We start from the raw sequence: 548,249 nt of genomic DNA on the forward strand, positions 1-548,249 counted from the left end.
TATCATTGATATCCTCCTAAAATATACAGTTATAAAAATCAGGAACTTTTTTGATTACTCTATAAATATTATATATAGGAGGTTGTTTCACTGGGTGTGGTGGATTTGATCAACCTTCCTATGTAATTGAAATAGATATTTATATACCAGTCATGGTGCCTGAATCATCTACAACTACTTTAAAGAAAAATTCCCTCTTTCATTCCTGCCACTTTACTAGATATTGCACAGCCAGCCATGATATTGTTTCTAAAGAAAAGCATAAATAAGTTGATACCACTTCTTTGCTCAAATGCTCAAATGGGTTTCCATCTAAGAAAATTAAGAATTAAAGTCCTTTCTGCAGCCTAAAATTCTGGTTACTACTAAAACTGTTAAATGCGAAATGAAATCTTATAGAGAGTTTGCATGGAATAATCCCCTGCTTATCCAAATGTATTCTTCAGAACCTCTTGGAATCTTGGTAACTCTTTTTATAATTTAAGCCTTATCATTTTCATGATCTCAGGTCTATCCATCAGTGGATTAATTTCTGCCCATTGAAATTTGTAAATAGGTGTCTTAATCAGCTCAGGCTACTATAACAAAATACCATAGATTCAAACAACTGGCATCTATTTACCATAGTTCTGGAGGCTGGGAAGTCCAAGATCAGGATGTCAGAAGATTTGGTTATTGGTAAATCCCTCTTCCTGGCTCTCAAATGGCTGTCTTCTCGCTGTATCCACACATGGCAGAGAGAGGAATCTCTGGTGTCTCTTCTTATAAGGGCACTACTCTCTTCACGAGGGCTCTACCCTCTTGACCTCACCTAACCCTAACTATATCCCAAAGTCTCCAGTTCCTAATACCAACACACTGGGGCCTAGGGCTTCAATATAAGAATCTGATGGGATGCAGTCCATAACATTCTACGCCTGACAACTGAAATTTTTGTCCTTCTCACATGAAGAATAGATCCATTCCATCCCAACAATCCCCAAAGACTTGACTCATTCCAGTATCAACTCTGAAGTCTAAAGCTCAAAGTTTCATTGAAATATCATCCAAATCAAATATGGGTGAGACTGGAGGTGTGATTCATCTTGAGGGAAAATTCCTCTCCAGCTGTGAACCTGTGAAACCAGATCAAAATTAAGTGCACAGGTGCACAATGATGGTACAGGCATAAGATAGATAGACATTCCAATTCCAAAAGGGAGAAATAAAAATGAAAGAAGGTATGATGGGTTCCAAGCATGTCCAAAACCTAGCAAAACAAATAACATTAGCTCTTAAGGCTGGAGATTAATCCTCTTTGGACCAATGCTCTGCCCTTCAAGCCCACTAGGGTAGCTGTGTCACCCCTAACACTTGACTAGGTTGCCTCACCCCTTTGGCTCTGTTGGGTTGTCTAATGCACATGGATCTCTGCAAGGGCTTAGGCTTCTGAAACCAAGGAGGAGGATGCCCTGTCCTCTGGGCCTGTGTTGAGAATGACAGTCCTGATAATCTCTGAATAGACTTCAGGGTCATTCTTGAAAGATAACCCACGTTCACAGCTTTCCTTCATTCCCCACCATTTTCTCTGTTTCCTTTGGTGCCAGCTGGCAGAGATAATATAATCCATCTCTACTCTTGGCCTCTGCTGTGATGGCTGATTGAGTCCATGAGTCTTAGCTATTATTTCTTTATCAAGTTGCTGTTTAAACACACCCTCAGTCTTCTCTTTGGAACAAGCTTTTTCAATTTCTTCCAATATGGATAAGCTGAGAATTTTTTAAATCTTCAAGTCTCGTTCCTTTTTGCCTAGCAATTCCTTCTTCAACTCACCTCTATCCTCTCACATTTTGTTATAAGTAGTAAGAAGGTCCCAAACCATACCTTCAAAAATTTGCTTAAAAATCTCCTCTGCTAAACGTTCAGTTTTGCCATTCACAAGTTCTACCTTCCACAGAATGGTAGAGCATGAACACAATTCAGCCAAGTTCTTTGCCACTTTATAACAAGGATCATCTTTCCTCCAGTTTCCAACAATATGTTCCTCATTTCCACCTGAAACCTCACCAAATTGGACTTTAACATCCATATTTTCTACCAACATTCTGCTCCTGACTATTTATATACTCTCTAAGAAGAAGACTATCTCTCTGACTCTCTTCTTTTCTTTCTGAGCCCTCACCACTTTTAACATCGATATTTCCACCAACAATCCTTTTACAACAATCTTGGCTTTCTCTACCATCATGAATTTCAGAACTCTTTATCTCATATTCATCACCCAGTTTCAAAGCCACTTCCACATTTTTAGGTATTTGTTACAGCAGTTCACCACAGTACCAAAATCTGTATAAAAGTGCTTGGGCTGCTATAGCAAAATACCATAGACTGGGTGGCTTGAATAATAGAAATTAATTTCTGACACTTCTAGAGTCTAAGTCCAAGATCAAGGTGCCAGTTAATTTGGTTTCTGGTGATAGATTTCTTCCTGACTTACAGAAGGCTGCCTTTTAGCAGTTTCCTTACATGGTAGGGAAAGAGAGTTCTAGTGTCTGTTCCCATTATAAGATTAGGGCTCCATCCTTATAACTGCATTTAACCTTCATCACCTCCTCACACACCCTATCTCCAAATGTGGTTACACTGGGTGTTAGGGCTTCAACATAGGAATTAATGAGGGACACAAATATTCAGTCTATAGCACCCCCCATTTGGCCTGATACAAATGCTGTAGTGGTAAGAACTGTTGCAAGCCTTCCTTGGTACTTGGACTTCTTTTCATAGTTCCCAGACCATCTCTTTTCTGGAGTTGAATTGGAGAGCAAAAATACACACACGTGCATGCACACACATACACATGTGCACACACTTTTCACTTTAGAAGTTCATTTTCTTTTATTTCATAAATTGCTCTTTGCCTGAAAGTGGTGGGAAAAAATATGTTGCTCAGGGTAGCACTGGATTCAAATACACAACGTGGGAAAAAACAGACAGCAAGAATTGTTTGGTTATGTTCAGTCTATTCACCCCTATGTCACAGACAGGAAACAAAATGGAGACATTTTACCCAGGAGGAACAAAATTAAGTGGAAACCACTCCAAGAATAACTGGGTTGCCGCTGTCCACTCATAGCCATGAAAGAAATATAAAATCTTATTTGAACTTATATTCAGAGAAATTTAGTGTCTCAAAGTATTTAATTACAAAATAAATATATTTATGAATTCCAAGTAATTTAATGTAAGGTTTAACACTACTAGGATGAGAGCTGCATGCAGAATTTGGTAAACTGTTTAACGTGTAAGAACAAATAGGAAGACTATCAAAGGAAAGTCAGAGAAAGGAGAGCAGTACACAATACAAAACTTCAAAAAAATAAAAAAAGAGAGAGAGATTCAATCAAATGCCACTTGCACTCTCTTTACTCAGAAGGCCCTCCTTTGTGGGTTCAACTAGCTCATTCCTACTTCCCTTCAAATTTCCAGGTAAACTTCTTCAGGAAACCTTCTCTAACCATTGCAATATGATATGAATTTCTCACATCTTTGCTTGCCCACTATCCATGGTAGTTGCTTAGCATAGTGACTTTGATAAAATTACCACTGTGTTACTAAATGTGGGTTTAATTTAATCTGATATTTTTTGGAGTTCTTAGGGATAAAATAACCTCATATCTACATAACATATAGTTATCTCTCCTTTTCCATTTTTTATTACTACTGATTTTTTCTTATTTATATCATTGACCACACCAAAATTTCCAAATTATACTAAATAATAATGTAAAGCAGAAATCATTTTTCCTGAATATGTGGAGAAATTTTTAAATTTTTTATTTAAAATATTTTATTAAATAAGAATCATGCTCTAATACAGTTTAACTCAAATTTAAAACTTGAGATGAGTCATTTAAATTATTAGTTTGGGCATACGTTCAACTGATACATAGTAATTAATATATTTTGACCTAGTAATTAATATATTTCATTACTTCACCTTTATTTGTATTCTTGGATCTAATCCTTTTTGGTAATGTTGAATCATATTTAATTGCAGTTGTTAGCATTTCTGTTTAAAATTTTTGTTATGTACATGTGTGAAATTGGTATAGGGTTTTCTATTTTTAAATATTACCAGGCTTGGGATTAAGATAATATTAATTTGATATGATGAATTTGCTAGATCACATTGTTTTTGTGATCTAGAACAGATAATGTAATTTGATAATTATATTTCTCTTCAAACTTTGGAAGATTTCACCAGTGAATGTGTAAACACATTTGTGGCTTTCGATGTAGTATTTTCATATTTTTGAAAATTTTTCCATGAGTTATTGTCTCTGCTACTTTTTATAATTCTGTTATATGAATTTCATATTGAATTTTTTAATAGAAAAAAGCAATCTCAATTAATGTATATGAATGTAGCATTTACTACAATATTTTACAGCCTTTTAAAAAAAATTTGCATGGCTTCTTGTCTCCTTTTTTTCCCAGAATCTGTTCTCAGATTTACCAATGCCATATTTTATGATTTTTTGTAAATCAGACAAGGTTTGTAATAATTGATTTGGATGAACAATTCTCACAAATTTCTTCAAGCTGAGCATTTTTTTCCTTCAAAATAAATCATTCTGCACTTTTAGGTGTCAAGTAATATTGAGAGACTGCATAGCATGGTAGCTAACCATACAAATTCTAGTGCCAAACTTTCTAGGCATGAGTCTCAGCTCTGCCACTTACCAACTGTGTAGTGTTGAGTAAATTATTATACTCTGTGTGCTTTAGTTATCTCATCAGCAAAATCAGGATAATTTACCTCATAGGGTGTTGTTGAGGATCAAATGCATTGATTCATGTACAACATTTAGAGAACTGTCTGGCACAGAGTGAGGACTCAATAAATAATTGCATTGATTTTTTGTTCTACTTGATAGCATAACCATGATATAAGAAAATATAATATGTAAGGGGCTATTAATCTGACTCCCTTCTGCTGCCTGTTTTAGTTGCAAGTAGGAAAAATGTGCAGGGATCAAGCCTGAAAGAATGATCTCTTCTAGCTGTTTGTTTTAATATCTAGGTTTGCGACCCATAATCATCTCTTTGAGCAATAGATAGGCTCAGTGACTGGTCAGCAGTTCTCTGCATATGCATACCGAATTTCTAACAATAAAATGAGAATACCTGAAGCCAAAGAGTATATGTGTAAATATCCACTCAGGTAAACAAAAGTAACATAACACCTCATAAACCATCAACTTGGGCTACAAGGGGACCAATATAAACAATGATGTGCTGAAAATAAAGCATAGCTTTAAGCAAATATAATAGAACCAGATGCCTTCAGAATCAGCCATAAGGTATGAAGTTTATTGGATGTAACTGGATGCTTATTCCTCCAGTAACCCTGCAGTAAGACCTTCTGAAACTAAGGACACCTAATCTAGATGCTAAGTAGGATTCCACAGTTTTTATGATCTGCAAAAGTAGTTACTTAGTGCCATAAGTGCTTTCAGGTTTTGATGATGATATGTCTGCAGACTACATCAAGCCAGGGATGTCTTTTCAGATACAGGGACAGATGGTAACAAGAACTTGATGCTTCCAGGATGAGATTCTGAGGTTTACACAGGACGGCAGCCATAAATAATTCCAGCTTTCACCTTTTAATCTCTTAGACTTCCCATATTTCACTTGCAAGTATTTTCCATTTCATTTACTTTCCACGTATCATTTGTACTTCAAAGATGTTTACAGCTTCATTTAACCTGTGATTTATTTTGTTTTTAAAACAATGTAAACTGTCTGAAGTACACCCTATGAGCTAATATATACTTAAAAATTGGTTGAAAATTCGCTTCAGAGCAATGACTTTCCCTGAGAAGTAGGAAAATGAATATGAAAATGTGTAACCATGAGAGATATTTTAAAAAGCATATTCATAAAAATACATTAAAAATTAATTAATAATGCATTCATATTGACATTTTATCAACAATTTAATTTTAAAAATAATTGATAAAAAGAGGACCTTTGAGAAGTCTCTTTGACAACGTTTCATGGAAAGAGAATCTGCTGACTAAAGTTTCTGTGCAATTAATCTGCCAGTCCTCAGTGGAACATGAAATTTTTGATATACAGAAAGAGTCTCTCAACTAATTACAGTATACTGTTAGCCTTATGAATAAACTGTTACTATTGATTTTTGCTGCTCTGTGCTATTTTTCCAGTGTTTTTAAAAGTTATAACTACTGCTGTGTCTGATCCTCTGAAAAACACAAACTCACCCTAAAAAATATTTTTAAGTGGCTGTAATTTTCCCCTAAATGGTTTCATTTTAGATAGAAGTCCTAGGACCCATTCAGCCTTCTCTCCAGCACTCCCTCCACGCTTCTGATTCCTGTGTAAGTGGGAGAGCCAGTCAATAACTTGGCTCCTCCATGACAGAGAGATACCTTCAATACCCATGTTAGTGTATGTAAGGGTTGTGTCTAGAGTTTCCTGAATTACTTCAAAAATAGTACAATGCAAGAAGTCAGAAAATATCAATATAATGAATACTGCATACTGAGCTGATGAAGAGAAACCAAAATTTCAATGTATGTGTCTGAAAGCATATTCTTCCTTAGTAGTAGATTTTATTACTATCCAAAGAGAAAGGCACCCCATCAATGAACTAGAGAGAGAGGGGTGCTAGCTACATGCAAATTATACGTTAGAGCCTCTACACAGCATTACCTTCTAAAGAGGACCAGAACATAGTACATATCATTAAGGAGGCTTTAGTCAATAAAAGCAGCAAATAAACTAATGAAAATGATTATAATTTAAATTCTGTATAGACCAAATACTGTCTATACTGTCTATAACCCTTTTTGAAAGTTTCCACATCATGCAGATCTAGGTAATTCTTTTATATGCAAAAGTATTTCTTTCTTTGATCCAATTATCAAATTTACTTCAAAACTGCTTTTTTTTAACTTCTAACTTTCCCAAATTCTGAAAAAAAAATCAGTAATAATAGTTACATCTCTCATAAACCAAGGTCTTGCTATACCCTACTTATTGGTACTCTGTGTACATTTTCCACTTATTTTTTAGGAAAAAAATACTTCCAAAACATGAATTTGAAACAGAGAGAGTACTAAGATTCTTGGTCTAGGAACCAAGTAAATAGCAGAACCGGGGTGTGACTCATCTCTATACTATTTCAGAGCCTCAGTTCCAAGCAGGATGACAGGCTGCCGCAAGTGAAACATTTTAACTAAAAAGGATTATTTCTCAGCATAAATTTTCTTATGTCTAAATTTTCTGTTCTCTTAAATGGAAAGAGACTGGTAAGTTTCTAAGATGTCTTTGAATTCTGAGAACTATGGTTGATGTAACTTCGGTAGGAAGATGTAATTTCTTTGTCTTCTCTTCAATAATTAAAATTCTCACAGCACATTTCCTTGCACTCAATGTCTATATTCCCTATTCTACATTTGCATTGTTTTAACAGTCTGAATTTTTAAATATCCCAGTGGTTGATAATAAAGAAAAGGTAAGGGTACACATAAAAGAAAGTCAATCCAAGCTAATCAAGTTGATAAATACAACACATGTAATGGTTTTTAGCCTTCATTACTAGTTGTTGTTGTCCACTGCATTTACTATGTATTTTGAAAGTTCATATTAAGGCATAACTCAGTATTAATAAAAAAAAATTACTTGAGCCATCTTTTTAAAGCAATTTTAGAAAATACTTGAAAATATTCCTTGGTGCACATTTCCAAATTTTCTAAAGTTCCAGAGAAAAAACTATTTATTCCTTACACCTACAAGAGGGATTCCTTCAGCACACTATATGGGATAGAAAAAGATTAAAGTAATCAGGGGACTTCCCTGGTGGTGCAGTGGTTAAGAATCTGCCTGCCAATGCAGGGGACAGGGGTTTGATCCCTGGTCCGGGAGGATCCCACTTGCTGCAGAGTGACTAAGCTCGCAACTACTGAGTCCAAGTGCGCTGCAACTACTGAGTCCACGTGCCACAACAACTAAAGCCCTCATGCCTAGAGCGCGTGCTCCGCAACAAAAGAAGCCACTGCAATAAGAAACCCATGCACCACAACGAAGAGTAGCCCCTGCTCACTGCAACTAGAGAAAGCGGGTGTGCAGCAACAAACACCCAACACAGCCAATAAATAAATAAATAAATTTATTAAAAAAATAATAAAATTTTAAAATGTAATCAGGAAAATTAGGCTATTTTCAATTGTAATTTAACAATTGTGGCATTATACTGCTGAAGAAGCAACATGGAAGAATCATACATGATGTAATTGATGAACAGTATATATCTCCAAAAGACAATGACATTAGAGTAGCTTTACAAGCCCAGTGATAAAGGGCTTAGGAGAGTCACAGAGATTTTAAAGCATCATCTTCTCAGAAGCCTCTTATATTATGTAAAAGTGAGCATCCTGCTTGTCAGAAGAAAATAATACAAATCCAACAGCTGGAATGGTTCTACATGAATTGACTCTCTTATTCACATATCCATTACCTATTCGAGTTGCTAATCCTAGAAGGAGAAACTCAATCTCCACCCCATCAACTAATTTCTCCTCTATTCTTCTTATATTGGTAGATGTTAGCCATTTAGTCTGGACACTGAATTTGGAAATTACAGACTCATCTTGGATATCTGGCTTTCTATCTCCCATTAGATGTAATCAAGCTGTTCTCAAACTTTCCCCCCGTCACACTTCAGAGGCACCTGTTAAATAGGATGCTGTCATCTCCGTGAGTAGCTCCATTTTTTGAAGGCTGCAAAATTTTTTTAAAAATTGGCTGCACGTTATGTGAATTGTACAATTTTTGCTTGCTTCTTAACCAGTTTTAATTCAAGAAATTCACCAAACACACACACACACACACACACACACACACACACGACTTGAGAACTGCTGATCTAATTTGTTACCAAGTGTTGTCATTACTACCCTCTTATCATCCATCCCATTTGCCCCACCTCTAAACCCTCACTATTGCTTTACCCTGGGCATTCTTCATCTCTCTCCAGAACACATCAGTTGTTACTAGGACAGCTCCTCTGCCTGCAGTCTGCCCTCCGTCCAATCCTTCCTTCTCTCCACTAATCCTTGTAAATCAAATGCATCAAGTCACTCCCTTGTTTAAAAATTTTATTGTCTCTCTGGTGATTTTTTTTTTTTTTTACTAAACCCACTATGACTCCATAGCACTGATTTGTGTCTAAAAAATGAACTGTAAAATAAAATATTTTTCACCAGAAAATTTTTTATTATACTGTTTCACTTGTCCTGTGAAAAATTATGCATTTTTTATCAATCAATATCTGAACTGCCAAAGAAATCTATTCATGTATTTTATGTGTGATTTGGGTTATAATTTATAAATATTTTTGTGAAATAAGATCCTCAGAAAAATTATAGGATGCTCTAAAGAGAGGCAAACATCAAAAATAAGTCATAAGTATGATATGTTTATTAAGAGCTTCAGCTATAGAATGTGGAAAAACAAGGGTCAGAATCAAGGGTCAACACACTGACAGGTGAAATGCTTAAGGCTATTATGTTCTGACTTTATATATTCTTAAATTGTCACAATCATTTCCGTTGATTTGGTAATGCTCTAATGGACTGAAACCTCTTTGAAGACAAGAACCATGTCCTATTCCTCTTTGCAAGATAACACTGCATATTGAAAAGAGCATAATATTTGCAACCAGGTAAATTTGATTTTGAATACAAAGCTAGCTGTTCATTAGATGTAAGAGTCTTTGCAAATTACTTCATTATCTGAGCCAGGTTTCTCCTTCTGAGATTGGAGATATTAATAGCTGAAGGATTTATATAAAGTTTAATAAAATAAAGTTTGTCAAGTTCCTAGCACGGGGTTGTCCATAATGATAATTAATAACCAGTATTATTTTTTTCAGTAAGTATTTGGTAAATAATTATCCGGTTAGATTTTTCTCAGTAACATTTTATTGTTAATTAAAATATTAACCATTTAGCACATTCTCAAAGGATCTAGTAGAGGAAGAAAACATTCCATGTGATTTTGAAAAGGCATGAAAACGATAAAAAAAGATAAAAGTGAAAAAGAGTCAGGATAATTAAGCTTAATAACCTGTGTATGAAAAAAGAAAAGTTCTAGTCAAAGCCTGTCAAATCTTACTAACTAAACAGATTTTCTCCCACATCCTTTGGATCTTAAGAGTAAATCTTATCTGAGTCTTTCCTCTTCAATTCAACCCAAGAGTACAGATTTAAACGTGATTGCTGTCTTAGCTTGTGATATCTGTTTTATCTTAACATCTTGCCTCTGAGAATTCTTGATACTATTTGCACAGTAAGTTCTTTAATCAAATTTTAGAGGAGTTGTTTCAAAAGCTCACTTTCAAAAGCAATCATCATATTTAAAAAATAATATTTCATACTTAAAACAGCAACACATGCGCAACAGGTTTTAAAATCAAAATTATATAATTCCACCACAGCATAAAGGAAGACATGAATCCAAAAATTTAAAGTGACGTGAATTTTGGGAAAATTTGAAAGATAGTATTGATAAAATAATGTTGCTAGGACAGAGTTATTCAAACTTGGAAGGCAAGTTTTGAGGGAAAGAAGTGTCTAAAAATACTTTACTGAAACACATCATCATTCAAACATAAAGCCAATAAATAGATATTTTAAAACTGGAAACATACAGGAAGTGAAAGCAAATGAATAGTTTAAAATGAAACAAAATGGAGGCAAAAAGAAAAAAGGAAAGAAAAGTATAACAAAATAACTATTTAATGGTGGATTCTAACCAAAAAACATAGGTGTGTAAAGAAGCTCCTCTAACAGGACTATAACAGATTTTCAAGCCCAAAACTGAGCAAGGTGTACAACTCTCTAAAATAAAACTCATCAAGAAGATCAGGATCTTTGAACAAACTATTTAGAAATAAAATGCCAACAATAAAGAATGAGAATTAAAAATTCAGACATGGAGAAGTAATGGGTAAAAAATTGGTGATGCTGTGTATTTCTGAGAAAGTCTTAATCAAATCAGTGGGTTTAGATTAACAAAGATTAACCTGTTACAGATTAACAGAGATTGTCCATTAGAAACATTTTCCTTCAGAAATCTCCTTAGTAACCCACAGAGGCCATGAAGAGGCATACCTTGCTTTATTGTGCTTCACATTATCGCACTTTGCAGATACTGTGGTTTTTGCAAATTGAGGGTTTGTGGAAACTCTGCAGCAAGCAAGTCTATCAGCACCATTTTTCCAACATTTGCTCACTTCATGTCTCTATGTCACATTTTGGTAATTCTCACACTATTTCAACTTATTATTATTGTATTTGTGATGGTGATCTGTGATCAGTGATTTTTGATGTTACTATTGTATCTATTTGGGGGTGCTAAAAACCACATCCATGTGGTCAGCTTAATTCTGAAATGACAGCAAAGGATTTAGAATATTACATAAACTTAATTCATAAAATAACAGCAGGGCTCGAAAGAAATTCTCTTGTGGGTAAAAGGCTATCAAACAGCATTGCATGAAAAGTCATTCATAAAAGGAAGAGATAATTGATGAAGCAAATTTCATTGTTGTCTTATTTTAAGAAATTATCACAGCTACTCTAAACTTGAGCAAGCACCACCCTGATAAGTGAGTGGCCATCAACATTGAAGCAAGACCATCCACCAGCAAAAAGATTATGACTTGCTGAAGGCTCAGATGATGGTTAGCACTTTCTAGCAATAATATATTTTTTAATTAAGATATGCACATTGTTTTTTCAGATTTACGGCTATTTAATAGACTACACTATTGTGTAAACATAACTTTTTTATGCATTGGAAACCAAAAAAAATGTATGTGACTCACTTTATTACAATATTCTCTTTACTGCAGTTGTTTGGAACCAAACATGCAATGTCTCTAAGGTATGCCTGTAGTTTGAACATAGGACCTTAAAAGGCACAACATTTAAATCTTTACAAATTTTCTTTAGAAACTAAAAAACTGGACATATTGATATTCTAAATAGCAACAAGATTAATCCATATTCACAAAGCAAATGAAATATGTGACCTAAAATTTTAAATTATGATTGAAGAAATGTTTAAAAGAGATGAAACCTTTGAAAGGAAAGCTAATAAAATTTTTTAAAATATCCAAATAAAAAATAAAACAAATATAGAGGTATGACACACATTATGAAAGGTAAACAAAATAAAAGAAATAACAATACAGATATTAATGTAAATTAACTTAAAAATCTTTAAATTGTTATAATTAATGTTAAGAGAATACAGAATGAAAACTGACAAATCTCAGTGATGAATTATAAAGATGAAAATTATTTCAGAAATAAAAACTGAACTTAGATCATATGATACCACTTACATGTGGAACCTAAAAAAATGATACAAATGAACTTATTTACAAAACAGACATAGAAAACACTTATGGTTACCAAAGGGCATAGCAGGTGGGGGGGTGGGGAGAGATAAATTAGGAGTTTAGGATTAACATATACATGCTACTATATATAAAATATATAAACAACAAGGACCTATTATACAGCACAGGGAACTATTTCAATATCTTGTAATAACCTATAATGGAAAAGATTTCAAAAAAGAATATATGTATGTGTGTGTGTGTATATATATATAAAACTGAATCACTTTGCTGTACGCCTGCAACTAACACAACATTGTAAATTTACTATGTTTCAGTTAAAATGGTTAAAAAAGACTGAACTTAGAAAAAACTATGAAACATTTAATTAAAAAAATCTGAGGTAAAAAGTACACTGGAAGTGTTTAATATCAGATTAGACACTGGATAACAAGATCAGCAAACTTGACTTTGTGAAGTCAGTTTAAGTGAAGTCGTATCTTTTGAAACATTCCAAAATGAAGCACAGAGAGAAAAAAGTGAAAATAAAGTGAGTCATGACTCAATGACTTCTGGAAAAGTACCAAAAAACCCCAGAAAAACGAAACACACAGGTGGATAGAAAAAATACTGGAGAAAGAAAAATATTTGTCCAAACTTAATAACTATAAATCCACAGACAAACAAGTTCAATGAAACCAAAGTAAAAACACTATAAAACAATTACATTTAGGTGCATTATTATAAAATTGTTAAAAAGCTTTGAGAAAGAGAAAATTTAAAAACAGCCACAGTAAAAGGAAAGTTTTTGTGCCAAGAAACTAAGAATTATAGTGAATTTCTCATCTGAAATTATGCAATTCAGAACACAATGGAACAACATTTTAAATATACTGCAAAGAAATAAATGTCAACCTAGAAATTTTGGCTCATAAAAATATTACAAAAATGAAGAACACAAAGACAATTTAGACAAAAAAAAAGTTGAGAGAATTGAGATCAGAACTTTACCAAAGGAAATATTAAAGAAAGTTCTTCAGGAATAAGGGATATTATACCAGATGGAAATTTTAATCTATACAAGTGAGTGAAGAGTGAGATAATTGGTAAATAGATGGGCTAACATAAAATACTTTTTATTTTTAACCTACTTTAAAATTAGCTGATATTTTAAAGCAAAAATAATAAAAATTTATTGTGCATTTCCTAGTATGATGAAATGCAGTTATATCACCACAATAGGCAAAGGACAGGAGGGGTGAAATGAAAGTGTACTTTTGTAAAATTTTTGTAAAAATTTATTTGTGTGTGTGAAGTATCATTTGGAAGGGAATTGTGATAAATAAATAGGTGTATTATTCACCTTAGGGCAATCACTAAAAATTAAAATGAAGAGTTATACCTATAGTTTATAAAGATAAAACGCTATGAAGATGAAATGGAAACATAAAAATACTCAATCCAAAAGATGGCAGGGAAAGAGGATAAAAAGAACTAAGTGTAGATGGGACACGTAGAAAACAAATAGAAAGACAGTAGATTTCATATTAGCAATATGATAATTACATAAAATGTAAGTGATCTAAACAAGAGATTGGCACACTTTTTTCTGTAGAGGGTCTGGTAGTCAATATTTTAGGCTTTGTGGATCACCTATAGCCTCTGTCACTTATTCTTCTTTGTTTACTTATTTGTTTATGTGTTTTTAAAAATTCTTTACAAATACAAAATATATTCTTATCTCAAGGGTCATAGGAAGACAAGGCATGGCTCAAATTTGTCCTGTAGGCCTTAGCATTTCAACCCCTAGTTTAAAATCAATGAGCTACACTTTCACCTTAAGTAATTAGAAAAATAAAAAGCAAATTTAATGCAAATTAAAAGGAGGGAAAGAATAAATATAAAGATATCAATAAATTAAAAACAGTAATTTCATGAAGAAAACCAAACCAAAAGCTCTTTCTTTGAAAGTATCAATAATATTGATAAAGTTCCTACTTACTAGCTTATCTATGTCAATAAATCTACCTATCAGTTGTTTTCCTTCTTCATAGTTTAAATAGAAATCTTATTTATTCACAAGATTATTATTTGAATAAAATAGCATTTATTAAAATGTCATAAGAGTACCTGGAGCTTAGTAGATGCTCAATAAATTCTAGTCTCTGTCTTTTAATAATGCTCCTACTAACAAGTAATCATGATGGTTACTTTCCTCTACTAATTATGACATTGAATTTTTAATGCACTCTCTATATTACAGCTAGAGAAAATGCGGACAAAATAGACAAAACTTAAGGCAGTTTCTCAGTCTGACCAATTAGAAGAAGCAAGTTAAGCTATAGTTTGTAAGTGGTCACCATTCCTGTCTACTGTTTATCTCATTTACCTTTCAGCTGTCTTCCCTAAAACAGACTCTTTAAAAATCCTACTAAAAAATTCATGGATAATAGAATTAATGAACTGCCTGTAAGCAGAAATATTTTCAAATAAAATAACATAGCAAAGCACCTAACACATTCAAATAACTAGAATTCTCAGACAATAATAAAAATAAATGAGCTTTTTTCACTTCATGGCCCTCTACATAGGCAAGCTTGGAAAGGAAAAGAAAGTGTCAGGAATTTGAAATATTGTGCTTGTTAATCTCTCTCAAATGATATAAGGGATTTACTAAAAATGACAGTGAACTGCTTAACTAAATTCAAACTTTAGCTCTCCAAAGCCATGGGACAACTGTTTGCCCATTGACTTCATGAAAAAAGGTAAGAGCAGAAAAATAGCTTAACTGTTTGAAACTAAAATATTGTTCAGGAGGTATTAAAAATAACGTAACAGTGACTGGTCTTGTTCTGAATGTAGTTTCATTTTTAAAAATTTCTCCAATGTGTGAACTAAATTTTGACACTTCAGAGACAATCATGGACACAAAAGATTAGTTTTGAACCATATTTAGTCGAGAGAGATTCAAAATAGAGCTCAAAGGATTGTTTTACCCACCCTGCACAAAATCTCATTTAAAATTACAGTTTATAACTATGGTTAATGACATAAAAAGATGAATATAAACTACTGATCTTTGAATAACCTTATTATAAAGACATGCTGATGTTTTTTGCGATATTTAATCAGCAGAAGCATAGGAACTATTTATCTATGCTATGTATTATCTAGGTAAGCAAGGGAATATTCATTTTTATACCTGTAGCCCTTAGCATTTCCTATTGCTATAATAAAGAATCAACTGCTATAAAGTCTCAGATTTTTCATCAAAAAATATGCATTGATATCCTTGAAATTTCTTGAATCTACATGTTTTAATGGATATTTAAGATTCATAAATTTATCCCACCATGCAGTACTTCTTATTCCTCTAGATTATGGCGTGCTCTTTTCCCCTTCTCATTCCATTTATTAAAGTACTTTAAATGTTAACTATTAAAACTGCTAATCTAGATAATTTACCTCTGAAACGAGCTGTTGCAGTCTTACGAATTTTAGCCTCAATCTGCATTGATTCATTCTTGCATTTCTACAATGAAAGTTTATTTAGGGTCATTTATATGCCAGGCCTTGTTTTAAGTAGGGTACAGCAATTTATACAATAGACAAAATTGCAAAACATTGCATATTTGTATATGATTCCATTTATATGAAATGTCCAGAAAAAGTAAGTCTATACAGACAGGAAGTAGTTGCCTGGGACTGGAAGTGGGAACCAGGGTTGACTGCAGTGAACACAAGAAATTTTATTTGCGAGAAAGATGTATTCCACATCTGAATTGTGGAGATGTATGTACGACTTTGTAAATTTAGTAAAAATAATTGAATTTTACACATAAATTGGTGTATTTTATGGTATGTGAATTACATTTCAATAAAATGTTTAGGAAAATAAATGAATAAAAAACAAACCTAAATTTTTGCCTTCATAGAGTTTACATTCTAGTGGGAGGTTGGGTATGAATAAATACCAAATATATAAGATTTTTTGTTTGATGTGGACCATTTTTAGAGTCTTTATTGAATTTATTACAATATTGCTTCTGTTTTATGGTTTTGTTTTGTTTTGTTTTTTGGCCGTGAGGCCTGTGGGATCTTAACTCCCACACTAGGGATCGAACCCTGCATCCCCTACATTGGAAGGTAAAATCTTAACCACTGGACCGCCAAGGAGGTCCCTCAAATATATAATAATATCAATTAAATTCTTTGATGAAAAATAGAGCAGGGTCAGAGTGTTGATGGTGTGTGTGTGACGGGTAGAGGTAGCTGTTTTAGATGGGCTCATCAGAGAAGGCTTTGAGTTTAAGAGCCAGCAATGCTGATATCTAGAGGTTCCAGACTAGAGAAAAAGTGAGAAGGGAAGAGCCAAAATCAGTTAGTTGAGTTTGAGGCAACTAGTGTGGCTAGAAAGGGGTAAATAATGAGAAAAGAGCAAGAGGCAAAATCAGAGTAACAGCCAGGGCTACTTTCTGTAGGGTAACCATTTATAGATTTTAGAAAGGACAGTCGTTTTGAAATGTAGTCAGGTCATTGGACACCTTTTTACTTTGCTCTCTTTGCATAAATTCTATAACATATGATCATAAACAGTTTGACATTTTGAAAATATATTTTTTCAGAGGAGTAATAGTATTTTAAAAATCCTAACTTCCTTTTATGTCTGACCTCAAATTTGGAAAGCCTTTATTTTAATTTTCTTTATCTTGATCACTGATAATGTTGACTGAAACCAGCTTGCTTTTACATTAACCACATTGAATTAATCTGTTCCTTGCAAGTAGCTTTTATGCTATAAACAGATTTGTAGTGAGGTACAGTGATGTGTGACTCATTTTACCATATTCTCATAAGAGATTACATTGCACAGTGATGCATGACTCGTTTTACCATATTCTCACAATATAGTGTGCATAGTTCATTTGAATATTTCTTTTATGAGGTACCCAGAATGGAATAAGTTATTATTCTCACTACAGTTTTACTGATAATTTAATTCAAAGGATATTAGCACGTGTTAGTCCCAAAAGGATGATTTGTTTTAAATGCAGAACTAAAAAATTGTGTTCATTGTGGTTGCAATCCTTGTGTTTCTTTTCAATCAACATGCATATTTAAATTAGATCTTTTAGGGTTTCTACTTCCAACTAAACATTTAAGAGTTTATTTTGCTGTAACATTCTGTTCTTATTTTAAGACCTTTGATTAAGAATCATAATCTGAGAATTCAATCATGTTAATTTATTAAATTTTATATGTCTTTGATGTAACTAGTCCTCATTATGGATTATAATGTCTCATAATTCATTTATTAATCTTATTGAGATTGTATTCACTTTGTCTTCCAGATAACTAATAGAAATATGCAATAAGGCTTTATACTAATCTATATAAGATTTTACCTCTTACACAATATAAAAAGCAGTGCTTTTTCCTTCAGCTTTGCATAACATAATATCTATTCAAATAATCACCAAAGATCATTAGAAATATTCCACTCTGCATTGGGAATATCTCAGTGGTAAGCCTTCAGAGGAAATCTAAGAGAAGTAGGCCATGTGCATAATCATTGTACTCAGGTGTTGAACATTAACTCTGCTTAAGAACTGATTCAGAACTGTCCATCAGACAGGAGAAAGAGATTTCATATAAGGTTTTCAAAAGGAGATCCTCCACAGGGGAAGGAGATAGATTTGAGATGAACAACCAAGTAAGAGAGGAAGAATATTTCCATACCCCTGCCATGGGGAAGCAAAAGGTAATGGTGTTACAGCATCTATGAGCCAGATTGCACTTGTTGCGGATGTGATTGTGGTGGCCAGTCATTAGGCACATGGAATGGAAATCATGGGCCTGTTCCCACCCATGTGAGTCTCTTAAGTCAGGGTTTCCCCACCAGGACTGCACATTAGAATTGAAACAGAGCAGGACCCTATGGTCCTTGCCCCCATGTCCTCAGCCTGCCTTTAAAGTTTTGGAAAAACTTTAGCCAAAGAATAAGTGAGAAAATGCACAAGCAAAGAAAAGCAGTCAAACGTGACAAAAAAATTCATATAACATACAAAGTATATGTTAATCAAAACACATAAAACAAAATGTTTATGTTATCAGTAAGGTTTCTGGTCAACAATAGGCTTTTAGTAGTTTAAATTTTAGAATAGTCGTAAGTTATACACGGATTTTGGACTGTGAGAGCATTGGTGCCCCTAACTTCTGTGTTGCTCAAGGGTCAACTATATATCAAAATAGTTGTTATGGTAAGAAATTAAAAAACAAAAAAAAATGAAAGTAAAAATGTATTAGAAAAATAGAATTACAGTTTAAAATGTAAATGAGCTTCCAGCTTAAGAGATGAATTAAGCATACTCCACTCAGCCAGAATCCAATTAAAATTATATACAGTCATAAAAAATGAGCAAAAGTTAAATGAGTTGATAGATATAAAACCTTCAGTATAGTCTCTGATACTTATTAAGTGCTCAGAAAGGTTATATATTATTAATGGTATTATCATAAAAGAGAATCATTCATGGTGACACTAAGAAACAGAAGGGGGCAATATTACCGGATTGGGACATTGATGACTTTCTGGGAGACAGACAATGATTGCTATCATATGGATAATTGCAGCCCGAAATACACAAAGAAGAAGTTGTCAGCAGCTGTAAGTGCCACTTTTCTGCTAAAATAGTGATGTGGCTCCCAGCTTGGAGCAGACAGGTATAGAGGGAAGAAAAGGAACAGGGGTAGAAATCAAGGTGATATAAAAAAGCACTGTCCGCAAAGCAGTTGTTCAAGTTATACTGCACTCTCTTCTCTCAACCCTGAATGTAGCGCAGCAGAAAATCCAAGAAAAACCTTGACAAACTAAAGAATGAAGGAGATATTCCTAATGCGATACAAGGAAGCCACAAAACATATGTAACATGTAGTGAAACTTTGAAAGTGCTCTCTGTGAAGTCAGGAAAAAGACAAGGATGTACACTACCAACACTTCTCTTCTATATTACACTGGAGACTCTAGCCTGACTAGTAAGGCATGTAAATAGGAATATAATGTATGAAGGTTGGAAATGAGGACACAAAACTCTCATTTGTCACAGATGATATGAATGTATACATACGAAATCAAATGGTATATACAGATAAATTATTAGAATTGATAAGTTTATTATTGTTGTTACAAAGCTGGTTATTAATAATTGATTAATAATGAATTGTATGTCTACCTACCAGCATCAAAAAATTAGACAATATAACTTAAAAGAATTTTTTTTCAAATAGCTCAAAAATATAAAATAGCTTAGACTGAATATAACACAAATATGCAAGACAAGTATGAAGAGAACCTTAAAATACATTAACCATAAAGATCCAAATAAGTATATCTATTCACCATGTTTATGGATTGGATGACTCAATACTCTAAAATTGCCAATTCTCCCTCAAATTGTGTATAAATTTAGTAAAATCCCAATGAGATGTCTGTGTGTGCACGTGTGCAACCTAACAAGCCAACTCTAATCCGTATTCTAAAATGTGAATTTCAGGAACAACAAAGAAACTCTTGAAGAATAATAAAAAGTTTGGAGATTTTGACCTAATAGATTGCAGGATTGTTTATAGAAATAAAGAATGCAGTGTAATATTGGGTCTGCAATAGAAAAACAGACCAAAGAAACAGAATAAAGAATCCAGAAACAGAACCACACATGAATGAATATATAATTTATTGTAGAATTGTCATTACAGAGTAAAGATTGCTGGCAAAGGTACAAAGTTATTAATAAATGAAGCTGGAATATTTTGGCATCCATACTTGGAAAAAAATAAAATTTGTCCCCTACCTCCTACCATTCACAAAAATTAACACAAGGAAGTTTGAATACCTAAACATATAATCAAAACCATAAAGCTTTTAGAAGATAACTTGTGGAATTACTTCGTGACATCAGTGTGAGTAAGGAGGCATTTGCCATAAAGTAAAAGACCCAGAAATTCAACTCAAATGAATTTAAGAATTTATGTAAGTTAAAATATATCTTTAACAGAGTAGACAGGCAAACTACAGACTGGGAGGAGAGATTTTCCAAACATCTAGCCAACAAAGGACAAATATGCAAAATATAATTTAAATAAACAGCTCATAAATCAATAAAAAAAAGAAAACAGTAGAAAAATAAGTATAAGTTTTAATTAAGCACTTTCACAAGATGGAAAGTCCAAAGGGCCAATAATATGAAAAGGGGTTCAACTATGTTAGTAATCAAAAAATGCAAATTGAAACCACAGTAAGATATTATCATACACCCATCAGAATGATAAAAATATTTTAACAGTGTGACAATCTTGGGTTTTAACAATTATGGAATAACCAAAAGGCTCAGAAATTTCTGGTTGGAATGAAGTTGGTAAATCATATGAAAGGTATTTGGCGATTTATAGGAAAGTTGAAGGTATACAAACATCAAATTCAGAAGTTCTAGCAGCAGGTATGTACCATAGAGATAATCTTTCACATGCGCACTTGACACATGTATAGGAATGTTCTTAAGAACACTTTTTTTTTTTGGTAATCATAAAATCCTGGAAACTCAAATATCCATCAGCCATGGAACAGATAAATAAATTGAGGCATATTATCATAACAAAAATTGTGGAGTATGAGAAGCAGTAGGTGGAGGCGGCAAACATCTTAGTGACTGAGAACTGCAAATCACAGAGAATTCACAAGGATAGGGACTGAATTGTGTCCCTTCCCAGATTCTTATGTCAAGCCCTTATGTGTCGGTATTTGGAGATATGGCTTTTAAGCAGGTAATGAAGGTTAAATGATGTAATAAGAGTGAATCCTAATCTGATAGGACTGGTGCCCTTAAAAGAAGAGGAAGAGACACCAGAAGTAGATGTGCACGGAGAAGAGACCAAGTGAAAATACAACAAGAAGGCAGCCATGCAGAAATCAGGAAGAGGTCTCACCAGAAGCCAACGCTGCTGGCACCTTAATCTTAGACTTCCAGCCTCCAGAACTATGAGAAAATAAATTTCAGTTGTTTAAGCCACCCATTCTCTGATATCCTGTTATGGCAGCCCTGGAAGAATATATTGCACATGCCATAATTTTTTTTTAAATCTATGCATGTGAGACAAAATTAACCATATAAGCAAAAGCAAATTAAAAATAGCAATGTCAAAATATATTTGTAATTCCAAAAAATGTGTATGAATTGAGATTTCTCGTTAAAGTTAGAGGATACAAATTGGATTCAATGAAAATCCAGCTCTAGGTAGTTTATAAAAGGTACATCTAACACATAATATGAACGTTTTAAAGAGATGGGAAAATATGTGGCATGGAAATACTAGCCAGAAGAAATACAGTGTGGCACATTAAGATTAGACAGTTTAAGATGTAAATAATTAATAGGGTAAGTAAGAAAACAATGTTTAAAGATATGTCTTCAATTTGAAGTGGTCCCACCACACTCTGAACAATGATGGAATGGGAGTTACATCCAGACAAATCATAATGATATTTAGGGTTTGTACAAACACTATGGAAACTTGGTGATTTGGATCAATGTTCAGCTAAACTATCAGTTAAAGGGGTTTGAATAAAGACTTTTAATAAAGCACATTTTCATATACTCTTTATTAAAATATGTTCTGGTAAACTGAGGATAAACAGAAAAGAAGAAACACGGGATCTAAGTAGTAACAGACCCATCAAAAGAGAGCAAAGATGAGCTAGTCTAGAAAGTACTGTGCTTGTATAGCTAGTCTAAAATGCAAATAATCCAGATATATACATAAGGGGAAAAAAGAGAGAGAAAGCAAGACTTTACTATTTTTACCAACTTACAATTCAGGAAAACAAACAAACAAAATTTAAGAAAAGGAAATACAGATATACTATTTGAATATACAAGAAACTATATTTACATGGTCATTATTATACAAACCTCATCTATTGATTTTTAACTTTCAGAATTAATATATAGTCAAAGTATGAATACATACATATGAATCATTAACCATGATACTAAAAATATAGATACACACAAAGCAAAAATAAGTTGAGAGCAGTGAATAAAAAGGGAAGTGGAGGGATACAACAGCTCACCATATATGAGGGTGAGTCAAAAATTATCCGCACTCTGGCTGTAGAAGTTATTTTAAATAACTTTTAGAAAAGACAAATACATCTTTTTTCAACATAATCTCCTTGCTTTTCAATACACTTTGTCCATCTGTCAACAAGTTTTTGTATTCCCTCATCAAAAAATGTTTTAGGGTGAGCTGAGAGCATCAAATGCACTGCTGTCTTCACTTCATTAGAAGTGAATCTTCATCCTCATAGGGCTGCTTTCAGGGGACCAAACAGGTGAATGTCCAATGGAGCAAGGTCAGGACTATAGGGAAGATGCATTAACACCTCAAAACAAAGTTTTTGCAAAGTGTCGACAGTGTGGGCAGAAGTATGTGGACGTGCACACCATCAGACCACAAAAATGAATCACTGCACACTGCTTTTCTTTTGTGCAAATCACAAGTGGGGCATCCATTTTTGCTTGCACCACAGTTACAAGTGAACTGATGTAACACGTTCACACCTGCACAGCAGTGACTGGGGAGACAGCAGCCTTGAGGGGAAAGTGCTGATAAAACAGTGTGGCCAACAGAAGTTTTAATATAACCAAAGTGTGGATGAGTTTTAACTTACCCTTGTATTTTCAAAATATGAGAAGTCAAGAGATGCTGTCTCAGGAATTTCCCTGTGGTCCAGCACCCGCTTAGTGCTTTCACTGTGGTGGGCCCAGATTCAATCCCTGGTCTGGTCAGGGAACTAAGATCCCACAAGCTGAGCAGCGCAGCCAATAAAGAAAAAAAAATGCTGTCTCAAGATGATGGCGGAATACAGTTTGAGTGTGTTATTCCAAGTGAGAGAAGTATTCAATAAAGAAATTAAAATAATGTGTGTATCGTCAGAAGGGGAGATGGAGGGTATAGAAGTGTGCTTAATCTTAACCTACCAGAATAAAAAATCAGGAATCTCTAAAGTTAATAAATCAAGAAAGAGCAATATCAGCATATTATTTAGAGGAATGCCAGTGAAAAAAATAAGAATTAAAAGGATTAAAAGTGTTCACTTAATGTATGGGATTGGTATAAGGGAAGAAACTGAAATTTTTCATTATAAACCTTCTGAAACCCTCTGATAAAATTGAAAACAAAATTATTTGTAAAAAAATCCCTCTCTACCAAATATCTGTTTACAATGTAAGATGGACATTTAAGATTCTTCTTGAAACTTATTTTTTATATTATTTGAAATACGAAAAGAATTTTTTCTTCTCAACTCAATTACAGGATGATAATTTCTCAGAAAGAGAGATAAAATGAAGTTTCTGGGAAGCACCAACGGAAGCACTAAACTTCCAGTCTTGGGTCTATAAAATGGAAGAGAAGGCAGCTACAATCAGGAGTTACACTTGGAGAATGGAAGAGTGAAGCAGCCTATACAAGCCAGGGAAGAGTAAAACAAATCAACTACTCTGGGAACAAAAATAAAAAGGTAATTTTTAAGGTCTGGATAGTGTATCTGAAACATGAGACCAGGAACATGGACATTCATAACACAAGTTGTACTCTACAATTGTATGAGTAACTCTGTGAACATCATGGAAGAGTCAACAGAGGTAAAAAAAATCTCAGGACATCATCCCGAGAATGGGATCCAGGGAGAATCTCCAATGCACTGGTTGGAAAAAGCTAACTTTAACAGAAAGACATATGTGGGAATCTCTTGGATGACTACTGCATTGGAATTGTAAAAGGTTCCAGCCATCACACATGTGCCATCTAGGATTTTTTTAAATTAATTAATTAATTTACTTGTTTACTTATTGGTTTTGTTGGGTCTCTGTTGCTGCACATAGGCTTTCTCTAGTTGTGGTGAGCGGGGGCTGCTCTGCATTGTGGTGAGCAGGCTCCTCATTGTGGTGGCTTCTCTTGTTGTGGAGCGTGGACTCCAGGCATGTGGGTTTCAGTAGTTGTGGCACATGGGCTCAATAGTTATGGCTCATGGGCTCTAGAGCACAGCCTCAATAGTTGTGGTGCATGGGCTTAGTTGCTCTGCAGCATGTGTTATCCTCCTAGAGCAGGGATCGAACCTGTGTCCCCTGCATTGGCAGGCGGATTCTTAGCCACTACACCACACAGGAAGTCCCCATCTAGGATTTTTTAAAACAATTTTTGTATTATTGATAAACACATGATACTTTCAGTTTCAAATTCCTAATAATATATGGTTGTAAATTGAATTTGGTATACTCTGATACAATTCTACTATGCTATATTCTTCAGAGCAATGCTTTATACAGGTAGTGCTATCAGCTTTGACCGAAATTGTATCTGAATTCAATGAGTATGGTGACTTTATGTCAAATAGTTAGTGTTTTGTCTTTGAGAAGGGAATGGGATCATTTTTATAGTAGGTACTGGGAGACAATAAATTATGGGACTGTGTAGCAAAGCTGTGACCTTTTCAGTATTCAGTAGTTTGAATAGCTGGTCTTTCTATCCTACTTGATTAAAGCTCCACTAATCATCAAGAAAGTTAATGCAAGATAAAACATTTTTTTAAAATAGCACATTAATTCTTTCATATGGCAGAAGTTGGAATGGTAACTGTTAGATATTTGTAAGAAATTTCAATGTCTCTGCTGTAGCTGCAGATCTTTAGACAGCAGCCACTGACTTTGGATGATGAAATTGTGACCTGGCAAAACCGCAATCCAGCACTTTTTATAGTTATGGTATATTACAAATGTGTTTGCCATACATAGAGAGTAGACACGACCTTGGAAATAACATGGATGTCTCCCTCTCCTGAGCATCACACACAAACTGTCTCCTGAGAATCCTACTTGTAATTATATCCAATGACATCAGTTTTATAATACCTTTCAGTAACCTACTGCAAATCATAAGCCTCAATGAGTGTTCTTATTTACACTCAATAAAATACGTATAGCAGATATAAATCTGTGTTTTACTGATAGATTTTGCTGGCTATTCCATAAATATTATTTGAAGAGTAGCTAATGAAGAACAAAAATCTAATGTTGTAAATATTGTAGGTTTTCATATAAAGTCATTTTTTTAAGATGGTAGAAATTATTTCACTGACCAGTTTTTCCCAAAATATTCAGAGTTAAAGGAAGTTCATTTATATTTCAACACATTGGGAAAGAGTACATTGTAAATAGATATTCTCTCCTTATTTTAGAGTATACTGTTTTATTTTAATTATCAATATGTAAGATTTGGGATTTTGTTGAAGGATATACTCATTATATTTATTCCCTACAGCAAACTTTTAAATGACTGACACAGAGCAGACATTCAACAAATGTATGGACAATATGTGACTGAAAGATGAATGAGAACATAAAGATAATTACATATGTTAAAACATATTCACTGTTTCCATGATATTACTAAATTAGCATGAAATTGCTTTTAGCTGTGTTATAGACGTATAGACGTGGGAAGTAGAAGGACCAATATCTATTGTTAAGAGATTATACAGCTTTATACATATAAACAATTATTCATAGGAGAGTTTATTCATTAGTTGGCTAATAAGGGTAATGTTAATTACCTGTGGTTTCAGTGAATGACCAGAGTTTGAAATGAATTGAAAGTAAACCAGATGTCTCAGCTGAAAGTGTTGTTTTCCCATATTTTAACGTAGACATAGTTTCTTAATCCTTTCTTAAAGATTGAAAGTTATGACATTTCTTTTTTTTTTTTTTGGTGATATTTTTATCATTTTAAAGTATTCCAAAGAAATAGTTTTATCATTGTTTCTTAAAGCAATCTGTAATTAAAAATATTTTCCATTCTGTTTACAATTTCTCAAATCAAAGCTAATACCATATTATCGGGCACTAACAGTTCTTATTGTTGTTTTCCCTGATCTCTATCAATTCTTAAATCAAAACTCTAAAGGCTAATCCAAGTAAAATAAGTCTCACTATGTTTGAAAACTAAGCCTGTATGTCTGATATTTTTTCTTCATGTCTATTACAAGATAAATTTTTCATGAGTACTTTGCATAAAATTGGTGCAAATAAGTGTGTATTTAATGAAAAAATGTTTTTGTATCCAGAATATAGTATAATTCATTATCCACTGTTTCATTCAAAAAAATTTATGAAGTATATAGCATATGTCAAAGTTGCAGTAGATGCTAGAGGCACTCTGCTAAAGAGAGCAGAAAACTGACCTGTTAGTTTACATTCCATTTGGTAAAAGCAGAATGTAAACAAATACAAAATTAATAAGTAAGACAATCTCAGCTGATGAAAAATTTATGAGGGCAATGAATGTGGACAATATTAAAGAAAATAATAGGGGCTTACACTCTATTTTTGTCTTTTTATTTAGCAAATTAAAAATAACTTTACTATTCTTATTCTATAGATAAAGAAAATAATGATAAGTGTATAAATCAGTAAGAGATCATCAAAATTGCTTGCAATTGAATTTGTTGAACCTGGCATATCCTCAATGGTTGGTCTTGTTAGATGTAATTTAGTGGTGCTCTTTTGAGTATTGCTTTATGTTAATAAATAATAATCCGATTTACACTATAAATATTAAAAAAAAACAAGCTAGTGACTTCTCTGTACACAAGTAGGTTAATAATTTTATGTGGATCCAGCCTGCAATGTTAGTTCAATCATCAAGGGTCTCTTCAATTTTATATTTTCTTCTATTAAAATACCAACAGAGGTGATGTACTTATTTAAAATAGTTGAAATGTGGATTAAAATTCCAGCCCAACTTGGCCTCTAGATATTCATAATTATGCTGTCTGAAAAATATAGCTACAGTATTGAATTCTAATAAAATTGCACAAATTTGGTAGTTAGCAGGATTCATCCATTTAAAGAGAAGGACATAGTTATATTTTAAGAGAAATTCAAAATCCCCCGACAGATTTTTTGTTTGTTTGTTCCAGATAGGGGTCGTATGTAAAGTAAGGTGCTAGAGAATATGCTATCCCTTTTTCCTTGGACACCTTAGCACTCTGATCAATTAAAATAGGGCTGAGGCAAAATCAATCAGAAATATTGCGAAAGTATTTGTGCAGAATTCACATTAGAAAAAAATGCTTTCTATCCCACGGATGCCAAATCACAGTCATTATGGAGATCAGTCCCCAAGAGATCAACTCTATACCAGAGATGGGGCTCTGATTAATTGTAAATAGGGAGATAGCTTAATCCACATATTGGGATCACCCTCTTATTTCTTATTGAATTCAAGATTATCTTGACAGTTTTTCCTCAGGTGCACATTTATGAAAGCTGACAAAATTTAGAAGAGAATTTCCACAGCTAATGGCACTAGAAAGGAGGGAGAGAAGAAGAAAGAGAGAGAAAGAAGGAAGGGGCGGGGGAGAGAGGACGCGAGAGAGACAGAGAGAGAGAGAGAGAGGAATCTAGATCATTTTAGAAAGTTTGTGAATCCATTCCTACCTTACTTCTTTATGTCTCTGATTAGATTTTCTCTGACAACGTAGGAATTTTCCTAGTTGGGAACTCAGTCTAAGTGGATGTTGTTGTCTTAAGTTGTGAAGACTGTCATTTAAAAGTTGAAAGAAATTTCTGTTTACTGAGAAACTTGAATTTATCTTTGTGCCATTTCCCCTTGGACAGTGAAAGATAAATCACTCTGTAGAACTTTGTGAGTTAGGCAAGACCTTAATGCAGGGAAGCAACTGAAAGGAAGAATTTATGGCTGAAACATTTAAGTGTTATATTTAGTAATGTAAATTTACTGTTTGTTGTAGCAGATTTATATTCCTGCATAGGCTTCACTTAGATTAATGTTTTCCTCTAAAGAAGAATTTAAACTATCTTATGGATCATTCTTACAGATTTGGGCATGCTATTGTTCAAACAGTTTCTCCTGGGGGATCTGAAATATGGACCCTTAAAACAATAGGATTTCCAGACCTGACATGCTCTTCACCTTCTCTCATTGAGGAGTCGATATAAACAACCAGGAACCAAGGATGCCAAGCACAACCTGCTCCGGATGACAACTAAGTAGGCTCCGAGGACACTGGTGCTATTATTTGTGACTGAATTTCTTACATAGTGGGAAAATGTACTATGTTGAATTATTGTTTTGATAACTTTTGCAAAACCATACCCATGCTGCTATGCACAGCTGTGCAATTTGTGCACCTTGAAAGAGAAGCCTGTCTGGGAACAGATAGATTGAAAATGCAGCCTAGCATAGTACTGGTTCCCAACAGAAGGAGCATCCTTGTTTTGCTTGTTTGTTTGTTTGTTTTTGTTTGTTTGTTTTCTTTGCACAGAGTAGAATCTATGCATGCAGCTGCAAACCAAGTGGGTCTGATCCTCTCAGGGGCACCACTTTCTCTTTGGCTGAATAAGATGCTTTTTCCAATTCAAACATGAACCTTGGGTATACTTGCAGAAGCCCTGACTGCAGTGGGAGTTGAGAGTTCTTTAAAATGATTAGATTTATCCATTGCAAATTATTTGGGAAATTATCCAGGAAGTAAAGACTCAGGAGGTCAGGCTTCAACTAAAGTGAGAGTACTTCATTTCTAAGTATTGGAGTCATTTTTTTTTTCCTCTGGACCTTGAAACATGGCAACATGTAAACCCCTCCCAATGCCACATAGTTATGGCACTGGAGCAGGGAGATGACACGTTAAGGATCTCTAAATACAGAAATTCTGCAGTTCCAAGGTGTATTTCCTTCCCCTTCAGAATTCTAGACCTTAATGAAATTCTTGTCAGCTGTGATGACTAGAATTGTTTGCCCCGTGGAGAATTAAGGAGACTATGAATCCCTCGCTGGGGGTAAGGTTGAAAGAACAAAGCAATATTTCCTTCCTCTATAAATAGTGAGGACAGCTTTAATTATGGAAAGGGCAATATTTGCAGAGAGATCAGGCATAGAAGTCTGGTATGGAAAGAAAGTAAAACAAGATTGATTCTTTCACATGGAATAAGTTTTTGTTTTTTTTCCTTAAATGCTGTGAATATATTTGGGCAGGTGATGGCTCTAGAAGTTGTATTTTAAGATTAATATGGAAAACTGTTCGTAATAACTATGGATAAAAAACTTTTCCTAAAATTGACTAATGCTTACCAGCTGAAATAGTTTTTTATATTTTTCCTCTTCTATTAAGGTATTCAATTACTCCTTTTAACTTATGGTGCATATTCAAACAATATGAAATTTTTTATCTCTTTCAAAACATATCTTGGAAAGGATCATCAAGAAAGTATATCAAAATATCAAAAGAGGAGTCAGAAGTTTTATTGATAGTTACAAAGAAATAGCTGAATTTAGAGCTGATAAAAAATCAAGCAGAAGGCATTTGGAAAATTCTTTTTATATAAACTTTATATATGTGAAATCTCATGTGTATGTAAAAAACAAATTGTGAAGAGTTGCTTGTGGTAGCTATGATTTTGTCTGCCCTTTATATAATTTTTTCTTCTCCTAGTTTTATTAATACACCTTATTCTCTTGGACACAGAAATGAGTTTATAACTGTGTGCTATACACAACTAACCTATATCCCACAGTGATTAGCTCAGAGAAGTGTATACACTCAAGCAAGGACCCTCAGAGGCCTTGTATGATGTTATTTATATATGGTTCTGGGGAAGAATGCTGACTGTCTTTCACTGGGATTAATTACTAACCTGGAATCTTATAGAATAGGGTGAGCATGGGTCTTATCTCTAGCCACATTAAAGAAAGCTTATCTCTAGTTAGAGAAACTAAGACAAACACACTGAGAGAAGCAGAGAGGAGATGGATAGAGAGAGAAAAAGCACACAGGACCTTGTATGAGGTCTAGGCTCACAAAGGGACTGAAGTCAGCACGCTCTTCCTGTTGTGTGGTAAGCAAATTCCTTTTGCTTGAGTCGGATTTCTAACATTAAGAATTCTCATTAAACAAGTGAAAGCTGGGAAGATAGTGCTAGGTTGGCAAATTGGTAAATTTAAGTCCTGGACTTAGTTTTCCTATAGATCGTTCTGTCTTTAAATGAGGCATTTATTCATTTTGAACCTATTTGATAATCTACTAAGTAAAGAAATATTATAAAATAATCTCATAATTTCAATTTTTGTTCTAATGATCTCCATTTTAATGGCATATTTTATCTGGCCTTCATTTTTACATTAAATGTAGAACTCTAACTCCAAGATAAAATATTAGAGAAACCATTTGCTGCTTTCCAGGCAGAAAAATCAATGAAGTAGTGTTGCCTTGTATGAATGTTGAAAAATTGCTTGTGCTTGTCAATAATGCAATATAGTTATACAACTCATTCATTTAATAGCAATTTATTGAAATATAAATGACATATAACATTTTATAAGTTTAAGATGTAAACCATGTTGAATTGATGCACTTGCATATGACAATATGATTACCAACACAGTGTAAGCTAATATCTCCATTGCATCACATCATTACCATTTTTTCGTGTGGTGAGAACATTTAAGATCCAGTCTCTTAGAAACTTTCAAGAACATTACTCAGCGTTGGTAACTATAATCATGATGCTCTAGAACCTCTGACCATGTTTATCTTCTGGTTGCATGTTTGAATCCTTTGACCAACACCTCTACAATTTACTCACCTCACAACCCCTGGTAACCACCATTCTACCCTCTGCTTCTATGAGCTTGGCTTTTTCAGATCCCACATACAAGTGATATATAGTATTTGTCTTTGTCTGACTTATTTCACTTAGCATAATGCCCTCAAGATCCATCCATGTTGTCTCAAACACCAGGATGTCCTTCTTTCTCATGCACGAATTTGATATATACATAACATATGACATATATGTGTATACATATAGATTGATATAGATATAGATATCTTCTTTATCCAGTCATCTATTGGTGACCATTAGATTGTTTCTGAATCTTAGCTAACATGAATAATGCTGCAATAAACATGAGGGTGCAAATATCTTTTCAATATATAGTTTTCATTTCCTTTGGCCATATACCCAGTACTGGAATTGCTGGATCATATGGTCGTTCTATTTTAAAATTTTTGAGGAGTCCCCACTATTCTCCATAATGGCTGAATAAGTTTACATTCCCACCAAAAGTGCACAAGGGTTCCCTTTTCTCCACATCCTCACCAATGCTTGTTATTTCTTGGCTTTTTGATCATAGCCATTCTATCACATGTGAGGTGATAATCCCACTGTGGTTTTGACTTGCATTTCCCTGATGACTACTGATGTTGAGCATCCTTTCATGTACCTGTTGTCCATTTGGATATCTTCTTTGGAAAATTATCTATTCAGTTCCTCTGCCCATTTTTAATTGGATTATTTGTTTTTGTTATTGTTGTTGTTATTGAGTTGTATGAGTTCTTCATATATTTTGGATATTAACCCCTTATCTGATATACAGCTTGCAAATACTGCTCCATTCCATAGACTGCCATTTTATTTTGTTTATTGTTTCTTTTACTGTGCAGAAACTTTTTAGTTTGATGTAACCCCACTTGCTGATTTTTACTTTGTTGCTTGTGCTTTTGCTGTCATATCCAAAAACTTGTTGCCAAGACCAATGTGAAAGAACATTTGTCCTATCTTTTCTTCCAGGAGTTTTATAGTTTCCGGTCCTGTGTATAAGTCTTTAATCCATTTTGAATTATTTTTCTGTGAGTAGTGTAAGACAATTTCACTTTCCTGCATGTGGTTATCCAATTTTCTCAATGCCATTTATTAAAGACACTATCCTTTCTCCCTTGAGTACTCTTGGTTCTCTTGTCGAATATTAGTTGCCCATATATGTGGGGGCTTATTTCTGGGTTTTCTCATTTGTTCCATCAACCTATGTGTCTATCCTAATGCCAGTACCATATTGTTGTTGCTGTTTTTTTTCTAATAAATTTATTTATTTATTTATTTATTGGCTGCTTTGGGTCTTCACTTCTGCACACGGACTTTCTCTAGTTGCAGAGAGCGGGGTCTGCTCTTCATTGTGGTATGCAGACTCCTCATTGCAGTGGCTTCTCTTGTTGTGGAGCACGGGCTCTAGGCACGTGGGCTTCAGTAGTTGCGACACATGGGCTCAGTAGTTGTGGCACACGGACTTAGTTGCTCCTTGGCACGTGGGATCTTCCTGGAGCAGGGATTTAACCCACGTCCCCTGCATTGGTAGGCAGATTCTTAACCACTGTATCACCTCGGAAGTCCCATCATATTGTTTTAATTACTATAGATTTGTAGTATAGTTTGAAATAAGAAAGTGGTGCTTCTAGCTTTGTCCTTTTTCTCAGGATTGCTTTGGCTATTTGGAGTCTTTTGTGGTTCCACACCAATTTTAGGATTTTTTTTTTCTATTCCTGTGAAAAATATCATTGGAATTTTGACAGTGACTGCTTTGAGTCTATAGATGGCTTTGTGTAGTATTGATATTTTAACAATGCTAATTATTCTGATCCATGAACATGCAATTTCTTTCCATTTTTTTCTGTTTTTCAATTTCTTTCATCAAAGTTTTGAGGTTTTCATTATACAGAACTTTCACCTTCTTGGTTAAATTTATTACTAAATATTTTATTGTTATTAATGCTAATGAGTGGGATTGTTTGCTTTATTTCTTTTCCATAGGAAATTAGTATATTAGAAATGTGACTAATTTCTGTCTGTTGAATTTATATCCTGCAATTTTACTGAATTGGATGCTTAGTTCTAGTATTTCTTGATTCGGTCACATGCCACCATAATGTTGACATCACTCTCCTAAATAACTATTTTTAAGAGAATTATTATGAATCAGATCTATTCTAGTTATAGAAATGCAGCAATGAACAATAGAGACAGTTGTCCCATGACATTACTTTCTCATGGGATTTTTATAATCAATGCATAAACAAATAAATAAATTAGACAACTTCAAGTTAACAGAAAAAAAGAATGTTAACAAGGTAATGAATTTTGACCCAAATGGGATATGGAATGAAGGTGCCCATTTAGCTAGATTGTTCAGGAAAACTACTTCAACAAAGGGACTTTTGATATGAGACTTGAATAATATAAGAAAGAAATCATGTGATGGTCTTAGAAAGAATAGAACAAGAAAGATTCCAGGAGTTTGAATAAAAAGTATGCTAGATTTGGACCTACTACGTACTAATCATTAAGGAAATGAATTATTTATGCAGATTCTTGGTTCCCTACTCTTGAATATTCTGATTGAATACATCCAAAGAAGTGAGAATCATTTATACTTTATTGCCACACTCCTATTTTTTTTTCCTTTTTTGTGTATCTGCAGAGATAATACAGAGGGGGCATTCAAAATGGACTTCTTTTTATACAACTGAGATAGATCAATTGGGCAATTAGAAGGAAAAATTCTGGAAAGATGAACAAGCTGTACCACATTCAGATACCTACCTCTATCAAATAGAAACAATCGGAATCAATCATAGATGGAGCTGGCTTTTTAATTCATTCCAAAATAAATACTGCAGTTCTACAACTTTTCACATGTACCTGAGGACATAAAATATTTAGAAAATTCTATCTCAGCAAATTTGGAAAACACAGTCAATCTTAACTATCTTCCTTTACTTACAAAGATTTAGAGTGCTTCTGAGAGACAGGAAAAAAGCTATAACTATTATTCTAGATCAAGCCAGGACCATTAAAATGCCTGTCACCTTTATGATAAAAAGAAAGATGAGCACAAACTGCTTATGTAGCCAAGAAACTATGGATAAGCACATTGACAGTATAGTTAGGTGCTTGATATTTCAAAAGCCAAAAAATTTCCTGGAAAAAATATAAGTACTTGTTTCCATTACACTTATCTTAAGTCCCTTCTGTCAGAATGTGAATGCTAACTGATAAAACAAACACAGCAACATAAATTTCATCAATATCTTCTTAAGAAAGATGTTATATTAATTGATTCATTTATTAAAATTGATATGAATAGTATTTTCTTTCCCCCAATAATATTCCTTCTCTTAATTTGCACCTATGTCCTATCGCCATATACAAATATAACTAAAAGCTACAACATGAATGGGGTACCTGATGGATCTAATATATTTAAATAAACCAGCCAATAACTGTTCAAAGCCAGATGAGGCAAAGGCTGCCTGGTGGAAGAAAAAAGGCATCATATGTGAAACTGAAAGCTAACTTTTACCTCTGACACTTTCAATAAGTAATTGTCAAGAAGTCCCAAGTGCAATATATATTTTGCGTCTGGTGAGTTTTATTATGTCAAACCACAGAGGCTGCTTTGCTAGGAGGGGTCAATGGTTACTGATGGCAAGAATGTAAAAAGCATGAATTTTGCTATGAAAAGTATGCTTTGGGAGTAAATTCAAAAGCCAAAATCTATGAACCATTTGTCCAGGGCTCTCTGTCCTAAGACCTCAAATCTCAGGCCCACTCCATGGAAATGTCACACTTTAATAAGGCCACTCTACCAATAAGCTTCAACCTAGAAAGGCAATTACTATGGTAGGAAATATAAAAATCTGAAATATAATAATCAGATTTAGTAGCTGGATAGGATCAGCTTCAAGTACTTGTGACTTTCCCAGAAACCCATACTCAGAAACCTGGGAGTTGATGCTCTATAGTAGCTATCTTGAAATGTTTAATAATTTTATCTCTGAATCTGTGTTTGGCAAGTGAAGTCTGATGGGGCAATGGAGTATTTGCCTTGGTGTCCATGTCCTGCCTCCATGGCCATCCTGCCTCCCTGCTTCTCCTCAGTGGGTTTTTTGCCACCTGCCCCCACACAGCAACTGCAGACACCCTCAGCCCATGGAGGAGGAGAAGGGGAGTGTGTCTAGGCATGTGACCTCCACACACTGTTACAGGGTAGGTGGGACTTTAAGGGGGTCCCCTGAAATTGCCCCATGAATATCCCCATGCCCTAAGGAGCTTGATATCAAATAGCAAATAAAAACCACCACAACAACTGAAGAGACAAATTGTGGAAGAAAGGAAAAATCTTTTCTTTCTGATTTTTGAATAAGGAGCCTCATATTTTTATTTTCCTTTGGGCCCCTCAAATTATTACACAGCTGGCCCGGATCCCGGATCTACCATTCTACTAGCTCTATAATCCTTGGCAAATCATTTTATCACTCTGTGTTTGTTTCTCCATCTGTAAACCGTGGGTTATGTTTTCTGTTACACAATGGTGCCAACTGAAAGTACCATCATCTTGATGGGAACACAGAGTAGGAGGAGGAAAAAATGACTTGTCTTTGAGTTGATTCATTCACGGTTACGTCTGGTTCTAAGTCACTTTAAACATTCAAATCTATAGATCATACAAATCTGTAGATCATCCACTGGAACTACCAATTCTAGATGCCTCACTGCCAATTCAGAGGAGAAGATATACTTTTCAAAGACCCGGTTAGAAACTGAAAACACATTTCATGGAACTAATTTTATAAATGTTAGTCATGTTCTATACTATTCTTTAGCCTCACTGTTAAACTATATAGCAGATAAATTAGAATATGCTGTCTGACTTAGAAAACTGACTTTTAACATTATAATGCCATTATAATATTTTCATAGGAAAATATATTTTGCATTTCAAAACACCCAAACATATCAAAGTGAACTTTAATAATCTAGCCTGTTTGTATGCTCGAGGCAGACTGACAGTGAGCCATTTTGAAGAGATTTCAGTAGTGGCTGTTAGGGATGAACAAATTAAATCGTACCTACTCCACCCCTCTAGCTCTTTTCTGCCCCATATTTCTAATTAAAAATTCACCACCTAGAAGGAGAGTGAGAGCTAAGCTACCTTGAAGTCATGTACTATTTCTTCTCTCTTTCCCTTTCAGCCATTTGTCCCTGTGTGTTTTTCTTCACCACCTCCATATCTTTACCAGTTGAAACTTAAATGCACCGATGCCAATGTCAATTTCAAAGTTAATAATGAAAAAGACACTAAAAATTCATATGAAAATATTCTAGGACTGTTGGCAGTTTCCTATCTGGCTGTGTTACTGAGAAATACAGTACTTTAAATACTTAATACTCAGGAAATATTTAGCCCAGGTTACAGAAAGATTATCTGCTTCTGTAGGGTCAAAAGTAAGTACATATTGGAATCATGTTTCTAAGGCCTAATTTCACCGTGAAGCCAGAGTTATTAGAAGCACTTCTTCCCTGCAAGGAGAATTTAAAATTTATAATCATACCAGATAACAGATTTGGTGCCACAGCAGCAACAAATACATAATTTAGTATTTGGGCTTATTCTGATTGCCCTACACACATCAATTATCTTCACTCCCAGACTGTATTAAGTTGACAAGCAGTATTTAAATTTAGGTCTGTAGTCACTTTTCCACTTTCTCATCATATGGGATATTACAGATATGTCAAGTATATTGGGGAAATTAGAAACACATCTGACTGGGTAAGAATATTCTAAATTAAATGTTTAAAAATTTACTGAAGATGATATAATGTTAACAGCAAAATGGAAATTTTGCAGTTTTTCTTTCACGTACGAATATCATTTCAGGCTAAAATAATCAGATTATATACAGCAAAAATTGTTTTTAAATATTGAAGAAAATTAACTGGGAGTATGTGGTTGAAAGAAGGAAACTTGAACACTATTTACGTATGAAGAGAGGCTCTAAAGGTCTTTGAGGCTTTTACTTTGAGAATATGAAGCAAGATGTATATATTTCATTGGGCTAAAAATAGACCCCATTTCTCAACTAGGGCTTCATAGTTAAAGCTATGAGGCACTGATTTGATCTGCTCAGCCCTTTTATGAAATTTTCTCTAGTCACATATTTCCATATTCAAAATTCACTGTAAATCTGACATTGAGAATGCCATAGATCACTGTCTCCTAATCATTAAAGCTCTAATTTGTTTTTACTCCATAAACCCCTTCTCCAAATATTGTAACATTAATCATAACACAACTTTGTCATAGACATGTTGCATTTCCCCTGATTCTACTTCCCTCTTTGTCCCCAGATGTTCTTAAGCTTTTTTACCTAGATTTTTCTCTATTTTTAAAATTTTCTCCCATTAAAAAAAAACATTTCTTTCTTTAATTTAGTCATACTTACGTAAATGTCTTAAAATTAGTTCCTAGAAATACATGTCCTTAGTATATAAATGTGCATTTGAAATGATATAAAACCATATTTTAGATATATAAAGTCAAATGCACAGAACAGACAAACACTCATATTCCATTCCAACTCTTGTAAAATTAATGAAATTCCATATGGTGATAAAGCTTCAATCTTTTCCTACTGCTACATTTTGACTAGATAGAAAGTAATGTATAATGATTTATATAATACAAAGTTAATGTTCTGAGACTAAGATGACCTTCTAAAATTTTGTTATAAACTTACTTATTCTTAAAGTATTCAAAATATATTATACACCTTAAATAACATATATTAAGTGAATTTGCAGGTAGGTTTACTCTCATTTTCGTTTAAAAAATGTAATCACTAGCACTAGCCTGTTTTCATTGTTAAATACAGCCTATTAAATAGCCATCAATTCCCTTTGCAGTGGACAGCACACACTGAAAGCTAAACGTGGATTCTGTCTTCTGTAATTTTATGAAACAAATATATACATATATCTCATCATTAATGTGTATTAGAAGGATAAATCATGCAAGTCACAGCATGCAGAGACAAGAAAATGTTATGACAAAATCCTAAGTTAAAAAAGAAGTTAATAAACACCCTCTCGTAACCGTCACAAAAAAGCAATTTTGGTGATTATTGCCAATGTTATTTTGCTGTTTTGTAGTTTTATGAGTTTCACCTCAGGTGATGCTGATAGGGTGTAGCTCAGGAAAGAATTGTTCATAGGAATTCTAAGTGTGCTTGAGGAAGAAAGAATGGGATTTATTTGATACTTGTATAGCTCCTGTCATGGGAGGAAAATACGGAAGCTAGCATGTAGCAGTTATTGACAACAATAAATGATATTGTACAGCACTTTCTCTTCCAAGACATTGCTCTAATTGATATACGTCCTATCTCTGTAGCCATACCCTTACCACTATCTACGTATCTAGTCATTTAAACCTCACAACTATTCTAAAAAGGTACTTTCTTTCTTTCTTTTTTTTTTTTTTAGGCGCACGGGCTTAGCTGCTCCCCAGCATGTGGCATCTTCCTGGAGCAGGGATCAAACTCATGTCCTTTGAATTGGCAGGCAGATTCTTAACCACTGCGTCACCTACGAAGCCCCAAAATGTTGTCATTTAATAGTTGATGACAACAAGACCCAGAAAGGGTAAGTAACATGCCTACATTTCTCTCCTGGTAAATGGGAAAAGACAGGATTTTATTCATGATTTTAGGTCAGAATCTGGATTAATAACAATTGTTATGTAGAGGGTTATTCAGCTTCTCAAACACATTAGACACACACACACACACACGCACACACACAAGCACAATTTATTTGTATGCATGTGTATTTACTTGAAAGTATATGATTATGATTTGTTCATGATTTCCTACCTTCCTTGTGGGATTTCTTTTGGACCTGCAGATTGATGGTCACTTATATGAAATAGATGCCCACTTAGTTGCGCTATCACTCAAATTAGTTAAGCAGAAAGTCTCTACTTGTTCCTCCTTAGCTATGGCCATTTGTTAGCTTTATGAAAAGTCACATAATTAGATGTTTGAAATTTCTGCTGCATAACGATTAAGCATATTAGTCAGAAGAATGTTGATTGCAAGTATCAGAAACTGAACTCAACCTGGCATAGGGAATAAAGAGAAGTTATTGCATTACAGAGATTATGGAAGGAAAGGACAAATAAACTTTAAGAATGGCAGAGAAGCAGCTGGGCTGTGGGACTGGCTAGAGCCAGGGACTGGAACCTTGACAAGGCAACCTCTCTCTCACAAGCACTCTCTCTCTCCATCTCTCTCTCTCTCTTTTTCTCTCCCTCCTTCCCTTTCTCTCTCTTTAAAGGATGTCAGTTTTGTTTCTCCACATACTGGGAAACACAAGTCCAAACAGTATGAGAACCTCATATCCCATGGTTTCTGCCATCAGAAGCCTGACTCCTTTTTCTTGCTCCCGGCTTCACAACTCTCGAATCGAGCCACAATTGGTTTTGATAACTATACACCTCAGCCACAGTGAAATGTGGCCAGAGAGTGGATTGAGTGTTTGATGGTTTCCACTGGAGCAGCTGGAGAAAAATAAAGGAGCAGCCTCCAAATGAAGAGGAAGGAGGGAAGACAAGAGAAGGAAAGTAATACTGGTCAGACAGAAACTAAATATTTAAATGCAATAGAAATAATTCAGTGGCTACAAAACAATAAATGGAAGGAAGCTGAACTTTTTTTTGCTTGTTTGCTTCAAAAGATCAAGACAGTGGATACTTATGTTAATCAGGATAATAAATTACTATTATTATGAATTGTTAACAGTTTAGAGATACACTTTGTTAATTCCAGCCCACAGATTGGGTGGTCTAATTGTTAATAAATTTATTCTACATTAATAGTCTATACTAGCATTATGTAAGTAGTTATACTTAAAGATTCGTGTTGCATGAAAAAAAATCAGTGGTGGAAACAAGAGTGATAGGATTATAATTTCACTACTTGCCACAGAAATTTCCTCTCTGAACAGTAGGTAAAATCTGCCTTCTTGTGCACCCTCTTCTACACATACATATGTTCGTAAGTATATTATATATATGTGACAAGTAGCTGATGGATTTCCTGGGAAAGGCCCTATCATATTCTGTTCAAGTTTTCATTTTCTTTCCATTTAATTGGTTAAGGATACCATAATATGTTTACATTGAAATTTTAATTAAAATAAATTTGTAAATGAAAGTTCTAAGCACCTACCCTCATTCCACTAATAGCACATGTAATCTTACATGCATATTCTGGAAATATGTTCCTATATTTCTTGCTTAAATCTAAAGTATACTTCTAATTAAGAATTTTAGGATGTGAGATATATTATTTTACTTATTTACTGGTTTGTTTATTTGTTTGTTTAAAGTCTTCAAATACCTCTCAAATATCTTTTTTAGAGCGACCTCATAGACTTTCAGCTCTGGGAGGATGGTAAACTAGCACAGGATGCAAGTTCTATTATATAAGCTGACCCTGGAGATACAACAGAAGAAAACATGTCCCAGAGTAAGGGACCAAAAGAAAGTAGAGCATCCTAAAACAGGTATCTGTTTTGCCTAAAGATCAAGATGTTGATAATTTTAAGAAGCATACAAGATAATTTGAACATGACTATGTGTCTTAGTAAGTGACAGATAATCTCATACACACACACAATTCATTTTGACAGTATTATCTTTAAAACAGAAGAGGAAATTTTAATCTAGTTAGTGGAAGGAAAGATAGGATTAAAATGATTTTTAATATAGTAAATAGAAATGAAATAAGATGAAGTATCCCAATATAATGTATTTGCAATATATATAAGTGAATTAAACACACTAAAACACAGAGACGCTCAGATTAAAAGAAAACTTTTGTGCTATAAAAAGCATATAAAATGGTAAAGAAAGGATGAAAATAATAAGCAGAAAAAGATAATCCAGCAATTATGAATCACAAGAAAGGTAAAACTTTCACATCACACCAAATAAAATTTAAGGTAAAAGTGTTATAAAGTATAAAAAATACTATATACTAGTAAAAGAATATAAAGCTTCACAGAACGTAGTGATCATACTATATGCACGTAACAATAGAATTTCAAAAGTAAGCAAATCAGCAACTTATAGAACCATTGGGAGAAACAGACAAATCAACATTTGTATTTAGATTTTTTAATGCATTCCTCTCAGAAGCTGAAAGATCATGCAGACAAAATATTAAGTAAAATTATACCAGACTTAGACATCACAATTAATAAACTCAGTTGTATACATGCATATATTTTAAGTGTGTGAATATACGTGTACAAACTTTACATACACTTGATTAGCAAAGAACTCCAGGTACATGTGTAACATAAGCAAAAATCATTGATGATCTAGTCCAAAAAGATACCTTTATAAATGCTGAAATTTTAACAGAACATAGACTTTGTATCCCCACCCTGTGTAATAAAACTTAAAATCAAAAATATTAACTAAAAATGTAAGTACATACTTTGAAAACTAATCAATAAACTTTTTATTGAATAGGAAATCAAAAGAAAATTAAAAAACATTTGGAAATGTATTAAAGTGAAAATACTCAAATTAAATGTATGGGATACATCTGAAGTAATCCTTAAAAGTACATTTGCAGCTTTAAATTCATTTATCAGAAGAAAAAGAAATAACTGAAAAGAAATGAATATTCAATTCAAGATGACAGCAAGAGAGCAACAAAGAAAACCAGAAGAGTAGAGAAGAAAGGAAATATTAGATGAGAGCAAAGATTAATTAGGTACATGTATATTATATATTTTTATTTTGTTTATTGTTTTTCTTTTTTTTTTGGCTGTACCACACAGCTTGTGGAATCTTGGTTCCCCAACCAGGGATTGAACCCACGCCTTTGGCAGTGAAAGCGCCGAAGCCTAACCACTGGAACGCAAGGGAATCCTCAATTACATATGTTTTTAAAAGAGGATAAAAAGGAAAACCTTTGGAAAAATCAATAATGCAGAAAATCTTCTGGGAAAAAATAAAAATAAGTAGAGGGAAGAAGAAAATAAAACAAATGAAAATAAATAATATAGATTTTAAGATCAAAATAATTATGAAATAACAAGTTAATATTATATATCAATGAATTTATTAACATAGACCATTGAAGTGAATTACTGGGGTCACTGTAAAATGCCAAACTTGAAAAAGTGGGAATCCAGAACTGACCAATGTTCTTAATAAATTCAAATGATAGAAAAGCAGAAAGCAGCATAAAGAAAATATATATTTTATAAGGTTGGATACATATTTCAGAAAATACATTTTATAATATGTTTATATATAATATGCATATTAAAGAGAGTGTTATTGGACAGAGAAAATTAAAGAAGACCAGGGAAAAAGGAAAAATAATGCAATACCATAATAAGATACAGCATAATACAAAGAGAAATACAATAAAGGTTAGATAAACTGATGATAACATTATCCTAATTACTGGGGAGAAAACTAAAATGAGAAAAAGTATCATGTCCTGGAGAGAATGTTTTTAAAGAGCTTTATGTAACCAAGGGAAGATGTTAACACCCACAACTATTTACCAACCTTCTGAAAAATGTTTCAGGGATGACAAATATAGATTCATTAACACCATACACTGACAGCAATTCTGTATGCGGTATCAAGTATCATATCTGAATACCTAAGTAAATGCCAAAAGGAAATATAACATTGGTTAGTGTAGCATGGTGAATTTTAAATCTGCCTCACTCTAAAATGTTTTCCTTTGATCAGTTTTGGTTATGAAACCATTATACAATAACATAAGTAATTTATAGGTTCTCTCTATTTTGAGGAAATAGACCAAAGAAAAACTTCTGCATTTATTTGGCTGCCTGCAGTATGAACAGTGACTACTGCTGACTCAGAAGGGTGAGATGCCCCAACTTTTCTGCATGTGGATTTTTAAGGTTAGATCAAATGTGATTTCTTACTTCTTCCATCTCTGCTCTTGTTATATAAGCACACATGGCTAGGAATCTGGCCCTATGACTAATGTCTGTGTTTATGCATTTTTATCTATAAACATGAGGGAAATATTCCTAATACAACTACTTACTATTGTAAACCAGGAAAAGTAAACATTCTTCTATTATTTTCTACTTCTTTTTAAGCTCTTAGAGTCATTTTAATAATTGACTTTTCATTGGACTTAATTAAAGATGTTCTATATTTATTTTGAAAGCAAGACACTACATCAGTGAAAACCACTGGTGAATGTTGTTTTCATCTTAGCAAACTGTCCACACTCACATACTTGCTACAGCAATTACCCATCTTAAATAATGCAATATAAGCAATTACCCATCCTAAATGATGAGGTGTTGTAATGACTTTATAAATGAAGGCACTTTAGTTCATCAGTACCTTCAAATTGATTGTTGTAAGATCAATTATTATTTCTAAATCACTCATACTTAGTTCTAAGCCTCTTGTACATCAACTTAAAATGTATATAATAATACAACTTCTACTGTATAAAATTGAATCAACACATTCTATTCAAGTTTCCTCAGTAATGCCTTTTTTAATGTTTTTGCTAAGGGTTATTTTGTAAACTAAATCATTTGTTTATTTATTTATAATTCACACTCAGAAGACAGCAACTGCTTGAAATTTTTCCAATATTTGTATAACTTGCACATAAATCAAAAATACTACTAAGAATAATCCTGCCCTACAATTTACAGAATTTTCTTTCTATAAAAGCCAGATATAGTCAGAAGGCTATATTCCTAAACTATAACCCTCTATAAGTCTCTAACACCATTTCTAAGACACACACACATATACACAACCCACCCAACCATAATCCACCCATTTCTGCCACCATGTCACCTTTTCTCCAGGCTTTTCCTGCAATATTCTTCTCCTTTCATTGTTTTTTATGATTTAGCAAATTTACTAGTGAGCAAAGAAATGAACAGATGACTGCAAGAAAAAAATAGAATATTATATCCTGAGTTTCTTACCTGGACTCATACAAAATATACCCTCCTACTCTCTAGGCTAAATTATTTTCCACCTTTTATGTATCTGTGATGTGTAATGTCTCCTCCCTCTACCAAAGATGCCTTAAGCCCCCAAAGCTTTAAATACTTTAAAGATATTACCTTATATGGCAAAAGGAACTTCGCAAATATGATTACGTTAGAAAATTCAGCTATGGAGATGATCCTGGATTGTTGAATGGATCCAATGTAATCACAAGGGTCCTTCTAAGTGGAAGAAGAAGGTCAGAGTCAGAAAAACAAATTGAAGATACTACTTTGCAGCTTCAAAGATGATGAGGCCACAATCTAAGGAATGCAGGTGGCCTCTAGAAGCTGAAAAGCACAAGGAAAGAGATTCTCTCCTGAAGCCTGCAGAAGCAATGCAACTTAATTTTAGGACCTCTGAGCTCTAGAATGTTGAGATCATGAATTTGTGTTAAGCCCCTATGCTATTGTTCCAACAGCAATAGAAAACTAATATGTCTATGAGCTCTTTTTATATCCTTCAAAATCATGTCTGGATCTCCTTCTTCCCTGTAAAATTTTCATGAGCATCATGCTTCCTTTATGGGGAAATGAGAGCTTGCTATGTATGTTTTCCTGTCAGTCATCTGTTTATACCCACCTATTTATAATCTGTGTTGAATTTTACCCTATATGTGTATAGAGGGTAAGTAAATATATCTGCATTTTAATATGTTATCTAGAACTATTTTGGAGGAAGCAAGCGTATTATAATTCAAATATATGCATTATTTGACGAGAAAGTAGGACAACACATAGTTCAACCTCAACAAAGTCACATAAAAAGAAACACAAATATTACTCCAAGTATCTTGAAGAACACTGAAAATCACTCCTGTTGATTGATTAAAAGGGCAATCCTGGGACACTAAATAGGAAATTTTACATCTAAAACACCACAGAAATTATTTGTAAACACTGATCTGCACCCTCACTCAATTGTCCCCACTCATGACAACTGGTAAAATTTCACTCAACTTTTTCTGATCTCTCAAGTTTGTTCACTTCCTGTTTTCTCTTGTCCTGCTGCTCACCCCTCTCATGCAAGTTCTAGTGTTTTCCCAGCCCCAAGAGACTTCATTGCCAATGCTCGGCAGCACCACCTCACTCCAGGAGAGATGCAGGACCAGATGTCTCCATGTTCTCTCTCCTCCCTTTAATGATTTAAAAATATATTATAAACCATTAATGGATAATAATATTTTCAAGCCCATTATATCAATGCGAAGATAAAACCTAGCTAACTAAAGATAGGAGATGCTACACATGCATTTACCTTCATTTGTTCCAAAAGTTCCACTAAAGTAACAATAAATGGACTTTTAAAGTCATAAACCCCTTAAGACAAAGAGGTCAAAAACATATAGCAACAATATTTTAGAATCTAAAAACAAAGGAAGCTGGTTGATATAACTAAGAAAAAGTTGAATTCTAAGTCAGTTTAGGGGAAATAAAAGAAAAAAAAAGTAACTTGATTCAGAACTCAAAACCAGCAAGAGGCTCAGGATTCTAGAAGCCAGCTACTTTTGAAAGTAGGGTTGAAGGCAGATCTAAAAGTAGGTTCATTGATATTTGCTTAATAGTTAAATCCATATGCATCCGAGGTCTAAATAAGAGATGGGGGAAAGGGAGCAAAAGCAGCAGGACCCTCAGATCTCATTTTGTTTCTATAAAGCAGGTGAAAAAATCTCTGTACTAGAGACAGCAAAGTGGAGGACTGAGGACTGGAGTCTCATAGGCTTTAATGAAAACTTGACGGTAGACCAAAGGCTGAGTTATCCCCACACCCAATTACCTCCATTCCCAGCTGTCCTCAATACTCAGCTCAGAAACTCACTAAGATTTTAGCCAAACTCACTGGCTCTCACCAGAACCTTACCATCCTAGTACACTGATCTCTGACTTCCAGACTCCAGAGTCATGAGAAGTAAGTTTCTGTTGTTGCTTAGGTCACCTAGTGTAAGGTAATTTAGCAGCATTCAGACTAAGACAGGTGGAGTAACTCCTTACTCCGTAAGTGTGGGCTGTGCATGGTGACATCCTTCAATGAGTACAGTATGAAAAAAGGAGAGGAGTGTAACTTTACAGTGGCAAAACCTCAGACTCAAACTCAGCACCTGACCAATACACAAATAAAAGGTAAGGTATCAGTGTCTCTATTTTAGAAACCTGAGACAATCCTTTCAACACTTTTTCTACGCTGCATTTTCTCCCAGAAAGTGTATTGATGTAATTTTGGATAATATTTTAATTAAGAAGGCTTTTCTTTAAGCTGAAAAGAAAGGGTGATAATTAGTGACAAGAATACATAGAAAAGAATAAATGTCACTGGAAAGTTGAATGTATAGCAAAGGTAGTGGATTAATCACTTATAAAACTAATATAAGGTTAAAAGACAAAAGTAGTAAAAGTAAATATGATTACACTAACTATTGTTAAGGAATACACAAGATAAAATGATGTAAGATGTGGCATCAAAAACATAAAAAGTTGGGCAGGGGGAGTAATAATATTGAGCTTTGCAATCAAATCCAACTTGTTATCAACTTAAAGTGAATGTTATAGATATAAATCATTATGAGTAATTGTCATGGTAACCCAAATCAAAAACCTGTGGTAAGTATACAAAAGCGAAAGAGAAAGAAAATGTAAGCATTTCACTAAAAAGTCATCAAACCAAAAGGAAGAGAGCAAGAGAAGAACAGAAAGAAACTACAAAACATTCAATTAACAAAATGACATTAAGCTCCCACTTGTCAATAATCACTTTAAATGTAAAGAAACTAAGTTCTCCAATCAAAAGCCATAGTGTGATTGAGATGAAGTGAGAGAGTAGCACAGACATATATATACTACCAACTGTAAAATAGATAGTCAGTGGGAAGTTGTTGTATAACAAAGGGAGTCCAACTCAAGGATGGAAGATGCCTTAGAGGACTGGGGCGGGGAGGGTGGGGGGGACTCGAGGGTGGGGGGAGTCAAGGAAGGGAGGGAATACGGGGATATGTGTATAAAAACAGATGATTGAACTTGGTGTACCCCCAAAAAAATAAAAAATAAAAAAAGCCATAGTGTGAGAACAGACTGATAGTTGTCAGAGGCAAAGGTGGCAGGTGGGAGAAATGGGTGAACTGTGGGGCTTTTAGCATTTAAATAAATTGAATATTTAAAAATATAGCAAATATTTTATAATAACTATAAATGGAATATAACCTTTAAAAATTGTGAATCACTATATTGTACATGTGTAACTTATATAATATTGTATATCAATTATGCCTCAATAAAAATGTAAAAGCAAATAAAAAAGTTTTGTAAGTAGTTGACAAAGTCAGAAATGCACATTAATCAAAATATGTAAGATTTATATTCATTACATTAGCTTGAATTTTAAATATCTTTCAGTAAAAACATGACAAACTTAGGACATCTTAGAAAATTTACATATTCATCCAGTCTTCATCTAACATATATCCCAATGGCAACAGAATATAATTTGTAAACCTAATCCTAAAAATATATGGATTCCCAGCTTCCTCTTTGCCCTCCACCCCCTGTCCTCAAGTCTGTTCTCTATATCTGCATCTTTATTCTTGCCCTGTCACTGGGTTCATCAGTACCAATTTTTTAGATTCCACATATATGAGTTGGCATACAGTATTTGTCTTTCTCTTTCTGGCTTACTTTGCTCTGTATGACAGGCTCTAGGTCCATCCACCTTACTACAAATAACTCAATTTCATTCCTTTTTATGGTTGAGTAATATCCCATTGTATGTATGTGCCACATCTTCTTTATCCATTCATCTGTTGATGGGCATTTAGGGTGCTTCCATGTCCTGGCTATTGTAAATAGTGCCACAATGAACATTGTGGTACATGTTTCTTTTTGGATTATGGTTTTCTCTGGGTATATGCTCAGTAGTGGGGTTGCTGGGTAATTCTAGTTTTAGTTTTTTAAGGAACATGTACCAATTTACATTCCCACCAAGAGTGCAGGAGGGTTCCCTTTTCTTCGCACCCTCTCCAGCATTTATTGTTTCTAGATTTTTTGATGATGGCCATTCTGACCAGAGTGAGGTGATACCTCATTGTGGTTTTGACTTGAATTTCTCTAATGATTAGTGATGTTGAGCATCTTTTCATGTGTTTGTTAGCCATCTGCATGTCTTCTTTGGAGAAATGTCTCTTTAGGTCTTCCACCCCTTTTTGGATGGGGCTATTGGCTTTTTTGATATTGAACTGTATATGCTGCTTGTATATTTTGGAGATTAATCCTTTGTCAGTTGCTTCATTGGCAAACATTTTCTCCCATTCTGAGGGTTTTGTCCTCTTGTTTTGTTTATGGTTTCTTTTGCTGTGTGAAAGCTTTTAAGTTTCATTGTCCCGTTTGTTTGTTTTTGTTTTTATTTCCATTATTCTAGGAGGTGGGTCAAAAAGGATCTTGCTTTGATTTACATCACAAAGTGTACTGACTATGTTTTCCTCTAAGAGTTTTATAGTGTCTGGCCTTACATTTAGCTCTTTAATCCATTTTGAGTTTATTTTTGTGTATGGTGTTAGGAAGTGTTCTAATTTCATTCTTTTACAAGTAGCTGTACAACTTTCCCAGCTCCACTTATTGAAGAGGCTATCTTTTCTCCATTGTATGTTCTTGCCTCCTTTGTCAAAGATAAGGTGCCCATATGTGCGTGCACTTATCTCTGGGCTCTCTATTCTGTTCCATTGATCTATATTTCCATTTTTGTGCCAGTACCATACTGTCTTAATTACTGTAGCCTTGTAGTATAGTTTGAAGTCAGGAAGCCTGATTCCTCCAGCTCCATCTTTCCTTCTCAAGATTGCTTTGGCTATTCAGGGTCTTTTGCATTTCCATACAAATCGTAAGATTTCTTGTTCTAGTTCTGCGAAAAATGCCATTGGTAATTTGATAGGGATTGCATTCAATCTGTAAATTGCTTTGGGTAGTATAGTCATTTTTACAATGTTGATTCTCCCAATCCAAGAACATGGTATGTTCCTCCATCTGTTTGCATCGTCTTTGATTTCTTTCATCAGTGTCTTATAGTTTTCTGCATACAGGTTTTTTTCCTCCTTAGGCAGGTTTATTCCTAGGCATTTTATTTGGAGGGTGAAGGGAAAGCTGAGACAAAGTAAGAGAGTAACACTGACATATATACACTATCAAATGTAAAATAGATAGCTAGTGGGAAGCTGCTGCATAACACAGAGAGATCAACTTGTTGATGGGTAATGACTTAGAGGGGTGGGATAGGGAGGGTGGGAAGGATTTGTGGGAGGGAGGGGATATGGGGATATATGTATAAATACAGCTGATTCACTTTGTTATACAGCAAAAACTGGCACAATAGTGTAAAACAATTAAATTCCAAAAAAGAGCTTAAAAAATACATGGATTCAACTGATATTCAACATTCAATAAATGTTGATTGAGCACTGACTCACTATTCTTGGTATTAGAAATACAGCAAGGAACAAATATTACCAAATCCCTGACCTCAGATAGTTTACATTCCATTGGCATCATTTAATGTTTTAGGCCAGTAGATTTCTCAATGAAATATAAAAATAGTGAAAAGAAGAAGAAAAAGAGAAAAGCAGGTGAAGAAAGCACACCAAAGCATACAATATCTGTTCATGTCAACACAACAATTCACTTTATTTTGCTTTGACATCTGAGAAGCATTCCAGTTGGAGATAAATGTGGAATTCAATAGCCTATAGATTATACAATACATTGCAAGTCTGATATGGATCACAATGAGATTTAAAAGTTTAAGCACTACTAATTTTTCAACCCCTCCTTCCTCCCACTTCTTCCTACTCCTCCTCCTGCTTCTTCATCTTTATAAATTTTTTGTGTGTGTCTATCAGATGGGACAGAGTTAAATTGTAAATATACACTTCTTTGTTTCTCTGTAGCTTTCTTTACGGCAGTTTAGTAAATAAGGCAAAGGCTAAGGAAGCTTAGTTCTTCCCACAGTTCAGTTGTGTCCTCTGCTTTCACTCACCTACTAAAACTGAAGCAGACATACGTTATATTTCTCCAGAGAATGTCCAATTTGAGGGTAAAGTAGGCCAGCACACAGAGGCAGGTTCAGGCTTGACGATGTTGGAGAATGAAGACTTAGATTTGACTCATTACTTTCACTTTGTGAAAAAGCAATTCAAAGTGTCTACAGTTAAGAATAAAAAGAGTGCACAGAGCCCCTCGATGCCTCATAATGTTGTCAGGGAGGCACACCAATAATTGGACGGACTCAGTATGGCAAAGAAGGGGGGAATTGGCCAGGTTAGAGAAAAACAGGAATTTTATGCCACTTTGAACTAGGGTGCTGGAGCATGTCAGCATTCAAAGTTTCCTTAGAAGAAAATTCTTATCCGACCACACTTACCCATTTCTTTAATTCTATTTGTAATTTGTCTATTTGTAATTTTAACGCAACAGCCCTGGCCATGGCCTATTTGTGTGAAAGAAAACAATTTATATTTTACTGAAGTTCTCCTCTCTCTAGAGGAGACCACGGAGGAGTATTACCATACACACATATAATCTCACTTGATGTCTCTTTTCTCAAGCTCCTGCTGTCATTTATTTCAAAACTTCCCCTCTCAAATCACTGGTAATTTTTCTCATTTATTATACAGAACAGTTTCAACTGTGCCCACAAACATCATACCATTCACCAAGGTGTCCTTTGGAGTACACTATCATGAGAAAGGCTTCTTGGATTATAACAGACAATGTTGCCTATCATTCATTTATTTAGGTAAAACACTGAGAACCAATTGTGTGGTTTAATGGAAAAGTCTCCTCTGGCCTTTAAGATTGTACCTGTAATGCTGTAAGAACCTTCAAACAATCCAATTAGCATATTGAAGCATTTACTGGAAAGCTATTTAAAGATTGTGGAAATGCAGCACCTACAATGTGTGAAAAAGTTGTCATAATTAGAATTTTGCTTTTACATGTACTTAAAATAATCATTACTCCTTTAATAATATTATGAACATTTTATGAACATAACTTATCTCCACTGCCCTTCACTTAGTCTGTATCTGTTGATATATGACATGCTTCACATTGCTAGAAATAACTTATTACAGTGAGCAATTCCTAATTATTTCCTCTGATTAAAGTTCAGATATGTCAAGGAACCTGATCCCACAAGTTGCTGTTTGATGGGAGAAACTGCTTTATAATTTATCTGAGCCATTTCAAAAATATATGAAAAGAGCTTACGTTAATGTCTGTGAAATGCTTTAATATTTTTATTACTCATTTCTTCTGATTTATTAGGAGATAAATTACCAAAATCATCATATCTTAGAAAAAATAAAGTACTAGTATGATGAATAGGAGTATCATATGCTCTATTTAGTATAAGCGTGAACATAGTTAAGCATCTGTCAGAAAAGTTTATAATCAGATGCAAATCTGCATATTGGGCTTTTCACTCATACTTCCAGTTAGGCTTTCCTGCAGAGAAAATTATTATTTCTCTGAGGCAAAATTATTATTTCTCTGAGGCATTTAGTTTTCCAACCATATTCTCCTATGAGCAAGGGTTTGATGGAGAGGTTAATTTTAATCACACTGAGAATTTTTAAAATTAATTTAAAAGATTGATAACTCATTAAACTCAGACCAGAGCAAAAAGACAACCAGAAAGGGAAAAAATGGTTAATATACTGTCTCCTAAAACATTACAAAAAGACAGTTTGGGGTTTGAAATTAGTTGAACTGAACTTAAACTTTTGATTCTTCCTCTCTTTAGTAGTATAACCTTGGGGAAGTGGTTTCATTCATCAGAGATTGTTCATTTAGAGCCTGTTTGGAGAGAACATCACTGATTATCAAGTGGTAGTGTCAAGAACAAATTAAATAATGTTTGCGACTATTCTTTGTAAATTTTAAAACATTATAGAAATTATAGAAGTTATTTTTCAACTATAATAAAAGCATATTAATTTTCTATGTACTTAACAGCTCATTGGCAAAAAGATGCTCAATAGATTTATAAACTGTCAAGGAGTAACCAAATATCCAAAGTCCTTTTGAGCACAAATCTATATCACTATAAAAATGATTAATTCAATAGAAAGTATTAAGAAGTAAATCTCAAATAATAGCTTGTGTCATAAACATAATAGAATTGTAATAGATGTTTAGTGATGCTTAACATTCCATCAATTAATGAGCATGTGAAATTAATGTAATTTAAAATTGTATTAGGTGCAAAAATATTGCAATAAACACGTAAAGCAAATATTACCAGACATAAAGGAAGAAATTGACAGTAACAAAATAATAGTAGGGCACTATATCACCCCATTTACATCAATGGACAGATCATACAGACAGAAAATCAATATGAAAACACTGGCCTTAAATAATACATTAAAACAAATGGATTGTAGATAGATGGATAGATAGATATAGACATAGATGATATAGATATAGATTTTTGTGGATAGATAGATATTATATATATAATCCATCCAAAAGCAGCATTCTTTTCAAGTGCACATGGAACATTCTCCAGGATAGATCATATGCTAGGCTACAAAGCAGTCTTAGTAAGTTTAAGTAGAATGAAATTGTATCTAGCATATTTTGCAACCACAACACTATGAGACTAGAAATCAACAAAAGAAAAAACTGCAAAAAATCACAAACACTTGGAAGCTAAGCAACCAATGGATCACTGAAACAGTCAAAGAAGAAATCAAAAAACTCCTGGAGATGAAAGAAAACAAATACACAATGATCAAAAATATTTGATATGCAGCAAAAGCAGTTCTAAGAGGGAAGTTTATACTGATACAGGTTTACACAAGGAAATAAGAAAAATCTCAAATAAACAAGTTAGCTTTACACCAAAAGGAACTGGAAAAAAGAAGAAACATAACCCAAAGTTAATAGAAGGAAAGAAATCATAAAGCTCACAGGAGAAATAAATAAAATATAGACTAAAAAAATAGAGAAGATAAATGAAACTAAGCGCTAATTCTTTGAAAAGATAAAAAATTGATAAAGCTTTAGCCAGACTCATCAAGAAAAAAGGGAGAAAGTCCAAATCAATAAAATCAAAAATGAAAAAGAAGTTACAACTCATACCACAGAAATACAAACAATTGTAAGAGATTACTATGAATAGTTATATGCCAATAAATGGACAAACTAGAAGAAATGGGCAAATTCCTAGAAAGGTACAACCCCCCAAGACTGAACAAGGAAGAAATAGGAAATTGAACAGACCAATTACCAATAATGAAGTTCAATCAATAATATTAAAAAAAATTCCCAACAAACAAAAGTTCAGGGCCACATGGCTTCATAGGTGAATTCTACCAAACCTTTAGAGAAGAGTTAACACCTATTCTTCCTAAACTATTCCAGAAAACTGCACAGAAAGAAGTGCTTCTCAAAAAAAGAAAGTTACAGGCCAGTATCACTGATGAACATAGATGCAAAATCCTCAACAAAATATTAGCAAACCAAGTTCAACACTACATTAAAATGATTTACACCACAAACAAGTGGGATTTATCCCAGGGATGCGAGGATGGTTCAAAATCCACAAATTAATGTGATAGATCATATTAACAAATTGAAGAATAAAAATTATATAATAATCTCAATAGATGCAGACAAAGCTTTTGATAAAATTCAACATCCATTTATGATAAAAACTCTCAACAGAGTTGGTATAGAGGGAACATACCTCAGTATAATAAACGTCATATATGACCCATAGCTAACATTACAGTCAACAGTGAAAAGAAGAAATCTTTTCTTCTAAGATAACAGAAAGGACAAGGGTGCCCACTCTTACCACTTTTATTCAACATAATATTAGAAGTCTTAACCACAACAATCAGACAAGAAAAACAAGTTTAAAAGATCCAAATTGGAAAGAACAAAGTAAAAGTGACTGTTTGCAGATGACATGATACTATACATAAAAAATCCTAAAGATACTACCAAAATACTACCAGAATTTATCAATGAATTCAGTAAGATTGCAGGATACAAAATTAATAAACATAAATCTGTTGCATTTCTATACACTAATAATGAACTATCAGAAAGAAAGGCAACCCTTGTGCATTGCTGTTAGGAATAAAATTTCATTCAGCCACAATGGAAAACAGTATGGAAATTGCTCAAAAATATAAAAATAGGACTACCATATGGTCCAGCAATTCTACTTCTGGGTATTTATCCAAAGAAAACAAAAATATTAATTAGAAAAGATATATGCACCCCTATGTTCATTGCAGCATTATTTATACTAGCCAAGGTTTGAAGGCAACATAAGTGCCCATCAAGTAATGAATGAATGGAGAAGATGTGGTATATACACAATGAAATGTTAGTCTTAGAAAAGAATGAAATCTTCCGTGACAACATGGAATGGACCTGGAGCATATAATGCTAAGTGAAATAAGTCAGGTAGAAAAAGACAAATACTGCACGATTCCACTTATATGTGTCATCTTAATAAACAAAACAAATGAACAAACATAACAAAACAGAAACAGAGTTATAGATACAGAGGACAAACCCCTTGTTGCCAGCAATGTGGGGCATAGTGGGGAGTAAAAAAATAGGTGAGGAATATTTAGAGGAACAAAATTCCAGCTGCAAAATAAATGAGTCATGAACAGAGTGAAGAATATATAGTTAATAAGTAATATCTCTATGGGGACATATAACTAGACTTAATGTGGTGATCAGTTTGAAATGTATAAAAATATTGACTCACTATGTTGTGTACCTGGAACTAACATAACATTATAGGTCATTTATACTTCAAAAACAAACTCATAGAAAAAGAGATCAGATTCGTCATTACCAGAGGGAAGGCAGAGGGAATTGGATGAAGGCAGTCAAATGGTACAAATTTCCAGTTATAAGCACTAGGGACATAATATACAACATGTACATCATTAATGTACAACATTAATAAATATAATTAACGTGGCTGTATGTTATATTTGAAAGTTGTTAAGAGAATAAATCCTAAGAGTTCTTGTCACAAGACAAAAAAATTTATTTTCTATTTCTTTAATTTTGTATCTGTATGAAATAATGAAAGTTCACTACATTTATTGTGATAATCATTTCATGATATATTTAAATTAAATCACGCTGTACACCTTAAACTTACACAGTGCTGTATGTCAATTATATCTCAATAAAACTGGAAGAAAAAAACTTATTGAGCACAGTCAAATGCACCACGCTTGGCTCTGAGGACTACAAACTTGAACAAAACACATCATCTTCATTTTGGCATTTGTGCAGGTACCAAGTTCTAAACATTAAAAGGCAATGGACACAAAGAAAGTAAAAACAAAGTATGAGTCTTAAAACACTGATAATAACAATAGATTTCCCCTTAGTTTACTTCACTCTATAATTGTAACGAAGACAAACATAAGCTTATGTTCAGCATGAGAGGAAAGGGAAAATAAAATAATAAAGGACAATCATTTTGAAACAAAATTATTACAACTAAAGCTATGTTTTTGTTTAGGAAACTGTTATCCTTATTAAAAGTATTCTATTTTTCACTTCCTGGTATTGATATATTATTCAAACAAAATCTGTATTCTCAAAGTAAAAATAGTTTCTTCCTTGGAGTTATAATCATTCTTTAATGTTAAATATTTGACAACCAAAAGGAGAGTGAAGTTCAGATGATATGTCTTAGGAGCTTAGGAGTGACAGTCCTCAGAGTAAGCAACTAATGATTAATGGTCCTTTTCTTAAAAGGGGATTAAATTGCATGCTAAGGTCTGTATACTCATGAGGAGGCTGGCTTAGAGAAAAGGGGGAAAAGAAATTTTACTTATTTATTTAGTAAATAATGTTTGAGCATCTACTATTTGCCAGGCTGTGATTGAGGCACAAAGACAGTGGCAAACAAGAGAAAGAATTTTTACTTATGGAACATACATTCTATTGAAGGAGAATGACAAGTAATCACATTCACAAACAAAAAAGTAAATATAAAATATAAAATTCATCTAAGAGTTATGAAGACAGAGAAAGCAGAATAAGAGACAGAGTATGTGTGTTTCCTATGCTCTTCAGATGGGATAATCAGGCATAGTTTCTTAGAAAAGATGACACTAGAGAAGAAAAGCAAGTGGAGAGGCTGCAAAGCAAGCTTAGTGCTCAAGAAACAGCCAAACACTCATCGAGGCTGGGAGTGAGTGAACCAAGAGAATTTAGAGACCAGGTCACTCAAATAGTCATAGTTCAGATGACAGAAGATCTTTTAGGCCATGAAAATGCTTTCAAATATTCTAAATGCTGTAGAAATCATTGGAGGGATTTGAGTTTAACGTGCTCTGAAGAATTTTAAAACTATGTGGAGAGTGGACTTGAGGGTGAGGGTGGTTGGGAGGGCGGGTATGGGGAGAGGGAAGGAATGGAATGAATGAGACCAGTTAGGAAATGTTGCCATGCTCTCAGGAGACATGATAGCTCCCAATATCACATCAAGGGTTAGATGTGGGTTGTTAATGTTGGAATAAAATGTGGCTGTGGTCTGTATTTTAGCTAAAGATAAAATAAATATAGTCACATCAGGGATTAGGTATGAAAGACTGACAGAGATATTGACAGTTCAGAGATTCAACTAAAGCCACCCACCTATCTTAGAAAGCTGTGTAATCCTATGTGATTTATGATTTTCTGAGAGCCTGACCAGTGACCATCAAGGCCTCAGTGGTTCCATTCAAAACACAGAGATGGTTTTTCTGCGGTCTGTGATGGAAACTTTAGTTTTGAATCTTTGAAGTATCTCTATTTTTCAAAAGCTAATCAGGGTGAGCTAATCCTGATAGCATTTGTCTTTCTTGTAAACGATTCTATATAAAAATTACATTTTGCCTTCTCTCAGCAGACCATTGCAATCATTGTCAGAGGAAATCAAGACAGACAAAATGGGGCTGCCATGTACAAGGCTGTGTGAAAGAATTCCCACAATAGCTGTTTGCTAAAGGCAATGTTTTATAGTTTTAATTATAACACTGCTGGAGAATCATGGAATGTATATACAAATTCATTTACCTCATTTGTTTTTCACCCTTAGGTGCAATATTGTAAACAACTGCATTTGAAATCTGAAACAGAGATTTATTTCCCACCAGTGTTTGTTTATTCCTAGTAAAATGGACTTCCTTCAAGCAACATGTCGTTTTGTATAATACTCTGGCAAGCCAGAGTTTTAATTTCGTTAAATGGCACATTTTTTATGGCCCCAAATGATTTTGCCACCATTTATTGTGAAGAACTTAGTAATAATTGTAAAACATGAACTCCTGATTACTGAGAAGATATTTTGGTTAAGTAATTCACTAATTACCACCACTATAAAAATTAACATAAATGAACAGAAAACAAGTATTCAAGAATGCTATCACTTTCTTTTTAATCATGGAGTGAAATCTAGTCATATCTGAGAAGTAGATCTTCTGTTATTTTTAGTGGAGCTAAAGAAAGTAAATAAAGCATTTCATGATGGATATAATGAAGTCTAACTCGAAAACTAGACTGATAACTATATTTTTCCTTCTCCGATTTTCCTATGTCTGGAAATTTTAAGCAATCCTATCATTACATATTAAATCCCTTATAGCCCATATTCCAAGTGAAGCTGTAATAGCAGCAGGGATATGAATGTATTGGTGAAAGATAGCTTTGGGGGATCCAGGTTCAAGGTCACAGAGAGGATGATAATTCCCCAAACTAACTACTTGAGTGGGACTGGAAAAGTTTCTTTTGCTCTACATTCTTTCTTTGTCTTGCATCTGTAAGGAAGTTATGTTCAGCTAAAGCCAAACTATTCTGAGAGAAGAGATCTAACTGGCTACCTCTCCAGGATGTGTCCATCTTCAAGTTGAACTGCCTACACTTTGTTGAAATCCATAATTCCATAATTCATTTTTAGGAGACAGATGAAATTGTTGGGTGAGATTACTTTTAAGTGTTTTATCAGTTAGTCTTCTAGACAGCAAATAGAAAACATTAAAGCACCCTGCCTTTATTTAGAAAGGGATTTCTTATAGGGAAATAATTGCCTGTAAAATCATTGGAAGCATTGGAGGAGTGCATGTTAGTCTAGGAAATCAGGAATAGTTTCCAAACCATGAGAACTTGCCAGCCATAGGAGCTTCTACCATTAAAACTAAAGCTCCACCACTGAAACCTGAGATGAAGAAGATACAGCTGCCATGGTTGTATGCCAGTATCAGGAAGCCAGCACTACCTCAAATGTCTCCCAACACACAAACCTGGTGCTTGGATCCTGGAAAATAATAATAACTTCTATAACCAGGAAGCTGGAGAAGAGAAACTGGAATACTGCTGCAGAAAAATTTCATATCTCCATGACCTTGCCTACCAGCAGAAAATACTCAAAAAAGAGCAGGAATATGTCTTCATTTTCGCTTGGGGTTTCCAGCTCTCATATAGATGGATTTTCTTGGTGGGAATCAACTAGCCTCCAAAAGCTTAGCAACAAAGGAGTACTGAAAATGAAATTTTAACTTTTTCAACATCTGCATTCCAAGGACACTCTAGAAGACTGATGGAATAAAGGAGGAGATAAGCAAATTGCAACACTTACCACAAATGCGATTTTTGAATATTATTAATTTCAAATAAAGTATAAGAAAAGGCTTTTAATTTTAGATTGTGTGGCACTCATATGCTGAGAATGTTTGCCAAACCTTTCCAGATCCCCATACTTCTCTAAAGTTTATCAGAAATATATGCTACAGCAGAGTTACAGTTAAGTAACGTGACATCATAGTGTGTTTCAGTTCCTAAATCTTTGATCACTGTTATGCATGCTACGCTGGTGACTTATTTTCACATATTACATGACAAACATAAACAGAAGCCATTCAGGCATGTGTATTTAAACTTCAATAGTGGTGACAGCCTAAGCGATGAAAATTGATTTTTTTAATTGGTTAATAAGTTTCTTTTGGATACTTCCAGTGACAGCAGTGAATCTGACTTTCCCAGATAATAAGAAATCGCCATAGTCCATCAATATTCCTTCATCTCATGTGATCTATTAAACTCATTTTTAACATTTTCTTTTTTGATCTATCAATATGAAATACATTTCCTTTGAAATAATATAATGAACTGACATTTGAAGTGGCTTTTTTTATTCACTTAATTTCCTTATATAACAATATCAAGGCCTTGAGTTTTGTTATTATTGTACCTAATAGTTTTGCATGTAGGTAAATAAAAATTTTGTTTTCATTAAAATTATTAATTAGTTACCTGAGTTTAATTCTGGATATGGCCCTGACAAAGATACCAAGATGCTTAATTATGGGCAAAGATCTCTTGGGGATAAACAAAAAAAGGGAAATATACTATTATTCTAAGTATTTCATAAATTGCCATTAGTGAGATGCAAGGAAGAGCTATAGATTTACCATTCATCTTTTTTTCTACTAGAAAAATATGTATTTGAATAACAGAACCTAATGCAAATTTTCCTACCTTCTAACTATGACTATTATGTCAAATTTTGACAGAGTCTAGAAGGAATTTCTTCTTTCTACAGAGTCAATGAGACTGGCCTTAGATAAATATGTTCAATGCACATTTGTGAGGTTTTTTGCTTGGTTTTGTTTTGTCTTATTTTTATTTTACCTCCTCACCTATGGCCTCCTTTCTGTGATTGTGAAAACCCACCCCAACCCCAAATTTATGAGATATTGGGGGAAGGCAAAGTCCTCATCCATTACTGAGGACAGATGCCTGCAACTTCAGCATCTCATTTGCCTTTCTGCACTTTAGGTCATGGAAAAGTGATCTAGGCTAGCATAATCTAATATGACCCCTTAAGACTCTGAATTTGCATCTCATGATGCCAAGAAACTGGGAGAGAGACTTCATTATGGTTGTGGTGGAAGCATCTACAGTGGCCAGGAGCCAGGAAGCAGGGGCAACAGGGGCTATGGTGTTATGCAGGCTCCAGAGCAGCTGAGGAGGGACATGTCTTCTGTCTGGTTCCCAAAGCCTGTGGCAGCTTGAGGCCCTGATTCGGACTGTTGTTGACTGACTGGACTGCCACTCATTTTCTACCCATTTTTGGAGCTTCATCCCCAAGCCTGTGAGTGTTCTATATCTTCAATAAATTGTTGCTTTTTTTAAAATTCAGAAAGACGCAGTTTTGCATTTTTTTCTTTCAACTAAAAATCCTGACTTGTACAGAAATAGATAAAATCAGAATACTACCCATAACCCTGGCAAATAAATAAAATTGTAATTTGTAACTGTATTAGTTTCCTAGGGCTGCTATAACAAATTATCACAGAGCTGGTGACTTAAAACAACAAAACTTTATCCTCTCACAGTTCTAGAGGCCAGAAGGCTGACATTAAGGTGTGGCAGGGTCACACTCCCTTGTCCAAAGGCTCTAGGGGAGAATCTTTACTTGCCTCTTCTAGTTTCTCCTGGCTCCTGGTATTTCTTGGTTTGTGGCAACATAACTTCAATCCCTGCCTCTCTCCTCACGTGGCCTTTGTGTCTCTGTGTGTCCTTTTCTCTTTCATATAAGGACACTCTCATTGGATTCAGGCACATTCTAATTTAGTATGATCTAATCTTTATCATTCCTTAATTACATCTGCAAAGGCCCTATTTCCAGATAAGGTCATATTCTGAGGTTCCAGGTGGATGTGAATTTCTGGGGGACATTATTCAACTACAGTGATTGCATTTAATTTGCTGAAGGGTCACAGTGAAAATCCACTAGTGGGATATAGTAACCGGAAACCCCATGGTGTATAACGATAAAACAGTTAAATTATCTCCCTAAAATGATGGCCAGGCTTTAGGGTTTGCATTACTACCTCTAAACATTAAAGTCTATTAGGAGGGCTTCCTAGGTGGCGCAGTGGTTAAGAATCCGCCTGCCAATGTAGAGGTCACGGGTTCAATCCCAGCTCCAGGAAGATCCCACATGCCGCAGAGCAACTAAGCCCGTGTGCCAAAAAAAAAAAAAAAAAAAAGAGAGAGTTAAAGTCTATTAGGAGCTCAAGGACTGTGGGACGACGTAGCTGTCTTTACAGCACTGAATAGTTAAGAGAAGAGAATGACAAGGTAAAATCTCCAAAATATCTATAATTTTGGCTCAAGGCACAGATGGAAGCCTTGAGAGTATAATTATGTTAAAAGAATTGCCATGCTTTCAATATCAAAGATGACTATATCTCAAAATTAAAAAGCACACTTAGTTTTATCTTATAGATTAACAAAGTCTGACATCAAGTGAATTCACAGTTGTTTCAGGATTATTATTTGAAGACTATGACACAGCTAGGGAAAGATGAAACCAGAGATGGGATAAATTTGTATGGGGCAATTCTGAGGATTCAACACGCCAGGTACCCACAAACCCAATCAGCCATAACGTCCTTTCTCTTGTTTCCTCTGAGGTATTCTTATGTGCAGCCTACCCTGTCATCATAGAAGAGGAAGACGGTTCTCTCTGGGCTCCATCCTTGCCCTCCCTATCATCACCAGATCCATAATCCCAGTCCTATCACAGCTGAATCCTTGAATGATAAGGAGGCAGTGGAAAAGCCAGTCCACTGAAACTGAGGGGCAGGACAAAAAATTTTCCAATTTTATATTAGCAAAAATTCAGGTAATCAGGAAGGGAATTAATTTAAAGACTAAAAAGAGGGGACAATAAAATGTCAGATGAGGTATAATTTTAATGAGTGCACTTACTGCAGAAATCAAAATCAACATTTTACATTGAACATTTAAATATGGTTTAACAGCTTTCTCAATTGAGTAACCGAAATCTTTATTAAAGAATTACCCTGGCTAAATTGAATTGAGATGCCAAAGAAACAACTTGGTATGATTTAAAGGAGGAACCCAAATGCTCTGTGAAATAGGAAGGTTAGAGTGCATTTGTCAGTTATTGCCCGCTCAGCTATCTTCTATTTCCTGGGAAGCAAGGCATGCCTTAATTATATTGAGAAATGCATTGTTGCCAGATCACTAGTAGTTTTAAAAGTCTTTGAGAGAATGTGTGATTTTTGTTGGGCTAGGATGCTGAGTAGAGATGCTTCAATGCTGTGGTTGAAATGGTCTCCCTGATTCCTAGGGGCAGAAAGTTACCAGGTGGGTGAATCAAAAGAGTAGTATAAATACCACAAGCAGATTTTCAGTGATAAAAATTTCAGGCAGCTGAACATCGTTATTATCTAAATCACTTAATCCCCAGTGAACTTTGTGGCAAGCTTTGACCCCATTAATATAGAATGCGCACTAGGACTATACTTACTTTACACAAATGGAAAAAAAATCTCCAAATGAGATGGGCAGAAGTCTAGAGCTAGTCATTTCAGTGGAGAGTCATAACTTCTCATTGAATTTTCAGAACTAAATCCCTTAACACACCTGGTATCCTTCAATTAAGAGGATGTTAGGTATTCATGAGGAAATATAATGAAAATTGTAAACAAATACTAATATATACCTCCTGGCTTTCTCCAAAAGATCCTGCCAAATTTAACATTGATCACTGACTGAACTGATGCTACTTCTTGGGCAAATACACAAAGGTGTTGTTGAGGATCAAATAAAAAAATGCAATTGTGGCCTATACCCATCTCACCATAATCCAAGTAGGATACCTGTGTTTGGTTCTCCCAGTTCCAGGGTGTATGGTTTCTGGAAATAATGTAAGCAGTTGGCAGGATCCCGAGTTAGAGTTATTATAGAAGGAGGAGCCCATAGGAAGAACACTCTTTGACATAAACCACAGAAAGATCTTTTCTGACCCACCTCCTAGAGTAATGGAAATAAAAACAAAAATAAACAAATGGGACCTAATGAAACTTAAGTGATTTTGCACAGCAAAGGAACCTATAAACAAGACAAAAAAACAATCGTCAGCAGGGGAGGATATATTTGCAAACGAATCAACAAAGGATTAATCTCCAAAATATATAAACAGTTCATCCAGCTCAATATCAAAAAAACAAACAACCCAATCAAAAAATGAGCAGAAGACCTAACCAGCCATTTCTCCAAGAAGCATACAGATGGCCAAGAGGCACATGAAAAGCTGCTCAACATCACTAATTATTAGGGAAATGCAAATCAAAACGACAATGAGGTATCACTTCACACCAGTTAGAATGGGCATCATCAGAAGATCTAAAAACATTAAATGTTGGAGAGGGTGTGGAAAGAAAGGAACCTTCTTGAACTGTTTGTGGGAACGTAAATGGATAAGCCACTATGGACACAGTATGGAGGTTCCTTAAAAAACTAAAAATAGAATTACCATACGACCCAGCAATCCACTACTGGGCATATACCCAGAGAAAACTATAATTCAAAAAGACACATGCACTCCAGTGTTCCTTGCAGCACTATTTACAATAGCCAGGTCACGGAAGCAACCTAAATGTCCATCAACAGATGAATGGTTAAAGAAGATGTAGTACATATATACGATGAGATATTACTCAGTCATAAAAACAAACGACATTGGGACACTTGTAGAGACATGGATGGACCTAGAGACTGTCATACAGAGTGAAGTAAGTCAGAAAGAGAAAAACAAATATAGTATATTAACGCATATATGCAGAATCTAGAAAAATGGTACAGATCAACCGGTTTGCAAGGCAAAAGATAGAGACACAGACATAGAGAACCGACATATGGGCACCAAGGGGGAGAAAACAGAGGGGTTGCTTGGGGAGGGATGAATTCGGAGACTGGGATTGCAATATATACATTACTAATAAGAAAAAAAATCAAATTGTACACTTTAAATATATGCAGTTTATTTTGTCAATTATATCTAAATAAAAGTCCGTAAAAAAAAAGGAAGAGCCAAGCTACTTTAGTTCATACTGTCTAAGAAAATAGTAAATAAAAAGCAATGCTGCATCACTAGAAAAGTCAAAGACCCTAAAGATGCTAGGGTAATGATTTATATCACAGACCATTTAACTCTCAGATTTGAACACTTTCAAAAACAGATGGATCTTTGAGAATGACTGAATTATTGTAAGCTTAATTAGGAGGGGTATCAGATTGCAGCTGCTGTTCCAGATGTGGGTCTGTAGCAAATCAATAGAGTAAAAAAGGGTAGCAAAAAGTTGATATTTACCCACTGCATTGAAGTCCTTCTAGTATATCCTGCTGTCTCTTTTACAAGATGGACAGAGATGCTGAAGTAAAAATATACACTATTTGTATATTTCTGGTCAATTGCTAACAGATTATTTGGGTTTTCTGGAACTCGGTGGGAGCACGATTGAAGTTCTAGGGGCAAGAAGCTTGGACAGAGTTGTAAAAAGAATGAATCTTTTTCATTCCTAAGCTAGGAATGAATCCAAACGATGGGAGTAACGTCCCACGTGAACACTTACTAAGGATCCCACTGTAGAGAAAGCGGTCAGTATTCAGGTGTTCAAAAAGTCCCAGTCAAAAAGTTAGTGTGGCTATCCTCTGTATGGAGAGAGTATCTAGACCCTGAGTGACAGATTTGAATTCATTTAAAATCTTCCTTACATTCCCTGCCTTGATCTTGAAAATTATATTTTCTAAGATTCCCTGACAATTGGCTTCCTGTTAGAGCTTATCAACATGAGGCACTGGTGGGATATTGGATGCCAAGAGGAAAGGAAAAACTGGAGTATTTCTCTCTTTCTCCACTTCCAGTGCAATCAACAGTAACAGATCCTTCTCCACAGTAGTTTCAGCTCCTGCCAGGCAGCCCCACTTCCTACGGTCCAATAGCCACTTTTTCCCTATATCACCCCTTTCCTAAGGATGGTGGTAACTAACCCCTGGTTTCCTCAGTGATAACCCTTTCTGGCTTTCAGACTCTTCCAAATCCTTCATATGGGCTCTCTATTTTGCTATATGTTTCCTAATTGACACACCCAGCTTCCAGCAATCATAGTGGAGCTAGGTACTGACTTCAGTCTCAACTGTTTCTGTTTCAATGGCTTCTCTTTATTCGCTGGACCATTCCTGTGTTTGAAATATTAGCTTCCCATCTTCACTTTTTAAAGATATTTTCTGAACCTTGTTTTCCAACTCAGTACAGCAGCTCTCTTGTTGAAACTGTGTTGGCTCAAAGTCTGTCTGTAAACCTTGTATATTCAAAACCTGATTTGTCAGCACACCAAGAATGCATCTGCTTCTTAAGTGTACGCTTAAATCAAAAGCTCATAAGAATGACATGCAAACAAAGAAAGTTAATTAATTAGATTACAGTGATGCTAACTCCTGAAGTTACCATGCTTGCATCCACTTTTCTGCCTTAAGAAATATCCTCATGGGAACTCAAACCAAAAAGCCTTTATTTTCTACTTGAATGTGTTCCCTTTTCACATAGAGCGTGCTCAGAAAAATCATTATAGTGTCTTAACTTTAACCAGATTCTTTTTTAACATTGATAGCCATAGAATAACTGCATAAGGTGGCATTTGACTCTGTTCAAATCCTATTTTATACCATTATAAGGGCAACCACAATCAATAACGTTGACTCTTGCTTTATAATCTGAGACATGGCAACACTGCCTATTTTTTCTAAAAAAAAACTATGTATCTTGGGAGGAGGTGGAATTAATCTTGTTACTCTTGAAATAAAATTATTTAGAACTTCCTCTGCTATATGATTTTGAAGATTGATTTACATCTTCTTCATCCCAAAACTCCACTAAATTAGAAATAAGGATAAAACCCACAGACAAGGACAAAAAAGTGAGAAAAGTAAAGCAGATGGGTAAATGATAACTAATGTGCCAGCCCTGATGAAGCTGAAATTCAATTATGCAATTTGCTAACCAAAAACAAGCTGATCTCCTTAAGAAATCCAGTAGGATTAAGGAATTGGAAGAACCTCATAACTCTGAAAGTAGGAGTAGTGGTAAGGATAAAAATAAAAGGAGTGGTTGAAAGTCTATATAAGTAGTTATTAGATTTCAAGATTCCCTTTCTCGAGATATTAATCTAGAAGAACTGAACTTTGGAGAAAACCAGGCACAGGTAAGAGCAGAAGGTACCATGTTGAAAATCAACCATCTAACTCTCTTCTCTTAGCTTCAACAATGTTGGCAGCCAGATGTATATTTTCCAGCTAGCAGACAAGATGACTTCATTTTCAAGAAAAATGGTCCCAAGAGAACAAACCGTGAGTTATGTGGATCTCCAATAGGTTGAGATAATTTTACTATGAATCCTATCTGGTAACAAGTCTCCTTTCCCCAAAAACACATACAAAGATTCTGAAAATTTAGTGTATCAGTCCTAAATAGATACATTTAACCAAGGATCAATAGATATTTCAAAAAATCTTTTGAAGTGAAAGAGACTAAAACAAACAGTAAAAGGAAAGTTAGAGGGACCAGGGAGAACAGAGAGGATGGGAAGACTCCAAAAGGCTTTCTTTAATATCCTAAGGTACGAAAAGGTATATAGTGCAACACTGAAACAAGCACAGACAACTACTAACAGAGGAACATACAAAGAAAAAAAGAGATTTAAGAAATTAAAAGTATAACAGTAAAATGAAAAATCCTTTGCAAGGCTAAAAAGATGAATTTGAATACATCTTCTAGAAAATAGATTAAAAGACGAAGTAGGAAAGAAAAGGTTGGAAGATTAGCACAAAGTCTATACGAAAATCACGCCAATTTCAAAATAGAAGACACAAAGAGAAAGAAGCTATCAAATAAATAATACATCAGACATTACAGAAACAAAGGAACCAGCTTCCAGCTATATAGATAGTTTTTGTTGCCCAGCACAATAGATGGAGAAAGAACCACATCAAAGCAATTATTAGAATTTAAGAATATCATGTTCAAAAGGAGATATCAAAAAAAAAATAAAAAGACACCAATGTTCAGAAATCAGATTAGCTTTTGATTTCCCAATGGCAGCACTAGAAGTTGGAAAAGAATAAGGCATCAAATTTTGGGGAAAACCTAATTCCATCATAAAACTCCAGGCATCATCAAACTCTGAAGTTTGATAGTGAAAAATATATTGTCAGACAATCAGTGTATCAAAAATCATTTCTTAAGTCACTTCTCAGATAGTAACTAGAAGATGTGCTCTAGCCAAATGAGGAATTAAACTAAGAAAAATGGAAATGTGGGACCTCCAACATAAGAGGGATGATACCAAGAAAATAAGTGAAGTAATCAATAGGTTGATGCTATATGCAGCTGCCAGTTCCAGGCCACTGTTGCCCAGTGGACCTAGATAACAGCAGCCAGACTGGAACTGATGAAGAGAATATTCCAGGAGTGAGATTAAAGAAAAAGATAAAATTAATAGTGTACTTGATTTGTTTTTTTGATGCACTTAGAGGAGACGTATGTGGGAAGACAATTGTGATAGATACATTAAAATGGCCGAATAGTTAAAAAAGAGAAAGAGTGAGAAATAAATTAATTAATGAAATAACCTCCAAGAAAAAGACTACAGAAGAAAGGAAATGACATCACTATCCTGCACAGAATGAACGCTGAGGAAGAGTTTGTTGTGGCTTTTGCTGTTGTTGTTGTTATAGTACATTACTCAGCTGTTAATATTTTCATATCATAATACCACCTGAAGAGTGATATACAAACAAAATCATAATATAACTGCACTGGAGGATAAGTGAGGCAAATGCCTGTGGTAAGGTTAGGTATACAGAGCTAAATCAACATCATCAATAGGAAGTTAACATATAATATACAAAGATATAAATAAGAAATAGCAATGTAAACTAATATGGATGTAAATGCCAAAAGAATCAGCAAGAAAGTCAGATGAAGAAGGATGCAGAAGGAGGATTTGCTGAAAGCTGGCTGAAAGGAAGATGGGAAAAAGACTACTGCCTTTTGTAAATGCTCTGTATAGATGTCTGGCTTTGTGTACATATAACTTAATTAAAAATAGAAATTTTTATGATTTTAACATGATTAAAAATGTAATCCAAGACAATGTAACAATCAAACCCTGTCCAAGCCTGAGACAAAAAAAATATGTTACCCCAGACTGGAACAGTCCTTGGATCCCATCCCTTCTAAGCCATGGAGAGGGTTTGCATACACATCAGCAACATTTGCCTCTGAGACCTTTCTTTTTCTGTCTCCATGAACAAGTACCACTTCTCTCCCAAATAATATAATCTCTATTTAGATATGTTAATACATTAATCCTGCTACAGAAAATATTCCAGGTGAGGAAGTCACTCTGTCTCTAACAGGTAATTTTTTGCAAGTGTGTGCTCTAATTCCTATGTGATGATTATCATACTTTAACTTTCTCATTTTATTTACTTAACTTCAACTTCCTGAAATATGTTTACCTCTACCCTTTCAAAACAGAATAGTTGCCTACCCTGATTCAAAAGCTATATCCTTACTTATCATTATAACTAACTTCTTAACACGCTGTTTTAAACACATTAATTCACGTTTAGAGGTCTATACTCTTTGGAGGCATGTGTCACAATACACCTGCTCTATTCAGAGTAGAAGTTAATTAGTTGACAATTTTAAAGTATATTTTTATGGGCATCTGCTTAACAGTTAATACATTAAATTGGCAGCAAACAGTATGAAATAAGTTTGGGATTTATTTTCTACAAATATTTCACTTATACCATTAACAGTATAAAACATTATTAGCTAGGAGCTCTATTGAAATGTAAATCTTTAAGAACTAAATGGATTTTTAAAATAATGTTGATAAAACTGACCTTAGAGCTCAATTAATTTTTAATCTATTCCAAGGGCAATGAACACAATCATATGAAGATATAGTAAGATAGATTTTTCTATTTCTTGCTAGCTCAGTCAGTTCTGAAGCTACCAACAGGAAAAAGCTTACACAAATCAATGACTTCACCCTTTGTGGAATTGGACACTACATATCTCTTTTCAGCACTAATGCTCACACGGTAGAATTCCTTAACAAATGCTGACCAGATCTATTAGCAGCATGTTAATCTATGAACAGGCTTCATGATCAACACTAACATAACATCCCTCCCCTCCCTGCATATTGAGATATATGTGCTTTTACCAAGATTTTAGGAGAGTTTTAAGAAGCACAAAGCTTACGTTCATTAGATAGTACATATTTTTCATAACATAAAAGGACTCGACATGGAAATAGGGCATGTTTCAGATCCTTTTCATCAATAAATTAAAATATCGATTTAATGTTTTTATTAATTGAAAGAATTCACAACGTATATAGTTTTTGTTTGGACTCTTGCTTTGGATTTAGAGATTACCTTACATCTTCCAGAGTGAATTGGGAAGGTCACAATTTGATTCTTTAGGTCAAACAATTCTAAATTACTTATTTAGTAATTAGCAGTAAAATATGGTTGTTTTTGTTGTTGTTTTAAGTATTAACATAGGGATCCTGGATTATTTACCAATGAGAGTGATTGTGAGACAGGCTGGGACCTAGAACCCTTTGCTGCAGTGCCACAATGCTTGCACCTGGACAAACGTCTCCTCAAGCTACAAAATACAAAGACACTATACGGGACTAAACATAACTGCACGCATGAGCAGTTGGGACAAATTCTGGACAAAAGATATAAAACAGACCAAAAAAGCCCGACTGCCACTTCTGAAGAGCCAGGAGCAAAAACAGGGGGTTGGGAGCAAAAGCAGGGTCCTGCACATGCCCCCTGTACACACCACCACAAAGGGGCGGGCGAACCTCCTAAGCCACTCCTCCAGCCAGACCCCCTGGACACACCCCTCCCCTCATCTCCATAGAAGGAACCAGCTCGCTCCCCCTGGACCAGCAAGCAAGGGAACCTGTTAACTGTTCTCCCTCCCCCACCGCTGCAGCAGGGGCCCCAATAAAGTCTGGCCTGAATTTCTTGTCTGGCCTCTGATCAATTTCTATTTACTAAAGAGGCCAAGAAGCCTGGTCAGTAAAAAAAATGGAAGAAATGAAAAGCTAAAAGTAAGTACCAAGATTATTCAAAAAGGGAGAAACACTAGATATCATCTAATGAATTCCTGCCAAAATGAGAAGTCGTCTTGAAAGACATTTTCAGGTCTCTGACTGAATAATTTCAGGAGAAAGACAACCACAAATTTCTATATATTTGATCTGACCAAATCCAAGATTTTCCTAAGCTAACACTGTAGTATTGACTCTATGATATTGTTTCCACTTTCTGCTTCTAAAGGAAAACACTTACAGTCTTTTTTTATATATAAATTTATTTTTTTTAATTTATTGGCTGCATTGGGTCTTCGTTGGTGCGTGCAGGCTCTCTGTAGTTGCAGAGAGCGGGGGCTACTCCTCATTGAGGTGTGTGGGCTTCTTATTGTGGTGGCTTCTCTTATTGTGGAGCACTGGCTTTAGGCGCTCAGGCTTCAGTAGTTGTGGCACATGGGCTCAGTAGTTGCAGCTCATGGGCTCTAGAGTGCAGGCTCTGTAGTTGTGGCACATGGGCTTAGTTGCTCCGTAGCATGTGGAATCTTCCCGGACCAGGGCTCCAACCCATGTCCCCTGCATTGGCAAGTGGATTCTTAACCACTGCGCCACCAGGGAAGCCCCACTTACAGTTTTTGAAAACTGTTATTATGATCCTTGTTGGTCTAGTCTTCCATAATATAAATATTCCCAATTTCTCATCTGTTTTCTTTTGAGACATGGCCTCTTAATCCTTTGCCAAACAGAGGTCTGATTCTAAATGGACCCAGGGTCAATAGTGAGTCTTTTAATATGCAGTTTCAAGAAAAAAAGAGAATATTCTGAAAGTGGGTCTCTACTTATCCAAACCAATGATTTTCAAGATTTAGGGCCTCTCTCTGCCATGAAAGTTTTGGAATTTATTTATTTGTTTGTTTGTTTATATTGAGTTATAATTAACATACAATATTATATTTCAGGTGTACAACACAGTAATTCTGTATTTTAATACATTATGAAACAAGCACTGCAATAAGACCAGCTACCATCAATTACCATAAAAAGCTGTTAAAAGCTTGACTATATTCAATATGCTATAGATTATATCCCCTTGATTTATTGATTTTCGAGTTGGAAATTTGTACCTCTTAATCCCCTTCACCTATTTCATCCATCCCCTGACTCCTCTGCCCTCTGGCTACACCAGTTTGTTCTCTGTATCTGACTCCATTTCTATTTTGTTTTGTTTATTGGTTTGCTTTGTTTTTAAGATTGCACATATAAGTGAAATCATATGGTATTTGTTTTTCTGTCTGACATTTCATTTAGCATTGGAACACTTAATTAAAATACATTTCCCCAGAAATTGGTAGATTTGGATTGAATATGAATATTTAAGAAAAATTGCAAAGAATTCTGAGCTGAATTGTCTATAAACCATGCTTGGAGAAGCCCTAATCTAGACATTTTTAGCAGAAAAATAATATCATAACATTCCTTAATTACTACTGGTACCCATAAGCTTAAAGTAAACTCAACCTGAGTTTCTGTTAAGCCAGGTGTCCCAGTCCTGTACTTCTACAATTAATATTTTCATTGCATATTTGGAATTTCTTTTTTTTTTTTCTGTTAAGATTCTTGTTAATTTGGGTCTACACGTGAAATCTGTTGGGTAAAACATTTGAACCTTGATTCTATCACCTGAAACATTTGCTTCCCTTGCCAACACTATGTCACTTACAAATGTGATAAACGTCCCTTCATCCAAGTCATTGATGAAAATTTATAAGGCTAAATAGAGAATCTTATGACTTGCCACAAGATACCTCTCTCCAAGGTGACAATCATTTATTAAAAACACATTTGAGGGTAGCTATGCATTTGTTGAAGTGCTCTCACTTAATATATTTTTCTGTTTTATCTACAAGTGTGTCATACCCAAGAGAATTTATAAAGTGCTGTACTGGAATTCTGATAAACTGTGTCAATACTTCTCTACTCTCAAACATCGAGCAGAGACAGGTCTGGTGGGGAAAGCAGTGGACATTTATTGAGCATTTAAGCCTTCAAAATGCATCATCTCATTTATGACCACCATCTGAGATAATGTTTTTAATCTCCCACAAATAAGGACACAGAGGCCTAGGGAAGGTATGTAAGTTACACGATGTCACAAAAGGAAAGAAGTCCAGGGGCTTTTTTGTATCTCATCACTTATTAGCCCCATGGCATTAAGCAAGTCTCTTAATATCTCTGCAGTACACATATTTCAAAATGTATACTCAGTTCTGAATAATTGGTTATGCCCTAAATTCTCTCTGCTAATTCACAGTATATGCAACAGAGAACCAGAATAAAAATGCTTAAAATATAATAGAAATTTATCTATCTGTCACTTAAAAGTTCAAGGCAGTCAAAGCTAGTATGGTTGCTCTGTTTCAAGCAATTCTCAAGATCCCAGGTTCTTTCTGTCTTATTTCTTTATCATGCATAGCCTCCAATCTTAAGATCAACTCATTATTCGTGATGGCTGCTCCAAGTTCCAGCTATTACACCCACATTTCAGGCAGCAGAAAAGAGGAAGGGCAAAGAAAAATGGGTAATGCAAATACGTCTTAGGAAAGGATTCTGGCAGCTGCTATGTGAAATTCAGTGATACGTTTACATCTTGTTGTCCAAAAGTTAGTCAAATAGTCATATCCTGCTGCAAAGAAAGCTAGAAAGTGCATTTTAAAAATTTCTGTGTACCAGTGTGCCCAATAAAAGTTAAGTATTCTATTACTGTGGGATAAGGAAAGTGGATTTTGGGAGACAGCTATGTCTCTGTGATGTTTATGCTATAAATACAAATGAAATGAATTCAATTTCATATACTTGTTTTTAGTGAACCTAACTGATTCCTCAAATGTGAATTTTTTGTATTGCTTTTAATTTGTTCCAGAAATGTCCTAAGATTTAACACATTCATTTATTAATTTATTCATTCAGTCAACAGACATTACTAAAGAGGCCCAGATACCATACCAGACATTGGTGTTTCAAGAATCAATACAAGACACAGTCCCTATCCTTGAGGAATAAAAATTGTATTTTTTTGTGAAAAAATAGTGTGAGGGAGATAGACTTTTGAACAAGTGTAATGACTTTCATAACAGAGTTATATACAGAGGGACCCAGGAGAAGAGTAAGATTAAATGAACCAAACCTTGAAGATTTGAGAAAGACTTCAAAAAGGTAATACTTAAACTGAAATTTGAAGGACAAATGAATTTTTTATCAGAAAAATAAAGAGTAGGAAGAGTACTCTCATCAAAATAATAATATGTGCTAAGGCATAATGAAGCAAAAAAAAAAGAACTATGCTGTTTATATATAAGTACAACAAACAACTGACAGAAGTGGGATAGAAGGAAATGATGCTGGAGATGTAAATTGAGTGCAATTTGATAAAAGCCATGCATCCCATTTCAAATCTATTCTATAAGAATGAAGGACATTAAAGACTTTAAATAGAGACAAATAGAAAGTGACGTGATACCATCTGTGGAATTTCTTATTGGGTGGGTATTAGCAGCATGAATGGAACATTGGAACCAGTGACAGACTACCTGCCCAGTGGCTACTGCACCAATCAATAATTCTAACGAGAGACAATGAGACCCTAAGTGTGGCAAAGGGAGAAGATGATGCTCAAAGGTCACTGATCCTCCTATTAGCTCCTCATTTATCACTGGCATCAAAGTTCTCTTTACTATTTACTTTGTTCCTTCCAGTTTTGAAATCATCCTTTTTTATGAGAGGACAGAGACTAAATAGAAGTTATGTATTCTTCCAATATTTCCATCATTTGTTGCTCCATTTGCTCTAAAAAAAATTAGCATTGCCCCCTCAGTCCTTTTTAGTGTATTTATTTATTTTGCTTATAACAATAGCTTCAACAACTGGAAATTATCAAAGCTAACTATATGCAAGGCATTATGTCAAAAGCTACATATAAATTATAGAGCTTTACCTATAAATACCTGTCTATGAGGCAGGTACTATTACTAAGAGAGATTAAATAACTTTTCCAAGAGCACCCAGTTGGTAAGTAGTAGAGCTTAGGTATAAAACCAACTCTATCGATCAACAACTGATAACAAATCAATCTATCAACATGCAAAGAGTTTGCTTATTTACTAATGGATAACAAACAGACATCAGCCCATTCTATTTGTGAGCTTTTAGGATAAGCCTTTCATTCACTTGTGACTCCTTTAATGTGTGTATTTATGTGTATTCATGTGTATTTGTGTGTGTGTGTGTGCATGTGTGGTTGTTTCTATTGGCCCATATGTCCCTTCTTCCACTTCTCTTGTACGTCAAGAGCATTCACCAAGAGGAAATTCCTTGTATCTTCTTAGAGAACAAAAGCTTACATTCACTCACACTGTTTGTTTCTTCTTAAATAAGATATTAACATAACATACAAAGAAGACAATTTGTCTTGTACACAGACATCCAGCCAACCTGAATCAGAACATTTTTAATAAAGACCACTTTCTAAATTTTGTTAAGATTTATGGAATTTACTACCTTTTTTAGTTGAAATATATGTGAAATATAACACAGTGTAAATTTAAGGCATGTAATATGTAATATGCTGATTTGATGTATTAATTAAATTAATTAATATGTTTGACATTGTAGTGATAATTAGCATCTCTATCACCTCCCATAATTATAATTTCTTTGTAGTGGTTAGAATAATTAAGATCTGGTCTCTTAACAAGCTTAATGATTATAGCACAATATTGTTGTCTATATTCATTATACTGTACATTAGATCTTTGGACTTACTACACATTGCAAGTATCTACACTTTAACAACTGTCCCATCAACCACCACCCCATTCCCTGGTAGCCACCATTTTATTCACTGTTTTATATGAGTTTGGCTTTATTAGATTCCACATATAAGTTATACCATACAGTATTTGTCTTTGTCTGACTTATCTCACTTAGCATAATGGCTTTGAGATCCATCCATGTTGTTGTAAATGGCAGGATGTCCTTTGTTCTCATCACTGAATAACATCCCATTTTGTGACATGTATATGTACGTCACATCTTTATTTCTTCTTTTGACAAGAACTTAGGTCGTTTCCATATCTTGGGTATCATGATTAATGCTGCAAAAACAAAACAAAACAAAACAAACAAACAAAAAAAAACATTGAGTGTGCTTGTATCTCTTCAATATACTGTTTTTATTTCCTTTGAGTATATACCCAGAAGTGGAATTACTGGATCTACACCATTTTTTTTGCTCTGCTATTTTAATCTTCCCTGCACCAGCTTCCAACTTCACCCCCAAATACAAAGCTTAGTATTAACTAGTGGTTTTATAGTTATTCTTAATTTCATTCAGCTTTCTTGAGAGTAGCTTGTTAGTAGTAAATAAAATGGGGTTTTCTAGGACAGATTACTATAGAACATAATTTTTAAATTCTGCCAAAATTATAATTATACCACTGATATTAACTTATAGCACATGAAAAAGACTTTCGAAAATCAATCATTTAGCTAATACCAAGTACAATTATTTTTAGAAAACATTAGTTCTCCAGTTTTTATGACTGAATTAGACACTTACTTGATCGTCTGACATTCATTTCTCTCCCTTAGGAGCACTATGGCAACAGTAGATAGAAACAAAAACATTTGGAGTCAGGAAGACCCAGTTTCAAGTGGAAAACCCTACTACTTACGTACTAGTTGTATTTCCCTGTGCAAGTCACTGATCTTTAGTTTCCTAATCTGTAAAACGCAGATAATAACACCTATATATGAGAGTGAGTATTAAATGAGTTCTCATATATGAAATGTCTAGCATAATGCCTAAAACAAAGGCAGTTAAGACTGTTAGCCTCATTACAGATTCAAGTGGAACAAAATTTGGATCTGCCAGAAAACTCGTGGAGATAATCTAATTCAACTTAATTATTTAACAGATAATGTCATTGAATCCCAAGGAGGTGAGGTGATTTGCTCCAAGTTACATAGTGAATTGAGACAGAGCAGAGATCAGATCTTTTATCACCTTATTTCAGTTAAGCCTTTACCCACTACTTCATATCATCTCATCCAGAGGAAAAACTATCTTCAAATTCCATACAAAAGCATTTGTATATTTTTCATCAAGCAGAAAAGGAAAGAATTAAAACAAAATAGTATGTGAAAGACCATTACTATAGAATTCAAATGTACTGCCATATTGATAAAAAGAAAATCAGGATTTTGAAATCTACTTAACTGTCCTAGATTGTAAGAGCATAGTTTTCAGAAATTGAAATGAGAATAAGAGAAAGAAGTTAATAGAAAAGAAATTGAGTTCAAGGAAATCTACTTAACTCTGTCTGATTCATGATAATAGAAAAATATAGACTTTAAAACAGTAAAATGAGGACATTAGAAATAGCATTTTAAAGTTATAGAAACCAAAGTAGATTTAAGTAGAAAAAATAGTAAAAGCTACTTTGTATAACACAGTTCTAATCTAATAATAAAAATAATAATAGCAACCATTTATAACACAAAGATTGTATGTTAAACACTGTGTTAATAATTTACGTATAATCCTAAAGGTAAGTATTTTTTGTAATCTTTCTGTAGGTTCAAATATAGGAAAATGTGACAAAGTCTTTTAAAAGTGGCAAACTCGATGCACACATCTGACTCTGAAACCGATCATTCTTCTATCACAGAGTTCTTGCTGCCATGGAGAAATATTATTATATTGCTTTGGCTTTTCAATCCTGATAATATTTTTGTTCCCAGAGGAGCTTCTCCTACCTTCCATTCATTCAGAGACACCCACTGTCCCCAGGAAGGAGTAATACAACATAGCTACAAAACAATGACGTCACATTTTTACATTTATATTCAAGAGCCTCAATTTATGTTGAGACACAAAAATGAAAGATGTACTGGACTTTACTAGACTTGCCTCCTAATGTAGACTACACTAGATGCTACTGGATTTTTCTAGACTGGTCTACCCAATCCCACACCAGATTAAATAAGATTCTTTGAGGAAAGGAAGAAAGGAGTTGTGAAGTCAGTCACAAGAAACGTGAAAGTAGCTGAGGGCCATACATTCTGACCCCAAATCAAGGTTTCATCTGGAATTCCTTTAAGACATGGATGCATCTGAGGACTTTTACCTAGCTTCCTCTGTTTAGGCAAGAAAATATCAAGTGTTATAGAAATGTCCTACAGTATATGTTGCTGGAACTCTGGGGAGGTAGCTCGTCTCATGCTAAGCCTAACTCCAACCTCTGTCCTCTGAATAAGAGGCGAGAAGGCTCTGTGAGGCGTAAGGAGGGGAAGAAGGACTGATGAAAGCTAGGAGCCCCCTGAAGGCTCCGGCTGAGTGGCACAGAGCAGGAGAAACTTCCTCCTGCCTTCTGGGGATTCCAGATTTGACTTACTTTAAACCTAAAATGATTTACAAATCCCAAACTGAGACGTTTGCTAGATTACTTTTTCTGCCAGCATGTAGAATGTGATCTTGAGATAGAAATTACATTCAATTTTGTAGAAATAAAGCAAGTTTTCTTTCTTGGGATACCTTTGTTTGCAACTTTGAAAATACATTTCAACAAATGATAAAATTAAAGGACTAATATTACAAATAAGATAACAAATAGAGGTCTTAAACACAGGGCTGTTTTAACTGGCCATTCTTCTCTGTTTTTGAAGAACTGAGTTATTGGCACATGACAACCCATTTGTATTGAAGAGAGCATAATAATTAAATCATAAGGAAATTAGTACTATAAGGAAGCCAAGGCTATTTGTCCTACATGTGAAATAATGAACTTGTCTTGTTTGCAGTCTTTGCCATTATAATGTTATTACACAACTATTTAATTGAAGTTCTTATCCCACTGCTAAAACAACTGATCAATATCCATTTCCATCCTCTGATGGTTGAAGTCGAAATGATATTATTGTAAATGAGCCACAGACAGGTAATGATCCTTTTGCATTGATATATTTAAAGAAATTTCCTGAAGCTTCTAATTTCCTTAAAGGATGGGACAAATTATCAACAAAGTTCTCCATGTAGGTGAGAAAATGTACTTTAACATCCTCTGTCCTCTGTAGTAACACATTAACATTTGAGACAGAACACTGAGAGAACAAATTCTCCTACCAAATTATTCCTACTACTCCCTGTGGAATGAACCCCATTGAGGAAGTTCCATTTCATTTCTAAGTTGAGCAAACACACATTCTAATGAGCCAGATGATACACGAGCCCTGTAAGACTGATTTACTGATGGTTTCTGTGCTTTGGGCTCACTCTGAGATAAGTATATTTCTTGTTATCAATAACACGTGATTTACATGGAAAGCTTAAACTCCACTCTTTAAAAGAGGTTATAATAGGAAGACAGAAACACAGCATTGGAGAAAAAAACAAGTTACATTATAGCACTTTTATTTCAAAGGGGAAAATTTTATTGCATTCCTTTGTTTAAAACTTTATATATTTTGATTAAAGTAGATGATGTAAAGTATATTATGTATAAAATTATATATTATACGTGAAATTACACATGTTTTTTGGAAAAAAATGCCTGGTATATGAATAATTTATTAATGCCTTTATTTGTGTTAAGTTCCAACTACATGGCAGACGCTTTAATACAGCAGTGAAAAGATGGCTGTCATAGTCATTGATGCCGGTCACCTCCTTTCCCTCTCTTGTCACTCGATGGCTCCCTGTTTTGGGCTGAATTGTGGGCCCTCAAAATTTAGATGTTGAAGTCCAATACCTCAGAATGTGATTGTATTGATATTTGATGATAGGGTGCTTAAAGAGGTAATTAAGGTAAAATGGGATCATTTGAGTAGGCCCTAATTCAGTATGACCAGTGTCCTTAAAAGAGGATGCGATTAGGAGACAGACACATACCGAGGAAAGACCACTGGAAGACACAGGGAGAAGATGGCCATCTACAAGCCAAAGAGGGAGGCCTCCTAAGAAGCCAACGCTGCTGACACCTTGATTTCAGACTTGCAGCCTGAAGAACTGTGAGAAAATAAGTTTATGTTGTGTAAGCCACCCAGTCAGTGGCAATTTGTGATGGCAGCCTTAGCAAATTAATTCAGGGCCAGTGAACTGTGAGCATTAAATTGCTGATCTGTCTGATGTGTTTTTCCTTTGCCATAGTGGCAGTGTTCCAGTGCACCAGCAATACTGGCAGTATCCCAGGTAACACTGCTCATCGGCCACGGTCCTAGAGGGAGTTTGATGCGGAATATCATCCTAGTGACTTGCGACAGTTTGTTCAAGCTATTGTGACTGCTACATGGCTCTGTTAAAGGTAGCAGATTTTTTTAGCATTTTTAATCAAAAAATGGTAGCAGTAGTAGTAGTATTTTTAATAATAAAAATATTATGTTAATGTCAGGGTACTATGTAATGATTTAAAATTTGCATATGTTATGAAATGATCACAATAAGTCTAGTAACCTTGTGTCCCCACAAAAAGTTATATAATATTATTGATCGTATACCTTATGCTGCATATTATATCTCTATGACATATTATATAACTGGAGGTTTATACCCCTTAATCCCCTAGACCTATTTACCTATTTTGTCCCCTCTTTTCTGGCAACCACTCATTTATTCTCTCTACCTAGGAGTCTGTTCTTACTTTTTTGTTTTGTTTTGTTTTGTTTTGTTTTTTGATTCCACATAAAAGTGAAATCATGCAGTCTTTGTCTTTCTCTGTCTGACTTATTTTACTTAGCATAATACCCTCCAGATGCATCCATGTTGTTGCAAATGGCAAGATTTTATTTTTCACAGCTGGGTAATATTCCATTTCATTTTCTTTATCCATTTGTCTATTGATGGATACTTAGGTTGCTTCTGAATCTTGGTTATTGTAATAAACATTTTGGTACATAAATCTTTTTAAATTATTGGTTTTGTTTTCTTCAGGTAAATACCCAGAAAAGAAATCACTGGATCATAGAGAAGCTCTATTTTCAATTTTTTGAAGAACTTCCATATTGTTAACCATAGTGGTTGCACCAATTTACAGTCACACCAACAGTACACAAATGTTTCCTTTTCACCAAACCTTGCCTACACTTGTTATTTCTTGTCTTTTGGTGCTAAACATTCTGACAGGTGTGAGGAGGTATCTCATTGTGGTTTTGATGTGCATTTCCCTACTGATTAGTGATGTTGAGCATCTTTTCATATATCTGTTGGCCAACTTTATATCCTCTTTGGAAAAACAGTCCAGTCAGCTCCTCTGCTTATTTTTTAATCAGCTTGTTTTCTTCTTTGATGTTGTTATATGAATAATATGAGTTCTTTGCATATTTTGTATATTAACCCTATATTGGATATATCATTTGTAAATATCTTCTCCTATTCAGTAAGGGTGACTTTTTGTTAATAGTTTCCTTAGCTATGCAAAAATATTTTAGTTTGCTATAGTCCCATTAGTTTATTTTCCCTTTTGTTTCCCTTGCCTGAGGAGACAGATTCAAAAAAATATTACTAAGATTGATGTCAAAAGAGTATACTGTCTATGTTTTCTTCTAGGAGTTTTATGGTTTCAGGTCTTACATGTAAGTTTTTCATATCTATTTTGAGTTTATTTTTGTATATGTTATGAGAAAATCGTCCAGTTTGATTCTTTTGCCTGTAGTTGTCCAGTTTTCCCAAACCATTTATTGAAGAGACTGTCTTTTCCCCACTGTATATTATTGCCTCCTTTGTCATAGATTAATTGTCCTGGCCCCTGGGTAGTTGGCAGGGAGGCCCAAGTGGTCCTGAGGCTCGTGCCGACCCCACTGGCAGGTAAGCCCCTGCACTAACAAGCAAGAGGGAGGATTCCAAAATGGCACCAGTGTTCTTGTGGTAGAAGGAGCTCCCAAGAATGGCTGCCGTGAGGGTCTGTGCGCCCAGGTGGAGTCCAAGTTGCCTCCTGCCTCTTGGAAAGATTCTACAAGATCGGCAAAAGGGTCTGACCAAGCCTCCTTTCAAATGACTGCTTCTTTGTTAGAACTCAGAATGTGTGAGAATTTCCACATACCCTATAAGGGCAAGAGTCTCTGTTTCGTACAGCCCTCCATCTCTCCTGTGTGCAAGCCCTTCAAAGCCAAACATTATAGGGGCTCCTCTTCCTCGTGCAGGACCTCTGGGCTGGGGACCTGATGCGGGGCTGAGAACTTCCTCCTTGGGAAGAGCTTCTGCAATTGTGGTTATCCTTTCATTTGTGGGTGTACGCACCACCCCCCCCCCCCCCCCACCACGGGATGGATTTTGATTATACTGCATCTCCACCCCTCCTGCCCATCTCCTTGTGGTTCCTACTTTACATCTCTGGTTGTGGAAAATATTTTCTGCTAGTCTTCAGATCATTCTCATAGTTGCCCTGTAAATAGTTGTAATTTTGTTGTGATCCTGGGAGAAAGTGAGCTCAGGGTCCTCCTACTCTGCCATCTTGGCCTAAAGTTAACAAATATTCTTTAAAAGACTCAATTATATTTACCATAAGGTTATGGAAGAAAAGTGCAACCTTATATTTATACAGTAAAACAACTTTTGTATGAATCCCAACCATTGCAGACATAGAAATGGTAAATATTTTTCTAGGCTACTGGGAAATTATCGGAAAGGTGTCTGACATAGCCAGGCAACATCATTAGAATATGATAAAACAGGGATCAGCATCCACATTTTCAACTACTTTTAAAAAAAAATACTTTTTACTATATTCTTATGCCGCTTTAAGAAGTTGAGTTTACAATAGAAGAATCATTCAAAGTAAATAACAAAAAATGTGGTACTTCATCACTACTTTTGTGTCCCTCTCCTCAAAACTATAAAATGAAACTTATTTTTAAATTTTTGTATTGTATAGTATAAGCAGTTAAAATAGAAGCTTTGAAATTTCAGTTTCTAAAGAGAAATTAAATATGCTTGCCATTGTTTAATTTCTATAAACATCATTTACCTAAAAGTAAGAAGAAATATCTTTATTTCTATTTTGTCTGTGATCTGCCCTTAGACTGACATGACTCCTAGTGGCATCTGACTACTTCACAAACTAAGTTTTAATTAACTCAATTTGATAAAGATTTACTAAGTCCCTAGATGTTTAATTTCTGTGCTGGACCAAAAGATCAAAAAAAAAAAAGATGGAAACTGGTCCTGCGAGGAGCAAACTAATTAAGTTAAACTATAAAACTCTTTGCACTTCTAGACATAAAGCAGTTATGTAATGACTAAGAATATGACTAATTATTTCCATAATATGAGATTAATCAAAGGATAAAGATTTCAAAGGGCATGCATAACAATGGATAGAATTATATGTAAGATTTCAAAGGGCATGCATAACAATGGATAGAATTATATGTTCATACTTAGAGTAACCAGCTTGGTTAAACATATAGTTTAAAACAGATTGAGCTACAATGAAGATTTTTAATAATGAATTTCACCCTGTCTTGGAAGTACCTAAATTAAAGATGAAAACTCACTATTGCTTTATATAGGCCATACCCTGGGGGACAAACCTGATTGTTCTTTACAGTTTAATGTCTTTGATTCTGTACAGTCTAACTCCATATGTTTCTGACAGTGGGGTTTCTACAATGTCCTTTGCAAAAGGCTATCTTGGCACAATTGATCTTACTGTCAGGAAATCTTTGAAGATATTCTGAATAATTTCCTCATTCTCTTAATCACATATCTGTGATAATTCCCAATTTAGAGTCACACAGTAAATTAAATAATGGTAATAACGAAAGATCACTGTGTTCTTTTTTTAATAGTCAGTGGACTAAAACATTATTAACAGGTGAACATACCATAAGCACCATTGCCTCTATCTGTCATCAGAGAGTAAAGAGAGAAATTCACTCCTATAAATTACTTTCATTCCATTTAATTAAGATTTGCTTGTCTTAATGGAACAAGAAACTCACTTATCAGTGTTCTGGATTGTCCTCAATTCAGAAATAATTACACAGTTTAAACTGTGGCAAATAAATTATTTAGATCAGGGTTAGAAAATCACAGTCCATGAATGATATCTACCCCCACATACTTGTTTTGTATGGCCTGCCAGTGTTTCTTTTCTTACAGTTAATTGACATCACTGAAAATTGGGAGAATTTGCATAAAATCTGACTTTCTGACTTCTTTTGAAAAAAAAAACAGAAACAAAAAAAGAAAAGAATAAAAGGAAAAAGCAGAAGAGGGTAAGGGGAGAGTGGAGGGAAGAGAAGGGGAAAGAAAGCAAAGGAGCAGGGAGGAGAAGGGAAGAGAGAAAGGGAGAGGAGAGGACAGCAGAGAAGAGAAGACAGCAGAGGAGAAAAATAGTACCAGCTCTGGGACAACATTGCCTCTTGGTAACCGTAGGTTCCTTCTGAGTAGTGGGTATTCTCTTAAGAAGGCATCTCTACTCCTTAACTTTGCTATAATCCTCTCTTTTCTCTATTCTTTAACATTTTACTTTTTTAAGACCTACCCTAGCCCCAGAGGTCATTGACTTTGTGGCCCTTAATTTAGACTTCAAGCTCTTTAAGGCCAAACCTAGTGCCTAATCCAGTGTTAAATCCACAATACGAGTTATTTGGGCTGATAAGAATTGTGTACAGAGTTGAAGTCTTATCATACCACATTGATTTCCATATCAATTTCCATTAGATACAGTACTTAGTGTCTTTTTATTCATTCTTCTTTCATTTCCCATTGTCAGTATCTAATAGCACCCGTGCCCCTAGCCTCACCTCCACCTAACAATGATTGCAGTTGTCTTCTTTCAAGGAAGCCATTTCTTCTGAAGTTGCCTCCTAAGACCAGTAGTTCTCAGTCTCCCAAACCAGAATATGATCCATCCTGAATGAGAAATAGAAATGAAATAGTGTCATCATAAAGTAACTTCAGCTGAAAACCTGCTGTTCTCCATCACTACTTAGGGCAGATGAGTTTTACCCCTTGATGTTGCTCAAATATTTATTCAAGAATTGGGAACCAACTCTTATCTATCACTCTGCTAAGTAAGACTTCTTAGTCTCATGCAAATTAATCAGTTCTAAGCAATTTGGGGCTTTAAAATATAAATAGACTCTTCTGTCACTACTCACTTTATTTTAAACTTACAGCCTTCAACTCTGTTTATAGCCTATGTTGTAATCCTCATTAAACTTAAAATAAAAATAAAATGTCCTAGCATCTCATATCTAAATAGTTTTATAAATCCAAATATTGTGTGATTTTACTCAATTATATAATGTTTAGTGAATTTGGATTTTTAGAGGTTTTTTGGTTTGTTTGCTTGTTTTTAGCATTGTGGGTGCTAAATGATCATACTTCTATTGGTCTCCAGAATTTAGAAGGCTTTTATTTCCCATCACAATATATTTATTTCACTATCTTCTTGAGGTTTTCATTTTTTCCTACTACTGTAATTCTTACCTACTTCAATTCATAACTCAATCATGAGACATTCAATTTTTTTAAAGTGCATTGATCCTCTCACTGCTAAGCTTTTACCTTAATTGGATAAATGTCAAGATTTATGTGCATTTTCTTTAAAGCATCTTCTTATTTTTCATATATCTTCTTATTTTAACATGTTACTTTTTGCCACTATCTCTGCTTAAAATGTTTCTTAAAGATAAGTATAAAAGAGAATTAGGGCTTCTCTGGTGGCACAGTGGTTAAGAATCTGCCTGCCAATGCAGGGGACATGGGTTCGATCCCTGCTCCAGGAAGATCCCACGTGCCGTGGAGCAACTAAGCCTGTGTGCCACAACTACTGAGCCTGTGCTCTAGAGGCCATGAGGCACAACTACTGAGCCCACAGGTCGCAACTACTGAAGCCCACGTACCTAAAGCCCGTGCTCCACAACAAGAGAAGCCACCTCAATGCGAAACCCGCGCACCACAACAAAGAGTAACCCCTGCTCGCCACAACTAGAGAAAGCCTGTGCACAGCAGTGAATACCCAATGCAGACAAAAATTAAGTAAATAAATAAATAATAAAATAAATCTTTAAAAAAAGAGAGAATTAAAGTTATGAGATTTTAGACATTTTAGAGCCAATATTATGTTCATGTTTCTCATTTATTTCTTGTCTAGTATTTCTCTTTTCTTAATATCATTGTAAAAGCCCTACTTATTCTGTACAATTCCCATGGCTACAATTGCTGCTTTTAGTTTTACTTTTTAAAAATTATGTTTTTCCTTGAAAGTTTTAACTCACAAAATATCATGTAGTCTCTAGTTTCCTTTCTAAGCACTGGCTTGGTTGGTTTGGAAGCCCATTTTAGCTTATATAGCTTAGTGCATATATATATGTATGTGTGTGTATATATATATATATATATGTATTTTTTTTTCTTTTACCTTGCCTTTTCAGAACATACATAGTGCTGTTTGTCTAATTTAGATTCAGTTTAAGAGTATTGGAGGTTGTCATTAATTTCTATTTAGCAAGCTAGAGTTATTTTTGGTTGAGGGAGTAAGTGCACTATAAAATTATAGTTGATCAAATGTTTTATAATAAAAGTTGTAAGAAATGCTTAATGAATATAAACTCAACCACTACCACCCGCATTAGATCAACACTGGTAACATTTCTACCACACATCATTTTCCATTCTGGCAAACAGTGAAAGGACTTAGAATGACTCTGGGTCACCCTAATATATAGAGTAAGATAACATAGAAGGAGAGAGTAGGGGTTATATATTTTCTACTAAGCTATATGATTTATTTTTAAAAATAATAATTACATCAAAATTTGTTCTCTAAGCTGAGAAACTAATCAGCTTACTATATAATCTTAACAAATCATTTCTTTATTGCAAACTTTATTTACAATAGACACTGTTGATAATTTTGAAACTAAAATTTGGAAGAAGTCTAACAAGTCTTACAAACAGAATTGTATTTACAGAGAGATTAGGAAAAGATCATTAAAATCAGGGTTGCTTCTTAAATTCCAGAATGGAAGGGCGCCCACCACAGAGAAATCTCACTAAGTAGAGTGAATATACGTCTCTGGCAGCACTGACAGGCCCAGCTGGCTTGGCTCCTCCTTTCATGCTGATGTGAGCAGGTACCTCTCTTATGCTACTTTAATTCTTTAAAGGGTAATGGGGAACAAACATCACACTGTTTCCTTTTTCCTAAAAATGCTAATTTCAGACTCTTTCTATTTTCAAGCTTGGCTAGATACTCCCATACTTGCTTCAACATAATGTATACAATACCACATATGAGATAATACTGTATTTGCCAGCTTACAATTAACCTTGTTCACTTGAAAGTTAAGAAATATGAACACAGGCATACCTTAGGGATATTTTGAGTTTGGTTCCAGACTACTGCAAATAAGGCAAATATCACAATAAAATGAGTCACACAAAATTTTTTTTTATTTCCTAGTGCATTTAAAAGTTATGTTTACATGATACTATAGTTTATCAAGTGTGCAATCACATTATGTTTAAAAAACAATGTACATACCTTAATTAAAAATATGTTATTGCTAAAAAATGCTAACCATCATCACAGTCTTCAAAGATGACTGATTGCAAATCTCCATAACAAATATTATAATTTTGAAAAAGTTTGAAATATGGTGAGAATTACTAAAATGTGACACAGACACATGAAGTGAGCAAATACTGCTGGAAAAGTGGCACCAACAGATTTGCTTGATGCAGGGTAGCTAAAAACCTTCAGTTTGTAAAAAACACAGCATCTGCAAAGTATAATAAAGCAAAACAGAATAAAACAAGGTATGGCCATACTCTGTTCCCAAACTCTCTAGCCAGTTACTTTACATAAGTTTATTCTTTAAACTCTCCAGTATTGTAGAAGAGGGCCAATGATAAAACACATATTTAAAATTTTCAGATGCCTTATCATATTTTGAGGGTTTTTTTGGAAGCAAGTTTACAGGATAATATATAAATAGCCTTGTGCTTACTACCTGAAATAAACATTATCAATTTCTTATATTTGTCTTGTATCTTTAAATAAATGAAATAAAATATCACCTATAAAATTGAAGCCCATTTATACTTTATTGCTTGGTCTCTCCTCCACCCCACAGACAAGCAGACCATAAATTGATGTGTATTCTTTAGTCCATATTTTAATAAAAAGAAGAAAGAGGGGAAGAAGCAAGAACAGAAGGAAGATTTTTAAAGTATTGACTTTTTATTTTTGTTGAACGTTCACTATGAAGCAGGGACACTTCTAAGTGTTTCTACGTGCTTTTCACATTAACTGACATAATCATCAAAACAAATGATTTTATAGATGAGAAAATTAAGGCATAGAGAGTGCAACTAAACTGCACAAAGTCACACAGAATATAAACCTAGCCCTTGTACCATACACACAGGCATAGGTACCTTTTAATTATGTTTACTATCATTAAATTATGCTTAGTATCATTTTGGTATAATTTTCTATGTTTTAATACTTGTTTTTAATTCCATGTTTTATTTTTGAGGTGTATTCTTTTTTTGGTTTTGTTTTCTCAAAACAAGCAAATTGTTGTAAATATTTATAAGAAATTCTTCTTATATATATCTAATAACAGAATTTCTGGATCTAGTGAATATGTATTTCTATTTTCAGTAAAAATTATAGTTTTCCACTGTGGTTACATTTACATGTCCAGAAATTTCAGAATTTTCATTTATTCCAGATCCTTTCCAATGCTTTATACTATCAGACATTTCCTTTCCATTCAGATATGTGTGAAATGATAATTTAAAAATTTATTTTCCTTGTTATGAGAGAGGTGGAATATTTTGGGTTTGTTTCTGAAAATTTCCTAGTTCTCTATTTTTCTCAATTATATTTAGAGTTATTGGTCTCTTCATTAATATGTAAAAATTGTAATAAATTCTGGATGCAAACCCTTTGTCTATTACAAATATATTCTCCCAGTTTGTCACATTTTTTAAATCACCTTTTTATGTTTTACATATACTTACTCTCTTGCTAGTTTTAATACTAATCTGTTACTCTTGCTTTTATAATTTGTGCCATTTTAAAACCCTTCCCCTCCCACAGGTGATAGAGCTACTTTTCTAAATTTTAATAATTTCAGTGTTCTCTGAACTTTGTGTGTATAGTATGAGATAATTATATCTAATTTTATCAGTTTTCATATTTAAAAAAATGGTTTCATTACCATTTAATGAATGCCTTATCCTTTTCTTCCTGACTTATAATGCCAACTCAGTCAGTAGCTCACAGGGAAGAAATGGGAAAGCCATTTTGTGACTAATCTAAGTTGGTTGTTACAACTCTATATAACATGTTACAAGAGAGAGTTATTTTAAAAGTAGAAATGAAAGAAAATAAAGTCTAAAAATCTGGAAACTTGTAAGTGTGGAAAAGCAGATGTGGAAGATTATATTGGGCTGACCAAAAAGTTTGATCGGAGTTTTCCAAATCAATCTGCATAATCCCTTCACAGCAACACCTAGATTAATGTTTGATTGAATAATTGGGCAAATTGACACATGACACTGACCATCATATCATATAAGTCTCTCATTTCAGATGACCTCAAGATAAACACCCATTAAATGTGTTGTAGGAGGGCAAATATGGGTCAGGTAGCAAAGAAATAAGGCAGACAGAGAGTTACGTCTAGCAAAGAATTTTTCACATGGCTACTGACACACCAGATAGATCAAGGACCTACTAAGTTTTTGTTGAGGGAAAAATCATAGGCTTGGTCCAGTAACTCTTTGTCTATAACATGTGGTTGTAAAATAACTCTTAGCACACTCATTTGCCAGACAGGAATCTTCCCACAAACAAGGAGAAAGGATTATACTTTCTCTTTCTTTCTTTCTCTTTCTTTCTTTTTCTCTCTTTCTTTTTCTCTTTCTTCTTCCTTTTCTTTCTTTCTTTCTTTCTTTCTTTTTCTCTTTCCTTTCTTCCTTCCTTCTCTTTCTTTTTCTTTCTCTCTCCCTCTCTCCCCTCCACTTCCCTCTCTCTCTCTCACACACACACACATCTCTATCTCTGTTTCTATCTCTTTAAGTTTTCCTTATCATTTAAAATGGCAACAACATCTACTTCAATCATTAAATAAGAATTCTGGAAAGAATTATTGATGTTTGTCTCTCAATCTACTAATCCAAATGGTTTCCACATCTAGTGAACTGCTACCAGGTAAATCTTTCTTTAAAAAGTCCTTCTATCCATTTTTGCTGGCTTAAAAATAATAGCAGTATCATATCTGTAGCAGTAGCGGTGCTTACTATTTATTTGTTTAAAGTTGTGTCTAATCACTTTATGTAGATTATCACATTTAATTCACATATTAATCTTGTAAAATAGGTTCCAAATTATCTTCATTTTATAGAATGTTATTCATCTAGTACATGGTACAGTCACGATTATAACTCCAAGCATCCAACACCAGAACCTTTGTTCTCAAACACTTCAGGCTGTATGTTTTCTCACTCCAGTTTCTTTTTTTTTTTCTTTTTTTGGCTGCCCTGTGCAGCATGCAAGATCTTAGTTCCCCGACCAGGGATCGAACCTGCGCCCCCGGCAGTGGCAGCACAGAGGAGTCCCAGCCATTGGACTCCAAAGGAAGTCCCTCTCACCTCAATTTCTGTAATAGCTCTTTAACTGCCATGTTTTTCCTGCATTGACATTCTCTAAACTTTTGTACATACTGAAGTCAAGTCGAAATCATATTATTCTACTTTCTAAAATCCCACAGTGCTTTCACATTTCTTAATATATAGAGTTTATCATCTTTTCTAGGTCAATGAGGTCCATCATGCTCTGGGTCTTCTTAATTCAAACTCATATCTTGCCACATTTTCCTTCATATTCTCTGCTCCCATGACAATGAACTACTTGAGTTACCCTCTTTGACAGGAATGTTTTTCTTAATCTTGTAGCATGAGTATAGTTAGAACACACCAAACTACTAGAGCAAAGAGATCCAAAAAGATAGTGTAGTGACTTAAGCACAATAAAAGCTTTTCTTTTTCATGCAATAATCCAGGATAGGTGTTTCAGTACAGGGAGATGGAGGGATGGAGTTCTTCTCCGCACAGTTATTCCAAGTCCAAAGCTGATAATGGCTCTGCCATTGACACATAGCTTCCAAAGGTGCTGTCAGCATCACCATTCCAGTCCCTGGGAGATAGAAAGTTGTGGAAGAGTGTACCTCCAGTTTCATGGACAACCCCTGGAAGTAGCATGCATGACTTCTGCTCATGTGAGCTTAATCACATGATGTCATGTCTCTCTGAAGGGCTGAAGTTTATAGTCTTTGACTAGGCAACTGTACCTGAGATGCAACTACTTTGCCATGGAAGGAAAAAAATGTAGATAATGGTGAACAGATTTGTCACATATGGTTAACTCTTATTTGTCCTTAAGAGCTCAGATCATATGACATTTGCCCTGAAACATCTTTCCTGACTTCATTAATTGTGGTGCAGCATTCCTCTCATAGCCTACTGCCTACTGATACATCATCCTTCCAATTATTTAGTGAGATTCTTAAAGGGAAAAGACCCATTATTGATCTCAATATTCTCAACACATAGCATGTTGCTAACTACATATTACTGTAGTTCTCCATAATTTCAATTGGATTGGATTAAAGTGAAATAATATGGAATGTAATGAGATTGAGAAAAAGACTGAAAACTGTGGGAGGCCCGTGTTACAGAAGCCAAGTGAAGGAACAGCTGTGTCAAATACTTCAGAGAAACTAATTATGTCTGAAAAAAGGTTTGTTAGTTTCAGCTAATGAACAGAGGTAAACATGTAGAGGTAGTGAAGAAAAGGTAAGATAAAAGGTGAAACTAGGTGAACAAAAAAATCTAAGGAGGATTTTGTTTTGTTTTGAAGATAGGCAGTCATGACTTTCCCAAAAGGTATCATAGGATATGGAAAATAAACAGTTTGCTCTATAATTTTTCCCAAGTGTCTAGATTTGGATTCAATTATTTTATACTAAGCACAAATAGTATATGACCTCAGGCATTCAAGGTTAATGATGTCCAATTTTTGTTTTTTTTCAATTGTTGAAGAAGTATACTTTCTAAAATAGCTGAACAGGTATATAATTAAACAGGCATATTTTATGGAATCGGGGTATTTTGAGATTTGAGTTTTCAAATGTGTTCAGATTCTTAAAAGGTGATTTCTCCAAAAGTTGTATTTCTTTTTGCATTCTTAAATTAATTGTGAATATATTTCAAAAAGAAAATTTAACATTTCTCTCTTTGTTAGAAATTCAATGTATATATCTCTAGCATCAGTGCACTATAAATCATATGAGTAATATTTACCTCTACTCCAACAAAGTTTTTTTCTCATGTGGCCAAAATAAACAAATTACACTTTTTAAGCCCTTTTGTATCTCAAAAATGAATATCCTCTGCAATAATCTGCATGTACTTTCTTCTTTCCTTCTCATTCAGGCCTCCCTAGCTCCCAGGAGTGTACAAGTAAACCCTGCTGAGTAAGATAAAGTCATCAGAAAATTATAATATCTTGAAGAAGTAGAATACCCAGCTCTGGAGCATTTCCCTTCTTATTGCCCTCTAGGTATCACTGTATTCAAGGACAGAAACTTCCAGAAGGACTGAAGAGACTCTGTGAATAGCAAATATTCTGGCGTAAAGAAGACCTTGGAATAGTCCAAAACTGCAGATTTCTTTTCTTTTTTTGTCTTTCTCCAGTGTTCTTTGAACGTGGTTATGCACTCTCTCAGCCTGGGTTAAGATCCTATGCTGTGTGTTTCCATAGAACCTTGCATTAATCATGAAATTTCACATGATACACTTTACTGGAATTCTCCATGGGACCCATTTGGCCCAATTTATATCAGGTGTCTATGTCATGACACTGAATACTTATGGCTCCCTGGGTGGAATTAGAATTCTTAGAAAAGGGTTATCATGGACGAGGGAGGTGTTTACGATAGGGACAAAATTTTACTTAGGCTTGAAGAACTCATATTAGGATTGTGATCTTAGTCTGCAACTAAAAGGGTATATTCCTTGCCTTCACAGATTTTACTTTCTTTAAGATATGACATCTCAGAGATATATGAATTGAGGATGGTAAAAGAATGCTTGAGAAGTGAATTGGGAATATCCTAGAACAAAAGACTCCCAAGGTAAAAAACTGTGTTTTCTGTCTACTTAAAAAATAACTCTCTCCCTTTTTTTTTATGCAGCAAATTTTACTGAAATGAATAGACATCACTTCAATAAAGCCCAAAGCCCAGTTTCTAATTAGCTGTCTAGGTTTCAGAGAGATAAGTAAAAGAATTTCATGAATAGTAATTAGTAAGAGGTAAAATTAAGCTATGAGTTTTTAATTACGAAAAAAGATTTTTTCCCATTATTTGTTTACAAAGATGTTGTAGATTTGTAATTATACTTCAAAGTTTTATTACAATCTTTCTTCAAAATAAATGGCCTCCAACACACCAAGTCAAATAGGTCTCATTTTTAACAGCTTTATTGAGATATAAATCATATACTATAAAATTCACCCTTACAGGGTCACAATTTAATGGGTTTTAGTATATTCACAAAGCTATGCAAGCCTCACCACTATGTATTTTTAGAAATTTTCATCACCACCCAAAAGAAACTTTGTAACCATTAGCAGTGGTTTCCCTCTTATCCTCACATACCCGAACCCAGTTCTAGGCACCTACTATTGTACTTTGTGTCTCTAAAAATTTGTCTATTCTAGAAATTTCATATACGTGGAATCATACCATATGTGGTCTTTTGTGACTGGTTTCTTTCACTTAGTGTAATGTTTTCAAGGTTCATTCAAGTTGTAACATATAATAATACTTTATGTTTGTTGCTAGGGAATTTCCCGTTGCATGGATATACCACATTCTGTTTACACACTCATTAGCCTGATGGATATTTGGCTGTCTTCACTTTTTGGCTATTATGAGTAATATTGATATGAACAGTTGTGCACAAGCTTTTGTGTGGACATAACTTTTTAATTCCCTTGGACATATACCTAAAAGTAGAATCACAGGGCTATATAACTCTATTAGTTCGTTAGTCTGCCTAAATTTTGTGGCAGTTTGTTATAGGTGAAAGATTTCTGATGCTAAAGTGTCAATACCTGGGTCCAAAAGCTAGGTTCTCTCACTTATTAGCTAGATGATTTTGGAAATTCAGTATCCTTATTTGTAAAAATTAAAAAAAAAAAAAAAGCAAAAAACAAAAACCTTCCTCTATCTACCTCGCAGGTTTATTTTAAAAATCTAATGAGATGACCTCTCTGTTAAAACAGAGATATTTATGTTTAGCAACTTGCGTGACGCTGGAATAAAAGTCTGAATAAGGTGTGGTCCTGCCCTCACACTACTTAGCCAATAGAGGAAAGAGCCAAATAGGAAAGTTCTGTAAAAAAATGATAGTCCTCAGCAAGACAATATAGAAACGTAATTCCATGGGAGCCTTGAACTGCTTTAAATTTTCTCTTCAACTCCCTTACTCAACACTTTCTTGAGATCAGCTTTCTGAAGTCCTTTTTAACTCTGAGAATGGACAAGTCTATTTTTGAAAGATATTTTCTTTTAAATCCTGTCTAGAGTGAGTAGTATCGGTTCCAAAGACATGGCCTATCCCTTGAATCTAAGAGAAAATTGAAGATGGAAATATATATGTATACATTACTCTTGGTTGCTATTCTCCTTATACATGGAAAGAAGTTTCACTTGAATCATTTGAATTTTGGAAGTCATGAAAAAGCTATAGCTTATGCCTATTCCAAAAGCAACTGAAAGTTTTTATTAAGCCTAAATCACTAATTTATATGATGCTCTATTTCTTATCACTATCTACATGACCTTAGGCAAGTTATTTAGATTTTCTAAATCTCAGTTATTCCAAATGTGAATTGGAGATAATAAACAAACCTACCTCATAAAGCAGCTGAGAGGGTGCCATTTGAATACGGAACACAGGAGCATATTACAAAGAATCAATACATTTTAGCCATTATTATTATTATCACAGAGGTTGTAAGGGTAACTTCATAAATGACCTTCCCAGGCGTTTATGCTCGTGCTCTGAAATTCCAAACCAGTTCCACAAATAGCCAGCATCCTCTGGCTTTCTTCCAATGGACCAGCAAAAGTGTTGCGGTAGCATTACCTTGGCCAGGCAAAGGACCCGAAGGGGAAAGACACCTTCATTGTGAAAAGATGAAGCTGTTCTTTGAGTTTCCAAGGAAAGCATATTGAACTAAATAGAAGGAAACACTCTTCAGTGAAGTTTGGTAGGAGATATGAGATGGGGAATAAGTTATAGCTGAAGGAAGATGTAAAGAGATCTACAGAGCTGAGATAGAAAACTCAGGGATTTTTAAATTTATTTATTATTATTTTAACAAGAAGAGTAATCAATTTCTCAGTAATTCTCCTGGCTTAATTATTTATTTTATGTTGGCTTCTTCCTGAGATTGTCTTCATTAATTGCAAACTATTTTCCAACAGGTATCACAGAATACAGCTACAGATTTTCTCATTTAAACTAATGTGGCAAGAATGTAGCTTTCTAGAAACATCAAATAATGGTTCTGAATTTCAGTTTGATTGGATCAACATGGGCCAATAGCTGTGACCAAGGCAAATACTACATAGTTCTTGATTTAGGCTTGGGTTGTTGTTCACCCTTCAATCCATGGTGTGCCAACAAGGATTGTGAGTATGTTGATTTGCCCACATCAATCAGCACGCACCCATGGAGCTAGACGTGGGGTTGGCACCCACCCATATTATATTACTGCCATACAGAAAAAAAGAAATTCTTTATGAGATGTGAATTTCCCAGGAATAAATCTACAGTTGGCTAAAACGTGGTAATGAGGAGGAAATGACTGCTAGGGAGACACTGACTAATGATATCCCAGACTCAAACAAAAAGTCACTTTCAGTTCAATTGGTAAATACCATCTCTTTTATTGAAAAATGGGCAAACACAGAGAGATAATAGCTGCCATGTATTGATTTTGCCATGCACTCTCTACCTGCAATGTTCAAAACATCTTCTGTAAGCCTTGAAATACATTTGGTATGAAAGTAGAGTTTTAATTTCTTCATTTGACAGATCACAGAATGATGACTCAGGGAATTTGAGAGACTTGCTCCATGGGCACAAATCTAGTAAGTTACAGAACTAGAATCCAAGGCCAGTTGTGTTTGATTCCAAAGCTTCTGCTCTCTTTCCACCACTCTGAACTACCTCCTCCTGATCTTGCAAACCCAGCAGTAACAAAGATTTCCAGAGCAGAAAAATACATATTTAAGACTCTTTGCTGGTGACAGGAATGAAAATCAAATTGTCATTTAAGATGTGATAAACAGCCATAAAATAAGTAGAAGTGTAAAGTAACATAAACTCTTTGGAAGGGAGCATCATAATATGCATCTAAACTTAAATTACATATACTTTTAAAAAATTTATTTATTTATTGGCTGCATTGGGTCTTCATTGCTGCACACAGGCTTTCTCTAGCTACGGTGAGCAGGGGCTACTCTTCATTGTGGTGCGCGGGTTCCTCATTGTGGTGACTTCTTTTGTTGCAGAGCACAGGCTCTAGGCACACGGGCTTCAGCAGTTGCAGCACATGCGCTCAATAGCTGTGGTGCACGGGCTTAGTCTCTCCATGGCATGTGGGATCTTCCCAGGGGCAGGGCTCAAACCTGTGTCCCCTGCATTAGCAGGCAGATTCTTAATCACTGTGCCACCTAGGAAGTCCTACATATACTTTTTGATCTATCATTTTCGCTGTTAGGGGATACAATTTTAAGTTTGAAAAGATCTGGGTACAAGGATATTAATTGCAGTAGTTGGTGGGATAAGATAGGAAATAATCAAAATCATAAATGTTAAAGGGTGGGGAGAGAGATGCAGTATTAAAGAGAATAGTGAGGAAGGACCTCATCAGGAAGGAAAGATTTGAAATTTATAGAAGTAAAGATGAGCATTCCAGAATGTGGAACAATTTATTGTAGAATACTAGGATGGGGATATGCTTAGCAAGTTTAGAAAACGGCAGGGAGGCCAACACGACTAGAACAGTATGAGGCAGGGTGAAAGTAGGAGATGAAGGAAGAGGTAAGCAAGAAGTAAGCTCAACAGAAGACCATGTAAAACATTATAGGCCTTGTACATTGGCCTCTTTGAATATTTGCTGCATACTTAAATTGTGTGTATATGTATACACTCCAGTGTGAGAATAACCGATCTAAGGATGGGGGAGCTGAAATAGGGGAGAGTGAGCTCAGAAGACAATGAGTTAATTTTTATTTATGTCCTTCATTGATGAAGGACAAATGATGGCATAATTTGAGAGAGACAGAGAGCGAGAATGCTAATTCTCCTTCCTGGCTGTAGGAATAGAAGGCTATATTGATTAGAGGGCAGTTGGGGGAAAACAGGTATCTACTAGCTCAGTTCATGTCATGTGAAAAGATTGAGTTGATGTCTGAGAAAAATTCTTAAGAAACATAACTACTTGTCATGAAAAATGAGGTACAGAAACCACTTTGAGAAGGAGCATAGGAAATATGATTCTCCAAATAATTTGGAGACTCAATAAAAAATAATTTTTTTTCTTTTTGAGATTTTCTTTTTTAAACATGGATTAATTACTATCCTAAATTATCCCAATGAAAATTAAGTATTTTACTTAATTAAGCTCTCTTCTCCATAAAATCAATGCACTTATTTAGCATCACTTTAAATTACAGAAATTCCACTGAAATGCATAAGAATAAATTGCTAACAGTGTATACGAATTCTATTTTCTATTTTTATTGCAATCTATTCAGTAACTTGGGAAAATTTGGTTCTTAATTGCTTTAGGTATTTGTGTCTGTCTTGATTACATTACCAAATAATTTATTATGGAGAAAATTAAGTGGCTATTGATTACAACTCTATGAATTTCCTACTTAAATTTAAGATTTTAAAGTCTGTCTTAGCTATGTTTTGGATTTGATGTCCTATTCTTTTTGCCTTTTATTATATGATACCACTCCATTTGCAGCCAAGCTTGTCCTGGAGAGTGGCCCAGGGATAAGATGGGAAGACAGAACTGAGTAGGATTAGGACAACATATGACCAAAGAGGATGAGGGCGGCAGACAGAAGGAAATTCAGGAGACCTTACAAGGGGAATGGAAAGGGAAGCTATTAAGGCTGCCAGATACTTTAGCCACATCAGAGTCAGGTAAACAAGTAATGTGAGACAAGAATACATAGTTCACAAGTCAGAAAAAGAAAGACAAATGCCATATGATATCACTTATATGTGGAATCTAAAATATGACACAAATGAACTTATCTATCAAACAGAAACAAACTTATAGGCATAGAGAACAAACTTGTGGTTGCCAGGGGGTGGGGGAGGGATGGACTGGGAGTTTGGGATTGGCAGGTGCAAACTATTATATATAGAATGGATAAACAACAGTCCTACTATATAATAACACAAGGAACAATATTCAATATCCTGCAATAATAATGGAAAAGAATATGAGAAAGAATGTATGTATATATACAACTGAATCACTTTGCTGTACAGTGGAAATTAACGCAGCATTGTAAATCAATTATATTTCAATAAAATAAATTTTTAAAAAGAATACATAGTTTAGCTTCTACCTGTAAAAAAATATTTTTGTGTGTATAGATACAACTACCTTACCACTTGAAAAATAAATTAAAAAGTGCTTCCTCCCCAGACATATTAATTTGATATGATTTCTAATTAATCACTGAAGTGAATAATCAAGAAAATCTGTAGCAATTTGGAGGACTATTGTCTTTAATTTAACTTCCTAAAAAGGAATTAATATATGTATGACAGTAGTTATTTCCTCAATAGAATTATTTTCTCAACATATATGGTCAAGAATGAGACACAGTTCCTAAGATCAGGAGAAGCAACACTAAAAATATGATAACCTTGTAGGTAGATGATATAATTGTTTTATTATAATTATTGCTGATTGTCTGTGGTGACATTCTATTCCTGCATCTATTTTCTCCTCTTAGCTCACTGTCCATTTCTCCTCAGTCTCCTTTGCTCACTGCAACTCTTCAACTTAACTTGAAAATTTTTTTGTGTCCCAGAACTTAATGTTGGAACTCCTCTCTTTTCTAACCTCATGGACTTTCTAGGTAAATTATCAGTTTCAGGGCCTTAAATACTGTATATATGCTGATTTCTCCTTTAATCAATTCTCTTATTTGAACTTCAGGTTCATATTTATATTTATTTGTATTATATTTATTTACATCAGACCTATCAAAACTAAGCTTCTGAATTTCTCTCTGAGCCTTCTTGATCCCCAATATTCCTCTTCCTCAGTAATGACAACTTCATCATTACATTTTCTTATGTGAAAAACATGAGTCACTCTTGACTCCTCTCATTTTCACACACCATAAAACAATGCTGGGTTCTTCAAAAGATATTCAGAATTGATATTTATCACCACCTTTTATGCTAGTACCCTGGTCCTTGCCTCATTCATCCCTCACCAGGTCTTCTGCTCTCACTCTTGATCTTTCAAGTCTATTTTTTTTAAGAACTTTTATTGAGATACAGTTAACATAAAATAAAAGCCTGATTCCACCAACTCCATCTTTCCTTCTCAAGATTACTTTGGCTATTTGGGGTCTTTTGCGTTTCCATACAAATCATAAAATTTCTTGTTCTAGTTCTGTGAAAAATGCCATTGGTAGTGTGATAGGGATTGCATTGAATCTGTAAATTGCTTTCGGTAGTATAGTCATTTTCACAATGTTGATTCTTCCAATCCAAGAACATGGTATATCTCTCCATCTGTTTGTGTCGTCTTTGATTTCTTTCATTAGTGTCTTATAGTTTTCTAAATACAGGTCTTTTACCTCCTTAGGAAGGTTTATTCCTAGGTATTTTATTCTTTTTCTTGCAATGGTGAATGGGATTGTTCAAGTCTATTTTCAACCATCCAGTGAAAGTGATTGATCTCTTTAACGCATAAATGCAATCATGTCTCTCTTCTGCTTTTAACTCTCCTGTGGGATCTCATCTTACACAGAGTTAAATCCATAATTTTTGCAATGAACTACAAGGCTCTTAAAAGACCCTTCACCTTCTTATGTCTCTTCCCTCAGGCACTACCACCATTATACATAACAATTCTTCCCCATACCCACACTGGATACTTTACTAAACCATGTACTCCTCATACATACTCTTGTGGTTCATTCTTCTTAGAACGCTCTTCCCCCAGATTTCTACTTGGCTAGTGTCCTCACCTTCTTCAAGTTACCTTCTCAATGCAGCTTTACATCCCCTGGATTTAAAAGTACAATTCTTCCTCCAACATTTCCTTTTCCACTTCCCTGCTTTGCTTCTCTCTGCAGCACTCGTTATCATCTGAAATACCATGCAGCTGGCAAAGGTCATTAGACTCTGTACAATCAACAGTGTTTGTTTTCAGTTCAATTTTCTAACTTTAGATTTCATATATGCTACATACAGAAGATGAATTTTAATTTCAGTGAGATTAAATATGCATTCCACATTTCCCTTTTCCAAGATTTATAAACATTAGAATGTTAAGATTGTCATAAAAGTACCATCTACTACATGGCTTAAAAAACAGAAATTTATTTTCTCATCATTCTATAGACTAGAAGTCCAAGACCAAGATGTAAGCAGGGCTGGTTTCTTCTAAAAGAAGGATCTGTTCCAGGCTTCTCTCCTTGGCTTTTAGGTGGCCATCTTCCCCCTATGTTTTTATATCATCTCTCTCTATGTCTATAAGCAAACATCCTCTTCTTATAAAGATAACAATCATATTAGATTAGAAACCATGCCACTTACCTCACTTTAACTTAATCACCTCTGTTAAGATCTTATCTCAAATATGGTTACATTCTGAGTTACTGGGAATTAGACCTTCAGCATACAAATTTGGGCATGGTTGAGGGTGAGGAGATACAATTCAGCCCATAACCATTTATTAGTTATATTCAATATCATGAATCTGAAATTTAACTGCCTGAATTGTACTACAGATAATGTGAATGAGTTTCTGCTGGTGGGAGGTTAAGGAGAAAACATGAAAGAGTGGATTAATAAACAAAATACATTAGATCTGGACATTCACTCACCATTCAGGTCCTGGGAGCCTTTTCATATCCACTGCTGGACTGAGCCACTAGTAGAATATTGTTGAAACCAAATCTTTCGCACACCTCTCCAAAGGATGTGTAACTTGTGACTGAAACCTAGACCTTAGACCTAGAATCATAGAGTTGATTGTTATGCATTGAAAGTTAGAGCCATTCAAGTTGTACCTAGTTGTATTTAAGCTCTTAGCCTTGCTATTTTGCAAAATAAATTAGCTTCAAGAATGCTGAATTGAAAATGTTGTCTTGATTACTCATCTCTTGGGCCTTAGACTTTTTGATTTTTCCCAGACCACTGAAGTCTGAATAAATGCCTGAAATTATGCACACCCACACAAAAAATTTGCTGTTGTATTTGTTTATCAACTGATTTTTTTTTTAAGGCCACTTAGGAGACTTCAACCTGGTGCACACAGAAAACAGGTTATTGTTGGGTTTTGTTGGGTTTTGAATCCTCAAATCTCAGCTACAATATTCATCTTAGAAATGAGTTTAGTTCAAGTGATCAATTTCTATAAAAATACAAGATGAAAAAATAGTTTTAAACAATCTGTGTTTGCCAACACTTGGTTCAGTGGGCTTATCTGTAAATTAGACAACTACACTACAAATAAAGTATGATCATTTCTAAGCCTGCCTGCTGAGGAATCAGTATTAGGATAGAATTCAGGTTATGACAGGTTTCTAATGTCAAGTTCATGGTGAATGATCCTGGATCTAATCTTCCCCCACTCTTTTGCTTCTAAAGTTTCTCTAATCCTTTGGATACCAGTTTGGAGAATTCAGGTACAGAATTTCGGAGATAATTCATTCCAACTCCTGAAAAATTTGCTAGGAATGACTGATCCCCTCAAAAATCTTAGAACTCACAGAAATCTCCTTCTAGAAGTTTATAAAAAATGGGCAGGGGCTTCCTAGGTGGCTCAGTGGTTGAGAATCCGCCTGCCAATGCAGGCAACATGGGTTCGATCCCTGCTCCAGGAAGATCCCACATGCTGCGGAGCAACTAAGCCCATGTGCCACAACTATTGAGCCTGCGCTTTAGAACTCGTGAGCCACAACTATTGAGCCCATGTGCTGCAACTGCTGAATCCCACGCGCCTAGAGCCCATGCTCCACAACAAGAGAAGCCACGGCAATGAAGAGCCTGCGCAACACGATGAAGATTAGCCCCCACTCACCGCAACTAAAAAGAAAGCCCGTGCACACACAAAAAAAAGACCCAACACAGCCAATAAAGTAAATAAATAAATAAATAAATAAATAAATTTATTTAAAAAAAATGGGCAGATGATCATTGAAAACCCCCTCAGGGGTCAACACTCGGCATTCCAAAGAAGTTTAGCAGTATTGTCCACTGACCAAGAGCAGGGTGGATATAGAAACAATTAACAATAGATACAATGTGAACACTGGCCAGTCAGGCCTGGGCACCTAGTAACCAGTCACAAATGGCTCTAGTCATAAAAAAAATAAAAAATAACAACAACAAAAAAGAAACCCTTCTGGTGTATATTAACTATAGGGTTTGTTTACAGTTCTAGCAGAAATGGCTTCAAATATTCATCCTGCGTGTGACTTTTAGAAAGTCTTTAAATTCTTTGAACTGCTGTTTTGCTTTGTGTTCCTTCTGTGCCCTATATCCTGGGAATAATACTACCTATTTACTGGAATTGTTGTAGGATTAAAATATAAATAGATAATTAAACAAGATAGTATCTCTCAAGCTCTCCACACTTAAGCATGAATAAGTACATATATATGTTTGCAAATATGTATGTTAGAAGTTTCCCAAAGGCTTTCTCATTTGATTTGGAGTTTATTATTTCAAAAAGAATATTTGGGGTAACTGAGAATAAAAGAGAACAGACAATTCTAAATGATGTGAAGATATTGTTCTCTTCTTTGAATTATTTTCCCAGATGGTGCTTAATTGCTTAAGAAGAGCCAGGCAGTATGAAATATCACAAGAAATAAAAATAAAAATCAGAGTTTCATTATTATGACTTCATGTTTGGTTGACTTAGGGAATACATATTTTGAAAGCTTTATTTGATAGTGAAGATAAAAACAATATTAATACTATTAATAGCAACCACCTATGCAGTTATTACAATGTTCCAGACATTGTTTCAAGTGATTTCCATATATTAACTGAATTAGTCCCGAACATGGGGTAGTCATTATCATTGCTCCCATTTTATAGACAGGAAATCAAGGAACAAATATCAAGGCATTGAGACCAAGATCATGCCCCTAGTAAATGATAGAGATGGGTCTTGAACTCAAGTAGTTGTCTGATTACAGAATCTACGCCCTTGACAATGTCACCACTTTTCCCTTATGTGTTCCCATGTGCCAGAAACTTTGGCAAGTTCTTTCAATTATCATATAATATTAATGCTTAGATGGGATTCCTATCCCAATTATGTGGGATAAGACTCAAAGATATTTAATGATTTAAAAGTCAAGCTCCTAAGAAGTGACAGATACATCATTTTTCACTTAAGACTCCAAATCCCGTGTTCTATGCAGCAGGTGTCGATACTATATTGAACATTTTATATAATTTTTAGCTGTCATTGTTTAATTAATTTTAAGCTGGTAAAGGTATTCCATTTTCTTTACTCAAGTTAGTTTGTCTGGCTGAGGCTGTAAATGTAATCTGAAAGTAGGTCTGCTAGGTACAACATCTGAAGCAAACAACAGAATAAACTGTGATTGTAGCTGTAGGTTCTGATTTACAGTCACTGAAATATAATTGCACTATTTGAGAGACTGCCAGTTTTCATTTGTGAGGCATCTGAATATTCCTATAAAATATCTCAAACAATGGCTAATAAAAGACACTGATAATTGAGAACTCCAAATGGAAGGTGTAAATTATCAAGAATGGTAGGGAAAAAATGCAAGTCCACAGTTTTCTACTTTCAAGGTAAAATGTGTTCCCCCATAAAGAGAAATGAACATGAGGGTGTCACTATAAAGGGCTGTGATTGATTCCCTGGCTGACTAGTAGCAATCAGTCTCTTCCTTCTGAATCACACCTCATATGTCACAACTCAAAGAGCCTTAATGCCAGCTAACTTCTGCACCCAGGAAGAACAAGTAATGAATTCATGGATTGCCTTTCTTTCTCTGCTTCATTTAAGAAAGCTAATTGTTTAGGGAATAGACGCTCCCTGGCTCATTGGTTTAATAATACAGGAAACTCTTGAAATTTCACAAATCTTGCATTTCACAGTAGGAAGCCAAACTCAGCCTAAATGAACAATTCTTTCTTAATCCATACTTGTGATAAAAGCAGAGAGCCTTACTCATTATTAAAATGTAAACAGATAATGAATGAATTTACTAACTACTCTTTCCTGCTGGGGCATTGAGCCTTTGGGTAGCTTTAGCTCTAAAATATGAATAAAGTACATCCTCATTAATCTGAAGCAAAAGACCACAAATTAAAACATTTTGCTCACCAAAATTGGTCTTTTAACTGAACAGACCTCCACTGCAAGAATGTCTCCAGATCACTCATGAGAAATGTCACTGGTATTTTATTATTTTACTATGTTTTGCATCAATCAGCATGGATTCCAGGTAACCCTACAATAATATCATATTCATGCATTTGCTTTCTGTAATGAAAATTCAGAAGAGAAGAGAAAGTTTTGAAGTTGCAGCTACTGTACCCAAATTGCTTATAATCCTAAATATATCCAGGGAAATACATTTCATTTGTAAATGTCATCAGTTATGTGTTTTCAGAAATAAAATAGGTTGAGAACCACTGATTTGGTTGGTTAATATTTTAAGCCTATGTTAAAGTATCAATCCTAATAGTCAAAATTATACCTAAGCAGCAGAAACTAACAGATACCCAATCCTTGTCCTCTAAGGTTTATGTTATAAGGTAAGGCTGTTATCACAGACTAATAAGTAATGTACTCATGTATGACAAAGTAAAAGAATGATAGTAATAATAATAATAGCATTGCTAATAATAGCTATAATTCCTGGAGTTTTTGCTATGTAACATATATTATATATATATATATACACAACAGATGCTACATTTGGTACCTTATATTCCTCCCAACAGTGCATGAAGATGATGTTATTTCCCCATTTGTAAAGGAGAAATATGAGGCTCAGAGAGGTTAAATAATGTACCCCTGTAGCAAGATTTAAACCTAAGGATTACTCAAAATCATATATGTATGTTTTTCCCATATGCCATTAAAATATGTCAACACCAATGGCTCAGATTTGTGTCTGGTATTTAGCCAAGGTCAAAGATGAGTGAGACTAGGTAGAGAATAGGAAAGGACTAAGGAGCATATTGTTAAAATTCTAAGATGTATCCCAATGACCCTTGCCCTTGGGTCATTGTGTAATCCCCTCCCCTTGAGTGTGGGAGGGATACATGAGTATGACAGGATATCTTAATTCACATGAAAACTGGAGGGACTCTTTAGATGTAATTAAGGGCTCTGATCAGTTGATTTTGAGTTAACCAAAAGGAGATTCTCCTGAGTTTTGAAGGTGAGCACTTCAGTAGACGTGTGCTCTCCTGCTGACTTGAAAAAGTAACCTTCCAGGTTGTTAGAGGGAGTGTGGAAGGTGCCACATGGCAAGGACCTAAAGGCCACTACTAACAGCTAAAAGTGGTCCCTGACCTAGAGCCACCATTAAATAACAAAACATGATGTGTTTCTAACCATTCTGGATGGAGGAATTCAGAAATCAACATTACATGATGCTCTGAAATATATATTTAGTAACTAGGAGGCAATTTATAAATGGGAATTTGGAATTAGTGAGTGACTATATAATGCTTAAATTTCCAAATAACATTAACAAAAGAAAGGAAAAAGTAAGTTGAATTCTTTAATAAGGAAACAGTGACTAATATACAGAAAATAACACCTCATTTTGACCAAACATTTACATCTTAAAAGGTTATTTCATGTCTAGGCTGAATGCAAAATATCACCTTTCGCTTGACTCATGTGTATTTCTGAAGCTTTACAATCTTTCTTTTTCTGATTTCTGAAAGCTTAATCAAGGTGTCCTGAGCAGCATCAACACGTTAGATTTAACAGAGATTGTAACATCCACATTGGCTTTAAATTGTAGAGGGAAATAAGATATCACACCCAAGCTGACATCATGGAAAATATATGGCAAACTGAGTAAATAAAGACAGTTTATGATGATGTTACATCCGTAAAGTGAAATACGGTATAGCTACTACAAATTTTGTCTTCAAAATATTTAATGATTTCAGAAAATATTAGTAGTGGGTTAAATAGAAAAGTAGGATCTTAGTCTAAGGGCTATTTTGTTAAAAGAAATTTCAGACAGAAGACATGAAAAAATAGACCAATATGCTAGCAGTTATTAGCTCTAGACAGTGGGATTATGTGTAATCTTATTTTTAATAGAATTTTTGCATTTATGTACCTTCATGTATTTATATTGTTCAGTAGTATGCAAATTCTAAATGAATTTTATTACTTTTTGAATCAGAAAAAAAAATGGAGTTGGGGGAAATTGAGCTTCATAGCAAAACATTAGAATTTGAAGTGACCCAAATGGTCTATAAAAAGTGAACAAAATGCAACCATTAAACCCCTTCCAGCTTCCAGACGCCCTGATTCTAAGTTCACATAGGGACATATACAAAGAGAAGAACACATTTTGGCATTTAGCCAATGTCTGTAGTTCACAATGTATCATAAATGAAATATTACTCGTTTCCTTAACTATAAAAGAGGATAGCCAAATCAGATGATGCATGTCATGATTTCTTCAAGCTATAATATTCTATAGTTCCATATTTTGTGATTCACTGGCATAGAATTCTTACAGATTTTCAGATGTGTGTGGTGTTTAGAAATTGCATTTTGTTTGAAAAATTATAAACTGAAAACATGCAGCCTTAGAATTTATTATATCATGAAGGAGTTGGTTGCAAGCAAAGATACAGTGCAGCACGGCATTAACAAAGCCATGGGCACTGGGGCCAGATTGTCTATGGTTGAATTATGTCACTGACATATATTAGCTGTGTGACTTGAGGCAAGTTACTTAACTTTTCTGTGCTTCAATGTGCTCATCTAGGGTTAAGTGCTGAACTTACAGGGTTGAAGATTAAATTAATTAACAGATGTAACATACTTAGTGTCTGGCATATGTTAAGTATGTATTCATTATTATTATTTTTCTCACCTGCTAAAGTAGGAATAAAAAAAGTGAGTCAACTGAAAAACAACCCAAGGGAATTGGAGCAATTTATTCTGCATTAGAAAGGGGCTAGGAGGGATATCTAAAATTTCTCAGTCAAAGCAACCTTATTAACTTGCATGATTGCTTCTCTTCTAAAACCTGGTATTTTACCTTTAAAGGAAGAATTATGTGGGCATATTGCTAAAGATAGTAAAATAACTGAGATTCTAGCTCAGAAGAAGGATTCTGCGTATAACCTGGCTTGCCAATTTAATTTTTACCTTTCCTCCAAGGCCACTCTCTAATGTCGTTTTCTCTGTTAAGTTTTTCTGTTCCTCAAAAATAGAATGCTCCCCATCTTATCTTTTAAAGTCCTTGCTTGTGTCAGCACACACATGACACTTTTTACAGAATCTTATTTCATATAAAAGTGTAAATATGACATTCTTCAGCAAAATGTACTAATAATTTATTCAACAAACATTTATATAGTGCTTACTGTGTTCCAAGCTCTGCTCTAAGCACTTTGCAAATATTATCTCATTTATTCCTTGAGGGAGATTGCAAAATATAGCCACAAGTCCTCCCATCTGTGTTTGCACACCTGTTTGTAATGTGACTTTGCCATACCTCCCAAGGGTATTTCTCCATCCCCTCATATCTGTGTTGCCCTTTTGATTTGTTTTGACGATAGAATGCATCAGAAGTGACATTTTGTAAGTTGAGAGTTTATACTGAAAGAAGCCATACAGCTTTTGCTCTGGCTTTCTTGCTGCCCTGAGATTGCCAGGTAAAGGGACACTAGGCTCTTTGAGGGTAAGTGACCGCAGGGACAGACATGCCAGCCAATGACTGGTACCACTTACTAGACAATAAAGTTCTTAGATCAAGTATCCCCAGTGAAATCACCAGATGACTGTAGCTGCATGAGTGACACAAGCAAGAGCAGCAGAAGAATCATCCAGCTGATGCTGGCCGCTAAGTTTGAGGAGATTGTTTTGCAAAGACTAACCCATACACTTCCCATAATATTCATATGAACTCATATAATTCCATTTCCATTTTACAAGTGAGGAAGCTGAGATACCTAAATAAATTGTTCAAATTTTCAGAGCTAGCACATGGCAAACCCAAGATTCAAACTTAGAATGTGGTCCTAACCATCACACTAAGCGGACTTCCTTAAATTAGTATTCTAGTATATAGTGTTTTCAATTACACAAACATTTATGAAGCATCCTCGTCCTCAATTAAGGACCACAGTTTCTACGGACAATCTCATTTGCATTATTTTGTCTGAATCTCTCAACTATCCTTTGGGGTAGGCAGGCCAAGTGTCAACGCTTTGATGTCATAGATTTGAAACAGAGACTCCTAGAGGTAAGCATAATGACCAAAGTTACACAAGGAAGAGGGAAGAATCTAAAATATGTTCTCTTTTTCACACACATTGCCTAATGCAGCAGGTACCAAGTTGCACATATTAGAGCGTCTTGAATGGGGTAAGTTTTCAATGAACATTTATTGTGATTAAAGGTAGTGGAGGTACATCATTTAGACCTTGTTTAATTTATTTTCCCTTCTTTTGCAAATGAGGTCATTCATATTTCTTACTTATATTTCTTCATTGCAGATTCCATATGCCACATAATATGACAAAGAACAGCCCTCATAACCATCAAGAATGATGACAATAAAGTAGTGATACCCAGAGAGAAATGAATCTCTCTTCTTGCTGTCTCCTACATGTTTCAATTCAGTACCTTGGGACTCCAAGTGACAATCACCTTGAATTGTGACAGCTCGTCAGAGAAACAGATAGGCTGGTAAAAAGCATATAGATAGAATGATAGGGCACAGATTCAGGGAAAACAGTTTTTTGGCATAAATATATGGCAGGAAAAGGAGGTTATAGAGTGGCAACCACTCTGTAAAATCATGGATTTGACCTATAAAGAGCAAAGTTATAAGTTCTTCATTATGTTCTTATAAAAAAATGTAGATATATATATTATACCTGTTATATCTTATGCCTATTTTACGCCTATCTTTTATGTCTATCTTTTAAGCCTATTATAAGATATATAAGTAGCACATATGATAGCTATTTTATTTAATTTAAGAATGGAAACTTTGGATTACATGTAAACTTCAAGTGCTGATAACAGCCCAACTACTTTTGATTTATAATTAAATGAATAAATATCACAAATCCTTTGCACACTAAACATCAGGACTCCTGACCTATTCAGATGCTAATGTCTCATTGAAGTCCTCTGTCCATTGCCTTAGGAAAATAGGGCTTATGGGAGAGTCATTAATGCCAGCCCCAGGAGGCTGAACTTTAAGAACTAATGCAAAACACCCACCAGGAAGGCAAGATCTATTTAAGCAAAGAGAATGTACTGAATGGATAATATAAATATAAATGTGCTGTTCTTCCTCCCTCTTCCCTTTCCTCCCACTGCTGTGTCTTTTGGGAAACTGTAGACAAGAGGAGGTTTGTCAATTTAGTAAAGTGAATTCACTGTCAAACTTGAGAAAAAGTAGGAAGCAAATTAATAGTACAACAATAATCATTTAAAATTTTTCTAGTGCCAGAAGCCTTCACACTCCAGACAGAATCTGTGCTACTCTGGGTTGAACTTAATTTTAGATGTTGCACATTTAAACGGTGTTCATTTTCACTGGAGTCTCTTTTATGGTAAGAAATCCAGAAACTTAAGGGTAAAAGCAGGAAGGGGAGAATAGGAGAGAAATCTATTATTACAGAAGTTTGAAGCAACACTTTTAAGAAAACAGAAGATGTGGTTTGCAATTTTTTAAATTATTTCTTTCTTGTCTTCCTTTTCGTCTCATTCAGAGGGATCCCAATGATAAAAATACTTAAATTTTAAGATCTGGACTTAGAATTGGAATATATTCAACACGGATACAGTGAGTAAAAGTAGTCCACATATCACGATATAGTCAACTCTAGGTATGAAATAATCTGGATCTATAATAATGCTAATAATTTTACCAAAGACAGTTCATCTTCTAACTTCCTGCTTTAACAATAGTTTTACTTCTCAAAAAATGCAAGGATTTATTTCAAATTTCAGAGATTTCACATAGTTATGCCTTCTCCCTGATGGTGTTTAACTAATTGAAGAAATAGCACAAAATTGAACATGAAGATTGAAGAATCACGTAAGCTTTGTTACTTCAAAATATGAGATACTGTTTAAATCTAGACGTTGTTAAAGACATTGCTAAAGTCTAGATCCAACGTGGAACTGCTTCTACCTTCCCATTCCTGTATTTCTAAAAATGCCCCTAATCTAGATTCTGGAAAAAGTTTAGATTAGGAGGGTTCTGTGTGCAAGAAGGCTAAGTTTGCAGAGCAAATTCTGTACCTATATGTAGCCAGTGAAATGCAAGGTTGAGTCTGTTTCACATTCCAAATGCAAGATATGCAACAGAACAAGAGGAAGGAGACAGACCAGCACTGCTTTCTTCAAGTAACTATTCACTTTACCATGTTCCATGTAACCAGTCTGGTGAGACTCCCTTTCCCGCCATGAGGAATGAGTGTGGGGAGTTCAGAAAGGGTCTGCAAATTCTTTAACACTGCTTCCTCTGGGGAGTGGGAAGGACAACCTTTAGCACATTATGAGGATGAGGCAGGAAAAGCCCCCTTCCTCCTAATGAAGAGAAGTAGGAGTTGCTCCTTTCAACCCCAAATGAACCAACAAGGCAAATACCTAAAGTAGATTCATAAAAGACAAGAACTTTACACCCTAGCTCATTATTGCTTTAATAGCATAGTTTTGGACAAAGAATAGTATGGGGCTAAATATTCTTTAGCCAAAGGAGGGAAGAAGGGAAAGGAAGGGAGAAAGGGAAAATGGAGGATAAATCATGAAAAAAACTATTATTATAATTTCATGATGGGAAAACAAGGTAGTTAGAGAGTAGTCAGAGATGTATCCCATCCATTTAAGAATTAAGAAAGACAAATTATTAATTTTTTTTTAAAAATCGGTAAAATATTTTCAAAACAAAAATTGCACTGGGCAAAGTACTTAAGTACTCAGACATTTAAAATAAGCAAGGAAGATTTTATTTGAGGCTATTGCAATAGGGAAGAGAGCACAGAACTCATTCTGAACTGTTCTTATATAAAGGGGTGGACAGTTTTAAGAGCTGGAGTGGGAGAGATTGTAGACTATCTGTGTTTAAATGCTATTACCCAAAGGAAAAATAAACTTAGGAGATAATTTTACAATGTGGAGCAAGGCTCTGCCTTGAATTATCTCCTATTTTCCCACAAAAACTGGAAAATATGGGTGTAACTTCCTTGATGATTACATTTTGAAGAGATAATTTCTTGGTCCTTGAGAAAGACATTCCCGGGCTGTAACCTGACAAGAGGCTTTTTAGAAGATTTATACCTCAAAGAGGTAAAGAAAGAATGTACAATTACAGGTGTTCTAAAGTAAATGTTTTAGGAGAAGGGAGGTCAGAAGCCCACTAAGGAAAAAAAAATCTGCCTAATGTTTACTCAAGCTGAGGGGAATATTAAAGCCTGTCTTGGTCAATATCATAAATAAGAATTCTAATAAAAAAGGATAGAGGACATTTAAAAAATTTGATAAAACAAATGCTAATGATTCAAATAAAGCATAAAAAAAGGAGTTGCCTGGCACATAATGTGGCTGTTCAGCGAGCTTTTCTGAAGAGCACCGCTTTACAGGAAACATACAAGTGGAGAAATTATGAAATGTGTAGCTAAGACTGAACATTAAAATGATAATATCATAATGTCTAAGATATGAAAACCAACAATGTGCCAATGAGTCACAGAGCCTCAAATTGGCACTAATATTGTTGGCTATCTACAATTTTAGAATAATGGAAAGATATTTTTTTTTAAATGAGATAATGAAATAAACCTAGAAGATAAGCTACTTGAGTCAAGTATTTTACTGTTAGTAGAAAGAAGGCAGGGCCATCCAACCTCGGAATTCTTAACCAAGGAGATTGATTTTAAAATGGGATGTGCTAAAGCAAACATTGTTAAAAAGAAATTGTCTCAATAAGAAAAATTATAGCAAGAGTACTCAGGCATTTAAAATAAATGTAAGTTTCCAGGCCCAGAAGAGAGTTTAAAGTATCCATATCCCCAGAAGAGAGGAATACTTGTGGATGGGATTACAAAAACTATTCTAGTAATGTTTCAGCCGAAAGATTTTTTTATTTAAAGGATACAAAAGGCAAAACTTTCTTTAAAATTTCATAAGCCAAACACATATCTACTATATGGTCATCTGCAGCCCTGACATTTATTTTAGTCAACATGTTGAAATGACTGCTGATTACACATGTATAAACAGAACCAATTTCTTAGATTTTTTTTTAATTTAAGATTTACAGTAGTTCTAAATATAAGATGATTTTGAAAGAACAAAGATGAGTTAGAACTATTATCTGAGTTCTCAAAGAAAATACACTTGTGGAAAATCTTTTCATTTAAGTATGAAATTTGCATGAAATACATAATATATATTACATAACCTATAACTTAGACTAGACAATCTTTTTTTGTATTTCAAAAATATTAAAATGTTTTAATAAAATATTATTAAATGTCTATTTTTACTTAAAAACTCTCTGGTTCTATATGTAACTATAAAATGAAAGAAACCACACCCAAATATTCTCTGGCATCTTCATGTTACTACTACATTTTGTATAATAAGCAAATCTGAGATAGGATTCCTATCGAAGTTTTATCTAATAATTTAGGATTTCTCTAATAAGTAGTATCTAAGAATATTATATAGGTAAAGATTGAATTCAGAATCCCATCGTTTCTTTCATCTTTTTTTTTCCCCCATCCTGGTCATTTCTCACTTTCATTATTCAAATATGTCCTCAAGAAAGACTCTGATACTAGTAATTTACATTTGATTATAAATTTAATTTCTTGCCTTCTCCAAAGGTAATTGCATTTAAACAGTTAATTCACCCACACTGTATCTTTTAGGTTTTTCTCTCATTCTCTAAAGCATGAAACAAATTAGATATCAAAACATGGATCCTTAAGGCATTAATTTATTTACTATAATGGTTATCAATCCAGTAGGCAATTCAATAGGTCTGCACATCTCAAGACATTTCATACAATTCACTGATCCTGTCCAAGACCATCCAGAATGATTTTATTCTTTGTTAACGGGAAAAAAAAATCAATGTAGATTTTCCTGTGTTTTCTGTTATATTAATTTATATATATTTTCACCATAATATAATTAACCTGTGATTGGAGTCACTACAAGTGCAGTAATGAACAGTTTGGGCTCAGTCAGCCCTGCTCTTTTATTTGCTCAATTTATCACTTTGTTCTTGGTGCATCTCACTGTCTTACCACCAAAATGCAAGCAGTCTGTTGTCTTCTCCTTCGTAACCTCCCCTGAGTTTCTATAAGGTTGTGGCGATCTGTGCATGCTCCCCTGAGTTCACCGACTTAATGCTTTCCTATTTCTACTGGCTAAACCTCATTACTGTCTTCATCCAAGTCAACAGATGTCTACGCCAATAGACTTTCTGGAATGAATTTGTTCGTCAGATGTTAAAGTATTGCAGACAAGAGGAAACAGTAAGGCACGTATGTCCTTGAAATATGTCCTCTCAAATGTCTTTGAAAAAGCTTTGCTTTGGTATATTGAGTTGTATATTAGTATATGGATATAATGGAGGAAATCTACAGTGTTTTCATACATGCATTCCCTTCACTCTCTCTCTGCAATTGCTTTAGGTACGGCCTCACCATTCCTCACTGGATTACTGCCTCAGCCCCTTAACTGGCCTCTGCATCTCCAATATGTGCCTCCTAAATTCTAGCCACCATGCTGTTGCCTATCAAAAATTCAGAACTGATCATGACATTTTCCTGCTTAGACTACTTTAAAGGCTCTCTGTGATACACAAGTACTTCACGGCCTTTACTTGGTCTTCTCAGGCCTCATTGTCCCAGTCTTTCTGCATTTACCCTATGGAATTTTTTTTATCAGATCTACCTTTATTGACGTGCTAATCAGAAGCACGGGGCAGGGGACTGGCAGGTCCCCCCAGGACCGCTGTGTGTGCAGGGGATGCCCCACCAGGAGCTGCCAGTGCAGAAAGGCCAACCATGACTATGAGAAGTCAACCAACCACTTTTACTTTCCAGGATACACTCACCATTCTCTTTCAATGCCTCCTTGCCTTTGCCATTGCAGTTCTTCTGCTTAGAATACTCGTCACCTTTCTTCTTCTCCAGGCTGAACCCTTGCAGGACTTTGTTGGTTATCTCCCTAAGAAAGCCTCCACATGCCTCTTGCCTTTCTGCTGGGCTGTGCTCCTGTATTAGCCTATGAATGACTCCATAAGAGCATCTACCATACAGGATAACAAGTTTTGGTCTGTTTTTATATCTCTTTTACTCAGCTATGAGTCCCTTGATGTTACACAGAGAGTCCCTTGAAGTAATGTGTACATAGTTTTTCTCAATGTTAAGTGATATTAACAACATTTTCTGGCAGGGGATGATTCTTCTTTATGTGAAATGTTCTTAACATTATAAAATATTTTGCCTTCATGGCATCAATCAAATGTTTGTAAGACCCCAAGTCAAATTTCCGAATGCCCATTAAGTGGGCGATACTATTTTTGGTTAAGAACTATTATTTCATAGCCCCAGCATGAAGTATAAAGAAGGCACTCACATATATGTTGAGTAAATAAAAGAATGAGGAAATGAATGAATTAATGAATAGATGATTGAATACCTTTGACTTAAAATGAACTAGAATTTTCTTGTTGGTTTCCAACAAATCCTAAACGCTTTAGTTGTTTTCCCTCAAATATCTCCAATTACTCTGAACCAGTTCTTCCTTTAGGCAATTTCTAAGTGATAACTTCTTAAATGAAGTTGATGTTATTAACACAGATAATATCTCAATTATTTTAATTTCACAGTCAGATAATTTTTTTAGCTATTTTGATTTTTTTTTGCTCATGAAGCTTAGCCTAATATACTCACAACTTTTATAAATAGAAAATATTTTCCTTTCTTATAATAAATACTGCATAATGCAGCTACTATTAAATTATGGCCATTCCATGAAGTACAATATACACCAACATTTGTTTCTAGATGTGTGATTATGGTTGAAAAATTATTATGAATTCCAGAAGATTCATCCCTAAGATTGGTGAGTCTATGTTTATTTGGAAGAACAGAGATAATACATTATAAATTAGGCTTTTATCAATATTAAAGTTTCAGATCATGTCTTTTAGGTTGCACAAAAATATGTAGCTTTTACACATGTAGAAATAGTAGTTGTCTAGTCCGTAGAAAATTATTTTTCTACCAGTCTCTCACCATAAAAATAAGAAGTTTATGCATTATCTGTTATGAGAAAAAAAGAATTTCTATCGCTGAAAGTTGTATGTGTAGTCCAAGACTTCAAAATTAGAAAACTTATATAAAATTATACATTATGTGAAAAAGACATACACACACACACACACACACACACACACCAGCATTGCAAATGTAAACTTTACCTCTCCTTAATTGCTTTAGGACACACACTAAAAATACCTGGAAAATTCCAATAAAGAAACATCCCTAATAGTCTAGTGAAACCATTACATAAACAATCAATGCCATTCCCACTCTCCACCTCTGAACTCTATGGGCTTCTACAACAATTTGTTTTCCTCTATAAACATTACCTTAACCATACTCATTCAAGTTTCTTACCTGCTAACTCTGCCTTGCCCCAGAATCCCACACCAAATCTGGAAATTCAAAAATAGAAGTGGGTTACAAAAAAGAGCATAGAATTTAAAGTTAGAAGACTAGTATCTGTCATTTGCTAATGGACAGATCTTTGAGCAGGCTACTTAGCTTCTCTCAGTCTGTTCCTTCACGTATACAACAAAAATAAAAGTAACTTTACCTTTAAAATCTAGAAAATGTTAGTAATGTCCAAATAACTAAACTATGCCTAATATATTAGGTTGTCACTCCTGTTTGCAGATTTGCTCTTTGTCTTCCAATATTTTAACACTGAGCTGGACAACAGGCCATAATCAAGATACATTCAGGTTGACAGTGATCTCCCTTATTAGACCTGAACCACCTACCTTCATGATTCTTCACCATGGGAAGAAAGACATTTCTAACTTCTTGATATCACCATTTTAGTGGGGGTGGAGGGAGTTTCTGCTACATATTCTTCTGAATCTAATCGTACTTGATAGAGGATTTTTAAATTGTTGGTAGCTAGACTCCATCTTTTTAAAAAATTAGTTCATTGTATTTACCTCCAAACTCGGTCATTGTTATGCATTCCTGACCTCAATTAATAAAGCATCATTGTTTACCAAGTTGCCCAGTGTGGGAACCCAGAGGTCATCCCAGATTTTTCCATCTTCTCTTCCTTCACTTCTTTGTCCCACTAGAAACTTAAATCAAATATGCTCAAAATTAAACTCATTCTGCCCCCCAAAACTGTCTTTCCTCTCTTCCTTGCTTTGGTCACCATCTTCCCAGTTACCTTAGTCAGTAACTGACAATGATTCCAAGACCCTTAATCTATTTTAATGACATATATAATCAGTTACCAAATACTAGTACTTCTTTTTTCTTAGCCTCTCTAATATCTATTCCCTCTTCTCTTAACTCACCGATCCAAGCTTTCCCAATACCTCTCAACAGGACTCTCCCAGTGGCCTCGACCAATCCAACCCTCCTTGTGTCGTATTATCAAAATGATCTTCCTAAATGTGAATTTAATTATAGTTTCAATTTCTCCTTATTGTCTACAGTATAGACATTTTGTTTGCATCCAGATCATGTCCTCTTCTTTCTTCCTCAAATCTTCCAGCTTTGACTCTTCATGTCATCAAGCCATACCACATACTACTCTTTGTAACATCCCCAGATTTTATGTTACTTTCATTTATTGAATATTTAAGTTTTTGGCTCACAGCTGTTTTCCCAGCATAACTGTTGTCTTTGTTCTTGACAATTTCAACATTCATGTGGATGACACTTCTAATACCCAGACCCGTTTCTTTGAGAGAGTTCTTGAGTGATCGTCTTAGAGTTTCTTATGTATATTTACAACTAATCCAAATTTATCTTTAAATAACACTATACTGCTTCAAAGATAGTGCAAGTACCTTATAATAAAGAAAGTGTTCCTAATTCCTCCCTCCCTTTAGCTCCAGGAGTTCTACCAGATTTTCACAGTGAAGATTGGAGAAAATTACCCTCACGCTTCTGGAAGAGGGAGAAGAAACGTGGCCAGAACATACCAATTTTCAGCAGTCCTGCCCTCAAGAGAAACTATTTTAATGTCATTCATTTTATTTATATGTAAGCTGTAATCATTAAAAAATATATTGTTGTTACTATTATTTTGAATAAACTGTTATATCAATTAAGAATAATAAAAATGTTTTATTTAACTTCACTTATTCTTTCCCTAATGCCCTTTCATTCTTTATATAGATCTGAATTTCTGACCTATATCATCTTCATTCTCTCTAAAGAACTTCTTTGAACATTTCTTGCAAAACAGATCTACTGGCAAAAAAGTCTTTTGATTTTTGTTCGTCTGAAAAAGTTTTTATTTCTCCACTTTTAAAGGATAATTTCATAGCATGTAGAATTCTAGACTGGTGGTTTTTTTCCTCTCAACTCTTTAAATATTTCACTCTACTCTCTTCTTATTTGCATGGTTTCTGAGCAATTGACTTTGCTTAACTTTATGAGTAAAGTAATCCTTAACTTTGCTCCTTTATGAGTAAAATGTTCCCCCCGTCTGCAGTTTCTTTCAACATTTTTTCTTTATCATTGATGTCTTGAAGTTTGATTATGATATGAATACTGTGGTTTTCTCTTTTCCTTTTTTTCCTTTCCTTTCTTTCTTTCTTTTCCTTTTTCTTTCTTTCTTCTTCTTTTCTTTTTTTCATTTATCCTGCTGATGTTCTTTGAGCTTCAAGGATCAGTAGTTTGGTGTCTGACAATTTTAAAAAAATTGTCAGTTGTTATTGTTTCAAATATTTCTTCTGCTTCTTTCCCTCTTTATCGTCCTTCTAGTTTCCCATTACACATATGCTACACTTTTTGTAGTTGTTCACAATTCTTGGATATTCTATTCCATTTTTTCAGTCTTTTTTTTTTCCTCTTTGCTTTTTACTTTTCAAAGCTTCTATTCACATATCCTCATGTTCAGAGGTTCTTTCCTCAGAGGTGTTCCGTCTACTAATGAGCCCATGAAAAATAGTCTTGATGTTTATTTTAGTCTCACAGTTTATCTTATCTCTGGCATTTCTTTTTGATTCTTTCTTAGAATTTCTGCTTACATCATTCATATGTGCTTTCATGTTGTCTACTTTTTCCATTAGAGCCCTTAGCATATTAATCATAGTTATTTTGACTTGCTAGTCTGATCATTCCAACATTCCTGCCACATCTAACTCTGGTTTTGAAGCTTGCTCTGTCTCTTCAAACTCTGGATTTCTTTTTCTTTTTAGTATGCCTTATAATTTTTGTTGAAAGCGTACATGAGGTACTGGGTAGGAGGAACTGTAATAAATATACTTTTAGTAGTGTGGTAGGAAAGCACTGGGGCAGGGGAAGCATCCTAAAATCCCATGATTAAGTCTTAGGCTTTTAGTGAGCCTGTGCCCAAGGATTGTGAGGTTCACAAGTGCTTCTCAGATTCCCACCCCCTTTAGATTGGACAAAATGGCTAGAAGGGGCTGATAAAACCCCAGTAGGTTAACCTCTGGTAACTTAGTTTCTCTTGAGGGTAGGCCTGCTGGAAAACAGAACGCTCTGAACACTTTTCTTCTCCCTTTGGCAGAAGCATGACTGTATTTTTCTCTCATCATCACTGTGACAATCCAATAGAGTCCCTGGAGCTAAAACTCATTAAAGTATAGGCATACCTCCCTAAGACTGGGCCCCACTGGAGTTTTTTAACTCTTAGGTTTATCCACACTGAGCTTCAAACAATTCAATTGCAGTTCAGATTTTCCTACCCCAGTACTGGATCCTGTGGAGATTTCTGCTGATGGGTGTCTGGTCTAAGATGTAATTCTCGGTATCTGCCTGTCTGTCTCTCCAGTTTTGAGGGCAGCTGTTTGCTCTGTGACCTCAATTTTCTGAGAGATTAAAGAAGAGTTGTTAGTTTTCAGTTTGTTCAGCTTTTTACTTGTTGTTAGGATGGAATGACAGCTTCCAAGCTTCTTACATGCCAGGCCAAGTAACTCTCACCAGTTCTTTGACCTCTCCTATGACTTGTCCTCCATCTCACCTCAGCCAGTTGCCACCATGGGTTATCTTAGACTTTGTCAATATCAAAGACAGAAAGCTTTCTAAAAATCTCCATTTAAAGTATCTTTTTTCTTTCTAGTGTTTTCTCTCTGCTACATCAACTCCAAAAATATCTTAACTTCACCAGGATCTAAAATTAATTGACTATACTATTTTTCTGTGTCCCTCATCACTGACACACACCCAATTTCTGGTTTGCTGTTTAATACATGGTCTCTCCCTATAATCACACTTTTGCATATCCACACAATATCCATGTCCTTCTCTCATTTTTGCAAGTTATCTGAAAGAAATTCCAACTCTAATTAAATATAATTCTTTGTGTCCTCTATTTCTATACCTAAGCAGTCGAATGTTATTGAAGAAAGTATTCATCTGTGATGACTGGTCTCATTTCTGCTTATGACCACAAATTTCAAGTGGATCCTTAGTGTTCCCCTGCATTATTCTATTTTTTCCTCACTTATACTCCCACTCTCCTAGATAAGTATTTCATATTTTCTTCCTGTTCTTCAAACTTCCAACTACTTCTACTTCATCCTTAGTAACTTTGCCTCCTGTTTCACTGAAAAAAATAAGAGCAATCAGAAGATAACTTTCACAAATTTCTATTATAACATTTCCCCATATCATTGCATCCATCACTGTATATTCTGTATTCCTTCCTGTTACTACTGATACCTGACCATAGCAAAGACCAACTCTTCCACTTGTGCACTAGTAATCTTGAACTTCCTCAATGATGTCATTTTAGTCATCTTTTCCTCTTCAATATAAAAAACAAAACCTCTCTTGACTCCACATCACTCTACAGCTACTATCTCATTTTTACATTACAGCAAAACTCAGTTGAAAGGTTCTGTATCCACAATATCCTTGTTTCCTTCAATTCTCATTCTTTCTTGGACTCAATAGAATCAGGATTTCTTCCCAAGACAACTGTAAAACTATCCACGTTCAAGGTCATTGATGGCTTTCATGTAACTAAGACCCATAACCAACACCCCATCTTCTCCTTGACCCATCAGCAGCATTTCACGTAAATATTCATTTATTCCATTCTCCTTGTAAAAATTTATTTATTTAATTTCTTGAGAACTTCTGATTTTTCTCCTGTCTTGTTAGCTTCTTCTGAATACCTTTTTCTGTTTTTTCTTCTCTACCTGTTCTCTAAATGTTGATATGCCCTATTTAGTGCTTAAATCTCTTTCCTATCTATACAATTCCAGTCTCAGAACCTCAAATACTGACTACACTGGACAATTTCCAAATTTATATTTCCTGCCAGAATTCTACCTAGAATTGGACATACAAGTGCCTACTCGGTATTTCCATTGTCACGTCTATTAGGTATCTCAAGTTAATCGCAATCAAAAGAGAATTCCTTCTCTTGCCATTCAATGAATTGTCTTCACCTTCTCCCAATCTTTGTAAAGTTTCACTCTATGCTTCCAGTTGCTCAGGTCAAAAATACTGGTATAAATGTTCAAATAGCCTCCATTTTTCTCCAGGACTATTTCAATAGAATTTCAACTAGCCTACCCACTTCTACCCTTGTCCTGAACAGTATGTTCAGCACTGAATCCAACATGATCCTTTTAAAATTTAACACAGTTTATGTCACTCTTCTGCTAAAAATCTTTAATGGCTCCCCATCTCATTCAGAAAAGCCAAGGTCTCCACACCCACCTACGTAATGTGATGCTGTTACTGCTCTGACCTCATTTGCTACCAGTGTTTCACTCCCAAACTTTGCTCCAGTCATATTGGCCTCCTCACTTTCTTAATATGTTGGCATATTCTTGCTTCAGGGTCTGCATTTGCTTTTCCCTTTGACTAGAATGCTATCGTCCTATTTATCCAAATGGCTTTTTCCATAACTTAAAAAAATTATTTTCATAGTCTTTATTTTTAGAGCAGTTTTAGGTTTACATAAAAACAGAGTGGAATGTACATAGAGTTCTCACATACATCTTCAAACCTACCCCACCCCCTAGATTTCCCTACTATTAGTGTCTTGCATTAGTGTGTTACACTTGTCACAATTTGATGAATAATATTGATCGAAATATTATTAATTAAAATCCACACTTGACATGTTTCATCTTGACATGTTTACATTAGGGTTTATTCTTTATTGATTGATTCTATGGGTATTCAAAAATGTACGATGACCTGATTCCACCATCAGAGTGTCCTACAGAATAGTTTCACTGCCCTAAAAATTTCCTCTACTCTATGTATTCATTCCTCCCTCTCCCTGAACTCCTGGCAACCACTTATCTTCTTATTGTCTCCATGATTTTACCTTTTCCAGATGTCAAAGACTTGGAATCATATAGTATGTATGTATATTTCTCCAGGGAGAAAGATATTATTTTTATTATACTGGGCACTGAAAAATCCTTATTCTGCTCCAAGTCTATTTGATAACATCCTTGAAAAGATAGTTAGTTTGCAACAAAATATGTCAATGACTTTGTTTGCAAGATGTGCAGAAACACAAGAGACCTATGAAATATTGTCTTCCAAAGACAATGATCCAGCTCAATTTTATCTTCCACGGTGTTTTCCTACACATCCCCGAGGGAGTACACAGGACTCTAAGCTAGCTGGAGATTCCCAAGTATATCATGCTACTCTGTGTCTCTCAATGCCTTTACTTATTTTCCTGGGAAGATCTTTTGACATCCCATTCCACCTGATCTACTTGGTATGAAGTTTTTCTTTTTTCAGGACTGAAGTACACTGTTACTTTCTCAATAAAGCCTCCCTTGAGTAGCTTTGGGAGTAGTGACCACCCACACTGGTGCCTACATTGTGCCCTATACAGACAGAGCACCCAGGGGTTAAGTGTTCATTTGCATAAATATTTCTTACTGCCCGGTGGTTCTCTCCTACTGGCTCTTGATATACTGGTGAGGCACAATCTAGGGGTGGAGGTTTACAGGTTAATTATTACTAATCATAAAGTATTTGAAGTATTTGAATTTGCCTTGGCTTTGTTGTTTAAATATATCTTAACATTTGTAAGATCATTTGTATTTAAAAATGTCACTTCATCTCACTACGTCTTTAAATGAAAAAGATAATAGAGTAACCCTCATAAAGACAGAAAATGCCTAGATTTTGTAGGCCCAATATTTCCCCCATTTTTCCCTATATCAAGACAACTTAAGAATAATTCAGTTTTTTAACTTTATTTCCTAAATTATCTAAAAAAATGTTTAGTTCTGCGTTTGACATTTGATATGCATGTAGCCCCAAATTTGCTACTAAACAAAGACTCTTATGTAATACCAAATTGGCACCAGAGGTATTATTCCACTCAAAATAATTCTTCTTCAATTTTGGCTTTATAAAAGTAATACAATGTCTATATAAAGTTATGCTCTTTTCTATACTTTGTTAAAGAAGGAAAAAATAAAGCAACAAAACATCCATTTTTATAACTTCAGGTCAGAGCATGTCTTAACTCATGTGCCTTGAGAGTGAAGCAATTGCATTATGTTTCATTGTTCAGTGTGCTGTGGACACTGCAATTTCTCTTGTGGTGAGTTAGTGCAAGATTGCAGTCTTAATTCTCAGTTGCCCTCCCTTAATTCATTTGTTATAATATTGCTAGGATTTTTATGTTTTTAATATTTAATGATAGAAAATCTTCCCTTTTTTGTTCAATCACTTCAAATAGCTGTCTGACTTTTCTAAGTAAAGTATATAATAATTGTGCATACTGTTTGTACCATCAAATACATCCTTGAAGATATCAAGTAAATAAGCCATCTTGTGAAAAACAAAAGAAATAATGCTACAGAACTCTGAAAGCTTAAAAGGAGATCCAGCACTATTAAATAAAGTGCTTAGTTCAGAATCCATTCACATAATACCTTAGGGTATACCCTCTATAAAAGCAAAAATAAATAAGTAATGTAAAATAAAACTATGATTGTATAGCTTTCTTTAAAAATGATTGTGCCCATTTACAACAAGAATGAAAGTGTTATATACATCTCAACTTCAGTAGCCAAGTATTTAGGGGGGATAAGGCAGAAGATATATTTCCTTTAGTTTTGAGGTTCATATCACTATTTATTTTGTAATTTTAAAGCTAGCGTCATCACTGCTATATAGTAGAGGTCCAATAACCATGAGTTAAGAGGCAGTATAACAAAGCAGAGAAGCATGCAGACTTAGGTTTAAATTCCAGTAATGGAACCTACCAGTTGCATGGCCTTGGACAAACTATGTAACTTCTGAGCTTCAGTATTTATATCTATCAAATGGGGACACTAACACATCCTTATTATCTTCATCATGTTTGTCATCACAATGAGTATCTTTTGAGCTTTGCCCATCTTACTCTGTGCCAAAGACTGTACTAAGTATTTTCTGTATATCACCTCATGTGAGCTGAAGAGGAATACGGTAAAGTGTGTCTATAGATGAGAACTGAGACTAAGGATTGTTACATCATGAGCTCAAAGGTCACAGACCTAGAAAGAAGCAAAACCTAGGTTGGAATCAGGTGTATCTAAATTCAAAACCTGTCCACCCATCCAAGCTAGAGATTAAATAAAAAGAATGTATATTAAAATTTTGGCACCGATCAAAGATCATAGAGTAAATGCTATGCTAGATATTCCCAGGGCAAGTCCCTAAACTCAGAATTTTAGGGAGGTAGCAGAAAAAAGGAGGGAGCAGGAGGAAGCATCCACAACTGGTTCTTCCTTCATTTTCTTTAGTGATTCACATCGTGAGTCATTCCCAGATAGTTTTAGAACGGAGAGCCCCCAAAACCACTAATAATAAGCATGTGTTGAAGAGAGAAAAGCAAACAAACTTTACCTGAGATAAATATTGGATAAGTGAGTCAGTGCCTTGGAGGAGCTGAGCAACAGTAAATAACCAATCAGCTAACCAAACAAAAACAGGGCAATAAAATTTTCCTTAACCCTAAGGTAATTTTACTGGTCTTTGGAATGGAATGGAATTGTCTGGAAGGGTGAATTCATTCTGAATTGGCTGCAAATAATGCATGGCTTCCCACTTGCTAATCTTCTAAATATTTTTCTTCATTCAACTTGTCGTTGCTCCTTTTGGCATTTCTAAAACCTAGCCCATTTTTCTCCATTTATGGACTCAAACAAGAGCAGCAAAGTTTTGAGTCATATCTACACCCAAGTTAATGTGTTCCCGCCAGTGTTCTATTCCCACCACGTTTGTTTTTCTTAATTCACTCTGTGGCATACACAGCCCTTTTACAAATATTTCCCCACCCACAGTTCCAATGAATGAAAATGTATCCTGATGGTGAAAAAATTGATTGTGAGTTAAACATAGTGTTTGGTCAATACCTTTAAGAAAGGTATTAAACAAGAATTTCAGATGTGTAGTTTCCACATGGAGTTAGGCATTACAAGGTATATGATTTTGTTAGGGCTGCCATAATAAGTACCACAGACTGGGTGCTTCAACAGCAAAATGTATTTTTCTTACTGTTCTGGAGGCTAGAAGTTCAAGATCAAGGTGTACGCAGAGTTGGTTTCTTCTGAGCTGTCTCTTCTTGGCTTGGAGATGGTCAGGACTCTTGCTATATCCTCACATGGCCTTCCCTCTGTCACTGTGTCCTCATTACCTTTTCCTATAAGGACAACAGTCATGTTGGATTAGGGCTTACAAATATTCTCTCCTTTACCCAACTCTGCTTAAGCTCACCTGAACTATCTTTTCAACTAGGCTGTGACTTTTGGGCTTCTGTGTTCCTCCCCGAATTGAACAATTTTAGTGAGATTTCTGCATCCTGCATTTAGCCAGAATCCCCCAACCTTGATATCTGATCACCCTGGATATCTGGTGGGGTTTCTCACCCTCTATCATCCCCCAGGTGGTGTGTGATCATCCTGGCCTGCCTTCAACAAGAATCCTACTAGGTCAATTTACCCAGAATCCACCCCTTAACCCTGATGTTTCCTATTAATAATTTTTCATCTGCTAACACCTGTACCCCAACCCTAATGACATTATGTTAACTTAATTTCCTCCAAAGACCTTATCAGTTACATTCTGAGAAACTGGGGTTAGGACTTCAACACATGAATTTGAGGGGCAACACAATCTAGCCTATAACACAAAGCATTGGTGTGCACAAGGCATTTCAGAACTGGTGCCAAAGGCTTAAACTTAGAGTTTCCCTGCCTTCACTTCTTCTTGACTCCCTTTGATCTAGGGTTTAGGCCAGGTATCAATAGGTTCCCCAGGGAGATAGCCAGCTAGCAGGCAAGTTGATAGGTTTGCATTTCTGAGCTGCATTCCTTAGTCTGAGAGGATCTCACTTTTCAACTGTTCGTGAAAGAAATGTATGATTTATTCAAACCAGTAATTTGCCTTATTTTATTAATTTCCTTTGCATTGATGAGATTTTAGAAGTCTGCTGAACCAATGATACATTTAGACAGCAGAATGAGCGTGGGGCTCAGTTAGTGAGCCATACTGAACCAACAGGCATAAACTCACTCCCTGCAAATATCTGAGGGACTAAGATAGAAGAGGAAAACAAACGAGGTTTCTGTTTTCATGGTTCTTCCTTCTGCCCGAGAGCCATTTGCTCCAGCCCAGTGGGAACAGGCAGCCCTGCGGTGGCTTTGGCAGCTGGTTCTTGTGGCAGGCAGAGGAAAAGGATTTGGGCAATCACCTCATCTCATATCAACCCACACGCCATCATTTACAGAGGACCCAGGTGTCTGAGAGGCAGAATTCACATTTACATCCCTTTGTTCACCAATCCTGATGGCAGGCACAATGCCATTCCACAGGCCACATCTCCTGCATCAGCACCAGGAGGCGTTCTTCTGGTTTTACAAGTACTTTTTTCCTAGAGAGTGTAGGCTTTTGTGTTTGTGTGTGTACGTGTTTACCTTCACTACAATTTCCGGTGCTAAGACAGAATAGCTGGGATTCTTTGCAATGGCTTTCAAAAAAATCTGTCCTGAGGCCAGGAGGATGAGTGCATTGTGTGAATTCAATAATAAATAAACAGATTTGGCAAAGAGGAAACTGATGCATTGTTCTTTGGAAGTGCTCCTAAGGGCTCAGCTATGGGCACATTTTACAAATCAGTGATCTTGGAAGTGCTTCTGTTAAAATAAATTAAAATCTCTGGTGAGTGTCAGCAAAGCTTTTCTCCCTTGTTTCTTGTCAAAAGCAACATCCAGAAAGAGAGCTGGGCTCCTTCTGGACTTGCTCTAGAGCTGTTTTGACAGGTTTTGCTTTTATTCTTTGTATAGTTATTGTTTTCACCTTAATTATTTTTTTCACCACTGAGGCTTAGTATTTCTTCTTGCAGCACAGAAAACAAATTGGCAGAAAGAATGGCCCATTAATCACATTGATCCTAAGTCATTAGCAAGTGTTAATTACATAACAACAAAAACCTTAAATGCACTCTATAACTAATCATAAAATCTCTGAAACACTTTCTCTGGCCATTTGAAACTTCCTTTGTTTTTGTCATTATAAAGATGTCTTATATTGTACCTGTGAAATAATTTAAGCTCTAGATCTCAGCCTTCACTGAAATAGATGGTTTCTATTTCTCCTGTGGGCTATGTTCTTTCATGAATCTTTTTTCATTTGACTATTAATATTATAGGGGTTACAGACAGCTATTCCCTGGTAAAACAAATTTTAATTTTAATAGCAAAGGTTTCACTCTATTGGGAAAACTTGATTTTTTTTAAGTATTTTTTTTAATTAATTAATTAATTTTATTGGCTGTGTTGGGTCTTTTTTTGCTGTGTGCAGGCTTTCTTTTGTTGCGGTGAGTGGGGGCTACTCTTCATTGTGGTGCCCGGGCTCCTCATTGCCGTGGCTTCTCTTGTTGTGGAGCACAGGCTCTAGGCACGTGGGCTTCAGCAGTTGCAGCACATGGGCTCATTAGTTGTGGCTCACGGGCTCTAGAGCACAGGCTCAATATTTGTGGTGCACGGGCTTAGTTGCTCCGCGGCATGAGGGATCTTCCTGGAGCAGGAATCGAACCCGTGTCCCCTGCAATGGCAGGCGGATTCTTAACCACTGCACCACCAAGGAAGCCCTATTGGGAAAACTTGATTAATCATTTAATTGTTTCAAATCAGGCAGTTCTCTCTTTTCAAAACCTCAAATTGTGGAATTGAAATTAATATTCTGCCTTCTTCTGTGTTAACTCCTTGAGAAAACTTCAATTAAGTAACCAGTGTCAAATACAAAGATACAACTAAACACTACTAGTGGAAGCAACCTTGAATCTGCAAATACACATACATGCACACACACTATACATGCACATAAATGAAATACTGGGAGAATCAGGAAAGATGAAAACAATTTTTTTCTTCATAAAAAGCATAATTTGCATAATTTGTGCTTTGTTTATTTTTTCCATATGAAATGTCTTCAAGTATACTGGATCTTTAAGTTTTTATATAAATTCAAATAAAAAGGATTGGATATTATATCATTCTTTCTATTTGTATCTAGTTAAAACACATTTGATTTGATACATCCAATAGTTCATCTGTTTTTTGCTTCTTTTCTCTTTCTCATTCTTCCCCTCTACTTTTTCTACTATTATTTATTTTCTTCTTCAGCCATGCCACGCAGCCTGTGGGATTTTAGTTCCCCCACCAGGGATGGAACCCATTCCCCCTGCAGTAGAAGTGTGGAGTCTGGACCACCAGGGAAGTCCCTTATTTTTCCTAGTATTTATTTTTTCTATTTATTTTTCTTTCACTTTTTGTTCTTTTCTTTTTTTCCTACTCTTCTCATTCTCCTTCTTAAACTATTCTCTTTTTCATTTACCTTTTTTGTTTTCATTTTTCCCTTTTGCACTTCCTCCATTGTACTGTCTTTTCTTGACAATTCCTTTTTTTTCTAGTGCTTTCTACATTTTGCTGACTTCCCCTCTCACCCTTCTGTTTCTATCATCCTATAATATAAAATAACACCTTGGTTTTCTTTGCTATAGCCTCACTGTAACGCTTTATTATTGTCCCTTCTCTCTCTCTCTCTCTGCCCTTAAATAATCATTTTTGTACCAGATTTTACAATTAATTGCCTAGGAATATAGAATTCTAATAGGCAGGAATAGCATCATTCATTAGTAAAGTCTGTGTAACATTCAGAATGTCATAAGTGGAGAATACACTGTGAACAGCTTAGCAAGAGATCTCCCTGCCACCACCACCACCAATCAGAGCAAAAGATGAATTTAGCAGAAATATTTTTCTAGGCTTCATTTTATAATTTATGTTCAATTAATTAAATTGAATATTAATTCAATGAGCTAAATTGAATTTCCTCTTGGGACAGGGTCTTTAAATTATTTTATTTTTATAAAAGAAAGGAAGGAAAGAAAAGAAGGAAGGAAGGTAGGAAGGAAGGAAGGAAGAGAAATTAGCATCTATGAAGTAATGAAGAATTAAACCCTTTGCTAAGATTGAGATATCTTTATTTAGAAACTTCTGAATTAGGGAAATAAGTGCTCTTCTTAGGAATATGCATAGGTATTAAACATTACTGCTAGGTAGATTTTGGCCAACAGGAACTAGATGAGGTTAAAATAATGGAATCTGCAGGAAGACTAAGGCTGTGTTTCCTGAATCTCTCCGAACAGCATGTTGGTCTTCTTGGATTTTTTTTAGATGTCTATAATCAAGATAGGTTGAAAATAGTAAAAGCTGCCCAAGCTATATGCATTAAATACTATTAAAACACACCTCTGGGAAATAGAGTGATGGTGATGTGTCTTAATTGATAAAGTTATGGGGAGTCTGGTGCTTGTGACGTTGAGAATTTTGAACATGAGTGGAAGATGGTGGTCCTATCTATAGTCGGAATAAGTGGAATTTTCCTTTAGTACCAAAATTTCGATAAAGGCTGAAACCTGATGATAAAAGGCTCCAAGTATTCCCATATTCTAAGCACGGCAGGACTTTCTGGGATGCACGAATAGGACAAACACCTCCTCTCCATCTCCGCCTAACCAGTTAACCTAAAAACAGGACTACAAAGGAGAAGTTTAGCCCATGGAGAAATACAGCATCATGAAGACAATCGATTCTCTTCCCCCTCTCTCTCCTCCCTAAGGCAAAAGTATGTGATGAAGACTTGAAGAGAATCACCCATTAACATCTGGGATCCTGGCAAGAAAGAGAAATCAAAAACCTCTTTTTCTGGCTGTATATTGACCTGTGATAGCCACACTCCCCTTGTGCCTCTATTTAGAAAGACAAGGAGACAATTGTAGGGAGAGTGGTATAAAAGGTCTAGGGGAGAAGTTTGTGGGTGTACTTGAATACAAAGACTACAATTTTTTATCAAGCTATTTCTCAAAATAGGAAGTTTGCTGGATTCTGTTGCCTGCAGTAGCCGGGCAAACACCAGTCTGGTGTCATCAGCCTGGAAGGAAGATGGGAGCCATCTCACACCAGGGCATTCACAAGAAGTCATACAATGCAGAGCAAAGCACTTGTGGTTCCTGCAGATTCACAGAAAGGGCTCAGAGGTCTACAGAGGAAAGGAAGCCATGGCACTGTCCATCTGAGAGAACAAGCCTGAAAGTATTAGGGCGAGAGTGTGTGTGGAGGAATAGAACTGGAGAATTGAGGAAACTCAAGTAAATCTACCGTTTAAGAGGTGGGTAGAAGAAGAGGAGGCCAAGAGAATTGGTCTGTGTGATAAATAGAGAGTACATACTAAATCCATGTTTGCAAATCACTTAATTATTACAATTTATTCTGGTCAGGTGTTCCATCATACTGTGGCTTTGGATTACACAGTTCTCGGATGTTAACATTCCACCACTGGTAACACCTCATACCGGTCAGAATGGCCATCATCAACAAATCTAGAAATAATAAATGCTGGAGAGGGTGAAGAGAAAAGGGAACTCTCCTGCACTGTTGGTGGGAATGTAAATTGGTACAGCCACTATGGCAAACAGTATGGAGGTTCCTTAAAAAACTCTGTGGCACATATATGCAATGGAATATTACTCAGCCATAAGAAGGAATGAAATTGAGATATTTGTAGTGGGGTGGATGGACCTAGAGTCTGTCATACAGAGCGAAGTAAGCCAGAAAGAGAAAAACAAATACTGTATGCTAACTCATATACATGGAATCTAAAAAATGGTACTGATGAACACAGTGACTAGGGCAAGAATAAAGATGCAGGTGTAGAGAACAGACTTGAGGACATGGGGTGGGGGGTGAAGGGGAAGCTGGGATGAAGTGAGAGAGTAGCACTGACATATATACATTACCAAATGTAAAATAGATAGCTAGTGGGAAGCTGCTGCATAAAACAGGGAGATCAACTGGAGGATGGGTGAGGACTTAGTGGGGTGGGATAGGATGGGTGGGAGGGAGTCGAGGGAGGGAAGGGATATGGGGATATATGTATAAATACAGCTGATTCACTTTGTTGTATGGCAAAAACTGGCACAACAGTGTAAAGCAATTATATTCCAATAAAGAGCTTAAAAAAAAATTCTACCATTGCCAAGTGCAATGTTAACAAATATTAAAGTGGAAGAATTTTCAACTTTCCTAAAGATAAGACAGACAATCAAAGAAACTAAAAAATCATTCCCTGAAATACCCAAGCAGATCATTTAAACAACATAAGAAAATTACATAATGATATCAAGAATTAAGTAAATATCAGAACTTTCAAGAAAGTAGTATATAAACTATAAAAATTTCTAGTTATTAGAACAAAATTAAACTTCTGCTTGATTAAAAAATGGCTTCTTATTTCTACCTGATGTGAGATATAAAATTAAATATTTAGCATATTTTCATGGAAGATAAAAATTCCTTTAAGAAAGAAAAAAAAAAAAGAGAGGTCAGGTTGAAATAGAAAATCTAAATGAGTCCTAAGAGAAAGGGTCAGTAGAAATAATTGAAGATTTTGAGTTCTAGGTAATTGAAGATTTTCTTTTCAAAGATGAATTACATGCTTTTGTCTTCTTAAATTCACATGTGTTGGCCAGAAGCATTTGGAAATTCCTTGACGTTTTATTACATAATCCTGATTTTCTAGCAAGATTTTGAGTGTAAGAGATATTACTAGAAGTATTTTTTTTTCCTTCCATTTTTTCTCTATTTTCTAAATGTAATTTCAGGTATTAATTACTAATGTATAAGCATTTTAGATGGAAATGATAATTTAACTTTGCTTGATGAATTTTGGTAGCTTAGAATGCATAAATGATCCCAAGGAGAGAAGAGAGAAACAATTTAGAGAAAATCTATTGTTAAGGACATGATTTAACATTGTGTTTACAAAGCCACTCATTGTTTGACTGGGTTTTTCACACTTTAACTGTGACTGTAATTGTTAAATTGCATGGATGCAGCCAGGTGTTATATGCCGCCAACCAACACCAGTATCAGCATCTGTGCCAACTGCTGGGGGCTCAGGACAGTGCTTTGTTATCATCCCTGGACCCAACTTTGATTCTTCTCATAAAATTTATCCTCTCTACATTCACATTCTGTAAAAGTAACTCAGAAACTAAGATCTATCAGCTGTAGCAGAAAAAGGAAGCATTTTAGGAATTTTCGTTAGGCAATTTTTAAGAATACAAGGTAATAGATGTACAATGCTGATTTTAATAGGTAGTGTTCAAAGAAATGTTTTTCTTATTTCATACATGCAAAATAAAGTCTAATAATCCTGGTGTCAACAAGGGTAAATGAAATCAAGCATGCAATGATAAATAGGATTTCATTTAAAATTACTCAGACACACAAAAGTTGACAGGGCATGTGATATGGGAGGAAAGAGTTATTGACTCTGAGATGTAAACCACAGAAGAAGATAGATTAAAATAAAATTAAATGGAGAGTATTAGTGATATATAATGTGATTGTCTACATTTAATATTTTTCTGCATCAACACTGGAGATAGAATTATTATCTAAAATGTGTAATGCTTTAAAACAACAGTGAATGTTTACATTGCTGAGTAAATAAATAAATACTCATATAATTTAAGAATTGCAACACAACTGAAAATGAACATATAATTTTTTTTAATTTAGGTCATGTAAATATATACATTACAAATACAATATATAAGTGTTTTAGACGTGCAAAGATTACAACCTTGGAAATTATACTTTATTAATTATTTATTTTTCTATAACCGTTGACAAATTAGGGCAGAATAGTTGGGATAGAAATAATGATATTCCAAGACATCATTTTCTAAGTTGGTCAGGTAAACAAGCCTCCAACTTCATAGAAATCATGTACACAGAATTATGCTTTGGACTCTGTGATATATAAGAAAATACAAAGTAAGCACCTCTCCACCCCACCATATCTTTGAAGATGGACAAAATGAAAGTATAATGTCACTGACTGATTATGTAAATGCATTTTTTTCATTTGAATATTACGCAAGAGATCAGAAAGCCTTACTCCCTGCAAAGTATTGAAGAAATAACTGCTGAGATAGAAAGAATACTACTTATGGCCTGGGGAAAAAAGAGTGGGGAAATGAAAATATGTGTGGTGAGTCACTATGTTAAAGGCAAATTTTAATTAATATAGTAATGGGCATGCAAATTAAAAGTCTATGGAATATATTTACCATCATATTAGAAACAAAATTTTATATATTAGCAGTATCACATATTGATAATCAGTGGGAAAATATACAGCTAAGCCACAACCATAGGCTCCAAGAAAATTAATTTAGCAAGAGATATTAAAATTGTAATTACATACACTCATTGACCAGAAATCCCACATCTAAGAAACTATCCCAAGAAATAAAATTTGAGAATATTTTTACCTACACACAGGGATATTCGTATCAGTATTTTTTGCAACAAATCTGGAGGTAGGCTAGATGTTCATTAATAACCTATGATATATCACAAATTATGGAATATGACACAGTCATTAAGAACACATCTTTATTTACTGATGTAGAGAGATATTCATTAAACTGTTAGAAAAAAGTCCCAAACTAATGTATAAACGTGATTTCAGTTTAGTAAAATAAAATACATAAGCATGCAAATGTATGCATCCAGAGGTAGTTATATAAACATACAACGTGTGGAAAGATGTGCACATAGTAGGAACTCAATAAATGTGTATTGAAATTATTCAAATCAATGTAGCCTTAGTTTTCTTCCAAACTCAAACTGATTTCTGATATTGTGAATTGTCTGTTAGTGGTAGTGATGTATAGTGGCTGCTTTTGCTTTTATTTTGCATTTTCATTTCTTCTTAAAGATATTCATTTTCTGAGTTCCTTCTTGTTCACTCTTCACTTCAATTTACTAATTATTAACTGTTTTATTATATCAAGTATAAATATATACACGTATGTATACACACATGCATCGTAGGTGCTAAATGGACACAGAGTTAATAAGAAAGCCCATTACTGGGCTTTTAGAAACATTACATACCAGGAGAGGAATAAGTACACAAATGACTATTAATATAAAGCATTACTAATCTGTAATTATAGAGTTATAAACCAAGTTCTCTGGGTATTCACATTAGGGACAGATTAGGTCTCGATATGTCAACCAGGAGGTGGAATTTGAGACAAGTTTCAAAGAACACTTAACTCTTTATGGGTGCAGAAGGAAATTGCAGGTGTAAAATAGTGTAAGCAATGACACAATTAGAAAACCATAGGTTATTTGTGAAATAACGATCAATCTTGTTTGGCAATAGTGTGAGGTTGATAAAAATAAGTAAATAAGTGAGGGAGCTAAGAAAAGACAAGGGATCATATTGGGATATAAAGCTGTTCTGTTTTGCCAGAGGAGAACTTGAATCCATTAAAGGTCTTATAGTAGAAGAATATGTATCGTCTTTATGCTGAGGCCAACCAAAGCGATCACTCTATACTGATCAATTGTCAATCTCAGAACCACTAAAATGTCAGGTCTGTGATTCTCCTAGACAAATGGCAATATCATATGGATGTAGAGAAAAATTAACATATAAAACCAATAACCTAGAGATTAATACTATGTCTGTGGCTGTTTGGATTTTAATTTCTCCACAGTATGCAGAACTGGGAGGAGAACATTTCATTGGTTTCCTGAGAAAAGAGTAACTGGTTTTATCTTATGTGTGATAATGAATGTCCTTAGAAATACTCTGCAGCAAAATATCTAATGATTAACCCTCTAGGGATGAAACTGATCATGCTGTAGAAATATAAGGAAATCATATAAATTTCTGAAATGGAGTAGCAAACAATTTCTTTGGGTGAAAATTTTGTAAGAAAATAAAGGCATTTAAATAAATATGCAATAAATATACTTAGCACATAATAATCATCTTAGGATTTTTTTCCAAGATCGGGGAAGACTTTCTCATCTTGATGAGGCCTCACATTAATTAGCTTTTAACGAGGCACTGAGTGGAAGGTTCACATATCAAAGCAACAAACATCAGTTTAAGGAACTTCTCAGCAAAGCCGCTTTATTATCTATTTGCAATAACATTAAGTAATGATCAAATATTATCTACTGGGGCTTCCCTGGTGGTGCAGTGGTTAAGAATCCACCTACCAATACAGGGGACACAGGTTCCATCACTGGTCCAGGAAGATCCCAAATGCTGCGGAGCAGCTAAGCCTGTGTGCCACAACTACTAAGCCTGTGCTCTAAAGTCCATGAGGCACAACTACTGAGACTGCATGCCATAATTACTGAAGCCCGTGTGCCTAGAACCCGTGCTCCGTAACAAAAGATGAAACCACAGTGAGAAGCCTGCTCACCGCAACCAAGAGTAGGCCCCTGTTGCTGCAACCAGTGAAAGCCCACACTCAGCAACGAAGACCCAAAGCAGCCAATAAATTAATTAATTAATTTAAAAAAGCATAAAAAACCAAAACAAACACATAAGAAACAAACAAACAAAAATATTGCCCACTGTTTTTTTCAGAACTCTGCCAGGGAATTCTATTTTAAACAATTACAAAAGCCCAAGCCAACCATCCACATGCAAGGTCAAAGGACATGCCCTAGCCACTGTTCTTTCCTTTTCAGTGACTTTCTTATTTCCAGAATAACATTGATAATCTCTAGTTACATTTTTTTCCTTTATCATGTGGTGTATGAAGATGTGGGATTCCTCTCCTTGCTAACAGAGATATTATAGAGCGCAAGCAAACAAAACTGTCTTTTGACAGTGAAATCTGGACACACTGGAAGAAATATTATACCTTATTTTGTTCTTTTACCCCTATTATAAATGATATAAATTATTGACTGGAAATGGAATGGCCTAGGCTATACATTCAATGGACTCATAGGAACAGTTTGCCAAGTCCATGTATTCACGTTTGAAGGAAACATTGTGTTGTGGCAAATGTCCAAGAAGTTCTCATAGTGTGCCCAGGATACATTGTTCGAGGACCCCTTGGCACAATGATTCAAGTTATAAATATAAGCTGAAATAAAACCAGGACAATGCAGGACATGATTTTACTCAACTTTAGGATCATCAGTTAACTGGAGAAGTTATGAAAACTTCACTGGTGGATTGGAGATATTATACAGCGAAGACTAAGATGGCAGTGCCTCCCTCACTGGGATTTTTTTTTTTTAACTTGAGTCCAGACCTAGACTGCTGTCATTGAGTCCAAATGATAGGCACTCAATTTATGGAAAGATGATGCAGAGTTGAAGTCAGACTGGCACCAGGAAACACTGTAGAATAGATCAGGTATCCTTTAAGAGCACTTCAGCTCCTATTTCTTCATTTCCGCCCTTAACCACCTTAACGCATGTCCAATATTCTACAACTGCCCCCTTCCTTCAGAAGGAAAATTGACCCAGGCCACTCACAACTTATTGTAAAACAGTTTAATTTCCTTTATCTACTCTAGAATTATTTACATATTTAAAGAGAGAAGAAGAACTAATCAAATTAAAAGAAATGAGACTGATTCCTAGTAGGAAAATTCTAGACACTGGTAACAGAACAGGTAGTTATTGACATATTATGGTAGTGTGGTCCTTATATCATGCCATACAAAAAACCAAAGTACCTTTCCTCTTCACAGCTGAAGGCCTCAAGGTTCATTGTGTGCTATGACGAAGAGGACAAAATAGTAACTATATAAGACTTTTATGATAACCTGTTTGGCTAATAAGGAAAACATATAGTAAATTAATCGTACTTTTCAATATTGGCAGGAGGTACATAAATGTTCACCTGAGTATCCTAGCCTGTCTACATAGAGCTATATAAGTAGCCAAAATCGTAACAGTGTTAAAGCTGAAGCAAGATCCTCACTCATGAGAAAGTGTGTCAATCACGTTCTAACATTCTTGCTAACTCGGAAAAGTAGATTCTTATGATTTCTTTAAAAACCCATCCCCCCAAATTAGCAATAATGTTTAAAATGAAAGATGCAGTTAAATTAGTTCAGTTCATCAATACCTCAAATTCATTGAGGGTGAAGGATAACGCAACATTTCCATAAGACATGTCCCCGAATTCTTATTCATCTACGTGCTATCCTTTAGATAGCAAGATTCAGATTCCTTTAGTTCTGATAGTCTGAAGAAAAGTTCTGTAGAAATTGAATAGCTATGGTTTTCTGGGAACAAAACTGGAAATTACATTTAAGGACAAATCAAAATCAGTATAAAGAAGAACAGATTTAATTGGGTGTCCAGGAGAGGAGGGAGTAAGATTCTACCACACGGCTTTCATTAGTTGCTTTTTGTGCTACAGAATGTTCGTCAAACATGGTTAGGCTTGGCAATGATACCTCATGGATATAGAGCTAGGGATAAAGACAGAAGTGTTGCCAGATGGACGAAAGGTGACCATGAATAATGTAGCAAAGTCAAGCAGGGAAGGAAAAGTGAACATGTGGAAAAACTCCTCTACAACTACCTCCAGTGACATTAACTGATACATTTTTAGGATCAAAGGCACGTCTGACTTTAGCCTGTGACTTAAAGAACTGCTGGCTGAAGCAAATGCACACGACTCCAGTAAGAACGATATAAAGTTTTTGGTGATAAAATAAAGAGTAGCTTCGATGCGTACCCTGACACCCCATACCTAACGCTACTGCTTTTGAAATCTAGCCACTGGATAGAGTTAATTTCTCTAAATCCAGAGAAACACTCCAGTGGTCTTATCTTCTCAAATCATCAGAAGATATTTGCAGGCGGCAATTTAGAGTTACTCTTGCAGCAAAAAGCAATTTCAATGAGAACATTCAAAGCCAATCCATAATAATTTAGGTTATTTCCTGATTGGGAACTCAGAAAACATGGATTCATGCCAGGAAATTAAAGAGTCATTTAATTTAGAGGCAATTGTTATTTTTTCCATTATCAAAGATATATGAACATTGCCAGTAAACAAAAATTTGAGAAGTACGCTTACTAACTAGGAACACTTGGAGCACTGAATGTGCATTTTTATGGCCCTGGAGATACATGATATAAATGACATACGTTATAGATACAGCAGCTGAAAAGTGCTGGGTCAGCTTTCTGGTGGTCTTCACAGCAGGGGGAGGAAATGTTGTAATGTTTACATAATATGCAGTAGAAAAAGATATTGGCATTATAGTTGCAAAGCTAGCCTCTAAACTGTTTTCTGCAAGCTAATGGGATTCCTGCAGATGTTTGATGTGACAAATAGATGAAACAATCAACAGGCTGTGACTTAGAATGTGTAATCAAGTATTAAACTTCTCGTTTCCAAAGATGTCTTTAAGAATTGTTTATTCCCCATCTCTACGCAACTATCTTGCTCCAGGTGCATAAGTATTGCTGCTAATCTACTTGCATTTAAATTTTGTTAATAATAGCAATATTTCTATTTGTAGTTTATAACGTACTTTGTGTATGCATTATCTGCTAGATATTGTGGGTTTCCGCTATATAGCCAAGGAAGAGCTAATTTGAAACGGTTAAGTTACTTGCCAGTTGGTGGTGAATAACTGTAGTGGAATTCCATTTGCATCTGTTGCTTTTTTCACTTAAAGTTTTAATTAGCACTAAAAGTTGTTATAATGAATATAAAAGCCTTACAAAAGGGCGAAGCCCACTAAACACATTTGTATCACATGTGCTGGGGTGTCTTAAGAAAAGAATATATTTATTACAGTCCTGGGTCTTTCCAATTACTTCACTTCTATCCATACCCAGAATTCACCACCCTGTTTAAATAGATAATCTCTGGCCTGGGTTATTGTGATAGAATTCCAACTGGTCATACGTAAACTCTTACCTTCCTTCCTCTGCAACCACAGTGATAGCCTAAAAGCTTTTTGTTCATGGACTCTCAAGTTTCCAAACTTTTATTGGCTTCTCATTGCCCCTAGGAAAAATCTAGAGTCTTTGATATGGCTTAAAAGGCTCAGGTCTCCACTGACATCTGCACCTTCCTCTCTCTACATTCTGCTTTCTATTTCTTTTCTTTCCCATTCTTGCAAGCCTCTCTTGAATTCGAAAATATCATTCCCTCTACAGAAGTCTTGTGTCATCCCCTTCACTTCCTGCCTAGAAAGTTCCAACTAATCCTTTAAATGTAGGCCAAACGTATTCTGGTAGACCTCTCTTTTACTCTCAGATCACTTGAGATCTTCATATGTTCCTATGGCATCTGTGCTTCTATTTGTTAGTTTTCTTTACACTCAGAATTATTTATTGATGAAAAATTTTGTGAGTCCACCATGTCTTTGTTACTCATGACCGTAGCATCAATATTTAATTTGGTTGTCAAATAAAAAAATGAACAAAAGACAAATTAAACAAAAAAATTAACAATGGTTGAATAAATGAATGGATGTAGAAATAAAATAGGGGGTACAGACATGAACAAAAAACTAATGGTTCTTTAGCTAGGTTTCCATTTAGCTTTTAAAAAAAAATTACCTAATTAAAAAAAACCCAAAACTTCAAAAACCAATATGACAAGCCAACCTATGGGATACTTTTTACATTTAATAGTGGTTAACAGAATCACTATTTAAGATAAGAGGTACTACATTTTGCAAATAGAGAACAAACAGACATAGTGATGGGTGCAGTGAAAAGGCACACTGTACCAGTATAGGAAATTTTGATTGTTTGAATGAAAATTTCACTGTAGTCCCTAACTGTGCTATAAACGCATCTGTTTCAGTATTTAGACACTGACAACAGCACAAGTGAAATGGAAATTTCACCCTAATTTGAAGACAGATCCTGTCTGCTCACCATCTGTACGTGATTTCCACTATCAAACAGAAGAATCCAGGAAGGAAAAAAAAACTAATTAAAAAAAATAGTTTAAGGTTTTTCAGTTAAACATTTAGAGTATTAAATGATTTAACTTTTTTTGTTCTTTTCAATTCTAGAAACAATGATCTACATATTTCCTTGAGATAATAAATATTTTTTATATAGGACTGCAGTGATTGTTAAAAACAGGATTGCTGAATAAAAAACAATGTATTTATGGCACTCTTCATTTTCTTCATGTCCCCAGATGGCAAGAAATAGCATTTTCAGTGACCATTTATTTACTATTAGGAAGATTCTGGCTTGAGATGGGATCGATTTAATTAGTGTGTTTTGTGTATGGGTAGATTCAGAATTTTATGCTGAAATATTTCTACCACTGTTTATGAGCAGTTCTACGTGATTATGAAATGGTTGCTTTATCCCTCCATTTGTACTGTCTCCATTTCAAATAGGAAAAAGCCTGAGGCTGCTTAAGTAATGAGGGCATGTGAGACTCTATCAAATATGCTAATGAGTTAATTGGATTGAGGGTTTATTACTGCAATATCAAAAACATTCAGTTTGGATTTCAAATTGAAAAGGACTGTTTAAAAATAAAAAGGTTCTAAAAGGACATCATACATTGTTACAAACCAGTCCAAACTGGGCATACACTCCCTGTTCAAGGTGAGTGAGGTCCTCATTCACAAACCAACACTTTGAATCTGCACCTCCATGGGCAACCAGTGATTTTGTTTCCCTAATAGAACTTTCCAAGCTGCATGATTCCTCCCCTGACAAGTGTTTTGAGAAAGGTGACTATTCTAAACAGCAAGCTTTTTGCTACAGCCTGATCTAATCAAGATGAAGACATGAGATCTTTTGAAGTGATTGGATTTATTACCAAGTGTCACAGCTTCTGGCTCGCCTTTATCACCAGGCACGTGATTTCTAGGTACGAAGAGAAGTGATTATAATACTGTTTAGAATGCAGGGGACCCTAGAACAATGGATGTAGTTATGAAAAATTGATTTTCCTGTTGATCACTATCATTTATTGTCCAGGAAAGCAAATCTAGATACAACAGTCAGGGTTTTTATTATCATTAGATCAGAGCTGCCAGTATTTTCAGCTATGAGAAATACAACTTTTAACATAGCGCACATTCTTTGATTTATGTTATTGCACCACAGTCTTATTCTGCATGGTGAGTAATTCATCACAGAATTATAACACAGTCTCAGAGTGATAAAATCAAGCAGCAAGAATAACGAGGAAAACGATGGTCCCTACGGTTTCTATTCCATAGGAGTCGAATTACGTCGAATTCGAACTGGGGCTTCTGAGAAGACAGTGGAGGTAATGTCTTGACCCTGTAAGATTCTATGTAATACTGTAAACAAAAGTGGGGTCCAGCTTCTTGCCTCTCAAAAGCCAATAAAGAGGCAAGGTTGATGGAAAGGAAAGTTTGCTTTATTTTGGATGCCAACAACTCGGTGGGTGGGGCAGTTGTCTGTCCAAAGGCTGACTTCCCACCCCCCCATCCCCTACAATCAGGGGTCAAGAGCTTTTATAGACAGACAGAGGGGGCTACATGCCGAAACAATACAGTCAGCTCTGACAGTTATCTTGAAATTGGTCATCGGTGATCTTGATTGTTTTAGGTACAGTTAATTCTTCAGTTCCAGGGTCTGTTTGTTCCCATTTCTTTGAGGCCAATTCTTGGAGTTGTGGCAGCTTATGTCATGGCTACAGTCTGGTCATCATGTAGTTAACTTCTTCCTTCCTGGTGGGGATTTCAGTATCTATAAGACAGCTCACAGGATATGGCTCAGAATATTATCTACAGCCCTTGAGAAGGAACTAAAGGTCTTTGACTTTGCTTAATGACTAAACTATTATTATTTGGTCTCCTTTGGCTGTTTTCCTTTGTTTCTGCATTTTCACACTTCTCTGATTTAACTTATTCTTTAGGTAAAGTTTTTCCACAGACAAAAGGCAGGAAGAAGACATGGCGGGGGAAGGACCAGAGGGTCCTGCTCTGTTTCATACCACTGGATGAGCACAGGTTTTCTGTGCCTAGAAAATATTTGATTTCCTATTTGTGAAAAAACTTTCCCAGAAGAAGACAGACATTAAAATTATATTAAATTTCAAAACACTGATAGGGGAGGAATGAATTAAAAAACTTCCAAAAGTTCTCTCCTCCATAAAAGCAATGAGACTGGCAACAGTGGTCAAAATCAACTTTTCAAAACATCTGGAAATTAACCAAACACTTGCAACAATTTGGGTAATCTTTATTCAAGATTTTATGGAATCACAGTATTAAAAACAAGAGTTTTATGGCATTTCAATATTCCCTAGTACAAGGTCCCTCTCTCCTACTTCAACAGCCCGTAATCAAAGTGAAAACCAGCAGCCTAGAATCTTCTGGAAGGAGTGAAATGGAGCTGAAATTTCTCCAAAGTGCAATTCCCTGAGTTTCCTGGAAAATCCCAATGGCAGGACTTGTATTTGACCTGACTCAAACCTCTCACAGGGTGAACAGTCGTTTCCTGAGGGTGTTGTTGAAAATAATCAGTGGCCGTTATGTATCATCACAGCTACCTGAAGCAGTAAGAACTGGGGCAAATAACAAACTGACCAAAACAATTAAAAGGAAATGCTGGGGAATGAGATGCCCATAGGCGACTTTGAAAGCACCAATATTTTTCTGGAAATCTACAAGGCCACATGCATGTGTAGTGTTGTGTGAAATCCTAGGACAGGCATGTACAAGGCTGCGTACATGCCTAGGAGAGACCTAAGAATGTCCTAAGCTCTCTCACTGCTGGCTGACTTTCAAGCCCTGTGAAAGCAGTAAATGAAGGCCAAAATGGTGTAATGCTCTGTCTCTGTGTTGAAGGCAGATCCTAACATGTACAAGAAACCTGTTAGGAAAGACTAGGAGACTTACTGGTGCAAGCATTCAAACAAAAACAAACAAACAAACAACTTCAAGTTGTTTATCTGATAAGGATTTAGTATTCAGAACATATTAAAGACTCTTACAATCTAACAATTAAAAGACAAACAATCCAATTTAAAAATGCGCCAAGAACTTGAATAAGCATTTTTCTAAGGAAGATACACGAATGGCGTAAAAGCTCAAAAAAAGGGGGTGCTCCGCATCACTAGTCATTAGGGAAATGCAAAGCGCAACCACGACAAAATACCACTTCATACCTGCTAGGATGGCTATTTTCAAAAAGACAGACACTAACAGGTGTTATCAAGGATGTGGAGATGAGAGCCCTTATAGACTGCTAGCAGGAATGTAGAATGTTGTAACTATTTTGAACATGCGTTTGGGAGCTCCTCAAAAAGTTAAACATAGAGTTACCTTATGATCCAGTAATTCTGCTCCTAAGTAAATACCCAAGAGAATTGAAAATATATATTTACTCAAAAAATGGTATGCAAATGTTTATAGCAGCGTTATTTATTATAGCCAAAGATTAAGAACAACCCAATGTCCATCAACTGATGAATGGATAAACAAAATGTCCTATATCCATATTCAGCCTTGAAAAGAAAAATGAAATACGGATTCATGCTGCAACATCATTAAACTTTGAAAATGAAAGTGAATGAAAAATGAAACATGCTAAATGAAAAGAGCTCCATACAGAAGGTGACACATTGTATGATTCCAGACACATGAAATGTCCAGAATGGGCAAATTCATAGAAACTTAAAGTATGTTAGTAAAAAGTAGATTAACCAAAGGGCTGGTGGGGAGAAAGGGCATTGGGAAATGACTACTAATGGATATGGGCTTTCCTTATGGGATGATGAAAGTGTTCTTGAATAAGATAATGGTGATGGTTTTGCCACTTTGTGAATGCACAGATGATCGCTCAATTGTATACTATAAAAGGGTGAATTCTGTGGTTTGAATTATATCAATAAAAAACTGATCATATTTATTCACTAAAGAAAAGAGAGAAGAAATTCACTTTGATGTCAGTATTTGTATACATTCAAAATAACCAGATAATGAAATATTGTAATATTAAATACAAGTTTAAGGGAAATATTAGTTTTGGAACAATAGTGACCCCCCAAAAATTCTTTAGCAGAATCTCAAAATATATTTTCATTCAAGTAATTCAGTTTTACTACATTAATGTAGATGGATATGAATCAGATAATTAGGGCAAAAATTTACATGGGTAAGCATCTAAAATATCAACACTGATTTGTGTCCATGTTTAATAAATTTCCTTGGTATATAGATGAGATATATGAAGTTTAGCTATATTTTTTTGTTTTCTGAATAGATTTTTTAATTGAACCATAAGTGATTGAGGCCTCTGTAAAATAGCACATTTCCTCCAAAGTTTGTAGAACAAATTAACTTTACTACAAACAAGGGGCAGCTATAATGATGTATAATGATGAAAAATAGATATGCTTTGGTTTTCTGAATCTGAAAGGTGATGAATAATTAATGGTGGGGCATAACTCAGGAGTCTTAAGGTTGAAGCCTTAGTGAAAAATTAGCATCCTGTAGAACTGGCTGGGAATTTGAGAGTATTCATTTCTCCTGAAGTTTCACTTTACAAATTCATGCTACCTGTTTAATCTCTCTTTCATTCATTCACTGATTCATTAATATATTTATTCACTTATTTTATTTAGATATTTGATATTCAATTAATCATAAGCATTTATTAAGTAGCTAATGGTGCAAAATATTGCTTAAATGTAATGATTCCAAGACTAGTAGAGATTATAAATCTTCTTTCATGTAATTACAAAATGAACTTAAGGTCATATGTGGAAATACTTTGAGGTATAAAAATTACACATCTCTACTAAAGGAATTCATAAGGAAATATCATCATGGCAAGAAGGTCTTTTTATAAGTAGTTGAAAAAGTTTTTGAGCAATGTCAAGCATTGTTTACAGTACCTTACATATAGTAAGTCCTCACTACAATCCTTAAAGTAGCCACGATTATTATTACCATGTTTTAGATGGCTACTATGTGGTGGAGATAGGATTTGAAACCAGGCAACATTTGCTATGATGTGTTTATCTGGACTTTGATGGGATTATCGATTTGGTGTGAAAAACCTTAGGGAGAAGGGGAATTCCAAGTTTGGAGAATAAAAAGAACAGAAAAGAAAAAACAGGAAGAGAATATGTCTGATTGGAACTGAAGCTGGTGGGAATTTGTGATTGGAAAGGTGAAAGGAACAAAGGGTGGCTAGTTAAGAGAGAACTGGGAATGACAGAACGAGAATTTTGGAAATCATCTGGAGAAAGAGAGAGTCTGAGAGTTTTGAGTGAAGGAGTGGAATTATGAAAGCAGTATTTTATGAAGAGTAATCTTGCCTGGTATGGGCTATTTGCTTGAGATACCTCTGAGGGAGTGATTAATCAATCAAGTTTAAGGTCAGAATCATGGAAGTCAAATCCATAGCCGAGAAAGTTGGAATAAGTAGATTCAAGTGATTTTGGCTCTTCTGGATTCTCTTTAAAATCTAAACTATTAAAATCAATTAAAAGAATAGCTTTCTGTGATCACACTCCATATATGACCACTCTTTCTGAGATCATGCTTTGTTTCATGAGATTTCCAGCCTAGTAACCACTCCATTATCCACCCCCCAGTCTATTGCTTTATCTTTCATTCACTTAATTTTTAAAAATCCAATTGCGTTTGTAAGGTCCATCTTTTCACTAGTGTCTTCACCAATAATTTGATCTCCCTTGCTTCTCTGTATTTCATTATAAAACTCTAATGCATAAAAAAACAAACACATAGATAATTATTTTTGTACAAATTCTTTGTGCTCTCACCCCAATCTCCCACCCAAGAAATCTAACACTGTTTGAGTCACACAATGGGATAAACTGATGTCACTAAAAATTTTTGTTCACTAACCTCAAAAGTGCTTTCAAACTTTGCCCCAAACTCCTGTTATTCATTCAGTCAACAGTTTCCCACTTCTCAAAATGTTTTTTAAAAAATTAAATTTATTTCTGTTTTATCTTAAAGTATGCACAAAATTGAAGAGAAACCATGAATAACTATTTGCTTCAACAATTATCAGTGTGGCCAAACTTGCTTCGTCTAGTTCAACACACAGCTCCTCCCCTATGTGTTATTTTAAAGGTAAACTTGGACATCTTATTGTTTTATCCATCAATAATTCAGAGAGTACCTCTAAAAGATATGAACACTATTTTTAACATATTCACAACATTACTGTTAAAACAATGATAATTTCTTATCATTAAAAATCTGTCTTAAAACTCTTTGATGATGATTTTTACAGTTGGTTTGGTTGGAGTCAAGATGAAAACAATATCCCCACATAACATGTATAGGATATATCTTTTGATTACAGGTCCTTCACCCTTCATCTTTGTTTTCCCTTGCCATTTCGTTATTGAAGAAATCAGGTAATTTGTTATGCAAAATCTCCATCTTTTAAGAAATTACTAACTGCACCATTTTATTGTCTTTTTTTTGCAGTCATAAGCCATTTTATTGAGGGTCTTCCGGGGTTTTGAAGGGCTGGGAGGCAATGAGATCTGACATCCTTTGCCTGGCTAGGATTCTCCAGCTTCAGTCTCTAAAAGCTATTGTCTTTTTTGTTTATTTTTTTTTAAATTTGATTGGATTATAGCTGACTTACAACGTTGTATTAGTTTCAGGTATACAGCAAACTGATTCAGTTATACATATACATATATTCATTCCTTTTCAGATTACTTTCTCATATAGGTTATCGCAGGATACTGAGTAGAGTTCTCTGTGCTATACAGTAGGTCTTTGTTGGCTATCTATATATAGTAGTGTGTGTATGTTAATCCGCAGCTCCTGATTTATCCCACCCCCTCTCACATTTCCCCTTTGGTAACAGTAAGTTTGTTTTCCATATCTGTAAGTCTGTTTCCATTTTGTAAATAAGATTATTTGAATCATTTTTTTAAATTAGATTCTGCATACGAGTGATATTATATGATGTTTGTCTTTGTCTGGCTTACTTCACTTAGTATAATAATCTCTAGGTCCATCCACATTGCTGCAAATAGCATTGTATCATTCTTTCTTAAGGCTGGGTAACATTGCATTGTATATATGTATCACATCTTCTTTTAAAAGGTTTTTTTTATCCCCCATTTTCCCAGTAAACTGGCAGTTAGATCTAGAGACCTGGCAGATTCAGCTCTAATGTTTTTGGTAAGAATACATCACAGCTGGTGCTGTGGTATCTCTCTGAGCATGATGTTAAGATTCGGATCAGATTCCATTAGCCTAGTTCACCCATTATAAAGTTTTTCATTATTGTTTCATAAATAATTTTAGCAGCCTTGGGTGACTACTGTTTAGATTCATTATTTCATTAAGGTCAGCAAAATGGTGATATTATATTTTTATTATTTATTCTGCAATGAAAACAAAGCTAAGAGGAAAGAAGAAAAAAATGTTCTAGGAATGGGGTACATGCTGTGTTTCTTGTATTCACAATCTCTTTTCATTCTATATCACCGAATATGTGAGGACTGAGTTGACAAATCTTTGTCTTTATTTTGGGAAAGGCAGAGGGAGGAACATTCACACAAGTTAATGAATTTCGTCCGTTTCATAATAAATATTACAATTGTGGGCACAAAGAAAGAAGTGGCAGATTCTTCTTGGGTGTTAGAAGTAGTTAGAAATAGATAGAAAAATAGTGTGTGTGTGTGCATTTATACATGTGGGACATGATAAAACTGGAGAAAAAGAGGAGGCAGAAAATGGTGAACTTTATTAATCATGTAAAGTAAGTTTTTTTTTCCTAATAGGCAGAGAGGTGGAAAGTTTTAAGCAAGAAAATATGAAAAATGTGTGTTGTAGGAAAATCACCTTTCTAGCAGCATGAAGAATGGACTGACAGGGAAAAGACTGAAGGCAGACCAGTGTAGTCCTTATTCTTGTAGCTGAAGTGAAAATGATGAAGGTGTGAACCTTCAGTTGCGGTAGAGATAGTCTTTCTTTATACCCTTAGCTCCGCACTTATTAAAATATACTGTAATTTCTGGTCTGTCTTCTGCATTGAACTGCGATGAATATCAAACAAAGGTGATGGCAGCAATTTGCCCCAGGTGCAGGCAATAAAAGTAGATAATTTTAAAATGCCAATAAAATGACTATAAATTAATCTGCTTTTTATTATTACCATGTACCGGCAATTCTAAACAGCTTTAGTATTAAAATACTCCTCCCAGACAAAAGTATTTTGTTGGCCTAATTTCTGATTCACTGGTTCCTTTTCATTAGTTTTAACTAATCAGTTTCCATTTGGTCTCTTAACAACATTTTAAAGAAAATTTAATTTGTTTCTACCTTAGTGTCTGTGGCTGTATTTGGAGATGGGCGAGCCAAAGAGAAAAAGAGAGTGGGTGGGTATAAGAAGCATTTATTCATGAGAATAGAATCCTGAATAAGAAGAGTCTTATTAAAATTTTCTTCATTATATATTCTTCAACATAAGAATGATATATTCATTTTAAAGAGTTGTATTTGGAAGTATATACAATAACATTTTTATAAATATTTTTCTGGGATATCTTCATCTACTACAATCTTCTTACATATTTAAACTTATAGACTTTTTTTCTTTCTTTATACAGTTCCCTTTTCAACATCCTTGTACGTACAAACCTAAATTCCCTTTCAAGCAGCGGTTCAAATTCCACTTCTACCATAAAGCTGTTTCTTTCCTCTAAACTTATGTAGCAATATTTATGACTTTATGTATAAATGTAGTGTAGCCCACCCACTGTCTACACTTTTTCAGTCACTGTGTACACATTGCATAGCTGAAATTAAATGCATTTGATTATTATGTGTTCACTGCTGTATATTTAACATATCTGATAAAATGTTTTGCCCATTAGTATGCACTTGAGAAATAGGCATAGGTTACTTCGAATTCATTTATATAGAAATTTCACATGACTTTTAAGATTCTTTCAACCTTGCAGTTGTGTGATTCTTATAACCTCTGTATGTTATGCTTCAAAGTGAATACTTTGGGGACTATAGAATAGAGATGGAGAAAAAATGAAAACATTTATGTTTAAGGGTTTTATAAGAAACTCTTTCAACTTATATCCTTTTTCAATGAACATAACAATTCTTTGGTAATAATTGTGTAACTAACCTATACTAAAAACCACTAATAAACAGGGTCACAGGTTATGTTTACTTTATGCCAAAAAAAGGTAAACACTGTAGAGGAGAAGAAATAGTTTTAAGGCCTGGTGATGGCATCTCTAGCAGGAGATGCTTAAATCACATTCATCCAAATTGGAACAAACAATGAAATATTCTAAAAATAGTCTTTTGAGTAATCTCTCATGAGGGATTAGCAACGTAAGACCAATTCTCGGAAGCATGAGCTGATAAATGGTTGTTGTTTTTTTAAGCCACCAAGTTTTGGAAGTGGTCTATTGCCAAACAAAGGAAAATTGATATGGAGCCACTTTATTGAGGGCCTATAATGTGATACGAAAGTTTTTGGATTTTATTCCTCAGTAAGTGGGAGACTTTGATATGCTATCAATGAACAGGAGAATTTGAAATTAAAAACACAGTACCATTAACATTAGCACCCTCTAAAATGAAATGCTCATGTATAAATTTAGCAAAATACATATAAGCTCTGTATGAGGAAAACTACAAAACTCTGACGAACTAAATCAAATAAGAACAAAATAAATGGAGAGAGATTTCACGTCCATGGATATCTACATTGTCAAGACGTCAGTTCTTCTCAAATTCATTTGTAGATTCAATGCATTCCGAAAAAAAATCCCAGCAAGTTTTTTTGTGGATATCAACAAACTATTTCTAAAGTTTATATATAGAGGGAAAAGACTCAAAATAACCAACACAATATTGAAGGAGAAGAACAAAGTTAGAGGACTGTTGCGATCCAACATCTAGACTTACTATAAAGCTACAGTAATCAGGAAAATGTGGTATTGTTAAACAAAAAAAGACAAATAGATCAAACAAACAAAATCGAGATCCCCCAAATAGACCCATATAAGTATAGTCAACTGATCTCTGACAAAGAAGAAAAGAGCAAACGGTTCTGAAACAACTGGACATCCACATGCAAAAAAATGAATCTGAACACAGACCTTACACCCATCACAAAAATTAATCCAAAATTGATCACAGGCCTGAATGCAGAATGCAAAACTATAAATCTCCTATAAGATAAAATAGGAGAAATCTTGGGTATGACAATGACTTTCTTGATATAACACCAAAAGCACAATCCATGAAAGAAATAGTTGATAAGATGGACATGATTAAAATTAAAAACTTCTACCTGTGAAAGACAATGTCAAGAGAATGAGAAAACAAGCCACAGACTAGCAGAATATATTTGCAAAAAAAAATTGTTATGCAAAATACATAAAGAATGCTTGAAATTCAACAATAAGAAAACACCTGCATTAAAAAATGGGCAAAAGACATTAACAGACATCTCACCAAAGAAGACATATAGGTGAGAGAAAAGCATATGAGAAGATGCTCCATTTTATATGCCATCAGGGAAGTGCAAATTAAAACAATGAGATGCTATACAAACCAACTAGAATGGCCCAAATCTGGAACATTAACAATACGAAATGTTGATGAAGATGTGAAGGAACAAGAACTCTCATCCATTGCTGGTGGGAATGAAAAATGATACAGCCACTCTAGAAGATAGTCTGGCAGTTCCTTATAAAACTAAATATCCACTTGCCATATGATCTAGCAATCACACTCCTTGGTATTTACCCAAAGGAGTTGAAAACTACACCTAGACAAAAATCTATATAGGGATGTTTATAGCAGCTTTATTCATAGCTGCTAGAACTTGGAAGGAACCAAGCTGTCCTTTAGTAGGTGAATGGATAAATAAGTGGTGATAAATCCAGACAGTGGCTATTAAGCCATGACAAGACATGCAGGGAACTTAAATGCATACTAAGTGAAAGAAGCCAATCTGGAAATGCTATGTACTGTGATTCCGACTATACAACATTCTGAAAAAGACAACACTATGTAGACAGCAAAAAGAACAGTAGTTGCCAGTGGTTGGGGAGGGGTGAGGAATGAATAAGCAGAGCACAGATGATTAGGGGAGCAGTGAAAACACTCTGTATGATACTATAACAATGGACGTGTGTCATTATGCATTTGTTCAAGCCCACAGAATGTAAAATACCAAACGTGAACAATAATGTAAACTATGGGCTTTGGGTGCTAATGATGTGTCAATGTAGGTTCACCGTTATAGCAAGGCACACTCTGGTGGGAGAGGTTGATGATGGAGGAGGCTCTGCATATTGGAGAATAAGGGTTACATGGGAAATTTCAGCATCTTCCTCTCAATTTTGCTGTGAACTTAAAACTGCTTTTAAGGAAAGGTCTTTTAGAAAAGTAGAGAGCCGTAAAATGACTATGCAATACAATTGTGTCTACCTACCTGCAACCTGACAGAGTATAGAAGTTTTTATATAAATCTTTTCTGTCTTGCTAAGTTGCACCTTTCCTGGTCCTTTGGCTGGAGAGAGCAGGGTTTTGTTGGGGCTTGTTTTTTCTGCACCTGTTAGTATTTCTGGGTTACCAGCTTCAGCGATGCATAGACAAAAAGAAAACCCAAGAAACTCCATCACCATGCTGTTTTTTGGGTCCCAATGCTTCTAGCCAGCTTTCCTTCTTTCATTAGCCTTTCAGAGCTTCTTAAGTGTGCTTATATATAATGTCTAGGGTTTTTAGTTATACTTAGTGGGAGAAATAAGGAAAAGTATATTTACTCCATTTTTCCAAAATTGAAAATCTTACAATTTCACTTATATTTACTTTTCTCATCTTAGTACTCGGTACGTTTCCACTTAAACTAAGAATAAAACATCAGTTCACAAGTTAAGTAAATACTGTATATGAAACAAGGGGTATACCATATGAGCTTCAAAATACATTTATTCTCCAAAAAATACTCGACTTCCATGCCTTTCTTTTGACTTTTGGTGATCCTCCAGATTTTATCTCCTGATTCTTTGGAAAATAAGTATTATACAGCAGTTTTAGTCCAAGTCATCTTTAAATTTTGGAGTCTCCTTTTCTTAAGGGAACAGTTCTCTTTCTAGCTTTCTCCCTTGATCCTCTTGTAAACCCAACTGGGACCAGCCAGGATCTATCCTCTGGTGAAAGAATAATGGTTTGGGATAATTGAACCATAAGCTTCTTCCCAAGGGCAGAGCTGGTAATTTGAACTTCTTGAGTATGTTGTCAACCTTTGAGCCAAACGCTTGGTGTATGGTAAGTGCTCAATAGACTATTATCGAAATAGGTTATAATTTACTAAGAAGGACTGTAAGGATAGACAGTCTTACTGGCATCATTTCTCTTGTGGTAGAGCTATGAAGATCTAAAATAGTCCTCAGTTACCAAATTCATACCATTGCAATTCTATTTGAAGTTTTGTGTTGGGAAAAAATAGAGCAGTGTGTGAAGTGTTCTTCAGATCTATTTGCTGTCTTTCACTGCTGGGCTTTGTATCCCAGAGGGATCACGTCTATTAAATTACATTTCCTAGGCTCCTTTGCCAACCGCTTCTACTAATATTGGGACAATGGAAAGTGTTGGTGGGAAACTGGAATGTGGGAAGCTAGGATAATTTACTCCCTGTCTTGTAGTTTTGGGAGCATCTTTGGAAGGGACTGTGACTCCTTAGAAGCTATAGTTCGTTTTGTAAAAAACAAAACTTCTTTTTTTAACTGGAGTATAATTGCTTTACAATGTTATGTTAGTTTCTGCCTTACAACGAAGTGAATCAGCTATATGTATACATATATCCTCTCCCTCTTGGACCTCCCTCCCCCCATCCTTCATCCAGGTCATCACAGAGCACCGAGCTGAGCTCCCTATGCTTTCCAGCAGATTCTTACTAGCTATCTATTTTACCCATGGTAGTGTATATATGTCAATCTTAATCTCCCAATTCATCCCACCGTCCCCTTCCCCCCAGTGTGTCCACATGTCTGTTTTCTACGTCTGCGTCTCTATTCCTGCCTTGCAAATAGGTTCATCTGTACCATTTTTTTTAGATTCCACATGTATGATATTTGTTTTTCTCTTTCTGACTTACTTCACTCTATATGACAGACTTTAGGTCCATCCACATCTCTACAAATGACCCAATTTCATTCCTTTTTATGGCTGAATAATATTGCATTGTATGTATGTACCACATCTTCTTTATCCATTCATCTGTCCACGGACATTTAGGTTGCTTCCATGTCCTGGCTATTGTAAACAGTGCTGCAATGAACATTGGGATACGTGTCTTTTTGAATTATGGTTTTCTCAGGGTATGTGCCCAAGAGTGGGAATACTAGGTAACATGGTAGTTCTATTTTTAGTTTTTTACAGCTTATTCCTCTCTATTCCAAATTTCCCATCTGATAGCACTGGTCCTGAATTTTGGTAAGACTACTACCTTTCTTTTCCCCCCATCTCAGGAGTGGTGGTGATGCTTTACTTCAATTACCTCATCTAAATCTTCTCTATATTGTTATTATTATCCCTGTTATCCCGAAGGTCACGTAAGTGGTAAGTGGTAGAGATGGGATTTGAACTGTAGCAACCTAACCACCAAGCTCTGTTCATTCAACCAACATATTGCAGCTACACTAGCCACGGTGGTGGGACTGCCAACCTTCCCAAAGTGAGATACAGAATTTGAGAGTAGCTCTTTTCCTAAAGCCTGATAGGTTATTCAAGGTAAATCATACATTTGAGTCTTCTTTAACAGTCCACTGTAGATGGTATTTTATATAATAATAGAGTGAGAAATCTAAAAATACATTCAACAATGAACATAGATTTTAAATCTTGAGTTAATAATGCTTCTCTCCCGATATTATCCTGAAAGAAATGATACCACAAGTGCTGCACAACTCCTATTTCAACTAACCACAGAGGAGACTGAGCTCTATAATTCTTGAAGATGTTTTTACCCTCTTGGTGTCTATTCCTTAGTAAAGTTTCGTGATATTATGTATTTCTTTCTTTGGAGATAGCGAGGCAAAGATTGTGTGGCTTATGATAAGAAAGTTTATTTTCACACATGCACCCAGGAAGAAATCTCCTGTCATTCAGGCTGAACTTTTAGCTTGCCATTGACATTTTTGTCCCATAATTTGTAAGCGGCAACTTCCCAATTGTATTTGGAGAGACTTTGAATCTGGTTGTCAGCTAAAATAAAATTTTAGTGCATTCTCAGATGAAATATTTTTCTCTTTTGGGTTAAGGGTTTATTAATCAACACCAAGGCTATCTGGATCTCACTCTACCTCCATTTTGAATTATGGTAAGTCTCTAACTTGTCAACATTAAGACTGAACATACTCTCTGATTTGCCATTTTAAAGGAAAATTTAAGACTGTAACAATTGGATATTTTAAAAGAAGAGTCAGTAGAGATCGAGGAATTCTAATATATTTTCCTTTTTTAATAAATACATAAAGCTCTTTACCATTTTCCTCAATTATTTTGATTAACATTATAGTCAGATCTTTCAGAGCATCATTATATCAATTTTCACAGCCTGATGTAAGGACTCGTTTCACAGAAATAATCATGACTAGCATTAATAGATGAATGTCAGTGCCATAACACAAGATTATAAGGCATATTTACACCATCGTAACATACAGAACACCATACACATACACAAAAAAATCACAGATCCAGAACAAATAAAATTCAATCTCCTAGACAGCTTACATTTATAGGCTTTGCCCGAACCTTTTTTTTTTTGCTCTTTTTTTCGTAATTTTTTTTCTTTCCAAGCAACAAACAAATCTTCCCTATGTCTTGTGAATTATTTGTAACATTGTGCTCATGCAAAAATAATACTTGTTTTATTGCATTAACATTTAAACAGTTTTGGATTTGGGTCCCAAAACCATGATCTAACATTTTACTCGATGTTGCTTCATCCATATTGTCACTTTATTTGGAGTGATATGATGATTTATTTTTGGTGAGTTACAAAATGACAAACATATCCCGTTGACCACAGTTCAAAAATCAAAGATTCTAAGCTTCTTGGTCATGCACATTTTACTTTCATTCTTGCAAAATGGTTTGAATCAGGAATACCATCTGATTCAACATTTAGTAGTTTTCTTTAAAATCATTTTTCTAAAAACAACAACAACAACAGAAAGAATGAAAGCAAATACTGTCCCACATCCACTGTTCACAAAAAGGAAGAGCAGCAAGAATCACACTGACCAGTTAGTACACAGTCAGGTGGTGACACCGTAAACATCGAACGTCATTGAAATACTGCAGGAATGTGATAATTACTATAAGCCATACTTCTGCAACAGTTCCGACTGCCACTGGCGTTTGCGCTCTGGAAAATAATCTGGAATGTGGATTTTTTTAAAATCCTGAATGCACTTTTTCATTTCTTCTTCCACACTTAGCTTCTCACAGACTTTCTTTTTGGAAAGATTGGTTTCCCGGGACTTGCTGATGAGTGTCTGAAAGAGTTCACTGTTTCTTCGTTTGTCTGGTGCCGGCATCCATTGCACAGGTGCTTTTTTGGAAGGACGATCCAATGTTAAGGTGTTGGGTTGGAGAGCAGTCGCCTGCTGGGCACTGGGTGGGTTGTCCTGGGGAGTGCTTGCCTCTGAGTGGCTGTCACAACTGGAAGTGGAGAGCTCATTACAGGAAGTCCCACTCTCACTTCCTTTATCTGTGACTTTGTCGTGTTTCCTATCTTCATGCTCTTGTTTTGGTGACACTATTTTCTGAGGTGGTCCTGAAAAGGAAAAAAGGGGTAGAAAGATTGCGTAAGAAGTGGGAAGGTCAAATTCAACAAGCTTTATATTCTTTATATTAAAACAAGAACATTTAAGGAAAAAGCTGTTTGTTGCATTAGTTTATATTTGAGGGATTAAATACAACAGCCGGTGTTGTTAATATACATTGAAACATGCAATGTGCTGATTGTTCATAACAATAAAATTTGGGAAGTTTGCTTGATGAGCATGTATGCCATAAAAGATCTTCAATGACTTTATACTAAAAATGATTTTTGTTGTTTCAGTCACTAGTTCCTCAAATCTGAAAAAGATAACATATGTAAATATTTTGCTAGTCCTATAACTATTTCATTAGAAAGTTAGTTCATTTCTGTTCTAGCCAATGGCATTAGTTGTCCTTTGCAGATATAGTTCACCATTACAAAAGCAGAAAGTATTATTGCTCTATTTTACAAAGTAGCAGTATTCTCCAGGCCCAGAAGTAGGATAGCATCATTTGTGCTTCCAAGAGGGAGGCTGGTTTGAATCTTATCTTCCATCTCTTAATCTTGTTTCCTGTCTATTTCCTTGGAGAGAATTATGAAAGTGCTGTAAGCTATATATGTGCCTAATATTGTGCTGAAAAATATAGTTGAAATATCGTATTCTCTTAAAATACAAGGCTTACCATTTGAGGCAAATTACCTAGGAGGACAATTTCTAGAAAGTGATAGTTTGCCAAGATAATTATTTCAAATACACAAACAGTTTATTTCCAAGAGGGAGTATATATTATCCATTTTGACTTCGCTGTGGGATTAGGACCTCCATCTAACTTTTATTAAATATAACCACATACCCAGAACTATAATAATAAAACCTTGATTTAACTGGAGCCCAACCATTCAGAAATATGTTACCCAAATCTTATTTTTTTCTTGTAGTCAACTTTTATGAACAACTTATATAAATCAGAATTGAAAGGAAAAAAATCAGTATTTTAAGCAATTGCCTCGGGGATTCTGCTGTGCAGCCAGAATTGAGTACAACTGATCTAATTCAGAGGGTTTCAACCTTAGCCACATATGGAATTACTTGGAAAGTTTAGCTTATTGATGCCTTGGTCTTAACCCCAGACATCCTGTTTTAATGAGATACTACTTGGCCATCAGGGCATTTAATAGATTCGGGTGACTTCAACATGCAGTCAAGATTATGAGCCTTTCCTCAGTCTAACATATATGAATTGAGTTAATAACCAATATGAAGTTTATATCACTCAGAAGGGTGAGGAAACAAACCAACAAAAATACTTTTCATAAGAGTGCCTACTGTATACTACCCATTGTTGGATGCTACCACCAATTTTCCTATTTAAAATCAGAAGAAAAACCATTGATACCACACATTTAGTTGAGTGGGATTAAAGATTTTTAAAAGCTTTAGAACCTTTTGGAGTGATGAAAATATTCTATATCTTGACTTTAGAATTAGACACAGGACTGTATACATTTGTGAAAACAGAATTGCAGCGCTAAAATGGATGGGTTTTTCTGTATGTAAACTATACCTGAATTAACTGAACCAAAAACAAACAAAAAAATCCAAAAATCTTTAAATAATGTGTACCTATCTCAGAGAATGTCTTAACCAATATTTCATACTTCCTTTGTCTGCAATACAGTATAAACAGAACAAATGTAGATGCTTATGAAAGCTTAGTAAGAAAGTGCACGAATACTTTTCAGAAGCATTTGCAACCATGGATTAAAGAAAACAGAAACAGTCATTTCCTTTAAACCTCTGCCATTTTCATTTATGGTAAGAGAGAAAGGGGGTGAATCTGCGGGATAGGGTAGAGAAGATACACTTGCTAATAGTCCTTGCTGACTTACCCACATGCATTCTGTACCCTCCTTAGTGGCTGATGGGCACAAACTATGTCCTTAGGTTCCCCTGCCTTGTGTTTTTAAGTTGGATTCACCCATGATAAAGACTGGCAAGGTCAAGCACTCACCTGACCTTACCCCCAGGATTTCTGTGACCTGGTTGCATCTTGGAACCGAAAGGCAGCCCTCTCCACCTCTGTCTCACCTTCCCCACCCCCACCCCCTTTGTCACCCCTCTTTCTGGATTCCATTAACTATGCTCACATCTTCAGGACTACAGGTATTAACCACTTCCACTGTAACTGTCAGGAGGGCATTGCCTACACTATTAAAAACTGACAATATATAACTGTTCTCAAATTACTCAATTGGGTATGCCTTCTCTTTCCTCCTGGACCTTGACTGATAGACCCACCCTGGTCATTAGCCATCCATTGACTAGCGGAATGTTACCTGTAGGATCAGTTTTTTTTAGTAGAGCCAGGTTTTAGTGGCAATAATACTGAAAAGGGAGTGAATTTGAACTACTGAACTGGAATCAAATTTCAGCTCTATGGCAAATAGTCTTGTGGCCTTGAACAAAATACTTAGCTTCTCTAAGCTTCAATTTCCTTATCTGCAAAATGGTGGCAGAAGTACTTCTCTCATAAAGTTATTTTGAGGTTAAATAAAATACCATACAAAAGGGTCTAGGACAGTAATTCTCAACAATGAGAGTATATCATTGCAATTTTTAAAACATGTACAGATGTTCAGTCCCATCTCTGGAGATTTTAAGTTTGCTGAAGGGTTTGTATGTATATATGTACATAGAGGTCAGAGTGTGAAGGATGTATAGCACCTGCTTATCTAATTATCTTAATAGCGGAATGTGATCCCAAGCTGGCATGAAGCCCACCAACCTAGTAAAATGTAGGATATAAATAAACGGTTTTCACCCTTTCTGTCAATCTTCTGCATTTCTTTAACCAGAAATCTCCATAGAGGGATCTAAGATTTTCATTCCCAACAATGACTAAAGGATTAAATTGCAAATACCTGGGAAAACCACTTTATGTTTAAGGATAAATGAGCGATGAGAAATTGTTTCCTGTTAATAGGCAGGGGAATAGAGCATTAGATAAAGATACCCAGGCAGAAAAGTAATAACATCAGAGAGGAAGACAGTACAGAAAGAGGATACTAGGTACCACCAAAGCAAATGGTTCATTCTGTTTTTATTCACTTGGGAAAAAATGTGTAATGAGATAGGCTAGCTCTTTATATACAGAGCTATATAAAGTCCATGTGTTAACTAAATAAATTTCATACAGTTATTATGCCTAATGGCATTATACTTTACTCATGGAAATAAGACTGTTTCCCACCCCCTCCCCAAAATACACATAGACAAATGCAGACTCCACAATACAGTAGAATGCAACATATGTATGATGGAAATTGATCATTATTTATTTATTTATTGGCTGCATTGGGTCTTTGTTGCTGCACATGCCTTTCTCTAGTTGCGGTAAGCGGGGGCTACTCTACATTGTGGTGTGTGGGCTCCTTATTGTGGTGGCTTCTCTTGTTGCAGAGCACAGGCTCCAGGCACTTGGGCTTTAGTAGTTGCAGCACATGGGCTCAGTAGCTGTGGCTTGTGGGCTCTAGAGCACAGGCTCAATAGTTGTGGCACACAGGCTTAGTTGCTCTGCGGCATGTGGGATCTTCCTGGAGCAGGGATTGAACCCTTGTCCCCTGCATTGGCAGGCGGATTCTTAACCACTGCGCCAGCTAGGAAGTCCTGGACTGCTCTTGTTGGTAGTATAAGATGGAAACTCAAGGAAGACTTTTTTGAGGAAGGCATTGATCAGTTCAGCCAATGGAATTTTATTGAGCAGCACTACCTTCCACGCACTATGATGGGATCTAGAGGAAGCACACAGTGGGTGCTCTGGTGAAGTTCTCAGGCTATTCATTTTATGGTATTTTATAACAGTATGTATTTAGAATGCATGATGCCCTTTAGAATATCTTCCACTGCAGACTTTAAACTTTATGAAAAAAATGGAGGTGGGAACCTGAATTTTCTATGGTCTTAAAAGCATCTTTTTTTTTTTCAAAAAAGAACTTAGAATAGGTACAAATATTAACAAGAATTAATAAATATACACTTTTATTTCTCATCTCTCCTACTTCTTAAGCTATCTTTGGCAAGGTGGACTTCCAATCAAGAGATCAAATAGGTTCAGATGTTTACTTAAGAGAAAATGTATAACTCTATTTTGTCCACACTTTTTTGTTTGTTTTTGAAGTGTAATTAATCTACAGAACTATGTTGGTTCTTGTTACACAACATAGTGATTCAATATTTCTATACATTCCAAAATGGTCACCACAATAAGTCTATTTACGTTGCCGTACAATGATATGACATAGTTACTGACTATATTCCCCACACTGTACATTTCATCCCTGTGACTCATTTATTTTGCAGCTGGAAGTTTGTACCTCTTAATCTCCCTCACCTGCTTCTCTTCTTCTCCCAACCGTGCCCCTCTGGAAAACACCTATTTGTTCTCTGTATCTATAATTCTGTTTCTGTTTTGTTATGTTTTTTCATTTGTTTTGTTTTTTTAGATTCCACATGCAAAAGAAATCATACAGTGTTTGTCTTTCTCTTTCTGACATTTCACTTAGCATAATACCCTCCAAGTCCATCCATGTTGTCGCAAATGGCATGATTTCATTCTTTTTATAGCTTAGTAATAATAATAATAATATTTATGTATATATATGTATACACACACCCCCCCCCCCCCCCATCTTCTTTAGCCATTCGTCTATTGATTGGCACTTAGGTTCCTTCCATATCTTGGCTATTGCAAATAATGCTGCAATGAATATAGGGGTGCATATATTCTAATTAGTATTTTCATTTTCTTTGGATAAATATCTAGGAAAGAAACTGCTACATCATATGGTAGTTCTATTTTTAATTTTTTGAAGCACACACTTTTGAATGTATAGAATACTATGATAGTTCTTTGTATAAATCATTAAGGCAATAGTCTCCTTTTGATTTATGTCAGAATTTTTGATGATACATAACATATATATTATAATTGCTATTTGATTAAGCATACTTTAAATAATTACTGATAACTTAGTGGATTTAAACTGGGACTAAGATATAATAATAAAATGATTTATGTGTTTTTTATGACATGAAATTTAAGAAAAATAAATGAATTAAGAGGAAATAATGATTTACTCTAGTTGCTTAGTTTTCTGTGGATGCCTGCTAATTGTATGCTTCCAGAGATAATTTAAAACTGTACATCATTTCATTCAATGAGCCAAAGCCACTTGAAATGCCTTAAGCACAACATGAATAATAATTTAAATAGCACTGAGTCCTATATTTATGGGAACAGCATGACTGTCAGAATCAAATATATACCTAAGTGTTCCTCCTAAAAGCATTTTGCACTCTGAGTTACAGCACCAATCAGACTTAGGATAAGAAAAGAAAATGAAGTGTGATTTGGTGGCTTAATCAGCTGGGCTTTCTTCCATCATGTAAAGAGAGTAATGACTAATTATTAGAACAGGCAACAAATCAGTGAACAAGCAAATCTCGCACCTATTTAAGATTTAACTTTAAAAAGGAGTTAGTTATTTAAAAGTCCAGTACTTACGTGCAGCTGGAAACTTTCCAAAAAGTATTTGGAAAATTAAGTCTTCCACTTTTCATTTGGCTATGTGCCATTAAATAGACTAGGATTTTCATCCAGGGGTTGGTTGTCTTTCAAGGGGAGTTATAGCCTTACCTAGGAGACCTGCAAGCCAGCTACCTAGGTCACGCCGCTCCACAATTAATTTTTAAAAGGACAGTCAGTGCACACAAGCACACACACATAACTTACATTATACTCCTTTATTTAGCTCACACTTTTCTTCACTGTGGGAAAAGCCTTGGAAGATCTGAGTCTGAGCTTGTCTCAGCCTCTCTAGGCAAGTACTTTGTGCTGGTCATATATCTCTCTAATATATGGTCTTGCTGGTAAAAATTTTTGGCTTGGCCCCTAGATTCATTTATGTTATAAAGTCTTTTAATTCTAAATTATATAATAAATAGGAAAGATTTTTCCTATAATACAATTCTAATAAAATATTAAGTATAAAACGTTAAAGAACAGATGCATTGGGAATGCACAGAAGGACGCAGTAATTCTCACAGAGAACCAGCTGAACACCAGCAGACGGCCTCGGACACCGGATGGGACTGCGGGGAGCCCGACATAGCCGGTAGGGAGGCATCTACGAGGGCTCAAAGAGGGTGAAGCGGCGGAGCTGTGGCAGACGGGAGGGAGTGAGAAACATTCGGAGGGTCCGCAGCGCAGCTCAGCGTTCCTGGACCAAGACATCGATCCGCGGCTGAACGGAGGGTCCAGGAGTGGGAGTGTGGGAGCAGGAGAGCTGGTTCAGTGTGGGAAACGTTGCCGGTAGGGTGACGGACCGAGAGGACAGGAGGGAGGAGGCCCGCGGAGAGGAGTGCCCGTTCCTGAGAGCTGCCCGGCCATGATGGCGGCTGGAGGCTGCAGGCTCACTGGCGGCTGTGAGGAGCCACGCGCATAGCCTCTCTCTCTCTTTCCGCGCCTCTGCAACAGGCAGTGGAGAGACGCCCTGCGGGCCACCTAAGGCGCTCAGGGATAACAAGTACCCTCAGGCACTCGGGTGGGGCTAGATTAAAACCCCTTGCAACGCAAGCAGCAGGGAGGCTGCCGAGAGGAAAAAAAAAAAAAAAAAGAAAAGAAAAAAACCCCCGAGAGAGGCCCAACTCTAAGACTTTCTGTTTACGCCTGAGCCACCGGCGCCCTCTGCAACAGGCACCTCCAAGCCTGACTGAGACATCAGTGTGCCACTGCTCACTCCCTCCCAGGAGAAGGAGCCACTGTTGTACCCTCTCCCTCCCCACACACCGACGCTTACAGACGAACAATAAAGGAACCTCTGCTGGTCACAGAATAACGCAAAAAAACCCAAGGACAAGCAACCCCAAAAGTTTGGACAACCATGAGGAAACAAAGAAACACCATGCAGGCAAAGGAGCAAGAAAAAAACCCACAAGACCAAATAAATGAGGAGGAGATAGGAAAAATGCCTGAAAAGGAATTTAGAGTAATGATAGTAAAAATGATACAAAATCTCGATAACAAAATAGAGAAAGTACAAGAAACAGTTCATAAGAACTCAGAAAAACAAACAGCAATGGATAACAAAATAACTGAAATTAAAAATACTCTAGATGCTATAACCAGCAGAATGACTGAGGCAGAAGAACGAATAAGTGAGTTGGAAGATAGAATGGGGGAAATAACTGCCACAGAGCAGGAAAAAGAAAAAATAATAAAAAGATTAGAAGACAGTCTCAGAGACCTCACTGATAACATTAAGCGTACCAACATTCGAATTATAGGCATCCCAGAAGAAGAAGAAAACAAGAAAGGGTCTGAGAAAATATTTGAAGAGGTTCTAGTGGGAAACTTCCCCAACATGGGAAAGGAAATAATTCACCAAGTCCAAGAAGCACAGAGAGTCCCATACAGAATAAACCCAAGGAGAAATACACCGAGACACATATTAATCAAACGAACGACAACTAAACACAAAGAAAAAATATTAAAAGCAGCAAGAGAAAAGCAACAAACAACATATAAGGGAAAACCCATCAGGATAACAGCTGACCTTTCCACAGAAACTCTGCAGGCCAGAAGGGAATGGCAGGATATCCTGAAAGTCCTGAAAGAGAGAAACCTACAGCCAAGAATACTCTACCCAGCAAGAATCTCATTCAGATTTGAGGGAGAAATCAAAAGCTTTCCAGACAAGCAAAAGTTAAGAGAATTCAGCACCACCAAACCAGCCTTACAACAAGTGCTAAAGGAACTTCTCTAAGTAGGAAACACAAGAAAAGGAAAACACCTACAAATACAAACTCAAAACAATTAAGAAAATGGTAATTGGAACACACATGTCAATAATCACCTTAAATGTAAATGGATTAAATGCTCCAACCAAAAGACACAGACTGGCTGAATGGATACAAAAACAAGACCCTTCTATATGCTGCCTACAAGAAACCCACTTCAGACCAAGGGATACATATAGACTGAACGTAAAGGGATGGAAAAAGATATTCCATGCAAATGGAAGTCAAAAGAAAGCTGGAGTAGCAATACTCATATCAGACACATTAGACTTGAAAGTAAAGACTATTACAAGAGACAAGGAAGGACACTATATAATGATCAAGGGATCCATTCAAGAAGAACATATCACAATGGTAAATATCTATGCCCCCAATATAGGAGCACCTCAATACATAAGGCAAATGCTAACAGCTATAAAAGGGGACATCGACAGGAACACAATAATAGTGGGAGACTTGAACACCCCACTTACATCAATGGACAGATCATCCAAACAGAAAATAAATAAAGACACACAAGCTTTAAATGACACATTAGACCATCTCGACTTAATTGATATTTATAGGACATTCCATCCAAAAACGACAGAATACACGTTCTTCTCAAGTGCACACGGAACATTTTCCAGGATAGATCACATCTTGGGTCACAAATCAAACCTCAGCAAATTCAAGAAAATTGAAATCATATCAAGCATCTTCTCAGACCACAATGCCATGAGACTAGATATCAATTACAGGAAAAAAACTGCAAAAAAGACAAACACATGGAGGCTAAACAATTCACTCCTAAACAACCAAGGAATCACTAAAGAAATCAAAGAGGAAATCAAAAAATATCTAGAAACAAATGACAACGAAAACACAACAGCCCAAAACCTATGGGATGCAGCAAAAGCAGTTCTAAGGGGGAAGTTTATAGCAATACAGTCCTACCTTAAGAAACAAGAAAATGATCAAATAAACAACCTAACCTTACACCTAAAACAACTAGAGAAAGAAGAACAAAGAAACCCTAAAGTGAGCATAAGAAAAGAAATCATAAAGATCAGAGCAGAAATAAATGAAAAAGAAAGGAAAGAAACCATAAGAAAAATAAATGAAACTAAAAGCTGGTTCTTTGAGAAGATTAACAAAATTGATAAACCATTAGCCAGACTCATCAAGAAAAAAAGGGAGAAGATGCAAATCAACAGAATTAGAAATGAAAAAGAAGTCACAACGGACACCTCGGAAATACAAAAGATCATGAGAGACTACTACGAGCAACTATATGCCAATCAATTGGATAACCTGGAAGAAATGGATACATTTTTAGAAAAATACAATCTTCCAAGACTGAACCAGGAAGAAATAGAAACCATGAACAGACCAATCACAAGTACAGAAATTGAGGCAGTGATTAAAAATCTCCCAGCACACAAAAGCCCAGGACCAGATGGGTTCACAGGCGAATTCTATCAAACATTTCGAGAAGAGTTAACACCTATCCTTCTCAAACTCTTCCAAAATATTGCAGAAGGCGGAGCACTCCCAAACTCATTCTACGAGGCTACCATCACCCTGATAACAAAACCAGGCAAAGATGTCACAAAAAAAGAAAACTATAGACCAATATCACTGATGAATATAGATGCAAAAATCCTCCACAAAATACTAGCTAACAGACTGCAACAGCACATTAAAAAAATCATACACCATGATCAAGTGGGGTTTATCCCTGGGATGCAAGGATTCTTCAATATACGCAAATCAATCAATGTGATACATCATATCAACAAATTGAAGGATAAAAACCATATGATCATTTCAATAGATGCAGAAAAAGCTTTTGACAAAGTTCAACATCCATTTATGATAAAAGCTCTCCAGAAAATGGGCATAGAAGGAAATTACCTCAACATAATAAAAGCCATATATGCAAAACCAAAAGCCAACATTGTTCTCAATGGAGAAAAACTGGAAGAATTCCCCCTAAAAACAGGAGCAAGACAAGGGTGTCCACTCTCACCACTATTATTCAACATAGTTTTGGAAGTTTTAGCCACAGCAATCAGAGAAGAAAAAGAAATCAAAGGAATCCAAATTGGAAAAGAAGAAGTAAAATTGTCACTCTTTGCAGATGACATGATATTATATATAGAAAACCCTAAAGACTCTACCAGAAAACTGCTAGCACTAATTGATGAGTTTAGTAAAGTAGCAGGATACAAAATTAATGCACAGAAATCTCTTGCATTCCTATACACTAACAACAGAAGAGCAGAAAGAGAAATTAAGGAAACTCTCCCATTCACCATTGCAACCAAAAGAATCAAATACCTAGGAATAAACCTGCCTAAGGAGGCAAAAGATCTGTATGCAGAAAACTTTAAGACATTGATGAAAGAAATCAAAGACGACACAAACAGATGGAGGGACATACCATGTTCCTGGATTGGAAGAATCAACATCGTGAAAATGACTGTACTACCCAAAGCAATTTACAGATTCAATGCAATCCCGATCAAATTACCAAGGGCATTTTTCACAGAACTAGAGCAAGAAATCTTACGATTTGTATGGAAACGCAAAAGACCCCAAATAGCCAAAGCAATCTTGAGAAGGAAAAATGGAGTTGGTGGAATCAGGCTTCCTGACTTCAAACTATACTACAAGGCCATAGTGATCAAGACAGTATGGTACTGGCACAAAAATAGAAAGGAAGATCAATGGAATAGAATAGAGAACTCACAAGTAAGCCCAAACACATATGGGCACCTTATCTTTGACAAAGGAGGCAAGAATATACAATGGAAAAACGACAGCCTCTTCCATAAGTGGTGCTGGGAGAACTGGGCAGCAACATGCAAAAGAATGAAATTAGAACACTTCCTAACACCATACACAAAAGTAAACTCCAAATGGATTAAAGACCTACATGTAAGGCCAGACACTATCAAACTCCTAGAGGAAAACATAGGCAGAACACTATATGACATCCATCAAAGCGCCATCCTTTTTGACCCACCTCCTAGAATCATGGAAATAAAATCAAGAATAAATGAATGGGACCTCATGAAACTTAAAAGCTTTTGCACAGCAAAAGAAACCATAAACAAGACTAAAAGGCAACCCTCAGAGTGGGAAAAAATAATTGCCTATGAAACAACGGACAAAGGATTAACCTCCAAAATATACAAGCAGCTCATGAAGCTTAATACCAAAAAAGCAAATAACCCAATCCACAAATGGGCAGAAGACCTAAATAGACATTTCTCCAAAGAAGACATACAGATGGCCAACAAACACATGAAAAGATGCTCAACATCACTAATCATCAGAGAAATGCAAGTCAAAGCCACAATGAGGTATCACCTCACACCAGTCAGAATGGCCATCATCACAAAGTCTGGAAACAACAAATGTTGGAGAGGGTGTGGAGAAAAAGGAACTCTCCTGCAATGTTGGTGGGACTGTAAATTGGTACAGCCACTATGGAAAACAATTTGGAGGTTCCTTAAAAAACTACAAATAGAACTACCATATGATCCAGTAATCCCACTACTGGGCATATACCCAAAGAAAACCATAATCCCAAAAGAAACTTGTACCATAATGTTTATTGCAGCACTATTTACAATAGCCAGGACATGGAAGCAACCGAAATGCCCATCAACAAATGAATGGATACAGAAGATGTGGCATATATATACAATGGAATATTACTCAGCTATAAAAAGGGATGAGATGGAGCTATATGTAATGAGGTGGATAGGACTACAGTCTGTCATACAGAGTGAAGTAAGTCAGAAAGAGAAGGACAAATATTGTATGCTAACTCACATATACGGAATCTAAAAATGGTACTGTTGGACTCAGTGACCAGAACAAGGATGCAGATACAGAGAATGGACTGGAGAACTCGAGGTATGGGAGGGGGCGGGGGGTGAAGGGGAAACTGAGACGAAGCGAGAGAGTAACACAGACATATATATACTACCTACTGTAAAATAGTCAGTGGGAGGTTGCTGTATAACAAAGGGAGTCCAACTCGAGGATGGAAGATGCCTTTGAGGACTGGGGCGGGGAGGGTGGGGGGGGCTTGGGGGGGGCGTCAAGGAAGGGAGGGAAGATGGGGATATGTGTATAAAAACGGATGATTGAACCTGGTGTACCCCCCCAAAAAATAAATAAATAAATAAATTAAAAAAAAAAAAAAAAAAACGTTAAAGAGTTATCATTAATAGAAATCACCTCTTAGAATGGAGAAACAAATTCAGTTTCCACTTAAGTACTTCACAGAATTACAGGGTTCAAGGATAATTTTCTTTAAGTTCATTGATAGGAAGTATAGTTCTAGAAGACATTAAAATCAACTTACATTTGTTTCATTAAGTCTATTCTTGTCACTGAAATGCCAACAATGAGAGTGATGCTTAAGGCAACACAGTGCAGGCTGGCTGGGCTCACATCCTAATTCAAGGACTCACTGGGTGTGTTTTCTTGGCCAGGTTATTTACTTTCTTTGGGCCTCTGTTCCTCCATGTTTAAACTTCATCGAGTTGCGGCAAGGATTAAATGAGCTAGCACATGTACAGTCCTTAGGATGTGCCTGGCATGTGTCAATGCTTCCAATGTTAATTATTATTAGTATACCGAATAAATCTCCAGTGCTATTTGGCTATACTCTGACATATTCATTTATATGAATATTGACAGTACTGACTGAAGAATCCAAATAATTCCATCTAATTTTGGTTCCACACATAGTACCTATGAGTATGCGAACTGCAGGCAAGTCACTTACTTCTCTAAGCCTCAGTTTTTTATCTATTAAAAATGAAATAAGAATAGTAATTCCTAGTCATATGGCCATTATAAGAAAGGAGATAATAGATGTCAAAGCAATTTCGCTGTAAAGTTCTTTATAATAGATCTGAGAGGCTATTAAGTATTAAATTCTCATGTCCAAAAGGGAACTTATTTGAGAAAATAAAACACAAAAGCTCTCTTCTGAGTTATTAAAATGTATGAATTAAAAGTAATAGTAAAAACATTACATAAAACAAAATAAAATATATTGAAGGTATCAAGTGGGCCAAAATTGTAAAATTGGGCTTTCAATTAATTCCATTGGGTTTTATTACATTGATATAAGAAGGACGAAATTATAGCTTTTCTAAGTCATTTGGGTGAATAGTATGGTACAGAAATTAAACATTAATATTTTCATCTTTAAAAAATGTACGTGACTACTAGGTAGTTCCGGGCGTAGGCACATTCAATAAGGGTACATCCATGTTTTTTTTCTCAAAATACACAGGGATTTCCAAATGAGCTCTATGTGGGTAACTGCACATTTGAAAAAAACCTTTTATTTTAATCTCTTTACCTGCCTAGTGATGACAAAAAAAGACTGAATATGTAAAATGTGTCTGCAACAGGCACAATTCCCGGAAGGGATATTACCCTTTAATAGTACTAAACTCAATGGTGTGTGAATGGTTATATGGTACTTGAACAGAACGAACCAATCTATCTTAAATATTAGCACCACATGCCTCTAAGTATTAAGCAGTTGAGTCAAAAGGCAAAAAATTCCATTTCAATGTGATAAACATTTGTTGAGCACCCAGTATGGACTAGGTATCACAGTGTAGGTTTCGAGAGGAAGGACACACACATACACAAGAGTCCCTGGTATCAAGTAGTTCAGGCTTAGTGTGGCAAGCACAGTGATGCAGCTGTATGTGAAGTTTGAATGGGACAGGAAGCAGAGAACTGCAGTCAATTGTGACCAAAATGAGCCAAGGAAAAGGCACAGTTTTTAATTCATCAGTTAAAATCTGCATATAAACTATAGTCAACCCTTCGTATACATGGTTCCTCTGTATCTGTGATTCTCTCCTTATCTGAAGTATCTCAAACTCAATTGAAACTTAAAGATCGTACAGAAGAGGCATTCATCTTAGAGTAAAAAGGCTATTTGGATGAATAAAAACTAATTTTTATATGATAAAAATTAAACTCATTTCTTTATGTTTTTTATAATCTCCACTATCATTACCTGACCACACCTATGAATGAAAGTGAATACAAGAGGAAAGAAAAGTAAAGAAGGGTAATTTGAAAAGAGAAACATACTGTGGTATTTTTTTTCCACGTTGACATGATTGGCCACTAACCCGCTCTTCTGATTCTTTTTGTACCTGTTAACTTTTTACTTTACTTATTTATTTACAGTGTGTCTCCCAGTCCCTAAATTGTAAATGCCTTGAAGGCAGAAACAGTGCCTTTCTAGCTGATCACGAAGCCTTTATCAGAGTAACTGCTGAACCAAATTAATAAAATGAAAATGATCTTCACTCCTATGAATTTCTATGGTAACTGCTACCGACTATATCATTTGTTTGGCACTTAGCATTCACCACCTCTTGTGTTACTAAATACTCACCTAAATGACCATAGAGTAGTAATGATGTTCCCATAATCCATACACAAATGTCTATTCCAAAGTCACACATCTGGTGTCTTACCTTCCTCAAAAGGGTTATACAGTTGACCCCTGAACAACATGGAAGTTAGGGGCACCCTCTGTGCAGCCAACAATCTGAGTATGAGTTATAGTCCGCCCTCCATAACTGTGGGTCCTCCGTATCCACTCTGTATCCTCGGGTTCAACCAACCATGGATTATGTAGTACTGTAGTATTTACTATTGAAAAAATTTGTGTATAAGTGGATCCGTACAGTTCAAACCCATGTTGTTCAAAGGTCAACCGTAATTTCCACAAAAGCAGAGACTGTCTTAAGTTTCCTTGTATCACTCAGTTCAGGAGGCTGATTTGTTTTATCACTGAATCAAAGATACTAATAGAGTGCATAATCCACAGAAGTGTAACACTAGGAAAAAATATAAGAGAAAATACACATTTAAAGGAATGTATATTGGAGGAGGGTTTAAAAGTAATCTTATCGCCTTCCTGCCATTCTATAAATCTGTGTCTTCCTGTTAGTTATTTCTGTAGATTACATCCAAGTCACCTTTGGCTACCCAATGGATTCATCTTTTATTTCCAATTATTTTCCAGGTCTTGTTAAATCTACTCTTACACTGATGCTTGAATCTACCCCTTTTCACCACTTATAACTGCTTTCTCATTATTTCTTACTGCCTCTTAACCAGTTTTCTGACTCTATTTTAGTTCCATTTCAAACTATTCTCTACACCATTGCTAAATAAATATTCCTAAAGTCTAATTCCATGTACAAAAACCTTCTAAATAGTTCCTCTGCACACAGAATGAAAACTCAGTGCCACGTTTTGGCACTGAGAACTGTCCTCAGTGTGACCCAAATGATTAATGCAGCCCATCTTGTAACGCTCCCCATATATCGGCCAAAATACACTTGTTGTTCCTGGTAAATGCTTTGCTTTATCCATGCCTATTTCCCTCCTTCTGGATTGTACTCTTTCCTTGCTCCAAAGGAAAGGAACACTTTCAAAGCCTGTTCCAAATGGTGCTTTCAGCATCAAACCTTCCATCCTTCACATATGGATGTGATTTCTTGTTATTTGTTGCCCTCTTAATGACCCACTGCAGTTTGTTTGAACCTACCAATCTGAATCAATCTATCTTGTCTCAAATAATAGTTATTTCCATACTAATTTTAACTTCGATTCCTGGGTTTGCCCCACAAGACACACACACACAAACACACATATAGCCTATGTTAGTCACTGTGGAACAGAGATTCTTTTTTATCTTTGTACTTTCTGGAACACCACTCCCATGACAAGGCTCATAATTATTCAGTAACTGTTGAACAGAATTAAGTGAAATTAGTATAATCTACAAAAGAATGTCTAAGCACACAGGGAATTTTTTTATCCCCAAAGAAGTTTTGTTTTGTTTTGTTTTAACTAAAAAAAGATAAACCCAAATATAACTAAGCTCATAGGGTATAGCAAAAACAAACAAAAAATAAAGGCTAAGATACAAACTCTCAGCAGTGATCTATAAGAAGGACCTCATAGTCTCTCTAGTAAGTGGAAGTATTCTTTTGAGAAGGTCCTTATGTTATCCCCTTCAGGTTATTAAAGAGAGAGAAAAAGTATTGGGGAAGCACATATAATAAGGAAAGCCAATTTTCTTTGTTGTGCAGAGAATTCTACATCACTTATGGATTGTATCTGATGCCTGCACCTAAACATGTTTAGGAGAAAAGGTATTAAGTGTTCACTTGCCCATTCAGAGTCCCTATCATATACAAAATGGTTACTGACACTTTGCAAGAAGTCTACATTTAAAACTGATCTTCACATTTCACTCATGGGAGCTATGAGTCTGTGGCACATGTGCCCATATTATATTTAAAAAACAAAAACAAGAACTCCAGAGAGATGCCCAGGCTCCTTTTGGATCCTGTAATTAAGACCTGCTCATTCGCAGGTTCCCACATCTGAATCTACCACACCTTATTATTGATGGATGTCTGACTTTTTTCCCCACATGCCAAGGTAGCCACCTTCTAATGACCTCCTTTATCACAGGCACATACTGTATAAGAAGGATAATTTATCCGGTTTTCAAATTTGTGAACACAAGCCTACTCATGCTTGCTCCACACCTGTAAAATGTAGATCTTAACACCTACACGGTGCTCAGCAAGGACACAGAGGTTGTATCCACAACATATCTGATGGCTGTGGGAGGAAAAAAAGGAGTTCTGTAAATATAGGTTGTGGTTCACTTATGGTGTGCTGTGTATAACAAATTGAACAAACAAAAAAACACGCTGGTTGTAAATTATCCTTGCCTATTATAAAATACTAAAAGAAAAAAAAATGCCCGATGACAATAGAGGAAGAAGAGTTTGTGAGGAGGAAGCAGAGTTTGTGAGGAGGAAGCAGAGTTTGTGAGGAGGAAGCAGAGTTTGTGAGGAGGAAGCAGAGTTTGTGAGGAGGAAAAAACCAAACCAACCAAACAAACAAAACCAGGCTAATACCCTTGGGTTCCAGGAGCAGCAGGGATTGCAGGCAGAAAGTTAAGGGGAGTTTTATTTGTTAGATCTCTTTAGTGTTTGAGTGCCTTCCTACCAATTAACGTTTTCAAGTACTTCCAACAGTGGCCAGCAAGATGCTACTTCTTATAGCTGCCATCCTATTTAATGTGAGTGCCACCTCTTTTCCCTTTGAGATGTATAAAATTGTACCTGTTATAGAAGCAGCTCAGTGCACAATCACTACAGTGAATGGAAAAGGGAAACATAAATGCTCACAGCAGGGTTTAATTTCATGTTGTATGACAATGAAAAATTGCTCAGCCTTTGAAAATAGAAAAACTGTACTTGAAGTAAAGTTTTGACACCTACTAACTTTGTGCCAAAATGTATCGTTGAGATTCATTTTCCTACTTTGCTTAAGAAGGATTAAAACTACGGTACCTTCCTCCTAGAACTGCTTTAAGGAAAGATATATATGAAGAAGAGCCTTATGGTAGGCTGAAAAGTGACCCCAGAAAAGATATCCTGTCCTAATCCTTGAAGCTGTAAATGTCACCTCATATGACAAAGTCTTAGAGTTGTGCTGAAGGATTTGGGGTTGGTGAAATTATTCTGGATTTTCCTCCTGTTCCTACCCCTCTGTTGATGCCCTTCTCATGTGAACAGTTACCTAAACTTACTGAGTGAACTTTGATAGCATCTCAATCATTTCCCTCATTTCAATTTTCACCCTCACAGTTATAATCCTCATTAATCTATTGTAATGACCTTCTAACCTCTTACTGAATCTAATGAAATCTTTTCATCTCTAATATCTACCTCTTGCTATCCACACTGAGAACCTAGCTACATATCACTGAAACATGGCTCTTCTTATAGTATCTGTTCTCTGAAAATGACAATGGCTTTCAGAAACAAATCCAGATCTCTTAGGGACATAAACAAGACTTCCCATGACATCGCCCCAGTTTAAACTCCAAAATTCATTTTCTATTACCCACCTTCTATTCAAGCCAAATTAGAGATAATTACTATTATCCTAAATACATGCGTATTTTTGTCTTCAATTCTTCACCTATGCAAATGATAGGTTGATTTCTGTTTTATATCATACTTATGCATATGGAGTAAATTCTTTTTTTTTTAAGCTCTTTATTGGAATATAATTGCTTTATACTCTCGTACCAGCTTTTGAGGTACACCAAAGTGAATCAGCTGTATTTATACATATATCCCCATGCCCCCTCCCTCCCATGACTCCCTCCTACCCTCCCTGTCCTGGCCCTCTAAGGCATCACCCATCATCGAGTTGATCTCTCTTTGTTATACAGCAACTTCCCACTAGCTGTCTATTTTACAGTTGTAAATTCTTTATTGGCTGTGTATGTATGTGTGTTTAAAAATATATGTGGTGCCCCTAATCATCTTATGCAATAGACTCCAAGCCCAAGGAGTATATTTATAACCTAGACTGGGACAACCATAATATCTTACCAACTCAGCCCCATAACCTAAGGCAAAGATGAGCGTTAGAAGGCAAGTAACCTGGGTAGTTTAATAACAGTAAATCCCTGAGATACTTTAAACTGTTGATGAGAGGAAAGAAAGAGAGGACCTTTACATGTCTGGCGAAATGCTCTCGGATGTGACTGCAAATGACTAAGTACTCAGCCCCAACTAGAGTAGAAGAGAATGAGAGATGAAAGGAAGCCCTAACAGTGTTGGGGTGTCTGACTCAGTGATCCCTCAGGCCAGTTCCACCTCTTAGACAAGTATTTTAGACAGAATAAAATATTAATCTCACCAGAAAAATCCTCTTTATAAACCTGTTTAGATATTTTATTAGAGACAAATAGCCTTGAAATATCTGAGCTCTCTCTTCTTGAAGCAAGTTGAGTGACATGTTGGTTGTATTTGTCATTGGAGAATTCTGATGTTTAATGCTTAATGCATAAACTTAAATATTTTAAGTTATTGATCAGAAAAGTTGGGGAAATTTAGAATGAGTTAGGCAGAAATTAATATATAATCAGTGCATATTTATGAACAAATCATTTCAACAGTAATATATACAATTGAAATCATTTCAAGGATTTACTTTTATTCTACTAACAGGACCATGGGCCTCCAACCCTGTCTTAAAACCTGTGACCAGGGTGGAGAAGGTACTATATTGTTCCAAACCTAGCTCCTCATCCATTCCTTAGTCCTGAGGGAAGAAGTCTGTTTCAAGAAGGAGACTGGGGTGCAAAGTAAACACAAAGATACACACATGCACAAAGCTGATATTACTTTATTATGTAAATATGCTTTAATTAAAAAATCATGATGTTTTGGAGTAAAATAACTCTTTCACACCATCCCATAACAACACATCACTGTGTGTCATCTTTTCCTCTGTGTCACTAGTAAATGAGATGAGTTGAAACAAACATAATAATACAAGCAGGACAGTTTTATATTTAATTCATATTTTACCCAGTGAGCCAAAGGTTGTACTGATACTGAGCATTAATTGAACGCTTACTATGGGCCAGGCACTATGCTAAGTGCAATATGCTAGCATCGTATCTAAAACTCACAATAACTTTATAAACGAAGCACCCATTATGCCTATTTTATACATGAGGAAAGTGAGGCATAGAGAGGTTATGTTACCTGATGGGTCACATTTGGAAGTGGCAGAAACAGGAGTCAGAGGCAGATATGTCTGACTTCAGAGCTTATGCTGAGTTAGGCTCTGAGATGCACTGCCTTAAAAACCCTGAAAACACTGTTAAAGCCACGAAATCCTAAACTAGATCTACAACTACTCATGAATTTCAAGCCCTGGTAAGATTAAACTCAGATGCACATCTGTGAAAATTTTGGGATAAAGCTTTTAACTCTACTTGACTATTATATCTGTAGATCATTAGTAATATATAATTGTTATAACATGTGTAACTATTTAAAAAAAAAGTAAATTAAAAAGTCTAAATGTATGAAAATGGACACTGTGCTACCTAACTCAGTTCCTTGAAATTATAACTGGGACCAAAACACTTTAACCGTGTAATCTCTATCAAATTTAAGATATTCACATTTCAAAACAAATGCTTATGTCACAATATCTTCTGAAGGATATATTTTTGTAAATTTAGACCTATAAAAAAGGCTCTTTTACATTAACCGATAGGCACAGATCAAGAAACAAGTATGGTTTAAATGCAAATTATATATTTAAATGTGAATTCCACTTTAAAATTTACAGCGTGAAAATAATTAGGAAATAGGTAAGAGGATGTAGAATTATAGCAGAGAAAAAACAGAGGGGATGAGGGAATTATCTTGGGACTCATGACTTGCCAAATACTTAATATATTCCAAAATATCAGAATTAGATTTGTATAATAAGGCACCTTTAAGAATGGACCTTTCAATGATGTGTGCTTCTTGATCAGGAAAGGTTCTGACAAAGACCAGATACATCTGCTAAGAGCTTTCGGAGCCTAATTAAATAATGAGTAGATTCTGTCAGGGTTGAGATGCCTTGAACTTTTCATGTCACTTCATAGTGCACTTTAGTCTAAACCTAATATTTCAATAGCAGCAGTAACATCAATCTTCCTTTCTGACATTAAAGCCTTACAGATTAAAAGATTGTGAGGTGGTGCTAATGAAACTATTATAAGATAAAAAGATGTACTGGTAGCACCTTCTATGTAGATCAATCAATGTGGTTATGTAAAGAAAGAATTTGCACTGGGAATACATTAGGAAAACCAAGTTTAATTACAAGATATATTAATGGTTATTCATTAAAAGCTTGAAGATAGCACTTTTTAAATACAGGCAGCATTACTTAAAAAAGTATGTCCCCAGTATGATGCATATTGAATAACCCTTTGTGAAGGGCTGAGAACACAGGATTCACAGAAATGAATAGTCTGCTTTGACATTATGTACTTCAGTGAAAGTGATCTGGGGTGATTACTCTTTGTTCACTTTATAAAAGTTACTTAAACTATGTACAATTTGAATGAAAAATTCAAATATATGCATTCCTTTTAGGGCAAAAACTTCCATAACAAGGAGCTAAACTAGAGCTACAATTACTCAATAATAAGAAGTATATATAAAGATCACTAATTAGAAATTATGATTTACATTATAATTGATTTTAGTACAACTGTGACTGTATATTAGCATTAGAGAAGTACAAAAAAAGTTTAATCAATGATTAAAGACTCACAACTGCTTTGCTTGAATGGTTGGCTGCTCCATTTGCCTTTAATAAGCTGTGAACTACTTTGCAAGCAACCCTGCAAAGGCCAAAGGTTTGAGTCAACACTGAGAAGATTCTGATTTTGTAGATCAATGAGCGAATGAGAATGATTAATCTTTGTCTTTATTAGTTTTATTCTATCAATTTCTCTCATTTTTGTTTATAATAGCAAAAACATTTACAAAAAATTAGAAAAAAAAACTTCATAATTGTAATCTTCAGTATTATGTATCCAAACTGCTTTACCCTTTAACCACTTTATTAATAACAAAAATATTGTTTTATAATTCAATTTTGGTAATGAAAGTTTTATTAAAAATGTTAACTTTCAGTGCAGCACATTCTAGAGAACTCAAAGTAATTATAAGGAAAAATGAATTAAATCCACATCATTTTTCTTAGTACTATGTATTTATAGAAAATTACCAGGTATTATGGCATCATGACTACAGAACACATCTTGCTCTAGGTTAATATAGTCTAGAAGGGACTGAAAAAGAAATGGAGGAGGTTTAATCAAGATGGTAGCCTTTTTTTTCTCAATCTCTCACAAAATGTTTTAAAATGTTATCTTGAGGGTTGGGAGGAGAGGAAGAGAGAAAGAGAACAAACAAGCTAAATCCTTGGCAGTGCTAGAAAACATGAAAACTGTCAGGAACAGAGCAGACAGTGGGAAAATTTTGGTGACAAAAGCAAATAGGATCAGTCTAAAGATGAGTGGAGAAAACATTAGCTTGACACACTCACAGGAAAAAGTAAAAAACAATGATTCAGTAGAACTCAAAGCGCAGAGTAAACTAATCTTGGGTCAATTATCAGAAGACCTGGGTCTTTTTGTATGACTGGCCTAGTCCATTTCACTAAGCAGAAAGCAGCAGAGGTGCTGAACTTTGGACAAACGATCAACAGCTCTCTAGAGAATCAACTACCTTTCTGAAGATAATTGCTTGAGTGGATGAAGGAGTGGGACTTAAAAGTAATTCCAGATCTCTGTTATCCATCAGTGAGGGGGTGGGTTGGGGGTGAATGGGGCTCCAAAGAAGAAAGGTGATCCTCCCAGCTAAAAGACAAACAAACAAAAGTCTCTCCTTGATTTGACTTCAGGTGAAAGCCAAGTACTGTGTAGCTGGGATGGACTCTATCTATGTATCAATGTATTCTAATATAAGATCATCCAGTCAAGACATACTACCCCCTCTTCCTAGTAAGGCAAAGTCCAGGCACTAAAATATACTGTTGGGCAGAAAAATCTCAAAATTGGGTTAAACCTATGCCATCTACCTATACTTAGCAATCTAATCATTCATACATTAATATAAAAAGAAAACCAAAATTTAATAGATATTTTACATAAATAAGAGCATTAAAGTGAGGGACTTAGATAAACAACAAAAATATTTTTGCCTGGAACAAACAGAGATAGTTCAGGGAATAGAAGAGAATTTAAAAATTCTATTTAGAATCCTCAGAGAGAAAGGAGAGGATATTGAATCTAAAGAGCTGACAACTGATAAAAATATGTCTTGGGAACTAAATATTTTATTTAAAAAGTAAAATAAGTGATAAAATGAACACATAGAAGAATATGAACAAAAGTCAAATTAATAATCTAAAGTAAAATGTTATAGACATTTCTTAGAATTTCCAACAAAATAATATGTAGATGAAGTATGAGATAAGAATCAATCCAGCATCTCCATATCTGACTAATAGGAATTCCTAAAAAGAAGTATTAGAGTGAAAGCATTGGCAAAATAACAAAAGAAATTATAGAATAAAAATGTTCATAGCTTATAACAGGCATGTCTTTCAGAAGTAAAGTATTGCTGAGTTTCAAGCAAAGTAAATTAAAAAACAAACAAACAAAAGCCTAATGCATCGCAGTGAATTTTCAGAATTCTAAGGATAAAGAGAGAATCCTAAAAACTTTCAGAGGAAAATAAAACATCCTACAGACAAACGATTAAGGAAAAAAATCTGAGTTTGAAAACTTCACTGACTACTCTGATCTCTAGAAGACTGTGAGGCAAAACCTTGGAAGGTTTTAGGAAAAAATAGTTTGACCTTAGAGACCTATTCCCAGTTATCTAAGTATTCAAACATAGAGGTTATTTGTGGAGATATTCAACATAAGTCCTCACTGAAAGAATTTGTCAAGATTATACTCTAGCAAAAATGAAAATCAGCTCATTCAATTGTTGATTTAATAAATGTAATAAATATTTATTGAGAGCTATACATGGAAGACATCTTGATAGACAACAGAAGAAATATGGAGAATGTACAATGACATTTAATTTATCTAGTGATAAAAATAGATATTCATTTTAAAAAAATTAGTAAAGTAGCAGGATACAAAATTAATGCACAGAAATCTCTTGCATTCCTATATAGTAACAATGAATGATCAGAAAGAAAAACTAAGGAAACACTCCCATTTACCACTGCAACAAAAAGAATAAAATACCTAGGAATAAACCTGCCTAAGGAGGCAAAAGACCTATATGCAGAAAACTATAAGATATTGATGAAAGAAATCAAAGATGATACAAACAGATGGAGCGATATACCATGTTCTTGGATTGGAAGAATCAACACTGTGAAAATGACCATACTACCCAAAGCAATCTACAGATTCAGTGCAATGCCTATCAAACTACCAATGGCATTTTTCACAGAACTAGAACAAGAAATTTTACGATTTGTATGGAAATGCAAAAGATCCTGAATAGCCAAAGCAATCTTGAGAAGGAAAGACAGAGCTGGAGGAATCAGGCTCCCTGACTTCAAACAATACTACAAGGCTACAGTGATCAAGACAGTATGGTACTGGCACAAAAACAGAAATATAGATAAATGGAACCAAATAGAGAGCCCAGAGGTAAACCTGCACACATATGGGCACCTTATCTTTGACAGAGGAGGCAAGAAGATACAATGGAGAAAAGACAGCCTCTTCAATAAGTGGTGCTGGGAAAATTGGACAGCTACATGTAAAAGAATGAAATTAGAACACTTCCTAACACCATACACAAAAATAAACTCAAACTGGATTAAAGACCTAAATGTAAGGCCAGACACTATAAAACTCTTAGAGAAAAACACAGGCAGAACACTCTATGACATAAATCAAAGCAAGATTCTTTTTGACTCACCTCCTAGAATAATGGAAATAAAAACAAAAATAAACAAATGGGACATAATGAAAATTTAAAAGCTTTCACACAGCAAAAGAAACCAAAAACAAGATAAGAAGACAACCCTCAGAATGGGAGAAAAGAGTTGCCAATGAAGAAATGGACAAAGGATTAATCTCCAAAATATACAAGCAGCTCATGCAGCTTAATACTAAAAAAGCAAATAACCCAATCCACAAATGGGCAGAAGACCTAAATAGACATTTCTCCAAAGAAGACATGCTGATGGCTAACAAACACATGAAAAGATGCTCAACATCACTAATCACTAGAGAAATGCAAATCAAAGCCACCTCACACCAGTCAGAATGGCCATCATCAAAAAATCTAGAAACAATAAATGTTGGAGAGGGTGCAAAGAAAACGGAACCCTCTTGCACTGTTGGTGGGAATGTAAATTGGTACAGCCACTATGGAAAACAGTATGGAGGTTCCTTAAAAAACTAAAACTAGAATTACCATATGACCCAGAAATCCCACTACTGGGCATATACCCAGAGAAAACCATAATCCAAAAAGAAACATGTACCACACTGTTCACTGCGGCACTATTTACAACAGCCAGGACATGGAAGCAACCTAAATGCCCATCAACAGATGAATGGATAAACAAGATGTGGCACATATATACCATGGAATATTACTCAGCCATAAAAAGGAATGAAACTGAGTTATTTTTAGTGAGGTGGACAGACCTAGAGTCTGTCATACAGAGTGAAGTAAGCCAGAAGAGAAAAACAAATACTACATGCTAACTCATATATATGGAGTCTAAAAAAATGGTACTGATGAACCCAGTGACAGGGCAAGAATAAAGATGCAGATGTAGAGAACAGACTTGAGGACATGGGGTAGGGGACAAAGGGAAACTGAGACAAAGTGAGAGAGTAGCATTGACATATAGTACACTACCAAATGTAAAATGGATAGCTGGTGGGAAGCTGCTGCATAACACAGGGAGATCAATCGATGACTGGTGATGACTTAGAGAGGAGGGGTAGGGAGGGTGGGAAGGAGTCACAGGGGACACAGGTTTGATCCCTGGTCCAGGAAGATCCCATATGCCATGGAGCAACTAAGCCCATGTGCCACAACTACTGAGCCTGTGCTCTAGAGCCTGAGAGCCACAACTACTGAGCCCAAGTGCTGCAACTACTGAAGCCTGCGCACCTAGAGCCCATGCTCCGCAACAAGAGAAGCCACCACAAGGAGAAACCTGGGCACCAAAAGGAAGAGTAGCCCCTGCTTGCCCCAAGAAGAGAAAGCCTGTGTGCAACAACGAAGACCAAATGCAGCCAAAAAATAAATAAATAGTTAAAAGAAAAAGAAAACAATTTACTCTAAACTTTTGTGAGTGAAGTCCAATAGAACAAGGAAGCATATGTGTAAGCAGAGACAAGCATGAGTGTCCCAGTTCCTTGCCACTCTATTTGCATATAGCATTTGGAAGCCTCATAATTATGAGTTCATTGAGACTCAAAGTAAGTATAAACATCTTACATTAACACCACGTAAGGAAGAAGGAAGGGGAGGATGTGGTTCTGACAGCCCTTAGAGGCCATGCTCTCTGTTCCAACCAGAACTTAATTGAATGCAGAAGGAAAGCCATGGCACTCTAAGCAACAAGAATGGCAAAGGGACTCTATTATACCCTTTCTTACTCACCGTTATGCTAAAAATAATAGCAGAGAAAGAAAGGGAAAGATAGGAAAACCCATAGCTCTTTTTTCTTCAGTTCTTTAGTCATTAGTAAGGCAAAGGTATTGTGTTGGCAGAATGTGTACATAGCAAGAAGTGGAATAAAAACGTTGTTAGTTTAGTGCAATATTTTTTGCTCTTCTAATAAGAAATATATGCACATACATGTATGGGCAACGAAATACCAGTCGCGTACTTTTGGTGATTCTGCATACCAGTTTAATGCTCTAATATTTGCATTTAAAACTGGCATTGCACAATATAAATAGTAAAATTCATGCTACTAATTTAAAACTTAACATTTTCTTTTCTTAGAACAACATTTAATAGCAAATAAAGTACAAGTTGTGAGGGCAACCACAGATAAAAGGAAAAAGCTTTATATTTCAGTACTTCAGTGGCTCTTTCTTTCTGCTTTTCAAACTGGAAATCTAATTTTTTCAGTTGGCATTGGGTCATGCAAGTTACATCAACAAAAGACTTTAACCAATTTATTTTAAAATGTAGAGTAATGAGGTTACCACATACCAAAATCTGTAGAATTTATACAAAGTGATACTCAGAGTAAAAAATAATGTATCCTTAAATATATTTAATACAAAAATTAAAAAGAATAAAAATAAATGAACTGAGCATTCAACTCAAGGGACTACAATATAGCAAAATAACTCAAAATGAATAACAGCTTAATACAGAAGACAGAAATAACAAAAAAGGAAAACAAAAATCTTTAGAAAATAAAGAAAATGAAAAGATGGCTGGTAAAAAAATAGACAATCTTGTGGTATATCTAATGAAGAGAAAACAGAAGATATCATTAATTATGAGAAAGTAAGAATAATTAAAGAGGGAATTAAAGTATAAAGTGATAAAATATACTATTAGTAAACTTATATCAATAAATTTAAAATTAATGTTCTAAAATATATGTAAATTACCAATTTTGACTCAGTAAAAATAGAAAATATGAACAGATGTATGTAAATACATTTTTTATAAAGGAATTAAGTTGAAGATCTAATCCTAAAGTGGAAGAAACAAACTAAATAACTAATTAAATCTTTAAATGCAATGCAAATGGTAAAGTATGATCTGAATGGTATATCATATTACACAATCTCTTTCATGTATTTGATCGATATGATTCTTCTTAATGAGTTTGACTCTGACTATCCCTATTTTGAAGTGGTAACCCACCTCCACTTCTGTCCACCTGATTCCCATTCTAATTAAAAACTCCTCACACATCCTTCTCCTCTGTCCTATAATACTGGAATACAAAATTGTTTTCTCACTAAATGTGTGTGTCAACATGTAAAGTTAATGTTTTTAAACACACATGTATTTCCTTAATTCTGTGGAGAGGGTAAAAATCTGCCAGCACATGCCACTTATGTCAACTGCTACATCAGCACTGAACATAATATATAAAAAACTCCTTTGCACTGGAAACACAGAAACCACTGTTCTCTACAGGAAGCGTAAGATAATGCTGAAAGATGAAACTGCTCTTGCTGAGGAGTTTCATTAGGTGCTCCAAGCATGAGGAATGGCTTGCTGCTGAGTTGCTAGCAGTATAAACACAGGCAGAGTAAGCAGGGATGAGAATCAGAGGTGCATAGACCAGGCTGAGATGGTCACACTTGACTTATCTGGTGACATCAAAAGTTCCGGTGGCATTCAAGAGAACAGTATTGAAAGAAGCCCTAGGAAATGGTGATAGGCTAAGAAATCCTGTTATAAAAGGTGAACACAGCCTTAAAGAAGAGGTTCCACTCGGCTTTCTTAGAAAATTTCTCAATTACCCCAGCAATTATCCCTGTACTATTCCCTTATTTTCTCTGTGGAAACAGTTTCTAATCATTGCCATAATTGTAATACAGTAATTGCATTCAGTGTTTAATCAAAGGCACTGTCACTAATTATTTTTTACAACAGTTTTACTGAGTCAATACCGATCGGTATCATTTTTCATATTTGTGCCGTGTTTCCTGGCAGCAGTTAACAGGGGAAGTAATTACCAGCGAGCAGAGCCACAGGGATCTTCAGAGAACTGCACCACCACCAGAGTGCATCTTAATGAATAACCTTTGAATCTGTACCTTCACCTCTTATCACTACTTCCATAAAATGATGCATTCCTTAAGAAGGATCATCATATCAGGTCACAAGATTGAATTACAAACTATATCAAAAACTGCAAAATAACCCTAAATAAGAAGTTTGGTATGTTCCAAAAGTACAATATACACAAATTTGTCATCAGAAAAGAAAAAGATCTTGTCTAGGAGTGGAATAATTGGGCTGCAGTTATTATAGCCTTGTATCTCTCAACTCTCACTGATATACTGCATTCCCCTTTCACTAATTTACCCTCATAAAACTCAACTGGAATCTCCTTCACTTATAAATACTGCAATTACTGAAGAAAGCAAAGCCAGCATCATCATAAATAGGAATTAGAAATAAAACTAGGGAGGGTATGTTTATTTCTATAGTGCTTGTCAGCTCTGACTTGCTAACTGATGCAAGATAGAAAAATTCAATTCAGTTGAAGGTCCATCTCTAATCCACAATCTAAATCTCTAGGCAATATGGGAAGGATTTTATTTGTTTGTCTGTTTATTAAGAAGTATTAAGTTTCCTTGTATGTGGATTTTATTTGGGGTTTGTTATTTTAGAAACGGTATGCACTTTCTGTTTAACTATCCTAACAGAAAAATTAAAAGAATAAAAATGTGTTTGTTCTGGAATCTTGGATTTTTACCCCCTCACAAGCAATAATATTTAATGATCTGTTAAAATGGGGTTTTTCTAAAGGGTTTTTATTATGCATACACAGCAGGGCTTGCTTTAAAATGGCTTGCTTCTATTGCAAAGAGAAACAGAGAAAAGAAATGTGATGGGCCAGAAAACTTAATAAAAGAATATGAGGTTTGGAATTCCTGTCTAAAGGCAAGATATCCACTAGGGAATATAGGTTCAAATATGATTTTCATCTTTTTGAGTTCACTCTTTAAGCTAGTAAACATTTTTTTAGTTGTCCTTTCTCCTTTCACCTTATATAAAATAAAAACATATGATTATGTGTGAAAAGCAAAAAAAATTAATGTATGAGCAGAGGCACATTAAAGAACCTGGACAGATTCAGCAGTGAAAATGTCAAATTGGATGGTGATATAAGACTTATACTACAGAAACCATAGGACATTACGCAATTCTAGGTAAATAAATAACTCCAAGAGTTGAAAGCAGCAATGTGTTCTAGAGCAAAGGAATTGTACAAAAAAAAGAAAAGAAAAGAAAGAAAAGAAAAGAAAAAAGCAGTAAAAACAGAAATACCAGAAAGCAAATTGACTCTCTTGGGATCTATTGCAACTCCCAACATATATTCTTTTCTCAGCATTGTGTCAATATTGCAGCAATCAGATAGCTGTTATCTCTCATCTTTTCTTCACAATTCTTTCCATGAAACTATTTGCTTCCCTCTACAAAATGTTAAAGCATCCTAAGTGAATCTGAATCCTTTAACAGTTTTGGGACTAGGGAGTTGCTGTTCAGTGGGTATAAAGTTTCAGTTATAGAAGATAACTAAGTTCTGGAGGTCTTCAGTACACACAGTGATTATAGTGAACCACCTATACTGTACACTTAAACACTTGTAAGAGGGTGGATCTCATATTATCTGTTCATACCACAATGTTTTAAAAAGGAGTTTTAGGGCCTCCTACACTGTTGGTGGGAATGTAAATTAGTGCAGCCACTATGGAGAATAGCATTGAGGTTCCTTAAAAATCTAAAAATAGAACCACTATATGATCTGGTAGTTCCACTCCTGAGCATGTATCTGGACAAAACTCTAATTAGAAAAGAACCTAGTAGCAGGGCAAGAATAAAGATGTAGACATACAGAAAGGACTTGAGGACACAACGGGGGAAGAGAAAGCTGAGATGAAGTGAGAGAGTAGCATTGACATACATACATTACCAAATGTAAGATGGATGGCTAGTGGGAAGCTGCTGCATAGCATAGAGAGATTAACTCGATGTTTGTTGAAGACCTGTGGGGGGATAGGGAGGATGGGAGGGAGGCTCAAGAGGGAGGGGATATAGGGATATATTTATACATGTAGCTGATTCACTTTGTTGTACAAGCAGAAACTAACACAATATCGTAAAGCAATTAATACTCCAATAAAGATCTGGGAAAAAAAAGATACATGCACCCTAATGTTCACTGCAGCACTATTTACAACAGCCAAGACATGGAAACAACCTAAATGTCCATCAACAAATGAATGGAGAAAGAAGATGTGGTACATATATACAATGGAATATTACCCATAGAAAAGAATGAGGTAATGCCATTTGCAGCTACATGGATGGACCTAGAGATTATTGTACTAAGCAAAGTAAGTCTGAAAGAGAAAGACAGAAACCATATGATATCACTTATGTGGAATCTAAAATATGACACAGATGAACTTATCTATGAAACAGAAACAGACTCACAGTCATAGAGAAGAGACTTGTGGTTGCCAAGGTGGGGGGAGGCGGGAGGTGGGGGAGAGATGGATTGGGAGTTTGGGATTAGCAGATGCCAACTATTAGGATGGATAAATGACAAGGTCCTATTGTATAACACAGGGAATTATATTCAATATCCTGTGGTAAGCCATAATGGAAAAGAAACAAAAAGGAGTTTTAGGACGTCATTTGACCACTGTAATGAGCCTTCCCAATTCTCTAATTCTCTGGGTGTACTTGTGGCAATGAAAAAACTGCCAAAGCATTTTTCTTTTTCTTATATATTTACCCTCTATTAGTCATAGTAATTTTGTTTTGGAAGCAAAAAATGATATGGAAAATGTTTTATAAAATAATCAAGGAAAAAGTCTCATCAAATGAGAATATATATGTGATTAGGAGATTTTAAAGCAGTTTGCTATAAAAACAAGTGGTTCTTTCACTGTTATTTCATTATTATTATCGGCCTCAAAAAACATCTATCTACTATTTGTTTTGATAATCACATAGGAAAAATTTTTTACTAAAAACCACCACACGATTTCAATGAAATCTGATAAACAAATGCTGGAAGGATAAACAATTAGGGTATAAAATAAATATGTTGTAGGAATATGGAGATGGGGCACCACCCATCTCTGATAGGAAGACAGGAAGGAGGGGGACAACTTTTCCACTTTTAGGATGTACCTGGAGGCTGGGATCTGCGGCTGGACACTAAGCTGTTCAGTTTCTAGGAGTTTCCATTTCGAGTTAAAAAGAGAAGTGGGGAAGCTCGCTCCCTAGAGGTGCTCAGAGAGTCAGTGTCACCATCAATGGAACTAACAGCAGGACTAGGCAAGTGGCAAGTTGGGACTGTAGCAGAGACACAGCTCACCAGTCATCTAGTGGCAGAAAGGCACTTATTATGATTTTGCCTAACGTTTGTAAATAATACTATATTTGACCAAGAGTTTTCCCCTTTCACTAACTTTATCCTTAACATACCTTTTAAATACCATTATTATATGGAAAATAATATTAGGATCATTGTAATTTTGGAGGGGATTACTAAGATCTTACTTTTTAATTTTTATTTTGTTCTCATTTTTCCTTTTCATATATATTTTTTTTCATTTTTTTATTGACTGAAATTTTTAATTTATACTTTTGCTCTGGTTTCATATTTTTCCATAACTAATTTGAGATCTATAAACTTCATTTTTATTCTTTTAGTAAGTACAAAAACTTACCATGGAATTTAATATTTTTAGACCTCAAGCCTAGGTTAATCAACAGGTTAATCAATATTTTGACCATCCTCTTGAAAAAAAAAAAAAAACACAAGAAACTAGATACTTGAAATTTGACCACCACCCTCTTTAGTTATATGCTATTCATTGGCCAGTACTGACTTCTATTTTATTTTAAATTTTTTGTAATACCACAATTTAGACACTATCATTATTATTATATTTGGAAAATATATAATTTTTTTGTATAGGTAAACTAGTTTCTATGTTTTTTAGTTTTTCTGCTAAAGTGATTGTCTTCTTGAAATATTTCTTTGTAGAATGTTTTTGAGGATCTGTTGATGGTAAACTTTCTGCTTTGGCTTATATATTTTTAAAAGTTTGTTCTTATTCCAAAAAGACAATATTGCTGAGGACATACTTATAAGTGGACTGTAACTTTTTCTTAGGAATTTAGAGATATTTGTCGAATGTTTCCTGACTTCCAATATAGCTCTAGAGAAGTTTGTTATCACTTAGGTGATCTTTCTTTTGTTTCTAGGTCCTTTTAGCAGAGACTGGGAAACTACATCTCAATGGCCTATCTCCTGTTCTTATACAGCTCTCAAGCTAAGAATGGTTCTTATTTTTTTAAAGATGAAAAAAGAATAACAGGAAGCTGTAATCCTACATGGCACACAACACCTAAAACATTTACTCTCTGGCCCTTTTCAGAAAAAGTTTGCTGAACTTTGTTCCTGTTTGCCTATTGTAAGAATATTTTCATTTTCTCTTTCATTAAATTCATTCATTGTCCTTCCTTCATTCCTTCCTTCCCTCCCTTTCTCCCCCCTTCCCTCCCTCCAACCCTCCCTCCCTTTCTTCCTTCTTTCTCCCTTCCTTCCACCCTCCCTTCTTCCTGTTTCCTCTTCCTTTTCCTTCCTTTCATGAGCTCTCTCTCTCTCCTTTCTTCCCCTTTTTTCTTTTCTCTTGTTTGTTTTGCAGTTTCTCTACAATATGATAGGTGCCGATTTATTTTTGTTCTACTTTATACAGCTTGTAAACTTTGTGCTGGTGAACTCAGATTTGCTTTACTTAAAAATAAATTCTAACATTGTCTTTCAAGTATTATCTCTCTCACACTTTTTCTACTGATGAAAGTTCTCACTCTACATTCCATGTCTATTAAACTCTTTCATAATTTTCATCTCCTTTTTTCTTAAGAAGCAAATCATGAGTCATTTTTCCAGCTCCACTATTTTCACTTTCAGAAGTTCTCTTTTCATCTGTGTCTAAACTGCTATATATATAACTCATATTTTGAGTCTGTCTTGTCAATGATTATGTTTTTAATTTTTAAAAGTTGTGCTTTGATTTCTAAAAATTACACTTTGTTCTAATTTTATTTCTAAGCATTATATTTTGTTCTTTGCCAACAAGTTTTGGGCAATTTTTTGTCCTTCCTGATTTTTAAAATTTTGTGTTTTACTTATACAAATATATTTTATTTTCTGAATCTGATAATTAGCAAATCTTTATTATTTGTGCATTAAGTATATTTTTATGTTAATTCTCACTCATGGTGTTTCACATACTTAAATGTTAGCTATTATTTTTTTTTATTGTGGGCACATATTTGGTTTAGGTTAATATATGAGAATCCTTAGGACCTAGATTACTTTCTTGTAAAGGGGATTTAGATCTCCTTCCACTTGGGTCAAGACTGCCACTGAATTGAAACATCACTTTGATTGCCCTAGACTAATGCAGAATATCAGGTTGGCTTCTCCACCTTGTGACAACCCAGGCTTACCTTTCCTATCTGATCTCAGCTATCTCATCTCCTTTATTGATGTTTATTTCCACACAGGCCTTAGCTTCACCTGACTTGGAGGCACTATTCAAATTCTCTTCTTCATCTCCTCCGGCTCCTTTTCTTCCTTCTTTTTCTGACCCTGGGGATTTTCCTGGAAGCTCAAGCGTCTTTAAATGTAATTTATGGTAGTTTGTCAATGACTTACTTGTAGATAGGTTATTCTTTAGACCATATAGCCATTTCTGCTGCTATAAAAAAGGAGTCCTCTAACTTAAAGATAAGAAAACTAAAAGTTGGAAAGAGCAGGCAATTTTTCTCAAGCAACACAGGTAAAAAGTGGCAAATGTAGCATTATAACTTATAATTTCTAGTTCTAATGCCAATAATTCTTCCATTTGTTACAATATTACAACTAACTCTCATAGGTGAAGTGCATCATCACTGGCTCCTTTGAATTCAAAGTGATGTACAATACGAACTACCCAATACATCACTTACTTTATACTCATTTATATGGTTTGTTTATTTATTTATCTTTATAAATTTGTTTATCTTTTGGCTGCGTGAGGTCTTCATTGCTGCTCACAGGCTTTCTCTTGTTTCATTTATTTTTAATATATATCAATTTTGTCTCCATACCTAGACTGGACAATCCCTGACATCAGGCAACATATCTCTCCTCATACCTTTTTCCTTTGAATATCTAAGGGAATATCTAAATTCTAAGCACCAACACTGTCCACTGATTGTTTATGAATCAACATAAACTATGTAACATTTTAGCTCCTACATTTTTTACACTGTCTCTCCTTTTCTCTTTCTGTTTTAGTGAATATTTCAAGTATACAAAAATGCAATCTTCTTCATATCAAAGGTCTTGTCAATTTTGCTTAAAAGGGGAATCATGCATCTTAATGACCTGTACGTATAGTAACATAAGCAATGCTATATAGCTTAGTATTTTACCAGTCTAAAACTAAATATATAGCAAACTATTTATCAAATAAAATAATAAAACATCATAACTCAGAAAGAAAATTAAACTCTATTTTAATAATTTTTAATTAAAAATATAGATAAGTGGTAATTCCATTTTAAATAAAATTGTATGTGAAGTAATAGAATTCTTTGCTTTCTTAAATTTTAATAACATTCTTTTATACAGTTTATAATTTTTATATGGAAACAATTAATTTTAATTGAATATTAAAGATAATTTAATTTTATGTTCCTATATTCTGATTATGATATTTAATTAGGAGATCAATAAATTAAATATTTAATTTAGAATTCCTTAGAGAAGTAGCAGAAGATGATGCATGGAACTGATCATAAATTTCAGATAAGATCTGTTTTAGGATCTGGTTATCTTCTCAATTTGTAATGCTTCATTAACTTTATACAGAGATTTAATGACTCTAGAATTACATAATACAAAAGGGGGTTTTGGAAACTAGTGGACCAACATTAAGCTGTCTAGTTCTCCTGAAAGGAAAGAACCCACAAATGGGAAAAAAGCGGGGTGCCTGCCTAAACTGATATGTCTTTCTGAGAATACAAAACCAGAAACAGGGGCCCTGTGCAGTGTCATGTCTTATTAGCAGCTTAAAAAGTACTCAAAGGCTGATAATATGGGAGAAAGCAGAAAGAGGCAACTGCTAATGTTCACTGCAGTCAAAAGCACATTCAATTTTTATCTAGAGAGACTCTGAATGAAAGAAAATGCATAGAACAGGAAATTATTATTTTTGAAAACTGTCTCTGCTATTAAATTTTTATGAATGGCTATCCTAAACTAGAGTTTTTGACAAAATAGAGAATTCATTATGTTACAAATGTTATCAGTCTTGCAACTTCACAATTAGTTTTCTTATTCTTCTTGGCTAAAGTGCCTTTTAAATTCATAGATATCAGGTCCAGTTACCCAAAGCATCATTTCCGCAAGAATCTCTAAGACTTCTGGTTTTAAATGAAGCAATCCCTTGGAATAACAGGCCACAAGGATTACAATTCTTGACCCCAAATTAATGGGGACTGACTGGGGGAACATAAAGATAGTTGAATTGACCTGCAGGAAAATTTCATTAGCTAAAACAGGAATACCTGTGGGAGTAACAATGAAACATTTGCAGTGATTGGAAGTATATAAGAGCCATTCAAACTAGTTTCAAAAGGTAAGAAATATGGAGTGCCACAATATCTGTATTTGGTAACTGTTACTAAATCAAGGGCCTTCTCGATATTCCTTACTCAATCCCATCTTCCACTCTTCCTGGATCAGCATAGCTTCATGAAACAAGAGTTAGAGATACACAACATAAAGTGAGATTCTGAGCTAAATAATGATTACAGAATCCCTCATAAAACCAGAGCCCCATGGCCACTGATTTTCATAACATTAGAAATGTGTTTTCCTAAGTGTACTTAGACAAGCAATTTCATTCTCTTCTGTTCACAAGGTTGTGGTTCAGTGTTTCGCATTGTAGGACACGGACCCATGTTTCCTTGGCTCATCCTCTATCAATCACCCTTTCATAAGCCTAACACAAATTCTTTTCAGCTATTACAAAAAGTAGTATAAAGGAACCAAATTTTAAAATCTCCTTGATGAATAATGCTATAATATGATGAATTTCAATTTTATTTCTGATTTTATGCCCAGTCCACAAATTTGGTAATTAATTTTACAGACAAAGTTTTTTAAATGTTGCAAGTTAAATTTTGATCATTTTAAGCAATGAGAAATGACAGTATGAAGCAAAGAACCAACTAATAAATATTAATTTTCAATTGCTTTATGTTGTGGGTTGAATTATGTACCCAAAACGATATGTTCAAGTCCTAATACCCTGTAACTTGAATGTGACCTTATTTAGAAATAGGGTCTTTGCCTTTGTAATCAAGTTAAGATGTGGTTATATTAGATTAGGATGAGTCCTAATCCAATGATCTGTGTCCTTATATGATGGGGGAAATTTGGGTACAGAGGGAAGAATGACATATGAGGAGGAAGCACAAACTGGAGTTATAACAGCTACAAGTCAAGGAATGCCAAAGATTGAAAGCCACCACCAGAAGCTAAAAAGAGGTAGTGAGGATTATTCTACCCAGAGTCTCAGAGGGAGCGTGGCTTATTGATTTCGGACTTCCAGAGTCCAGACTTGTGAAAGAATAAATTTCTGTTGTTTTGAGTTACCCAGCTGTGGTGATTTGTTATGGCAGCACTGGGAAACACATCACTTTATTATTAAATATTTGTCATGGCAGTCACTATGTAATTTTTGGTTACATCTATATATAAATAAAATTTATAATCATTTGTTCCAAAGAGTGACTTATATTTGTGAGAATAGTTGGGATAGTTTAAACATTTTACCAAAGGCAAATTATCTGTAAGATTCACACAACAACAGTGTATAATTTATGAGTATAAAAGTGTTAAGTCCTTTATTTTCTGTAAGTGAAGACTATTATTTGAGTGCTTATGTAGCCAAAATTCACCAGGACAAAGTGATATGAGAGGCACAAAAAATGGTAAGACCTGGTTTCTGCACTCATGTTGAAGGAAGGTACAAATTTTTTACATATATGGATTAAAGCAGAACGTCTGCTGCACAAAATGTAACCATGAATCATTCCACTGGTTTTAATGCCCATTTGTTGATGTTGGCCCTTCAACCTTACCTTTGGATTGAAGATGAGTTAAGAATTTTATTACTTTAGGTTGAAAGGTTTATTTTCTTTTGACCATGTTATCATTCCGCACCTAGCTCATGAGGGTCCTGGCTTCCTACTTGTTGTATTTTGGGAGGCATTTGGATTTCAGACCTAAAAATCAATTGCCAGTTGTGCACCCACACACACACAGAGACACTCATATACCTATACCTGAATAAACAGAACAAATCCATCATCTTGGTATGAGCTAGCAATGTATGTCATCATCACTGCTTAATGCTTGAGACTTAGAAGGGGACAAATGGGGAAACAGCATCAGCAAAAATCCATCATTATCCTTGGAATGCTACTAATACACCAAAATAACTCTGTAAAGCAGTTATGTTTACTGTCTCACAGCTCCAAATTCACCCTTCGGTACCTTCTCTGTTTAAATGGACTTGCCTCCTTACATATTTCAAGCATTTCTTCTTTACAATGAGCATGACATTGAGCATGGTGTCAAAGCACAGTGGTGGAAAACTGCAGGAGGAATGAGGTGGCTCATGTTCCACTGTGCTGTGTTTTGTTTTTTCTCTGCTCCTGTTGCATGGTCCATCGTGTGTGTGTGCACGTGTGTGTGTGTGCACGTGTGTGTGTGTGCGCGCGTGCAGGGATATCCTGTGGTGCTCTGCCTTAGCCAGGTGCCAGAGGGCAGTCCCTTGGGGATCTTATAGACCTGCCATGGCCCAGTGGTGACACTGCTATTGCCCTCTCAACATGAACAATGTCTGATTCAGGACTCATGCCCAGATCAGTGTCCCAACTTTCTCTGCATGCCCACCCACCAGCTTCTGCTTACCTATGTCACACAGGGCTGTTTCCTGGGCAACTTCTCCATCCTGTGGGCTGCAACTTCACCTTCTTCAATGAGGTCTGATTCCAGATTTTGGAAATATATTAGTTTCCTAGGGCTGCTCTAACAAAGCACCACAAACTGAGCGACTTAAAACAACAGAAATGTATCATCTCACAATTCTGGAGGCTGGAAGTTTGAAATCAAGGTGTTGGCAGGTCAATGTTCCCTCTGAAATCTGTAGGGAAATCCTTCCTTGACTCTTCCTAACTTCTGATGTTTGCCAGTAATCTTTGGTGTGCCTTGAATTTCAGCTGCTTCACTCCAATCTCTGCCTTCCTTGTTACATGGCATCCTTCTTATATGTCTCTGTCTTCATATGGTGGTCTTCTTATAAGGACATTTGTCATGCTAGATTAGGGGTCCAGTCCAGTCCAGTATGACTTCATCTCAACTAATTACATCTGCAACAACTCTATTCCAAATAAGGTTACCCATTCTGAGGTACTGGGAATTAGAACTTCACCATATTGGTGGACACAATTTGCCCCATAACAGGGAGGAAAGCCTTCTTCCAAGTTTGTCCCTCTTCAGATACTCTCCCTCAGCCTTAGGGTACCTTTTAGATTTCTTCTTATGTCTTCATATTTACTCTTCTGCCACAGTTTAATCAATCTTTGCAGTAAATCTCTGTTTAAATTGACGTGTGGTTTCTATCTCTTGATTGGACTCAGACTAATAAAGACTGTGGATAACACACTAAAATTGAAATAATTTTTGGAAGACTTCAGTTTTGGGCTGGATGTTCTGATTGGAGATGGACTGGATGTTCTGATTGGAGAATGAGATTTATGTCTCATCGATGAGGCATTTTCCAAACTACCTAGCGAAATAACTTGCCATTTTAAAAAGTAAGCCTCAATATAAGCCCATTTTTTAAAAATAGAATGGAATTCTTTTTAAAGGGGCAAAGAGATAACATGCTAGAAACACTTGACTACAACTAGGAGACTAAGAAATAAGCAGGACACAAGATATAAAGCATTTTTTGTAAGGAATTGTTAAGTCTATATTGGGATATTATTTCAGGTTGGCAAAAAGGAATTGTGAATTGGAACACAGAAGAATGAATAGACATAGAGTGGAGTTTTGTTGTTATTTGTGTATAAGCCAGAAAGGTTCATCCTAAGTGATAAAAGAAAATCCTGTGCAAAAGTGCCTCACAGGCCTTGATCATGTGTATGTCAGAAAAGATAGGTCTTGGGTTTATATTCTAAATTCCTAACCTTGGATCTGTAAAATCTATAATAGGCTTTCCTGTTTGAACTGGAATGTGAGTTATAATATCTTATCCTTCATAGATGGAGCCTAAAGACCTAGAAACAGGTAAACAATTCATAAGGAAGCAATATATAATCAGAAATGAACAAAGATTATCTAACTTCATTTATAATCCAAGAAATCACCCAGAATTTCACTTTAACTCATCTAACAATGACAGAGAAGAAGAGGCAAATAAAACAGGAGAAGAACCGAGTTGATAAGGTGGGAAAATTTAGATCCCACTAGCAAATGGATCTCTGCCAGATGAAGTCGTAGAAGGTGAAGAAATATGGGTTCTGCAATCCTAGTTAAGGGGAGCTCTAGGCAATGCCTGGTGACATATTTGTTTGGCATAATTACGGTCAGAGGTGCTACCAGCATCTAGTGGATACAGACCAAGGATGGAACTAAACATCTGCAACTGACAGGACATCCTCTCCCCTTCCCCCCTCCCACAACACACAAAAGGGATTATCTGCCCCAAATTGTCAATAGTGGCAGATTGAGAAATCTTGATTTAGGTTGACAAGTTACATTATCTAGAATTCCTTTCTCTCTTTCTAAATTGGAGAAGAGCGGCAGTTGAGGCAAACCTCTGTAACATGCGACACAGCAGGACAAACTCTGGATAAGCATGTTCAGCTAGGCAGATTACACTCTATTTCCAACCCACTTATCTTCCAGGACATGCTGCTTTCCCAGTAAAGGACCAAGCTGATTTATGCAATGGCCTTAGAATTCCTGAAGCTAATGAAGGTGAGGTTCCTAACCAATGGTGGACTACCAGTCTTGAGTGCTCAAGTAGAGGCTGCTACTATTTTGATTGTAGCAGGAAAAGAGAAATGCTTTGTTGAGAGGTTCTGCTTTATCTTGGAAAAAAAAAGTCTCACTATCAAGTCCAGAGTATCTGACTTTGTGCTTAATATTGTGATTTTGACCAAAGCAGAAGTGACAGGTTGTAAATGAATGTGAGTAGGAATTAATACCCAACTTCTTTGCTTCCAACCTGGTCACAAGCATGTGATTAACACTATAGACATTTAATGCAGATCTTGTGATGCAGCTGTCCTTATTCTACTTATTCATCTCAAGTAAAGTGAAAATTGCAGAAGGGGGAGTACAATCTGTTCATATTTATTGCCAAAAGTAAAATGTATCAAATAGAAAGAAGACCACTAATTGAGTTCCTAAACTGTATTAGCTAATTTCTTAAAAATTCAAATGTTATGTTATTTTTTCTCATTATTATAAATCAAAATTTATAAATAAATAAGTAGGTAGATGATAAATAAATAGATCAATAGATACATAGATAAACAGATATGCTATATGACCTTAGCAGGGTTGTCACTTATCCTTGGCAAGCATTTTATTTATATCTTCATTGAATTACTCACAATGTTTCTACAAATATTTTAAATTTGCCTTTAGCTCAGATCCCTATTTAATTTCTTACCATTATCCCTACACTCAAAAGATGCCACATTAATTCAACAAATATTTATCGATTATCTCAGTATTTGAGACAATGGGATACATCCTGGAGATACACTGTTCAACAAGACAAACAAATTACTGCCTTCACAGAGCTTGCTTTGTAGTGGGGCACAGAGATAGTCAGCAATAAAATAAATAAGCATAGCTGTGATAGATACTATCACATAATAAATAATAAATGTAACAGATAGGATCTATTTAAGATGAGGAATCGGCAGAAACCTCTTTAAAACCTCTTTAAGAATTGATATTTTTTCCAAAATCTAAGTTAGGATTCACTCAGATAAGTAGAATTGCTATGGGAGAATAGAGTAAGGAATTTATTACAGGGGTTAGTCTTCGTGCAAGTGTGGGAGCCGATGGGAGTCTGGAGACCACTGCCTTTATTTGCAGGGCTGAGCCTGATGTTGCTGCAGAATCATGAAGACCAGAAGTCATGAAGGAAAGGAAAGCTGACAGTGGATGAGAGCGAGGACAAACTGAAACCTGCAGTGAAAAACTGGAAACCACAAGGACTGACTATAGAAACTGTGCCTGTCTTTCCAGAGCTCTCACCTTGATCTTATGGTGACCTGCAGGAAGAGCTAGCCCCTTCTCCACAGCTGCACACGTGTGCCTCTGACCCGGAGAAGCCAAAGCTGGAGATCTGATCAGAGCTGGAGGAGCTGTGGGTTGGGATGCAGCCACACCCCGAAATAGGAGCCACCATAACAGGGAGATGCCATAGTTCCTGGTGCTGCGTTATCATTCGGAGAGTTTAAAAATGTGACTGATGCTTCACTTCCACTTTTCAAAACTCATGCAAAATATATCTTGTGTTCAAGGCTGACCCAAGGAATTCTGGGAATTCTAGGTTAGCACACCAAGCATAAAGCCACCATATCTGCCTAATACGCAAAGAGAAGGGGAAAGAACCGGGCAGAAAGAGGAAAAGCAAAAATACCTGGAAACAAAAAAAAAAGCTTGAAAATTTTTAGGAAATGACATCAACAATGACTTGCTGATATTGGATGAGGTGAAGACTGGCCTTGACACTAGCTTGGAGATGTGGATAAGAGACTAATCTTAGATGTCCTTGTAGGTCATGATGTGGAGTATGGGTTTATTTCAAATTCAATGGGAAATCATGGAACAATTTCAACCAGAAAAGTAACTGACTTAACAGTTATGTAGAGAATGTATGGAGGGTATCAATACTGGAAGCAGGAATGTTTTGTAGTAATCCATACGAAAAATAATGAGAGAAATAGATTCTTTTTTAAATTTAGTCAAGAGTAGGACCCACAAGAGTGCCCGAAAACTTAGACTTTTTTTTCCCCCAAATTGTATTCCTCTAAAGAAGCGAACAAGAATGGCTCATTGGACTTCTTTTAGTGATGAGATAAATGCCAGTCACTGATGAAGACGGAAAACATGGTAAGATTAGATTTTGAGGTAGAGGAGGAAAGGAAATCAAATATGGCATTTTATACCTGCTAATTTTGAGATGCCTTTGGGACATGAAGGTGTGGAAGGGTTAAATAACTTGTTCAAAGTCAAGAATATTTCTAATAATGGCATGAATATTTTCTATTAACTCAAACTTAAACACTCTGAAACACTTTGGGTCTTTGTTCATTCTTTCCCATTCTCCATATTCAACAAGTTAAAAAAATTTTTTCCAGTTACTTAAATATTTCACTGAGTATTACCATGTTTTCAATGTGAAAATGAATACAACTAGCCTTTCTTTCATGGAGCTCCTAGTCTAGTAGCAGAGAAAGAGGGACACTGATTTTAAAGTCCATATGGAAAGTGCTACACTATCTCTGCAAGTTCTGTTTGATTGCTGTCTATGTCATTCCTTTTCTCTTTTGTCCTTTCATCTCCCACCCACCAGTCTCATAGCTGAAGTCTTGTTACTCTGCATCTAAACTGGGGGTGGGCAGACTAAAGCCCACAGGCTAGTCAACTGTTTCTGTAAATAAAATTTATTTGGAACATAACCATGCCTATTTGTTTAAGTATAGTCTATGACTGCTTTCATATTATAAAGGCAGAGTTGAGCAGTTGTGGCCTGCAAGCCTGAAATATTATCTGGCCCTTAAGAAACATTTGCAGATCTCTGGTTTAGACCAAAGTATCTTTTATGTGAGCTCCTTGTTTCCTCTTTCCTACAATCCAATCCTTCATATACATCACTGCTATATTAATATCTCAAAAGTTGTTATAATCCTTTCTTCAAAGAGACATGGTATAGTTAAATATGAAAAAACATTCTAAAAATGCCTTTGAATATATTATAGCCTGCTCATAATCCTTCAACAGCTTTCTACTGCCTTATGAATTAAACATGAACACGCATTCTGACATTCAAAAGCCTCCATTATATGATCAAGACCTAATTTTTTGGGCTTATCTCCAAATATACCCCAGCAGAGGTGCTTCAGCCAAACTGGTCTCCTTCCTATTTCTGTGATTTCTCCTCCTACCATAAAACCCCTCTTTCTAGCATTCTCTTTGCAGTTTCAGTGATATCCATCTGCATTTGTTAGGATAATGTGAGCTTCTAAAACACACAAACTCCTAAATTCCTGGCTGAATACAATAAAAATAAATTTTTACCCACACAATAGTTCAACGCCCATTTTCTTGGTCATTAGTGTGAGGTGAAGTGTGGTGAGTGTGGTTGTCTACTCCACAAAATCATTCAAGACTGCCATCTTCAACACAAGTCTTTCAAGTTCAACTGGGACATCAGTGTCCAGACAGCAGGCAGGGAAGAGAGAGCAGAAAAAGGATGTTGCTTCTTAATCCCAAAGAAGTCACATACATTGCTTCTGCCTACATTTCATTGACATGAACTAGTCATATGGTCCCACATAATTTCAAAGGAGTTTGAGAAATGTGATCCCTGGTTAAGTATCTACTCCTCAGCAACAGTCTATGTGGTCAGCAGGGGGCACGAATCTTTGATGAGCAGTTAGCACTCTCTGCCAAGCTATCCTTCATTGCACATCTCCATGCTACCTTCATATTCAGATAAGTTCTGTTCCCTAGTCAACTTTGTAGCAGTTAATTTTCATCCATTCTTAGGTTCTAACATGATCTATCTGGTATTTCTTATATGTCTATTTATAGTACTACTTTTTAACTTGATTTATCTTTTTTACTTTTCTGACAATATCCTTTACCGACCTTACTTTCTTGACAATGCGCTTTGTATCCACTGTGGTGATGAGTGAAAAACTCTTGTGTTGAATTTCATTTTGAATTTGTTGTTCAGGAAATAATTTTTATGAGCAAGGCATCCAGAATTTTTCCTGTCCCTGTACTATCAAGATTGATGTTTGAATGAGGAAATAGACTAAGTGAATATCTCCTGAGAGACAATATCCCTGAGGTGACAGGGAGATTCATAGATAATCCCTGCTACAAATACAAGATATAGTCTCAGAATGTGTATGGCTATTCAATTCTAGAAACTAACTGTTGCAGGTTGAATTATGCCAGCCAAATAGAAGAGAGAAGTTGAAGTCCTAACCCCAGTACTTTAGAATGGGACCTTATTTGGAAAGAGTCTTTACAGAGATAACCAAATTAAAAAGAGGTCATTGTAGTGGGCTCTATTCCAATTTGACTGGTGTCATTATAAAAAAAGGAAAAGTTCAGACACAGACTCGCACAAAAGAAAAATGATGTGATGATGCACAGGGAGAATGAAATGAAAATGGATCAGAGATTGGAGTTATGCTGCCATTAGCCAAGGAACACCTGGGGTAGCAGAATCTGGAAGAAGTTAGGTTTCCATTTGGGTTTCAGAGGGAGCACGGCCCTGCTGACATCTTGATTTTGTACATTTAGCCTCCAGAACTATGAGACAACAAATTTTCCTGCTCTTTGCACGTCTGGCTTTTTCTCTCTTTCATTGTCATTGCTGGCTCCTCAGAGAGGTCTTCCCTGGTCAACAGCTCTAAAGCATGACTACTGCCTAGTGTTCTCCCATCATAAACTAGCTTACCATATTTATTGTCTACATCCCTCCTTAAAATGCACCCTATAGGGCAGGGTACTTGTCTCAGTTTTTTGTTGCTTTAATCCTCTGTGCTTAACACAGTGACTCATATATTGTAGAGCCTCAATAAACAATTGGCAAATGAATGAATGATTGTTCCTTTTACTTCATATAAAGATATAGGGAATTTATTCAAATAAATTATCAAATCTTTTCAAACTTTTGGCCATATTTTGGATTTAAAATACACAGATTCTGAAGCTAAATTAACTGGGTTTAGAACCCAGCCTTGCTCTGGGTTCTAAATTTCATAGCTCTGACTTAGGGCAAGTTGAATAACCTCTTTGTTATTAATTTTCACATCTGCAAAGTGGAAGTGATATCTCTACCTAAGGCACTGGATTATTACTGTGATTGAATTGTACACAAAGTATTTAGAACTAACCTAGCACATGGTAAATGCTATATTAACATTTGCTATTATTATTATTATTATTATTATTATTATTATTATTATTATAGATATGCAAAGTACAGTTTATTTGTTATAGTTGATAAAAAGCGATTAAGGCCATATTTTTTTCTGCCTACAAGGACTTTACTATATAGCTAGGGAAACTGTATAAGTTAAGTTATTCAAATAAAATTCAACTCACCAATTTAAAGCAAATGATATAATACAAATACAAAATACACAATATTTGAGGTAATAATTATGGTGAAAATGAATATAATTAACACGATTATGCATCATATAGTTACTGCCAAGTGAACGGTACTGCTTAGGACTGATTTCACCATCTCTTATCAACTGGATCACAAAGCTGTGTTCCAAGATACATTATTTACAAAGGACTTCACTAAAGGTTACAAATTAGCTTCTCCTGAAGTATTTTTAAAAGAAGTTCTTCAATGATGTGAAGAGACCCAGTGACTGGCAGAAATCTACAGCAGAATAGAGGATGTCTTGCGGTTTCTCACAGCAGGCCCCCAAATTTGGGATCAGTATGCAGCTTCTATTGGAGTGCTCTTTCTCATGGAGGAATTCTTGAGGCACATTCAGTTCAGCTTGCCATTAAAATCTCTTAATATTCAAAGCTTGTCTTCTGGATCTAGAGATCTTATTAGTACACACCATTTTCAACAGCTACCCATTGGGAATATGCAGACTCTCAAGCATAATGGACAGAAAAGAGTGTGGTTTCCGAGCCCATCTAGCCATCTGTGCTAAGCAGTTCCAAGCAAACACCCTGCAAAAATTGATTTTGCTTGCAAATTTATAAATTTGGTCATAAATTCTCTGTGCTTGTTTAGTGCTCCTCCACTGGGCAGCAGAGATGCTAAGTGGTAATGACAGACTCAGATATGCACATTTAGGTGATTATTTTGGATTCCAAACACCTGCGCCGAGAGTTGGTCACTATTCAATAATCTCAGTTATCCTCCAGTTGCCATGTGACTTGTTTCATACATAGGCTAGGAAAAGATCATATATCTCACCCTGTTTCCCCCCACACAGGCCCTATCTCTGATTTTCAGGTCTTTCTACAATTGCTTCAATCAATGCTATAACACATGAAGTGGATATTTATGGAAAATCAATTCAGAACACTATAATTAGCAAGCATTGTAAGCCTGGAAATGTTGATGTAAAGCATTCAACTCCAGGAAGGGATTTATCTATAATAAAGTTTATATAAAATTACCAATGGCATTTACCAATACTGGCTTCGTTGACCCTTAAATCTTGGTTTTTAGTTTATTTATTTGATATACTACATATCATGGCCTTTATCTTATTTCCTCAAACAATGATGATAAAGCTACATTTGACCAAAATGGAATATTATCTTTGAATGTGTAGCTTAAATATTTTCAGCACGTTAGGAGCAGTAAAAAATCCAATTTTATACTCCACAGATAAAATTATTTTAATATTCTTAATATATGAAAAAGGCATACTAAAAAATTAACTACATATATCTTTAATTTTAACTTTTATTAAAAGTTTTTCTTGGAATGAATCAACCTCTTCTCTTATTTTCTCTTCTCTTCTCTCTCTCTGATTCTCTGTTTCTCTCTGTCTGTCTGCTGATGGAATAACAAGTTGTTATCAGGTTGATTCTAGGCAGTGATTCCAGAAATGAAATCAGAGTGGCTGCTCTAAAAGTCAAGGTCCAAAATGAAAACCTCTTCAGTATCTTTGCATGTGTACATAATGAATAAATAATTCAAAACCGGATAATGTCTCTATCACACTAGTTACCAAGCTTTTATTTCTACCAGAATCATCCAAGGAGAAGGTATGCTGGTTAAAATGCAAATTTCTAAGCCTCAACCATAGAAATTCTGATTTAAAAGATCTCTAGTGAGCTCTATTTTTTAAAACACTCAGGTGAATCTTAAGAGGTCACTTACAAGTTAAGTGATCCAGAAACAGCATTTTCAGAAACAACGGTTTCTAGACTAATAGGATCTTCCATATCGCTCAAACATTCCTTCCAAGCTTTGTTACTGTTTAATTTCTCAAGAGCTTGTCTTTATTTCTCCCAGAGCCAAAATCTCACCCCTCCTTTCCTGATGATTGGAGTGGTTATGGAAGCTGTCAAAAGATTCAGTGGTGGAGCACCCACTCTTCTGCCCCACTCTTTCCATCACGCGCCGTGTTTCATTATAGACCTAGTTTGCCTAGCATGGTGTCTGATTAACTGATTTGACTGTAAGAATCATTAGCAATCTCAGGTTTCACGGTAGCTGCATAGCTAGACAATGAAGTGGGCCATAACATGCCACTCGATTTATAGAAAAAAAGGAATTCAACAGCGTTTACCTTTCTTTAGCAGAAGAATCGACTCTGTATCAACTTTACCCTCTAAAATATGACAAAATAAATAGATGGAGCTATTACAATGATAGCTGATTAAAAATAATAAACAACAAATTCAGGATAGTGGTTTCCTTTGGAAAAGGGCAGTCCAACTGTGGTTGGTGTGTTTTACTTCTAAGTTGAGACATAGTTCATTGCATTATTATTTATACTCATTTGACTTAATTAGATATCTAAATAAAATTGTATTACATATTTATCTAGAAACATGGAGGTAAAAGATGAAATAAACATGGAAGTAAACAGAAAATGGTTGCCTCTAAGGAGCTAAAGTTGGCAGTGGGAAAGTGGAAGAAGGTACGGGGACTCGATTGTTGTTACAAATCTTATAATACTAGTTGACCTTTTAAACTATACAATGCAACATTCAATAAATCCAAAACTTACATAAAATATTTAAAAGACACTAACTTAGCTAGTGTTTTATTTGTTTAGTTTTGGGTTTTTAATTTTCTGTTTTGTTGTTTTTTAGAAGCAAGCTAATTTAGGTGCTTATCTTATGGAACTCTTACAAGAGAGAAAGTAAGACAGAAATGTGTGTTTTCCTTACTCTTCATTTCAGTTGTTATCTGTACACTATTCTGATCTGGGTTCTTTATTTTATGAGCTTTTTGGCTTGCTTGAATATTTTCTGCCTTTTCAGTATCTTCCAGAGCCTCAAAATATTTTATTAAAGATCAATTCTTTTACCATTTTTATCTTTCATTTCAATTCAGTGTTTCTGTTACTGTAAATCGAATAGTCACAAAGTAATTTGTTCTTTTTCAAGTAGCTTCCTAATTCATCTCAATGCTGCATGGCATTCCAGTTGCACTGAGTTTGTTTACCACATTAGCAATCTGTACATTTGAATCTGTCAATCCCTGATTTCATTAAGATGAAACTTGCTTTAATGTAGAAAATACAGTTGCCCCAGGTTTAGGTACACACAACAAAGTGAAGAATAGAAACAAGGTTGCTGTCATATAGAACTGTCAGGTGTATTACACTGCTTTGTCCTTATTCTATTTTTTATATAAATACTATATCTCAGGGGACTATCAAAGGTTATCAACATTTAGATTAAGAATGCAATTTACCACAAGAAGTCTATTCTCTAAAAAAAGGAAAAGCATACTTTAATACGGTCCCTACAAATTTTAAGTATTCTTTCTAAGAATCAGGGTTTCTTTAAAATCATGTATTACTGACACAAATACTATGTAGAACATTTCAATAAAGAAATAGTTTGTAAATACGGTGGTTTCAGATATTTTCCTGTCCATTTATACATTATTTCCTACCAGCTACATGACCTGGGGCTTAACCTCTCTGTGCCTTAGTTTTCTCTTCTGTAAAATGAGGTTTAAAATACTACCAACCTTATAAGATTGAATAATTTAATAATAAAGCTTATGCATACTTACCATCTGTGTGGGACTGTTTTAAGCCTCTTGCATGTAATTATTACTTAATCCTCAAAACAACTCATGGGAGAGTTGCTTTTATCAATATCTGAATTTTATAGATTAGGAAAGTGGCATTGGGCAATTGAGATATGACAGTGCTGTCTATGACCTAATAAGAGACATGGTTTCTATTCTTAGGGAGCTTATATAGGATATAAGCTTATAATTCTGTATAAGCTTATTTAGAATATAGAAGATAGTTAAAATAGAATGTGATTCGTGTTTAGGCATAGGCACATAGGAGGGGGCAGGACAGGAGACAACAGGAGGCTCCGGTATACTCTAGAGGGGGAAGGAAAACCCTTCAGGACAAAGCTGGCCCATTTGATGAAGTAGTAAAAGCTAAGCTCCATAAGCGTTCTGAAGATGACAATAAGGATGGCCTCAGTCAGTGTCCTTCTGTAGATGGGTATCAAAGGAGAGGACTGGAGAGAAGGCTTTCTATGATGAACAGAGGAAAGTTGTAGCTATTTTTCTCTCTAGTATTATTCAGAAGTGCCAACTGAATGGAGAAAGTTAGGAGAGGAGTCCAGCACTGCTCACGGGCAGTCACCAGGGTGGGACTAGGCTTCGCCTCTCTCTGCTTTGACCTTCAGAGGGAGAGAAGAGAACAGAACAGAAAACCTCTCTTCTTGCCCACCCACCCCACCTCCTTGTAGTCAATGAGCACAGAAGACATGGCTACCTGCGGGGCTCCTGTGGGGCTCGGCTGCCATATAGCGGGGGATAGTGCAGATACAGAGTGTGCCCTTAGGGCCTTTACATTGCTATGCGAACCTAACAAAAGTAAAGACTTCATTCTGGTATCATCATTCTCATACAGGAAAAAAAACTGAAAAGTGATATTCTAGAACGGGCAGACTCCGGCTCAGCTGTAACTGACATCTTCTTTAATGACAGGATTGGCAGAAGAGCTTAGCCCTGAGCAACAGGGTGAAGAATAAACAGAATACACGAAGGATTGTGAAGCGGAAGGTGATGTCTGCTTGTTATCCAACTCTAATAAGAAATCAAGATCATCACATCATCAAATAAAAACATGAATCAACATGGACCACTGTTGAACAATAATAATGATAATGACATATTAGTAAAAATAACAAAAATGATTGAGCACTTAAAACTTGTCAGGCAATGTGCGAAGTTTTCTATGCACAATATCTCACTCAACCCTCAAAACCCTTTGTACATGAGAAACCTGAGACTTGGAAGAGATAAATGACCTGTCCAAAGTCACCCAGCAAGTAAGAGGCAAAATTGAGATTTAAATCCTTACTTGTCATGAGCCTCTTTTTTGTATGTCATTAAAACTAGCATAAATTGAGAATAGTTCGGGTGATATCCAATAGCTAAGCAGGGGATGAAGCAAATAGCTTTCATTCTACCAATAAAATTGTTTTATTTTAGTATTTTATTTGTTACTATGTTATTTTCAGTAGTACACAGAATTTAATATCATACATCTCCCAATCGTGTGGCATCCACTGTGTTTATCCAGTGATTCTGATGCATCAGTTCTCCCCAAAACATACCATAATGCCATTAATATTCTAGGCTTTTATTTTACACACAATTCATCACCTTTATGGCACTGACTTCCTCTACCAATCAAGGTCACGGCAGGAAATAGAACTCAAAGATGTTGATGGAGTAGAAGTTAAGAAAGGACAAAGGTGAGTGGGTACGAGAGGCCCTCAACAGAGATGCTAAAGTACCATAGGGCTGGCAACATGGGGGGATTCTTATTGTATTTCCAGAACCGAAGGGCAAGAGGCTACCGCAAGCTGGAAAAAGTATCTACATCTTAGCTGAGGGCTGCCCAGCAGGGGCTCTGGCCCCGGGTCCAGGAACTCTGCCACTGCCACCTGCAGCCATGAAAGAGAGGGCCCAGGGAATTGATATCTTGACCTCATTATTCTCCTGTTTCTGACTTCCTACAGTGCTTCCCACTGCCTGAAGCCTATATGAAGTTAGAGTGCAAGTAAGCGTGATTGATGCAGTACAGAAAGGCCAGCCTCCTGGAGTCTGGAGGGTGAGGTACAGGTAGGAGTCCCGGCAGGTTCCACGGTTTCTGGCTACCCAGTGGACAGTGGTTGTGGTGCTCAGTCAAAAAGGGATGGAGTAGAGAAAAATGAGTTCATTCTGAAACCAAGTGTGTTACTTTAAAAAGAGTTCCATTTTTGAAGAAATCTTTTTCCCTTCCTTCCTTTCTCCCTTCCTTCCTTTCTCCCTTTGTTTTTTTATGAATTGATTGTATTTCATTCTTACATATGTAAACATGTAACTTTGAAGCTATATTAACAAAAAGAAAGAAGGCAATCATTCTTCTCCACCTGGGATACTGTGTATAAATCTGCCTCAGATGTACACGCTGATATAGATGTACGTCTACATGGTAGATGAGTAGAAATAGCCAGATCCCTTGGAAGATAATGAAGAAACAAAATAAAACAAAGAAAAATGAAAATATACTAAATAGCTATGGAGGAGTGTAGACATATATTTACCATCCCTTGTTTCTACACTAGGGAAGAAATTTCCACTACACTCCGAAGAGGAACAACGTGGGAGGAATACTTTATGCCTCTTTCTTCATATCTTCTCACTCCTCCCTGTGGAGGGAAGAGTGGTATCTGACAGGTGAGTGATTCTAGTCTCTCTCCCTTTCCCTCCCCCATCTCTCTTTCCATTTCCCCCTGCAAGATACGCAAGAGTTCCTATTTCTTTGTAGGTTAAGTTCATTAGAACAGAATCTGACTCTGCAGGTTGCTGTTGGGGAAGTGGGAGTGGATTTGATGGGATGGAGTGGCCTATTAGTTATCGGTGACTGAAATTAATTCGTGAAACACTGTGAGGAAGACCAATTGTGACCTAGATGTAACCTGTATTCTCCAACTCAGATTTACCAACAGTAAAGCAAGCATTTTGATTTTCATCTGTCTACTTCACATATCACTTCAATTGGTTTGCAATTTAGAAGGAAAAGAAAGGAATAGTCTTCTTTACTCCACCCTGTAAAGAAGCCCAGAAGCTACTATCTTGAAGAATGAACTAATATAAGAAATCCCCCTTTCCTGATTCTCCATTTAACCCTGAGCATATGCACATTTTGTAAGACCTTTAATCTGCCCACTTGGTTTGAACAGGCACATCACAGGAGTGCGATGACTCATTAAATAAATCTTAGGTGTTGGAGGGGAGAAACACTGCTGAGAGATTATACAGAAACCAAATGAAACAGCTGAGGTCCACATGTCACAGCTTTCAGTCGTGTGTCTATAACATCCATATCTGCTTCTGCCACTCAAAATAACACTAAAAAATGAGCAAAAACTAAAACACAGAAACCCTCCAATATCTTCCATTGATCTCAGGATGAAGTCTGAAATTTGACAGGATCAGAACTCTAGCCTCTTCTCCCACTCACAATTCATCTTGTACCACAATCTCCCCAACTCCCTATGCTCTCTACTCCTCAAACCCAACATTCTCTCTTCTGCCACAGGACCTCTGTGTATGCTGTTAGCTCTACTTGGAATGTTCTCCCACCATACCCTAGTTAACTCGTATTCATGATTCTTATTTTAGCTTAAGCTTCTCTTCTTCAGGAAAGCTTCCTTGACCCTCTAGCTTAGGTTATTGATACTGTTATATGGTCTCATAGATTCAGCTCCTCTCAGTCCCTCTGTCTCTGTCTGTCTCTCTTTTTCTCTCTTGATTTATCCTTTGTTGTCATGTTTTATTTACTGATGGGATTATTTCACTAATGAAATATTTCAATCCAGACTGTAGCTTCATGAAGGTAGAGACCATGTGTAATTTTGTCCCCTTATCATCTAAAACAGAGTTCAGCAGTCTTAATAACTGTGGGTTAAATTAATTAATAAAAGAATGCAAATTAGTAAAAAATATAGTCACCCATGTGTTAGTATACCATGTGTATATATGAACAAACGCTGATTAAATAGATTTTATGGGTCTTAGGATACAAGATCTTAGTGTATCTGAAGAAAATATCCCATATTGAAAAATAAATTGATTTCTACATTAGATTTTAGTAGTTTGATTTTTGTTCCTCTGTGGGAAGACATTCAGGAGCCTTTCTGAAACCTTGAAAATGTTAAAGTATGTGGGCCGAGCGATGGGATTCAGAATGTCCTGCTTGAGCAGTGGAGGAGCTGAGGGTGCGGGGCGTGGAGACTAATATCACCCTGTTTGGCCCTGGAGGATGACTGGTTAGCCAGAGAGGGTAAGATTCCTCAAGGGAGGAACAACCTAAGACAGGCACAGCTGCAGAGGGGCCAACAGGGGTGGGGCACAGACCCCTAATATCTGAGAGAGGTCTCCTGCCCCCAGGGCTGTTTTGCTCTCCAGGCCCAGCTCAAATCCACACCTGCTCAACTCCGACCCAGGAAGCAAACAAAGATAATTGCCTCAGTCATGTGAGGCCTTTGATTGTTTATGAGTGTAACCTGAGAATGTTAGCTGAAGAACTCAATAAAAGCAACCTGGGATGAGTCAGCAGGGCTCTTGATCCGAGGGGTCTTGAGCCCCAGGTCCCACTTTTCTCTTCAGTCTGTGTCTGTGTCTTCTTCAAGCTTGCGGCACCCGTCACTCACCTCGAGTCGCCGAGCTGGTCTCGGCATTCCTCAAAATTGTGTTCATTTCATTTTAGTGGCATAGCTTTTAAAAAATCATCTCTGCTGTGATACAGTGAAGTTATTTTGTTATTATTCACAGTTATCCCATTTTAAAAATCTATGTGATTCATATAAATAGTAGCACTATTATGTATTATCTTAATTATCAAGGCACTCCATTGAATTTTCTAAAATTATAAATTGGTTCCAAAATACATGTTGCACATTCAAGTCATATTAGCTTTGATTTATAAAAGAAAATCATAAGATGCTTGGAAGCAGAATAGCAGAAGCTGATTGCTTTGGGGCAAAAAATTAAAAGCCCTTGGGTTCTAGTTCAATCCACAAATTGCAAGTCATGTGCAGGAGTAAATTTAAACAACCTGAACATCTGTGTGACAGGAAAATGCTGCCTGCTCTGCCTTCACCAGGGGAGGATTACACAAAATAATATGGTTTCATCTCTTGGTACAGTCTAAAGTACGATTCAAATCAAAGATAATCATAATCAATCCCTATGCTGGGAAATTTCAGAGAGGATTTTGATGTTGTTGTGGACTCTGAAGCTACAGCATACTCGTCCAAAGTCTAGAAGTGTTGGGATTAAGAACAAAGCCTCAGTGTTCATAGGTAGTAACTCCTTCATATCAGTCTTGGCATTGAATTTTTTAAAAATCTGACACCAAAAGCAAAAGCAACAAATAAAAAAATAAACAAATGGGACTACATCAAAGTAAAAAGCTTCTGCTCAGCAAAGGAAACCATCAACAAAATGAAAAGGCAACCTACAAAAAGGGAGAAATTATTTGCAGATCATGTATCTGATAAGGGGCTAATATTCAAAATATGTAAAGAACTCATATAACTCAACAGCAAAAAAAACTGATTAAAAAGTAGGCAGAATATCTGAATAAGCAGTTTTTCAAAGAAGACATACAGATGGCCTACAGGTACATGAAAAGATGCTCTGCATCATTAATCATTAGGGAAACGCAAATCAAAACTACAGAGATCACCTCACACGTGTTAGAACGGCTATTATCAAAAAGACAACAATAAAAAATGTTGGCGAGGATGGGGAGAAAATGGAACACCCGTGTGCACTGTTGGAAATGTAATTTGGTGCAGCCACTATGAAAAACAGTACAGCGTTTCCTCAAAAAAAATAAAGATAAAACTACCATATGATTCCAGCTTCCTCACTTACTGGCTATGTGTCCTCATGCAAGTTACTTAACCTCTCTGTGCCTGCTTCCTCAGTAATGTGAAGGCAATAGTAGCATGTATCACACAGTGTTATCATGCAGATGAAATGAGGTAACACATGAAAAGTCCGAAGAACAGTGCCCAGCACAGTTATTCACAGGACTGGTGCTATGTAAGAATTCACTGTCTGATCTATGGGTTCTTTATTTGGATTGGGTGGTGTAGGTGGTGTGGGTGGTGGCAGTTTACTAATCCCTTCACCACAGGAGTCTGCAGCCTTTTGGGTGGGAAAAAAATACTCTGTCCATTTAACATTTCAGAGATATTTTATCAAGGGGAATGTAACTTTGCCAGCGGAATTTAACTGAAAGACATGTATCATTTTTTAATTTACTGCTTATCTCTACTGTCTTTGGTTTCACTTATACTTGGTCTTTTCTTCTCCCACAGGAGGACGTGTATTCTCTTTTGAGTGGTTTGCACTTTCATCTCTCAGACTAGGCCTCCAAATTTTCCAAGGTAGTTGGCCTCGAACCTTGCTACCTGATTTCTCTCTGTCTCCAGGGTACTTCACTTCAAGATTTGGTTAGCTCTCTTCTCCATCTCACGCCATTACCTCCCTATACAGATTTAGTAATCAAGAAACTGGAGATGCAACCAAATACGAACTCCTGCAGAAACCACTGGAACGTCCCACAGTGCCTTTTATGATGACCCCACTGCCAGACTCCATTATGTGAAGCAGATTCACTTGGAAGCCCATTTAAATCAATTTTGTAAAACTGCCTGAGACATTAACAAATGATTTACTGAAACTGACATACAACTATTGCCTTCTCAGCAGCTACAAAGGGTGTCTTTCTACCAAAACAGCAGTCGAGTGAGTTTTGCATGATTTGCTTTTAAGAGACCCACGGTCTTCATTGTTCACATTCATTTTATCCTCTAGATACGGGCAACTCCTTTTCCTATTCCCTTGCTTTGTGGAGATTAAAGAGAGATTTGAGTCAGTGATGGCCAGCAGTGGGCGGTGCAGCTCCCCCCATACTTTCATCACCGTCACGTATTGCTCCAGGCATATTTTTACTGGATGTCTTTAACCCCACTCATGAATCAGAATTATTATCAGCCACAGGATTTTATTCCAGTGTGTGTTCATGAATGATTTCAATGTCCTTCCAAGGGCTGTGACAGGAATCCAGGATCTCCAGGAGCCTTGAGCGAGACACATCCCCTACAGTGGCTTTAAAAACATGTCTGAGGCTGACATTATTACAGTTCTAAAGATCAGCTGGCCATGGTCAAAATAATATATTTATTCTGTTCTTTAAAAAAGTCAAAAAATATATATTTAGGGATGGGCAGAGTCTATGTAGCCCCCTAGGCTGCTATTCAACTGTAGTGAAATAAACAGGAATTTCTGTTATTTTACATTATTCACCTGCCAGAGGCATTCAGAGGAAGACAAGCAACAAGGTCTTCACTCTTTACTCCCTTCTCCATGATCTCAGGCGGGCCACTGTCTCCTGAGATCAAAATCCACACCTCATCTTCCTGTAGTTTCCACCAATCCAACTCTTTCCTTCCTCCATTTTGAAGCTCAGTACTGCCTTGTTTTCATTTTGCCAGCTGCAAATCCTTAATCTATATTACAGTTATTTTCTTCTAGGTGAGGTGTTAAGCACTGGTTATGAGATTTGCACGCATTTTCTCTTTTTATCCAGGAGAAGGAAAACTATTCATATTTATAACATAGGTGCAACTCACAAAAGGTCAAAAACATATAGGGCTATAAGTGTCTAAAAAATGGATTTGTTTTGTAAATTTATATCATAATTCTGAAAGAAAATTAGGAGGTTATTTTTAATATGATAACAATAGATAAATCAATATGTATATATGTATGTATAACTTATATATCCACATACACACCAACTTTGTCCTTGCCAAAATCTCTATGATTATCCCAATTTCACAAAATGAAACTGTTGCATAGAACCCAGGTGGTCTGGTTCCAAAACTAATTCAAGAAATACTTAAGGAGTACATACTATATGCACTGGGCAGGATACAGAGTAAATATTATTTATATAATCTGTTTTGTTTAAACAACTCCACCCATATAAAAGCAAATAAATATCTCGTATCATATTGAATTCTCAGTCCAATAAAGGAGACAGGAATCACAGGTCATAGCCACCAAGTAACCTATCCCTTGAATGGCAGGTAGACTAACCAGATCCCTAGTGAAATGTAACCAAACCTCTGAAAGTATAAGCCCAGATAGTCCAGCCCATGTAAAGTAACCTGGTTATGAACACTGTTTATGAGTTATACAAAAGAGAGGGTATAAGATACCTGTCTGTTCTTTATGCCTCTAATGAAAGCACAATGCTGGACTGTGCCCCTCGGTTCAGCTTTTACAATCCTAGAGGTAAGCTTCCACCCAAGGAAATGTCATTGTTATTCTCTGCATTAGTTGGTGCCTTGACTGAATCCCATGCTGCCTTTCAGATTCACTTCAGCTGCCAACCTTCAGGCCACTGACTACTCAGTGTGCAGAGAATGGAGAGAATAGGCTTATTTCCTTGTGAAGCAAAACCTGTATTTAATACAACAAGGGCTTACTGTACACAAGATACTATTTTAAACGTTTTAACTCTGTTATACTATTTAGTTCTCATGTCAACTCTATGTGATAGGTTCAATCCAGCCCACCTTTTTTCATATGAGGATACCAAAACACAGAGAAGTTAAATAACTTATCCACAGTTACTTGACTAGCAGCTAAGCGGGAAAAAAAAGAGCTATGTTAGCGAGTGAAAGATTATAGACTTAATTGAACCACAAAGCCACAGAGCCACAGGGAAACGAACAAGCAAAGATGGAAGGGAGCTGATGATTTTAACGTCAAGAAGGGCAACTTTTATTTTGTAGATTCCAGCAAAGTAAAATTGTGAGATGCTAAATCAGCAATCAAAAATCTTGCTGTCATTTTCCATTTAATAAATTAAAACCGGTGCACCCACGTGTTCTTATGAGCTGATACTGTTGCTACCTCAATGATGGTTACAGCTTTTGTATTTACGGGATAATTTCAGTATTAATAAAAATTACAAATTTATAGTACACTACTACAGGGACTGAGTTTACATTTCTAAGACAGATATCTTCCATTAATTCCTCTACCTCTGTGACTACCTTTATAAAATATTTCAGAGATAATTCCCCAAAGTCATTAATGCAGGGGTCTTTATAAAAGTGAGGCCGGAACAGGCAGCTCTTTTGGATTCCCATTCATGGGTCCTTTTACCTGGAATGGCCAACACGCTGATGTGAGTGCTTTAAGGAATCATTTGATCTTCACAACAACCTTTCCATTTTTACAAGCTGGGACAAATGTGACTCAGAGCTGTTAATTAACCTGAGGATCATCAACGTATAAGAAGTGACACTGCCAGGATTAAAACCTAAATCTGTCTATTTCCAAAGCCACACAGCTTCCTTTTCATTAGACAGCAAAAGAAAACGAAGAGAATGAGAAGAGCTGGTGGTAGAAACACTCCTGTCCGTCACCTCGTGTCAGTCCCGAGTCCTTTTTCATAGGTTACCGTCACTTGTCATGTAACAACAGGCTCCCACAGGACACCTGTCTGCTATGTTTTGCTCCCAAAGAATCTTCTCTTCCTTCTCCTGCCTTTCAATAATGGGCTTCAGAAGATGGCTTTGCTCTATTTCCCTTTGATCACCCATATTCTGACTACCCCAGGTAGAACTGCCAGATCAAATACAAGATGCCCATACAATATCCGGGACATCCTTATGCTATAAATCATTCACTATGGTTACCTGGACTTCAAATTCGACTGGGCAATCTGTATTTTTTTAATTGAAGTATGGTTGCTGTGCAATATTATATGTTACAGGTGTACAATATAGTAATTCACAATTTTAAAGGTTATACTCCATTTATAGTTATAATAAAATATTGGCTGTATTCCCTATGTTGTACAGTACATCCTTGTAGCTTCTTTTATACCTAATAGTTTGTGCCTCTTAATCCCCTATCCTTTAATTGCCCCTCCCCCCTCCCCTCTTCCTACTGGTAACCACTAGTTTGTTCTCTATATCGGTGTCTGCTTTTTTTTTTTTCTTAATATAAGGGCAATCTGTATTTTTATTTGCTAAATCTGACAACTCTATTACCAGGAGACATTAAGTAAAATGTTCACATTCTATTATCAACACTTCTGCTCTCTGTACTCTAAACTTTCTTCCTTTTCCTTAGGCTTCCTTTCCATATTCAAACACAAAGATATTTATAGAGACTGATTTCTCATCCTCTTTTCTCGTGATTCTGAAATTTGATTGCAGAAAACTTTTTTAGCATGCACACTTTTTCCTGTTTTTCTTAAGAGTAAACTAAACATAACCAACCTGTCCCTCTTTCCTCTAGCAATTCAGCAAAGTAGCAAAAAAGTGCAAACTTTTTAATTTATGGCTTCAAAACTCTATAAGGCATGTCCAAAAAGGAGGATAATGAAAATAGGAACTGTAGAGCCAGCTGGTTTTCTGGGGAAGGAAAGGGAATAGGGAGACTGGAATTGAGTCTAATAGTCATCAGAATGTTCTAAAATATATAACAATATTAATATCACTGTACTAAGACTGAAAATATAGGATATATCATACTCAAAATAATACTCAAAAGAGGTTAAGATTGGCAGCTAACTATAAAAATGTATGTATCTGTTCATGTTTGGAAACCTCAGAAAATAATATGCCAGAAAAAAACAACAAACTCTTACACTTAGTTAACAAAATACATAAGGTCTGGGTTAACATTCATGTAGGTTCTAACATGTGTATGGCTTTTATAGCAGTATGTGAATTTTTTCTTTAATTTTCTTTGGAAGAAAAAACTATTTTAAGATATCAGTAGAAAAGAAAGATTATTCTCATAATTCAATAAAGTGATAAAGTAGACTATCAAGAAAATGAGATTGAGTGTAGTCTAACTGGTGTTAAAATGTCAATATTCCAATAACCATATGCCAGCACTAAAGTCAAATTAATTAGTATTTTTTTCTTATCAAGCAATAAATCAAGTAGAAGACTGAGTGCAGAAAAATCAGCTGACTCATGAAACATTCTGAAATTAGTTTTCTAAAACTAAGATGCCTTCAGATAATCAGAAAATGCTTGAAATGGTTTGAATAATTTAAGAATTCAGAAAAAAATATATAACATGTATAATCCTCCTTATGCTTTTTACATTTGTTTCTAATACTTCAGTTTTTCATACTTTTTTAATACCGAGAAGACAAACACTAGAGAGAGCAAACAAAAACACATTTTCTTGTTAGGGGCAGTATTAGCAAGAAGAATACCATGATCAGCCCCCAAAACTGATGACTCAAACTTATATCTGATTCCAATATACAAAGACATTTGTACAATATACTTATTTTGGTCACATGGGAAATCCTTCTAATCTATCCTATCATTCCACTGGCCCGAACTACTTGGAAATCAATGCAAACCTTTATAACAATCCTCAAATAAGCCAACTTCAAAAGTTTTCATTCCTGGCAAACAACTGTCTCTCACTTTAAAAGGAATTTGAAGTCACTGGGTTTGAACTACACGTCTCCAAACAATAGAACTCATCTAGCTTTTATCCTATTTTTCTCCCCATCTTTCAGGATGCAATCTCTCTCATCGTGTTTCAAGTTAGTCAACCCACTTATAATTTTTAGCCTACTGTTTTCCATTTCTTCAAGGAACATGATCCATTGATCATATCTAATTTCTCTGAGATCTTTAATCTATAAACATACTTCTTTCAAAAGAAGCAGTTGCTTAAGTTTCTCCTATTACGGAAATCAAAATCTCTCCTTTGCCTTACTTTCTAACTATGCCTTTTCCTCTTTCTCAGTTTCCTCATTTTATCTTCTTTAAAGAGCCATCTATCCTCCATGCTTTTAATCCCTCACTTTTCATTCACTCTCAGTCATCTGTTTTACTTCGTCCTTCCGTCTTTACCCCCCGAACTCTCCCCTGGAAATACCCTTGCTAAAATCAATCATGAAGACTGTTATCAAATCCAGTGGCAATTTCTTAGTCTTTATTACCTTTCCTTGTGGCCTTTGAGATGAAGAATGTATATTTGAGCTCCTTGCCATCTACTGTTCCTGTTTCTCCTCCTCTTTGCTATTCCATGTTGATTACAGTCACATCTTCTTACTCTGATGTCCTTAAATCATAGCATTCCATAGAATTATACCACAAGCCTCCCCTTTCTTTAATTTGACAATTCTCATTATTGGTAGTACTATTTGTAGAGTAGTCATTTCCAATTTATATCTGTAGTTCAGACATTTCGCAGGAATTTCAAAACAGTACGTATAACTGCCAACTGCTCATCACTACCTGAGCGCCTTATAAATCACTGAAATCAACCTGTTGAAAATTTACCATTTTATGTCTCCCCCAATGCCTCTGACTCTCACCTCCCTAAAACTGCCCCCCTCATTCATATTCTTTATCTCTGTTTATGGTATCAATGGTTATACATGGGGAAAAATAGTCTTAGATCCACTTCTAGTGATCTATGCTCCCATTATGCAATTAGTCATTCACTCCTATTAGTTATAACTTCTAATTATCTCCTGATTGTTCTCCTTCTTACTATCAATAGTGTTTTGGCCACTATTATTCCCTTGTTCCCCCTAAAATCTCTTTACTGAGCTTTTACAATTATTTATTTTTAAAATTTTATTCATTTATTTATTTTTTGGCCATGCTGCATGGCATATGGGATCTTAGTTCCCCAAACAGGGATTGAACCACCTCCTGTGATGGAAGCACAGAGTCTCAACCACTGGAGCACAGGATAGTCCCCTATTTCTTAAATTAATTTTTATTAGAGTATAGTTGATTTACAATGTGTTAATTCTGCGGTACAGAAAAGCGAATTAGTTGTACATGTATATATATTCACTCTTTTATAGATTCTATTCCCATATAGGCCATTACAGAGTATTGAGTGGAGTTCCCTGTGCTACACAGTAGGTCCTTATGAGTTATCTATTTTATATATAGTAGTGTGTATATGTTAATCCCAATCTCCCAATTTATCCCTCCCCCCACTTCCCTCTCAGTAACCAAAAGTTTGTTTTCTACATCTATGACTCTATTTCTGTTTTGTAAATACGTTCATTTGTACCATATTTTAAGATTCTAGGGTTTCCTAGGTGGCACAGTGGTTAAGAATCCGCCTGCCAATGCAGAGGACATGGGTTCAATTCCTGCTCCAGGAAGATCCCACATGCCACGGAGCAACTAAGCCCGTGTGCCAAAAAAAAAAAAAAAGTTAAAAAAAAAAAGATTCTAACTATAAGCAATATCATATGATACTTGTCTTTCTCTGTCTGGCTTACCTCACTCATTATGACAATCTCTAGGTTCATCCACGTTGCTCCCAGTGGCATTATTTCATTCTTTTCTATGGCTGAGTAATATTCTATCGCATATATGTACCACATCTTTATCCACTCCTCTGTTGATGAACATTTAGGCTGTTTCCATGTCTTGGCTATTGTAAATAGTGCTGCAATTAACATTGGGGTACATGTATCTTTTTGAATTATACTTTTCTCCAGATATATACTCAGGAGTGGGACTGCAGGATCATATGGTAGCTCTATTTGTAGTTTTTTAAGGAATCTCCATACTATTCTCCATAGTGGCTGTATCAATTTACATTCCCACCAACAGTGTCAGAGGGTTCCCATTTTTCCACACCCTCTCCAGCATTTCTTGTTTACAGATTCTTTGATGGTGGCCATTCTGACGGGTGGGAGGTGATACCTCACTGTAGTTTTGATTTGCATTTCTCTAATAATTAGTGATGTTAAGCACCCTTGCATGTGCCTGTTGGCCATCAGTATGTCTTCTTTGGAGAAATGTCTATTTAGATCTTCCACCCGTTTTTTGATTGGGTTGTTTGATTTTTGGTATCAAACTGCATCAGCTTGTTTGTATATTTTAGAGATTGATCCCATGTCGGTCGCTTTGTTTGCAAATATTTTCTCCCATTATGTGGGCTGTCCTTTCATTTTGTTTATGGTTTTCTTTGCTGTGCAAAAGCTTTTAAATTTAATTAGGTCCCATTTGTTTATTTTTGTTTTTATTTTCATTACTCTAGGAGACAGATCCAAAAATACCTGATAAGAACACTTAACAAGAGATCTACCCTTCTAACAAAATTTTAAGTGTGCAATATAGTATTGTTAACTATAAGCACAATGTTGTAAAGCAAATCTCTGGAACTTATTCATCCTGCACAACTGAAACTTTATACTTGTTCAAAAGCAATTTCCCCTTCCACCCTGCCTCCAACCCCAGGCAACCATCATTTTACTCTCTGTTTCTATGAGTTTGACTGCTTTAGATATCTCATATAAGTGGAATCATACAATATTTGTCTTTCTGTGCCTGGCTTATTTCACATAGTACACAGTCCTCCAGGTTCATCCATATTACAGAATTTACTTCTTTTTAAGGCTGATTATTACTCTGTGTAAATGTGTATATACCACATTTTCTTTATTCAAGGGACATTTAGGTTGTTTCCATATACTGGCTATTGTGAATAAAGCTGCAATGAACTTTGGGGTTCCTCAAAAAGTTAAAAATAGAACTATCATATGATCCAACAATCCCATTTCTAAGTATATATCCAAAAGAATTGAAATCAGGATCTTGAAGAGATACAATAGTTTTTTTAACTACTTTCCTCTCTGCCTCTGGAGTTATCCTCTTCAAATCTATATTCCTTTATGCTCTCAGTATGACTTTCACTAATGTTCACGTGATCATAACTTTCATATGCTCTACTCAAAACTTTAAAGACTCATTATTACCCATCAGAATGAATGCAGGCTTTTTAGCATGGAATGAAAAAATTTCATGATATATATACCATAACCGAATTTATCAAATTAAATTATTGCACAGGACATACCTTCAGTCATTATTTATCTGAAATTCAATTTGAATCAGGCATCCAGTATTTTTCTGGCCACCACCATGACAGGAGACTTGATTACTACATGCTCTAGGTCATTCCACCTATGCTCTACCCGCATTACTACTCCCCACCCTGTACATGATTATCCATCCTCCCTCCCTCCCCCCACCAAAGAAAAAGAAAAACCTACAGTCTTACTTTACTCTTCTCTCTAGTCTTTTAAAACACTATACTTTCTGGCTTGTAATGTCTTATCTTTATCTGAGATTTCTCCCTTTCTCTTTAATAGATGTGCATATGTATGCCCAGCTAGACCCCACTTCTGGAATGCACTGGAAGTTAGCCGTGGCCATATGATCAAATTATCTCCAATGAAATGGGACCAAATTTGATTTGTGCCTAAATCTAGCCCTGTTTCATAAAACCTCCAAAGAGTGCCCATCAATGCTCTTTGGAATGATGACACAGAGAGGGACATCAAGTCCACGTATGGATGATAACCAAGCTGCCATCAGCCTGGGTCCCTAAAAAACTGGGTCCTTGAAGTATCTCTCCATCCTCCTGGAGCACCTGCCTCAGAGGTTTTGTAAATAAAACAAAACAAAACAAAACTCTATTGCGTTTGAGCCATTACACTCAGGGTCTAATTATTCTATCTTACTAATTCACTATCTTTCCTTATATTCAGGACTCAGCTAAATAAATATTACCTAGTATAGAAACATTTTTCTGCCTCTCAATTACTGGGTTAAGGATAGGAAGAGTAGATGAAGGATATCTAACAATTCTGAGGATTAAGAGCTGCAATGAGGAAAGTATGACTTTCATTACATTTTATTTGAGATGTGAATTATAATGCGAGAAGCCTGTATCCTCATTATTTCTTATGAACAAAGAAATATAGGTTAATGATTTTTTCCTTATGACCAAGTTAGGCTTTTCTGACTTTCACCTTTGAAAATAATTAAAAATTAGCAAGTTACATTCAACGAGGCTTTGCATAAAATCACTCCAAAAGTCAATTCCCTTTACAAGTCACCACATTCTAATGCATATTTTTTAAAGGATAAAATACTTTAAATATACGGGAAAAGCACATATTGTGCTCTATACCAAGTGCTGGTATTTCTTTTTATAAAGGGCCATATAAGAAATGTTTTAGAATTTGTAGGGCATGCCTGTGTGAATTATTCAACTCTGCCATTAAAAGGCAAAAGCCGCCACAGATGACATAGCAAATGAGCATAGTTGTATTCCAATAAAACTTTATTTACATAAACAGGTGACAGGCAGGATTTGGCCCATAGCCTGTAGTCTGCCAATCCTTTGATCTATACCCAAATACAAAGTACCTGTAAAAACAACACAGAAACGATAAGCATATTAATATTTTGCGTTATTCTGTCTCTCTAAATTCTCCTCTCCTCCTCCTCCCTTCCTTCCACCTTCTCTCTCTCTCTCGTCTTCTAAATGAAATATTACAGATACAGCCAACCCCCACTTCCTTGTATCTTTGCACACAGGTTGTTATCTGACTTACAAATTTTTGCCTATTTGATGAATGTTAAATGAAATCTTCTTGTTTTAACAGGAATTGCTTAGACTTATGAAATGCTTAGATTAAGCTTGATCAAAATGGTGAATATGTCTTAAGACAATCATATGAGCAAAGATTATTTTCATCTCCATCATACAATTGAGATAACAGAGGCTCAAAAGTGTACAGTAACTTTCTCAGGGTCAAATCTCTCTAGGTCTTACTTTGCTTTTTTCTGATTGTAAGCTGTACCTTTTTAGGAAAACTTACCATCTAGTGGAGTCAATTTTGTCTCACACCTATGCAAATACTCATCCCTTCTGCTTTTCATGTAAATTAATTTGATAAATGAAAAAAAAAGAAAAGAATATATAATTGTAAAGCAATTATACTCCAATAAAGATGAAAAAGTAAAATAAAATAAAGTGTCTCTAACATTTCTCCGTTAAAGATAATATATATTATAGGTTTTGGATGATTTACCACGTTTTTTTCTTTTAAAATCATGACTAGTTTTGGAACCTTTCAAATGCTTTTCTGTATGTGCTGAGAGGTTATTTCCCCTTTATTGTTTACTGTAGAAAATTTCAATAACAGATTTTTCTGATGTTAAACCACTCTTGCTTTACTGAAATAAATTCTATCTTGTCTCATTGTATTTTTTTAAAGTATACTCCTGGATTGATACTATTATATTTTATTTAATATTTTTACTTCTACAACCACATATGACATGGCTTATGGTTTTTCTTTTCATAGAAAGACACAAAAATTTTATTGAGTTATATATCAGTCTCACAAATTGAAAAGAGGTGCTTTCCCTGTTTTCTGGAATAGCTTGTATTTTATAAGCAGTAACAATTTGAAAGTTTTTCATAACCTAACCTTTAAAACCTCCTCAGCCTACTGTTTAGTTTTGTATTTGAAGGTAGTCTTTAATGTACTGATCTTGTTCATTCAGTGGATAAAAGTTGTTTCAGATATCCATTTTTTTCTTGAATCAGATTATCAAAGTTCCATAAACAGTAGAATAAAGTTATGCATAATAAAGCATTATGTACTTTAGTTATTTTTAATATTCTCATATTTTAAAATTAATGACTTTTCTTCTTATTCAATCTCACTAGAGGTTTTATAGTTCATTAGTCATTTCAAAGAATAAATTTTGGTTTTGTTGATCTTTATTTCTTCTTTCATAAAATTTACCAGTGAAATCATCTAGGTCTGGGGTTTTCTCCCGGAAAAGATTTTTTGTTATAAATTCAGTTTTTTAATAAATATAGGCTACTCATATTTTTAATTTGTCCTTTCTTCAGTTATAATAACTCATAATTTTGAAAGAATGTGTCTCTGGTGGATTAAAAGTGGCCATAAATCATTGTCACTACCCATTCAAGTGAAATTTGTGTCCTCTTTAAATGCGAGCTATTTTTGCCGAATAGAACCTGGAACACAGTGAGAGTGATGCCATGCCAGTACTAGACCCGGCCTTCCAGAGGGCTCACAGCTTCCACTTCGTATCTTTCTTACTCTTGAAATTCAGATGCTATGTAAAAAGCCCAAAGAGACAGACAGAGAGAGATACCACCCTTTCTTTGTTAGTACTTTCTAGTTCTCCAGTCTTACATGGAGTGAAGCCCTCTTGGCTCGTTTAGGTCTGTCTGCCCTCTGATTTCAGCCACATGAATGACACCAAGAGAGGCCAATGGAATTACTACTTGGTCAAACCAGAAATTCACGAGATAATAAATGGATTATTTTTGTACTTTGCCATTGAGTTTTGGAGTTTTTGTTAGATAGCAGTAAGTAGCCAAAACAGAAACATGCAAGTGGGGTGAAACTACAATAAAACCCTAAAATTAGCGCTATTAGAGGTGGGCAGAAGCTAGAAGGCCTTTGAGGAAACAGTTAGTGAATAATGGAAGGACAATGAAGATATTTTATGGCAATGATTAAAAAAAGACAGCCTGTGTTATGCAGTGGTGGAAAATGTGGCAACACTGTCATCTACAGTAACATGAAAAATAGAAAATATATCTAGTGAATTGTGGATTTGGCTAAGAAGATTTCCACACAGAATACTGCAGATACTGTTTCTTTTAGCTGTATATGCTAAGGCATAGAGAGAGACAGATGAACTAAATAACAAATTGTTCCAGTATTAAGCAGAATCGAGAAGAAATATTTCCAGACCAACACTTACAAATATAAAGCTGTTTCTAATGCCCAGTCTCTCCCAGCAAAAGATTTTCAAAGTAAGTAATGGTCTTAGGGAAAAGTCAAATTCAGGTCCTGATAGGAAAACATAGTCTTAGGATCAAGATATCAAAGACTCCTTATTCTGCTTGAGCTCTGATACCTGCATCCAGTTCTCAGCCTGTAGCCTCCAGTCACTGCTGGATGTTTCAGAAACTTATCCTGCAGATATATAGCCCAGCTCGAGGCCAAGGGTCTGTGGTGAACCCAAACATAGACCTAGTTCCTCCCAATGCAAAGTTCCAGTTCTCTTCTGAAAATTTCAAACAATTTGGCAACCCTGAATTCTGATCTACATCTTCTCAGCTCTACAGGTCACCTCTCAACTTGCATGTTTCTTCTCTGCACTGTGGCATAGAATGTACTCCCATTCAGAGAGCCTGAGTAAGTACGAGGTTCACTTCATGTACTTCGTCTGTCTCAAGAACCTCAGCATCTCTGCCTATAGTCCAATGTCTGAAGGCAGTTTTGTTAATTATCTTGTACAGTTTTGTAATTGTAATGGTAGGAGAGGAAATCTGGTCCCATTGACTCTATCATGGTTGGAAGCATAATTATTTTGAGCTCATATTTATGTGTGCTTCTTATTTCTATGTAAGAATATTTTATAATTTGGGTGGGGGGAAATCTCCCCTAAGCAATTTCGTACTTGTTTTTGCCAGTGTCCTAGAGGTTTCACCATGCCAGAAATAATTTTCATGTTGAGAAGTAAAATTCGAAACTTAAAACCTATGAGTGCAGTGAGTGCACAGAGATTTTTATTTTTTTGTAACCCAGAGCCCAGGCACAAAAATATAACACCATCTTACTTGTGCGGGTAAACAGCTTTTTTTTTCTCTAAATCACCCTTGTACTATTTGCAGACTTTCTTGGCTAATGGAGAATTTGTAGTCCCAACACCTCAACACAAGCAGAATCTATGCTATTCCTTCTATTTGGCTCTAGGTGCTAAAACCTACCAAAGCTCGAAAGCCTAAAAATCCTCAATGCCCAATCATCCCATTCCTTCCTCAAGGACACAGCAATATGTTCATTTTGGGCAGCTGATCTCCAGACTGTAGATAATAAATTTATGTCATTTTAAACTACTAAGTTTGCAGTAATTTGTTAGTGGAGTCATACAAAATACACTCTATGAAAGGGCTATTTCTTTCTTCAGTAGACCGTTTACAGGGAATGCATTCACTAAGAGAGGTACTGTAATATTCATAGCAGCACTACTTGCAATACTGAAAACTAGAAACCAGTGGCCTATCAACAGGAGAATGGGTAAATAAATTGTAATATATTCACACAATGGGATACTACGTAGAGATGAGGATAAACCATCCATAAATACATGAAATTATAGGAATAATGCCACAAACAATGTTGATAGACAGAGGCTCAACACATACAAGTAAATGCTGTATAACCTAATTTGCATAAAATTTAAAAATTAATAGAAATGTAAATAGTGGCTACCCCCGGGGAGAGCATAGAATTTACATGGATGCCAAACAGGTGTATTTAGGTGCTGTTCATGTCTGTTCCTTAGTATGGGTGATGGCTATGAGAGTGTTCAGTTTGTGAAAATCCATCACTTTCTCTATGTACACTTTTCTGTATTTGTACTTCAATAAAAAGTTAAAATTTAAATTTAAAATGTGACCCAGAAGTTTCTTTTGATCAACAAGGAAGATTAAAATCTATGGAAATTTTAACACATTTAAAAAAATTAAAATGATTTAAAAAGTCACTTTGGATCAATCCAACAAAAATATTAACCAAGGTCTTTTTGAGGTCTTATTTAAAAATTAAAACATTCTCTCAAGGCCCAAGGGCTTAGCCTGAGGCTGGGACTGTCCCTAGAGTACTGTCTTGAGGTCACGCATATTTAATTGAATAGTTAATTGAAATATACATAGAAAAAAAATTTTCCCAAAGCTGACACAATGGCAATATTTTCCTTTCTAATTATTTGTTCCAATGTCCCTATTGAGGCTAAAACCTTAATATAGGCTGCACTTTTGGCTACAGTCACTTCTAGTTAGATGACTTTCAACTCCTAGTAAGGCTGTTGTACTACTTCTCCTTCCTAGACACAGTGTCATCAGTGCCAGATGCTGTCTGCTTAGAGAGCAGATGGATGAGGATGCAAGGCAGTCATAATTCAGGTTTTAAAACTGAGTTGTGAGTAACAGATAAGGCCTCTACTTTCCCTCTTTACCTTTATATGAAGAAAAAGGATTCCACTGTCAAGGTACAAAAGTCTTGATCCGCTGACCTGAATTCCCAGTTTTTAAAGATCCAAGTAGCTAGACAAGCTATCAATAGCTATGGGTAAACTCATTTTCAGTTGGAAGAAAGATACTTTCCTAAATTGTGCCTCCCTAAATTCCTTGAAGTTTCACTAATTCCTTTCAGTTAAATGTAATTAATATATTTTGAGTTGACTACTGGGTACCAAGTGCTGTTTTAAGAAACTGGGGCGGGGGGGGGTACCGAAAGGATATAACGAAAATGAGTTAGAAAGTCTTTGCCCTCAAATAAACCAGATTCTTATAGGAAAGGTAAGCCATGATTTATGGGCAGAAATATATTAGTATGGTATCTCTCCAATTCATTTCAAGGTTTTAAGTTTAAGGGATTATCTGGAATATTCGATATAAGAAGATTTGATTTGGGAATTGAAACACTGAAGATTCAGTAAACTCAGAATATATATTACTATAGATGTATAGGTATGAAATCTACTTATAGGCATATCATCATTGTACATCATCTATATCATAGTGGATATCATCTATATTAAAGCAAATGTACAGTCCTACATGCTAAATGTTAATGCAAACAACCCTTGAGTCGCAACATAACGGAATCAAGCAAAGACCACTACTCTCTGTAATTTAGCTTGAGATAAATTCCTCAGTTTGAGTTCTGAAACTAGAGTAGACAATACATACCCTTTTATAATTTCTGTATGTCTCCATGATGAAATTAAGTAGTCATGTCCAGGATTCTGTTCTTCTTCCTCTACTGCCCATTACTGTAGTGCATTCGATGAAGTGTTAGGAGTTTGCATTGCACAGCACCGTTCCTCAAGAAAATTACCCACCCTAGCCTTTGTTCAAGGAGCCATTCTAGGCTAGTTCATTCATATAAGCCAACAAATCACCTCAATGACAGGTGACTGGACCAGAAAGGGGCACCTAGACCAGAGATAGCCAATCTTAGAAATTCTCTTAAGGGATTTGTAATTTTGAGACTAAGAAATTAAAATCAGAAATCAAGACCATGTAGAGGAAGACAAGCAGTGACTATGAGGCAAAAGGATCCATGAGAGACATGACAAAAAGAGGTTATTAACCCAAGTAAGTGGTAATCAACAGATACAAGTAGCAGAGTCTTAGGAGGAGGCAGATGGGCTGGTAGATATAAAACAAGGACAGGCTGTCACACATTGGAAGCGGAGCATTCTCTCATGGGAAACAAATATTTGCAAATCATGTGTCTGAAAGGCACTTGTATCCAGTATATACAGATTTCTACAGTAAAAAGACAAGTGACCCAATTAAAAATGAGTAAAGGATCTGAATAGACATTTCTCCAAGGAAAATATAAAAATGGACAATAAGCACATGAAAAGATGCTCAACATCATTAGTCACTAGGAAAATGCAAGTCAAAATGACCAATGAAATACCACTTCACATCCACTAAGATGGCTTTAATCAAAAGTGAGACAATAAATATGTGTTGACAAGGTTGTGGAGAAAGCGGAACACTCATTCATTTCTAGTGGGACTGTAATGTGTAGTAACTTTGAAGAATCGCTTAGCATTTACTAAATACCTATACATAGATTTGCCATATGACCCAACAATTTCATTCCTAGGTATCTACACAAATAAGATGAAAACATGTCCACCAAAAACTCATACATATATGTTCATAGCAGGATTATTCATCATTGCCAAGTGTAAACAACCTAAATGTACATAAAATGATGACTGTATAAAGAAAATGTGTATATTCTTCCACTGAAATGTTATTCTGCCATAAAAAAGAATGAAGTACTGATGCCTGCTGCAACATGGATGGATCCTGAAAACATCATGCTCAGTAAAAGAAGCCTGTCATAAAAGACTATATATTGTGTAATTGCATTAATATCAAATGTTCAGAATAGGCAAATCAATAGAGATATAAAATAGGTTAGTGGTTACCCAGAGCTGAGAGAGGGGAGGATGAGTGAGTGCTAATAGGTACAGGGATTATTTTAGGAGTGATGAAAATGCTCTTAACTTGTGCTGATGGCCGGTTAGCTCTGTCCATATACTTAAAAATATATTAAACTGTATTCCTTAAATGGGTCAATTTTATGATATGTGGATTGTATCTCAATAAAGGCTTTTTTTTTTTTTTTTTTTTTTTTTAAAGCAAAGCAAAGCACTAGGGAAGGAAATCCATGTATCTGGGTAGAGAGGAGGTGAAGGCCAGAACTGAACTGTGTTTCCTCTTTCCAAAGCCCAGCCAGAATATTTGTGCCTGCCCATAATTTTTGGTTGTATGGCTATTTGTATATTTGTAAATTGAGGTGATTTCACTCCCTTAATGTCACATATGCCTTTATTGTAAAAATCCCAAACTTTAAGTAACCTGAACAAGATTATTTTCCTTAAAACCTAAATAGGATATTTAAAACATTTCCTTGGATAATATCTCAGTCCATTTTCATACTGGCTCCACATCCTTTAAACCCAAAATGATCATGAGGGATGTCTTTGATATTGATATTGACATATGAGTCAAGGATTTTAAAATGTGGGCTCACTGGCTATAGCACTTGGATACCAAGCTGGTTCCACAATTTACAAACTGTGATCTTGGAAAAGTTCTTAACCTCTTTGTGTCTCGGTTTCTTCATCTGCAAAATGGGAATAATAACAATACCTACAATGTAAAATTGGAGTGACATACCTCACAAATATTAACTATTATTGTATCATTTAGAGCCAATATATTTCTAAATATGAGGTTTCCACAATTGATGAACTGAGTCAGAAATCTTCTGGGGGAAGATAAAGCAGACTTTTCAAAATTCCTAAATACCTAATACCAATAGCACTTAAACTTTTAGCTAAAGACTCTGTACTGGGTTTGGAATAGTGCCTCCAGGAATTTTGTTTTTTAAAAAGGATATTATTTGGTTTAGTTTTGTCTGTTTATTTTTTGTTTGTTTTGTTTTCAGAGTGATATTACGTGATTTTCTATATGTAGCAGTTTGAGTAGAGAGATAGTAATTACATGTTTCTTTCCTGCACCTCAAGGAAATTATGTCTCTCTCAAATATCATCAGCATGTCTCTATTATAAATCAAGTATAAACATGTCACACTGTATACAAATATCAAATCATTATGTTGAACACCTGAAACTAATATAATGTTATATGTCAATTACATCTCAATTGAAAATAAATTAAATTAAAAAAAAGCATGTGACACTAACACTTTGAATCTGGCAAATAAAGCTTCTACCTTTTCAAGTAGAAAAGGCCATATGATTATAGAAACAGATTCCATAGAGCAGGAATAATTGCATGATTTATTCAATTCATCCTTCTATATCCAAGCAACTAACCTATCCCCAAAATTAACAATCTACTTTATGCTCCAAAATCTCTTGAGATGGAAATGTATTCTTCTTGGCAACCTCTTCCAATTTCTTATAATCTATACAGCCAAATAGTTCTTTCTAAAGCAAGTTCAGAGTAAAGAAAAATATTGAACACACTATTTCCGGTTCTTTCTCTATACATGATTTCTTTTCCATAGAAGTGATCTGAATTTTATTATCACTTTTATGAAATGTTTGAAGCCATTAATGCTAGAATATTTTAATAGAAGCAAAAAAGTCTAAAGGCAAACGGTTCTTTGTGTCTGTTCTTTGAGGTATATTGAGCTTTTCATGGTTTCTTTCACCGCTCCCCTAAAATTCTTATTTATTCCAATTGTTGTAAATCAAACATTTTGAACATATCAATTCCATATCTTAGGTATAAATTTGACAGAAAGGCTCAATACCATATCTTAGGCACAAATTTGACAGGAAGATTCAATTTCCATATATACTTCAGCTTTCCACAAGTTATTTAGTTATTAGGAAGCCAGCCCAAAAAGAAACAGAATGCATTATTAGTATCTGAAACTCTGAAAAGGCTAACCTGGTTGCATAAAAATGGAGATACCATCAAATGGAAAGTAAATATTTTATATTAAAATGTAAAAGCAATTATTAAACAAATAAGAGAAATGATTGGTAGCAAAGTGAGTAGGATGAAATTAGAAAATCTCTTGATTTAAATAGGAAAGTAGGAGGAACACACAAGTGATAACCGTAATTTACTCAGCATATGTGATCTGAGCACCTACTATGTTCCAGGCACTGGAGATTCAGCATTGAGGAAAACAGAAAACATGTTCACCTTCATGGGACTTACCTTCCAATCAGGAAGATTGAAAACAACAAATTATGAAATAAAGTTATTAAAAACATAATGTCAAGGATTGAAAAGTACTTTTAAGGAAAAATAAAGTAGGTTAAGGGGTGAGAGTGAGGAAAGGTACTGCTCAAGATAGGATAGTAGGGAATGTCCTTTGAGGTGCTGTCATTTTAGCAAAGGCCAGAATACAGTGAAAGTTGAACCATGCAAACATTTGCAAGGAAGGTATTCTAGCTCAGGAACCCCCAAGACCAAAGAGTCTTGGAGTTCCTGTACTCATATTTAGAATTTTCAAAGAACAGAAAGACCAATGTGGCAGGAGCTAAATGAGTAAGGAGAAGAGTGATGGAAATGAGTTATGAGAGGCTGGATGACACAGGTGATGACATATAGGCTAATGACTTAGGAAGGTCAAGAACAGGTGAGTAACAGGACATGTTTTGTTTTACAAAGGATCACTCTTGTTGCTGTGGGATAAACAGACTTCAATGAAGTAAGACTCTAAGCAGGGAGACCAGTTAGTGCCTATCGAGTTAAAGCATGAAAGAGTTTAAAGTGGTTTAGACTAGGATCTTGGTGGTGAGGATTAGAAGTAGTAAGATTTGGGTTCTCTTTTGAAGGCACAGATAGTAGACTTTCTACTGGTTTGTACAGGAGACAGAAGAGAAAGAGGCAGAGAATTCAAGGAAGGCGCCAAGATTTTTGACCTGAGCAATTGATGAACTAATGGTGATCTTCACTGAGTTGGGGAACACTAGAGAAGGAAAAGGTTTGGAAAGAAAAAGCAAATAAGTTTAAAATGAATATGAGATATCCAGAAAAATGTCACTAAGTAAGTTGAACACAAAGGTGTAGATTTTGGCAGCAAATTTGGTTCTGTAATACAAAATTTAGCCATCATCAGAGTACAGATGTTATTTAAAACCATGAGAATGGACGGGGTCACCAAAGAAGTTATAAATACAGAAGAGAAGAGTCTCAGAATTGAGCCCTAAGCCCTTAGAGCGCTTGAAAATCTTAACATTGGAAAATAAGCCACTAACAGAGACTGGGAAACTGTAATATTGAGACAGAAGGGCTGGGAGAGTAGTGTCCTAGAAACTAAGGGAAGAAAGTACTTAAAAAAGAAAAAAGTGAACAGTTCTGTCAAATGCTTCTGGAAGAATAAGTTGTGAACAAGTGTCTACTGAGTTTGACAATGAGAAAGTCATTGGTGACTTTGACAAGTTCTTGTCTAGACTTTCAGTGGAGTGATAGGGAAGAAGAGAGAATGGAAGATGAGGAAGTACAGATTTCAAAGTATTTTTCTCTTCAGCACAACAAATGGAGCCATTGTTGCCAAGGGGGATATAAGATCAAATATAAGATCAAGGTATCTATTTATCTATCTACCTATCATCTATTAATCAATGACCCAGGAGAGAAGAGAAAAGATAACCAATGATAAAGAGAGGGAATAACTGCCTGAATGATATCTTTGGGAAAGTAATAAGGGGGGCTTCCTAGGTGGCACAGTGGTTAAGAATCCACCCGCCAATGCAGGGAACACGGGTTTGATCCCTGCTCTGGGAGGATCCCACGTACCGCGGAGCAACTAAGCCTGTGCGCCACAACTACTGAGCCCATGTGCTGCAACTACTGAAGCCCATGTGCCTAGAGCCCATGCTCCGCAACAAGAGAAGCCACGGCAATGAAGGGCCCGTGCACCACAACGAAGAGTAGCCCCCGCTCACAGCAACTAAAGAAAGCCTGCACACAGCAAAAAAAAGACCCAACACAGCCAATAAAATAAATAAATAAATTTATATTAAAAAAAAGCTATAAGGGGTAGAATTCACATTCATCATATAAAGACATTGCTTATACATACAAATGTGTCTTACAGTAAGTAAGTCACTTGTGCCTTAAGGTATATAAAAAGGCATTTATTCTTTATATTAATGTTAAGGAGTGATTTTATTTTGCTTTTAATGAGAAAACCTCTAGAAAGTGTGCATTAAATTTTATTTGAATCACCGTTTTTGTCAACGTCTTATGACAGATAAAAACAACAGATATAGCCCTAAAACAAAATGGTTTCTATAATGGTTACACTTTCCCCTCTTGAGTTTTTAAAAAATATTAAGTACATGAGATAAGGGCAGCACACAAGTAGAATGATGAAACATGGCCTGGTACTTTATTCTCAATCAAAACTGTAACAGCTTGTTCAAAAATTAATATTCAATATTCTTAAGGGTGTCTTTCAAACTTCAAAGCAAGACTTTCTCATGGTTTAGTTTATATGAAAACTTGAGCAAAGTAGAATAGCTGGTATAACGAAATTCAATTACCATGACCAGAGATCAGTTTAAGGCAAGAGGCTGCTTGCTATATGAGATTTTTGTGTAGTTGTTTTCACTCTGCCCATGACAATTCTAAATTTCATTCTGACATGTTCTTTCTTCTGCCACTGCAGCAATGGGAAGCACACGGTAGTTTTTCTTTAGGGCTATATTTTGATAATCTTTATTTTGTAACATTTTAGGCATAACAAGTAACATGAAAAGCTGCTTCTTTCCCTCTATCAAACATGAACTTATGCACTGAAAATCTAGGAAGATGAGGGAATGAAGTTGTTTTATTTTCCAAAAAGTACAGCTTCACCAACCATGTCTGTATCTCTGGATTCTTTCGAAGAGAATAATGGAACACCAATGTTATTATGACCTCAAGTCAATATTAAGAGAGTTGCCTTTGTGTGAATCCACTGATGTTTTGGACCCTAAACACGGTTACTTAACTGTCTGCTGTAGCTTCAAGCCTTTTAAACCCAGATACAAACACTGTGCATCCTTATTGTCTGCAGATAGATTAGCAAACAATTTATTATTTTATTTTACTTCGACATTAGAAAGAACAGAGAGTAGTAAAACTAGAAGGAAAGACAAATGAAAGGGACAAGAAAGGAAGGGAAGAGAAAGGACGGTAATACCCAGTTTGGAGGAAATGGCTTAAAAATATTAAAGAGTGCTATTAAGATTACTGATGTCTTAAAATGTATTCCTACTCAACAGCCTTCAAATGGCATAAGAAGTTGAATCTGTCACGAAGACAGGAAGTAGAAGCATTTATCCATCAACATGCTTGCTTGCAATATCCAAATGTAGCTACATTCATTTCCTTAGTTGAAACTGAAGGCATTCCAAAGAAGGCTCTCTGTGCCCCTGACAGTGTGACATCAATTGACATTATTTTTCTTTTCAAAAAACTGTTCCCATTGTTTCCAAGTGATTTCTACTGTATCCCAAAGACACTAATTCAGAGCAGTGACTTACCTTCTTTTGCTTATATTTTCTCATCTATAAAACTGGGATAACACCAAATCAAAACTACAATTGAGGTATTATCTCACTTCGGTCAGATTTACCATCATCAAAATATCTACAAATAATAAATGCTGCAGAGGGTGTGGAGAAAAAGGAACCCTCCTACACTGTTGGTAGGAATGTAAATTGGTATAGCCAATGGAGAACAGTATGGAGGTTCCTTAAAAACCTAAAAATAGAGCTACCATATGATCCAGCAATCCCACTCCTGGGCATATATCTGGAGAAAATTATAATTTGAAAAGATACATACATCCCAATATTCACAGCAGCACTGTTTACAATAGCCAAGACATGGAAGCAACTTAGATGTCCTTTGACAGATGAACAGATAAAGAAGACGTGGTACATATATAAATGGAATATTACTCAGCCACAAAAAGAAGGAAATTATGCCATTTGCAGGAACAGGGATGGACCTAGAAATCATAATACTAAGTGAGGTAAGTCAGACAGAGAAAGACAAATATCATATGATATTGCTTATATGTGGAATCTAGAAAAATGATACAGATGAACTTATTAACTAAACAGAAATAGACCCACAGAATTAGAAAACAAACTTATGGTTGTCAAAGGGGAAGGAGAAGAGGGATAAATAAGGAGGATGAGATTAACATATACACACACCACTATATACAAAACAGAAAACTAACAAGGACCTACTGCACAGCACAGGGAACTACACTTAGTATTTTGTAATAATCTATAAGGGAAGATAATCTAAAAAAGAATATATATACTTATATGTGTATATACATACCTGAATCACTGTGCTGTACACCTGAAACTAATACAACATGGTAAATCAAACATACTTCAATATAAAAAAATAATAAAACCCTAAAAAACATAACTGGGATAATATCAATTTCTATCTCAAAGCGTTATTATGGATATTAAGTGAATGAAAAAAGGTAAAGTGCTTTAAACTGTATCTAGAACATTTTTAGCACTAAAAAATCCTATTTTTAATATCACTATTAGTCTTAAAACAATGAAGAAGAGCAACTCCTTTTTCACTCTTTTAGTTCAAAACTGAGACTTACTCAAAGCTTATCCTAGGATTTGAGCCAGAATTCAGTATTTGGCCCCTTTATTACTTAACCAATATAAAATCTAAACCAATTATTAGGACTTCCATAAGTCAGTGTCAAATTTTCTTATTTTCTTAAGATTAGGGTGTTTGACGAGCCTCATCACAGTACCTGTATTAAATTGTAAAGTCCCAGTAGCAGTTTTAGACTCTTATTAGAAACATTCGTATATTTATTATGCCTTAGCATTTGGATTTAACAAGTGCTTTGGGATAATGCTGTTTCAATACGTGTAAGTGGTATATTCTACACAGGGGGAAACTTCTGCAAGCACAAATAGTTTGTTGGCAACCATATTTTCGTTAATAACTTTGCTTTACAATAATTGTGTTTATATATACATTAATGCTTGTTTCGTTCCACATGATTTCCATGTCAAGATTAGACCTTTCTCTTCAAACCTGTGCTACCTTTGAATAAGAAGAGTTCTTTTAAATCCACTTATTCTCAGAATAGCATTTCTTTTTTCCAAAATGCCATTCCCAACCCTTTTCTTCTTTCATTCACACTCTCAAAATGTGGAAACAGCCCACCTGTTGCCTATACGTAATATGAAAGATTGGACACTATAGTACCCCCTCCATGTATTATATAAAGGGATTAACTTAGCCAAATTGAGGCTAAAATCCATAAAGAACAACAGCAAGTTATCTAAGTGTTTACACTTACATTATTGATTAAAATTTTAGTTTATTATAACCATTATTGCCTGTCAGAAGAAGTAATGTACTTCAAAGACCTTTCATTTGGAGTTCATCCTCAATCAATATTTACATGGAATTCCAATCCTCTAGAAGGAATATTCAACTTAATGAATAGTAATCAATCATGATAGGAATATACTGAGTACACCAGATAATTAATTTTCCAATAACAGTTTCACTGTGGGAGACAGAATGGAATAATAATTAAGAGTCTACAGGTTTGGATTCCAACTTCTAATGTTCAAAGCCCAATGTCACAGTTTACTGAGTGTGTTAATTCCTCTACCAAATAAAGGTAAGACCTTTACACCTCATGGGAGTTATTGTCAGTATGAAATAAGAAGATACACACTACATGTCCATACATAGTAATGTCCATTGATAAACACCCATCATGTTAGTAACATGGATACATGTTAGGATGAGCCACAAATAACTGTAATATTTTGTAAGTATCTGTCAAGTATTGGAAAAATAATACAGTTCAATCTAACAAATGCACACACAAAGTGACTCTCCAGAAGCTTCAAAAGAAACCCCACAGAGTTAGCAACAAGAACATTATTCCCCACAAAGTCTTCCAGAAAGACAAATGAATAAGCCAAACTAAAAAGAAGTTAAAGCTACTTCTAGAATATATAGGATCAGCATCAATTTTCCCACCTTTTATACTCATGTCTAAAGTAATGTACAATGGTAATTCAAAATGAAGCCCCTATGAACTTGAGGAACCTTAAATCATCAGATGGTTAAAATATGTGTAGAATAAAGTGTATTCCGATCTACATATGTTCTTTGAAAAATGATATTCTATGTAGGATAATATTTTAGATAATCAGTATATGAAATTAACACTAAGAATTCTTAAAGGATCTGTGTTACATAAGCTCACATACATATGTGGAGTATGTGCACATGAACTGCATTAATGGTAACATAGGTCACACAGCCCTGTGCATTTTGATTCATACATTAATTCCACAAACACATTTTTGTGTCAAGCATGCATCAGGCACGTTATCAGGCACTGGGAATGTAATGCTGAGTGAGACAGGCAAAGTCTCTGTGCTCAACTAGGTACAGATCACTGGGAACAGTTGAAATCTAGTTTTTACTGCAATGCCACGAAAACAGAAAATCAAAAATTCTTCAAATACAAAAACTCAAATTCCTTTGCTTACTGTAAGCATTTAGTAGGGCCAGGGTTGTTGATATTTCTGGAAATGAGAGAGTAATTGGTTCTTAAGAGGAAATTATCCCTCTTCATTTATGAGTCACAGCACATACGAAGAATCACAAATTTCTTATTTGACTTGAAGAGTTAGATAGCTAACAACAAAATTGGGAAATGGAAGAATAATAGATGAAACACAAATCTGCTTAAAGAATTCTGAATGTTATATGACAGTTCATTTCTTCAATGGCTTCAGCCCTAAAAAAAATGTTTCCCAATTTTTAAAACATCAAATATTCATAAATATTCAGAAGGTGACATTCTTTCCATCTGGCACATATAATTCATCATTTTCTTCATGCTGCCATTATACAGGTAAAAAATAAGTACACTGAAAGGGTGCTGGCTATCCATTTAACTTTAAACCTTACTCGTCCAGCAACAAATTTACAGAAAAAAAAAAAAAGCATGTGTGTATATTTGTCATATGTATATTAACAAACCTCTACATAAATATTTTCTATGAGAAAACAACTAAGACGTTTTCAATGTTAGCATCATAAAACTTTAATGAATTTTTCATGACTGAGAGTGCAGAGGTTTGGAATACAAATCAGAAATCTTACAAAAGGTCGAAAGTGTTTCTCAATTCATTCATTGAACCATGTGGTAAAAAGAAGATTTTAGGGAAAAGAAGTCACCTGTCCTGAACTGAAAAAATGCAGCTTATAAACTGAGTTGCCAGGATAGTTCACACATGGTTATTTTCTACTTTTTTCTATTGATAATTGAAGAATTCTCTGGGGAAATATGTATTTTTAAGAAATAATGTTAAAAGCAAAATATGCACATGACAAATCCAACATCAGCAGTTATGTCAAATAATTTGGATGTTTCCAAAATATATAAGCAGCTCATGTAGCTCAATATTAAAAAAAACAAACAACCCAATCCAAAAATGGGCGGAAAACCTAAGCAGACATTTCTCCAAAGAAGACAAACAGATGGCGAACAAACACTTGAAAAGATGCTCAACATCACTAATCATTAAAGAAATGCAAGTCAAAACCACAATGAGGTATCACCTCACACCAGTCAGATTGGCCATCATCAAAAAATCTAGGAACAGTAAATGCTGGAGAAGGTGTGGAGAAAAGGGAACTTTCTTGCACTATTGGTAGGAATGTAAGTTGGTACAGCCACTATGGAAAACCGTATGGAGGTTCCTTAAAAAACTAAAAATAGAACTACCATATGACCCAGCAATCCCACTCCTGGGCATATACCCTGAGAAAACCATAATCCAAAAAGAAACATGTACCACCATGCTCACTGCAGCACTATTTACAATAGGCAGGACATGGAAGCAACCTAAATGCCCATCAACAGATGAATGGATAAAGAAGATGTGGCACATATATACAATGGAATACTACTCAACCATAAAAAGGAATGAAATTGAGTTATTTGTAGTGAGGTAGATGGACCTAGAGTCTGTCATTCAGAGTGAAGTAAGCCAGAAAGAGAAAAATATGTAACACCGTATGCTAACTCATATATATGTAATCTAAAAAAATGGTATTGATGAACCCAGTGGCAGAGGAAGAATAAAGATGCAGATGTAGAGAACGGACTTGAGGACATGGGGAGTGGGGGAAGGAGAAGCTGGAACAAAGTGAAAGACATTTACACACCACCAAATGTAAAATAGATAGCTAGTGGGAAACACAGGGAGATCAACTCGATGACTGCTGATGACCTAGAGGGGTGGGATAGGGAGGGTGGGAGGGAGGCTCAAGAGGGAGGGGATATGGGGATATGTGTATAAATACAGATGATTCGCTTTGTTGTACAGTGGAAACTGGCACAATGGTGTAAAGCTATTATGCTCCAATAAAGATCGAAAAATAAAAATAAATAAATATAAATAAATAAATAAATAAAATGATAAAGGTGACCAATGATATTCAAAAATGCTACTAGGATAATATATTTTATAATTATCTTGTCAAGATGAACAGATGTTAATTTGGATCCTCAGTGTTATGTTTATTAAAAACTATATTAAAGTCTGAAAAGAAAAACCTAGATTATTGCCATCCAAAAACTTATATCTTTGTAAAAGTCTTTCTGTCATTTGAAATCATGTAAATAGGCAACAGCAGAGAAAGTCTTATTGAGCTTACTGTTCTAAACTGAAAAAGATTATAAAACTCTACTGATTTATCTGCCAGTGTCAAAACTCCCTGTACTCCTCAAGTTTAACTCCAGAGATTGTTTTAATAAAATTTAACATGTGACCCAAATATAAAGACAGTAACAGAGATTTTATAATACTAGGTTTAGACAGAGATATCTTATAGGCTTAATAAATAATTTCAAATACATGTATCCCTCCTTGGAGTAATTTAAGGAGACTTCATCTTCTAGCCTCAGGAAAATCTAAGAATTGAATGTCATTCTTTTGAATGATTCAGGTGTTTTTCAGAGATATCTCATTCTTTTTTTCCCCAAAGGTATTCAAATTAATTTAATACTTTATTTTTTTATTCTTCATAACACTATCTAAAGACTTCCAGTTTTTTCCTGAACAATAAACTGTGAAGCTCCATGTTAGACAAAATGCTAATTATAAGATTATACTGAGATCACATCTCAGATCTTGTGAGCTAGTCTTCTGCCATATTAATTATCAAATTGGATTGGCTCTGAACTTAATTATATTTGGATTTCTACAGTAATTCCTTAGCCCATGTCACAAATTTGGTTGAAAATTACTTATTTATTCATGATGAGAGTTTAAGGTCAGGACTAGAAGATGTATTTCTAATAAATTTTATCCTACTTTCTAAAATAGTCTCAAATCAGGATTACATTGGCCAGGCACTTGCTATAAAGCAAAAATATCTATTGTCCTGTTTTTGGAATGGAGTTTAACCAAACTAGAGATTGGAATGTTGTACACTGCAGTCTCTTAATGTTTCTTTATCATTTGTCCTGATTAAGGCTCTACATATACACAAAACTGTAGTCATTTTTATTACCCAGAATGGCTTTTAGGAGTTGAAGTTATTTACTAAAAAAATATGTCTTGATGAGGGCTTGAAATAAAAGTTAATACTGCATGGGACAAGATAAAGACTTAATGTTACTCCTTAATTAAAGTGTATGAAAAGATAGGAAAGGACCCCAAAAAGGGGAATGAGACAGGGACAAAAGGACTATGTAAGACTAGGTAATCTCTAACTCCAAGTGTTGAAGTGGCTAGGGACAACAGGAATACAAAAGATGGGTTCTTAACATTACAAGTGGTGGGGTGTGAAGATCAGGTAAATTACCTCTATGAGTAGATGAGTAGATGTTTTTACTTTTTCCTTCTCTGTCTTTCTCTGTGTCTCTCTCTCTTTTCCCTTTTCTTCTCTTCCCTTTCTTTCTTCCTTTTTATATTTTATGTGAGAATAGAAAAAAGAGATGGTCTAAAGTACCCACAGCAGGCATAAAAGCATGACAGCAGAAGAGATCATGAGACTGGGAACTTCCAAAGTTTCAGGCGGAGAGGGGATTAAGTCATCCATAAACTTTACAAATGAGGACACAAGCTTAGGTTAGGTTTACATGTATAAACTAGAAGGAAGTAAACTGCAATTTAACCAAAGCCAAGAATCTACTGAAATACAAAGTATGGTCTTAAACAATAGCCTCTTTCTGGTGCCCTTTACCAGCCTTTTCTTTCTTGCGCATCGTGATGGAACACGCTGGTTTTAAACAGTAGCAACCACTGCACTCTCTATGCCCTGCTAAGGACCTGCATTCAGGCAGTCTGAATGCCAGACTGAGGAAGGGTGCTCCTGGCAAAATGGTGTGGCAGTGTGAGGAGGTGACAGGAGAAGGACAAGAGTGATGCTATCACATAAAGCTCCCATCAGAAAAGTAGAGCAACTTTTCATAACCATTAATTAACCAACTGGTATCAGTTAAGGAAACATCTCTTAATGTTTCTTAAAGGTCTGAATTAAAATGCAATTGAACTTGCTTAAACGTGATTTCTTCTTCCATGAGAGCCAGTAAGTTAATCCTATGGCTCCAGGACAGTGGCATACGAAGGAGGCCACAACAGAAGCCATCTGCCCTCCTGTTAGCAATAAGGTGGGTGCATTGCAGACTAATTAAAAACAATAATAAAACCTAACAAATGTCTGTCTTTTTATTACTATCATGCATGGGTAATTCTTAACAATTTCCATGATAAAATATTTTTCCCTGAAAACATCTTTTGTTTGACTGAGTTTTAAAGAATTGCTACAGCCACTATCAAATTTTAATAATTACGTGTAAGCTTCAAATGAACACATTTGTGTTATGTATCCTTTAATAAGCATATTATCCTACATGGAAATTAATTCATTCTGAGAATCCCAGTTATAAGGTTGGCCTCTGATCCACACGGTCTCAGCTGTACGTATTTCTTTTTAAATTAAGTTTCCAAGGATTTAGATCCTTCACATTTTCTCAGGAAACATTTTTGGCTTTATCCCAGTGGTAATACATATTCCACAGTTTAAACAGAAACTTAAAAAATAGTAATGCCACAATAATTTTAAAAATAAAGAAACCAAACTTGAGTTATTTGAATTCTGTCATTCTGTGTGACTACTTGCCTTTAAAATTTTGTGTTTAAAACTTTTTAAACAGTGAAACAGAGTGAGAAATGAATGGTGCAATATTTTTGTTTGGTAAGTGAAAGTTTTATTTACTATGCTAGCTATTTATTGAATTTTTTAAAAGTTCAAACTCACTCATTCCAAAAATTAAATTTAAGAGGTTATTGAAAAAGGATTGTTACTGATCATTACATAAATCTTACTGAAAATAATTTTGGCACACAGAGGACAAGGGGTATTAAAAAAATGACCCACACCAATATTTTAAATACTCTTGGTATGCCATTGAGACAGAGTACTTGGGTTGAAATCTCAGCCCAGCTATTTACTGTATTCATAACTTTAGGGAAGAGATTAAGTTTATTAACCTGCAATGTAAAAATTTTTTAAAAAATAACTAATTGGATTGTGTTGAGTATTACATGAGTTAGTTCAAGTAGTTAGAACAGTGTCTAACAAATATTAGGTGACTGATGTTCCATGTTATTGATACTCATTGGAAGACACAACAAGCTAGCACTACCTAAAGTAAGTACCTCAAAATGCTAACTCTATGAAATATACCAGGAAAACAAGGTAATATTAAAATGCAAATAAAACAAAGGGAAAAATTTTTATATGAAAATCCTAAATTTAGATAGTCACAATTTACATTAGCAATAAAGGACTCCATTGCAAGGAAATTTCTTAATTTGGTACAATCCTGCATGTCCCTTATCCAGACCATGGAATCCTTTTTCAAGAAATACTCATTAGGGACTTCCCTGGTGGCACAGTGGTTAAGAATCCACCTGCCAATGGAGGGGACATGGGTTGGATCCTTGGTCCAGGAAGATCCCACATGCCGTGGAACTAAGCCTGTGTGCCACAACTACTGAGCCTGAGCTCTACAGCCTTCAAGCCACACCTACTGAGCCCGTGTGCTGCAACTACCGAAGCCTGCATGCCTAGAGCCCATGCTCTGCAACAAGAGAAGCCACTGCACTGAGAAGCCCACACACCACAACAAAGTGTAGCCCTTGCTCACCACAACTAGAGAAAGCCCAACAGCAATGAAGACCCAACACAGCCAAAAAAAAACCCCAACCAAACAAACAAAAACAAAAACAAAAACAAAAGAAATACTCCTAGTGTCCCACAGAAAACAGATCCACAGACTGAATTCCTCCACTTATTCATGCATTCAACAAAAGCTTACTAAGTAATAAGCGATTAGCAAATGACCGTGCAAGGCTTTAGACAATCTAGAGGGGAATTAGACACCAGTTTTTTCCATAATAATTAATAATAAACATTATGGAGCACTTACTTCCATGAACTTTGCTAAACATTTTTAGTTCATTATTTCGTTCAAACTCTTACCTCAATCCTACGTAGAGACCGTGAATGCCATTTTAAATATAAAAAGCCTGAGTGAGGTTTAGAACTACCCAACTAGTAAGTTGTGGAACAGTACTTTGGACCAAGATATTCCCGATTCCAAAATCTGGGTTGCTACTATACCACTATATTCTTAGCAAATTTCATTCTGTTCCTAAAGGAGCTTACCATTTGGAAAAAGCAACAGGTATTTACAGAAAGGTAAAACCACAGTTCTTGAAATTTTCTTTTATTGCTTTGCCTTTCAGATATCTCAGAGCCAAGCAATGTGTTCAGTTGTAATAACTTACTTTAGTCTTGGTTTCCTGACATGCATGACCTTGTCTCTGTTTTTCATTACTTTGGGTTTCCTCTTCTGTCTTTGAGTGTTTGACTTATACCAGTGTTTTCACACAGTTATGTATATAAATTAAGCCAAGTCCTTTGGTACGGTAACAGCTGGGAATATTAGAGGAAAAAAGTTCCAAATATATAATAATTACATGTATCAGTATTGAATACTTCACAAATGATGGCATATTCTGTAACTAATCCTACTTTCTGTAACTATTCTGTATTCTCCTCTCAGTATGTTCCCAGTAAATGTCAGGGTTTCTTCCTTTCTACCACTGGTTCTTTACTAAGACCTCACTGTCTTTTTATTTCTAATGTAGGAAAAGAAAGATAGCTGTGATGTGCTTTTTATAGGAGAGAAATGCTTATTAAAAAGTCAGACTACTGATAGGGTAGAATAGTAATTACTTTCATACTGATTATACGGGCGATGGTGAAAAATGAAGGGGCCAGCCAATTTATAGAGGCGATGAGGAAATAGTGTAGAAACTAGAAGAAACAGTCGATAGCCATTGGCTCTCTGGCCTCATCTTGGGAAGTCATCCAGACTTACTTTAAAATTCTATTAGAGTTGGAGAACCTATTGCACCCACATTGATCAACAGCTTTCAGGTTGAAATGAAAGGGGTCTGAAACCAGAAATGATGAGAGTAACAGTGACTGCTTCAGAGTCAATCCCAGGCCTCATCTCTGTTCTCATCTTTTCTGACCTCTCAACCATGACTCAAAGAGTTGACCAGTCTGTCTCCATTACTCCTCAGGTGTGCACACGACTGACTCCACTGGCTACCAAAACCTTCTGCTCACTTTCCCCCGTGTTTTCTTTATTGATATACTGAGGCTAATTCCCAAACTCTCTAATCTCTATTCTTATTCCTTGAACTCTTAAATTTGGAGAGACTCTCCTCTTAGAATCTGTTAAGTAGATACTGACTAGTGGAAAAAGCACAGATTTGGGGATCAAAGTTTCCCGGGTCTTAGTCCCCATTATACACATCAGCTGTGTGACCTAGGATGAGTTGTCTATGCCTTTAAGCTTCATTTTAATCTGTGAAATGGAGATGCTGACATCTGCATCTAGGCGTTTTCACTTTCTCTTGCTGCCATAACAAACTACCACAAACTTAGTAGCTTAAAATAACACCCACTTATTATCTCACAATTTTCATGGGTCAGAAGCTCAGATACAGTGTGACCAGTATGTTCTCTGCTTAGGTCTCATAAGGCTGAAATCAAGGTATGGCAATGCTGTCTGCCAGAGTGGAGACTTGAGGGGAAAATACATCCAAGTTCATTCAGGACACTGAAAACTTCAGTTCCTTTCCAGGATTTGCACATGGTGACCTCTATCTTCAAGCCAGTCCTTAGAATCCTTTTCATGCTTCAGATCTCACTGACTTTCTCTTAGTTTATGTGATGACATTGGCTGCACCAGAACAACACAGACCATCTATCTTATAGTCAATTTATTAGTAACTAAGTACATGTGGAAAGTCGTTTTTGCCCTGTAACATAACATATTCATGAACATGATGCCAGGAGGCAAAGGTCATGGAGGCCAAAATTCTGCTTCCTTCAAAGGATTAATGTGAAGACCAAAGGAATAAGCACGTGCAGGGTGAAGCTCTCCATGGTGCAAGATACATAACCCATTCTAAATAAATACTTTTTTTTCTGTGTTCACCCCACACAACACACACACACACACACACACACACACACACACACTTCTCTTAGCCTTGATATGCTGGCTTCTATCTCTCCTTAAAAGAGTACATAGATCCACTAAGATGCAATATAATACATTATTCCAATACATTATTCCATTATCTCATTCATAAAGATATTAATGCATTAAAAACAAATCAAAAATGTTTATTATTTTTCCTTTGTCTTTTATGATCAACTTGTGTCTAAACCCTTAGCTGGTACTTTTACCTGGGACTGATAAAGATTTTTGGGCGAATTTACAATCACCTTGGACGAAATGCTGTGAGACATAGAATTCATGAACTAGAGAATTGCTAGTGGACAAGAACTGCTGATGAATCACATTTATCTTATCTTTCTGAGGAACTAACAAGTTTCAAAGAGCATGCTGCGGCCAAAACACACCTATATTAAGACTATGTTAACCAGAGGGAGCCACGGCTTTTCTTCTCCAATGAAATAGGTAAGAGCCATTGAGCAATAGACAACTTATACTGCTGGCCTTTGGGCATCTTTCCACTTCACTAATTCAAGTTTTAAAGCAATGTGAGGCTATCTTCCCCTTTCCCCAAACACTCAACACTTCCATCACTATTGAGAGTAGCATCCTTTCCTCAGATTTAGGACCACCCAGGTACTCAAACTTCAATGACGGCAAGTACTAATCTCACTACTGAGGATCAAGAAGGGGTCAAGGCCTTCATTTTATGAGCTCCCTCGCAGCTACCTTGGGCTAGAGCAACTATCACAGGGAGTCACATTGTGGAAGGGGGCAGATCCATGTGCCACAGACACTCATTTCAATATGATCCCACGGCTCCTACCAAATCTACATGAAATTCTCACCCCTGCTACTGAAATGGTGCCCTTGGTTTCCTTCTTGGGTTCCCTGGGTTCGTCTACATCCTTTCAGTATGACTTTAAATCAAGATAAAAAGGAATTGTGGTTGCAGTGTTTTATAAGGAGTAATGTGGAAAGTGAGATGGTGTTTCTAGAGGTAGCTTAGAGTACTTCTCCAAGAAAACTGTCATTTTTATAAGGATGATAGAGTTCAGAGCTATGAGTCTCAAAATTACCTAATCCAACTATGTTGTTTTAAAAATTAGTAAACTGAGGTTCTTCCCTGGTGGTCCAGTGGTTAAGACTCTGTGCTTCCACTGCAGGGGCCGCGGGTTCAATCCCTAGTAAGGGAACTTGAGATCTCGTATGCCTCGTGGTATGATCAGAAAAAAAAAAAAGAAAAAAAAGAAAAGAAAAAAATTAGTAAATTGAGGCTAAGAGAAGCTAAGTGATTTGCCTAAAGTGGCACAGTTTAATCAGGGCTGGTAAGGATCTGCATAAAGGAGGGCTATTGGATGTGATTTCCACTATGCTATACTCCCTTCAAAATTTCATTAATCTCAGTCAATTTGTGAAACTGTCTCCAGGTATTTGCATCCAAATTAACCAGTGCTGATCTCATTCCCATTCCTGGTTTTTGAAGATTTACTGATTGCAACAGAATTAAAGTTATGGGCTGCTCTTTCATACAGAATGCATCTCAATGGTTTGAGTTTCATAAAGTGTATACATTTTCCTACTTAGATTTAGAAGGAATATGCATCCTGCTCTCTCCTTTCTGTATATTAGACTGTAAACGGTTCAAGTTGCAGAGATACCCGCTTTCAGCAACTTCTGCTGGGTACTACTCTGAACAAACTGATGTATACACTCATTAAATACTGGGCTTTGACTGATAAGGATTTTCCATGTGCCTTCTTCTGTCTAATGATATTAAGACAGAGTTCCCAATTTGTACCTGTGGTGATTTACTGTTCCTGCTCCAACAGTAATGATGGAAAATGCTTTTCCACTATCATTTAATTAGCCCAGAATCCTAGTAGAAATTAGTCTTTAAAATGTACCAGCAGAGAAAAGATTGAGAGCAGCTATAAAGAACCTTGCACCAAGACAGGACAACGTTAATAGCACAGCATTGGTATTAAACACTATCAATAATAGGAGTAATCTTTTACCACAGAAGAGTTAGAAGCAGACATCTTTAGCTTTTGGGGACTTGCACTCTCTATCTGTATAATGAAGAGGCTGGGCTAGAATATTTGAAATATTCATCCCCAAAAAGATGTCCTAAAATAAAGTGGCCCTGAGGATGAATACCATGCTAATAAATATTCTAAAATGAATGAGAAGTAATTCCAAGACAGCGAGGTAAGTGTGGCTTGCTTAACTACTTGTCATACTATAGCTTAATTCTTATAAGTCCTCACGTACCCAGCAAAGTATCTACTCCCTTGAGAAATGTCAATTATACTTGTGATTTTTCTCCTGCATTTCAGATAGCAAATATAAACTCATCTGGAATGATTAAGAAATTGTGATAGCTTAGGATTGATGTTCTTACAACTAAACAAGAGTTAACAATATTTAAAGAATCAAAGTACAATAAAATGCCAAATATTGAAGCCATGGTGAATGAAACAGATACTAGGATATGCTTTAGAATTGCATGATTTTGAGTCATGTTATTCCAAAAAAAAAAAAAAAAGACCTTTATAAATTACATTTCTTTGAGCTTTCCAGCTGACTATATAAGTGAAGATAACTCTAGGAAAAGAATAATGTCAAGAAAATAAAAGAGTGTTTGCTTTTTTTTAAATCTGGCAGTCAAAATATGTTGACTTCTTTATAAGAAAAAACTGCCTTTTGCTTTTATGTTCTTTAGTTTTCTCTTCAGTAAAGTGAAAAATTAGAGTCACATCAGATATCACACAAATCAAAAGGATATAGTGTATCAATTACATCTCTGCTTCTCAGGCACATAAATGCTAAAATACAAACATATTTCAATACCAGATTCATCATAATGCCTTCAGTTTTGATTTTTAAAAAATCTGAAAGTCAATCATGATAGGTGCAACTATAAGAATGCACAAGCCACATATCTAAAATGAGGTGAAAAACCATTTTATCACAGCACATTAAATAGAGGGTTTTATATTTCTAATTACATGAATATCTGATTCACAGAGAACTTAAGAAACTTATAAGTGGTTTGTAATGACTTTTTTCTTTAAACAAACTGTACCAAGTTGAAAAAAATATATGGAAACCAAGGAAAAAGTAAAATCTTTCTGACTAAACTTCACATATATACCTAGAGACAAATCAATTTCAGAATCTTTATCAGAGAGAGGAGTTATTACTCTCTATATCTAGCAAGGTAATAATGCCAGATGTTTAGAAATAAAAGTTCCAGTGTACTTGGTAGGTTTTTTAATTTCAAGAATGAAAGTATTTTATAGAAACTGCATGGAAAGCAATATTTTTTACTAGCCAATCATTTTAATACCTAAATTTTATGATTTAAGGTATTTTGACATTTGTTCACTTTTCAGCAATGGAAGAATACCACAGTACTTAAAAATTTCCACTTAAAAACATAAGACTAGAGGAGAATAGTTAAAATATATTACATATAACTATACAGTACACTTGAGTTGGCAAAACATTTTCTTACCTTTTCTCATTTAATCCTTTCTGAAGTCCTCCCTTTTTACAAAAGAGAAAATTGAATCAGCAAATGGCTTTGCTTTCTATTTCACTGAAACAACTGAAAATATATATATTTATATGTATGTGGAAGATATATATATGGAATATAGATGTATATATGGAAGAATATAGATATATATGGAAGAATATAGATATATATGGAAGAATATAGATATATAAATGGAAGAACTCCCACAGAATTCCACACCATTCCGTATCTATCCACCTATGAGTAACTGTACCCACTTTCTCTGCCTTCTTATGAGTGAGCCACTCATGGCCTGTATAAGGACATTCTTTCTACTTGGATAGGAAATCTTGTTCTCTCTCTCAAACTCACATACCTTTCTCAAGCACTTGTCAGCTCTCTTCCATATTCAGCTTTTTGCTTTCTACATGTATACGTCTATCAACACAAAAATAATATAAATGTGATGCAACTTCTTCCATCTAAAAGAAAGCGAACAACATTTGACTTTACTCCATTTCCTGCTCCAGCCACAACACATATCATTTCTTTACCTGTGCAGTGAAACTCCTTGAAAGAGATATTTATATTTGCTGTCTCCAATTCCTCTCCTCTTATTCTCTTCTAATCTTTTCACCTCCACTGCTCCACTAGAACTGCTCTTGTCAAGGTCATCAAGAACCTACCTGTTGCCAAATTCAAAGGTCAATTCTCAGCCCTCATCTTACTTGACTAGTTGGCACTGTTTGACATGGTTAATCTTTCCCATTTCTTGTTACATGTTCTTCACTAGACTTTTAACACCACACTCACTGGTCACTCCTTCTCAGCTTCCTTGGCAGATTTCTTCTCTTTTTCTAAAAAAGCCCTCTTAATATTTTAGGGCTGCCTAGTTCAGTTCTTTCCCTTTTCTCATTTTTTTCTACATTCAGTCCCTTGGTAAACATAAGAAGTCTCATGACTTTAACTACGAAGTATATTCCAACAACTTGCAGAATTTTAATTTAGCCCAGACCTCTCTTCTAAACTCCAGGCTAATGTATCCAACTCTTAGACATTTCAGATTCAACATCACCAGAACTGAATTCCTGATCTTCTCTTCCAAATATCCCCCAAACTTAGCCTCTCCCATTTTAATTGATGGCAACTCTATCCTTCCAGGTGGTCAGGCCAAAAACCTTGGAGTCATCCCTGAATCCTCTGTCACAATATACCTGTCAGGAATTGTTGTTGGTGTTGTCTTCAAAATGTATTCATAATTGACTACTTCCCATCATCTCCAATACTACCACCCTTGTTTCTCACTTACAATAATGCAATAGTCTCCCAACAGATTAAAAAGTCCAATGTGGCTGGAATGAGGGACAGAGAGGATGGAATATCAGAGAGAAAGGCCAGAGGTAGATTCCTGAAGAGCTTTTTAGGTAAATGCAAGAAGCTTAGATTTTTATGCTACTATGATAGGAAACAGAGTAGTTTAAGTAGGAAAGTGACATGATCTGGATCTGTATTTTAAGAAAGATAACACTGCTCCTGGAGGGAGAATAAATAGTATAGGAGCAATGGTAAAAACAAAGGCATCAAACAAAAGGCATTTCAGTAGAACGGAGAGAGATGATGATGAGAGTGCATATAGAAAGAAGAGGGCCGATTTAGAAATGGGGCAGAGACCACAGGGCACACTGAAGAATTGGCTGAAGGACAATGAGGGAAAGAAATTAGTGTAACTCCTGGACTTTTAGCTTAAGCAAGCTGGTATATGGTAACATTATCTACTAAGGGGAGATTTATTTACTATAGTTTCAGATAATCTTCAAACTTATAACCCAATGACTATTCTCACTTTAAACCATATAAACTCGCATAAGTTCAATGTAAACTGAAAATTAAAAGTTCTTTCATATATATAATAATGATTCTCTGCTTTAAAATTAACTCCTTAACCATATCTTGGTCATATTGATAAACTACTTCCTACAAGAATCATAGAGTGGAAAGTGTCTACAATACTTAATATTTCTCAAATATGTGGCTAACCTATGTGCTAAAAATTCCAGGGGAAAAAAATTCATCCATCCCAGGGACTCTAGCACAATTTTTAAACTTCTCCAATCAAAGCACTTTTCTCTATATTGAGCCAAAATCTATCTCCTGGGGTATTTATCTAATAGTCCTGATTCTGGGTAAATAAATGGCATCTAATCTAGGATGAACAGTATTTGCCACCTTTAGTGCCCCTTCTTATTCTTCAGTTCAGAACAGACATTGTTAATTGATCAATGTACCCTTTCTTGCTGATTCAACAGTGGCTTCAGAATCTCTTTCAACACAGTATTCTTGGCAGCCACTACAAATCAATAGAAGATAAACAGAATTTCTCCAAATCAAAAAATGTTTATTGAGAGATTATTATGTTTTTGCACTTGAGGAATTCACAGTCTAGACTTGCAGGCAGATGATTATAAAACAACCTCATAAATACTGTACAAAAGGAAATACAGAATACTATGAAAGCACAGAAAAGGTCACCTGTCCCAGAGTAAATAAATGGGATAAGAAAAAGTGGTCTTCTTGCTAACAGCCCTTTAATTAGATAGATATTATATAGCACTCATTTTCTTTCTCCAGGCTAAATGCCCTTAGCATCCTTAAGCTCACATGCTAAAAGAAAATGTTGAAACATACTAGGGAAAGATTTCTAATCCTTTTCTATGTACAAGGCACTTATGAGTTGCACATAATTAACATTAGAAGACAGTTGAGAAATGACTGCACAGTTCTAATGTGAAAATATAAATCAAGAATGGTATACTTATCCAAGTGTCCCTTCATCTACAATCAAACGAGAAGGAGCAGATTAGGTATTTTAGCCCATGGAAGCTCTTCTTTAAAAACACAGACATATCAACTGACAATGGAATCTAAGCAACCAAGAGATTAATCAGAATAGCTCAATAATGGAAAATTGTGATAAATTAAAAATATCCAATGGTGAGTACCAAATCTAGTTAAATACAGAAATTAAGCATGTATAAGCTTTGTAAGGTGATAATTTCTTCTTCTTTCTTAGCAAGGAGTGAGTGGATACTTTGCATATTTGAAACAGTACAAAACATACCAATACCAAGCAACACAGGTGTCTCTTTAGAGGTATAGAAGTAACCTTATCGTTTTATGAAGAAACATTCAAGTTTCTTTCAGTTTTACTTCTGTTCTTTTTATTTCAGTTGTAGTGTAGTAAAAATTAAATCAATGTTTTCTATGTTTAAGTGAAAATGTATTGTATCATCTCATTTCCAAAAATCATTTCTTTCTGACTAACCATCTAACTTTCCCTCTTCTTTTCTGCATACATGTTGAGAGACGTAGATGTAGAATATATTCAGAGAAGATGGGTAATTATTGTTGGCAAGTCAGATTTTGAGTCCTATTCAAATCTCTCTTTTATATATAAAAATATAATTTTATAAAAAATAAAGAATACTTTAAATGATGATAGTTTAAAAATCTATATTTTAATTTTAGACTTATCTATTGTTCTGAATATCAGAATTCTCATCTGTGAAAAAGGCATACTGTTGGGATTTTCCTGGCAATCCAGTGGTCTTAAGATTCTGTGGTCCCATTGAAGGGGATGTGGGTTCAATCCCTGATCAAGGAATTAAGATTCCACATGCCACACAGCACAGCCAAAAATATAAATAAATAAAATTAAAATAAAGACTTTTAAAAAAAAGGCATTCTGTCTACTCACAGATTGTTGTGAGCTTTAACTAAATTAATCTATATAAATGCTCTCTGAACTATTAAGTGGTTCATAATCATCCATACACACATACAGCATATATAAATATATGTTATTATATACCACACAATATAATTATATATCACTATAACATTATATATTAATATAGTAATATATTATGTATTAATATGACAATATATTAAGATAACATAGTAATATTAACATTATATGGGAACTACACCTCAGTAGTAATAATCTCTCACAATATATTAATCATAATTACCTGGGCATAAATAATCACAGACCAAAGTATAAGAAAAAATTAAATACAAGTCAAAATACAAAATTGGTATAATTGTTTTTGGATAAAACAGGACTGATCCTACTTATCCATCACTGAAATACAATTGGATGGTGATGTATATTTTTCTTTAGGGACTATCAGGTTTAGGTATGTTGGGGGGAAAAGTCCAAGAAGTAAGATTTAGTCTTCATTAATAGTTCATCCTCAAAAGGTCTACATTTTCCTATTCATTCCATAGCTTTCTAAAGGATTAAATTTTAACTCAGAAATACCAGTCATTCCCAAATAATTTTTTAATTATAATTTTTAATTCTAAAGCACTTCAACTGATTTTGGCTATATGTTTACATAGGGGCTATGGGAAATAATTTTTCTACATCTTCTATGGTTGAAATCCTTTCCAAGCCTCCTTGAAAACAAATTTCTAATTATTAAGAGACTGTAGATAATCATTGTAGATCACTAAGAAATGCTGACAAAATAGTGCAAAGAAAATATAAATAAATTTTAGCTGGTTAAAAAAATAACCAGATGGAAACCTTACCTAAGCACAGGATTATTATGGACACCAACATCTCTGCTTTTGTAATTTGATTTTTTCCATATAATGTAACTTTCTTTTAAAAACTATTTTGAGTTTTTTTTCCTCTTCCCATTCAGTCAGAGTTATCAAATATAATCTACCAAATTACTGAGTTCAAATAATTTCCAAAAGAAAAGTTCAGCTTGCCCAAATTTGGAACCAGATTAATTTACCCCACATACTTACTGGAGAAAAATAACCTTAACTGCTGCCAAGATTCTAAACTCGGTTCTGCATCCTGATTTACGTTTGATACGGGCAATCATTAGTAGCTATAGACTGAAGCATGGAAACCATGAACGTGTAATTGCTAGAAAGCAGCACACAAAGGACGTAAAAAATCTGATTCCTATAAGAAAATGTCAGAGAAAGCAAATGATATTTATTACTTAAGAAGGTAGATTCTCAGGTTTTGATTTTTTTTTCCCCCTAGGAATCTGATGTGGTAGGTTGGTTGATAATATTTTAATCAATTGTTTGATGACTCAAAGGAAAGGAAAAGACCCAAGAACCTCTTTAACACTGGCCAGAAATGGAGCAAACTGTTGAAAATATTGGAGCATAGCCACCTGAAAATTCTTTCAGCATTCTGTAGTTAAAGAACAAGATATAGCATCAAATATTGTCAAACAGCCTATGGAAAGCCAACCCCAAAAAGAATTGCTTAGTGGAAACGTTTTTAAAAATTATTGCATTTAATGTGAGATAAGTCTGTTCATTTGTTCAACAATCTTTATGAACATATACTTTTATTAACTTAATCATCAATGCAAAAATTTCACATGACTAATAATTAAAATTTAAATTAATGCAACCCCATGCATTTCTGCCTAAAAACTGACAATAGATAATGCTCAGGGTTGGCAAGGGTTTGATAAAATTAACATTCAAAAAATTAAGATGTAAGTGATATCGTGTTATTGTGGATCTAAATCACAGAAATGATTTGACGCATACAAGTTCCACATAACTATACAGAAGGAAAAGTTAACAATTACATTACTACTTCCTCTTAACATATCTGGAACCCTGGAATCCTGTGGTAATGTAAGAAAAATGAAAGCCAATCTGATACTTAGAAACTTAGTATATTTTATGAGTTTCTCTTGCACACTGGTACCTAGAAGCCATCAAAGCACTCTCAAGATCAAAATATAGGAACACATTCTGACTAAAGCTTTTATAAATCAAAACCAGATTTTCTCATTGTAATGAGACAATGTTTTCTTAAAAAAAAACCTATTCTCTTCTCATACCATCCAGTTCAAATTCATTTCCTTATCACCCTCTAGCACCACAGCAACTGGTAAGATTATCTGGTTTTGATTTATAATAGGATTGACTCACTGTGAAATAGACTGCCTATTTATGAATACTGAAAAAAATTTTCCTGATGTAACCTGATTTTCTTGACAACTTATCCCCTAAGGTTTCACTTGGGTCCTCACCAAATACCATCAACAACAGAATGAAAGAACACTGATTTCGCATAACATCCTTTATATTAATTTGTGCACGAATTTTCTGACATATTTTAAGGTTGGACTTGCTTTCCTAAGTGAATCTTATGCAGAGCCCAATATACAGAACAGATGAAAGCAGAGCTGATTTGTTAAAAGAAGAGGGAGAAATCATCACCCTTCATGTTTAAGGTCCTACTTTACTCTTTTAAAATCCTGAGGCATATCTATTGAATCTTAAGGCCAAAGAGAATTCAGTGAATACACCACAGAACTAGGGGAAAAGGTGAGACAAACTGTTCTAGGACAAGAGGAGATAAAAGGCTATCAGAGACAGAGAAACTTGATGGTGATACAGATGTCCTCCAACAGGGCCTTCTAGAACTAAGATGCTGGGAATCATAGGTTTGGCCATGGGCTCAATAGCTTTTAAATGTAAGACCCAGGAAAGCCCTCCTTTTGGGTCCTTTAATGTCATCCTTATTTAATTGACAGTTTCTGGGGAAGAGAAGGAAAGCAAAGAAAAAAAAAATTAATGTTAAATGTTACAGTAAACATATATTTTATTTGTACCTGAATATATTCATATTCTTTGTTTTCCTATAAGTATTACCTTTTCCTTTATTTTGATATGCAATTATTAATATTAGTGATTCATTAAACATTAATTCAATTTTAATAGTTTTTCCTTTTGTAAATTAGTTAGCCTGGTCATTTGGTAGACAAATTTAAAATTATAAGTCCCTAGATAATTAAAACTACTATACCCATTCCCCCTTAATTGCCTACCATCAGTAATGATTTTCCTTGATTTAAGTATTTCCAATTCTTATCCTACTATGTTTGTTATTAAAAGCAATTTTGCAGCAGAACAAGGAATGCTAAGATTCTGTTATTTAAATGGCAGCAAATGCAAATATACATTAGGAATACATTTTTTTTTAATACCAAGACACATATTACATGAAAGGATTTAAATTTCCCTTTGTTGGGCAAGCAAGAGATTGCTTGTCTTCCCTCATTTTTCTGACCTTATGACTAAGTCAATTTCTCTACTCTTCTTCCCATTCTAACCAAAATGAATTCTCTCTTAGCCATAATAGCCAATGCAAGAAAAGGCTATGGGAGAAAAAAAGATGGCGGCGAAGTAGAGAGACGTGGAGTGCATCCCTCTCCACAGATGCATTGGGAAGGCACGGAAGGACGCAGTCATTCCCACAGAGAACCAGCTGAACACCAGCAGACGGCCTCAGACACCAGAAAGGGCTGCGGGGAGCCCGACATAGCCGGTGGGAGGCATCTACGACGGCTCAAAGAGGGTGAAGTGGCGGAGCTGTGGCAGACGGGAGGGAGTGAGAAACACACGGAGGGTCCGCAGCGCAGCTCAGCGTTCCCGGACCGAGACATCGATCCGCGGCTGAACGGAGGGTCCAGGAGCGGGAGCGTGGGAACCGGAGAGCTGGTTCAGGGTGAGAAACATTGTTGCCGGTAGGGTGACGGACCGAGAGCACAGGAGGGAGGAGGTCCGCGGAGAGGAGTGCCCATCCCTGAGAGCTGCCCGGCCATGATGGCGGCTGGAGGCTGCAGGCTCCCGGGCGGGGGGGAGGAGCTGCGCTCATAGCCTCTCCCTCTCTTTCGGTGCCTCTGCAACAGGCAGTGGAGAGACGCCCTGCGGGCCATCTAAGGTGCTCAGGGATAACAAGCATCCTCAGGCGCTCGGGCGGGGCTAGATTAAAACCCCTTGCAACACCAGCAGCAGGGAGGCTGCCGAGAGAAAAAAAAAAAAAAACAACAGCATCAATAAGAAAAATCCCCCGAGAGAGGCCCAACTCTAAGACTTTCTGTGTACGCCTGAGCCACCAGCGCCCTCTGCAACAGGCATCTCCAAGCCTGACTGAAACAACAGTGCGCCACTGCTCACTCACTCCCAGGAGAAGTAGCCACTATTGTACCCTCTCCCTCCCCACACACCGACGCTTACAGACGAACAATAAAGGAACCTCTGCTGGTCACAGAATAACGCAAAAAAAAAAAAAAAACAAACCCAAGGCAAGGAGAAGGACACTTACAGCTGAGATGCTAAGGAAACAGAAATAGTAGTATCAATACCATTGAACTGGTCCATTCTGGGATCAGTTCTGGATTTTTTTTTTTTTTTTTCTTTCTCTCTCTCTCTCTCCTTTTTTTTTTTTGGATTTATTAAATACGATCTTAGCCCTAAGGGATCTACAAGTTTTATAACATAATTTTTTAATGATATATTTTATTCTTTTTTTTTTTTTTGGATTTATTAAATACGATCTTAGCCCTAAGGGATCTACAAGTTTTATAACATAATTTTTTAATATTTTTTATTCTTTTTTTTTTTGATTTATTAAATATGATCTTAGCCCTAAGGGATCTACAAGTTTTATAACATAATTTTTTAATATTTTTTATTCTTTTTTTTTTTTATTTATTAAATATGATCTTAGCCCTAAGGGATCTACAAGTTTTATAACATAATTTTTTAATGATATTTTTTATTCTTTTTTTTTTTTTTTTTTGCCTTTTTATATACTTCTATATCTAGCTAAGTGTTTGGTAGTACGGACAAAATATCTCTCATACTTTCCTTTCATCCCTATCTTTTATACATTTCTATTCCTTTCTTTTTATTTGCATATTTCCAACCACAGTACGCTCTTCTGTTCCCCTTTCTTCCAGCCTTTTTAAGTTTATTTTATCTTAACATACTTATAAGCAACACTATCGGTCTGCTCAGACTCCTTGCTCTATTCTCCAGATGATGCACTGCCTTGGTATTTAATATTAGGCTTTTGTCTTTATCTTAGTTCTTAGTACAGTTGTCTAATTACATTCTGAGAATCTCCATTCTCCCTGGTGGTACTCCAGCTCTTTTCTATATTTGATTCTAGCTTTCAAAATCTCCCTGGATTGATGTTTGTAGGTGTAGGGTGTTATTTGTTGTTTGTTTGCTTTTGCTTTTGTCTCTGATTTGTTCTGTTTCAGTTGTCAATTTCTGTTGGGTTTCTCTTTGAAAATCTGATAGCACACAGGGGTTCTGTCAGGTCTTTCTAGAGCCTTATGTCCTAACGGATTCAGTAATTGTGTGTCTTATATATGTATGTGTTTCCTAGACTTAATATTCATTTAATCCAATACTTGGACATTAGTCTGAGGCTTGGACAGTCTTCTATAAACACCTCTATCGCCAGGACAAGCAACCCCAAAAGTCTGGACAACCATGAGGAAACAAAGAAACACCATGCAGGCAAAGGAGCAGGAAAAAAACCCACAAGACCAAATAAATGAGGAGGAAATAGGAAAAATGCCTGAAAAAGAATTTAGAGTAATGATAGTAAAAATGATACAAAATCTCGATAACAAAATAGAGAAAGTACAAGAAACAGTTCATAAGAACTCAGAAAAACAAACAGCAATGGATAACAAAATAACTGAAATTAAAAATACTCTAGATGCTATAACCAGCAGAATGACTGAGGCAGAAGAACGAATAAGTGAGTTGGAAGATAGAATGGGGGAAATAACTGCCACAGAGCAGGAAAAAGAAAAAACAATAAAAAGATTAGAAGACAGTCTCAGAGACCTCAGTGATAACCTTAAACGTACCAACATTCGAATTATAGGCATCCCAGAAGAAGAAGAAAACAAGAAAGGGTATGAGAAAATATTTGAAGAGGTTCTAGTGGAAAACTTCCCCAACATGGGAAAGGAAATAATTCACCAAGTCCAAGAAGCACAGACAGTCCCTTACAGAATAAACCCAAGGAGAAATACATCGAGGCACATATTAATCAAACTAACGACAATTAAACACAAAGAAAAAATATTAAAAGCAGCAAGAGAAAAGCAACAAACAACATATAAGGGAAAACCCATAAGGATAACAGCTGACCTCTCTACAGAAACTCTGCAGGCCAGAAGGGAATGGCAGGATATACTGAAAGTCCTGAAAGAGAGAAACCTATAGCCAAGAATACTCTACCCAGCAAGAATCTCATTCAGATTTGAGGGAGAAATCAAAAGCTTTCCAGACAAGCAAAAGTTAAGAGCATTCAGCACCACCAAACCAGCCTTACAACAAGTGCTCAAGGAACTTCTCTAAGTAGGAAACACAAGAAAAGGAAAACACCTACAAATACAAACCCAAAACAATTCAGAAAATGGTAATTGGAACACACATGTCAATAATCACTTTAAATATAAATGGATTAAATGCTCCAACCAAAAGACACAGACTGGCTGAATGGATACAAAAACAAGACCCTTCTATATGCTGCCTACAAGAAACCCACTTCAGACCAAGGGATACATATAGACTGAAAGTAAAGGGATGGAAAAAGATATTCCATGCAAATGGAAGTCAAAAGAAAGCTGGAGTAGCAATACTCATATCAGACAAATTAGACTTGAAAGTAAAGACTATTAAAAGAGACAAGGAAGGACACTACCTAATGATCAAGGGATCCATTCAAGAAGAACATATCACAATGGTAAATATCTATGCCCCCAATATAGGAGCACCTCAATACATAAGGCAAATGCTAACAGCCATAAAAGGGGACATCGACAGTAACACAATAATAGTGGGAGACTTGAACACGCCACTTACATCAATGGACAGATCATCCAAACAGAAAATAAATAAAGACACACAAGCTTTAAATGACACATTAGACCATCTCGACTTAATTGATATTTATAGGACATTCCATCCAAAAACGACAGACTACACTTTCTTCTCAAGTGCACACGGAACATTTTCCAGGATAGATCACATCTTGGGTCACAAATCAAACCTCAGCAAATTCAAGAAAATTGAAATCATATCAAGCATCTTCTCTGACCACAACGCCATGAGACTAGATATCAATTACAGGAAAAAAACTGCAAAAAATACAAACACATGGAGGCTAAACAATTCACTCCTAAACAACCAAGGAATCACTAAAGAAATCAAAGAGGAAATCAAAAAATATCTAGAAACAAATGACAACGAAAACACAACAACCCAAAACCTATGGGATGCAGCAAAAGCAGTTCTAAGAGGGAAGTTTATAGCAATACAGTCCTACCTTAAGAAACAAGAAAATGATCGAATAAACAACCTAACCTTACACCTAAAACAACTAGAGAAAGAAGAACAAAGAAACCCCAAAGGGAGCAGAAGGAAAGAAATCATAAAGATCAGAGCAGAAATAAATGAAAAAGAAAGGAAAGAAACCATAAGAAAAATAAATAAAACTAAAAGTTGGTTCTTTGAGAAGATTAACAAAATTGATAAACCATTAGCCAGACTCATCAAGAAAAAAAGGGAGAAGATGCAAATCAACAGAATTAGAAATGAAAAAGGAGAAGTCACAACGGACACCTCAGAAATACAAAAGATCATGAGAGACTACTACAAGCAACTATATGCCAATCACTTGGATAACCTGGAAGAAATGGATACATTCTTAGAAAAATACAATCTTCCAAGACTGAACCAGGAAGAAATAGAAACCATGAACAGACCAATCACAAGTACGGAAATTGAGGCAGTGATTAAAACTCTCCCAACACACAAAAGCCCAGGACCAGATGGGTTCACGGGCGAATTCTATCAAACATTTCGAGAAGAGTTAACACCTATCCTTCTCAAACTCTTCCAAAATATTGCAGAAGGTGGAACACTCCCAAATTCATTCTACGAGGCCACCATCACCCTGATACCAAAACCAGGCAAAGATGTCACAAAAAAAGAAAACTACAGACCAATATCACTGATGAATATAGATGCAAAAATCCTCAACAAAATACTAGCTAACAGACTGCAACAGCACATTAAAAAAATCATCCACCATGATCAAGTGGGGTTTATCCCTGGGATGCAAGGATTCTTCAATATACGCAAATCAATCAACGTGATACATCATATTAACAAACTGAAGGATAAAAACCATATGATCATTTCAATAGATGCAGAAAAAGCTTTTGACAAAGTTCAACATCCATTTATGATAAAAGCTCTCCAGAATATGGGCATAGAAGGAAATTACCTCAACATAATAAAAGCCATATATGAAAAACCAAAAGCCAACATCGTTCTCAATGGGGAAAAACTGGAAGAATTCCCTCTAAGAACAGGAACAAGACAAGGGTGTCCACTCTCACCACTATTATTCAACATAGTATTGGAAGTTTTAGCCACAGCAATCAGAGAAGAAAAAGAAATCAAAGGAATTCAAATTGGAAAAGAAGAAGTAAAATTGTCACTCTTTGCAGATGACATGATATTATATATAGAAAACCCTAAAGACTCTACCAGAAAACTGCTAGCACTCATTGATGAGTTTAGTAAAGTAGCAGGATACAAAATTAATGCACAGAAATCTCTTGCATTCCTATACACTAACAACGGAAGAGCAGAAAGAGAAATTAAGGAAACTCTCCCATTCACCATTGCAACAAAAAGAATAAAATACCTAGGAATAAACCTGCCTAAGGAGGCAAAAGACCTGTATGCAGAAAACTTTAAGACATTGATGAAAGAAATCAAAGACGACACAAACAGATGGAGGGACTTACCATGTTCCTGGATTGGAAGAATCAACATCGTGAAAATGACTGTACTACCCAAAGCAATTTACAGATTCAATGCAATCCCGATCAAATTACCAATGGCATTTTTCACAGAACTAGAGCAAGAAATCTTACGATTTGTATGGAAACGCAAAAGACCCCGAATAGCCAAAGCCATCTTGAGAAGGAAAAATGGAGTTGGTGGAATCAGGCTTCCTGACTTCAAACTATACTACAAGGCCATAGTGATCAAGACAGTATGGTACTGGCACAAAAATAGAAAGGACGATCAATGGAATAGAATAGAGAACTCAGAAGTAAGCCCAAACACATATGGGCACCTTATCTTTGACAAAGGAGGCACGAGTATACAATGGAAAAAAGACAGCCTCTTCAATAAGTGGTGCTGGGAAAATTGGACAGCAACATGTAAAAGAATGAAATTAGAACACTCCCTAACACCATACACAAAAATAAACTCCAAATGGATTAAAGACCTACATGTAAGGCCAGACACTATAAAACTCCTAGAGGAAAACATAGGCAGAACAATCTATGACATCCATCAAAGCAACATCCTTTTTGACCCACCTCCTAGAATCAGGGAAATAAAATCAAGAATAAACAAATGGGACCTCATGAAACTTAAAAGCTTTTGCATAGCAAAAGAAACCATAAACAAGACTAAAAGGCAACCCTCAGAATGGGAAAAAATAATTGCCTATGAAACAACAGACAAAGGATTAACCTCCAAAATATACAAGCAGCTCATGAAGCTTAACACCAAAAAAGCAAATAACCCAATCCACAAATGGGCAGAAGACCTAAATAGACATTTCTCCAAAGAAGACATACAGATGGCCAACAAACACATGAAAAGATGCTCAACATCACTCATCATCAGAGAAATGCAAGTCAAAGCCACAGTGAGGTATCACCTCACACCAATCAGAATGGCCATCATCACAAAGTCTGGAAACCACAAATGTTGGAGAGGGTGTGGAGAAAAGGGAACTCTCCTGCACTGTTGGTGGGAACATAAGTTGGTACAGCCACTATGGAAAACAGTTTGGAGGTTCCTTAAAAAACTACAAATAGAACTACCATATGATCCAGTAATCCCACTCCTGGGCATATATCCAAAGAAAACCATAATCCCAAAAGAAACATGTACTATAATGTTTATTGCAGCACTATTTACAATAGCCAGGACATGGAAGCAACCTAAATGCCCATCAACAAATGAATGGATACAGAAGATGTGGCATATATATACAATGGAATATTACTCAGCTCTAAAAAGGGACGAGATGGAGCTATATGTAATGAGGTGGATAGAACTACAATCTGTCATACAGAGTGAAGTAAGTCAGAAAGAGAAGGACAAATATTGTATGCTAACTCACGTATATGGAATCTAAAAATGGTACTGATGAACTCAGTGACAAGAATAAGGATGCAGATACAGAGAATGGACTGGAGAACTGGAGGTATGGGAGGGGGCGGGGGGTGAAGGGGAAGTTGAGACGAAGCGAGAGAGTAGCACAGACATATATATACTACCAACTGTAAAATAGTCAGTGGGAAGTTGTTGTATAACAAAGGGAGTCCAACTCGAGGATGGAAGATGCCTTAAAGGACTGGGGCAGGGAGGGTGGTGGGGACTCGAGGTGGGGGAGTCAAGGAAGGGAGGGAATACGGGGATATGTGTATAAAAACAGATGATTGAACCTGATGTACCCCCCCCAAAAAGAATAAAATAAAATAAAATAAAATAAAAAAAAAAAAGAAGAAAAGAAAGGAAAAAAAAAAGAAAAGAAAAGGCTATGGGAAATCCTAGTTCCCCTCTAATAGAAAACCTGTGCTTGATCTTGGAAATGACTTTCCCATAGAATTAAAGACATAAATGGTGTTAGTTTCAACAGAGCCATAACAGTGCCACATAGGTAATTAGACATTTGTGCGTGAGATTAGGGATCCAACAATCATTTATAATGCTACTATATAATATGTTTCAAATTGATATGTTAATGACATAAAACTTTATAGTATACAAATCCGTTCTAATTGTTTGTCACAAAAAGAATTTCTCAGACACCAATATAATCTGTAGACTATTTTCTTGAGCTAATTTAACAGGTTCACAAGATTACTTGAATCCTCTAATAAAACAATGATAAATGGTATCACTTAGGTTCCTCTAATATTTTTCTTCTTAATTCCCATAAAGACACCAGAAAGCTTTGGCGTTTTTCCTCAAATATTTAGTTTCTGTGATTTTTCTGAAAATTATTTTCAATATTTCCCACAGTGATAACCTAAAATCAAAGGATACATATTGTCTCTTAAAAAATTCAAGAATGAGAGCCCAAAGTTTATTCTATCCTCAGCATCATATAGTCCAATTTACATAAGGCATAATCTGAAAATATTCCAGTAGGTAGTGAAAAATGACCCCTTTCTATTTTCTTTTACTTCAGTAAAAGACATATTATATTAGGCTTCCAAAATTAACACTTCATATTTTAAAGTGTATATTTAGTGCCTCAGAAGCAGTGTACTTTCATAAATATTCTTGGAATATCTATGTGCCAAACACTGGGTTGACATCATAAAAACCCAAATAACCCAAATAACACATTCAATAATTCAATTCAGACACTAACACATAGAAAGCATGCTATCAATGCACAGTACTAAGTTTAAAAAACAATTTAAAATAATATAAGAAAAACAAAAGTATTCCATAAATAGATACATTCAGTAATGGAACAAATTAAAATAAAATGGCCCAAATAGTACTATTCCTTACAAACTTGTAAAAATAGAATTGGCATCTAAAATGTCAATTACTTTGCAAATTAAATTAACTTTTGATTGTTTTCCACGCAAAAAAACCCTCAAATTTTTTTGTACATAACATGTTCTCTATTTCTAAGATGCATACTTTTTCTATTTAAAAAGCTATCTACCTTATAATAGTATTATTATATTTTTTGTTTTTTAAACTATTAATTAAATAGCACCCTAGGATCCGTGAAATACAGTATATATGTATGTTTTCTATTTCTCAGGGAAAACACTAATTTACCATTTCCTTGTAGTTTAAAATATATTTGAAAAATAATGTCCCCTATTAGAATGGCCAAGATCTGGAACACTGACAACACCAAATGCTGGTGAAGATGTGGAGAAACAGGAACTCTCATTCATTGTTAGTGGGAATGCAAAATGGTACAGCCATTGCAGTCTAGCGATTCCTTAAAAATCACACATACTTTTACTATATGATCTAGCAATTGCATTCCTTATTTACCCAAAGAAACTGAAAACCTACCTCGACACAAAAACCTGCACAAAGGTATTTATAGCATCTTTATTTATAATTGCTGAAACTTGGAAGCAACCAAGTGTATGTATCCATAAACTGGTACATCCAACCAATGAAATATATTATTCAGTGCTAAAAAGAAATGAACTACCAAGGTATGAAAAGACATGGAGGAAATTTAAATGCATACTACTAAGTGAAAGAAGCCAATCTGAGAAGGCAACACACGGTATGATTCCAACTATATGAACATTCTGGAATAGGTAAAACTGTGGAGACAGTAAAAGATGAGTGGCTGCCAGGTTTTTGGGAGAGGAGAAGAGATGAATAGGAAGAGCACAGAGGATTTTTAGAGAAGTGAAAATATTCTGTATGATGCCGTAATGTTGGCTAGGTGCCATTATACAGTTTTCGAAACCCCTAAAATGAATCTACAACACCAAGCGTGAACCATAATGTAAACTATGGACTCTGGGTGATTATTAGATGCCAAGGTAGGCTCAATTTTTACAAATATAGTACTCTGGTGAAGAATACTGATAGTGAGGGAGGCTATGCATGTGTAGGGGCAAGGGTTATAGGGGAATCTCTGTACCCTTCCCCAGATTTTGCTGTGAACCTAAAGCTGCTCAAAGAATATAAAGGTTTACTAAAAATAAAAATGTCCCTCCCATATGGCTACCATAAAGCATCTTAAATAAAGACTGTATTTATGAATAATGTATAAATAGAACACGATACCTGCTTCATCCTAGACAAAGTTCTCCAGACCCTAATAGGCATAATGATATGTCTTAGACTTGTTATTGTCCAAGGGAATATATTTATCATATAGATGTAAACATAAGTCCAATTCTCCACAATGCATTTGAGACTTTCATGAACACATAACTTGTGCTATGCCTTTTTAACACATCTGAGTAATTCCACAGAAAAATCTATGATTCTTTAAGGAACTTTTTTACCTCTGGCAATTAGAGGTCCATCCTAGTAGACTCAACATCCTTCATCTCTTTATAATGTAATTGATGTATCCATATGTGAGCCTGCTATTAGACTGAACTGAACTAGTTGTAGTCAAGTTATCTCTTTCCTTTCACAAAGAGCACTGTGTCTGGTACAGAGTACATCAGTGGAATGAGAGTTATAATGGAAAATACATACAAGAAGATGTGTATATAAGAAATAGACGTGAAGATGCTGCAAGAATAATAAAAGGATGTTGGGTCCAACATTTCTCATTCTCTGTGCTCAGATGGAGATTTATAGTAGTCCTTCCACATCCACCGAGGCTGAAGACCCCTTTATTTCCCACAAATAGTCTGACAAGGCTTCTTCTGTTTTGGAGTTAGAAGATGATATATTCAGGTATATATATCACCCAGAATGGACCTGGATCCCTGCAGGGAAATGGCAAAGTCTCTACCTTTTTTTCACAGAACTCCTCCTCTGATGACATGCCCCCTCCTTTATTTTTTTGTAAAATAAAATTAAGGAAAATAAATTACAGTAAAATTAATCACCACCACCACTGACTTTGCCTACATGTTTGTTTTGTTTTAGCAGCAGTAAGGTATACATACATATTAAAATCACCTCAAGGGAAGAGCTGACAGCCCCGCAGAAACAGTAGGAAATAGCTCCCTGGAGAATTTCCCTATAACTTGCTTCCTGATACTCATTCTGACAGTCCCAATGTGAAACAAACTTCCTCAATGGACTGGACTTTTTTTTTTTTTTTTTCATTTTTCATTTTTTTATTTTTTTTATTTTTTTGGGGGTACACCAGGTTCAATCATCTGTTTTTATACACATATCCCCTTATTCCCGCCCTTCCTTGACTCCCCCCCTGGACTGGACTTTTTAAAAGTATTGAGAATGGCGATCAGTTTGGAGTTCATACCCACTGGGTCTGTATTCAAGTGACAAAATGCTACCTTCTTAAAGATAGGTGGCATTTCTGGTCTGAATAACCCTCATTGGATCCAGAAGAATACAATACGAAAGTTAGACATGAAAGAAATATTTATAAAACGACAGCAAATAAAGTAACAAGTGAATGGAACTTTTGAAAAAGCCATTTACCTTATGTAAATGGACAGCTTATAAAAGTGAAAACATGGCAAAACATATATAGTTGTAAAAAAAATTAATTCCAAGTTTTGAATGGCAATAAAAGCTAACTAATTTACTTATTATTCTAAGCCTCTTTGAAAACTGCCATGCAGTGAAGTTAAAGATATAAACATCGCTACAATTTATTTTAATGTACATTAGTTAGGTGTCATTTTCCCCATTATAGATGTGAATGAACACATGCTTGTGGGAATTTATAAAGAGCAGAAAAATATTAAAGGATGTCAAATGACCAATAACTGCATCACCTAAAGATGAGCACTGCTAAAATTCTTACCTAACAATGGAACAGATGTTTGCAACAGGCCTCTCAGTCTCATTTTCTAAGAGAAACTCTTCCTTATTTCTCTTGCTGCCCACCAAGTCTTTCATGTAGCAACATTCTCACATAATGATGTGATTATTTCATCTAAAAGTTTAAAGTGAGACAGCAAACTGGAGTGTGTTCCTTTCTTTTTGCACATAAATGTAATGGGTATTTAAAAAAACAACTGACTCATCTATTTTTAATATGTAACAGAAATTCAGAACTTTCTAAAATGACCCATAGAGGTGTAGAGTAACACTGTTCTACATTATAAGTAGGTCTTCCCACTTCTGCATAAATTAGAAGAGATTATACTACTCCAAAGGTCTGGTATTTATTAGATGCATAGTTTCTGTTTCAGTTTCCTAATCATGATTTTTGTTGCTAGTAATATAAGAAAATAATAAATGTAAAGCACCTTCCAAAATGGATCTAATTCCAATTGCACTGTCAGAAAAAAAATCATATTCACATATTTTATGAGAAAATTATTCTCTGTATTACTGTCTCTTTTTAAATGAAAACTTTGGAACAGTCTACTAAAAGATTGCAGGAAAGAATTATCAGCTTTGCAATCTGATTGCAACAAGGGAAAATACTATCGTATGTGATAACTGGGAAAAAAATTAAACACTTTTATGGTATGCTTTTTAAATGCCCAGCTCAAACTAATTCTCCACTACTAAGATTATCAATGACTCCTAAATGTTTTTAAAATTTTCTTACATAGGCCAAAAGAAAGCAAAAGTTCTTTAAATTAGTAAATTGTTAGCAGAAAGAGTACAGAGCTCCAAAATCTCGGCAGCAAGACAAATACAAATTCAGGTTATAAATCAATAATGCAACATGTATGAAGTCACACTGATAAAATGTCACATAACACTAAGCTGTGGCAGGGCACAAGTCCAGTCTCCAATGCTACCTTGTATACTGAGAAGACATCACTACCGAACCTGAGGCACCTGGATTTTAATTCTATCTATAAATATCCCAAGTGACCATCTACATTCCTAGTTCTATGAGAATCCATTCTTCCCTATCACAGTCTTTTTGTTTTCACCAAGCCCAAGAAATATAAAACTAAGATAAGGAAAGTTGAGTGAGTCGTACACAGATCATTCTAGGTGTCATAAAGATTGAAAAGTCTGATACATAGAAAGTGTTCAATAAATATTTGTTGATTAAATAAAAAATATGTAATCAAGACGACAGTCAGAGTTTATGAGGAGTAGAAGGCCTGTATCTTAACAATATTTACCCTAACCTTTCTACCACTTGAAGCATCATTTGTGTTAACATCTCCTTTGCGGCAAACTCCAGATACGTCATTGATTCTTCCCAGCTAGGTGACAATAGGTAACAATAAATGATAATGAAGTTAATAAAATCAACTAGTTGAAATCAACATCAGTGAGGAGACTTGTTTGAAAGGGCAGAGAAATCCTGTGTTGGGGCCTAAACCTGACCCCCAAACTCATAAAGTGAGTGCCCCTGTTTCACCCATTAAAATGACTACTAATGGTTCATAAAAATAAATATGGTTAACGATGACTCCCACACATGCAAGAACTTCTAGTCTCTATTATTTTGTATGTCTTCAGTCTCCTGTTCAGAAGTTTCACATAAAATCCACTCATTTTAAGAGAATAATAAACTGCAGTTTAAGAGAATAATGAAGCAATATAATGCCATCAACACCTTTTTTGTTATCTTGTACTAAATGACCCTAGGTTAAACTCTTATAATCTAGCTTCCTTCCATTGTGTTGACAGCTAAATTAATAAAAGCACAGAATGTTATAAATCATGATTAGGAAAGATGTAATACAAAATAAGTCTATGTATTTAAGTACATTGAGCAATCACTACGTTTTTACTTAGTTCAAAGTAACATAGGGAATTTGGGGGGTGGGGTGGAACTGTTCTATATTTTTATTGTGATGGTGGCTACATCACTGCATACATTTGTCAAAACCCCACAGAAGTGTACACTAAAAAAGGTAAAATTTCCTGCATGTAAATTGTATGTAAATACCTTAATACAATTTTTAAGAGAATAAAAGAGAACTTCTAGAAATAAGAACTGTATTTATTAAAGTAAAAATATTTCCTGGATTGGCTAAACAGTAGATTGATGCATCTGAGGACAAAAAACTAAATTAAAAAACAGATAATAAGGATGCAGCAAAGGAAAAAGAAATGGTTAATATGAAAAAGAGGTTAAGAGACTTGCAAGACAAATGAAAATTTTTAATAAATGAATAATTTGAGTTTAGAAAGAGAGATTAGAGAGAAAAGGAGTGAATATTAAAAGATATAATAATTGAGAATTTTTCAGATGATCAAAATACTAATTTTCAATTTGGAGTTGCGATAATAAAAAGAAGAGAATAATAATAACCAGAGAGAAAAAGTCAATTTCCTATAAAGATGGCAGACTTCTCGATAGTGTAAAAGGAAACCAGAAAAGAGTAAATGAATAACTTTAAAGGGCTGAAAGTACAAATAACGGTCAACCAGAATCATATACCATAATATATTATACCAAGAACACTGTCTTTCAAGTAAATGATTTGAGAAGCACATATTCAGACAAACCAGAAGTTCTACTAGCAGCCCATTTACTAAAGGAACTTCTAATGAACAAATGTCAGAAAGAAGCAACATTATGCCAGAATGAACATCTCTAATGTAAGAAAGAATCTTGACAGAAGATACTGCTAAACATGTTGTTTCATCTAAACAAACACTGACTATGTAAAACAATATTAACAATATCTTAATTGCAGAGATAATAAACACTAAAAAAAAAAATTCTACAAAAATTCTGGAATCAATAGCAAATACACATTTTAAGCTAAACTGTAAGATTATTTTATTGTTTGAGAATAGAATAAAGAAATTGATAAATCACATGCTTTATTCAAGTACATAAATATTCATATTAAAATAACTAGAATGTACCCTAAAAGAAGAGAATAAAGTATGTATATTGCAATCTAGAAGAAAAAAATGAATTTATAAAAATTAATGTTTACTTAATACAAAGGAAGGAGGAGAAAGAAACTATATGGCATGGATAATATTAATAAAATGTGATACAAATAAATCGAAGAATATAAAATCTCAAATTAATTATAAGTGGAATAAATTCTCAAGTTAAAAGCCAAAAATTATAATTCTGAATAGTAAAATCTGGCAAATTACTAACCACAAAAAATTCCTAAGTTTAATGACACAGAAATACAGAAAATGAAAAAATATTTAAAGAAGTGTATCAGATATGTGATAACCAAGAAGGTGCAGCCAAATTCATATTAATTTTAAAAAAAAAAAAAAGGCATTATAGGACTTCCCTGGTGGCGCAGTGGTTAAGAATCCACCTGCCAATGCAAGGGGACACAGGTTCGAGCCCTGGTCCGGGAAGATCCCACATGCTGCAGAGCAACTAAATCCATGTGCCACAACTACTGACCCTGCACTCTAGAGCCCGTGAGCCACAACTATTGAGCCCATGTGCCACAACTACTGAACCCTGCATGCCTAGAGCCCATGCTCCACAACAAGAGAAGCCACAGCAATGAGAAGCCTGTGCACCGCAACGAAGAATGGCCCCTGCTGGCTGCAACTAGAGAAAGCCTGCGTGCAGCAACAAAGACCCAATGCAGCCAATAAATAAATAAATAAATTTTATTTAAAAAATAAATTGAAAAATAAAAGGCATTATAAATATTGAATAGAATCACTTCATGATGATGAAACAATTAAATTCACTAGGATAATCTAAATTCATATGCATTTAATAATATAATATCAAAATACAGAAACAAAAAAAATGACAGTTACAAAGAAATAGACAAACCAATTATCACACTGGGTAATTTTATATTTCCCTGAACTAATTAGAGACCAAGCAGATAAAAACAATTCAGTGAATCAGCAAGGCTATAGATGATTCGAATAATACAATTAATATGACTAACTGAATATATGCATGTATGTTTATAACTCTTTACCCCAAAATGAAAAATATGAATGTTTTCAAGTATATATTATACATGTATAAAAACTGACCTTTTACTTTATCATCTCAAAAAATTTCAAAGATTTACTATCAAAAAAAATCCTACCATATTTTCTGACCTTGAAGCAATTAAATCAAAATAATTTTAAATGTTTAGGAATTAAAAACAATAAAAACATTTCTAAATAAATAATTTTTCAAATAGCTAAGGATGGAAATTAGAAAATACTTAAAGTTAAATAACAATGCTGCATATCAAAAGCATTTAGAGGGAAATTTCTAAAATAAAATGCTTATATTAGAAAAGAGAAAAGGTTAAAAATTAATGTGCTAGGTATTCAACTTAAGTAGTAGATAAAGAACATGAGAATAAACTCAAAGAAAGTGGAAGGAATGAAATAATAAATATAAAACCAAAAAACTGTAAGTACAAAATGAAGATAGATAAAATGTTAGTTTAAAAGGAGAGGATGTAACAGTTGCTAAATCTCTAATATGCAACAGATATCATGCTATCTGCTTCTTAGTATGATACTATTATTTAATATTTAGATAAGCCAAACATTATATCCTCACTTTCTTGTTAAATAACTTGCCAAAGATTACATGATTAGTAAGTTGGATATTAAAAATTACATTTCCCCAGATCCAAAGCCTTTGGTTTTTCTAATATACTTTTTATATATATATAATTTTATATATATATAATTTTATGTTATATATAAATAAAATATAATTTTATATATGAGTATAAATTTATGCATATAATTTTATATATAATTATATATATATGAGTATAATTGATTAACAATGTTGTGTTAGTTTCAGGTATACAGCAAAGTGATTCAGTTATACATGTATCTATTCTTTGAAGAGTTAATACCTATCCTTCTGAAATTATTCCAAAAAATTTCAGAGGAAGAAACACCGCTGAACTCATTCTATGAGGCTACCATCACCCTGATACCAAAATAAGAAACAATACCACAAAAAAAGAAAATTACAGGCCAATATCACTGATGAACATAGATGCAAAACTCCTTAACAAAATACTAGCAAACCAAATCCAACAATGCATTAAATGAATCATACACCATGATCAAGTGGGATTCATCCCAGTGATGCAAGGATTTTTCCATATCCACAAATCAATCAGTGTGATACACCACATTAACCAATTGAGAAATAAAAACCATATATCATCTCAATAGATGCAGAAAAAGCTTTTGACAAAATTCAGCACCCATTTATGATAAAGAACTCTCCAGAAAGTGGGCACAGATGGAACATACCTCAATATAATAAAGGCCATATATGACAAACCTACAGCTAACATCATACTCAATGATGAAAAGCTGAAAGCATTTCCTCTAAGATCAAGAACAAGCAGGATGTCTACTCTCACCAGTTTTATTCAGTTTGGCTAGTTTTGGAAATCCTAGCCACAGCAATCAAAGAAAAAGAAATAAAAGGAATCCAAATTGGAAAAGAAGTAAAACTGTCACTGTTTGCAGATGACATGATACCATACCTAGAAAATCCCAAAGATGCTACCAGAAAACTACTAGAGCTCATCAATAAATTCAGTAAAGTTATAGGATACAAAATTAATACACAGAAATCCGTTGCATATCTATATACAAACAATAAAGATCAGAAAGAGAAATTAAAGAAACAATCCTATTTACCATCACATCAAAAAGAGTAAAATATCTAGGAATAAACCTACCTAAGGATGGAAAAGACGTGTACTCTGAAGACTATCAGATGCTGATGAAAGAATTCAAAAATGACACAAATAGATGGAGAGATATAACACATTCTTGGATTGGAAGAATCAACATTGTCAAAATGACCGTACTAGCCAAGGCAATCTACAGATTCAATGCAATCCCAGTCAAATTAACAATGGCATTTTTCACAGGAAGAGAACAAAAAAATCTTAAAATTTGTAAGGAGACACAAAAGACCACAAATAGCTAAAGCACTCTTGAGAAAGAAAAATGGAGCTGGAGGAATCAGGCTCCCTGACTTCAGACTGTACTACAAAGCTATAGTCATCAAAATAGTATTGTTCTGGCACAAAAACAGAAATACAGATCAATGGAACAAGATAGAAAGTCCATAAATAAGCCCACACACCCATGGTCACTTGATCTATGGCAAAGAAGGCAAGACAATACAATGGAGAAAACACAGTCTCTTCAATAAATGGTTCTGGGAAAACTGGATAGCTACATGTAAAACAATAAAACTAGAATATTCTTTAATGCCATACACAAAAACAAACTCAAAATGGATAAAAGACCTAAATGTAAGACCAGATACTATAAAACTCTCAGAGGAAAACATAGGCAGAACATCTTTGACATAAATTGTGACAGTATCTTTTTCAATCTGTCTCCCAGAGTAATGGAAATAAAAACAAACAAATGGGATCCATTAAACTCAAAAGCTTTTGTACAGCAAAGGGAACCATAAGCAAAACAAAAAGAGAGCCCACAGAATGGGAGAAAATATTTGCAAATGATGTGACCAACAAGGGATTAATCTCCAAAATTTACAAACAGCTCATGCAGTTCAATATCAAAAAACCAAACAACCCAATCACAAAATGGGCAGAAGACTTAAATATACATTCCTCCAAAGAAGACATACAGGTGGCCAATAGCCACATAGAAAGATTTTCAACATCACTAATTATTAGAGAAATGCAAATCAAAACTACAAAGAAGTATCACCTCATACCAATCAGAATGGCCATCATCAAAAAGTCTACAAACAATAAACGCTGGAGAGGGTGTGGAGAAAAGGAAACCCTTCTACACAGTTGGTGAGGATGTAAATTGGTATAGCCACTATGGAGAACAGTATGGAGGTTCCTTAAGAATCTAGTATACTTTAGACATCTTCATGCTAGTTCATGCTTTGCTAGCTTCACAGATCATATGTCAAAATAAATTATTTTTTAAAAATCAGTTTTTGTGTTTTCACAAATTGTAATATGGAGGCCCAAATCATGAAGTTATCCATATTCCTATTATTCAAAGTGTAATCCATGGACTACTATTACCTGGGAGCTTGTTAAAAATGAAGACTCGCAGGCCCAACCTAAACCCATGCATCAGAAACTGCACTTTAACAAGATGACCAGGTAATGTAAAGCACATTAAATTTAAAGAACATTGCTATATATAATTTTTCATCTACTATCATATCTACATGAAGAATCATGTGGAATGCTCACATCAAATGATCAGGGCATACACTGTTGGGAGAAATTAACATATTAGAGAATGGTATTAACATTCCCTAAGATCTGGGTAGGCTAAATCCTAACTCAAGACCAATAAATGCCTATTTTTTGTGTGTGAAATGGCCTACTATGTGCTGCTCATAGTGCTAGGGTTTTTCTGTTGTTGCTCGGTTTTTTATCTCACAAAAAGCTAGTGAAGCAATGGTTATAACCCTATTTTCTAGATGACAAAAAAAAAAAGGGACATCTAACACAATATTTTAAGTGAGCTATATTTCAATTAAAAAAAAAAATAAGAGGCAAAGAATTTAAGAAAAATAGGCCCAAAATTTAGGCCTGTTTGACTTCAAAAGCTCTGTGTTTTCCCTCTGTGACATATCTCATATTTTAAATTTAAAAAATCATATCTGTATAGTAGAAGACAAAACTGAATGGCAGTTCATGTCAGGAAAAAACAAAAAAAGACCAGAGAATTGTAAGGGACAATAAATTTAATCTAGGAACATAGTGTACTGTATCACTTAAAATTATATATGCACCTTTAAAATTACCATGCCCTTATTTTGTCATGATCACCCAATTAGGCTATATCGTCAGGATTATCTTAGTTCCAGAGATATTTTTTTTTTCTGATTTTTTTAAGCTCTTTATTGGAATATAATTGCTTTACACTCTTGCACCAGCTTTTGTGGTACACCAAAGTGAATCAGCTGTATTTATACATATATCCCCATATCCCCTCCCTCCTGTGACTCCCTCCCACCCTTCCTGTCCTGGCCCTCTAAGGCATCATCCATCATCGAGTTGATCTCCCTTTGTTTTACAGCAACTTCCCACTAGAGCTAAATTTTTTTAAGATATATTACACATTGAGTTTGGCTATATGTAACAAAAACCCTAACAGTATCTTAAACAAGTTAGCGAATTCTTTTTCTCTCAGGAGCAATTTAGAGATAGGCAATTCAGAGGTGGTATGCCAGTTCTACTATGTCATCTTGTTAATGATGTAACATGGGGTCTGGCTTCTTGCTGCTCAAAGGCCAATAAAGAGGCAAGGCTGGTGCAAAGGAAAGTGTGCTTTATCTTGGATGCCAGCAACCCAGAAACCTGGGGACTGGGGTGGCAATGGGCAGAAGGGAAGAATCCTGTCCAAAGGCTGACACCCCCCTCCCCCGACCACAACCAGTGGGCAAGAGCTTTTTTAAGCTAAGGGAGAGGGCTACATGCAGAAACAGCACAGTCAGCTCTGACAATCATCTTGACAGTGGTCATTTGGTGGTATGACCAATGTCATCTTGATTGTTTTAAGTACAATTAATCTTCAGTTCCAGAGTTGGTCTGTTCCCATTTCCTTGAGGCCAATTCTTGGAATTGTGGCAGCTTATGTCATGGCTACAGTTTGGTCATCATGTAGTTAACTTCATCCACCTGGTGGGGGTTTCAGTATCTATAAGACAGCTCACAGGATATGTTTATGCATCATTATTTTCAAGGAATATCATTTTTAGAAAATAGTGCAATACTAGATGGATATATTTTCAATGTTTTGTCAAATAAGACATATACTTATGGAAGTTCAATATACCATCACTGTGAAGTCAGATTACAAACACAATGTGAACATTTATATGAAAAAATAATAGACCATTGGGTACAAGATTATTTCCACTGTAATTTATTTTCCAATTAATTGCATAATTAAATTTCTAACCCCAAGAGAAAACATTCTGATTCAAGTTGCATATCAGTGTACGCTTTTCATTACATCAACTGACATGAGCAAAGTAGAAATTATTACCAAATAGGCCACAGAGTGTACGTAAATTTGTTCACAATGCATAGTCTTATCACTCATAAACCTATGTACCCAAATAAAAATCTCTAGTCAAAAATCATGATATTAAAATAACACAGAAGTTCAGTATATAATAGTTTATAGAGACCCAGACAGAAGACAGATTTATTCATTACAAAAAGGCTAATATCACTTCCTTAAGCAACTTATAAACACAGAGATACAGCCAACTGTTACAGTCACTACTGCTTATTTCCATATACTGAAATACATTCCTTGTATATTTTTCATATTATTTAATTGTTATTATATGTAGATTCAAAATTGTCCCATTTTATGCAGGTGCTCCTTTATGTATAATTCAGTGATCTACATTTATAAATTTATAAATCTATAAATTACATAAAACCTTCCACGGGTCAAGATGAAAAAGAGAACATTTAAGTAAATGTGATATCTCATGTAACGATATGGCAACAAAGTTTTCAAACTGGTATTAGTGTAGTGCAATCAATCATTTAATCAATCAATCAATCAACTAGTGCTAGTTAAGCGCTAAATCTATGCCCATGATAGAGATTAAACTACAAAAAAACCCTCTTCTTTTCCTCTAAAAAAGTAGAACCTGTTCCATTTTCAGACAGGTCATTAGGAAGATTATCTAAATCTCATTTTCTGGTTTAATAGACTGTATACTAATCATAACCTAGCAGAAAGAGTAACATGTAAATAGGAAAGGAGTAAGTCAGGAAAAACAATGTAGAATTTGATCCAGTCTGTGTTCAATATGTATATGATTTGTTATTACAATATTTCACATGTATGTATTTTAGTTTGAAATTATGGATGCATGTTTTGTTTTGAGAAGGTTGTAATGTTTATGAGGATGAACATACTATTAAAGGAGGGTAAATATGCTTACGTGTATGCACATATGTAATGCTTAGGGGCTCTTCCTTACAAAGTGAAAGATAAAAGTAATCAAAGGTGGACTGCAATTTAAAAATAAAGTAATACACTAATCAATACCAAAAAATGCAGACTATCAAATGACATTCACTATGACAATAAAAGTTTTTTTGAATAAAATATGAAGAGATAAACGTTGAATCATTGCCCCAAAACATCACATTAATCCTAGCCTGAGCAGGAGTGGCAGCTATGAATATAGAGCACCTAAAGAACATCACTGTACTGAGTAATGATCTTAATCAAATACCAAACAGCGTACATTACCTCAACTTATCTTTGACAAACAAAACTGAAGGATTTTAAATCTTATATTTTTTTTAAGATTTATTTTTATTATTTATTTATTTATTTTTGGCTGTACTGGGTCTTCGCTGCTGTGCAAGGGCTTTCTCTAGTTGCAGAGAGCAGGGGCTACTCTTCGTTGCGGTTCGTGGGCTTCTCATTGCAGTGGCTTTTCTTGTTGCGGAGCATGGACTCTAGGCTTGTGGGCTTCAGCAGTTGTAGCATGTGGGCTCAGTAGTTGTGGGTCACAGGCTCTAGAGCACAGGCTCAGTAGTTGTGGCTTAGTTGCTCCATGGCATGTAGGATCTTCCCAGACCAGGGCTCCAACCCATGTCCTCTCCATTGGCAGGTAGATTCTTAACCACTGTGCCACCAGGGAAGCCCATTAAATCTTACATATAAAAGCAGGTGTTTGAACTAAATTAATTTCAATTTCAAAACTATATTAGTTGCAACCATTTAAAAGTAATATTTCACAGAATTTAAAGTCTCTTAAGAAGATATATACCTTATGAATTGTATTATTCTGAGCATTGACAATATTCTGAAAACCCAGTAAAATCTTTCAGCTATATTTGATTATCTTACTCATAAAATATTCAGCAATTCATACTATTAGAATTGTATAGCTGAGATAAAATGGAGCTAATTACGACTTTCAGAAAGTTAGATAATGCATTTCACAAGACTATTCCCATAATCTCCTTTTCCCAATTCTCAACATTTGATTTTTAAAATATAGTTATCCAATGATTTCATCTATTAAAATAATAATAGTATGAAGAACAGTTGCTTAACAGAGTATTGAATCTTTGAAGGCAATCTGATCATAGGATTTATATCATTTGGAAACTTCTAAGTCCTTGGAGAGAGGCTTCAAAAAGAAAAACGGAAAGAAAAAAAAAAGAATTGCATATTCTTTTTAAAAGCATGGGGCCTGGTATTACTAAATTAAATTCAATTGAGAATAATTACGATTTTTTTTGTTTAAATGTACCACTTACAAATACTTGCCATTTTAGAGATCAGTTTGAAACTCAATTATCTGTAGCCCAATAAAATAGATTCATAGTATAGTTGCTACTTGTGCAATGGGGACTATGTGAACAACCTAGCTCTGAATATAGAAACAGTACATATTTAGTACATATTTTCTAGACTAAGAAACACTAAGTATAATGAGGTGTTGCACTGAGCGATTTTTAGTGCTACAATAAAAAAGGCACCAGGTTGTTTTATGAAATAATCAAAATATTAAAAATGAGAATAAAAATACAAAATTTTAACACATATTCAGCAAGCTAATGACTAATGTCTCCCGATATGGTCTAAACCATTGCTATTGCTGGTTAATCACTTTCAGGGAAAAGAAACAAACTACCTCACTATCATAGGCTTTTTTTAATCATAATTTAAACTCTGAAATGTTTCACTTACCAACCTTCCTTTAATTGTACTATAAGGAATGCTGATCAGATTCACGAGGAACCCAACATAATTAGTCACCATCAGTGTGCAGAGACACTGCAAATGTGATTAAGATATGTTCCAATTATAAATCCTATTTTAATTTCTGAAAATCGTTTGATTTGGTCAGTCTCGATGCTGTAAGAGATTTGTCTTTATTTTTGCTTGTGTATGCCTGTGTAATTATACACGTCACCTACTTCCTGGATTCAGCAGAAATTATTAGCTTTGAGAAACACATTTCCTCCCCCACTGAATGAAATGTTATGTATAGATAACACCATCACTTTTCCAAAACAGGGCTGTTCTATACTCCTCTTTCACACACTTTTACACCCCCAATTTCTCTCTCTTTTGTATTATTTTCATATAGGTCTGAATTTCAGGCTTAGTGATTTCTCTCAAGGTAGATAATTTTCTAAGATCCATTTAGGCCCTCAAATTCTTCCATAAATAATATTCCAACCAATCTTCTCAATTACAGACAAGAACAGCCTTTAGTTCTAAATTCTAATATCCTTTCTCCATCATTTTCCTCCTCCAAAATGTTCAAAATTATTTTATATTCATAGCTTAAATAACAATAAAGACAATGTCTACAATAAATTCTCTCTGTTACTTTCCTGTCTTACATAGTTACATAGTTACCAACAATCTCCAAATCATTTTCCATGTTAATAGGAGGAGCTTCTTTCACCTCAAAGGTAGATAATTTTCCTGTCTATACACTGCATGAAAATCAGTCAAATGAAAATGAAAATTGCTCAGTTAACCTCAAACCATATTTACATACAGCAAATAAAGCTACCCACTTTAGCTTTATCTTAAGGAAGTTCGATTTTGAAATCCAAGGGTCAACAAATACCATAGTACATTCATCTCAACGGATACTAGGGTGTTCATTCCCTTTGCCAGTCAGATGGAAAGCCTGTCATTACAATTCTGGGACCCAAGTGAAAACATAGAGTATTTAACATTCAACAAAACATGGCATTACCACGCAAATCCAAAAAGAGGGGATAAAAAAAGAATATGCTTTATAGTAGAAAACTGAAACACAAGTAATTCAGAATTTGCAAAACAAAAGGCCAAAGTAATTTATTTGCATTTCTAAATCCTTAACTTAAAATTGAAAAGCTGAATGTTATATTTTAATTCTTCTTGGTTTCCTCCTTGTCATCATGTAATGACCTCTGTCATCATCACAGAGGATACTTAACTGGGCTGATCTAAGTGAAGAAACTGAAGACCTGTGGTAATTACCAAATGCCTATCAGAAATAAAGGATCATAATTATTCTCTTATCCCTTTCTTCTCTCAGTTCCAAAAACCACTTCTCTTTTTAATTTCAGGTGTCTTGATTTGTAATTTTTTAAGTTAGATAAAATGTGACTGTGGGGAGAGGTATATTTTCAGATTTTGAAGTAGTTAAATGTTTGAAAATGTTTTCTAAAGATTTCTCAAATGACGTATTTTGCTCTTTAGGAGCTCTCTGAGAGTGGAGGGGGTATTTTATTTATCTTTGTTTTCCAGTATACATTTAGGTTCTCAACAAGTGTGAGGGGTTCTAAGCCAGAGAACTCGATGGGATTATTAAATAGAACTGACTAGACTTTCTAATTTCATTTGCAACAGAAGGGCCATTCAAGTCAGGACTTGAATCACTGGAGATCAATGACCTTTCATGGGTACATTAAATACATATGATTAATATTGATAATGTCTTTTTCTCCTTTCAATGGTTCACTCATTTTTTAATGTAATAGTAAATGAAAATTCTCCCAGGTATAAAATCTAAAAAAAATAGCAATAGAGAAAACACATCTATATATGACTACAGAACTAACGCCTAAATGCATTTTGATGCACCTAGAAAGTAAAGCTAAACTTAAAAGCTTTTGCCCAGCAAAGGAAACCATAAACAAGATGAAAAGATAACCCTCAGAATGAGAGAAAATTTGCAAATGAAGCAACTGACAAAGGATTCATCTCCAAAATATACAAACAGCTCATTCAGTTCAATATTAAAAAGACAAAAAGACAATCAATGGCCAGAAGACCTAAATAGACATTTCTCCTAAGAAGACATACAGATGGCCAACAGGCACATGAAAAGCTGCTCAACATCACTAATTATTAGAGAAGTGCAGATCAAAACTACAATGAGGTATCACCTCACGCGGGTCAGAATGGGCATCATCAACAAATCTACAGACAGTAAATGCTGGAGAGGGTGTGGAAAAAAGGGAACCCTCTTACACTGTTGGTGGGAATGTAAATTGATACAGCCACTATGGAGAATACTATGTAGGTTCCTTAAAAAAACTAAAATTAGAACTACCATATAACCCAGCAATCCCACTACTGGGCATATACCCTGAGAAAACCATAATTCAAAAAGATACATGTACCCCAATGTTCACTGCAGCGCTATTTACGATAGTCAAGACATAGAAGCAACCTAAATGTCCATCGACAGAGGAACGGATCTTTAAAGAAGATGTGGTACGTATATACAGTGGAATACACGTACCATAAAAAGGAATGAAATTGGGTCATTTGTAGAGATGTGGATGGACCTAGAGTCTGTCATACAGAGTGAAGTAAGTCAGAAAGAGAAAAACAAGTATTGTATGTTAACACATACATGTGGAATCTAGAAAAATGGTATAGATGAACCTATTTGCAGGGCAGCAATAGAGACGCTGACGTAGAGAACCGACGTGTGGACACAGGTGGGGGAGTGGAGGGCGGGATGAATTGGGACATTAGGATTGATGTGTATACACTACCATGTGTAAAATAGATAGCTGTTGGGAACCTGCTGTGTAGCACAGGAAGCTCAGCTTGGTGCTCTGTGATTACCTAGGTGGGTGGGATTGGGGGGTGGGAGGGAGGTCCAAGAGGGAGGAGATATATATATATATACATATAGCTGATTCACTTTGTAGTACAGCAGAAACTAGTACAACACTGTAAAACAACTATAATCCAATAAAAAATAGAAAGAAATAAAAGAAAAATTTTACACAGATGCATGAAGAAAGCATTCTTATACCCTATCCTCTGCTACCTTTAAGACTGAAGTTTGCTATGCATCCCTTCACAACTTTCTTTATGCATAAATATGTGTTTCTATACACACACATCGTACACCTCATTAACTTCTTTCGCTTGTTGTTGGTATTCTGTATATGCAGTATTGTTTGTGGGAAGACAAATAGGTTCATTCAATGAATGATCCAGATACGCTCCTGAAATTACCTGGTAATGAGCCAGCTGGGACCAGGGTTTTCCTCCTCTCCCAACAAGGGGTGCTATGCAAAAGCTTCATTTTACCCAAAGCGTCCACTGGGCAGGCAGCTGGCATTCTCACACTCTGATATTCTGTATCAGACTATATATCCAAACTCAGACTGTTTCCTCCCAATCTTGAGGCCACTTTCAGACTCATCTTACGTAAAATGAGAGCACCAGGATGGTGGGTCACTTTCTTGTAAACAGTCCTGTGATGTGTCCAGCTATGCCTAGACCAAGACTTCTGTAGAATTCTAAGAAACGTAAACATTATATACCATAGATTCAAAAAGTGGGATTGAACTCATAGTGACGTAAGATTATGTCGTTTAAACTCTTGTTTCTAGCTCCCTTTCCAACTTCTTTATAAGGCTGTTTGTGTACTCCATATTGCTCTCCCTCCACCCCCACCCCACCCCCATTGTCATGGGAGGTTTTTCTTTTCATTTCCTGGACTACTTCCTCAAGTGGTTTTTTTTTCATAAAATAAATATATATAGTAAAATTTCTGAGTCGTTCTATTCCTGCAAAAGTGTGTATTTTAACTTCACATTTCATCAATAATATATCCAGATACAGAACTCTAGGTTCAAAACATTTTCCCTCAGACTTAGGAAGCCATTGCTCTAGGGTCCAATGTTGCTCATGAGAAGTCTGATGTCTTCCTGAGCGTGAATTCTTTGAAATCAACATGTATTAACATAATTCCTTTGTTATCCATTTCTATCTGGATGAGTGTAGGATTTTCTCTTTAATCTTGATATTTTAAAATTTTACTCTTTTGGTTCTTTTCATTCATCTTGCTTAGCAATTAAAAACTTGTTTTTACCCATGTATTCTTCAGAACACCAGATAAGGTAAATCAGTGTCTCTCCATTCTCCCTCTAAAACTCTTTTTAGACATGCACTGGGCTTTTCTGATTTACTTTTCTTTAATTTTCCTCGTAATTTTTGTTTCTTTTTTGTCTAAATTCTGTCAGATTTCCTGATTCTTTATCCAGATCATCTGTTGCTCTTTTTTAAGATGATTTCTTCCACCAGTGCACCTTAACTATCCATCTTTACCATCAGACTTTGTATTTCCACACTCATTTTTAAAATTTATAAGTAATCATTCGAATAGTTTAATTTACACCTAATCTTAATAAGGACAATTACCTTTATCTTTAAGTTTTCTTTCATTCTCTGATTTATCTCTAATCCTCCAGAGCTGATTTTTCTTTTAGTTTATCTTGGTTTTTCTCCTCTCTTTGGTGAAGTTGATTTATTTTTCAGATGTCACATGTTCATTCATAAATGTAAGTGAAATATCTTAGCTAGTATATGTGGCTAAAATTTATTTTCTCACCAGTTATATATGTCTCTTCTAGGTGATAGCTCTCTTCAACTGGAAGATCAACTGCAATTGTTATTAAAAATATTTAGGTATGTCAACAGGTAATCTTCCTATAGGCTGCACAGATAAGAAACAGGAAGTCATACATCTACTCTGCCAGGGGAAGGAGTAAGCAGTTTGGCAGTGGAAACAGTCTTTTTACTACTGAATGAAACTACGTTTCTTTTCAATTCTCTCCATGGTTTTTTGTGGTCTAGAGCAGAGGCTGACATAAGTAACAAAATTTCTTTTTTTAATTGATTAATTTTTTTTTCAGTTAATTTAAGTAACACAATTTTAATGGAACACAGCCATGCTAATTGGTTTAGGTACTGTTTATGGTTGCTTTCATGCTAGGACAGAATTGAGTAGTTGCAACAGAAGATTGCATGGCCTGAAAAGCCTAAAATATTTACTAACAAGTCTTTCGTTACAGAAACGTTTGACAACGCCTCTTCTAGGGTGTTCTTACCTCTGTGATACTTCTTTCTCATCCTCAACGCACACCAGTAGCTGTGCTCAAGTAGTTCATTTTCTGTGTTTAAGAAAGAAATTTCAGTACTTATCTTTATGTTAAAAACACCAGTTGTTAGATACTTAGTTTACAATAGGAAAAGGGAAGAAAGTCATCTGTCAGGTATTCTAAAGGTGTTTACTTAATAAATTATCTGGTTGACCCCCAGTGGTCTTTAAATTTGTTGACTCTGTACCTGGAGCATCTCTGGACTTCCTTTGGAAGTCCCTGCTTATCCCTGATATCTAGAGGATATTCTATATTTATCTTATGCTATCTGCTTTCTATATCCAAACTTTACAAAATTTCTGATTTGTTATTGACACAAATTATTTATTTGTTATTATTGTAACTGAATTTTATTTTTTGTTTCCGTGAAATTTCTGACTGATCTATGAAAATTTTTGAAACAAGTGAGCTAGATTTTGCTGCTCAAGCTGTCATCTGGTACATGAAACTCCAAAGGAAGAAAGTTTTACAAAAAGTAATAATCAATATTGCTAAATACTGCTGAGAATTCAAGTGAGATGTGGGTGGAAAAGTGGCTCTAGATATAGAAACAAAGATGTCATTGGTTACCTTGGAGATAGTAGGTTAAGTAGAATAGCGAGGGAAGAGGGCAGAGAGCAGCAGCTTGAGGAATGATTGAGATTTGAAGAAATAGATACAGTGCACATATACAACTTCCTAATGTTTGATCATGGAGGAAAGGAGAGACATAGGTCAGTGTGTGATCAGGAAAGTGTGATTAAATTGTGGACTTTTGTTTGCTTGTTTATGGTTGTTGCTTTTCCTTAAGGTAGAAGTGAATATATCACATTTAAAACTCAGTGAAAGAAACTTTGAGACAGAAAGACATTTTATTTGAAGAAAGAAAGAGGAAAGGAGAGGGTATCATTTAGGAAATGTGTCCTTGAACAGGCAGAAAAGACTAGAATCCTGGGCACAGATGGAAGAATTCACTTTAGATAACATGGTAGATAGGAGAGGAGGGAAGGGCAGTGTGGATACAGTCTAGAAATTGATAGCAGTAAATCACAAAGGTTTTCAACCTTATCGCTTTTATTTTCTATGTGAGGTACCAGCTGGGAATGTATGTTACATGTTAGCTAGCTCAGGAAATTCAGAGAAGGTTGGAATAGCTGCCGCCGATAATGGAAGAGAGAGAACTTGAATAATATTGAAGTGCTGTGGAAGTATTAAGGATCCAACTGAGGGTGGGTACCATTCTTTTGCAGTAACACAAGCTTCAGTTTGTAATTTTCTATAATAGCTTTCAACAATCTGAAAAAGGGTGCAGAAGAAGCACACAGCTAGATTTATCTACAGTTAGGGTTTTACCCAGTAAAAAACTGGGAGATTAGCAAAAGACTAACTGAAACTTGACCATGAGGCTTAAGATGAACAGGAAGGAAGTAAAAATAGGAGGTGACCGATACAGAGAAAACGTAGAGGATTTAGGGACTGTGTACCTTTGTGGTTAAAGATGCAAGATAGTGTAAAAACGCGGAGTGAGAAAGTTACAGGAAAAGATGCTGTGACTACAGAGTCAATTTTTAAATTTAAAATAATTGAGATAATGCACTCATGCCATGACCCTCTTGTAGATATGGCAATAAATTTCTAATTAAATTCTCACTTCAAATTAAAGAACTATTATTTAATTCCTCTCAGAGATGAGAAAATCAAGTACAAGAACAGTAACTTGCAAAGAGTTACACAATGCCAAAACTGAGGGACCTGATATTTGAAAAGTATAGGTGTTTGTAAAATCAATCCTATATCCTTCACGTTCTCCGTGTCTCAAAGATATAGCCAACGAGAAGGGAACCAGTAGAGAATGACAGTCCTATGCCCTGTTTCCACAGAACATCAAATCCTGCAGCAAATTACTCTTATTCTCTCCTATATTTTCTGTCCATCCTTTCATACCCAATTTCACATAAAGAAAATGAACCCTTTGTGAAAAAGTTTGCACACTCCAGATCAGGAGGGAAATTTTTTATTTGCAACTAGGGTTTTGTAAAAGGCACTTAAAAAAGGAAATTTCAGAATTTTCTTCAATAAAAATCCACTTTAGATTCTGGTATTGCCTTAAATATGAGAATACATGTTGTGATTCAGATACATAGCTATGCCTAGTCACTGGTACCTTTTCCCTGTAAATATTGTGAAATAAGGCTTCATACATTTTGGTGGTATAGAGAGAATCACAGAAAAATAGATCTCACCCAACAAAGCATTTTTATTTTGGAAGCATAATTACAGCCTTAGAAAACTCTGCTAGAATTCATTTTCAGGAAAGGTTTTGAAATTGAAAGACTGGGATGCACAATAGTAAAGCAGCAGTCCTGCACGAGAAAATGGAGACAAGGTTACTGAATCTATAATAAATCCCTATGCAATGGTGACTGGAAGAATGGGAGAGAGAGGAATGAAACAAAACCCATGGTTTATTCCTGATTCTAAGAAAAGCCCATCAACACATCCTCTTTCGTAATGTACTTTAAGAGGGCAAGCAAAAGGACAACAAGATTAGAGTGACAGGAGAAGCCTGATAGTGCAGGGGCCTCACAAAATGGCACTGCCAGCTGGATTGGCACATGCTGTTCGTTCCTAGAATCTGTTCCTTGCAATGCCCATGCTCCATTTGTTCCATCTTTGTTCCAAAAGTGCCATTTGCTCACAGCAGCTTTCATCAACCACCCTGGGTAAATACTTCCTACCCTGTTTTGCCTATCACTTCACTCTGTACATTTCCTTCAAAGTATTTATCATAATACCTGTTTTACTTGCACTTTTCATTCCCACTTTCTCTGTCTTCTCTTTAACTTCCATTTTTACTGTATGAGCAATTCGATCAGGATCAAGGCTGTTTTATGTTGTCCACCATGAACATTATAGAGAGCATGCACTTGATTAGCTTTTGCTGATTTAATTAATTAATCTGCCATCCTCAACTTGATGACAGCAGTCTTCCAAAGGCTCACCGTCAGATTTACTGTGTCACTAAGGTTTGTATTTGAGTGCAGGGAACAGAGACTCAACTGTGGCTTATCCAAAGGACATAGCTGTTTTTCCTTATTTTTTCAAGTAACAAAGAAGTCAGAGGTAAGCAGTAGCTCAGGAAAAGTGTGTCAATACCACATAACCATTGTCTTAAAAGTCTTTGATTTTTTTTCATCTCCCCAGCTTTAGCATCCTGCAAGAGAGATGAGAAAATGTGTTTTTTGTTTGTTGGGAATATTGTCAAAAATATCACTGTTCTGTTAATAAGAAAGAAGTCTGGGCAGAGAATTAAGACCCTCTATACACACTAGAATGCCTCTTGATATATAAAAACAACAAAAAATCATCATTACATGATCTACATCACCCCAGCAGGCATAATCAGCTACAGAGACTGTTCTACAAAGGAAACAAAATCTTTTATCAGAGAAGGCCTAGAGAGCAGAGTTAAAATGAAGAGAGACAGATAAATGAAATAACAATGTAATGGTAGAATAAGACAGCCAGATGTATACATCTTCACTTTAGGGATGAGATAGGAATATTCAAAGTTTGTTAAAAAAGGTATCTTCTTCTCTAGATCATATTGGAATTGACAGGGTCGATTCAGTTCTGGGACCCTCTCTTTTCTACACTTCATTTTCTGACTAAATCCTTTCTTAAGGGCACATTCTTTCTTTTGATATTTTACTATGTTAAATTAAATTAAATTTAGTCTTGTAATTCAAAAAGCTGATATTTCTCTTTAGGGCAACTTTACATATCTCTGAGCTGATCTATTATGTATTGACTTCAAAGTTTAACTCTCAGAAAACAATTTCACTCCCATTTTTTTCCAAGTGCTCCTGGGACATTTCAGCACAGTCATAAAATATTGACAAAGAGTATATAAAATAAACTATACCTATTGTGCAATCTTAAAATTGACTAATAAATATTCATCATAAAATATCTTTCAAAGTTTGCTTAATTAACTTTTCCTTCCATTGCCCCTTAGGCTGGGTAATTGTCCCCAACAGCATTTTAGGAATAAAGATTCTTCTGCTAATGTTCAATATTGATATTGGTTTCCCCTTGGAGAGTTTTGGTAAATGTATTATTTTCTTAACCTAAGAATTGTTAAGATTTCTTAACATTCTGTTAAGAATGTTTGGTTGCTTAAGATTCGCCAATACTTTACCAAGTTATTCTCTTTTGAAATATAAGGATTTGGAAACTGAATCGTCCAATTTGAGGCTGGCTTTACAATATTAACTGTGATTTTAGGCAACTCATTTGACATCCCTGAACTTTATTTTCTCTACCCAGTGATACATCTGCCAAGCTATCATACAAAATTGTTTTAAAAACTGGATTACATTAAAAAAAATCAGATTATATACGCATGAGAAAAAGTAAGATGGAAGGAACGATCCTGGTTAAGGCAAGAATTTCTGTGTTGCTTAACTAAATTTCTACAATTCTGGAAGAAAGAACTTTCAGTACAATTCTCTATTTGAACATGGTCAATGCCGATATCTAGCCACAATTGCCTCTTTGGAGGGTTGCAGAGAGTCTGGATGTATAAGCTGAGATACCTCAGATGGGTATATGTAAGGCCCCAGAAAATTCAGGAGGAATCCAAGGTAAAAAGAACGGTTCCAAAAGTGTAGGGGGAATGGAGATGTGAGGGCAAGCTCTCCTAGCACTGCCATCTTCTAGAATAGAAGTCTGAGGCATCTAACAATTATAAATTTAAACCTGGCATTCTAGGTTTTTATGAAAATATATTAATCAAAGTATGAAGGTAAAACCTGTTTTATTTATAATTTGCTAATTTGATACGCAATTTTAACTATTCATACATATAGTATATATTCTTGCCCCACACCTGCAAATGTTAGCAGCTGCCTTAAATCTTAATCTCTCCCGATACTTAGGAAATATTTATAAATAGTCCAACAGAAGGAGGTGTATCCTCTTCTCCTTAATTCATGGGGTATATAATCAACCAAGTGTTATAAGGCACAAGGCATCCAAAACAGGGCAGTAAGAAACTTGTACAGATATAAGATATAACTTTCATCTGCTTCAAAGAGTGGTGAGGTGGGAAAAATCTAGACTCAATGCATAACTTCTCAAAATAGAAATCATAAATATACAAGAAAAACAAATGTGAACAAGGCAGCCACTGTGCAAATGGCCAGACAGGGGATGTGCTCTAAAGTATTCAGTTTGAAATGCATATTCCTTGCATGCCATTGCTGATTCTGTTATGTTCACAACTTTATACTGTTCTGGGGTTTTGTTTGTTCCATTCATTAAGTAAATTGGGCATCTTCTCTGTGTGATGAGCCTTTTGTATATTTTTAACATTCAACACTTCATATTTTGTGTCATTTTTACCCTCAGGAACAACAGCATGGCACCAATCACACTATGATTAAACATGATTGTGTGTGTGTGTGTATTTCGGTAACTGTCTACACCGCCTGGATTAATTTTTTCTAAAAAACCAGGATTCTACTTTGTGCCATATGCCTTTAACCTCTGGATTTGGAATTAGGATTAAAGCAATTTGATTTGGTGAAAGTGATTACTTAAATCCCTCAGAATATAAAAACTTCAGGTCTATTCCCGTATATTTTACTTACTCACAGAATTTGGGACCTGAATTACCAAGATAATTGCCTTTACTCTTCACTGCATTTGTCTAAACAGTTTCAAACTTAAGCACCATTTTATTTTTCACATTTCAACTTTTTTTTTTTTCTTTTTTTTTGTATGAACAGGTTTTGTCTTTCCTCCTCGGCTTCATGCCCTATTTGTTTGTCTAGTTAGCTTTCTCCCTACTTATTTACTGCGGATGGCCGTGGCTGATACTCCTGTCTTTCTAATATCTGAACATTTGAAAGCAAACTGTTTTCCAGAAAGATTCCCATGCATGAGTAACAAGTATTCTGACAGTGAAATTAACCACCTCATATTCTTCATCCCTTTATTCTTCCAAATGAGAAAACTAATCTTGTTATGTAAGAAGTCATTACTTCATCTACTCATCAGCTGTTTCTGACATGCTCCAGTTGGCTCTCAGCTTGGAAATAAAATTACACAAGGATGAAAATGAAGCCTGTTTCAGAACATTTTCAAGGAAGATTTGTTCCTTTAATGGGCTCTTTGCTGAAAGATACGGTTTTTAATTTGTGAGAAAATAAAAGTGCAGTTCAAAAAAGTGAAACATAAAAAGTCAGGGGTCAAAAGAGTTTCTTATTTTTATAGCAAGAAGTTCAACCTTCATATGAAGAGAAATCACTGTGATTTACTTCTAACCGTTTGGGCCATTCATTGAAAAACAATTTAAAATTTAGTCTGGTTTTGATGTCAGTTTTTCATACGTTAGTTACAGAATCCAATATTTTTTCCAAGTAAAGTATTAAGCACATTAACTTCAGCCTCACCATTTCTATTTTCTTATAATTATAGGTCTCTGTTTTACTTTTTCTGGCAAATAAAATATTTCCTAATTAACACACAAGGTTGGTAAAGAATGTATGCATAATGTTTTCCACAGTAGCTCTGGTTGCAAGAGATTTTATAAATATTTGAGCTGAGAGCAAACCCTAAGGGTTCAGTGAAATAATCAAGGCTCAGAAAGAACACAATGGTCTGAAATAAAGTTACCTATTATTATCATTAATATTATAATTATTATTATTTTATTTAAATGCTTACAGAGGTAGGAATTAAGAAAATACAGTCTCTGGAGATAAACTTTCTGTACTCACATACGATTACCTAGCTGTTTAGCTGTGGGATCCTGGGCAGTCACTCAGCATATCTATGCCTTGATAGCCTCATGTGTTGAATGGGGCCAAGGCTGAGGGGCGGTAAATAAAGTAGGTCCTAACTCATACCGGCATTGTGAATATTTAATATATCATTATAAACAGTAGCCATTCCCTGAACACTTGCTTTGCATCAGACAGTATTCTTAGCAATTTATAATCCCCAAAGTTTGTAACTTTAAGTTTTAAAATTTTAATTTAGAAAGAGAATTGGGAATTTATACACTAATTCATGGGTAATTCTTTTATAGGAAAATAAAATAATGCCACTATCTCATATCATGTAATAATTTAATATTTTTAATAATTTTTAACTGTCATGTATTGTCTTCATTTTCAAGTACAAATACATAATAATTAGGTTTATTGGTTGTAGAAGGAACCCTGCACAAAGCAGTGACATAAAAATAAACCACTTGGTTGCTAAATTTGTTGCTGACAATGGCAACCATGTTGTAATAGACATCTTTATTTTTTATTTTTTAATTTTTTTAAGCTCTTTATTGGAATATAATTGCTTTACACTCTTGTACCAACTTATGAGGTACACCAAAGTGGATCAGCTGTATTTATACACATATCTCCATATCCCCTCCCTTCTGCGACTCCCCCCCACCCTCCCCAGTCCCTGCCCTCTAAGGCATCATCCATTATCCAGTTGATCTCCCTTTGTTACACAGCAACTTCCCGCCAGCTATCTATTTTACAGCTGGTAGTATATATATATATATGTCTATGCTACTCTCTCACTTCGTCCCAGCTTCCCCTTCGCCCCCCGTCCCCCAACCCCATATCCTCCAGTCCATTCTCTGCATCTGCATCCTTATTCTTGTCCTGTCACTGGGTTCATCAGTACCATTTTTTTTTTTTTTTTTTTAGATTCCGTATATATGAGTTAGCATACAATATTTGTTTTTCTCTTTCTGGCTTACTTTGCTCTGTATGACAGACTCTAGGTCCATCCACCTCATTACAAATAAATCAATTTCATTGCTTTTTATGGCTGAGTAATATTCCATTGTATATATGTGCCACATCTTCTTTATCCATTCATCTGTTGATGGGCATTTAGGTTGCTTCCATGTCCTGGCTATTGTAAACAGTGCTGCAATAAACATTACGGTACATGTTTCTTTTGCGATTATGGTTTTCTCTGGGTATATGCCCAGCAGTGGGATTACTGGATCATATGGTAGTTCTATTTTTAGTTTTTTAAGGCACCTCCAAACTGTTTTCCATAGTGGCTGTACCAACTTATGTTCCCACCAACAGTGCAGGAGAGTTCCCTTTTCTCCACACCCTCTCCAACATTTATTGTTTCTAGGTTTTGTGATGATGGCCATTCTGACCGGTGTGAGGTGATATACCTCATTGTGGCTTTGACTTGCATTTCTCTAATGATGAGTGATGTTGAGCATCTTTTCATGTGTTTGTTGGCCATCTGTATGTATTCTTTGGAGAAATGTCTATTTAGGTCTTCCACCTATTTGTGGATTGGGTTATTTGCTTTTTTGGTATTAAGCTGCATGAGCTGCTTGTATATTTTGGAGATTAATCCTTTGTCCATTGCTTCGTTGGTGAGTATTTTCTCCCATTCTAAGGGTTGCCTTCTTGTCTTGTTTATGGTTTCTTTCACGGTGTAAAAGCTTTTAAGTTTCATTAGGTCCCATTTGTTTATTCTAGGTTTTATTTCCATGATTCTAGGAGGTGAGTCAAAAAGGATCTTGCTTTGATGTATGTCATAGAGTGTTCTGCCTATGTTTTCCTCTTGCAATTTTACAGTGCCTGGCCTTACATTTACATCTTTAACCCAGTTTGAGTTTATTTTTGTGCATGGTGTTAGGGAGTGTTCTAATTTCATTCTTTTACATGTTGCCGTCCAATTTTCCCAGCACCACTTATTGAAGAGGCTGTCTTTTTTCCATTGTATATTCTTGCCTTCTTTGTCAAAGATAAGGTGCCCATATGTGTGTGGGTTTATCTCTGGGCTCTCTATTCTGTTCCATTGATCTTGCTATTTTTGTGCCAGTACCATACTGTCTTGATCACTGTGGCCTTGTAGTATTGTTTGAAGTCAGGAAGCCTAATTCCACCAACTCCAGCTTTCCTTCTCAGTAACAGACTTATCTTAAGGATTTTGCCTAACATCTACTAAATGTCTTATTCTAACTCCAATAAATTTATCTGAATTAGAGAGAGATCTTTGCACAACTGAGAATTTCATGACCACTTTATTAATATATACTCTGGCAAATCCAATGATTTGGCCCTACTATGTGTATCTTCTCTTAGCTTCTGGCAATTTTCACATGGAAGCATCCATAAAATATACAGATATCATCGTGCATAGTAAGTACTCAATAAAAATAATTTTAGATGATTTTCCATTAGGAACACAAGACAATGAACTCTTCTGTGCAGGCAAAAACCATGAGAACAAAGCTGCTAAATAATCAGTTCCATCCAGAGAGTTGCTTTTAAGCTTCAACAAATAATAGATGTGGCTGAACTCAGCTAGGGGAAATGCTTCCAGCTTTTATTGAGTCGAATCTTAACTACCCACAAGTTACTTTGGAAAATCCATTAATCTTCAGAGAGCTTTGAGATTTACTTCATTATTGACTATCAGCAGAAACTGAGTTTGCCCATCACTCCCTGGCAGCTAAGGAGAAGAGTGTAGAGAAAAAGAAAACTGGGTTCTGATCCCCATTCTATACACACTTAGTTGATATACTGTACAAGTCACTTATCATCCCAGGACTTTCGTTTTCCCATCTGCATACTGACACTAAAATATCTCTCTTAAGATTTGCTAAATGTTCGGATACTGAGTAGGTACTATAAGAACCAGAGTGTTCCCTTTGGAATATTACATCAGAAATATTTAAGGTCTTGCACTAATTAATGGGTTTCAATAGTTTTCAGGATAAATTCTCTACTTTTTGTTTTTTAAGATAGAAAACAATTTCACTATTTTTTCTTCTAAAATCTGTTTTATTTAAATCATGTGTAGATATCAAAAAATGATCATTCACAAATTAATTGCATTTCAGGTAAAGATGAATTTTCATAGGTAATATTCTGAAAACCTTCAGAAAAAGTCACCTCTCCCATTTTACATGTTTCTCAATAAACTTGTATTACGTTCTCTCCTAATTATTTTTAGAGGTTCTCTCTGTAAGCATGATTTCAGTGACATCAGGTGAGGTAGAACTGCTACTGGTGAAGCAAGCCTCTCATGAACTGGTCCTGGCTTGACCAGGTCTATTGTGGATTAGTCATACAACCTGACCAGCCCCAGTTACCTCACCGGCAGCAAAGGAGGAACAAGTGGGAAAACTGCCTCACTAGTGGAAGAAAACCAGCAACAATGGTATCATCCAGGACCTTGCAGGAAATACAGAAACTAAAGCCCAGACTTGCTGAATCAGAACTGACATTTTAACAAAATCCCCAAGTGATTCCCATACACATTAAACTTTGAAAACTGTTAAAAGAATGAAGTTTAACAACTGTGAAAGCAATTTGTAAATTGTAAAGTTCTACAGAGATGTAACACAGCCATTATTCTCATGTTCTTAACTCCAATCAGAGACACAATTAACCCTGAGCTCTTTATAATCAGATTTAATCAGATTTAAAACAAGAGCACCCAATACAAACCTTTGTACTAGATTATAAACAATTAACACATATTTACTGAATGAAAAACAAAAGTGATATTTACCCAAAGAAAACACAAACACTAATTCAAGATATATGCACTCCAATGTTCATTGCAGCATTATTTACAATAGCCAAGAGATGGAAGCAACCTAAAGTGCCCAATGGAATATTATTTAGCCATAAAAAAAGAATGAGATCTTGTCCTTTGGGACAGCATGATTGGATATACAGGGTATTATGTCAAGTGAAATAAATCACAGAGAAAGACAAATACTGCATGATCTCACTTAAATGTGAAATCTAAAAAACAAAACAAACAAAGCAAAATGAAAACAATCTCATAGATACAGAGAGCCAACAGGTGCTTGCCAGAGGGTAGCGGGGTGAGGTGGGGAGAAATAGGTGAAGAGGATTAACAGGTAAAAACCTCCAGTTAGATAATAAATAAGTCATGGGGGGTGTAATATACAGAATAAGAAATATGGTTAATAATATTGTAATAATTTGTATGGGGAAGATGGCTACTAGACTTATGGTGATTATTTCTAACGTATGCAAATGTCAAATCATTATGTAATAAACCTGAAACTAACACAATTAGTCAATAACAAATACAGTCAACTATATTTTAATAAAAAAAGAAGCCATAAAATGTGAACTGAGAATGTAGAGCACCTGTTCTAAATGAAATATTAATAATAGTCTATTACATAATTTTGTTAAGACACAAAGGACTCAAATCACCACTTTTTGTTCTTTCATGTTATAATGCCAATACAGGCAGGTGGTGATAGCCAGTGAAGAAGGAAGGTATGTTTTAAAATGTAATTAAAATCAATAATGTATTTTGTACATGTTATGTAGGGAAATGTTCATGAAGTAGCAGGCACTAAATCTGGAAATCAATTTTAATAATCCAACTAAATAACCTTCTAAATATCTTGGAATAAGCTTTACCACATAAAATATAAATGTCCATTCTAAATTTGACCCCATAATTAGTCAATAACAAATACTTAGAGGAGACTACAGTGAGTATCACCCTGACTTTTCATTTAAGACCTACTTAATGGCATCTTCCACCTACCTGAATTTCCCAACCACACCATGAGAAATATATCATGAAACCTCATGGCTATATACCTGACAATCTGGCCACCACACCTACTGTATGTTGTATATTGAAAAGCCCAAACAATTCAGAAAAAAATGCACATGAGCCTGTCGGTTTTTTCTATCGTTGTTCTACTTTTCAGTGTAACTGAATGCTTCACATTTCAGATTAGATATGCCTGAATCATAGCAGTTAGGTGGATCTTTTGGTTAATCTTCCAGCCATCAGTGATACTAGGTTAGAATTTCCTAAAAGATTTACAAGTGTGGGTCAAACCTCAGGCATATATTTCACTTATAAAAATTTTACCCACTCTTGACTCTTTGCTTGAAACGGGTCAATGCTGTCTTTACTTTTCATTTTTTAAAAAATTTATTTATTGGCTGCTTTGGGTCTCCATTGCTGCATGCGGGCTTTCTCTAATTGCGATGACTGGGGGCTACCCCTCATTGTGGTGCACTGGCTTCTCATTAAGGTAGCTTCTCTTGTTGCAGAGCACAGGCTCTAGGTACTCGGGCTTCAGTAGTTGTGGCACATGGGCTCAGTAGTTGTGGAGCCCAGGCTTAGTTGCTCCACGGCATGTGGGATCTTCCCAGACCAGGGATCACACTCATGTCCACTGCATCGGCTGGCGGATTCTTAACACCAGGGAAGTCCCTGTCTTTACTGGGCCACCAGGGAAGTCCCTGTCTTTACTTTTCTATAACACTGTCACTAAAACATTCCTATGTTTTATTTAGTTCCGAATTTCTCAAATACATCAATTTCTCTTCTTACCTTATGAATTTTTAGAAATTTTTGCATCTCTGGGTTTAAGCTTCCTACTCTAGTTTTCATCACTGTTTGTTATTCATGGGTGTTATCAACATCAATATCTATATCTATCACTATCAGAATATTATCTATTTTGCAAAGACTCCAGCCCATTTTTGTAGTAACCTTTATGACAAAAACTAAGTAGTTAATTGCAGTATGCTTTATGGACAAAATTAGAATTGAAAATCTTACAGACCTGGGTATAAATCAGAGTCTCACAGTTACCAGAGGTGTAAACTTGAGTTAAATCACCCAACTACTCTGAGCCTTGGTGAATCCGTCTATACAGCAGGTATGAAAAATGGATACCAGAAATTCCCACCAGAAATGGGAGAGTTAAATAAGGTAACATATGCCAGGCACTGGTACCTAGTAAATGCAGGAACTCAGTTCCATGTGGGATTGGTTTTGATGATGGCAATGATGACTTCAATGTTGACAAGGACAAAATGTTGATGATGCTGATTGAGAGCTTCAATCGCTTTCCCGTTAGAGCCAGAGAAGGGAGGGCTTCAGCAACAACGTTCTCCTAGAGCAGAGAGGACATTGGGACACTGTCCCTCCTACCCCATCCTCATCACCTCACAGGTGCTTTATGACAAGACAGAGAAACTTTTACTTTTTGTGGATTATACATGTTAAACATTCTTCATCAATGGAGACATTGTTTGCTAATCCCAGGTACATTATAAACTGAGAAGGCATAGTAGCTTCACATTACTTCTAAAGAAAAAATAAAATATGAAAAAAATGACATTTTTGTGACTATCTGCTTCTTCTCAGTTCAGGAATAGATTTTCAGTGGAAAGAACAGCTCTAATTGTCAGAGCTCTTAATATATTAATACATTAATTTGTACTATTAATTTGTATGTATTAATACACTAATACATGCAAATTAAATACATATTCTTAATTTTATATCCTCTAAAAATGTCAAGAAAAATGGGGAACCAGAGTATTAATTACATACAGACACACCCAGTGTTGAGGATATTTTAAATGATGACAGCTAAATAAGTGTATTTAGCTCCTACTCACTTTAATAATCATAGTATTTTAAAATTATTTTCTCTTTAAAAATATATCCACTCAATATAATATTCTTATTCTATTATTAAGCACTGAGAAAACGATTTGGACTCAGTGAGAGAAAATAGATTGTAGAGTCTTAATGATGGGGTAATCATATTGTTCTTAATATAATGAATGTGACAGGATATGTATTCAAATTAATCTCCCAGAAAAACTCACTGCCATTTTTGAGTAGAAAAATTCACTGTTCATCTTTCATCTTCCTTGTTGATTTGGAGATAGCAATTTAGAGAAGCAAATTACAGGAATATAGAGAGAGAGACAGACAGACAGACAGAAAGACAGAGTTAGAGAGACAGAGAGAGAGACAGAGAAACAAAGAGAGATGCAGAGAGAAAAGGCAAAGCTACAAGAGTCCATGAAAATAACTGTATCATTCTGAGACTGATTTTTCAAAAGCCTGAAATAAGTCACGAATGATAAGAAGTTATTACACAGTTACTCCACAGAAACTAATGGATACCCTCAAGGAAAACACAGACCAAATGTCTCTCAGATCATATGCTTTAACAGACATAAAGTTTAATGCAATATGCTAAAACAAATTCTCTAAGGAATCAGAAGACCTAAATTTCAGATTGTTCAATTATTTTCTAGTTACACAATCTCCAGTAAGTCCCATCTTCTAAATTTCAATACTCTTAATGTTCACAGAAAGACTAGATCAACGAGTGTTTCTCGAACTAGTCTTCTTAAGAGTTGAATCCTCTTTTTTAAACATAGTCTTACAGCAAGTTTCTAACAGATGACAGTGGATCTGCTCTGTTGGAATGAAGATGAGAGAAACATGGTCCAGTACCTTCAGCCTTATCTGTCACACATGGCTATTATATAAATACCTTAAACACTGTTTCAAATCAAGTATCTCCACTTCTAAAAGTTATTCATCACAAGTCTGTGAACACAGAAGGCTTTCAACACAGAAGAGAATGGAATATTATTCAACAGTTTTATTCTCAGAATCACACAGTGTAAGTGCTTAATAAATGGTTATTGACTTGCTGCCTTTATCTGCAATTCTACCTTATATTTATGTACTATCTTATTCTTACAAAGCACTTCCACAGTTTCTCATTATCTCACTTGCTTTTGCCACTTACAAAGTAGGCAAGACAAGTATAAATAAAAGAGGAGTAGATTCTTTCTTACTGTACTCGTATTTCTCTTTTAAAAAATGTCAATAGTTAGGAAAAGACAAATCCATCATACTAATTCCATCGTGAATGATTATATTTTTATCAGAGCACACAACATGCATGTCCCATATTCATATCACTCTTTCAAAAATGCCTTTTGTTTCATATGAAAGACCAGGGATTCTCTTCCTTGGAACTACTGACATTTGGGGTTGGATAATTCTTTGTTGTGGGATGCTATCCTGTGAGCTATAGGACATTTACTGGCATCCCTGGTCTTTAACCTTTACATACTTTTTAAACTTCCCCAGTTGCTACAACCAAAAAAGTCTTCAGATGTTCTCAAATATCTCCTAGGCAGCAAAATCATTCCTAGTTGAGACCACTTGATAGACAAACACTAAGACCAAATGTAATGACTGATTCATTTCAATATGCTTGACATATTTTCAACTGTTTGCACAACTGAATAGGGAACAATGCCATTCTTTGTTGTAGTGGTGGTTAAATGGCCCAAATAACCAACTGAATCCACTGAAGTCGTCTCATTTTACTCATATGGAGACAGTGGAATGAGTACCTCATAGAATACATGGTTACTTTATTAGACCTTAGAAAACACTGTATTTCTTCATTGACACTGAAGATAAAGACAGGAAATCTATTACAGAGACCAAGAAAAATGTGAGTTCTATAATGAATATTATTGACTCTAATTATACACAATAGTAGTAGACTGTATAGAAAATATGTGCTTAAATATGTCACCAGTAAATTAAGGGAAGTCTTTTATTGGAGATATTATGGATTAAAAACCTGTGCTACTGTCTTAAAAATATAATTCAATACTTTTCAAATATTATACTTTACCCACATCTTCCCAGTGATGCACAGCAGTAGTTCAATTGTAAGGGTAGAGCTGAGCACAAGCTAGCTATAACTAAGGTCATGTCTTCAATTAATACCTAGGGACAATACATAACTGACAGTTCTTCCAGGAAAATCGTGATGTCTACTTGAAACTGACCCCATCACTCATCCATTTCTCCACACATTTATTAAATGATCACTTTATCTGATAATATGTAAGAGATTAGAAAGTAAAGATAAGATAATACAGCAGCTGAGCTAAAGATGTGATGTGTAGAGGTGAATGAAATTGATGATATGAAGATGGACAGTCTTTTGACAGAAAAGTTTTAAAAATGAAAGGCAAAAACATAAGGTAAATGAAAATGTAAAAAGAAGTAATGGCTATATTATTAGTTGCCAAAGAAATTAAAGGCAAGAAGTTAGATCACTTTATATATTTAAAAATTAATGTGCATAAAAAGATACAATATTCAAAATCTTTTATACACTAAAAAGGTATCATCAAAATATATGGTGCAAAGACTATTAGAAGTATGACAAAAACTAAGCAAAATGCAACTCTAGATAGCACTACCAATTTATTGACAATTAAGGCAGAGATTAGGACAGAATTTGAAGAACAGAACTAATAAAATTGAGTTAATAGCTACAGTATATTGAACGTAGCACTCTACAGAGAGATATTATACTTTTTATTCCAATAAGCCACTGAACATTTTTAAAAAGTCACTCAATACATTAGGTGTCTACTACATGCCAGGCACTCTTCTAGTAAGTGGGATATAGCAAAGAACAAAAGGTAAAAGTCTCTTCATCATGAAGCATACATTCTGTTGTACTAAGCCACCAAGAAATCCAAAGTATAAATTGTACAGGACATATTTTCTAACCACAATATAATATAGGAAGAAATTAAATTGGATATATTCAAACAAAAGCCTCAAAAGTTTTTTTTTCTTTTTTTGTATTAAATGTTCATGCCAATTTTACCTAGTAATACTAGTTCTGGAAGTTTATCCTAAGTAAATAACTAAAGATGAGCACACAGATTTATTTGCAAGGGTATTTATCAAGGCATTAACTACATTAATGAAAGTCTCATAGGGTTGGAATTGTAAATTTATGGAAAAAATTTCAAACAACCATAAGATGTAATAATAGGCAACCTTTTAAAACATAGGTTTGAGGAGAATATATAATAAAATGAGGAAATTCGTAAACATAGGAATTTTAAGAATCCAGAATATACTCTAATGTATACAGTCTGATCACAAAGGAATCAAAATGACAACCACAAACATTTGAAACTGGGGGCATGAAATAAAAAAATACACATTGGAAATTTTGAAATATTTTGCTCAACTGCTTTATAATCAAAGGGAAATCCAAACATACACCTGCAGATTACCTAGAATACATCTAAAATGAGGATAACATAAATCAAAAAATTTTAAATGCTAACACATAACAGGCAAATTAGAAAACTGATTACTTTTTCACTAGACAGTGGATAATACTATGAAAATACGGGTTGTTTTTTTTTAATTTTTTAAAATTTATTTTTATTCATTTTATTTATTGGCTATGTTGGGTCTTTGTTCTGCAAGCCGCCTCTCTCTAGTTGTGGAGAGCGGGGGCTACTCTTCCTTGTGGTGCATGGGCTTCTCAGTGCGGTGGCTTCTCTTGTTGTGGAGCATTGGCTCTAGGCATGCGGGCTTCAGCAGTTGTGGCGCACAGGCTTAGTTGCTCCTCGGCATGTGGGATCTTCCCGGACCAGGGCTTGAACCCGTGTCCCCTGCATTGTCAGGCAGATTCTTAACCACTGTGCCACCAGGGAAGCCCGAAAATAGGGTTTTAGATAACAATTAAAAGTATTCAAATGGAGAATTAAATACAATAATTGGTTCTGGCAAGCCTTTTTTTTCTTTTGGCAAGATATTTTTTAATGATCTATCTAGCACAGTGTTAGGAATAAAAATGTACATATAACACATATGAAATACTTGAAAAAGATGATATTATGTACCAGTCTATGCTAACAAAGTTGATTATCTCAATGATATGGAAAATTATTTTTAAGTGAAATACTTAACAAGAACAAATAAGCAAACAAAAATTCTGAAAACCATGAAAAGACCATTAGTCACAGAAGACATTTTAAAGATAAGAAAGGATCTTCTGCAAGAATGACAGTTTTATTAGTGAGTCGAGAATTATTAGTGAATTTGTTATGCTTTCCAGACCAGTTAATACCTGCTACAGGTGCAATATAGATATAGATACAAGAAAAATGATAGTCTTTTAGACTATGGAAGAGAAGGAAAGCATCCCCTGATTCAAGGAGAGGATTATAACCTAAAAGGACCTCTGAACACAACAGAAGAAATTATTGAAGAATTACAAAAGAAAATTTTAAATTTTTGAATAAAATATTAGCAAATTGAATTGAACTGAATATCAAGACAACAGTCAAAAATACCAACAAGGATTCATCTCATAAACATGAAATGGCTTAATATTAGACTCTAATAAAATAACAGATTAATAAAACAAACAAGGAAAAATATCATCTTTATTGAATTGAAAATTTATCTGGTAAGTTTCATTATCATTCAATTAGACAATCAGTAATAAATAATATTTCCTTAAAGTCAAGAATCATGTCCTACTCTAATAGATAGCATTTTATTTAGTTTTATTTATGATGAGTCATGAAGACACCCATATCAAAATCAAAACCCCCAAACTATTGTTTCTGGTCTATAAAACAACAACAAAACATGAAACATAAATAAAAGCCATAATTATAAGAGAAAGTATGACTATTTACAAAGTATTAACTGAAAAATCAGAGATAAAAAATATTCAAATGGCTGAGATGAAAGTGCAAAAATAACTTTCTGTTACAGCAGTAGCAGAAAATATAAAGTCATAATATCATAAAATTAAAATATCCCAAGCAATAAATGTGTGACATCTACTTGGAGAAAACTACATACCTTAATTAGGAGATATAAAAAGAATTGATGAGCACCTTGTTAAAAAAAAGAATAAAATTATATGTCCACTATGTATATCAATAAGAAACTTAGAATAAAGTAAAAATGGTACATAACAAATCTCTAAATGAGAGAATTCTTTTTATTTCAAAACAGGATTGAAGAAATGATAAAGGAAAACCAATTTAATAAAATGAAAAAAAAGGAAAATATTCAGAGTAATTGTGTCAAAAAATGAATTAATTTAGGAAAGGATCTGAACTAATATGTCATAAAAGAAGAAATACACATAAGTAATAAATACCTCTAAAATGTTCAATCTAGTTACCTAATAATAAATTATAAAGTAAAGCAAATTACAAATTAATTAAATTATGATAGAACTAATCAGAGGGACTTTTCAAAAATATACATTTTGAATCAGATTTTTAGAACCGGAAACACAGAGAAGATGGTTAAGCAAATAATTTTTACTTATAATAGAAAAATCGCTCTTCATAAGACCTTAAATACTCACATGAAAACAAAGTAGAGAAATAGCTAGCTGAGGCCTTTTTTGAATAGGAAAGCACATTCTGAATTTAAAGGAGGAAAAATGGGATTTTTTTCCTATTTTTCCACACCCTTGCACGGCAGGGAAATTTTGATTTTGGAGGCAAGGAAACAAACAGGTTAAAATCCTGAATCTATAGTTTAAATGCTGAGCAACATTGAGCCTCATTGACTTTATCTCCAAAATGGAGACATTACCTGCCCAATTTACCTAATGAGGTTGTTTTAAGACCAAATATAATGTAGAAATGTATAGTTAACAAAGTGATTACTAGTTGTGATACAGCCTTCTTTAAAATTTGCAAAAGGTTGTTTTTTAAAATTCAAAATATATTCACTATAATTCATGTTTTAGTTATTGAAGAAAGAAGAAACACAACCTATCACTGTATACACAGTAAGAGTTTTGGGGATTCATGTTGGGTTTATAGTGGAAGGATCCCTCAAAATGCAAAGGGAATTTTAAAAAAGATTGTATTAATGATTATTCCAGAGTGTTTAGGATCCCTAACAAAATACCCAAACATATTAAGAGCAAGAGAAAAAACTGTTTTAAAAGTACCAGTATTTCAATCAGGGTGAAAACTGGATCAACTCAAAAGAGTATGTGCGTGTATGAATCATTCTACCCAAATCTACAGAAAGAGAAAAAAAGATTAAGTAGCTATAATAAGATCACACACACACATCAAATCCTTTGGCATTCTTTACATATGTATTTGTTCTTTTTTATTTTGTTAGTTCAATCCCACATCTGTTCTTTTTTTCTCCCCCACCCCTCACTGCACAGTGGCAATGACTCAGCCAACATTTGATATAACAAAGGTCAGAAAATTATTGGTTCCTCTAATGCCTCTAAAGAGCATCAATTAGCACTTCAAATTGTAATGAATATTAAAAAGCAAAGTCTATCATATCTGAGGTGCTTATATGTGGGTCCTAACTAACAGAGACTTCCTAAAGAAGTTCTTAGAATCTGTGGTAGGTAGAATACTTCTCCCCCTGCAAAAAAATTTAAAAAGAAAAAAAGTGTCCTTAGAACTACCTAATCCTCAGATCCTGTAACTATGCTATCATCAATGAGAAAAAGGGACTACTTTGCTAATACGATTAAGTTTAAGGGCCTAGAGCTGTGGAGATGATGCTGGGTTACCTGGGTGGACCCAATCTAATCAAATGGGTTCTTAAAGTTGAAGACAGTAGAAGAGTGGATCAGAAAGATGCAATATGAGATACAGGGAATGGACTGGAGAACTCGAGGTATGGGAGGGGGCGGGGGGTGAAGGGGAAACTGAGAAGAAGCGGGAGAGTAGTACAGACATATATATACTACCAACTGTAAAATAGTCAGTGGGAAGTTGTTGTATAACAAAGGGAGTCCAACTCGAGGATGGAAGATGCCTTAGAGGACTGGGGCAGGGAGGGTGGGGGGGACTCGAGGGGGGGGCGTCAAGGAAGGGAGGGAATATGGGGATATGTGTATAAAAACAGTTGATTGAACCTGGTGTACCCCCCAAAAAAATAAAATAAAATAATAATAAAAAAAAAAAAAAAAAGAAAGATGCAATATGAGGACTCAGTCCACTGTTGCAGGCCTTAAACACTGAGAAAGGGGGCTACAAGTCAAGGAATGCCAGTGGTCTCTAGAAGCTGGAAAGGGCCCTCAGTTTACAGCCAACGAGAAAATGAGATCCCTGTCCCTACAACCAGAAGAAACTTAATTCTGCCAAACACCCAAAGGAACAGGAAATGGATCCTCCTTTAGAGCCACCAAAAAGGACTGCAGGCCAGCAAACACCTTGATTTTAGCTCTGTGAAACCCTTACTGAGCTTCTGATCTGTGGGCCTGTAATATATTTATGTTGTGTAAGCCACTAAATTTGTGGTAATTTTTTATGGCAACAATAAAAAACTGATATAGAATCATATACTTAGAGACGACATTAAAAGTCATTTTGTAGAACAAAGGACAATCATAAAATTCTCATGTTATGTCAAATAATGTTAGAGCACTAACTAATTATAAAGAATTATACTAATTATTCACTAAGTATCATCAAGTAATATAATTATCCTAAATACGTGAATAATATTATCTTATTTAACCTTCAGAAAGCCCTTATGGTAGATCTGGTTTTTATCCCTATCTTACAGATAAGAAAACAGAGGCTTAGAGAGATAAAGTAAATTTTCTAAAGTCACTCAGATAGTAAAATGTAGAGATGAAACTCAAACCCTAATCTCTGGCAAGGAACCTTGTGATTTTAATACTGTGATAAATGTTATATATTACCTATTAATGTAATCGGCAAATTTGCATGTTTTGGAGGCTCTCTGCTCCAATTATTTTACTATATTTCTCAAAGACCCAGAACCAGATCTTTCATAGAATAATTAATACCCTCCAAAGTTTGCAAAATATAACAGCATATGAATTTTTTAAACAAATAAAAATATCACAAAACACTTCAAAAGCTGACATTTACAAATAAGAATCAAAAAATACAAATAAGTCAAATTAAAAAGAAATATTCTGCAATTTCTTATAAAAATATTTTTTGAGAGCAAGCTATGTGTCACCCACTCTTATAGGTACTGTGCATATTGCACAGGTGTTTATGCAAGAGAAATGAACGTTTACATCAACAAAGAAATCTGTACATGAATATCTACAGTCTCCTTATTCACAATCACCAAAAGCTGTTAATAGCTCTACTGTACTTTACCCAAGGAATGACAAAACAAACCCCAATATGTCCATATAGTACTCAGCAATAAAAAAGAATGAGCTATCAATACATACTACAATATGATTCTCAGAAGCATTTTTCAAAGTGAAAAAGTCACACTCAAAAGGCTACATGCTAAATATTTTCATTTATATCATATTCTGAAAAATTCAGAACTATAGGGATGGAGAATAGATCAATGCTTACCTGGAAATGCGTGTGGGAGAAATGCCTCTGTTTATAAAGGGAGTTAATAGAACACTCTATATATGTTCTATATATTGATTATGGTGATAGATATAATTCCATTTTTAAAACCTACATAACTAAATCAAAAAGAATGAATTTTACTACGTAAATTAAAAATGTATAAAAAGTCAATATTTACAAAACAGCCATAGAGTTACAGATGTAAAAAACAAACTTATGGTTACCAGGGGCGAAAGGGAGTGGGAGGCGTAAGTTGGGAGATTGGGACTGACATATACACACTACTATATATAAAATAGATAACTAATAAGGACCTACTCTACAGCACAGGGAACTCTACTCAGTCCTCTGTAATGACTTATATGAGAAAAGAATCTAAAAAAGAGTGGATATACATATACGTATAACTGATTCACTTTGCTGTACAACAGAAACTAACACAACATTGTAAATCAACTGTACCCCAATAAAAAAATTTTTTTGTGAATAAAAAAAGCCAATAGAGTAGACATTATGAAATACTGAAAGCTACTCAGGTGACAACAGGATAGACAGGGCAAAGATACAAAAAAACAGATAACACAAATAGGAAAAAAAACCAGCAAAATAGGTTTACAAACAACTATATCAATCATTACATTAATCACAAACATTAATACTTTAATTAAAAGGAACAATTATCATCAGACTGGATAAAAAACAAAAACTAAGCATATGCTATCTTTGTCACATACTAAATGTAAACACTTAGATTGGCTTAAAAGTACAGAGATGGCAAAACATACAACTTGATAACACTAATCCTCAGAAAATTGAGGATTTATCAGAAAAAGTAATCTCCAGTTAAGGAGTACTATCAAAAATAAGCAGATATAATTCAAATGATAAAAGGATCAGTTCATCAGGAAGACATAATTCCAAATACATATGCACCTAATAATGGAGTTTCAAAATACATAAAACAAAATGATACACCTAAAGTGAGAAATAGTTCCATAATTATAGTTGTAGGATTTAAACCTCCTCACTCAGTAATTGATAAAATGAGACAAAAAAAATTACAGGGATATATAAGATTTTAATATTATCAACCAACTTAAAATAATTGACAATTTAGAACATTAAAACAAAATATTGAGAAGGAACATATTCCAAGAGAGACCAGTACTTTGAAAGAATTTAAATCATATAAAATAGAGGGCTCTGATCATAACATTAAATTAAAAACCAATAACAAATATATTTCAAATAATTGCCAAATACTTGGAAATTAAACATCAAATAATTGTTTTATAATTGCCTGATGAAATATTTGTACAAAATATAAAAGCATTATTCAAATAAATAATTAAAAACAAAACCTAATGGAAAAACAACTTGCAAAGACACAAAAATAAAACACAGAGATGGTCAATAAGCACATAAAGTGTTCAATATCATTAGTCATCAGAGAAATATAAACTAAACCACAAGATGCCACAAACTCACTAAACTAGCTAAATTCAAAGACTGACAGAACCAAAACTTTGAAAGGACATCAAGAAACTGGAGCTGTCCATATTATTGATGAGAGTGAAAACGGTACAGCCACTTTTTGCACTCTTTTATAAAATTAAATAACAACATTTGATACAATAATTCTACTCCTAGATTTACAAAAGAGAAATAAAACATATGTCTGTGTAAAGGAATATATAAGAATGCTAGCAAGTTTATTTATAACAAGCAAAAGTTGGAGGCAACCCACATGTCCACCTAAAAATCAATGTATTGGGTTGGCCAAAAAGTTCGTTCAGGTTTTTCCATCAATGCTATGGAAAACCCCAAAGACATTTTTTGGCCAACTCAATATAAAAAAATTGTGGCATATTCAAACAATGGAGTACTATTTAGCAATAAAAAGAACTGAACTCCAGTAAGTTATTCTGTGGGTACAAACAAATGACTCTAAAGCTTTTATAAAGCAGCAAAAGACACAGAATACCCAATAAAATATTGAAGGAGAAGAAAATGTTGGAAGACTAAAACCACTCAACTTCAAGATTGACTAGAAAGCTTCAGTAATCAAGACAGTATGGTATTGGCAAAAGAAGAGACAAATAGATTAACAAAACAGAATAGAGAGCCCAGAAGCAGACCCACAAAAAAAGTACTCAAATCTTTAGCAAAAGAGCAAAGGTGGAGCAAAGACAGTGTTTTCAACAAATGATGCTGGAACAAATGAATATCCACAAACAAAAAGTGAATCCAGATACATACTTTGCTCCCTTCATTAAAAAAAAACTCAAAATGGATCACAGGCCTAAATATAAAACTCCTAGAAAATAAAATAGGAGAAAACCTGGATGAACTCAGTTACTTCTTCTACATTTGTCCAAACCCTGACCATCATGGTGTATAAAAGAAATAATTGATAAGCTGAACCTCTCTGAAATTTAAAACTTCTAACCTGCAAAAGACAATGTGAAGAAAATGAGAAGACAAGCCACAGACTGGGAGAAAATACTTGAAAAAGACACATCTGATAGAGGACTGTTATCCAAAATAGGCAAAGAAACTACTAAAACTCAACAAACAACCTAATTAAAAAATGGTCCAAAAACCTTAACAGACACTTTACCAAAGAAGACACACAGATGGCAAACAAGCATATGAAAAAATGTTCCACTTCATATGTTACCAGGGAAATGCAAATGAAAACAGCACTGAGATAATCCTACACACCTATTAGAATGACCAAAATCCAGAATATGTGATAACACCAAAAGCTGGTGAGGATGTACTCTCATCTATTGATGACGGAAACGCACTTTGCAAGACAGATTGTCAGTTTCTTACAAAACTAAATATACTCTTCCCTTATGATCTAGCAATTTCTCTCCTTGGTATTTACCCTAAGGAGTTGAAAACTTATGTCCACACAAAAACCTGCTCATAGATGTTTATCACAGCTTTATTACAACTGCCTAAGCTTGGAAGCAACCAAGATGTTCTTCAGTAGATGAACAGATAAGTAAACTATGATATCATTATATTTAAAACACAGAATTTTAATAGTAAGGAATATCCACAAATATGTTAAAGGAGAGTGCTCTATGGGTTACAGTTTGAGAAACAATGCTATAAACCTCGCCTTTCTACTGGCAACACTCATTTCTCTAGACAGCAAGGAAGAAAGCAGTGGAAGGCGTCCTCTCTTCCTCACTGTTGGTAAGCTTCAGCTTCAGTTCACATTACTCCCTTCTTCCTTGTTTCTGTGTTTTTTCATCGAGTTCCAAGAAAAAAGAATTCACTGTCTTTCCTATACCTTTTAGGACACACTGTAATTGAAACTATTTCGGCATGTTTCTCAGGCCTGGATAGTTTAGACAGTTTCTACTTTCTTTATTAGGTATTTCTAGAACTTATGTTTTGTTCATTTCCAGTAATCCAGTATTTTGTTTGAGACTATTTTATTAAGCACTAAAAACAATAAATTAGCCTTTAATTTTTAATTTACAATAGAAATTATTTTTAGCATTCATAAACCCCTATTTTTTAATATAAACAATTTTCATGAATAATAAATGCAAAAGAGAAATGAAATCAGATATATTCAAACATAGTAAAGAAAACTGGAAATTTTCTCAAACATGTTCTTGGCAGATTAGAATAAAATGCCCTAAGGAAACGGTTTCAAAAGTACTCTCTGGTTAGACTTATACAAAGTAAAACAGAGAACTAACAATTAAATGGTAAATTCTAGAGGTATAGTCAACCAATATAGATAGTTTAAACAAAACATATCATTGGTCCTAGCTATTAAGTGACCATTTATATACCCCTAATTTATCATATGGTGTTCACAAGACATTAAGTGCTTAGAGACCTAGCATCATCAGGATCAGTTCAATTTACTATAACAAATAGAAGATTTTATATATTTAGTATACATACTCATCAAGTTTTCACCTTTTTATTATTCCCAAAATACAAGCATACTCTCCTATGGTCAAAAGGGTTTCATGTTTTTTGCTCATTTGATTTTGGTTTGGGGTTTTGATTGTTTGTTTGCTTCTTTCTTATCATCTCAACTAGACTAGACTGTATTCTCAAGTACAAGATTCTCCATAAAGCAGAGCACTGGGGAGAAGACACACTATGTGTTATTACAAATAAAACTGATTTACATGTTACCTAGATTAAAAACAAAATAGACTTTTTAGCATTTGTGTATCACGAGTAAAGTTTCAAAAATGTATTCAAGAGGCTGAATCCTGGGAGCCACGGCAAAGACAATGAAAGAAATACAAGAATAATTTAAGATGCTTATATCCCACTAGCAGAGGTGTCAATCGAATTGATGAGTTCATAAACTACATGGCAGTGCTTTAATATTAACACTTTGCTGCCATATTAAAGGAAGGGTATGAACATTAGCTACATCTGCATTTGAATAGCTGAGCAGACTCAGATCTCAATAGGAGCCCACTTGAAAAGAAAATTCTAAAGTAGCTTACAAGCTCTTTTTCAAATGATTTTGTACACATTTATATACCTCAAAGACTTGGTTTTGTCAAAATGACTAGGATTTCAAGATCATTCTGCCCAGGATCTTAGTTGATACCTGTAACCTGAGGCTCTGGTCCTCATTTCAAAGATATTTATTGGGGAGGTGTCACAGCAAACTGCAAGAATGAGCTAATATTATAACCCTACATCCATTACATCCTGTAGCCATTTTAAATTCCAACTTTCAAACTTCCTTGTGGTGCTAATAAAAGTGACAAATTCAACCAGTCACACACTTTCTCTACATCTTAGTTCCAGCCACTAACTGATTTCATCAGCTTCCTTCTGGTGGCTTATTAATCACCCAGAGTAACTATAACACATGAGTGAACTAATTAAAAAACAAATGACCAGAGGTCATTTTTAGTGATAGACCTCAGGTTCCACAGAAAGAATGAAGATATGTCAAACCAAAAATGTATACAGATACAAATGTTACCTCACCTCTTGGCTGCATGAAATAAACTGGAAATTGGAACACAGAGAGAAACCTGTAATGATGGCCAGTGCTCCTTAGTTCTCCAAGTTACCATAAACCAGCACTCTCACTGAGCTGTACTCTTCCTAACAAAATATACAACATTTAATTAAAAGAAATCTACCTCTTCATGTTTAGTAGGAGGGATTGGGATTGTAACCTTGGTTTCATAGACCCATAAACACAAAAAGTGAAGAACATATTTGAAAGGAAAGAACAAGGTTACTAAAACCTGGACTGAATCTCTCATGAGTTCTACAGGAAATGGGGAAATAAAACCAGTGTACCAAATTGCTCTCTAGGGTTCTTCAGATTTAGATTCTCCAGAACACAACATTTAGGATGATACTATAGCCCACAGCATTAAATACAGGAATGTTCTGACTGGGGATGTCCAAGTGGAGGCTGCTGCTCAGATGCTGTGAATAAAGATATAATTCTAGCCCTTCTTAAAGTGAGCATCATGCCAACCAGTAAAAATTAGTAATTGTTCATATTATTTTAAAGATTCAATCAAAACTTATTAAACATGGTAACACAAGCATTAGGTACACCTAATGAATGAAAGGGCCATCTAAATTCCTCTGGTCAAGGCCCATAATAATCATGGTTAGGACAAAGGCTATGGACCACAGGTGGCTCAGGCCAGTTCTTCAATATCACCAATGGTGCATAAAGCAGAGAGGATGGCAAGTGACTCAGCTTTTTCTCAATGCTAATTGGTGGCAACTAAAGCACTAGGATCAGAATACACTGCTGAAGACACCAAGAACAGAAGGCTACTGGTCAGTGGAGGCTTTCTAACCTCCATCTTCAGGATCTGATCCTGGAGAAATCTCTTTGCTCCCCATTAATTCCCCAATGTTTAATGCAGTATTCCTGAGCTTTTTCAATTAAACATGCTTAGATAGCACTAAAACCCTTAGTAAATGATTAATAAGTAAGGTATTTTATGTCCCAATTTTTGTGTATGTCCTTGGTTGAATTAAAGAGGAAATTATATTAGATAAAAATACATCAACATTATCAACACTGACATTTATGATCAATAAAAGAACTTTATATAACACTCTTGAGCTATATGATTTTAAAATTAGTTTTTTTAAGCTTTTTATTGTAATATAATTGCTTTACACTGTTGTGCCAGTTTTTGCTGTACAACAAAGTGAGTCAGCTGTATTTATACATATATCGCTGTATCCCCTCCCTCCCACGACTCCCCACCTTCCCTATCCCAGCCCTCTAATTCATCACCCATAATAGAGTTGATCTCCCTATGCTATGCAGCAGCTTCCCACTAGCTATCTATTTTACATTTGGTAATTATATATGTCAATGCTACTCTCTCACTTCGTCCCAGCTTCCCCTTCGCACCCCCCCTGCCCCCCGCCCCATGTCCTCAAGTGCTTTCTCAACATCTGCATTTTATTCTTGCCCTGTCACTGGGTTCTTCAGTACCATTTTTTTAGATTCCATATAATATTATGTGTTTAAGCCAGAATCATGCTAATGTAATGCAGGCAGCCATATATTTCTCCTGGCACCAGTAAAGAAAGAATTAGATCAATACTTTTATACCAAAAAAAAAAAAGACTATCCCTGTACGGCATAATCTTCGCCTTTCACTTAAGATAAGCTGGCAAGTTTCCCTCATGATAAACAATGTAATATTAATATCACAGTTGGAGAACTGTTCTCTGAATACACACAGCAGGTAGAGGAATTACAGCCCAATTTTACTTGGAAATACACCACTCCTTCCTAATGAGTATGTCTAGCTTCAAATAACATAGAATAACAGAGTTAAGACCATAATTAAAGTGATTGTATTACGTTAAAAAAAAAGGCACATAACTTTGCGTGGTAAAGTCTATAGGTCAGCTGTGAAAATCACTAAAGAAAATGACACAGTCAATTGGGCTAAACATTAGACAAGTAAAGCCATTACTCAAAGCCCTATTTTTCTATTTCCCTTTTCTTAACACAGTTTTAACTAACTGCAATAATGCAGATGGCATGTGTAACACCAATCTGAAAGTCACACTCTAGAAAATAAAGGTATAAACCAACTTAATGAGATATTATGTTTACTTCTATTTGCTTCAACCAGGGTGGAAAATGAATGCAAATTAGGCAGAACCATGAAGATAAATGCAAATGAAACGTGTGAGTGTATCTTCAAAATTTCTATTCTTACGATCAAGGGTATTCATTGTAATAATGAATGTGTGTCTTAACAACAGTTGATTATGATTCTTATACCAATTCCTCATCAAAAATACTTATAAGGAAAAAATGCCTATTGCTACATCGGAGAAGTGGTATTTCTTTAGAGCTAAGTTCTAAACCCAAGATTCTAGGAGATTTAGTGACCCCACCCCTTGGTCCTTGTTGCTTACAGCCATTTATGATCACACTGAAGAATAGTCATATTTCAGAAACAAACAAACAAACAAAGCAGGTAACATGACCTTTTGCCGTGTTGACCCTCCTTGACAGCTTGGCAGTGTTTATGGTATTGATTCCCTCCTCCTCACTGAAACGTGTTTCTCTGAAACCATTCTCTGGCACAGTTCTCCTCTTACTACCCTTGAGTCTCCTTTTTTTCTGACTTTTTTTCTCTTCCTTAGATTCCACCTCTTTGGATACACTGTCCATTCTAGAAACTGCACAGTTATACACTGTATTTCTGGCTGAGACTCTAGAAAACCTTAAGTGATACAAAGGTCAGTCTTATCACTGGCAACAGCAGCAGCAGCAGCAGCAGCATCCAGCAAGAGCTCTAGCATCTGTCTTCACTTCTCGATTTTCACACTTTAATCATCCCAGGATATTTTTTTGAGATAGATTTAGGAGCACATGAGATTTGTTGGGGATAATATCTGTGAAAGATTAAAAAAAGGGGGGATAAGAAGGAGGATTGCATAGAGAACTCCTTCAGATTGTGATACAGATCTGAAAAATGTTTAAGACAAGGACCTAGGGGGAAGAGAGAAGCATGATTGGCAGAGAGAGCCTCAAACCACAGTAAAGATCTAACAAAGTCTTGCCTAACCCAGTGGGGAGCTCTGGAGCAAGGATTTCCCATTGCAGGAGTCCTGCACTGGGCAGAAATGGCCAGGCTCTAGGGCCCCTGACATGCTCAGTCATCACTGGTAGAGAGCTGCCCAGGAAAAAGCATGACCCTGGTCCAAAACCAGTGTAAATCCTAAAAGCACTAAATAGCAGGAATCTGTCAACTAGCTGTATAACTTGCAGCTGACCAGCAGGTCGTTACTGAAAGGGATTGCTGAGCAGCGCACCTCCATGCCTGCCACACTCTTAATAACTTCCGCTTACATGACTACGTGTGCCTTAGGCTTGGTGTGTTCTAATTCGATTTCTCCATACCAATCAGTTCTAGACGCAACCACCAGATTAACTGTCCAAAGCACAAGTCTGATTGTAACAATGTCTGTTCAAAATGACTTTGATATTATTTAATATTATCTATTACATATTTATTATTCAGTAAATGAAGTTGAAATTATTTAATTCAGTATCAAAGGTCAACCAAAATCTGGGCCCAATGATTCTGTATGGACTTACCTAAGAGACACTGAAGTCCAGTAGAAAAGACACTTCAGAGCAAGTGAGAGATGATTCTATCCACCACTCAGTAGGTATACCACTTTTTTTCATCTTAATTTCCTTACCAGAAAAATAGGAATATGTGGGGTAGATTTCTTAAATTTTATCGAGATAATTTTAGGCCACAAAAAACACAACAAGTTTAAATTCCCTTTTACTGTTTATTTCTCCCCTGTATCCAGTTGTAAGTACCTAATCAGAGCATTTACCATGCCTTGAATATGATGCATGCTTTCTTGCCTATATCTTACCTCTGATCCTTTTTTAAACTCTTTCTCTGCACCATTCCATTTCCCCAATACCTTCTCAGCTATTAAAATCCTACCCACCATCTGAAGTCTTACAGTCCAACACTTCTGATCACCCCAGGCAGATGTAGCTCCATAATTTAGACAAAGAACAAAACAAAACAAAACAATCAAGTTTGAGGGAAGCTGCATGGACTGCAATGTGTTCTTTTTATTTCTGCACCCATATGTTTTCATTTATTCCTAGAATAAGTGAATCATGAGGTCAAGGGCAGTATATGAACACAGATTATACATAAATACATGCACACATAGCTTTTGCATTAGTAGATTCTCAATAAATATTTCAATATAACATCATCTGGCTGTATGCAGTCTAACAACCTCGTGAGATTATTTAGTAATGTTCTAAGGATATCTACGCATGATGGCACCACAAAAGATATACATTGGCAAAATGAATTAAAAAATTCCATTGTTTAGAAAAAATCTGATAGCCACTAATCTATGAAATGTCATCAAGGGAAAATGACATGATAATGAATCAGGAAAACTAGACCATCCTTTCCATCATTTATTTAACAAATATTGATTTTCCTCCCTAATTCGAAGTCCTTGAAAGAAATGTCAATACCTACTCTCTTCCTCATCTCTCTTCCTGTCCTCTTATCCACTGCAATCAAACTTCTGTCTCCATTTCTTGAATACAAGCATTATCACATTGACCAATGAACTCCATGCTGGCTGCCTAGAACACTCACAGAGTAGATTCTAATTCACCCAATACCTCAATTTCATTCAGATCTCTGTCCAAGTATAGCTCCTCAGCTTCCCTGACCCCCTATTTAAGAAAGAACATTCCCCCATTTATATTATTCCCTTTCTGTGCTTTCCCTCACATACTTATAATTACCTGACATAATTTACATACTGACTCTTTAAATTGGTCAAACTTTCTGTCTCCTTCTTGGGAATGCAAATTTAATAAGGACATAGACTTTGTCTTATGTTTTACCATTCAGCACTTAGAAAAGCTCCTGGCTATTAGTTAATAACTGTGCCATGCATGAATAAACGGTGGTCTGAGAACAACATTATGGGTTAGATGATCTGATGTTTTCACCACAGGACTGAAATTAGTTTGATTTTTGGTTATTAAAGAAAAGGATTTTTGAATATTAAAAGTACCCAAACAAACACATTTAGTTATTATCAAAACCAAGTTAGATTTCTGTACTATGTGGGCTGTATTTCTTCAGAAAAAAAATAATGTAGATTGCTGCAAAATTATCTTTGTCATTGATTTTCAGATTGTGTGATTCTGGACCATAAAGTTCAGAGGAGGTCTGGGGATCTCAGCAAGAACCCTAGATTTCTGTGGAATTTTCTGAAGTGAGTGAGACACCGAGTTCTAAGTTTCAGGCTCATACTCCCTCCCATCCCACCTGCTTTTTTTCTTTAATTTCATTCATTGAAGGTCCACACAGTATTTCCTTTGGATAGGGTGGTGTGAAAAATGAGGTTTTATCACTTTAACAATGCAATGATCCAGGGAATATCATTAATGTAAAGTATCAATATGCTATAATAGGACAAAGGGATCATAACATCCTTGAAATCATGAATCTTTTCAGTAACTTTATAATAAAATACCTTTCAGTAACTTTATATTATCTCTCTACCTAGAAAACTACTGACTACAGAGGGCTGGCATCCGTGAGAGCCATCTGAGATGAATATTCATTTATTCTTTATTAAACATTTTAGTTTCAATTTATTTAGACAAATTCAACCTCCATTAAATGTGCATTCATCTTTGCCTATACAGACACAGTCTGAATAGAAGAAAACAATAAAATAGTTTATATATTTTACGGAAGAAAATGGGCTTAGGGATCTGGAAAACTTCTTGCCTGGTCATTACCATGTAGGACATAGACATTCTCTTTTCATCCCATGAATCCTAAAGCTTTTGCTCACTTACCTTGGAATACTGCCCTGGATATAAGCCAGGATTCATTAAAATGAAGAAAGCTTCCTAAAAATGAAGGCCTTTTTAGCTTCACTGAGCATTTTTTTCAGCTTACACTGACATCTCATATTCATCAATGAACTGTTAATGCTCTGCATTACCTCCGAAGCACTGAAATGCTGACTTGTGGCTAAGTGGGTGACATATGTGATGATGGTTAGAAAAGGCATAGCTGCCTTGATTGACAGGGACAGGAAATTCACTAATAAAAAGATTAGAAAGGCATCAGATTAACTGCTATTAATCCAATCCACTGAATTTTCATTTTAGATATTTTATATTTTAGTTGTCAGTTCCATTTAAGTCTCTTTCATATCTGCTATTTTTATTATTATCCTGTTCATGGTTTTCTTTAAATCCTCAGCATGTTTACAACAAATGATTTAAACAATTTTTTGCTATTTTCATCATCTCTGTAATTTCTTCATTCATTTCTATTATCATATTTTCTCCTAAGGAGATTAGGGGTTACATTGGTCTTTGCATATCTCATTTTTTTTTGTTTTGGTTTCTGGACATTGTGAATGTTATTATTGAGTACTGAATTGTGTTGACTTTTTAAAAAAGGTATTAGACTTTTCTTCTAACAAGCAGCTATGTGCAGACTGTCAGTGATACAACTGTTCAGATTTTGGAAGCTCTTTTTCTCCATAGTTCCCTCCTGCCTTGTAAATTCCAGCAGTCTGGGCTTCCCCAAACTCTATTTCTCTCACCTCAATTCAAAGAGACCACTGAACTCTGCCCTGACTCCTCTTCCTTGCACCATGGTTAGCAAAATGTTTTCAGGGAAAAAGCCAAGGTGGTCATAAGGCTCTCCTCATTTTTTTTTTTTTCTCTTCTCTCTGTGATCACAGTCCTGCATTACCCATTGCCCAACATTCAAAAACATTTGTTCAACCTATTTTATCCAATATTCTATTGTTTACTGAGACACAGGTACTCTGGCCCCAGTTATGGCGTCACTTTGAGTTATTCCAAGCATTGTTATTGGTCATCCTGCAACCAACATTAGGGAAAATCTAGTAGCTACTCAATCCAAACAAAGGTTAATTTTCTAACATCCATCCACAACACCTCCTTTCCCATTCTTATTAACACTAACCTATTTTATTTGCTAGTTTTTTTTCAATAACATAAAACATGTCTCTTTTCCTCCAATCCCTTTTTTAAAAAACAAACTAAATATATTAATTTTCTAAGATAAAATTTTAATCATATTAGCTTCCAGGGTTAATGTATGGTTTTTGTAATTTCTAAACTAAACAACTTCTCAGATTGGCCTAGCAGCCCTCCCACTCTCTGACCCCAACATAATGTTTCTAGATAGTTTGATCCTATTCCTTCATGCTTATTTTCCATACCAGTGAAACTGAATGACTCTTCCCTAAATATGACACACAGTCCCAACGGTAAGCCATGGCTCTCTACATCTGAAACAGCCGCCTCTTCCAGAGTGTTGCCTTCGCCAATTGTCAAAATCACATCTTTCATGTCCATCTCAGGTACTATATTTTTCATTGAGCTTAAAGAATACAGACGTAACCTCCTTCTTCTGAACCTTTATAGCATACTCTTATTTTACCAACTTACTGAGCACTTAGTATGTGCCACTTACTTTTCTACGTGTTCATGCAAATTAAAATAAGTTGTCTACAAGCTACACTACTGGTAAACACTATGCTTGTTGTTTTACTTATCACATTCTTACAGTACCATAGATATACTCAATATTATGAACCCCATGAGGGCCGTGGCTTTGCAAAGACCCTGAATAGCAGAGGCATAGTACAGTAAGTATTTGTGCCTCCTCTGGAAGGCAGAAAGAGTGAAAAATAATAGCCATGAAATGTGATTCTTTCTTAAAAGCTGATACGACCTGGGGAAAATGAAAAAAGCACAGGAATTAGGAAGTAGGCGATAAATAATAGTTTTAGCTGCCTTGACACTTTATTTGCATAATTGTTTTATTCAAACTAAAAACTGGAGTAGAAAACTTTATGAAAATTGAATCAACTGAGAAGAATTCAATAACTGCTAGTCCTGATGGAAATTCTGCTTTCAGATAATTAAAGTTTAGCCTTTATGAAATAAAATATTATTTTAAAAATATTATTTATTATTGAGAAAATTCTTGAAACATATGCTTTCTTCTGTCTTTTAAAACAGGGAATACTAAAGTACTATTTATCCTTTCTCTGATAATATAGTCATCAAAAATATTGATTACTAACCTATGCAGTTATTAGGTCATGCCTTCAGTACTTAAATGAGATCAATGAAGACATCTGCTTTATTGCTGGGCATGCTGTTTCTTGTGTCTTCTTCCTTATTAGGAACCATGATACAGTGTCTCCACTTAAGTAATTCTAATCCATGCTGTTAGTATTTTGTGATGTCAAATTTACTAAATCAGACAACATAACTTTACACATATTTTTAAAAATATTCTCTGCCATAGTGGATGTTCTAATTCTATTGTAATCCTCTATGGACTTTGCAGTGCTGTCCCCTAAGAAATTGTTTCATTTATTTCTTAGTGAATTTGTTTTGATTGTTAGAATTGTCAAAATATGACTTCTACACAAACAGAGTATTTAAATAAATAGAATAAATTACCACCCAGTGTCTTAATGAAACTTATCCGGTCTGCATATTGAGGGCATGGACACAATCAATTGAGAAATCCAGATTAGCACACTTCTCCATTTGATAATATTAATCTCCAGCGAAAAACGCAACTTATTTATCTTTGCATTCTTTATGGTTCAGTGTAGGTACTTAAAATATTTAGTAAACGAACAAAGCTAATCATTAAATAAAATTAAAATGTTTAGTAAATGAACAAAGCTAATCAACAAATAAAATTCATTCAAGTAAAACTCATTCAAGTATAGAAAATAATCAATACAACTTATAGCAACAGTTAAAGAAATACCAATTCTGAGTATTATTATCAGAAATCATTTGCAAAATTATTACTATCTAAACTTGGAATATATTTACACAAACACATGATATGTAGATACACTATACATAAATTCTTGATCCCAACTAGGCTTTGCCCCTCATGCTTGGATAGTATATACATCTCTTCTAACTTTGAATCTTACATAGTCTTCAGATTTCGACTCTAAGAGTGTTTAACTTTGCATTGTCTTTTTTTCACTACTTCTCACTCAATTTTAATATTTACCTGCTTTACCTAAAATTTACTAAGAAACTAAAGATCCCAAGAAGTCTGCTAAGGGCTTAGAATGAAGGATGTATCCTCTCTCCTTACACTTTTGTGCACTGATTCTTCTTTTACGGCAAAATAAAAAAGACTAATAAGCCTTATTAGTTGGCAATTATAAAAAGCTTCTATGCATAGATCTCATCACATGTTCTTAAATCCCTGTTTTTTATACCTCCTATCAGATGCCTAGATCCTGGGCAAGGTAGCATCAAGTGAAAAGAGCAGTGTACTAGAATTTATGTAATCCATATTTCATTCTATCTCTGCTGCTTGCTATTTGTGTACCTGGAATAAGAAACTTTATTTGTAAGAGGATATTAATGACCATGGTGACTCTGACATAAAATTTTCATAAGACTCAATAATTCCATGTTTAGAACAATATTTTGAAAATCTAAGCAGTAGAAAATTATTAGATGTTCTTTTTGTAGACAATCCTCCTTTGTAAGATGTCATGCCATTTTTCACAAAACTCAATTTAAAGGTAATTATTGCAAAAAGATATTTAAAACAAAAATAATCTTCAAACCAAAGACATAAAATAGTCAACAGTTACATTACATGAATTAATCCATATCTCTTCCCTTAATACACCATTCTGTCCCCCTTTTAAAGACTAGGAAAATAACAAAGAGATTAAATAATCTGACAAATGTCACAATAGTAAAGTGGTGGAACTCAGGCAATATGACCCCAGACACAATGCTCTGAATTCAACCTTCGTCCTTTATTCCCCAGTCTACCCTTTCTCCTTCTCTCTCCCCTCTTCTTGATTACCAAACCACCAGCACAGAGAAAGAGGAATACATATTTCAGTGAATGAATGCATGCATCATTCTTCTTCTCTTGATTAAGATTAATCCAAGGCACAGATAATTCCATAAAATAACTACATTGGCTCTCAATACAGAAAAGCAAACAGCTGAAGTCTATTACAAGAATATTTCAGACTGAGTAGGGGGGTCAGTTAATACCACTATTTAATGGCAGATTATTTGCCCCCTAAAGCTAATTCCACAACAAAAAGGAACAAGGAATATAAGTAATAGTTCATGAGAAACTCTGCTCAAAGGAATCACCAGAATTGGATATATCATTCAGAGGATACAAGTGAGAGCACTACATATAATGGTCACCATTCTGTAACTTACCTAAAATTGAAAGAGAAAAAAAAATCAACTTCTGTATATATGTTTAAGTAGATATTTTATTTTATTTTACACATTTACTTTCTGTTTGACTAAATGCTATCCTCTGGTATCATCAAAACAAAAAGAAATATGAAAGTTAAGGACTAATTATATCTGACATAATAGTCAAGATATTCTCTAAATATATAAATATTCTTTAATTAGGTGTTCTGGATTTCACTTATTCTATTTGTTTCCCTTTTATTTCATAGCATAGTAAGAAACAAAAAAGCAAAAAAAAAAAAGTGAGGTAAGAGAAATACTGCTAGAAATATTTTCTTATGGTAACCTTGAATGCTATTAAAGTATCTAAATACAGAAGATGAAACTGAGTTGGAAATTTCTACCAAATCCATAGAGGAAGGACTTAACAAGGTCAGGGCTGCCTCCCCACCCCCCCCCACCCCTTGAAGCTATATCCTCCTGGTAACTTAATATGAGCATAAATATGTTGCTTAAAATATCAAGGTAGGGTCACTGCTTAATTAGCAGTTTAAAAATTATTTCTTTCAAGGCCATTACAGTATAATGGATGTGCAGCAGAATAACTGGAGGTAGTGGAAAGTATACTGATTTAAAAGCTAGGGAACTGAGGTCTCGTCCCAGAACCACTACCAGATGACATTTTCACATCACTTTCCTCTCTGAATCTCTTTTTCTTCTTTGCTAAAATAAAGTTATTGTTTCAGATGATCTCTATGGTGTGTTAGATTGAGTTACTGTTTTTCTTCTTATTTGAGAAGAGGTTTTCGTTGTTCTGTTTTTCTATCAAAAACAGAATGACCTCTATTCCTCCAAAGCTACCCTTTGATTCAACATATTTTTGATGTTTCAGAGAGAGGTAAGGAGAACTTCCAAAACCAAAATCTTCCTGCTCTAGAACCTGTGAATTTTATCACCAAGAGTTTTGAATTTATGAAGTATACAATTTCTTTTCTACTTGCTTGATATAGTGATTTGTTTCTTTTTGCTTTAAGTTACTATAGAACTTTCTTCATTCTGCGTTTCATATTAAAGAAAGAAGCACTTAAATTTCTACCATATTTGCTATAGACTGCAACACAGTGCTAGAAATAAAGAGATATTAAATATTATTCTTAATTAAACCTATTGGTATTAGTGAATAATTAATTATGGTTTACTGAACAGGTTCAAGGGTCAGACTGTAGAGGGTTGATACCTGTCTCACCACCTACCTACTAAGTGACCTCTGACAAATTTCTTAATCCCTCTGTGTTTCAGTGCCCTTATCTACCAAGTAAGGAAAACCTACTTTATCAGATAGTTTTGAATATTAAATAAATTAGAAATGTGAAAACTTTAGGAAATTGCTGGCCACACAGTAAGCACCAAATGATATATAATAACAATTATTATGTTGTATTTTTTTCTATTTTGGCATCCAATTAAAAAGAAACATTATCATTAAGAGAAGTATTGAATGATGGTTTATATTCATAGGGTAGAAAAAGCTATTCTAAGCATGACGGAAATCCATGAGGTATAAAGATCAAAAGATTAAAAATAGAAAAAAATTTTTCTATAAAAATATCTCCATAAACAAAGTTAAAGACTAAATACCACACTGGAATAAGTATTTGCATCATAGGTGATAGATAAACCATAAGAACCCTAATTTTAAAAGGGTTCCAATAAGTCAACAATAAAAAGACAACCCAATTAAAAATGAGAAAAGGGGTGTATAACCAAAATGGTGGCATAGGAAGACCCTGAACTCACCTCTCCCATGAGCACACCAAAATTACAATTACTTACAGAGCAACTATTTATGAGAATGGCCTGAAAACTAGCAGAAAAGATTTTCCACAACTAAATATATAAAGAAGAAACAACATGAGACAATTAGGAGTGGGGGAGATGCAGTATAATCAGCACCCAAATCCTTGAGTCAGCAAACCACATACAGGAGCAATATCACAATTGCAGAGTTACTCCCCAGGGAGCAAGAGGTTCAAGCCCTGCATTGGACTCCCAAGCTCAGGGGTCCTGAAATGGAAAGACAAACTCCTGGAATGTCTGATTTTAAAAAACAGCAGGGTTTATGTTATAAGTCAGAGGGCTATAGGAAACAGACTCCTCTCTTAAAGGGTGTACCCAAAATCTCACATGCTACAAGTCCCAGCAGAAAGGCAGTAATTTGAAAGGAGCCTGGGTCAAACACACTTGCTGACCTGGGAGATCCTCCCAGGGAGGCAGAAGGCAACTGGGACTCTGCTGTGGACACACATGCTGGCGCCAACCATTGAGGGAGCTAATTCTACCAGGAGGACATTGATGGTGGCAAGCACCATTTAGGAGTCAGCCCTCCCTCTAGCCTATTAGTGTCAAGGAATTACCCATCAATCAGCAGATCAGCCCCAGCACTGTGGCATCCTGGTCCTCACAACAAGACATCTGGGGACCCAGTGCTACCCATCAGCAGGCCAGCATCAATCCCAAAGCTACTTGGCCTGGGCAGCCAGACACTCAGGAACACAGTCCTGCCCTCCAGAGGCCCAGCACCAACCTTGCAGCTCCTTGGCCTGCGTAGCCATCCATGAGGGGACATGCCCCACCCCACCCCACCCTATAGTAGGCCTGCAGCCACCACAAAAGAAGGACCTCACAGCTAACCAGGCTGGGGCCAGCCACACTGACCAGCAGGCCCATAGTAGCCAGCAATGTCACAATAGAAGGTGACACTCTGCTCATATAGGGTACACCCCTAGAGTATATAGCTCTGGTGACCATAGGAGAGGGTGCTGCTGGGCCTCACAGGACACGTCCTAAACACAGACATCTCTCCAAGACCAGGAAATGTAAATGACCTATCTAATACATAAAAATAAACTCAGATAGTTAGGTAAAGTGAAGATACAGAGGAATACATTCCAAACAAAGGAGAAAAACAGAAAAAGAATTAAAGTAAGTGGAGATAAGTGGAGATAATCTGAGTGGAGATTCTTTATTCTCTCCAATAAAAGGATTCAAGGTAATGATCATAAAGATGCTCAACAAATTCAGGAGAAGAATGGATGAACACAGTGAGAATATCAACAAAGAGTTAGAGAATATAATGAAGAACCAAACAGAAAGAAATACAATAACTAACATTTAAAAATACACTAAAAGGATTCAACATTAGATTAGATGATATATAGGAACAGATCAGTGATCTGGAAGACAGAGTTCACCCAAGCTGAACAAACAAAAAGGAAAAAAATGTAAAAGAAATGAGGATATTTTAAGAGATCTCTGGGACAATGTAAAGTATACTAATATTTGCATTATACCAGTCAAAGAAGGAGAGGAGAGGGATAAAGGAACAGAGAACTTATTTGAAGAAATGATAGCTGAAAACTTTCCAAACCTGGGAAAGGAAACAGGCATCCAGAGTCAAGAAGCATAAAGAGTTTCAAATAAGATGAATCAAAGAGGCCCACACCAAGACACATTATAATTAAAATGACAAAAATTAAAGATAAAGGAAGTACCATAAAGGCAGCAAGAGAAAAGAAACTATTTGCATACAAGAAAACTGCCATAGGATAATCAGCTGACTTTTTAGCAGAAACATTGCAGGCCAGAAGGGAGAGGCATGATATATACACTGAAGAAAGGAAATCTGCAAGCAAGAATACTCTACCTGGCAAGGCTATCATTCACATTTGAAAAAGAGATAAAGAGTTTTACAGACAAAAAATAAATGATAAAAGAGTTCAGCATTATAAGAAATGTCAAAAGGACTTCTTTAAGCAGAAAAGAAAAAGGCATAACTAGAAATATAAAAATTATGAAAGGGAAAATCTCACTGGTAAAGGCAAACATACAGTAAAAATGGTAGATAAACCAATTATAAAGCTAGTAGAAAGATTAAAAGACAAAAGTAGTAAAATCACCTATATGCACAACAAGTAAAGATACATAAAACAAAAATATGTAAATACAATGTCAAAAACATTAAACATAGGAATGAGGAATAAAAATGTGGGGTTATAAGAATGTGTTCAAACTTAGGAGACCAACTTAAAACAATCACATAATGCTAAAGATGTTATCAAATCTCAAGAGAAGGAAGAAAAAAGGAACAAAAATGAACTGCAAAACAGCCAGAAAACAATCAACAAAATGGCATAAGCAAATGCCTATCAATAATTACTTTAAATGTAAATGGACTAAATGCTCCAATTAAAAGACACAGAGTAGTTGAATGGTTAAAAACAAAATCCATATATATGTTGCCTACAAGATACACATTTCAGATATAAAGAAACACACAGACTGAAAATGAGGTGATGGAGAAAGGTATTCCATGGAACGGAAACAAAAAGAAAGCTGAGGCAACAATACTTATATCAGACAAAATAGGCTTTAAAATGAAAAATTTAACAAGAGACAAAGAAAGACATTATATAATGATAAAAAGGATTTTTCCAACAAGAAGATATAGCAATCGTCAATGTATCTGTACCCAACATAGAAGCATTTAAATACCAAAAGCAAATTTTAACAACACAACGGGAGAAACTGACAGTAATGCAATAATATTATGGGACCTTACACCCTACATACATCAATGGACAGATCAACCATACAAAAAATCAGTAAGGCAACACTGGCCTTAAATGACACATTAGACCAATGGACTTAATAGACATATATAGTACATTGAGCAAAAGCAGCAGAAAGCGCATTCTTTTCAACTGCACATGGAACATTCTCCAGGATAGATCACACGCTAGGCCACAAAAAAAAAAAAAGGCAATAAATTTAAAAAGACTAAAATAATATCAAGCATCTTTTCATAAAGGTATGAGACTAGAAATCAACTCCAAGAAAAAACCTCAAAAATCACAAACATGTAGAGGCTAAACAACCAATGGGTCACTGAAGAAATCAAAGAGGAAATCAAAAAACATCTGAGACAAACCAGAATGGAAACACAACCATCCAAAATCTGGGATACAGCAAAAGTGGTTCTAAGAGGAAAGGTTATAGTGATATGAGCCTACCTCAGGGAACAAATAAACAATCCAACCTTACACCTAAAGGAAGTAGATAAAGAAGAACAACACCCCCCCCCCAACCAAAAAAAAAAAAAAAACAGAAGAAAAGGAAAAGTAAAGATCAGATTGGAAATAAATGAAATAGAGACAAAAAAAACCACAGCAAAACAGATCAACATAACTAAGAGCTGGATTTTTGAAAAGATAAACAAAATTGATGAACTTTAAGCAGACTCATCAAGAAAAAAGAGAGGGCTCAAATTAATAAAATTAGAAATGGAAGAAAAGAAGTTACAACTCATATCACAAAAATACAAAATATGGTAAGAGATTACTATCAGCAATTATTTGCCAATAAAAATAGACAACCTGGAAGAAATGCATAAATTCCTAGGAACACAAACTCCCAAGATTGAATCAGGAAGAAATAGAAAATGTGAATAGAATGATTACCATTAAACAAATTGAATCAGTAATTTAAAAAAAACCCAAAATCAAAATTCCAGGACCAGATGGCTTCACAGGTGAATTCTACCAAACATTTAATGAAGAGTTAATGCTTATATTTCTTAAACTATTCTGAAAAATTGAACACAAAGGAATGCCTCTGAACTGATTCTATGAGGTCATCATCACCTTGACACCAAAACCAAAGACACCACAAAAAAAGAAAATTAGAGGCCAAAATCACTGATGAACATAGACACAAAAAATCCTCAACAAAATACTAGCAAACCAAATTCAATAATACATTAAAAGGATCATACACCATGAACAAGTGGGATTTATTCCAGTGATGCAAGGATGTGATACACCAGAAATCAATCAATATGATACACCACAATAACAAATAGAAGAATAAAAATCATACAATCACCTCAATAGATACAGAAAAAGCTTTAGAAAAAATTCAAAACTCATTCATGATAAAAACTGTCAACAAAGTGGATATAGAAGAAACATACTTCAACATAATAAAGGCCATATATGAAAAGCCCAGAGCTCAACAGTGAAAACCTGAAAGCATTTCCTCTAAGATCAGGAACAAGACAAGAATACCCACTCTCACTTCTGTTATTCAACATAGTATTAGATGTCCTTGCCACAGCAATCAGAAAAGAAAAATACATAAAAGGAATCCAAACTGGAAAGGAAGAACTGTTACTATTTACAGATTACATGACACCATGCAGAGAAAATCTTAACGATACCACCAAAAGACTACTAAAACTAATAAATGAATTCAGTAAAGTTGTAGGATATAAGATTAATATACAGAAATCTATTGCATTTCTCTGCATTAACAACAAGCTATTAGAAGGAGAAATTAAGAAAACAATCCCTGTTACAAATGTATTGAAAGAAATACAATACCAAAGAATAAATCTATCCAAGGAGATAAAATACCTATATTTTGAAAAGTAAAATATATTGATGAAACAAACTGAAGATTATATAAAATATGGAAAGATATACATGTGCATGGATTGAAAAAATTAATATTCTTAAAATGACCACACTCCCCAAGGCAATCTACAGATTCAATGCAATCTGTATCAAAATATCAATGACAGGACTTCCCTGGTGGTGCAGTGGTTAAGAATCTGCCTGCCAATGCAGAGGACGTGGCTTTGATCCCTAGTCCCAGAAGATCCCACATACCGCAGAGCAACTAAGCCCGTGCACCACAACTACTAAGCCTGCTCTCTAGAGCCTGTGAGCCACAACTATTGAGCCCACATGCCACAGCTACTGAAGCCCACGTGCCTAGAGCCTGTGCTCTGCAACAAGAGAAGCCACTGCAATGAGAAACCCATGCACCACAACTAAGAGTAGCCCTCACTCGCCACAACTAGAGAAAGCCCGTACACAGCAGTGAAGACCCAATGCAGCCAATAAATAAATAAATTTATTAAAAAAATACCAATTGATATTTTTCACAGAACTAGAACAGAAACAAATTCTGAAATCTGTACAGAAACACAAAAGACTCCAAATAGTCAAAGCAATCTAGAGAAAGAAAAACAAAGGTGAAGGTATCATGCCCCCTTACTTCAAACTATACTACAAAGCTAGAGTATATTGTTGCCACAAAAACAGACACATAGATCAACAGAACAGAATAAAAAGCTTATAAATAAATTCACACTTACATGGTTAGTTAATCTGTGACAAAGTAGACAAGAATATACAATGAGGAAAAGAGAGCCTCTTCAGTAAATGGTGCAAATGGTACAAATGCAAAAGAATGTAACTGGACTACTTTTTTACATCACATATAAAAATGAAGTCAAATGGGTTAAATACTTAAAAGTAAGGCCTGAAGCCAAAAAAACTCCTAGAAGAAAACACTGGCAGTATACTCTTTGATTTCAATCTTAGCAATATTTTTTGGATCTGTCTCTTCAGGCAAAGGAAATAAAAGCAAAAACAAATAACTGCAAAGTATCAACCTAAAACACACAGTGAAGCAAACCATCAATGAAGTGAAAAGTCAGCCTACTGAATGGGAGAAGATATTTTCAAACAATATATTTGGTAGGAGTTATTACGCAAAATATACAAAGAACTCACAAAACTCAACATCAAAACAAACAATTTAAAAAATGAGCAGATGACCTGACTAGACATTTTTCCAAAGAAGACATACAGATGGCCAAATGACAAAGGAATTATGCTCAACATCACTAATTTTCAGGGAAATGTAAATTAAGACCACAATGAAATACCACCTCACACCTGTCAGAATGGCTATCATCTAAAGGACAACAAATAAGTTTTGGTGAGAACATGGGATAAAAGGGAAACTTCATGTACCATTGGTGGAGCCACTACGTAAGACAGCATGTAGGTTCCTCAAAAAATTATAAATAGAACTGTCATATGACCCAGAAATTTCACTTCTGGGTATTTACCCAAAGAAAACAAAGCACCTGTTTAAAAAGATATACGCACCCTAATGTTCACTGCAGCATTATTTAAGATAGTCAAGATATGGAAGAAACATAAGTGTCAACTGACAGATGCATAGACAAAGAAACTGCAGTATATGCATATGAAATGGAATATTACGCAGCCATAAAAAGTGAAATCTTGCCATTTGTGGCAACATGGATGGATCTAGAGTGTATTATACTAATTGAAATAAGTCATACATAGAAAGACAAATTTCTTATTATCTCCTTATATGTGGAATCTAAAAAAGAAAACAAACAAAACAAAACAGAATCATAGATATAGAGAACAAACACGTGGTTGCCAAAATGAGGGGGGTAGGGGAATGGACAAAGTAGGTGAAGGGTATTAAAAGGTACAAACCTACAGTTGCAAAATAAATAAGCCACAGGATGTCATTTAGAGCATGACGTATATGATCAATAATATAATAACTCTGTACGGGGACAGATGGTTATTAGATTTGTTGTGGTGATCATTTCATAATGTATGTAAATGTCAAATCACTATGTAGTACACCAGAAACTAACATAATATTGTACATCAACTATATTTCAATTTTAAAAAAGAGGAAATGATATTCCCAGGAAAATATATTCAAATGGTACCAAATTATAACCTCCCTAAAAAATGAAAATTAAAATGTCATTTTTGAATGTCAATTTGCCCCAAAAAATGTGATTATTGTTCAGTGTTAAAGAGAATGTGAGGTTAGTGCTGTAAAACAACATACTTGATGTAAGTGGAAACAGTAATGACATTATAGAACAATTTTACATTTTATGTCAAAAATTGAAATCGCATACTCTGAACCCAGCAATTCCAGTTAAGGGATCTATTACAGAAATATTCACACACATTTTCAAAGAAGTTCTCTGCAACATTATTTGCTATAAGTAATTTAAAAACTTATATACTCATTAAAAGGAATATGGATAAATTAATTTTTGAACATCAATTATGAAATAAGTAGTTATTTTTTAAATAGATCTATCAATACAAATATACATTACTGTTTAAAAATGCATTTCTGAGTAATTATATAAATTATAATCATTTTCTTCTAAATCATACAAGTTGGGGGGAAATATTACTAAATATATCTCAATGACACAACCATGGGCTTAAGTTAATTTTTTTCTTAGAAAAGTTGATAAGATTTACTAGCAATTCTTTGGATGCGAACTAGATTACATGCATGTGACCTTGAAATGATACTTTTATTCATTAACAAGATGATGCAAGTACTGACATGGGCACTTCAAAAATCTTTCAAAGAAGTGATTTTACAAATTAAAGCACTACTTCCTTTGACTTTTATTTTATCAAAAGGAGGGTTATGATTACCAGTTCCATTATCTAGAAACTCTTAGTAATATAGACATATAACATTTTGATGACAAAATGATGTTTCTTTCTATCAAATCCCTATTCACAAAACAAAAATGTCATTTCTGTATACTCTCCTGACAGGCATTCGTATTGAGGTTTTTTGTAAAAATTCAGTAATAGCTGAAACATAATTCAGAATGTCAAGTCAGTTGATTCAGTGCTGTCTTGAATTTTAGAAATAAATTCAAATTTCATAAATGTCATACAAATATTACTGTGGAAGCATATTAATTTCATTTTCTCTTTTAAAAATGTCTTGTAAGTACCTGAAACATTTAACAATTGAAATTAGATGGCACTGTAAGAAAGGGAAAAAAAAAAATCATTTAATGGGGTCAAGTTAGCTATGATCAGACACCTGCAGTGCTGTCATGTGAAGAAAGAGTAGACAGACACACATTCTCTTGCTCCAGAGGTTGAACTTAGTCAGATGTGTGGAAATAGCACAGAGGAAGAATTACTTTAGTAGTATAAAAAACTTCTAAGCTTTCACTTTTTATTTCATACAATTCTTCCACCTGCATGATTTTTTAAAGAAACGTATTATTTTTAGAATAAAAAATGACATTTAGAAAAAAAAAAAAGTAGAGAAAAATAAGTAGAGTCATGGATTCTTAAAGAACTGATACAGAAAGGGACTACAGTATTGTCCAGTAATGGAGAAGGAGGTCTCAAAGAATACCATTCTTCATCCGGAACCTTTCTATTGGATAGTAGGCAATTAAATTCCAGAGATATATAGGTCAAGTTCCTTCTTTAGTTTGAACTAAAAGATCTCTGAAGTCTCTTTGAAGCACAATAGATTAAACTCTCATTATAACACATATATAAGCATTAATGCACATATATAAGCATTACTCTAAATGTAATTAATCTCCAGGAGCCTAACACACCTGGAAATAACTGCACAGGAAGTGACTCATTTTGTGAGTAACACAGTTGAAGTTGGAGGCATCCCTGGGAATGGAAAAAGGGTTAAATATCAACCCTAACTGAACTTCAGTGCTCTGCCAAAAATCATCTTATACATCTTATTTTAACTCCTGGAAAAATTAAGTTATAGGGTAGATTTCTCTTAATTCATATCATAATACAGGCTTCTATGGAAAAACATTAAAAATAGTTATACCAAGATTTGACTTCCTAATTCTCTAATCTTCTGTTTCACTAAACCTTTTTTCTTAATAGATTATCATGTTTTGACAAATTAAAATCAGTAAGGGATAACAGAATATACAGTGTGTGTGTGTGTATATATATATTTGACAGATTAAAAGCAGTAAGGGATAATAGTGGAATATATATACATATATTAGAGAGAGAAAGAGAAAAGAATATGGTGCCTCCAGAAATCCTATTACAGTATATATCCATATTTAGCAAAACATTTGCTACTAAACTTTAGAGAGAACTGTCTGATGGGCACCAAACTGTCATCTATGACCTTCCTCTAAGCAGGAGTGACTATTTGTTAGTTTTTCTCTCTAGCATTCATAGCCTCTCTTAAAAGCATTCAATTTTCCTTGAGGAATTAGGCTCTGCTCTTTTTCACACTGTGTGTAGCACTGGTACAAAGATAATTTTCAGAAACCATCTTCTACTGAAGAAGCTCAAAGACCAAATTTTCCCTCTCTTTATATAAGGAGAGTCAGGAAGTGATCTAAGTTTGGTAAATTAAATGCTCTGTGCTATGAATATTACACTTGAGGAAAAGATGCAAAAATAAGCAAGAACATAGGAAAGTGGTCACAGAGGAGGCATGCCTTCAAACTTCAGTTCATGCTCCTAGGACTTTGGGGTTGCCTTGGTTCTCAATTGTTTTCAAAACAGATTCCCAGAAACAGATATCCCTTCTCTCACCTATAATCTCTTTTAAGTTCTCCTTTGCATAAATTAGCCAAAAGGAGTCTCTGTTGCTGGCAGCCAAAATCCATAGATTATCAGAGGGCAATGACAAAGTTATTGTACTGAACTGAGATACACAGTGAGAATTACTAATTGTGATGTAAAATAATTTTAGAAACATTTACACGGATGCTATAGACATAGTTTTACAAGGGTGCTAGATACACAGCAGCTTGAAAACCTACTATTTTATGACAGTAGGAAAACCAATCAAATACTAGGATTAAATCTCATAAAAGACATGAAGATCTCTTCACAGAAAAATATAACATTTTACTGAGAGAAAACAAAAAGATCTAAAAAGAGTGGAGAGATACATCATGTTCACAGATTTGAAGTCTCAAAATTTTAAGATGCTAATTCTCTCCAAATTTCTCCAAAGATTCAATGACATACAAATAAAAATCATAACTTTGTGTTATGTGTGTGTTTGTATCTTTGTAACTTGACAAGTTGCTACTAAATGTGGAAATGGAAAGAGCCAAGAATAGCTAAGACACTACCGAGGAAGAACAAGGCAAAAACACTTGCTCTATGGGATATCAGGAGTTATTATAAAAATACAATTATTAAAACAATGTTGTATTGGCACAATGTTGTACCAGACAAGTAAACAAGCAAATGGAATGAAATGGAGAGTTCATTACCACATGTATGCACATGTGGAGAACTGATTTTTAACAAAGTTAGCACTTTATACAGTGGGGAAAGGACAGTCTCTCTCAATTAGCAATTCTAGGACAATTCAACATCCACATGGAATAAAATGAAACAACATCTATCTCACGTGATATATAAAAATCAATTCCAGGTAAACTATTTAGCAAAATGTGAGAGGTAAAACAATAAAGCTTCTAAAATATAATATAGGAAAGTATCTTTATGATAGGGCAGGGAAAGTTTTCTTAAACAGGACAAATAACTATGGAGAAAAAGACTGGTCAGCTGGACCACATAAAAATTAATTATTTTTATTTCCAGCAGACATCATTAAGAAAATAAAAAGGTAAGCTACACACTGGGAGAAGATATTTACAACAAATATAACCAACACAGGATTTTTATTCTCTCTGTGTGTATGTATCAATCATACATATCCATAGAGAAGAAAAAAAAAGCAATAGAAAAATATGGCAAGAGATTTAAACAAAAACTTCACAAATGGCCAAATAGAACTCAACCTAATTGGTCAGATATGCAAATTAAAAGTGTCCTAAGATACCACAACATGTCCATCAGAGTAACTAGAATTTTAAAACCTGAGAAATACCAAATGTTGGTAAGGATGTGAATTAGTGGGGAAATACCAAATGGGAGTGTGTAGTTATACCACATCGGAAACAGTTTAGCAATACCCACTACAGTTGAAGTTACACACTCCTAGCAGGTCCATATGTAAGTATACACCCAAGACACATGAAGATTAAAAACTAGAAACAATTCAAATGTCCATGAACAGTGGAATGGACTTTAAAAGTGTAAAACAGCCACACAAAAAAGACCATAAAGCAATGAAAACAAAGTACAGCTACACACAACATGACTAAATATCACAAATACCATGTTGGGAAAAAGAAGCTAGGCATGAAAGGATGCATAGTGCGTGATTCCATTTCTCCAACAGATGGTGAACTAAACATGGTTAGGGATGTGCACTTCAGAGTTAAAACTATAAAGAAAAGCAAGGAAATTAACAACATTACATTAGTAACCTCAAAGCATAAAAATTAACTTGAGAGGCTAAGGCACAGATGTTGATTAAGAGGGCAAAGATCTATTTTCTGTCCTGCATGTGGTTGTGCAGGTGTTGGCTTTGTAGTAGAAATTAAGTGTATAATTTTGCTTTAGAGATTTTTCAGAATATATGTCATAGCAATAGAAATTCAAAATAAAAAAATGAAAAAGAAAGACAAATGTTACTCTCCAGAATGATAATTTTTAAAAAGCAAAAAGCCCACAGATACTAATGAAAGAGCACTGGGAATTTTATTATTTTATTATTTTTTTTCCTGCCTGGATTCATGTATTTAGCAAGATTTTAATACATTGTTACTACTTCTACTAACTGGCTTTCCCTAACATATCAAACCATATGATTTTATTACTCTATTGATATTTTATTCAAATTAAATGGAAGGATAAAGTTTATAATAGGAATAAAATTAAATTTTGAATATATCATTTACAAAATTTATTGATCTTCCAAGTCATCAATTATTTGTAGACTGGACAGTTAGCACATCTCAGAGACTGAGAAGAAAATAAAATACATAGGAAACACTAGTAGAACTGTTTCTTATGTACTTTCTCTTATACTGAGGTAATATATATTCAAAACCCTCAACACAGTTAACTCATTTTATACAAATACCATTGTTTTTTTTTAGTTACTTAACTCTGTTATTTGGCTCTTGCTTCTTGTAAGGCTTAATTAAAAGTTTAAACCCAGGTAGAACATTTATCTTTTCTCTAGTTTTAAACAAAATTTCTAGCAACAAAGACCACTGTGAATAAATTCAACATTGATCAGTTTGAGATCAGATAAGACCAGATTGAGAATAGAGAAGAAATTTATTATTAAAAATTTGCAAGTAGTTCTTCCCTAAATATTTTTGAGACAGCACAGCTTAACAAAATCATACATTTTTATTCTAACTTTGTGTTGCACAATGAATATATGTACATGTGACATTTTAAAAAATAAGGAATGATGCATTATTCCAGAAGGGTTAAAAGCACAGTTGATTATTACATTAAGAGTACATATACAGGAGCAAAACTATTTACCCTTAGCAATCCAATACCTAAATATGTTTTTTTATAATTTAATAAATTATTTTATTCATAAAAGGAAATGTTTGGAACATATAAATGTAATACAATGAAAAAATAGATTATCCAGATTGTTTCATACACACCACCCAAATTCTCTAAGAATCTACAAAATTTTTATTTGGTTTATGTATTCCTGGACTTAAAGAAAAGAAATCCTTAAAAGCCCTGCTCCCTATTATTCTTTGCACACTTACTGCATGTGACTCTCTTTCTACCAGTGCCATCCAGGACTGTACAGTTATCTTCCATGGACAATTTCAGAAAATTCTTAAAGAAAACTTAGATGCAGTCAATAGAATCAAAGTTGCCACAAGGAACACAAGGACCCTCTGAATGGTTTTAATTATCCTTACGGCTGCTGGAAGTCTGGAAAGGTAGACCAATGAACAACTGTTTTCTTTATTAAATGAATTGAGTGTTCTTTTTCAAACAGCCAGGAGTATCAAGAGAACAGAATGGAAAAGCAATCCTTATATTTAATTCATTTGTTAAAAACTAACCAAAGTGGAAACAGAGAAATCCTTGAGGGATCCTTTTAGGAAAGCCATCACAAAAATTTAAAATTTTTTTGAAGATTAGCAAGTCTATATAAATACACAGCAAACTGTTTTTTAAACTTCATATTGACAGACATTAAGACATTATGTATGTCTTAAAGATGCAATCTAGAAAAGACTCCTATTTGGGGCCCTTCTGTGCTTTTTATACTTCATTTATTTATGGGTATATTTCTTTTCACATGGCTCTGTTCCATTTAATTCCCAATATTTCTCCTTCAGTTTTCTCTTTTCTTTTCCTCTCCCCTTCCATCAAAGTCCATTATCATCTCTTCACTCTCTGTCTCAAAGCAGAATTTTCCTGAGAGACACTGTTAAAAGCCTTCATATATGCCTTATGCTTACCTGATCTCCTGCAAGATGAGGTTTTTCTTCCTTGATTTTACTCATTCCAAGTTCTTCACTGACATAATTCATCTGTCACTGCAATAGCTCTAGGGTTCATTTACCACATTCATTTGTGAAAATCCTTATTTTATAAGGGAGGCTATGAAATCATCTTCCCTTGGGATAATTAAGACTAGAAGAGTTGTCTTCCTGTCAGAAATGGTTTAGGTAAAACTTGCCTGAAAATATGGAAAATGTTATTACGTTAAGAAGCTTTTTTTAGTCTTAACGGTGTATAATGAGATATTATATGATTATCTGGGGCATTTTTCAACATGCTCTTTTGAACAAAAGGACACTCATTTAGTAACACAATAGAATCTTATGTGTTCTAATTGTTGGGGTCAGAAATAAACTAGATATTCCACAAATACAGAGTATCAACTAAAAATGCCTTTGGTCCTCTCCTTAATGGGAATAGATTTGTCAAACTTTGATATATCAGGGGACATTTCTGCTGTTACAGCCAACTTGAGCTAATTTTCTAGATAATAATAATAAATATACTCAAAGTGATATGCGCTCTGCATTGCTGAAATGGTGTAAAAAGTCCTCTTAAGCCAATACAGGAAAAACAATTATCCCAAATTTAATGTTTTATGAGGAAAAATATCTCTATGAGAGATAATCCTGAAGTAATAGGATAATTATGAGTATTAAAAAGGTAAATGATACCTTAATTCACCAAATGGTTATTGAAAACTTTGTGTCTGATACAGTTCTAAGTACCATGAGCTTGCATGACTATAACACTGGCCTTGCTATTGCTTACCTTATGGTGTCTTAGAAAAGACCTTTACACAGGTAACTACTACTCAAAGCTGTAAGTGTTAGGTGTCATAAGAAAGTAAAAATCAGTGCCCTACAAATATCAGGAAGAAAAGAGGTCATTCATTTTAGGCTGGCTACACTTGATCCAGAATTTGAGGATGCCATGTTAGGTTGCATTAATGAACTGGTAGCATTTCAGTAAGTGATAACGATAGAGGAAAGAAATTCCAGGCAGCAGAAATATAAACAGAGGTGGAGGTACTGGAAGAGGGAAGCCAAGGATGGAACATGGGAGTTCTGAATGGGCTTTGGCTAAAATGTTGGCCATGTACGGATGAGTTAATGTGCTGAGAGGTTATCTAAGCTCAAACTTTGGTTGATTTTGTATGCTAAGTTAAGAATTTTGGACTTTCTTCAGTAGGCAGATAAAAGCATTAATAAAATAAACATTATTTTCATTTAATCATAATTCCAACTTTTATGAGTTTGTTGATAAAGCCCCATTTTGTAATTAAGGACACTGAAACTTAAAGAGATTAAAGAGTGCATCCAAAATTGCAGAAATAGTAAGTGGTCTTTACTGCAAAACCCATACTCTTTTCTACATCACAGTGTAGCAGTTACTATAATAAAATGAGCAGTATAGTGTTTGTGAAAGATCCAATAGTGTGTAGAGTACGGGGCAAAACAGTGCAGAAAAAGACTGAAGTCAGAGACATCATGAAGCTGTTATAAAAATAGTTCAGGTGAGATGAAATTGAAACCTGCAGTAATTGTAGTAGGAAAGTAACAGAAAAGAAACATTTCAAATGATACTGCAAAGAATCTACACAGCTTCTTTATTGAATTATAAAGGAATACTACGATAACGTCAAGTGATTATTTCTTTCTACGTTAAAGGTGAGTTTTTTAAAAAATTCTTTAAAACTTTAACCCAGTTAAGATGCCCCTCGAAATTAAGAATAGCAGATATTTAAATACTAAGAAATAGCTCATCAATTCCAAGCATAATTCTCTGAATACCAAAAGTGTTATAAGATGTATTTGTAATATTTAAGCCATCTGCTTTTTTTTTTTGGTTTGTTTCTATAATTTGGGTTAAAATAACCTGATAAAATTAGACAAAAATAAGCATGGTGTTATATAGAATAAAATAATTCTTGGAATCGATATTTTCAATTCATTTATGCCAGAAATGAGCTTGTATGCAAGATGGTAATTTAACCAACAAGCTAGAGGAATTAAAAATACATGCCTTTTTCAAATCAACTAAAAGCATCATTAATTCTAAGTATTTCCTTGATGTCACCATGGTATCAAATCACAGAACTATTAAAAGAGAAACATTAAAAGGAACTGAAACTTCGATGTCTTTTTATTCCATTGTAAGTCATATCAAAGCTTAGGAACTAAGAGAAATACTTCCAAGTTATTTATTCTGAGGTTAAAGGGGGACATTGAAAAAAATGTGTCTTTGATATATTCCTGCACATTTTAACACTGAGACTAGAGTTAGTCTCCAGGGGTATGGATCAGGAGCTAGGGCATCTAACTGAAAACTCTGCCTCTGGAATCAGTGAATGAAGTTCACTGCAAACCAACAAAGACAAAGATCACAGCCTTAAGTAAAACGAGAAGCTGTAAGAAGGACCAGGGCAGAGAGGGGAAATGTTAGAAAACATAATTTCTCCTCTAGGCAACACCTATAATTTAGCACCAACTTTTGAATAGTCCTTGTGTGTTACTAAACAACATATCAGTTCTATTAAAATTGGACATTATGGGAGTGTTTCTGCCAGTGAATTCATCTTAAGTTAAAGAGTCTTACAATAAGTAGAAGTCACTTTAATGGCTTTCAAGCAGACCATTCAGAAGTAGCAAAATATTCAGATCTACATCTAAATCTATAGCCACATTTATATCTTAGTATCAATAACATAGGAATGTTTCAGGGTTCCAAGCACAGACCAAAAAAAAACATTTGTGGTGCTTGAACAACCAGACATCCACACCAAGCAAACAAAGAAACAAACAAACAAACCAGTGAATATAAATCCAGTCCTCCATCTTTCACAAAAAATCAGCTCAAAATGGATCAGGGACCTAAAAGTAAAACACAAAACCATTAAATTCCTAGAAAATAACATAGGAGAAAATTTAGATGACCTTGGTTTTGGAGATGACATTTTAGATACAACAACAAAAATACTAATGATGAAAAAAATTGATAAACTTGATTTTATTAAAATTAAAAATGTCCGCTCTGTGAAAGACACTGATAAGCGAATGAAAAGACAAGCCATAGAAAATATTTGCAAAATACATATTGGATAAAAGACTTGTGTCTAAAATATACAAAGAACTCTGAAAACTCAGTAGTAAGAAACAATGAATCCAATTAAAAAATGGTAAAAAAAAATTTGAACAGACACCACATTAAAAAAGATGTGCAGATGGCAAACAAGCAGATGAAAATTTGCTCAACATGTCATAGGAAATTACAAGTTAAAACAATGTTATACTACTACACATCTATTAGAATGGCAAAATTAGAAAACACTGACAACTACAAATGCTAGCGAGGATGTAGAGCAACAGGAACTCTTTTATCAGTTGTAAGAAAACAAAATGGTACAGCCATTCTGGAAGACAGTCTAACAGCATCTCACAAAGCTAATCATAGTCCTACCATATGATTCAGCAATTATAGTTTACTCACATGTGTTGAAAACGTCCACACAAAAACCTGCACGTGAACGTTTACAGCAACTTTGTTCATTATTTCCAAAAATTATGCAAGTAGCTCAAATAATAGGTAAACAAACTGATTTGGAATATTATTCAGCAATAAGAAAAAGTAAGCTATCACGCCACCAAAAGACATGGAATAACCTTAAGTACACACTGCTAAATGAAAGACCCCAATCTGAAAAGGCTGCATACTATATGATTCCAACTATATGACATTCTGGTAACAAAACTATAGAGACAGTAAAAATGTCAATTGCTTCCAGGGGTTCAGTCAAGGAAGTGAGGGAAGGAAGGAGAGATAAACAAGTAGAGCACAGGGATGTTTAGGGCAGTAAAACTATTCCATTTGCATATGTAATATAGATACATGACATTATACATTTTCCCAAATCCATAGAAAGTACAACACAATATGAACTATGAACCGTAGTTAATAATAATGCATCAATATTGGCTCATCAACTGTGACAAATGTACCACACTCATTCAAGATGTTAATAATAGGGGAAACTGTGGGAAGGGTAGTGGGCGTATGGGAATTCTGTATTTTCTATACTTTTTTTTCTGTAAACCTATAACTTCTAAAAAATAGTCAGATTAGTAAAAATATCTGTGAACCATTTAGTCTTGAGAAAAATAGGGCTTTGCATATCAGCATAAAGGAAAATGTGTCTTTATAATGTTAATTGTATCTGGTTACATCGGATACTATCCCTGAACTAAAAGAAATGACTCCAAAGTCTAAAAAAAAAGGATGTTATCTTAAGCGCTAAAATATTTTAAGGATATTTAATGATATCAAATGAATTCCCAAAAATGAAATTAATACAGCAAAATGTGATACAGAGCTGTTGAGAAGAATAACATCAATTTTAAAAGTCAACAAAAACAGTAAAATATATCATCTATAACCTATCAGAAAGTCAAAAAATAATAATCTGAATAAAAATGCATCTATCTAGCCTTGGTAAAGACGTGGTAAAATGGGCATTATCTCCAAAACTGATAAAAATTAAATTGTTTCAAACTTCTTGGAGGGCAGAGAATCCATAAACATATTGAAATTTTAAATGTTTATACCAACTGATCCAGTAATTTCACCTAGAAATTTATCTTAAGAAGATAATCAAAGATAAAATTATTTCCTAGGATATTCATTCAGTCTTGTATAATAGGAAAAATTGGAAGTAGCACACATGTTCATCAAAAGGAAAATTTTTAAGTAAATTCTGGTCACTCCCTACAATAGGTTACTATCAAAGTGGAGCTACTATATGTCTCATTGACAAGGAAATATCTCACTTAAAAATAAAAATTGTTTGAAAAGCAGTTTGTAAAATTATACTATTAATACAATTTATATAAAATTATTTACAGGCTGTCTGCATGTATACATTTATGTGTGTTTCATTGTGTGTGTGTGTGTGTACAAAGAGGGAGGGCTGAGAAGAAACCTTTGTTTTAATTTTTATATGTTAACTTCTTAAGAATGTGGACCTAGAAAAAAAATAATTAAAATAAGTAGGCAAGCAAGCAAACAAACAAAAACAAAACCAGAGAGGGCGCTTATTTAGGAAGATGTCCATGAGGGGGCACTTGGCTGTATGTATTAGCTGACATCACTGACTCATAGTTACCATCATAATAAATTTGTATCCATAATTCATTGTAATGGGATTTGGAATCACAAACAATCATGATCAATTTCTAGAAACCCAATTAAGTAACCCAGTCTTCCTCTTACAGCCCTTTTGTCATTTGTTAAAGGCCTAGAAAGCCCTAACCAGATGGCAGGTATACACTCCCCATTCTCCATTTCTTTCCATCCTCACAGCCTGAGTGGTCTTTTTAGAATAGGAATTTTTATCATATTTTTATAATACGTTCTACCCTGCTCTCTGAATCACCTACTTTAAAATCCTTTAATGAATCTCATTGCTCTTAAGATAAAGATGAAACACTTTAGGACCCTGCCTGATGGCTCTTCCCTACACACTCCAGCCTCAAAGTGAGCTTCATTCTATTCTGAACTCCAGCCATCCCTGTCTCTCTTCAGCCCCTCAGACTTGCTGGGCAACCTTCCACCACAGGCACTTTGAACAGGCTGCTCCTTCCTTGTCCTCTTCCCCTACTTAACTCCTGCTTCTCCTCCACATATCAGTTCAATCACGGTCCTCACCAAAACCCTCCTTGACCTCCCTGACTAAATGAAATCTCGCATTATGCTATCACATAACATCAAGTACTAGCTGCAATGTATGATAAATCTGATTAATGCCTCTCTCCCCTACTTCGCAGCAAGCTCCAAGACTACAGGGAACACGTCTATTTTTGCTTACTATTGCATTGCCAGCCCACAGCTTGATACCCCAAGGAACTCAATAAATCCTTCACCAAATGAATAAATAAATGAATCAATCAATCAATATCAAAGCTAACAGAATTCTTAGAGGTTCATCCCCCATTACTGGATCCAGTTTAGCACATTAAGTTTACAACAAGGAATCATATGAACAGACTACCACTGACCTTATAAAGTATTTTTAGAATACTCCTAAAAAGAAAAAAAGTAAATATTTTTAAATACCAGTAAAATGAGAGTAAAATGTGTTTTCTCTCAATATTCAACTTTTTGCAGGGGGGAAAGGGGCGCAGCATACTTGAAATTAGAAATAATGCCACATTCTATTCAACTAACTAAATTGGCATTACTAAAAATCTCTGAGATGGCTACAGAAAAAAATGATGGTGGTTTTTTTACTGGCTATATGTTTGATGTTCTAAGGCAGATAATCTTTTAAATACATTTCCAGCTATTGGGTGTATAAAATAGCAGCAAATGGCATAAAAGAAACCATCCAAAGATATTCAAGATTTCATACAATTCAAGATTTCATACAATCTTTAAAGCTAGTACCGTAGGTTGCTATCTTAAATTATGATAAAGACCCAAGGAGGGAAAAATGAACTGACAAAGTAGGAAAAAAAAAGCTCTTCTTCAGAAAATCTTTTGGTTGCTTTATCAAGATGGCCTTGAGCTGAAATCCTCTGATATGCGCAGTCATGTCCAATCTTTGAGATTAAAGATAAAACCAGGATTTCAGAGACATCACCTAGTCTCTTGAACAGTTTCATCAGTGTCTGGTTTGTATCTTTCTTAAAGGCAAATTGGATTCTGCATGAGCCATACTCTGGAATTCAGCCAATGAGAACTGTAACTCAGTGACACTAAACTAACAGCAGGATGTCCAATCATAAAATTAATTTTGGTGAGATTAAGTAGAGGACTACCTTTAGTGTATGAAAAAACCTATAAATATGGATGGAACAAGCTATGCTTTAGATCCCTTGACTGTTGCGATTACCAGTGGAAAGGTAAATATGGATTTTGGCACCCAGAAAGGGAACAGGTTTTTTGAGGGGAAAAGCTGTTATGTAAACTAAAAGGCAAAGAGCTAAGCTCAGAGACAACAAACAATGAGCCCTGTTAGACGCATCTTTACCTCACAGTATTTTCAAAATCACTGGCTCCAGAGAAAGCAACATAAATCCAGAGTCATAGTTAACTATGAAGGGCAAATGATGATATTTTGAGAAAGGATTAAAGTTTCATAATCATTAAGAAAACATGCTTTCTAGAAATCTTACCTTCTGGCACATTTCAGTATCTGGGCTGGGCTGCTTCTAAGTTGATTTTACACTTGACTGGACTTCAGTGAGTCACCAGCATAGACACTGCTCAGGTTCTTCTGTCCTTTTTTTTTCAAAGTTACATACAAGCTGGTTGTCCAGGTTTTCTACTCAAGTAGTAGCTGAATGTACACCAGTGTAAGGAAGACATAAAATGAAAATATTCCTTTCTGGTTAAGAGCGGAAAATTGGAACATTTACTGGCATAAAAGAACTCTATAGGAGAACAGAAATGCATTGAAGAGGGAGAAGTATTCCCTTAGCCTAGTCTTCTGTAATTGATTGGAGAGAGATTATTTAAGCCCCTTTAAGGTTACCTGTACTTCTAATTAGGTCATGTTTAGCATTCAAGAAAACAATTGCCAAAGAAAAGGTTTTTTGCCCTCTGTGTAGGAAAGCTGAGCGTAAGGACTAGTTCAAGATATGCTCACAGTTCAAAACAAGTTAACAGTACGTTTAAGAGAAAATAACCATACCAACTTGCTGGCAGGATTTATAATTTTTATGTGAAGGAGTTTGCAAACTGCAGAGCACTTCAACATGTGAAGTTTTTTCAGTTTTGCTGAACTTAGTAGATAACCACTTTTTTTTTTTTTTTTTTTTTTTTTTAGGTAAAAGGGATAAGAGAGGATAACAGATGAGCACAGTTGCTTTTATGGGCATTTCTTTTCTGAGTACTTGCAGTTTTTTTGTTTGTTTCTTTTAATAAATAATATCATACGTACTGACTGGAATTTCCCTGGAATTTACACAAGTCCTCAACACATTTTCTGGGTTAAAAATTACCTAGATATTTCAGAATAATGAAGAAAATACAAGTTAGATGAGAACAAGTATCTCCTGACACTGCAGTTCTTTCTATTTCTGCATCTTAGAAATAAAGATTGGATTCCCTTTTCACCTACAGAGTAAACACAAGGAAACATTCTCTTTTTAAAAAAGGCTCCTGGGCATTAGTGTTCTACTATTTCTCTCTTACTCCTCCACTCTCATAGAGAGCTGAGAGGGTTATTTTCTGAACTCAAATATATCTTTACTATCATTGAAAAGATACAATGAGTTGAAAATGTGTAGTTAAGAAGTACCAGTCATTTGAATTGGATGTTGTCATATATTTGTGATTATAAAATGTTTCAAACCTTCAAGATGTAAATATGGCCAAAATTCATCCAATGTCATACCCTTATACTCAGAAATTATACATAAAGAAATTAATCTTAACAGAATAATCAGAAATGGGCTCAACATTTTGCATATGATATTATTTATTACAGCATAATTTGAAAACTGGATAAAGTGTAAAACAATCTAAAGACACCAAAATAGCAGGCTAGCTGATAAAAGGTAACATTAGGACTCTCTGTAGCTGCAAATCACAGTAAATCTGACTAATACAGACTTGATAATTAATATGAGTTAATTTTCCTCAGTTAATAAGTCTATGGTAAGCAGTGGCTCACACTGCTTTTGGTGCTCAGGATTTTTCTATATTTCTGATCTAACATCCTTAGAATGTTGCCTTCAATCTCATAGTTGAAAGATGGCAGACATAGCTCAGATATCACCTTTCAAGGCAGAAAGAAGGGGATAGTGGTCAAAAATCTCAATGTATCAGTCCTTTTTATCAGAAAAGCAAAATCTTCCCAGAAATCCAGGAGGAGACTTCTACTTAAATCCCACAGGCCTTAAATAGGTTACGTTGCAACCCTAGCTGGAAGACAAGTGTGAAAGGCAAATATTTCTTTTCTGGCCTAAATTCCTAGAAGTAGAGACAAGGAGGTGGAAATGCAAGCTGAGTTAGCCAACCAACAGTAGCGGCCACACAAATTACATCTTTGAAATACTTAACATGAGAACAGGAACTTGCCTTGTGCATCCCTGGGGGACAGTCCACTGCTTGACACACAGTAATGTTCAATGAGTGGTTGATGAATGAATGGACTGATAACTGAATGGCATATAGGCAGTCATAAAAGTGTATTTTCAAAGGATATTAAGAGCACTGGAGATTGTTCCCAACAAAATATTACATGAAGAAAGCAGAATACAAACCTATAAATTTTGTGATCCCAAACCTGAAACATACACATACAAACAAGTGTGATTACAAATTCCGTACTGTGAAAGTGGTTCTCTCTTGTTAGTATCACTGTGAGTTACAACCCTACTGTGCCTTAGTATCTGCGCTGTAAAATTGGTAACATCCCAAGTTCATTATGATAATGAAATGAAATAAGTATAATCTCAGTTGTTAGTTATCCAAAAGAATCTGCTTTCCTCCCTCTCCTATTCTTTGATTAGTTTCATGGTCAGTATTAAAATTTTGTCTTAGCTTTGTTTTCCTGCCTGATTCTCTCAATTTCTGGTCCAGATAACTTACGTGGTGCTTACAGCAACATTCTGTTCATCCTCTATTTGAGTTCAATCCTAACAATAAAAGGGTTAAAAAAAAAAGGAACAAGTGCTGAATACTGGTGACAATCTTTGTACTTCTAGGGAGCCATGCATTTTCTTTTTCTGATCGAAATAGCACTGTTCCCCACTCGATAATATTTTAGTGGTGTTAGGTGATTCAGATTTTTAATAAGCAGAGTATGTCATGCAGTCCATTAGAATGAATATAATAAAGTCCCTATTCTCAAGGGGCTCACAGTCCAGAGAAGACAAACAGAGGTACTGAGAATTATAAGTACAAGAGGCAGATGCACTGATGATACTAAAGCTACAGTGAGGGTACAGGGACAAGCATGGAGGAAGGTCACAGAATCAAGTAGGACAGGAGGGATTGAAGGCAGCTTTGTGGAGGAGGTGATAACCAGAGCACATTCATACTACACAAACAGGTGGACTTTGCAGGGGAGGGAAGGGAGGTAAAGCATTCAGGAACAATAAAAACAGAACATCTTTTGAAGGATTATTCATTTCTATGGAAAGAGGCCTGGGGCATTTTTTCCTTCAGTTACTTTACTCACTTCCAAATCCAGCGAGTTTCTGCTTAATAACTATCCTTCATTGTGTCGGAAAGGAAAGGTCTTAAAACCAATAAGATGCCTTTCCAGGCACAGATTTGTGTCTTAATTTATGCTTCTCAAAATCAGGCCGCATTTCAGAGATGCTGTTTCAATTATTTTAAAAACCTGTGACACTATCATAAGATGCATGCTTGGTGCAGAGAAATAACTCCATATTATCTTTCATTACAGCACAACTACAATTAAAATTCAGCTTTATCAATGGTTTTGTAAACCTAACCATATGGTAGAGGTTTTAGCAATAATATGTGAGGGTGAGTCAAAAATTATCCACACTCTGGCTGTAGAATTTATTTTAATTAACTTTTAGAAAAGACAAACACATCATTTTTTGACATAATCTCCTTGCTTTTCAATACACTTTGTCCATCTGTCCACAAGTTTTCATATTCCCTCATTAAAAAAAATGATTTAGGCTGAGCTGTGAGCCACGAATGCACTGCTGTCTTCACTTCTTCATCAGAAGTGAGTCTCCATCCTCATAGGGCTGCTTTCAGGGGACCAAACAGGTGAAAGTCCGATGGAGCAAGATCAGGACTATAGGGAGGATGCTTTAACACCTCAAAACGAAGCTTTTGCAGAGTATCAACAATGTGGGCAGAAGTATGCGGACGTGCACACCCTCAGACCACAAAAAACAAATTGCTGCACACTGCTCCTTTCATGCAAATCACAAGTGGGTCATCCATTTTTGCTCACACCACAGTACAAATGAACTGATGTAACATGTTCACACCTGCAGAGCAGTGAGTGGGGAGACAGAGGCTTGAATGGAAAGCAGACAACAGAAGTTTTAATATAACTGGACTGTGGGATAATTTTTGACTCACCCTCGCAGAATGATGTAACAGTTGCAAATATTATTTATTTTATTTAAAGTAAATGCAAAATCTTCACCGTTACCAATGGAGCTCACCCCTCCTTGAGCTTCCTTCTTCCTCCCCTCATGTGGCTGACCTCCACTATCAGCAGGCATAAATCTCACCTTCTCTGGAATCCTTTGCTAACTCTGGAACCCTGGGAGAGAAGTCTTTCCCGTTGGCTTCCTTATCTTCCTATGCTCTTCATCCTAACATGTGTCTATTCATTGCCCCGTCCTTTACTGCACTTCCAGTGCACACGGACTATAGACTCTCAAGAAGGCTCAGTACAAGATTGTAGTTAAAAGCAAGGGCTCCAGAGCAGGGCAACTTGGGACCAAATCCCAGCTCTGTCACTTCGTGGCTCTCTGATTGTATGTACTTAACCTGCTTATTCCTCAGTTTTCGCATTTATAAAATGGGAACCATAACAATATTTATTTCATAGGGTTGTTCTGAAGATAAAATAACATTATACTTTAAAGCATTTATTCTGGCGTTTGACCCACAGTAAGTACTATACAAGTTTAGCTATTTTTTTTACTATTTAAGTCATTCGTATTCACCCAGGACTAATATCATTCCTGGCCCCAAACTGATAATAAATAAGTGTTGAATAAAGGAACAGAAAAATATTACGGACCAGATTTTTTCCTCCCATCTCATTCTCCCCACTCTTCTTGCCTCTCTTCCTTCCCTCTTCCTAGGCCCCAGTCTCTTTTCCTTCTCTCTTATTCCTTCTCTGTCTCTCTCTCTCACATTTCAGACATCTAGTCAATAGTCTAAGATACTATAAAATCCTTGGATTAGAAATTATGAAATTTCACACACCTCATTTGCTGCACTGAAAGGTCAGCCTTGATTAAAAATACCTAAGTCTATTTCTCCCAAAGTACTATCCTTTAGAAGTAAGACAAAATAGTTTAGACAGCTATACAGCAAGGTAAGTGAAGATTATGGTCTTCTCAGAAGAACTGGGGCAATCCTCAAAACCAGTCTTTCACGTATATAATGCTCAATATGTGTTAGCCTAGAGTATCTACAACTTTCTAGACAATCATACAGGTTTTTACTATACATGGATGGGGAAGCCAAAATTCTAAGTGTAGACTAATGCAAAAAAGTATACAAAGGTGCTCCTAGAGAAGAAAGAACAATCAACATGAAGAGGAGTGCTGGCATGCACAAGAATAATTTTGTGAACTTCCCTGGTGGTCCACTGGTTAAGACTCTGCACTTCCACTGCAGGGGGCACGGGTGTCATCCCTGATCAGGGAACTAAGACCCCGCATGCTATATGGTATGGCCAAAAAATAAATAAATAAGTATTTTAAAAAATTAAAAATTGATGCAAATAAATCCATGATGAATAAAAAAATCAAAATTAAAAAAAGAAGAATTTCGCCTATCTTTTAGCAGAACTAGAGGCTGTAGAAAAAGGCCCAGTGCCTTCATTCCTGAGGTGAGATTGAAAGCTATCCTCTCACATTCCCTGGCACTCTCTAGCTCATCCACTCATGGGTGCATGAGGATGTGCAGTGTCCCATACAGCTGGATGGTAAATGTAATCAGAGGCTCTCCCCACAAAGAACCCTGAGGCTGAGATCTAGGAAAAAATGGTAGGGCCCACAGTTCCCCTTCAGCCTCAAGACACAGTCATGCTCTCAATCTAGTTTCACCAGACAGGCATGCACTTTGGGCTTATGCAGGCTTAATTTATAATGCTGATTTTTTTTCCATCTAATTACTGATGTATCTAGCATTGATCTTTTCTATCAGCTAGGACCACTAGGAGGAAGAAAACCAAATGATTTTCATCTCACAATACCAATATATGTAAAAAACACAAAATACATTTTCCCTTGCTAATACTGGCCATGAGCAAGGCAAGGGGAATACAGATGTGAATAAAATGTAATTGTTTCCACGGAGGAGCTCACATTCAAGTCAGGTATATGAGCCATATTAAGACGAAAAGGAACAAAGGGAGCACCAATCAGTAAATGGTTAAACTTGTGACCAGGGGAGGCAGGGGAGGCAGGAAATAACTTTCATTCTGGGTCTTCAAGAACATGTGTCAGGTTCTTAGAGGAAAAAGTTGAAAAGGGCCTCCTTGGCAGAGAAGGTAATAAGTATCAAGTAGCATGGAAGGCTGAAAAAACTGTAAAGCACTAGATATGTCTGGAGCACACAGAATGAGTGAGAAACAGGGGGAAATAATCTTGGAGATAAGACCTGACACTAACATTTGCAAGACCCAGAGTAAAAATATAAATGAAGCCTGCATAGCACATGTCTAAATATTTAAAATGTATAAGTCAAGATAACTCAATGTTAATACTATATGCTAGCCTGCTACATTTACAAATAGATAGTTTTAACAACATAAAGGCCTGAATGAAATCTAGAGTTCTTGTATTTCTTGAAGTTTCACATCAGAGCATGGTAATGTGTGGAGAGACAGCCGTTATACTCTGCACCCACCCCTGGCTCATTCCCTTAATGTGAGGGGATTCTCACACACATGAATGGGCACTCCAGCCTGTGTGATCAAGTTCCATCCACACTCACTGGAACAGTGGTCATCCCTCACACCAACAGGAAAGCATAGTGACAAACAGCCTACTCTTGGGAGGGCAGACATATTAAGGAGGCCCTGGAAGCAGGCCCCAGGTTATTTTCCAGGAAATTTTGGGGTCCTGAGTACCTCACTCACAGTCTAAAAGAAGGAGGTGCAGCTCCATTGTGGGCACCAATCCTTGGGCCCACAGACAACATGTGCTGTGGGGAAAAATTGTCTGGAGAATTTTCTCCAGCCAAACACAAGGCTGACAAAGGTTGCTGTTGCTTTAGTCTCAAGACAATCCTGCGGTAGAAGGAAGGAAGGAGAAAAGTCATAAAGGGTTTTACACTTTATATCCTCAGCTTATTATCCCATAGGTAATATGGTGACACGGATGGAAGTCACATGATCAGACGGGCCTTGATGTAAGCAGTGTAGACTTGCTATTTCAAGGCTCTATAACCTTGTGCTACACTATGTCTTCTTGTTTCCCTTCCTCCTATAAAACTTTTATTGAGCTCCAGGATGAGAAAACTTAAATCACTCCTTACACTACCTTCCCAGAGAATTCTTCTTGTATTTGGCATACATAGGCAAGTTAGCTGCATAGATATCTGCATAGATATCTGGGATTATACTTGATAAATGATTGAGATATACTTGATAAACTATTGAGATTTACTGTTAGGTCTCACATGAGGACTAAACAGTAACACTGTTTATATTGGGGCTTTGACAGATCCTATGTAAATCATGTGATTAGTCTATGGAAACTAAAATAGAAGCTGCAAAGTGGAATAAATGCAGGGGTGTGTGTGTGTGTGTGTGTGTGCGCGCGCGCACATGTGCGTGCATGCGGCGGGGGGGGGGGGGAGGGAGGAGGGGACGGGGTCTGTCTGCCTGTCTGCCTTCTATACATATCTGTATGCATGTTTACACACACATGCTAGAGATAAAAGAGTGATGACACTTTGTAATGGATAAACTGGTTAAGAATCAAAATTCCACGTTCTTCATATTTTATTGTAAACTGTCAGCTGTGGGATAGCACATTGCAAAGGATATCAGCTATCTAATTTGATTAAAACACCATATTAAACTAGGTAATGGAATTACATATTATTGCCATGAAAAATTACATTAATTTTTATATTACTAAAATTTTTATTTTAACCACTTATACTACATGACCATCACATACACTATGGAAATATAGCATTTACACAGAACTTGACTTAAATTTTAAATTCTAAGTCTAAAATTTTTATTAGTTCATTTTGTAATTCCCTGATGTGGCTAGCTATTTCCTTTCAATTAAATAAAACCTATTATATATTTCACATTTATCTTGCATATGAATGATAAATTTAGCATTGTCTAATAAAGGAACAAATTTCCTAGCATATATTGTTTTGTTTCCTAAAGTGTCATACTTGAATGTATCAACTGCTGTGAGCTTAAGGACCAGTCCTAGAGAAACTGTGAAGTAAATAAAATTTACCTTTTCCCTGTTATTGTTCCCTCATGGGACACAGCATATACACCATTCTCAGCCTTCCTCACAGCACCCCTTTTCTTTTAATGTTCAACAACAACATCACCAAATTTAGCTACTCTGGTTCAGTCTTTGAGCTCAGTTCTATAACACAGTTAAACACACCTATCCACATAAGATAGAAGTAAGCCAACTATAAAATTTGACCAATGCTGAATGAGGGCATGTTAAAAATCAATATTTGGCCAAGATTAAAAAAGACCAAAGTGAATATTTTAACTCTATAATGAATGTATGTGATACAATAATAAATCTGAGGTTTTATTAAGCAATTTAATTATTAACACAATTTTATTATTAAAATTTTTAATGGTCAAAGTTCAACATTATAGTCCAGGAAAGATAATTTCTGAGCATAGACAGTTACCACATTGCTCCTGTGATCACCCAACTTTACATCTGTAATCCTAAACAGATTCTCACTTTGCAATGAAAAAAAAAAAAAGATATTTAGGGCATACCTCAATTTTCTCTATAACTGTGTTCTTTTCTTCTTATCTTTTTATATTCCCTATAATGTCTGGATTGCAGAGAATTAATCACAAACCTTATATGTAATTTGGAAGGCTTTCCTCCTTGTGAAATGTTGAAGTGCAAAGTTGATATTCTTTGTCATTCTTGCTTAAAAGATGTAGACTTTCAAAGTGAAATCTTCACATGTTTAATTTAAAAAAATTAGAATTATGAAATATATATTGAAATCTCAATATTCTACCTTTTACTATTTTTAAAATTATAATAAACATTTGTGGGGTCAAAAAGAATATAATGTGTCCCTAAGCTAGCTAATTAATGTAATTACTCCTAATAGACCTATTACATTTCAATATACTTCCAAATTTATTTGGAAATTTTTAATAAATATTTTTGGTAATAAAATAAGAAACCTTCACAATTTGCCTTATTGTAGCTCTTTATGCTTACACTAACATAAACTTATACTTCAATGTATAAATCACAAGACTTTTCACTCGAAATTAGCTTTAAAATGTTTACCTGTTTTTAAAAATCAATGTTCCTCTACAAAAAAAACCTCTCAGAACAAATAATGAATTCAGCTATGTTGCATAATACAAAATCAACACTCAGAAATCAGGTGCATTTCTACACATTAGCAACGAATAATCGGAAAGGGAAATTAAGAAAACAATTCAATTTGCAATAGGACTCAAAGGAATAAAATACTTAGCAATGAATTTAACCAAGGAGGCAAAAGACTTGCACATTGGAAACTACAAAACAGTGAAAGAAATTAAAGATGACACAAATGCAAAAATATCACGTGTGTATGAGTGGAAGACTTAATACTATTAAAATGTCAATACTACTTGAAGTGCTCTACAGATTAATGCAATCACTATCAAAATCCCAATGTCATTTTTTCATAGAAATAGAAAAATCCATCTTGAATTCATATGGAATCTTAAAAAATCCTGAATAGTCAAAACAATTTTGAAAAAGGAAAAAGTTGGAAGTCTCACAGATAGCAACTTTAAAACTTATTACAAAGCTATAGTAATTAAAACAGAGTGGTAATGACATAAAGAAAGATATATAGAACAATGGAATATAAAAGAGAGCCCAGAAATAAACCTGCATGGTCAAATGCTTTTTGACAAGTGTGCCAAGATTGTTCAATGGAAAAAGGACAGTCTTTTCAACAAACAGTACTGAGAAAACTAGATATCCATATGCAAAAGAATAAAGAATGAAGAAACCTGGATATCTATAATCATATGCAAAACAATGAATGAAGAATGAAAGAATGAGAATTAAGTTGGACATTTGCATTACATCATATACAAAGATTAACATATAATTGATCAAAGACCTAAACATAAGAGCTAATACTACAAAACTCAGAGGAAAACACAGGGGAAAAGCTTCATGACATGGAATTTCACAGTGATTTCATGGATATGACACCAAAATCATAGGCAACAACAAAAACAAAAAATAGATAAGCTGGACTACATCAAACTTTGAAAATTCTGTGCATCAAGAGACACAGTCAACAAAATAAAAAGGTAACCCACAGAATGGGAGAAAATATTTACATACCATATACCTAATAAGGCATTAATATCCAGAATATATAAAGAAACTCTTATAACTCAACAAAAAAAACACCAACAGCCTTATTAAAAATGGGCAAAGGACTTGAAAAGACATTTCTCCAAAGAAGATATACAAATGGCCAACAAGAACAAGAAAAAAATGCTCAACATCACTAGTCATTAGAGAAATGAAAATCAAAGCTATAATAGGATATCGTCACACACATTAGGATGATTACTATATTAAAAGAAAAAGAAAAAAGAAAACAGAAAATAGCAACCATTGGCAAGGATGTGGATAAATTGGAACCTTGTGTATTGTTAGATTAGAATGTAAAATGATGCAATGGCTACAGAAAACAATATGGCAGTTCACCAAAAAAATTAAAAATAGAATTACCATTTGATTCAGCAATTCCACTTCTGGGTGTACACCCAAAAGAACTGAAGGGAGTGAGTTTCTCAAAGAGATATTTTCACACCCATCTTTATAGCAGCATTATTCACAATAGCTAAAATGTGAAGCAACCCAAGTGTTCTTCCACAGAAGAATGGATAAATAATACATGGTATACACATATAATGGAATATAATTAAACCTTAAAAAGGAAGGAAATTCTAACACATGCTACAATGTGAATGAAACTTGAGGACATTATGCTAAGTGAAATAAGCCATTCCAAAAAAAAAAAGAAAGAAAAACAAAATACAAATACTATCATTCTATTTACATGAGGTACCCAGAGTAGTCAAATTCTTTGAGACAAAAGTAGAATGGTGGTTGCCAGAGGCCAAGGGAAGAGAGGATAAGGAGTTGTTTAATAAATATAGAGTTTCAATTTTGCAAGATGAAGTGTTCTGGAGATGGTTGCTGCTATGATCTGAAATTCATGTTGAAACCTGATACTCAGTGTGATGATATTAGGAGGTAGGGTCTTTGGGAGGTATAATTAGGTCATAAGGATGGGGTCCACATGAATGGATTAGTGCCCTTCTAAAAGAGGACCAAAGAAGCAATCTTGCTGCTTTCACCATGTGAGTACAGAGCACAAAGGCACAGTCTATGAACCAGGAAGTGGGTCCTCACAAGACTTTGAGTCTACCTGTGGCCTGATCTTGGAATTCCCAGCCTCCAGAACTGTGAGAAATAAATTTCTGTTGTTTATTAGCCACTTAGTCCATGATATTTTGTTACAGCAGCCCAAATGGACTAAGGCACTTGTACAACAATGTAAATGCACTTAACATTACTGAACTGTACACTTAAGAGTTAAGACAGTAAATTGTATGTTATGTGTATTTACTACAATTAAAAACTTCAAATAATAAACATATGGGACTTTTCCCCTGATCCTCACTGTGAGAACCTAGCAGGGATCCTACAGGTAACACTCACAGAAGTGTGGGTGCCTCCCTGGAGGTTTAACTCAAACTTGTTCCCACCAGGCCTCCCGCAACTTGTCAATTACACTTCAGCCTTTCCTACGCGGGCACTGGTTTCCATGGACGTGTCTGCTCTGGGTCAAAACATACAAAGAGCACAGTTTCAAAATGGAAAGAACACACCCATTGAGCAAAGGAATGCAGATCCCTCTCCACCACTCTTCATATCAAGAAGATCCATCTTGGACCAGCGCATGTTCCCTAACCTGCTGTGGAAGAGGTTTTCACTGGTTTCTTAGTGTGGATACCTAGAAGATGGACATCAGAGCTCATTATAGAAGGGTGTGTCTAATAAAAGTGGACTCCAAAGCAGAGTTAAGGTGCTTCCCATCCAGCAAACAACAACAAAAAGAACTCTCCTTTCTCCTGTCAGCTGGGTTAAGGATTTGGCAAGGAAAAGAAGACGTTTTGGGGTGAGATGGAAGAGGAAGAAATGTTGATGTTTTCATTGTTGTTTGCTTGGTTTACTTTTGAAAGAAGTTGCTTGCCAAAGATGAGATGGTGATTATCTCAATATCTTGGGTAACGTTGGGGGCCCCAAGCAAGACCAGGATTGCCTGGGGTTTGAATTGAAGTGATTCCCAATTGTTCTGCTTCACCAATTCTTTGGTTCAGCAAGCCACGCTTCCATTCACTGTCACCGTGTGCCTCTCATAATCTATGGGTCTGAAATTTTACTCAATAGCTGCATCTGTACAGACAGCCACTGTACAAGTTATGATTTTTATCTGCTGACATATGTAAAAGCAACTGAATTTAGTTCTCATTACATAATGTTTTCTGTTGTCCTTAAAGCTTTTTTCTATCTCTAAAAAAGCCCAAGTTGAACTTTTTCTATCGCAGAGGCAGATTCATAGTGAAGCTAGTAAAGCTGCAGGTTCAGAGTTATGCATTTGTATGGCTTCTTCCAAGGCCCTGAGCATGACCAGAAATGTGTTCACATGTCTTGTAAAATTGGGAAAAATAAGGTATTTTAACTGTAATCCATTAAAAACACTTCTTCCACTTCAAAAAAAAAAAATAATAAACATATGTTCAGAATTTCATAATTAAAACAAATGGCATAATTTGTATTACTGTTAAACTGATTACATGTACCATTACATGACAGTAATCCATGTAATGCCACACAAGTTCAAGGTTGCCAGAAATGACACAGCGATGGCACTCAGCAAATAAATCTTCCTGATCCTAACGCTAAAACCAAACAGCAGGTGTGGCCTAAATTTCAAGGCCCATGCCAAATCTTAGTACAAGCTGAAATGAAGACTCTTACAGAGTCTTGCCAACTGTGAAATTTTCAGAAACTTTGGCAGACAGGTTGAGAACAAATTTTTGGTCAAGCAACCATATTTGTCTTCCTTCAACCCACATGATCTTACTATTTAGATTAATGCTCATTCCATTAATCACAGAATCAGACCCACAGGTTTGTACTGCCCCTAAAACTTAAACAAACCTCTTCCTTATTTCAAGTTGGTGCTCAGAAAGGACTTTAAGGTTTATGGAAGGAAAGAGAGTCGGTCCTCTGAGTGGGTATATTGTGTGGCCCTTGCCTATCTCAGCAGTGTTATAGGAGCCTTCTACAGTGATGTACATGGCCATCTACAAAACAAGGCTTTAAATATATATTAAATAACACATTCATTGACTGTATCTTTTGAATCCTAAAAAAATCACAAGTTGAGCTTCTGGGTTGGGATTTTAATTGTCATCACACAGTTTCAACTATTACTAAGTCAGATTACTCACAACATCACAGTCAAATCTTAGTTAAATAGTTTGGCTGTGCTTGGAAAGGACTTTAAATTGCTCCAAACCATCTTGGTTCCTCTGCCAGTATTTATGAGCATCCAAAGGTTACAGGCTGATTCACTCATATAAAGTACCATAAAAAAAAAGATGCTTACTAAGTATTTTTCATCAAGCTGCTGATGAAAACTTCTGGAGCTAAGAATAGTCAGGTGAGATAATCCCAAATGGTGGATACAACTTTCCTTTCAGGCTAAATGAGGAAAAGTATAAAATGGTGAGATTTGACTTTCAGGCAGAGAATGGTCTCAATTCATCATAATTTCTTCCTTGAACATTGCAAAATAAAGTTTATTATAAACTATAGCTCTGTACAGCTGAAAAACATCTATTTTTATTAAACACCAAAAATATCACCAAATGATATTCATGAGATAAACCTAAATATATCAAATTGTCAGAACAGATAAGGACAAAGAAGCACTTTCCTCCCAGTCTACAAAGCAAGAATACTGATCACTGCTAAGTCATAGTTGGGAAAAGTGCTGACGTTAAAGTCCAATTGCTGCTGGAAATACTTAGGCCATACAATGTGGGAAAGATGCAATATTGTGACAATAGCAGACTTGTACTCCTATATTTAAACACTGATTGTAGTGAGCATAGTTCTGCAGCCTTAAATGAGTATGGTATTTTTAGGAGCATTATAATAGCAAACTATAGCTTTGCTGGCTTATCAAAAGGAGGACCAGGTTTCAGTAAAGGAGACATTGTAGGGACAAAAAAGTTAAACTATTTTCCTAAAGTTATAAAGTAAGGTCAAAGAAGAATACAGATTTGGTCTTGCAAATAATATATTCATTATAAATTAGTGTTAAAAAATTTCTAAAATTATATTACAGTTATTCACATACCAGTATGGCTAAAAGTATGTAATTAAACAAAAAAAAATTAGGAAATTAACATTATGCCAATAATGTTAGTAAATGTACCATCTCTTAAAAACAGAGTAGCTACTGATGTTCACTCTGAAAAAATACATTTAAAAAAGCCTATTATAAAACTTAATTTTAAAAAATCAGTCATAAAATTCAAATGAACATTCTTAGAAAACTACCATTCATTAAGAATGGATTTTCTGGATAGTAATTGGCAGAATATTATGGTATCTTAAAGAATTATTAATGTAATGGTACTTAGTATGCCAGTATTAATTATGTTTATAGCTCTCCAATTACTTTGAATTTGATAATCTATGCAACATGGTTTTGGTCAATGAGAATATAGAGTTCAAGAGAACATATTTCCCAACCATTGTGTTTGGTTTATTGTCACTACTTTACTTTCTCTTAAGTCATTAGAAAGTATCAAAAGTAATATTTATTTCAAAATATGAAACATTCGCTCTAAAACATAATTATAAGTAGCAAACACAAATGAATCAGAAGAAAAAGTAACATCTACTGATTGTCCAATAGCGCGCAAGGACTAGGAGTTTTCATATGCATCATCTAATTTAGTTGAGGGTAAGTGCTACTATGCCCTTCAATGCAGGCAAAGAAACAGAAGGTCAGAAAGATCAAATAAGAAGCCCAAGTTCACAATTAATAGAAGCGGGATTTGAGTACTTGTCTTCTTTGAGCTTCCAAATTCCATGATCCCAATGTAAGAATAATGCGTCTCAAAGAAACTTAAACTCACAGAAACTCATGATGTAGTCATTATTATTCCTATTTTAAATTTAACTCCTCAAGATTATGGCTTCAAACTCAAGTCTGTCTGACAGCATAAAACCAAAGAGAGTTCAAATCAGGTAACTTGAGTACACACTTTTATTTACTGCACGCATGGTATAAACAGATGAAGCATTCCCTCTAGGGGCTTTTTTTTTTTTTTTTAGCTCTTTATTGGAATATAATTGCTTTACACTCTTGTACCTGCTTTTGAGGTACACCAAAGTGAATCAGCTGTATTTATACATATATCCCCATATACCCTCCCTCCTGCGACTCCCTCCCACCCTCCCTGTCCTGGCCCTCTAAGGCATCACCCATCATCGAGTTGATCTCCCTGTGTTATACAGCAACTTCCCAATAGCTATCCATTTCACAGTTGGTAGTGTATCTATGTCTATGCCACTCTCTCACTTCGTCCCAGCCTCCCCTTCGCCCTCCCTCTAGGGGCTTTTGATTACAACTCCAAACCAAGCCAAAGTCTCAAAAGCAAAAACGAAAGACCCTTAATTTGATTCAGTGAAGAAATAGATAACTGCATAAATTGGGTGTTTACCAGAAAATAATGGAAAACCTTACAGTAACAAACATCTTCTTATATTAACAAGGCATTTAGGTTCTAACACAGGCCTTGGCCCAGTGACTCAACCATGTTAGGCTCAACTCTGCTTTTCTAGGCTTTTCTTTCAATCGTGGTCCTTCAAGTTCCCAAGATGGCTTCTCAGGTTTCAGACATCAGAGCTGTGTTTATGGCAAGAATGAGGAGAAAGGAATAATGTCATCCCCTGGTGACATTTTAGTGAGCACAGTTCTGCTCACTGTGCAGATATAATGTCAACCCCTGGTTTTCCCTTTTTGAATAAGAAACCAAAGCTTTCTTAGGCACATTCCTAGCAGAATTCTTCCTATGCCTAGTAGCCAGAGCTGTGCAAGCTTTCCAACCCTACCAGCAAGAAAGGTGGGAAACAGAGTATTCAGCTTTCCAAACTCTATAGAAGAGACAGAAGAAGAGCAGACAGAGGCAAAGAGGCATTGTGTCATCCAACAACAGCATCTGCCTCAAGAACTACAAAGGAGGTTTTTTAAATGCTTCAGATTAAAAGATACTTGCAAGTTTGCTTATAGTCAAATTCAGGTCACAAAAACCTAAAACAACCTCATCAACTTTTTTTTATCATTCTGCTCATAACATGAAACTTCTGAAGAAACATATAAAACAAACAAACAAAAAATTTGATCAACAACTAAGAAAAAAATCAAGTTCATCTTTGACCGAAACTACTAGGAAAATATCTGTGGCAGAGTCCGCTACCAGTGTACTCATTATCTTTTCTCCACTTCTTCTTTACTAAGAGAATCACCTTCCTTAGCATCCAGGAATGACCTCATGACACATTTCGAACCCATGAAGTGTAAAGTGTTGGAAGGAGTTTTAAGAAAGTTCCTCAAAAGAAAGGAACTTCAGCTGATGTGTTCCATTTTGCCCTCTGTCTTCCTTTTACTTACAGACTAAAATGCAAACCTGGTTGTTGAACTCTTAACACCCAATTTGCAAACTTGAAAAGTATCATACCCTAAGAAGAGAGTTTGAGAAAGCTAAGAGGGGTCTGAATTCTGGGGACACAATAGAGCCTCCATAACATTTGTAGACTGCCTCCATCTAGACTCATTCACACAATGAAAAATAACCCCTTAATTTGTTTAAGCTATAGTTTTTTTAGGTTCTGTTAGCCAGATTATGATCAGCTATTATTTGGAAATAAAATAAAGATCGCATAACAAATCAAAATGAATCAGTTTACATAAAAAATGGGAATCACAAAAATATTAAGAATCAGTAGCCCCTTTTATAGATCACATGCCAATTAAACTATTTTTATTGATTTATAAGTATCTTGACCATAAGTAGTAAATATTAAGCCCATTTTCTCTAATATTTATATATATACATTTAAAATACATATACATATATTTATGCACATTGATATACAAGTTTATATGTGTGTGTGTAGTGTAAAACCCACTCACATGTACACATATAAACATAACATATATACACAGAACAAAACAATCAGTTGGTAAATGGAAGTTTATGTTTATGGCTCAAAATAAGTTAATTCAAATCATATAAAGAGATGACTAAAATGTCATCTGTTGTAATGTACAAAAAATCCTTCCCAGTTTATTTCTGCAGTTTAATTTTGGCCTTTGCTAATTACCCACTTTTGTTTAATTCCAACTTTTAACTAATAACAGCTACACAAAGCATTTTGTGTACAATGGAATCCCTTAACTGTTTTCTGTCGATAACTTTTTTCATAGGCCCTACTTTGTTAGATATACCACGCTGTAGAAAAGAATGTTTAATATCTTCATTTGATAGCATTTGGAAAGCAGAAATTCTCATAAATAAATTGCTAGTGGTGAATAAAAAAATAAAAAATAAATAAAAAATAAAATGTCATCTGCATAATATTGGTTAATAGTATTTTCTGGGAGATTACCTTTGAAAAACTATTCTATTATTATTCTTGAATGATTCTGTATTGCTTATCTGTTTTTTAATAATGAGCTTGTATCTTTTTCTTACAAAAGTAATGAAATCACTCTTTAGAAAAAAGAAGTTAGGAATTATTGTTGCTAATTTATTAAATCTAAAACACACTGGTAAGTGTTTTTACTATGTGAGGAAATATTATAAGAATTTTGAACTGTTTTTTCAAGCACAATCCTTTGCAATCATGGTATCTAATACACAGAATTAATTTATTTGTGGTTACAAAGCAGTTGTAGCAAAATAAATTACAGTTAAATCCAAATTAAAAAAAGAAACTAAATTTCCTTTTGCTTAGATGTATTTTTTTAATACATTGGACTCATTTTACAGCCTGTTCCTGTAGGAAAATCACTGATAAAAAATTAAAATATTTATTCTTGGGTTCAAACAATGAAACCCAAAAACGTATTTTCTTTTCTTTTATAGGACAGTCATAAGAAAATATTTAAAATGACATATGTCAGGCAAATACAGCTATGCCTTTAGAGATCAAAGCCTTTTACCTATTTTCCTTATTGCCTAAAAGTTATTCCTTGGAAGTAAGTTTAAAAAGTCAAATATTGTAGTTCCTTAAACCAGACATGCAAGAAAATGGTGCCCAGTTGTCTGAGTTAATGTGTCCTCTTTAACACTTGCTACTTTTGGTTCTGAAAGGATTAGATTCTCTATGTCACGTCTCACCAGAAATAAAAAAGCAAAACTTAAGAACAAACATGAAAGATGAAGTACAAAGAAAGGTGACTTATCCTAAGTTACACAGTGATAACTGATTTATTCATTAAGCATCCACCGTGCATCAACTATATTCTAGCTGTTGAGGACACAAAGTTGATGAAGGGAATATTTGAAGGTATTTTGCTTGATGGCCATTATAGCAGCCTTTCAACTCTATCATCTTAGGTCATTTATGTCTATCACCGAATTAAAGAACCAGAACAACCTCTAGAGGACACCTAGTACAAGCTTATTTTATAGCTGATTTCACTGGGCAGCAAGAAAGCAGACCTATTCCACATAAGGTAGTCATTTAAAATTACACCTGAAAAAAGAGCCAAGTATGTGATGGGCAAAGTATAGCATTTACTAAGCATAAATGGAGGAAAGAGGATATGTGGTTCTTGGAACCAAAGAAAGGCTAGAGTGACTGGAGTATATTGATGCCAAAGAAGAGAAGCATGAGTTGCAGTCAGAAAATAAGCCAGGACCAGAACAGGCAGATTCCTGGGGTGTATTGTTAAGAGACTGGATTTAATTTTTAAATCAACAAATGAGATTAGAGATTTGATAATAAAAACTCCAAGAATGACTTCATACATTTGGTACAGAAGAGAAGGAAAAGGAACCAGCAAGTTTGGGTACTATAAAGATAACCCAGACAGGACTGTATCACAGAAGCCAAGGATGGGGAGAGTTCTGGGGGGAGGACTAATCAGTACTGCCAAACATTAGAGGCACAACATGGAGGTTATTCCATTTGTCCATTAGATGAGAATGGTTTCAACAAAATACTGAAAAGGCAGAAGCCAGATTGTGCGGGAGTGAAAAATAATTGATTAGTGAGAGAATTCAGGCAACTGAATTTTGCAAGTGAAGAGAATAAGAGAAAAGTCAGTGAAGACAGACCACTCATATGGAAGCAATAATGGTGGAAAAAATTGTTAGAATGTGGAAATTTTAGTTTTGATGCAGGTAGAGGCAAAGAGCCAGCAGAACAGGGAGAGAATGAAGATGTGAGCAAGATCACAAAGAAGGCAGAAGGGAATAGGCTCTGAATCAGAGGTGAAAGAGTTGCCCTGGACAAAGGGTCAAGGAAAGAAGAGATCAATGGCCATTTTTATCAGATTAGAAGAAGCAACTGCAATCCACAAGTGATGGTCCCCCAGCAAGATAAAGGGTATCTAATAAAACAACAGTGAGTGTATGGCTTGGGGACTTGAGGAAAAAGTAAAACTGGGAGAACATATTATGTTAAATGTCAAAGGCATCCTCCAAAAAGGAAAAAAGCAATTAAGTCATAGTAAGGGTCTCATTAAGGTTGGATATCATTAACTGCACAACAGAAGAAAACGGCCCAAATGTAATTAGAAGTATCTTTATCTCCCTCCAACTGTAATGGAGATAAATCTGTTACTGAGCATCTACTCTAGGTTGTATTGAAAATAAATATAGTCTTTATGATAAGCCAACTCATCACATTTTCAGGTGGCCTCTGAAACAACTCTGAATTTCCCACTATCGTTCTTTAGCATTTTTTCTGTGATAAAAAGATACCTCACAATAGTTAGAGACTAGATAATTTACTATTTACATGAACTCTACTGTTCACAGTACATTTTCAAATCATGTACCTGACATTTCAATTGCCTTTCTCTGGTCAAATAAATTTGCATTATTTTATTACTAGAATAAAAAAGCCTCTAATTTCTCAGTCATATTTAATTTCTGATAATAAGTCTCTGTAAAATTGCTTCAAATACTAAAATAATGTCTGTATTGCCTACCCGATAGTAAATGTTCAGTGTTCGAAGTACAGAATTTCACCTACTTTCCCACTGTTTCAATGAGATAGTGATACCAGGTCAAAACCATGATATTCCTGTCTCCTAGTTTCTATCTTCTCTAGAATGCTGTTACTATGCTCAGCCTGGAGAGAAGGGGGGAAAAACAGACATCCAAAAGCAGCTCTTTTAGCCTGAATGTGCCCTTCTTGCTTCAGCACTGCTCCTCTCAGGGGCAAGGGTTATGGTGGAGGTGAGGGGAAAGCACACATTTAAAGGGAACAGAACCAACTCAGACCCAACCCTCAGGGCCTCTGCCCCAGCAACTTGGGATCTGACCACACCCCAAAAGAGCAGTGATGACCAATGAGCAGAGGGGAAACTCTGCCTCACACCTGGCTCCAGCCCAGCCCCTCCATCTCCAGTGCCCCTCCTACCAAGGTGATAACTGCTAGCACACCCTGAGGAAAGAAGAGACCTGCTTGCATGTAAAATCAGGCTCTCCAATCAAAAGCACTGAGCACACATGGTCCATGTAGGGATACTTGCACATCAGGATACAACTTTGATACTGCAATAGGTAATTGTTTCACCTAATCATAGAGATAGAGAAATTTAAGCAAAATGAGAAGGCAGAAGAACTGGTCTCAATTGAAAGATCAACAGATAACCCCTGAAAAAATAATGAAACAGAGATAAACAATTTACCAGGCAAAAAATTCAAAACATTAGTAAATAAGAGTGCTAACTGAATTGGGAAAAGAATAGATGAACACAGTGAGTGAGAATTTTAACAAGGGACAAGAAAATATAAAAAAGACCCAATCATAAATGAAGATTCAATAATCAACACAAAAAACACATTAGAAGAAATGAATAGAAGACTAAGTTGATACCAGAAACACATAAGTGATCTGAAAGATAGAAAATCACTCAATCAGAACAGCAAAAAGAAAAATATTTAAAAAAATAAAAGCAACTTAAGAGCTTTTGGGGATAACATTGAGCATAACAACACCTGCATTATAGGAGTTCCAGAAGGAGAGGAGAGGGATACGGGGCTTGAAATTGTGTCTGACAAAATTATGGCTGTAACTTCCAAAACCTGAAGAGGAAAACAGACCCACACCAAGACATATCATAATTAAAATGGCAAAAGTTAAAGAGAGAATTCTAAAGGCAGCAATAAAAAAAAAAAAGAGTCACTCCATAAAGCTATCTGCTGATTTTTGTGCAGAAATTTTGCAGGCCAGAAGGGATGGAAAGATATATTCAAAGGGCTGAAAGGGAAAAATATGCAACCTAAGGTATTCTATCCAACAAGATTATCATTTAGATTCAAAGGAGAGATAAAGATCTTCTCAGACAAGCAAAAACCAAAAGAGTTCATCAATACTAAACCACCCCTGGAAGAAATGTTAAAGGGTATTCTCTAAGCGGAAAAGAAGTAAGCATATACAGGAAATGGAAAATCCCACTAGAAAATGCAAGTATATTGTAAGGACTGAGGATCAAACACTTAAATAAGCTAGAACAAAGATTAAAAAAACAATTGTAAAAGCAACTATGATCACAATAAACAGTTAAGAGAGAAACATATATATAAAATAAGACATCAAAAATACAAAAGGTGGGGGAGGAGAGTAATAAATAGAGAGCTTTTACAATGTATTTGAACTTAAATGACTACCAGTTTAAAACAGGTAGATATAGTTATAGGTCAACATATATGAATATATTAAAAAATCTACAACAGATCCACAAAAACTAAAAAGCAAGGAACACAAGCATGCTACTAAAGAAAATCATCAAAACACAAAGGAAGAAATAAAAAGCAGAAACAAAGAGTAACTACAAAAACAACTGAAAAAAATGGAAATAAGTACATACCTATCAATAATTACTTAAAATGCTAGTAAACTAAATGCTCTGATCAAAAGACAAAGAGTGACTGATTGGATAAAAAAATAAGACCCATCTATTTGCTGCCTATAAGAGACTCACTTCAGAGCTAAAGACACACACAGATAGAAAGTGAGAGGATGGAAAAAGATATTTCATCCAAATGGGAACAACAAGAAAGTGGCAGTAACAATAATCATATCAGACAAAAAAGACTTTAAAAGAAAGGCTATAACAAAGACAAAGAAGGGCATTATATAATGATAAAGAAAACAGTACAAGAAAAGGATATTTTACTCATTAACATATATGCACCAAATATAGGAGCTCCTAAATATAGAAAGGAAATATTAGCAGACATAAAGGGAGAAAGTCACAATAATACAATAATATTATGGAGCTTTAACACATCACGACATCAATGGACAGAACATCCAGACACAAAATCAATAAGGCAACAGTATCTTAAATGACACAATAGACCAGTAGGACTTGAAAGAGATCCAGAGGACATTTCATCCCAAAACAGCCCAGTACACATTATTTTCAGGTGCAAATGGAACACTCTCCAGGACAGATCACATGCTAGGGTACAAAACAAGTCTCAACAAATCTAGGAGGACAGAAATCATGTCAAGCATTTCCTTCAATCACAAAGGTATGAAACTGCAAATCAGTTACAGAAAGAAAAGTGGGAAAAGCACAAACACATGAAGACTAAATATGCTACTTAAAAACCAAAGGGTCAATGAAGAAATCAAAGAGAAAATCAGAAAATACCTTGAGACAAATGAAAATGGAAACACAACACATCAATATCTATGGGAGGCAGCAAAAGCAGTTCTAAGAAGGAAGTTTATATAGTGATAGAGACCTTCCTCAAGAAACAATAAAAATCTCAAACAACAACAACAACAACAACCTAAGCTACCAACTAAAAGAACTAGAAAAGGAACAAACAAAGCCCAAAGTCAGCAGAAAGAAATAATAAAGATGAGAAGAAATAATACAGACCAAAAAAAAAAAAAAAAAAATCAATGAAACAAAGAGCTGATTTGTTTAAAAGATATACAAAACTTTTAGTTAGGCTCATAATGAAGAAAAGGCAGAGGACCCACTGAACAAAATAAAAAATGAAAAAAGAGAAACAACAACTGATGTCAGAGAGAGATAAAAATTAATGAGAGGATACTAGAGACAGTTTTATGTGAACAAATTAGACAATATAGAAGAAATGGACAAATTTACAAAAACATACAACATGCCAAGACTTAATCAGGAAGAAACAGACAATCTGAACAGACTGATCACTAGAGATAAAATTAAATTTATAATAAAAACAACTTCCAGCAAACAAAAGTGCAGGATCAGACAGCTTCATAGGGAAATTTTACCAAAAATATAAAGAACAAATACCTATCCTTTTCAAAATATTTCCAAAAATTGAAGTGGACAGAACACTTCCAAATTCATTTTACAAGGCCACCATGACCCTGATACCAAAACCAGAAAAAGATAACACAAAAAAAGAAAATTGCAGGCCAATATCTTTGATAAATATAGCTGCAAAAATCCTCAACAAAATATTAGCAAACTGAATGCAACAATATATGAAAAGGATAATACACCATGATCAAGTGGGATTTATTCCAGGGACACAAAGATGGTTGAATATTTGCAAATCAATCAATGTGATACACTACATAAACAAAAAAAAAGAGACAAAAATCACATGATCATATCAACAGATGCAGAAAAAGCATTTGACAAAATTCAATATCCATTTACGATAAAAACTCTCATCATGGCTGGCATGAAAGGAACATACCATAAAATAATAAAGCCATTTATGACATACCCACAGCTAACATCATCCTCAGTGGTGAAAGCTGAAAGCCTTTCCTCTAAAATCGAGAACAATACAAGGATACCCATTCTCTATACTTCTTTTTAATATAGTATTGGAAGTCCTATCCACAGTAATCAGACAAGAAAAAGAAATTAAAGGTATCCAATTTGGAAGGGAAAAGTTAAAACTGTCACTATTTGCAGATGAAATGATACTCTGTATAGAGAACTCTAAAGTCTCCACACAAAAACTATTAGAACAATTAAATGATTTCAACAGGGCAGCAGGATACAACTAATGTATAGAAACTTCTTGCATCTTTATACACTAATAATGAAATGTAAGAAAGCAAAAGTAAAAAAAGAAATCCTATTTAAACTTGTATTAAAAGAAAATATTTATGAATAAACTTAACCAAGGAGATGAAAGACCTATTCTCTGAAGACTATAAAACACTAACAAAGGGTATTGACGATGATAAAAAGAAATGGAAAGATAGATACCCCATATTTTTGGGTTGGAATAGTTAACATTGTTAAAATGTTCATACTACCCTAAGCAATCTATATATTTAATGCAATTTCTATCAAAATACCCATGACATTTTTCACAGAAAAAGAAAAAATAATCCTAAAATTTATACAAAACCACAGAAAACCCTAACCTGTCAAAGCAATCTTGAGGGAAAACAAAGCTGGAGGTATCAAGCTCCCTGACTGCAGACTACATTACAAAGCTATAGTATTAAAACAGAATGGTACTGGCACAAAAACATACACATAGATGAAGGGAACAGAATAGAGAGCACAGAAATAAACCCATGTACCTATGGTCAATTAATCTATGACAAAGGAGGCAAGAATATACAGTGGAGAAAAGACCGTTTCTTCAATAAGTAGTACTGGAAAAACTGGACAGTTACATGTTAAAGAATGAGATTAGAACATTTCTTTATACCATGTACAAAAATAAACTCAAAATTGTTTAAAGACCTAAATATAAGACCTAAAACCATAAAACTCCCAGAAGAGACCATAGGCAGAACATTTTTTGATATAAATCACAGGAACTTTTTTTTGATCTGTCTCCTAGGACCAAAGAAATAAAAGCAAAAAAATAAAAACAAAAACAAAAACAAACAAACAAAACTAACAGGACCTAATTAAACGTAAAAGCTTTTGCAGAGCAAAGGAAACCATCAACAAAATGAAAAGATAACCTATGGAATAGGGGAAAATATTTACAAGTGATATATTTACTTTCCAAATATATAACAGTATAATATTTACTATCCAAAATATATAAACAGCTCATATAACTCAACATTAAAAAAAAAACTGATTAAAAATCGGACAGAGACCTGAATAGACATTTTTCTAAAGAAGACATACAGAATGCTAACAGGCACATGAAAAGATGCTCAACATCACTAATTATTAGAGAAATGCAAAGCAAAACCACAATGAGATATCACCTCACACCTGTCAAAATAGCTATTATCAAAAAGTCCACAAATAACAAATGAGTGAGTATGTGGAGAAAAGGGAACTGTAGTACACTGTTGGTGGAATTGTAAATTAGTGAAGCCACTACTGAAAACAGTATGAAGGTTCCTCAAAAAATTAAAAATAGAACTACCATATGATCCATTAATTCCACTGCTGGATATACATCCAGAAAGAATAAAAACACTAATTCAAAAAGATACATGCACCCCAATGTTCATAGCAGCACTATTTATAATACCCAACATATGGAAGCAATCCATCAGACAAATGGATAAAAAAGCAGACGAGGTATATATATACAATGGAATATTAGCCATAAAAAAAGAACAAAACTCTGCCATTTGCAGCAATGTGGATGGACCTTGAGAATACTATCCTTAGTGAAATGAGTCAGACAGAGAAGAACAAATACTGTATGATATTATTTATATGTGGAATCTGAAAAATAAAACAAATGAACATGGAAAAACAGAAACAGATTCACAGATATAGAAAACAAACTAGTTGATAGAAAAAAAAACTAGTGCTTACCAGAGGGGAGAAGGAAGGAGGAAGGACAAAATAGGGGTAGGGAATCAGGAGACAGAAAGTCCTATGTATAAAATAGATAAGAAACAAGGATATATTGTACAGCACACGGAATTATAGCCATTGTTCTGTAATGGCTTTGAATGGAGTATGATCTATAAAAATCCTGAATCACCATGCTGTATACCCAAAACTAATATTGTATATCAACTATACTTTAAAAAGAAAAAAGAAAAAAAAAACAGCTCTTTTAGCACCTTCAATTCTGCAATTCCTATCTGCAAGCTCAAGTGATCTCATGGGAATTCACTGTATGACTTTTATCTCAGTTCAATATGGATAAATTTCATGATTTTATTTTGATCATGAGTTTCTTAGATGCAGTTTGGTATGATAAACAAATGCTGTAGACTTATGGTGCTGAGTGCTTTCAAACAAGACTTTACAATTCATACTTTCAATACTTTTCCTCTAATCACCATATCAGAAGAATGAACATTTTAGAACTCTTTGGAATGACTGACTGAACTTTTCATCCTTGGTTTTTTAGTGTGTTTCTCTGGTGTGCATCTTCTTATGGCTGTCACTGACTCACTGCCAAAGAAAGTGGGGCAGTACAGGCCAAAGGTTAGGTATTTGGGCTTTCAAGTCAGAACGCTGTGGGTATAAGCCACATTTGTACAAGTTACTTTACCTCTCTGAGCTTTGGTCTCTTCATCCACAAAATGAGACGGAAATATTGCTTCTGTTGCAGTTATTTTAAGGCGTTAAGGAGTTAATAGTTAATACATGTAAAATGTTTAACCGAGGATACAGTACATACTAAATCTTAACAAATGGCAGCAATTACTACTCTATTTAGGCATTCCCTTATTCCCATTTCCTTAATATTCTCTCTAAGCCTCAAAATACCTACACTGCTCCCTCCAGAAACTGCAACATTATTACGGTATTGAATAAAATGAATCTGTTTTTTACACTGTGAAGAGCAGCATAGCTCTTCCAAAATAATTTTATACAAAGGACCATGAACTTCCACAAACTGAAATATATGATGAAGCATAAGTAATCCAACAAAGATTCCCTTAGTTATTTCAAATGATCAATTTTTTTTAAACCCTAAATTTTTTTTAAGAACCTTTACTGAGATACAAAACATAAAATAAACTGCAAATATTTAGAGTGTACAATTTGGTATTTTTTTCTTATTAGTAATGTACATATGTCAATCCCAATCTCCCAATTCATTCCCCCAGCCCTCCCTGCTTTCCCCACTTGGTGTCCATGTTTGTTCTCTACATCTGTGTCTCTATTTCTGCCTTGCAAACCGGTTGATTTATACCATTTTTCTATATCCTGCATATATGTGTTAACATACGATATCTGTTTTTCTCTTTCTGACTCACTTCACTCTGTATGACAAAAATCCTATGTTTTTTAATGATAAATTATTTTCTAGGTCAAAATTGAACTCATAAAGGTAAAGTACACCTGCCATTTGAATATACAGCAAAAAAGATTTAACCAGAGAACAACAAAATAAAAGATAATTCAGTGAGTTACATTTTTAACTTCTTAGATTTCAATCAGGCTGCTATCTGATTTTTCATTTTAGTAACTCTAAATTTAAGCCTGTCAACTTCAAATGCTTATTTTCTCTTTTAAGCACAGACTTTAGCTCAACAAAATAATTAATATAAACAATAACCTATTAATGCAAATATTCCAAGATTCTACTTCCTCTTGGCATTAGAAGTCTTAACAGAATATCAGTATTTAATTACTATTTAATTGAAATTGTCACATAACATTTAAATACATTAGAAGGAATAAAAATGCATAAATCCATGCTTTAGAAAAGAAAAAGAAAACTACATAGAGAAAGAGACCAGCAAGAGTGCCACCATTAACCACTGCGTAAATTTAACCAAAAATCTTGAGTCCCAGAGGCCTACTTACCCAGAAGCTAATAAAGCTTAAGCTTCAAGGATCATCCTAGGCCCTAGGAGGAACCCTAGCAATGTATTTACACTTAGATTTTCATAAAATTTGCAAACGATATTTTAACTGCAATTGATTCTAATTGCTGTCTTTTCCCATGTTGATTTCTGTCACACTGAAGTGTTCGTGAGCACTTCAGGAATCTGGCTAAAGGGAAGTTGAACTAAGAATGCACGCTGTCTGATATACTGAAATGATTTTAAGTAGCTTCCATTATGTTACCCATTCCACTGTACAAATGGCTTCCAAGAACACTCCTACTGTCAACCAGCACAACTTAGCTTTGAAACACAAAGGCATAGACTGAAGATTATATCATGATATGATCATGTGTTCTTTGCCACCCACTATTAAAAGTATGTGGTCAGTGAAGGAGAAACAAGTTTGTCAATGAATAGAGCCAGAAGCTAATCTGTGGGAAATTCTTTCATTTATCAAACATTTTAATGTAAAAACGAAAATGGAAAATTTATCAACACATGGTTAAGAGGGAAGATATCCCTTGTCAAGATACTCAACAATGGAGCACATCTAATCATGAAAGCATATTTTGGCTGGGTTGGAGTTGAGCAAAATAGAATTTATCAGAGTTACTCTGTTTTCTCATCATAATGTGAGTACATTTGTGTGTAAAGTCACATGGTTTATGCATCCCAATGATAAAAAATATATTTCAATCAGTCACACAAGAGGAAAAGCTGAATTCTCTCTCATTTTTTTTCTATAGAAAATATTACAAAACCATTTTAGAAGATAGAGGCACTCTATTAGTTCGCTAGGGCTGCCATTATAAATATCACAGACTGAATGGCTTAAACAACAGAAATTTATTTTCTTGCACTTCTAGAGGCTGGAAGTCCAAAATCAAAGCATCGGCAGGTTTGGAGTTTCCTCCAGCTTCCCTCCTTGCCTTGCAGATGGCAACCTTGTCACTGAGTTTTCACGTGATCTTTCCTCTGTGAGTACACATCCCTGGTGTCCCTCTGTGTGTCCTAATCTCCTCTTCTAAAAATGATACCCGTCAGATTGGATTAGGGCCCACTCTAAAGGCCTCATTTTAATTCGAAGGTCATATCTTCATTCTGAGATACTGGGGGTGAGGGTCTCAATATATAAATTTTGGTGGAACACAATTCAGCCCGTAACAGACACTAAGAGTATGCAGCCATAAAATGTAATAAAAAAAGTAACTTTTGTAGGCAATTAATAATTTTATAAGTGTTTCCATGGATTTTGAGATGTTTCTAGCATTTGTCATCTTTTTTAAATGTGCAATTTGTTGCAATTTATTTTCTCATGTGAAAGATATATTCACTTCTGTACCAACATTTTTATTCATAATTTATTTTGTATTCCTTCAAGAGAGCTTCTTGCCCCCCCATACTGCACTGGATTCAATCCTTACAAAACAAGGACCCACTCAGAGATTCAATATCTTTACAGATTCAATTGATTAATCTCTAAAATAGAAATCATTTTGTTGATGTTGAAAAATGTGTAGTTTCCATTTCAATGCAAGCTACCTGCATTTTGCAAAGAAATGGTCTTCTCTGAAATGTCATATATTTAAACTGTTTCCTAGAAGGCCATAAATAAAGTGTTTTTCCTAATATTCAACAGTTCTTAAAACCAGACATTAAATTCCTTGCTGTATTATTATATTTCATGTCTTGCTTCCTATCTCTATATATAAAAGTCATAAGTAGAAAAAATTTTAAATACCAATGAAGAAAATGTTGCCTAGTGACACCAACAATATCTACGTGAGCCTGACCTCGCCAAGAGAACAAATAAGTATGACATTTTACATTTCTATATTATAGTCTATCATCATTCTTTAATGAGCTATTAATTGTGTAAACCTGTATAGAGTTTCTCCTGGATCATCAGCACGTCCTTGAGTATGATTTAAGTTTTGCCTTAGGTCTAAGGAGATAGAATCCAGAAAAGGAAATAGACTGAATGACCTCAAGAGCTGGGCTGTTTGACAGACAAGCAGAGGAATAGTGAGAGAGAAATTGGGAAGCTGATTTATAAAATCCTCATATTTTGCATTTCAAGAAATCTCCTAACTCATACTCATTCAAGATTCTACCATTTTATGTTTAATTTCATGTTTGAAGTCACATAAAAGTAATGAAGCTTGTCAAGCAATCTCACTTTAAACAAGTGAGAAGAATTTAGGTCAGATTTCAGGTGCTAAATGCCTCTCTTGTTTCATAATAATCACAGTTCACCTTCACATGGCGAGGTTTGAAGTAAAATATTTTGGGTTGCTTAGAACAAAGCTGCTTTGAAAAGCCTAAAGAAAGTACAGTTCAAAGTAGGTAATTGCAATTTTATTTTTCAAAATTTAAATTTCATGAGCTTCTTAATTTAAGTCTGGATTTCTACCTGCTAGGATCTAATATTAATGATCAAATATACCAGCTTTTGTTCCAACCAAAACAATAGCAGGAAAAGGATTTAAAACACTCATACCTGGTCTTAGGTTAAAAAAAAAAAATTGCAAAATATGCTCCTATTAAGGGTCAGAGATCTGATTAGCCAGGCCTTTAAAATCAAGAAGGAGTAGAACAGAGCATGCTCAGAGTTAGTGTCACTCTTCTAATTTTCATCTGTTTTCTCCTCTGGAACTCTACTCAAATAGCCCCAAATACCAAGAAAAAAGGTATTATCCATTTTTATCTTAACCCAAGATAAATACCAGAAAGTTTCTTAATGGTGGTCAATGTTAATTTTGGGTTCAAATAATCAATCATCCCTCTAGTTATGACCATTTCTTTAATTTAATTTATTTATTGGCTGTGTTGGGTATTCATTGCTGCACACGGGCTTTCTCTAGTTGCTGTGAGCAGGGGCTACTCTTCATTGTGGTGCGCGGGCTCCTCATTGCAGCGGCTTCTCTTGTTGTGGAGCACGGGCTCTAGGTGCGTGGGCTTCAATAGTTGAGGCACATGGGCTCAATAGTTGTGGCTCACAGGCTCTAGAGCAAAGGCTCAACAGTTGTGGCACACAGACTTAATTGCTCCGTGGCATGTGGAATCTTCCCAGAGCAGGGCTCGAACCCGTGTCCCCTGCATTGGCAGGCGGATTCTTAACCACTGCACCACCTAGGAAGTCCTAGTTATGACTATTTTTTTTAACTAAAGAACACATTTGTTTTTCACCAAGACTTTATCTTGAGAATATAACTAAACTGCGTCACCACCCCCCACCCCAATTTGAAGAAAGGTTAGTATAGTGAATGTTATAAAGTAGATATGAACAGTTTGAAGGACTGGAACCAACATTAACTGATAAAAAACAACTTCCATCTAAATCATCATTAAAATTTTTAAGTAAAAAAAAGGGGGGGAGGGAGTTTCAGACTGAACAAGATCCTCACATTTCATCTAATACATTCAATCCTGGCTAGAGTGTACTAAAATGGAAACAGGATTACTATAATACAAAACTTCCACCACAGCACACTGTACACACCTGTGTTCCAAGCCCATACCCATCCCCCTAATGCTTCCAAACTCAACTATTGCCCAGCCTGTTGGGCCTCTCGATGAAGGAGCACGTGGATCTTCTCTTTAAGCCCGTCTTTGTTATAAGCCTGGTATGTCTGGGTATCAGCTCCATAAACAAGGCAGCTGAGGTCTGCCAGGTCATCAATAAAATGACTGATTATCATATGTGATAGAGGTGCTGCTGGGATTCATTCCCTTAAGATGCTCTTCGTACATTTTACAGACACCTTCCATGCATTCATTCACAGATTCACAGTCAGCATAAATTCTGCCTTCTGGCCTCTTGGTAGGCTGTACCAGCAAAATAGTTGAGATATTGCACCAAACTCTCGCTGCAGCCACTGCCGACTCCACTGCCACACCTAGTTATGAGTATTTTGAAAAGCTTGCCCAGTTTCCTCCAGAGAACAACCAATAGTACAATTTTTCTCATTCCAAAGCATGTCTTTATACTCTGAGCCATTCTTCTAACAAGAAGAAGTTTTGGTTGGAGGGAATTAAACAAGAGTAGAAGAAATGGGTGGCTACGCAAGGAAGAGTGGCACAGTATTTTGGCAGCCTTGCTTTCTTTGAGATCAACTTACATTTTGCACTTCTTTGTAAAGCTATAGCCAATAGAAAAATGTAATATGTCTCCTCTAGATTGAGATATTTCTGCTTTCTTCATTATATTCTGGATACCCTCTTCCTCTCCCCACACTGGGATAGCATCCGAGGATGTGGAGGTGAAAATGCAGTGGATATCAGTTCTGAGGTTAAGATAGGAAATGGACGAATCTTTGTTAGTCAGCACAGCATGCAGAGGATAAAATGGATGTCTTTCAGAAGCAAAAAATAGTCTGGACAGTTTACTATAAAGCATTATTTTATGCACTGAAAGATATGTCTCTTCTTACTTAACTCAAACATAATCTATAAAATATCAAATCTAATAAAAGGATTTAGGAGAATAAATATCTATGGGAATGACAGATTTGACCAAAAAAAAAAAAAAACAGTTGAAGTAAAATTGTGGAAAAAAATTCAAGTGATTCAAGTGCATCCCATCTGTGCTTCTTGTCACATTATTTTTATCCTCAAATTTACATACTGTATTTACAAATGTTTCTGTTCTCAGGTTAATTTTAAGAGCTCAAGTTGGGTATTTAAATGTTTGAATTTAGCATAACAACTAAATAAATATGAGAACACAAATCTTGGATGTTAAATGCATATAGATGACTATTAAATTTGTCTTCTTAATCCTTAGTCAACACTTGAGTTCAGTTCTATCTAATAGTCCACTAGAGATTCCACTGTAATTTCCAACCACCACTCCACAATTCTCTGAGTACATTACTTTTTCTTCCTCAGCAAAATACTGCTTTACATTGTTTCCTTACTTCAATCAATATTATCAAAATTCTTTCAATTATTTAAAACACAAATTTCAGCATCTTCATTCTCTCATTCATCTCTTTCATCCCCAAATAAGTTCTAAATATACTGCCTTCCAAAATTTCCTCTTTTATTAACTTAGTCAAGGTTCTCATCACTCTCATCTCAGTTACTACAATAAACTCCTAATTCATTTTAGTGCTCAAACACTACCTCTTTCTCGTTACCCTGATACAGTCATCACATTAATTTTTCTTAATTCACTATTTTCACCATGACATTCTATCACCCTGCATCAAATCCTTCAATAATTATTTACCACCTACTGAAACAATTTCTACTCCCTACTTTCTCACTGCCTACCAAATTCTCATGCTTCAAAAGTTAATCTGGTCTCACCTCTTCTCTGATTTTTCTTTACCCTTGTGTCATTAGAAGCAGTAGTAGAGTAGGAAACATATACTCTGAGGTTTCGGGTGACTTTGAGATCAAATCCCAGCCCAGCCATCGACCCACTGTGAAGAACAAGTTAAATCCTTGAACGTTGGCTTCATTATATGCAATACAGGGGACAATAAAGCCAAATTCCTATGGCCAATGAAAGATTAAATGAAACACTATATGTAAAGTACTAGCAAGGACAAATGATTTTACTTGGCAGACTATTAAATACTAATGCATATTTCTAAATATAATAGTAAAGTGTTAAAATTATGACCCTGACTCACCAAATGATCCCTAAACATTTATTAAACAAAAAAGAAATATCTGTAGCAAACTTTTATTACTGCTATACATTCTTGTTCTATGAGCTCTTTGAAAATTGATAATTTATACCTGGTGTATATTCTTCATTTGACTAGAATTCTTTTTTTTTTATTAAATTTATTTATTTATTATTTTTTTGAGGTACACCAAGTTCAATCATCTGTATTTATATACATATCCCCGTATTCCCTCCCTCCCTCGACTCCCTCCCACCTTCCCTGTCCCAGTCCTCTAAGGCATCATCCATCATCAAGTTGAACTCCCTTTGTTATACAGCAACTTCCCACTGGCTATCTATTTTACAGTTGGTAGTATATATATGTCTATGCTACTCTCTCACTTCGTCTCAGCTTCCCCTTCACCCCCCGCCCCCACAAACCTCGAGTTCTCCAGTCCATTCTCTGCATCTGTGACCTTGTTCTTGTCTTGTCATGACTAGAATTCTTTATTAACACAAACAAAAATATAATAACACCCTCAAATGACATATCCACAAATGGCCAGACAATATTTAATATATTCAATGGTCAAGAAATGAGTGTGAAGATTTTTGGAAGACCTGAATGGAAAATTTCTAACCATCCTTTTAGCATCATGATTCTTCTGAGTAAAATGACTGACAAAGAAGACAGTGACATTTTTAAGTATCCAAGGGAGACCCCAAGCATAGTCTGCAGCTCTTCCAAGACAGAGCTGTCATACAGTATAAAGCTGTGTTGGCAGAACAGTCCACATCCTTTGATGGGCAGGAAGACAAGCTGCTGACCCAAGTGGTCTAGCTCTAAGAGGCGTGGTGGTAACCAGCACCCACTTGAAGAGACTGTAAGGAACTGATGGGGTAAGAGGGGCATTCAGAAACGAAGAAATTACAGTGAGGTGCCAGCTGGGCGCTATCTTTAGCTTACACAAAAATAATCATTTTCAGGGATATAATACAGTAACGCTTTACCAACTGGATAGAGATCTCGAAGCTGGCAATTTCAACCATGTAGAAAAATATACTCAAATATCTGCAGAAGAAAAAAAAAAGCTTTCAGCCATATTTATTATGTTGGAAAGAACTGAATGACTCTCATTATCAGTCTTCCAGTTTATAGTGTATTTTAAAAGAGCAAGGGTTGAAATAAGTGATAGAATAGAGCACCTAGGAAACAGAAAAAAAGAAATTGGCAATGAAACACCTGACATAAAGGACAAAAGGAGAAAACACATGAAGATCCAAAGCACGGCATTCCAGGGCTTTTATTACAAGTTCTCTCAGCCTTATATTTTTCAACTGCTCCAGGGGGTTCACTTAATTTATTAATAGTACAATAAAATGACTAGTATTCTCAGATGAAGAACCTTCTTAATTTCACTCACCTTCCAAAAAACTCTTCCTAAAATATACTGCACAATTTCCTCCCTTATTACACATATTACACAGACTCTAATATAACCTTTTTTCTTGAGATATTGCTGTAAAGACTAAAATACTTAAATACTCCAAGAATAAAAAGTATGATCTCTTTATTCTGTAAATTATACAGCTAATAAGTATGGCCTTCTTCTTCGACGGATCTCAACATCACTCTGAATTAACGCCCAGTGACAAATATTGACTAAGTATAAGACTGTATATACTGATAAACATGTATTGGATACTTTTTATGGTCCAATACTGCATCATGCTCTTTGCCTGTATTATCTTATTTAATAGTCTCAATAATTTTTATGCTATAATTATTGTTCTCATTTTACCGTTCAGAAAACTGAAGCGTATAAACGTAAATTAATCTCTCCATGTTCCTAATGAAAAGGGACAATAGTATATATGTTGTGATCCCCTAATTTGTCATTTCACAAAATAGTTATGCAAAGTAATGTGTTAACATAATTGAGAGTTTCCTACATCAAACATGTTTGGGGAACTTAAGTTTAGGTTCCATAGATTTCACACAGGACTTTCAAATGACTTTAATATCCTAAGGGGCACTAGGTCTCTGGAGAACATGGGGTTGGGGGTCGGGGGGCGAAGGGGAAGCTGGGACGAAGTGAGAGTAGCATAGACATACATACACTACCAACTGTAAAATAGATAGCTAGTGGGAAGTTGCTGTATAACAAAGGGAGATCAACTCAATGATGGGTGATGCCTTAGAGGGCCAGGACAGGGAGAGTGGGGGGGAATCGCGGGAGGGAGGGGATATGGGGATGTATAAATATGTATAAATACAGTTGATTCACTTTGGTGTACCTCAAAATCTGGTACAAGAGTGTAAAGCAATTATATTCCAATAAAGAGCTTAAAAAAATGTAGACTAAAATTCAGTATATCCCAGAATTTTTCAATCACGCACCCCACGTTTCTTACAGCATCTTGAAAAACTAGTCTTTCTTGGGACAAACTTGCGGAAACACTTATTTATGAAAAGTACAATAACTGTTTTCACACAATCATTAGTCCTTTGATACAAACCTGAGACCATAATAGCAAACAATCCATAAAAATAATTCTGTTTTTCCAAATACAGTACACATGGTGCTACGGGTTGAATTGTGACCCCAAAGAAGATATGTTGAAATTCTAATCCCTAGGGCTTCAGAATATTACCTTATTCAAAAATAGAGCTGTAACCCTTGTGATTAGTTGAGATGAAGTCATACTGCGGTAGGGTAGCCCCTTATCCTGATATGACTGGTGTCCTCATAAGAGGAGGAGAGACACAGGAAGGAGAATGCCACATGAAAATACAGACATCGAGCAAATGCCATGTGATGACAGAGGCTGCAGTTGCAAGCCAAGCAATGCCAAGAGCTGACAGCCACCAGCGAGTGCAACAGACAGGGAAGCATTCTACTCAGTGTCTCACTGGAACATGGCCCCGCAGATACCTTGATTTTGAACTTCTCCAGAATTGTAAGAGAATAAATTTCTGTTGTCTTCCACCACCCAGTTTATGCTATTTTGCTACAGCAGCTCTAAGGAAACCAATGTTCATGGGTTACAAGAAGACAAAATATCGATACCTTGAATGTGGGATAAAATCTAGAATACTTAGAGTAAAGCACTGTGTAATAACTGGACGGAGTAAATAATGTGGAAAGAAGCTTGAGAGCAGATACTCGTGGCTAATTGAGAAGAGATCTACTTGTTTATAATAATTTTTTAAAGAACTAAAGTAAGTAATAAAACGTCTGCCTAAAACTCAATTTTCTTATCTGGAAAGTGGGGTTTCTGGCTCATACCTTACAAGATTATTGTGATGAATATGGAAAACATAGTATATGGGAAGCAATCAAGACATATTATTACATTAGCTACTTTATACTATCAAATTCTCTCTCCAGCTCAGGCCTTGAGTTATCTCAGAGAACTCCAAAGTCACTGCAAATGTGTTATTATACGATAAATAGGTTCCCAAATTATAATTTTCAAACATGGTCTCCCTAAGATACTGTGCATTAGCTTAATGGCTCAGATGAGTTAGTACAACTTCTAAAAGCAATACATATATTAGAAGACAGCATCAAGCCATATACCTTTGAAAATGTGCCTTCTATGAAAGGAATCCCCTATAAGATTTGCTTCTTTGATAGACTCAGCAGGCAGACTTTGGGCTAAGATTACACATTTAAGAATATTTAATTGGACAGAACAGTCTCCAAGTATATAATGAAATGAAAAAGGAAGCACTTACTACGATGATGCTCAAAATACAATTTAAAACTAATGCTATCATTTTTCTGGCCGCATTGTCAATTAGTTAAATTATTTAATATGACGTAAAGCTATTTGCCTGAGATTTCATATAGGTAATTTTAATTTATTTGGCGGGCTGGTCCAAAGCACAAAAATACCCTTTTTTCTTCTAAGTCCTTTCTCCCAGTTATTTTTACTTTGTCATGATCATGCTTTCCTGCTCCTGCAATTTATTTATTAGTTCAGAACCTATAAAATGAACAGATAGTACAGTGAAATACTGACTGTATTCCACCTAGAAGTCACTCCCAGGTCAAAGATGCTTATTCTGTTCTTATAGTTTGCTGTCTAGTAAAGTAAATCCTATAATAACAGTACCTATTACATACCACCAAATCATTGCAGACATATAGCATCAATATATGGAAGGCCCTCAAAAAGGAAAATTCATTGTATAATTTACCTAAACTGACAGTGAAAAGCATGAGCACATCTATCTTTTACAGTAATTGTTAAATAAAAACAGATGATTGAACTTGGTGTACCCCCCAAAAAAATAATAAAAAAATAAATAAAGTAATTGTTAAAATTTAACAAACTCCTATTATGACATAGCAATATTTAACTGAATAAGCATATTTATAAAATGAGCAACTCCATGAAAATAATTTTCCCAGGTAACTGAAACTTGTAACTTTATTTTTTTTTACTGAAGTATAGTTGATTTACAATATTATGTTAGTTTCAAGTGTACAGCATAGTGATTCGGTATTTTTACAGATTATATTCCACTGACAGTTATTATAAGATAATGGCTCTAATTCCCTGTGCTATATCCTTGTTGTTTATTTTAAACATGGTTGTTTGTACCTTTTAATCCCCTATCCCTATCTTGCTCCCCCCTTCCTTCCCCTCAATAGTAACCACTAGTTTGTTTTCCATATCTGTGAGTCTGTTTCTGTTTTGCTCTATATGTTCATTTGTTTTATTTTTTAGATTTCACACATAAGTGGTATCATACAGTATTTATCATTCTCTGATTCATTTCTCTAAGCATGATACTCTCAAGGTCCATCCACGTTGCTGTAAATGGCAGAATTTCATTTTTTTATAGCTAAGTAACACTCCATTTTATATATACACAACTTCATTACCCATTTATCTACTGAAGGACACTCAGGTTGCTTCCATACCTTGGCTATGTACAATATAAATATATGCTGGTATGAACACCTGGGTGCTTGTATCTGTTCAAATTAGTGGTGGTTGATTTTTTTGCTCGATATATACCCAGTAGTGGAATGGCTGGATCATATGGTATTAATAGTTCTAGTTTTAGTTTTTGGAGGGATGAAACTTGCAACTTTAAAACATAAACCCCACTTTGGAAAAGAAATCCTCACCCCTACAGGTAGAAATTTCTAAATATATAACCTACATCTTTGTGACTTCTAATCGGTAATTAAAAGGAGTACTTGAACTTCAATTAACATTAGCCTATAAGAGTTGAGCCAGTAAATTTAACACGTAAGGAATAAGATGAGCTATTATAGAAACCTGCCTAAAAGACCAGATTTCTCCTAAATCAATGCTTAAAGAGCAGTCTGGAAATCTAACTGCACCACTGTTAAATGTGAAAAATGTCATTATGTAATCAGCAGTGTTGCTATACCCATAGAAAGAGTATCTAGGTGGTTGGGGTAGGCAGCATAATGCCTCCTCCCCCCTCAGAACCTGTGAGTATGTCACCTTACTTGGCAAAATAGATCTTGCACATGTGATTAAGTTAAGGATCTTTAGATGAGAAGCTAAGTATTACACAGGTGGACCCTGGGTCATTACAAGTGAAAAAGAGTGGCAGGAGAACCAGACAGAGAGAGAGAGATTTGAAAAATTACTCTGATGGTTCTGAAGATGGAAGGGGTCCAGGAACCAAGCAATACAGGTAGGCTTCTAGAAGCTGGGAGAAGCAAGGAAAAAGACTGTCCACTAGAGCCTCTTGAAGAAACACAGCCCTGCTGACACTTAAATTTTAGCCCAATGAGACCCATTTCAGACTTCTGACGTCTAGAACTGTAAAATGTATGTTGTTTTAAGCCACTGAGTTTGTGGTAATATATGACAACAGCACTGAAAAAGAACAAAATATCAGATTTTTTTTATTCAGCATGACCAAAGAAGAAAGACTCTGAAGTGCACTAGTTATTGGACAGGTACTCTCTTTTTGGTTAGGAAACTTTAATGGGTTTTTATGCAACTTGGATAGCTCATAGTCTATCACTCTAGGAGTACACTTTATCTACAAGTTGTCTTTGGTGAAATTTTAGCCTTCAAATTTATTTTAAGATAAAATAATAATACTATCTATTCTAATAAATTACTGACTCCAAAGAACTTGCCACACTGCTTTATAATCATTGGTAATATGTTTTCCTGGTTAGATTATATCCTACCTGAGGTAAAGAACCAACCATTACGTGGGTTTGTATCCCTGTCTATAGCAGATTCTTGAGAAAAATCTCCTCCATGAAAGAACACCACAGTGCTCATTGGAAACAAATCTCCCTTCTTGTGGGAAGCTGGAGGCCTTAGCAGACCGTATATATTGTACCTATTGTCCTGGACAAGCTGACCTTAAGTCTCTGTGCCTTTTTCCGAAACTAGAGACTGCATATTGCAATAAGGAAAGAGAACACCAAATACCCTCTAGTTTCCTAGAAATTTTTTGCTCCATGTTTTTATTTTAAAATAGAGGTAAATTTTTTAAGCTTTTTATTGGAATATATTTGCTTTACACTGTTGTGCCAGTTTCTGCTGTACAACAAAGTGAATCAGCTGTATTTATACATATATCCCTGTATCCCCTCCCTCCCACAACTCCTTCCCACCCTCCTTATCCCAGCCCTCTAAGTCATCACCCATCATAGAGTTGATCTCCCTGTGTTATGCAGCAGCTTCCCACTACCTATCTATTTTACATTTGGTAGTGTATATATGTCAATGCTACTCTCTCACTTCACCCCAGCTTCCCCTTCATCCCCCCTCCCCCATGTCCTCAAGTCTGTTCTCTACATCTGCATCTTTATCCTTGCCCTGTCACTGGGTTCATGGGTACTATTTTTTTAGATTCCATATATATGAGTTAGCAACCTAAATGCCCATCAACAGATGAATGGATAAAGTAGATGTGGCATATATATACAATGGAATATTACTTAGCCATAAAAAGGAATGAAATTGAGTTACTTGTAGTGAGGTGGATGGACCTAAAGTTTGTCATACAGAGCGAAGTAAGCCAGAAAGAGAAAAACAAATATTGTATGCTAACTCATATATGTGGAATATAAATAGAGATAAATTTTCTCTGAAACATCACAACTGAGGTAAGAAAATTATCTTTGAATGTCATCCAAAGACCCATAACTTTTCCCTTGAGATGAAGGAGGCAGAAATCACCTCTTTGCAACAGTCATTTAAGAGAATAATGATAACTTGAAGACTAGACCCACTGGGACAACTGAATAATTTCACCTTTAGGACCAGAATAGTTCAGTTAACTTCTGAATATTGTTTAAGATTGAATTTTATCAGAAAACAACTGAATAGTAAAACCATTTTGTCTAATCTATTTCTCTTGATGTCCTAAAATTTCTGTCTCGTAATTTTAAAAATAAAACCAGAGTATTTTCCAGAAAGGCCCATTACCCCTGACTTGGGCAAATGCTAGAACTATCTAGAGATGACAGGTATTAGCTTTGAATACATCTGTGATTTATTAAATGAGTGAATGAATAAACAAATGGTGGAAATGTAAGTTGATAAAGCGTGTTACGTTGGAGAAAAGAAAATCAGTCTGAATTTGGCTTTATAAAGGCAGTGCTTAATTTATCTTTAAAGTTCAATTTGTTTAAATGAATATAAACCACTAGACCCAAGAACAGGAAAAGCTGATTATAAATGTTAATTAAAAATATTTAATTTTCTGGGCATGACAGGCCACATGAAGAAATTCTATTCACACTCTGATAATTCTCAGAGAACTGCCAAGCAAGAAAAAAAGTTAATTTTGTGGCAAATATAGGGAAACAACTTCTGTGTGCCTGTCTAGCCATGCTTATTTCAGTATAGTTTTGAATATATATTATTAGATAAGTAATAACAGAAAGGCAAAGTAAGTATGCAATTGTTAAGTATTTGTTTTCTAATCAAGAAGCTAGACTTATAATTAGCAATATAAGCTCACTGGTACTAATTGGGTTCATCCAACAAAACTGATTTAAGTAACTACTGTGTTCCAGGCACTGCAGAGACTGGAGTTAAGAAGGAGAGCAGAGTATATTCCACTCCTTGGTAAACTCAGAGTCTAGGAGATCAGACAGGCTCACAGTAACTCACCTAAACACACTCTGAGGAATGAATGTTATGATAAAGATCCTTTCCAATGACTGTGAGAGGACCATTAAAGAATCATAAATTCTGCCTTGGCATTGGCAGAAACTAGGGAAAGCTTCATAGAACCGGCCACCTAAGCATCTGGCTTTAAAGGATGGCAACGGAAAAAGGACATCCATGAAGAGATGGCAGCTGTGAGTAGAGACAAGGATGAAACTAAATGGCAACACGACAGAAAGTGACCAGATTGATGTGGCTAGTAGACAGGATGTGGAATGGGCCGCCATTGGAAACACGGCAAAAAACAAGCATGAACCAAAGGTAGAATAGTTGAAATTTCTCCTGTGGAATAAAATGTGAACTGTAACATTATCCATTCATATATCTTTCTGACCAATTAGAACTTATAATAGACATTTTAACATTTTTCATTTTGGCTTCTTACAGTGAAGCAAGGGATCAGATTGATGTCAGCAGGCAAGGAGGAAGCTGGGCAAGAATCAGGGGGTTATTTTTAGAAGCTTTTAGAGAAGATTAAGGCAGGGGGTAAGGAAGTGGAAGGAAGAAAAAGGAATAAGGACAGGCCTTACTGAGCAACTGCAAGTGTATTACAGTGGTCAAGGCCTGGTCTTTGCACTCAGACATGCCTTTGTTAGAATTCCAGCTCCCCAATTTCTAGTTGTATTACCTTGTGCAAATCACGCTTAACCTCTTCAGCCTCACAGTCCCCTTATCTGTAAAATGGTAAAAACAAATACTATGTATCTCCTAAGGTTAATTAAGATAATGCACACAGAAAATGATCAAAAAAGAGCAGTTATCATTACTATAATTTTTAAATGCATGCATTACCAGTCTTTTCACCTGACAACCATCTTGCATATATCCAAATGTGATTGTTTAATTAAAACTCAAATTCTTTTATTATTATTCTTCTCAAATACTCTAATATGCTATATTCAAATAAACTTAACTAATCAAAAAAATGAGTCAGTAATTCTGGGAAAATGGTGGCAACCATGGAAACATAATTTTGAATCTTCTGAATCTCCATATAAAAACAAAGAAAGTCATTACATTGCAAAATCAAGAGCCCACGGGCAACATTTACCAAGAGACTCTGTAAAGCCTCAAAGTAAAAGTGAGTGGTTCCAAACCACTAACAGCCACAAGACCTGCTTGGTATCATCACTTTGTGAAAAGAAACAGAGGGAATCAACAATCCATTGAAGACCTAAAAACGAAAGAATCCCAAAGTAGCCACTAGGTCCTCACTGAAAAGTGCCACTGGCAAGTTTTAAGAACCGCAACTGAATAGAAGGGGTTTTTCCTACTCCAGTAGTGTCCTGTGGTGAGGGCTGAAGGAGCTGGAATAGTTTAACACATATGACTTCTAAACAAGGACCTTCCAAGCTGCCTGCCTGAACAGGACTCCATACCGAGGAAAAACTACTGGGAATGGCATCAAAATACAGTAGAATAGAGACAACAGGGAGGAAGAAATGAGAAAACTCAGAAAAGAGAGTTTAGGATCCAAACCAGGAAATATCAGAAAGCAAGGCATCATATTATTTAATGCTACACACACACACACAAAAAACCAGACTGTGGGAAAATCTACCAAACTACCCAGGTTCTGTAACAGATAAATTAATTGTAAATGGGGGAAAAAAAAGAGAAGAGGAAGGATGGTGACTTTTGTGTATCACTTGGAGATGTATAGAGTTGAATCTTCACTCCCAGCTTTAAACAAAAATGATACTATGAATGTCTTAGTTCATTTTGGCTGCAATAATGGCATACCATAGACTGGGTGGCTTATAACCAACAGAAATTTATTTCTAAAAAGACTGCATTGACAAATAAATAAAAAGAGTTCAGAGTGAAAAAAAAAAAAGAAAGAAATTTATTTCTCACAAATCTGGAGGCTAGGAAGTCAGAGATCAAGCTGCTGACAGATTCAGTGTCTGGTAAGGATCTGCTTCCTAGTTCACAGACACCACTGTGTCCTCGCAAGCTGGAAGAGGCGGGGGAGCTCCCTTGGGTCTCTTTTATAAGTGCACTAATCCCATTCATGAGAGCTCCAACTTCATGACCTAATTACCTCCCAAAGGTCCCCAGCTCCTAATACCATCACACTACACATTAGGATTTAATACATAAATTTTAAGGGCACACAAATATTCAGTCTATAGCAATAAACAAACAACAAGTTGACAAGTTGAATTTAACAAATTGCTAAGGTCACAGGGCAACCAAGGGGCCCAAAATATATAAGCAGAGTCAGGTTCCTGCAAGAAAAGACTAGAGGTGAACAGTGATTTAATTGGCCAAGACACATCTGGACACCAATAGGAAGAGATCAAGGGTGGGCAAACTTTTTCTTTTTTCTTTTCTTTTTTTTTTTTTATTATTTTTTGGGGGGTACACCAAGTTCAATCATCTGTTTTTATACACATATCCCCGTATTCCCTCCCTCTCTTGACTCCCCCCCACCCTCCCCGTCCCAGTCCTCTAAGGCATCTTCCATCCTCGAGTTGAACTCCCTTTGTTATACAACAACTTCCTGCTGGCTATCTATTTTACAGTTGGTAGTATATATATGTCTGTGCTACTCTCTTGCTTCGTCTTCATGGGGCCAGATAGTAAATATTTTCAGCTTTGGAGGCCACACAGACTGGATCACCACTACTCAACTAGGTCAAAAACAGATATAGCTAATAGGTAAATGGATGAGCATGGATGTGTCCCAACAGAAGCTTATGTACAAAAAAACTCACAGCAACCATGGTTTGGTGACCCTGAGCTGGATGTGTGGTCGATTGCTTGAGACTGAGTGTGTCCTGGCAAGAGAGTAAAGCCCCAGGAACTGCAAATACGGAGAGAGTTCACATCCTCTCCCTCAGGTATTCAAAGAAAAGATCAGGAAAATCCAGAGAAAGTCTTTCTCATGAAATAAAATAATAATTCCTAACAATTCAGGTAATATATTAAAGAATTATAAAAAAAAAAATTATGACAGGATGCTAATTAAAAGAAGTCATCAAATGAAGACTCTAAAGGAACTACAATTAAATAGCTTAAAATAGAATAGGGTTAGTGATCTTCAGTCCCTAGGATAACTCAGAGACAAATATAGGCTGCTTTTTAGGAGAGGGTGGGGAAAAAAATTGGCAGGCGGTGAATTTCCAACAGAAAGGCCAGGAACTTACAGAAGCCCCTCCTGAAGATGTTTTTAAAATTGTTTTCTTTTTCTTGTCTTCATTTTATTGTTTTGTTAATTCAGACAACAGATAGAGCATAAGTGAGTTTTCCTCAGAGAAAATGTTTTTTCATACCCTCCGGTTCTATAATATTTACTAAGTATGACATTTAGTATATATGTCTTTCCAAAGAATGGAACAAATTTCTCAGGATTAGACTTTGGAGAGCACCTATCCAAGCAGATTCACAAAAGTTCAATCACAGCATATGCATGATAGGAGTATTATATGACTTCCTATCCCTACCTATCATTTGAAATAAATAAAATCCTTGGAAATTATAGAAAAAACATGCAACATCTGTTTCAGATGTTTCAATGTTTAATGTAGCTACTATTGGGAGAAAGCCCAGAATTCTTACAATATGGAAAAAAGTCACGATGGCTTGTTCATAATGATGGTTATGGTTTCCAATTTTAATTATGGATCCCCTTTTTTTCTTCATATAAATTATTCTGTGCTTAACAGCAATTACATAATCTGAGCATAGGCATTAATTAACTGGTCCTAAAATATGTGCCATTCATTCTTATTTCTGTTACTTAGCAATATCTTTCTAAAGGTCTGCGCTTAGTGTAATACACTGTGTTCCTTAGCAATAAAATAGGAATCTCAAACTTGACATTCATATCTTTAACTTAGAATTTTACCCCTCCTTATTTTTTTCTATCCACTTATTAGCCATCTGGTTGCTGATCAAACCCCTCTCTCCAAGAAGACAATAAAAAGTACTAAAGTTAAGTCTATCAAACTTTATTATTAGAAAGAAGGTCTTATACTTTAGGAATTTATGTGCTTGTAATATGAAATTTTTTCTCCATTATCAACTGTTGGAGTGAATACCTTTGAGAAACATGAATCAGTGTGATTTTCAATCTGGGTACGTAGGAGGGAGGTGAGGGGACAGGACCAACCCCATAGCCAAGAAAGAACCTATATTTGAATACTTTGTAGAACAGATATAGTTTAAAGGAAAGCCCTCCAAATTTTTATTTGGAGATGGGTCTGGCTAGGTTTCATCTTAACTGCATTACCTATCAGGTATTTGACCCTGGGCCAGTAGCTTAATCACCCTGAGCCTCAATTCACGAGGGAGTAGAACAAGTACAACAATATTCTCTTCCTAGGGCTTTGAGGAGGAATAAATGAAATAACATAAAGTGCCTAGGATAGTCCCTAGTACTGTTTTGTACCAAGCAAATGTTCCTTTCCATCCCCTTAGCCCGAGGGCAGTAGCAGTGACTGTTGTTTTGGTTATCACTGTTATTTTTGACTAGGAAAGAGACTGACCCTTCCACAACTCCATTTTACCAACCAGAAATTTGACTGCTTCAGTTTCTAGGGTAAATTTTAACACTGACCTAAGTCAGTGGTTCTCAACTAGGGCAATATTGCCCCCTGAGGATATTTGGCAGTATCTAGGGACATTTTTAATTGTCACAACTGGGAGAGTGGGACAGGTAGGGTATGCTAGTGGCATTTATTAGATAGAGGCCAGGAATTCTAAACAGCCTACATAAGAAGTACTGGACCCAAAATGTCAAAAGTACTAAAGTTGAGAAATCCTGACCTGAACTAGTAAAGCTGGCACACTTATACTGTTTCTTGAGTGAATATCCATTACACACAGCAGGGTACATGCTTTTTCACTCTTTAGCAATTTTTGAAGTATGCTATCAGAACACTCTGAACACAAAATATTCCATTAGTAAAACAGCTATGCTGTTAATTATTTTGTGAATTGTCAAGACATCAGTGAAACAAGAGCTTCTCTGCAGTTCATTAACTGCCACAGCTGTGATTCCAGAGAATGTCTACAAGTCTTATCTGCTTAATAAAAAGTGACCCAATTCCTCTGTTAATTTAAGCAGGAAAAAGTTCTTGAGAATGGTCCACAAGAGACAGTGAACCTCATGTCCCTTTAAAGGCAAAACAAGAATTCTAAAGACAAATGGAGGGTAGAAAGTCAGCAGCGAAAACAAGTAAGCAATAAATGTACCATGAGATTATTATTTACATGAATCAACAGTGATGGAGAAATTATAAACTTTTTTAATCCCACTGAGTTATGAACAGAAGGTGAGCTGCTTGCAACATAAAAAGAAGCACCCTATGATCAGCAGATCCATACACCTTCTACACATTCTGAAGCTTTATCATAAAGAAAAGTTTAGTTTTTTTCCATAAGTATTTAATGAGACTTCTGAATAATCTTTATGGCTTAATTTAATAGTAAAATTTCATTCAGAGAGAGTTTATACATTTTCAGGTGCTGATGATAAAAAATACATATAAACGATATCATAATGTCATACTTAACTATAACCAATAAAGTAGTACTGAGTAGATAGTCTCTATAGGATTTCTCAAACACAATCCATCTTTAAAACAGCCAAATGGGTTCTAGTTTGATTTTATGCTATAAACATTGTTCACCTTTCGATCCAGGAAGACACTATTAACCAATATGGGTTGGTCAATCTTTTCTGAAGACATATGTATGGGCTTAAGGAGACTCTCCTGAGTCTCCCACCAACTCCCCCAACCCTTCCCTTGGTCATCCACCAGTCTGGCCATTTACCTATATATGTCTCAACACGTAGTAGCAGCTTCTAGAATCTTACTTAATTGTCCTCACTCTTAGCCCATCATTCTCAGGGTTCTTTCCACTATATGATCCTGCTTTTCTACACAATTCAATAGACTCCCACATATACACACAATACAAATAGCCATTCTCTCTTCTTTGTCAATCAATTTTGCCTCTACACTTACAAGCAAAAATTAGTACAAAAGAATGTGAAATTTGGAACAGAATAACACTTTACAAAAATAGTTAGAGACTCAAATACTGTTTGGGAAATATCAGTTGAAAGCAATCCTATTTGATATAACTGGGTGAGGCTGTTCCTCTGTAATTCAGGTTTGTGCACCAAAAGTAAGTTTAGTAAATTGCTCCTAAAATTAGCCCTGAAAAGCTAAACACGTAGTCGCATTATTTAAAATACTCCAAAAAGTCAACTCCAAAGTTAAGCTATGGAAATGATATCTAGTTCTACTAATTTAATCATAGAGAACATCTACCAGTAACATTTGTTATAATAATATTAAGAGACACTTCATTGTTACATACTTCCCATGGCTATGGACAGAACTGTATCCCCCTCAAAACTCATATGATGAAGTCCTAACCCCCAATACCTCAGAATGTGACTATATTTGGAGATAAGGATTTTGAAGATATAATTAATGTAGAATAAAATAAATAAGGTATTCTAATAAGGATACCAGTCATAACAGAAACAGGACACAGACGTACCTGGGGGAAGACCATGTGAAGAAACTAGAAGCCAGCCAACAACAAGCCAAGGAGAGGGACTTCCCTGGTGGCTCAGTGGTTAAGAATCCGCCTGCCAACGCAAGGGACATGGATTCGATCCCTGGTCTGGAAAGATCCCACATGCCATGGAACAACTAAGCCCATATGCCACAACTACTGAGCCTGCCCGTGAACCACAACTACTGAGCCTGAGTGCCACAACTACTGAAGCCTGCACGTGTAGACCCTGTGCTGCACAACAGGAGAAGCCACTGCAATGAGAGGCCTGTGCTCCACAACAGAGAGTAGCCCCCACTCTCCGCAACTAGAGAAAGCATGCGCGTAGCAACGAGGATCCAATGCAGCCAATAAATAAACAAATAAATAAATAAATTTATTAAAAAAAAAAAAAAACAAGCTAAGGAGAGAGGGCTCAGAAGAAACCAACGCTGCCAACACTTGATCTCAGACTTCTAGCCTCCAGATTTGAAAATAAACTTCTGTTGTTTAAGCCACCCAGTCTGTGGTACTTTACTATGGCAGCCCTAGCAAACAAATACATCCAGGTAGCCCAAAGGCTCCGATTTTTGAAAAATGTTTAAAATGGGAGAAAAACTTCCCACTTACTATGGATTATTTCCAAAATTAAATGTGATTTACCGATTTTGGCCAATCCGCACCTGACAGAACAAAAGGAAATGGAGCAGATACTGCAGTCAGCCAGTCTTCTGCTTCTCTGGACACTGAGTATCACATATTTATGCTTACTTTAAGTATGACCAGTCATTTAGTTTTGCATTTATAAATGGATGGAGATATTTCATTTTGGCTTGGAAACAAAAAGGTTTTATCAATGAAAGTGTAAGTAAGACACACTATGGGGTTTAGTGTGTCTTTTTTACCACTTAATTTTCAGCACCTAGAACTATTCTGGACATTGTCATTGCTTAATCAATAGTTACTGAATGCTGAAATAGTCAATGAATAGAAAATACTAGTAGCTTTTCCTGATTCCTGAGAAGATGGCAAACTAGCACAGCCTGCTGCTTCTTCCCCTAGAATTCACCCGTAGGACAAAAGACAGAGAGGACCATAGATCTGAGGAACCAATGTAAAAACTATGAGAAAACTGTTGTGGGATTATAACACCATGTGGCAGAGCACAGCTAGGCACAGAATCGGAGGATAATTCTGGGAAAGACACTCCTCTTGCCTCTCCTAACTATTGTTTTAAAAGAATCACTGTCTGTCCCACACTATTTGCCAGATAGGAGTAACAATATATCTATATCAAAGTTATCTGACCCAGAGCAATATAAGCAACCAAAAAAAAAGAGGAACTGTCTAGAACCAAGTAAAATATTACTAAATAACGCATCCTGAAAAAGAAAACAGAAATGAAATAACATAAACTGAATATAAAGTGCATATAAACATGAATATGACACTTTAAAGTATCATTCGAACAGAAATTTAAGTACATTCATCAAGAAAGAAAAGGGTTGGAAAAAATAAGCCAGTCCTTGAACTTGCAAAGTGGGGAAAAGGACAACATAACAAACCCAGAGAAACAAGGAAAAAGAAAATAATAAAGACACTAACAAAATTCCAGATCCAAAAAATGTATTTGGGAACAAATCCGCCCCCCCAAAAATGAAGAAAAACAAAAAAGTAAAAGCTTTTAGGACATAGGTAGATAAATAGACTCTGACAATTAGTTTTGGGAGACAGAAGAAGGAAGAGAAAGAGAGGAAGAGAGAGAGAGGGAGAAGGATGTAGGAGATGAAGACAGGGACAGGGAGAAGATATAACAAAAAAGAAAAAATAGAATGAGGAAGGAATAACTACAGACACAAAAGGATATTAAAATTGTAAAAGAATTGGGGGGGAATGAATTGGGAGATTGGGATTGCCATGTATACATTACTAGTAAGAAAAAATATATCAAATTGTACACTTTAAATATATGCAGTTTATTGTATGTCAATTTTATCTCAATAAAAGTTCTTAAAGAAAAAAATAAAATTGTAAAAGAATATTATGAGCATTCATATGGTACTAAACTTGCAAACCTAGACAAAACATTTATTCCTAGAAAAATACAAAATGTGAAATTAGTATAAAAGGATATTAAAAACTTGAATAGATTAATAAGTATTAAAAAAAATTAAAAAGGCAAATTCTCTACCTCCACAAAATCCCCTAGTCTTCCTGATTTTTAGGTGCACTCTACCAAACGATCAAGAAAAAGATAATTCTCATCTTTCAAGGAAAAGCAGAAAGAGAGAAATGTGTCCATTTTATGAGGCTACTGTAATCTTTATTCCAAAATTAAGATTGTGCAAAAAGGAAATTATAGGCCTATTCAATTACAAATGTTGCAAATGCCAAAATAAAAGCCACATGAAAAAGCATATTAGAATAAAATTCAATGCTATTAAGTAAAATTTATTACAGAATTGGGAGTAAATTTAATACAAAAAAATGCAGCAATGTAATTCACCATGTCAATATATAAACATAACAAAGAAAAAATATAACTATTTCAAGAGACAGAGGAAAATGTATTGGATGAAACCTAAAACATATTCATGATTAAAAAAGAAACCTCCTAGAAAACTAGGAATAGAAGAAAATAGACTAAAATTGATTATGGTTATGAATGAATACTAAAGCAAATATTATGCTTAAGCACTACATTTAAGGGAAAATTTTAGACACTTTTTTTACAATTAAGATAGGCATTTATAAAAAAAAAAACTGTATACTGAATTTTGGGTACTTACAGAATTGCAAGAGGTCCAACAAACTGCAATATTATGTATGCTTTGGATGGTACTATAAATCCTGGCAAGTGCCGTTAAAAAAAGACAGAGATATAAAAGTACAAAGATTGGAAGAGAAGCAAGAAAACTGCCCTTTAGATAATATGATAGTCTACAGTAAAAAAAAAAAAATGATAGACAAACTATTAAAATCAACAAAAAGTTTTATCAAATACAAGATCAATTTCTAAAAATCACAAATATTTCTCTACACTGGAAATAACCAAATAACCAGCTATATATGAAAAATAAAATACCCTTCATAATAGAAATCATAGAAAAAGAAAATCTAAAAAGTAGGAATCAATTTAAGGAAGAATACATAAAAACACCATAATAAAAATAGTATGTTATAAACAAAACTAAACAAATGGAACAAAACAGAGAGACTCAGAGACCGTCTGAAGCATAAAAGATAATATATATAAGTAAGGTCATATCACAAATCAAAGTGATGAATAATGTGGTAACATAATTAAGGGGGGAGAGGATAAATTTCTTTGTAGTAATAAGGAAAGTAATTTTCTGTGTGGTAGATATAAGAAAATGAATAAAACTTACCCCTACCTTTAAATACCACATACGAAAGAGTACTCCAGATGGTTAAAAAACCTTAATATAAAAAGTAAAACTATGAAGTTAATAAAAGAAATATCTTGTTTAATGTTTCCCTTGTTATTTTCAACATCCTGTGATAGTAGTAGAGGCCTAATTGTTAATTTGAACAGTAAAATAGGCCAGGGAATTGGGCTGGAGGATATTGTAATCATAAGTCAGAGGAAGATCTGGGCATATAAAACACAATGGAAATTAATTTGTCCAGACAAGTTAAAAAGAAGCTCATTCTATCGTACCTTTTTAAAATATAAATAAAATTTGATGAAAATATCAAATTTTTTATTTGCATGTAAACATAACCTACTTGAGTTTGAAATAAATTTTAAAGAGGGAATTTACCTAAGCTTATGCACAGCAAAAAACACATACATTCAGGCTTACATTACTATCAGTGCAGTTTCATTTAGGATAAGAAGGGATGACCTCTACTGAAAATAATTTGATTTTTTTGACCATTAAAAGTGTGAATGGGAAAAGAGTAATGGCTGGCCTGGAAGTCAGGGGCCTGGGTTCGAGTTCCTACTTTGTCTCTAGCTAGAAGAATAACTCTGTCAAAGTCACTTAAGCTGTTTGGGTTTCAGTTTCCTCATCCATGAGTGAGGAAGTTAATCAAAATACTGATTCATCTTCTCAATATTTTGTTGGATTCTGGACCCCTCTGAGAATCTCACGAATATTATGCACAGAAAATTGTGTATACTACCAAGGTACAGTCAACAAAACAGTATGGTACTGGCACAAAAACAGAAATATAGATCAATGTAACAGGATAGAAAGCCCAGAGATAAACCCATGCACATACAGTCACCTTATCTTTGACAAAGGAGGCCAGAATGTACAATGGAGAAAAGACAGCCTCTCCAATAAGTGGTGCTGGGAAAACTAGACAGCTACATGTAAAAGAATGAAATTAGAACACTTCCTAACAGCATACAAAAAATAAACTCAAAATAGATTAGAGACCTAAATGTAAGGCCAGATACTATAAAATTCTTTGAGAAAAACACAGGCAGAACACTCTATGACATAAATCACAGCAAGATACTTTTTGACCCACCTCCTAGAGTAATGGAAATAAAAACAAAAATAAACAAATGGGACCTAATGAAACTTGAAAGCTTTTGCACAGCAAAAGAAATCATAAACCAGATGAAAAAACCCTCAGAATGGGAGAAAATATTTGCAAACAAAGCTACTGACAAAGGATTAATCTCCAAAATATACAAGCAGCTCATGCAGCTTGATATCAAAAAACAAACAACCCAATTCAAAAATGGGCTAACGACCTAAATAGACATTTCTCCAAAGAAGACATGCAGATGGCCAACAAGCACATGAAAAGATGCTCAACATCACTAAGCATTAGAGAAATGCAAGTCAAAGCCACAATGAGGTATCACCTCACACCAGTCAGAATGGCTATCATCAAAAAAGCTAGAAACAATAAATGCTGGAGAGTGTGCAAAGAAAAGGGAACCCTCCTGCACTGTTGGTGGGAATGCAAACTGATACAGCCACTATGGAGAACAGTATGGAGGTTCCTTAAAAAACTAAAAATAGAATTACCATATGACCCAGCAATCCCACTACTGGGCATATACCCGGAGAAAATCATAAATTAAAAAGATGCATGTACCACAATGTTCATTGTAGCACTATTTACAATAGCCAGGACATGAAGTAACCTAAATGTCCATCAACAGATGAATGGATAAGGAAGATGTGGCACATATACACAATGGAATATTACTCAGCCATATAAAGCAATGAAACTGAGTTATTTGTAGTGAGGTAGATGGACCTACAGTTTGTCATATAGAGTGAAGTAAGTCAGAAAAAGAAAAACAAATAGTATATGCTAACACATGTATATGGAATCCAGAAAAATGGTACTGATGAACCTAGTGGCAGGGCAGGAATAGAGACACAGATGTTAGAGAACAGACTTGAGGACATGGAGTGGCGGGGATGGGAAGCTGGAATGAAGTGAGAGAGTAGCATTGACATATATACACTACCAAATGTAAAACAGATAACTAGTGGGAAGCTGCTGCATAGCACAGAGAGATCAGCTCCGCGCTTTCTGATGACCTAGAGGGGTGGGATTGGGAGGGCAGGAGAGAGGCTCAAGAGGGAGGGGATATGGGGATATATGTATATACATATAGCTGATTCACTTTATTGTACAGCAGAAACTAACACAACATTGTAAAGCAAGTATACTCCCAATAAAGATGTAAAAAAAAAAACACACAGAAGAGCAAGAATATTTAGTATATTTCCAGGAGAGTCACTGCAATTATAAACTTGTAACCTAAATTAGATAATGAGGGCAGTGAACAAAAGAAGGCTAACAAATGGAGAGAAAGAGGTTATAATAGAGGATGATGACACGAGCTAGCAGAAGAGGATGTTATAGTCTTTGAGATTTTGAATTAATAGTTTTGGAGAACGAGCAACTATACCTATATAGCATATGGTTTATTTTTCTTGTCCTGAGTTAGTGACCAGAAAAACACAAAATTTGCCCCAAACTTTTTGTCTCCTCTGGTGATCTTTCTAACTAGGAAGTTTATCGGTAATCCTCCTTCCATGAAGGTGTGTTTTGAACAGGGCAGAAGTACAAATTCTTACAGATATGGTTATGACTAAAATGACCATCTTGATTAAAATTAACTAGACTTATTATTTTTCTCCTGCCCCTAAATCAGTCCTTCCTCTCATCTTCCATATTCCTGTGAGTTCATCTAGGTACCAAGCACTGAAGCAATAGAGTCACCTTTGATTCTACCTCCCTTTCCCTTGGACTCAATAAGCAGTCCACAGCTTGAATGATTATTTCTTTACACTGTGTTTCATATTCATCCCCTCTTTTCCATTCCAGTTATCATCAACTCAGTTCAAGCTAGGCCCATCTCATGCCTGGACTCTTGCAATCACCTCTCAAAGGTCTTTTTTGCTATAATTATTCCCTTCATGCTTTCTTTTGCCTCAATACCTTTAATATTTGCCATTATCTTCAGGATACAGATCTCATTTGTTTTGTATAAAAATACAACCTATTTTGTTACACCCTGAAGTTAAGGATGATATTTATGATATATACATTTTGATATACCTCTTTAAAGAGTCTAGATTATAATAATTACTCAATAAACATTTATGAACTTGACACAGTCACTTGGCTCTCACAACACTCTCTGTAACACCAGCTTTGTCAAAAACCTAACACAAAAAAAATTCCTTAGTTTTAGTCTTCCAAGGAAGATTCTGCCCTCTCGTACTCCGTTTATATCAGGATAGCTTTTGACAGATATACGCCTAGGTGACTAGTAATCTATGGCAGATTTCAGCCATTTCTCTAAGGTGACCTTCAAGATTTCCTGAACACAGCTGGATTGATGACCTCAGGCTTCTTTCAGAAGGATGTTCCCTCCACATCACCGTACTGATTCTATAAAGTGATCTGTAATTTTTTTCCATGATACTTGGACAGTTTAGGTCTTGATCAAAAAAGTGGGTAGAAGCTGAGAGTCTGAACATCTGCAATCTTTAGAGTGTTAGAGAATAGGTCACCCTCAGCAAAATTATGATGTACGTGGAATTTGTTTTTAGCACACAAAGCTCTGCTTTTACTCCATGTTCCTCTCAGGTATCTTTCCCTCTATATCTTATTCAGGTATAAATTGCCTTTAATGTTCTTTCTTCCTTCTATCTTTATTAAAACATTTTCTTTAAGACAGTATCCTACCTGTATCTATAATCTGGTACATAGATATATATCATTTATTAGCTACCAATTTTTAATAATTGCAATTTATTTTTAATTATAAAAATATAAGCTGAAAATAAAAGGTTTACACAAGTAAAAGTTATTTAGAAATCCTACAATCTAGAAATAACTAAGTGCATTTCCTTCCAGGCTTTTAAATGCCTGAACATTGACTTGCATCTTTTTTAATATAATTATCAGCATTCTATGCATACAGATCTCTGTTCTATTTTTTAACCTAATTGTTTAGCAAGACCATACTTTTTCTCAGCAGCCACTTGTTTATAATTAGGGAAGCTCTGAAACATTAATCTGGAAAACTGCTTAACGAAGAATATGCTCAGGCACCATCCCCCAGAGACCCTAACTAGGTACGAAGCAAATATTGAAGTTTAAGCAACATTCCAGGTGCTACGACTACAAGCTCCTTAGACTACCATAGCTTTACTGATTTCTTTACCCATCTAGGAGGAAGCAACTAGTTGTACCAACTACTCATTTACCAGCATCCTTAACTAGCTCTGCTCTGGTCTTCAGACACCCACACTAAGAATCCACAAGCCTGGATGAATCCTGTTAATCTACCCTCTTTACTTCTGTATCCACACCAGAGACCATCCCCATCACGTGATTCGTTACCACTACAAATTTATAATTTTCTTTAATTATCTCTAAAATCACTAATGAGCTCCTAATTGGTAAATCTAATTGATGTTTTCAGTCTTAATTGATGGCCAACCCTGCCACATTTATACTGCTCTGCCTTATAGAGTCTGTACTTATTTACTGTAAGGCGTCCTTTAGCCAGGGTCATTTGATAAAGATGTTCACTAGGTAACATCTCTTCTTCCTAAAATATCACTCATCTATTTACGTAGAGAGTCAGTTGACAGGCAGATTAGACCAAGTCACCTGCCTTCTTTTCTTTCTCCCGAGGCATCCTCCTGGTAAAGGGAATAAATGAATCATCACCAGATGCTTTAGCTCTTTCCTCCCAAAGTTCAACTAACTATACCACCGATATAGCACCAGAATGTACCCCTTACTCCCTATCTCTACTGGAGCACATCAGCCCATCTCTAGCCTGAACCTTTACCATAACCACCAACTAACCAGGTGACTTCCATTTCGCCAGTTCTATGTCTCACCCTGCTGCCTTAGTTGCTTCTTGAAAATGCATATTTAACCATGTCTTTTTCTGGTTTAAAATTCTTTGGCCAATATAAAATGTACTGCATCCTCTTCCCATTGCCTACATTTCCAGATTTTTCCCCCAACACATTCCCTGATATGCAGCCAGACCAACCTACTCTCTAACACTCCATGCCTACCAAAGCCCCCAAGCTCTCACATGGGTGCCCACTGTTCAGCCAGTACTTTGCAATGTCATCTTTTCTCGAATGGCTTCCTTGAACCCCCCATTCAGTTCAGACAATATTCACCTCCTCCATATTGCCACTGTTCTTTGTAAGTAATGAGTAAAGCAGATCACTTGAGAAAACCTTGACTTTGATTAAGACTCTGTGCCAAGTGTTTTCTTTGCATCATACCACTTAATCCTCAGAACACCCTCTGAAATAGGTAATATTATTCTGATAACTTACAAAAGAGCAAACCATGGTTTGGATACAATAAATGACTTTCCCAGAGTCACACAATTATTAATGAAAAGGGTTAGGATATGAATGTAGCCCTGGTTTACTCCAGAGCCCTCCTCCTCAAACCCAATCATAATATGTCTCTACTCATCCATCACACAGCTTCCCTAATTAAATCAACAAACATTTGCTAAGTGACAGTTTGGTGCCAGACACAGTGTGAGGCTTCACTGAGTAAGTCATGGAAAGTAAAGCTAATTTAAAAAATCACCCTCTCTAATGAAAGAAATCACCAGTTTTAATTTCATTTAAAAACCAGACTAGTATATACCACCCTTTACTACTTTAGTCCAGAAACAGTACCAAACACTGTGAGACTTCATTCCACAGGGAAAGGAGAGGGGATCTGATGTGAAATTATAACCTTAACTTGACTGGCAAAAAAATCTGCATCAAGTTTAACAGTGAATTTCTCTGGGGATTTAAAGTTACCTAGTAATTGTTGTCATTCATGGGCTTTTGTGGGATTATTTATTACATATCACAGGCATTACTGTTGCCTGTACTTTTTTTACATCTGCTCTATATCTTGCACTTCAGTGACTTAAATTCACATTCCTGTGCCAGGCAAAAGGTATTCATCTGGCAAGTAGCTGGGGTAGAACCCTCAGCTTGTATCTTACCTGTGACAGAGAATGAGATAGTACCTTAACCAGCTTCTTCCTCATATTTTACCTGAAAGTCATTTATGTGTTGTTACTACTGGTTCAATTTACACAGGATAATTTGACTGAGGCGCTAAAAACACCTGACATGTATCATCTCATCTATGCTCAAATCATTCTTCAGATGAAAGACGGGGAAATAATCTCAAAGTATTTAAGTGATTTTCATGAAGTCAAGAACTAGAAAGTGACAGAAGCAAAAAGTTAGCCAAGATACTCTGGTTTTCTCTAATCTTTGCCAGAATCCATATATACTTTAGCATTACTACAACAATAGATGTGTAACAATTTAGCAGATTTTCATCTATCTTAGACTCTAACAGGCACATTTTAAAACTACATACTTCCACTATATATATATATATATATATATATGTACATACTTCCACTGTGTGTGTGTGTGTGTGTGTGTGTGTGTGTGTGTGTGTATTTTCCCCTCAGGTAATTTTTTTATTATCCACGCTGAGATCCTACTTCCTATACTTGTTCCTTATTGATAACTTGCACTGAAATGATGTCATTAAAATTACTAGTCTCTTTTTATACACACACTATTACATAAAAGAATTCCTATAAGGGGAATTATGCAATGATATCTTTGCAGAAATGAGATGTGTATGACTATGAATATATTTGCAGGCATTTTAGTAAAAATTATTGTCTTTTTGAGCTGTTCTTCTCAAAGTAAAATGAGGCACACACTGTGCAGAATACAGTGGATGGGCCCGCTGTTTACTAGCAAGGAGAGGCTAGATAGCTGAAAACCAAATTTCCTGATTCCACCGAGATGGGCTTCTGGATGTAACCCATGTTGCATGAATCAGCTGTCCTCCTACGGACTTTCATTCAGAATTCAGAGGAGGCAGGGAGCAAGGGGGGAGTGATGGTTTTGCAGGGGAAGTCGCCTGCGGCTGTGCTGACTGATTCTTATTCTGAGTTTCCTGATTGTGGCAAAGACAGCAGCCTCATCGGTGGCCAGTTCTCCAGAGTGGTTTAAAGTCTTCCTTCCTAGGGTCTATTTCTTCAGTCCTTCCTATGATTCTGAGATATGTACGTCCTTAATGAATCCCTTTCAGCTTTAACTACAGTGCATTTGGTTTTATGCAGCTAATGAACATAACTTAGACTAAAGAATGTGGCTCTTGCTGTAATAACAAAACCTAAAGTACGGTACTGGTTTTAATGTAGCAGGGAAGTAGTCAGGTGGTTGGTCACAGGATAAGGATGTTATAGATAAAACCACAGACAATTATTATGTTATGGTGACCACCTGGTCAAATTATAATCCGCTGTACCTTAGAAGGTAGACAGATGCCAACTAAAGCTATAGCATGAATAAAATGCTAGGAAATTTCAGAATATTAGTATGTAGTCGGTTAGTTGGTTTCCTGCTTCTTTCAGCAACATCTTATAAGAAACCTAGCAAAACTTCCAGAAGAGACAGAAAAGAGCACAGCTCTTCTAAAGGAGGTACTCTTTCCTCCCTTTCCCTGAAAGAGAACTTAAGGAGAATCCTACAATTTAGAAATGTATGGAGCTGACAGATCCAGCTATATCTATACTACAAGCCAAGGCAGTTAAAATTCGTAGCTGCATAACAGTAAGGATTTCTACCAAGGACTTAATGGGGTGTGTCAAAAGAACACACAGTCTCTCCCTGGTCAAAGATCAAGCAGTTTGAGCATCCAAAATAACACATGCCATTGACTGAAATGCTGAAACATGTAAAATATCCATGATTTCACAGCTACGCTTGAGAGACGGAGGCACTGAGAATAGCGGAAGCAGCAGAGAAGAGGAGGAGGAGGAGGAGGAGAGCAAGAATGACTGCCACAACAAGAAAGGAGGAGGAAAAGCAGCGAAATACCAAACCAACAGCAACAACTCACTGAATACCGCTGGAAGTTAAGAGGGAACCAGCTCCTTACTGTCAAAAATGGCAAGAAATAAGACTTATGCATTTGGCCTGTCTTCCCTCAATGAACTATATTCTAAGTAACTCCTGAGAGAAAGTTCTTCATTACAAAACTCCACCTAACCAATGTGGAAGAAATGATAAAACTGGAAAATCACGATTCTGCATCCCATAATGTAATATCTACTTTAGGCAACAGTCATCAGTGATAACACTATCAGGTAAACATTTGATGGGAACTTATATTGAAGAAATCGGATTGAGACCACTTATCTCTACCATTTAACTATCATTAAAAATGGTCTTTCCCCCCAAAAAGAAGCAGCAGAATCTATTCAAGGTTGACTTAATGTTCACTTACAGAAAATATATGAACAAAGGAATAATCTAAATGATGTCAGAAGAAAGCAAGCAGCCATAATCATAACATGCGACATTAATCAGGTCAACAGACCACATTTCTGTGAACAAACTGATGGCAAAGAGATAGAAACAGGGACAGAAAATTAGAATGAGGACTAGACAGAGAAGGAACTATCCTATATTAAGAGAGATGGCACATAAAAATAAAATAAACAATCTTGACTTAAAAAGAAAAAACAACCAGGGCTTCCAGGTGGCACAGTGGTTAAGAATCCACCTGCCAATGCAGGGGACACGGGTTCGATCCCTGCTCCAGGAAGATCCCACATGCTGCGGAGGGGCTAGGCCCCTGCACCACAGCTATTGAGCCTGCGCTTTAGAGCCCGTGAGCCACAACTATTGAGTCCATGTGTTGCAACTACTGAAGCCCATGCGCCTGGAGCCCGTGCTCTGCAACAAGAGAAGCCATGGCAATGAGGAGCCCGTGCACCGCAACAAAGAGTAGCCCCCACTCACCGCATCTAAAAGAAAGCCCGCGTACAGCAAAAAAGACCCAACACAGCCAATAAAATAAATAAATAAATTAAATAAATAAATAAATAAATAAATAAATTTGTTAAAAAAAGGAAAAAATTTTTGAGAATCTTGGAAACAGGATTATGGATTATGTATCAGATACTATACAAAATATTATTTGCCTTGTTAGAGTTGATAATGGAGGGTGACTATATAAGAAAATAGCCATTTTTGGTTTAGATACTAAAATATGTAGGGGTGAAATAATATTTTGGGTTGGCTTTAAGATGTTTTAACAAAAAATTCAGAGATGAAGTGATATTTTGATTATCGTTGAATCTAGGAGATGAATATATGGGAGGAATTTTTTTTAACAATTCTCTTTTTTTTTCATTAGGTTGAAAATTTTCACAATATACAAATTGGTGTTAAAAAAGCAACATCAACAACAAAATCTAACTACAAAATTGCAGCCTTAGCAGGAGGTACAACTCGTTCACACAAGGCTGACTGCCCTGCTGACAAAGCTGGCACCATCCAACTAGACCATCAATTTAAGAGCAGGGGAAGCGAGTGATTCACAGAGGCCACAAAATAAAGAGTCCTCAGGCCCAAAAATGACACTACACAAAAATTTTGTTGCTCTTAATTCACTCATGAAACTGACCAGAAACGCAGTACAATTTTGAAGGAATTCTTTGGCCAAAGAAACTGCAAGATTAGCTGTCTATCGCCGAGGCTATTTAACCCTAAAGCAACCCACAAGGAAGGGAATTTTACTCAATGGCAGAACCAGGTGCTGCCAGGTAGGTTTAACATTGAATTTATTCTGTTGCCAGTAAAGGGAGTCTCTGCTGTCTGCAAGGTGGAATTTGCTATAGACCTGTGCTGCTGTGTGTTTCCTATTTTTCCATTTTTGGAACAAAACCTTTCACTGAAGTCATCCTACTCCTATTTGACATTGATTATTGAATGCACTGAGGACAAATAATTTATATATTAATATATTAACTCATAGGTGACCGTTCCAATGTGCTGTACATCACCCAAAGAGAGAGGCAGAGCTGATGAGACTTTGAGTCTCCTCTTTGTGAGGAAAGTTAAGGAAATATTCACCTGCATGAAAAGCAAATTTATCAAGCTAAGCAAGAACATGTGTTGATGATGTTATTGCTGTGGTTGGAATTTTAATAAAGAAGGTGGCCAAACAGATAGACTGCCATACATCCTCTTGACCAGCTCACTCAGGTCTTTCCAATACACTTCTAATGTACAATGACTGAAGAACTAAGAACTACATTTCCATCGTCAGTAATTACAGAGATGACATTTAAAACAAAATAAAGTATCATTTTTCATCTGTGCAACAATCAGAAACTAGAGTTTTGCCAAGTGTTGGCAGGGAAATGGAGATAATGCAAACCTAATGAACTGCTCTTAGAAGTGAAGACTGATGCTCTCACTTGGAGAGCAATCTGACAATATTTAACCAAATGAAGTCTATGCATCCCCAATAACCTGGTAACCTCCCCACCCCCCAGATATATATTTCAAAGAATTCTCACACAGGTCAGTAGTGGACTTGGCCAAGGTTAGGTTGAAGGCAATCTGAATGTGGATCAGTGGGGGAGAGGTGAGTTAGGTAAAAATTAGTAAGTAACTTGCAGCAGTTAGAAATATCCCTCAGTGCGCAATTCGCTTAGATAGGCACATGAAAATGAGGAGATCTTAAAAACAAAGTTCTTAATGAGAGATCACATAAATATAAATTAATAATATAAGAAAGATAAAAACAATACACATTTTGCAAGAATACATACATATAAGGATACACATTAAATTCATTAGAATGGTTGTTTATGTGGATTAAGTGAGAAAAACTGAATGGTTTAAATTTCTTAAATAATAATAACATAACAAATAAGCTTACACAGATCAGCACTGATAATGTGCCATAAAGATCTGTTATTGTTGTTTCTGTTTTTAAGACCACATTTCCTAGACTCTCTTATAGCTAGGGTTCCATATGCGATTCACGTTGCACAACCAGACACTTGTGAACTGCGGTATAAGAGGACACAGGCAGTTTGCTGATGTTCTTATTTTGACTGTTACACATCATTACAGAGGTTGTGTGGCTAGATCTTGTAGCTGCGTGGCAGTTGCCTAATTCTGAGCTCCCACGTCATTGCAAGGCAGCACCAACCTTAGAAGCCCTACTCTATGGCGTGGCTGGGAATCACTCCTGCAAGTTCAGCCCTCCCACGTAATCTGTGAGCTACTGACATTATACTTAATAATTTTTTTCCAGTTTACATTATCTAGAATGGAGTCTGTGATCTGCAACTAAAACCGCTGAAAAATACAGGGAGTTTTAAAACCATTGCCTTTCAAGCTTTTCCCAGATTTGTTACAAGATAAAAAGAGTTTGAAATGACTTTTGTATTTTGCTAGAGCTGCCATAACAAAGTACCAGAACCTGGGTGGCTTAAACAACAAAAAAGTATTACCACAGTTCTCACAGCTAGACGTCTGAAGTCAAGGTGTTGGAAGTTTTGGCTCTCCCTGAGGGATATGAGAATCGCTTCTGTTGGTTTGCTCACAACCTTTACATTCCTTTTCCTGTAAATACATCAGTGTGATCTCCACCTTAATGCTCATGTGGTATTCCCTCGGTGTGCAAGCACATCTGTCTCTAGGTCAAAAATTTCTCCTTTTTATGAGGACAGCAGTCATATTGGATTAGGCCCACTCTAACGACCTCATTCTAAATTGATTACCTCTGTAAAGACCCTGTTTCCATATAAGGCAACATTCTGAGGTACTGGGGTTAGGAGATCAATAAATCTTTGAGGAAGCACAATTTCAGTCCATAAAGTACTATACACAGTTTAACACAAATTATAGCCATTAGTCTCTAGACCCCGGTTCTTGTACTAAAACTGTGAAGTAAATCTATTATCCCTTTTTTTAGTTTTACCAAATACTGGGTAAAACTGAGCTTTTCAGTATGAATGCTAAGAACCAAATTATAATAATGATAAATATGGCCTGATAGTGTCAGCTATAAAACAGACAGCTTGAAATAACTAAGTTTACTTTACAATCCAAACATGCTAACACAGGAAGTGAAAACTGAAATATTTTAATGGTCCTGCATGCCTTAGAAACACATCAATCCAGCAGAAGAAATATAAATGATCATACAAAGCTACAGCAATTTCAATGCTGGACTTCCTAGCATATTTACTCATGGTTCCATTTCCCAGCAACATTAAGAATTGTTAACAAGTTCCATATTTTTTGCTACAAAGCAAATATATATCCTTTTACCACTGTCTGTGAAACATGCTAAATCAACCCATCATATGTCTGCTTAACTGAAATGAAAAGGAATACCTCATAACCATTTCAAATTCAAATTTAATCTCATTTATAGAATACCTGTCAAAGGTAACAAGAAGTCTTCATTTTAATTTGACTTTAAGATTTCTTCATGGAGAATAGGCAACATCTATATAAGCAGCATGGCAAAATCTGGACTCCTGAGTTGACTTTGTATTTCTTTAAGAGGTAAAATTCCTCAAAAAGGGAGTGAGGTATAATGTAGAAACCATAAAGATTATCATTTTCAATACTGAGTTTATTTCTAAATAGGCAATTTCAACAAAAGGTCAAGATCAATAATATGTCATTTTCTTCTAAAACAAACTAGTCATTATTCAACCACAATTCAGAGGGCAAACATTTTTTAATCGCCAGCAGTGGTCACGGAGTCATACTGATGCTCTCCCTAAACACACTCATGTATACACACACACACACACTCATGCCTAGATTCTTGTGGTCAGAAGTTAAAGAGATATAACTAACTTTGGCCAATGGTCTTTGGCCAAGAGTAGGACCAATAATCAAAGGCTCACAAGTTGTGTACTGCACACCTACAATACACAACCTATTGTACTGCTATACACCTAGATCTAGTAAATGCAATCTAGAGTTAAGCAGTGTGCAACCTGCATGTCTGTATGTCACAGTCCTGATCATGAAAGGCAAGATATGTTTGCCATTGCTTACCACCACAACTTCAGCACCTGACAGACTGCTTTGTGTATAATACTGATTATGAATGCATGAATAAATATAAATAGACTAAATAACACATGATTATGTAGCTTAAAATTAATCTAATCTGGATTTCTCTTAGTTTAGTAGTCTTTATATTTCTGAATGTTTCTTTAAAAATCATTAAATAAGATAGTGCATGAAAAGACTTTACCCTCAATAAATGTTTTGTTAACATCAATATACTCAACATATTCTCTTTAAGAAATGACAATCTCATACACTAAAACAAGAACAAATATCCGAATTTTAATTCAGCACAGATTACTCGAATCTATTATTTATGGAATTCCATGAAGGTATAAAAAAAGATCAATTTCTACCATTTTCTACATGAAAAATGAAGTACAAAAAAGTAAAGTTAGCATAAAGTAAAATAAATCTGCATACTAATGAAAGTTAAGACAACAGCCCAAAGACTTCTACTGCCAACTTTTTTATTCTAAGTCAGGATCAACCTTAGAAGGATTTATCACCAAAATCACCATATAAATTATACCAATGCTTTGTAATCATCATGCTTGCTTCCTCCGGACACTCACCATAAAGTTGCCACTGTAGCAACTTTTCTTTGACAGAAACAGAAGTCACTTTAGATTTATATGAATGAGCCCTAACCCCCCACCTGCAAAGAGACGTAGCCTTTGCCAACCAGAAGAAAGAGGTCAAAAATATTGGAGAATTATCTCTGAACCGCTGCCAGCATCTCCCTCAGATCTCTATGCTTTCTTCAAATATCTGAACTTTTAGCAACTAAAAAACTAAAAAACTCTACTCAAAATGTGTAAAGTAATTTCAATAGGAACTGATTAAGCTGAAAACTATCATAGTTTTCCTAAAATTGTGGAGATAAGTATTTGAATCCAAAATCTAGCCTGAAATTTTTGGCCAAATGCCCAAACCCTAAGCAATGTTTGAGCCCCAGGCCCCGTGACAATTTACTCTCTTGCATAAAACTGCTGAAAATCAAAGCTAAAAGCCTTCAACAGAAATATAGAATGTGATTAAGAGGTGCTCTGCCTCAATACACCCCATCGTTTGAGACAATAACCACTGAATACCAGTGTCGCTGTTAACTGTGTCCAAATTGACCGATGACCAGCACTAGACCTGGAAGAATACATTTTTTTCCCTAAACAATGAAGAAAAACTAGAATAAACCTATTTTAATAATGTGACAATTAATTTTATATGTAGTAGGTCACTATTTTTTTTTAATTTCACTAATGATAATGGGATCTTTTCAGAACAATTCTGAATAGGTATTGCTATCAATTTCCTCAAAAAAAGAAGAAATTTGGTACTATGAATTGATAATGTAGGGAAATGAAATTATATAGATATGTATTTTGAGGATATTAATAAGTGACACTAACATATATCGAGCATTTAATTCTTACCTGTCTGTTTTATATGAATTACTTCATTTAATCCTCATAATAAAACTACAAGAGGAATATGATTGTTTCCTTCACTTCCCCTTCAGGAGGGAATTTTTCCAAGCTCTCAAAGCTAGAGCCAGAATTTTTCAAGGGATCTGACTAAAAAGCAGAAAATCATTCATAGTGTTCAAGCGTTTTGCTCGTTGGGAGTGGGGACCAGGAGACTCTGATACTGTCTCTTTCTAAACATGGTATTCCTCTCCCTAGTCTCTTGTATCAGAAATTAGACAACATGTCTAATTGTATGATTATATAAGATGAAAGGAAACAGCAATATACTGTGGATTCCATCTATTTTCAAGGGTTTTGTTATTATAACTAATGCAAGAAATGGAACTAGCACTATTGAATGGTGATATCACTTACTATTCTGGTGACCTGAAATCAACACCACATATACATTTTTATTCCTTTGTTGTATTTCACTCATTTCCCCCTATGTAAGTAAGATTTAATAGGAGAATGATTACAATATGGTAGAAATTACATTCCAAGTTTACATTCCAACTGCCGAACAAGCACGGAACTAAGTTTAACTGGTGAATGAAGCTATGCACTGTTATTGCCAGCAAAGTTGATTTGTTTTTATTAACTACCCTGACACATGGTTAATAAGTAAAATTGACATTGTAATATTAATCATGAAACAGCAATACCTCTTAAGCGTATTTCAAGACACCTTTTAAAAACCAGGAGTAGAGATAATAAAATAGAGTTCACTGGATCCTCACATTTGCAAATACCTACCAGTATCGCCAGGTACCTCCTGAACTTATGTTACACCACAACAGGGCCTGACCACATCTGGAGGCAGCAGCCACTCCACATTCTAAGATGTTCTGAAAGGCAATTACTCAACAATGTGGTTGCAGGTAGGCTACAGCTCAGAGCATTTGCCTAACATCTTTCATACATTAAAAACAAAAAAAAAAGGTCAGCTAATTTCTGATCCCGTATACCTTCCACTCTACCAATCATTTAAGTATACATAAATAAATAAATAATTGTGTGTCTCTGTGTGTATTTTTACCATCCCAACAACTTCATTTATAACATTATTTTAAGCTGTCCCATGTTTCAGTTACCATTTCACTTACTTTCACTCTTTATAGGTGCCTGGGCAACAGCTTCTCATGTCATTACTCTGCCTCTTCTTAACACACCAAATAACCCCTCTATAACATAATTCAATATTACATAAAGCTTACTGTGATCACCTTAAACACAAGGTCTCCGTCATTCACATTGGCATGTTTTGTCCCAAGCTGTAGCCTGGGAATTGCTCAATGGGTGCAATTTAAATTGACGTGAAACTGACTCTCAATTCAATAACTACCTTGGTAGAACCTCCAACATCACTGGTTCATTTGTTACTTTATACTTTCATTCAAAAAAGCAATATACACTGAGTTCTTAATGTGATAGCAGTCATTGCACGGGGGCTGAAAAGACAAAAGTGAGACTTGCTGCCAACTCTCAAGAAGAAAGTAGGCCAGTGTGGAAGGTCAACATGAAAAGAGATAATTATATGATCCAGCAATCCCACTTCTGGATATATATCCAAAGGAAATAAAAACAGGATGTCTAAAAGATATCTTTACTCGCATGTTTACTGCAGCATTATACACATTAGCCAGGATATGGAAATAACCTAAGTGCCTCTTACAGAATGAATGACTGAAGAAGATGTGGTGTATATACACAATGGACTAATAGTCAACCATAATAAAGAAGGAAACCCTGCCATTTGCAAGAAGATGGGTGGACCTTGAGGCATTACGTCAGGTGAAAAAAAGTCAGACAGAGAGAGACCAGTACTTATGATATCACTTGCATGTGGAATCTTAAAAAAAGCCAGACTCATAGAAACAGAGTAGAATGATAGTTACCAGGAGGCTGAGGAGGGGTGGAGGTAATGAGGAGATATTGGTCAAAGGGTACAAACTTCCAGTTTTCAGATGAATCAGTTCTGGGGATCTCATTCACCTCATTGTGATTATAGCTGAAAATACTGTACTGTATACCTGCAAGTTGCTTAGAGAATAGATCTTAAATGTTCTCACCGCAAAAAAAGAGCTAGTAATCATGTAAAGAGATGGAAGTGTTAGCTAACACTACAGTGGTAATCAAACTGCAATATGTAAGTGTATCAAATCAACACATTGTTAACTTACAAAATGTTATGTCAATTATATCTCAATAAAGCTAGGAAAAAATAGGATATAACAAGAAAGAAAAAAGAGAGAGAGAGTTACATGTTACAGGAAATGCAATGAGGGCCCTATACATGGTGTACTAGAAGAGACAAGGAAGTGTGGAGGCTGAAAGTTACTCAGTTATGACATGACTATGGTACCAGGGGGTGCACTAAAAAACCAATGAGTTAAGAAATAAACTTGTAAACAGTATAAACTCAGTATAAAATACTTCATTTATTTTTGCTTTTGAAAGTGCAAAATGCAATTAACTTTACAGGATAATTAGGTTTCATGACATGCTCCCTCGCAGAAACGAAAGATGAGAAGTAAACGGATGGCAGGCACAGGACACCGAGATTCAAGTCAGCAGCTGGAGGTTCACCCTCACCCTTAGAACTTATAGTTAAGTTACCTATGGGAGTGACTTTGAAAACCTGTGAGTAAGGTTATTCTCATCTCTAAGTAAGTCCTCGCAAAATCTGTTAGGAATAGGAGGCTATTGGTGTAGCCTCCCACTACTAAAAGAATGATCTCCATTAGAGAAGCTTGTCTTGCAGGATTGTGGCTGCTAACTACTGACAATACCCTGAAGTTAATTCAAAAGAAGATTTAAAAACGGTAACTGCAACTAAACATAGATTGAAGGCTTACCTAAAACACTACTTTCTAATTACTTCGAATTTATAGATATACTTCCACAATACTTTAAGACTTCAAAAACATCAAAGCCAATAATCCCAATACCCAGCAGGTATTTGATACTTTTTTGAACCTAATTATAGCAAGTGTGTAATTTAAAGGCATTAACCAATATTTAGGACCAATAAATTTTATGTAATTAAACAAAATTGATTTCAGCCAAAATACCTTCTTCATTTTGTCACCTTCTAAAGAACATACATAAAACGTGTTATATTACACAAGGTAAAATGAATTTTCTGCAGAAGACTACCTTAACACTTTAAATTTGGGCAGTCTATCAAACCTATAGATACTACTTGTTCGCTCAAAAGAGTGGTAAGTTAAGTCAAATGGTTTATTTTCTTTAATTTTAAAAATATCCACGAATATGGTAGCCTTAATCAATAAAAGTTAACCCTTTCATCAAGTAAAGACATAAAACATTTACAATTGACTCGAGCAACGCGAGGGTTAGGGGTTGCCGACCTCTGCTCAGTAGAAAATGTGCTTATAACTTTATAGTTGGTCGTTGTATTGAAGGTTCTGCATCCTTGGATTCAACCAATCTCAATACATATTATTCAGAAAAAAATTCGCTTATAGATAGACCCTCCCAGTTCAAACCCAGGTTGTTCAAGGGTCAACTGCATTTACTGTATTCTTAAGGAAATTTAACATAGTTAAAGAAATATTAGGTTCATTCATATACAGCTCACACTACACATTTTTGTTTATAGAGCTAAGTTCTAGGTACTCAGTAGACATTGAAATATATTTGCAAAATTGATTTCATGAAACAGGCATTACTTTTAAATATTTAAGAGTCAGGGCTTTGCAATAAGACAGAACTATTCAAGTTTCAGCTCAGCCCCAAACCAGCTCTATGACCTAAGGAAGTTAACCTCTACAAATCGTAGTTTCCTAACTGAAGTATTAGGGAACTAATGCCAAGCTAATGGAATGTTAAAAAAAAGTAAAAGTAATGGTTATAAAACATTTATCACAAAACTAGGTACATACTAAATGCTCTTTTTATTACACATATTGTACTTGGAAAAAAATCAACTCTTTCCTAAGCTTACAGGGAAAATGTTCAACACCAACATTTATTTATAATACTGTCTGTGGCAAAGGACATATGTTATACTTTTATCTAAGATAGCAATAAAAAATTCAGTCTTGTGGGAAATGTCACTAAATGTATAACTGCATTAAATGTATAAAGTGAAACAAAGCAGAGATGGCATACAAACTATCTACACAGTATCACCATAACTTTTAAAAAGTGTGTCTGTCATCTTCATAGACTTAAAACAAAGACTAGAAGGAAACGAGGCAAGATTTTATTAGCAGTTACTGGTGGTAATTCTTTTAAATTTTACTTTTCTTCTACAAAATTCCTAAAACTGCATGCATTACTTTCATTATCAAAAAAGGGCTGCTTTTGAATGACAAGTTGACAATCATTTTCACATTTTAAACTAATTGACACAATAATTTATAACAACTGAATAGATAACAATTGTTGCTAATTTCATACAGATTATTTCTCTTTTTCCAAAGAGATTTTTCTTCTTTTTAACTAAGGCACACATACACATTCATTGTGAGTTCTTGCACTCTAAGCTACAAAAGAGAAAGAATTTTGCCAAATAAGACTTGTAGTGCCATTCTGTTGTTTTGTTTCATTATATGCTTAAGGGCTGACCCACACAAAGCTGTAGAAAGAGTGGCGGGGAAAACTAAAGCCATTACACTATTTTAAAAGGTCAAATTTAGAGACAGTACTATGCCAGACATAAAAGTTTAATGCCCTTAAACAGTAACCAGTGCCAAGGCATGGCTTCTAAACTTTTTGCACTCCAAGGCTTTTTGTCATTTTCTGTCTGCTTTATTACTGCAACTACTGTATTTGCATGAAATTAGAATCTTAGTGTTTTATAAAGTTATCTGTTCTCCTTTGATTTAAAAGTCATTCAGCCATGTGGTTGCGAAAGAAATTTTTCCATGATAATTATAAAAATAACTAGTAAGTCTCCAAGAGGAAAAGAACCAACTTTAAAAAAAAATAAGAGGAACAAAGTTATTTTCCATAAAACAGTGTTTGGTGATAAAAGTAGAAGTATTTCTGGACTAGAAAATAATATATAATTTTAAAGGTATGCATCTAAATAGAGTGACTTTTTAAAGATGTTTCTTAGAAAGCTTTTAATGCAACAGGCCTGCTATCATAGGATTGAACAACTGTTTGAATATTTTCAACTCAGCTAGCTTTCTTCAACACAACACACTGAAATAAATCAGAATATATCTGAAAGAGTAGATATAAAAATCCATTAAGAGAAATTAGAATTCACAACCCAGTTCAGTAATAGCATTAGCTCCTAGATCTGGCACTCTCATACATCAGAACAAAAAAGGCTACACCAAATTCAAGGAATATCAAATGCACCTAGAGAAACGTATAATTTCATACCACATATTATTCAACCAACAAAGAATGCAAAACTCAAAGCACTATAAGAGAAGAGCAGTGAATCAGTACTACCTTTCTGTAAACACACTGATTATGAGAAAAAAAAGGATATATGTAATGCTCATTTTAATTGTGGGTAGTCTACATATCACATTCCAAGCAGATAGCTATTGTCTATGTAATACAATGCCAACATAAAAGGCATTTCTTTTTGTTTCTGAGAAATTGCTAAAAACAGCCACAATTACACTTAACAGACACTGCACCCCCCCAAAAAAAACAGAAAACACAACAAATCAATGTTTTCCTTCAAGAAAGGACAATCCATCTTCAGTACCAGTAGTCTAAAATCTTGATAAAATTATGAGTTATGACTTATAATAGATAAAAGTATTCATGTAGCCAAATGAAGCTGGTATTAAATCTTTAATAGCTTGTATATAACCTTGAGCATTAGAACCCAATGACTTGGATACAAGCACTTAAGGAGATACGAATCTAGCTCAGTGTCTGTGAGAAAATATTGCCAAAGTTTCAACTCCTAATGGAGAGTATTAAAGCACTTCTTGGCCCTGAATCAGAAAAGGGCTCTGTTGGAGTTGATCCAGAAGAACTAACTGGAGTGTGATTGGCAAACCTAGGTGACTTGAACTGGGCCTGAAAAATCCAAGTTCCAGGAAAGAATCTGGTTATTAAATTGGGAGTTTCAAACATCTGAAAGTTTATTATGCTATCATTTAACTGCAAAATAATTTTCTAATTAACTTTACAATTAAATCAACTATACTTACTATCAAAACAAAATTTAAATTAAATACTGACAAGAAAAACTTTTTACTATAATTTTAACAGCTAACATTTTTTAAGCTTTTATTATAGGTCAAGCACTGTTCTAAGCACTTTACATGTATTCTCAAATTCTATGAAATTCATACTATAATTATGACCATTGCACAGGTGAGAAAACAATTTAGTCAAGATCACACATTTGGCAAACAGCAGTGTCTGAGAGTACTGAACCACTTGCCACTCTCCTCCCATCTCTACAGAAATTGAGGGGCAATGTTGGGCGGGAGGTGGGGAGACAGGGAGGGAGTAAAGAGCTGAAATTGATGTGCACATGTATAAACTACAATTCTATAGCTTTCAAAGCAGTTTCAAACTACTAAGTTCACACCTAGCCTGAATTTTAAAAGGAGAACTATGTCAAAGGAGAAATAAAAGATAACAAGGCCCTCTCTGCATCTAAAACAATGGACAAGTTCATCCAATGATTTTGTTAAATGAAATCCCATCTAAAATAATCTGTGAAAATGTGCTGCAAGCTATACAAAACATGAAGTAAATGTATATATAACAGTGTTCAAGATAAATTTTATTTCACAAATAAAAAAAAGGCAACCACATTTGGTTGGTCAACTGGAATACCACTTCAAAAGAACCATATTTAATCTGTAATTGTGTATTTTCCCCCACAGAATAATCAATGGAAAAGGCTATGAGTTGCTTCCTTAGATTTATGGAACTTTTATGAATGAATCTCAGGACTCATTCGTTAAGTGAATACTCTGCAACTCATTACTCATAATATAAATATTTTATTTCACTTATTCTAGCTCCAGAAGTGAAATATCCTGAATTCCAAGCATCTCTCAAATCATCTTATGAATTAAATAGGCTGAGTTTCCAACTTCAATACACTATTTTATGAATATTTTTCATAATTTAAAGACAACTGTATTATTTCTTCATAATCAAATAATGGATATTTTTAAGTCCACAAGTTTCTAGGGGAAAAAGAAAGACCAAAACTGCAAAAGATTCCAAAATTCAAGAACTTTAACTGCAGAACACTATGTTCTCTAACAAAAATCACTAACCACTAAAAATCACTTTTTCAAAAGTTTATTTCCTCTCATCTTCTGAAATGCTTGGAAATACACCCATGTTGAAATGACATAAATGTTTAAGATCTGAAGTGTCAATACAGGTCCCTTCCTTTAAGTGGCTTTTCTGACTATTGATCCTTTTATGTGAAACAAATAATACTTTCATACAATTAAGACAATTAGATTTTTCATTAAAATATAATTCATTTACAATATTGTGTTAGTTTCAGGTGTACAGCAAACTGATTCATTTACATTTTTTTCAGATTATTTTCCATCATAGGTTATTGAAGATATTGAATATAGTTGCCTGTGCTATACAGTAAACCCTATTGCTTCTCTATTTTATGTACAGTAGTTTATATCTGTTAATCCCAAATTCCTAATTTACTCCTCCCCCCCTTTCCCACTTGGTAACCATAACTTTTTTTTTCTATGTCTGTGAGTCTGTTTCTGTTTTGTATATAGATTCATTTGTATAATTTTAGATTCCACATATAAGTAATATAATATTTGTCTTTCTCTAAGACAATTAGATTTTTATCTACCACTTCAATGGACACTTTCTTTGGTTCTCTGTTGAAATGGTTTTCCTAGGAAAATCAGCACTATTAAAAAGGACAATCTAACTCTAAGGGTGCTGTGTTTTGTCATCCTTACCTCCAAGGTTACTAGAATATACAAACAATGAGCAACTTCCAGGAGAGCTCACACGTGTGCAAGGAGAGGTCCTTTCCACTTCCCCAGTCAAAATAAAGCACAAAAAATTGCCTGGATCCCAAACAGTGATTTACCAAACAAATAAATACAATTAAAGCTGGGCTTATTTCTGTCATAGGCTGTCAATGCTACTCTCCCTAACACTACAGGCAAGTTTTCAATCCTCTTGTGTCTTGACAAAGAAAAAACATTTTCCAAGTGATGTTCTTGCTCCCATCCCAGATGGCTTTTCATCTGTCCACATAGCTCTCTAGTTGTGGCCCTCCTCACTTTACAAAAGTCACTGAGAATTGCCCCCGTCCCGGTTCCACAGCCCCAAGCTCCAGTGCTACTTGATGGAGTTGTAGAATTTGACCCGCAGAGGCCCCTCACCTCACCCCACCCGACCCCCGCCAAAGTGTACTACAAAAAAAGCATCCTGCCACATGCTTTCCAATCCTCTCCCTCGTCCTCTCACTTCAGAAAATCACTGCATTTATTCCCCCTGGGAAAGTGGATCCAATCCGTCATTCGCACTGGAGGTGCCCGGAAAGCAAACACAATCTCACACACGCGCGCGCGCGCGCACACACACACACACACACACACACACACGCATGCACACCATGTCCCTTCCTAATCTCTGACAGCAGTACTCAGGCAACCAAAGCCCGTTCCCTCCACTTTTCTCTGTCCTAAACGCCTAACAGTTACAGAAAACAACTGGCGCGAGAGAAATCTGAGGTTTCTATGGGTCAATGGAGACCTCTCCCCCACCCCCATCCCCTCAGGAGCTTTGGAGGCACAGTCGCCACTTCTCCTGTTGCCCCTTTCGGAAACCACCCATCACTGAACGCTCCAGCGGCGACCCCCACCAACCGGAGGTAATCCTGGCGGTGCGCGGATACCTTGACGGCAACCCGCCCTCTGGAGGGACACCCCTGGGACCCACATAAGTTGACCCCCCAGGAGTCCCGCGAAGAGAGGGAGGGCGGGAAGGCGACCTATGCGCCCAGCCGTGTGCACCTGTCTCTTCCCGGCCCTGGAAGGGAGACCAGCTCCTCCCAGAGCTGGGAGCGGAGAGAGGGCCGGATCAATAAAGTTAAGAAAGGACTGCTTGGGAGTTGCGCGCTCCTGAGTTATCCAAGAGAGGAGCCTAAAGGGAGATCGCAAGGCAAAAAACCACAGATCGCGTCTGCTGCGATAAAGGAGGCACGGAAGGACACCAGCCTGGCAGGAACCCGCGGCGGGTCGGCGAGGGGGCGGGGAGAACCGGGACACGCGGAGAGCGCGAACTTACGGAAGAAGATGTACTCGGTGTAGCTGCTCCAGATCTTGTCGTCGCGGTACTGGTTGACGAAGGCGGCGGTGCCCGAGGAGTTACACGCCACCATGTGGAAGCCGGCCTCGGACAGGCGATCGAACGCCTGCTCCAAGTAGGTGAACTTGAGGTAGAAGCGAGACGTGTACTTCTCGGGCGGCCGGTCAGGGTCGCGGCTCTCGTTGAGCGTGTCCCCGAAGACCTCCTTGGCCAGCGCGATGCGCCCGCACACCATGATGCGCGCCACGCGCCGGAACTTGGCGTCCGCCTGATTGTCGCGCACGGTGGTGTAGGAGCCGCGGTAGCCCAGCGTCAGGAAGCCCGAGCGCTTGTCCGGCGCGCCGCCACCGCCGTGCGCTCCTGGGCCCGAGGGCGCGGCGGCCGTCGCCCCGCGCAGCAGCAGCGCGTCGCTGCTGCCCTGCGAGACGTTGTCCTCCAGGTCGCTCTGGCAGCCCTCGTCGTTGAGCGAGTTCTGCTTGGTGACCTTGGGCGACAGCAGCTTGACCAGGTCGGTGAGCTGGAAGTACTCGGCCTCGCGCAGGAGCCGCTCCTTCTCGGGGAAGTGCTCCGGCAGGGCAAGCTGCTTGTCCCGCAGATAATCCAGCACGTACCTGAAGAGGAAGCCGTCCCGGTCGATGAAGAAGCGCGCCCGGCTGTCCCTGGGCAGCTCGCCCCGGCGTCGGGCGCCGCCCCGGGGGCTAGAGGGCGAGAACATGCTGGCCAGAGTGCTGTCCGGGACGCTGAGCAGCGTCGAGTGTTTGGTCACATAGACCTGGCCCCCTACGTTCAGCTCCACCACCTCGGGGAAGGGCGAGGGCGCGCAGGGCCCCGGGGCGGCGGCGGCCGGCGCGCCGGGCGAGCTGGACGAGGAGACCATCTCGCTAATGGGCAGGATGGTGCCGCCGCCGCCGCCCGTGTCCTTCAGAGCCATGGTTCCCCCCGCCGCTGGCCGAGCGACCCCGGAGAGCGGCGCTTTCTCCTTCCGGAAACCCGCGCCCTGCACCCGCGGTGGCGTGCCCCCGATGCGCCCTCGGGCCGGGCGGCACGTTTCTCCGGTTCAGGGCTCGGGGCAGCGGCGGCGGCGGCGGCGGCGCCCGGGCTCCATCGGGGGAGCGATGCGCGGGAGAGGAGCTCCGCGGGCGCCGCGGCGGCGGCGGCGGCGGCGGAGGCGCGAGGAGGAGCGGCTGCTCCTGTGGGGCGCCGGCGGGGAAGTGTGAGAGACTTGCGAGAGGCTCTGAGGCGGCCGCTCGCCTCTCCGCGGGGAGGGCGGGAGGAGGGGCCCGAGCAAAGAAAACTCGCCGCCCCGGCAGCGTGCGAGCGCGCCGCGAGCCCCGAGCGCGGACGGTGGCGCTAACTACTCCTCGCAGCCGGGGAGGCGGCACTGACGTCAAGCCCGGGACTGGGACCCGAGCCACAGCTGTCATTTAAAGGGATAGGTGCCAGCCTCTGGCTGCGGGGCTCCGACGCTGGGGGGAGGGGCCGAGGGCCGAGCCTGGAGGTGATGCTACTTGGCAGCCAGCGGGGAGACGCGAAAAGCGGGCAGGGAACCGAAAACAAACGGGGGAAAGGACAGCATCTCTCCTTCATCCATTTCATTCCCTGCTTCTGTCCGTCCGTCCCTCCCTTCCTCCCTCGCCCTTGTTCGCCCAGTAAAACTATATATATATGCTTGCATTAAGGTGGGAAGTGGAGTAGGGGTTTACATTATAACAAAAATGCTAGGCTCCTTATCTGAAATTACTATAGCTGCTGGCGTGAGGGCTTTGACTGCCAAAAAAACTACGTGGTGGGTGAATCTCCTGTAGTGGTTTTAGCATAGTTTTGGAAGTGAAGGGCGAAATGCCCGAACCTCTGTTACATTCAGATGTCACGATTGCATATTTAACTGCATGTGCTACAAATAGTTGAAGAATTTTAAAAACTGAAATTTGATTTCAGTTCACAAAACTAATAAAGGATTGTGGTAACGTGAAGGTTCTCTCCTTTCATCTCTTCAGTATTTGATACATAGTAGATGCTTAATAAATAGTTGTGGAGGAAGGGACGAACCCAGGCAGGAAACTTACTCTATTTGCTCCTAGTTTCCGATCCTGATCTGTCCTTTGATTAATCTCTCCATTTCCCTTTCAACTCCATAGGGCGAGAGAAATGGTTTATGTTTTATTAGTCATCTAACCCCGAGTCAGGTCACAAATGAAAATTATATGAATTTAAGCTCACTTTAATTTCCATGTGTACACAGCACATGTACAGTCTGTAAGATCAGCATTATTGGTGATAGTGAGGTGCCAGTGAGGAATCCCCCTTCCTGTGGCTATTGTCCTGGGGCTTCCTTTAGTGTTCAGAAACATGAAGAATCATTGATTTATAAAGTACAAAGGTGAAGAGTATACTGTGGCACAAGTAGTTTGCTTCAAAAATTATCATAGCATTATAGATGAACCTTATCCATTAACAAATAAAATAATGTACAGATTTTCATGTCTTTTTAAAAATTCTAAGTGCCTACTTAGGATTCCTTCTCTTTGAATCCACCACCACACACGTACTGTATGTGACATAACAGTTGTAACCTCTAATTTTTGTAAATAATAAATTATTATTGGCAGTATTAAAAATATATTTAATTCATTGATCCTTATAAGCCACATCCCCAGAAAATGTTATGTCAGTTTTGAAGTTAAATTACCTGAGACTGAGAATGCACTAATGAAAGAACACTATATTTGCCAAAGGTCTAAGACATAAAACCAGATGTGCTTTATGCATGTTCACACATTCCTCGTATTCAAGTCTGTTGCCTCCCCCTAAATTTATAAACTGATCAAATTAAGAAGTAGGACTGATTTTAGCCTTCTGAAAAACTAACATCAGAAAGCATCTAAAATGTAAAATAATAGTTTCTGAAAAGTGAATAGAAGCTTTATAATATTTGTAGATGAATAAATACTAAAGCCTCAAACCACAACTAATGAAGACCATTTATCATGAGGCAAGTGTTCCTAATGATAAGTATGTTATAGACCATAGACTCATAATGAAGTGGATGTATAATACGTATGCATACGTGTATGTGAATATGAGGTCTACAGTACTATCAGGATGAAATCCATTTTAATCTTTTTAATTACATAAGGTATGCTTATAAGATGAAATGGTCTAAAACATGTACTGTAAATGAATCATCTTAGAAATACTCAGTGAATTTCACTGTGTGATGTATTGCTTTTTAAAATAATCCTTTCAACATACTCCCCATGCTCCTCTTACTCTTACCCCTCCCCCCACTATACCCTCCAGCCAAACTCCAAACTAAACAAATTGCAGGTCCAGAATGTTTTTACCTGTTGTTCTCTTGGCTAGGAATGCCTTTCTTTTTCCACCAGTCTCCTAATCCTTTCTCCCTGTTTACTGCTTCCCTGAGGTTTCAGCTTTAATAGTACTTCCTCTGGAAATCTTTCAAATTTTTACAAAACCAGGTGTTCCCACAGCACCCTATGCTTACCCAAAGGCAGGGTTTATCACACTAATGTGTCACTGTTTCCCATCAGATTGTAAGTATGACATACAACTATATGCACTATTCTATCCCCAGCATCATGCCTAGCCCTTAAAAGATAGTTTCTGTTTATTGAATGTTTACTGCATAGAAATGTGTTCACATCACAAATGGATGACAAAGCATCAACTGAGTGCTAGACACTGGGCTAAGCAATGAGATTGCAGAGATGAATAAGACTCAGTCCTTCACCATTGGAGCAATCATTTTGGTGAACTGAGGAATAAACACCAAATAATTAGAGCCATCTTGTTCTAAGCCACAGACACCATTATTGTTCCCTAGGCCAACATTATCACAAAGATGGAACCTTAAGATCTTTCTGTTGCTGTGCAAAGACAAGACATCTAACTTCTCTGCCTACAAACTACACTAGATCACATTCCCAGAAGTTTTAAATAACACAGTCAAAACTGTGTCTCTAAAAGTACAGCCAACTAACCAAAAAGGATAATTGAAATCCAGTTTGTAATAAATAATTTGTAACTTGAAATAACAAATTAAATATTTCTTCACTAAGCTGAGAGTTACTTAAGGCAGGAATTGTATCCTCTTCGATAAGGAAGCAAAAGCACAGAAGGTAACAGTGAGATTTAAAGTCAGGTAGAACTGGATTAAAAAAATCTACCTTTGTCTCTTCCTGGCTTTGTGATTTGAGCAAGTGACTTAAGTGCTCTAAACTTTAGTTTCCTTATGGATATAGAGGAAATAATAAGGACCAGAGACTTCTCACTGTGATGGTGCGTCCAGTAACACGACTATTCAAGTTTGATGGAGTTCACTGTATTTACTCTGTTTCACAACATTGTTCTGAGGACTGAGAGCAGAGCCACACCCTAACTAGAAAGATCTGAGATTCCAAAGCAGATAACTGATTACAGGAGCTCTACCTACCTTTCTTCCAATTGTCTCACCCCTAGGGTAACATGGGGAAACAAAGCCCCTCCATTGTGAACATCCCCACAGCCACCCCCAGCGGATCCTTCCCTGACTGTAGCCATAGTTATTCCTCTCTGGTTGCACTTTATCTTCCAGACATTGATACAATTCCACTGATTTAATTTACCTTGGTCCTATTCTTTTCTTTCGTTTTTTAACTTTGTTCAGTCTTTTTACTGTGGTCTAATTATCGCTTTTAGCTTGTTTGTGTACAAGGCCAACTGCACTTCTAATTTTCAGGAACTCCTCTGGTATCTGTTTATCTTGTTCAAGGCAATTGACAGTGTTACAGAAAAAAGAAAAAAACAAAAACAAAAACAAAAACCTCCAGTATTTGTAACTCTAAGCAAGAAGGCTGACATTCCTTCTTGTACCAACAGCTTGGCTGTTTTTAGAGCAGTGGTGTCCTATAAAGATATGTGAACCACATATCTAATTTTAAATGTTCTACTAACCACATTAAAAAAGTAAAAAATGAAATAGGTGAAATCATTTTAATAATATCATTTAGTTAGCCCAATATATCCAAAATATTATCATTCCCATATGTAATCAATACGAAAATGTATTAATGACATAATGTATATTTTTTCCATCCTAGATCTTCAAAATATAGCATGTATTTTACATTTATAACACATCTCATTTTGAACTGTCCATATTTCGTCTGCACAATAGCCACATGTGGCTAGTGACTACTCTATTGTTCTGCACAGCTCTAGAGCATTTGCAAATAATATACTTGTTTTGAGGATTAGGTAAGATAACATGTCTTTTTAAAGATTTTATTATAGGACTTGTGATGAGAGGAGTCTGGAATTCAATACTTGAGTAGAATCATTAACACATGGAATAGGCCAAAAAAAGAGGAAAAACTCTAAAAAAGAAGAAAGAAAATAATATATGTTCTACCAGTGGAAGAGTTTTGGTTCCCTTTTCGCACCCATCACACTGCCATAAAGGTGAAATATGAGCAAGTCTTGCTATACACATCATTCTTGCGAAAAGCAGGCCAGCCCAAGGGCTGATGCCCTCCTTGATGGCCTCTTCAAGGTAAGAAATAAAAGATTTGCTGCCAGAACAGGGTCAACATGCTTAGAAACAAGACAGTATAAGATGGGAAGGACTGTCTTCAAATTCAACAATTGCTGGGGAAAGTTAGAAAGCAGAGTATAAAAACTAGCTCACCCCAAAAATCTCACCTTTCAGTTTTGAGAATTTCAATGATGCTGTGAAATGAAAAACTTTGCAGTTGAAGTATTTAGGAAACTCAGAAGATCACTGTTGGATGCATTTGTTATAGAGGATATTCCAGCAATTTAGATATCTTACTATAATGTCATATGTGTTCTTGGTCTATATTATAAAGTATAGGAGCACTACTAAAGGTTAGGATGACAGTTGGTAAAACTCTATTAAATGGATACCCAAAGAAATTAATGAAATTTTGTATAGATTATAATTCAGTATACCTAAGCACTTAATATAACGCCTGGCAAATAAAAAGTGCTCAATAGATATTTATCAAAATCATTTGTAAGCCATTTTCATATTAACTTGAATCATGTAAAGGTCATGTTTTTGGACTTGGCTATGTAATTTAATATATAGTATGTGTGTGGGAATGTATGTGTTGGGAGTAGTTTAGCCTTAGTAGATGGCCTTGTATTTCATCTTGCCCAGTTGGCTGTCTCCTTGAAACACTGATTAGTTCCTCAAAGCTTCGGGGGGGGGTGGGGGGAAGGCAACATAGCCTTAGGACGTTCTGGATAAAAATTTTAGGCTGGACAGTGAGGATAATATCCTGATCCAGGATGGAATCTAAGCCTCTTCAGGTAACACAAACCAGGAGCCTAAAACTGGTTATATGCATATACACTACATGCGTAATATAAATTTTATCAATTCTAGCAACTGATAAAAATTTTAGCAATTAAAAAAAAAGTTTCACTGATTAGAAGATTTTAAAACATACTACAGGGTAATGTTAACTTCTGATGTCAGATTTTCCCTTGGAAATGCCCCCAGATCACAAACTTTCCTTAAATTATTGTTTGAACCAGTGACTGATGAGTTTGACTCCATTATTAAAAACTAATCATAGCAGGAATTCAGTTGTTTCCTATACTTTTAAAGTTTTTAAGTTTTTGTCCTACCTCCTAGGTTTGTCAAGAGGATTATTTAGATAATGACTGTAAGGCATTTCATGATCCTCAAAGAAAGTTACTATGGAACCAAAATTGTGTTACTGTAAATTCTTTACCTCTCCAGTGATGCTTGTCTCCAGTACGGACACAGGCTGAATTGGATTTGTGAACTTAATCCTTCAATCTAAGGTTCCCAGTTAGTAAAATACTTGATGACTATCTTAAGTCTAAAAGGAAGCAATTAGGGCTTCCTAGGTGGCGCAGTGGTTGAGAATCTGCCTGCCAATGCAGGGAACACAGGTTCAATCCTTGCTCCAGGAAGATCCCACATGCCAAGGAGCAACTAAGCCCGTGCACCACAACTATTGAGCCCATGTGCCACAACTACTGAAGCCATACACCTAGAGCCCGTGCTCCGCAACAAGAGAAGCCACGATAATGAGGAGCCCACTCACCACAACAAAGAGTAGCCCCCACTCACGGCAACTAAAAGAAAGCCCACACACAGCAAAAAAAAGACCCAACACAGCCAATAAAATAAATAAATAAATAAATAAATTTAAATGAATAAATAAAGGGAAGCAATTAAAATTTTAAAATAAATGCCCCCAAGTAATCTACTATTAAAAATTAGGAATGCAATGTGTGGATGGGAATGCTGATAGTTTGATATACTACAATGTAGTACATATTTTCTAGAAAATTGCTTCTCTTATTGGGATTTTTTAAAAGGATAACTGAAAAGATGTCAGATGACTAAAGTCCTTGGTAGGGGCTAAGTGCCTGAGCCTGGGATAGTACCTTCACCAAATTGAGAGATGAGGCTGAACCATATGAAATAGCCAATTTTGTAAAAATTGTCAAAAATTGGCAATTTAATATAGTTTGACTTAATAGTTTTGGGGAACAAGGACAATGAATATAGCACCATATCACTAAATGCTTAAATATTTAGAAATGAGTAATTCATAACTTGAGTTTTAAACATGGATATTTAACTGTGCTAAATCTTTATAATTTTTCAGAAAAAAAAAAGTTCTACCACTGTACTCTTGGTTCCCTCAGCACTTAAATATTGCTAGTACAAAAGATAGTTTGTTTATATTTGGCTTGAATGTATTCAGAATTATCCTTCATATGTTTCTGTTTAGTATCTCTACCTAGATAAAAAAAACTCTGCAAACAGGGACTATCCTCCAGTTTTATTTCCAATTCAGTGTTCTGCATACAGGGTGATTAACATGATGGTGGTGAGTTTTTATCTACAGCATGATTAATTAGCAATGAGACCACTCACAGATATTTGCGGTACTGTTTAATTTTTCTGTGTACTGCTAAACAGGAAAATATTATTTGTATGTCTCCAGACTCTACTTTAAAATGTACATCAGTCAAATTAGACTTTAAAAATATAATTAAAGCATAATGTGTCAATCTGGGAGAGCATTCTAATATAAGGTGTAAATTGAACTAATGAATACACATTATAGAACACTGTTATTTAGTAAAGAGTTTTTAAAAATCTAGCTTTAAAGTACATTATGTGTTATAACTTTTCATGCTAGTAAATGTTAGGGTTTATTGTGTTTCCCCTCTCTCATAACTACAGTGGATCAGAAGTCTGAACAAGAGCCGGAAACTGAATTTTAATCCCAGCCCTACCAATGACACAGATTTTCTAAGTGACCCAGAGCAAGTATCTTTCCTGTTTACTTTCCTAGATGGTCAGAAATACATATCCTGATATATTTGGGGAAATACCTTTCTGATGATCTATTGCTGCACAACAAACCACCCCAAACCTCAGTGGCAAAAGCAATAATCACTGTATCATTATCTTTATGATTCTAGACTCAGCTGGGTGGTTCTTGCTCAGACCTCTACAGGTTGCTGTCCGACAAGTGGCCAGGACTAGAATCACCCAGTGCGGGAACTCTGAAGGCTCAACCATCTGAGGGCTGGAATAGTTGGGGCTTTTTGTTCTCTCTCTTTCTCTCTGTCTCTCTCTTTCTATGTGGCCTGTGCATGTAGTCTTTCCATCATGGTGGCCCAGGGCTCCAAAGTTGCACAACCCAAACAGGGGACGCCAAGCAGAAGCTGTGTCATGTTTTATAACCTAACCTAAGAAATCACAAAGTGTCACTTCTATCATATTTTATTAAGCAAGGCAGACACGAAGGCCCTTCCAGTTTTAAGGGGAGAAAATATGGACTCTACTGCTTGAAGGGAGAGTGGAAACATTCTAGAAGAGCATGTGGGACCAAAAATATCATGACCATTTCTGCAAAGCAAAATCTGCCACAAAGCTCTAAAAATCAAGTATCATTATACCCTTTATGTTATTTATATAGAGAAAGCTCTGTAAATAGAGCCCTAGCATTTCATGGTAGCACACATTTTACAGACTTTGCATGCCTAATTGTGATGTATGGGGATCCATAGACACGAAGAGGCATATACACATGCCCAAGCCACCAACTCAATAGTATGGTTGTCTAAAATCTGAAGCCAATATTTAAAAACATGAAAGGACAGCCAGGTGTTTCCTTCACTTTTAATAAGAATCTCCATTTTCTTCATTTGGATCATTTTTTCTGCTCTAATAAATTGCTTCAGCCAATTTGCCTGTGCTCTAGTTAATCCAGAACCACCCACCCCCCTCTTTCTTTTAACATCCTTTACAACATCTGCAAGTCTTCATTCTCCCTCAGTGAATCATCTCTTTTCATCTTTCAGATGCTGACCTAGTAAACACAAATACATCTGTGAACACTTAAAAATTTACGTGTTATCCAGTTTTTCAATAATTTTTTCTACTCTGATCATTATATAATGGACACAGCTCCACTGTCTAAATCTCAGTCTCTGTTTTCCAAAGTTTACTCTTCTCCCTACGAAAGTACTGACTCTTTGTCTGGCAGTACTCCCTATGTTCATTTTTTCCCACTATCACGCATGTTACTCTTACTTTAGTCCATTATAATCATGTTATTTATTTATTTGAAGGTTGGAAAGACGGTAAATATAATGTGGCTTGGTACATGGCCATCTATGAAACCAGAATTTTAAATTTTTCTGCCCAATCTTGGGAAGATTAATCAATAAAAGGAAACCATTATTTTTTGGTCTAAATATCAAAAAATAGATGGTGTTTATGTTTGGGTTATACACAGTTTGAATAATTTTTGAGGTAGTTTTAAAATCTAAGTTCGTGTCAAATTAATTTGAATAAAATTCAATGAGTATCTGTTGAATGTCAATTACATGCTCTGCTAAGTGCACTCTGGGTTATAAAAATGATTAGAACATGTATGGGACAGGAGAATTAGAAAAGCCCCAAAATAACCAGAGATTGAATTACAGGGGGAAATAAGGTTAATGTTGAAACAGAAGAACACAAATTGATGTGAGGGTTAGCAGAAAGAGAGTACTTCTAGTCCAAGGATTAGAAAATGTTAAAAGGAGTAGGCAGAGAATAGAATAGATAGGCTGTAAAAGATGGACATAATTTTCATAAATTTGGATGACAGAAAATAGTATTTCAAGTCTAAATGATAGTATGAGCAAAACCAGGACTAGTTAGTAACATTACTTATCTCACTGATCTACCTATCTACTCACCTACCTATTCAATTTTTCATCTACAAGTTCTTACCCTGATTTGTTTCAAAAGGTGGCTTGTAGAAAAATACGAATAGAAAAAATCAGGGTGAGGAAAATATAGCATATAATATTGAGATCACTAAGAAAAGCAGAACATAATTACATATTTCATAGTATCCTAGGTTCCTAAAGTTGACCCAAATTTGGCTCATATGGAATAAGAGCTTCCTAGAGGGAGCAAAAGGGATCAGTTATATGACTGAAATTATCAACAGGGAAAAAAAGGAAAAATCTTTGGGAAAGCATATTGATTTCTTAAACTTTTCTATTTGTAAGGCAGCTTGAGTACATAATAATGGGCATTATCACAACATACCTGATATAAACATAATAGCAGACTAAGGTTAGTAGCAAATTTACTTATCCTCACAAGAGCTAAGGATGAAACATGAATGTGTAACTTAGTAAAAGCAATTCTCTAGGGGATGTTGGTAATATTATTCCTGTCTTACAAAATAAGAAATAAACATTCATGCATAGTAAGTCAGTCACCTAAAATCACAAGCTAATAGCTATTAGAGTTTGGATTTGAATTTGAATCCAGGTTTGTATTACTTCAATGTTAAGATTAAAAGCTGATTAGAAAATGATATAAAGTTGGTCAAGAGAAAGACTACAGGCAGAAATCGTTCACGAAGTTTGGCTGAGATGAAAATAATTGAGATTATATTACCAAGATTAAAATAAAGCCCTTTGGGGACAAGGAAAATAAGGATGCCTGCTGGCTAGAAGAAAGCAGCTTGTGAGAAAAGCGAAAATGTTAAAGAGAGGCTGCTTAGTGAAACAGATCCTAAAGAAAGATGGATCAAGAGAATTTATGGAGGGTTTAGCCTTGGCAGAGAGATAGAACTAGTCTTCCTTGAACAGAATGTGAATAAAAGGAATGATATCACCCAAAGAACCCAAGAAATGATCCAGCCAGTCTCCCAACAGGTTTGGAATCAAACTAGAGTTTGTTTAGATTTCTAGACTAAATTTCAAGCAAAATATCTTATGTTACCCTTTGACCCCTAAGGGAACGAGCATTCAAGAGCAAAATAATAGGATATTATGTAGCCATTTTTCTTATTTCCACTGCATTTCTTGCTTATATGAAATCAATCATGTCTGAAAATGTATATACGAGTCTGAGGATAAGAATAAAAAAGATTTCCTTATGAGCCATGGACTTGCCACCAATTTAAGATTTGCATGGCATTTGGAAAAATTAGTCCAGCTTCTAGATTATTCACTTTGGACTACTTACTCATTCTTTTGGAGCTTTAACATCATCATATAAAAATTGAAATTTTAATATTTGCTACTTGAATTTATTAAGGATTCAATGTACCCAGGATTATGCCCAGGATATGCTAAACAATCAATAGATGTGTTTGTCCCTTCCTATACCTTAAGTGGCATATATTAAGATCTGACAGCTGGATACGTATTCTTAATAGAAGAGCAGTAGAGGTTTCCTCATCTGGCATTCTTTTATTATTTCATTTCCGATTCTTTCAACACATATTTATGCAGTGCCTTCTGTGTGTCTAGCACCCAGATCTCCTTGAAAACAATGCATAATCTCAGGTTTGGTCAGCATTCTTCTTGAGTCTGTTCTCTGGTTCTAACTGTTTTTTTAGATAGGTTGTCATTTTTCTTACACTGATACTTAAAATCTTGTATCTTAATACAGATCTTGATCCCCTAAGATGCTTGTTTCTGCTTCCTGCCTCACATCTCTTACTTAGGTTTTACCTCCTGTCTCAAGCTAATACTCTGTTCTGATGCCTGATAGATCTTGGCTGGGATTAATGAGGTAACATATCAAATATGCTTTAAATGCCTTAAAGAAACGGAAATGAGTAAGAACAAAACATAAATTGTTTCTTTTATCACTAAAAGGAAAAGTAATAAAATTCACAATTTATGTTCTGAATTATTTCCTGCTCAGTCCTTTCAACCTGGAATTACTCTCATTTAATCTCCTTTCTCAAAAAGCATTGTGAGCGCTGTGTCGCATGGGTTCTAAGCAGGAAACTGATGGTACACATTCCTGTTGTGTAACATATAAGATCTGGTGTACACAGAGTTTAAGAAAAATAACAAAGGAAGCACGTGGCCCATTAAGAGCAGAAGGTCACTGCCATGTCTAAGTGTGAATGGCAAGGGAAGGGAGCAGTTACTGGAACCTCAGAGATAGAGCTACCTGGAGAGGGCTATTTGACAGGGTCTGTGGCCTTTGGTAGAGAGGCATCAACCCAAAGCAATTTAGCAGGAAGAAGCAAGGGAAAAATAAACACTCCAATCTTATTCTTTTTATTATTTTACTTTATTTGTTTGTTGCCAGGTTTTATCACCTAGTTAAGCCCAACCAAAAGCAAAAGAGCAAGGGAACCTATTGTTTATTGAGTATGGTTCAACATTCTGGAGCCACACAGCAGACTATAGAAGGATGAAAAGTGGACCCAGAAGGACAAAAGGGAGCTTATCCAAAGCAGACAAATAATCCAACGTGAAAGTGCTAGAACAGCAATGTAAACAACATGCTAAGGGTACAACAAATCAAGAAAGAGAACTCTGGCTGGATTTTGATGGCAGGGAAGGCCAAGGTGGAAGACAAATGGAGGATCTGGGGCAAAAAGAAAAAAAAATCCCAGATGAGAGGTTATTAAGAAAATAAATACCTGCTATTTTTAAAAGAACATGAGTAAACCCATAGAAATGCAAGGAAGTGAGTGGAAATAATGGGGCCAAAGACAGGCTGGAATGCCAAATTAAGTAGTTTTGTGTTTATTGTGCAAATTATGGGGATGTATCAGAGTATTTTATGGAAAAGAGTTATGTATTCATTCTACTGGCAAAAAAAAAAAAAAAAAAAAGACATGGAAGGAAGCAGGAGGACTTTTCAAGACCATTTAAGAAATTTGAAATGATCCAGCCAAGCAAAGAGAAAGACATGAACTAATTCTGTGCAGAGAGATGTGAGTGGAAGAGACAGATTTGGAAGACATTTATCAATGAAATCAACCATCGTTAATGATTCACTGGAGGTAAGGCATGAGTTAAAGAGAATTAGTGATGATCAGATAGATTGTAACACCATTTATATACGCCTTCCTATACCTGACAGCAATGATACCTGTATCACTTATTCCTGTGTACTGCGTGTCAGCAACGTTGTAAGCCCTGCTTTATAGTAAACCATTTCATCCTCACAACAATCCCATGAGATAGGTACTGTTTCACCTCTACGACTATTTAGAATTGAACTGAGGCACAAGAAGATTAGATAACTTGCCTACTTTTACACAGCTGGCAAATAGTGGAAGTGAGGTTGATAACCAGGCAGTTTAGCTGCAGTGACAACAGTAATCACTTCCTTATATTAACCCTAATTTCTGGCTCGTTTGAAAAGTTGGTTTGTTTATTTGTTTTGTATAATTTTGTATTTTGTTTATAAACAGAGAGAAGGATTCATATAAACTTATAGCATCCTCTTTTACTACTTTCCTTGCAACTCGCTGAAGTTTCTTTCTGAACATTTTCATGGATCAAACTCATGACATGTGTAACACTGTTTCACCATGATTAGAATCCAAACAAATGTGTGCACTTCAATAACTAGCTGCCACTTAAATAATTGTTCCCTACATTGAGCTGTGTTACCTCACGCTGTCTGATTCCACCTTTCCTGCTAGACACCAATTCTATCCCAACACTCTCTCAAATAAATACAATGCAAGCCACAAATGTGAGACTCTTGTATACTTTTAAAAGTTCTAGTAGTCACATTAAACAAAGTTCGGGACCAGTCCAGAAGTTCATCCTCATTTCTAACACCAACTGCAAGGGGGGGGTCTTCAAGACCACCTCACCTCTGACACAAATTGCAAATTCAGGATCTATAAGATCACTCTCAATTTTGGTAGTTTGCTAGAAGCACTCATAGACCTCACTGAAAGCCTTGTATTTCATGGTTAGGATTTATTACAGGGAGAGGGTATGAGTTAAAATTAGCCAAGAGACACAAGGGCAGAGTGCAGGAAAGCTCCACCGATGGAGCTTCTGGTGTCTTCTCCCAGGAGAGTCATGGATATTGCTAACTTTCCCAGCATCGATGTGGGCCACATGCAACGTTGCCCGCCAGGGATGCTCACCTAAGACATGGTGTCCAGAGTTTTTATTGGCACTCCACCACATAAGGTTGACTGCCCACGTGGTTGACCTCAGTCTCTAGCCCTTCCCAAATTTGAGTTGATACCATTTGACTCAAAGCCCCTTCATAAATCACATTGTTATACTGTCTGCTGGTGCCCAAGACTTCTAGGTAAACAGATATCTTTAGCAGTAGGACATTCCAAGGGCTTAAAGATTACCTCCCAAGAGTTCGTGGCAAAGACCAGACTTTTTTTAAAGTAAGGTTAAATTCTATACTACACACAGGTGAACTTAATTTTAATAATATATTTTATTTCGCTCAGTTTATCCAAAACATATCATTTTACCACATAATCATTATTGAGCTATTTTACATTTTTTTCCATGCTAATTCTTTGAAATCTCATGTATATTTTACATTCACAGCACATCTCAATTTGCAGTGGCCACATTTCAAGTGCCTACAAGCCACTTGTGGCTAGCGCAGTCGAATCTAACAAAAGTATTATATGTTCTGTGGGCATAACTATCAGTGGGTTCTAATATTTTTAACCTACTGTTATAAATATATTCTTTATTACAGAAGTTTTCCTATCACACAAAGCTGATGCTTAAGATACATACTTTTTTCAAGTACAAAACCAAAAGCAATATCAACAAATAACCTCCTTACCTTCCCATTTGAAATCTCAATTGTTACGCCTTATGTAGGTTGTTACTCCTTATGTAGGTAGTCACTCTTTCCATGTACTTTGATTATTTTTAGATTGGCTTTCCACCTGGTCATAAGGTGACACTGTAGATGTTAATAATCTACCTCTTGTCACTTATAATTCAAATTTCTACTTGCAGTATACCTGATTTTTGCAAAGCATTTAATGTCCCTTCTCTTTCAATAGCATCTTTGATAATCAGTGCAGTAAGGGCAAGAGTTTAGAGAATTCCAAAATATTACTTTTTCTGTGCAAACCCTCCCTTTCCTAATAGGGATGTTTGATATAATTTATTTTTATCTTAGACTGAAAATATTTCAAGAAGTCTGCAAAAGCCTTGAAAATACCTAAAGCCTACCTGAGTTATCAACAAAGCTAATAGGAAGCACTATTAGCTATTGGAGAAATTATTTTTCAGCATTCTCTATTCCAGTTGCAGTCCACATTTTAAAACATAGTTAAACTGCAGGGGAAAAAAAACAGTTTATAGAATAATATGTGTTATTTAGTGTGGCTTCTTTTCCTTATTTATAATCATATTAAACAGAGGATGTTAAACGGTAGTGCTAATGGTGGCTATTGAAATGCTAAACTGTAAAGGTCAAAGTCAGCCTACAAGTGCCTTCACTTTCCTTCTTGGACTTTTTCCTTTCTTCCTATGTTGCATGACTCCCTGCGGTGGTAGGGCATGTTGTGCGCTGGCAGTTAGTCCAGGTGTGCCTTAAGGATTTAAAATTCATTCCTTCTGCCTTAAAATTGTACAATATTATTAGTCTCATATAGTTCCCTTGTTTTCTCTCTTCAAAAATCTTAGAATCATACTATCTTCCACCCTCCATACTGATTTTATTTCCATTGTAGCCACCATTTTACATGCAGTTGTCTCTGTACATTTTCTATTGTTTGCCGCTTTTCTGCCCTTTTGCCTGTAATCTTAGCTCTTGTTTGTATTGACTATCTGTGAGACAGAAAGGTCTGATGTATTCAAGTGTTCTCCAAAGAGAGCACTCTTGCTACCTAAATATGGGAGATAATTTGCATTTGGGGTGGGTCATGTGGATATTAACGCTTTTTGCCTAGAAAATTAGCACTTTGGGGGTCCACATTTCCTCTTCCACACATGCTTACGTATGTGTGTGTGTTTATCAATTGATATCCCAAGACTTTATTGTGACCTTTAAAATCCCTTTCCCATTTTCTTAACTGTTGACACATCTGTTGCTTCCTTTCTCCTCTTATGAACTGAAAATTCTACGTCCTCTTCTCTTTGGTCCCTTGCCCTTGTAACATTTATGAACAGATAATTAGTGCTGCTTGATATAGCTGGAACTCTTGTTCTTTCCTACTAAGACAGTTTTTTCTGTTTTAAATGTTACCTTAATATCTCCTTTCCTTTCAAGGCCATAAGTGATTCTTCTGTTAAAGCATTATATGATTTATTGAATTGGAAATATTACTTCAAAATAAACTGTTTTACTGTAAATTAGTGAACTATCAAAAGTCCTTACCACCAACCAAATCAGTACCCTGACCACACATATATGAAGCAGAGCTAGATGAATTTATAATTGTTGCATCTTGTCTTGGGCAATTTGGGCTGCTATAGCAGAAAACCACAGACTGGGTGGCTGAAACAAAATTCATTTCTCACAGTTCTGGAGGCTGGGAGGTCCAACATCAAGGTGCTGGTAGATTCTGTGTCTGGTGAGAACCCACTTCCTGGTTCAAATACGTTCTTCTCTCTGTGTCCTCTGCGGTGGAAGGGGCAAGAGAGCTTTTGGGGGTCTCTTATAAGAGCACTAATCCCATTTATGAGGGATCCAATCTCATGACTTAATCTCCTCTCAAAGGCCTCACCACCTAATACCAACACATTGGGGATTAGAATCTCAACATATGAATTTTGGGGGCCACAAACATTCAGTCCACAATATATCTCTAGATACAAATATCTCTGGAATACACACATGTTATTGCACAATGTATCAATGATATATCCATTCAAACAAATGAAAAGTGAATAAACAGAAGGGATCATTGAGTAACTAGAAGATGTAGCCAAAATAAAAACTTCAAAACAAAAAAATAGGAATTCTGTGTTGATGACTATTGTGGTGCATTGCTTTTATATCTCCCTGAGTCGATCCACAGGGTTTTAAAAACAGAAACAAAAACCTGAGCTAGGTTGCCAGACAAAATATAAGACATTTAGCTAAACTTGAATCACTTTTTAGTACAAGTGTGTCCCAAATATTACATGAAACATAATTATACTAAAAGCTATATATTGTTAATCTAAAATTCAAATTTAACTGGGTGTCCTGAATTTTTGTTGGCTAAACCTGGCAACTTTTTTTTCTTTTGCTAAATCTGGTGACAAACTCTATAGCTGTACGATGTGTGTAGTATCAACATTTGTGACAGAGGGCAGTAATGAGGCAGCTCACAGATATAAGAACAGGGAAAACCCCGAACCCCAGCCTATGCTCCCTGGAAAAGCAGCAAGCTTCAGGAGAACAACTGAAATCAGGCATGTTTCCACATTCTCCAAGTTTCAGATGAGTGCACAGGGCCTGCAGTGAGGTTTAGAGAACTAGAGTAGGTTGGTGGACCAGGATGAAAGCAGAACCCACTTGGAATAGAATCCAAAATTAACACAACAGGGATAATTGATACCATGAAAAGGAAGGTCCAGAAAGTTAGGAAGAGCCACAAAATAGAGTATCTCTAGGCCTTATGTTTAAACAATTAACCAAGACAATAGAAGATGGAGGTCTAATGGCTGGGAGTTAGAAAAGGTATGCTGACCCTTTTTCTTTTCTAAATATCCATTATTTTGGGACTGGTTGAATAAATAATAGTACATTCACATAATTAATTACAGTGTGGTTGTACAAAGGAAAAGAGAGTATCTCCATATACAACTATGGAAAGATTTCCAAGATATATTATTACCTGAAAAAAGTATACGTAAACAATAAACTAGATTAAGAAATATATTTTTGCTTGGACAAAATTTAGATGTTATACTAGAAGAAAGTTATATAAGTTACAGAATAAAAATCAATGTTGAGGGAATATTTTTGCTTATTTCTTAACTTTATCTCATCACAGTAACAGAATAGGAGGGCCAGTACATTCAAGGAGAACTCTTCAATATTGTAAGCTTTTGCATATAAAAAAGAAGCTGCTCGGTAGTGATAAATTAAATAATAGCTTTGAATCTAAGAATAATGTTAAATCTGACAAGTTTCACAGAGAAGGGAAATGAAAAGGGAGTACAAGTTCAAATTATTTTCTACGAAAATTGTTTTCAGAGTTATTCTTCACAGACAAGGATACTATAAATACTGACAAATTATATTTTAAAAGACAATCAAGCATTAGAATTCAGATGGAATATATAATAACAAATTCTCCCTAGCATTTTTAAACTGATGATTTTAGTCTAAGAGAAGTAAATTTTAAAATAAAAAGCCAGCAACACTGAAAACTGGCATAAAAATAATATGCTGGTAATGTGAGTTTCAGAAATGCTGTTATATGTGACACTAATTCTCATACTGATGTGATAAAATTATTTAAAAAACTCTTAAAGCTTATTTAGAAATACTTTATTATATTCTTTGAGCCTTGTACAATACTTTGAAAGCTCAAAAGGTTTGTGGAATTATTACATGATTATTGATAATTATTAACCTAAATGTTGACATTTTAAAACCTAACAACAGAACAAATAGTTTTATTTACACCTTACAACTTTGCTGCTGATGGTCATGTTGGAGATTGGTTGGTTGGTGCTACACTTTGATTGCAGTGTTGTTGGGATCGATTTTGACCCTCTAGAACTGAATTGATCTTCTCAATTTATAACAAAATATCAACATATTATGTTCTGTATATTTAAAATTTATTGTTATTTACTTGTTTTCCCCCTTTACTCTTCGTCCAAGTTAACCCTACACCTGAAGCAGCAGAGTTTGTATTTAATGAATGGTGTTTAGATCAATTTCTATATGTTTATTTATCTCTATGTATATTTGTAAAAAAACAGTATTGTTATTCATATCTATTTTTAATAGTATATAAATGGCATGGTGCTGTAAATTGTGTTCTATTTCTTAATTTTTCCATTCAATATTGTTTTTGATATGCAATATATGTTGCTATATGCAAATCTAAATTTTTTCTTCTGATTAATATTTTATAATCTGCATAACTACATGTCATTTATCCACTCATATATGATAAACATGTGGGTTGCCTCCAACTTCTTACTCATACATTACTACCATAAATAGCCTCATAAATGTCTCTTTGTGTACCTGAAGGCAAGTCTCTTGGGTATATACGTCCCCGAGTGAGTAGGTACTTACTTAGTTTTACTAAAATACTGCCAGTTTGCTCTCTAAAGTGGACTTCACTAAATTACACTCCCAAAAATAGAGTACAAGATTCCCAAATCCTGCCATCTTCAACAGCCATGAGTTACCAAATTTTCTCATTTTTGCCAATTACATGAGTATAAAATGACATCTACAGGTTTTTAATTTACATTTTTATTATGAATAATGTAAGAATAATTTGCAGTGTTACGGAACAGAAAAACGAGAGTAGATAAAAACTAAGGAAATGTGAATAAAGTAAATTAAAATTTACTATAAATTTTAATAAATAATATTGTATCAGTGTGGATTGATTAGTTGTGACAAAAAACATCACACAAATATAAGACATTAACAACAAGGGGGATAGTCTAGAGAGTATGTATAAAATCTCTGTAGTATCATTGCAACTTTCTGGGAAATACAAAACTATTCTAGGACTTCCCTGGTGGTGCAGTGGTTAAGAATCCACCTGCCAGTACAGGGGACATGGGTTCCATCCCTGACCCGGGAAGGTCCCACATGCCACAGAGCAGCTAAACCCATGCACCACAACTACTGAGCCCAAGTGCCACAAATACTGAAGCCCATGCACCTAGAGCCAATGCTCCGTGACAAGAGAAGCCACCACAATGAGAAGCCCACGCACCACAACGAGGAGTAGCCCCGGCTCGCCACAACTAGAGAAAGCCCTTGTGCAGCAACAAAGACCCAACGCAGCCAATAAATAAATAACTATTCTAAAATTAAAAGTTGATTTTTTATGTTGCAAATATTTTCTCCCAGTCTTTCAGCTATTCATTTTGTCTCTGGTGACTTCATTGAACAGAAATCTAGAGATGATAGTTGCTTCAACATAAGTGATAGTATAGAGGTGAAGAGAAGCAGACAGATTTGGGAACTATTTCAGACAATGGTGAATTAGATGTGTGAAGCAAAAGAAAACAAGACATTGGAAATGAATTCTGAACTTTTTTACTTCAGGAATTGAGTGCTTAATATCTAAAAGCTTCATAGTCTTTATTGTAATTATAAATAGTACCCTATTTTCTATTTAAATTTCTAAATGTTTATTGCTGTTGCAAAGAAATGCTATTTATTTTTGCATATTGTTCTTGCTATCTTATTAGATCTAATAGTTCATCTGCTAATGATATGGGGTTTTCTTTGTAAATAATCAATTAATTACAAATACTGAACATTTGTCTTCTTCCTTTTAATTCACCAACATGTTTTTTTTCCTTTGTATTTAACTGCAAAGAACTTCCAGTACTATGTTAAACAGTAGTATATCAGAGTTTTTGCCTAATTCCTAATATTAAAAGGAAGCTTCTGAAATTCCATCATTAAATATAACATTTGGTATTGGTTTGTGTTTGATATTTTATTTGTTTTGCTTTATATTGCAATTGCGGACGGGTATCAGTAGAGGTGAGGAAAGAGATTTTATCTGATTAAGGAGATTTCGTTTTATTCCTACTTTTTAAAAAACTTAAAAAAAATCTCAAATCAATTATAAGCATTATCAAAAGCTTTTTCTGTGTATATTGAGATGATCACATAATGTTTTCCCTCCATCCACTAGTGCGATAAATTTTTACATGTTCTGATGTTGACTGTCCTTGCATTCCTGAGATAAATCCTCTTTGATTCATCATGTGTTTTTTAAAAAAGTGCTGCTTTTTATGTTGGCTAATTAATATTTAGAAAAATTTAATGTATGCTCAAAAAAGAAATTATCTTACAGCTTCATTTTCTCATAGTGTCTTCATCTGGTTTTAACATTCTGCTAGATATTTTTTCATTTGTCCTTCTGAAGTTATTCTCTGTTCTTCTCCCTGCTCAGTATAATGGAACATGAATGAATGGTTTCCATCAATGGGCTCCTTTGCCCTCTCCTCTGGCTTCTGGTATCCTTGTCAATGACCTCCTTCTGGCAGGAGATTCAAGGGCAAGATAGGGTGAAGTCTGGGTATTTACTCCCCCAATTTCCTTTCTGTTAGATTGTAGTTCGATGCATCCTTCTACCAATGGTCCCAGCTCCACACTGGGTTTTGTAAATGATTCCCTCAAATTACCCCGTTAGGTCAAAGAGTGATATTGGTTTCTTTTATTATAAGCGAGTGCAAAACTATTTTCTGTTGGTTTTCCTAAAGTCAGCCCAAACCATTATAAAGAGTCCCTTCATTAAAATCTTCCATTCCCCAGTGCAAGTGTGCCGACCACTTCCTGCTGGGACCCTGACTGATACAGATATCAAAGTTACACTCACATCAAAATTCTTTTCTGCTACAAGAAATAAATTGTGTAAAATAGACATATATTTTTTGGAAGTGTGGTAGAATTCACTTATAAAATTATCTTTTTAGGGGCAAGGATTTAGTGTGGTTACTAATCTATACAGATTTTCTGTTTCAGTGTCAATTTTGGAGTATTATATTGTCAAAAATATCTATTAACTTAAGATTTCAAATTATTAGCATTAGCAGTTCATAATATTCTTGAATAACTTCTAGATATCTTTCACACTGCAGCTGTTTTTCCTTTTGCTTAATTACAAATTAAATTGGAATCCTGGTGCATTGCTTTTGGGAATATAAAATGATGCATCCACTGTGAAAAATGGTTTGGTGATTCCTCAATAAGTTAAACATACAATTACCGTATAACCAGTAATTCCACTTCTGGGTAGGGCTGAAAACAGGTGTTTGAGCAAAAATGTGTACAAGAATATTCATAATAGCGCTATTCATAATAGCTGAAAGGTAGAAACAACTCAGATGTCCATCAATTGATGAATGGATAAACAAAATACGGTATATCTATACAATAGAATATTTTTTCCCTACAAAAAGGAATGAAGTACTGATACATGCTACTACAGGGATGAATCTTAGATGAAGCATAGTGCTAAGTGAAAGAAACCCGTCACAAGAGGCCACATATGCTTCCATTATATGAAATGTCAAGAATAGGCAACTCCATAGGGACAGTAAGGAGATTAATGATTGTCATAAGCTGGGAGGAGAGGGGGATGAAAAATAACTATTTGAAGGAAGAGGCTTCCTTTTGAGGTGATGAAAATGTTCTGGAATTAGACAGTGGTGATGGTTGCATACTCTTGAGAATGTACAAAATGCTACTTATACTGAATGTTATGTTAGATGTATTTTACCAAAATAAATGAAAATAAAAATTAAGTAAAAATAAAAATATATGTATTTATCTGACTCTACCCCACCTACTTTTTACACTCCTAACCCTTTCATAAATGCTTACCAAGTTATTATTGAGAATCCCCGGGGTGGAGAAATGGGAGAAGGAGAGTAAACATTTTTTTTTAAACTCTTTATTGGAGTATAATTGCTTTACACTGTTGTGCCAGTTTCTGCTGTACAACAAAGTGAATCAGCTGTATTTATACATATATCCCCATGACCCCTCCCTCCTGTGACTCCTTCCCATCCTCTGTATCCCACGCCTCTAAGTCATCACCCATCATCGAGTTGATCTCCCTGTGTTATGCAGCAGCTTCCCACTAGCTATCTATTTTATATTTGGTAGTGTATATATGTCAATGCTACTCTCTCACTTGATCCCAGTTTCCCCTTCAGCCCCCCACCCTGTGTCCTCAAGTCTGTTCTCTGCATCTGCATCCTTATTCTTGCCCAGTCACTGGGTTCATCCATACCATTTTTTTAGATTCCATATATATGTGTTAGCATATGGTATTTGTTTTTCTCTTTCTGGCTTACTTCGCTCTGTATGACAGACTCTAGGTCCATCCACCTCACTACAAATAAATCAATTTCATTCCTTTTTATGGCTGAGTAATATTCCATTGTATATATGTGCCACATCTTCTTTATCCATTCATCTGTTGATGGGCATTTAGGGTGCTTCCATGTCCTGGCTATCATAAATAGTGATGCAATGAACATTGTGGTACATGTTTCTTCTTGGATTATGGTTTTCTCTGGGTGTATGCCCAAGAGTGGGATTGCTGGGTCATATGGTAGTTCCATTTTTAGTTTTTAAGGAACCTCCATACTGTTTTCCCTAGTGGCTGCACCAATTTACATTCCCACCAACAGTGCAGGAGTGTTCCCTTTTCTTCACACCCTCTCTAGCATTTATTGTTTCTAGATTTTTTGATGATGGTCATTCTGACCAGTGTGAGATGGTACCTCATTGTGGCTTTGAGTTGCATTTCTCTAGTGATTAGTGATGTTGAACATCTTTTCATATGTTTGTTAGCCATCTGCATGTCTTCTTTGGAGAAATGTCTATTTAGGTCTTCTGCCCATTTGTGGATTGGGTTATTTGCTTTTTTGTTATTAAGCTGCATGAGCTGCTTGTACATTTTGGAGATTAATCCTTTGTCAGTTGCTTCACTGGCAAATATTTTCTCCCATTCTGAGGGTTGTCTTCTTGTCTTTATGTGTCTTGTCTTGCTGTGCAAAAGAAACCACAAACAAGACAGTAAACTCTTAAGTGAACCCTATGGATTATTCCTCCTTAACAATTTCCTAGTGTTATTATGTTCTTCTCTTTCAGCACTTACCAGCTATGAAGATGTCTCCTATAGCAACTAATAGCAAAAACAATCACAGATATGCACTGAAGGTGCTTGACTCAAATGCTAATGTCACTGCTGTCCACTCCTAGGCTCAGAGGTTGCCTTTTTTGGCTGCCTTTTTTGTAGTTGTTAATTAATTCATTTATAATATACCTCATTCCAAAAAATGGCTTGAGTTAATCAATGCCTAAGTCAAGAGCACAAATGTCTGTGCCCATCATTGCCGAAACTTCCTACATAAATGCAGCTGATGCTTCACAGCACAATTTCAGACAGACTTTAGTAAAATAACTAATCTAATTTTTATTTGTTCTGTTATTGGAAACTGTCAACCTGGGACACATAGACCTGAAGCCTTTAAATGTCTGAATGCTAGAAATGTCTAGCTGTCCCTCCTGTTGGGACTGGGAGGATTTTAATTCAAGAGCTACCATCATATGGTCCATTGATCATGGCTGGAATGATGCCCGATTTTGCCCCAGGATTTTGCTCTAAGCCTGTCTTGTATGGAGAACCTCTCCACCCCCCTACTTTCCTTACAACACCTCAGAATACTGGTAAGTTACAAAGGGAAGTGGTGGTGCTCAGAAGAAACCTTATATCATGTATGTGCATGGATAATCTAATTAAGATTTCTGCTGACTCAATGCTGGGACAAAACATACTTCTGTGATAGCACATTTGAAACAAACAAACAAGGATTCTAGGGTCTATTAATCTTTGGGTTTGTATCTGGAGAAATATAACTTTAAAGTTTTTACATAGGAAGGGGAAATGTGGTTTTTCCCAGAGTAAATGAAAGTTCTATGAAGATAAAAATTGGGAAAGAAAATTGATTTTAAAAAATGATAATTTTAAAATGAAACTAGATACCCTTACTCAGGGAAATTCTCTGAATTAAGTAATATCCAACATGACACATTACAAACATCAGTGATAACACTAAACTGAGTTACATTTAAACCTCTAATACTTTAAGAGATATCCATTTGAATAAGGATTTTTTAAAAACTCTTCCATCAACTAAAAAGAAATCTACATATTATACATGGCTAGGTGCCTAAAAAAATGTATTTTCAATGAGTGAATAAAGAGCTAATATTGGAGATAACTAACTTTACCAAAAATTCCTTCAGAATTGGGAAACATTCACTTGCTACTAATTTTCTATAATGAAATATTATTTGTTGAATCTTCAAAACATAAGTAGTATATTTCTTATACCACCATGTTGTTTTTGAAGAATATAAGAATATCATTCTGTCATGATGAACGCGATGATGCATGAGGATAAAATGGAGTTTGTTCAAGGTGACTAAATATTTTTTTGATAGAGGGAAGATTTATTTGGTATTATAGAAAATAATTTTATTAGAGGATTGAAGATTCAGAAAAAAGGTGATAAAAAAGTAGCTAAAAAGAAATTTCTAATAGAGTTCTTATAAAACAAGTTAAATTAGAAGTTATTAACATTAAATAAAGGAAATGTAAGGTCAATAATGGGAGGACGTGAAAATATCTAGCCAGAATTAGAGAATTCTTCATATGAAGCAAAAAAGTATGCTGCAATCATAACTATAACCTAGAATGAAAAATGGAATACCTAGAATAAATGTAATAAAAGATATCAATTGCTGATAAGCTGGAAAGAAAAATGAAAGAGTCTAGTGATATGTGACTACAAAAAGTAATTATTGACAAACTAAAGAAATTGACAAACTAAAAGTTGTAATAATCATAATATTAATTCCTTCAGCAACCCTATTTTGAAAACCTGCCATGTGCTGACCCTCTCTGTTAAGTTCTGGGAATGCACAACTGAAGAAATGATTTTGCAGACCTCTAGGAGCAGACATTATAGAGATAGAGAAGGATATGTATGAGAAAAATTAAATGCAATTTTATAAGTGCTTTTCTAGAGGCATGAGTACATTGTTTTAACAGCATAAAGGCAGGGAACTGTTTCTTCCCCCCAATAGAGTTGCCAAATACCTCTCTGAGAGGTGGTGGGTGAGCAGGATAGCCATGAGCTATTGACAGCAGAAGTGCTGGTGGGTCACAGGTGACGAGAGATGACTGTAGGTAAGAACATTATAAACTCAGGAGAGAAAGGAACTGAAACAAATGCCATGTATGTTAAAGCCAGATTCTCACCACTGTTAGTCATGGTTAAGACAGCTGGCGAAGAAAGGAAGTGTGTATATACAACACAACTTTGCTTCTCTCATTTTATCCCTATCATCTCGTGTATTATGATACCAAAGATATACAAAGAATTTTTACATATCTTGGCATAAGCTGTAATACTTCCTTTTCCTCCTCTGCTCTGGCTTAATTACAGAGTTGATTTGGCCATTTTCTCTAATGCGTCACTAATTACCTCTCTCCAGCTTCCACCACAGGGGTGTGTGTGTGTGTGTGTGTGTGTGTGTGTGTTGGTTGGTTGGTCGTTTTCTGATCACTGAATTAACAAAGAGAACAAGTTTGAAGTAGGCAAAATGTGTCTTTTTGTAGGTCACCTAGAAGGCCCCTTTTACCTCCTAAGGTACTGTTTCTTGACCCTGGCATCTCCAGGTATAAAATCTTAATAATAGTTTAGATACAAAGTGTTCCCCCTCCCAAGTAGCATTTGCATTCCAAAGGAGGTTAGAACAAAAATTCTCTATAATGATATGATTTTTAGCATCTGTAGCAGAGGATACTTGAGGGGAGTGTGAGTCTTCAACGTATATTTCACACCATGCCATGTTTCTCCCTGTGTAATGCAAACTTTGAATATAAATCCTCCCTAATTTATAATAAAAGCTTTAGTTCATTTAACTTATCACTTTACCATCTTAGGAATAATATCACATTATTTTATTAATCAAAAATTTTACTTTTACAAAGCATTTTTACATGCCTGATTTTATTTAAACCCTAATAGAGCCATTGGCATTTTTTTTTGCTACTATCCTCAATTTTAGAGATAGAGCAACTGAGGCTCAATGAGGGATTAAGTAGCTTGCTCCAGGTTATATAGCTAATAAGTGATGAGTCCTAGGATCAATTCAAACATTCCTTCTTTCAGTTTACTGCTTTTTGACCCTACACTACTTTTTCTCACTATGCTACTCTGTCCCCTGCTCCCCTACAAATTGCTCACCTAAGAGTGCAGGGCTCATCCACAGAGATGGTAATTCTGTAGGTGTGGGCTCACAAAGTAGCAGAGTGCCAATCGTGCCTTGGTGCGTCATCTGTAGCTTGACTTGAGGGAAGATGAAATTAAACGATAAATGTAAACTACTGTCTTCAATAAAGAGTGATTATTATTGAAGGGCGTTACAATTGACTCTCACTATTCATGATAGATTTGTTCTATACAGTTGCTGTGAACAATAAATTAAGCAATACTGAACTATTGTTCCTAAAAGAATTACAGGGTTAAGTTCCTGTGAACCTCTTGTCACAACATTTTTGGCAACTGATTAATACTTAATCATATTTTATGTGTGTTCTGTTTAAAGACACTTTATTTCATATATATGGTTCATTCATTGACATTGAACTCACAGACAACAGCACTATAACTCATGCTTAAACGTCGCTTATCTAACACATGTATTTTCTCTATAATGTTTATGATAGCCTTCTTGCATTTTGGAAGACAGCACTTCAGCTCTTCTGCTAGAGTGCCATTTTAAACAGAGAAATCCCCAACAAAATTTACGAAAATGCAAAAAAATGTGGCACTAAGTAGACCATGAGAAGAATACTTGCTTACAATATGAAAGCTCAAACAAGATGACAGAGTGTTGCCTTGTTGGACATCAGCTAGGAATTATTGAGGGACGTACTTCTGAATATGGCTTCCATAAATCACTGACAAATATATAAGGTGTATCTTCTAAAAGTGAAACCCATCGTCAACTGAATTTTAAAGGATATGTAACTTTGTTTTTATGTCAGAAAAACAAAAATGCACTTTTTAAAATAAAAAGCTGATAAAATTGAAAACAAAAATGGAATGTGCACATGTGGTGACTTAAGTTTTTGGCTGCCCTGCACATGTCTGCAAATGACCACAAAAGTGCAGCAGGTGTTGATTTGGGACTTAGAAATAAGTTTTAGCAAGTGGGTGAATTCAAGAACATAGAATCCAGGGGTATTAAAGATCAACTGTATAAAGTTGTAGTTAAGAGCCTTGTAGTCTGTCACATTAGTCTGCCTAACTGCTCATCATCTGTTTGGTCTTGGGCAAGTCTCAGTTTCTTCACCTGTGAAATAAAAATAACCACCACCTCTTGTATATGTGATGAGCACTAAGTGAGAAACTTCATGTAAGGTGTTTACTTGGCACAAGACAAATTATCAAGAATATAAATTACTAATGCAAGGAATACTAAATAAGGCAGCAAGAATTAACTTTAACATAAGTAGAATTTTCTTACTAGCACCTCAGAATGCTGGGGGAAAAGGATTTGACTGAATAATTTACTTTTTCCTCTTATTTACTATGTATGAGCAGAACCAATTTTAGCGACAGATATAACGGGTGTTATATTCTAATACGAAAATCATTTTGGTGAAGTGTTATAAATCAATAGTGTCGTTTTAGGGATCTTAACTAAAGTATGCAATTGCTAAGTTTTAAATGGGTCCTTGTGCTAGAATTTCAATTAATGTAAATGGAAAGAAAGTTGAACTGTAAGTACTAATTTTATTTGCCTAGATTAAGCCAGGAAAAAATGAGCTCATGTCTCTAAGGATGTGATCTCAATGCTGAAAGACAAATGCACAGAAACACAGTCACATGACCTAAAATTTCATCTCTTTTGATATGTTTTAAATAGTTTCTATTTTAAATAAACATTAGTTTTTACTGGAAATTCTAATGAGATATTTCCAAACTTTACCATCCATCTGTACATCTGTGATAACAAAAATTAAAAAATGAAAGACTACATTATTAGTTATTAAGCCAAGAATTCTGCTCAAAAACAGTAGCCACTTAATTTACTGAAAGGATACTTGAATTATGTCTCACTTTATTTCAGTTAGGTATATGCAATACTCAAAATTTTACCAGATAATGCAAAACAGAATAATGAATTATGAAAACTGATGAAATCATAAAAAGAGCAAATGAGTGGGAAGTGATTTTTTTCACGTGGTACATTGTGAATACAGACTGCCAGGTACAGGTGAAATGACAAACTTTTCAGGTTGACTGTACTTCATTCAATTTAAAACATTACCAAAATGATTTAGAAAAAAATATACTAAATTTAGTTATTTAGTATAATTCTCAACCATTTTTGGATTGCTTCGAAAATCTTTAAAAAAATTAATTAATTAAAACTAAGGAACTTTTTCCCCAGAAAAGTTCACGATTCATATACACATTTAAAAAATACACATATGCCTCTTTTATAATGTTAGTGTCCTTAAGGATGTACCCCAAGTTAATAATCTTCTCCAAAGAGATGGGAAAAAGTCACATTTAATTGTATGTAAATTGGTTTTCATAGATGAAGCTTTTGAAAATAATAAAAGATAATAATTTAAACCATTTTTTAGGGAAGTCAAAATATATGTTTCTATTTCTGTAGATTTTTGTAGTTTCATTCCCCCACATTCTCCTATAGATATTAACTGAAAATGCTGCTTAGAAAAAACAAACTTTACCTCTTTTTAACCTTTTTCTACTGATAGAACTTTGCGGATTTTTATTAATTTGATATAGACCCTTCAGGGTCTTGTCCAATGGAAAGTCTGTACACACCATTGATTTCAAAAAGGAAGGCAAAATCGGCAAATTGTGAGGCAAAACAACTCTAAAAGCAAGAACTAGGAATACATCATTCCATTCTGTGATGTTTGATGGGTACTATTTGAAGAAAGTATTCACATCCTCCATAATCTCATGGCCGGAAGCAAAGTAATATCATCATTTGGGTCAAGTGTCCCATAGTGCCATTATCTCTATTCTTGCATATTTATTTCACTATGCTCCATAGATATATCATGAGGATTCATCTCAATCACATTACAAAAACATTCAAAGACTGGAAGCAATTCATTTTTCAAAGATCCATTGGTCACATCACTTGGCTTTAATAGAAATATACAAATTGTGGCTGATAATGCTATTTAACACACTATGATCCAGAGTTTCAATCTGACACCCTTCAGTGCTTATCTCTGGCATCATCCAGAAGCTGCATCTGATGCCAAGCTTGATCATGCAGAGAATGTAAATTTAAAGAGCCATTTTCATTTATAACAAACAGACCCAGCTGGGAACACAGCTGTTAAATGAGAAAGCAAAGCAAAATGTCCTGCTACCTGCAAGGGTCTAATTATAAAATCACCTAGACAAGCTTTCAAAAGCCATAAATGAACTACCCCACCTTCAAGGTGGGTTTAACTTAAAAAGAGGAAAAGAAAGTGAAATTAGCTGAATCACATCTTACAGAAGTAATCAGAAGTATTTTATAAAATCCTAAAATCTCCATATGTCTAAATTGAACCTGCCTTTGATTCTTAACATAGTTTCCTGACTTCTCTATATTCAGACTTAAAACCTAAAGTTTTCAGTAACCCAGACAGAAAGAAATGTGAATTATAGCTTTTTTGTACTTTTATCCTTCCTGTGTCCTTCACTAAATAAACAAGAAAAGATCAGCAAGTACACTGCATGAAAACAAAATCTAGAAATTTGAATGTAATAGCGAAGGTTCTCAATAGTCAAGGGAGCTAAATGCATTTACATATAAAGTATCTGTGTCATTCCCTAACATTTTAGCAAGTTACATCAAAAAATTTCATTGTCACTGTGGTAGGTTGTTCATGGTTGTCCTTTTTTAAAATTGACCTTGGAAAATAAAGTGAGTTTTTAAACATGGTTTGATGCAACATCTTAGCTGCTCAGCATCTATTCCTTGTGCATCAGAGACCTCCCATACAACAATCTGGGACCCCCAGACTGCAGAGAGGTCCTAAGGGAGGAAGAAATGCATAGAGTATTATTCCCTCCACTCATTGCCTCCTTCTGTCTTATTAACTTTCTGAAACCCAGCCAATATTTCTGAGATAGATGTATAATACATGTTAAGTATCTGTCCAGTAGTTACCATTTAATAGATGATAGATTCTAAAGGGTTCCACATGTTGGTCTCTGTGTATAGTATCAGTACATCACAGTAAATAAGTAGATGTTTGACAGACACTACTTAGATTAAACTTTGGACTCATTTCATTTATGATTTATCTCATACCAGATTATCCATGAAGATTCATCTATCCTACAACTAAACCCCAGCAGCAATTATGATGACTAGACTTCAAAAGGCATAGTTTTTAAGAGCATAAATTGAATTTGAGGTTTTAATTTTTAATTTATATCACTTCTTTTTTGCTTGTCTAACACTTTTTTCCTTTGCATGGTAAAAAAGATTTCATATTATCACTAAACTCTCACAAAATTTTTTTAATGGAAATGTACTTTATGTAACATACTGGATCTGGATTTTACCTAACAAATATCTGAGAAAATGAGGCAAATTTAAAAAATTATAGAAATCAAATTTGTACAAACTTTCCTCCAGTTGTACAGCAGTTTGTCACATCAAAAAGTTAATTCTTAACTTTTCCACATTTCTGCATTTATGTTTAGACTTGGCACCTTTCCAGCTGAGGCCATATCCTGTCGTTAAATCCCTTCCTGATTTATAGTGGTGGTTAATGTTCAAATGGTTCCTCCAACAAAATAATGTTAATATGTTAGTAAAATATATATTTCTAAAAGACCCTAAAAATTTGAGCACAAATGTGGTGTCCTTCAAAGAAACATCCTCAGGGAAGTAAAGAAGGAATAAGAGTAGGGAAAGAGAGAGAAGGGAATAATGTTAGTAATGGTTAGAATATATGAAGTATTTATTAAGTGACAGGCACTATTCTAAGCAATAATATATTCATTTTCTCATGCAATTTTCACAACAATCTTAGGAAGTGTTATTTTCCAGATAAGGAAATTGGCAGGCACTAAAATTGAATTTATCTATTAAATTTACATACTAAATTTGATATTTAGGCTATGTTTCTGGAGTTATTTCTCCTGGAGGTCTCTGTAGTAGGGTTTGATGTCAGCTCAGGAAGAAGAGACACTATAACAGGGGTTGTTAACCTCAAATTTTCTGATGAGAGATCCGTGGTAGGACTCAGTGTATTAATGAATGTAGTATGATGTTCAGAACAGTGTGAGTGCATACACGGATTTTTTCACTATTGTATCCATAGCTTTTACGAGATCCACAAAAAATCTCCAGAATAACACCACCAACAATGACAACCAAAAGTTTAAGAAGCAATGTTCTAAGGGATAACATCAGTGAAAATGGTGGAGTGAAGATGTCTGAAACTTTCCCCATACATAAAAGAAATAAAATAACTGGAAAAAATGATCAGAATCAATTTTTCACAACTCTGGAAATTAACCAAAAGCTTGCAAAAGTTCAGCTGAATCTCAATAAGAGAGATAAGATTAGTGGCATTTTCTCCTACCCTAATCTAATTCCCTCTCATCAATCCCCAGTACTGCAGCAACCTTAAAAATAACATCCAGCATTCTCGGTACCAGACTGAGCAGAAACGTGTTGGAATTCTTTCAAGGCCTCATTCGCAAATAGGATTCACTATTTGCCCCCGTTAGTGGTTCCCTAGAAGACCCACCCTTACTTCAGTTGAATTTTCTCCCTGCTTTTTCCCAGAGGCCATTTGTTGAATATTTCAACATCACTGTTGCCTGAGGCAACAGATAACAGTTATCTAACCAAAAAGTTTACAAGGATAAGTTGAGAAATGAGACAGCCATCAGGGCTTTTAAAAAGCTCCAACATATTCCTGTGAGTTTAGAATGCCACATTCAAGTGTAGAACATTGTGCATGCTTAGGAAAGATCTGAGACGTCCCTAAACTCTCACCTCTGATTGATATTGAGGCTCTGAAAGCAGGACATAAAGGCTAAGGCAGAGCTGTAATCTAACTGACTTGACTGTAGAAGGCAGATCCCAATACACACACAGAACCCTCAGAAAAATGGGAGATTTATTGATTCCAGACACTTAAAGAGATCTCTATCCAATCAATAGCTGATCCTAAACTAAATGATTAGAGACTTCAGTAACAACATACAACAAAGATACAGAATTTACAGAATTAGTTCAGAAAAGTCAGCAAATGACAACCAAAGCAGAAAGCAGCAACAACAAACCCTGGGAAGGGGGGCAGTCTGATTTTCAGAGTTGCCAAATTATATTATTTGAAATCAGTTTTCAACATAAAATTAGAAAACACACAAAGAAATAACAAAGTATGATCCATACACAGGGAAAAATACTCCATGGCAAAGTTCAGACCTCAGAATTACTAGAAAAAAGTTTCAAATCACCTATTTTAAATACATTCAAAGACCTAAAGTAGCCATGTCTAAAGAGAACTATAATAACTAAGGGTAAATATTATAATTATGTCTCATTCTAATATTTAATGAATAGAATATTAATAAAGAGATAGAAATTATAAAAAGAAATCAAGTAGAAATTCTGGAGTTGAAAAGCACAACTTAAATGAAAAATTTACTATAGAGGATAAACAGCAATTCAATTATATTTGAAAAAGAAGCAGAGACTTAAAGATAGGTCAGTTGATATTAATTATCCAGTCTGAGGAACAGAAATATAAAAAAGTAAAGAAAAGTGAACAGATCTTAAGAGATTTTTGGGACACTATCAAGTGTACCAACATACAAGTAATGGGAGTTCCAGAAGGAGAGGAGAGAAAGAAAGGATTAGAAAGAATATTTGAAGAAATAATGGCTAAAAACTTCTCAAATTAAGTTTAAAAATTCATCTATTGAAAGAAAATGAAGTTGGAGGATTGATGCTACCCAGCTTAAGACTTAGTATTAAGCTACAGTAATCAAGACTGCATGGTATTGACAAAAGAATAGACAAATATCAATGAGACAGAATAGAGAGCCCAGAAATAGACACACATATAGTCAACTGATCTTTGACAAGAGAGCAAAAGTAATACAATGGAGCAAAGACAGTCTTTTCAGCAAATTCTGGAACTGAACATTCACATGTGAAAAAATGAATCTAGATGCAGAAATTACACTTTGAGAACATTAACTCAAAATAAATTATAGACCTAAATGTAAAATACAAAACTGTAAACCTCTTAGAAGATAACATAGGATAGGTAACCTAGATAACCTTGGTATGGTGATGACTTTTTAGATACAACACTGAATGCACAGTTCATGAAAGAAATAATTAATAAGCTGGACTTCATTAAAATTAAAAACTTCTGCTCTCTGAAAGACAATGTCAAGAGAATATGAGAACAAGTCACAAACAGGGAAAAATATTTGCAAAACACACATATGATATAGGACTTATCCAAAATAACAAAGAACTCTTAAAACTCAATAATAAGAAAACAAACAATATGATTTTAAAATGGGTCAAAGATTTTAACAGACACTTCACCAAAGAACATATGCAGATGGCAAACAAACATATGAAAACATGTTCCACATTACATGTCATCAAGAAAATGCAAATTAAAACAGCATGAGATACCACTATACACCTATTAGAATGGCCAAAGTCTGGAGAACACTGATAAGGATGTGGAGCAACAGAAACTCTCATTCATTGTTGATGGGAATATAAAGCTGTTGGTACAGCTACTAAGAGGACAGATTAGCAATTACAAAACTAAGCATACTCTTACCATATGATCCAGCAATTGTGCTCCTTGCTATTTATCCAAAGGAGCTGAAGACTTACGTCCATACAAAAACCTGTACATGGATATTTGCCACAGCTTTATTCATATTTGCCAAAACTTGGAAGCAACCAGATGTCTTTCAGTAGGTGAATAGGTAAACTGTGCAACAACCAGACAATGAAATACTATTCAACACTACAAGAAATGAGCTATCGAGCCATGAAAAGACATGGAGTAAACTTAAATATGTATTACTAAGTCAAAGAAGATAACTTGAAAAGGCTACATACTATAGGTTTCCAACTACATGACATTCTGGAAAAGGCAAAACTATGGTGATAGTAAAAAGATCAGAGGTTGCCAGAGGTTGGAAGGTGGAATGGGATGAATAGGGGGAACACAGAGGATTTTTAAGGCAGAGAAAATACTCTATATGACTCTACAATGAAAGCTACCTGTCATACATTTGTCCCAACTCATAGAATATACAATACCAAGAATGAACTGTAGTGTAAACTCTGGACTTTGAATGATAATGGTGTGTCAATGTAGGTCATCAGTCGTAACAAACATACTACTCTGGTGGGGGCTATATATAATGGGGGAGGCTATGCTTGCGTGGGGGCAGGAAGTATATGGGAAATCTCTATACTTTCTCTCAATTTAGGTGAACTTAAAACCAGCCTAGCAAAATAAAGTCTTAATAAAAACAAACAGCAGCAGCAAAAATACACTGGATTCAAACTTGGCATTAAATAGATCCAGTGATTCTATTAATTAATCAAGTTAAAAAATTAATCTATATATCCAAGAAGCTCAACAAACTCCAAGCATAGTAAACTAAAAGAGATTCCAATATAGACACATCATAAACCCAGCTTTTGAAAGCCAGAAAATGAGAGAATCTTGAAAGCAGCAAGCTACGTGACTTGGGAACTTCAATACCCCACTGTCAATAATGGACAGAAAAACTAGGCAAAAGATCAGCAAAGAAATAGAATATTTGAACAACACTATAAACTGACTAGACCTAATAGACATATATAGAACTCATCATCCAACAACTTCTCAGGTGTGCAATAAACATGTTCATATCAGCATGATTCATAGCGGCCAAAATATAGAAATAACCTGAATGGCCATCAACTGATGTGTGGATAAACAAAATATGCTATATACAAACAATGGAATATTATTCAGCCATATAAAGGAATGAAGTACTAATACATACAACAATATGGATAAATCACGAAAGCCTTATGTTTAGTGAAAGAAGCCAGACATATTGGGTGATTCTGCTTATATGAAATTTTTAGAATAGGTAAATCCATTGACATTGAAATAGATTAGTTGTTACCAGGGGGTGGGAGAGCTAACAGGTATAGGGTTTCTTATTGGGGTGATGAACATATTCTGGAATGAGATGGTGGTACTGGTTCCACAACTTGTGAATATACTAAAAACCACTGAATTGTACATTTTAAAGGGCGTGAATTTTATGTTATCTGAATTATATCTCTTTTATTCTAAAGGAAAGAACCAGTGTTCTAGATGAATTTGTCATTCAGAATCTGATTCAGTAGCACCACAACCAATGTGTGCTAACTAGTGACTAAAGGCTTTTCAGATCCCAATGTATATCAGTTGGCTTTAGAAGGGGTTACAATAGTGAGTTTCTGAATGCTCTCTTCTCAAAATAAACCAGTGTTTTTTAATTTAAAATATTTATTAATATGAATATGACATTATATCTAAACAGAGAGCAGAAGAGTATTCAGATATTAGGATTATAATCCATATAAAAGTGACCACTCTAAGTTTTAAAACTTATATTGAGTTTATATCATATGGAATATATTTATTTATAAGATTTATATCATATTTAATTTATAAAGCTTCATATATCCAATATCATTCTCCCTTGAGTTCTCATCAGCAAATAAGACAGGAAGGCACTACAATCTACAGAAAGGATCAAGAAAACCAGAGTGCATGTTATTTAACCTCTATTACCATAAGATTCTCTATAAAATGGCTCTATTCTCAAATTATATATGAGAATCAATCAGGTAATACATGTGAAAGAACTTCTTCAAATAAGATGCCAGTGTAGTTTTCAAAATTATTATTGTTATCATACTTATAGTTTATTGATAAATCAACATTCATGTCATGCTCAGTGGTGGGCAGAGTATATCACGTGTCTCTCTCCCTTTGAGATTTATAAATAAAATACAAAATGTGGTCCCAGGCCTTAAGATATTTTTAATGTGACAAAAAAGCATCCTTCTCGTTTTGTTCATGGATGTGAATTCTCAATTTTGTATCCTTATTAGCCCTTTACATTTACTGGAATTGAGGAAGGACCATTGCTACTTTGAATCTTGTTGGAAACTAGAAATAGTTGATCATTATAAAGATTTTGTGAAACATTTCTAAGTATTTCTAAAAGATATGTAAATAAACATAAAATTCTGGCTTCAATCAGACAGGAAAATCATTAAGGCAAAATAAAAGTAGGTTAAATGATAGAAGTTCAGGCAGGGAAAAAAATATTTTTGGATTAAAATCATCTAATTTCATAGCTATTTCAATTCACTCTGTTCTCTGTTTTAGAAAAAGGGAAGGAGGAATAACAGGGAAAACATAATTTAGTTGACCTACTAAAATTGTTAGACCATGGGAAGATTGAGAACGTCATTATATGACCTACCTCAACATGCTCCAAGAAACCTGGAAAACAGTCTGGTGGCCATAAAGTTGGGATTTCTTTTTTGGAACTACAGCTAATTCTCTTGCACTCCATAATTCAGCCAGTGCCATTGATTGCCTGGTTCCTACCATGGTTTCTACTACAGGGAGGACCCAGCACTGCTCCACATGCTTTGGCCCTTGCCATGTGAGAATCCTAAGAGAGCCAAAAAGTAGAGCCAGAAAATGGATAGAGTAGTCAGGGACACTGCTGTGATGCTTGTGGCAAAATGGTTCAAGGTTGGGGTTGGGAGTCCAACCTGGTACAAATCCCTGTTTTGCTGCTATTTAATAGTTTGAGACCTTGGGCAAGTTACTTAAGTCTCAAATTTTTCACCTGCAAACATGGATAGGATCTATCTCACAGGGTTTTTGTAAGGGTTGTATAATAAAATGCACAAATTGCTTAGCAAAAATCTTTGCTAATAATAAATGCTCAAGGATTGTGAGCAACTTTCATTACCACTCTAATGGAAAAAGGCAGTAAAAGCAAAGTAGAGAAAATAGATGACTGTAGCCCTTTTACTAATTATGGCTGATTCACCAATGTTAAAAAACTGCTTTCAGTTTATTCAAAGTAAAAATAAACAGACTTGTGAAAATATGGATTTACTATTTCCACTATGTAAATTGATCCTGCTGTTTAAAAGGCTTGCAAATTTTTTTTATAGCTCATCTTTATGTATATATCTGAAGAGAATATTCCTCCATTCACGGGGTGCTAGTTTCTGCAGGGAGCTCTCAGGTGCCCTGCGAGCCATGTCGTAGTCTTACCATCCAGGGGATTTATCAGTTAAGTCAGGCCCATGATGGAATTCTCTGTGTAGTTTTCTGAATGCCAATTACATACAAACTGCTTGAGTTTGCCAGCATCAGTGCATAGCTGAAGTCACCAAACACATACACATACACCTTAAAGCTGTCAGCAGTGAATCCTGGAATCTGGAGGAAAAGTGAGTAGGATATTTTGAAATGAATGTAAGAGGTTAGTTTGTGAGCTTACCATTTTGTTTGCTGGCGGGCACAAGGCTGACTCGCAGCTGTGAACAAAGTTAACTAAAGTTGGCGGGGGTGGGGGGCATTCCAAATGTACAGAGGAACTGGAGAGGACGGAGCATTTTCCTCGGTGGGATAGGCTTGCCTCCTCTGTACTCCTTGAAGAAGAAGCAGTGCCTGAGCTAAGGAAGAACATTTTATAATGACCTACTAAATGTATCCGGTTGTAGGAAGAATAAGAATGTAGTTATAGGAAGTACCTCCAATGCTTGAAGAAATCTGAAAAACAGGTTTCTGTGGCAGCACAATATCTGTGGAGTCAGCCAGCAGTCATTTAAAAAGTGCTGCTGATTTTCCTGCACTGTATAATACAGGCAGCACCATTAATTGTGTGGTGTGCTACTGAGTTCTAGATTCCATAATTCAGGGACCCTCCAAGTCTTTGACCAGTAACATAATATCACCTGGGAGCTTTTTAGAAATGTACATCCTCAACCCACACCTACTGATTTAGAAGCTGTTTCATCACAAACCCTCTAGGTGGGTCTGACAGACCCTCAAGTTTGAGAACCACAGATATAACGATGTAGCTTATGGATATAACAATGTGGCTTGTAGAGAATGACCAGGAAGACCTCCAGGTCAGGTTTACCCAAGAACCTCAGAAGCAAAATGTGTGACAGAGGCAGCATTTGCAGTGGAATTTCATGGGAGAGCTAGAAAAAACTATGGTTCAGACTAAAACACCGAAGGTTCACGTGTGACCTTCCTGAGAGTAATGTGTTTGACTTCTTGCTTAAAGAAGTCACTAGTTCTGTTTGTTACTGATGCAAGTTGATGTCTGAATTACAAAAAACATAAATGATGGAAGAATTCTTGCATAGGCTCTGCCTTTCTAGAAACAACAGACAAGATTCTAGACAGAAACAAGATCTGGGAAGGAAGCCAGAAAGTCAAAGAAATTTAGGGTGGTAAAGGGGATTTAAAGCTGGAGTCAAGAGATTGAAAGTAGAACAATGTGATAAAAAGAGAAAAAGAAGTAACCATTTTAGTTAAATAGAAGTTATGACCACCTCTCAGACAGTATAAGTCCAATCCTTCTGATCCCACACCTAATACAACAATAAAGAAGATTCATATACACAATCAGCTATAATGAATGTTTTTAATAATCCTGAGAGGAGGACACAGGATGCTAAGAGTCATGCAAGCTGGCAAAAGATGCTGCATTCTGAGTGTGACCAGAGAGGTATGGAAAGACTACCAAAACTCAAATCTCCTGACCTTCCTCTGCTCCTTTTTAGTTCATGAAGGATTAGATAATTCAACCAAAATAAACATAAACTGCATGTCTATTTATGTTGAAGCCTTCATAGGAAAGAGAATAATACAAAAGTTTTTTCTCTTCTTCTCAATTAACTACTATAAGTTTGGAAGAGAATCTGGCAGAAGGTATGAATATAAAATTAAGAACAACTTGTTGAAGGACGCTATTTAGATTCTTTATCTTGATTGATACAAGAAAATTAGGTCAGTGATGATATCATGAAGACTGAATGTACCACTTTCTCTTAGGGCATCATAATTTGGCCCAGTGGATTCCAAACAAATGGAGATGAGGGAGGAAAAGTTCCCAATGAACTTCCAAACAAACAAAGTTCTGTAATGAAAAACAGGTGTGATTATAGGAAAAAAAAGAACCGTGGTGGTAGTGACTAAAAATCCTTAAGAGAACACAGGAAAGAGGGAAACATAGAGCTTCAGATGTCTTTATTTATAGTGAATTTTAATAAAAATAAGCAGTTTTGGTCCCACAAAAATCACCAAGTCCTGGTGGTGAGACACACTATTGCCAGGGAAATGGAAAGACAGGCCTATTTAAAAGCATAATGGGATAGAGAACTATATGCCAAGGAGGTACCTGTATAAAACTCACAAGGCTGAGGGTAAAGGGAGATTGAGAGCTGGTGGATGAGGGTGAAAGGAAAGATACATGATATCATTACGGTAACATACTCTAGACTGTCTAGTCAGGGTCAGACAGGGTATGTTGGTTACTTGCCTAATATAGAGGGCAAAACTGGAGAAGTTATTAGTGGTTGGGGACTTCAATTATCTGGACATCTGCTAGATGTTTCTTTCATCTAAGGCCAAAACAGCTGATAAAATATTGCTAAAAATGTCATTCAGAGGAGATAGAATTATATCATCTTAAGTGCAGAAAAGATTTTCATGAGAGTCAAGTTCAGTTCCCTCCCCTCAAACTTAAATCCAGGAAAGCCAAGAGCTGGAAAGGTGGCAGGGTGAATTATACATGAAACAAAAATAAAACACTGGTCCCATTTCATTTATTCAGTCTTCAACTACTCACGGAGTGCCTTCCATATGCAAGACTCTGTTCTAGGTACTTGATATATGTTAGTGAAGAAACAGACAAAAAATCTTTGTATTCAGAGCTCTTATATTCCTATATAATGGGACCACAGACAACAAGTAACATAACAAGTAGGTAGACTACCTAATAAAGCATTGTGTAATTTGGTAGCCACTAGTCACGTAGCTATTTAAATTTAAATTAATTAAAAGATTAGCCTGTGCACAACTTATTTACTACAAACATCAACTGAGTGCCTACCATATGATGGGGCAGGCACTGTTTGAGGTGCAAGAGGCATGGCAATGAATAAAACAAACAGAGGTTCTGCCCTTCCCAGTGGAAAAGGCAGAAGGCAGTTAAATAAGCAAATTAATATGTAATACAATGGCTGATAGCAGTAAGTGCTATGAAGTAAAGTGAGGTGGGGGTAGGGCAGGGATAAAATGAATGGTGGTAGGCTATTTTAAGTAGGGTGGTGCTATTGGTTGGCAAGAAACCAGGAGGAAGTATCTCAGCAAGCCCTATGGCTATCAGAGGGAAGAGTATCCCATGCAGTTTGAACAGCAATTACAAAGGTCCTGAGGAAGGACCTTTGTACATGCGGCATGTTCACAGAACATAAAGGAAGCTCAGGTGATTGGAGCATAGGAAAGAAGAGAGAAGAAAAGTAGGAGAACGGCTGGAGAGGGAGTTTCAGGGCCAGATCACAGAAAGCCTTGTAAGTCAAAGTCTGGATTTCGGAATTCATTCTATGTGTAAAGGAATGCCCTTGAGGAGATTCAAGGAGCGCAACGTCGAGATCAGATGCACATTGTAAAAGAATTCTAAAGCTGCTATGTGTAAAATAGAATCTAAAAGGGCAGGCATGAAGGAGGGAGACCAGTTGTTCTCTTTCTTAGGATGCAGTTCTAATATCAGATCAGTAAAAAGCTCTTCCACTCGATTCATCTTTTTTGTTTATTATACCCCCCTTGCAGGAATTTGGCATTCGTTTCCAGATGGGCTTCGTCAAGACAGATTGATAGTCTCAGGGCTGCACACACTTCCACACTGACTCTGCCACCCCCCTCCCCTTGCTATTCAGGGTTGCTAATCTCTGTCACCCTGTCATTTTCAGGGATACAACATGAGAGATTAAAGGACTGTCATCGTTCCAAATTGCTTGGAAGTCTTAGCTCTGTAGTTTAGCCATCAAACCCAATGTGTTTTGTCAATTTCTCTCTCCCACGAGTCTCCTTCCATTCTACCAAAAAGAATGTCTACAATCCGTATTTCTTACCTGCACCAACCTACCTTAGCATACCTGAATTTGCAGTGGATACACATAGGGAAGAGACCTTCATTCTCTAGGATCAACGAAGAGGAAGCTGTTTTGAGCCTGGGCTTGACAGACAGCATTTTGACAGTCATCCTGGGCCAAGTGAAGAGGAAAGAAATCCAATACCAAATGTGGAGTCACAAAAGTTAGAGGCATATTTAGGAAACAGCAAGACAGTCACTTAGGTTAGAACCTTATTCACATTTTCAGTGCTCCTGAGATGAAATTAGACAATCTCACATGTGAATCTTAGCTAATAGGCTGTGATTTTTGTCACTGTGACTTTTGTGTATTTATAGGCTTAATTGAAATTCAAAACTACTAAAATTATGCTTTATGCAGAAAGAAGCATAATATCATTATTGTTGGAAAAGTTATCTGCTGAGCTTATAAAGCTCTTGTTGACTACCCCTGGGAAGTTCATTATGATAAATTGATTAAGTTTGTGAACTCTTTGGTTCATAAATGAGAACCACTGCTGAATAAAGATATTCCATACTTTTTTTTTTAATGATGAAGCTTTTTTTTCTTTTTTTTTGCTTATGTGCTGGTAACCCACTCATTAAAGAGAAGCCCATGACTTGTACAAGAAAAACATATATTTCTCACTTTCGCTTACATCATGTTTGAAGGTGGTTCTTTCTCTCAGGTAACTCCTCTAAATTACAAAACAAATTAAAAGATGTCTAGCTATAGGGACTTCCCTGGTGGTCCAGTTGTTAAAACTCCCCACTTCCAATGCAGGGGGCATGGGTTCCATCCCTGGTCGGGGAACTAAGATTGGGAGACCTAAGATCCCACATGCCACGCGGCATGGCCACAAAATTAAAAATAATTTGAAAAAAGATGTCTAACTATAATTATACCTAGTAGATCATATTTCTCAAATGAGCCATTTAAAAGAGGTTTTAAGGGGGTGGCTGGGGTGTCTGACTTGCTAACATTGGTAGTTAACACTGGTATTTGGAGATCTGTGATCTTTGACGCACATTTAAAAGTGTCTCTATCAGAATTGGCAAACTGGAGGCACAAGCCTAACTTAAATAAACAAGGAGGCCATTAGACTGAGGAGGCTGTCATGCCTTGGCAGCCTACATAAGTTAACCAAAAGCCTGTAAATGCCTCAAGGTACAAAATCAAAACACTAAGGACAGCCAATCACAGTCAACTAGACTTTAAGCAATAGCCAATCAAATAATTTCCTTGCTTTGCTTCTCCACTTTCTCTATTAAGTTTTTCTCCTGGCTCCTGTCATACCCACTTGGATTTGGTGCTACCCAATTTGAACTGATTTTTGCTCAAGCAAACTCAAAAATTTTCATATGCCTCAGTTTATCTTTTAGCACCATGTTGGCTAATATGTTTGGCTTTACCAATAAATGTTTTAAAAATGTTTATATTTCACAAAATTTTAGGCTGTCTTCTATTGGATAACAGGAGGATTTTGCAACACTGAGCTGGAATTCCTGTGCGTCAGCGGTTGGATTAAACCAATGAGTGACTCTCAGTTTGTACAAGGCTCTATGCTTTATGTTTTGTTCCAGGCTTCCGTAAGCATTTGAGTTTGTTATCTGATTTCTTTCTCTGATACTTATTTTGGAATCTTATTGTTTAACATTTCTGTAATTTAAGTCAGTCAAAATAAATGCCGTATCCTTCATATTTTCCAAGGGAAGAAATATCGAGTCAAGATAAATCCTTTGCAGACTTCTCAGAACCGTATAAGGACTATCCACACCATAGTCGCTACATGGTGCTTAGCTGAACCTTCCTCTCAGACTTCTCATGCAGTGGTAAGGAAATGTAAAGGCAAGATCTCCACGAGTGCATATTTATTCGCTGATTGTATTCAGTTGAAAAGAGAGAGCAAATGTCATGTTTCACTCAGTTTCATCACACCCCTGCAGGGGGAAAAACTTGGCAAATGAAAACCAATATTTTTTTGCTTTGAATCAAAAAGATAAAGAAAGGAAAAAAAACACAAACAAAAAACCCCAATCTCCTCATTTTTCCCTTTTTAAAAAATTCCTTTCCTTATTATAATAACATGACTGGTGGTGGGAGTTAAGAAGATCTTAATAAGTAGGTCTTAGTTTGACTCTTGGCATTATAATTTACTTAAGGTTAACTGAACGTTCTTTATATTCAGTTTCAGCATTAAGGTGAGGATGATAATAGCTAAGCCACAGCATCGCTATGAAGTTCCCAGGAAATGTGTGCAAAACTGAACACATGGGAAGTGAATAATCGGCACCATGTTATTATAATTTGAGCTAAATATCTGCACCTAACCTCTAACCTCTGTAGACAGAAACAGTTGCCAAGAACTGGATTTACACACGTTGCAGTGTTAAAAGATGACTTCTGATTATTAACTCCAACCTTACGTGAACCTAACCATCTGCTTTCTCTACACCTGTGCCCATAAAATGAGCACACTAGGGAAAAAAGATCATGTAACGGCGCAGACTTCACTATATATCTGGATTGCTAAATTTAAATAGGTACTGATCACTGTTTAGTTACCACTACCAGTAATCCTAGCATTGTTTTCTCTTTCAGCTTGTTCTTCTGCAGAGATTAGTTCATTAACTTCTCACTTCCCTACCCTTTTCTTCCCCTTGTTTACAGCTGTTGCTCATGCCTTATGCTTCATTGACAAAAGACAATTAGTGTGCCAGAAGGTGCTCATATTCCCATCAATAAATCCACAGGGCACACATCCTTTCCACCCTCCCTTTTGCTCCAGTATGGGAAGTGTCACTTACCCCATCATAGGCTAACTTTGCCATTTGCTTGCTTGCTTTGTCCTGCATTCTCAAGGACCTTACCCTTAGAAAGTCTCTCTATATTCTCCTCCTCACTCTCCCTCTCATCTAGATGTAACCTTTATGCACACAAATACACATCCTTCATCTTAAGCAACTTCTCTCTTGACTCTATACTCCCTTTCAGCTACTGCCTGCATCTTCTGTTCTCATCTCATTCCAAATCACACTTCCATAATGAGTTGTTTACATGCTATGTTCACTCCTTAATCCTAGCCATTCTTCAGCCCATTCCCATCTGGCTTCTACCCCACTACATTGAAACAGTCTTTCTCAACTCAGCCAAAGACCTCCATTTGGCTTATTCAAAAGTTAATTTTATGTCTGTTTCTCAAATTAAATATACATATGAATCACCTGGGCATCTTTAAAAAATGCAGATTCAGATACAGTACATCTGAAGTGGTACCCAAGATTCTGCCTTGCTCACAAGGTCCCAGGTAATATTAATGCTGCTCATCTGTGGACCAATTATTGGGCAGCAAGTGCCTTCAGACTTTGTGTTTTCATTTTTATGGTCATTTTTGGTTTTGTCTTTTTTTCCCTCTGTTTCCTCCTCCTCAAAAATTTTTCTTCCTTATGCCTTGCGTGTGGGAGTCTTCTTATCTTTCAAATCTCAGTTAAAAAATGGCCTCCTCAAAAAGCCCTTACTAGACCACCCAGCCAGAGGCAATGCTTGATGCTTTTTTTCTAACTATATCAAGAAATATATATATAGATAGGTAGATTTATTTAACAATAAAAGTTACATAAATCTTCTTTTATTACATATTTTCTGTTTCTTTTCCTGTTTTTGTTGTTGTTATCGCTGTTGACATCCCCACTAGACTGTAAACTCCAGAGAATGGGAATCACGTCATCATTATTCACCACTGTAATCTAACGTAAAGCTAGACATATAGGAGGAGTTTAGTAAGACACTGACTTAATGAATACCTGCAAGGTATAGGTAATCCTGCAAGATTATGCACTCTGAGTTCAAATTAAAGTTTGAAAACCTTCCAAAGTGCCTTTGCTGATTTTGGTGTTTTTTTCACCCAAACCCATTGCCATGCTGGATTCTTGCTCCTGTCTTCAAATATTTACCCTTTCTCCAGTCTCGGTTTCCATTTGGTGATGCTCTAAAGTCAAGCCATAGTTAGGTCCTGACACTTCTTTGAAAATCTCCCAACTAGTACATCCCAGTGGCCTCTTGCTTGAGAAGAAGCAAGCGTTACTTCCACTTGTGGGAATTTAGTATATAATATCTTGAATAAACCATTTTATGTCGAATTTATTCTCTTTTCCTGAGCAAACAATAGTTTCCTAGAGTTCAAAGACCATACCATAATAAGGGTAACAATTTACTAAATACCAATTATATGCCAGTGCTTTACATAAAGAATTTGCAATATTCAGAATCATTCTTTTGTAGTTTTTATTGTGCCAATTTTATAAATTAGAAAATTATTGTCCAAGATGTTATTTGCCTAAGGTCTCCTTGGAAAAAGATGGGAGAGTGTGAGCACAAAACCAGTGTCCCTTCCACCACAATTTTTTTTGCTGTCACCCCATATCTCCTTTCTCCTACACATAGAACCTAGCAAAACTCTCTCACATTATAACTGTTAGCAAAAATCCTGGCCTATATGCTCTCTGGATCCTGTACCAGAAAGAGACTAAAATAACTAGAGATTCCCACAGCCCATCCCTTTTCCCCAGAGGTACATATGCTAAACGCTGTGTGACATCAGTAATCTACTAATGTTCTTACCTTGTCTTTTTGTAATCCTGCTCTTTAGACAGTGAAAGGAAACTCATAATGTCTCTCTTTTGGAAAAACATATACTGAAAGTGCTCACAAGTTTTCTCCTTTTTATGGCAGTTTTTGTAGAATATTTATTGCTTGATAAGAGTAAAATCTTAGAGGAATTTAGGAATAAATATACAATAATCATTTTCTCCCATAGAATTTCATAACTTTTGCCTTTGGGAATAAAAAGAAATTCTCTGAAATATGGGGCATAATAAGAAAAAAAATTATTCCTCCTCAGATAAGCACCAAATCTATTTAATCCCCATCGTGGAGGATGGAGGTAGAAACAGGGCTCACTGTGCTGTTTAATCGCTTTTGAGTGTTGTAAGGATTTATTTAGTGTAACAGGTAAACCCTCACACTTGTCAGCAAACTCTGAGATTAAGTACATAGTTGGAAAGTATATTCCACCCAGTCATAAAAAGAACAGCCCTGTCTTAAAAGTCTACTATTAAGCATACCCTAGAAGAGAGATGGGAATTACCTGCTAAAATCATACTGGATTGAGAAATAAAAAATAAAGAAAATAAGCTTGTGAAAACAACAAAGTGATAAAACAGTACCCAGGCGGGTCTCTAAGCGGGGTGGGGGTGGGGGGGTGTTGTCTTAACAACTAGAACTAAAGAGACATCAGTTCCTGGTAAACAGACCTTCCTTCTCAGGGCAGCTACAGGCAGAACAGGGAGGGCGCTCAGGAGGGACCACCAAATGGCTCCCTGTGTCTTTCACATTCATATTTTTTTCACAGGAGCAATTTACTCTGACATAAAAACTCCACAATTGATACTCAAGGGACTTCAATGTGTATGTCTGGTTTTATGTTGTGTTTATTTTTCCCTCTTCCTAAAATCACCCTGCCAAATTCTTTTGTCTAAAATGACTCATAAAATGAAGCTGGGTTATTTGGCAGTGATGACCACCAATCCCTGGGCCCACATGGTGAAGAGGAGCATGTCTCACAGGAGATACCTATGGGGTAAGGAGACAGGAGGGCTGTCTTGGCATTCTTTCATTAAATAATAGTAAAGTATACACAAAAATATAACAAGGAAAACATGGGCTCAATAATGACCCCTTACATTTGTGTCAGTTTTGAAGAGTTTTCCTGTAAATGATCTAAATGTCTCAATGCTTGTTTCTAGTTCTGGTCTGCACCCCTCCCCACCCCCAAGCCTCTGGCTGAGTTTAATTCTTTTTATTTCCTTTTCCTTCTTCTGTCAGTCTTCTTTCAGAATCAATGACTATGGGGGAAAAGTTTGTCAAAAAACCAATACCAGCATGTAGAAAAGTCACAAACTGAGTAATCCAGAAATGGGATAGTTTGTCCTTTGCTAAATTTCCACTTATGTTACTAAAAAAGGAGTGATATTGGGAACCAATTCTGAACAAGTTGATGATTGTTTTAATTGGAGACTCTTTCAGTGTATTCAGGTTGTTAAAAGTCTCAAAGTTCTATCACTGAGGATATTTTGTTGAAGATTATTGAAAGGTTGGGAAGGAGGAGATGAGGAGAAAGGTAGAGGAGGTGAGAAAGAAGTGTGAGCAACTGGGCAGGTCATTGCTGACTGATCTTGCTACATCTGGGGTCAGAGGGGCATAATGGAAATTCTTGATCTCTGCTCAACATTTTTCTGACCCTGATACCCTGATACCTGATAATGTAGGTGTCCCCATGGCCTTCTCAGCATCCCTGCCTGATGTACGATAGAGAATATGTCAGGAGCAGCCTTTCCAATCTACATAGGCATGCTGTTTCTGATAAGGATGTGACCAACCTTCATCTCCGCTTAGAGAAACAAAGCACTAATCTGTAACTTGCCAACGTGTTTGCCAACCACTTGAGGGATGAATCAAGAAATCATGTTTTCCATGTGAAGAGTGCTCAGTGAACTGACTCTGAGTTCTTTTTTAAAGATTCTACTAGTTAACATAGTTATGAAAATGGCCAATGAGAGCATTCCATTTCCAACTGTACCTCTAAGTATTAAACTTACACGGAAGCTCTATATCCTTTTCATCTAAAAAGATACATGAAGCACTTATCTCTAAAAAGAATTCTGGTTCTGTGGAAGCAGGAAAAATCACTTGCTCGAGCAGACTCTAAATTCCAAACCGAAAAAAGTGTTCCATGGGCATCTACCGTTTGAACTACAAGTGGTTGGTTGATGGTGATTTAATATCAAGTTTTGGAGATCTGACTTACTTCTGCTTTGATAAATACAGAGACTCCCAGGCCTTAAAGAATCAGTCTTCCAATTGTGCTCAAAGAACTGTTGAGTAAAGGCTTATAGTAAACCTCCTCTTGAATGTATCAGTAGACTTATTGCCCTGTACTCCTCCTTTTTCTCATAGATGCTATTTCCAGTGACAGCTCAAGGTCTCACTCTTTACCGCTTATTATTAAAGTTCCAACCATTTAGAATAACTCCTTGGATTTGTAAGATGTTTAATTTATCTATTTCAAGTTGTTTATCCTAGTTCTTTGAATATCAAGACTAAGGAGTTTTAAAGCTTGATGGGGATCTAGAGAGAAGTATAACATTTCACACCTCATCTTAGTCTTGTTTTGAGATCTTATTTTCATTAATGTGCAAAGGATCTAAGAGACTAGAAAACATTAGCTTAGAAAAAAACTGTAAAAATAATTTCTTCTTCCAGAGAGAAACACATGAGGCCCAAGCAGTTTGATTTTATAATGCCTTGGGTGACAAGGTAATAATTGCTTGCTAATGATTGCCAGAAAAGTTTGGGGGTAAACTTAACTTCTCTTACGGAGTACTTGATTAAGAGATTTCATCCCCGAAACGCTTAGGTCCAGGAAACTACATGTGTCACCGAAGCAAGAGAAAATGCTCCTGTTCCACTAGCAGGGCTCAGCCCTTTGCAGAGTTCTGCAACTGTAAGAAGGTCACATCACAGCTGGAAAGGTAGAATAAGCATTTTTTCACAGGAATGACTAATGTCGTTTAAGGAGTACTGCATCACTGAATTAACAGCCAATCATCTTTGCTATTTGATACTTTCTTTTAAGTAGAATAAAACAAACCACTGTACAAGCCCAGCAATGAAGAAGCAGAACGGATGGTAGTGGCACTTCATATTCACTACTTGATTCCTTCTTCCCCAGCCCCCTCCCCCAAATCCAAACCACAGAACAGAAAGCAGATAATAAGGAGCAGCCAGCATCGTTAATTATCACGTAGATGTTGACTGAGGTCACCTTACCTTTTAGAGTTTAGATAAAATGAGATTGAATTCCTTACCCTGTATTCTGGCCTTTCAAAGATTTCTATGAGTTCGGTGAGATGCTTACATATTTATAGTCATGTCTAGCTAAAAATTCCAATATCTGTAGAGATCTTGAACCAGTCATGTCTTTTCCCCTTAGAGCTACTCATTTCACTTGGCTCTGTGCCAGTCTAAAGGAGGAAATCACCTCTTTTCCTTGATTTGTCCTCCAAAACACACAGACATATATTTCGTGTGGTTAGCAGACTTCACTGGAAATCTGGAACAACATTTAAAATTTAAAATTTATCCATGCAACAAATATGTAATGGGTACCTTCTCTGTGCCAGCCACTGTTCTATGGTCTGGGACTGTAGCATTCAACGCAATCAAAATCTCTGCTCTTGTGGAATTTAAATCCTTGTGGGGAGAGATAGATTATAAAACACACATGCGTATATAATATATACCAAACTGTATGTAGAAAATTAAAGAAAAGTAAAGTACAGTGGGGAGGATGAGAGTGAGGTGGGGTAGAAGGTTATTTATATCAGGAGTCAAAGTGTACCTCTCTGGTCACATCTGAGCTGAGTCCTTAAGAAAGCAAGAGCAGAAGGGCCAGTACAAAGCTTCTGAGAAAGGAGCAAATTTGGCTTGTTCAAGGAACCAAAGGAGGCCAGTGAGGCTAGAGGACAAAGCCCAAGAAGGAGAAAGACATCAGACAGATAACTCATGCTAGGTTAGAGTCCGGGATTGGCTCAACTATAAAATACTGTCTGCAGGCAGAGCCTTCTGAGAATACTGCAGAACAAAGGAAGCTGACATTTTCTGATACTCAAAGTGCTGATAACTAGAATGCTTCTTGACTGGCAGCCTATTTTCTCTCCTCAGCATCGTTTGTCCCTCTTGTCTCCCAGAGTTCCTCCATGACGGGGCCCATTCAGCCTTTGGAGCTTCTTCCGGTGCAGAACGCTGGGCTGGCTTCATGCAGCCCACCAATCTTAGCCTCAACTCATCTCTGCAAATTGGCCTTGGTCTTAAGAAAACGGTAAATGCTTTGGGGCACTCGGCCCAAGGGCAAAACTAAAGGGCATCTTTTAGTATCATTTCATCTACCTAACTCTGCATGTCAGCATTTTTGCAAGCAGTGTTTTGGTCTTGCCAGAGATGGTTGCTCATATTTGCTCTGGAAATAATGGATCTGTGCATCAGTATCACAATGATTTGGGGATGAAGCAGCAAAAATGAGTGGGTTTTTCTGAACAGAGGTTTGGTGTCAACCTCTCCCTCTGAGATAGAGTGGCAAATAGTAATCATCTCACAAGTACTTTCTCAATGTGAAGGGTAACTGCAAATTATTTTCACTCTCTATTTTCAGCTTTTTAAAGCTTTCTTTTTTGGGGGGGAGGATTCTCAAAATGATTGCTATGAAAGCTTTTTTAAACTTGGAAAAGCATTTATTCAATGCACTTACTGGGCACTTACATGAAAGTACTTTCCTATACGCTAAGATTTAAAGTCCAATGAGTTTTGTTTGTCTGCCGTAAAAGACCATGTTATGATCTAATCAGTCTTGAAAAAGCAGCTGGAAGAGAGGCAGAGTAATCCTCATTAAAGATTTTGGGCACAGAGAAACCAGGTGGACCTGCCCGGATGAACGATCTGTCACGGAAATTCCAAAGATCAGACAGTAGGAGAAGGTATAGGTTTATACTGAGAGTTTGTACAATGGTTGGGAAAGGGGTAGATGGGATGGTGAAGAAGACCACTGACAGAAATCCTACTGGGAAATCTGGCTACAAGGACAAGCATGTAATCAGAGTCTAGAGTTAGCGGGTAGGACTCCTCTCAAAAAGACTGGAAGGACAAGTCCAAACTTTAGTTCTAGAGAAATCTGAGCTAAAGAACAGAGGAACAAGGTATGAATTCTGGCACTGTAAGAAAAGTCTGTTACCTGAACAGAGGTATGGGAACATTATATACCTGGCTTTGTGCTAAATGTTAAGAAAGAACTATGAAGTGGATCTAGTTTCTTTTATTGAGCCCTTTGCTTGACATGGAAGGTAGATTTTTTTAAAAAATATTTGTCATATACAATGAAAATATTATAGTAAAAATAGGCCCAAGGGCATTAGGGGAACATTGCTAAGGAAAGGATTAGCTTTGTTTAGGAAAACTGAGAAAATCTCCCTGGCAAATATTGAAGTCTTCTATCTTAAGCCACATGGTATCAGGAAAATGTGTATCATATGACTAGTTCCTCTGTTAAAATAAGCAACTATGAGTACAATTGATAAGGACTTTTAAGTATGGTTTGGAGAAAAAATAACTTCTTTATAGTGTGGGAAAACATTCAGAAGTCTTTTTGAAACCTTGAAAATGTTACTAAAAGTAATTAAAGTATGTGGGCAGAGCGACTGGATATAGAATGTTCTGCTTGAGCAATGGAGGAACTAAGGGTGCTGGACGTGGAGACCATGGGGGCATAGGCTACCGTGGAAACAGAATATTGACCCTCTCTGGGGGCGCAGCCCCTTTCTCACTTGCACACCTCATATCACCCTGTTTGGCCCTGGAGGATGGCTGGTTAGCCAGAGATGGGTAAGATTCCTCAGGGGAGGAACAACCTAAGACAGGCACAGTGGCAGAGGGGCCAACAGGGGTGGGGCACAGACCCTTAATCCTTCTGAGAGAGATCTCCTGCCCCCAGGGCTGCTTTGCTCTCCACGCCCAGCTCAAATCCACACCCTGCTCAAATCAGACCCAGGAGGCAAACAAAGATCATTGCCCCCAGTCATGTGAGGCCTTTGTTTGTTTACTTCAAAGATAACCTTGTTTGTGGGACTAAACTGGGAGTGTTAGACCCTTAGACTATGCCAAGAACTCAATAAAAGCAACGTGGGCTCAATCAGCGAGGCTCTTGATCCTAGAAGTCTTGAGTCCCCTGGTCCCATCTTTCTCTCAAATCTGTGTCTGTGTTTTCTTTAAGCTTGCGGCACCCGTCACTCACCTCGAGTCGCCGAGCTGGTCTTGGCATTATAGTAGAAAAAAGACAGACTACAGGATCAGATAAACACTGAGGAAGTTACAATCTCTCTGTGACTCAGAGGTTTGAGTGTTTGTAAATCACACAGTATAGAATTCCACTGCATTCAGTAAATGTCCTGGCCCACCTTCCAAATCCTTAGGAAGTGGAAGTGTTGGATTTTCATCCTCTTATGGTATATTGAGAATCTATTTATATGTGTGTTGATGTAGCCAAAGGGAAAAAAATGATCACAAATTTGACACAATATTTTCTGGAGTGCTCGGTAGCGTAATTTCTGTTTAATTATAATAGCTACAATTCCAGGAATGGCAAAGAAGTCTCTTAATTTATTACTTAAAAACACAAAAATATTTTAAGTAAAGACTTTGGGCTTTGCAGAAGAAAGGCACTTTGCAAATCAATACGTGTATTAGTTTTGTTACTGTAATAGCTGAACATTAATGTCTAGTCCAAAGTTTTATAGGAAAGCCAAATGCAAAAAACTAGTCAATTGGTTTCCATAAAATTATATTGCTTAGCACAATAATGGTTTCTGTTTTATGAAAGAAATGTGGTAATACCTTAACGAGGAATAAGTAAGAAATATTGGAAACTCTTGTCCTTGTAAGCATTTTACAGAGTAAATGGCTACAATGGAAGAAATAAAGGTTCTATCCAGGTGAAACACACAGAATTAGTTACGTGGACCTACTCCCCATGGATAGTGTGTTCCTCAGAAGTAAAACAAAGCCAGAATACAATGAGCATATTGAGCCATCCATAAAGAAGGGAAGTTTCTTATAGTGGCTGGAAAAGGAAGCTATTAAGAGAGATATTTTAATTATTTGAAAGATATTTATTGAACCTCCAATATATGCCAGATGATTTGCTGTGTTGCAAAGACATAACAGCGAGGCTGGCAGATTGGATTGTACATTCAATAAATGGCTGCAGCCATAGCTCCTATTCTATATACTCTTCTTAAAATGTGACTTTGCCATTCTTCCCATAAAGAGTTGGGTATCTATGTTTTCTCCTTTTGAATCTAGGCGAGCTTATATTATGGTGAAAAGTGAGGCTGTATAACTTCTGAGGTCAGTTTATGAAAGATAATAGTTCCTGTCTGAATCTTTCGGACAGCTTGTTCTTGGAATCAATTACTTTCTGAGGAGACCCAAGTGGAGAGGAATTGACATCCAGCATCAATTTGCCTGAAACATTCATGAGTCATCTTAAAATAGATTCTTGACTCTAGCTTGAGTCAAGCCATCCCAGCTGACACCACTTAGAACAGAAATAAACTTTCCCCACCAAGACTGCCTATATTGTAGATCTGTGAGCAACATAAGTGACTAGTGTTGCATTAAGGTTCTATGTTTTGAGATGCTTTGTTCCATAGCCACAGCTAACTGAAACAGTGAGAAATAAGTCACATTTGTATCCTTCTGCAGCTTATAGTGAATGATGGATAAAATTAAGCAAGCAATTACAGTATAATGGAAACTTTTTTTTTTTTTTACAACAAAGCAGTTTATTTGTGATCAGTGTTTGAGACTCTATACATCCTTCACAAATTTAATTTAACATAATCTGATACTCCTCTTAAAACTTTAACTTTGAACTGCTCGACTTATTTCCCTAGAACAGAAGGGCTGGTATAAGTTATTTTCCGGAAATGAGGTACCGTTTCACAGAACTAGTTTCTTGTTTGTTTGTTTGTTTTCAAGTTTTAGAGAACTAAATTTGCATTTGTTAAAATCAAAAAGTAGGAAAGATGTTCTTTACAAATAATTTTGATCAAGTATGTGTTCAAAGAAAGCAGGATAAAAAGGCTTTTTCTCTAACATTCTGTATGTACTGTATTGTTGTTCAATAGGAATTAGCTTCTGTCATTTGCTAAAAGAATGAGTAGTGGGGAAGAGGATATGTTGGGAATTTCATAACGGGTAACAGAACCATTCTCTTGGGTAAACCATAGGCAGGGGCAGCTGTGCTGTAACCATATGGTGTTCCATATGGAAACTTTTAATAATAGCAAAAACTTCATGTATGTGGGTATATTTGCAGGGTGGACTATAGTTTTCAACAATAATAACTTCCTTGAAGAAGCAACACCTAAGGTGACACCTGACAGATGAGTAAAAAATGGAAGTTGCATGTTTTAGAGATGGAAAGAAAGTATGTCTTGATAATAGCCTGTGGGGGGGGGGGGGGGGGAACCAGAGGAGAAAAAATAGGGAAAAAAGAAATATTCAAAGCTAAATGAGATTAGGTTAAGAAGCTTGGACTTTATCTTGAAATAATGATCCAAGGTAATATTTTAATTAGCAAAGGATATGGTCATGTTTATATTTTAGAAAGATTAAGAAAAAAGTCAGGTAACTAGAGATATGCAGACTAGTTAGGTAGTAACAGGGATTTAACTTTTCTTTATCTGCAGAGTTTTCTCTAGTTAACTAAGAGTTTTCTTAGTTAATGGAAGCTCCATCCTTTCAGTTGTTTGGACCAGAAACCTTGGACGCATCCTTAACTCATTTTATGTCCTCCATCCAATGTATTTGCAAATCCTGTTCTAGCTACCTTTAAAATATATCTAGAATATGACCATTTTTACCTCCTGCATTGCTACCATCCTGGCCACAACCATCATCTCTCACATGAATTATTGCAAAAGTTTTTTAAATGGTGCCTCTGCTTTTACATTTGCCCCACCTACCACAAGGACTGTTCTTAACACAGCAGTCAGAGTAAATTTTCAAAAGCCAAAATCAGCTCACTCTTCTGCTCAAAACCCTACAGTTGTTCCCATTTTATTCAGAGATAAAGCCAAAGTCTAGGAGGCTGTGTGTAATCTAGTCCCCTGTTTTCTCTCTGAGTTTCTCTTTATCTCTTCTCTCTCTGTTCGAGCCACACCAGGACACATAAACACTCCAGGGGCATTCCAGCTTTGGGATTTTGTTTCAACTATTGTTCAGCCTAGAAGGACTTTCCATAGGCATCTGTATGGCTCATTTTCTCAGCTCCTTCAAGTCTTTGATCAAATCTCACTAATTTAAAATTGCAATTAGCAGTCTCCTCATTTATCATCCCTAAACTCTCTAACCCTGCTCTACATTTATTCTTTCCTCAAAGCCTCTATCACCCTGTAACATACCACATTATTTATTTATTTATTTATTTATTTATTTTTCATGTCTATTGTTCATTTTCTGTTTTTACTTCTACCTGTCCCGACTCTTGCTAGAATGTAAAGAGGGATGTTGAGAGCAGAAATCATTTGCACACTGATGTAAAAAATTCCCTCGAGGAGTGTCTGGCACATAATAGGCATTCAAATAGTTGTTGAGTGAATGAATGGTGATAGAGATGAGGGAGCTCTCCCCACTTTTTCCACCACATATGTCTCCTTTATAATGTAACGCAACTTTTGACATGCCCTTTTCTCTACTGAAATTCTACTACTGGGTTGTTTACATTCTCCTTTTCTTCTCTTCCCTGTGACTACCACTGGAATTTAATCAACTATCAAAGTCATCTTGGCTTCTTGGCCAGACCAAATACCAGCTGAAGCATTTCAATTATGAATACACATGCCATCCTAATGAACAAAACATGAGTGGCCTACACAGGCATGAAAACTTTTAAATGGCTTGTACAGGGTCACTGTTTCAATCAATATAGAGAATAACCAGTACCTTAAAGGGTAGGATTACAATTTAATATAGTTCAAGGAATGGATAGGATAAGGAAGAGCACATTGAATGGCATTAAATAGGAACAAGAGTTGAGTAGGACAGAAATAATAAGTAGATAGATAGATAAACAGACAGAGAGACAGAGAGACATACCTTCCTTTCCCCTGTTATACCACAGCTGTATTTGGATCTACTCATTCTATATCTAAATCCCACTGTTCTCTTCTGATACCAGGCAGTGAGGACCAACTCTCTCAGATCCCCTTCAGAATCAGAGGATGGTTCATATTCACCTCATATCTTAAATAATAGTTTCTCTTTCATTCCTGTTGAGTGTCTATTGTATATGTTTTGCACATGTGCTAGGCCCTGAGAATGTAGGAAGAAACAAAACACATATGATTTGTTTGCTCATGGAACTTATAGTCTAGGTCTTCCAACAAAACAGAAGCAGCAGTAGTGGACTAGAGCCTGGTTACTTCATCTACCGGTTACTACTGCTGTGCTTTGCAGAAAAAAAGACGTTGCTCTTGCACATCTTACCCTAGTCTTGGCCTCTTAGGGAAGTAAAAGTAATTAGAGAAGACACAGATTCTTTGATTTCTTTAATCTGAAAAGATTGTATTGATATTATTTCTAGGATATTCAGCATATTTTTCCTGAGCATTTGTTCTGGAACCTTTTCTAAGTGTTGAGATCAGAGGTGAACCAGATACATATAGTGACTGCCTCCATAAATATTGCAGTCTATTGGGAGTAGATTATATCCTGTAAATCCCAAATCAATGAAAGAAACTTCCACAAAAAAGTTGTATATGTCCTGACAATTAAATATTTTCTCTACCTGCCTCTCATTTTTCATTGCTATTACAAACTACCAAAGATGGGGAATCAGGATTTGGAAAAATTAAGGGTGAGGTCTTTACTGGGGCATCTCTACTTTCCTGCTGTATATGGTTTACTATTTGCATATAAGTTGTTCTGGTTCTAAGTATCATCAACCATCCCACAGTTTTCAATACCTAATATATTGTCTTGCTTTTAATGCTCAGCCTCTACAAGTAAAAATCTTAGCATATATAGATAGTATTTACCAGAGCAAGAAAAGTCTATGTCCATATCACAAGGGCACAGAAGTAAAAGAGTATGGGGAGGCATTCTAAGGCAAATAGCTGTGCAACAAGTTAAAGAACAGAAATTGTTTTAAAAACATAAGGTCATTCAAAGCTAAAACATACTAAGACCATATTCTCCTTAGAACTGGAACATTGTTTCAGAATTTGAATAATATATGGACACCTTTTAAAGAACAATGAAATTCTTCTTCTCCCCCCTCCTACTTCCAAAGATAGCTTCAGTTACTATACTAGGTTTTCTCAAAAATATTAAAATTGTGATATATTCTTTATGCACATAGGTATTTATATAACTATAAAATTAAAATTATAAGCTAAAGAAAAACTAAGCTGTAATATCAATGCAATTAAAACATTAATATCAGAGTACTTTTGCTTCGGGTTGAGATAAGGTAACAGGGAAGGATTTAGCTTCTTGTCGGAAACATCTCAAGTCTTTAGAAATCAGACAATGAAGGAGGGTGATCTTAAGCAATAGGAAACAAAATGCAATGAACTTTGAAATTGCCCAACTTGCCACATAGAGAAAGTTTCCAGGCTGTGATATAGGGAAGAGGAAGTCGAGTGGAGCCTAGCTGTCTTCCTGAATTGAGGCGACAGAGCTGAGGGTCTGGGTAGACCAAAGTGGGCAGGAGTTTGCAGGAAAGCATACCAGAGAGCAAAGAGCTGTTAAAGAAAGAACTCTTGAGATATATAGACAGTCTACTTCAACTCTTCAGGTGAACTGTGATCAGCACAATGTGTAAAGAAATTATCCAAGGCTGAAGAAAAGAACCACGCAAAGGATTAGAGAAAATAACCTCTGGAATACATGTAGGAACAGGGATAGTGCCTGTTTCTATCAACCAGAGTGGAAAATGATATAATTCACAGCGTAATAGAGAGCATACTAAGAAGTCTTTTACTAAACTTGCTGTGGTCCAACACAAAAATTTTAAAAGCAAGTTCCAAAAGAATCAGTTTCTCAATGACCTAGCTTATCTCAGAACCAACTCAAAAATATTTCTAGGAATACAAATATACCCAGCATCCAACAGGTAAAATTTGCTGTGCCTTGCATCCAATCAAAAATTATCAGTCATCCAAAGAAGAAGGAAAATAAGACCATAAAGGAGAAAATTTATAAAAACAACCTGGAAATTATACAAAAGATAGAATTAGTAGATAAGGATATTAAAACAGCCATACAACTGTATTCCTTATATTCAAGAAGCAAGAAGAAAAACTGAATACTTTTAGAAGAGACATCAAAGATATTTAAAAAAAAAAGACAAATTGAACTTCTAGAGATGAAAACTATAATATTTGAAATTAAAAACACACTTGATGGGATGAACGGATTAGAAACTACAGAAGAGACATTAGTGAACTTGAAGACAGCAGTAGAAACCATTGACAATGAAACACAGAGCATAAAAGACAGTTTAAAAAGAATAAAGAATCACTGAACTGTAGGATAACGTCAAACAGTTTAATATACGAATAAATGTAGATGCCAAAGGGAGAAAAAATTTTTGAAGAAATAATAACAAACATTTTCCAAATTTGATAAAGATTATAAACTTACAAACCCAAGAAGCTCAATGAATCCTAAGCAAGAGAAACATAAAGAAAACTATGCCAATTCACATTATAATAAAATTGCTTAAAAAATAAAGAGAAAATCTCAAAAGCCCGAGGAAAATGACACACAAAACAAAAATAAGGACAATAGATTTGTTGATGGAAACAATGAAGCTAAAAAGCCATGTGGTGACAACTCTAAGGTACAAAAAGACAAAAAAAAAAAAAAATCAACTTGGAATTTTTACCTAGAGAAAATATCTCAAAAAGAAACATGAGAGGAAAATGTCTTCAGACATACAAATCTAGAAGAATTCTTCAGCAGCTGACCTATACTAAAGAAATGTTAAAGGAGGAGGAAAATGATATCAGATAAAAACCTATGTCTGTGAAAAGGAAGAAGGAGCATAGGAAATGGTAATTATGTGGGTAGAAATTTATTTACTACTTTTTTTCTATTTCTGTTTTCTTTTCTATTTCAATTTATTTAAATGATTATGTAATGACAATTTGCCATGGGCCTTATGGTATACATGGAATGAAATTCATGACAATAATAAACAAAGGCCAGATAAAGAGAAATGAAAGTATACATTTACTATATATGAAGCTGTATAATATCACATGAATATTGGTTGTTGTATATTGGAGGTGTATACTATAAATTCTGAGGCTACCAGTAAGCAAAGTTTAATTTAAAAAACAACAGTTATATGTAATAAGTTCAGAAGATATACTAAATAAAGAAAAATGGAATGATAAACAAGAAGGCAGGAAAAGAAAAGAAAGAAAAAACAAAATGGAAAAATAGAAAAAAGGAAAAGAAAAATGGTGGATTTAAATCTTACCATCTCAATAATCATGATAAATATACAGGTGATCCTCATTACTTGTGGATTCTATATTTGCAAATTTGTCTACTTACTAACATTTTCTTGTAACCCAAAATCAATATTTGCTGCACCTGCCTGGTCATCATAGTGCAAATTCTGAGATGAATGTCATATTGTAAACAAATGTTCTTTTCATAGTCCGTTTAGTGCCATATTTTTGCATGTTTGGGCTTCTTGTTGGTGATTTCCCTATTTTAAATGGCTCCCAAGCATAGTGCTCAGGCTCTGTGTAGTGTCTCTAAACACAAGAAGGCTGTGCCTTACAATGACAATGAGTGTGTTGGATAAGCTTCATTCAGGCATGAGCAATATCACTGCTGGTCAGGAGTTCAATGTGAATGAATGAACACTACATAGTAAATAAGGTGTTTTTAAAAAGAAACACACATAAAACAAGGTTATATATTGATCAGCTGGCAAACCAGTTATAGCCAGAGGCTCTAGGAGCCTACTTTGTATTTGCCCAAGGAACATGCTTAGGACACTAATTCAGTGACTGTGGTGACTTTATATAACATAACTATTGTGTACAGCAAGAATCAACTGTAAAAGCTCTTAATAACCCAATTAAATGACAGAGATTGTCAGACTGGATGAAAAAACAAGACCCAAATTAACTTGCCTGCAAGAAACTTTTCTTTTTTTCTTTTACATCTCTAATTATCAGAAAAATACAAATCAAAACTACAATGAGGTATCATCTCACACCAGTCAGAATGGCCATCATCAAGAAATCTACAAACAATAAATGTTGGAGAAGGTATGGAGAAAAGGGAACCCTCCTACACTGTTGATGGGAATGTAAATTGGCACAGCCACTACGGAGAACAGCATGGAGGTTCCTAAAAAAAATTAAAAATAGAGCTATCATATGATCCAGCAATCCCACCCTGGGCATATATATGGAGAAAAACATAATTAGAAAAGATACATGTACCCCAATGTTCATTGCATCACTATTTACCATAGCCAGGTCATGGAAGCAACCTAAATGTCCATCGACAGAGGAATGGATAAAGAAGATGTGGTACATATATACAGTGGAATATTACTCAGCCGTAAAAAAAGAATGAAATAATGCCATTTGCAGAGATGTGGATGGATATAGAGATTGTCACACTGAGTGAAGTAAGTCAGAGAAAGACAAACATAATATGATATTGCTTATATGTGGAATCTAAAAAAAAAATAGTACAAATGAACATATTTACAAAACAGAAATAGAGCCACAGGTGTAGAAAAAAAAATTATGGTTACAAAGGGGGGTGGGGGGAGAGGGATAAACTGGGAGATTGGGATTGACATATACACACTGCTGTATATAACATAGATAACTAATGAGAACCTACTGTATAGCACAGGGAACTCTACTCAATATTCTATGGTACTCCCCTAAATGGGAAGGAAATCTAAAAAAGACGTATGTATGTATATATATAACTGATTCACTTTGCTGTACAGCAGAGCATAACACAACATTGTAAATCAACTATACTCCAATAAAAATTATTTTAAAAAAAGAAGAAAAGAAACAAGTGTAATGACACAACACAAATGATTTAGAAAAAGAGATGGGAAAAGTTATACCATGCTAATACTAATCAACAGAAAGTCAGTAAATATCAAAGACTTCAGAGCAAGAATATTACAAGGAATAAAGAGATTAATTTCATAATGACGATAAATAGATCAATTCTTCAAGAAGATGTATTAATTCTAAACATTTATGCACCTAACATCCAAGCTTCTAAATACATGAAGCAAAAATTGATATAACTGCAAAGAGCAATACACAAATCCACAATTACAGGTCAATATAGGTCAAATCCCTATAATAAATCCCTTATAAAACCACATAATGATTCTGCTTCTCTGATTGAACTCTGAGGGATACATTTACCATATTAAAGAATTAAAAAAGAAAAAGACATATATCATCTCAATAGAGGGAGAAAAAGAATTTGACAAAACTGATCATCTATTTCTCAACAAAATAGGAATTGAAGGAAATGTCCTCAGTATGATAAAGGGCATCTACAAAAAAAATCTACAGCCAGTACCGTACTTAATGACTAAAAACTAAATGCTTTCCACCTGAGATCAGGAGCACAGTACACGTCAGCTTTTACCACTTCTATTCAACTTTGCTCTGGATGTTCCAGCTAGGGAAGTAAAAATTTTAAAAAGAAATAAAAGGCAACCAGCATAGAAAGAAAGAATCAAACTTTCTTTCACAGATGATATTATCATCGTCTACAGAGAAAATACAATACAAATGCTGCTGGAATTAATATGTGAATTTTGACAAGACGGCAATATATAAGATTGATATCAAAAAGATTAATATACAACAATAAATTGTGTCTCTATATTCTAGCAGTGAACAACCAAAAACTGGAATTTTAAAAATAGACTATTTGCAATAGCAACAAAAATATGAAATGCTTAAGGATGAATTGAGTTTGACAAAATATGTGAAAGACATATACTAAAACCTACAAGGTATTACTGAAAAAAACAGAAAGCCAAAATAAATCCAGGTGTCATATTCATGGATTTAAAGATTCAGTATTGTTAAGATGATAATGCTCCCCAAAATGATCTATATATTTAATGAAATCCCATTAAAACCCTAGCAAGCTTATTGTACAAATTGATGAACTACTTCTAAAATTTACATGGAAAAGTAGAGGACCTAGGATAACCCAAATAACTATGAAAAAAAAAAATCTAAGTTGGAGGACTTACACTACCTGACCTCAAGACAAGAAAGCCACAGTAAACAAGACAGTGTGGTATTGGAATAAAGATAAATAAATAGATCAATGCGATACAATAGAAAGCTCAGAAACAGACCTACACACTCATGATCAATTAATTTGCTAATTGATGTGAAGGCAATTCAATGAGAAAAGAGAGTTTTACCAACAAATGGTGCTGGAACAATTGGATAGCCAGAAATTGGATGACATTTTATCATAATTCACACCATATAATTTGAAACCTAAGACCAGAAAATTTCTTGAAAAAGACTTAGAAAATCTTTGTGTCTTTTCTTAAATACAAAACCAACAACATGATCCATTAAAAAAATTGATAAATTGGACTTTACAATTTCTCTGATTTGAAAGACTGTTAGAAGAATGGAAACACAAAACACAGACTTAAAGAAAATATTTGTGAATCACATTTCTGATAAAAAACATACTCAGAATACATTTTTTAAAATTTTGAAAATAAGGATGCAAAAAACCAATAAAAACTGACAAAGGTTTTAACAGACACTTCAACAAAGAAGATATATAGATGACATTTAAGTACATGAAAAGATGCTCAACATCATTCATCATTAGGGAGATACAAAGTAAAACCACAGTGAGTTTTTATTACACTTAGAATGGCTGAAATGAAAGGGTCATATCAAGGGTTGGCAGTATGTAGAGGAACTGGAACTGTCATATACTGCTGCTGGGAAAGTGAAATGACACAATTTTGGAAAAACAGTTTGGTATTTTTGTAAAATGCTAAACATACATCTACTATATGATCCAGCTATTGCAACCAAGAAAAATGAATTTACATATCCATGCAAATACTTATATGCAAGTGTTTGTAGAAGCTTCATTTTTGATAACCAAAAACTATAAACAATCTATATATTCATCGATAGATAAATGAATAATCAAGTCATGGTATATTCATTCGATTAAAAAGTACTTAGTAATAAACAGATAATAACATGGATAATCTAAAATAATTATTCTGAGTGAAAAAGAAACCAGACTAAAAGAGTGCACACTCTATATTCCATTTATTAAAAATCCTAGAAAATTCAAACTAATCTATAGACTGAAGGCAGAGTAGTGATTGTCTGGGAATGGGGTGGTAAGGAGGAGGGGGGAATGTATTACAGAAGGTCATGAGGAAACTTTAGGGGGGGTCATAGGTACATTCAAAATCAAGATAATGATATCTTAATTTTGGTGATAATTCCGTAGATGTATTCATATGACAAAACTTATAAAATTTTTGAAGTAATGTGTACATTTTAGTCTATATTAATTATACCTTAAGAAAAATGGTTTTTAAAGTTAGTGTAATTTAATTGTTTATAATAATTGCATTTTAAGCTTAAAGTTTACTGTATTGAAGAAACTGTTCTATGTGCTTCATATATATTAAGGTAAGCCTTACAAGAACCCCATGAAGTAGGACAATCACAGTTCCCATTTGCTGGGTGATAAAACTGAGACACAGAGAGGCTAACTAAAGTTTCCCAAAGTCACACTTCCAGTAAGTAAAATAGCTGAGATTTGATGCCAGGATGTCTGATTCCACAGTCCATGGACTTGTCCATTATGCTACACTGATCGTTGGGAAGGATTGAGTTGCTGTGCTGAAATTAGATCACCAGCCTAAAATGATAAGGTCCTGGTTACTACTGCATTTTGCATTTGTTTTTTGAGTTCAACAAACCTATGCTACCATGTTTCTTGTGTTGGCTCATATCTTCCACCATTTTATCTGCTGAACAATTTTGTTTAATGCAGGATGATGTCATTTTTATTTTTTAAAGAATCAACTTGGTATTAAGTTCACAGTTGTCCTTTCTAATGATATATAATATATGCAATGGAATACTACTCAACCACAAAAAAGAATGAAATAATGCTATCTGCAGCAACATGGATGCAACTAGAGATTATCATACTAAGTGAAGTAAGTCAGGTAGAGAAAGACAAATACCATATGATATCACTTATATGTGGAATCTAAAATACAACACAAATGGACATATCTACAAAGCAGAAACAGACTCACAGACATAGAGAACAGACTTGTGGTTGTCAAGTGGGAGGGAGATGGGAGAGGGATGGACTGGGAGTTTGGGTTTAATAGATGCAAACTATTATATATAGAATGCATGGACAGCAAGGCCCTATTGTATAGCACAGGAAACTATATTCAGTGTCCTGGGAGAAACCATAATGGAAAAGAACATGAAAAAGAATAGGTATATATATATATATATAAAACTGAATCACTTTGCTGTACAGCAGAAATTAACACAACATTGTAAATCAACTACACTTCAATTTTAAAAAGTTAAAAATAATAATAATAATGAGGTTAGTATTATATGGCACTCATGACAATCATGAACATAAGGGCCATCACAAACTCTGAAATGGCCAGCATTATTTGATTATAAGGTAGCCATCCACATGACCTGGGGCATGTTTATGCTAATATTTTGTCTCTACCATCAAACTGAAAACAAGTTTAAAAATTAGGGTAGATAACTTGAGAGCCTCTAGAAATATGTCTACCAACATCCAGAAATCTATGAAACCCAATTGAAGAAACATTGCTCTAGAAGTGGGAAGAGCTAAGGAAATTTTTTAGTCCCTCACCCTATAACCTGACAGCCAAGAACAATTCTCCACAGTTCTTGTTAAATAATCACGTTTAAGCCTTCTACCTTGTAACCAAGGGCCATTTGGTTTCAGCTGAGGTTGAATATTTTAATTTATTAAATTGATAACATAGTTTCTTGCTCCATAGATGCTTCTCTTCAGAATAGAGTGTACATATAAAATGTTCTTTAGATATATTTTTAAGGTTGTAGTATAATTGAAGAGAATTTCCTTCTTAAACTGACTTCATACTTTATAACACTTGAAGTTGGACTCTACGTACTGCCACTCCCATAATTTACTAGCAGCGTAATCCTGGGTAAGTCACTGAACAGAAACTACCTTGGACTTCTCATGTATAAAATGGGTATAATAACAGACGTACCACACAGACTGTTAGGAGGATTCGATGAGTTAAATCTTTGAGCTGTTGGAACAGTGTCTGGCCATGTAAATACTCAGTAAGTATTAGCTTCTAAGAGGGTAGGATATTTTACAAGAATTACTCTATAAAAATGGAATGTCTCCTCCTGCTCTTTGACTAGCCATGTCTTATCTTTCCCCTTTAAAATTTTGCATAGTCATCTTTCCCATAATCAAATGCAATAAATTTTTCTACATTTTTAGCCATAGAAATTGTTTAAAATTTACAAAATTGAGAAGGACATAGAGTTTCTTTTTCCAAATCTAAACTTTTAAAAATAACTGAGGGAATATTTAAAAATTGCTTTTAGGATATGTGAAAAGAAATACTCATATCATGTCATGCGGAGCAAACTATAGACTTCAATCACCTAAGTAATGATATTTTTAGAAGTTTGAATAAATTTATTATGACACTACTGGAGTTATAGGTCAGATCAAAAGTTTGAAGATATTCTTCAATTTTTTCCTTACATTTTAATCTTCCCTAGTTAAATTTATAGATTTGAATTTTAAAAGTTTTTCTAAAAATATCAAATTGTACACTTTAAATATATGCAGTTTATTATATGTCAATTGCATCTTAATAAAAGTTCTTAAGGAAAAAAATTAAATAAAATAAAAATTTTTTCTTTTGCTTTTCTAAGAAGTTGGTAATGGGGGTAGTATTAGGAAGAAGGGTCTTTCCCTTCTCCTCACTAGTAGTGTGAATCTTCAGTACCTTCTCTTGGTTGATTAAATTTTTCCCTACAACTGTCAAATTAGGGGAAATGAACCTTCATATTTCCATAACATCAGGGCTTTATTAAAAACAAGTATACTAAAGGTATGTTAGCTTATTTTACAGTAAACACAGTACATGAACACCCATACTCATTTAATCTTCACAACAAGCTTATAATGTAAATATGTACTAAAACGCAAATACTTTGCAAATGAAACAACCAAGATTTGCTTCTAGGTTTATAGCCTAGATCAATATCGAGTCTTCAGATTGCATTTCCAGAACACCTTCCCAGGTTTTTTACTTTATTCTTAATTCCTTTTTTATAATCCCTGGCACTGTATTGACTTTTTAGCCCTGGAAAGCACATAGGACCACTGTCTTTAGGGTACAACCTACATCACTTCTTAAATGTTTCCTTGGTCTATACCAATTGCTAAGAATCCACTTTCATATAAATATGGTTTAAGATCGTTCTCATGCCCCATCAATCAACTGGTACCTTACAAACCAAAAGAACCTAAAGTTAGTCCCAATTTTGGAAAACTCACTGCCATTTCCCTACCTACAATTATCTTATGGTCTATACTGTGTCTTATTTATCTTTGTTTTATTTCATTTTACAAATGTTAATATAATGCTTACTATGTACCAAGTCATGCTCTAAATGTGTTACAAATATGTTTTTCAGTCCTTATAAGCTAAGTACCATTATTACCTTCATTTTGGAGGTAGGGGATGGAGAGGCACTTGTCTAAGGGCACCAGGCTAGTATGTGGCAGAGCTTTACACAGTAACAATTATAAAAATCAGAGTCACAACAGCACCGTAAATCCAACTGGTGAAGTTCTAGAGTTTAGACAAAAATTTGAGCAGTCTCAGATGAAAAACTGTACATTAACAGTCTATCAGCTCTAACATCAAAATCAATAAATGACTGTGACTAATTCAGGGTCTAAAATCAGCCTGGTAGATTACAAGGCAGTGTAGAAACAATTCAATGAGAGAGGAGGAGCTAGATTCATAACATTACTGGAGGCATTCCTGGCTAGTTTGTACATATATATGTGTGTATACACACACATACATATGTGTAGATAGCTAGGTAGATACACATGTTTACATATACATATATATAAAACATTACATAATATATATAGTAAATTATATATGTATATATAACATCAGTTAACTAAAAATGGAAATTTCATTGCCATCACATAACTAACCATGGAGATTTTCCTTGAGAGAATAAATTTCTTTGCTATTAATCCTTCTGTAATCTTAATGCTTAAAGTTAAAATAACTACTTCAGTTACTGTTAGGGACAATTTTCATCTATGAGATAGATCTAAACAACAGTTACAGTCACTCTGAAAGGGAAGATAAGTAGCCCTCTCTATTCTTGTCTAAAAAAATACTACACTTAAACAACAACAACAACAAAACGACTAAATTAATTTTTCACTGATAAACTGTCCCTAGTGTTTTAAATGAACGAATTGATGTGAAATTATTTCAGAGTATTTTTTAAAAGAAAAATAATATTTAATAATTTGAGCGCTTAATTTGTGCCAGGCCCTTTTCTAAGAGCTTTACATGATTACCTCAGTTAATCCCCATAATAACCCTATGAAATAGATACCATTATAATTCTCATTTTACACTTAAAGGAACTAAAACAGAGCAAATTTACATAATTGGCCCAAGGTGATATAGCTAGTAGCTGAAGTAGATTTAAACTCCAAAAGTCTGACTTCAGAACTTTCACTCCTAACCACAATGATAGAAATGCTGGTCAGAATAATGTGCCTATAATTGAAGGCTTTAGATTCATAAGCCTTGCCCATATTCTTATTTTAATTTTTCAAAAGTCCCTAGAAAATGAGTGAATATCATCTGCAGTTAGGAAACCAAAGTGAGATGGTTCCCAAATTCTCCGAGAAATGAAATGTCTATCATGTAAAAACTCCATTAATAAATATAACACATTGCTACCTGAGACTGAATGCTGATAGAAGTCATTTTAAAAGACTTGTTTTGTGTCTTGTGATCACTGCCTAGGCAAAAGATGAGATCTTCTGCTGGATTCTTAGACCCTAACAATGGGCTAAGTTTTGACCAACAATTTCAGATTAATAGTTTTATGTATTTCTAAAACTCTTAAGGGAGGCCTAAGAGTCTGATGATATATCTATTTCCCGTTTGCAATTAATTCTTTTTGCTTACCATAAATTTGATTTTTTAACGTTCTCGTCACTGGCACATATTATATTAGAGCCATGAAAATAGCAAATAGAGTCGAAAATATTTATATAGCCTTATTATGTACCAGACACAGTTCTAAGCACATCACATATTTTAACTCATTTAATCCACATAATAATTTTATTAAATAACAGTTATTATTACCATTTCACACATAAAGAAACTGTGGCACTGAAAGATTAAGCATCTTCAAGGTCACTTACTAGGGCAAATGTTAGACTGGATCCAAACCAGATAGTCTTGCCAAAGAGACCATGTTCATAACCTCTATGTTGCACTGTCATGAGATGATCCAATTATTCTAAAACACCATTAAAGCCACAGACTTATCTCTTGGGCAACTTATCTCCAAATACTAACTCATTCACTAAGCATTTATTGAGCACCAGTTTTCCTGACCATTCAAGTCTGGGAATACAATGATAAATAAGGCAGAGGAACTTCTAAGGAGAAGAGGAAGGCATATAAATGATTAATTATAATAAAAGGGTTAAATGCAAGCATAGAGTATATAGAAAGGGCTGCAGGAGCATAAATGTGACTATACTAGGTCCAGAAGCCCTCATGGCAGGGGCAGGGGGAGGGGGAAGGGAGAAGGGAGGAGAGATACTTGCGGAGGATAAAATGGAGTAAACCCCCTCCCCCTCCCATCAAAAAAAAAACAGTGAATTTTTAAAAAATGAGAGCTATTATTTTTAGATTTACCTCAAGGAAAAAATGGTGATTTAATAATGCTACAAGAACCAGAATCATTTTATAGTCAGGATCCTTGCAGGACACATAAAAGTAACAACTGAGACAGTTTAATGAAGGGAGATTTTACAGAATTGTGAGGAGGGTTAAAGACACCAGCTAGAGAAGGAGAAGCATTAGAAACTCCGATAGCCAGAAGCTGTTGCCATCGCCAATCCAGAGGGGCAAAGCGTTGTTGCTGTCACTAAAGCTGATGAGAGCTGTAATGGTGAGAGAGGGTCTGACCCAGTGAGAACTGTGGCTCTGGGTAGAGGAACACAGCCACTACCAAACCACAGTGCAACAAATGGGTGGGCAAAATACATACTGTGACTTCATTATTTTCCATCCATCAATCTCCTGCTGGTGTCTCCAATTAGCTGAACAGAGGGCAAGGGAGTTTATGTGATATAGTCCACAGAAGTCAGAATCCTGCCACTCAGAGCAGGATGAGAAGCGGAGAAGGGTCAGGTGTTGACCTGGAAAGACAAATAAATGGAGAATAACCAACACCCGTTTATTTCTCAAAAGACAGTACTTGGTACTTACTTCATCACCTCGGAGGAAAACAGATAGCAAGAGACACCTATACTGGGTGAAATAAAGACTTTTCTAGAAGCGCTACATAATTACTAAAATCAGCCTACATCAACATGGACTTTGCAGAGATCTTGTGTGAAGATTTTTAAATACAAAATTTGTGTCACTTTTTCTAGGCTCAATTCTCTCTCATAGTACTAAGTACTTTAAAAAAAATTTGAACTGAAACTTAGTCCATCTACATAACCCACGTTTCATGACTTCTCTTTTAAAGAAGACTTTGTTTTTGTTCATTTGACCAGCAAAGGTTATTAATTCTTCCTCTAAACATCTTAATATCTATTTCCTTTTCTCTTTTTCCACTGCTACTGTTCAGTTCAAGTGTTTGTCAACCAAGGCTACTCCGTGACAGCAGTGAACTCCAAGTTCCTGAAATGCTGCTCTCTGCCCAGAGTCCTGATATAACATAAAATAAACTCAGACAAAGCCACTAGGAATTTCAGAGAAAGATCCTTTACTGATTATGTTTTCCAATTTGAATGTAATTTGTAGTAATTTTAACTGTGCAAAATTAGCATTTAATTAGCATTTATTCTTTTTGGTTTCTTTTAGGGAGCCCCGTTAATTAAGGTGAGAATTTAGATGAATCGGTTTCTGCTGAATAAGCAAAACTACTTTGATCTTTATGTAAAACTTAGGCATTCAAGAATTTCATTAATCAGCATTAATGTTCCTTCTGGTTATGTTTAGTTTTTGAGTGTTTAGTACAGTTGTCCTTTACTAAATTTTCTTTTATGTGCTCTCAACAAAGATTTAAATTGTGCAATATTTCTTATTTGTTAATTTTTTCTTTGGTGAGCATGGAAAAAATGAAGCCAATTGTCAAAGCTGTCCTTGAGGGTAGAAAAGAGGCTAAGAAGTGATGGAAACATCGTATAATCTCTTTCTCGGCCCATGATGCTACAGGAAAAAAAAAAGGATTTGAAATATATTAATGGGTCAGGAAGGTGGAAAATCCATGTAAATATTTATATATATTTATATGTATACTTATAATATGTATTTTATATAATTATTTATAATATATACTTTTTTCAGGTTTATATTAGGACACTCAGAAAATTGATGCCACATGAAACACATTTCATCTGCCCTCTACACCACCTACTGAATTAATCTGGGACACTCATACACATTATACTTAATCCAATGTCCATTAATAAATATTTTAATACTTAATCTCTGCCCAGTCTTCTTCTGAGTGTTCTTAGGAAAACACAGACATTTAATACATGACTCTACAATGAAAAAAACTGTTAATAAAACTAAAACATTTTAAAAAATAACAGTGAACACTGCCAACTCTTATGATTAAAAGCAATGTGATCATTGTTAGAATTAAGAAATATAAAACTCAGATTAGTTAGAACAGACTTTATGGAAGGGCTGGACTTAGAGGAAGTGGAAGGTTTAGTTAAGTAGTCAGAACATGAAAGAGGTAAGAGGGAAGAAGGCAACAGCTAAGGCTGTCTACTGAGTTTTATATCTTTCAGGCTTAATTAAGCCTAGACCAAAAAAAGGCTAACACTTATTTATTAAGTACCATTTATTTCCTAATTGACACTCATAACATAGTAATGAGATAACGTTATATTGTGGTATGAGGGTAAGATATTGATCATAATATGGTGCAATGACCATGAGTATCTTATTTAAACTTCCCAAACTTAACAAAATTTAATTTCCTCATCTATGAATGGGGAAAACCATCAACATTACCTATTTCATTTGTGAAGTTTAAGTAAGATAATAGTTATAAATTACTTCGAATGGAGTTCAATCTCTCAGAGCTAATAAATGGTAGAGCTCACAGCCTCACTCCTAGACAGAAACCTACCCTATGCTGTGGGTGGGAAAGGGGCACAGAAAGACAGAGAAGAGACATACCCACTTAGGCAGTATTTCTCAAAGTGGTCCAATCCTACCTCCACAGTAATCATTTTGACAACTTTTTAAAAAAAATTTTATTCCACTGTTTAAGATGACAAACCCAATCAACGCGTTTTTCTTCTACTTTTCTCCCCTCTCTCTCTAAAATGAAAAGAAAGGAAAAAAGAAGCTTCTCTTTTTATACACAATGAAGATAGAAGTGAGGGAAGCTGACAATGAATAAGAGATGTAAACAGATTGATGGGAAGGAAAAGCAGGTGGAGCACCCTTGCTGCTAACTGATACTCACGCAAGTTTAACAGAGTAACACAAGGAAGAGCCACCAGCAGGGAATGTAGACTCTCCAGTTACAATGGAGGCTTGGAGTGAGTTGTAGTTTATTAGAAACACATTTTATTTGAAAGTCTTTTTATGCAACAGTAGACCCTCTCCACCCCATTTCTCTATCCCAAAGCCCCCAAAACTTGGCAGTCGGGTGCTTTCACTCAAGGTAATAAAATTATATTCTTACCTAAAAAAATTGAACAGGTCAGTTTGACACAACACAGTGAGTTTGAATGAACATTGTGGGGGAGCCCCTGAGTATGGTGAAACAGGGCAAAGGGTTACTGAGATTTTGCTTTTTCTTTGCTTGTCAAACATTGTCATCCACACATAAAGGGCACCCACAGGAAAAAGGTGCACAGTGGATCTACCTAAAGTCCTTTTCTATTTTTATTAGTCTAAAGAAGTCTCCTTTTCCTATTGAACTTATCCAGAGACAGTGCCTTTTTCTATCCCGTCTTCTCAGAATGGATGCCTTTTCTAGTTTCAACAATGCTGCAGTGCAGGTTAACAAGTTCAACAATGATGGAATTAGTGAGCAGAGACCTCCACACGCTGGCATCTAAGGGCCCCCTAATACTTTCTTCTTTGCCGACACAAAAGCAAGGCATGCCTTTATATAGCTAAAAGCATTACCCATTTACCCAGACCTCCATATCCAAGAGAGATGGATGATAAGAAGCCATTCTACCTCTACACTGAATGAGCCAGTAAAGAGGGGTCAGCACTCTGTGTCCTTGGACTAAATCCCACTTGCTACTTATTTTTGTACAGCCTGTGAGCTAAAAATTTAATAATTTTTAATGGCTGAATAAAGTCAAAAGAAGATTAATATTCTGTGTCTGTGTACATTGTATGAAATTCAAATTTCAGTGTTCATAAATAAAGGATTTTTTGGAACATAGCCATGATCATTTTTTTATTATTGATGGCTGCTTTGGCACAACAATGGCAGAGTTCAATAGTTGTGATAGAGAGCATAGGGCTTAGAAATCCTAAGATATTTGCTATCTGGTCCTTGACAGAAAAAAAGTTTTTCAATCTCTACTGTATAGTATTTACTTTAAAAATGTTCCTTTTTTTTTTTTTTTTTTGATAGTTGGAGTCAATGGGTTGGAGGGTTGGCATATTGTTATAGACTCTGCACTTTCCTTCACCTCTTTTTTTTACTTGCTTTCTCTTGGGCTAGTCTATGCATAGCATCTTATATTTCACATTACCTGGTGCTTTCACTCTTGTTAAAAAGCTGAAAGTGGAACCACATAAGCAAGATCCATGTCCACCCTCTTGTTGTTGGAGGGAACCAATGCAAAGGGAAGATTCTGAAAAAGTCAGGCTGAATTTGGGTATGTGTGAGGGAGTGCGGAAGTCAGGCCAAATCTTTCACCCCATCTTTAGGACCTAGAATTTCAAGAAGTTCTGTATAATCAGCCCCAGAGGACCAATGCTTAAACACTGGTTGTTGTCCTTTTTTTAATATTTTGTTTTATTTTTATTTATTTATTTATTTTGGCTGCACCATGCAGCACGCGGGATCTTATTTCCTTGCCCAGGGATTGAACTTGCACCCCTACATTGGGACTATGGAGTTTTAACCAGTGGACCACCAGGGAAGTCCCCTGGTTATTGTCCTTTTATAAAAATCTTCTTTTGCCCTCTTGAACCTATGCAATAGCCTTTTATTTGTATCTTTTCTCTGGAAACAGGTTTAAATCAAACTTCCACCACTGCCTGATTCCATGTTCCTACAGAATGACTTTGTAATAGCTCTTTTCCTTAATATATGTGCCTAGATGTTTTTTATAGGTGCAGGAAATCAGCTGTCAGGACCTGAAGAGGAGACAGGAGCTGAACCTGAATAGAGAAGAGAACTATTAGAGAAACTCTCAGAGCCGACATGGGGTTATCCAAAGGACAACTGGTAAGGCTTTGTTTTCAGTTCCTGACATATTATTGAGCTGCCCTGAAAGAAACACCACAAATCATTGACATTCTGAGAGCTAGGCAGAATTTTTGCAGTGTTATAATGCTTTCATTTTATGCCCTAGAAATACCTGAAATAATGTGAATTTCCATGGGGGAATGTAAGTGTTCTTTCAGTGTTTTGACATAAGAGCATGAAGAAGCCAGAAGCACCTACAACATTGAAGGTGAAATCCAAAGAAACAGAATGAAGAACAAACACAGGGTTCGCCTGTGGATTTCTTACTCCAGAATTCCCCAACCTGATGGCTCCTAGACTACTTAGAAATGAGGTACCCTTAGAGGACTTTGGGGTTGGAAACAGAAGCTTTAAGTGTGTAAGTCTAATTGGGGTTCTGGTTATGCTTATCGCATAATTCTAAAGCTAAAGGACAATTAATATTTGATTATCCAAATGTGTGCCCAATACCAATCACTGACTACAATGCTGTTCTTTAAAAGGGCAGTAATCTTATTTGCATTCAGACAAAGCACATACTAAAGAACATGAAGAAAATCTGCTTAGAATGGTTGACATTTCTCTTCTGGACATTACTAGGAAGGCTGCCAGTCTATTTACCTTCAAAAAGACAAAGACAAAACTCTCAAAAGCAAATTGGTCCTTGTAATGCATTGGGATTTATTACCTAAACTCCAGTAAAGAAGATAATATACATACTCTGCAATGAATTTGTGAAAAGATAATGTTGTGTCGAATTGAAGTTATTATAATTATAATCATGTGCCATTAGGAAGACAGCCACTATGTTTTAGTCATGTACTGGCTCCAGACAAAATTTAACATCAACATAACATTGTGCTATATGGCAATTATGGTAATAGTCACCTAATTCATTATTAGATGGATTCACAATTGTAATGAAGTAATTCCATGAATGATTAATAAAGCACTTTAACCTCTGTGGCACTATCAAATTCTGTACACTTTCCTCCAGAAAAGAATACTTTTATATTTATAAAATATAAAATTTTAACTCTTAGCAGGATAGAGATATTTAGACTTTGTGGGATTAAAAACGTCCATTATTTTAGAATATACTGTTAGAGTAGACATCACAAAAACAGAATTTCATATTCATTATATATAACAACTAAATTATACTGAGATAAAAAAATACATACATATATGTCTGCTCAAGCTGCCATTAAAAAACAAAAACAAACAACAAAAAAAACCAGAGACTAGATGGCTTAAACAACAAAAATTTCGTTTCTCGTAGCTGGAGGCTAAAAGTCCAAGATCAAGGTGCCAGCAATGTTGATTTCTGGTGAGGCCTCTTTTCCTCACTGTGTCTCCACATGGCCTTTTCTTTGTGTGTACATACAGAGAGAGAGAGAGAGATCTCTGGTGTCTCTTCCTCTTCTTATAAGTTCACCAGTCCTATCAGATAAGGCTCCACCTTTATGATAATTAACTTGAATCACCTCCTTAACAGCCCTATTTCCAAATACAGTCACATTGAGACTTAGGGCTTCAACATGTGAATTTTGAGGGCACACAATTCTGTCCATAACTGTATGTACACAGGAAGTCCATGCCTTTTTTGACTCATTTTTTAAATTACTACAGAAAAAATGCATTTTGAGCTTAGATCTCCTATTCATACCCTGCTAATAAGTCATCAAAGAGCTAAAGGAAGTATGTTGATTCTTACCACAGGAGGTCTTTTTGGGGCACTGTGAAAATAATGGTAACCTAAAATGATATCTCTTAGTTGTGAGACAATTCACCACTTTTTTTTAATGCAAAGCAAGTTAATATGTCCATTTGAACATATATTGTATTTTATTTACACAATTTATTTCTTGTTTAAAAATATGGTATATTGAATGGAATTAAACATCTTGATTCTGACTTATTGAGACACCCAAGAGCCTTTTTTAATTTTTGATATTCTTTATTTTTAAACTTAGAAAATCCCTCCTCCAAATTTCAAGAGAAATAAGCAGCAACACTTGAATCCAGATCTTTTAGAAGAACTTATTTTTCACTAATTTCTTGCTGCATAGGATAAGAATGCTATAAGATTTATGATTCCAAATGATATTTGCTACCACTGTTATTGTTTTTTTATGGCCTAAAGGCTGAAATAAAGAAATGGTTTGGGTAATTCATGGTAGATTAGTGTTTATCTACTTACATATTTTGGAATTGGAAAAAGTACCTTTAGTTCATACAAAGAAAGACTAAGCATCTTCAATAGCCCAAGTGTGGGGAGAAGGATAACAAATATTAGAGAAAGCAGAGTGGTGAAACAGTGTGAATTAGCACTCTGCTCCCTGGGATATGCCAAACAGCAGAATGCAATGTACTACTGTTTATTAAACAATAGAATAGTATTAGCCACTAGTCATCAAGTGGCAACTATGAGACAGCCAGTGTAACAGTGGACTTTTGATAATCTTTATTTCATTTAACCTTTATAACTCTATGCATAGCTATCATAATTTTTCCTTATTTAACAGATGAGGAAGCTGAAGCTCAGAGAGGCTATTCAGCTTAGCCAAGGTTACATAGTAAGTGTCCAGGTCAAAATTCATACCTGAGACTGCCTTCTGTCTCCATGTATGTTTATTGATGCTACAATTCCCACCTGTATGTCCAAAAAAGTATGATATTAGTTTATAGAATGCTTTGTATTTCTAAATAGTATAAAAATAGTAAGTCAAAGGGTATTTTCCCCTCCAATGGTATGAATAGAAAGAAATCACATAAATGGATATGGTAATAAATACCATAAGCTATGAGTGCACTTGGCAAAATCCGACTGCCTACACGTGACGTATGTGATCCTTTATCTTGAAATAGCCCCTCCATATGCATCACCCTCATTTCTGCTTTTTTTTTTTCTCTTCTTCATATTTTCCAACCATCTTGAAATTCTTTCACTTACCCAATTCCATGAATTCTTTAAGAAACAACTAAAGTCTAACTCCTTCTAGGGAACTTTTGTCAGGTTTTTTTAACCAAGTGATCCCACTGCATTTATGGTCTTTACCCAGCTTCTAGCCTTTGCTTATAAACTATAGGTGTTTTTCTCCACTCTTATGTCCAAACTACAGGCGTTTTCAGTTCCTCTACAGCAAAGTTTCAGCACAAACAAATGCTTAAAATCAGTTATTTGATTAATGAACTGTCAGGTCAACTATGTCTATTAAATTATGTATGTAGTAATTGGTCCATTTGTTAGAGTAAGGAGTCAAAGGTACACATATATCCTGTCAAAATAATAGTTTATTTTCCCAAAACTAAACTCTGTTCCAACTCTGGAGACTATTCCCAAACCCTAAACAGCCATTTCAGAATAGAGAATATAGATGCCTCATATACTCAAACAGACATTTATTAACTTCTTTGTCCTGAGTTCAACATAAGGGACTGAATGAGGTCCCCTCCCTGTCTGTAACAAATGTAGCAGTCTAGCAGAGAGGACAGAACTGTGCAGGCATGTAAGTTAAAATATTCAGTGAATTTGATGTTTCATAGGGACTTAGAAAAAAATAGCTATGTCTCCAGAGAAAAACCAGCCAATTGAACATCTAGAAACCCCACAGATTAACATCAACTTGGTAAAATAGACACAATAAAGTTCTTATTTAACTGGCCCAGAAATTTGGTCTTGACAACTCATGATTATTGAGTCTTGAGGACAAATTTCCATCAAGAAACCTCTGCAGAGTGATGCCTGTGTGTTCATTTATAATTAAAAACAAGGTATTTAAAATAGATAACCAACAAGGACCTACTGTACTGCACAGGGAACTCTGCTCAATATTCTTTAATAACCTAAACGGGAAAAGAATTTGAAAAAGAATAGATACATGTATATATGTATAACTGAATCGCTTTGCTGTACATCCAAAACTAACACAACATTGTTAATCAACTCTACTCCAATATGAAATAAATTTTTTTTAAAATACTAAAAAAAACCCAGAAATCAACAAGGTGAATATATATCCTGTCCTATGACCCACTCATTCTCTCTCTTTAAGGTATGGCAGCCAAACTGTAGCCAGGTTTTTGGTGAGCATTGAATCATAATAATTAGCTCTGTAACTACTAGCATGTGACCGGGGAAAATTAACCGCTTTTTTGTCTTAGTTTACGCATCTGAAAAATAGTAATCATGATAATACCTACCTCTAAGATTGTTGTAGGAGCTGAATGAGTTAATACATGTAAAGTTTTTACAGTAGTTTCTTGCACAAGTAGATGTACAATAATAGGATAATATTATTGAAATATTTAATGATGTGGCTTGTAACAGCCTGATGTTTACAACACACAGCGGAGTTATGGCAGCCAAGGGAATGGATTTATTCATTCATTTAATCATTCCTTAATATCTATTGAGCACCTAACATAAGTCATTCACTGTACTTGGTATTCATGATAGAATAGTCAACCAATCAAACTGATGTCTTCCCTTAACAAAACTTACATTCTAATAGGAAACATCAAATAATTAAAATAAAATGTGATGGCAGTTGTTGTTGGGTGGTGGTGACTTAAATTCCTATTCCCAATATTTCCTTCCATGTGGAGGGAGCTCCGTGAGCATAATTCTAGATTTTCTCTGTGTCCTCACTCATTTGTCTCCCAGGTAGGAGGAGAAATTTCCCTAAAAGGTGAATTTTGATTAAGAAAATTGGGCATGCATGGCTCCCCGTCCCTGTACTCTTCCTCACTTGCTCACCTACCTGAAAAGAGCATATGCTCTGTTCTGCAACAGAGCCCATTTCTGCTCTTCAAGATCTTTAGACATTCCAAAATAGCCAAACTTCATCTTAGGTTATATTCTCATTTTTTGCTATTGGAACACTTTCAATAATCAATTTAAGTTATTGCTCTTTTAGAAGTTAATTCTCCATCATTTATTAATAATAATAGCTACAATTATTGAATATTTGTCTGTCAAAGGAGCATGCAAAGAACTTTATATACGAGATCTCATTCACTCCTCACAAAACCCTAATAGGGATGGTGTTACTATGCCCATATTCAAATAAGAAAATTAAGGCAGAAGAGGCTAAGTAACCTGTCCCCAGATCACATAGCTAGTAGGTGGCAAAGCCGCAGTAGAAACCAATTATATTATTTTAATTCCAATGTCTATCTCCTGTAATTTTCTTTTATCTAATTCTCATTTGATTCAGAACTTAAGAGGTAAGAGAGTTGTTTGTTGGATACCTAACAATCATACTTTACCTTCTTAAAAGCTAATGTGATTTCTGTGCTTTGCATTACTTGTTTTATCCCCTGACTAATTATGACAAAACCTTGTGAACGAACTTCTATAGGATGTCAACAAGGAAAAAGGCACTGCATTGCAACCAGTCCCTCCCACTGGCAGACCAAACTATAAGACCTTTTGATGCAGAGTAGAATGTGTGGTTTTTGTGTGGCAAATATGGTAATTTTTTTTTCCTTTTTGATTCACTAAAACCCAAGCACAATTAGCTTTAATGAGGTGTCATGTGCTTTTGGAAACATATTTGCATATAGATCAATGTACACTGTGATGCCTAAATCAATATGTTCCTTCCTGAGACTTCATGAACAATTTTTGAACTACAGAAATGTATGTTTTGAATTAACTAAGTTAAATTCAATTTACTAAGCATTAGCAATATGCAAAGCATTTTGCCAGGAACAATGAAGAATACAAATTCTATCTTCAAGGATATCACAGTTCTTGACATTGTGATTTCTTATTCTCATTTCTAGTCACAGAAGTAATTTTATTATTTTCTAAGTGAACTTCCTGCTTTTCTTCTTCTATTTGTTTTGCTGCCCAATATAAATGAGAGATGGGTTCCTTCATAAACCATATATTTATTGCTTTGCATCAGAGCAAAGAAAAAAGACAGGTGAATAAGAGTTTTCTGTTTCGAACTAAAATTTTAAATAGCGCCTAGAACACTGTCATCATAAAAAATAATTGATTGCTGTGTTGATGCCAGCATTAATTTCCTTGGCACTTTATTTGACTGAAAACATTATAGTGAATGAGAGGCACAAATGGCTGATAAAAATCCCCCTATATCCTGATACCATTCTGAGACATGTACAGTTATCTGCACCAAATTAACCACAGCTAAAAAACAATTGGCACAGCACCTGCTCCCCAGGGGCAGAGAGTTTAAAAGGAAGGAGAGCTATCAGGAGGAATGAGAGCCTGCTTAGGAAAAATACTTCCTAGCAAAAAGCAAGATTTATGAAAAGCTATCTCCCCTCTAATAACCACCTACCTTTTTACAGAGGCAACTTACTGTAAGTTTCTGCTATGCAGGCCAGAAGTTTGCCCTATACTTCCTGGTATGTCATATTATAGTCAAGGTATATACCCTATGGATGTTAAATGAAAATCACTTTATACATTGATGGATTCTGTGTGCCCTCGCTATGGCCTCAGTCTTTCATGTTTCAATCTACACTGATAAGATGTTAATTTAAAGCGAAAATACAATTCTTTTAAGGAAGGTGTGCAGAGAATGAGGAGGAGAAGAAGAATTAAGACAGTCTTTTCAGCAGCACAGTGAGTCTAGATGGGATAGAGAAAAATAAAGAATGGCTTTCTGTATCAGCTTGTCTTTCTGTAATTACAGCAATCACTTTCAAGAACTGTCTGGATATAAAAATGGTAAAACTAAAATCAATCTAATTATCCACAGTGAACCTTCCTTCCATCAATTTCCATTACAGAAGAAACAAAATTGGCCATTACTTACCACTTCAATATTAATGCTGGCTGCAGCCCCACTGAGAGGTACTTAGATGCACACCATTTGTTAGAAATCTGAAAGTGATTCCTTTGCCTATTAGCATATGCATAGCAAGAGAGAAGAGATAGGGAGAAGTTACTAATTTTTTTTTCTTTCAACAAATAGGGACTGGGCTTAGCCCTGGGACTATAAACATATATAAAATGTTATTTCTTTAAAATGCAAGTAATTCAAAGTCTGTTTGGGGAGTCAAACACTTAAACAGATAAAAATGAGACAATGAGGTAAGAGCAATGATAGAAGCATTCAGACAATACTGAGAACCAGTAACTAGCCAAGTCAGGATGTTTGTAAAAAAATAAGAAGAGGAAGCTTAATCAGGGATGTGACTGAGCCATTTCTTCAGAGAAGTTGGAAAGAGGAAGAGAGCACTCCCTCTAGAAGGAAAGGCCTCAACAAAAACATGGCAGTGAGAAATACTAGGAGCTGAATATGGAACCCCAAACAGCTTACATTTCTAACATGATAAGCAAGGCAGAGACTGCCAGACAAAGAGGCAAGGGGGCAATAAAAATATTTTGTGTTTCATTTTAAAGACCAAAAATTTGGCTAATAGGTGATGGGGGAGTCCAAATATTTACAAGCAATGGAAGTTACGTTGTAAGAGCTGTGTGCTGAGTTGTTCTACTACCCTTCCAGAGCCATTCTCCACCTGTCTCAATTCTGTGCTCTGCCCTGGAGACTAACTGGTACAGATTACATCAAGAGGTTCTCATGCCTTTTGATTTTTAGTTGGGTTTGGCCAACAGGGGCCCCAGTCAAAGATTAGAGGGAGGGTGGGAGTGAGGACATGGTATTTATCTGGTGTGATTTGAACAAATTTTGGTCTGGGATGTCCCTTGAGTAATCAAAGATCTCTGCTTTTTTCAAATCAGCCAGCTCTACCCACTTTATTTTTCTGTATTCTTGTAGTCACTCGCTCATTTCATTCCACGGGATGTAGAAGTGGTAACAGCTTGGCCAGATTATTACACCATCCATTGTAGTTGTCCTACACCCAAACCTGTGGACCTTGTCTCTTTGTGAATAAAGCTTCCTTGAAATAATCTTATTTTGAAAGTGCCCATTGTTTACTGTTGGGACTTGAGCTGATACATTTTGCATTTAGATAAAATGCATTTTTTTGCATTTCAAACTGAAGTCTGTAAGAGAGATAGTTTAAAAACAAGAAAGAGGACAGAACGCAACTGAGACATGGTGAAGAACTTAATTATATCTATGATATTTGTATCAGAGAATGAGGAAAAAGTTTGGTGAAATAAAGTGTTTCCAATTTTCTAACTTTCAAGTTTTCAACTTCAGTGACTAGATGATAGATGATGGATGATGGTGCTACTGATGGAGCCTATAGATGGAGCAGGTTTATGGGGAAAGATAATAAGTTCACTTTTACATGTGTTGGCTTTGAAGAGTCTGGGTCTGCTGGATATATGAAAATAAATGGTCAGGACCGAAAATAATACCTTTGAAAGTTGTCAGCATATCAGTCAGTGGTACTTAAACCATGAGATTGAGAACAGTGAACTGGAAAAGAAACCCTAGTAAGGGCTGACATGTAAGGAAATGTTCTCAAATTTTAATATTTGTGAAGTTCTACTCAGAAAGCTTGTTAAAATGCGTCATCCAGGGATGATGATTCAGTTTAGTGACTGATTCAGTAGGTAGAGTGGTGGATTCAGACATGGTGTATCCCAAACACATATCCCAATTGATTCTGATTATATGGCTTGCAGACCATGCTTAGAGAAATACTCATTTAAAGAATGGAGGGAGGAAGAAATGCTCATAAAAGAGAAAAAAAAAATGGAATATCCAGAATAAACAGAGAACTCCTAAAACTCAACAACAAACAAACAACTCAATTAAAAATGGGCAAGGGACTTAGACATTTCTCCAAAGATATATACATGGCTAAAGAGCACATAAAAAGTTGCTCAATATCACTAATTGTTAGGGAAATGCAAATAAAAAACACAGTAAGGACTTCCTAGGTGGCGCAGTGGTAAAGAATCCACCTGCCAATGCAGGGGACACGGGTTGGAGCCCTGCCCTGGGAAGATTCCACATGCCACGGAACAACTAGGCCCATGTGCCACAACTGTTGAGCCTGTTCTCTAGAGCCCGTGAGCCACAACTACTGAGCCCATGTGCCACAACTATTGAAGCCCATGCACCTAGGGCCCGTGTTCCACAGCAGGAGAAGCCACTACAGTGAGGAGCCTGCACACCACAACGAAGAGTAGCCCCCACTCGCAACAACTAGAGAAAGCCCGTGTGCAACAGTGAAGACCCAACACAGTCAATAAATGAATTAAATAAATAAAAAATAAATTTATAAAAAAAAAAACACAGTAAGATATCACTTCACACACACTAAGATGGCTACTATAAAAAAAAACCCAGAAAATAACAAGTTTTGTTGAGGATGTGGAGACATTGGAACCCTTACACACTGTTGGTGGGAAAGTAAAATGGTACAGTCACATGGAAAACAATATGGTAGTTCTTCAAAAACTTAAAAATAAAATTACTATATGATCCAGCAATTCCACTTTGTGGTGTGTATACAAAAGAACTAAAAGCAGAGTCCTAAGGAGACATTTGTCCACCCGTGTTCTGCAGCATTATCCCTAATAGCTAAAACATGGAAGCAACCTAAATGTCTACTGGCAGGTGAATGGATTAGAATGTGATATATGCATACAATGGAATTTTTTTAACTTTTTATTTTACTTTGGAGTATAGTTGATTAATAATGTTGTGATAGTTTCAGGTGTACAGCAAAGTGATTTAGCTATATATGTACATGTAATATTCTTTTTCAAATTCTTTTCCCATTCAGGTTGTTAACATAATATTGAGCAGAGATCCCTGTGCTATACAGTAGGCCCTTGTTGGTTATCCATTTTAAATATAGCAGTGTGTGCATGTCAATCCCAAACTCCCTAACTATCCCTTCTCCCCACCCTTCCATACAATGGAATATTATTTCACCTTAAAAAGGAAGGAAATACTGACATATGCTACAACACAGATAAACCTTGAAGACATTATGCTAAGTGAAATAAGTCAGTCACATAGAGACAAATACTGTATGATTCCATCTATATAAGGTACCTGGAGTAGTCAAAATCATAGATACAGGAAGTAAATAGCGGCTGCTGAGGGCTAGAAGGAGAGAGAAATGGGGAGTTATTGTTTAATAGGTATCGCATTTCAGTTTTACGAGATGAAAACAGTTCTGGAGAGGAAGGGTAGTGTTGGTTACACAACATTACACATGAACTTAATACCACTGAACTGTGTGTACACTTAAAATCGTTAAGATGGTAGATATTATGCTAAGTGTATTTTATCAAAATACAATATAAAATATAAAATGAAAATAAATTCACCATTTTATCCCAGAGAAGGGAAAAGAGAGAGGAGAGTCAGAGAATGGAAACAAGGAGAATTTCAATATGGAGAGAGCAATCAGCAATGTCAAATGAAGCAGATGACTATATGCTGTAAATATCTTATTTTACCATAAATGGCAAGGAAATGCTGTCCCTAAATTTCAATACTTTTTCTGTATATCTCTTAGTAAAATCTGGTGCCCTTCTTTGAGTAAGAACATAATGTTAAATATTGCTTATGTTCTCTAGAATTAGATTTATCCACCAAGAAACTGAATCTCTCTTCTTCACTGGCATTCATTGATTTTAGAAATATGCATAGAAGAAACATTTTTTAACACAAAATAAAGCACTCAAACACAAGACAGGCTAAAGTTTACGGAATTCTGGCTGTTTGCCTACTCCACCAGGTCACAGTTTCCCCAAGAAGAGTATGAAAGTAACAAACAATAACCATAACATCAAAACCTATCCCTGTCTGCCAGAAACACACCAAGATGGCATTAGGCAGATGTAGTTTTCCATAGTCTCTGAATATCTGAGAACAAGGTTTCTTGAGAAACTTGCTGAGCTCTCACTTATTTCATATTAAGCATCCCCTAAATCCACAGATTGGACCTGCCATTTCTCAGAATCAATATGAAGCGTAGAAACACAATGTATCATTGGGAACATTTAGTTCTTCCAAAGGCACTTATCTTTCTGCATGTTCACAGATCCACTTCTTTTTGAGCCTTCAAGTGATAATTATCTGTGCTCTATACAGTTTCATTTTTCCATCCCTCGAATATTTGAGTGACTACTCTTTGAAAATGCATCTTGCCATTTTCAGATTAAGATCACATGTACCCAAGTAGCAAATATTAACTTTTTAAAAACTTTAACCACTTGTCTTATTTTTTAATTAATTAATTTGTTAATTTATTTATTTATTTTTAGCTGTGTTGGGTCTTCATTGCTACATACAAGCTTTCTCTAGTTGTGGTGAGCCAGGACTACTGTTTGCTGTGGTGTGTAGTCTCCTCATTGCCATGGCTTCCCTTGTTGCAGAGCACAGGCTCCAGGCAGGCGTGCTTCAGTAGTTGTGACACATGGGCTTAGTTGCTCCGAGGCATGTGGGATCTTCCCAGCCCAGGGCTCGAAATCATGTCCCCTGCATTGGCAGGAGGATTCTTAACCACTGTGCCACCAGGGAAGTCTGCAAATATTAATTTTTAAAGGAGAATAATGATAAGGATTATCCAAAAGATGAGTTATAGCACATTAATTTTATTTGGCTTTATGCTTTCAGGAAAGTACAAATTAATTTCCCTAATTGTACTTATCCTGGACTTAAGCTAATGCTTATGCTGATTTCTCTTCCTGAAAACAAATGACACCTTCCTAAACCCACCATTTTTTCTGTTTCTTTATTGTTCCTAAAATTGGTTTTCTCTCTTTGTGTACTTTGGTCCATTTCACATTGCCTATTTTCACAGTTTATCTGTCCATTCTGACCTTACTCACTTATTCTCCCCAAAGGCTTGGATTATCTCACTTTTTAAAAGAAATTTATTTATTTATTTATTTGTTTATTTATTTATTTATTTGGCTGCACTGGGTCTTAGTTGTGGCACATGAAATCTTCGTTATAGCATGCAGGATCTTTTAGTTGTGACATGCAGGCTCTAGTTCCCTGACCAGGGATGGAATCCAGGCCCACTGCACTGGCAGTGGAGTCTTAACCACTGGACCACCAGGGAAGTCCCTGGACTATCTCATTTTAAAGCTGTTTCTTATGTAGCTTGACAGTTTGATATGCTATTCTGCTACCATGTCAGTTTTGCTTCTGGAAGTAGTTGCTGCAACTAATATTATGTTGGTTGGATACACTGCAAATTAAACTATTTTGTAATTTCAGAAACAGTATGGATAGTGGTTAAGTGGGCATGTGACATTTAAGCTGGGTTGTGGTAATCATCTGAACTCACCAAGTCTTGGCTGTCTCATCTATTAAACAGGGACAATAGAGGACTTCCAGGTAGCTTCACAATTGTCTAAATTCAAATCTCTTCAGCCATACTCCAAAATTATACAGATAAATGAGCCACAGAACTCCCTTTTTTTCCCATATAACAAACTCAATATTACTTGCAAATTGAATAAAATAAAATAAATACCAATTCCTAACATCCTATTTATCTAATGCCTGATGCAATTCTTTACAGAGAGGTACAGAGGTCCAAAAGTAATGTGCTCAATAGAGAACAAAAGATTGAGATAAAATCTCCCAGAAGGAGAAAGTCTTCCTTACATGAAAACTACTGAGTTCTGGTGCTTCAGAACACTGACAACAGGAAGGGGATTTAAAAGCACACAGTGAGGCAGTCTTGGGAAGGTGATACTTCTGGGGAAACAAAGGTTAAAAGGAAGAGAGAGACACTTTTGTGTAGTTAAGGGTAAAAGAAGCAACAGGAGAAATTTTACAATCCCTCATAACAGAAGTAAAGCAGAAATTTCAAAAGCAACAACCCTCTCCTCACTGACAAAGAAAGGAAAAAGTCATCCACTAAAGAGACTGCAATCATTTACTCTGATATGAGGTATCCTTGAACTATAATCACATAAACATCTCAAACCACCACACCTATCCAAGAAATATAGAGATGCAAGCAGTATTTATTATACAAAGCTACTAAAAAGAATAAAATAAAAAATGGGCATTAAATATTTCTGCTAGTAAATACTTGCTCCCCCACCCCCCAAAAAACCCAAAGAAGTACAATAAAACTGTAACAGAACACTCTATGCTGGATCAAATAGCATTAAAAAAGCAAGTGGAGATATGAAACCAAAACATCTTGAATCGTAAACTCGAAAGTTAAAAATAAAAATATATAAAAGAATGAATAAATGAAATGAGAAATGATTGAACTCAAGGAAGACATGGAAGAAAAAGACAGAATGATATAATAAATGATAAAAAAAATTATAGGATTCCCAAAAGGAGAAAAAACTCAAAGAAAATTTAACAAAAGTTATTTTAAAAAATGAGGAAAGCAATCAAAAGGATGAAAGTGAAAGAGTAAAAAAAAAAAAGAAAGCAGGAAGATATCAAATAAAATTCAACAGATATATAGTTATTGACTCTAGGCAAACAAAATGAAACATTTGAGCAAAACTAATATTTAGAATATAATGCAAGAAATCTTTCCAGAAATAAAAGAAGAGCTCAATCGACGTATTGAGAGGGCCTACCAAGTTGCTGGGAAAATTTGCCTACAGCACTCAACTCAGTGATGTATACTATCAAAGTATTCAACTTTAAAAGATGAAAAAAATATCTGCTACACCTCTGGCCAATATCATCAAAGGATTTACAAGGGAAAAGGAACTAGATCGGCACCACTTTCAAAGCAACATTCAAAACATGGCAACAATGGAACAGTATTTTTAAGAAACTCAAGGATAAAAAGTGTGTACCAAGGATTTTATTCCCAGCTAATCTCTCCTTCAAGTATCAAGGCTAGAGAAAAATAATTTTGTTTATTTTTTTTTATTTTTAAGCTCTTTATTGGAATATAATTGCTTTACACTCTTGTACCAGCTTTTGAAGTACACCAAAGTGAATCAGCTGTATTTAGACATATATCCCCATATCCCCTCCCTCCCAGGACTGCCTCCCACCCTCCCTGTCCTGGCCCTCTAAAGCATCAACCATCATCGAGTTGATCTCCCTTTGTTATACAGCAACTTCCCACTAGCTATCTATTTTACATTTGGTAGTTTATCTATGTCTATGCTACTCTCTCACTTCGGCCCAGCTTCCCCTTTGCCCCCCACCCCCATTCCAGCCCTGTGTCCTCAAATCCATTCTCTACATCTGCATCTCCACTCTTGCCCTGTCACTGGGTTCCATTTCTTCAGATTCCATATATATAAGTTAGCATATGGTATTTGTTTTCCTCTTTCTGGCTTACTTCACTCTGTGTGACAGTCTCTAGGTCTATCCACCTCATTACATATAGTTCAATTTCATTCCTTTTTATGGTTGAGTAATATTCCATTGTATATATGTGCCACATCTTCTTTATCCATTCCTCTGTTGATGGGCATTTAGGTTGCTTCCATGTCCTGGCTATTGTAAATAGTGCTTCAATGAACATTATGGTACATGTTTCTTTTTGGATTATGGTTTTCTTTGGGTATATGCCCAGTAGTGGAATTGCTGGGTCATATGGTAGTTTCATTTTTAGTTTTATAAGGAACCTCCAAACTGTTTTCCATGGTGGCTGTACCAACTTACATTCCCACCAACAGTGCAGGAGAGTTTGCTTTTCTCCACACCCTCTCCAACATTTATTGTTTCTAGATGTTTTGATGATGGCCATTCTGACTGGTGTGAACATTCAAGAGCTGGGAGATTTCTATACCCATGAGCAGTACCCATTCTTCTTGAGAAATATAGTAGAGAATGACCTTTTTCCAACCAAGGGATAATTGGAGAAACTTTAACAAAAGGACTGGTGGTGAAGAAATTATATATTATTAAATCAGATCCAAGATGAAAACAAAAGTTGGAGACAAGATTGAAATAATAATATAGAAATATTACCTGTTTTGAAAAAGAAATATTGCAACTAAAAATGGAAAGAAAAGAAGAGGGAAAAGGAAAAGTTGAATAAATTTATTGATTGTTGGATAGGCAATAGGTAGGTGTCACTGAAAACTGACACTAAATACCAGACATTTAATAGTCATATTAAGAAAACCTGATAAAGGACATTAAAAGATATATGGTGAAAAATTCCTGGAACAAAAATACAAAATTACATTAAGTAGAAAATAATGTTTTTGAAAAGAAAAGTGAACACATCATGTAGAGAAAGAAAACCAGTAAACATAGCATAGCAATTTATAATATAAAATGGTATGACAGCTAAGTTAAAAAATATCAGTCATATCAATAAATGAAAATGGGCTTAACTTGCCTAATAAAGGGAAAATATCTGAATTTGTCTCACAAGGCAATAATTAAATGTTGTGTAAAGAGACATACCTTAAACAAAGTGAGGGTGAAAATAAAAAATAAGGAATAAAAAAAATTGAGGGTGAAATAGGAGAAGCTGAAAATAAAGCAAAAATTAATATTATACCAGCCGAATGGAAACAATAAGGAAACTGGAGTTTCAACATCTACATCAAGTAAACCAAATCAGAATTCAAGCCAAAAAGCATTAAACCTGACAAAGGACACTTTTTAATGCTGAAAGCCACAACTGCTGATGAATACCTAACATTATAAATATCTGTCTATCACACAGTATAGCAACCACCTTTGTAAAGCGGAAACACAAGAAATTCAGAGACATTGGGAGAAAAAGCTAAACTAGGGATATTTACACTGCTTTCAGTCAAGACAGACCAAGTGGGCCAAAAATAAAGATATGAACAATAATAACATAATCAATAAAGTAAAGTTTATGAATGTGTACTGAAATTTCTAATAATTCTAATAATTAAGAGCATATCCTTATCTCAAGTGCATAAGAAACATTCACAAAGATCAATCTTATATTAGATCACAAAGAAAGTATTCGTAAGTTCCATAAAGTAGAATTGCTACAAACAGCACTTTCTGAACACTACACAATAAAACTAGAAATTAATAATGAATGAGTGAATAGACACATGGAAAATTTTGTACACAGGGATGATTAATACAAAATGGTAGCGAGAAAGGTTGTGGACTGTGTAAAAACATTAACAGGGAAAGTGGCTATCGGATTTCAGTTGTTTGGCAAATGATAAAAGTGGGATAAGGGCTGAGCCAGGTGATTTCTTAAAGTCTCTCCTCTGATGCTTTAATAATAGGTTATTTAAATAAAATAAAGTCTACAACTAGAAGACTGTTTCTTTACACAGAATGTATTCTAATTGTTAAGCTTCTTTTTAAAAAAGGGGGTGGAGGGAGGTGGACAAAATATCCAGAGCTGAATTGAGGACAGAGCAAGGAGTAATGAGGTAATATAAGATCTGACAACTTCAAAGAAAGAGCGGAGCCTTCTCTTGATAACCCTGCCTAAAAGACAAAGGACCTTAAGAGAAAACAGTTAAGGATGATTGGCAAGCATTCTATTTAAAGAGGGATCACATCTTATGTTCTGCAAACACCATCACATTCAGAATGATGGCAACAGCGTATTTACCATGAAGCAGGAGAGATGGAGTAAATACAGTGATAGCTGAGACATATCATGTGTACTTCCTTTTGGGATTGTTGAATTATTCTACACTGAGGGGAAAAAGGATCCTAAATCCAGCAGAAGGACAGGGAAGGATGGATGATAATAGCCTCAGTATTCTCCCTTTCAGCAGCGTTGGCTACATTCTAGTTGCACAGGAGAATATCGTTTCCTGGAGATACACTTTTCATACGCTTCTGTAATAATTATTATAACTCTTCGCATGTGTTTAATAATCTACTCACCCACAGCTCTTTGTGATGACTTGAGGTTTTGTTTAAATATCCCCAGGAAGTAGATTTTCTTTCCCTTTTTGTCATCAGCTATCAAAAGTTTACAAGCTGTCAGGAAAATTTCATTAAGATTGCAAAATATTTCATGCATCTGCTTCACAGTTTCTGCAGACCTGTAGTAATTGAGCTCACAACCGCTTTGCCTGTCTGTAACTTTCAGGGCATGGATGGAAACATTGACCTAATGCTAGGCAGTGATCTCTCCTTTATGAGCAGAAAGGTCCCAGTAGAAAACTACTAATGAGTATCAAACGTTCCTTTCTCCTTCCTCCTGAGAAAACCTGCTTTTATTCATGATGGCAATAAACCCAGTTGGAAGCACTCAACTCCTTTGACTCCCTTACAGCTAAGGAGTGCTCAAGCTAGGCAATTTTGGCCATAAGATAGAAGTTGAGGCTTTCCAGGTAAGCTTTGCTCTTTCTGATAAAAGTGCCTGCCCTTTCTGGTCGCTTTCCTTTTTCTTTTCGATTGCAAAGCAGATGGTGTGCTGAGGATGCCTCAGCCATTTTGTGATTAGATGACAACGTGAAGAAAAACATCCTTCCACAAAGGAGGGAGCACCATTTGGAAGATAAAACAATCCAGACAGTAACAGCATCATGAAGACACTTCCCCAGTACAAACTTCCCACCTCCAGGCTGCTTGTTTTGTGCAAAGAATAAACTTTTTGTTAAGCCACTGTATACTGTCCACACAGCAGAAAGAACTTCTAACCGACATGTCAGTCTTGCCTCTACCTTGGAAGAGATGTGTGAGAAAGTTGTTGCTAGTTTTCATGTCCAGAATAGTGATTGCAGCTTATATTCATCCAGTTCAAAAGTCTCCTCATTAATTACCAAGAAGAATCTAACTTAGTGTTTCTACCTCATAGACAAGTAATTTAAGTAGGTTTTAGTTAAAAGGCACAGATTATTGCTAAAGACAAATTATGACTTTCCCCAAAGTCTTGGTAAGATTCCAAGGAAAGGGGAATAGCAGTTAATATTTAGCTGAGCTCTGCTGTTTTCTCTGTTTAACATGCCCAGCATATGGAATTTTTAACAGATCTTGGCACATGGTCAGTAAATACTGAATAATGATTACAATGATGGGGATATATCAACTGTTTTAAACAATTTCCAAAAGAATTGTTTATGCTATAGATAAAAATAGACTGGATAAATTATGCATCCTGATGTTACAGCTCCTAAAAAAGAACATCCCTCCATCCTAGAAGCCAAAGTTTCTTGCTATTTAAGAATTGTAGGGTTGCACTAAAACTTTACTTATAGTAAACTTTACTGGAAGTCTACATACTTATTTTCATGAAACAAGAATTTTTGTGAGTATCATTTAAAAGGAGAGTTCCAGAGATTTGGTATAGATGCACACTGTTTGTACCCTGATGACTGGTACTGCGTATAAGAAGAGAGTTAATCGTTGAGCAAACATCCTTTGTGCCTTATGTCCCGCTCAAAGTGTCAACTCCAGAGGGCACTGTTTTTCATCCTCTCTAAGCTTAGATCTTAGAATATTACCATTCACCCACTACTGAAACTTCTCTCTGTTGTTTTCCAGGCACCATTTCACTGGAGGTGAAAAGGTAAGTTACTGTGTCTCTCCTGGAAGTGTTCATGGTCTTGTGGTGGAAATATATCTATATTTATACCAAAGTAAGGAGAATCTAGTAATTGAGGTGGGTAATCACTTTGCAGTTGAAATATATGAATAAAAACTGCTAGAAATAAAAAGGGAAACAGGAAAACATAATACTAGTAGGATATTTTAAGACATGTCTTTCAGTCTTTGATACAACAAGTAGAAAAAATAATCCTAGAAATAATAGAAATCTGAATAACAGATTGTTCAAACAGTTCTATACAGAGGAAAACTTGTATCACGTAAATAAATACTTTTTTAAAATTACTTATAGAAAATTTCAAACACTTACTCTTTATTGGGCCACAAAGAAAATGTCAAGTAATTCCACAAAGAATGCAAACAGCATTCTCTGATGACAGTAAAATTAATCTCCAAACAAGAAAGATGTAAACAACCAATAAGCAACCTTGTAGAAATGTTAAAAAAAAAATATTTAAATAATATTGGGGCTAAGAAGAATTAAAAACCTTGCTTTCAAATTATTTAGAAAATAATTATAAAAAGAATACTAAACACCAAAACACCTAAGCTGCAGTTAATGCTATTTACGGAAAAATTTATAACTTTAGAAAGTTTCATTAATAATTAAGAAAGAATAAAGATAAATTACTTAAACATTTATGAGTTAGAATAAAATTGCAGAATTAAATAATTCTCTCTTTAGTTAGGTTATGAAATCTTTTTACCCAGCTTTGATTACCGGGAATAAGTTAAAGCAAAAATTCTTACCCTGGACCCATAAATAGTTTTTCCTATGTTCCTCTGATATACAAGGCCTTTTTTAAGTTGATGAGGAAACGTATAAAACAAAAAGCTTTGAATAATTGTTTAATCAATCAAAGAAATTTCTCTGTGAGAGTAGATTTAACTATCTTTACTTGATATAGCAGGAGAAAAACTACATGAGTGTATGTGTGTGTAATTTCCCTCCATTCAATAATGAGACAACGCTTGTGTTTTCCAAATGTCACTAACTAAGCTTGTGAAATTTTGAAGATGGCTACCATGTATCATCATTTTCCTTTTGTAAAAAAGTTAATGGACAATATTTTTAAAAACAAAATGCTTCTGGGACTTCCCTGGTGGTGCAATGGTTAAGAATCCACCTGCCAATGCAGGGGACATGGATTCGAGCCCTGGGCTGGGAAGATCCCACATGCCTCAGAGCAACTAGGCCCGTGTGCCACAACTACTGAAGCCAATGTGCCTGGAGTCTGTGCTCTGAAACGAGAAGCCACACACCACAATGAAGAGTGGCCCCCGCTCACCACAACTGGAGAAACCTGTGTGCGGCTAGATAAATAAAGTGCTTCTGGTGCTCAAAACAACCTGTACATAATATGGAACTTATTTATTTCTCATCTTAAAAAAAAGGAGAATAAACCTAAGGAAGTACAAGGATAGAATTCAAATGATAAAAGTGAATTAATAAATTAGAAAACCAAAAAGAAGGAAAAATATTTGTTATAGTGGTTTTTGGGGAGAGGGACAGAGATAAAACACTAGGTATACTAACCAGAAAATTAAATGTACAAAATATGGGGGACTTCCCTGGCAGTCCAGTGGTTAAGACTTCGCCTTCCAACACAGGGGATGCAGGTTCGATCCCTAGTCAAGGACCTAAGATCCCACATGCCTCACGGCCAAAAAACCAAAACATAAAACAGAAGCAATATTGTAACTAATTCAATAAAGACTTCAAAATGCTCCACATCAAAAAAATCTTTAAAAATAAATAAATATATAAAATATGAAAGGGCTATGTGTAATAAATACAGATTAAAAGAAACTTGAATTGGTTATATGAGAATTCTGTATAATAACACCATAATGATGAATTTCATGTTAATGATACCACACAATGGTAAAGTAGACTGTGGCCTAAATGTGTAACAAAATTGATTGAAGAATAGGGTTAACAGAATTTGCAAATAAAAATACAAGATGCAGAGTTAATTTGAATCTCAAGAAACAAATAATTTTTAATTAAAAATTTCCCACTCAATATTTAGGATATACTTACACTAAAACATTATTCATTATTTATTCAAAATTCAGATTTAACTGGGCATTTTGTATTTTAGCAGACAATCCTACTTAAGAAGACAAATGGATACCTTTGAAAATACTACTGAAGGAAGTCTTTCAAACCTTTCAAAAGACATATTTACTTAATATGTAAATAGTTCCTAATCATAGATACGTTTCCGTTTTCAAAAAATCAATAAAAGTGATGTAACACATATCAAAATCTCACAAAAATAAAACAAAATTAACTATAAACCATTTACTTCTGTAAAGAAAGATTCAAAAGTTTGAAATAAAACATTCTTTAATAAATTACAGCAGTGTATTAAATGAATGAAACACCTGGCACTGTCCTTCAATCCAGAACAGAAATATAGTTCAAATGGGAAAAGGTGCAATTATAATAACCACTTCTATCTCTCCTCAATGTTACCCTTTAGTTTTTCCCTTCAATATTCCAACAAATTGCAGTCTTTCTGAATCCATTCTTTCTGTTTGTTTGTTTTTAAGCTCTTTATTGGAATAAAATTGCTTTACACTCTTGTACCAGCTTTTGAGGTACACCAAAGTGAATCAGCTGTATTTATACATATATCCCCATATCCCCTCCCTCCCGAACTCCCTCCCACCCTCCCTGTCCTGGCCCTCTAAGGCATCACCCATCAAGTTGATCTCCCTTTGTTATACAGCAACTTCCCACTAGCTATTTGTTTTACAGTTGGTAGTGTATCTATGTCTGTGCTACTCTCTCACTTCGTCCTAGCTTCCCCTTCGCCTCCCCCAACCTCGTGTCCTCCAGTCCATTCTCTGCATCTGCATCCTTATTCTTGCCCTGTCACTGGCCCTTTCAAATTCATTTTCCAAACTGCTAACAGAGTAATACTGTATTTTAAAACACATGTAATATCATTTTACACTTATCCTCGAAACACTTAATGTATATATTGTCCATAGAATAAATCCCAAAACTCTTAACAAGGACTTACAAAGCTCTCTCAAATCTACATCTACATTATTTATTTTCTCTTTATATATGCAAATACATAAGATAAATATAAGTTACAATTCATAACAATGAAAACTTAAGAACCCATTATTTAAATCAAGAACTAGAACATCACCAATAACATGCTCTTTCCTCAGCACATCCCCCTACCTACTCACCAGCAACCAAGTAATCACAGTTCTGAGTTTTGTGATTATAATTCTTTTGTTTTAATAATTTATAATTATTTTGTTTTAATGAATGAATTTTTTTAAGTAATAAAGTAATTGTTTGGTTGTGTTTGTTTTTGAGATTCACAAAAGTGGCATCTTACTGCATAGTTTTCCAAGACTAGCATTTTCTCTCAACCTTGTTTTATTAATATTATTATCTTTGCATGTATATGTGGAGATCTACTTTAAGCTGGATTGGGGTTTTACCAGACTGGTGTGATGCACAAAGAGAGACCAAGGAAGCTGAACATGTAAGCAAGGGTGTGATTATAATGATTGTCTATGGAATTTAAAGAACATATTGATGACACAAGAGAGATGAGGAGTATGGAAAAGATGACTTCATCAATAATTTATAGGTCCTGGTGGGGATCAAAAGATTATTAGAGTCAAACAACTAGTGAAAGTAAGTTAGAAAGATAAAAAGTGATTTTGAGAGAATATATTTCAAGTATTAATGAATATGGAAAGATCGAGAGAAACAAAAGATGTGAACTTTTAACTAGATGCCAAAAAACCTATTTTTAAAAAAATTATAGGTAATATATTTCCTTAAAAATATTATAAAAAGGTATATTTCAAACCAACACCTAGCACTATGTTTAAGAGTGATATCATGTCTATTAAAGGTAGAATTAAAGCAATTTTTTCACTTATCATCAGTATTATTTAGCATTGTTCTGGAGGAATGACTCCAAAAAATTGAATGTTACCTCCTGATTGAGAATATTCATCTTCACCACAAATTTATGGCACCATTTTCAGTGATATCAACATTCTGCTCGGGTACAATGACCTTTCTCTTTACTTCAGTAGACCTTTGCGTCACCAGAAACCGAACACCTCCAAAATCTCAATTTCTTACACTGTACCCTCTGAACAATTCCTTTGAGTTTTTCCACTCTCTTGCTCAAATACACTCCCTGTGACTGTAAAGAGACTGAACAAATTTAAAAACAGCAACAACAATAATACTCTAGGTTAGTGGACTTAAAATTATTTCATTATTCTCAATTGTAGTTCTGTTTTTATTTTCATCACTTGTTTTATCATCAATGAACCACTTTTGACCCACTGATATGTTATAATACAACAGAAACCAATGAAGCTTGCAAACTTAATAAATGTAAACATTAATATGCAAATGCTATGAAATAATTTCTCTAAGAATTACACTGTTAATTTAATGTAAGCTGAGACAGTGACCAACATAGTCCCTAAGTGTATGCACAAAACTTGAGAACATTAATTTTTATTAAGAACATAATCATGTTATTATGAAAATTATAATCAATCTTAGATTTCAAATTTATAATATGTTTGAAAACAAATTAATTACATTTATTTTTCTTCTGCAAATGCTAACCTGAGCATGGAAACAACAGAGGTCTAAAGAACACTCATTGTGTAATACTCCTATAGATTTATTGACATGGAAATATATTCCACAATACATCATTTCCTTTAAAAAAAAAGGTTATAAAATAGAATGTTTATGTGAGTATACTGATGTGAAATTATATAAATGTATAGATAAATAAAGTGAACATATTTATATACACAATAAGAAAAAAATAGATAGCTACTTCTACAAGAATGTTCACCAAATGATACAAGAGAATATTTCTGAGTGATGGGATTTGGCTTCTTAATCTTTTTACTTCTGTATTATAAAATTTTAGAGGCTATATTCTATCATTTTATGCCTGCAATAAATATTGTTAAAAGAATAAATTAATAAATAAATGGCAGCCTTTGAATTTTTTAACGATTTTATTTATTCACAAATGGGTAGTAATACTAACCACTGCCAAACTTCAGTGATAGTAACTGCCAGTGATGAATTGCTGGGCATAAGTTATTTATTCACATTTGGTGTCCCCTGTGACAGGTTGTCTCTGAATATAGCCAATATCAATTCTGTCCCTATTCATGTTTGCATGTCACACCTACATCAAATAGTTGAATCTAATGCCCTTCTTGAATCACGTCAGATCCTATTGTCTGACTAATAAAATTCTCTAGAAGTGATAAAATTCTCTAGAAGTCTTCTGAGGTTAAGTTTCTTCCTGCACCTCGGAATGCTCATTTGTGGCACTTTCCCTCTTGAAAGTCAGCTATTATGCTTTGAGAAGGCCGAACTATAGGAGGAGTTTATGTGCAGGAGCTCTGGTCTTGAGCTCCCAGTTGATAGACAGCATCACCTACCTTCTTTGAATGAATCAATCTGGAATATCTAGCTTAGTCAAGACTCTAGGCTTACCTGTGAGAGACTGTAACTTAGAACTGCCCCACTGGGACCCAGTCAACCCAGAGAACTGTGAGAGATAACATTTCATTTTAAGTCATTATGTTTTGAGGTGATTTTTTTTACACAATAATAGATAATTGGAAAACACTGCATATTTTTGTAAGTTAAAAAATTTGTATCTTTTAAGGATTCTGGAATATACTTTTTGCTCAAGTATTTTTCTCAGAGCCCTCAAATTTGTCTGTTAAAATTCATCTTTTTGATTAGAATTTAATCCCTCCAATGCCTGGACAAAATAGCACAGTAAATTTATTTTCTATTAATGAATAAATCCTACAAAATAGGATTTTTTGTAATGATATTTTGCAAGGTTTAATTAAAGAGACAGTAGGAAAAAGGAGGACAGCCTCTAAGGTCATTCTAGAAAGGTCCAGGCAAGAAGATGCAGAAAGACACTGTGCTAACCTGTACTGGGATGAAAAGGATGTGATGTGTATGTGTGTCAGGAAAAGGAAGCACCCAAATATAAATGGGATGACCCTTTACCTCTGTACACAATTTGGAAATTTCTAATTTTTTCTTTCATGTCTCAACATATATGTAAGAAATTTTCCACCTTCTCCCACCAATCAAGGTATCCTTCATTCATTCAACAAGTATTTATTAAACACCTGCTCAGTTGAATGCCCTAAGCTTGGCAGTGATGATACAATGACAAACAAGACAGACAACTAAAATACTGGAATGTACAGATGAGGCATCCCAACTTTTGGTTTTAGAAAACTTAACAGTAGGATGCTGCTGCTATTTATGCAATGATTGAAGAAGGCTGGATGAGGTACTAAGGCCTAGCCAGGACAATATACTTCAATAATATGATCAACATTCCTCAAAAAATGAAAGATAGAAATATATATACATGAATATTATTCACCCATGAAAACAAGGAAATCCTGCCATTGTGACAATCATGGATGGACCTTGAGGGTATTATGCTAAGTGAAATAAATAAGAGAGAAAGACAAATACTGTATGATCCCACTTATGCATGGAATCTAAAAAATAAAACTCATAGAAAAAGAGATCAGATTTGTGGTTACCAATTAAAAGATAACTAAGTACTGGGGATGAAATGTATAATATGACTACTATAATTAACACTGCTATATGATATATATGAAAGTTATTGGGAATAAATTCTAACAGTTATCATTAGGAAGACAAATTTTTTCTTTTTTTTTTTCTTTTGTGCCTATCTGAGATGATGAATGTTAACTAACTTATTGTGGTATCATTTCATGATAACCATATCAAATCATTATATATCAATACAGTGCTTAAACTTATATAGTGCTGTCTGTCAATTATATCACAATAAAACTGGGGGTAAAAACAGCCTGTCCAGGCAAGTTACTCCAAGCTTTGGTGCTGGAACTGACTCTGTGGGCAATGCTGTTTCTGGGTACCTGACTGAAACAACTTATAGGGAAATATTACCCCTCATCAGTTCTTCCCTGGCTCTATAAGCTCCAGCATCTTTATGACCACCATTCATGAATATTGGACCACCATCCTTGTTCTGACTCAGGAACCATCTCAGTCTCCTAGTCCAGCATCCACTTGCATTGTCCCCATTCTTTATCCTTCTCCAAGACTCCTTGCCTTTAACCTCTTCTTCCTTAAACGCTTATAAACCCAAACTTTATTCAGCTCCTTTTATTTTAAAAGAAAGACCATTAAAAATTTGCTATCAGAAACAATCTCTAGACCCTAGCAACATAAAATTGTCCTTTTCATTGAGTTCTAATATGAATTTTATCTCAAAGAGTAGGAAAATATATAATACAAGTTGAGTAATTTATTTGTAATACTCTGGTTAAAAAAATTATGTCAGGGTCTTTAGTTTTTGCAAAACACCAAGTCAAATAATTCTAGAAGAGGAAAACAACTGCATAAAATTCAGAAGGAATGCTGCTATAATAAAATATTCAAAACGTTCATTCTTTTTGAAGTAAATACGATTTCTTCTCCCTTTGTGCACAGCCATGGCTAGTCCAGAGAAGAGGCAATGGGAGAATTATCATAATTTAGACAATACAGTCAATAAAGCTAACCTTATTGTCACTGAAAACCTTCCAATCCATTTAAAGTAAGGAAATAAAACACTCAGAGCTTTTGGCTATAGCTGCAAAGATAAATGAAGTAATGGAGTTACGTTAAGTGGCTTAGGAAGAGAGCAAATCTAATCATAGATGGGAAACTATAGAAATATATGAACTAATTTTTATCTGCATACTTGTAGATAGGAAAAACAAAGAGAAGAAGTAGATCCAGGCACTTTTATATGGAAAAATTATTTGCATAAATCTTCATCACTGAAGAGAGTCCCAATATATATTACCAAAATTTTTATTTATGTATTTGTGTTTAAGTTTAACGTACTTCCAAAGAATTACAAAAATCACAGACCAGTGCTAATCAAAGGAGATCTTTATAGTACCAAAATAATTAAATTACAGTATTTCAAGAGACAGAACTTGGGTCCTTAAAAATGATTAGAAATAAAAGCGGTAGCCAAAATTCTGTTAGATTCTGATTTTTCAGCATCATAGAGGATTTCTTCTTCCACAGTGTTACTCAGGGAAAATTATTTTATCTATTCAGAGACCCACAGAAAGTTGTGAAAATCTAAAACACCTAAGGTTCTATCCTCTGTGTGCTGGCTACAAAAAGAGAGCAAAGAAAAGGAAAAAAACAGAGTCTAGCAAAAGACAAACTGGGATTGAGAGAATTGTTGCTTTGGGCAAACACAGAAATATGTAATATTATTTCTGGCTCACTAGTATTACAAAAATACCCAGGTTATAGAATTTGATTCAGATTCCTTTTTTTTTTCTCTCTATGTCTGTTGTAAAGAGTGAGTCCAACTTGCTTTTGCAAATACGTTATACGATATCAAGAGTATATTTCCTCACATTTTTTTATTGGAGTATACTTGCTTTACACTGCTGTGTCAGTTTCTGCTGTACAGCAAAGTAAATCAGCAATACGTGTACATATATCCCCTCTTTTTTGGATTTCCTTCCAATTTAGGTCACCCACACAGAGCACCGAGTAGAGTTCCCTGTGCTATATAGTAGGTTCTCATTAGTTATCTATTTTATACATAGCACTGTACACATGTCAATCCCAATCTCCCAATTCATCCCACCCCCTTTCTCCCCTTAGTATCCATGCGTTTGTTCTCCATGTCTGTTTCTATTTCTGCTTTGCAGATAAGATCATCTATACCTTTTTTCTAGATTCCACATAAAAGCATTAATATATGATATTTTTCTCTTCCTGACTTACTTCACTCTGTATGACAGACTCTAGGTCCATCCACGTTTCTACAAATGATACAATTTTGTTCCTTTTTATTCCATTGTATATATGTACCACATATTCTTTATCCATTCTTCTGCTGATGGACATTTAGGTTGCTTCCATGTCCTGGCTATTGTAAATAGTGCTACAATGAACATTGGGGTGCATGTACCTTTTAGAATTACAGTTTTCTCTGGGTGTATGCCCAGTATTTCCACACTTTTGAAGGCACATAATTATATTAAGAGGAGGTAAACATTTATAAACATTAAGCAATTGGTTCATTTTATAAGCTTCTTATATCTTTTTTCTGCAAATGTGTCTATTTCCAAAATCTAACCAATAGTTTCACTTAAAAAAAAAAGAGGCAATAAGATTTAAAAACGTATACACTTTGATTGACAAAGATCTCTAGACATTACAATAAAATGGGCTAAGATATAGGAAGCACAAGTGTTTTTTAAAAATACAAAAATAAAAAATAACAATAGCACATATTTTATGAAAATAAGAAAAACTCATTAAACTGGAATTTCAAACTTCAGGTGATTATATGACCAAATCATTACAAACCATTAATATTACACTGAATTCAGGCTTCTAATATATAAGAAATATCATGTTTAAAAAAGCAAACTTCTAATATTAGCAATTAATAGGGACTTGAATCAAGATAAATAACTATTCCTCATCTTTAAAAATTAAGAAACAGTCACAGAAACCACGCTGTTTATCTGGTCTGTTCATTGACAGCAGCAGGATCTTGGTGTGCCTTTACTAATCCCATTCTCTGATTCCAGAATATTCCTCCACCCTTCATGCTGCTCCAGTCCCAATCATGTCTACCTCTTCCATTTGCAGAATACACTCTTCCTCTTCTTCTGTGTTCACCTCTGGCATCACCTGAGCAAGCCTCACCTGTCCCCCAGCCCTGGTCCCTGCAGCACTGAGGACTGGATAAAGTAACTTTATATTATCTCATTTCATGCCACTTAGTTAACGGCGTTATGCCGTCTGCATGCCTCCAGGTGTGAAGTGGCATCTTATTCACCTTTCTCACTGAGTCCTATGCCTGATGTTTACTAAGCCCTTGAGAGATTTGTTCTACTAAACTGAATGGAATTTAATTTCTTCCTGTTCAGCTTAACAATCTCTGAAGCTCCATTAATTTGGGCAAAAAAAAACAAACAGTGAAGAATAATTGAATAAATATTATGGAATGAACTATGTAGTCGTAAGCATAGCAATAACAAGCAAATCAATTAAAACCATTTAGGACTAGTGTCTGATTCTTGTATGAATAATCAGCCCTTCCGCTCTAAGACACTAAAACTCTTCGTTAGGTGTACCCAGCCCAAGGGAATCTCTCTGTCCCAGATCTGGTTCAAATCTGCTCCTGCTATTTTTACCTTCTTTTTTTTTTTTTTTTTAAACCACTCACTAACCCTGTTCTGTTCCCAAACTGGTTCATGTCAGGTAATTACTTCCTTTTTATACGACCTTCTATACAAATCTCAGAGAATTCTCAGTCTATTCTGTAATTGATCCAAGCTGACTTTAATGTACTTAGAAACTTTCTCAACTACATTCTTATAACCCTCACACAGATTTACAGCTTGGCAAATTTTCCATAGATGTGATTATTTTTTAATTCCACTTTTGTCAAACATTTTTGAGCAGCTGCCTGTGAATTCCCAGAGATAGTTTCTCTTTTTACTTCTGAAGGCCACTCTGATGCTTGGGAGAAGAAAATAACATCTAAGCTAAATAAAAATCTTCTCCTAACATTAGAAAGAAGAAAAATTCTATTGTTACATGGCATTTTAGCATCCAAAAATGCCTTATGTTTATTAATGTTCCATACACATTTATGCATTAGCTACTTACACACTGCAATTTGCAGTATCTACATAGTGTACAAAACTTATTTACAATAAATCATAAGTTTCTGTTTAGATATAAAATTTATTCAATATTAGATTATATTTTAATATGATAATTTGGGATGAATTGTAGCTAAAATAGGATCCACCTCATATCATGCTTGGGTCTTCTGGAAACTTTCTTAAAACACAAAGCCTTAAAATTCTTAACTTTTTTTTTACAGAGATAAGCGTAGTAGCACTTAAAATATCAATTATTGTCCACTTCTATCACAACTATTCATGTGGATATTCACAAGATATTGTCCTCAACACACTTTAAGCAACAGTTAAAAGAAAGTACATTCATGTCGCAAGAGAAATAGAAAAGTATATGCACTAGAACATCTCAAAGCAAGCAGTAGAAAGATAATCTATAGGCAACCAAAAGAAGAAAAAAATTAGAATTTGGGAGGTGAGAATTATATGTTAAAAAAACACATGATTAAAATAGGAATCAAAAATCTTTATGAAGGTTTATCCTTATTGATATAAAGCTATTAGCCAGATATATGTTCTTCTTTTAAATTGAACTCAAAATCATGCGCAAACAAAAATAAATCTGTGAGACTGAATTTGCAAGCAAAACTATATTCAAGCACAGAGAGAATTTGTCAGTCATAATACTGAGGAAATAACATTCATAATAATGGAAAAGCTAGGTTTCATAAAATTTGATTTAAAGCTTTTCCAACTGTAAAAATAATAGGTGATTATTGTAGAAAATTTGAAGGTTAAAAATTTGCTAAATAAAAATACATAATTCTATCTCTTAAACAGAATTACTTTCACTTTTTTCTTTGCATATGCTTTACTTCCTGAAATAATATTAGAAAATAAAAATTATGTGGGTTTTTACCATTTGACGCTAGTATTGAAGTATTTTCTGTGTCATTGATTTATTTGCAGAGAATTGAGACCCAATTAAAAATGGCTTAAGCAAATAAAGGTAAATTTTAGCTTGTATGAATAAAAAAGGTTACTGAAAAGGCCAGGAATAAGCTTGCTTGGGCTTCTGTGCTCATATGAATTAATCAAAAGTTCATCTTTATCCACCTCTTAGCAGTGATTTTCCCCGTGTTGATTTTATTCCCAGTCAATTCTTCCTACAAGATGGCAAAAGAATCCCAGAAGTTTTTCACTTACTTTTCTTTTAGAAACTCCCATGGAAAGTTTCTGCCTCTTCAGAAATACTCCCAGGGAGGGTTCTCAATGAGGTCCTTCACTCTACCTAGGGCGATATAGCATTGATTACTCAGCTCTTAATTGCCTGGGACATTTGGGAGTCATTGGCATGAAGCTGAATCCAGGGTTCTGAGGGTGGATGAGATGACTGCCTAGGGAACAAGTACAGATCCAGAAAAGAAGAGTCTGAAAAATAAAACCTAGGTCACACAACTACACTTGTGAGTAGATAAAAATTTGGCATAGAAGAATAGCACTGGATTCTTTTTTGTATAAATTCCATAGTCTTGGTGAATAGTCAGAAAGACCTTGGACTAAAAAGTCCATGTGTTCTAACATATACCAAGGTTAGGCACAAGGTGACAAATTGTCAGAAGAAAGTATTTCAGTGGACATCACCAGAAAATCAATATCACAAAATCCAATTCAAATATTACAATTAAAATTTACTAAATGGGTTCAACAAAAGCCTACATTCAACTTTAAAGAAAAAATTCATTGCCCTGTACCTAACAACTGTAAATTCCTTCATGGTCAAACAGTTGAATAAGACAGCCTGCTCATCTTCAAAATCAAGTTCAATTATACATGGGAAGCCATGATAAAAGACAAACTGTCACCCAAGATTAACATGTATTTTTGCACTTGATGTAAAACTGCCACTTCTGAGGACATTCAATGTCTTTTGAAAATTTTATCATCAAGATCAAACTGCACAAGACTAGAATTTTTAAAAGTAGGTTATACTTTATAAAAATTTGTAAAGAATTTGCCATGACAGAAAATAAAATATGAATAGCTTTACTACTATGTTAAGCTCATGTTATAATGAATAATTTGTAACATTTCCTTTGGAGTTTTTAAATAACAAAGTAACCTGCATTTAAAATTTTATATGATATAAGTATATATAAATATCTGTATAACTTTTGAACATAGCATGATGCATAATCTATATTATTGCTGGAGGAATCCTGAATTGTACAAAAGAACCCATATTTCAATGTTTGGTTAGATTTTTCTGTTGAATAAGAAATTATTATATAAGTTTACAAATCAATGCTTGGTCTACAAGATCATATAGTCCCAATTTTTAAGACAATCAAAATTTCACTGTGATAGAAAGCATGTTCTAAATAACTCAAAGCAAACCTATTAATAATATTCTTTATCTGCAAAGAAAGATTGAGAGGATAACTTTCACATTTATTCTATATACTTCTGTTTTATAGGACTTTTCAAACAATATCTTTTTGTAATTATTTAAAAGCAATTTGTAGTCTTAATGAAGTACTAGAAAAATATATCAACTATGTCAAATTGTAATATGGAAAAGGATCAACTCTTTTTCTTGATTTAAAAAAATACAGATTATTTGGGCCTCACCCTGAAAAAAAATCTAATAAAATAAGTCAAGAGTGGGGCATCAGCATTCTATATTTTAAATAAGCAAACCCAGGACATTCTGCGTGGGTGGTCTGTAGACTGCAATTGAAAAAAACACTGACAATGGGAAATAATTTCATAATGCTGTAGAGAACTTTATGAGCCTGTTAACAAAAGCAAAATCTAGGAAGAGGAGATAGATAGATCTGACAAATAAAAATTTAAGACTAAATTATGTCAGAAAACACTGATCAAAATTAAAAAGCAAATAACAAATTGTTAAAACTATTTTAAAATTTAAAAAATCTCAGTTAATTTGACATATTAAAATGTTTAAAAATCAACTAAAACAATAAGCATCCTAATAGAAAAGCCCTATGAGATTCTATATCCCAAGAATTTCATGTGTTAAATACAACAAATAAATAAATAAATAAGCAATTAACACTGAAGAGTAGAGCTGTTAAGAATAAGAAGGGAAGAAAGATGGTGGCGAAGTAGAAGGACATAGAATGAATCCCTCTCCACAGATACATTAGGAATACACCAAAAGATGCAATAATTCCCACAGAGAACCAGCTGAACACCATCAGATGACCTCGGACACCAGAAAGGACTGCAAATATCCCAACATAACTGAGTAGGACAGAGGGGGAAAAGAAGGAGAAAAAGGAGAACAAAGGAAAGGGACGGGTCCCAAACCCTGGGGTGGGAGGATCTGAAACAGAGGGGACATTGCCGAATTTGGGGAAATGTCCCTTATCTGACTGGGAAACCCCTTCTCCAATGGGGAATTTCCCTGGGTCAGAAGGGAGGCATTTGGGACTGTTCAAAGAGGGTGAAGTGGCTGATCTGTGGCAGATGGGAAAGAGTGAGAAACACATGGAGGGTCTGCACCATGGCTCAGCGTGTCTGGACTGAGACATGGGTTCACAGCTGGGCAGGGGTCTGGGAGCTGGTTCAGGGTGAAAAAACATTGTTGGCAGTGGGGAGAAGGACTGAGAGGACAGGAAGGAAGAAATCAGCAGTGGAGAAAGCCTACTGCGGAAAGCTGGGCAGCCATGGCGGCGGCTCTATACTGCTGATCCATAAGCAGAGGGGAGGAGCTGCAAGTGTAACTTCTCTCTCAGCACCTGCAATAGACAAAGGAAGGACCCCTCTTGGCCTGGCTAATGCACTCAGGGATAACAAAGGCCCCCAGGCAGGGCTGGCCTAGAGTTCCTGCAGCCGAGAGCCAAAAGCACGCAGAGTGGCCCAGCTCTGGAGACATTCTGTTTACGTCTGAGCCACCAGCATCCCTCTGCAACAGGCACCACCTGAGCTGCCAGAGCCACCACGACCCAGGCAGGGTGCCACTGCTCACTCACTCCCAGGGGAAGGAGCCACTATTGTACCCTCTCTCTCCTCACACACTGGTGCTTACAGATGGACACTAAAGGAAGCTCTGCTGGTTACAGAGTAACATAAAAAGCCCAAGATGGGTAGAAGGACACTTATAGCTGAGACCCCAAGGAAACAGAAATATTATTAATTCTATTTATCTGGTCCATTCTGGGGTCAGTTCTAGCTTTTTTTTTTAAATTAATTATGATCTTAGTCCTAAGGGATCTACACATTTTATAACATACTTTTTATTCTATTTTTATTTTAGACTTTTTATATATTTCCATTTCTAGCTAAGTTTTTTGTAGTGCTGACTGTCTCTCTCCTACCTTCTTTTCATCTCTATCTTTTATACATTTCTATTTTTTTCTTTTCATATTTCCAGTCACACTATACTCTTCTGTTGCCCTGTCTTCTACCCTTTTTTAGTTTCTTTTATCTTAATATACTTATAATCAATATTATTGCTCGGCTCTGTTTCCTTGCTTTATTCTCCAGATGACACACTGCTTTGGTTTTTATTATTAGCTTTGGTCTTCATCTTAGTTCTGATTATAATTGTCTGATTTTGTTTTTGGAATCTTTAGTCTGCCTGGTTGTACTCCTGCTTTTTATTATATTTGATCCTAGCTTTCAAAATTTCCCTGGATTTGTGTTTATGTGAGTGTGGGTTTTTTTTTTGTCAGTTAATTCTGATCTTAGTCCTAAAGGGTCTACACATATTATAACATATTTTTTATCCTTTTATTCTATTTTTTTCTTCTATTTTTATATTTAGACTCTTTATATATTTCTATTTCTAGCTAACTTTTTTGTAGTGCTAACTTTATCTCTCCTACCTTCTTTTCTTCTCTATCTTTAAACATTTCTATTTTTTTCTTTTTCTTTTCATATTTCCAGTCACACTACATTTGTCTGCTGCCCTGTCTTCTATCCTTTTTTAGTTTCTTTTACCTTAATATACTTATAACCAATATTATCACTTGGCTCTGTTTCTTTGCTTTATTCTCCAGATGACACACTGCTTTGGTTTTTATTATTAGGCTTGGTCTTTATCTTAAGTCTAAGTATAATTATCTGATTTTGTTCTGAGAATCTTCAGTCTGTCTGGTGGTACTCTTGCTCTTTATTATATTTGATCCTAGTTTTTAAAATCTCACTGAATCTGTGTTTGTGTGTGTGTGGTTTTTTTATATTTTTTTGGTTTTGAATTTCTGTTGGTTTTCTCTTTGCTTGTCTGATGGCATACTGGGGTTCTTCTGTCAGGTCTTTCTAGTGCCTTATGTTCTATTATATTCAGTATTTGTGTGTCTTATACATGTATGTGTTTCCTTGATTTAGTATTTGTTTGACTCAACACTCTGCCGTTAGTCTGGGACTTGGACAATTTTTTTAAACCCCTTTATTTCCAGAAAAAGCAACCTCTGAAGTCTGGACTACTCCATCAGAAGTCAACTAGGAGGCTCTGGGGAGAGAGCACTGAATTCAGGATGCTGCACTACTAGGGATTCCTCAGACACAGGGAAGATTAACTGTAGAGAACTCTCATGAGCCCTGTATCAGAGTCTAAGACCAGGCTTCATCCAACTGTCTTCAATTGCCAGTAGTGGACCCTCACACCAAACTACAAACAGAACAGGAACACAAACCTACCCATCAGTACACAGACTACCTAAAGCCATATTAACCTCACAGATACCCTAAAACAAACCACTGACATGACACTGCCATCAGAGAGAAAAGACACAGAGCCATACACCAGAAAGCAGACACCAGACCCCCCCCAACAGTAAGCCTACTTAAGACACTGGACAAACCCCAACACAGGGGGCAGAGGGCGGAAACAAGAGGAATTATTACTAGGCAGCATAAGAAAAGGAGACAGCAAATCCTATAAATTATACAAAATGAGAAAACAAAGAAACAACTTGCAGGCAAAGCAGCAGGAAAAAACCCCACAAGACCAAATAAATGAAGAGGAAATAGGAAAATTGCCTGAAAAAGAATTCAGAGTAGTGATAGTAAAGATGATGCAAAATCTCAACAACAAAATACAGAAAATACAAAAAACAGTTAATAAGGACAAAGAAGAAGTAAAGACAAAACAAATAGTAATGGACAACAAAATAACCGAAATTAAAAATACTCTAGATGGTATAAACAGCAGAATAACTGAGGCAGAAGAATGAATAAGTGAGTTGGAAGATAGAATGGGGGAAATAACTGCCACAGAGCAGTAAAGAGAAAAAAGAATAAAAAGAATGGAATACAGTCTCAGAGGTCTTGGTGACAACATTAAGCGCACCAACATTTGAATCACAGACATCCCAGAAGAAGAAGAAGAAAAAAAAAGAAAGGGTCTGAGAAAATATTTGAAGAGGTTACAGTGGAAAACTTCCCCAACATGGGAAAGGAAATAATTAATCAAGTCCAAGAAGCACAGAAAGTCCCATACAGAATAAACCCAAGGAGAAATACACTGAGGCACATATGAATCAAACTAACGACAATTAAACACTAAGAAAAAAATACTAAAAGCAGCAAGAGAAAAGCAACAAATAATATATAAAGAAAAACCCATAAGGATAACAGCTGATCTTTCTGCAGAAACTCTGTAGACCAAAAGGGAATGGCAGGATATACTGAAAATCCTGAAAGAGAAAAACCTACAGCCAAAAATACTCTACCCAGCAAGAATCTCATTCAGATTTGATGGAGAAATCAAAAGCTTTACAGGCAAGCAAAAGTTAAGAGAATTCAGCACCACTAAACCAGTCTTACAACAATTGCTAAAGGAACTTTTCTAAGCAGGAAACAAAAGAGAAGGAAAAGACCTACAAAAACAAACCCAAAACAATTAAGAAAATGGTAATAGGAACATGCATATCAATAATCACCTCAAATGTAAATGGATTAAATGCTCCAACCAAAAGACACAGACTGGCTGAATGGATACAAAAACAAGATCCTTCTATATGCTGCCTACAAGAAACCCACTTTAGACCAAGGGACACATATAGACTGAAAGTAAAGGAATGGAAAAAGATATTCCATGCAAATGGAAGTCAAAAGAAAGCTGGAGTAGCAATACTCATATCAGACAAATTAGACTTGAAAGTAAAGACTATTAAAAGAGACAAGGAAGGACACTACATAATGATCAAGGGATCCATCCAAGAAGAACATATCACAATTGTAAATATCTATGCACCCAACATAGGAGCACCTCAATACATAAGGCAAATGCTAACAACCTTAAAAAGGTAAACACAATAATAGTAGGAGACTTTAACACCCCACTTACATCAATGGACAGATCATCCAAACAGAAAATAAAAAAGGATACACAAGCTTTAAATGACACATTAGACCATCTCGACTTAATTGATATTTATAGGACATTCCATGCAAAAAATAGAGAATATATTTTCTTCTCAAGTGCCCACAGAACATTTTCCAGGATAGATCATATCTTGGCTCACAAATCAAGCCTCGGTAAATTAAAAAAAATGAAATCATATTAAGCATCTTCTCTAACCACAACACCATGAGACTAGGTATCAATTACAGGGAAAAAACTGTAAAAAGTACAAACACATGGAGGCTAAACAATATGCTATTAAACAACCAAGAAATCACTAAAGAAATCAAAGAAGAAATAAAAAAATATCTAGAAACAGATGACAATGACTACACAACAACCCAAAACCTGTGGGACTCAGCAAAAGCAGTTCTAAGAGGGAAGTTTATAGCAACAGTCCTACCTCAAGAAACAAGAAAAATATCGAACAAACAACCTAATCTTAAACCTAAAACAATTAGAGAAAAAGGAAGAAAAAACCCCAAAGTGAGCAGAAGGAAAGAAATCATAAAGTCCAGATAAGAAATAAATGAAAAAGAAAGGAAGGAAACAATAGGAAAGATCAATGAAACTAAAAGCTGGTTCCTTGAGAAGATAAACAAAATTGATAAACCATTAGCCAGACTCATCAAGAAAAAAAGGGATAAGATGAAATCAACAGAATCAGAAATGAAAAAGGAGAAGTAACAACAGGCACTGCAGAAATACAAAAGATCATGAGAGACTACTACAAGCAACTATATGCCAATAAATTGGATAACCTGGAAGAAATGGATAAAGTCTTAGAAAAGTACAGTCTTCCAAGACTGAACCAGGAAGAAATAGAACATATGAACAGACCAATCACAAGTACGGAAATGGAGACTGTGATTAAAAATCTCCCAACAAGAAAAGCCCAGGGCCAGATGGCTTCACAGGCGAAGTCTACCAAACATTTAGAGAAGAGCTAACACCTATCCTTCTCAAACTCTTCCAAATTATAGCAGAAGGAGGAACACTCCCAAACTCATTCTTCGAGGCCACCATTACCCTGATACCCAAACCAGGCAAAGATGTCACAAAAAAAGAAAATTACAGGCCAATATCACTGATGAATATAGATGCAAAAATCCTCAACAAAATCCTAGCTAACAGAATCCAACAGCACATTAAAAAGATCATACGCCATGATCAATGTGCTTTATCTCTGGGATGCAAGGATTCTTCAATATACACAAATCAATTAATGTGATGCATTAAATCAATAAAATGAAGGATAAAATCCATCTGATCATCTCAATAGATGCAGAAAAAGCTTCTGACAAAATTCAACATCCATTTATGATAAAAAATCTCCAGAAAATGGGCATAGAAGGAAATCACCTCAACATAATAAAAGCCATATATGAGAAACCAAAAGCCAACATCGTTCTAAACAGTGAAAAACTGAAAGCATTCCCTCTAAAAACAAGACAAGGGTGCCCACTCTCATCATTATTATTCAACAAAGTTTTGGAAGTTTTAGCCACAGCCATCAGAGAAGAAAAAGAAATAAAAGGAATCCAAATTGGAAAAGAAGTAAAATTGTCACTCTTTGCAGATGACATGATAGTATACATAGAAAACTGCTAGCACTAATTGATGAATTTAGTAAAGCAGCAGGATACAAAATTAATGTGCAGAAATCTCTTGCATTCCTATACACTAACAACTAAAAAGCAGAAAGAGAAATTAAGGAAACTCTCCCATTCACCATTGCAACAAAAAGAATAAAATATCAAGGAATAAACCTGCCTAAGGAGGCAAAAGACCTATATGCAGAAAACCAGAAGACACTGATGAAAGAAATCAAAGACGATACAAACAGATGGAGGGACATACCATGTTCTTGAATTGGAAGAATCAACATTGTGAAAATGACTATCCTACCCAAATCAATTTACAAATTCAATGCAATCTCTATCAAATTACCAACAGCATTTTTCACAGAACTAGAACAAGAAATCTTACGATTTGTATGGAAACTCAAAAGACCCCAAATAGCCAAAGCAATCTTGAGAAGGAAAGACAGAGTTGGTGAAATTAGACTTCCTGACTTCAAACTATACTACAAGGCCATAGTGATCAAGACAGTATGGTACTGGCACAAAAATAGAAAGGAACATCAATGGAACAGAATAGAGAACTCAAAGGTAAACCCAAGCACATATGGGCACCTTATCTTTAACAAAGGAGGCGAGAACATACAATGGAAAAAAGACAACCTCTTCAATAAGTGGTGCTTGGAAAATTGGATAGCAACATGTCAATGAATGAAATTAGAACACTTCCTAACACCATACACAAAAATAAACTCAAAATGGATTAAAGACCTAAAGGTAAGGCCAGACACTATAAAACTCCTAGAGGAAAACATAGGCAGACCACTCTACATCAAAGCAAGATCCTTTTTGAACCACCTCCTAGAATAATGGAAATAAAATTAAGAATAAACAAATGGGACCTCATGAAACTTAAAAGCTTTTGCACAGCGAAAGAAACTATAAACAAGACAAGAAGACAACCCTCAGAGTGGGAGAAAATACTTGCAAACGAAGTAACGGACAAAGAATTAATCTCCAAAATATACAAGCAGCTCATGCAGCTTAATACCAAAAAAGCAAATAACCCAATCCACAAATGGGCAGAAGACCTAAATACATATCTCCAAAGAAGACATGCAGATGGCTAACAAACACATGAAAAGATGCTTAGCATCACTAATCATTAGAGAAAAGCAAGTCAAAGCCACAATGAGGTATCACCTCACACCAATCAGAATGGCCATCATCAAAAAATCTAGAGACAATAAATGTTGGAGAGGGTGTGGAGAAAAGGGAACTCTCCTGCACTGCTGGTGGGACTGTAAGTTGGTACAGCCACTATGGAAAACAGTTTGGAGGTTCCTCAAAAAACTAAAAATGGAACTACCATGTGATCCAGTAATCCCACTCCTGGGCATATACCCAGAGAAAAGCATAATCCAAACAGAAACATGTACCATAATGTTCATTGCAGCATTATTTACAATAGCCAGGACATGGAAGCACCCTAAATGCCCATCAACAGATGAATGGATAAAGAAGATGTGGCACATACATACAATGGAATATTACTCAGTCATAAAAAGGAATGAAATGGAACTATATGTAATGAGGTGGATAGACCTAGAGTATGTCATATAGAGTGAAGTAAGCCAGAAAGAGAAAAACAAATACTGTGTGCTAACTTGTACATACAGAATCTAAAAAAAAAAAAAAAAAAATGGTACCGATGAACCCAGAGACAGGGCAAGAATAAGGATGCAGATGCAGAGAATGGACTGGAGGGCACGGGGTTGGGGGGGCAGAGGGCGAAGGTGAAGCTGGGATGAAGTGAGAGAGTAGCATAGACATATATACACTACAAAATGTAAATTAGATAGTTAGTGGGAAGTTGTGGTGCAAAAAAGGGAGATTAACTCGATGATGGGTGATGCCTTAGAGGGCCAGGACAGCGAGGGTGGGAGGGAGTAATGGGAGGGAGGGGATATGTGGATATATGTATAAATACAGCTGATTCACTTTGGTGTACCTCAAAAGCTGGTACAAAAGTGTAAAGGAATTATATTCCAATAAAGAGCTTTAAAAGAAAAGAATATAAGGAATAATAGCAACGAAGCAGAGCAGTGCTGTGGCTAAGAGACATTTATAAGGATTTCCTTTAGAAACTAACCAAAAGTATGTATAATGCATTGTGTTATCTCTATTGTTTTATCTAATATCCAAGTGAGAAAGCCCATTGAAAGGTGTATTAATGAGTGGGCTGCCACACAGGAAACTGAGGGTCAATGCTCCAGGACTCACTGAGGTATAATGAGTTCGTGTTGCAGAATTATCTCTCTGAGAACTCTGACACCCATCCCCATTGGTGGCATTGCCCTCATGAGAAATGGGCAATTTCTGTTATGCTGGGAAAACCTCCAGCAGAAAATGATCAGTGTTTACAGAAACTGTCCACCATGGCTGCAAATGAACTTAGAAATGGGTCAAGGGAAGATGGGACAGGCACTAATAATGACTGTTATAGAAAATATCCATCAGAAATCTGTGTATAGTCACTTCCACCTCTTAGTTCACCTAATGGAAAAGCTACTGTTTGCACTGGAGACTTTCATCCACACAAAGGCAGCATACTAAAATGGCAGACCTGATATTTAAGGAGGAGATTAAGTTGGCCAAATACTTGCCCCACAAACTTAAAATCTATGAAGTGATAGCAAATAAGCATTGTGATATTCACACTCTAGACTAGACTCCACACTACAAATAGCAAAGATAATTTTCCTTTCTATCCACACTACCAAGCTTTCATAAAGATGAATATGTACCATCCTCAAATTTTCTTAACATAGTAAACCTCCCATCTTTGAGATTACTTTGCACACTTCTGACATATCTTTCAAAGACTTACTTTACTTATCAGAATCAAGCCATGGACATAATTACCTAAAATCCTAATGAATAAAAGAAATAGATGCATTTGACTTTGAAAACAGAGTGTGAGCAAGGTAGTGTCTGTGGGACCTTGTATTCTGGCTGACAGTGAGGAAGTGAAAAGGAAGGGTCAGTTAGAAGGTGTGAGCTGATAAAAAGATGGAATAAAACATGGTGTCAAAATAAAAAAAAAAAAAGAAGAAGAAGAAGAAGAAGAAGCCAGGAGGATTAGATGGGGCCAAGAGGTGTTTAGGTTTGGGTTCATAAAGGGTCATACCAAGCTGAAGTTCTGAGGAAGTAGAGTTAGAAGGCAGAGTGGTGTAAAGACTACACACGTCAATACAAAGAACACAGCACTGCTGTCAAGGTCCTGACAATTCATGAACTTCTGCTGCTGAAATGATTAGTGCTGCCTTGTATCAAGATCCATTTGTATGATGGCCAGCTGTACTATGGTTTCCATTCTTGGAACCCTATTCCATCTCTGTCTCTCTGATTGCCTTAAATATTTCTTTACCATAAATCCCTCATTATTAAGACAACTTGAGTGAGTCTCTGTTTCCTTCAACTAAAAGATCGTAACAAGAACATCTGCAGAATTCTATCTAATGCATCAATCTTGGTGAATAAACTAATGCATATTTGGCCTTGAAAGTCAGAAGAGTATCCGTGATTTTTCCACAGTAACAGGTAGCAGCAAGCTCACGATAGACTGTTTTATTTCATACAACCAGCTAAATAATTACAAGGGTGAGTCAAAAATAATCTGCACTCTGGCTGTAGAATTTATTTTAATTAACTTTTAGAAAAGACAAATACATCATTTTTCAACATTATCTCGCTTTTCAATACACTTTGTCCATCTGTCAACAAGCTTTCGTATTCCCTCATTAAAAAATGTTTTAGGCTGAGCTGCAAGCCACGAATGCACTGTTGTCTTCACTTCATCAGAAGTGAATCCAGCTCCTTCTTGATGGCTAACACTTGTGTAACCTTCCTTGAACTTCTTTACCCTTTCTTACACACTTCTTCGCGACAAAACACTTTCTCCATACTATGCACAAAGTCTTCAGTAAATAACAGCACCAGGTATACCCTCAGACCACAAAAAATGAATCACTGCACACTGCTCTTCTTTTGTGCAAATCACACGTGGGGTATCCACTTTTGCTTGCACTGCAGTTACAAATGAACTAATGTATTATGTTCACACCTGCACAGCAGTGACTGGGGAGACAGTAGCCTTGAACGGAAAGCGCTGGTAAGATGGTGCGGCCAACAGAAGTTTTAACATAACCGAAGTGCGCATAATTTTTGACTCACCCTCATACTTTCTATATTTATAGGCAAGAATCCATTACATAGATTGTAAGCCTTTTATGGGGAGGAGCTATGTCTTTTTTCTTGTAAGCCCCCCCGCCACATACATAGTACTGTATTGTCATCTCTCCATATACTCCCTGTCCTGTCTTCACTAGAGTCAGAAACACATAAATTCTGAAATTGAGACATAAGATTTGCATAGTTACCTTTTCTCTTAAACAGTACCATTATTTCAAATCAATACCCTCATTTTAAAAATGTTTTTTAATGACATAATTAAAAGTAACTTGGTGCTATTTATTACATCGGTGGCACTCCACTTGATAAATAACATTCCAAAATATTTCCAGCATACCCATGTTTTCTTAAACAAGTTTAAAATATATTAACATATATATTTAAATATACATTTATATTTTATATGTACAAATTGCTGTTTGTCATTTATGTTACATTATGTGGCTTTCATATCATGATGCTTATAACATTTCAGTGACTTCACTCAATTCTCCAGTATATGACCTGGTAAAAGGATGAAACATAGTAGATAGATAGAGAGATAGACAGATAGATAGATGACAAATAGATAGATAGATAGGTAGATAGATGATAGATAGAAGATAGGCAGATACACAGACTTTGTTTACTTGGTGTTCTAAACAATTGAGCTGATATCCATGAATTAAATCGAAAGCCACTTAAAAGTATTATTTGAAGAGAGTATTCAGCTGACAGAAACAAAGTTAACTATACACAAGTTAAGACCCTCTCCTCACACAAAAGCAGATCAGCGTCTAGTGCCTAATGAATGCTCCTTTTAAGAATTATTTAAAGAAGTTTATAAAGTGTGTTTCCCAAGTATTCCAAGTTAAATGCTTGGTGTAGTCTTATCTGTGTTAAAATCAGTTGGTGGTTAAGATTTGCTGATGAGGTTTATAGGGTAAGGTTGATCCAGATAATCTTTTTTTCTGAAAATAAACATGTTTTGGTCAGTCCAGTTCCACTGTTAATTCACACAAACACAATCTTCTAGCAAAGAGAATAAAATCACATAAAAATAAAACCAAATTACAGAATAAGATCAAACTGAATATTCTCTCCATTCTGGAATGTGAGCAGAATCTGTGCTTAAAATAACAGTTTGGGGGCATATTGAAGTGCTTAATATCAATTGACCTATTTCCTAAAATTCTATGCTGAGTCTCTCAGTCCATCTTAAAACGGACAGAATAAAAAACACCGAACAGAAACAAACTGTTTCAATGTTTGTAGGTGTAAGGTCCAAATGTACATAGAGATTAGGCCTCATTACCATCTCTGCTTCATCTAGAACTAAAACTTTGATGACTGTGAACTATTGAAAATATACTTACCAGTACTATCTGGCATCAATAGTGTATAGAAGATATGAGAGTCTTTGGCAGAGGAGAACCACAGACACCAAACTGCAAATTCTGGGGGAGGTGGCATTCTGTATCATCTCAACCAAACAGCAAACATGACCAAGCCAAATCCTACATTTATAATAGCCCTATTGAAATGCAGCTCAAAAATTAAGGAAGCAGCTTCTCATATAAGTAGTATTCATAATTCAAAGACAGAGATGCCTTGCCAACAGGGTCATCAGGACACAGGAAATGCACTCTCTAAAAGGCATGCTAATCAATGCAGACACTTCAGCTCTCATTCGAGCTTCGGAAGTTTCCATCAACATTCAGTTTGCTAACTCAGGGATAGAAGTAGACATTCTGCATGAAAGAGAAACACACCTAGACAGAATGTGGTAGTCAGAAAGTATCAATATAGCCTAAAAATCAGAAAGCATTGTTATAGTAGTTTGTATCCATTAACCCCATATCCCTAACTTGTCCCTCCCTGTTTCCCTCTCCCCTTTGGTAACCACAAGTCTGTTTTCTATATCTCTGGGTCTATTTCTGTTTTGTATATACATTCATTTGTATTATTTTTGAGATTCCATATATAGATGATATATAGTACTTGTCTCTCTGTCTGACATTTCACTAAGCATAATATTCTCTAGGTCTGTCCATGTTCTGCAAATTGCAAATGGTGGTATTTTATTCCTTTTTATGACTGAGTAATATTCCATTATATATACATACATATACATATCACATCATATATCACATATTCTTAATCCAATCATCTGCTGAAAAGTTGCTAGAAGAGAGAACGGTGGCAGCAATATACCCTACATCTAGATTTATCCTTAAATATTTTGCCCTATTTTTTTTCTATATATAATTTTTTTTCTTTAACCATTTGAGAGTCAATTGCAGGCAGTATATAACTCTTCATTTCTAAACATTCTGGCATATACCTGCTAAGAACAAGGGCATTCTTCAACATAATCATAATGCAGTTATCAGCAGGTATCACACATGGGAGATTTGACAGTCTGTATTCAATGTTGCCAATTGTATCAATAGTGTTCTTCATAAAGCTTTAAAATTTGATTTGTGATCCCACATTGCATTTAATAGTCATGTTTCTTCAGTCTCCATTAATCTAAAACAGGTCCTCATCCTTTTTGTGTGTATGGGTGAATTTCTTGAAAAGATTCCAGGCAGTTATCTTGTCAGAACATTTTTTTCACACTCCCTCCCATAGACTGAGGTGAAGTTCATGCCCACATGTCCTTCCAGTGCTTCTCAGCATCTGGACTTCTTATCCCTTTGTGAGCACCTAATTATCACACGCCCACACAGATAAACATCTCCATATGAATATGCAACACTTTATATGTGGAGTGCACTCCATACCCACACAGGGGAAAAAAAAAAAGGGAGAAAATTCTCTTAGTTCCAAATTAAGCCCCCACCCCCACCCCCCAAAAAAACAACAAAAAAAAGGCGAAAAAAATTAAAAACCTACCAAGGCAGAAAGGCAGAGCTTCGATTCATCCAAAACAACAATTTGCATCACAGAAAGATAATTTTCAGTTTAAAAAGGCTCCATACAAGTGACTTGTTTCTTTAGTTTTTTCACAAGAATAATAGGTGGGTACTGCCTACCTGTACAGTTATATAAATAAAATATACTGATTACTAACATTTTTTATTTATTAAGGATAATTTGTTTCAAAAGATTGTTGATGCCTCTAGCTCTTGAGAGGCGGAAAATGTTTATGACCTCATTTTTTCCCAACTATTTCTCAAACTTACCCCAAATCTGTGGTCAAATTTCAGCCAAGATATCCCATTACCAAAATTTAAATAAGACAGGATATAATGAAAATCCAGAGGAAAGAGAGACTGAAAAAAACTGGGATGGAAAGATAGTACGGGGCTAGATAGAAGGATCCAAGCATCAGAAGCCACACTCAAATGACAAATAGGGGGATTTATCAGTTCATAGAACAAGAAGCTCCGAGGAAGTGAAATTCTAGGGTTATTAATCTAGCAGCTCAAAACTATTAGCAACAGCCAGGTTTTTGCCATCTTCCCACTTTGCTCTAATCAGTTAGTCAGCTTACCTCATAGTAATATGGCCATGGTTCCTGGCATCAAACATTCCCATGTCAATGAAGGCTGCAGAAAAAGTGACTATCTTTGTTTGTCTTTGTGCTTAAGAACACAGAAACTTTTCTGAGAAGTTTTCAGACATCTCTTCGTATCTCCCTGGCCATATATGGGTAGCATGCCTAAACCAAAATCCCCATCATTGGCAAAATTTGTGGAACCTGATAATTGGCTTAGACCTGTAAGGATTTGCTAAAGCACATGGCGGAAGTGTGGACACAAAACCAAAACTAAATTTAGGTTCTATCTACCCACAGGGAAAAAGTTGGGAATAAGTGTTGGGTGAGCTATATCCTACATCCTCTAAAATTTAGTATTCTAGACCTCATATGTTTCTAACAATATGTTATTGGAATTTATCAATCCATTTCCCACTCTACTCTCTGAAGACATGGGAATTCACAAAGGAAGTCGTCTTTCCAAAAGGATCCAATCTTTGACTAGCAACCAGGTAGAAAGAAACATACATTTTGCTGTGAGGTTGAAGAGATAGAACATCAAAAAAGCAGAATGTTCAGAAACCAATCTCTTTCTTAATACCTGGCAAGTTATACCAATTGTGCCAGTTTTAAAGCCCAGTAGCAGAGAGAGAAAATACAGCACACTTTTTAGATGTCCATATCTGGAGTCAGACTTCTATTACACAGGGGTGTTCTGGAATGTGCTCCCCAGGCTTGTGAGAACTTGTGGTTCTGATCGAAGTGCTCTACAATGATATAACAATGGGTTACTGTGCATCTGTGCCCAGCTCAGTAGAATCACATCTGTAGCCTGGAATCAACGTGATGAGTGTATTAACACCACAGAAATCCCCAGACACTACAGTTCAAGGCTTCCCTCTCCCTCCAGAGAGTTGATAGTTAAGCACTCACCAGAAAACAGCTTCATATTCAGCTCCTTCATTTTCTTAGCTGAATAACCTTGGACAACTTATCCACATATTCCCTTACTTTCTTCACCTGTTGGTACTAAAAGTAACTACCTTATAGATGAAACATATTTTATAAAACATCTAGCCATATGTTAGAGATAACATAAATACTCAATAAACATACATTACTTTTGTTATTACTACAGTTATGAAAGTGGTATTTTTTGGAGGTTATAGTGCAATGTGAATAAACAGCATATACCACAGACCTGAAACTTGCAAACCCTGAACCTTCCAACAGTGCTTGTTCAGTCCTACTAAAAATATAGAGGCAAATACACTCAACAAGAGCATTAACAGCTAGTGCTTTTAGCTTGCAGTTTCTGTTTTCCTTAGAATTCAGACACTATAGAGACTATTTTCCTAGAAATCCAGGTTTGATGCCATAGCCCAATTATGAAGCACTTATTGGGGTTGGGAAATTTGGTTTAATTTAATGGGATTGCTTTAAGGCACGCAAAAGGAATATAGGAGACCTAGGTTCCTAAACGTGCCTGATATTAGCTGGTGTGGTATTTAATCTCTGTTAATATCCTCCATATCCTTGTGTTTTAATTTTGACATCTGTAACATGCAAAAGTTGAACTTCTCATGGGATTCAGTGACTCAGGCACTGCCGCAATGTAAAACTGTGGTCTCTCCCTCCCTATCTCAATCACATTATACCCCTTAAAACTGGAACTCAGATCCACCAGACCCCAAATCCATTTATTTCCTTAACTAGTTGTCATGTCATCTTGGCCTCATCTCCCAAAGGTATTTCAGAAACATTCACAGTGGGTCCATAGGATCCCAGGTACGCTGGTCTTCCTTCAGCTGTTCAAGCTCACCAAGCTCTTTTCAGCCCCCTGGGCCTAGGGTTTAATGTTTTTCTCTCCCTGGAAATGCTCATCTCCCTACTCTACACATAGCCACCTCCTCCTGTCCTTCAGGTTTGTATTAGTCTGCTCAGGGTGCTGTAACAAAACACCACAGACTAGAAGACTTAAACATCAGATGTTTATCTACGCACAGTCCTGGAGGCTAGCAGTCCAAGATCAAGTTGCCAGTAGGGTTGTTTTCTGGTAAGAAAGCTCTCCTCAGCTTGAAATGGTGTCTTCTTGCTATGTCCTCACATGGTCTTTTCTCTGTGCACGGAGAGAGAATTTTGGTGTCTCTTTCTCTTTTAATAAGGGCAACAATCCTAGGGGGATAGGGCCCCACCTTTATGACCTCGTTTAACTTCAATCACCTCTTTAAAGACCCTCTTTCCACATGCAGTCACATTAGAGGTTAGGGCTTCAACATGTGAATGGGGGGCGGGTGGCCCAATTCAGTCCCTAAAATCTTAAGTTAAGACTTATTTGGCCAGAGAGTGCTGACCTGCTTCTGCCTCTCTAAATTTAATCTCTTCTGTTTTTCTCTCACAGTTCCATGTTCACTCACTTCAGTGTGTGTCTCCTCTCTATGTATATATACATTTACACATATATATGTAGATTTTACACTGTTTATTTATTTAGAGTCTGTCTTCACCACTATGGTATAGACTATATTATTATAAGGGTAGGAGACAAGCCTACAGTATTCAGGATTATATGTTCAGCATATTAGCACAGGGCCTGGTATACAGTGGGCAGGTAATACATACCTGTGTGGTTTTCTCACTCATTTATTGCCTGAGCACATTTTAAATCAAAATGCAAGAGAATAATGATTCTTAACATTTACTGAACTCCTCCATATCCTGGCAGTGTTACATGCATTTTTTAAGTGTTATCTCAAGTATTCACAGAAATAAGTTTTTGCCCTTTTATCTTCCAGTTGGTAATGATAAACATTATCTGCATTCATGGTCCATGAGAGTGGAATGACTGGGTCAAAACAAATGAGCATTTCAAGGCTTTTGACGTGTTGTTAAACTGATTTTTAGAGACGTTTGTAATAATTTACACTACCACCTCCACATACCCTCACAACTATTAACCTTCATTTCTATCTTTGCTAATTTTAGGGGTAGACGTAGGACAGTATTGCCTTTTTAGTTAGTTAAATGTAATTTATTTGGTTACCAATGAGTCTGAAGGCAATGTCCTTGGCTATCTACCCCACACGTCTCATCTCATATGCCTCCATATGCCCCTGCTTCTTCGCAGGAAGTTGCCAAGAAGCCTCCAAGAATTCATGAGTTTTTCAGCACCATGTTACAGAAGGATCTTAATTTGATGAGTGACTTAAAATTGCTCAGAGAACTCCAATTATTTTTTTTTAGTTAAAAGCTTCTTGGCATAAAATTCTTCAGTAACTCCTGATGACCTTCAAGGATAAGCCCAGCCTCCCTCTTGCAGCGCAGAAGTCATTACCTTTGCTGGCCACCACGTCACGCGCAGGGCCGTCTCTCCCCTCCCTTCCTTCACACTTCGTGGTCCAACAGCACCCAGCTGCCTTCAGGTCTCTACACAACAGTGCTTCTCATTCCTTTCTCTTGGGTGACAATCTCCCCTCTCCCTTGGCTATGTTAGCTTTCCTGCTTTTCCCTTTCCTATCTTCCTCAGCCTCATAGCATCTAATAAGCTCACATTTCTATTCAGCATTATTCAACAAACTTACATTCGTATGATTTTTCTGGGCCAAGATATCACCTCCTCTGTAAGTACTTAACTACTGACTAGATTGGGTGACCTTCCTCTGTTTTCCTATAGCAGCCTGTGGTTACTTCTGAGTTAATTATCTGTCTGCTTGTGTCTCAGGGTTAAGACAATGAACTCCTTGGGAGCAAAACCAAGTCTTGATCATGTATTCTCAGGAATTAACACAGTGCCAGTAATAATACATGGTATAGGTGTTTAATAAATATGTTTACACGAATAGATGAATTAATTCCTGAGAAAATGAATGATTAACCTTGAGCAGGAAATATAATATCTCTCCCCGTGAAGTGGAAGGGAAAGAAGAAATACTAGGTAGGAGTATCAGAGAGTATTCAGAAGGAACAAAAGAAGCAACACAGAATTTGATGCGGGAAAGGATTTAGCGCAGGATATTAGAGCCCAGAGAAGCAAAGACTTGGCGGGTGGGGGGAGAGTCAACTGATCTGGTGATCAATTAGGACAACAGTCAAACTGAAAATAACAGTCTTTATTCGCTTGTTGTGACAGTGTAAGCAAGGGACAAAAATAAGACACTGACTCCCCAATGTTTCCATTTCTCCCCATGGAATGGCACAAGCAGGGGTCAGGCATGGATGGCAGGGATCACATCACTACTGAGGAGTCCAGAACAAAAAGCTCATCCTTCTTTATGGGTCCATGAGGTGGCAGGAGGGACTTAGGGAAGAAGTCAAAGTTAGGTAGAGAAGTGCCTTAAGCAAGGTTCCTAATAAGAAGCAGGAAATACCAGGAAGTGTGAAGCCCCTAAAGCCCCTGATAAGATGACCTCTGATATATGAGTGTGGCTGGACCAGAGGAGCCTGGGTCCTTGGACTGTCATATCCTCCAGAGAGCTTGAAGGCCCTGGATGTGCAACAAGTCTGGTGCGAGCAGTGTTTCCCCTTAAGAAGCTCACTGGGCAAAACCTTGTGGTTTTATGTAAGCTATTCAAGATGCCAAGTAAGTTGTTCTTGCTTCCACCATTATGGGAATCTCTTCTCAATTTTCTCAAAGATGATTTGTCAGAGTACATACAGAACCTCAAAACTTATTTTCTTTAGCTCCCAGGTTCTGGCTTTAGAAATTCATTCTCAAGAAAAAAAAAAATTTTGAGTTGCTGGTCAGTAACAACCTAAATATCCAGCAATAAAGAAGTTAAAAATCAATTGTAATGTGTCCAAAAGGGGGAATGTTATGAAGCCACTAAACTTAGACATTGGAAATAAATTCCATGCTGTGGACTAATTTCATAACAGTAAGGGGCATTTTGTAAAATAATATGCGCATTTTGTCTGTTATTTATATAGAAATGAGATTAGAAGGAAAAGCACCGAAATCTTAATGATAGTTTTTTTCTGTGATATTGAGTCTTTTCTCCTCACACTTTATTTTTTGTTTGCTTTCATGAGTTTTATAATGAACATATTTTACTCTTATGAAAATTGAGTTGCTTTGAGAACCCATTTGATATTTTAGTTTATAAACTTGAAATAAAACAAATCAATATTGTTATGTGATTCCCCATGTTTCCAGCAGCTCCCGTCAGACTAAGTAGGAAATTAGGAAACCAGAAGTTTCATTAATCTAAGGTTATATGCAGCTTAGCAAAACAAGTTGGGAGAAAGACAAAGAGAGTTGAGCACATGAGACACCATGATATCTGGCCTGGATAGAAACAAAAGTTAAATGTCTCATGGGTGGGAAAAGAATACTGGAGAAAAAAAGAAAGAATTGAGGAACTGAGGATACTAATGAAATTTTTATCTTGAGACAGATCAATTCTAGAAAATAACAATGTCCAGAGTGTGACTGTGGTAGTAGAATGGGGATGGAGAAGAAATAAAGGCTGCTGCAGTCATCAAGAACCTCAGGATGGAGTGCAAGATGCACCATTCACATGGATACACAGGACCCTTGAGAAAACAACAGGACACAATAAGGACCCCAAGTCTTCAGTGGATCCAAAGGGGTTCCCTGGAGGAGGGTGTCACAAGAAAGAGGGTACTGACATGGCCTGAAAAGCATGTAGGAAGTGACAGTGGGGGAGAGATGAGAATTACAACATTGCCTCCAAGTTTGAAGTTCTCAGAATGTTTCTTTTTTTAACCAAAAAAAAAAAAAAACCTTTGATTTTTTACCACTTTTAATTATCATCACTCCTTTAAAAATGTGTTCAGATGTAACCAGTTTTCCTGTAGTACATTTATGATTACTTAGCTTCTGAAAGGGAAGAGGTTATAGTATCAGTTAATTTACTTCCCAGCTATCATTGCAGTGATTAATGACTGGCCGCAAGAAGGAGTGTGCTTTTAATTTTTTTTCTCATTAAAATTGTGCAAGGAATGTTGACAGTACCAATTGTACCTTAACAGGTATTTCAGGTTCAAGAATAGTTGAGAATCATTCTGTGGATGGTTGCTCCAGTGAATAGATTTCAAATTATGTGAAATTGGTTTCATGTTAAAAGTGCAAGAGTTTGGCCTAAAAATACATTAATTTTATTAAATTCTTTAGCAGCTTGGAATTCCCTTTGGACAGAGCTAGATAAGGGTAAGGACGAACGAGAAGACTGCTCTCGCTGCCTATCCTATGTCCTGGGTTAGTGCAAAGGAATTCTCTAAGGTTATAGTAAACTATCCACCCTCAAGGTGGTAAAATAGGAACAGGGCTTCACTGAAGCTAAAGGAGCATAGAATTAGTTGATACTACCTCTAGTTAGAGTTCCATCAACATATTCTCAACGTAGGAGCTCTCTATCCAAGATATCTTCCTCACTAAATTTCTAGCCCCTCAATGTTCCTCTGTAGGCTGTCTTATTGCAATCCAGGAGCCTGGACTTCTTACACAATGGCTCAAGTCCTCAAAAACCAGGGAGCAGAAGTAGTCAATCCTCTTAAAGGCTGGGCTCAGAACTGGCACTGTGTCATGTCCGACATGTTGTGCTGGCCAAATCAGTCACAAACAGCCCAGATTCAAGACGGGATGTAGACATTGTGCAGAGAGGGATGGAACTGTTGGCAGCAGCTGTATTTCCTGGGGGTGGGTGGGGGTGTGTGTGTGGGGGAGGGCTATGTCATAAGGGGTATAGAAAAGAGTTGTTGCTAGTAGATTGAGGAAGAGATTAGAAAATTACTTGGAAAAACTGGTGGTATGATATAAACAGGCATTAACTCTGTGGTGAGGATATAAAAATGACTAGACATGAAGAGTGTTACGAACTGAATTGTGCTCTCCACCCCACCTTCCAATTTATATGATGAAATCCTAAACTCCAATACTTCAGACTATGACTGTATTTGCGTATAGGATCTGTAAAGAAGTAATTAAAGTAAAATGAGGTCATTTGGGTGGGCCTAATCCATTATGACTGGTGTTCTTGTGAGAAGAGGAGATTAGGACATAGAAGACACAGACCAAGGAAAGAACATGTGAGGACAGGACACAGGGAGAAGGCGGCCACCTGCAAACCAACAACAGAGGTCTCAGAAGAACCCTAACTTACTGACATCTTGACCTTGGACTTGTAGCTTTCAGAACTGTGAGAAAATAAATTTCTGTTGTTGAAGACACCCAGTCTGTGGTACTTTGTGACAGCAACCCTAGCAATCAGTATCAGTAATACAATCAGTACCCTCAAGACACTTAACTCCACTGAAGGTGTAGACAAATAAATAGGCATTTCTAATACCTGCAACAGGGGTAGACACATGATGCTATGGAAGTGTATGTAATAGGCAGTGTATTCTCTTAGTTTATATTTTGTACTAGCATAAAGTCTCATTGCTTTTTCTGATAGTAAAATGAGACATTCTACATAAAACAATGAAACATAATATATGCCCACTATACATTGATATTAGTTCTTAAATACTTCCTTCATGCCTATTGTATACACACATAATGTTTTTTTCTCCTTCTACCCATGGAAGGAAAAAGATGTAGAAAACAAGAGTGGAAGAGTCTAAAAAAAAATTCCATTGACCCACACCTACTGGCTCTACACCCAGAGTACAGTGACCTGGCCTTGACAGCTCAGGCTCAAGTAAGAGAGAACCTTTCACAACAAAATGGCTGCTAGTTCTGAAGTTCTATGAAGCTATGCACATGATCCAGAATGATTCTGATGATAATCTTAAAATGTTCTAGATTAGTTCATTCTGCTCAAGTTAAGAAGCACCTTCTGAAGATTAAACTATGAGAACAAAGATTAGTAAATAGAATTTCTCATTATTTTTAAATAATATGAAAATATAATGTTTAAGCAAATTCTAATGGCTATTTAAGGAATCTATTTCATCAAAGTCTATAAATGATTAAAGGTTTATTGAAAAGAGTTTATTTAGCTATGAAATTTATCCTGGGAAACCTTTCTGGAAGTGGCATATCTAATAACATCAAGTAAGTATTAATGAATATTGTCCATCAGGGAGAAGTTATTTATATTTCTGATTTATTGTTTTAATTAAGCATTGTTTCTTAATAGTACTTATGACTCAGGGCAGTTAAATAGGGTACAGGTTATAGGTACGCAAAATATTATACCAGGCTCAACGACTTCTTGCAGAAACACAAGCCAGGGGTCATGTCCAAAAAGATATAAAATACATGCTTTTGTAGTCAGTGTTTATAAAAATTATGCTAGGAATAAAAACATCCTGGCATATTCTATATATTTTTTGGACTTGCTCCAGTAATCTCTCTGGAATATAAACACAGAAATGCTAAACAGCATTTTGAAGTCCCCACAAACAATCACACTCTGAGAAAATCCAAGGAACTTGAAAGAACTCTATATAAGTTCCTCTAATACACTTTTGATCCAAGAAAAACATTGCTTGTACTTCTACTGGCTTCTCTCACCCCTGCCTGTTGAATAAATTACCACTCCGAGGGAAGTTTAGACTGGCCGTTTATCTACAAGGCCCACATTTTTTATTAAATAAGGATGAGTTCCCTAGTTACCACATTTTAAAAGGCAAGACAAGTTGCAGGGGCTATTTAGGTGATGGTCTCAGGGCAGCTTGTTTCAGGTGGTGGCAGAGGCAGTGTGCACTTTTCACTCGGTCAATGGGAGGACCACTGGCTGATGTTGTTTCCCCGCTCTTTCTGCCCCTGCCTGCATTCCACCTCTAGGAAATAGCTAACGTGGTCCTCCTCATGTGCTGCATTTATTCCAGCGTGGCTCCTCCTTCTACACCACATTATACACCCATCAAATACAGTCTCAGAAGGTTTGTTGGTGCGATAGATAAAACCCACATTCTTAATTTGTCCCCAGAGTCTGGGAATTATATTTTACTTACCAAAATCCTCTCCCCAGATTACACTCAGTTTCAAGTGCCATTTTCTTGGTGTTGCTTTGTGTGATGATACCTGCACAGTGACAGTTTGGGTGCTAAGTGTTCTACACATCTTCTTGGACAACGCAGAGAGTACATTTATTTAAACCCTGCATATTATGATAACCTAATTTATACTCCAAAGATTTGGCCACACAGAGAGAAAATACTCACTAGTTTTCTAATTCCTTGGAGTTTTTGACTGTAAACAACAGAAATCCACTCTGGTTAATATAAAAAGAAAATGGGATTTATAAGAAAGATATATGATAGATCATAGAATCAATTTTAGGGCAAGAGGACCAAGCTTGTGAAAACGGCATAATTCAAAAGAGACCAGGCAGAGAACATAGCTCAGGTCTTGTCAGAGAGACAGTCTAGTCTAGCAGGTATAACCTCAGCTACATATGCCTGCTTCTGTTTCCATGGGTATTTCTAAGTGCCTCTCTGTCCTTATATCACTTTATCAGGATTCCAAGTACTGAACAAGAGGATCTAATTGGCTGACCTTTGTTCACATGCTACTAGCTTCCAAGAATCAATGAGAGGATATAACTGCCTGTTTGTTTGAAGGATGTTCAGATGCTTGGGAGCCAAATAATGAAACTTCTGCAAAGACCCTCTTTCAAATTCATAAAATTGTTACTATTTCTAATAACACAAGAAATGATC

General features: G+C 35.5%; 1 protein-coding gene and 1 pseudogene across 1 annotated transcript; both read right to left on the reverse strand.

The window, feature by feature from the left end:
• Positions 1-153,956: 153,956 nt before the first annotated feature.
• KCTD8 (potassium channel tetramerization domain containing 8) lies at positions 153,957-418,935 on the reverse strand. The gene is made up of 2 exons (XM_057729441.1): positions 417,984-418,935; positions 153,957-155,300 (listed from the first exon to the last, which is right to left on the reverse strand). Exons 1-2 carry the CDS (start codon positions 418,933-418,935, stop codon positions 154,840-154,842), a joined length of 1,413 nt encoding a protein of 470 aa, XP_057585424.1. The 3' UTR covers positions 153,957-154,839.
• Positions 374,052-375,925, reverse strand: LOC130847957 (enhancer of rudimentary homolog; annotated as a pseudogene).
• Positions 418,936-548,249: the final 129,314 nt, after the last annotated feature.

The sequence above is a fragment of the Hippopotamus amphibius genome, chromosome 3 (genome assembly GCF_030028045.1).
Source record: "Hippopotamus amphibius kiboko isolate mHipAmp2 chromosome 3, mHipAmp2.hap2, whole genome shotgun sequence".
Taxonomy (NCBI): Eukaryota; Metazoa; Chordata; class Mammalia; order Artiodactyla; family Hippopotamidae; genus Hippopotamus; species Hippopotamus amphibius.

Excerpts from the sequence above, each read along its gene's own strand:
- KCTD8 (XM_057729441.1), bottom strand. The coding sequence starts at position 418,935 with ATGGCTCTGAAGGACACGGGCGGCGGCGGCGGCACCATCCTGCCCATT. Across the intron at positions 155,301-417,983 it reads CACCGAGTACATCTTCTTCC|GACCACCTCAGAAAATAGTG; the intron begins GTAAGTTCGCGC and ends TTTCCTTTTCAG.